This window comes from Ictidomys tridecemlineatus, chromosome 5 (assembly GCF_052094955.1).
Source record: "Ictidomys tridecemlineatus isolate mIctTri1 chromosome 5, mIctTri1.hap1, whole genome shotgun sequence".
Taxonomy (NCBI): Eukaryota; Metazoa; Chordata; class Mammalia; order Rodentia; family Sciuridae; genus Ictidomys; species Ictidomys tridecemlineatus.
The window spans coordinates 90,807,676-91,384,391 of record NC_135481.1 but is presented as its reverse complement, the minus strand read 5'-3'; the positions used below and the strand labels follow the sequence as shown (position 1 = coordinate 91,384,391).

General features: G+C 39.4%; 4 protein-coding genes, 3 long non-coding RNA genes and 1 gene segment (V, D, J or C); 4 read left to right on the top strand and 4 right to left on the bottom strand.

Moving 5' to 3' along the window:
* Positions 1-217,288: 217,288 nt before the first annotated feature.
* On the top strand, positions 217,289-483,165 carry LOC101958822 (T cell receptor alpha chain MC.7.G5-like). The gene is made up of 7 exons (XM_078050353.1): positions 217,289-217,337; positions 217,583-217,873; positions 431,621-431,680; positions 479,523-479,783; positions 481,125-481,169; positions 482,017-482,124; positions 482,640-483,165. The coding sequence occupies exons 1-6, from the start codon at positions 217,289-217,291 to the stop codon at positions 482,121-482,123; spliced, it is 813 nt and encodes a 270-aa protein (XP_077906479.1). The 3' UTR covers position 482,124; positions 482,640-483,165.
* LOC120886289 (uncharacterized) lies at positions 318,609-327,181 on the bottom strand. The gene is made up of 3 exons (XR_005729165.2): positions 327,056-327,181; positions 325,574-325,684; positions 318,609-321,065 (listed from the first exon to the last, which is right to left on the bottom strand). It is a non-coding gene; the product is annotated as an uncharacterized LOC120886289 (long non-coding RNA).
* LOC144377862 (uncharacterized) lies at positions 366,880-370,944 on the bottom strand. The gene is made up of 3 exons (XR_013439095.1): positions 370,814-370,944; positions 367,964-370,422; positions 366,880-366,962 (listed from the first exon to the last, which is right to left on the bottom strand). It is a non-coding gene; the product is annotated as an uncharacterized LOC144377862 (long non-coding RNA).
* LOC120886290 (T cell receptor delta constant-like) lies at positions 384,660-401,692 on the top strand. The segment is given in 5 exon segments: positions 384,660-385,689; positions 398,158-398,436; positions 399,077-399,142; positions 399,507-399,620; positions 400,679-401,692. Coding segments are annotated over 3 exon segments (423 nt in total).
* Positions 483,166-494,239: 11,074 nt separating the features above from the next.
* On the bottom strand, positions 494,240-513,840 carry Dad1 (defender against cell death 1). Its single transcript, XM_005338798.5, has 3 exons — positions 513,533-513,840; positions 504,227-504,401; positions 494,240-494,480 (listed from the first exon to the last, which is right to left on the bottom strand). The coding sequence occupies exons 1-2, from the start codon at positions 513,741-513,743 to the stop codon at positions 504,271-504,273; spliced, it is 342 nt and encodes a 113-aa protein (XP_005338855.1). The 5' UTR covers positions 513,744-513,840; the 3' UTR covers positions 494,240-494,480; positions 504,227-504,270.
* Positions 513,841-515,069: 1,229 nt separating this feature from the next.
* Positions 515,070-521,734, bottom strand: LOC120886240 (uncharacterized). Its single transcript, XR_005729055.2, has 2 exons — positions 520,705-521,734; positions 515,070-515,429 (listed from the first exon to the last, which is right to left on the bottom strand). It is a non-coding gene; the product is annotated as an uncharacterized LOC120886240 (long non-coding RNA).
* Positions 520,832-534,190, top strand: Abhd4 (abhydrolase domain containing 4, N-acyl phospholipase B). The gene is made up of 7 exons (XM_005338797.5): positions 520,832-520,980; positions 524,188-524,276; positions 526,380-526,752; positions 526,913-527,067; positions 528,923-529,034; positions 531,377-531,563; positions 532,721-534,190. Exons 1-7 carry the CDS (start codon positions 520,919-520,921, stop codon positions 532,808-532,810), a joined length of 1,068 nt encoding a protein of 355 aa, XP_005338854.1. The 5' UTR covers positions 520,832-520,918; the 3' UTR covers positions 532,811-534,190.
* Positions 534,191-567,140: 32,950 nt separating this feature from the next.
* Positions 567,141-568,376, top strand: LOC101962807 (olfactory receptor 6E1). The gene has a single exon (XM_005338807.3). The coding sequence runs from the start codon at positions 567,254-567,256 to the stop codon at positions 568,259-568,261; it is 1,008 nt and encodes a 335-aa protein (XP_005338864.3). The 5' UTR covers positions 567,141-567,253; the 3' UTR covers positions 568,262-568,376.
* Positions 568,377-576,716: the final 8,340 nt, after the last annotated feature.

The following is a 576,716-nucleotide window of genomic DNA, read 5'->3' as shown; positions in this document are numbered from 1 at the left end:
TTGGCAAATATTCTCTCACATTCTGTAGATTGTCTTCTCATTTTATTATTTCCTTTGCTGTGTAAAGGCCTTTTAGTTTGACATAATTCAATTTGTCAATTTTTGCAAAAAAAAAAAGCATATTTCTAACCATCTGGGTTACTCAGATATAAGAGAATGCCCTTTGATTTGGATGCTTTTTGTGTTATTTTCACCAAATTAAGGGCAAATGGGATAATAGCAATTCACAAACCAAGACATTATGATTGTTAACTTGATAAAAGTTTTCAGGATAATTTGGTTATTATTTTGATTATGGCCTGCACACAAAGTGAACTCCAAAGAATCTGCTTTAACATGATCATTTCTATCTTCCCATTGAAAGATGATGTATTGCTCACATTTATTGTTAGTGAGTGTGTCACATTGTATGTAATTCAGTAAACATAAAGGTATCAATAAATTCATAATATATTCTTTTCAGAGATGAATCTCTGTACCTTCTGCTCAATTTGATTGTGAAGCCAGACTAAAGCCATTCTAAAAAAATACAATCCATAGAAAAAGAAGACTGAGTACATGCCTATTTCTAGTGTTAGAAATACTGATTTATAAGGACAAGAATGCAAAATTTTTATGAACTCAGTATTATCATAAATATATTATCTCTGTGAACCTATACTTAGAGGGGTAAAATACAACTTGTACTATTCTAAGTCTACAAAGTTTTCTGATTTTGGTGACAGGCACAAATGCCAATGGACTCTACTGACATTTTTGGTAGTGTTTCTATTGGCTTTAATAATGTTCTGGTTACAAATAGTATATTTGAGGGTTTGTCATATGCCAATTTCTACCATCATGAATGTACATGGTTTGAAATGACAGGAAGATTTACAAGAACACACGGGTTAAGACAGAAATTCCTGTAGCTGGGCACTGAGTAGAATTTTTTGAATTTATGTTGTATCCACATACACATATATTTTTTTCTTCCTTGCTGTTATCTGACAAGGTATACATTTGGTAAATTTGAGGACACAGGAAACATGATTTAAAATATTGTATCAATAATAAAATATTTCTCATGTATCTTTTGCTAAATTCCATGACTTGCAATAAAAGTTTTTTTTTTCCTTTCTGTTAGAAAGTAAAAGTTCTGTGGTTACTTTTTAACTTTGTCCTGTCTACAGAAAAGGAGTCATATGTCAGATCAAAGGGTGCATGACCCTGTTATCTCATGTGTTCACTAAAATTCATAATAAATTATAAGTTCGGCATTTTCCATCAAAGAAGAATGGGTCAAACATGATTCAACTTCCACTGTTATTTTCAATCTAACAGTTAGAATGAAACCCAGCAAGAGCTTGGGGCCATCTAGGATCTTCTGCTGTACAGGAAGCATGTGACAGGACCCAGGCAAACCTACCCTATATCTGCCAATTGCATTTCCTGTTGGAGCAGATGTAGCACACAGCTTGGTAACTTTGCTTGTACCTCTTGAGCACAAGGTATAGAATTAAGATCTGGATTTGAGATAGAACATAGAAGATTTCTCCCAGGGAAGAACTACCACTATGCTAGCCACCAGCCTGTTGGGAGTAGCCATTGCCTCCATCTGTCTTGGTAAGAATGTGAACAAGTACAGGGCTCAGGCTTTTCTCAGGCATGAAGGCCATGCAGAGAGAAGATCGTTGTTCTCCAATGAGGCTGAAAGGGATGAATAAAAGTCAATGAGATCAGAGCACTGAGTCCTCAGTCACTTTACCTTTTATAGTCCTGTGGTTCCAGATAAAGGATTTGACTCTATTTCTTCTTCTCTTCTGCAGCAACCAGCATGGCCCAGAAGGTAGCTCAAGATCAGACTGCAATTTCTGTGATGGAGAAGGAGGCTGTGACTTTTAACTGTACATATGAAATCAGTGATGATATTTATTACTTATTCTGGTACAAACAACCACCACGTGGGAAACCAACTTTCCTTATTCGTCAGGACTCTTACAATGAGCAAAATGCAATGGAGGGTCGCTATTCCCTCAACTTCCAGAAGGCATCCAGTTCCATCCAGCTCACCATCAAAGCTTCACAGCTCATGGATGCAGCAGTGTATTTCTGTGCCCTGAAAGAGGCCACAGTGAGAGGGCTGCCTGTGGGAGTCCCACAAAAACCTCAAGGAGAGCTAGAGCCTCTGGGGGGAGACTCTACCACAGAAAGGGAGGAGCAGGGGCTGTGTCAGAATAGGTGGGGGTTTGACAAGGAAACCTGAGTGCAGTTGATGTAGAATGTCCAGATGTTCACTTGTGAGAAGGATGTGTAACTCCTGTTTTTTTTTTTTTTTGCAGTAGATTAAGATAGAACATGTAGTACATATTTTTATTACACATGCAAAAATTATTTTCAAAATGCAACTTAATACAACTTATTCATCTTGTGGTGGTTTATTGAGGTAGGGAAAATACAAATTATATTCAGACCTAATGTAATATTTTATTGAACAGTTATTAAAACTTCAGAATCATTCATACATTTATTATTATGTAGAATGCCTTAATCCACCTTTAATGTAATTGACTTCTGTTGAGTTTTCTCAAAAATTGAACAACTAATCCATGAAGTAAAAGAAATTGTTTAAATAGACCCATTTTTATAATCTTCCTTGAACAAGCAGAAAATATATGAAATATTTCAAATATTACCTCTCTTTTTTGACACAATTATGATTTTTAAAAATCTGTTGTGACTGCAAATTGGTGCAACCACTATGGAAAGCAGTATATAGATTCAGAAAACTGGGAATGGAACCACCTTTTGACCCATCTATCCCACTCCTTAGTTTATACCCAAATGACATAAAATCAGCATACTATAGGGACACAGCCACATCAATGTTATAGCAGTACAATTCACAATAGCTAGACTATGGAACCAACCTATGTGTTCCTCAATCGATGAATGGATAAATAAAATATGGTATATATACTGAATAGGATATTACTCAGCTTTAAAAAAAAGAGAAAAATTATGGCATTTGCTAGTAAATGGTTGGAGTTTGAGAATATTATGCTAAGTGAAATAAGCCAATCCCACAAAACCAAAGGCCAAATGTTTTCTCTAATATGAGGATGCTAATTCACAATAAGGTGGAAGGCACTAGGGAAGAATAGCGTTACCTTAGTGATGGGAGGAAAGAGAATGGGATGTGGGAATAGAAATGATAGTAGAATGAAACAGACATTATTACTTTATGTATATATGTGACTGTATAAACAATATGATTCTGCAACATGTACATTCAGGAAAATGAGAAAATATATCCCATCTATGTATGATATATCAAAGTGCATATGCATTTGATATATACTGTCATGTATAACTAATTAAAACAAATAAAAATTATTTTCTAAAAAGCATGCAAATCTATTGCTACCTACAGAGGGAAAGATTTGTCCTGATCTATTGATTCTCTTGTCTGCACCCTTCCTCTTTAAGTTATGCCAGTTTGATGATGAGAAGAGGTCAAGGCCATAATCACAGTTGTCATGGCAACCAACACTAGATGGTCTTCCAAGAGTCAACTTCCTGTCTAGACATATTTTTTCCTTAGGTATCTTGGCAAATGCTAGGGACAAAAATTTTATTTCTTTTGCTCCATGCAAGATTTTACAAACCTCTGAGTCAGTTGCCAACATCTAAAAATCAGACATCATATTAAAAATAGATTTCTAGTTTATTCAAAAATAGGAAGATCTAGAATACTAGACCCTCTGGGGTAGAGGTAAAAACTTCTCCTTGAACATGCAGTGGTTTTGATGTATGTTCAATTATTGTAAAAACTTATTCAACTTTACCATTAATTCACAATATAAATTTGTCTAAAATATTTAATTGTTAATTGTGAGGTATAAACAAGTACACAAGAGAAACAAACATGAATCAACATCTCATGAAACTATATCGGTTTTACCCCATGATTTCATACATCACAATGTCTATTGAAGTTTGGGGAACTTAAGTGGAGCTTATTTGTTAATTCAAAAGGCACTTTGTTTCTGTGGTAAGCATTGAGGAAACATTGATTAACAAGACAGACATGATCCCTGCGTTTCTGGAAGTCTTGCTACCCCTCTATATTTGGAAGAAGAAAACCTGGTGTCATAGAAACTTCCATGGTGTTCCACACACTGAAAAATAGTGTAACAGGAATAACAAGAAGCTAGAGGGAGCTGGGAGAAAGGAGAGTGACCCAGGAAGTTGCCTGCTATCCACACACAGGTGCTACACTTCTACTTAGGTAGGCTACAGAGGGAGAGAGAGAAAAAGAGAGAGAGAGAGAGAGAGAGAGAGAGAGAGAGAGAGGAAGAAGAAGAAGAAGGAGGAGGAGGAGGAGGAGGAGGAGGAAGTGAGGTAGGGAGAGAAAGAAGAGGGAAGAAGCTAAGGAAGAAGTGGGAAAAGGAGGAAGGGAGAAACAGGGAGGAAGAGGACAGGCATTAACCCTGAAGTAAAATAGCTTCTACTTAAATATGAGGTTATGATCTCTTTCACAAGTCATAGACAACTTTCTGCTGCGCCCCTCCCCTGACTCAGGCAATGGCAAGGCCCTACTGAGGTGGATGGCGCAAGGTGTCCATCCTCTGGAGGAGCGCAGTATGTTTCTGGGAATGGGCTGATTTGTTTTTGTATTCCTTTAATAAGTATAGTTGCGACTTCTCATATGACCATTAAGTATGAAGGAAAAAAAAAACATGACTTTCTCAATTAATGCAACTACTTCTAAAGAATAGATCTGTTTGCTCTAAATGCAATGATTCAGCTGTGGAGCTTAAATTGTTAATGTCTAATGAAAAACTCCCTGTATTCCTGTCAAGAAAGTTTTTGAGAAATTAAATTAAAATCTAGAGAAGAAAAATTAATGTTAAGAAGACAGATTAGTGCTTAGTACTGGGCAACTTGTTCTTGTTCCTGTGCACAATGGTTTGTGCTCTTGCTCTTGTTTGATTAAAATTAATAACAAGTCAACCACTTGCCGTAACCATGGCACCGGTTCCAGTCAGTAAGTCAAGAAAGAATAGTCAAGGTATAGGCCAATAGTTTGGGACATTTCTAACTATTATTAAAAATTAACTAAGCAGAAACAGCTCAAGGCAAAACATGAACTGAAAGTACAAACGCTTGCTTATGCATAAGCCAAGATACATTCTTCTATTCTAATTGTAGCTACGTAATATTTTGTTTCTTTGAATAATGAATCCTGTTTTGTAACCACAAAGTACTGTGAGCCTGCCAAAATGAAAAGTATATATGATCAACTTCACAAGTAAAGATTGGGATCAACACCTTCACTTTGGTGTCTGTGTTGTTTCTCCACCCCCCTTTTGCAGACTCCTCACCATCTGTTCCTCTCCTGAGACCCCCTGTTGGAGCTGGTCTGCGACAACTTTCTTTCCTCCATGCGGGAGAATCAGGAAGTATAGACCATGCCCACCTGACAAACACTAGGTCAGGGAACTTTGCCAGCCAGCCGAACCTCCAAATGACAAAACTTTTCTTGAGAAGTCCTAAGGCAAGAGGAGCAACAGGTTTTCCAAGCATGAGGATGCCCAACATCACTTGTGAAGTCTAGACAGATCTCCATCCCTAAAGAACCAAAGAACATGGTAGGTGTCTGGGGCTCCTTCCGCATCAGAGCCCCATCTAGAGCTGGGTTGCAAAGACAGATGCTCACAGAGTGTTTACAGAAGAATGAACACAAATGTGGTTGTCTAGGTGTTTGCAAAAGGGGGCAAGCCTGATGCTGTGTCAACTGGCACTGGACCTTAGTGTCAAAGGATGAAAGAAAGTGACATGGTAAACGCAACATTCTCTAAAGTAGAGTGGGGCTGCCAATAGGTTATCCAAGATTCAAGGTTTTTCACTTTGTCCCTGAGCCACATCTGAGGCAAGCTGTGTTAGATTTTTGTCACTGTTTCAAAATACCCGACACAAACAACTTAAAGGTGGAAAGGTTTAATTTGGGCCATGGTCTCAGAGCTATTGTTGAATGGTAGGTTGGCTTCATTGCTTTGGGCCTGAGGTGGGGAAGAACATCATGGTGGAAAGATGTGTTGGAGAAAATCTGCTCATTTCATGACAGCCAGGAAAGAGGATAAAAGAGAGGAAAGCCAGAGACAAAATTTAATCCTCAAGGGCATGACCCCAGTAACCTCCTTCCTACAAACATGCCCAACCTGCCTGAAGCTCCATTCAGTTATTAATTGATTAATGCACTAATGAGGTCAGAGCCTCATGATCCAATCACTATTCTAAAGCCCTACATAAAGACACTGGTGCATTGAGACCAATCCTTAAACTCAAGAACTTTTGGAGCACATTCCAGATCCAAACCATAACACAAAGCAAACTTATTGCAGGAGGACAGGCCAATGCTTAGGATCTAATACAAGGAACCTCTGGTGAGATGGGGACATGAAGCCAGCACAGACTGCAGGACAGCTGGGCTTATTCCAGTCCCCGTGAATAAGGTGATAATGACCATTAGGCCCAGCCCCTCCTTACTGCCTCCTAATGATCCTTCTCCTTCTTCAGGTGTTTCCTGAAATTACTCATCCTCATATTCATGTCTCAGAACCTCTGATTCTTGCACATCTTATCTCCATTGCAAATTAGTGGCACTATGCCTGGCTAGGCACCAAAGACACATAAAGCAAAATAAGGACAACAAATGCTAGCAGAGATAGTGTGCCCTGTGATCTGTCCATGGTTCTGAATCACTTCATTTAATATAACTTCTACTCTGGACACAATTCATTCTCATTAGTCTTTTGTTTCATATCTCTCTCTCTCTCTCTCTCTCTCTCTCTCTCTCTCTCTCTCTCTCTCTCTCATTTGTTTCTGTTTTGTAAAGGTGAACATATGTATCAGAAATATATTACATGTGATACAATGAGTTTCCAAACCTCACCCCAATCCCTCTTTACTTTTCTACTTTCTATGTATGCCTGGCACTAGTGCAACCTGTTCACCACCTAATCCTCTGTTGTACAATTAACAAATGAGTTGTGAGACACTAATTTCTCTAGGTTATGGAGATTGTTCCCTCTTATTTTAAGAGTAGATTAACACTTTTTCAATATACTTGAAATATCACTGATTGCTGTAATAATTTCTTCCCTGAGCTGAGGTGATTATTGGCAAGGAAGACATTCTTATTTTGTGCCCAGTTTTAGTACTAGCTGTTTTGTAAATGGGATGAGCTTTATAACCTGCTCCAGGAAACCAGGAGAAGGTATCATCCAGTCCCAGAGCATAGAAACCCCCTCATTTTCTGCTCAGGAACAGGAGTTTGGGGGCAACTTTGTCTGCTCACAGATCTGTGTATCTACCTGCATGTTACCATTGAACAGAGGGTTCTCTCTCCATCTCTTCAGGCTAGAAAATCCTGTTTCAACCTCCTGTGACTGTACTTTCTGGGAAAAGAGCACAGCAGGTGAGAAAAGATACCTGTTTTGCTGCTTGGCTGTCTGAGAGATGTGGTCTAAACTGAAATCATTATTATTTCATAATTATAAGAACAACTACAAAATTATGGAGTGATCCTGGAGAACGTTTAATTACCACCCTTACTTATAAGTAAGACTTATAAATCTTCTTGCATAAACATAAACAGATAAATTTCTTCCCTCTAAACTTCCCAATCACTATTTAACATTTTTCGATACTTGTCATTTGACACTTTCTACAATGATTATTAAAATTTCTACCTATTAATCCACCAGAAACATCATGACTAAAAAGTATAGGCAACACTGAGTGTGGACAAGAACATGGGACAACAGCAATCATCATAAATTACTAGAGGGAAGAGGAACTGGTCAAACTTTGTAAAACATGTGGTAATGTTTACTAAAACTGAGCATATGTATTTCCTTATGATCCAAAAATTCCCCTTCTAGGCATATTCCCAGAAAAAAAAAAGTGGCATATATTCATTCCCACAACATGTACAAGAAAGAGAGCTATGATTTTATCAGTAATTTTAATACTTAAATTTGGAAAATGACCAAGGTGTTCATTAGCACTTTCAAGGATGTATAAATTATAATAATGAGTATAATACAGGAAAGAGAATAAACAAAGTCACTATATACTTACTGTGGAACAAATCCCACAATATTGCTGAGTGAAGACATCAGACACAAGAGAAGTAAAAAACAGGCACAACTCATGTCTGAATTTATAAGCCAAGAACTGGGGACAGTGGTTATTTTATGGAGAGATAATTGCTAGTTGCTAGATATTAGAACAGGGAGGCTTCTAGGATGCTGGTGATGGTCAGTTTCACTAAGTGATAGTCACACGGGTGACTTCACTTTATGAAAATTCATCAAACATGGCAACTACATTTTATGCACTTTTATTAGTGAATATTATTTTTCAATAAGATTTTCTTCAATAAGATTTTTTAAATTATACTTTATCTACCTATTGACTAAATTCTGAGAAAACAATTCACATTCAATCCACCTTCATGTCCCTATTTGCCCCCACACTGAGCCATAATTTAATAGATATTTCATAATTTTCACTCAATAAAGAAGTCATCTATTTTTATACATATTTGAAAGGTGTTCTGCTCCTAGGCCCAAGAGTTTAAAATGTTACCAGGTTGGGGCTGGGGATGTGGCTTAAGTGGTATCACGCTCTCCTGGCATGCCTGTGGCCCGAGTTCCATCCTCAGCACCACATACCAACAAAGAACTAAAAAATAAATATTAAAAATTCTCTCTCTCTCTCTCTCCTCTCTCACTCTCTCTTTAAAAAAAAAAAGAAAGAAAAAAATGTTACCAGGTAGGCTTGAACTTCTGTCTGTCACCTTCTGAGTACTGTCCAGTTCAGACTTGCAGAATCTCACACCTGGTATTCTGTGACATCATTTGAACTGGACTGCCTGCTTTCAGAGTCTCCTCCCTGTATTCTACTCCATGCTCAAAAGAATGATTTATTCTTGTACAAAACATGGTATGAATCACATATTTCCTCTGTCTGACACCTGTTAGTGGCCATCCTCTGCCTGATGGAGTAAAGATAGGTCTGTTGATGAGGCTACCCATGTCTTCTACAATTTTGTCATGACTTTTCTCCTTTAGCTAATCAAGTCTAACTTGAGAATGGGACAGAGGAATGCCCTCTGTCCTCCTTCAGCAGCTCTGCTATGATCCCTTGCTCCCACTGTCATTGCTATCTGAATGCTTGCTGTCATTCTTCCTTGTGATCCTAGACATTGTCCAGTCATTCTTGAATCATGAAGAATCCCTGGTCACTTTTGGCCACAGCCATCTCTCCCTTCTTACAGAAAGTCCTGCCACTCAATCCCTGCCTCTGATAACTCATCCAATTTTTGGAATTGTTTCAATTGTGCCACCTAAATTTACAATGCACTTTCATAAGTATTTCCTCATGTACTTCTCAGAATACTTGTGCAAACAATCAAGGTACAGAGAGTTAAACTCATTTTATAAATAATACTGCTGTTCAGAGAGGTGAAGTGACTTGATCCAGTGAACTCAGCCAAGAGTAGAGCTCAGTCTAGTCTTCCTCATTCCCTGCAGCAGGTTCCCTGAGTTTGAGCTTATGTGTGTTTGAAATGAGTTTATACTTTTATGTCTCTCACAACACTGGACAGGGCACTTGAGGTGCTTGCTAGAGATGAGGAATTTTATTTCAACACTGTCCCCACTCAGCTCAAGGACTGATAGCACACTATATCTGCTCTATGCAAAGACTGAATTGTTGGAAAAACACATCGTTGCATTTCCAGTTTTTAGGAGTAGGAAGTAAAATGAACAAGCCCTTTTAAAACCAGGAAAGTCTTAATTTTACCTCTGTGTCCTGGGCTTTAAATTGAAAAATGGCTCAAATGAGGCTAGCAGAGGGCATGGCAATTGGCTTAAAGTATCACAATTTCATCACAGTTAAGTCAGCTTACAATGTATCAAAGTCTGGAAACCACTCCTTAAATAATTAAACTAGCAAGCAAAATGGAGAACTTTAAGATTTTTGAGGCTTAGTTTAACAAAATTTAAAATACAGAATACAACAATTACTAATTGGGCATTATGTAAAATTGTGGATGTATAACCGACGTGATTCTGCAATCTGCATTTGGGGTAAAATTGGGAGTTCATAACCCACTTCAATCTAATGTATGAAATATGATATGTCAAGAGCTTTGTAATGTTGTGAACAACCAATAAAAAAATAAAAAATTAAAAAAAATAAATAAATAAAATAATAATAAAATAGTAAAAAAAAAATAAATAAAATAAAATACATTAATATGAAGGTTAGTTTTCATTACTCCAAAACTTAGAGTATTTCTGTATTTCTGGAATTTAGTCAGAGGACTAATGTGATGAAATTGAGAGAATAGAGAAAGCAACAGAGGGTGTCTGGACACCCCCTGAGGTAGTGCTGTGTCCTCCCACAACAGGCTCCATCCTGCTCACCAGGGCCAGAGCCCTGAGGTGTCCAGGTCAGGCAACTGGATAGAAAGGCCTAGAAGAGGGAGGGAGGGAGGAGATGGAAGGACAGAAACAAATCTAAACACTGGAACAAGATATTCAATCTTGTTTTACTTGCCTGATGATAAATTTATCAGCTATTTCCAGTCTGATTTCTAATTCCAAATGCTTGCTCCAGGCTAGCTGGAGCACAGGCACAGAATTGGATTTGTTTAACTTCTCTGCTCCTCACTCCACTGAAAGCAATTTATTTTTTGTTTATGTGTTTGTTACAGAGCTTTATACATTGTAGGTAACTCTGTCAGCTTCTGGAATGAATGCTTGAGTTTAGGGCTTCCTGAGCATGCACAACAGTGTGAGAGCAGCTGAGTCATCTGCTTATCAGGGAATCTTGCCTGTGTAGTAATTATATTCTAGGTGATAATTTAAGTAACAGTTAAACAGTCTAAGTTCATTTGAATTGGTGAGAAAACCCACTTAAGATAAATATTTATCATCTAGAGATGATTTTTGTGTTAACTGATTTTAGACATGGCCACTGTTTTTACCTGGGCAGTGCTGCCCCTCAGAGTCCATGTTGGAAAACAGCATAGCTGTCTGCAGTAGCCAAGTCCCAGGGCTTCAAAATGGTTTATGTAAGCAGAGAGCCGCACCATGGCTTCCTCCTATGATATGATCATACCTTGCATAAATAACACTCAATCCTACAGAAGCAATGATCCCTGAAATCAGTCTTCTTAATTCATCTACTGGGCTAGTTTCACTAATAAAAATAGGTACAAAGCAACTACTCCAACAGACCAACAGACACTGAGAAAACATTACCTTTAACTGAAATTCATGAGACCCCTATTAAGACAAATAAAAGGGAGAGAGTTAAATACCAGATAATATCAGAATGAAGAGAGCCCAGCTAGTCACAATAGGCATCTAAACCCTGAGTTCCAAAAGAAAATACTTGAATTACAGCAGAATCATGACCTACCTGTCAAGGCTGTAGGAGAGGGTTGCTGCCATCCAGGTGTGGTCAGGGACCCCTAGGGAGACCTTTGCATACTGAAGCTGTTTGTATAATGGCATTAAAAAGTACTGGCCTTTTCCACTGTCATATTCTCTTAGTTTTATATGTAAAATTTCCCCCATGTATCAGTGGGTTATAATTAAACTTGAACATATTTTTCAGCCTTTATTTTAAAAAATCATTTTATTCCCGGCGCTCTCTTCTTTTGAGATAGTTGCACATATATTAGACCACTTAATTTTGTACCACAGTGCATAAACTCTATTGCTTTTCTTCAGTCTATTTTCTCTTTGTTTCAGTTTTAACAATTTGTATTAGCCTTTCTTCCAGTTGGCTGAGCTGTTTTCCTCCAGTTTCTAATCTTCAGCTAATCCTTTCCATTGTATTTTTATTTTATTAAGCTAATTATTTTCATTTCTAGAAGTTCTACTTGGATTAAAGATCCAACATAAATTTTTTTCCATTTTCTCCTCTCTGTATTCTTATATTTCTTTACATTTGTAAAAACTCTTTTGAAACACTTTTATAATAATTTTATCATCTGTGTTATTTTTAGATCTCTTTATATTGATTGATTTTTCTCCTGCCTACGGATTCTATTTTCATACTGCTTCATAAGCTTTATAATTTGGATTGGGTGCTAGATATGTATATTTTACATTGTTAAATGCTGAATTTTGTATTGGCCATTTCTCTGGCCATGGTGGTAACATGCTTATCAGTTTGATTGTTTGAGCCTCTATTCTAGGACTCATGTTAAGTAACACCTTTCTGAGTATTCTAGTGCCTGAGCTATCAATGGTAATGTGTCTTGAATCCTGGCTGCTGGGAACCACCCTGTATCCAGCATTGTGTGAGCTCTGGAATTGATTAATGGATTCCCCACCCCCAATTCCTCTTCTCTGGGCCACTGATCCACAAATTCTAGATGCTTTAGGATCCTGATCTGTTTCTTGAGACATTGAGATAGTTGGGCTGTGTTTTGCTTAATTCTCCCTGTGCTGTTGTCTAGAAACTGTCTCCAAAAATACCTGGTGCAATTTTAGGACTCACCTTATTTTTCATTATTATCTCTGCACTCTCTGTAGTCCAGTGTCTGAAAATTTTCTTGTTTGGTCCAGCTTCCTAGTTTAAAGGTCAATTCCTATAGCACTCTATCTTTACTAGTGAAAGAGAAGCACAGTAATTAATTTTATTGAATTTTACAAACATATCAGCCCCCCACGGTGTGTTGGGAAAACATTGGTCCTTCCTAGATTATTTGGGAAGCACTGCATTGGATGTTGTTTCCTCTATAAGGTGATATGCTGACAGGGACTCAGGACGAATAGAAATAAATCAGGTGACAGATTGGAGGAGAAGTGAGAGGACTTTCTAGCTAGAAGTGTGTTAACTTTTCATCACTGTGACAAAACACGTGAGATAAACAACTTACAAGGAGGAAAAGTTTATCTTGGCTCATAGTTTCAGAGGTTTTAGTCCATGTTCACTTGGCCATGGCTTTGAGCCTACAGCAAAACAGATATCGTGGCAAAGTATATAGCAAAGAAAACCTGCTTACCTCATGATATCTAGAAAGTAAAAGATAGAGGATATGTCAGGATCCTAATGTACCCTTCAAGGACATGCCCCCAATTACTTAACTACCTTCAATTAGGCCTCACCATTTAAATGTTCCACCATCTCCCAACAGTGTTAAAGGCTGGCAACCATTCCCATAACACATGATCTTTGGGGAAGTTCAAGATCCAGACCCTAACACATGGAACCCATAGTGCCACATGAAATGAAGACACCTCAGACAATTCCATTTACAAATGATACCTGGGATTATTTAAGAATAATTCACATGGAGGGAATGATGCATATAACAATTGAACATTGTCATAATATAGTTATGAATCTATAAAGCAAAAAATCCATTGCTTTCTTAGTTTAGTTTTTTGCATATACCTTCTCTTCAAGCTATTTTATAGTAGTCTCCCCTTATTGAATGTTTTGCTTTCTATGTTTTCAGTTCCCTGAAATGAACTATAATCCCAAAATACTGAACAGAAAAGTTCCATAAGTTTAAATTGCATACCATTCTGACTTGTGTGATAAAACCTTGCCCCTTTGCTCCTATTCACCCAGATAGGAATCATTCCTTTGTCAAGTATGTTCATGTTGAATAACTACTATTGGTTTATGCTATTTTGGTTGCTGTTGTGCCTCAAATTGCAAAAGTTTTTGCCACAGTGCATGATAAGTGCTTTGCTAAGATCAAAAAGACTCTAACTTTGTGGATGAAGGACATGAATGCAAAAATTTTCCAATTGATGGCAATGTGCTGCACCAAAAAATTACACCTACTTTATAAACGTTACCATAAGTATATATGTTTATGTGTGTATAAGCAATATATATATATATATACACATAATGGGTATATATATATATATATACATATCCAAGTGTCATGCAATTTTGTATATGCATATACTATATGCAACATGTATATTATGTTATATTCCCCACATAATAAATGGCATATATATATATGAAAAACAAACTAAGTAGAGAATTCAGTAGTGTGCTTTCAGGCATCCACTGGGGGTCGTGGAACACACTTCCTGTGTAATGGTTAATTTGAATAGTCAACTTGATTGTATATCAAAGATTAAGAGCCTTCTGGGTATATCAATGAAGGTATGTCTAGGAATGATTGGCATGTTGGACAGCAAACTAGAGTAGAGACTCTCCCTAAGCATGGGCAGCACCATCCAATAGTTTGGAGGCTTGGATAGAATAAAAGTTGGAAGAACAAAGAAGGAGTCACAGGTGCAAACTCCATTCTTCTTGAACAGGTTCTTTACTGCTGCTGTGATGATCTGAGGATATCAGACTCTAGCTCCTTCACTCATCCAAAGCAGATTATGCCAGTGATTCTCCAGGGAGTTTCTAGAAGTCTTTGGCCTTGAACTAGGGTAGCATTGTTGATCTCTCTTTTTCTGAGGCATTAGTATCCTAGACTGTGTAGCTACTTGTTCCTCCAGCTCTCCAGCCTGTAGACAGTCATTATGGCTATCCAGCTTCTGGTTGTGTAAGCCAACCTAATAAATCCCCTTTCTATAATTATACTTCCTGTTGGTTCTGTTCCTCTGAAGAACCCTGACTAAAACACCCTGTGAATGGTTGGCAAAGGTCAATTGGGAGGTAGGAGGTTGGGGGAGCAGAGGAGGGGGTGCACTATATTATTAAAAATTTTAATAAGGTTAGGATGCAATTTTCATAGAGACCACAAGAGAGCACTGTTTTCAAGAGTCCATACAGACATTCAGGTGGAGGTTCAACCTGCCTATTATCTTTAGTCACAAGAGAGACTGCTGCTGTAGAGAAAGGGGCTCATGCTTGTAAGTGAAGAGTTTCTGTAAGATCCTGCTGGAGACCAGCCCTATAAGATTTGGCATATCGCAAGTGGCAAGGATCACTTCCTTCTATCAACATGCTCTCCATCACCTTCTCAGTTCTCCTGACTCTCTTAATGTTCAGTAAGTAACATTTAATCCTAAACATTAATGATATTTCATTTTTGTACAATCATGATAACTTTAGCTTTCTGTCCAATATAAAAAAAATGCTTTATTTGTTTATTCATTCATTTTTAGGGAAGAGCCATGGAGACTCAGTGACCCAGACAGCAGGCCTGGTTACTCTGGTAGAGGGGGCACGTATGATCTTGAACTGTACTTACCAGACCACTTATTCAGGATCTTTCCTTTGCTGGTATGTCCAGTATCTTGATAAAGGTCCTCAGCTGCTCCTGAAGAGCGCAACTGATAACCAGAAGACAGAGAGCCAAGGTTTCCATGCCACTCTTGTTAAGAAGGAGAACTCCTTCCACCTGCAGAAACCTGCAGTCCAGCCCTCAGACTCAGCTGTGTACTACTGCGCTGTGAGAGACACAGTGAGGGGAACTGCAGGGGGAGCTGAGCACAAACCCACAGGGGCACAGGAGGGCCTGGGAGGGGAGGGTTACTTTCTCTTCCTGGGCAGTGTTTAGTTTCCTCCACAACAAGAGTCAATCTCACTTTGAATCCTAGAAACCCAGGAGAGGTTGAATTAGGGTAGGGTGGACAACAGGGTTAAAGAAAACCAAAGTTTTTATCTTCAGAAGTGCCAGTGCTCAGCCTGAAGGCTTCTCTTTCCTTCAGATCATAATTTGTCTCCCATGAAACGGTTCCAGGAAAACCCTGACATGGGATTCATCTCTACTAAGACGTCTCATCTAACAAGCTATTTAAAATCTCCCCTGATCTTCAATTACTCATGCAGATCTTTAGGAATCAAACGAGGTAAGTAAAATCTAGTCTTATTATCCTGCTTAGGTAGGCTCCGCTTCTCTTGGTCTGTGCTAAAGAACATTCACCCCAACTCCCCACCAACCCTTCACTTCACGAAGCTGTTCAGGAGACACTGATGTGGGGAGATGCTTAAGAGGAGGCATCATCTTCCCTGTCCTCACCACACACGAGGTGGGAGGCAGCAGGGTCAGGAAGGCTGTGTCCAAGCAGTTTTCCCTCTTCACGTCTGGTCTCCTGTGCCCTCACTCTGACCTTTAAATCCCAGGGATATGGTATATTCATGCACCTGAGGTTGGCTTATGTTTTCTGATTATTCATCTGATATAGGAGAAAGAGTCCAGGTTTTGAAAATCTCAAGTCTTTAAACAAAATGCTAGATATAAAGTAAATATGTGAATATTCTTATACATTTATTTGTAAAGCAAGAAAGATCTGAATGCAAATATTGTGAATTCCTCCCACAAGAAAGACCCATGTATGTTTGTGTGTACAAACAGCAGGAAAGATATTGACCTCCTTTACTGACCAGGGAGTCAAATGGAAAGTCAAATCCCATGTTTCTGACCTCCAAAACCAAACCGAAGCATCAATACATGAAAAACCAAGGATTTATAATCTGAACACTAGTCAAACTTCAGACCCCAGGATGAACTCTGAGTTCTGATAAGAAACACTGGACATTTCTCTTGGGTTCTTATGATGGGCCTTATGACTCAGCTGCCCTGTGAACTGAGGACTTCTCTGAGATGGGAAAATGGACACCCAGGGTTCAGCCCTTGTCTTGCTAGTTATACTATTTCTGGTTTTCTTGTGTTTTCCCTAATCCATCTTCCTCCCTCTCTGTCCTACTCCATACTGTAGTAATTCAACCTCTGTGAGCTGAATCACCAGGCTTCTTTTGCTTTTTGACATCCTACTGGATTCATGAACTGGCAAGAGATGTGTGGGAGGAAAGAGAGGATGAGTGTTTCTCTTTTCCCCTCATCTGCTCAGATGAGGAAGTTCTGATATGGGCTGCACCCTGTAACTGCAGCTCTGTGAGGAAGACCCCCTTCCACAGCTCCAGCTCCTGCTGACACTGTGTTTATCCCTTGTCCTTCAGACTGAGGGTTGTACTGACTCCCCACTGCTCTCTGACAGTGCCCAGGTGCCTGGGCATCCTTTGTTGGTTCCCTCCTCCTTTTACACTTATCTCCACATGCTCTTCACTCAACTCACCTCATGTTCCCAGCTGACCTGCCTTCTGTCCTCTGGGCTACACCCTGAATGGCACAGGACTCCTGCTGTTGCTCCTCTGGGGAACATGTTTTCAAGGGCTCATAAGATACATTTCTAGATAAGTATGTCTTAATATTCTCAATTCCTTCTGCTGATGGCAACTTCTTTCTATTCTATTTTGATGACTTCAGAAACTGGCCTTTAATTGTCATTAGCCTAACCTTTTCCTATATATATATATATATATATATATATATATATATACACATACATATATACACATAGCATACATATTATATTATAGAATGACATGCATGTTAGTAGAATATTAGAGTATATTATTAGAATATGTATTCACATTATATACCATAATATTGATAAATATGAAATTTATTGGTAGAAATATAGTTAAGCAAGGAACAATTGTTAAACTAGTTGTAACAATAAACAATTAAAGAATACTCTACAACTAAGCCACAGCCACAGCCTTATTAATGAGAAGTGTGTCGGGGGGGGGAGGTGTTTGAGTCTCTGTGTATATAATTGTGACAGACAAAGTACAAGAAGCCATCACTCACATCCTCACTACCAATATGTATTTCCATCCATAACCAAGACCATTGAAGAAATACTTTATACATGTACTTTTCTACTCTGAGAATCTTATACATGAGAGGGTCTTCTTTTTGATGATCTAAGAATCTTGTGCTTAAAAAGATTCTATTAGGGTTCCCCAGAGGAAGAGGAAAAACAGAATATAGATAGATGGATAAATTGGCTGGTGTGACTTTGGAGATTAAGAATCCTATGATGCAAACTGGAAGCCCAAGAAAGTTGGCAGAATAAGTCATAGCCCACCAACCTGAAGCCCAGAGCAATGATGTCCCTCCCAAGTCAGTGGAAGGAACAAGAATAGAATCACCCTTCATCCTTCTTTTTGTTCTATCCAGGTCCTCCCAGATTAGACAATCCCCACATTTGGGGAAGATGGATGTAGTAATGGTTACAGTGCAGTTCACCTTTTTAGACACTAACACATGCCTTGCACATGAGCACATGTCCCTTTACTAAACCAGTACAATTCTGATTTATAGTAAGTATTAATATCATTCCCTAAGAAACTGAGATTTAAAGAATTCATTTTAGGATGATCTGAGATTGGAAATTTTATTTCTATTTTTATTTTTATTTTTTTGCAGTGCTGGGAATAGAACGGAAGGTCTTACAGAAGTCAGGCAAACACTCTACCACTAAGCCACACTCCCAGCCTCATTAATGAGAAGTGTGTGTGTGTGTGTGTGTGTGTATGTGTGTGTGTGTGTGTGGTGTTTGAGTCTCTGTTTATATAATTATGATACACAAAGTACAAGAAGCCATCGCTCTCATCCTCACTACAAATATAACCCTGATAAACTATAAAGCTTATTTAATCAGAAGCTGTTTTGTCCTATTTGAAACAGAACAAAAGAAACTGTAAGGAATCTGAAGATGCAAAGAAACTTAAATGAACCAATTCCAGAAAGTGGCTGCTTTCACTGTTTGTGAAATAGTGAAAGATTAAGGAAGGTTCTTTGGAGAGGGATAAAGAGAATTCTGAAGAGCCACAGCTGAGAAAGTCTATACCACTCACACTTCTCTAGTGTCTCAACAGGGTATACAGGTAGCACGCTGAGGCCTTGAGAAAGAGGTAGAGAGTTCGAGAAAACCTTCTCAGACATTGGGGTTTTTTCAGGGTGTAGCTGTGCACTTTCTGAAGACTGGTTCAAGGCAGCAGAAAAGAGAGTTTGCCTAGATGCTAAAAGCTGAGTGTGATCCTGGACAGCAAAGAGAGTTCCCTAGTGACCCAAAAGCTAACAGCCAGACAGTGAAGCAAATGACAGCTCCCACATTTGAGAATGGTTTATAAAGCATAAATAGGTCTCAAGAACTTTTCCAGTGTTCAGATACAACCTGCTGAGGGAAAGTCCCAATCGCACACTGAATAAAACTAAAGCTGCCAGACCTAAAGTTATGAAAGCTTGCTCATAAGAAAGGGATTCTGTTTCCTTTAAGTCACACAGATGAAATGTAAATTAGATTGAATCAAACTCTACCCCAGCACGCACGCGCGCACACACACACACACACATATACACACACACACATGCACACACCCTGAATAATGAAAAATAAACATGAATATTTTTGGAAATTTGATGTAGTTTAATCTCTATCATCTTTTATGTAAATTATTTAGCATATAATAAAAATTATGAGCTGCCCAAAGAAACAACAACAACAACAAAAATACAAAGAAACAAAAACGTGACCCATGGTTGAAAGAGTAAACAGTTGATAGAAGCAGACTCAAAAAATTGATGTAGGAATTAAATTTGTCAGAAATATATTCTGAAATAATTGTGATAAAAATGCCAATGAATTTAATAGAAAATGTATACAATATGCATTGGGATGTGTAAGTCTAGGAGAGGGAAGAATATATATGTGTATACATAAAATATGTCTACATCTATATATAAAGGACTACACTAACTTGAATATTATATGTGTGTATATGTGTATATGAAAACAAAATACACTAATCAGAAAACAAAGATTGATAAATTGGATATGAAAATCTTTTAAAATTGTGCTCATCAAAAGTATGGGGAATATCAATAAGCAATCCAAAGTGTGAAATGATATTCCAGAAAGATAGAGCTGGAAAAAGATAATTTCCAAATTATATATAAAAAGAATTCCTAAAAACAAAAATTTAGAAGACTATTTAATAAAAAAAAATACTTAAATGGGAGAAATAATAAGTACTGCTATTGGCCAAATGTTTGTGTCTTCCCACAACCAAATTTATATTTTAGAACTTAATGTGATTTTAATTGGTTATGGTTCCTTCTCATTTATTTTTGAGGGAGAGAGAGAGTATGTGTTTCTGTGAGTCAAGATAGCCTTAACTGAAGGGGAAAGTTAATTTGGGGCCCATATGTCAGATGAGACATGATGAGGAAGTGAAACTATAATGCACAAAATAGAAATTTATTACTCACAGGTCCCAGAGAGGTTACAGATGCCAATGGGAGGCCAATGGGAAGTTTGGAAGTGGCATAGAGTTCAACCAGCAGGGAGGGAGAGAGAGACAGATACAGGGAGAGGACCTGTGGGACCATCTTTTTACTAAAGTCCTTGGACACTATCCCTATGCTTTCCCAAAGAAAATGGGTTGTGGACTTGTTAGGTTAAAAAAAAAAAAAACATTCATGAAGAGAGGTGTTTATTTACCTGATGAAGGTGTTGATCTTTGTGGTTTATTGTGATCAGCACCCTAGATATGTTGGGTTTTTGGTTAGTGAGATGAGGAATAACCACACTGAGAGGAGAGGTTTTAACTAGGCCAAATGTGATGGAGCACAACTGTGTTTCAGGCAACTTATGTCAGGCCTGAAAGGAGATGCCAAGGCAGTGACTCTATTAAACAAGTTATGCCAGAATCAGATCCCCAATGTGGTGGCATTGGAGGTGGGACCTTTGAGAAGTGATCTGATAATGGGAATAGTTACCCTAGTAAGGGAGGACCCAGAGAGCTTCTTTGTACTTTCCACCCCAAGAATACACAGTGAGATGTGTAAACCAGAAACAAAGTACTCATCAGATCCTGAATCTGCTGGTGACTTGATCTTGGATTTCTCAACCTCCCAAACAGTAAAAAATAAATTTATGCTGGTCATAAGCTATCCAGCCTTTGTCATTTTATTATAGCAGTCTCAATTGACTAAACCAGTCCATAAAATATCCTAGATATTAGTCATTAACACAATATAAATTAAATCCACATTCAGATGTGATTTTTCTCCACTAGAAAGGCTAAAACAAACTGATGACCTCAACCTTGGAAAATATGTGAAACAACTGGACCTTTTATCCTGGGCTGGTAGGAATATCAAATAGCACAATCAGTTTTGGGGACTGGTGATGGCCAAACAATTCCACACGTTGGTATTTAGTAAAGAAGTAAAAACATAGACTCACAAAGGACTCATATGAAAACGTTCATAGGCATGAATTGGAAACAACTCAAATGTCTATCAACAGGAGAATATGGTTACAATCATGGCACATCCATCCAAAGGGCTATTACTCAGATTACATTAAGATAAAGTCCAATAACAGAAAAACCTAAATGATGATGGTAGAAGTAAAAATGTGGTTTCCTCTGGGAAAAGGGTTTGACAGGAAAGGGGAATAAGGAGAATTCTGAAACTATGAATGTTCTACATATTGTTTTAGGTGGCAACACAGGTGTATAAAATTCTCTCAAACTCACTGAAATGAATATAAAGCATTTGTTCACTTTATTATATCAATTATCCTTAAATAAAGATGAACAAAAGTAAAATAACATAGAGAGAGAAACACATGCATATTTTTTATAAAACTAGATACAGTCTTACACACTGGAAAAACCCAGGTAACCAGCACCAATATCAAGAAACAGGACATTATCCACTTGCCCGCACACTCTTGTACCTGCTCCCTCTCTGCCACCTCAAGTAACCACTGTCCTGACATCTAATAGATTGGTTTTATAATTTATTGACATTGATGTTGTTTAGTGTATACTCCTGTTTCTGGCTTATTTGACACAATCTTAACTGAATAACATTTACTCATTTATTGTGTGTAGCCATGGATCTTTATTCTGAGAGCTTCATGTTGGTATTCTAGTTTCTTTAATCATTCTGCTTGTGTGCATCTAGAGTCTTGGTGCATATTAATGTCACATTAATTCTTGTTGATTCCATGTCTTAGGAAGCTGCCAGAGGGTTTGGCAGTAATTTGTAAACATAGCAGACCACAGCTCTTCTGTAGCAACTAGAAAGTACAAATAAATTTCTACAACAACTACAAAAAGCTAGAAAATTAATTCTCTCTGTGTATGTTTTCATATTTTATTGATGAACAATTTTGTTCTGCAATGAAATGCACTTACGTGTTCTGTTTTGCGTGTTTGAGAACCATATGCACCACATAACAAGAAATACTCAAAACATTTCCTTCTCCTCAGAAATACCCTGCTCCTCTTTCCAGTAATCCCTTCCCCTGGGGATACTAACAGATACTAACTGAATTAGCCTGGACTTTAAAAAAATATACATCTCCTCCTAAGAACTTTAGATGTCACTAAATGTAAGTATTTATTTAGGGTAAAGAACATAAATAGACAATTAAAAGCTATAATCAACTGAATCCCACTCATAAACCAGTACATTGATGTCAAGCAAATCAGTCACCAAATTTCTTGCTGAAACACAAAGCTATTTCAGTGTTCCCAGCTGCAGGGCAGGGGGGACTTTGAGCCACACCTGCTACAGCAGTAGCTGAGAGAAGCCTTTGTGATTTTTTAAATTGTTTCATTTGTTAAGTAAGAGAATAATGTTGCCTGGTCTGGCAAGTTTGGCTGCTCTTGTTTAGACTGCAAGGTGTAGTACCTGAAATTCAAATTTTCTCTAGCACAGGCTTACTATTGATTACTGTTGGGCTGGTGCAACTGGACAAATGTTGTCATTTGGGAAATTTATTATAAAACCAGGAAGCAGTCAAGGAGCTTTCTCTAATGTAAATTTTCCTAAAATCTTTTGACCTGGAGTGTAGAAAAAAGAGTTATGATGACTGAGAGTAAATAGTTTTATCTTCCCGTCTGGAAGAAAAATTGTTGAACACTTTTCATCAAAGATTTTTGCTGTAGACAAATAGTATACACCATGAGAAAAGATGGATCATCATTTATTTTCAGTCATCATCACAACTCCTAATAAAATGTATTTTTCTCTGAGTTCATATTAGGTGCATTGGCTGAGTATAGCCAATGTTTGAATCACCAGTGACCTTCAATTTAATGTGACCGGTGTACATGCCTAGATATGATTGTTTTCCATTCAATTACAATAAGACCAAATAGGCAGGTTAGCTTCTCCAGTCAAGTCAAAGCTCTGTCAGAGTAGGGGGAAAATGAAACCAAGTGGCATTTCCTGTTCTGACACAGAAGCACCTCACCCCTCAGTCATTGTGCACCTGCCTTCTGAGGCACAGGCCAGACCTTCAGACCTGGATTTGAGGCAAAGAAGAGCACATTCGTTCACAGGAGGAGCTTCCAACATGCAGGTCCCCTGTCTGCTGAGGGCAGTCATAGCCTCTGTCTGGCTTGGTAAGAATGGTAAGTGTTTCAGTCAGCTTTTTCACTGCTGTGACCAAAAGACCTGACAAGAATAATTAAAGGCGAAAAAGTTTATTTGAGAGTTCATAGTTTCAGAGGTCTTAGTCCATATATGGCAGACTCCATTTTGGGGGCTCAAGGTGAGGCTGAACATAATGGAGGAAGGGTGTGGCAGAGGAAAGTAGCTGAGAACATGGCACCAGGGAGGAGAGAGAGAGAAGAGAGAGAGAGAGAGAGAGAGAGAGAGAGAGAGAGAGAGAGAGGGAAGGGGGTTGGGGGGGGAAATCCCTATGGAGGATTAGTGCACTGATTGGATCAATGTTCTTATAACCCAAGGGTGGCCACAGACTCAGGACCTGGCTCTGAGGGTGGGAGGCAGCAGCGGCAGGTTGTAATTATCTGATGGGGTTTAGGAGAGTAGAGTGATGGGCGTGGGAATCAGAGCTCTCCTACACTAGATCCTCAAGACCCCCTGGAGGATGCCACAGGGAGAATCAGTCTAATGTTCGTCTCTTTCTCTCTCAGGATCCAGCATGTCCCAGAAGGTAACAAAACATCAAGCTGCAATTTCTATACTAGAGAAGGAGGCTGTGACCTTGGATTGTGTCTGTAAAGCTACTAGTTTTATTGATTATTTATTCTGGCACAAGCAACCACCAAGTAGGGAAATGATTCGTCTCATAGATCATAATGTTACCGAGGGTCTGTTTCCCCTGGACTTACAGAAACTAGTCATCTCCATTAGCCTCACCATCACAGTCTTCTGTGCTCTGAGAGAGTCTGCAGTGAAGCAGATGCCCACAAAACCCTCAGATCTCAACACCAGGTGGTTGAACACTTGGGCAGTGGACTGGAAGTGGCAGAGGCTGTCAGCAGGGTTGGGTTTATAAAGGAAACCTTACCCTAAGGGAAACACTGTCTCTCTGGCTCAGAGAATATTACCAAGCTGTTTTTTTAAAATTTGTTCTTTTTAGATATACATGTCAGTAGAGAGCATTTTGACATATTATACATACATGGAGTATAACTTATTCTAATTTAGATCCCATTCTTGTGGTTGAACATGACATGGAGTTACACTGGTCATGTATTCATACAGGAACATAGAAAAGTGCTGTCCAATTCTTTCTACTTTTTCCTATACCCATCACCTCTCCCTTCCCTTCATTCTCCTTTGTCTAATCCAATGAACTTCTATTCTTCCCTCCCTCCAAACCGTTATTCATCAAAAAAATTCTATCTTCAATTTTTTTAATCTGAGAATACACTTTTTGACAAAAGATTTAAAAACTATTTGTGGTAATACTGTAAAGTAGGAAATTGACTTTTAAAAAGTTCAAATGACCAAATCTATACCTAAATAGCTAGCATGTTTAGTCTGAGCGTTATATAAGATATGAAATATCCCTGGAATCTTACCACTAAGTTCCTAGCTGCCTCATGCCATGTCATGAATGATTTGGAGTGATGTGCATAGAGCAAATGTCACCATAGACCTTGATACTAAGGAGAAATTAAGCTTTTTAATTTTTCTCAAACTAACTTCATGACCTGGTCACATCCTCTATCTATGATCAGAAAAGTTACACATGTTTAAGGTAGAAGAGAACAGAAAATACAGGAAGAATGCTGAAAAGTAACCAAAATCACTCTGAAATTTTACCACTTCAGAAAAACTATAATGGAATCATCTGATATATGATGACTTATATTCCATGTTTTTACCCAAACCTATGTTGCAAAATTATTATTATTATTTATACTTATAGATCAGAATCATGCAGTCTAACAATGATCTTCCACTGTGATTTTATAATACTTTATTTATTTCATCCCCTTTTGTCAACTATTTAAATTATTCTAATTATTCAGTGTAATAAATAATGCTGACATGAACCCATATCACTGATGATTTCCTAGATAATTCCCAGGCTGAAGTTTATCTTTAAGTCTTTCTGGCTTGGGTTCCCTTCACCATTTTTGATCCCTGGAATATTTTTATTCTACAACAACTAATTTTTTTTTGGATTTGCCCTGATCTACAAAGTTCTCTTATATATGAAGGATTTTGTTTACTATCTAGCTCCCAATGACTCTAGCTAGCCTTGATTTCAGACAGTCCTACATAAAACACATATGTAGAGTACCTGTCATAAAAGTACTTAAATGGTAGTTAGTCCCCTGGCTATATTGTTTGATGATATTGGGAGTAAAATAACCTAGTGAATTTGTCTTCATCTGAAATTTTGAACAGAAAGATATTTTCCTTTAGAAAGCATTTCTAGCCTTCTTCTGAAAATTACAATGATCTAAGCATAAAGTGGCTTTCCAGAAAGGAGAACATGAATATGTTTTGTGACTGAAAGAGAGACAGAGAGATACAAACAGACAGAGGTGGAATTTTGTAACTAAATCATCATCAAGTGATAAGCTAATGAAACAGTAAAATTCAGAAAAGCATGCTGGATAAAGTAAATAAAGTTTTCCGGAGAGATGTTTTATTTTTTTTTTTTTATTGGTTGTTCACAACATTACAAAGCTCTTGACATATCATACTTCGAACAATAGTTTCAAGTGAGTTATGAACTCCCATTTTTACCCCAAATACAGATTGCAGAATCACATAGGTTACACATTCACATTTTTACATAACGCCATACTAGTGACTGATGTATTCTGCTACCTTTCCTAAGGAAAATGCTTGCAAGTGGTTTACAAAGAAAAAAGTTAAACATTTGAAATAAGAAAAATATATCCTAGAATGTGGTTCATGAAATATTAATGGTGAGAGACAGTCAAAAAAGGATTCTCAACATCTAGCAAACAATTTATAACACCAGACCTGAAATAATAGGTGTACTATTTTGTGTAAATATTACTTCTAATCTATTTCTCTTTGCCTGTAAGGAGTCCTCTAAAACTTTTCTAAGAAAATTTCATACAGTTTTTACTGCAACCTAAAATCTTGGTCAGTAATCTTTCCTCAAACTATAACAGCCTCAAACCACATCCTGTTTCCTTAATCAATGAGTTAGTTCTCTTTCTTGTCACAATAATATTTTCTCAGTGGTCTCATACCTCTAATTCTTTTAATATTTCCATCAAATCATTTTTCCAATAAATAGATGCCATCTAGGTAGGAGTGCACTGATAGTGTGCCTGCCTCTTGCTCACTGCCTCTTTGGACACCTGAGGCTTTCTATACCGCTAAGTTGAACTCCCTGTGGACACAGTGATGAGACTTACTATCTGAAATGTCAGGAAAGTTCTTATATGTTGTTCTGTATTACTTATCCAGGATTTAGCAAGACATACGGTATTTATAGATAATCCATTGCAAATAAACTAGAATTTATGGACATGGATAAATGTGATTAGATAATGGGAGTTATTCATGTAAGATTTTTAGGTACATTATCTGTAAAGTTATAAAACCTGGAAATTCCAAACCTGAATGTTCCAACCTGGACTTCCACAGTTGGTTGGTCATATGCATCCCAAATCTACCCTGCTGTTGAAAAGGGCTTTAGGAAGCTCAACCAAAGAATTTGGGGCCTCTCAGAGATCACCAGGGCTGCTGCATTTTCTTGTTTCCATTTTTGCTCTCCAGACATCCCCTTACCCTCTCCTGTGGTCACTACCTACCCTTCTTGGAAAACTGCAGTCCTGCAGATAGACTCATTTCGTCCATTTTTGAACTTCGTAGTATAGATTCTTTCCTGTGACTTTCTCTCAATATTTCCAAGATTCATCCATATTGTGGATAGTTTAATTTTTTTTATTCCCATTGGTATATGAATATATCACTGCTTATTTAGCCATCTAGCTAAACGGTCATTTTTACTTCTTTGGACTTTGGCTATAATTACAGTGTTGGTGTGAATATTCTTACACATGTTCTTTGGTAAACATATATTCTCAGTTCTATTGGTCATATGTCCTTAGAATTTCTGGATCAAAGATCAGGTATATCTATATCTATACTGGCTTTAATTTCTCTACTAACAATGCCTTCAAAAGAAAAGGTTGAAAACCAACAGAAATTTTAAGTTCTCATCACAGTTGTCCTCTCAGAAACTTTTCACGTGAACTGTGACTATTTTGCTAAAACCCTCTCCTCCTTGGGCTTCTCTGACTACTCTCTGGAGTTTTCACCTACTTCTCAGCCCATTGGCCCTCTGTCTATTGAATATACTCTAATCTCCTTTCCTGTCACAGTTGGAGACCTACAAAGTTCACCTTTGAGGGACATCGTCTCTCTCTCTCTCTCTCTCTCTCTCTCTCTCTCTCTCTCTCTCTCTCTCTCTCTCTCTTCTCTCTCATTTTGTTTAAACTGTATGACTCACATATTTATATCTCTGTACCAAGCTTCTCTACCAACTTTCCCTGGCCTTTCACCTTTTTTTAAGTGTAATTTATTCCTCTGCCATGATTTTCTCTATCAGTGTGGTTCTTTCCAAAGCAATAAATGCATTGAAACTCTCTCTTATGCACGTATGTATGCCATTGCTTCTTTGCATGGATGGGATTCCTCTGTCTCTTCTCTGGCTTTGTCTCCAGATTTTATCTTAGGATATGAGTCTCAAACATTTAGTTACTGTCACTGGAGATGAGTCATTAAAGTTAAGGATGGTAGTGTGGGGGGCTGGCTAAATAAAAATTATAGTTTCCTCAGTTTTCTTTGTGTCCCTGATCTTTCCCTTTTTATCTTAATCTTTGGAGTGCAAATGAAATGACCCCTATCTTATGGGTTGCTCTGCATACTAGATGCTGTCCTAGTGCATAATCAGATGGGGTCAAGCTTTCTGTTTGTCTTACTGTTGTCAAGACTTGCTTTGCTTCTTTGTGCATTTTTTTCTTTCATGTTTACTGGCCTACTTAATTACTTGGCTTTAGATTAGATCTTCCAACTACTGAAAGTTGCAACCTAGGACTTAAGAAAAATGAGGTGTTTTGGTTTCTTTTTTTTTCAATTTTCTGACTCTGGTTCCAAAGGCTTAATTATTTTAATAAAGAAACTTTTTAAAGCTCTCATACTCTTGAGCCTTGAGAAGACTTTTACAAAGTATTATCCTCAATTGTAATGTTGATCTTTTCAAAATTCAACCATGAGAGCAAAAACTGAATTCTGTCCCTGGGACAGTAAGGAGAAGCCTGACTATATCGTGGGAAGTGAACCATTTGACCTTGGAAATGTGATTGTGAAGATAGGCAGTTGGAAGTATACAATTCTAGAAAAAGTTATTCCAAGAAGGAATTCTCATTCTTAAGACAATTTTGAGAGGATTATTTTTCTTTGAAAAACATGTGCAAAGGATCAGATAGGAATTTGTGTATAAGAAAGGATAATCTCACCTCGAGTTTAGTTTGATGACTTGAAGAAAAATGGGCATTTTTAAAATTTATTTTTAGTTTTAAAGTTTAAAAGAACACTAGGAAAGATTATTTATGCTTGTAAGGTGGATGTCACATTTTTCAAATCCATAGTAGAAAATTGCCCTGTGATACATGATAAGGGATTTCAGACAGTGATGGCTAGGAAGCATTTAGTTTGGGTCTTGTATTTTTATATTTATTTTTGAGATAGACAAACTGTAGTAAGTATAGTAAGGGAAATTTGTGGGCTCAAAATATGAAAGGTTTTGACTCTTTTATGAGAAGCCTTCAGCCTACATATTCATTTTGCTATGCTAGGATAGTTACTTGATTACAACAGGTATCAAAATCTGAAAATGAGGGTAGTCACTAGTCACTCACCATTAAAAAATCTTGTGAAAAATAAATATTACTAAAATTACTCAAAATAGATCATGGACTTAAATGTAAAAAGTAAAACCATGAAATCTGTTTTAAAAAACTGGGAGAAAATCTTCAGTTCTTGGGGCTAGGTTAAGGAGCTCTTAGATATCTCACACACACACACACACACACACACACACACACACACACACACAAAGTTATGTAGTTAGCCATAATTTGTATCCATTCTTCTTGTAATAGTGGCACTCACCACCACCATTAGCAATAAACCAGACAAGGACACACACACACACACACACACACACACACACACACACACACACACACATCAAACTGTGGGAATCTAAATGAGCTCCATGGATTGTACCAATGCTGACTTCCTAATTTAGATGTTACACTGTAGTTAAGAAAGATACTACCTATGGGGAACCTGAATGAAAAGTACATGGAACTCCTCTGTGCATTTTTTATAAACTCTATGAATCTATAATTCAAAATAAAAACTAACACTTAAAATATTTTTTGAGAAAAATATTTTTTTTAATTTTGCATAAAACTCAAAACTGTGAATCAGCCCTTTAGACTCATTACCCATTACACATATGCATCCTTGGCTCTCTAATTCCTACCCTGAAAATAGTACTAATCTTGCATTTGCCCTTGTACACATATTTATACATAATCTAGGGTACACATATTTATACAGTGAAAAACTGCCATTTAAAAGCAATTTGTAAGGCTTAGAGCTTGCAGTATGGCAAGATTAAATAAAACGTATGAATGATAAATTGTATATAAGTTAATGTAATGATTTGTAGATATCTGAGAAATTATCTTATTCTCAAAGCTAAAGCAAAAGAACAATGTGTTTATGCTGTTGTATAATGAAGTCTCTGCAGCTTATTTTGCGGGAGGCTAGGTAACAAGTTCTTAGATCTGACACCAAAGAAAATACACACACACATACACACACACACACACACACACACACACACACACACACACACACACATATCAAACTATGGGAATCTAAGTGAGCTCCATGGATTGTACCAATGCTGACTTCTTGGTTTAGATGTTACACTGTAGTTAAGAAGGATACTACCTATGCGGAATCTGAGTGAGGAATACATGGAAATCCTCTGTGCAAAGCAGTGCATCTGAGAGTTGATGTCCTCTGTTGGGATGTTGCTAATGGGGGTGATGAGTGCCACTGGTACAAGTCCAGGGAGAAAGGATACAAATTATGGCTAACTCCACAGAATGAAGTGATAAAATTTACCTACATGTTCAATTGCAAAATCCAGTAGCATGCTATAAAATGAAACAAATTAGGCAGGAGTAATTTTGCCATGTGTTACTTAATTTCAAGATTCTTTGAAAAACAGCTTGAGATATAAACCAGAATATTATTGAGGTTAATTTTCATAAGATAACTACTCTTTAAATTTGTTAGTATGTTGATATTGTCCAAAATAATATCACCTTGAAATTTTTTATATTTATTTGAAACTAAATATGCTAAATTATTTTGAAGACTAAATATACAGAATAGTAAACAATTTTGGAACATAAGAATGATAGTAGTGGAGAGGAGACAAGTTGTATCATATACTAAATAATATAAAACTGAGATAGTTAAAAGTAGTTTGTATTAGCAAAAGCATAACTGAACCACTGAGACTGGTAAATGAGAACACAGAAGACAGACATAGAAACAAATTTCACATTGGAAATCACTAAAAAATTAATATAACCATGGGAAACAATGGGTAATTCAGCAGACACTATTAGACTTGTTGGGTAAACACTTGAAAAAATTGACTTCTTACTTCTTAGATCAAAGTTATTCCAAATGGTATACTTAAAAGATTAAATATAAAACATACTAGAAAATTTCAAGATCTTTTTCTGTAATTTTAAAATGAGTCAGACTTTATAAGCAAGGCCTGAACTTCAGAAGGCATAATAAAAGTTACTACATTTGAATAGATAATGAGTATATTATAGGAAACCTTTTAATATGAACAACACAACAACAACAAAAAGAAAATACACCATAAAAAAGGCCAAAATCAAATGCCAAAACGGAAAATAGTTTCAAAACCCAAGGAAAGTATGACTTTAATTTGTAAAGAGGTTTCATAAAGCAACAAGAAAATAAACTGTCCAAAGGAAAATTATAATAATAATAATAATATAGCTAATAGTAATTGTTTGCTATGTTTAGCCATCACTATGCATTGACTATACATAAGTATAAAAAATGTGCGTTTATAAAGATTCAATCTATATCTTTCTATATCTGTGTTTTAATCAACATTTTAAATTTGGCTTATAGCAATTCTATAAGGTATACACTGTTCTTTTTCCTTTACTCATTTGAGGAAACAAAGTCACAGTTACTGAACTCCTTGTTTAAAATCACACAGAAAATAAGCCATAGAGATGATATTTGATCCCTAGTAATTTGTCTCTAAAACTAACACAGAATTTTGAATAGACTTCAAAGAGAGACGTTCTGAATAGATTCAAAATGTTTTATATCTAAGCTTCACAAATGGTAGAGAAATTAAAAATGTTACTCATAATTGGCACTTTTCACCTATTAAATTACAAAAGACTAAAAAGAATGACAACATAATATGATGGCCCGGGAGTGGAAAAGCAGACCCTCTGACATATTTGTTATGTGAAAATTGCATGGATCCTTTTTCACAGTTTTAGTATTTTCAGTAATTCTTTTTTTTTTACATATGATTTATTTTTATTTTTTTTTAGTCATACATTACAGCAGAATGTATTTTGACATATAATACATACATGGAATGTACATACATCAATTATATTGTCTATTCTATTCTGCTGCCCTTCCTATCCCCCTACTCCTCCCCTCCTCTCCCATCCTTTCTCTCTATCCAATCGAATCTAGTATTTTCAGTAATTCTTATGGATGTACTTGTTCCAGTTGGCCAAGATTTTTGTATGAGGCCATTCACTCAGTGTAATCTGTGTTAGGAAAATACTGCAAATATATTGAAACTATGAAACTGAAATATAATATATTGCCATTGTACAAGTGGAAACTGAGGCATGAAAATTAAAGAAAACACAGACTGGTGTGGATAGGTTTGTCTGAAAATAATGTTTGAGTGTGTGTAAGAGAGAGACAGGAATAGTTGCTGCTATGATGAGCACTGTGATACTGAGGGACAATGAGGAAGAAAGCATTTATTGTGCACTACTTATATGGTATGAAATAAAATCTGCATGGATAATTCTCAGCCCCTGACCTACACAAACATGGTGACTGTCAAGTCTCGCTGAAGTCCAGAAATTCAGAGCTCTTTGTATCTTCTGTCATGCTTCTCCCTTCTCCCCTCCTAACATGTGTCAAGTTTGCAACCCTGACTTTGAAGCATATTTGGCCTCAGTCCATGTAGCCATGCATAAAATTATTTAAAGAAATGGTTCTTAACTTATATTTCCAAGACTCTGCATATTGCAAAAAGAGCTTTCTAAACATATCCTCAAATTACTTGAATCCCCACCTTTTTTAGAGCTCCAGTTCTGTTAAGATTTTATATTTTTCTGCTCAGTTATTGTGTTTTTGTTGTTGTTGTTGTTGTTGTTTGTTTTATTGTTTGCTTTTTGTTTTGTTTTGGGTGGGGGGTGCTTGGACACAAAGTTCCTTGGTCTTGGAGACCCAAGACGACAGTTGGCATCAGTTCATTGGTGGTCATCATCCTGTTGAAAGCATCTTATCTGAATTTCTTCAGTCTTAAATAATATTAATTGTAAACGTTGTTAAAGAAATACATGCATATTGCAAGGTTTGAAAACATCAGAAGAACATAGGACATAAAGGAAATTGTTGTGTGAGATTTTTTAAATGTGTTTATTGGTGCACTGTAATTATACATACAAGTGGGAATCACTGTGACATATTAGCACTTGCACATGACATAAATTGGATTAATTTCATTCCCCAGTACCTTCCCCTTTCCCTTTTCCTTCCTCTACTAGTCTCCCTCCTATTTTTATGAGATTTTTGTTATTTTCCTTTTTTACCTATAATTTCCATATGAGAAAGAACATTTGAAAGTTGATTTTCTGAGTCTGCTTTATTTACTTGATGTTCTTCTGTTCCATCTACTTATCAATAAATGACATAATTTCATTCTTCCTTATGCTGAGTAGAACTCCACTGGGTATATATACCACACTTTCTTATGCATTCATTTGTGATGGGCACTTAGGCTGGTTCCACAACTTGACTATTGTGAATTATGCTGCTATAAATATGCATATGCATGTATTGCTATAGTATTTGGATTTTAGTTCTCTTTGATAAATTCCAAGGAGTGGAATAGGAGAGTTTTATGGTGACTCCCTTCTTATTCTTTTGAGGAAACTCCTTGCTGATTTCCATAGTGGCTATACTAATTTCCATTCCTATCAATAGTGTATCTTCCCCCCCACATCATTGACAGCATTTATTGTTATTTACATTCTTTGGCTGTCATTCTTTTTTTAAAAAAAAATAATTGTAAATGGACATAATACCTTTCTTTTATTCATTTATTTTTATGTGATGCTGAAGATTGAACCCAGTGCCTCACATGTGCTAGGCAAGCACTCTACCACTGAACTACTACCCCAGCCTTTGGTGGCTGTCATTCAAATAAATGAGATGAAATCTCAGTGTAGTTTTGAATTGCACCGCCCTAAAGATGTTAAATATTTTAAAATATATTTCTTAGCCATTTCTATTTTTTCTTTTGAGAAATATTGTAAAGTTTATTTGCCTGTTTACTGATTGGGTTATTTATTTTTTGATATTAAACTATTTGAGTTCTTTATATATTCTGGATATTAATCTCCTTCAAAAGAGTAGCTGGCCAATATTTTCTCCCAGTCTTCAGACTCTCTCCTCATCCTCTTATTTATTTCTTTTTCTATGCAGAACTTTTTAATTCAATGGCATCCCACTTATGGATTCTTGGTTTCTTGAGTTTTTGGACTCTAATAAAGGATGTGAATGCCTGCATTTAAATGTTATATGTTGACCCTATGTTTTCTTCTAGTAGATGCAAAGTCTTAATTTCTGGTCTTTGATTCACTTTGACATGACTTTTCTGTGAAGTAAGAGATAGGAATATAGTTTCATTCTTCTATATATTGACATCCAGTTTTCCCAGCATCATTCATTAAAAAGATTGTCTTCAACGTGTGTTTTTGACACCTTTGTCAAGGGTGTGTGGCTATATCTATGTGCATTTGCTTCTTTTCCTCTATTCTATTTTATTGGTCTATATGTATATTTTGATGCAAATACCATACCACCTTTGTTACTATAGCTCTGTAGAATAATTTAAGATCAGGTATTATGATGCCTCCAGCATCACTCTTATTGCTCAGTATTGCTTTTGCTTGCTATTCTGGGTCTTTTACTCTTCCATGTGAATTTTAGAACCAATTTCTAGACATATGACCTACCTAAACTAAACCCAGAGGAGAGGGAAAACCTGAAGAGATCAATAACAAGCAATGATATTAATGAAAAGTTAATTAATGAAAAGTCTCCCAGTTAAGAAAAGCCCAGGACTAGATGGATTCTCTGCTGAATTCTACCAGACATTTAAAGAACTAATGCCAAGTCTCTTCAAGTTATCCCATGGAACATAAAGGATGAAACACTCCCAAATTCATTTTATGTAGCTAGTTTCACCCTGATGCCAACATCACTAAGGGCATATCAAGGAATCAAACTGTAGTCCAATATCCCTGATGAACATAAATGTAAAAATCTTTAAAATATTAGCAATCTACCTTTAAAATCACATTAATAGGATTGCATACCATGATCAAGTTGGTTTCATCCAAGGGATGTAAGGTTGGTTTAACATATGCACAAAACTAAGTGCAATTCATCACATAAATAGAATTAAGGATAAAAATCAGATGATCATCTCAAAAGAAGCAGAAAAGGTCCATGATAAGGTTAAACACCAATTCATGTTAAAAATACTGAAGAAATTAGGGATAGAAGGAACTCACCTTGACATTTTAAAGGCTATATGTGATAAATGCAAAGCCAACATCATATTGAACAAGAAAAAATTAAAAGCATTTCTTGTAAAACAAGACAAGGATGCTCCCATTCAATATAGTACTTGAAATTTTAGCTAGAACACTTAGGCAAGAGAAGGAAATTAAAGGGATTCCAACAGGAAAAGGTGAAGTCAAATCTCTGTTTGCAGATGATATGATCTAGAAAGCCCCCACACAAAAAAACCCACGAGAAGACTGCAAGAGCCGATAATCAAATTTGACAGTGTAGCAGGATACATAATCAACTTACAAATATCAATAGCTTTTCTATACACCAATGATGACTCCACTGAAAGGGAAATCATAAAAACAATTCTATTCCCAGTAGTCTCAAAAAAAAAGTAGAAGTAAATCTACTCAAGGAGGTGAAAGACCTCTACAGTGAAAACTATAGAACACTGAAGAAATACACTGAAGAAGAACCTAGAAGATGGAAAGACCTCCAATGTTCCTTGGTTGTCTCAATTAACATTGTCAGAATGACCATACTACCAAAAGCCGTCTACAGATTCAATTCAATCTCCATTAAAATACCAAGGACATTCTCCGAGAACTAGGAAAAAAAGTTCTAATATTCTTGTGTATTTTAAAGAGAAATTTTATCCACTATACCTACCACTTGGGTTTAAATCTTGTAACCTCTAGTAGTAGCTCAGCTTTAAAGGCTGTTCCAAGGACAAGGACATGATTAAAAAGTACAAACTAGAGAAGGCTTTTCCCACTACTACTTCAAATCTCTTATTCACTAAGTTTGCCAAATAGGAACACTGTCCTTTTCCCAGTGGATGTCACGGCTGATGGCAGGAGTACTGTGATACTGCAGTTGTGGCCACAAGGGGGCAGTGGCTCCACTCCCCTCCTTCCACAAGTTCCAAAGCATGAAAGTTACTAGAGGACTTGCATTCCTTTGGCTGAACAGACAACAGAAAGACGTCTCAAGCATCAGAGAACAAGATCTGAGAAGGAGAAGCAGCTCCTCTGAGAAGTTTTGGAATCATTACAAATTTTCCCAAGACTGAGAGATCAGGATGGAGAACAAGTTGCCATGTGCCTTCCTGGTCTTGTGGCTTCAATTTGGCCGTAAGTAGGAGCTTAAGAGATAAGAACCCTATGGCATTTTCATCCAGACTCAGGAGGGCTAGGGGTTTAGTCCCAGGTCAACCCATATTTCCTTGTTGGGATGTTTCTAAACTGCTGAACTAAAGGCTTTGTGTCATTTCTGATTTTGTTTTCCTGAGCAGGGCTGCATGGAGAAGATCAAGTGGAGCAAAGTCCTGAGACCCTGAGACTCCAGGAAGGAGAGAGTAGCAGCAGCAACTGCAGTTACAGAGACATCAGTTTTAAAGGACTCCATGGGTATAGGCAAGATCTTGGGAAAGGCCCCAGATTCCTCCTCAGTCTATATTCAATTGGGAAGAAAAGCAGAAAGACAGACTGAGAGCTACATTATTAAAGAAGGAAAGTTCTGTGTACCTCATTTCCCCTAAACCTGAAGACTCAGCCACTTACCTCTGTGCTGTAGGTGCCCAGTTCTTTCCAGGCTACTGCATTCTACATCAAAAACCTGCATCTGGGGCTCTGGAATAAGGTCAGAGGCATTTCTGCTGTTTTTCCCCCTGGAAGGAGTATTTACTCAAAATGTATAACCTCTTTCCAAGTTTTCTAATTGAGAATGAAGCCTTGGGACATAGCCAGAGAGGGAGATATTACTAGTGAAGCATCCATAGAGTTGCCTGTGGGTGTTCATGGGTCAACCTGTTGTTTACAATAGCCCAGAGCCTCCTCACACAAATTCAGAAAGGAGAGCTGTGATCTGGAGAGTCATGGTGTCTGTCTGAGACTACTTGGAAAGAAGCTGCGCAGGTGAACACACTATTCCCTACAAATAATTTTATTTCTCATAATAATCTGGTCATGTGATTATAAGTGAATATTTTCCATTTTAATATAGTCTTCTTGAAATCAACATTACCAACCACTCCCATCTCTAAATCATAATAAAATTAATTGAAAGAATTTTTATACCAATTCTTTCCATTTTCTCAATTCCTGTTCTTCACCTGCACTTGAATCTCACCACTGTATGCATCACTCCAAGAGAAGCTCTCACTGTATCACCGGTGGCTTTGAGACTGATAAGGCCAACAGATGGTTTTCAGTGTCCATCTTGTCTGGTTTTCAGCAATCCTTTCAGCAATCCTTCCTCCCTTCTTTTAAAATTCTATCTTTATCAAATTAAAATAGACATTCACTTACAAAATCAGACAGCAATGTGCTATTAGCAGCAGCCCTGCACATACCCAGTCAGGTCTCCCTGATGATGGAACCGCTTTTAATTCTCAGGTAATGCTTCTGACAACTATTTCAGTAGTGTAAAAAGCCATTTCTTTTCTTTTTCTTCTTTTTCAAAAACACACAACACATATAATAAAAAGTATGCAAAAGTTAAGCACAGAGCTCAAAGAAATTTTATGCTTTTTTATATCCATATAGTACCAGTTGGCAATACAGGTGGACAATTTCCATCACTCCAGAAGATTTCCACATGCCATTTCCAGTTTAGATGCCCTCCCCAATCTCTCCACCTAAGGAACCACTATTCTGACTTCCACCACCTGTTCTTGGACTTCGAATGACTGGATCAGACACTGTTGGACAGTGTAGGCTCCCATGTCTGGCTTCCTTCGGGTGACATAATCTCTGCATTCATTAGTGCTGCTATCTGTGTCAGTTGTTTGCTCTTTTTTATTGATATGCAGAGTTCCTCCAGATGAGTACACACTTCTTAATTCAAACTTCTTGAAATACACATTTGTGTTGTTTGGATTATTTACAGTTTGGTGTCATTGTGAAAGAAGCAGCAAAAATATTTCAATGTATTTTGGGGGACATGTGAACTTTTGGGTAATCCCAACAGAATGGATTTCCTAGATCTTGGAGTAGGCATATGTTTAGAATAGTGTTTATTGACAAACATTTTTCTAAAGGGTTGAGCCACTTTACACTCTCCTGAGCAACATATGGGAGTTCCAGTTACTGTATATCCTCACCAAGAAATGGTGGCAGTTTCTTCTTTGCTTGTTTTTAAATCTAAGCCATTCTGGGATGTGAAGTGGTGTCTCATAAAATTGTCATTAAAATTTGCTTTCCCCGAAGAATAAAGATGCTGAACACCTTTTCATGTGGCCGTTGCCATCTGGATAGTCTTTTCTATTCAGTACCTGTTCAAGTCTTTTGATCATTTCTCTAGTATTTATGTGTAGGTATTTTTAAAATATATACTCTGGCCATGAGCCCCTGTCAAAACCATGTACTGTGAACTCTCTCCAGTCTATCGTTGGACTCCTCACTTTCATCATCATATCCTTTGATATGCAGAAGTTCCTAGTTTTAATGAAGGATAACTAATGATGTTTTTCTTTAAATGTTAGTATATTTTGTGCCTTGTTGAGAAATCTTTGCCTACTTCTACCTTAAACCATTTTTGTAATGATGTGTAATATGTCAAAGTTCCATTTAATTAAAAAATAATCCTTTCCCCCATTGAATTACAATGCCATTTTTGTCAGAGTGATTTAATGATTTACCACCAAGTGATTGAATACGTGTGGTCTATTTCTGCACTCTCAGTTTTATTTCATCTATTAATCTATTGTTCTATCCTTTTCATAATGTGCTCATTGACCTAGTTTTATAGTAGGATTTAAAATTCATCCGTTTTTCCTTCATCTTTCTCTTTCTCCATATTATTTTACCTATTCTATGTCTTTTGCAAATCAATGCAAATTTTAGGATCAATTTCTAAATTCTAAATTCTTTTCAATATCTATAAAATTTTCTGTTGCAATTTTGATTGGTATTGAATTAGATTTATGGACTGATATGGAGATAATATATATTTGAAAATCCTGAATCATTTAAAAAATAAAAATGATCTCTCCATTTTGGGGGGGCCACCTTAATTTCTCTAACCAATGATTTTATTTCTCAGAAGAGTGATCTAGCACATCCTATATCAAAATGTATAGTGATAACATGAAATTGTTAAAATTATGTTTTCCAATTGTTGCTAGTGAATGGAAATCCAGTTGGACTTCGTACTCATTGAAATTTCTACATGTAGTAGCTCGTTTTAATCATTTGTTTTGGAATACCTTCAGATTTCAAACATTCATAATCATGCCACCTAAAAATGAAGAAAGGTTCGTTCTTTTTTTTTTTACACTTTATATCTTATTTATTTTCCTCACACTACTGGCCAGCCTTAGTAGCAGGGCTCACTTTATGGGTATATAAGCAGTGCGTTCACAGAGCCTCACATTCTGAAGAGTCCCCACTTGGGTTTAATATTCTGTGGTCACTGTGTTGAAATTCTTAATTTTATCTTTGAATTTATATTTTGTAAATGAAGAGTGTTGGAATAACGGAGCCTGTGCCCAGGGTTGGAGCTTCAGCTCACAGTGCCTTCCTACGCTGCTTCCTGTCTTCCTCCAGGGATTCTCTGCTGCTCCTGGAACTCTACCCTCAGCTTCTCGTTACCAGTGTGTCCCTAGGATCCTCCTCTCCCTGTAGGGACCTGAGCAAGAGGGTTCTATGGGGTGGTACAGGGAGTGTCTGGAGTAGGCAAGGTTGCAGCACCCCTTCCCTTTTATTAGGCAACTCCCAGAGGAACTTTTTACATATCCATCTATGTACTAAGTGTGTCATGTATGTCAACCTGGCATGAAGTTTCTTTTCCCTTGTGGCAGCAGACTAGTAAGAATGGAAAACTGAATCCCATGCCCCATCTTGGACCTTGCCTGCCTTCCTTCTATCCTTCTATTCTTTCTTTCTTTCTTTTTTGCATTGAGTGTCACAAATTATGTAGCTTAGGATCTCTTATAAAATGTTGAATAGCATTTTTATTATTCTCAAACTCAAGAGTAAAGCATTCAATATTTTATCCAAATACTACTAAGATTTCTGAGGAAGGTATCTACAATAAAGCAAAACAGAAAGCAAAGTAGGACTTTAGTTAAACCAGCATTTGAATACTTCTAACATGGGAAACGTTTCTGAAGTTAAGGTCTAAATGGGGCTTACTAGTCAGCTTTGCATTACTACAACAAAATACCTGAGACAATTAATTTATCAAGAAGAAATGTTTATTTTGCTTATAGTTCTGGAGTTCCCAGTCCAATAATAACCAGTTCCATGTCTTTGGGCTTCTGGTGAGGATAACAGATGGCAATGGTGGGAAGCATGTGTCAGAGCAAATCTCCCACAATTGGGCCATCAGTTGATTTAGTCTTAGGCATCTGAGTGAAATAGAAAGAAAAAGAGGTAGCCAATCATAGGGGACTAATTAACTCTATTTAGATCTCCTTATTATCAGAAGGAGGTAAGAACTTGAAAATGCAAGAGATACGGAGGAGAGGAGTAGAGTCTAGATTACTAGCTTTTAAGTCAGTCTAATGATTAATCTCATAAATGGCTCTCTCCAACCCTCCTCTGTGGAAGGAAATGAGGGAGGCCTGGAAGGAAGGCAAGCAGGGATGGAAGCTTCTGATTTAGGGAAAGATGCAAGTGTTCTTTTACCCACATCACCTGGTTCTGTTCTATTTAATCCTTTGAGTTAACAGCCTTATGCTTGGTTCAATGTATTTAAGGGAAGAAATAAGGAAATCATCACAAGATTCTTGTACTCACCTCCTGCACTTCACCATAATCATTGTCTCTGAAAGTGTTCTTAATTGTTCTTTGTGGGATACTTATGATTCTTTACTAGGCTAGGTTCTTTACTCAGCACTTTACCTACTCATTAAATGATCTCAAACCTGTGAAATATTAACCTGTTTCTCAGATAAGGAACCTGAGGTTTAAGTAAGTTTTGAGATGAGGGACATTTTGAGGTAAAGTAATGATGCAGGCATGATGAAATGAGATTAGAAAATTAAAAACTACAGGTTAGGACAGAAATTCTCAAATTGTACTGTATACTTGAGGATCATTTAAAAACTTTATTTTTAAAAATGACCTCAGTCCCATACATTTAATAGGTGTGGAAGCAGGCCAGGAGTCTCTTTTGTTTAGTGAATGAATGGATGATTTTGGCTCAAGTCACTGGGACAGCTTCCCTTGAAAAGCACTGAAACTGGGAGACTGCTGCTTTTCCCAATGGACAGTACAGACCAGTCATTGATTGTGTGTTAACTTAGATAAGAGGTGCTTAGGGAACCCAAAACCTACCTGGGGATGCTTCCATGCAGGAAACTTCTTGTTTCTGATTAAAACATACCCTAATTTGATTAGTAAAACCATTTCTTGTTTTAATAATAAAAGCAGTATCTTGTCTGCTTGTAACAAAACATGACAAACTGGGTAGCTTTTAACAGAAACATTTCCCACAGTTCTGGAGGCTGGGAAGTTCACATCAAGGCACAGGCAGATTCTGTGTTCTGTGAGAGCTTATCTTATAGCCTGGCTGACCCTCACATGGCAGAAGGACCCGAAGCTCTGGTGGGGCCTCCTTAATAAGGACAACAATACTACTTCTGAGGGTCCTGCCCTCAGGACCTAATTACCTCCCAATAGCCATCTCCTAATACCATTACATGGTGTTTAGGTTTCCGAATGAGTTTCCAAATGATTTTTGTTTTCAACATAAACAAAGGGAAATTTATCTGTGACTTGAAAAACAGCAGAAAGGAGTAGAGTGAGACAAATCTTTTAGTTATGGATTTATTAACCAGAACAAATTTTTTCAATTTTCTGCTATGAATGAAACTGTTTCATTCTTTAGTTTTAATTAAAAATAAAACTTCTTTATATTTTAAAGACAAAAGTCAATTATCCCTTAATATTTTCTCTTCTGTTCTAAGGTTTAAACATCTTTTATTCAATTAATTGAATTTCTCTTTTGCACTTCTACTCTGAATTCTACACAATATTTTAACTTTATATTGGATGAAGCTGGATACAAAACGGATAAAGCTCTGCTTTGCAGGACATAACACAATAGTTTTCTAACTAAACAAGTTTAAAAAAAAACTTGTTTTGCTAACTAAATGAGTTAGAAAAAAGTGTTTATAAAAAAACATTTTATAAATTTCATAGTAATAGCCAGTAGAGGCCACAATGATACTCATGACTACTTCTTGCTATGTTACTCTTCTGCCCCATCCCTATAGCTGGGCTTGCTTTTCCTAATATTTGGGAATTCTGGTTAATATGAAGCCTAATATTGATTTGTCCCTAAAGTGCACCTAATAGTATTGGCATACCTATCTCTTTATGTTTTTATGTGTATGCTCTGTGTCACATATTATATATTCATGTTTACTTATCTATTACATAATATGTGATTTTGGGGGGATACATGCATATGTTTTTGTTTTGTCTTGGCAGATTAAAAAAAAATTTATTTAGAATCCCTTTTGGAACCAAACAGTTAGTATTTTCCATTAAGATGAATAGAATATGCTGTGAAGAATTTCTTTTTGTCTTAAATTGGGTGATTAGGATCCAATGCTAGGGACCAAAATGCAGTAAGCACCCACCATTTTCCTCTAAGAATGGTTCCTGGACAGACACTCCCTCTGGGGTTTATGAAGAAATAACTGAACAGGGTCTGCCACCACTCATATCCCTTTTCCCTTACCTGATGTGGGCAGATGACTAAGGATGGGAGTCAAGAGAGGAATATGATCACTGTTTCTATTTTTCACAGCCACTTGAGAGTTCAACACCCCAAAGTAGTTACTTACAAAGACAGAGATCTGCGGAATAAAAAGGAAAATTGCTTGGCACTTTGTCTTTGCATATCTGCTTTAGAAGGAGATTTTGATGCACTTTTGCATCTGCTTGGGAGGAAGACAAAGCAGAGAGTGGTGCAGAGCAGAGAGACACAGATGGGCTGCTTAGATACCTCCACTGGGCAAGGTCTGAGGACCAAATGTTTTGGGGCGCATGATGCCTCTGAATGCAGCAAGCCCAGCTGTCCTGCCAGCACTCCATGTGGGAGGAGAGGAAAGGCAGGTCCTCCTGAGTGGAGTGACAGGAAGAGAGACTCGTGCCCTGGGGAGGCCTACATGTCCCTCACAGGAACTCTGAACATGCAGAGGTCAGCAGTGATCTGCCAGTAAGGCGACAACAAATGGCGCCCATTCAGAAAGAAGGTGTTGCTGTTTGTTCCTTCACCTTTTTCTTTCTACCTAACCCTGAGGAAGTAGGAACAAAAGAAAAAGGGGGGAGACAGAGAACAGAGCAGGCCACTCAACCTCACTGGGACCAAGGTCAGGCCCAAAGTGGGAGAATAGAGAGTGAAGATTGGAGTTCACACAGGCTGCACTAGAATTTATCCAATACCTGGAAGTGGCCAGGGGTTTGGGGGTTCTCCTTTCCAGACATCTCTAAGGAAAGAAGGTGCAGGCTTCCTCCAAAAGACCCAGGACACATAAGCCTCTTTGATGTTCTTTTCTCTCCCCTGGCTCCATGTAGAAAATGTGTATTTAGTTCAGGAGGAAGACTTGTATTAGACCATGTTTATAACCTGTATCATCTCCTAAATCTATAATTCATGTCAGATGCTTTCATCTGTAGGGGGGCAGAAACTTTTAAAATAAATTGTAGATAATGCTTCTTTATTTCTTTTTTTCTGACCATGTCTCCTTTTTTGGAAGTGACAAACAAAGAATCACCCAACTTTCTGAGTAAAGGAAAGACGAGGAGCCTGCTTGGGCTGTGAGTACTTAGACTGTGAGTCAGAGCGATCTGGAAATGGGCTAAAGGCAGGCAGACTCTGGGGCATTCCTCCCAGGGAGGGGAGAGAAAGGCAGGGAGTTGTGGATGGGATTGGACTAACAAAAAAAAATGCAAAATAAATCTCCAAAGAATCATCACTTCTAAGGAGGCTCCTCCCTGCGGTTCTCTTTTGGAACAGGGGTGAGCAGTGATCAGGAGGTGAGGCGAAGTCTGAGTCCTGTGTACCTGAGCAGGGGATAGCTTACTTTCCAACTGTAGTCACACTCAGAGTGCCATCTGCTCTCTTCAGTGGCTTAGGAACAACTGTGGGAAAGGTGCCGTGGCTTTGCTCTTAATTCAGTCACGTCAGAGGGAACAAACAAGTGGAAGTCTTAAAGCCTCGTGGTTTTACAAGACATAATATTTTATATATTAACACTTCCCAGCCTGGTAACTCAGCCATCTACCTCTGTGCTTCCAGGCACGGTACCACAGGCATCTGTAGCAGGTCCCCACATTCCACAGCTGGGCTCCAGCCACACAGCCTAGCCTGTGGCTGTGGAAGCATTCCATTAAGGGGTTTTTCCAAATTGACTCTCTCTCCAGGTAGAAGCAATTAAATATGGAAAACTTGATATAATTATATAAAGTTAAATAGTGAATTCTTTATAAATTTTTATGAACTTTAAATTATGTAGATTAATTCATATAACATATAGTTCACTTTTTCAAGTGCAACCACCTCAAGAGACAATCTCAAAACCCCAAATGGCAACTATACACGTATGAAACAGCTTCTTACCTCTGCTTAGGCTATGGTGAGCACAGGCCTGCTTTCTGCCTCCATGAATTTGCTATTCCATACATTCATATAAATGGAATCATATCATATGGGGCCTTTGGTGTATGGCTTCTCTCACTAAGTTTTGGAGGTTTATCCAACTCAGAAAATAAGAGAAAATCAAACATGCACCTCTAACCATGGGATGTGTCACTTCCGATTAGCTGCCTATACCTTTCTCATGCAACTGCCCCCATACATGACATATTTCTCTCCCTTTCTCCCTTCCTTCCTTCTTTTTCTGCCACCATAAGCTTTCACATTCCTCTGTTTTTGAGCCTCTGCCAAAACCCAAGGACTGGTAGCTGACTCCTTTGCTGTAGCACGTTCTGAATAAACAGATAAACATATCCCTTCAAAAACTAGTTAATTCTTCTTCCTAACCAGGTCATAACTTTGTCATCAATGTGCAGGTGAAAAAAACACAAAAATGAATTTTCCCATAAATGAAAGATTTGATCATAGGAAAGTTAAAGCTGGAGGCAGCTGGGTCTTCATTCAGCTAGAGCAGGGTGCCTAGGTAATCAGAGGTATTACTTAGGAAAGTTTGAGGGCAGACTTCATGAAGCAGATCTCAACATTTAGATCCCAAGTTGTATCATCAATACAAAGCAGCTTTCTTCCACACCTTTTTTTTCCAAAATAGGGGGCATATAAATCATACAATCAGTCATGTGAGATAGAAAGGAGCTTAACAAGCAGTACTTTACTATTGATTATTTGAAATGGTCTAAATGAACCTCTATTGCTAATGAAAATGAATGAACCCTATTACAAGAAGAAAGGGAAAAATTCATGTTTGAAAGGCATTACATTCTCCTGCACATGTGACTGCAGCATCTGAGGCTGTCACCATTTTCCTGTTGCTAATACAGCAGTGAGCAACACAGTTTTAACAGGCAAATGGACACACAATAAAGCAATTCAAATGACCATACAATTTCAACACATGAAAAGGAATATAAATTTAAAATGGATGTCATAAAGGATTATAAAATTGGAAGCTGATCCACTTTGGTAGGATGGGGATTGTGTTGCTGGTTGTCCAAGAAAATTTCTCTTGGAAAACAATTACAGTGAGATATGTCAGAAAGATGGGCATTAGCCAAGCTAAGACTCCAGCCAAGGAGTGTTTTGAGTCTCAGCCAAGTTTGGATTCTTTCGAAGGGAGAGGTCATTGACCATATGCAGGCAAGTGGTAAATGGATATAAATGGGTAGAGTCAAACTAGTTTGGGGAGCTGAATTTGATAGGACTTTGTGATATATTAGATGTGCAGAATGCACAAAGAGGGACAAGACAGGCAGGCTGGTGGACCAAAGGACCATTTCCCATGGGAAGAATGATGGGGGAGGGAAGGTGTGAAAGGGAAAATCAAATGTTCTACTTTGATATGTGCTTGAGATTCAAAATTTGCTTGAGATTTGAATATATGTTGACATTACATGAAACATTTGAATACATTTGTGTCACTGAATGATCCTATATATAAACAAAAATTGGGGAATCATGATCTTTTAGGAATTTAAAAAACCTTGAGAGAGCAGGAAATTCTCTAATGGAAAGCACACAAAATAAGTTGCAGAGATTTAGAATCAAAATCAGATAGAGGGAAATGAGCCAGTAAAATGAGTTGAGAAGGAGCAGAGAGCACGGTCAGAGGAAAAAGAGAGATGTGTGTTTCCATGGTCGGTAAGGAGCGTTGAGGAGAATAGAGTGAAGACTGTTTGTGGAGGATAAGTAAGACGAGGCCTGAAATGCACGCACTCTGGGTTTTGCATCATGCATATTATTGGTGATTTTGTTAAGAGCAGCTGTGAGGACAAGGTGTTGGTGAGAGCTGGGTTGTGTGGAGTGTGGAGTGACTGGAAAATTTAGTGGCCATGTGCAGAACCCACACTGCACTTCCTCAGTCCTTGACTTCTCAGCTCCACAGTTTATTCCTATGTGATTTTCACAATCAACCCAATGGCCTACATCCTAGCAAAGACATCCCCAGGGTGGGACAATGGTAGAGAAAGGTCTGTCCCAGTTGCAGCTAGTAGGACTTGCTGAAAGAGATTTTAAAAACAATAGTGAAGGTGATTAAAAACCAATCTTCTTTTTATTATCAGACAATTAGTATCTGCTTTTTGTATGCCAATAATTCTAAACTGTCAGAGATATAATAATATTTCCTGGAAAAAAATTTGCTGGTCAAAGTCCTATACAACTACTCTGTGTGTGTATGTGTATATGTGTGTGTGTATGTGTGTGTAGACACATAAGCTTCAAATTTCACATTTTTATCCATTACTATTTAATAAACATAGTTAATTCAAGTATGTTATTTTGGATCTAATAAACTAGTTACTTTGAGGCTCTCTAGTGATACAGTTTTCTTCACTACACAGGGACTAAATATAGAGATGCCCCATGTGTCCTTCATCCAGTTTCCTCCAGGGTAAGATCATCTTTGCAAACCATAGAGTCTTCTCATCCAGGATATGAATGCTAATAAAGTCAAGGTGCAGAACCTTTCCCTTTCCATATGATCCCGAGTTTCCCTCTTACAGCAACACCCACACATCTGTCCCATTTCCATCTGCTGCCCCATTCCCACCTGGCTTTGTTTTAGCTATTCTAATAGATGCATAGCAATATTTCATTATATTTTTTAATTTACATTTCTCTAAGAGCCATTGACAAAAAACTTCTTTGGTTTTTCTTTATTAAAATTAACAAAAGCCCACAGTTCATTCACATTTCCTTAATTTTTTGTTTAATGTTCTTTTATGTCTGCAAGGTTTATAGTAACTTCCTTGTTTCATTCCTGACATTTATAATTTGTGTTTCTGTTCTTTTCTTTGCCTGTTTTGCTAGAAGTTTTGTAAATTTTACTGAGCTTAGAAAAGAACTGACTTTTTTTTCTCTATTGATTTATATTTTCAACTGCATTGATTTCCATTTTATCTTCATTATTTCCTTTCTTAGGCTTACTTTGGGCAAATCTTTTTCTTCCTTTTCTAGGTTCTTGAGATGAGAGCATAGATTATAATTTGAAATTGTTCTTTTTTCCAATATTTGTATCTAGTATTATAAATTTTCCCTCAGTGCTCCTTTTGCTATTTCCTACAAATTTTTATTCATTGTATTTTTATTTCCACTAAGATTGATTTATGATTGACTTCCCTTGAGATATCCTGTTTGACATGGATCATTAAGAAGTATGTTTTTTAGTTTCAGTGTAATTGGAGATTCTCTTGTTATCTTTGTGTTATTAATTTATAGTTTTGTTCCACTGAGATTGGAGAACACACTCTTTATAATTTCAATTCTCCTACATTAAATCTGTTGAGATTTGCTTTATGGCCCTGGATATTATCTTACTTGGAATATGCTCCATTAACATTTGAAAAGAGAGCTAATTCTGTTGCTGCTGTTGCAGAGAACATTCTATAAATGACTATTATATCCTGTTGGTTGGCAGCATTGTTGAGTTCTTCATGTAGTTGTTCTGTCAGTTGTGAAGAGAGGAGTATTGAAGTTTCTGTCTATAAATCTCAATTTGTTTATTTCTCCTTTCACTTCTATCAGTTTTTTCTTGTTCTTATTTCTCAGCCCTGTTAGTTGATGCAAACACACTTACAATTGCTATATCTTCTTGGGATACTGACCCTTTAAACAACATAGAATATTTCTTACTGAGTCTGGTAATTTTCTTTCTTGGGAGTCTGATATTGATACAGCTCATCCTAATTTCCTTTGATTAATGTTTGCATAATTTATCTTTTGCTTTCAACATACTTATGTCATAATTTTAGAGATGAGTTTCTTAAAAACAGCTGTAGTTGAGTCATGTTTTTTAATCTGCCCATCTTTTCATTGGTATATGTAAAAGAAAATCTGTATCATGATTGGAGTATATAGGTACTTTGTATTTACTTTAAATCATACTTTAGGGTGAAATCTTCCTTTTTGTTGTTATTGTTTGTTCTTTGCATTTTTTGGTTTCCCCTTGTATTGTTTTTTTTTTATCCTGACTTCTTGTGAGTTGTTTGGCATATTTCAGAATTCTATTTCAATTTGTAATATTGTCAATACATCTACTTATATTTTTTTAGAGGTTGCTTTAAGAGTTACATTACATACACATATCACAGGGTACTAGTGCTTCATTTCATCCATTTGAATGAAGTATAAAAACACTGCCTTCTTTCACTTAGCTTCCTCTGTTCATAATACACCTATTTAAATATGTCCTGTTATATATGTTGCTACTTTCATCAGACAATATTAGCCTTTCTTGATCCATCACATATAATTTAGGAAATTCATGAGGAAAAGGAAAATCTACTTAAATTATCCATGTTTTTGCTTACTTTGTTCTTTCATCTTTCCTGATATCCTAATGTTCCTCTTTATCATTTTCTCTAAGTTTAGATATTCTTTTAGGATAAGTCCCTTGGTGACTACGTTTCTTAGTTTTTTGATTTTTTTTAATCTTTATTCCTTCAGGAGAGTTTCATATTTATATTCTTCTGATTGACAGTTCTATTTCAGCACTCAAAAATCACTGAGCCACTTCCTTATGGCCTCCCAGGCTTTTGTTGAGAAATCCACTGTCATTGTAATTATATTTCCCCTTGGCTAAGATATCATTGCTCTTTGGCTGCCTTTGGAATTTTTTACTCTTTAGGTTTTCAGAATATTTCTATACTGTATGTTGCCATGAAGTGCATTTGTTGTAGGGGACAGAGGAGGCAAGGAACTGAAGACAGCAGGAAACAGTTTTATTTGGCTGTAGCCAGGTTCAGAGGGCACAGCTTTTGCTGTAGTCAATCAATTCCCTGAACCCCAAGTTCAGGTAGTTTCAGAATTTTATACCCAGCATGAAAGGGGAGGGGCTCAGAAGTTCACAGTCTGCAGAAGTTCACATAAAAGCAGCTTTTTCTTTCACTGTTCTGGGCAAGTTAACCCCTCAAGGACAACACCTGAGAAGGGGAGAGCTGCTTCTCTCCTTTCTTTCCTCCTCCTGCCAGCTATTACCATGGAGCCCAATTGGTAACTTCTCTTATTTTAGAAATGTAGACATCTCTGTGAACCTCCAGCTCAAAGCCAGAGGCTTTGCTAAAGGATTTGTCTTTTTTTATCACATTTTTCATTTTCAAACACACTTCTACAAATTACTATTCTGGATACATGTTTGTGAAAAACAAGTAAAGGGGCGTTCAGCACCTGGAGTGCTGATTTCTTCCTGGACAGTGGCCAAGTGAAATAGAGCAACAGGAAAATAGGAAGTTTAGCTACATTGAACTTTTGTGTAGAGACTATTTTGCTTATAGTCTTAACATCAATTAGGGTGAAGATTTCTAGAGAAGCTTAGTTGAGACTTTTTGTGGAGGAGGGAGTGCCACTACACGTTAAGTATTTTCTCATTAGGTTGCCTTCAACTTCCTGAACCTATATGTTTATGACTGTCCAAATTTGGAAGATTTCAGCCATTATTTCTTCTTTCTGTTGGGGAGTACTGGGGATTCAATGTAGGTGCTTAGCCACTGAGCCACAGAAAGTCACAGCCCTTCTTTATACATTTTAATTTTCTGAGACAGGGCCTGGGTAAGTTGCTGAGGCTGGCTTTGAAAGTGGTGACCCTCCTGCCTCAGCCTCCTGAGTTGCTGGGATCATAGGTGTATGCCACCAGGCTTGGCCTCTTTTTTTTTTTTTCTTCTCCACTTTGGATCTTTATAACACAAATATTAGACTTTCTGTTCTAGTACTACAGGGCCCTGAGGCTCTGATCATTTTTTTTAATCTATTTTCTCTCTGTTGTTCAATTTCTATTGAGCAGTTTCTATTGTTACAACTTCCAGTTTTTTGATGTTTATCTTGGCCCATTTATTTTACTATTGAGTTCATCCACTGAATTTTTACTCTGATTATTTTAATCTCACTTCTAAACTTTCCATTTATTTCCTTCTTATATCTTCTGTTTCTACACTGAGGCATTCTATTTTTAGATTTTACTTTGAACATTTTTTATAATTGCCTGTTAAAATATTTTTATGTTATATGTCTGTTTTGAACCCCTTGTCAGGCTATTCTAACATCTGGGTCATCTAGGTGTTGGTGTCTGTTGATTGGATTTCTCATTCAAGCTGCAATTTTGCTTGTTCTTGCACTGACCAGTAATTTTCTAATTGAAGTAGAATATTTTGAATATCGTGATAGGCAACTATGAGTTTTATTTAAGCATTTTGTTTAAAAGGCTGTATTCTTTGAGTGTGTTATCGCAGAAGTCATCAATGACTTCTTTGTTGCTAAATCTAAAAGACATTTCTAAGTTACATCATCAGACAAATGTTTCTCAAATTTTAATGTGTGAGAATAATTTTAAAATGCAGATTATAACTTGGGAAGCGAGGGTAGGGTTTAAGATTCCACATCTCAGACCAGCTCCCCAGAAATGCTGCCACTCAATTCAAGCCTTCATGCATGTACTTTGTATAATAATGTCCATCACATTCCACCATCCTTGTTACTCCCCTACCCCCTCCCTTTCTCTCCCACTCCTCTTCCCTATCTAGATTTCATCTATTCCTCCCATGCTCTGTCTCCCAATCTCACTATGAGTTAACCTCCCTATATCAGAGAAAACATTCGGTATGTGTTTTTTGGGGATTGGCTGACTTCACTTAGCATTATCTTCTACGCCATCCATTTACCTGCAAATGCCATGGTTTTGTTCTTTTTTAATGCTGAGTAAAACTCTATTGGGTATATACGCCACATTTTTTTTATCCATTCATCCACTGAAGGACATCTAGGTTGGCTCCACAGTTTAGCTATTGTGAATTGTGCTGCTATAAACATTGATGTGGCTGTGTCCCTGTAGTATGCTATTTTTAAGTCCTTTGGGTATAGTCTGAGGAGAGGAATAGCTGGGTCAAATGGTGGTTCCATACCCAGTTTTACAAAAAGTGTAGTATTTATGTGTATTAATGGAAATGCAAAATTAATTGAAATGCAAAGAAAAGTTACCTTAGATTAGGTAGAGGAAAGTGAAAGGAGGGGAAGGAAGGGGCGTGGGGATAAGAAAAATAGTAGAATGAAACAGACATTATTACTGTATGTATGTATATGACTGTATGACCAATGTGATTCTACAATATGTATACTCAGAAAAATGAGAAATTATATTCCATCTATGTATGATACATCAAAGTATATAAATGCATTTTACTGTCATGTATAACTAATTAAAACAATTTTAAAAAAAGAAAGAAATGCCAGTGCTACTCATTTGCAGAGCACATTAGAGTTGCCAGACTTTTGCAGTGTTTTTCACTCCCTGTTTTGAACACTTTATCTCCCTGAGACTCTGCACTGTTGTTTTTAAATCCAAGTTCTGGGAGATGCCCTATAGTGTCTTTTTTATTCTATGCTTTTTTCACCATCCCCACAGTTAGCATTATTCTAGCCGTAGGCCTTTGTCTCTACTCAGACTGAATACTGTTTACAGGAAATTTCAGCAGCTCAAATGTCTTCAACTATTATATAAGATATTTTAACTTTGATTGGTTAAGACCCTTGCTTTTCTTCTACAAATTTCCCCTCTTGCTATTCTACTTTTGTGAGGTGATTATAAAGTAGTCACAAGGCTTTTGGAGATCTGGCTAAGATGAATTTGAATGTGAGTTGCATTTCATATGGATTTAGTTAGATTTATTCATGTGACCCAGCCATTTCATTGTATATTTAGAAGTTGGCTACCAAGATTTCACAGATTTCAAACTCATACTAATTATTCTACATTACACCATTTTGCCTTTCTGTTGCTAATGACCCATTAACAAGTGTTTGAGCCCTTAACGTAAAGTCAGAACAGTCAGCCACTTTTGAGTATTTAAAATTATATCCCACCTCCCTAATTGCCCCAAGTACAATTTGCTTGTTTCACTGCCCACAGCTGCCATAACATGCACTCTGTCTAAACTGGATCCCTTACCTGTGTTTATCTTTTCCCTTTAGTATGAAATGTCTTTACCAGTCAGATTAACTTCTTTCTGAGTTCTCAGAAAATGTGAACATTTATGGGGATCAAACTTATAATACACAAGTAGGATGAGACATTAACATTAATTCTGAGGTAGCAGAATTCAATGGTAGTACCTAACATTTCTCAACCCTGAATGTGCACACCTTGCATAATTTCTTCCCCTTGAGTGTTGTCAGGACCTAAAATATGATGACTGTCACTCCTGTAATTAGGTTGTATTTCATGGCAAAGGTGAAGATGTAATTGAAGTCTCTAATCAGTTTGCCTTTGAGTTCATCAAAAGGGAGATTGATTTAATCAGCTGGGCTCTTTAACAGAAGACTCAGGCTCTTCCTGAAATTAGAAAGAGTCTCCTGCTAGAGGAAGCCAGCACCAAGAGTTCTGCAGCTATAAGGAAATGAATTCTGCCAAGAACCATGTGAGCTTGGAAGAAGAGTCCCAGGCATCAGACAAGATACTGAGCTGAGCTGACTGACTGCAGCCTTGTGAGATCGAGCTTAGCCACTCCCAGGCTTCTGAGCCACAGAGACTGTGAGACAGTAAATGGATGTTGTTCTCTGTTCCTAGGTTTGCAGTAATGTGTTCTACAGCAATAAAGGTCAAATACAGACTAATAAACTGATTAGTCAGTATTCATAATACTTAGGCTTTGTTACAGCAGAAGAAAACTTTGAATGTAAAGAAGTGTTTTGTTAGATATTTTCCTCAACTTGACTATATTCATAAAACTTTATATGATATCATCATATTGTACCATAAACTTTACAAATTGATCCATAATGCATTATCTTTCTTTTCTCTCCATACAAAATATTAAAAACATATTGTCATGAGGAAAGTCAATTAATTATGTACAAGCTGGGCACATGGGACATGCCTGTAATTCCAGAAGCTCAGGAGGCTGAAGCAGGGAGGTTCACAAGTTCGAAGCCAGCCTCAGCAACTTAGTGAGGCCCTAAGCAAGACCCTGTCTCTAAATAAAATATAAAAAGGGCTGAGGATATGACTCAGTGGTTGAGAGCCCCTGGTTCAATCCCTGGTACAAAAAACAAAATAGTGTACAGCAAACAAACATAGAAATGAAAGCTATACAGACTATGTCAATAAAATAAATAATAAAATAGCATGTAATTCTCTGAATTCTATGATTTTTAGTATATGTGTTTCAAAATTTATAATTTGTTTCGATTTTATCTTTCATTCTAAAAAAATTCCTTAGTGCCCATTTGCAATTGACAATTTTGTAATGTTCTTTAAAAAAAAAAAAAAAAAAAAAAAAAACTTGTGAACTTCTCCTTAGTGTTCTCTTTGACCCCTGGAGGGCACTGTTGCCTAGACAGAAACTGCCTTTCCTTTTTATTAGAATAAATTCAAAACACCTTCCTTCCCTACAATTTAAGGAAGAGCTCCGCTGAACATTTTTCAGATGGGGACAATATGAAGAATCTCAGAGGCCAGAGGCAGGTGGGTTTGTTAACAGTGCCTTCAACAACCCCAAGAAGAAATCTAAATCCCCTGTCACTGGCCCCTACCCTGGGAGCCACCTGAATCCAGGTCTGCCAGTCCTCAGACTCTATTTAGTTGTAGGGGATCTCCCAGGAAGCTTCCTCACTGCTTGCAAGGGCTTTTTATAAACTCAGCGCTTCAGCTGCCCCTGTTCACAAGAGACTGTCACTCTGCTGTACTCCGTTGTCCATAGATGGAACACGGTCTTGGTGTGACTCTGAATAAAGACTCTTAGGTTGACTGAGCTCTACACAACACTGATGTTGTAGGAGGACATGGATTCCAGTCAGTGACCCAGCCTGCCACTGCGTCACTGTCTTTGAAGGAGCCCCTCTGTGCAGCAACACCCCAGCCAAGGCCTCCAGTTCCTCCTGAAATGCATACCAGAAAAGGGCTTGCTTGTTGCAGGCGTCCGAGGCTTTGAGGCTGAATTCAGGAAGAGGGAAAACTCCTTCCACCTGAGGAAACCCTCAGATCATTGGAACAACAGGACTGAGTATTCTGTGCCCTGAGTCCCACAGTGCAGAGCCGAATACAAACCACCTGATGTGCAGGTTAAGGAACCAGGGTCTCAACCTCCGTTATTTCAGGAATTTGGCTTCTTCTTTGGAGGCCAACAGAACAGAGAAATACAATCTTACGGAGTGCTTATAGAGATCTTCCTGGTTGTTTGCCGTATTGAAAAGGAAGGATCCTGATTTCCGAAGAGCAGCATTCTTATCCTAGAGAGTCAGGATTCTCCAGGGAATTACACTACAGGATTCTCAATAAACCTAAGGAAGTTACTTGCCTGCATGTCATTTGACATAATGATGGGTTGAGATGGCTTGAGGTTGGTTGTATAAATTAGTGTAAGGCAAATCACAGATTTGCTTTCCATCATTAATCTCATCTCAAGCAATCCAGAAACTCAGGAGAATTGGAGAATTGCTTTTTTTTTCCCCAAAACTACATTTTCTCCAGATTATTTTATCCAATCTGTTGACTTCAGTGATAAAGAAGCTTCCTCAAAGAGCTAAACTGTGTGAAGTTGGTTTAAGAATGTGTACATGGTTAGCTTTCCAAAGACCTCCATAAGTGCTTTTATTGTATTTATAAAGATGTTTGTCTTGTTTACAAGGTATCTGAAGGAAGATATAGTGTCTGATTAATTTTGCATTTCTGCAGATCTAGAACATTCTTAAACATATTGGCTAAACTGAAATTGAACCACACTGAGGCACTCATTTTTTTTAAACTCATAGATAAAAGGATGGTTTTAATATCACTACATAAAAGAACTTACATTCATAAAAGTCACTATGGGCACTTAAAGTACAAATTATGCTACTTTCTATCCTCCAGACTCTTCTTGCCTTCAAGTTAATCCACAGGTACAGCCCTGAGGAAAGACATCTGGGATGAGCTCTCCGAGTGGGCTGGGGAGGAGTAGCCTTAAGGATTCAGCCAACCAGAGGGCCCCATAGGCTCTTCTTAAACTGAGGGACTCTCCTAAGGGGTCTAATAGTGAGTGAATAATTGTTGAATGATTCTAGAAATTCTCTAAGCATGGAGATGAGAGCTAGTAATAATCAAGAGAGGACAGAATGATTGTATGTGAGGAAGTCATTATTATTAGCATATCAAAAAGCTGGTTTTTGCCAAATATGCCTTTCAATTAATAGCTCTGACTTCTGAAACAAGATCAATGACTGACTCAGGGCTTCTTTTCTGATTTAATTCCTTAAAGTTTACAGCTGTGAACTTTACAGTGTACATCTATCTAAATGTACTTTGTTAGCATAATATGTATTTGCATCATTATTTGTGCATCTTACAAAAGTAGTCCCGGTTTAGAGGATCATGTAAAGCAAAAAAAGAAAGGAAGGAAGGAAGGAAGGAAGAAAAGAAAGAAAGGAAGGAAGGAAGGAAGGAAGGAAGGAAGGAAGGAAGGAAGGAGGAAAAGAAAAGAAAAGAAAGAAGAATCCCAAAAAATAGAAAGGAAATTTTTCTCTTTTTTCTGAGTTTTCACTTTTATTGCCTAGGATTTTTAGGTAGCAAAGAAAAATTCAAACTTTATTTCACAGGTTCAAAACTATTTCATAAGCACTTAGTGCAATATTTTATTTAATATTCCTTCTATCCTTTTCTAGTAGCTAGAAGAGAGAAAAGGTAAGAAGAAAAGGGAGATTATGGAAGTATAAATGTAATAGGAAATAGGAATTATAAAGAAAAGGGGATTTACGGAACTTAAGGCATGAGCCACAGGACATTTGTATAGGATGAGAATTATATTTCCCTTCCGAGGTAGTATGTGGAAATGACATCTGAATTGATCTTATCAATCCCCCACCCTGTGATTCACAGACTTGTTTGGGTCATTTCTTACATGTTAAATCTTTCTTTTAGATTTATTTTTAACTGATATATAAAAACATAAAAACTCTATTAATCGGGGACCATGTGATATCTTTTTCTTTCTTTCTTTTTTTTTTTTTTTTGAGTGCCTGAGAAATGAACCCAGGGGTGATTAACCACTGAGCTACATCGCTAGCCCTTTTATTTATTTATTTTTATTTTATTTTTATTTTTTTAAATTTTGAAACAAGGTCTTGCTAAGTTGCTGAGGGCTTTGCCAAGTTGCAGAGGCTGGCTTTGAACTTGCAATCCTCCTGTCTCAGCCTCCCAAGCTTCTGGGATTTGCCACCACGCCTGGTCCATGTGATATGTTGATAGGAGTATACACTCTGCAACATTTAAATCAGGTCAAACATAACTCTCTCTCAAAAATTTATCGTATCTTTATGGTGAAAGTTTTTAAATCCTTTCTTCTGGATTTTGAAAGGTCCAGTACATTGGCGTTGTCTACCGTCACTCTATAGTACAATAGCGCACCAGAGCTTCTTGCTCCTCCTAGCCCTAACTTAGCTCCCCTTCACCAACCTTCCCCCACACCCTTTCCCCTTAAGGGATAATTTCTTATACTAATATCTTTAACAAACCATGATTACTCCAGGAGAGTCCCAGTCTTCATATTTAATGTATTCCAATAATAAGAATTCATCAAGTATATACTAGATAGCATTTATAGTCTTACTTCTTTGTGTGACTGGAGTGACTTTGACCTGAATTAATGTACAGGTCAGTGTCCTTTAGGAAAGATACACACCTATTTTCTGGGGTGAGCTCTGTGGATTTCTATGGATTTCTATCCTCCCCAGGATCTAACTGCACATTTGAGGCAGTTTTCCTTTGGAGGAACCCTTCTCCCTCCTTGTCTAAGTCCCTGCACCCTCCTTACCATTCCAGGCTTATCAGAAAGTGTCCTTCAGGTAATGGACTAATGACCTTCGCCTGTCTCCCTCACTCCACCTGGCTCCACCCAGATTCTCAGCCAGGGTTAGGCTGGCAGAGGGGTGTCAGGCACAGAGGGCTGTAAAGGAACTTGCAGTGTCTGGGTCTGAGCAGGGTTTGTAGGTGGAGCTGATTAGTTGCAGGAGCAGAAACAGTTTCAGAGCCAAGTCCTGACACCCACCATCCCAGGCCTGGTGGATACTCCTGTCTTACACAGCCAGGCCAAGTCATGAAGAGGCTGCTGGGCACTCTGCTGGGGCTTTTGTGCACCCACCTTTGCTGTGAGTTGGGCTGCCTCGAATTCAGGGAACCAAGGGTTTTGCAGCTGCAGCATATGGAGGAGAGGGAGGAAGTGGAGCTCATAAGTCTTTGAAAACGTTCTGTAATTTCCATAATGGATGGGGCATTTTCGTAGGTGTTGCCTTGCCCTGACTGTCACTTGTAACTGTTTATCTCTTTCAAATCAGGTGTGAGAGGGATGCAGGTGGAGCAGAGTCCTCCAGCCCTGATCCTCCAGGAAGGAGCCAATTCCACTCTGCTGTGCAATTTTTCTACCTCTGCCAACAATGTGCAGTGGTTTCGCCAAAATCCCGGGGGACGCCTCATCAACCTGTTTTACATTCCTTCAGGGACAAAGCAGAGTGGGAGACTAACGTCCACGACAGTCTCTAAGGAACGCCGCAGCTCCTTGTACATTTCCTCTTCCCAGACCACGGACTCTGCTGTTTATTTCTGTGCGGTGGATGCACCGTGCAGCCCAGGCACCTGCAACTGTTGCACAAACCCTCAAGGCTCGGCCCCTCCCCCAGCGCAGGCTCCTCAGGAGGCCCTGGGACAGCGCTTGCACCTTTATCACTTACGTTGATATGATAGAGTTTTACCCACAGATATTTTTGGCCTCATAAGCCTGGGAATATGGTTTTAACATTCCTTCTCTGTCTATACCTTCTGCACTATAAATCTCTAACTTGGAATTAGCAGAGCAGCTAATAAGAGGACTGGATCGAAATAAATATTAAATGGCAGTGTGCTGGATTCCCAAAGGGAAAGAAAGAAAAAGAATGAAAAGGACAGAAAATCGTCTGGATAAAGATGTTATTGGCAATGATGCAGCCTAGTTGGTGTCAGGCACATCCAGGTCTGCCTCACCAGAGTGTGACCACAGACCTGGGCAGATACTGGACTTGCAGCCCATCCCCCCTGAGCAGCAGAGAAAAGGGAAACTTCACTGAGTGCTCCTAGATGATAATGGATGTGGGGATGAGTCTGAAGGCATATGTTCCACTCGACTAAGTCCGATACATGTTCTCCAGGCTTGTTGGGTGGCCTAGCACCTGATCTGTCCTGCAGAGTGTTCTCTGCATGCTTAAGAGGAATGTGTGCATTGTTGTTGAGCTGGTGGCTGTCAGATCTACCGGCTTTACAGAGTTGTTAAGTCTTCTATTGCTTTGCAATTATTCTGTCCAGTTTTCTTTTCTATCACTGAATCTGAGGCACTGAAATCTCCATCTACCCTTGTTGAATTCTCTCTTTCTCCCTGCAATTCTGACAGTTTTTGCTTCATGTGTTTGGGGGAGTCTGTCATTAGATACACATACCTTTATAACTTATATTCTCCTAATGTTATCAACTCTTTCATTATCATAAATAATCTATTTTTATCTTTGGTAATTTGGAGTTTTATTGTTTATTTTGTCTGATAAGAGTATAGTAACTCCTGCCCTTTTATGGTTGTTATTTACATGATACAGTGTTTTGGATCCTTTTAACTTATTTGAATCTACTGCATTTTGAATCTGAAATGTCTACCAAAGGCCCTGTGTTAAAAAAAAAAAAAAAAAAAAAAACAACTTAGTCCTCAATTTGGTGATAGTAAGAGGTAGGACCTAGTAAGAGGACTTAGGTCATTAGAGGCCTTCCCTCCAAGGAGATTGTGGAACACTAGCCACTTTCTTTTCCTCTCTTTGATTCCAGACCACCAGGAAGTAAGCACAAACCTCTGCCATGTGTGCCCTCCATAATATATTGCCTTACTTTAGACTCCAAAGTAATGGGGCTAATTGGTCATGAACTGAAACCTTCAAAACTGTGAACCAAATAAACCTTTCTTCTCTTTTAAGACTATTACCACAGGTATTTTGTTATAGAAACAAAAAAAAAAACTGACCTACACAGAAAATTATAATGGAAAACTAACACACCACAGTACTCATACTGCCAAAAAAAAAAAAAAATTGATTTTGGGTTTCCTAACTTTACATATTGGAATTTAAATCCAGTGACACCGAAACATGTTTAATGGAACTAGTTATTTATAAATTTGAATTATGCAAAAATAAAAATTCTCCTATCTCAAAACCTCTTTTTTTTTTTAACTCACAAACCAAAGGATAAAAGCTGAGCACAGTAGCACAAACCTGTAATTCCAACTATTCAAGAAACTGAAGCTGAGGCAGGTAGATCACGAGTTCAAGGTCAGTCTGTGCAACACAGTGAGATAGAGAAATGAAGACATAGGGCCTAGTAGGAGGTCTTTGAGCAGACTGCGTAAAAGAAGATATTCCGATGGCCAATGAGCACATGAAAGGATGTTTTACATCAGGGTCAACAAAACATGACCTCTGAGCCAACTCCAGAGGTTCACCTATTTTTATGAGGTTTTACTGGAACAAAGCAAAGTCATTTGTTTCTGTGTTGTTAATGGCTTTTTTTTTACTCTGCCATGGCAGAGCTCTCAGTTGTAACACACTGAATGACCCACAAAGCTGAAAATATTTTCTATTTGACCCTTTGCAGAATATGTTTATTGACTTTTATTCCACACCATTAGGCATCAGGAAAAAGAGAAGTGAATACCACAGTGAATGTCACCACACATCCATTATTTTGGCTAAAACAAAAAGATGATTATATCAGTGCTGACAAAAAATGTAGAAAAATTGCCTAATCTAGAGGCTATTGAAGGACATGTTCTCTTCAGTGTGAAGGGCTCACCCGGGTCTGACACTGACTCCACCTGAGGACCAATGTATGCTTCTGAGGGGACCCCAGAGCAGGTGGGGTACATGTTTGACATTACAATAGCCATGAATCCAGCAGCCCAACCAATTCCTCCTAATCTTCCTGAGACTGCCTCTCACAGGTGAACTCAGCCAAGGCTAAAATGTCCTTCCATCGGAAGAAGTCATGGGTTCAACCCCTCACATCAGTGCTCTTATTGATACAGGGGCTGCTGAACATTTTCAAGAGGCTGTAGGAAATTGTTCAGTGTGACCTCCCTACACGGCCACAAAGGGGCAATGCTGCTCTAGTGAAGGTTAACACTTGCCTCTCCTACCCATATTCCTCAGGTAGCCAGAGATTATCTTGAAAAGTCTCGTGATCTGTTATTGTCTATTCCTCTTCAATTTATTTTGATATCAAACATGTATCTATGTATCTATCCTTCTATCCAAGTAGTATCTGTTCATCCTGGTCTCGGGGTTGAAAAAACATGACTTAGGTAGGTAATATATCTTGGCAGACACATGTTGTCCTTCAAGGTCAGGGTCGTATTAAGTCCTTTAATATGTTTGTGATATTTTCACCCACTCGCAGCCTAATCTACAGACACACTGACTTAACCTATGCCTGGAATTCTCTGATCGAGTCTTTTTACTGGGTTTAAGGCCCAGTTTAAGCTCTTCCTCTGTCAGGGCCCTTCTCTGACTGGGTCCAGAAGCAGAATTACTCACTCTTTCTTGTGTCATTTGTCTAGACATACAGGTCTTTTGGTGGTTTTTTACCTTGCTGGTCCTTGAGTATTTACACCAGGCTGACTGAAGATTGGGACTGTGTTTTTCATGACTGGGGAGCAAGCACTGTTCATTTAGTAGGCATATACTAGGCCTTCAGTAAATAGTCAGAAGTCCCTCCTTATCCTCAGTTTCGCTTTCTGGGATTTCAGGTCTCTGCAGCCAATCATAGACTAAAAACCTTAAATGGGAAATTCAGAAATGAGCCTTTCATAGGTTTTTAATTACCACTGTTTCAAGTAGGCTGATGAAATCTCCTGTATTATGCTCCTTTCCACCCAGGACTTGAATCATTCCTTTGTCAGCACACCCACCCTGCGTATGCCACCTGCCCACTTGTCACTTAGTAGCCATCTCTGTTATCAGATTGACTGTCCAGGTATTATAGTGTTTGTGTTCATGTAATACTTTTTTTTTTCTTTTTCTTTTTTTTTTAAAGAGAGAGTGAGAGAGAGAGAGGGAAAGAGAGAGAATTTTAATATTTATTTTTTAGTTCTTGGTGGAGACAACATCTTTGTTGGTATGTGGTGCTGAGGATCAAACCCAGGCCGCACACATGCCAGGCGAGCATGCTACCACTTGAGCCACATCCCCAGCCCCGCATGCAATACTTAAATTACTTAATAAAGACCCCAAAGTTCAAGGGATAGCAATCTAGATAAGCCAAGGCGAACCATAGTATGTTTGCTTTACTGAAAAGGTGAAAGCTTATATTTATGCACAGGAAAAAGGTATAGTGTAAGTAGGGTTTGTTATTTTGTAGGTTTCAGGCCCTCACTGGGCGTCTTGGAATATATCTGCTATGGGGGGACAGTATGGTACATTGAATACATGTCCAAATGAATAAATGAAAAAGAAAACATGTTAAAATGAAATAAGCAACTTAAAAATCCCCATGGATGTTAGATTAAGGAACGTGGGCCACAATCTCCTGTTTGACTGTGATGCTGTTTTTCTGTGGATTTGAGATGATATTAAATACGATACAACAGAAATTCTATGTTTCAGAAAAACAGATGTCCTCCTCATGTTCTTTCAACTTCTATTGTTTATAATTCAAACCGTTCCTGCATGTGGGGATGCTTTGGAATAGTCTCAATTTCTGCCTCTGTGCTTCCCTTGTGAACACCTACGACCAAACTGATTCTTCATATTGTCCTATTTCACCCATGAGAATAAGCTGTGAAGAAAATATTATATGTTTATTCAAACTCAAGGTGAGAGCCACAAAAAATGCTGCTTTACTGGATGGCCACAGCCTCTGTCTTCAGAGAGTTACCATCTCCTCTTATCCATGTGAAGATCTGAGCTCCTCCAGAACAGAGAGTTCAGCACTACTAATTTGTTTTCCTCGGGTATATTCTTAGAAGCATCTAATTTACCTGAACCATGTTTTGCAAGAAATACAAGGAAATTGAAATATACTTAATTACCTTCTATCATAGCCCAGATTCATGTAAAATCTGGAAACATCTGAAAGACTGTAATCACCTTTAAGCTCCCTCAGGACAAAGAGATCATATATTCTCTATGAATCTCATATATTCTCTTATATTCTCATATATTCTCTCTGATCCATGACTTTAGCTTAATGGGATACTATGTCCATGTGTTTCCTTAATATACTTTATTAATACCTAAAATAAAAACAAAATGTCCCTATTCATGCTGATATTGTGGCTTCATAGGAGTCCCTGTCTTCCACCATGGTAAAATAAAATGATTTCTACTCACAAGCTAAACAGTCCTAGTGTGCGATTTTTAATATTCCAGGGGAAATAAAGTAAAGGTAGAAGGGGATTAGCAGAGAGGAATTTTAAACCGATCCTAATCCATGTGTAAAGAGGGGATTTTTGATTCCCCCTAAGTGTATTTTCAACAATTCTAAATTTGGACAAAACAGGAAGTACTTCCTTGTCAAAAAGTTCTCAGCACAATTACTTGTGCAAAGGTGGAGCCTGTTGATAGAATTGCAGAGCTCGCAAACTTAGAGTCCAGCTCAGCTGTCTGGGGAGACTAGAAGACCAGCTGGGTTCTCACTGGCTGTGGCTCCTGGAGAAATGGACAAGATCCTGGGAGCATCACTTTTAATCCTAGGCCTTCACCTCACCTGTGAGTTGTGGAGGAAAAGCCCCAGCTCATGTGGTTAATACGGGGAGATGGAAAATTGGGACACAGACAAATCTTGTAGGTAGAAGTGTAGGAGGGAAATATAAATTTGTTGGCCTAATGACTTTTTGTCATCTTTCCAAGCAGGGGTGAGTGGCCAACAGAAGGGAAAAAGTGACCAGCAGCAAGTGAAGCAAAGTCCTCAATCTCTCACTGTCCAGGAAGGAGGGATTTCATTGCTTGACTGTGTTTATGAGAACAGTTTATTTGACTACTTCCAATGGTACCAGAAGTTCCCTGGTAAAGGCCCAGCATTATTGGTAGCCATCAGTTCAGTTAGGATAAAAGAAGAATTTGGAAGATTCACAGTTTTCTTCAACAAAAGTGCTAAACATATCTCCTTGCACATCAAGGACTCTCAACCTGGAGACTCAGCCACCTACTTCTGTGCAGCAGCAGCACAGTGCTCTCCAGGCACCTGCAGCCTGAACTCAAACCTGCAGCTCAAGGCCCCAGCCAAGCCCTGCTGCAGAGCTTAGACTGACAGAAACACAGACTGGCTTTCACTTGCATAAATAGGTGATGGAGTAAATGTATGGATTCACGAGTGCAGGTGCATGGAAGTGTGAGTTGTTAAAGTAAATAAAAGAAACTCAGTTTAATTAGTAACCAACTTGCAAAAAAAAATTCATAATAGTTAAAGTGTTTGAGGTTGTTATAAACATCCATTGAATTATGGGTCAAATGGGGCTTTTACTCATTTCCGGTGAAATGCAAATTTGTACAATCTCATTTGAAATTCATTTAGCAGTTTCTTAAATATTACCCTTAATGTTTAACCAGAAATCCCTCTTCTATGTATTTGTTCAAGAGAAATCAAGACATATCCACATGAGGACATTTGTTTGGGGACTTCTTAAGAACTCCAAACTGTTAAACACTTAAACAACTCAATAACGAGTTAAAATCCAATCAAATCATGATTTATTTCTATAAGGGAATACTAAACAATAATAAAATGAAATAAACTATTTTAACTTTAAACAGTTAAAATAGGACACATCTCAAAAGGTTTATAATTCATTGGGCCAGTAGATACTTATGTTGTGGTGCAGCCAGACAATGGAATACGTCCATGAATAAGAAGGAATGGACTGTTATGCTTGCAACAACTTGGATGAAACTCAAGAGTATTATGCTGAGTGGAAAAAAAAAGTCAATCTCAGAAGTCACATTATATATATTCCACTTACATGAAAATGACAACATTATAAGAATGTGGAAAGTGTCAATAATTCCCAAGGGTTATGGGTGGGAAGAGTGTCACAGGGGGCTTTTGGGGAGTCATAGGCAGTTCTGTGTCCTAATTGTGGGTGATTACACATGACAGATTTTCATAGAATTATATACCAAAGGAAAAAAGTGCATATAAAAATTGGCAAGTGTAACATCTGTAGTTTAGTAACTACTTTTACATTGATATTAATTTTGCAGTTTTGATAATGATATGTAAAGTAATGGTGCATAACTATGGTTATGTAGTATATTACCATTGAAGAAAGCCAGATGTGCAAGGGTACTCTGCACAGTTTTTTAAGATTCTATATGAATCTAATATTATTATCATTATTTTAAAAAGAGAGAGAGAGAGAGAGAGAGAGAGAGAGAGAATTTTTTAATATTTATTTTTTAGTTTTCGGCGGACACAACATCTTTGTTTGTATGTGGTGCTGAGGATCGAATCCGGGCCACACACATGCCAGGCGAGCGTGCTACTGCTTGAGCCACATCCCCAGCCCAATCTAACATTATTTTTAAAAGTAAAAATGTAAAATTACCAGATTCTCAAACATTGCTGGTTAGATTGTAAGTTGGGAAATGATTTGGGCAGATAATTATGAAATCAAACATCCATCTAACATGATCCAAAGACTCTACTTTTAGGCATTTCTCAAGGGAAATGCAAACATGTGTCCACAAAAGACTTTCATAAGCATCTTCATAGTAACTTTATTCATAATAGCAATAAAGTAGAGATAAAGCCCACAAATAAGAGATTAAGTATGTTGTGCTATATACATTCAGTGGAATATTAGTCAACTATGAAATATACTGAACCACTGATAAATGTAACATCATGAATAAACTTTAATCACATTACCTCTAGAAAAACTGTTGGACACAGAAGGGTATACTGTGTAGTTCCATTTTTGTGACATTCTAAAATGTGTAAACTAACCTAAAAAGAAACAAAGCAGAGCAGGGGTGACATCTGTGGGTTAGGGAGTGTTCAGTTTGGGCACAAGGGATCTTGATGGAATGAAATAAATATTTTGCTTCTTGATAGGGGTGTTTTTCAAGGCTGTTCACACTTTTCAAAATTCCTCTAACCATATACTTATTACCCACTTATTTCACTTATTACTTAATTTATTTATAAATTATACTTCAATAAAAACAAATGCAAATTTAGAAATTAATCAAATAGGTAATAAAAACAAAGAAACAAAAAGGGAAATTCAATGCTGAATATTTTTGAAGAAATAAAAATACTTAGTAATACTGATAATGGAAAACATAAAATAGTTGAACCTTGTGGTAAGCTGAATATTGGCCCCTAAGCAGTTCATGTCATAATCCCCAGAGTCTGTGAACGTACAATTTTACATGGAGCATTAGTTTTCTAGGGCTTCTATAACAAAATACCACAGACTGGATGGCTTGGAACAGCAGAAATTTATTATTTGACCTGTGGCCCAGTGTCAGAGGTCTATGCCCCTTCCAAAGGCTCTAGGGAACATCTGGTTCAACCCCTCTCAAACATTCCCTAGTCTTTAGATAGTTATCTCTCTTTGTCTCCTCCCATTATCTTCAACCTGTGTGTGTCCTTGTCTCTTCAAGTGACTTTTTTTTTTTTAATAAAGACTCCAGTCATATTGGACTAGGGACTTATCCTATCCCAGCATGACCTCATCTTGACTAACTCCATCTGTGACCTTTCCAATATTTCCAAATAAGATCATGTTCCAAAGTCGTATATATTAGGATTTCAACATCTGAATTATAGGGGAACACACAAGTCAAAACAGCATATGGCTAAAGGGACTTGGTAGATAAAATTAACTTAGAAATCTTGAGATTGTGAGATTACCCTGGATTATCCCATGGCCCAAGATTCTTACTTGAGGAAGGGACTCTTATTTGAGGAAGATAGTAGAATGACAACTTTTTAAGAAGTGGTGAGATGTGGAAATGAGAAGACCCTCAAAACTCTAAAGGCAAGAAAGAAGATTTTTTCCTTACAACCTTCTGAAGGAAGCAGACCCATTGGCATCTTGATTATAGCTTACTAAAACTGATTTTGGATTTATGACCTTTAGAATTGTAAAAAAAAATAAATTATGTGGTTTTAAGCCATAAAGTTAAATAGTTTGATATAGAAACCATCAAAAATTAATAAAAACTATAATAGGAAATATTAAAAATTGACATAACTAGAAATTAAAAATTTATTAAGAGAAAGTTATGTATAATTTCAGTAGTGAATTTTAAAACTCCTAGGAAACAATTTGATAGAAAAATATATATTGTAAAAAGTAACTCAAGAAAAAATAGAAACACTAAATAAATTTAAAACCACTGAAATTATTTGATTATTAGAAATTTTAATATCCAAGAGAATTATTAGAAGATGAAACAATTTTAATTTGCATGTGTGCCCCATTAAAAAGCTTAAAACTAGACACAAATTATGATGGATTTATAAAACATATACTAAGAAAGAATTAGACAAGAAGTTTAGATAACTAGCTACTTACTATAAATAAAATTTTAAAACCAAAAAATAAAAACAGGGCATCATATAAAAGACAATTCAAAGAAAAAGAAATAGGAATTTTCAGTAAACACATAAAACATCAACCTCCACAGTAACTGAGAAAATAAACGAAAAGAAAATTCTATTTCATGTTTAGAGATCCACAAAATGTTTAATGGCTGACAACATGGTGTGGAAAAATTAATCAGAGATGGTGTTTATACTCTTTCAGATACAGAAAAATAACTACACAGAGAATAATTTATACAACCATTTAGGAGAACAATGTGCCTAAGCTAGTTTAAAACATATCTTAAAACCCAACAATTCTAATTTCTGATTTCAATATTAAAGAAATTAAAAAATGTGAGATGGGAGGCATTTGTAAGGTTGCTTGCTGCAGTGCCACTTAAAAGCAGTAAATATAATAAATGATAGTGGAATTAAAGAGTAGTAGTTTATTCATATGATGGAAATAAGCAGTTATTACAAGCCAACAAGTGGTTATACACATGTTTTCTTGGAGGAATCTTAAAATGCTGAAAGCAAACAGAAAATGTCAGATTGATACATACTTTATGACACCTCAAAATGTAAATAAAATATTTAATATATTGCTCACTGATACATATCTATAAGAATGAAATTTTTAAAAAGCATGCATGGAATCTTCCCAATAGTGGTTACTACTTTTCAAAGAGAAAATAAAGAACAGAGGTAACTATTTTTGCTCTCCCTGTAAGGTGTGAGGGAAAGAGAAGGGGAGAAAGTGGTAAAGAGAAAGAGCAAGAGAGCTCGTTTAAAACAGCAAAATTAAATACATCTATTCTCATTTCTGGGCTCAAAGATGTCTGTTATTTAATTTTCTGTACTTTTTCAATGAAAATTATATAATACACTTTTAAAATTTTTTTAAATAGACAGCAACAACTTCAATTTTCACATCTCTGCCAGTCCACAGAACGGAGGATACTTTATCATCTACACCTTTGCCAGGCATATTCCCAGTAGGCAACATAAATGCCAATAGAAATTCCATTGGAAAAAAATCTCTTCCTTTTCTTATGAATACAAATACGCTCCACCTGAAACAAACAATTCAGAGGCTCCCTTCCCTAGTACACAGCACATATTTTCTCAATATACAAAAAGAAAGAGAAAGAAATCAAATCAGTGAGTCCTATGCCCACAGTTTGTCAGGATATAAGCTCCTCTTGGATCTCAAAGTTTGCTTTGAGTTCTTTAACGTAGGATAAAAATTGGGGTAGAAAATTCATAGTAGTTTTTGTCTTTTGCGAAGAGCTTTCCCTGGGCTAAAATATAGAGGAATAAAAAGGGATGCAATGCCAAGGTTAGAATTTGTGGTCAGTATCAGAGCTCAGGCATTATCAAAGATGTGAGTGGTGGGGAGAATTGGGAAGATCTAGGAACCTTAATAGTATATGCATTTGGGAACTTTATAAAGGAACCATGGAGAGGCTGAGGACAGACGACTATGGAATAATTCAAGTATTTTCATTTAGTTTTCTTTGTGAAACAGTCAAACCAAAAAATTCTCTTTGGAATTTGAGAGTTTGGCATAAACTCCTTCACCAGATAAATTTTCAGCATAAAGTGGAAGAGAGTCTTCATTCATTCCATGTTCAAAGAGGAAGAGGTTTTTGTTTTGGACACTATTTGTACAATTAACAATTTTGAAAGTTTTCACTGTTGAAACAATGAAGTTCGGTGTCCTGAAAACTCTAACAAGAATTGCAACAAACAACACATGTGCGCTCCTTACAACAACATAGATGCATGTTGGAATTTAGAGGGTCCAGTGACCCTCCCTTGGAAGACATCTAATAAAACTAAACACAAAGTTACATTGTAAATCATATAACTACACTGCCTCATCGGGCACTCTGAGACACAACTGAAGAGACTTCAGAACTTGGAAGCCTGTTCTGATCTCCTTTGAGCAGATATTCTACTGCTGTAAAGTTATCAGTTTCCACGATTTGGGACAATTGGTGAAATGGGCCAGCAGAGTAGATCTCAAATAATTAGAAACTTCCTGGCACCACTCACTGGTCTGTTATTTAAAACTATATTGAAGAACTGTAACTGTTTTGGAGAACTTGTCTATACTTTTTTCCCTAGTCATCTATTTATCTTGGTCACTCTATATTAATTCACTCATTAAAACAATGAGCCGAATGGAAGATTGACAGTGACATTCCACAGTAAGTAGATTCAATGTATCATCAAGGAGATATCAATGAGAATTGATACAAGGAGATACAAGGAGATACAAGGAGAATCAATGTATCATCATTCTATTTTAAATGGGTCCTCAAAATTATTCCACTGAATTATACCCATGTGTGTCCACTAGCTCTGTCTGCAATTCCCTGTGTGCCAGTCCTCAAAACTGATTACTTTTCCCATGCCCACTTTAAGGTTCTGCCTAACTTAATTACCAGAGAAAGAGGAGTAGACAATGTAAAGTTTTGTGGTGAGCCATTCTTTTCTCACCTACGTTAGGTCATATGGTCTATGAACCCCCATTTCCTGGGGTAGTATCATGAGAACCCAGGAAGTATATATGTACACTGCCGGGCTCTCAGGCACTGAACTCTGGGTCTGAGACAGAAATAACATTTTTGTGCAGACAAATATGCTGCTCTCCCACCTGCTGTGGGTCTGCGTGGCCTTCATCTACTCCTACTCTGGTAGGTTGGGTTTAAACATGGCTAAGGATGTTAAGGAGAAAAGTCCTAAGGTGCTTCACATGGCCTCAAGAAGGAAAGAGGGAATGGAGAAAAGCAATTTGTGACTCCAGCTTGGTTTGGTTTGGATCCTAAATGAGTCTCATGCTTACAATATTTTACTCACTACATCAGAGGATCAGCTCTGTTTTCTGATTGTTCCCACAGGATTCAGTGTGGCCCAGAAAGTGACTCAAGTTCAGCCAGCCACATCTGGTCTGGAGAGAGAAGCAGTCACCCTGGACTGTTCGTATGAAACGAGTTATCCTACATACTATATTTTTTGGTACAAACAACTTTCCAGTGGAGAGATCATTTTCCTTATTCATCAGAGCTCTTCTGGTTCAGATGAAAGAAAAGGTCGCTATTCTGTCCAGTTCAGGAGAGCAGCTAAATCCATCAGCCTTACCATTTCACCCTTACAACGGGAAGACTCAGCCAAGTATTTCTGTGCTCTGAGAGAAAACACAGTGTTTGAATTGATAGCAAAAGCTGAACAAAAACTCAGGAGCTCCATGAGAGATGGGCCCCTGCTGCAGAAGCCAGCTGAGATGCACCTGCAGAGCCCAGACAAGAAGGTAGTGACTTGGCTGCCTACTCTGTGGTTTAGATCAGAAGATTCAATTCAAAGTAAAAACTGCTTCTATCCCATTTGGAAAGAGGTCTCTGCAGCAACTTTCTTCTAATACATTCTCGGTCTTTGATGTTTGGCTTAAAATAGATCATACAGAACATGCTTGTCTAAAGTTGAAATAATTTGCCCCATCATAGTTTACAGCAGTAGTTTCACTTAAAGATGCTCATAGCACAAATCTGGGTCTAGTTACCTAGGATCACCATGAAAATAATTTATTTAGCCCTTTCCCATAGACTATATGTTAGTACAAATCCAAGAAGCAGAACAATAAGAGATCTATTATTAGGATTAGATTTCAAGCAATTTCTGGATTTGGGGGGGGGTCTATGCAAAGCTGTTTTTGTTTGCCTTAATTTACTAAAGGTCAGTGAGACTAACATTCAGGAAAGAAAGTTGGATGAGGACAAGCACATCAATGAACAATGGTTCATAAGACATACTAATCCCAATACTGCTAACAACAAAAATAAGAAGAAGAAGGAAAAATTTGAGCTGGTAACTCAGATGCAACATGTGCCTGAAATCATGCACATACAATACATTACAACATGGCTGGGAACTCACTCAAAGTGTTTGAAGTGATAGCAAAAGCTGAACAGAAACTCAGGAGTCCCAGAAGAGAAACCCCTGCTATAGGAACACAGCTGAGATACACCTGCAAATCCTATACAAGAAAGTAGCAACTGTAGCTGCATAATCTGTGGTCAGGATCAAATATTGCTACTGCATCATACCCATCTTCCAAATCTTGCACAATTTCTCTCATGGCCAATCCAAACAGCAATACTGAGAAACAAATTCTGTGAAATATTTCCAGGTAGTTCATTTGAGATGATACAAAGCTATCATAATACCCCCTTGTCAACTTGGCATCCATCCCTTTAATACTGCTTAACATTATTCAAATAAAGACAACAGAATGATAGGCACCGTGTCACACACCTGTAATCCCAGTTACTTGGGAGGATAAGGAATGCAGGTTGCAAACTCAAACAAGTCTGTGCAATTTAGTGAGACCTTGTTTCAAAATAAAAATAAAACGGACCATAGATGTAGCTTAGTGGTAGAGTGCTTGCCTTGCATGTGTGAAACCCTGGGTTCAATTCCCAGTAATACACACCATGCATGCGTGCGCTCGTACGCGCGCGTGCACACACACACACACACACACACACACACACACTTAGCTAATATAATAATCATGCTTCCTGCTAATATATGCAACTATTTCTCACTCAAATAAAACATGCAAACTCTGTCTCCCCCCAAAAATTACAAAATTCATGTATCCATCCCTGGACGATATTCACAACTCTTTTACCTGAGTCACACCCTTTCATTAATATTCAGTAGTTTAACTAATGCAATATAATGAGATATAGAATTAACTTGCATCTTATCATTAAATGGGAGGAGAGAAAACCCTGGTGAATACATACACAAATATACTCATATCAAAATGAAAAATAAATTTTATAATTTAGGCTTTGTTTCTATGAATACTCACATGATTTCAGCTGGTTTTTATCACTAGCTTTTTGGTTAAACATTTCATAACTTCTTTTTTATATATACCGTGCATTGAAGGGGTGCTTTAGCACTGAGCTACACCCTCAGTCCTTTTTATTTTTTATTTTGAGAAAGGGTCTTGCTAAATTACTGAGGCTGGGCTAGAATTTGGAATCTTCCTTCCTCAGCCTCCTAGTCGCTGAGATTACAAGCATACGCCACCACGCCCAGCCATAATCTCTTAGTTGAAGCTAACACCTCTACTCACTCTTACACTGGATTTTCTCTAAAAGAAGCTCCTTGTTCAGGAGTAATGCTATACAAAATGCCATAAATTGAGTGAAGCATTCCTAGGTCCACTAGTGTGGATTTAGCAAAGTATTAAAGGCATAAAAAAATTTATATTCAGTTGTCTATTAAGTGCAACACTACCCCCACCCCTCCCCCCAAAAAATCTACCAATAAAGTTCATAGACTGTATTCTGAGAAATATTAAGAATGATGCCTACTTTGTCATTAGAAGCATTGGAAGTCAATGAAGAAAGAGTATTTTTTAAGTATTTTTAGAAAGCAAAACCATTAAGCTACGTTTTTATACACATGAAATTCATTCTTAATGGTCTTTATAAAAATGACTATTAAGAATGTGGAAAGTGCGCTCTTTTCAGGTCCTCAGTGAATAGTCCGAGAAGGGCAATAGCTGGGTCAAATGGTGGATCCATTCCCAGCTTTCCCAGAAATCTCCATACTGCTTTCCAAATTGGCCTCACCATTTTGCAGTCCCACCAGCAGTGTACAAGAGTACCCTTTTCCCCACATCCTCGCCAACACTTATTGTTGTTTGACTTCATAATGGCTGCAAATCTTACTGGAGTGAGATGGTGTCTTAGGTTGGTTTTGATTTGCATTTCTCTGATTGCTAGAGATGGTGAGCATTTTCTCATGTACTTGTTGATTGATTGTATGTCCTCCTCTGAGAAGTGTCTGTTCAGGTCCTTGGCCCATTTGTTGATTGGATTATTTGTTACCTTATTGTTTAATTTTTTAAGTTCTTTGTACATTCTGGATATTAGGGCTCTATCTGAGGTTGTGAGGGGTAAAAATTTGTTCCCAGGATGTAGGCTCTCTAGGGATACGGCCACATCAATGATTATAGCAGCACAATTCACAATAGCTAGACTGTGGAACCAACCTAGATGCCCTTCAATAGACGAGTGGATAAAAAAAAAATGTGGCAGCTATACACAATGGAGTATTATGCAGCACTAAGAAATGACAAAATCATAGAATTTGCAGGGAAATGGATGGCATTAGAGCAGATTATGCTAAGTGAAGCTACCCAAGCCCTAAAATACAAATGCCAAATGTCTTCTTTGATATAAAGAGAGCCACTAAGAATAGAACAGGAAGGAAGAGCATGAGGAAACGACTAACAGTAAACAAAGACGAATGGGGGGAGAGAAAGGGAGAGAGAAGGGAAAGCATATAGAAATGGTAGGAGACCTTCAATGATACACAAAATTATAAGAGGTTATGAGGGACAAGGGGGAGGGGAAAAAAGGGAGAGAATTGAACAACAGCAGAAGAGGTAAAGAGGGAAGATGGGAGGGGAGGGAAGGGGAGGGGGGATAGTAGGGGATAGGAAAGGTAGCAGAATACAATAGTCACTAATATGCCATTATGTAAAATTGTGAGTATGTAATAGATGTGATTCTGCAATTTGTAGTTGGGGTAAAAACGGGAGTTCAAAACCCAATTAAGTCAAATGTATGAAAGATGATATATCATGAGCTCTGTAATGTTTTGAACAATCAATAAAAAAAAAGAATGTGGAAAGTTGGGGCTGGGGCTGTGACTCAGTGATAGAACGTTCACCTAGCATGTGTGAGGCACTGGGTTCGATCCTCAGCACCAGATAAAAATAAAATAGAGATATTGCATCCACCTATAACTAAAAAATAATTTAAAATAAAGAATGTGGAAAGTCAATACACACACTGGAAAACTATATTTACAATGCATATTTCTGAAAATAGTATTCAAATGTACAATGTATAAAAGCCTCATATGAATCAATAAGGGGAAAACAATAAAATGGCAAGAATTACAGCAAGAAAATATAAAAAACAAGAGTGATAATACTGTATCCAAGATTTTGTGAAAATTGAGTGAAAAAAACACGTTTTGAAACATAGCAAGTTAAAGGTTTAATGTTGTGCATTGCACAGATAAATGTTTAATAAATCTTACCTATTATTTTTATTGTAAAAAATGGTAAAAACTTAGCTGCTTCAAAAATTTGATATCCTTAGTATCACTACTCATTAGGGAAATGAAAATAAAACTATTTGAGGGTTTTAGCACCCTGAAGATATTAATGTAGTCAGGAGGAAATGATCTCAAAAGGATAGGGGGAAATAACTACCTTCCAAGGAAAGGGATGATTGAATAAATTTTTTAGATGCTTCTGTTTTTAAACCAGATGAAGAGAAGAATAAGCCACAGATCTGGGCATTGCAGGAAAGGCAGGTTTTACTAAGAAAAAAATATGAATGTTGATGTTTATTGAGTTTACTACTGAGGCACTGTATTACACATTTCAGAACCATTGTCTACACATCAACACCCTATGTAGTAGGTTTTATTGTTTAGGAGTCAAGACATAACTTTTCCTGATTTTGAAGAGCATCTCTAACTTTTATTGTTATCCAAGGTGTAGCATCTGAAAAGTCTCCTAAAGAGCAAGGTTTTGCCTAAGGAGAGGCAGTAGCCCCAGAGTAGGGTGGCTGGTGTTTCAGTGACGGTGACATTATTGATTTCAGCAGGATCTCAGCAGAATTGGAGAAAAAGATGCCAAACCTAGGTACAAATTGCTCAAGGTTAAAATAGTCATCAACTAACCAGTTAACTGTGCCACATACATTAGCCAGTCTCCTATGACAGTGTGCTGGAAGGAGTAAGAGACTAGAGGGAAAGATTATTCCTGAAACTTCCTAGACATGTTTCCGTATCAGCAACTTTGCCCTTTGCCTTTCCTCAGCCTTCAATGCTAGTGCTTCAAATATCCATTCAAGTATCAATATGGTGCACCTCTGATCTTCCTCTATGCCTTTACTCAATTGTCACTACTTTATGAAACCTTTGCCCAAATCTATTTTCCTACTTTGACAATCAGGGTCTAGCACCCTCCCTGTGTGGAGAAAGGGAGCTGCTCTTGACTGAAGCACTGCCACCTGGTGTCCAGCTAAAATATTCTGTGATTTTTCTCATCTAACTGCCTTTGGTATTTATGGGTTAAATGGTGTCAAAGTCTACTGGCAACAGGGGCTTGCTGAACCAAAGCCCCTGAATTTCCCATAGCATTAGTCATACCAGAGAGGATTCAGGAGGGCTGGCTGGTTTTTGATCTATCGCTCTGCCCCATGTGAAAGTAACTGACTTGAAATGACTGATAGAATACATGGAGTGATCTGGGCTGAAGAGTAGTTGGCTACTGTGAAAATAAAACTTGACATTTTTGTTCAAGGTAGGAGGTTTTTCTCTGTTAAGTGAAAATTTGCTTTCTGTTCTATCCTTTACTATATTATACAAATGTCCTAAGTTGTGGGGTTAAGAATCCTTAATGAAAAAAAATTAGTCATTGTATAGTTAACTCATATTATTAAACTTCATATTATAGGACACCTCTCAACCTCCCAATATAACATTGAATTGCACTGAGTTCTCATTAAGAGTAAGGAGCATGATAGACCATGAATATCTATGATAACTCATAAAATCTGCTGTCAATTTCAAAATACTCCTTAGGGAAAAAAAACATTGTAAGCTTGGTTTTGTGGATAGTCTCTACTACAGTTTTAGATTGTATCTCCAACCTCCCACTATTTTATATATTGAGTGCAACTGGTTGACTGCCTAGGATAGGGCAGTTATTCTAGAGGTGATTTACCTCTGTGCTATAATTTAATTCTTATTGTAACTCTTCAAGATTGGTAATACCTTCCTTTAGTGAGTGTTATGGTTTGAATATGATTTCTATGTATGACCCAGGCTTTCTAATGCAGAAGAGGAGTGAGCATCATAAAGGATGGTGAAGAGTTCTAGAGTCACTGCCTGTACCAGCACCAGTTTCATCTGCTGCTTCCTTTCCAGATTTATTCTTTATGGCTTATACTAGAGCATGTGAGAATCTGTGAAATGTCCCAAGATCCCATTTGTAATGACTTTAAGAAATAAGAATGACTGTAAAAAATAAGGATGTCTTTAAGAAATAAGGATGACTAAGAGCCAATCTTAACACTAAGGAGGGTTGCAGCTACTGGTACATCAAAAGATCCTAGTCCAAATACTCAGTCACACAGATTTGTGCCCTGATAGTGCTCTTGAGGCACCTGCAATGGCATCCAACTGTGGCTAGTGCTGCTCTAAGAGCCAGCATCAACAAAGAGCAATGTACTGTGGAAAAGGAAAATTCAGTAAATTATGTGGTTTTTGTAAATAATCAAAACAACATACAAATAGATAAACAGACATTCTAGTAGTTATAGCTCCCTCCACAACCAGACCAAAGACTGCCGGCTCCAGTTCCCACCAATACCCTAGCTATATTGGTGAGTCAGACCCACCACCTTCTCTTTCACCATGATTCCCAAATGAACCAAATCAGTACTCAACACTATCTCAAACTGAAGCCAAGCCCATGTCCTCAGCTGGAGCTCAGGAGTGAGCAGAGGCAAGGGCCACACAGAGCCTGCCATGCATGCCATCCAGAGCCTGAGGTGCAGCAAGCCAGGACACATGCAAGCCAGGGCACACCCACTTGTTGCAGTGCAGTAGCCCATCCCAGGCCAGGTATGGATGCCCACTCCACACAGTGTCTCAGACCAGAGCCCTAGAGTATCCGCCATCTGCTGACCTCAACCTCCTGGGAAGCTAGGATTGTAATCAGTAAGAAAACTTAAGCACCTGGCACAGAGAACGTGTTTCATGTCAGAGCCAGTGATGCCACCTCATTTCATCAACCAGGGGTTTTATTTTTGTTTTAGTTCAACCTTCCCTCCACAGGAACATCTTTATTTTATCTCTTGCATGTGGCTAGTTAATTTCTTTTTAATTAACTTGTGATGTTTGAAAAAAGCACTGCAGAGGAAGTTCACAACTGAACTTGGTTCATGTTCCAGCCTGCGCAGTGATTGTGACATTGAACGTGTAACTGAACTCTGTGGCCCAAGTGTCTTCATTTGTAATTTTGAGGAAGGTGTCTGGTTCTTTGCTTCTCTAGAAGATTTTCAAATAAGCCACCATTTAAGGTTCCATGGGGACTAGAAGCCTCTATTTCTGGAGCCTTTCTGTGGTTTATCAACATAATTAACTTGCATCTGGGCCTCCTTATGTAACTACTTGAGTTTTGGTTTTCTTTAGGCATCGACATTAATAATAACATCCAGTTCCTGTCCAGCTTCCTAAATTATGTTGCTGTTTGCTCCCTCACTCACTCTCATGCTCACGCATTCTCTCTTCAAACTTTATGTTTTAAAATTTTCATTACTCTCATTATCATATGTTTAGGAAAGAATACTACATATTTTTAAAATGATGTTGGATGGCATAAAAATCCCTCAAACTGGACCCACAACCCTATTTTAATGACTGTGGGGATGAAAAATAGGAAGGACAAATTAGAGTCACTCTTTAATAGCAAAGAGGGTTACAGCTACTTGCAAAAACACACAGGGAAAGATTTTGTTTTTCAAAAATCATTCACAATGTAGCAGTTGACATATTTGACCATCAGACTGAGAAGGGTTGAGTCTGTTATCTTTACTTGAATGTGTGGAATTGAAAGTGCACAACACAAACTGAGTGAGAAGAACATACGGTTGATGATACACTAATGGTGGTGAATACAACACAAAAGAAGAGCAATCACTGTTCCAGCTGCTGGCCAATTCTCCAAACCAGGTCTTCATCAGTTTAAAGTAGCATTGTGGGAATTCTAAGCCTAGATAGGTTAGTGAGCAAGACGGGAATTCAGAGGCAGCACAGCTCTGTTCACACTTGATTTCAGACTTCTGGCCTTCGGTACCATAAGAGGATAAATTTTTGTCATTTTAAGCCACTAAGTTTATGGTAATTTCTTAGAGAAGCCCTAGAAACTAATGTAGTCTCCAAGGTAAAATTTCTAAGTAGCTACAACTAAATTTGATTCTTCACATTCATGAAAGGACACATGGTACACCAACATCATTTGATTGATCTTTGAAATATTTTGAGTACAATTTCTCAAATACCAAGCATGCAAACACACATTTTTATTTAGCATTTGACAACTATTTGAATATTCATAATTTATTTGACATTCATAATTTACCTGATATTAGTTCCTGAGGATGTGCTGATGGATAACACACAAATATTTGGTGAGTGCTTCCCACTTATCATTGATCAGAGAGTGCAAATGTCATATACATCAGAAGAAAAAAAATTGAATGATTTACTTGCTTAGACCCTGTCTTCTAGAGCAGCACTGTGCAACAGAGCTTTCTGAGAAGGTTGGAATGTCCTACATCTGCATTGTTCAGTGGATACCAGCCACATGTAGCTATTGAGCATTGGATATGTGGGTAGTATGAGAACCCAAAATTTAAATTTTATTTAATCTATATTTAGCTCCCTCGTGTGGCTAGTTACTAACATATAGGACAGATCATTTCTTGAAGATGATACAGAGCACAGCCTGAGGAACATGAGGCCAACTCTTAACAACTACTACCGGTTATAATACAGGGCAATAAGTACGGAGATAATCACTTATTTGACCAAATTTCTAGTACATGTAAAAGTAACATAATTAGGCAATAGATATGAGTTCTTCATGGAATAATTTACAAGAGAAATGTTTTTGAGGTAATTTGTAGTACAACAATAAATGATGAGTCTTTTGACATTTATTGAAAGGTCTGTGACCTAGTTTCAATGGCACATGTACAAACACCCACTACAAGGCACAGTACACTATCACTCTTGGTAACAATAGAAATGGCAAAATGGCACTTTGAGCTTTCTTCTGACGCCCTAGTTTTTAGTGACAGAATCCATTTTTTAAAAAATATTTATTTATTTATTTTAGTTCTCGGCGGACACAACATCTTTGTCTGCATATGGTGCTGAGGACCGAACCCGGGCCGCACGCATGCCAGGCGAGCACGCCACCACTTGAGCCACATCCCCAGCCCCCAGAAGAATCCATTTTTTAAAGTCAAGTTATTTCTTCCTGAACTATATCAGTATCGGTAAATACTTTTCTTCTAATCCTTAACACACCAAAACAACTTTAAAGGAATTATTTATCAAATCACAAGTTTTGAGCCCAGTCACAGGGGGGCAGCATCTGCAAGCAAAGGCTCTTTTCTAAAGTGGGTGAGTCAAGTAGTCTGATTGGCTGGCTCCAATTGCAGTCACTCCTTTTCTCTTTCTTTTTCACACACACACACACACACACACACACACACACACACACACTTTCCAAGGTCGATCAACAACTACTTTTTTTTGGATCTATAAGAAGCTTGTGAGAAAGCCACTTAGGAGCAGTCAGACGTATTGACACTTTCTGAAGAAAAAGGAGAGATGATGCTACTCTTCACACCAGGGTTGATCATATGGATGCAATTGTCACGTGAGTTCAACACTCCATGGCTGCTTCCAGAAAACCTGATATAATAGAAAATTATCTGCAATCAGAGAATGGGTTTTCTGATCCTGTTTGAGGAAAAAGAATTAAATGAAAGGATAAGGGGAAGGGGAGAGCAAAGGAAAGAAGGAGGAAAATTGTCAAGAATGGGAGAGACGTTGTAGCTGGGGGAATAGTGATTTAATCTCATTTTATCTGATGCTTCCCATTGTTGTTGTTTTTTTTAACAGAAGTGAATGGAGAACAGCTAAAGCAAATTCCTCCATCCCTGCACATACAGGAAGGTGAAGACTTCACCATATACTGCAACTACTCAAGCACAATCGACAGTTTACAGTGGTACAAGCAGAAGCCTGGGGGAAGTCCTGTCTTCTTGATGATAATAGTGAAGGATGGAGATGTGAAGAAGCAGGGAAGACTGGCAGCTCAACTTGGAAAAACAAGAAAGGACAGCTCCCTGCACATCGTGGCTACCCAGGCGACAGATGTGGGAACCTACTTTTGCGCAGTGACACAGTGCTCCCCCAACACCTGCTGCCTGTCCGCAAACCTTTCCCAGGGGCTTCTGGAGCAGCTTCTCTTCTCCCCACTCAGGAGGCAGAGAAAGCTGAAGTTGCACTGTCTGCAAAGAACCAGTACCACTCTTCTTTGTGGTAGTAGGAATGCATGCAGAAATTCATTCTGTAAGGCATGGAGAAGTTTGATGGTTTGATTTTCTAAAATTATCAGTGAATGAATGCATGAAGAAATTGTAGAGCTTGATTATATGTGGCACGATATTATTCAGTAATAAAAATGGATGAAATATTGTCATTTACAACAATATGAATGGAACTTGAAGGTGTTAGGTGAAATAAGACAGACACAGAGAGACAAATAATGCATGCTCTCACTCATTTGTGGAATTTTTTTATAATTATCTTAGGAGAAGAGAATACAATAATGGTCACTAGAGACTGGGAAGGAGGGAGGGAGAGCAGCTAGGCCGAAACACAGAGAAGATGAATTAGTTATGGAACTCTATAGCACAGTAAGGTGAATAAAGTCTGCAAAAATGTATGATATATTTCAAAATAACTAGAAAGATGAGTCTGAAGATTTCCAATATATAAAAATGATAAATGTTCAAAGAGGTAGAAATGCTAATTACCCTGATTCGTTCATTACACACTGAATACATATATTTTACTACTATACTATATCCTATTAATAGGCAAGGGTATGTAAATTATTTTTAAAAGAATTATACACTTTGAATGGGTGAATTGTATTATTTAAATTATATATTTTTAAAATTGTACTTTTTTAACAAATAATATTTCATGTCACAGCTCTGTAATAACCTTGGAAATCTTATAATGGATGGAAAATTTACCAAATAGCTATGTTACTCTTAGGAATTAAATTTAATCTGTGTTCCTATCAATATTTTTTTACATATAATACATGTTATTTTTGTTGTTGTTTTTTTTAAACAAAAAAAAGGACCTAGGATTATTTGGTATTTGTTCTTTTTAAATTTTTTTGTTGTATTTAGACACAATACCTTTATTTTACTTATTTATTTTTATGTGGTGCTGAGGATCAAACCTAGCGCCTCACATATGCTAGATAAGCGCTCTACTGCTGAGCCACAACCCCAGACCTGTGTTTATTCTTTTTATATATTGATTTGGTTCCTAGGTTATAATGTTTTCATCACAGTAATTTCTTTATTAAAAATTTGTTCTAATTAGTTATACATGACAGTAGAATGCATTTGGACACATTGTACACAAATGGAGCCTAACTTCTCATTCCTCTGGCTGTACATGGTGCAGAGTCACACCAATCATGTAATCATACATGTATATAGAGTAACAATGTCCATCTCATTCACCCATCCTTCCTACCTCCACCACACCCCCTTCCTTTCCCTCACTCCCCTTTGCCAAATCCAAAGTTCCTCCATTCTTCACTAGCTCCCTAACATTATGGATCAGCATTCGCTTATCAGACAAAACATTCAACTTTTGGTTTTGGGGTTGGCTTATTTCGCTTAGCATAATATTCTCTGGCTCCATCCATTTACCTGAAAATTCCATAATTTTATTCATCTTTAAGGCTGAGTAATATTCCATTGTGTATATACACCACATTTTCTTTATCCACTCATCTGTTGAAGTGTATCTATTGGTTCCATAGTTTATCTATTGCATCACAGTAATTTCTAAGACCACACAATGCAACTGCATTGTAGAGGTTTAAACATTACAGGTGAGGTGTTTGATTCACAGCTGAATGGCAAAGTAATTTTTTTGCATTTTTCCATGAATTGTAGTATGAACGTACCACAATTTCTTTATGCATTCATTTATTGATGGGAACTTTGGTTGATTACACTGCTTGCCTATTGTGAACAGTGCTGCAATACACATGCAAATGCAGGAATTTCTTTGACATAATCATTTCATTCCCTCTGGATATACACCCAATGGTGGGATTGCTGGATCCCTGCCACAGCACTGGCTCCCTGTGCATTGGTCCACTCCAACTATCCTCTTTTCCTTTTCTTGAGATTTTTCCCTACTTAGATTGTTCTCCCTTCTCTTTTTACTTTAATATATTTTCTGCATTTCTATGCTACAAATCACTCCAAAGTAAAAGATAACTTTATCACAAGCATTGAAAAATAAGATGAGTTCTAAACAGTTTCATAAGCAATTCTGGAAAGATCAAAAAGTGCCCATTATTATCCATGGAAAAAAATTATTTTGCCTGACAAAATAACTGCAAGAAATCATTTACTTCTGAAGAAAAGATATTAGTATAATTAAGATTTAGTTTGAGTTTTCTATCATATTTCAATGGAGCTTAGTCTGATATTTTATGGTTCCCTTCACAGATTGTTTCTTTTCTTCTTTATTATTTCCTGAACGAAAGATCAGTGTATCTTTTCTTGTTAAGCACATGTGAGGGGCTCTCATCTTGTGCCTGTTATTTTCTTTCTAGTAAATTCTATATACACAAACAAGGGTTTGACTGACAATACTGTTTGACTTAGTGTTGGAGTTCATTGGCTTTCTCTTCCAAAGCATCTTCTTTGTACAAGATTATTTGAAGATACTTCCTATGACTGTTATGTTCAACTATGTTAAAAAAGCATATCAATATAATTTGTTTGAAAGCCTTCTTTAGGATGTAATAGTAATTCTTTTCCTTGTCACACTAATCTGTATCACCACTCTGTATAAGTGATTTTTCTGCTGCTTTTTTGCCAAACCTGGATCCTTTAGTTGACATCTCTTCCTTTCTCCTTCACTTATAAGAGGATATAATAAAAGTAAATAATAATACTATCACTTTATGAAGCTGATATTATAATTTCCAGCTCATAAGGGAAGAAATCAAGCCTTCAGAGATTAAGCAGATTTACTTATTTTAAAAAATGACTAAAATCCAAAAATTGGGCAACTTCAAGTGCTGTTGAGGATGTAGATCAACAGGAACTCTCAGATGCTGCAGATAGAAAGAAGTGTAAGTGGATCCCACATACAAAAATTTGTCAGTCCTTATAAATTTAAACATTCACTTACAATGTGATTAGGCAATTCCTCTTCTAGGTGTTTAGTGAAAATAAATAGAAGTTTGATTCACACAAAAAATTCTGTAAGAATGTTTATGGAAGCTTAATGCATGATCAGTAAAAACTGTAAACAACCCAGATGTCCTTGGACTGAAGAATGGGTAAGCTAATTGTAGAACATCCGTATGGTTAAGAACCATCCAGAACAACAACAACAACAAAATACGGATTATTGACTCTCACAAAAACGTGGATTAATCTTCATTGCAACTTGATAAACTAAGGAAACTAGGTTCAAAAGACTATATATATCATACGGTTCCATGAATACAACCTCAGGCAAAGGCAAAGCTAAAACATGGAAAACATAATAAGGGTTACCTGGGGTTGATGAGGCATACCCCACATCTATATACCACAAATTTGAATTATATGCAAATTTTTAAGTAACAAAAATATTACTTAACTCCAAATGAAATAGATTCCACAACAAATGAGTTTGGTATTTTACAATGAATTATACAACCACACTAAAGTTTGTTTTGTTTTGTTTTAGTGTGGAAGAAAATAACTAAACTTTTGAAAATAGTATTTTGAGTGGACACTGTAAGGCTAAAGGCAAAAGAAATGTAAACAGATATTGTCCTCTAGATAATAACTTCATTCCGTAGGCAGTATGAGTCATTCTGATTATGTGTATATTGGGATTGAACAAATATATGTAAACATATTTTTGGAAGAAGGAGTTACAAATAATGATGTGGGGAGACTAGACTAACCCAGTGGAGTTGCACTGAACTCTGAAGTTTCAGAACAAAGTTATGTGTTTTTTCTTAATATATACACAAATATATTGGTTCAAAAAATAAAATCATTAGGAGTGCTTTCTGATGGTCAAAGCAGAGAACTAACCTCTGGTTCCTTCATCTGAATTGCATCTACCACCTTCCAGAACTTTGGTAAAGTGGATAAGAAATTATTGGAAAACCTAAGTTTTGATTCAGAGGGAAGTCACAGCTCTTTAGTTGTTCTGGTAGCCAGAAAGAAATTGATCTTTCTGTTGGAAAGATATGAAATGTTTTCTGAAGCCAGACTAAGGCATGCATGAAGAGAACGTTTTTAGAAATAAATAAAAATTAAGTGGGTATTAATTTATATTGTATTTGTCGTAAATCATGACTCTAAAAAGAGTTTTTATCACTTTTTTTTTATATTCCTAAGCAACACACCTATTCACCTCATCACAAAAAAGACTCAGGCAGGCAGAACAAAAGTGAAAGCCCCTGGCTAAATTGCCCTCAATCCACCCCAGCTTGTACCACCCTTCTCAGATAGCATCAGTTTTGTCAGTTTAAGCCAGATAATGCCAGCTTTTTTTCCTTTTAATTTTGTATATGTATACATATGCATACATAAATTTTATATTACATATATGCATATAATTTTATGCAACTATATACACATAAGTTTGTCATGTAAATTATATTTGTTTGATTTTTTTGGCCACATGTCTTTTTTTGTAACATTTCTTTTGTGTGTCATTTAATAAACTGTTCTGGAGATCTTTCTACATCAATAGAGAAGTCTTCTTTACTCTTTTTAAAAGCATGCTTAATACTTCAAATAGTCCATCATTTAATTAATTCTTTCTTGTCCTAAAAAATATTGTGTTCTATTCATTTGTAGAATTTTCTTTGTATATGTATATAAGTGTTTACTTTCATGAGATTTCTAAAATTGAAATTGCTTTATCAAAGGAAGGGTACATTTGAGGGCTGGGGTTGTGGGTCAGCAGTTGAGCGCTCCTAGCACGTGCAAGGCCCTGGGTTTGATACTCAGCACCACATAAAAATAAAAAAAATAAAGGTATTGTGTCCAACCACAACTAAAAAATAAATATTTTTTACAAAAAAAGGAAAGATACATTTCAAATTGTAAAGAAAGTAATAATTTGCTCTCCAAATAGTATCAATGATTATATACCCACCAACAGAGAGTGAAAGGACCCATTTTAAGTTCTTGTAGAAATTGAGACTATCAATATTTTTTTAATAATCCAAATAATTTCTTAAAGATGTTTTTCTGATTCCTACTACTTTTCAATTTTTACTGTTTTTATTACTTTATTGCACATATTATGGTATGCACTGTGAGAATTTGATACATAAATATGGTGTGTAATGATCAAGTCAGGGTACTTATCTCCACAAACACCCTTAAAAGTAATAAGTTCCAGTAATACACAGCTGACTCCAGTTCATAGTAAACTTATATATTTTGTGAATAACCAGAAGAAAGGAATATGGAGGATTCCAAACTCAAAGTAATGCTAAGGAGATGGAAAAATTAATTATCCTGATTTGATCAGTACATATTATATACATGTTTTGAAATATCACACTGTACCCCATAAATATATACAATTAATGCACATTGCTCCTAGAATTTTTTTTTTTTTTTTTTTGGTACCAGGGATTGAACTCAGTAGTACTCAACCCCTAAGCCACCTCCGCAGCCCTATTTTGTACTTTATTTAGAGACAGGGTCTCACTGAGTTGATTAGCACCTCACCTTTGCTGAGGCTGACTTTGAACTTGTGATTCCTCCTGTCTCAGCCTCCCAAACTGCTGAAATTACAGTTGGGCACCATAGCACCTGGCTCCTAGAAATTTTGAGCAACTTTTTTACATAGCAGCACTTTTGTCATTCAATTTTCTTCATTATTTATTTCTACATTTGGACATTTTTTTCCTCTTAGATTATTTTCCTTTTTCTTTATAGAAATTATTTCTAAAATGTAGATAATGCTTATTTGCTTCAATATTTTACTCAAACATAATACCTTTATTTTTAATGTGGTTGTTTTTAATTTCTAAATAGTCAGATCTATGAAGTACTTATTTCCTTTTTGGCCTCAAAGGTCAATATCTTTTAGAAAATCCATAAATGTATTTTTAATATTCATTATAATTTGGTAAAGTATAAATTATTTTATTACCAATTAGGGAACTGTCTCAAAGAAGTTTAAACCTTGCTCATATTCATGGTCCCTTAATAAGTTAGCATGAAAATTTTAATGCATTCTCTACCCGAAATTATCAAGCACTAAAGTCTGAACATACATTGTTCTGCTTTGCCTAGCTGAAAGAAATAGTAAGAAAGCCTTAAAATAATGAATCAAATGGGACATCAGTGGAACAGATCATGGTGCCCATCCCGATACACACGTTAGAGCAACATGTCAGGAATACTCCCGCAGTAATTGTGAGTTATGAGTTGAGAAAATCAGTGGTCCTTGACCAGGTAGCTAGCATTGTAGGCCCCTAAATATTCAAATGACAATAGAAATACTTGATGATGGTGATTCTTTCGAGGTTTCTGACATTACTTTTCTCATACTCATTTCCTCTTTTGAACAGCCTTTGATCTCACTTTCTTTTCACCGAGCACCATCTGTACTCTCCTGTATTTGAGCATACTATGGTTTTGTTTTTTTTACCCACGGAAGTAGTCTATTTGTCTAGAACAGTGCCTGAAAATGGTAGGCACTCAACAAAATCTTCAATGAATGGAAAAATATTCATAACTGAAAATTTTATTGATAAACGCTAGGGACCCAGAAAACAACACAAGGGCATGGGTTAGAGTTCCATGAAAATAAAGAGCCCAAGGATGTCCCATGGGTAGCATAGTGTAGGCAGGGATATATTCCACATCATGTTCATGTTCTCATTAATTCCTTTTTTTTTGATAAGTGATAACATTTTGTTTATAATAATATTAAAGTTCAAATTGGAAAACAAGCACAGCATTTTCAAAGGGAAATAATGAAAACAGGTGAACTATTGAATGAATGGCATTCAGTAAATTGTTATATGGAAAAACACGTATCTTGGCCTTTATCTCACATCACATGCCAGTAGCAGTTCAGTTGGAGTGCAGATCTGAACATAACAATAAAGTATAAATCTTTTGGAAGAAAATAAAGTTTTCATTGCTTGTGTTTGATAAACATTTCTTAAGCAGGATGAAAAAGATCAAAACATCAAAATTGAACTACCTGAAAATTAGGTGCATAAGGTTAGAAGGATAGCCTGTGAACAGAGAATATCTGTGGCACCCATCATTGTCAAAGGGCCTGTTTCGATTTTGAAAAAGGTCTTCTTCAAACCAAGAAGAAAATAAGCAAACTAATAAAAGGGAAAATGTCTTACAAGCTCTTCACAAAAGAAGATATCCAGATGGAGAATAAATATACCAATTCCATAAAATACAAAAAAGAGATATAGCTAATGTTATAAGTCAAAATAGTGCTGCCCGTGCTACAGGATAACTGGGATAGCTCATGTTGGGGCTCTGATTTTAACTGATGTTCTATTTCTTGAACTGGATGCTAGCTGCAAGGGTATGTTGAATTTTGTGACCACTTATCAAGCTGTATACTTATATCTTTTTAATTTCTTCCGCATATCACTATGCTGAAATAAAAACTTTAAAATGTACAATGATTCCATATTAATTACAAAGTGATCTGTGAAACAAAACTAAAATTTCAGGTGTTTTCATACTAGTTCTGTCTTGCATCTCAACTATTTTGGTGAGAACACAGCCATTAAACAAACACGACTTCAGATTTTGAGTAAGCTCTGGTCCTATATTAGAATGCCATAGATGAGAAATAGGACAACAGTCTGTTTTCCTGCATTTGGAATACAGTAGAATTTTTGGCCTTCGATATGGACAAAAGAAATCTAGCTATGAATGTTTGGGATTTTTAGAAAAGTTTAAAAGTCTACTGAATAAGGTCTCATGAGAAAGAGACCATGATGCTTTTATTTTATGGTTCACAACAGAGTCCATGGCAATCCCAAGCTGTAAAAGTCTGAAGGAGGTATGTATTTTTATCCAGGAACACTACTAATTAAAACAACATGAAGATTGTATTAGTTAGCAAGGAGAAGAAAATCCATTCATAGATAAGAAGCAGTATCTGTCATAACCTAAAATATTAAAGAATTCCCACATCTTTAAGACACATTATGTCAATAAACTTTGTAAGCCAACGTCTTTGCAATTATTGATATAACCCCAGAACCTAGGGAATGCTTCCAGTTTGGCATAATAGTAGGTAAGGAAAATGATTCATCCAGTCTTTGGATCTGACAGGCTAGTGAAATTTTGGAAAAAATAAGATATGTGTGTATTTGTGGCATTTATAAGAACAGTTTTACAATGACTGTTTTTGGAGATCATATTTGATAAGTAAGAAAGAGAGCTGATGTACAGAAAAATAAAGTGGAGGGATCAATACCTAAATTATCAATAGACGGGAGATCAAGGAAGAAGAATCTCAGTTAGCCTAAATAAAATACCCCAAAGCTGGCAGCAGGTCACAGCCTTCATTGAAGAGACTCAGGCAATAATTTCTAAGACAACAAGTGCAGTGATCACCAGGTTTCCGGATGGTGTTCCAGATGTGGCCTCTGCCAGTGGGTTTCAATGTGAGGTGGGGAGCTCTTCATCAGCGAATTGAAACACTTGTAGGCTTTCTCACAGACTGGATGAAAGCTGAGTTCCTCTGTGTAGCCCATAATTTACTGATATTTGCAGCACCTCAAGCCCTGAGCACCTGTAACTTTATTGCAGTCATGTTCCTGTGTACCAGGACCTCTGGGAAGTACCTTCAGTCCAACGTGATTGACTCCTTCCAGAGGTGAATCATTCATCAGGGGATTTGACTGTCTTCTTTCATTTTCTATACTAACCTGTTTCATCTCGTCCCATGAAAACGTTTCCCGTGGGCCTTTTAATCCCCACTCCATCAAAACCAAACATTTTGGGGATGTAGCTCAGTGATAAAGTGCTTTGCCCAGCTGTGGGAGGCCCTGGATTCCACCCCAGCATTGCAAAAATAAAATAAAATAAAACAAAACATATTTATAGCCCCTGTGACTAAAATAACATTTTATAGCCATTTTACATGCCTTAACTGAGACCCAACTCTCTGCTTAGATTTTCTCTCATGTGCCTTATTCTCTCTCAGATAAAACACCCCAGATTTGGAGGTAGCAACTGTGTTCTCTTTGTTCCCAGTACTGTCTGGGCCTCATCTCTGTGCCCTCAGGCCTTTGTCTTCCTTTACTTTATTACTAAAAATTTTGCCACTGTGGGCATTCCAAAACAGTTAAAAACAGATAATGCCCCTGGTTATACGTCTACTTCTTTTAAACAATTTTGCTCATCATTTGGCATTACTCACATAACAGGAATCCCATACAATCCACAGGGACAAGGCATAGTTGAAAGAGCTCATCAAACTATTAAAATGTACTTCTTAAAGCAAAAAGACGGAATTGGGAAGGGGTATATATTCCCCAAAGATAAACTTAAAATAACCCTTTTTACTCTAAACTTTTTAAATTTGGATTCATCAGGACTTAGTGCTGCAGAAAGGCATATGTGTCCAAAAAATGTACATAAGCCCAAGGCGTCAGCCTCCTGTCTTAGGTTGGTACCATTGTAATTGGATCTTACCCGTCATTGACTACCGGTCCAGTATACAGCCACACCTGTGGAGAGGTCTTTGTACCAGCGGGGGGGTGAGGTTCTTTGCCTCACCTCTGTTGACCCCCAAATTTTAGCTGAATGATCATGACAAGCAGAAAGGAGGAAGATACACCAAGTCAATTGACGGCTCTTGTTGGAAAAATTGTACCACCAATGACATCATCAGCAAAAATACCCCAACACTACCATAAGTTGATGCACTAACAGATAGTTCACAATGCATACAAGTGAGTTCACAATGCATACAAGTGACACATAGTCTAGGCAAGTTCTGCAAGCAGTTCAGTGACGGCTATTGCAGAAGCTGTAGATTAGTTTTATCTTTGTCTTCACTGGCACTAGGATGAAGATAGGAATTCTGGCAATAATAGCTAAAGAAAAAATTGTGTAACATTCCAGAAGGCACTAAAAGAAAACAATTTTCTTAACAATTTACATTATCTTGAAGAGAATTATTAAATATAATGAAAAGGAAAGGTGAAAGTAAACAAACAGATCTGTTAACCTCCTTTTTTGTTTACATATTAAAACAATTCTTAACAGTTATTTACCCAATTTAACCATTTAAATCATGTGAATAAAAAAAAATTTGGATTCATTTTTTTCATGAGCGCTCATCATATATGATATATGGACATACATACATTCAAACGTATAACACAAAACACAACTGTGCACACATAATATAATACATACAACACATAACATAATAGTAAAGGCCTTATAACTTTTTACAGGTAAAATCTCTATTGCAATGTTTAAAAACTCTATAGTCAAAAAACAAATAGAACTTATCAGCAAAACATTAACCTAGGTCTGTATGAGCTCAAAAAAACAAAATAGAACTTCATGATATGGGAAAGGGCAATAATAAAATAGATATTGAAAAAAGCATCCTGGTTCTGTCGCAGATGTAAGGATAGCCAAATTGGAGTTTTGGATATCAGCTGTTATGGATTTGAGCTAAATCATCTTCTTTTTGGTCTGTAGAAATCGCTTTAGTTAATCTCTCCGGAATCCAAATCGGCTGCTGTTCTTCCTGTGGAAACACACAAACAGGCCCCCGACTCCAGACAATCACTGGGTCAGAACCTTGGTTAATCTCTCTGGAATCCAAATTGGCTGCTGTTCTTCCTGTGGAAACACACAGACCCCCGACTCCAGACAATTACTGGGTCAGGACCTTTCCATTGTCCTGTTAGAATATCTTTCCAAAGTACCTTGGGCTTATGTACATTTTTTGGACACATGCCTTTCTGCAGCACTAAGTCCTGATGAATCCAAATTTAAAAAGTTTAGAGTAAAAAGGGTTATTTTAAGTTTATCTTTGGGGAATATATACCCCTTCCCAATTCCGTCTTTTTGCTTTAAGAAGTACATTTTAATAGTTTGATGAGCTCTTTCAACTATGCCTTGTCCCTGTGGATTGTATGGGATTCCTGTTATGTGAGTAATGCCAAATGATGAGCAAAATTGTTTAAAAGAAGTAGACGTATAACCAGGGGCATTATCTGTTTTTAACTGTTTTGGAATGCCCACAGTGGCAAAATTTTGTAAGCAATGAGCTATAACATCTTTAGTTTTTTCTCCGGCATGAAGGGAGCCCATCAAAAATCCAGAAGAAGTATCAATTGTAACATGCAAATATTTTAATTTTCCAAATTCTGGCAAATGTGTGACGTCCATCTGCCAAATATGGTTAGGTATCAATCCTCTAGGATTGACTCCAAGATTAACTTGTGGTAAAAAGGTCACACAATTTTGACATTGTTTTATTATTTGTCTAGCTTGTTCCTTAGTTATTTTAAAATGCTTTTGTAAAGTATTAGCATTGACATGGAATCTTTTATGAAAATTTATAGCTTCTTCTAGTGTAGAGAAAATATGTATGTCATGTGTAGTTTTATCTGCTAAATCATTGCCCAAACTAAGGGCTCCAGGCAATCCTGTATGTGCCCTGATATGTCCTATAAAGAATGGATCTTTTCTGTCCCAGATTAAACTTTGTATAGTGGAAAACAAAGAGAAAACAGTAGAAGAAGGGGAAATCCTACCAGCATCTTCAAAGGGATATTATAGCATTAACTATATACTGACTATCAGAAAATAAATTAAATACCGAATCTTTAAACATCACAAAAGTTTGTAATACTGCATTAAGCTCTACCTTTTGAGCTGATTGTTTGGGTACTAAAAATGTAAAAGTTTGATTAGGTGTAACTATTGCTGCTGTACCATTATTTGACACATCAGTGAATATATTTGGAGCATTCATGATAGGTGTTTTTCTTGTCATTTTTGGAAAAATTACAGGATGCAATGACCAAAAAGACAATAAAGGATTAGATGGTAAGTGGTTATCAAATGAAACATTAGATTTGCACATGATTATTGCCCAAATATTTAACTCATTAGCTAATTCATCAATTTGATTCATAGTATATGGAGTAATAATTTTATTGGGAGAAATTCCAAACACTGCCTTTGCTGTTTTTATTCCTTTGAGTATTAATTGTCCTACAGCCTCAGGATACCTAGTAAGAATAGTGTTAGGAGAATAAGATAAATGTATCCATAATAATGGGCCTTCTTGCCAAAATACTCCTGTAGGAATATTTTTTGTTGGTAGTACAATAAATAATAAAGGCAAACTTACATCAAAATTCTATCCAAATGCATATTTTCCATATATGTTTCAATGATTTTTAATGCCTTTCTTGCTTCAGGCGTTAACATTCGGGGTGAATTTGGATTTGATGGACCTTTTAGGATATCAAATGAAGGTCCCAATTCTCCTGTTGGAATACCTAGATAAGGCCTTATCCAATTTATGTCTCCTAATAACTTTTGAAAGTCATTAAGTGATTTGAGTTGATCTACTCGTATTTGAATTTTTGGTGGACAGACTATGGTTGAGGATAATAGAACTCCTAAATAATTAATTGGAAAATTTAATTGTACTTTATCTATTGCTATCTCTAGATTATAATTTTTTAATAAGTTTGTAAGTGTGGCATAACATTCTAGCAACGTGTTTTTAGCTTTGTGTGCTAATAATACATCATCCATATAATAAAATATTTGTAGTTCAGGATTTGATTTCTAAGTGGCTGGATTACTTTGTTAACATAAATTTGACACATAGTTGGGCTGTTAGCCATCCCTTGAGGGAGTACTTTCCATTCATATCTCTGATCAGGACCTTCATGATTTAGTGCAGGGATAGTAAATGCAAAATGTGGACTATCTTCAGGATGAATTGGAATTGAAAAAAAAAACAATCTTTAATATCTATAACTAAAACATACCAAGTTTTTGGCAAAGCATACAATTGAGGAATCCCTGATTGAGCAGGTCCCATAATGACCATTTCATTATTAATGGCTCTTAAATCTTGCAATAATCTCCATTTACCAGATTTCTTTTTGATGACAAAAATGGGAGTATTATGGGGAGATACAGAAGGTTGTATATGTTCTTCTGCTAATTGTTGTTTGACCAGATCATGGGCTACTTGTATCTTTTCTTTAGTCAAGGGACACTGAGGAACCCACACTGGTCTTTCTGATTTTCATGTAATTTTTATTGTCTCAGTGGCCCTTTGTGAAAATCCAACCCATGTCTGTCTGTTCCTTGATCTATTTGTATTGGTGCTGCTATACCTTCTTCTTGTTTTTCTAATCTTTTTCCTTTCCTAAAACCTTGTCTAGCCATAATAGTGGGTGCATTTTGATTGATATTATTTGTTAATGTCAAACCTAATTGATCTAGGACAACTCGTCCCCATAAATTTACGGGAAGATGATCCAATACATATGGCTGTATAGTTCCTTCACATCCTTCAGGATCCTTCCAATCTAATACCATTGCACTTCTATCGGGATTAGTCGCCACTCCTAGGCCTCGAAGCGTTTGAGTGGCTTGTTGTAATGGCCAATGTTTTGGCCATTCTTGACGAGAGATGATGCTAAGGTCTGCACCTGTATCCAGTAACCCATTAAATTCATGTCCTTGAATATTTAGTTTTAGCATGGGACGAGAATCTAAATTTAAAGAAAGCATAGCCCAATCTACACCTGTGGAGCCTAATCCCTTGGAACCTCTTTCTACAGCATGACTGGAAAATTTATCATGTAGGCTTGGTATTATTAGTAACTGTGCTATTCTATCTCCTGGTGAAATTATTGATATACCCTTTGGAGAACTGGCTATAATTTTTATTTCACCTTCATAATCAGGATCAATTACCCCAGGACTTATCAAAAGTCCTTTTAGAGTAGAAGAGCTGCGTCCCAATAATAAGCCTACTGTTCCTTTGGGAAGAGGTTCTTTTACCCCTGTGGGAATGATTTGAACTCCCATCTCTGGAGTTAGTACTGATTTGGCGGAGGTGCAGATGTCCAACCCTGCGCTCCTAATTTTCCAGCTGCCAGCAGTTGCCAGGAAAGGATTCATTTTCTCTGTAACCGTCTCTCACTGCCACTTCCTACAGGGGCTGTTTCAACACTTTTCATTGACCTCAGAATTCATAATCCATAACCATCTCCATCCACTCCTTTGGAAAAACACTTAATTTCTGTTTATAAGAATAAAATTATCCTACTAAAAAGAAATAGATGTTTCAGACATCTGCTTTTGCACCCAAAATCTAAACCAGTCTTTTTCTCTTTTACTGCAATAAAATTAGAAATAACTGTTCATCCTCCTGCCAAAAGTTGCTCTTTTGGCCTGTGATTCATGCTCCCATCCTACCAGTCTCCTCAGAACTTTGATTCAGTGCTTATAGATCATATGCTTTCAAAAGTATATAGATAATATGCCAAATTTTTAAAACCCTGCCATTACCTCTTTAGAATTCTCATCCAGTTAACACCATGTCTTTTTCCTCCCCTTCAAATGATCCAGAAAAAAAGGAGATCTCAAAAAAGAGATTTCTCTATTCAAACTTTTCTACCTTGTCTCATTCCCTTTCCCCTCTACTGCAGTTCATCTTCTGCTGAAAGGACTCAAATCATGATCTTTGTGCTTTTAAAAAATCAATAGACACTGAAAAGTTATTTTCTTATCAGACATTTCTTTAGCATTTTCTCTGTTGACCACTTATTTCTTCTTAAAGCTCCCTCTCCCATCTAAGAAGACCGGCTATTGCTGATTTGCTACTTCACTCTCTGGACTACCTTTGAGGTGTCTTTGGTACCTCTTCCACTACTCACCCTTCAGTGTTTGAGTCCTGCCAGGATTTTCTATTCCGAATTTTTCTCTGAGCAATTTTCTTGGTGAAATGACATCTATTATTATCAACACAGCATAGTGGGTGAGAGGCTGAACGTGGAAGGGGAAGAGTAAGGTGCTACTCGTTGTGTGTACTTGGGAAGATTATCTAACTTTATAAAGACCTGGTTTTCCATCCACTAAGCAAGGACAAAATCTCTAAAGGGCTGCAGTGAGAAATGTGCTATAGTTATCAGTGGTTACTAATGAGAATTCTTGACTCATTAATGTGACAAACTCCTGTTGTCACCTACTGTTATCTTGGACAAAATGCATCTTTTCCTCCATTATTCATCTTCATTTATAAAATGATTATGGTATCCTTTACCTTATAAAATTAAACAATGCTATATATTTCATAAGATTAAAATACCCTTTTTATTTTTTTTTATTGGTTGTTCAAAACATTACAAAGCTCATGACATATCATCTCCCATTTTTACCCCAAATACAAATTGCAGAATCACATCGGTTACACATCCACATTTTTACATAATGCCATATTGGTGACTGTTGTATTCTGCTACCTTTCCTATCCCCTACTATCCCCCCTCCCCTCCCCTCCCATCTTCCCTCTCTACCCCATCTGCTGTTTAAAATACCCTTTTAATAAACACTCTCTGCAGGCTATACTGCTAAAAGAACAGATGGAGCAAACATCATTAAGATGCTATTTCTGTATTTAACCTCCAGAGGGCAATGTTGCATAGATTAGTGATGTCTCTGCAGACAAGTTCTACAAACTTCTGTACCTCACAGCTCATTGAGGTGCTTGTTCTAGTAGGATCAACACCAGAGCAATCAATGTCAAGGAAGTGTCTCTTGGTAACAGAGTTTATACTTTGTCTAAGCAGAAAAGATCTTCCAGAGTCAAGCTCTCGCCTCCTTTCTCTCTAGCCATGCTCTTGGTGTCCATTCTACTGCTTGGACTGCCCTTCACACTAAGTAAGTAATATGGTATTCCCTGCTTCTGTCGCCACAGAAGGAACATGTTCCCAATCAGAATCTGAATAGAGACACCATCTCGTTACAGGTAGGTTTGTCCTGGTCTCACTGACACAGTGTTGAATTTGCAGGAGGAAGCGGAGCCCAGTCTGTGGCCCAGCCTGACCTCCATGTCACTGTCACCGAAGGAGTCCGTCTGGAGCTGAGGTGCAACTATTCCTATGCTGCAACACCGTATCTCTTCTGGTACGTCCAATACCCAGACCAACACCTTGAGCATCTCCTCACATATTTGGCAAGAGACACCCTGGTTAAAGGCATCAAAGGTTTTGAAGCTGAGTTTAAGGAGAGTGAATCGTCTTTCAACCTAAGGAAGTCCTCAGCCCACTTGAGCGACTCAGCCAAGTACTTTTGTGCTCCAGTAGCACTGTGCCTAGGGCTACAGGGGGAGCTGAGCACAAACCTCCTCTGAGACTGGGCTTACTGTGACTCCAGAGCACAGTCTGACCTGATTTTAGCAAAGTCTTTCATGTGATGAAAGTGTGCAGGATGCAGGAGCAGAGAGACCTGGGGAATTCTTGACTCCTGAAAAGGAACAGGGACTTCATCACGTTCCCTGTTTTACCCCTGTCACATCAGCAAGACAGCACAGAGAGACTTGTGTGGATGTTCTCCTTCTGCATGAAGAGGTGGCTTTCTAGAAGGTCAGGATTCTAACTTACTTTAGCCAGTACTGAGCATTAGATCCTTCCCCTACTCACCTCCAAAATGCATTTCTATCACTTTTGTTCTCCATCAGACAGTGACCCCATTCATTTAGTATCTCTGGCTACAACTTCAGAATTGATTTTTATTTTTTTCCTCTCATTTCTCACATCTAATTAATCAAGAAATCCAGTTGGTTCTACCTTAAAAGTTGACCCATAGTCTAGACTCCACCTCTCTGGCCAAGCTGTGAGAGCACTCTAACTGGTCTCCCTGCTTGTCCTCCTACAGTCCAATCTCAATACAGCGGCCAATCAAACACTGATCATGTCACCCCCAGACTCAAATCTTTGTTATAGCTTCCTATTTCTCTAACAGTAAAATCAAAGTTCTCACAATGGCCTATAAAACATGATCTGTCTAATTTTTATAAGCTGACAGGGAAAAAATCTGTCAACCATGAATTCTATTTCCAGTGAAAATATCCTATAGATATTATAATAAAATAAAGACATTTTCAAATAAAGGAAAAGAGAATTCTTTATGAGTAGATTTGCCCTATAAGAATTCTGAAGAAAGTTCTTCAGGCTGAAGGGAAATGGTACCAGAAGAATATGTGGAACTTCAAGAATGAACAAAGTATAACAGAAGTAAAAAATATATATATATTGTAAAATATAAGCAACTTTTTAAATTCTCTTTTTTAAACAACTTTATTGATATACAATTGAAATTTCTAAACATATTTATCATGTACAATTTGATGAATTTAGACATATGTATACACCATTGAGAGCATCATCACAATAGAAAAAATAACATATCCATAAATATAAACCTCTGAAAAACTTCTTGTGTGTCTTTGTTTTCTTCTTGTTTCTGCTAATGTTGTTGCAAGAACATTTAACAAGATATCTATCCTCTTAACAAAATTGTAAGTAATCAAAACTGTATTGTCAATTTTGAGGATAGTGTTATATAGCAGATTTTTAAAACTTACTCTGGCACAACTGAAATTTTTTATACTCATTGAACACTAGTTCTCTGTTTGTCCTTCCACATTCCATCCCTGGAAACCACCATTGTATTCTCTGTTTTTATCAATGACAGTTTTTAGATACTCATTGCAGTGGAATCATGCAGTACTTGTCCTTCTGTGACTGGCTTATTTCACTTAATATCATGTCCTCCAGGTTCATCTGTGTTGTTGCAAATAGCAGAAATTTCCTTTTATCAAGGCTGAATAATATTCCATTGTAACAATATATTACATTTTTTATTCAGATTAATGGACTTTTAGGTTATTTCTATATCTTGACTCTTTAGAATACCATGTACAGTAAAATTAAATAGATCATCTAAGGGCCAGGGCTGTAGTTCAGAGGAAGAGCACTTGCTTTGCATGTGTAAAGCACTGCGTTTGATCCTCAGCACCACATAAAAATAAATAATAAATAAATAAATAGACCATCTATATTACACCCTACACACACACACACACACACACACACACACACACACACACACACAAAATCTCAAAATGGACTAAGGACTTAAGTCTTAAATTGTAAAACTACTAGTTTGGGGATATGACTCTAAATGTACAAGCAACGAAAGCAAAAAATAGACAAGTGCAATTGTATCAAACTAAAAGCCTCTGTGCATCCAAAAAGCAACTTACCTGATGAATAAAAATATTTGCAAACTGCAAGGTGCTAATATTCAAAATATGTAAGAAACATCTATAACACTATAATAAAAAAGCTACCCAATTTAAAAATGACCAAAAGACTTAGATAGACATTTCTCCAAAGAAGACACATAAATAGCCAGCAGGTGTATCAAAAGCTATTTAATATCACTAATCATCAGGAAAATGCAAATCAAAACTACAATGAGGTATTAACTCACATGTTATGAAAGCTGTCATGCACAAAAAATGATAAGCGTGGACTAGACTGTGGTGAAATTGTAGCCCTTGTACTTGTTCCTGGGAATATAAAACGGTGCAGTTGCTACAGAAAACATTACAGAGAGTCCTCAAAAAAATAAAAATAGAACTACCACAAGATCCAGATATATAACCTTAGAGTATTTATCCAAAAAGATTGAAATCAGAATCTCAAATAGATATTTATATTCCCAAAAAGAAAATTTTTGTAGCTTTCATTGATTTCTGCACCAGCATTATTTGCAACTTTTCTTCCTGATTTATTTAAAATGTTTATGATGTTGAAATCAATTGTTATAACATTGCCTGTTAAGGTTTTCAAAGTCTGAAGATGGAAGACATCTGACTAGTGTGACATAAATGGGGAGGATAAAGTCAACTATATGGTGGAAGGGTTTCTGCATTTTTCTTGAAGTGGTGCCTTATCAGTAACAAGGGGATGAAAGGTTCAATAGTAGGAATAATGTAATCCTTAAGGAAACCACTAAAAAAATAATATAAAGAGAAATAGTTAAAAATCAAATAGATGAATTTTGCAGATAGATAAATAGCTAAATAGATGAAGCTGATCTCGAAGAAGTGGAGAATAGTGATTCCCAGAGCCTGAGGAAGCTGTGGCGGAGGGAGGCAGAAGAGAATGGTTAACAGGTGCAGATGTAGTTAGAAAGAAGGAAGATCCTCTCTTAGTCTACGGTATTGCAGGATGACTGTGGTTGACAATGACTAAAACATTTCAAAAGAGCTATAGAACTTTGTTCCCAACACAAAGAAATTATATATGCCTGAGGTGACATATGCCATTATCCTGATCTGATGATTATGTATTACATGCATGTATTGAAATGCCACACTGTACCCCATAGGCATATACAATTACTATGTGCCAATTAAAAATATATTGTTGATAAAAAATAACTTTAAAAAGAAAGCACTTATTATCATTATTATCATCCTATGTTTAAATCTCTGACAATTATTATTCACATGTTTATGAAGTAGACTTTTTGCATTTTAGGTTGGAAAAAAGCACACCATCAACATTTCTTTCACGTAAATTAAATCTAATGAAAAACTATCACAAACTCATCAAAGTGGTGATACTGATGGTTTTCATATAACCAAAGGCAATCGTCTTTGGAAAAGAAAGAAAATTTTTGTAGCTTTCATTGATTTCTGCACCAGTATCTTAAAAAGGAATATAACATATTGGGTTTGTATAATAAAATTACCCAATTACTTGCACTGAAAACAAGATTATTTTTATTGTTTTGTGAATTTGTTATTTTAAAGGACTATCATCTAAAATTCAGGCCATGAGTACACTTTTAAGAGGAAAAAAATAATAATAAAGAACAAATAGGCAAAGTTTAATATAATATTGAGGAACAAAAAAGAGGACACAAACAGAAAATAAACAGTAAAATGGTAGACCTACATATAATCATTTCAATAACTTGTGTGAACGTAAATCATCTCAATACACAAATATACAGACAGGATTGTCAGTATGATTTTTTTAACTATCTATTGCCAATATGAATCCCACTTTAAATGTAATGACATAGATAGACATAAAGTTTTAGAAGCTAGAAAAAGGTATCCGTGGAGACACTAATCAAAAAAAATCTTTTATTGTTAATAAAAAATAACTTTAAAAAGAAAGCACTTATTATCATAATCACCAGGATGGTGACCCATACTTATTGAAAGAAAAGTGATCACAACACTCAGATCAACCAAGAGATCTTTATTGCAGCAATGCAACAGAGGAGAAAAGAAAGAGAGAGAGAGTGGGGGGGGGGCTGCAGGAGGGAGTTTTTATAGACCAAATCTAATGAGGTCTCTGGGTCTGCAAGCTGCCTTGTTGGCCCAAGGTGGGTTGAGTGTTCAGCCTTGAGAGGGGGCTTGGGCATTTGGGCTTGAAGCAAACAGATGATAAAGAACCAGACAGGGTTTGAGTGGCCAGGTCATCCTGCAGCTAACTTTGTTTGGCATGCCCTGCAGACAGCGTAAGAGCCTGTCCTTCACTTATAATCCCAGATATTCAGGAATCTGAAGCAGGGGGATCATAAGTTTGAGGCTAGCATGGGGCAACTTGGTGAGATTCTGTGTTAAAAAGTAAAAAGGGTTGGGCGTGTAGCTCAGTGGTAGAGCACTGACTTGCCTAGCACACACGAGGACTGGGATTAATTCCTAGTAGTGCAAAAAAAAAATCTAAGTCTAGGTCTATATTAATGTCTAATATTAGACTTCAGAAAAAGAAATATTACAGAAATAAAAATAAGTATTATTTTTATTTACAGGGGTTATATACATAAAAACAGAGATTCAAAATACTTAAAACTGTTAAAACTAAAGGGAAAATAGACTAAACCACAATTATACATGGAGACTTTAACCTTTTGTTCTTAGTAAATAATAGAAGAAGTCAGAAAATCAACAAAGTTCCAGCAGACCTGTTCAATACTGTCAACCAATCTGTTACCAATGGTATTAATGGAACACTCCACTCAACAACAACAGAAAGCACATAAATCAATGCTTGGAAGAAACTTGATAACAGTAAATGTTTACATTAGAAAAAAATGTTTCAAATCCATGATCTCATAACCTCCTTGGATGTGTGTCCAATGATGATGTTCTTCTACACAGAAAAGAAAACAGCAATCCAAGAGGCTCTCCTCTATGTTGAGTTTAGGCAAACAGAAACATTTTATGCTGTTACTGTACCAATATCCAGCTAAAAAAAATGTTATGTCTCTGGCAACTTAGATTGCTCTCCTATGCTCAAAGATTACATTGAGATCCATTCTATTATCAGATGCACAATTCTAAAGCAGGCTGTAAGCCTTTCTATGTAGTAATGATCTCAGAGAGGATACAGGATGCTTTGCTCTCTCATCTTCCATTAAAAAAATTACCAGTGATGGGATTATTTATGGATTTATGCCACAAAATAAATGTTTTCATACACATAATGAATTATACAATTCATTACAAGGTACCTTACAATACATCTACATGTTCTTGCACCAGGTGGAACCTCACTAATTGTTCAATGGAACTGCGTTGCTACCCTTTCCCTTAGCCTTTGAAAGCACAAGGACAAAACTATAAAAGGCACATAGTGGTCACACCTAAGAACCAATGGGCAGGCTAGTGGACCATGACTCAGGCCAAGCAATGGATTAGCAAATATGAAAAGCTCATAATGCAGAATGCAATGGATGTGAAGAATGAATAACCTTCCCCATTGCAATGTGCCCATTTTTTCCAACTTTGTGCTGAGTGCATTCCAACATAATGGCACATGGACATCTCATTTAACTGTCAGATGCATTTTAGGATGTGATAACTGAAAAATATCAGCTTTTCTATACTCTATTTGATCCGTGACAACATAAAACTCATTTTTTTCCTGTGGGTGGGTATACATGGTGTGTATCAGAAAATTCTATATTTTCTACTCAATTTTCTGTAAATCTAAATCAGCTCTAAAAATAGCCTGTTGACTTTTCTAATATGTAAGCCAATAAAGGAGAATGAATTTTATATGCTCTTATAGAACATATTTACTTCAATCAGTTCAAAGCATGTCTTGCTTTCCTATCCTCTTCATCGTTTTGTGTGGATATTTCTCTGATTTTTGTGGATATGCAACACATATGACACAAGATTTTTTTACATAGGCTATTTATATAATAACTAAAAATAGAAATAATTCCTGTTCTGCAATATAAGTCATCTAAGAGAGTAGATTTATGAATTGTATAGACAAGTCTCCATCAGAGACTTGTCTACTAGTTAATAACAGAGTTGAGATAAAATCTCAACTCTGTTATTAACTAGTAGAAAACTTCATCAATATTTTAAATCTCAATTTTATCATCTGTATACTGGGGATCATCAACATAGTCATCCCATTATAAGGTCAGATAAGAAAGTTTCTTTCCAGATCCCAGTTCATACTCTAGCACAGTGTCAACATATAATAAATTCTTACAAATAAAGAAAAAGAGGCCCAGAAAACATAGACAATTTTGCCCATGATCACATCTCTAGTACATTATAGGGGAAAAAAGCTGTGTTTTGCATCCATGGTTATGAAATCTAAGCCCCATATTTTCAATTAATGACATGACTGATGTATTCTCTTGTATGTGCACACCGGGAGTAAAGAATGGGCTGGATAGAAGAAATGTAGCAGGAAAAAGAGAGCAAGGGAACACTTTGAAACCACAGGACATATATTATCTCTTTAGACTGTCCATCACACAGACAGATATGCTGCTCCCTGATGTCTGCAGAAACTGAGGCTACAGACCTGATGGAAGAGAGCCTGGCATGACATTCTCTAACCTTTGATTGATTTGTTGTCCTAGATCTGGTCCCCATCTCTCTGCAGCGTTATAAATGTCATGTTCTTTACGGCTACTTTTCCTTGTTCTGATGAGAGAAAAAATCATTTCTCTTCTGTCCTGACACAGCCATGATTATGAACTGTGGCCACAGCCTCTTTCCTCCTACTGCTACCCCAACTTTGTGGAAAGTTTTCACTTCATTGTCAAGGCTGTTATTTAAGCCAATGGATAAGAGATGAGGATAATTAGCTAAGTCTTCCATTATTCAGCAGATAAAACTCTATACTAGTGAAGGTGATGTAGGCAGCTTCCTGTACTATGTGAGCTTCCTTTCACTAAAACTCAGTCTGTAACAACTTCTTATTACTCTTTTCTCTCTGACTGTCACTTTCTATAGCAGCGGGCTTTTCCTGGCAGATCTTGATATGGGATTTAGGAAGGGATTTATGCATACCACACATCACCACAGACAGATTAATGGACTCAGGAAAGGAAGAATTCTGTGGAAAAACTCAATGATAGAAGCAAAACTCAGAATGAGATATACAACTGCACTAGAAGGTACCAGGCAAGAAAAGAGAAGCTGAATGCCCCTTAATGCTGTATTTCTATGTGGGAGCTCTGTGACTGCACAGAATATGTGAGGTCCTAAGGAAAGAGATATGGGTTGTTGGAGACTCTGGGTGCCATAGGAGCTTCCTGTTTCTCCCAAACATCCCTTCCTCAGTAGGTGACTCCCTGAAGCACTTCTGGGTTGAGTGTAGAATTCCCTAAAGTACTTTTCATCTTATCCTTCCCCTAATTTTAGGGTATGGGTCATCCAGGATCATATATCTCCTTAAAGACAAGTCCCAGTATCTCAGTGACAGGCCCTAACTGTGCTCCTCTCCTAGGGATAAATGTTGCTCTGCCATTACTATTCCACACCTGTCTTCCGAAGTCAGCACTCAGATCCATCACTGTGGTTCACAGCAACCACGCTGGATCTTACAGCCACAGCTCAGCAGATAACAAAAACAGACTCTGGGACTGAAAGCTTTTCGGAGATATTTTTTTTAGGATACAAGAATCCTGTGACAAATGACATGAACAGTTTGTCAATTGTTCCAGACAGAAAGTTCAGCAGCCTGAGCCTTCCCAGGGTGAACCAGAGACATAGCTGTACATGGTTTGAGAGGCACTAAGAGTGACAGATGAGATCACTCCTGTGTAATATACCCCTAACAAAAATAGATGGCATCCTGGGAAGACATAGGAAGAAAATACACATTAAAATACATCCCCAAGGCCTCCATGCTTACTGTCTCTGACAAGCCCTTCTGGGGTGGGCTTCTTTGGTCCAGTGACTAGTTAATTATGATACCAATGATGATATTAAAATCTGCTATTGACTATCACTTTCATTGCCAGTAAAGGAAAAAACAGTGTTAAGCAAGCATGCAACTGAAGAAATTAGAAGAAAAACAAAACAAATCCAAGGAAGCATGAAAATGGTATTGATAAATGTGAAAGCATAACAATAATGAGAAAAACAAGAAATGGAATTACTACTCTTTAAAAAGTTGGTTCATGAAAAACTTAAGCAAATGACTCTCTCATTGAAGTAATTAATCAAAACACAAATTAACATAATTTAAAATAAAAATAAAAAATATAAATGAAAAGAAATTTTTACATAAAATATGACTTTTAACATTCTTACATGTTAAAAAGACTTTTAAACTTGATATAACAAAAAAGTATATATGTGTGTGTATATATTTACACTTATACATATACATAAATATAATTTTATGTTATTTTGCTGCATTGATTTACATTTTATTTCTCCTTGTGTTTCTTTTTCTTTTTCACCTCTTATCAAGCCCATATGTTTCTGAGCTCTAACATGTAAGTGATGATGTCTGGTAAGACAGAAAGCAGCTGGGCTGGGTGGTAGCTCAGTGGTACAGCACTTGCCTAATTCACACAAGACACTGGGTTCAAATTCCAACACTGCAAATAAATAAATAAACAAATAAATAAATGACCAAAGACTGCTTACAGGTTATTCTGGCATATTTTGCAAAACATGATTTCAACCAGGAATGTACAGGGTTTACATAAATAATAGAGATGAAAGAGGTTGGTGGTAAGAAAAATGAAGAAGAAAGCAGCTTTGCCAGGAGAAAAGAAAGGACTCTGTTGGTCCCAGTACAGCAAGGACCAAGGAACAAGCAATTGTTTCTCAACAACTCTCTAAGAATTGCTAAGCCTCAAGAGTGGGATGGCTGTTTGATGATTAGGAAGGGTTCCCAGCCTTGTAAAAGATTATTGAGGCTCCATAAACCTGAAAACCAGAACCTTTCTACTTGAATATACACCCAACAGAAGCAGGTTACAACACACTGCATAATATTTTAAACGTGTGGCTCCGCTGAAGAGGGTCACAAACTTTAATGACACCATAGTTTAATTGGCTTTAATGAGTGATTATTGGGCAAAAAGTGGCACTTTTGTCAGATTGTCTTCATAAGAACATAATTCTGTTTCTGGAAGGATAATATCTCACTAGTTCTGGATCTTGGAACATCCTACATTTGAATACTTGGCCAGAGGAAACACAGAAGACCCTTGGTCGTCAGCTTGGATCTGAGGCCTCACATTGAGTGGGTACACAGAAGCTGACAAAGAACTTTCCAAACAGGCCCAGGAACATGGCACACAGTCCTGCTCATTTGGGAAGTATCCGGTGGTCCCTGTGAGAAAGGTATAAAAAGGATGTACATTCTGTAATAATCCCAGACTCGTGTCTTATGTAGTCTTGTCCATTAACTAGGAGCAAAGTTCTTGCTGTCTGCATCCCAAAGGGAGGAGACAGATCAATGTTCTATTCCCATTGTTTTATGCTTTAGTGGTTATAAGCAGAATGCCAGGAAGGACTGCCAATGTTTTGCTTACGATGGATTTAAGTTGGAATAAAGAGGAAGAGAGAAAATTAAGAGCTTCCCTTACAAATAAGGAGGCAGAACTTTCTCCAAATTTCAGCCTCTCAGTCTAAGCCTCAACCACCTCTCTGTGCTCTGTGTTCTTTTGGCACCTGCAGCCTACCCGATTCTGTTGTTGGGGTTACGACACCCACTGTCAAGGCAGCACACTTGTGCTCAACAGGTGTTTGGCAAAGGGTAAACTCAGTGAATCAAATATTTCTAAAACTGTGAAAAATGATCCATAAATGCAAATATATAACATTCAAAAAGTATGAATCATAACTAATATGGACTATGATGAATCTTCCTTTGCATCAGCTATTTCAGTACTCTCCTCTACACAGATTTTGTGATATTTGAATACATACTATACCCACACTACAGTATTTATACACTTGAATCACTATATCAATGCACACACATGCTTGACATGAATTCAACATTTATTAACTATATATTAAAGTTTCTCTACCTAGTAACTGCTATGAGAAAAAAAACTAATCTTTTTTTTTTTTTCTTCTTTGTGGTTCTGAGGATCGAACCTAGGGCCTTGTGCTATATCCTTGAGTTATATCCCCAGCAAAACTAATCTTTCCCTTAAGGAACTTCTTGGGTGTGTCCAACGAGCATTATTACAATGTGGTGTGAAGAAGGCTTTGCTCAACGTGAACCAGGGACCTAATGGTAAAGCTATGCAGTATGATACCAGAAAAGTCTTTTAAATTAAATAATATATAACAGGAAGATCCATTTTAACTTGCTAAAAAATCAGCCTATGACAAAGGTATTCATACATACCACATGACCCTGAAAATATAATGCAATTTCATGCACCACACATATGCCTCCACAAGGCACTTACACCTTTATAGAGCTCAACATCCTTGTTGAGAATACTAGAAATGATAAGATGACAACTCCAATATCTTCTATTATCTGGTTTTAAGATGATAAAGTTTTAACAGGACATGTTTTCCATTTCTGAAGATCAAGAGACTCTTTCTACTTTAATTTTGATTCTTAGATCTACCAAATGAAATTAGGAGAAACAAGCATTATTGAAGGTCGATCACTTGTCTGTCTCCCCACAAGAGGGTAGTATTTCAAAAGGCAAACTCTTTCCCAAAGTCAAAGCAGAGTCTCCGGTTAGAGGAAGGCGGGGTGGCAGGTGAATAAGTCAATTGGCTGCATGTAGACCTCTTTACTGAAATTCAAGTGATTGGCCACCTCTCAGGTGTTCTAGCCCAGAAAAGCCTCTCTCTGGAGCAGCTAAATACAGTGACCTTCGCCACTGTGTGATAAGTAGAAATGATGTTCCTGAAATTCTGTGTGGTGATCCTTTGGATTCAATTGGCAGGTGAGTTCAATTGATTCCCAATTAAATTAGCAGACGGCCCTAAGGATATGGATAATCTCTGGGGGCAAGTTATTTTATGGCAAAGTATGAAAAGGGGAATGAGAGAAGGCCACAGAGGAAGAAGGAGGGAAGTGGGGAAAAATCATTTTAAGTTGGGAAATAGTCCCTAATTCTCTTAATGTTGCATTCTGCTTTGTTTTTAAACAGGGGTGAGCACCCAGCAACTGGAACAGAGACCTCAGTTTCTGAACACCCAGGAAGGAAACAATCTCACTGTGCACTGTAACTCCTCAAGTGTTTTCACCAGCTTTCAGTGGTACAGACAGAAGCCTGGACACGGTCCCATCCTCTTGCTGACATTAGTCAAAGGTGGAGAAGTGAAGGAACAGAAGGGACTAACTGCCCGGTTTGATGAAGCAAGAAAGGGAAGCTCCCTGCACATTGCCACAGCCCAACCCAGGGATGAAGGCATCTACATCTGTGCAGGGCACAGTGCTCCAGGGGCACCTGCTGCCTGCAACTAAACCTACTGCAGGCTCCAGTCTGCTATATGCCTACAGTTTCTCTTCATGTACTTCTTGGCATGAATAGCAATGATGACCACAGCCCCATTTTTGCTGCCTTTCCAGAAAGCATTTTCCACGTGCTAGAAAACAAGACCCCTCTGCTATAAGAAAAATGTCTGGAGAACTGGCCTGCTGTTAAAAATCAGCAATAATGTGGGCATATAGCTCCCTGGGGGTTGGTGGTAGGGAGGAAAAGGGAGTCAATATGGAGGAATGGATGGAAGATATCAGTCAAAAACATCATGGTTCTGATTGGTCATTCCATTAAAGACCACAGCCAAGAAAGGTTAGTAAAAGGGAATAGAAAGGGATGATTTCACAGAAGGAATTTATTTTAGTACTGAAGATGGTGAAACTGCTATTCCCAGTCTATTAAGCTGGGGTAAAAATTCAAAGTCTAATAAAGAATAATTAAAACAAAGTTACTTTTTTTCTAGAAAGATGCCTAAAGTGTACCTCGGTAATACCAAACTGATTCCAAAGCAATATCCCCAATTGGCGGTTCTGAGAGAACCTAAACATTGAGTGCAATGGCCTGTGTTTGCACAGGACTTGATTAGGTATTAGACTTTGAATGGCAGCCATCAATAATTTCAAGTTTCCAAGGTTAAAAAAAGATTGAAGTTGTCATATTCCTCCTCTTGGCAAGCTTCCCACTAACCTGTTTTTTTACTTGAAGAATTCCCATTTATTCTGTAAGGCAAGATGATATACAGTAAAGCACACAATTTTGGAATAACATAAGTCAAGTTCAAAGCTGACTTTGTGATTTTCCAACTTCATGTCCTTGGGCAGTTATTTATCTTTATCTAAACTTTCTTATAAATAAATGTTAATAAGAGCACCTATATCTCCAAATTGCTACACATTAAATGAGATAAAATATATAAAATTATGTGATGTCCCAGACACAACCTATGTAATTAACAAATGTTCCAATAATGCTATTATTAATGTCCCTAGATAAATGTGATCCCTAATGATGTCTTCACTGACTAATCAAGAATTCACTTTCTGCTTAATATCCTAAGTCTGCACAAGAGCAGGAAAGCAGGCACTAGAAGTTGCCCACCAACTTTGCCAATCTCATCCCTTGTTAATTAAACCTTTCATTTTGTTATGAACAACCCAGATTTTTAAAACCTCAACATCCTCACTTCTCATCCTTTCTTATAGTTAGAAATTTCCACATAGAGCAGTTCTTACCAATGAGACTTGGTTAAAAACTCTGCTAGGGGGTTTCCTATAAGCCTTTTGCTTCCCTGGTACAATCACCACATCATCCCATCCCCTGTCCTCATTCCTTCCTAAAACATGGAAGTGACAACTTTACCGCAAATGAAAAAAATCATGTCCCCTATCCCCAACAGGATGCAATACTTCTTTAGATGCAAGCCCAAATCTCACCCCACATATATTTTTGCATGAGAATATTAATGAATCATTATTTCATTGAGATTTTTGTTACTGCTGCTATACACATTCCTAACCGTGGTAGGACTGGCTAAAAACGGCTTCGTGACTTCCCATGTATAAGTGCAGGAAAAAAAGATGAAAAATAATTGCTGTACTTTTATGAAAAAGAGACCTTCATTTATATTGCTATGTATTTCTTAAAGTATTAATCTTCCTATAATTTTTATGAAGAGGAAATCTTCCATTTAGAGAGTCCTCATTTTTAAATTCTCTTATCAGTTTATTATACTTGTGGAAGACTGTGGAATCCATCTTTTTATCCTATTTATCCTAAGTCTTAACTAAGGCAATACCAATTTCCATTCAAAGAATTAATAACCATAGTCTTGCATTTTCTAGTGGTTAGATTCCAAAGATTATTTTCCGTGTGTGTGTGAGAGAGAGTGTGTGTGTGTGTGTGTGTGTGTGTGTGTGTGTGTGTGTGTGTGTTTAACTTCATGCAACCCAATAACCTGCTCCAAAAGCAACTCCTGGGAGTTTTATCATATGGCACTCTCTCATAAAGGTTTGAAGGGCAAATACAGATAAAAGATAAGAAAACAATTTTAATTCTCCCTGGTGTAAAAAGGGATGGCAGGTATCTCCCTTTCCCTTTTCTTTGAGCACTTACTTTAGAAAACTTGTAAATTATTTCTCTGTCCCTTTGAGACATATATAAATCTTTTTGAAAGCATAAGGCTGTTGCCAGTTTTATAACCCAGGACTCTTTCTCAAGGACCTTGGAACCTGTTCTTTGAAATGTAATTATGAAGGGATACAGTGTCCCACCTCCAGGTTCCTGTGGGAGCGGAGATGCCTAACCTTACTCCTGCTGTCTCCAAGCTGAAGACATACCTGCTGTCATAAAAATAGAAAATATTTTTCCTTTGGGAAAAAAAAAGATAATTAGAAACACCTGGCTGCCTCAATCACCCAGTGAACTGAGGATGAACTGTGTGTGATGATGTGCTGTCAAGTCCTCCTACTTGAGGATTCAATTATTGTTTACTTTGGAGCCCTATGAAATTTAGTGCGTCTGCATGGCTATATAAAATGAAAAATTTCTTTTCCATTTTCGCCATATGTTTAGGGGATTTACTGTGATATGCAGTATATTCTGGTTTAATGTTTATTCAATAATAAAACAATATTCTTTCCCTTCTACCTTGTTAAGAATTGCTCTGAATTGACAAGAGATTTTGTTTTCGTTTTTCCAACAACATTGCCAGCGTCTTTTCATAACCACTCTGCTTACAAGTTTCTCTCCTTGAAAAGTGACAGACACTGTTGAAGTGAGGGGCATCTGCCACTTACTGGATGTGTGACTTTGGGGATTTTATATTCCCTTTCTGAGCATGGATTTCCTCATAAGAACTGTAGAAAGCAAATATAAGTACTTAGTTCTCTGTGTTACTGTGAAGATCAGCTGAATTTCCTAAACCCAGAAATTAAAACATTTAAAATTAAAAATGAGCATCACAGCTTCCATAAGGTAGACTCAGCATTTCATTTGTGTCTTGCTAGGTATTTTGCATAATGAATATGCAAGTGACACAGTTCCTTCCTGCAAGGAACTCACTCATGGTGACAGAGGGCCATGGACTAGTTTCCAAGCCATCATTCTCCAGAGGCATAATTTAAGAATCCTTTGACCTACGAACTCCAGTCAGAACAATAATTTCTATGACCAGTTGGACACTCTCCATACTTCTGAGACACTTTGTGCCTTCCTGAAAATACACTGTGCATGCTCCAGACTCAGGTGGGGCAGCTATGTGACTTCAAAGGAAGAGGCTTCAGCTGTAGGTTTTAATCCACAAGGGGGCACTCTGGTCCGAGAAAAGTTTCTTCAGGCTTTCAGGAGAATTAATAATAGACTGGAGAATGGAAATATCTGAAATAGGAAAAAGAGTAATAAGTTAGACTGGAGAAGGGATAGCAAGAGAAAATGTGGACCAGAAGATGCTTAATTACATACATGCTCCTACATTCTCATCGCCACTTCTGTTTTATTGTCTTCAAGATTCAAAACAAAACAATTTGTTTCACATTATTTAATTTTGTTTCATGAATCCAAGTTTCTTAATATCAGGGACAAATATGAGCTTTTATCTTTTTCCAGAAATTACTGTTTCTCCCTAAACTGTGACCATATCTCGTATAAGATCAGAAACCAAAGGACAGGGGAAAATAAAAGGAAAGAAAGAGGTAAATAAAGTAAAAGTGAGTTATGGTTGGGGAGAAAAGGCTGGAAAATCAAGGCAAGAAGAAAATGACCTAGGAGGGTTTGAACTGCAAAGCTTGTCTATATGAGTTTCCCAGCAACAGTATTATTTTACCATTTGGGGCAGGGGTTTTCCTGTGTGCTTTAAGTTATTTAGCAGCATCCTGGCCTCTGCTCACCCAATGCCAATAGCAGGCCTTCAATCAGGACAAATGCAAATGCCCCCAAACACTGCTAAATTCCCCTGGGAAGCCCCTGGTAAAAGCCAATGGTCTATATGTTCAATATTGAATTGATATCAGAGAAAACATTTTATGATCCATATATATGTTGTAGGTCACATGTTCTGGGTTGTGTTTTTATCATTTTCATAAATTCAATAAGTAAGATAAATGGGATGTAAAGATGGAAATCCATTGTAATTCTTACAATAAGCTATTCACAACTTAAATCTGCTCACATCCCAGATTTAACTTGGTCAGTGTCTCTATGGCTTCTCATAGACACATACGTTTTGCTATTCTCTCTCTCTAGGATACTGAGTTCCCATTCTTCATGTAAATTATTCTACTTATACACAAAATTTATTAGGAAAAAAAAAGAATCTAAATTCTTAAAATGATAGGGAGTTTGTTACCTCCAACTTCCTTTTTCTCTCTCTCTCTCTCTTACTTTTTCTTTTTCCTACCACCTCCCTTCCATCTCTGTTCTCCTCTCAGACTCCACAGGGCAGGAAAGGTAACCCGCAAGTAGGTAGAGCCACCTCGAAGCTGAGTGTTTAAGCTTAGGAGCAGCTGCTGCTAAATCTCATTCATTAAATCGATCTGTTTCAGGAGCAAAATTATCACCAAAGTCAAGATTTGACACATACAAATATCTGAAGGCATCTGACACCCAGGTGTGTTCCTACAGCAAAGAATCATGAAGATGCAAAGAGGAGTCTTGTTGGGCTTCCTGTGGATGCAGATTTGTTGTAAGTTAAGAATAGCCAAGAGAAACTAAAAGGCCATCACAAGTCAATTTAGAAAGGATAAAGGTAGGGATGCAAAAAATGGATGAAAGGAGAGAACACAAGTCTCTTTAACCTAGTCTTCTACTGTTAGGGAGGAAAATAAAAATTCTCTATACTTGGAAATGGCTACAGTAATTTGGCAATGACCCTCAAGTTTTCTGTTTTTCTCCTTTACAATAGGGGTAAGAAGGGCACAGATGAAAGTGGAGCAGAGTCCTCAGGTCCTGAACCTCCAAGAGGGGATGAGTTCCTCCCTCCTGTGCAACTATTCTCTCTCCATGACCAGTATACAATGGTTCCAGCAAAATCCTGGAGGACAGCTGATATCCTTGTTTTATATAGCTTCAGGAGCACAGCAAAATGGAAGAATGAAATCCACAGTCAATTCTAAGGAACGGTACAGCCAGCTATTCATCAGAGACTCCCAGCTTGGGGACTCGGCCTCTTACTTCTGTGCTGTGGAGGCACAGTGCTCTCCAGGCACCTGCAGCCTGCACATGAATGATAGCTGAAGACCTAACTCAGCGCTGCAGGGGTCGTAGGGGCTCTTTGTGATGAGAACTGCATTCCTACTGCCTTGCATCTCTGGTGCCTGCAGAAAGCATTTCTAAATGAGCTACAACTCACACTGGATTGCAGGCACATACCCAGCTCATCTGGAGGTCTTGTTAGAATAATGTTTCTGGGTGAGATCTCAACATTGATCCATTCTGTCATGTCTGATTCCATCTTTCTAGACAGGAGAAAGAAGCCAACTCAATGTACACAGAGTCTTTTTTTTTTTGTTGTTACATCTTTTTATGGCTTACTTTATCACAAACAGATCCCTGGGGAAAATGCCAAAATCTTCCAGTGTACATAAATGGGGGAAGAAACAGAAGAGGAAAACTAAAGGGGCACTGTTAGCCCACTGTTATGAAAGATGGAAAGAACTTTCTATGTTCCAGATCAGAAACTCTGCCACCTGCTTTTGATATGTGGAGGCACACTGCCTCCCAGGACCTGAGCTTGAACCCAGAGCTGTGGCTGCAGATCCAGCACCCCAAAACATGGTAGAGATTTATGCAAGCTATTACTCACATGGTTTTGAGAAGCACACACTTGAAAACTCATAATTTTTTTAGAAGTTGTAAATGCTAATGAATCTTCAGTCTAGTAAATATTCTATCCCAAACATAATCATTCCTAAGGTCCTAATGGTAAGTCAGGGAATCAGGAAGTTAGTAATTCCAGTTACAGTGATAAGGGTTTGTGTTAAAATGGATATTTTGAATGTGGATATTATTTATTCTTTCCTTATTATAAGGTATATTATTTTAATATAAGGTTTAGCCTTACCTTATATTACGTTCATATGTGAAGAAAAATCATAGGAAAGATAAACCTTAAAGTGACAAAGAAAAGTCAATACTATGCTCTGTAATGCTCCATTTGTTTTTCTGTTCCTATTTCTCTTTCTTTTAGATGGGGTTCTAGCTATGTTTTGCAGGCTGGCTCATGAGACCCTCTTGGGCTCAAGTGACCCTCCTGTTTCAGCCTCCTGAGGAGCTGGGACTTAAAGCGTGTTCCAGTTTCTTATGTTCCACTTAATTGTTCATTTTGTTTATGTTCAATAATATCCACTTGTATCATTTGCCTCTTTTGTGTCTTGAAGAAGCCATTGGAAATAAGCTAATTTCCCAGGGTGGGTTTGTGGCTCAGTGGCAGAGTGCTTGCCTAGCATGTGGGAGGCACTGGGTTCCATTCTCAGCACTGCATATCAATCAATAAAATAAAGGTCCATTGACAACTACAACAAAAAGCCAATTATATTGTTATTTTTAAGAAAAGCTAATTTCCCATCATGAGCGTGCATATCATCTTCACAAGGGAATCATTTTTTGTACCTCATCTTAGAATCCTCATCCAAGAGACTATTTCCCATCTACAATTACAATTTCCGTAAGTTCAATCATTCAACAAACATTTATTGAATACTTGTTAGTGCTGTATGGGGAGCTTTGAATAAATTAAGGGTTCCTTCTCTTGTTGAATACATCTTCTAGTAGAGAACACATTTTTGTTATCAAAGTTATTATAAAATAGGGAAGAACTAAATTAGGAGAGCAGAGGGTATTATAGAAACAAGGTATTTTCTGGAGTATATGATGCCTCAGCCTAAAATAGTGCAACTTAACAGGAATGAATCAGGCTGAAAGATAAAAGAGGGTGAAGAGAAAGGAACACATAATATATAGATTGGGAGTGAGGAAAATAATAACAAACATGAGACCTAAAATGCAATTTGCAGTTGAAAAAAAAATATTATGCATAGGTACCTTTCTTTTTATAGCACACTTAAAATAAGTAAGATTCTTGAAATGAACTGTCTATACACTGTGTAACATGCCAAAGCAAGAGATACAAAGGATGAAAATGACTAAGCACATTTATAAACTCAGAGAATTCAGATAAGGATAACGACACTGAGGAACAATGAAGAGAATCATGCAACTAATTAAAGATAAGAAAATATTAGTTCTCTGGAGACCAAAATTCCTTTTTAAGTGTGGAAAGCATTCCTGAATATTCTTCACAAGATATGACAGATACAGTACGTGCTTATGAATACATTTGATACCTTTTTGACCACTGAACAAAGCTGACAATTGCCTCTCAAAGAGAGGAAATAAGAAATGGTAACTTAAGACAAAATAAAATGGTTTTCTGATCCTAGCAATGTAGCTGATAATAAATTTTAAAACTATAAACACACACAAAATGACTATTTTCAAGGAGAGTACATAGGGAAAGTTTATAATTCATGGGAGGAAAAAAAAAGTCTGAAAAGTAACCCTCACGTTCACTCAGCATGTCTCCCTTGGAGGTTTTTCCTAAACTTTAGCATGAGAACTTGAAACCCCAACAGAAAGCAGAAGGAAAAAAAAAATGGGATTGGGGATGTAAATGAAATTGGGATTTGAGAAATGAGTACTGAAGAGAAGTGAGCCTCATATAAGAAGGCCACAAAATTTGTGTAGGGTGTTTGCTGAGCCTACACATAAACTGCACCTGTTGGGCTGGAAAACATCAGAAGCCTAGCAGAGAATAGCTTCTGGGGGTCTAACAGCTCCAGGGAGATTTCAGAGGATGCACTGTGCAAAAAGTCATTAGAGCTCTGACAGTGAAGAATTGTTGCTAAACACCTTGAGCTTTCAACTGAGTCTCCAGATCAAAGACCACATGCTAGGAGTAAGGGCTGTGTCTAGGGCATAAAGAATAATAAAACAGCAACCAAACAGAAAAGAAAAGAAAAACCTGCCCTTCCGGAGACTAAAGTAAGCTTCAATAGATGGCAAGTTATTTGGCAATTTAACAAGGTTAACTTTTTAAAGAAAGAGAAAATAATCTAGAGATTCTATATATTATTACCCAGATTTTGTAAGCACATAAAAATTACTAAAAATATGATAAAGGAGGAAAAAGGACACATAAGTAAAAGATAAAGTAATGAATAGCTACCTATCAAAAAATAATTCAAACACATAACAATTTTAAAATAACTCATTAATGTTGAAGAAAATTAAGAGAAAATGAATAAAGTGGTTCTGTTTTCAACAGAAAACTATTTCAGTAGCATATTTCAACAGAGTGTTGCAACAGAATCTTAGCAAACATTTTAAAAGCTACATAGACACTTTAAATCTGCAAAATGCAATATCTGAACTTAAGAAACTATTGCCTAGTTTAAGTGGAGTGGAAACACAGAATTAGTAAATCTGAAGACAAGTAAACATAAAATATCTTTTAAAAAAAATTATAAAACACCAGAGCATACAAATTATGTGAGACAATTCAAATGACCTAAAATCTGTGGAAATGAAACTATGGAGAGGAGAGAAAAAATGGTACTGAAACAATACTTGAAGAAATTATAACTAGGAATTCCCCAAATTGATGAAAGTCTGCACGGATTCAAGAAACTCAGCAAACTCCAAACAGGGTAAATCCAAAACGAATGCAAAAGAAACACAAACTGAAGAAAAGAAAAGCATCTGTAAACATAACACGATACAACTGTTGAAAACCAAGGGGAAAGAGAAACCCTTTAAAACAGGCTTCTCTTTGTTTTCACAAAGAGTCAATTAAGGGCATTTATTTCAAGTGTCTTTGAATCATATATAAATGAGCTCAGCAAATGTCCCAAGCTCTCTTTGATGTAGGAAGCACAAGTAGCCCAGCTACAAATTTGGAAACAGCTGGAGAATCACTGTGCACTTGCTCCACATGGAGATGCCTGAGTGGCAGAGCTGGGAGACCACGATATGCAAAACATACAAGAATGGAATGGACCACCCCTATCAGTCAACTACCACCAAAAACTAGAGTTCCTCTCCTGGTGGAAGTGATTGATGCTGCCTTTCACAGAGAAATGGATTGCTATAATACAACAGTGTATCACTATTGTGGATTATAAAACTTAATGGAACCTAATATAAGTAGGACTGCTAAAGACACAGATCCTTGGATCGTCATCCCACTAGCTGAGGGAGCTTGCTTATTGAAGGAAAAGAAAAGAAAAAGAACAATGAACAGGTAATGGAAGAAGGAAATTATACATACCAGTTACAACCTCAGGACCAGTTGCAGAAAGAAAAACTCAAATAATTACAAGTATTTCTTCCATGCATGTGGCTGTGTGTGTAATAGACAATTATTTTTCTTCATTTTAATCCCCTCTCTTCTTCTTCTACTCTCTGCATTGATGTTTTTGTTGTTGTTGTTGTTAGTCTTATATCTATATAAAACTTAGAAGATATTGAAGGAGAAATGTAACACAACTAAAATTGAATGAACTTCACCCAAAGATGTACAAAGGCTTTGTACTTTTTTGGGGAAAAGGGTGAGTATATCTTAAATTGTATGAAGGATAGCTGCATCATGTTAAACAGAAGCATGATTTTGTATTATCTTATATGAAGTATAAATGTGATTAAATGAGCCATAACTCAATGCAAAGTATACAGAGGAGGAAAATGATGGTGGGTTGCACTGCACTAAGCCGGAAACAAAGCTTCCCAGAGTTTCTTTCTTTATATAGTACTAGACTGAAATTGGCCAAACAGAATTTGTGTGAGATATGGAAGGCCAAAGTAAAATAGTAGCCATTGCTTTCTGGAGGTTACCACAGTGAAATGTGACAAACACATTCAGAAGTGTCCAGCATATTTCTACTGGCACTCCATGTCTAGCACTTTTTCCAGTTACTCACCCTGTTGATCAACCCCCATCACATGCCTAAGTGGACACATCGAGATGGTAGCTTCACAAAGACAACAGTTTATTGAGATTTTTACCATGAACTTTCCCTTCAAATCACACTTTGGCAGCTGGAAATGCTTGATTTCTCAGACTGACTGGTTAGGAATTCCTTCTCTGAACCTCAAATGACCCTGGAACCTTCACTTTCTAAGCTCTTTTCACAAATGCATAAGGCCATATTCCTATAATGAAGCCCCTATTCTGTAGAACTCATGGAGATTGTGCTTCATTGACTGTTCCCTGACGGATGCACTAAGCAGATACAAATGAATAGAAAAGGAAGTATTATTCAAGAAATATGTGTCTAGGTACCTATTAGATGAAAGAACAATTAGAAACTCACAATAACCAGAAAAAGAGTCTCTCTCCAAAAGTACATTTAGCAAGATGAAGTTGCATTTAAAAAATGATATAGTCTATGGTTTCCTTATTTCTATGACATGAAGGGTACAAAGAGACCGATCTATTACCATGTGGGGATCTAGGTAGGAATAACATATTTTTATTAAAATTCTCATCAGTTACTTGAAATATGATCTTGAAAGTATTTTTTACATATCAACCTAATTTTGGGTTGTTATAATAAAGATATCAAAGAAATAAACTCCCAAGCCCCACATATTCTTGGTAGGATAATTGGGTAGTTTTTATTAGAGAAGAGAGACTTCTTTGTACATATCTAGTGGCTTATTGAGTTTACATTAATAAGAATGTGGATATACTCTGACAACTTGTTATCCTCCTACCAAATCAATGCCCTGTATTAAATGTCACCCCATCTCTAGTGATTCTGAACTAAGGTTGTCAAAAAAAAAAAAAAAAACTGAACAAGTCCAGGCTGTCAATAGTGGTTACTTCCCTAGGAATAAAACTGCCAGCCTGGCTACATAGCATGCTTTGGGCAATGACTGTCACTCTTGGCATTAATGCAGAAGATCCCTGATGAAGAGCTGAGCACACAGTAAATTCAACATGCTTATCTTCTGCTCTTCTGAAAATTCAAAGTACTTGCCATCTTTCTACCTTGAAAAAGGAGTCCCCTTCCTTGTGTGGCTGAGCCACCATCAGTTCTTCTAATGATTGTCTCTCTCAGCAGGAAAAAGTTCTTTTTATTCCAATTGTTCTATGATGTGGTTTAGCATCACTTTTGTGACACCTAAGTACAGCATGAGGACCTTTTCCAATTCCAGCATGGATATCCCAGGAGAGGCAGAGTTACCCTGCAGAGGAGGGGTCCCTGTTCTTTCCTACTCCTCCTACTATCCTAGTCAAGGTCTTTGCTTCCACCAGAGGCACACCTCAGACGAGAGCATCAAGGATTTTACAGCTGATCTGAATCAGGTTGAGATGTCCTTCCTTCTGGAAAAATAGCCAGGTAAGAAAGAAACCTCCACCACTTACAACTAAATCCCATAGATCCCTTGGATCTACGAAATCAGCCTTCTTTGTTTCTCATACATGGCTCCTCAGGATTTGCAAGTGACTGCCCTACCGATCATTAGCTTATAAATTTCCCATGAACAGACACTAAACTCCCACTACAATAAATTTTGTTCATTTCTTGAATACACTAGGCTACAGTTTTCTTGTATACCTTTGAAAATGCATATAACTTTGCCTGAAATGCCCTTTTCTTTCATAGCCAACTAGTTAATCTTCTTTCATCTCTAAGAACCAACTAAAGAGCTCCCAATCCTCCTTTTGTGAGATCCCTGACTTTACACTGCTGGCCACCTCAACAGAGCAAATCAATCACTACTACATATCCTCATTAAAATCTCTCATGCATGTTGCCATGTGCTAAATATTTTAGTGTGTGGACTTTATGTACTGTTATAGAGGTATTGTGACTTCCATATTTTTTCTATTAATGTTAAAATAAAAGTTCAAAAATATTTATTGCCATAGTAAAATATACCTCGTATGTTATTTTATTATGTATTTTTTGCTAAAACTAATCCCAAATAAATTATCTTAGCTATCCTACTGACTGGCATTAAAAGTACAATTGACTTTTCTTGCCTCTTCCATCATTAAACTGTAGAGAAATACATGTTGTCCAAGAGTGAAGGTAAACAGATAGTTTACCTCTCTGTAATCTTATAGCTTTCAAGAGTAAGATCTCATATTATCTATAGACCTTATAGGATTATGTCATTTGTTTTTCTCATTTGAAAATAGAGAGCACACTAATCTTTTCCAAGTTCCAACTTTGATTAGTTTGGATACTGATCTACTACAGAGGATAAATTTTTGTGTTGATTTGTGTTTAAAAAGGCACTCATAATTTAAATCTAATTTAATTATCTTGGGCCATTTATTTAACCAGAGAAAATACTGACACATCTAATGAGCATGTTAGAATTCAATTACATTAAAGACAAAACTATCAAACTTTCTCTGTGCTCTAAATTTGTCATAATTTTACTAAACAGAATATCATGACCTTATATGGCCCCAATAACCACTAATTCTTTTCAATATGTTAGAATAAGGAGTCTGCCTAGGTTTGCCTGTTGACAATGTGCCAATCATTTTACCTAATAAAATTCTTTATATTCTCAGCTGTCTTTCTCTACTATTGCAAATCACACACACATTAAAATATGTGATACCTGAAAATCTTCTCTTTCAATTTCTTATTTTAACTTGTTTTATGGGGAAGACATTGCAAATTGATTAGGAAACAGAAATACATTTTCAGTAGTTTTTATATTTGAACTAAAGGGGGCAGTGCTTCCTTTCATAAAGAGAAATAACTTCAGGTAAAAACAGGGCTGTTCCCAGGTGAAATAGGTCTGTGGCAGGAAATAAATGCACTAGAGGAAGTTGAAGTCAGACCTGCAGTTTCCAGGGCAGCAGACAAAACAGCCTGAGTCTGCAGGAATAATGGCCAGGCTCCTGGGGGCCTCCTTGTTGATTCTGTGGCTTCAGCCAGATGGTGAGTTGGGGATAACATGTTTGATACAGTAAGAAAACTCTAAGGAATACTCACAGGATGGAATATTACATAATTGGGAAGTTTTGTTTTCTGACTTCTGCAGGTCTTCTCTAGGGACATTAAGAACAAAATTTTAGAGTTGTTATTTTCTTTCCAAACAGGGACAAAGAGTCAACAGAAGAATAATGACCAGCAGTTTATGCAAAATCCTCCATCTCTGACTGTCCAAGAAGGAAGAAATTCTATTCTGAAGTGTGACTATAATAAGAACATGTTTGAGAATTTTGCATGGTACAAAAAGTACCCTAGTAAAGGTCCCACGTTCCTGATATCTGTACTTTCGGATAATGATAAAAATAAAAATGGAAGATTCACAGTATTCCTCAACCAGAGTGCCAAACACCTGTCTCTGCACATTGCAGCTTCCCAGCCTGAAGACTCAGCCACGTACTTCTGTGCAGCGAGTACACAGTGCTTGGTAGGCAACTGCAACCAGTACCCAAACCTGTAGCTGGGTTTCAGACAAGGAGGCCCACAATCTTGCTTCCATTGTATCTTGCAATAAGAAAGCATGCTTTGAAGCAGGTAAAGCAAGTTGAGCTTTTGGGAGATGAATGCATGTCAACCTTTACAAATAGGGAGAGTTCCCTGAGCTTCAGAGTGCCAAGCAACCTAATCACCCTCCTTTTTTTACTTTCAGAGACAGATTGCTGATTTAGTCAAAGCATAAAACCCTTTGTTCCTGGGATGAGGATATACTGTCTCCCCTGCATCCTAGGAGAAAACAATGTATGTCTGGGATGGGGAAACAAAGGTCCTACTGCAAGATCTTCTAGTGAATGTTCATGTATCTTTGAGAGTGTTGGCACTCACCTGCCTTAGTTTTGTATAAAATAAATGAAATAACCACTGTGTTTTGCTTCTGAATAACTGTGACTACATTTAATGATGTTCACATTATCAGTCACACTCATTCATTTCTTCATTTAAATATTACTTCAGTAAATTTTTTGTTGTTTACTTTCTTGCCAGGCAGACATTGGACTATTTGACATATTGTCCATCTGTATAAGTTTTTGTTCTGTGGATCAGAATAGTGAACATAAGAATGTCATGCCACTTGTCAAATGCAAAGACCTTGTTATTGTAGCTACCGTGATTCTCAATTGAGGTGGATATAGTGTTGAAAATTAAGATTAAAAAAAGTTGAGAGTAAAGAACCAGACCAAAGTCATCCTAGTATCACAGGAACTTTAAAGGTGTGGGAAATAAATGAGGAGTTTCAGTAGTCAGTCAAAAATAGAAAGTCTACTTCAAACTGAAGTGATCTAAATGACCAAATCTCCATGAGATTACCTTTTCCTACAAGTGAGTGGTAGTGAAGTGAACGTATTAACTAAGAAAGGAAAACAACTTGATATTTTACATTCTTTCACTTTCCATTTGTATAGCATTTGATAATTCTATTAGTCACTCAGAATTTTTTTTTTCATTTGGCAAATCTGGGCTAGAACCAGATAAAATCCATTACAACCCAGTGATGGTATGATGACATTCACCTCAAACTTTCACTGACCATTGGTTTTATGCTTCTCACTTATGTTAAAATAGGACGTTAGTAAACCTGACTTTCTATGAAAAAAAATGTTTCTTCTGCATGCCAAGAATCATTCTCAGTTCCTTAATGCAGAATTTCAAGCTGAAAAGAAAAAGAAATCCCAGCTATCAGGAAAAAAAAAATAGAATGAGGCAGCATGGATTCTCTGAAAAAGCGAGAGTACTTGGGCATCCACATGCATGTACATGTATCAAATTTGCAAAGGAATTTAGAGAATTGGGAATTAGAGAATTCTTCATTTAAAAAATACAGATTTTTTTTAAGACCTTGCAAAGAATAAAAATCATGTGATGATCCAAAGTGGTCCTTGAGGAAGTTAAGAAAAAGGGAGGACGCAGAGTTCTATTTAAGAGAAATAAGGTTTAATTGGCTTTGATAGGGATTGGGCCAAGAAGGATACATCAGAGACTCAAATCTGGTCAATGCTGACAGTTATTGATTTTTGTTTGTTTCTCTTTGCCTGAACCTTACTCTCAAACTTTTCTCAACTGAGGAATAATTCGTATATATACACAAGAAATCACTTCAGTAGTCACTCCATTTTGATTGGACTTAGAAGTCCCAGAGCCTGAATCATGACATATTTAACCATGAAGTCAATACAAAGCATCTTGGGGGACCTACCTACTCCACAATAATGCAATGCGTTCTCATCTTCTCCAAGCCACACACCATAGGATGTTCCATTAAGCATCCATATTTCCTGTTGTTGATTTAGCTATTGCCATAATTATAGTGCATAACTCCAAAACTCAGAGGTTTAAAATAATAATGATATATCTTACCCATAGATGAGCAGAATAGCAATTTAGAGAGAGCTAAGCTAAGCAGTTCTTCTGAGCTTGGCTGAGCTCACTCATGACTGAAGATCAACCAGTTGTTAGCTAGTCTAGGACAACTGAAATACCCAGCTCTGGCCCATCTACCTCATGCTCCAGCAGCCAAGGCCAGGCATACTCTCATGGAAATCCTGGAAGTAAGAACAAGAGTTGAAACTTGATTTACTTTTCAAACCTCAGCCTTCCTCATAACTTGTAATACCAACTTGACCAAAGTAAGTCTTACTCAGGATTGAGGACGCAGTAAGTAAACTATGCTTCATTTGTGAGTGGATCTACAAAATCTCATTATAAAAGCCATGGACCAGGAAGGGGAAACATTCATTTAATCACTATGTCAAACCTAGATTCTCAGTCTAAGTAATTAAACCCTCTGGGGGTAAATTGTATTCAAATAGAACACTTCCCCATCTCTTAGTTCAAGTTTACCATAATTCTGAGCAATAAGATTTCTTCAAGCTTGTGAAGAATGTTTTCAAAATTATCTCATAAATTAGTAGAAAATGCTAATAATTTAGTTCTAGTAACAATTAGTTCTAATTTAGAAACTTAGTTAAAACTAATAGAAAGTACTAATAATTAAATTTAGAAGTGTTCCATACTACATTTGAAGCATGTTCTAATGACTATTTTTGTGGAAGTGGGAAAAAATAAACTAGGACTTACCGTATTTGTTGCTCTACATTTTGTCTGAGTTACACCATGATTGTTTGCTTTGTGTCTGCTTTGGGTCTGAAACTTTCTTTGTTCTTATGTTTTATCTGTGTCTTTAATTGGTAATTTTGTTATTTTTACATTCTATGTTATGACCAATAAATTCTAATCTGTTTATTCCTTTTGCAACTGATTGGGCTTTCTATTCACTCTATTTTTTTTCAGTTCTGCTTTTTATTGGACTGATCATTTCTCCACCACCCATTCTTACTACTATGCAATATAGTCCTCCTTATATGGATTATATGTACATATGGCTATTCCATAATATATATTAATGTGTAAAATGCATACATAGTTCGTAATATAGGAGAAAAATGATAATCTGACATAATACTTATCATATTTTGTTACATTATAAATTACTTATTTACATAAATATACATATGATATCATTGTATTTATTATATTTTACTCATATTGTTCTATATATTTCAATTTTATTTGTTATGTTTTTTATAATAATTGAGTTTCTTCATGTTATACTTAAAATTACATCCAGCATATCTGGTTTATTAAGAAAAATTTATTATAGTGGTGACTTTATTATTAATATTTTATTATTAATAATACCTTATTAATATTTAATGAAGATATGCTTATTCAAGTTCATTAATAGGATAAAAGTATTTCAAATCTTATTTTTATGGGCATTTCTTCCTTTTTAATTTAAAGTAAAACCTTATCCATTCTTTTACCAATCTCTTTCCTACTCTTTGCATGAAAATGTTCTAAATTCTCTTTCATTTGGGTATTAGAATTTCTCTAGGTATCATACTTGAAATCTTGAAGATAGCATTTCATTATTTCATGGATTCTATTACTGCTCTTAAAAATATTCTTTTAACTGATATTGCTTAATATATTTTTGTATCTAATTTTTTACTTTACTCTTAACAGCATACAATGAATAAAGTGAATGGATGCTAAAGGTACTTCTGGATGAATTTTACCTAGGTATATGTTGAGAGCCACAGCCGAAGGGGCCCCAGCAAACTTCCAGCTGCCAGCAAACTTCCAGCTGCCAGCTGATGATTGGCTCACAGCGGCCCCAGCAACTTCTAGCTGCCAACTGATTGGCTCCTCTGTGGTGATGCTCATTGGGCTGTTTCCCTGCCCTTTCAGACCACGGAGCTGCTCATTGGGGGACTTTTTTGGCTCCGCCCATGCCACCCAGCCAATCGGCCTTAAGAACAGGAGGAGTGGGGGAGGTGGAGAGGCTTGTGGGAAGCCATTGGTGGCAGTTGGGCTCTGAAGGTTTTTCCTGAGGAGCTGTTTTGTTTGGGTGTGTGGTTCTAAAAATAAAGTTCCTTTCTTTTGACAAGTGGCTCCTGAATTGTGCCCAGCCAGACTGCGGCAGGTATACACCTGGGTGACCACCACATAGGTGAAGAACATTTTCAGCCCATGGACGCTTCCCCTCTACCCTTTCTTATTTTTACCCCGCCCTTTCCCCAGGAGTAGTCACTATTCTCATTTTACTTACTAGAGATTAGGTTTGTCTGTCCTTAAACTTCATACACATTGGATTATATGGTGTGTGCTGTGGGTTTCTGCTTTCTTTGACATAGTATGAAATCAATGAATTCATCTTCAATGTAGTGTATAGCAGTAAAGTTTTTTAAACTGACATATAAACATCAAGAGCGCTATTTGTTCAACCTATGACCATTGGACCTTCCCCATAAGCATTTTTTAATAAACTTATGTGTTACACAATGTCTCTGAGTATTTTCTTTGGTCTCTCAGCAACCTATCCTGCTGTCCTAGCATAGCTGGGCTGTGGTCCAAACAAGATATCTCTTTGACATACAAATGTCATTTGTTTTGGATATAGACTTAGCAGAGGTATTTCTGAATCATATGGTAGTTCTATTTTTGTTTTGTTGAGGAACCTCCATACTGTTTCCATAAGGCTGTACTGATACATATCTCCACCAATGATGTGTAAGGGATCTCTTTTCTGTGAATCTTCATCTGTTTTTTTTTTTTAATCTTTTGTCTTTTTGATAGGAGCCATTTTTACTGGAGAACAGAAGAAAAAAATTTAAAATCCTGTGTGAAAAATTACCATTCTAAAATCCACTTAATCATTTATTGATTTGTTGATGGGAATTTAGGTTACTTCCAGCTTTTCACTACTATGTAAGAACTTCACTCATTTCCATTTTATATAATCCCAGGAGTATACTCCATGGGTCCACATGCAGGCATATATTTACCTTGAATAGACACACTACCAGATATTTCTCAAAATAATTACCAATTCATAATTCCTCCACCAACATCTGAAATGTTCCACTTCCAACCCTTTCTTGCAATTGTGAGATATTTAAATTTTGGACTTTTTCATGAGATGTTGTTACTTGTGGGTTTAATTTTCATTTTCTACATGAATAATAATGTGGAGAAACTTTGTTTTCAAACTAATTAGCTAAATAATTTTTCTCTTTTGCTCAGTTTTATTAGACTATTTGTCCACCAATGTTTTAAATACATATATCAAGAACATAATCTCAAAAATGGAGGAACTTTGGGCAAAGGGAAGGGAGAGGCAGGGAGAGTGCATGAGGACAGAAAAGATGGTAGAATGAAATGGAAATCATTACCCTAGGTACATGTATGGCTGCACATATGGTACGATGCTACATCATGTACAAGCAGAGAAATGAAAGTTGTGCTGCAATTGTGTACAATGAATCAAAATGCATTCCACTGTCATATATACCTAATTAGAATAAATTAAAAAATAAATTTTAAAAAAGGAACATAATCTCCATTCTGAGACCAGCCTTTTTATTCTCTTTATTCTTTACCCTGAGACTTCAATTGTGTGTTTGCTTGACTGGATTCCACAATTCTTGATGTTGTTTTTTGTTTGTTTCTGTATTTCAGTTTGAATAACTTCTATTGCCTATTTTTATGACCACTGATTCTTTCTTTTGCTGAATCTATTCACTGAAAAGTCTAGTACTTCACTTTTAAGTTGTAGAATTACCATTTGGTGGCTTTTTTACTTATTAAATTAGTTTTTAAAAAATAATTTTGTTGTAATAAGAACACAAGGCCTATACTCTTAAATTTTAAGGGTAAATTTGTTGACTATATGAACAATGTTGTGCAACACATCTCTAGAACTTTCTCATCTTAACCAAATTTTATGTTCATAAACTAGTAACTCTCCACTTCCCTTCATCCATACTCCTAGCAACCACCATTCCACTCTTTGATTTTATTAGTTTGACTATTTTAGATGGCCTGTATAAGTGAAATCATGCAACATTTTATTTCTGTGGCTGGCTTATTTCCCTTAGCATAATGTCTTTGAATTTCACCAAGGGCCACATATTATAGAATTCCCTTCATTTTTAAGGTTGAATGTTAAAGTGTTTTATATGCATATCACATTTTCTTTACTCATTCTTCTGTTGATAGACATTTAGGCTATTTCTACATCTTGGCTTTTGTGATTATTTTGGCAATGGATGTGGGAGTGTGCATATCACTTTGAGATTATGATTTCCATTAATTGTATAAACACAGGCATACCTCATTTTGTTCTAGTTCATTTTATTGCATTTTGCAGATACTGTAGGTTTCATAGACTGAAAGTTGTGGCAACCCAGCATTGAGCAAATATATTGTCACCATTTTTTCCAATAGCATGGTCTCACCTGTGTCACACTTTGTTAGTTCTACAGTATTTCAAACTTTTTCATTATTATTATATCTATTTTGGTAATCTGTGATCAGTGATCTTTCTGTGATAATTGTTTTGAGACACCATGAGTTGCACCCATATAAGACAACAAACTTAACTGATAAATGTGTGTATTCTGACTGATCCACCAACCAGCCATTCCCTTGGCTGTTTTCCTTTCCTTCTCTTCTAGTCTCCCTATTATCTCTGACACACACACACACAAAAAAATGAAATTAGGCCAATTAATAGCCCTCCAGTGCCCTTTGCATTCAAGTGAAAGAGTCAAATCATTCATCTCAAATCAATGAAGGGCTGAGGATGTAGCTCAGTGGTAGTAAGTTTCATAATGAAGTCATGTTAAAAGCAAGACACACTGAAAGCTAGGTCTGGCATCAAACAATAGACAAATGATGAATGAAAGGAACATTTCTTGAAGGAAATTTAAACTGCAATTCCTGTGAACATATGAATGATAACATGAAACAGCCTTATTATACCCGACAGGGACAAAGTTTTAGTGTTCTGGATAGAAGATTAAACCAAACATCTTCCAAAGTCAAAGACTTGTATAGAGCAAGGCCAGGACTCTCTTCAATTCTGTGAAAGGTGAAAAGGGGTGGAAAAGCTGTAAAAGAAAAGTTTAAAGTTAGAAAAATTTGGTTTTGAGGTTTAATGGTAGAAGCCATCTGTATAACAAAAGTGCAAGGCAAAACAGCAAGTACTGATGTAGAAGCCACAGTGAGTTCTCCAGAGGATCCAGATAACATAATTGATGAAGGCAACCAAGTCAAATGACATGTTTTCAAAGTAGACAAAACTTTGTATTGGAATGTGCCATTTAGGACTTTTGTAGCTAGAGAGAATTCAATGACTAGCTTCAGTGATTTAAAGAACAGGCTGATGGGGCTGGGGTTGTAGCTCAATGGTAGAGTGCTTGCCTCATATGCATAGGGCACTGGGTTCAATCCCCTGCACCACATAAAAGTAAATGAAGACATTGTGTCCATCTACAACTAAAAAAATATATTAAAAAAAAAAGAACAGGCTGAATCTCCTATTAGGAGCTAAAGCACCTGCTGCCTCTAAGCTGAAGCCAATACTCATCTGTTGATTGCTTCCTTGGCAGTTCAGAAGCTTTTTGCTTTGATGTAGCCCATTTGTCTTTTTGTTGTCTGTGATTTTATATATATATTGCTCATATCAATGCCAGTTGGGGGGGGGTTGCTCTTCTTTTCTTTTAGTAGTTTTACAGTTTTAAATATTACAATTAATTCTTTAGTCCATTTTGAGTTTATATTTGTGTATGGTGTGAAACAAGCGTCTAATTTTATTTTTCTTCATATGAATTTCTATTTTCCCAAAACCACTAGGTGAAGAGACTATCTTTTATATATATATATATATATATATATATATATATATATATATATTCTTTTCCACTGATCTATGGATTTGTCTTTATACCAGTTTCATACAGTTTTGATTTCTGTGGTTTAAAATCAGAAAATGTGATACTTCCAACTTTGTTCTTTTTTCTTAAGATTTATTTGGTTGATTATGGTCTTTTGTTGTTCTACATGATTCTAGAACATTTTTCTATTTCTGTAAAAAAATGCCTTTAGGATTTTGATAGGAATTTCAGTAAATTTATATATCACTTTGAGTAGCATAATCATTATGGAAACATTGCCTTTCAATGCATAATCACAGGATTTCCTGCCATTGGTTTGCGTCTTTTAAAATTTCCTTGATTAAAATTAATTTAATTTCCTTCACTTTTTGTATGATTTCTTAGAACTGCATGTGAAAATAAAATTATTCAGCCTCCAATTCTTGGTAAATCCTCAGAAAAAGGAGGAGGGAAAATAGAGAGGATAAATAAGGAAGGAAAGTTAGCAACAAAAAGAGTAATAATGTCTACATCTTATTGGACTTCTATAATACCATCCATTTTTCATATATTACATTAATGAATGTACCAATAATTCTTCAAGATAGCTGTTAGAATAATGAATATTTTAGAAGAGGAAGCAATGAGAGTTCAGGAATTTGCTCACTATCACTAACTTTGTGAGAAAATAAGAGTTCATAGTCAAACAGTCTTACTGCAAGACCCACTCCCAAACTGCTGACTTTGCTACCTCCCAACAGAAGCCATTACCAAGGCAGACACACTTCTGAATAGCCAAAGACTCCTAAGATTCTTAGCTCATATTTCTTCATCACTGACCCAGAAAAGAGCCTGATTATCATTAACACACCATGAAAGCCTAAGACTGGTTCTATTGGCATATGTCATATGTACAGATATATGGTTGAAATTTGTCCCTCATAGGCTAATTTCTGAAGCTAAAAATCTTTTTAGTGGATGTGAAAATTCAAGAAGTCTTTCAAGAAGCATGTGGAAACCTCTGGAAATTGCATTACTTGTACCTTTATCTACACATTGACTTCAGGAGATACTAAACACGTTTCTGAACAGAATAAGAGTGCTATATAGCTTTGCTTAGCTTGGTTCATCCAGGGATCCTTGTGGGAATGTAAAAACCATAGGAAAACTAAACTATAGATTTAATTAGTTCCTTCATTTTATTCTATTTTTCTGATTATGAATATGAAGCTATGAATTCAACATGGATTAGATTCTTTGATCCTGGCATACCCAGGAGCAAGAGAGCATAGTTCTCACATGTAGTATTTCTTCCACTTATTTGTATTGCTTACATTGGTGGAGTCAGGGGGAAAAAATTCAAATATCCTTTTTGTAATGCATGTAAATAAGAATAAAAAGAGGAAAACATATTAAGTATCACTCTCCATATTAGAATGGATTTGGTTCTATGCATATTTCAAGTTCTCAGTCCAGAGATTCAGCTCTTTAATTCTGCTGTGGATATTAATTGCATCCACATCACATGCATTGAAGGCATCAAGAATCTGTGCCCAAATCCAAAGTTGCAGCAAATATCCCTTCAAAAATGCAGAGTGTATAAAAGATGTTTCTGTCTTTTAACAGGATATGGAGAAAGGCAGCCTTGATGAATCACTTCCTTTCAATTTTAAAAAATATGAAAATGCATATGATAATCAACCTGGTTACTATACATCCATTTTCTTAACAAACTTATGTCTAAAACCCTAAGGCAATAAATCAGATTCTCATATTTTCAGATATATTTAACATGATTTAAACATTACTCAAATCAGTTATAAAGTCCAGTTGCAATGGATATTTTTCATTTTAATTGCTGTTAGACTTATACTATTTCATGTCTATGCATGATGAGAGGCTATAATAAGGGAATATACTGATAACTTATCTATAATTCAAAGACTCTATAGAGTTATACCAGAAAAATGAATGCTACATATGATTTTATCTCTATTATTTTTGTTCAAACTCTTCACACTGATCAGTCTTCACATTTTATTCATTCTCAGTCACCCATTATATTCTCTTTTAGTATGTTTGGGAAACATCATTGATTTTAAAAAGAGAAAGAAAAAAGCTTTTTCTAGCATTGATCTAGCCTTGAATGTGATATGTCATTTTGAGCAAGTAAGTTAACTTCTAAGTTTCTTATATAATGCTTTTCATCAGCAATGTAAGGACAATAATTTCCAGCTAATGTTGTTCTCAAGTTTTGTTCAATTAATGAACAGTTATTGATTAAGTATGTGCTAAATTATACACAGGTTACATACTAGAGAGAAACAAGCTATGAGAAATTACATGGTATCTTCTCTCAATGAATTTATACTTGTATAGGTAGCTGATCAGACAAAGTGAGACAAAGGCTAATCTTGGAAAAGTAAAGAGAAGTTTAAAAGAATATAGAGAAGCTCAGCTACACTTCAGCCATAAAGGAGAGTCAGGGATTGCCTGATGTACATGCCAAAAGCCTGAGATTTAGTAGCAGTTTATCAGGTTGAAAGACAAAAGAGGTAAAAGAAATTATCTTAAAAGTAGGAATAGTATATACAAGGCGAAAGACAGCATGGGAAATTTGAGAACTAAAAGCCAGGGTTATGCTATAAATTGTACATATAGTCATATATAAAAATATGTGAATAGAATGAATATACATTTCCAGAGCATTCAACTCCAGTTTGAGCATATAATTCAATCACATATGTGTATGTGTGTATGATTACATATGCTATGAATATATATACATATATATTTGACTGTCATAAACTTCTCAACTCACCACTGCAAAGTAGCCATAATCTCCACTTACAAATGAGAAGTCATAATCTTTGCGAAGTTACTAAATTGATTTACTTGAAATTCCACAAATAAGCTTATTTTTTTGATGCCTAATATGTGTATTGAACTAGAACACAGGAGATGCAACCAAAAAAGAAACAGACATGGTTTCTGCCTTCAGGGAGCATGGTATATTGTGGAGTGTATTAAAATAGAGTGTAATAAAAACTACCATGGGAGAAGACTAGAATATACCACCTAACAGAGGCATCTAATAGGAAACAGAATGAAAGGGTAGGCTACCTAAGGAGATGTCTAAATTAAGATCTGTAGAAGAATTATCCAATAATAAAGTTAAAGAAAGAGTATTAGAGAAAAAGGAAAATAGAATGTACAATGATGGAAAGTTAAGATTTAATTTGGGAAAATGACATTAAACTAATTTAGAATGGCTGGATCCTACAACTCAAAATGGATAACAGTAAATATAAAACTAAAACAGTAAGCAGAAACCACTTTGTGAAAAATTATAATCCATGCTAAGATGCTCGTGCATTATATTGAAGGCAATCACAAATACTGAAAAGGATCTGAACAAGCAAATGGTGTAATGAAAATGTTCTATTTGAAAGATAACTTCATTTTCATAGATGCACACATACATTTATACACGATTGTAAATTTTCCTTGATTTTTCTCATTTTCTCTTAATTAATCCTGGAATAATTCTAACACACTTTATTGATAGACTTTTCCTTGTAACAAGAAAAAGACTTATCTTTTAAACTTATTCAACAGCCAACTTCCATATTTTAATCAACATTTCTCAAGCTTGCCACAGGGGAGCACTGCTTCAAAAGTATTTTGATAGATGCATATATTTCTGTGCCCAAAGTGAAAGTGTTGTCGTGTCTCTTTGATTGGTTGTCCCCAACATTGCAATAACCTAAAAGCAAGAGCATTAGACTTCTTTTGAGCTCAGAGTAACTGCTGCCGAGGAGGCTGGTTCAGAAGCTGACTCTGTCCACTGGGTCTACTGGAAAGCTCAGAGATGGAGACTCTCCTGAAAGTGCTTTCAGGCACCTTGTTGTGGCAGTTGACCTGTAAGTACACAGTGCAGTCTAAGAGAGGTCTGGGGAAATGAATGCACCATGAAGGTGAGGACAATCACCTTTGCATCCTGGAGATGATCCTTGTGAGAACAAGACATAAGAAGTGTAGAAAATGTTCTGTAATTATGTAGTGCCCTTATCTTTTGAGTAAAGAAGGTGGGGGGTATCGTTCTTCCTTTTATGAGACTGAGCATCTCATAAAGGTTTCCTGTGTTCTTCAATTGTCCTCCTGATCAGGGGTAAGAAGTCAACAACCAGAACAGAGTCCTCAGGCCTTGATCATCCAAGAGAGGGAAGATGTTACCATTAACTGCAGTTCCTCAAAGACTTTGTATTCTGTACAATGGTACAGACAGAAGCATGCTGAAGCTCCCATGTTCCTGATTATGTTACTGAAAGGTGGAGAACATAAGAGTCATGACAAAATGACTGCCATGTTTCATGAAAAAAAGCAGCAAAGCTCCCTGTACATCAGAGCCTCCCGGCTCAGTCACTCAGGCACCTACTTCTGTGCAGTGGAGGCACAGCAGTACCCAGGCTTCCAAAGACTACACTCAAACCTGAAGCTGGGTCTCAGATGTTCACCTAGCACGGGGCTTATATGGGGCACTTACCAGGTGTCTGTCTAAGAAAAAAGGGGAGTTCAGTTGCTTCCACATGTAATGCAAAAAGGAAACCACATCCTTAAGATCATATCTAGTTTGACATTATTTTGTTGCTATATAAAGTACATAATTGCTATTGGTAGTTAATTACATGGTAAGTAACTTAGATTGAAAAGAGAATCATGTCAATTTCAGTTTCAAAAACTCAGAGTGAATTCCTATATGGGAATTAAGCCACATATGGGAACCACATTTGAGTCCCTGCATTTCTATCTGAAAATGAAAAGTAACCTCTCTATTTTCTATTAGGTATCTCTTGCTCATCAATAAAAAGATTGTTTAAAAATAAATAAATAAAAATTTTAAAAAGCACACTTGGTTTGATTCCTTATAGGGCATTAGAATTGTAAATGGTAGGTATTTAGATTGTTAATGGGTCACTTACCTGGCAAGATCACCAGAAATATTGGTTTCCAAGGTTTTAAATATCTGTCTTTGGTAAATGGCTTAAGGAGGCACTTTCATTTTCAGACTGACACTCACTTCTCCTCTTGCTGGGCTTCCTTCTGCTGGATTTTTACCTTTACATAGGTACTATGAGTGATCAGCATGATTCCTCATCCCTATTTGCTCATTTATGCTATGATCAAGGTCCTTCTTCAGTTCCCCTACAACAAACCTTACACAGTGCTGGGATGTAGTAAGTGCTCCACAAGTTATAAATTATCAATTTGATGAGAATTTGGGATGGTAAAGAGAAAAACAATGTTTCTTTTTTATTTCAGAAGTTAAAATATTCTAGTGGAACTATTGATCTTCAGTACACAGCCAAAAATTACTAGAAAAATATGATTCATAGTCAAGGAAAAAATAGTTCCAAGATGGCTGAGGTATTAAATTTACCAGATAAATATTTTAAAGTAGCTATAATAAATGTGTGCAAAAAAGGAAAAGAAAATATGTTCAAATAATTGAATAAAATACATTCTTGATAAGTAAACATTAATAAAATCTCAGCAGGGAAATGGAAATCATAAAAAAAAATCTAGAAATTTCAGAATTAAAGCGTAAAATACCTTAAATTAAAATTTCTTTGAATGGCCTCAATAGCAGACTACAGATGGCAAAAGAAAGAGTCTATTAATGAGTAAACAAACTGTGTTACAGTCACAAAATTGGATACTACTCAGCAACAAAAACAAACTACCTATCCATCAATCAATATGGATGAATTTTTTAAAAGATTATTCTGAAAGAAAAATCTAAACACAATTTAAATCTGGGAATAAAGTGTCATGGCCCCCAAATCTCTGGAGAATACCTAAACAGCCTTTATTAGGGGGAAAGCGGATGTCTCAAACACAGCTACTGGCTGGACTTAATCCACACAAGTATATAAGCAGGACACGATTTGACAACCTGCCCCTGACCCTTCCCCACCATAACAATTTCCTGTTCTGAGGCAGCTACATTACCCATATTAAATAATTCTAGGTGGAGCTTTGCATAAAACTAAATAAGACTGAGCCCCAAGGCTAAGTGGGAGACTCAGAGGTGGCAACATAATACTTCTCAGCATGTCATGGACACTGATGGCCCCTGTCTTCCTTGGTAACAACAGAAGCTGATAGTGGGGCTGGGGATAGTATAAGTTTAGGAAAAAAAGAGAGTCCAGATGAAACTTGGGCCAAATGTGACAAAGACTCAGGGATAATAAGAAGGAAGGCAAAAGGAGAGATTTTTGACTAGGTCCAACTCCTGGCCCAGAAGTGCTTGTTGATTCCCATTTAGGAAAGCTGGGGGGAATCAGTCTTATTATTTCTTTTGTCTAAAGCTTCCATCCTGTCCCAGGAGGTAATTCAGCTGCAACCAGCAATATCTAGGCAGGTGGGCGAGACATGGAACCGGACTGTTTAAATGACACAAAACGTGTGTATTGATACAAAAGACCTCCAAGTGGTGAGATCATTTTCCTCATTTACCAGCACACAGATGCAGAGACCAATGCAACACAGGGTCAATATTCTGTTAACTTCCAGAAGGCAGATAAAACTATCAGCTCATTATATCACTATCACTGCCAGATGACTCCACAACATATTTCTGTTGTCTCAAACAGACCATTATGAAACAAATTATAGAAAACCTTTACAAAAAGACCAGAACCCAACCTGAGGCAGTAACCTCCCCCTACATTCTCAGGGAAGACTCACAAGTCCTACCCAGTCATTTTTATCAACTGGTAGTTAAAGCACACGTGACAAGATCTAGAGAGGAGATCCTTGAGTCATTCTGGGAAGCACTCCCTCACAGCTGGCTCAGAGAGCAAACAGGACCACATGTAAAAACCAGGCTCCTCAGATAACATTACATTTCTATTTCTTCCCATGGAGTATGTCAGACAAAAGCAACATATGAAGGACAGCATTTTCAAACTATACCCAATTGTCCTACATTTTCTATCTTCTCAATCCAGTTTCTCATTACAAGCTTTGCTTGACCATAACTGAGAAAAGATGTATGTGAGGGATGTATGCTATAGACGCAGGATGTGAAGGTGATCTTGGAGCCACCTGACTAGTTCATGGAAGTACCAGAGATGAAACTGCAGCTTCTAAATCACAATATTTCTTTATTCAGTCATCTAATTTTCAAATTTTTTGGACCAGTCTTTTTATTCTGATGAGACATTTTTTCTTGCCTTAGGAGTTTCCTAGAAATCCCTCTACAAGTCCTCTTCTAGGGATGCTAAATGAACCCTATCACATGTTACTGGCTGGCCTGACCCATTGCAGAACCGTTAGGTTTCCTCTTCTCTCAATCCTATGCCCCCCCAAAAGTGTTCATTATTTTTCCAGAACCAAAATGGAATATATGAAGTGTCAGTTTTTTTTCTGGTTATAATCTATTTCTGGGAAAATTGGACATTCTACCCTGGAAACTTAACCTATCTTAGTTCAAAGTATGATTGCCATACTTGCTGAATGCTTATTTTCATTGATTTAGCCAATCATGTGTGCATTCAGAAAAAAACAAATTATACTCTAAGAAAATCCTTGAATTGCTTCAAAGTTGCTTTAAGAAAAATCATCAAGATTATACTATAAAAATGTTTTTATACTATAAAAATGCTTCTCCTGATAATCCTTAGATTGAGTCTCAGGTGAATAATGTGAAGGATTTCTCTTGGATATTCATAGTACCCACAATTGCACCTTCAAAATTCACTTTTAAAGGTTCCAATGAAGGCTGGAGCTGGAGCTCAGTGGTAGAGCACCTACCTCGCATGAGGCACTGGGTTTGATCCTCAGCACCACATAAAAATAAATAAATAAAGATATTGTGTCCATCTACAACTAAAAAAAAAATTTAAAAAAGATTTCAAGGAGATCCAATCTGGGCCAGAATAAACTAAGATGATCCAAATCTTCAGTCTTGCAATGTTTCTTTGGTTTCTCCTTATTGTGTCCAAATTTATTCTCATGCCTCACAACCTAGCTGAAGCTACAGAATCAGTAAGGTACCCTTGGAAACTTATTTATTCCTCAATTACTAAAGATTCTATTTTCCATGAGACTTTTAAAAATAAAATAATAGCTCACATCAACTTTGTTAAAAGGGGAGGGGTAATGACTAACAAAGCCAATTATAACCAGTGGAAGGTAACAGAATCCTCTTCACTGCCTTAGTAGAAAGAAGATATTTCAATTATCATCTCTTATAATGATAACAAGTTTTGCAATGTTTCTATGGTTCAGAGAGTATGCCGACAAAGACCCTACATTCCTGAAATCAATATTCTCATTATAGAAGCAATAGAAGATGAATAGAGTTCCAATTATACCCACATTTCCAAATTATATCTAAAGTCCAAAAACCTCCTGCTTCTGTTTAGGCTTTCCAATCAAGGAAGAACACTGTGTGTGACAGAAAAAAATAATATCTAGAGCCCTAATTTGTAAACTATTTTTGGAAAATATTGAAAAAATTTTGGAAAATATTTTAAATGAGGCTATTTGAGGGAATGGCTTATGGGTATTTGTGGGCAGCTTTACATATGCCCTGCCTTCTGATATGTTGAATAAAGGTAGTTTAAAGGAGACATCTGCTTTCAGTATCTGGCATATTGATATAAATGAACCTTCACACTACAGAGGCATACTAAAAATATATGACAAAGAATACACTGCTACAATACTTGAAATGGGTAAACATTTCAAAGTGGATGATTTTTAAAGTAAATTTCTGGAACTTCAGGTACTGGCTCCCTCAAAAATATGGTTTGTGGACATTTGATCATAGAGTAACAAACATCCTCATGTTTTTACAACAAAGGAGGCACTTGCAGATTCGCAGGGTTATGTATGAGCTTGATTCTGGTCAGTAGATGGTTCCGGCCAGGAATTCGCATTAATGTGGGAACTGTATATCAGAAAACCAAAGCTAGGAAAGAAGATGTAATTATTTTTTGCATAGCAATGCTGATACGATAATAGAACAAAGATATAAATGTTTTACTAAGGGACATACACATTGATTCGTTGGTAGATTAGAGTGATTGGACTATCAAAGTAAAGTTTCTTGTAGTAAATATTGTGCTCATGAGTGCACACACACATCCCAGCTGTAGTTCTACTGCTATAGAAAAGGCAAACTGAAATTGAAGTACTGACAATTTCCAATTACCTCACACTTTTTCCATGATCCCAATGTTCACCTTATCTTGTAAAGTTAGTAATAACTCAAGTAGACAAGCACCCAGGTGATACCTAATGTATTTGTAAGACATTTAAAGCTTTTACAAGAGTTTCAGCATGCTGAAGAAAGGAATGATGTGTCCTGATGTCCCAGTGAGCTGGCACAACAGATAATATGGGCTCGAGAAACAACAGAGGAGGAAAATATTTAGGAGACAGAGAAGCAAAAACTGTGATGTGTAACATCTTCTGTAGGTCTACCCATTGTTTCTTGCTATATCAGGACAATTTTTAAATATATACTGTTCAGAAAACATATTCAAGCTGTCAGAAAAAAATATATATATATATCATTTGCTCTTTATCAGAGTCTATTGTGCATGTGATATAATAAAAACATATAAGGTTGCTTCTCATCCTTTTGAGAATTACCAGGTGGGGAAGAATACCAGGTAGCAGATGATTGCCTTAAACGGATTAATTTCCCTGTTTTAAATAGTGCTTCTACTTCAGAAAGGATTTATTAAGAATCTCTCTGGGATTAACCTATGCACACTGCTTCAAAGGATTTATTAAATGACATTTTTTCCAATTTCTTTCTAAACTAATCATTTCTAGATACTTGGAAAATTCTGCACAAATTTACCTAATTAACCTCCTAAGATGCTTTACTTTTTCTTTCCAAAAGCCATGAAAATTCTTTTGTAAATTAGTCTACTTACGATATCAAGGAACTAGGGGCAGGGGAATTAAACTATAATATTGTCTACATGTCCATTCATTCATTTACTCTGTAGAAGAAAGTCTTCCCATTGAACTTCCCATTGTATGCCTGTTTTTTTCATTTCTTTCATATAAGAATTGAATATGTAAGACTGTGTTAGCCCTTCCTCTCTATTCTCCTTTCCTTATCTTAAACTTAAAATAAATCTATTGAGAATAAAGAGTAGACAATTCAACATGGGCAACCTTAAATTTCCCAAAGGGGATTTATAAGAATAGAACAAGGAAGTTATCATCTTTGTAAACTTTGGTTAGGAAAACCATCCAAAAGGCAAGGTCCATCAAACAGAGAATAATAGCCCAGGGTTGCCAGCATGTCCAACTCTTTAAGCCATAATCCTTGCTGTGTCTCATTGACTGCTGTCTAGCTGCTGGCATTCCTTGAGAAAAGTGAAATCAAGAACTGTACATCATTTCTTTTCTCTCTGAGTTTATTTTGGCTTCCAGATCCAAATGTCTAATAAAGTTAGAGATACAGTTGTTCTAGACTGGAGGACCAGGAAGGATTAGAGTCTCTCTGGAGCTCTGTACCATCCCTCCTTGAAACATAAATATTAAAATAAGGAATCTAAGTCTCTAATGAGATATCTGCCTTCTCTTCCAGACCTCCCTTAGAGTAATCCTGGAATAACCATTTCTGTTAGCAGACCATCATTTGGGGCTATCAATTAACCACCAGCCCTCTCATAATTTCTTCTGTGTCAATTCCTCAAACCTTGTCATAAAGTATGTTTTATCTTAAGATCAAGACTTAGAAACATTGACAGCAAAAACATTTCTCAATAATCTGAGGCTCAGTTCCAACACTGTTTGTTTTAGAACACAGAATATATCTTACCAGGACAGCAAAGAAGATTGTTTCTGTATGGAATGGGTAACTACTTGTCTCTGCATAAACAAGATACAGAGGGCACTAGTGGGTAACACACTTTATATCTTCATTTGAGTATAGTTTTAGTCACTAGTTATGTTCTTACTTTGTCCCGCCAGACATTTTTTTCCTCATATCTAGATCTTCAACACTAGAAAGAACTACTAGAGAACAAAAACTTTAAAGGCAAAGACTGTAAAATCACTAGAAATATTTATTCCTACTTGGGAAATAAGAGGTGCTTCTGGCAATATACCAATGTGCCAGCTTTTCTCCCAAAGACAATAATGATTGACCACTGCTGTAACTACACAGCTGAACCTGAGAAATCACCAAGGGGATCATGGGAGATTAAGAAACACAGCCGGGCGCAGTGGCACATGACTGTAATCCCAGCGGCTCAGGAGGCTGAGACAGGAGGATCACAAGTTCCAAGCTAGCCTCAGCAAAAATGAAATAAGCAACCCAGTGAGACCCTGTCTCTAAATAAAACACAAAATAGGGCTGGGGAATGTGGCTCAGTGGCCAAGTGCCTGAATTCAAAACCAGTACCCTTCCCATCCAAAAAGAAAAAAGAAACACAGAGAGAGATATTAAGAATAAAATGCTGGGATAATGTGGAACACTGCTGTCTGATGGAGAAGTAGTGTCTAAAGAGTTGGCTCAGCAACTTTATTTATATAGGTCTCATAATCAAGAAGTAAATAACTATAGAGGCATTATTCTTTGTGCACAAGAAAGTTATAAGACTAGAAACATTAATGTAGCTTTTGCGTTGTTACAATGTGCAATGGTAGGAGGTTTATGCAGCACTCAAGAAGCCCATTGTCTAAAGTTACTGTTAAGCAGTCAGGCTCAAGAGTAAGCAGCCTGGTGAAACAGTGTAGTTATCTTGCTATGCTCAGAACTCTGTCCCTGCTTCTGTCCCTGGAAGCTGGCATCTGAGATCTAGGCCAAGACTGACTCAGCTTCTGTTCTTTGCACAGAACCTGATACAGTTTCCCTTCTTTGCTCAGAAGCAACTAGTTTATCTTGTCCCATACTTTGTTTGTATAGGAAGTTCCTAGTGTATACAGGCTCATCCCATCTGTGAAACAATCAAGGGCTTTCATCCGATCACCACACTCCACAGCACACCATGTAAGTCCCCTTGGCAATTAGAGATCTGCATGCAAGAGAACAGCACTTCATTCTCACATGCAAATAAATGGTACCTTCACTGGGTTTAACCCAGTATTTATGGGAGAGCAGATCGTGTCTTCTATTGGCTTGTAGTCAGGATAAGAAAGAACAGGAACAGACTGCACATAGAACATGTTCTCTTTCCCAGAGCATGTAGATCACTGGTGATTCCAATAGCAAGAAGAATGGAGAAATCCTTGGGAGACTTATGCGTACTCCTGTGTCCTCATCTGCACTCTAAGTCCAGGGGCTTCTAGGATGGCCATTATAAGTATGGGGAAGGAGAGGAAGGTCATCTGACTCCCTAAATTTCCTGCAGATACCCTGGAATCAAAATGTAAATTCTGAAAATGACCCAATAATCATCTTCTTTGTCTCAACAGTGATGATTCTCGCCAAGAAAAGATGCAGTAGAAACAGCTGTTATCAACTGCAGTTACACAAATAGAGCTTTTAATTATTTCTCTGGGCACACGAAGTAAGAAGGGAAAGACTCTACTCTCCTAAAATGGAAAGAAAACAAGAAGATTCTAGCACTGTTGAATAAAAATCTAAACATTTTTACCCCTACACATGACAGCTGCCCAACCAAGAAGACCAACCTCGTACCTCTATAAAATCTGCACACACAGCTTTCAAGAACTTGTAGCTGGGGTTCTAGTCACATTCTTTGTCCTTAACCAGGTTTCAATTATAATGGTTAGCCATAATGTGCTTGTTTATAAATGAGATGAATGCACTTTAAAAATTCACTCTAAAAATAATTCAGGTATGGAAAGATAGCACATGTGAATATATTGGAAGAATAAATATTATTAAAATGTCTGTACCCAAAAAGATCTACAGATTCAATGTAATTAATCACTATCAAAATATCAATGACATTCTTTACAAAAATTAAAAAATCCTAAAATTTGCATAGAACCACACACACAGAAAAAAAAATCCCCAACAACCAACATAATCATGGAAAAGTGCTCAAATTTGCAAATTATCAAGGAAATGGAAATCACTACCACAATGAAATATCACTTCCGTCCAAGTAGAATGGCTTTTATCAAAAAGACTAAAGACAACAAGAACTGGCAAGGATATGGAGAAAATGGACACTGTTGGTGAAAATGTAAGTTAGTACAGCCATTATGGAAAACAGTATGGAGGTTGCTCAAAGAATTAAAAATAGAACTTCCATATGATCCACATTCAAAGGAAATGAAACTGGTATGTCAAACAGGTATCTGCACTCTTATATTCATTACAGCACTATTTAGAATAGTCAAGAAATGGGTACAATTTAAGTGTGCATCACTGAGGAATTAAGGAAATGTATTATATATACACATTGGAATACACTTTTAACATGAAATGAACCAGTACAGATCAAACTAAAGTCCCCTATCTGACCAGTTAGACCTGTGGTTCTCTGTCTCTAGCGACTATGTTAATTGAGTTTTGTGGGTACTTTTTCTCTTTATTTCACTCATGTGTACCAGGATGCATATCTATTTTGATTCTTTACCTTTAATACTACTTTAAATTTGATAGTCTTCTCTTCCCATTGTAAAGAGAAAAGACATGGCTTTTAATGAACTTCCTCAAGTAGACTCTCTGTTAATGTTTCACCTCTACTGTTACCCTTTTTTTCCTGAAAATTTTAAAGTATCTTTGTTTTGTTTTTTAATTTGCAGTGTTTTAGGTGTGTTTTTTTTTTTGAGAAATTGGCAAGCAGATTACAAAATTTTTATAGAACTTCAAAGCACTTAGAATAACCAACATATTTTTTAAAGGATAGAACTGAAGGACTCATATTATCCAATTTAAAAATTTACAATTAACTGACATTAATAAAGACAATGTGATCTTCGAATGAAAATGGACATGTAGAAAAAGATGGCACAAAATACAGAATTCAAAAATTGATCCACACATAGATGAATTGATTTTGAGCAAAGGTGTCAAGGCAATCCAATGGGTAAAGGATCCAACAAATGGTGCTGAAATAACTGGATTTTTATATTAAACAACAACAAAACCAAAATTCCTTGACACCTGTCTTGCACCACATAGGAAAATGAATTAAAGTGATCAAAGCTTAAATAATACAGGTAAAAATATATGAATTTATGAATATTAAAATATAGCATCCAGAATATAAAAATATTTACAGTTCAAACTAAAGGAAAAGTAATTTTAAAATGTCCTAATCATTCAAATATTGCTTGAAAAAATAATAAGATTGGGTTAAAATAATACAAAGCTTATTCTCTGACCATGAGAAATTAATAAGAAATTATAAATTAATAATTGAAGAAAATCTGAGGTATTCACAAACATTTAAAAATTTAAAAACTTATTGTTAAGTAATAATGGATTAAAGAAGAAATCACAAGGGAAATTAGAAAATAATTTGAAATGAATGAAAATATAATATTTGAAAGAATTCAAGTTATTCAGAATATATTCTTTAACTACAACACAATTAAATTAAAAATCAACACCAGAAAGATATCTAGAATATTTCCAAATATTTGGAAACTAACATACTTCCCTTTGTTTTTCATGTTGTCCATGTGTCTACCCATCCATCCAACACTACAGATTTGAAGAAGTAGTAATTTTATCCTGTGAACTTATAGTGATACTGAAGGTTTCCAGTACCTCACAGCTTAAGGGGAAACAAATAATAACAACTAATGCAAACAATATACAGCATTAAACCAAATACTTCCTGCTATGACATTTACAATGTTAATCGTCATGATAAACAGAATGATGTGATCAGTTATTGCCTACATTAAAAAATAGTAAGTTTGCAAAAAATTTTACAATTTTGAATGGTGGACGTAGAAAGAACAGAAGTGATACAGGGTGTAATGATTATAAGGGAAAAAGAGAGAAAATAGAAGTAAAAAATTAAAGGAACAGTGAAAGAGAGAACAATAGGAATTGGCTGTTAGCAGAAGAAAAGAGAAAAAGAATCAAGGGAAACAGATGAGATATAAAATATAAAGTAAAAATTTTAAATACTAAAAATAAAAGAATACAAAACAAAACCAAAATAAACTAATCAAACATCCCAATCCTCAAAACAAACTGATCCATGAAAAATAACTGGCTTCAAAATTTCTAGAAATGAGAAAAAGAATAAATATAAATATGTATAAATGTTCATGAACCAAGAATGTCATAATTAAACAGAAAAGAAAAAAAGAGAGAGAAAAAAACTCAATGAAAATTTAAGGAATTGTTTCTGTTGGAGTTCAAAAGGTTCTCAGCTTTCTCAGCAGTGTTATCTAGAGATTGATGTTTTTTTCACCCTCAGGGCAGGGTTGTTAGAGTGAGAGAAAATCCTATAGTCCCAACTCCTGGAGGCAAGATTCAGGTGTAGGTAGGCTCCAGGCTCTTTGCTGAATGCCAATTTGCATATGGAGATTTTAAATCAGTGCACCTACTGGGCCCAGCAATTACAGGTCCATGCTGGAAGATGCACCCCAGGTATCCTCCCTTGGTTCCACTCATGTGGTATGGAACCAATTCTTAGTCCATTTTGCTATCCGAAGACCCCACGATTCTTGGTCTCAGTTTCAGTCTTCAAACTCAGTTTCTCCCACCCCACCCTTTTGAATTTCCAGCCAGGTCTGTCCCTCCCAGCTGCTCCTACAAACAACAGGATTGGAGGAGGAGGTGGAGAGCTAGGTGTTTTTCAAGACCAGTTGCCCACTGTGTAAATATCTCTCCACGTTTGGTGTTCTCCTGGTCACTTAGGGGCACACTTTGTTGTGAAGTGTGTGTTTGCCAGGCCTGTATTTTGGGCCAAACTCAGGTTTTCCAGGAATTGCCCCACCCCCCAGCTGCTGGCCTCTGCACTATGGCTGCAAAATGGTTCTGTCCTCTGTCCTCCACACACAGCCAGGAGAGAGTCAGATTTTCTCTCACTCTAACAACCCTGCCCGGAGGGTGAAAAAAACATCAATCTCTAGATAACACTGCTGAGAAAGTAAGCTGAGAATCTTTTGAACTCCAACAGAAACAATTCCTTAAATTTTCATTGAGTTTTTTTTTCTCTCTTTTTCTTTCCCACACAAGGATATTTCAGTTTAGTCTGACAGTATCTTTGATTGCTAAACTCTCTGTACCAAGAAATGCCTCAGAACTTCTAAAAATGCATGTTCCTTTAACTCCCTTATCCCTCCACTTTGCTCACAGAGGAACCACCCTGGCTGGTGCCTCTGGGTGCAGCAGTGGCTGTGGCTCTGGGGATTTCTGCCTTATTTTATTATATTCAACCTTCTGAGTTCCCAATCTGCTTTGAATGTCCATTTTTAAATTCCAGTAAAGGCTCACCCCTCCTTTTCATTGCTGTTGTTCACCCATCTTGCTGAGAAGCTGCCTATCTGCTTTCTTGGCTTCATGCTACAGAGCAGCCAGGAAATCAACCTTTTCTATTCCACCATCTTGAAAAACCTCTCCTAGGATTTGTTCTTGTTCATACAAAACCATAGAATATTCCTGCCTATTCTATTTTGATAAATTGAGGTATAATTCACATAGCATAAAGTTAAACCTGTTAAAGTGTTACACTCAATTGTTTTAATATGTTCACAAGTCTGTGCAATCATAATAACTATATAATTCCAGAACTTCATCATCACCAGCACTGCCCCCCAAAAAACATCATGCCCCTTAGAAGTACTCATATCCCTTCCTCAGCACACCAGTCCCCAACAACCACCTACTTGTGTTTTGTCTGTATGCACTTGTCTTTTCTAAATACTTCATATAAATGGAACTGTACAACATGTAGCCTATTGTGCTGGCTTTTTAAATTTAGCATAGTGGTTTCAAAGATGAACATTTTTGTTCAAGTATTTTTGTGAACATATGCTTTAGGTTATTTGGATATACACATACAAGTGGAATTTCTAGATCATATGGTACCTTTAACTTTTTGTTTTCCAAAGTGGACTCACTATTTTAGGCTATTGTCATTAGCATAGAAGGATTCTAATTTCTCTACATCCTCATTTATTTTTGTCTGTCTTCTTTGTTTTGGTCACTGGTAGATGTGAAGTGGTATTTTTCTGTGATTTCCTGAATTTCCCTGACGATTAATAAGCTTGAGCATCTCTCTATGTACTTATTAACCATTTATAAACCCAGTTTAGAGAATGTTTACTCAAATATTTGGACTGCTTAATTTAAGGATTATTTGTCTTTTTACTGCTGAACTCTGCTAGTCGACCACCGCTGGCTTCATGAAAGAAGGTTCGGTTCATAAGTAATTGCTTGGGAGTTTTAAATTAAAGAGACAGACTCTCATTACCTTTAACCCCAGCTCTGAGAAGGCTTCTCCTAGCTCCTGCCTTCAACCACCTAATGCGGTGGTGAGGTTTAAGAGGAGAGAGAGAGAAAGAGAGAGAGAGAGAACACACCAGGGAGTGGGCTTTAATTGGGGAACAAAACCTTCCAGGGAAAATCCCATCCAATGAAGGTTAAGGGGGGCAGCATCCCAAGGTCAGGGGCAATGATTGGGTCTTCAGGGCAGTGGCCAGGCACGCCTCTTCACGACAAGCCCTCGGACCTGAAAAAGGGTGGGGAAGGCTCTAACACAGCTGTCTGTGTCTAAGTGCCTCTCACCCAGCCAAGGAGGTAACTCAAATCACGTGCGAGGATAGCCTCCCACACTGAACTATAAGGGTTCTTTTTCAGATTATTAGACCTTTAAAGAGATATATTATTTGCAAATAATTTCTTCCATTCTATGTATTATCTTTTTTTTTTTTTTACTTTTTTGCATTTCTTTTGAAGCAGAAGAGTTTTTTATTAGTGTATAATGGCACAATCCCTTTGGAAAAGGTTAGTTCCTCTGACAAGAAATAAGGAATATTATTGGGCAATAAAAAATAATGAAGTACTGATTCATGCTACAGCTTCAATGACCCTTTAAGCCATTATGCTAAATGAAAGAAATTGGTCCCAAAAGATCACATATTATATAATTCCACTTATGTGAAATGTCAAGACTCTAGAGAAACAAAAAGTAAATTGGTGGTTGCCTTAAGTGGGTTGCGGGGGGGAAATTGTTTGACTGCTGATGGGTATAGGGTTATTCTTTGGGGACAATAAAAATGTTCTATGATTATTGTGATATTGCACAACTCTGAATATACCACAAACCAGTGAATTGTATGCTTTAATTAGATGAATTGTATGGTATGTGAATTCTGTCTAAACAGAGCTGTTAAATTAAAACAGACAAACAAAAGGTATCACAATACTTATTGCACTTCTCTGGACTCACCTGGATTCTCCACACCTTTTGAATACTGCAGTAATAAACACTATATTAAAATTTCTAATGTTGATCTGCCTTGCATAATATAACCAGATAACATAATGACCTTTACATTTTAAATTTCCTTTAGCAATCCCAATATTTTTCATTTTTTACATGTATACAAACACTAAATTACTATCATCATTTTATAATCTGGCACATAGTACTTGCACAGAGAATCATTATTAAATTAATTGCAATTATGACAATCATGTCATGTACTACCATAATCTCATAGCCAGACTTTCTCCATTCTAGATTTGTAAATTTCTCTTTCCTTCTCTTTCTTTTTTCCTTCCCTCCTTCATTCCTTTCTTTGTGTGTGTTTGGGGGAGTGAAGGTTTGTGTGCTATTGAATTTTTCCCTGGTTTTAATATTGCATTTACTTTTACCATTGGATACTTTTTTTTTTTTTGGTACAAGGGATTGAACTCAGGGGCACTCAACCACTGAACCACATCCACAGCCCAATTTTGTATTTTATTTAAAACAGATATCACTGAGTTGCTAAGCACCTCACTTTTGCTAAGGCTGGCTTATGAACTCGAAATCCTTCTACCTCAGCCTCAGCTTCTTGAGCCACTGGGATTACAGGCATGCACCACCTCGTCCAGCTACTGTTGGATACTTTTGTTAAATCTTATCTTCCATAAAATTAGAAGCTTTTATTTGGAATAATTTCAATAGTTATTCCACATACCTTCTCCCACTAATGGGATGAGTAAGTACAAATTAATGCATTCACCTGCATTATCATTATGTGCTTAATCTATGCCAAACACTATGCTTCACAATAAATAATGTGGGCTTGGAACTGCCTTCAAGCCCAAGAACAAGATACCATGGAAAGTAAAAGGAATTAAAAATCAAGAAAATGTCACAGAAATCATTTTAAATTCCCAAAGGGACTGACAATAATTCAGTCTTTCTTAAAGTATTGCATAATGCAGAGTTTTGCCACAGCATATGAAAAATAGAATATATCTTTAAAAACAATAAGAACAAAATCTGTCTTTAGACCTGAAGTGTAAACCTTGAAAGACTGTGAACAGACTTTGTTCCTAATTCTAAGTAAAGGAGTTCTTGTAGACAGTCACCAGAGGGAGCTGTCATAGCGATAAACACAAACCTCTTCCAGGGTGAGGGAAATGTTGACATTGAGTTGTACAAAGAGCTTACATTCATCCCTTTTGTCATCTTTTACTTCAGTGTCTTTTCTTGAATGTGTTCACAGCTTCAAAGACATAGGTAAGCCGCTTTCCAAATGCAATGCAAATAACTTAGTCCCACATGGAAAGAAAAGAGAGGCGAGCTGGGTGTGGTGGTACACACCTGCAGTCCTAGCAGCTGGGGGAACTGAGGCAAAAGGATCATTTGAGTCTGTGAGTTTGAGACCAGCATAGGCAACACAGTAGACCTCATTAAAAAAAAAAAAAGGCGTTTTTTACTTGGTTTGGGGATGTAGTGATAGACACATGCCACAGGCCCTGGGTTCAATACACAGTTTGGCAAATAGATAAGAAATGAGAGAGGAAGGTGATTAATAGAGTTCAATTGTAAATGGTCAAGTATCTATTTCTATAGTGAATCTGCAAGCTTAGTTATTACAGAAGAAAAGGATAAGTAATTTTAACTTTATTCCCATTTTTCCTTTACTTTTCATTTTTATTTATCTTTTTCTGTCTGGGGTGTTAGGGATCAAACCTGAGGCCTGATACATGCTAGGCAAGTGTTCTACCTCTGAGTTACTCCGCCAGCCCTTCCTTCCTATTTGTGTAGTAACCATTTTAGAGGATAAGCAGAGAATGCTTTTCATGTTTACTTCTAGCTCTCTTGTCAAATGGCATTTCATTCTTCAAATCTTCTCTCCCCATCTCTCCTTTCTCTTCTCTTAGAGTCCTCAGTACTGTCCACTCCTAAGGTACAGGCTGGAGATGAGAAAGTACAGGTTTGAGAAGAGCTTACAAAGTCGTTGGTGCCTGACTCAGGACCACAGGTGCACAGCCACATCCATCTGGAAGATGCTCAAGTTCTCACTGCATTCCAGGAGCCAGTGTGGGGGACCAGAGCCCCAGGCCACGTGGCTCTCAGCCTACTCCTCACTTCATCTTTCTCAGTCACCCTGAGTAATGCAATGTTATACAAGTATGAAAGAATTTTTGTTCTAAATGCTGTAAATATTTTCTCCCACAATGTCATTTGTTTTTAACTTAGCTTGTAGTAATTTTTAAATAAAAAATAAATTTTTTACTCTTAACGTTAAAAGCTATATTATTGCCTCTAAGATGTAACTTGCATTACAGAAGATTGAATGTCTCTTCTTCCCTCACAGTACAAGGCTCAACATGATTTCTCAGAATAAAGGGCATTTCCTACCAGCTCTGTGGAGCCCCAAACCACCAATTTTTTCCACTTAGTGTAAATAAGGGCTGAACAATCTACGTGGTTTTATTCATTCACACAGCCTACTTGAGTTTAAACCTTGAAAAGAAGTTCAATCAAATCTTCTGAATTATGGCTATACAAAGAGAGGACATTCTTATTCTCTTTTAAAATGTATATTTAAACCTGGAGATGAAGAAAGACCTAACCAAAGGCTGTTCTGTCTGTAGATGATGCTTGGCTGGGGAACACCCACAGGGAAGACAATGATATGGCTGTGCTGGGGGCTACTTACTGTTTTGTAGCCTGGGATCTTCCCCAACCAGGCTCAGACACACAGACCCCAAACTTCAGTTTGCTTTTAAACTGTGAGGTTGGTAACTGGACTTATTCTCATCTCAACTTTAGAAAAATAGTCTAAGAAATGATAGTTTTTGTGGCTAAAGACAAAAGAGTGGTATCTGCTGCCTCCACTTCTTCCAAGGTACTTGAAAGAATTTAAGCTGGTGTCCTTCTTTACTAGGTCTGAGCAAATGTGAGAGGTTGGCCATACCCCTACTCACAGGCTATGAGGACCTCTAGGTTCATTAAGCTTAGGGGCTACAGAAGGGGACAATTTATCTTTAGCCTTATAGTTCTGAATAGCTCATAAATAGATACTAGCCATATTTCTCTTCTCCTGTGCAACATATATAAAAATACTCAAGTATGGGGTAAAGCCAAAGAGAAGAATTCTGGGACATTTGTGAACCTGACTCTTAGATGCATGAAGATTTGACAATCCAGAGCTATTTGAATAGAAACTTCCCAAAAGACCTATGTATGGTAAATAAGCACATGAAAGACACTCAGCATCATCAGTCATAAGGGGAATGAAAATTAAAACAATGAGATACCACTATATACCTACTAGAAAGGTTAAAATAAAAATGACTGAACATACCAAGCATCGGTGAGTTTTCAGAGTCACTGAAACTCTCAGCAGAAAATAGTTTATCTGTTTCTTAAAATGCTATATATGCATCTATTAGTAAACTCAGCAGTTCCATTCCCAAGTATTAAACCCCCCCAAAAATTAAAATTCATGTCCATGTAATACTTATATATGAATATTCATATAGCAGCTTGGAAAACATCAGTTATAAATAACCCAAATGTCCACCAGGCAGATGAATCTACACAATGGAATACTACTGAGATATTTAAAAGGAATGAACCATCCACAAGAACAATACAGAGGAATCTCAGTTACAAACTGAATATTTGTGTTACTCCAAACTCCAATGTTGACACCCTAACCTTGAACATAGTGATATTGGAGATAAGGCCTTTGGGTGGTAGCTAAGATTAGGTGAGGCTATCGGGGTGGGACCCTCATTATGGAAATGGTGCTCATAAAAGAAAAGACACCAGAGAGGCTGCTCAATCTTTTCATCCTGTAAGGATGCAACAAGAAGGTGGCCTTCTGAGGCTGGGCGATGTGGCCTTCTAGAGTACTTGCCTGTCATGTCTCTGATTCCAAGTTAATCCCTAGTATGATGACCTCTTTAAACCAGGAAGAGAACTCTTCCCTCAGAAACCAAATTGACTGAAGTCTTGATTTTTGGACTTCCCTGTCCCCAGAACTCTGAGAAACAATGTCTACTGTTTAAGCCACCTGGTCTATGGTATTATGTTATAGCAGCCCATGTTGACTAATACAGATTCAAATATGCTGAAAGCAACTAGATATGATGAAAAATAAAAATACTCTATATTAAGAGAAGGCAGATCAGAGATTGCCTGGGGATGAATAGGGTTGGGAGGGTGTGGTAAGAAGGTATACAGGAGGAATTAGAACAGAGCACAAAGGACCCCTAGGGCCACAAGGGAATTTTGGGATGGTACAAATATTCATTTTCTAGATTGTGACAATGATTTCATATTTGTATGCCCACACCAGAAATTATCAAATTGTACCTCTTAAATATATGCAATTTATTAGATGTCAAGTAGATAGGGAAGAGGGGTGGGAGGGAAAGGGAGGGGGCAGTGGATTAACAAGGATGGTGGAATGTGATGGACATCATTATCCAAAGTACATGTATGAAGTCATGAATTGATATGAACATACTTTATATACAAACAAAGGCATGAAAAACTGTTCTATATGTGTAATAAGAATTGTGATGCATTCTGCTGTCATGTATTTAAAAAATAAAACCAATAATAAAAAATAATAATTTTAAGGTAAAATTTGAAATTTATATTATAAAAAAAAAGTTTACTTTAATAGTTTTTAAAAGGTTGAAACCAAAAGTAAACAAATCCAAGTGAAAAACAATTACTCTGTTCTACAAATAACAGAATTCCTTGATTTCTCTTAATTATAAAGGGGAAACTTTCTCAAGCTTGTAAGGACTGAGAGGATACTTTCTATTTTTATGAAAAGTGGCAGCCTTAATTGCAATTTACAAATGTATCTCATATATAAATTCACTCCAGAAGTCACCTGTTATTGTACATTTCTCAGTTTAGTCAAAGGGTGGCAGTGTTTAAAAGTATTTGAGTTAAGTTCGTGTGATGCTAACAAACAGGAACCAGGTATGGTCCCTGATTGGTGAAGTCTCCAAGGAGCTGGAGTAACTCTGCTGGGGAAGCCTGTTCATAGAAATCTTATTTGGCTATTTACTGAAGAGACAAGGGATGGAGACTCTCCTGCAAGCACTTGTAGGGATACTGGGCTTGCAGGCAGCCTGTGAGTATGGGTTTCCTGTGGAAGAACTGTGAGATGATGAAGGCTTCCTGAGGGCAGGCACTAAGTCATCTTCTGTCCTGGAAGAGCCTTTTGAGAGTCAGATAGATGTTGAAAAAAACTGAATAATATTCCCTGTTGATGTGATGGTGCTGCTGATTGGGGAACGTGGGGAGGGGGAGGGAGTCGCCATCCTGACTATGACCATGCAGACCTCCTGAGGGTCTCCTGTGCTTTCTTTATATTGTCTTGTTGAACAGGGGTCAGTAGCCAAGTACTGCAGCAGAGTCCTCGGTCTCTGAGCATCCAAGAGGGAGAGAATCTCACCATAAATTGTAATTCATCACAGTCTTTATATGCCTTACACTGGTATAGGCAGAACTATGATGGAGAGTTCATCTTCTTGATGCTATTTCGTAAAGGCGGAGAAGAGAAAAGCCATGAAAAATTAACTGCCAAGTTGGATGCAAAAATGCAGCAAAGCTCCCTGAGCATCACAGCTGCTCAGCCCAGCCACTCGGGCACCTACTTCTGTGGAGGAGAGGCACAGTGATCTCTAGGCCTCTGTGGGTTGTTCCCAAACCTGCAGCTGGGGCACAGATGCTACTCTGATACAGGACAGTTGAGGGGACTCTGGGACACTTGCCAAGACTAAAGGCCTCAGAATGACTCAACTGCCTCGTGAAAAACCGGGGAAGCCAGGTAGAACTGATACAAAGGGATGCTATTTTTTTTAACTGAATATCAATCCTTTTATTTTGTTTGAAGTAGGAATTCTTTTTTTACTTTTAAATTTTAATTTGTTATATATGACAACAGGTTGCATTACATTTCATATTACACATATACAGCACAATTTTTCATATCTCTGGTTGTACACAGAGTAGAGTCACACCATTCGTGTCTTCACACATGTACTCAGGGTAAAGATGTCCATCTCATTCCACCATCTTTCCTACCCCCATTCCCCTTCCCTTTCCCTCCCTCCCCTTTGCCCTATGTAAAGCTCATTTAAACCTCCCATGCCCACCCCCAACCACATTATGAATCAGCAACCTTAACTCAGAGAAAACATTCGGCATTTGGTGTTTGGAGATTGGCAAACTCACTTAGCATTATATTCTCCAACGCCATCTATTCACCTGCAAATGCCATGATTTCATTCTCTTTTAATGCTGAATAACATTTCATTGTGTGTGTGTGTGTATGTATGTGTGTATGTATATATGTATATGTGTATGTATATATGTATATGTGTATGTATATATATATATATATCACATTTTCTTTTTCCATTCATCTACTGAAGGGCACCTAGGTTGGTTCCACAGTTTAGCTATTGGGAATTGTGCTTCAATAAATATTAATGAGGCTGTGCCCCTGTAGTATGCTGTTTTTAAGTACTTTGAGTATAGTCCGGGGAGAGGGATAGCTGGGTCAAATGGTGGTTCCAATCCCAGATTTCCAAGGAATCTCCATACTGCTTTCCATATTGGCTGCACCAGTTTGCAATCCCACCAGCAAATTCTGAGTGTGCTTTTTCCCCATATCCTTGCCAACACTTATTGTTTGTATTTTTAAAGCTGCCATTCTGACTGGTGTGAGATGAAAAGAGTTTGCATTTCTCTAACATTTGTTGATTGATTATATATCTTCTTCTAGAAGTGTCTGTTCAGGTCCTTGGCCCATTTATTTGTTTATTTGGTTTTTTGTTGTGAACATTTTTGTGTTCTTTATATATCCTAGAGATTAGTGCTACATCTGATGTTCGTGTGGTAAAAATTTGTTCCCAGATTGTAAGCTGCTATTCACCTCACTGATTATTTCTTTTGCTGAAAAAAAGAAGCTTTTTAGTTTGAACCCATCCCTTTATTGATTCTTGATTTTAATTCTTGCACTATAGAAGTCTTATTAAGGAAGTCAGGATCTAATATGACATGATGGAAATTTGAGCTCACTTTTTCTTCTAATAGGTGCAGTGTCTCTAATTCCTAGATCCTTGATCCACTTTGAGTTGTTTTATTCATGGTGAAAGATAGGGGTTTAATTTCATTTTATTGCATATGGATTTCCATTTTTTCCAGCACCATTTGTTGAAGAGGCTATCTTTTCTCCAATGTACATTTTGGTGCCTTTGTCTAATATAAGATAACTACAATTATGCGGGTTAGTCTCTGTGCCCTCTATTCTGTACCATTGGTCCACAAGTCTATTTTGGTGCCAATACCATGCTGCTTTTGTTACTGTTGCTCTGTAGTATAGTTTAAGTGATGCCACCTGCTTCAATCTTCTTACTAAGTGTTTCTTATTTTTCCAGATGAATTTACAACTGCTTTTTCTATTTCTTGAGGAATGCCATTGGGATTTTGATTGGAATTGCATTAAATCTGTATAATGCTTTTGATAGTATGTCATTTTGACAATATTAATTCTGTCTATTCAAGAGCAAGGTAGATCTTTCCATCTTCTAAGGCTATTGTATATGGGATAGTTTATCTTGTTTTCCTTTCAGAAGATTTGTCACTGACATACAGAAATGTCTTTGATTTGTGGGTGTTGATTTTATATCCTTTGCTGAATTCATTTACTAGTTCTAGAAGTTCTCTGGTGGAACTTTTAGGGTGTTCCAGGTACAGAATCATATCATCAGCAAATAGTGCCAATTTGAGTTCTTCTTTTCCTATATATATCCCTTTAATTTCTTTCATCTGTCTAATTGCTCTGGCCAGTGTTTCAAGAAATATGTTAAATAGAAGTGGTGAAAGAGGGCATCCCTGTCTTGTTCCAGTTTTTTAGAGGGAATGCTTTCAATTTTCCCCATTTAGAATGATGTTGACGTGGGGCTTAGCATAGATAGCTTTTACTAGGTCCAGATATGTTCCTGTTATCCCTAGTTTTTCTAGTGTTTTGAACATGAAGAGGTGCTATATTTTGCCAAATGCTTTTTTCTTCATCTATTGAGATGATCACCACCACCTTGGAGCCCAAATCTAACCCACTTCCATCTTGAGACACTGCAGCCATCCCTATAGCCCTCCACATGCAGTAGCCTCTACATTGAGACATCAGACAGGGCCTAGAAGCAGCTACATCTTGGATCAGGCATCCCAAAGCCAGTGTAAAGCCCACCCTTTAGGCCCCATGTCTGAAAAACCTTCCATCCATCTTGAGGCACCTCTACTGCTATCTTGAGTTACATCCTGCTATTGCTGCCACCACCTATAGTTGCAGTAGCATCCACCCTGGGACACCGGCAGGGTCTGGAAGCCCAACACCAAGGTGAGATACAGATAATACAGATAATCTGCATGGATACTACAAGATGATAGGGTAGAAACTGCAATACCTCAATAACAGAACCCATGGACAGCACAGTTGATGAAATGTCAGAGAAGGAGTTCAGAATGTCCATAATTAAAATGATCTGTGAATTAAAGAATGACCTAAATGAGCAAACACAGGCAAAAATTGATCATAGATGTGGAAAGAGACAAATGGACACATAAGTAGATACAGGTATTAATAGATACCTCACCCGGTCATTCGAATGGTCTCCACTTCTCATTGTGCTTTCCTTCATATTCTGGTCTTTGTAATCTCTGAGCACTCTGAATTAGCTTAAAAAAACTACTTCTTATTTTGAAACATATTTTCCAATAAGAAGTGATCAAGACCTTACCTTCATCCACCACTTCCATACCCCATGTAGTACCAGCTCAAAACAAGTATTTTAAAGTACTAATTCAATAACTCGTAAAATCATAGGCTACAGAGAAATAACTCACAGGTTTCCGGGAAGTTAAAATGTTCCACTTCTTATAAAATATGTGATATTGAACCAGTTGTAATACCTTTCTAAGTCTCTATTTCCCCTCCTAAAATTGATACATTCATGCTATTTTATTAACATGGTTCTTTTTAGGGTGAAGCAAGGCTTTATATTGCACATGTTAAGTAACTACACATTGTATGCCCTCAATATTTGAAATCATATTTTCACTATTAATCAAACAATGATAATCTCAAGTAAGCTAAACTTTTCTAGATAAAAATCAGGAAAATTGATCAACCATGATATGGCTCTAATCTAATTTTAAGAAGAGACAAATCTAGAAACATACAAAGAAATTTAAAATTTATCTCATCTAGCACCACGGCACATACCTGTAATATCAGCAACTCCAAAGGGTAAGGAAGGATAATCACAAATTTGAGGCCAGCCACAGCAACTTAGCAAAAAAATAAAAAGAGCTGGTGACGTAGTGGTAAAATGTCCCTGAGTTCAATCCCCAGTACCACCCCGCCCCCATGCACACCCACACAATAACCCCAATCAATATATGAGCAAACAATCTGAACAGACACTTCTCAATATTAATGTCCAATGATTATATGAAATTATATGTATTGGGGAAATGCAAATCCAAACTACATTTAGATTCCATCTCACCCCAATCAGAATGGCTATCATTGAGAATATAAAAAACAATAAATGTTGGCAAAAATACAAGGGAAAAGGAATGTAAATTAGTTCAGCTACTCTAGCAATCTTTAGATTCCTCACAAAACTAAAAATAGAACTACCATATGACCTAGCTATACCACTTCACAGTATACACCAAACAGAATTAAAGTCAGCACCTATGAAGATATTGCACACACATGTTTATTATACAGAACAATTCACAACAGCCAAGATTCAAAATGACCTTAAGTGCCTGTGAATTATATTTTTAAATGTCGCCTATCTACACAATGAAATATTATTCAGCCACGAAAAATGAAGTCATATAATTAGCACTGGAGATCATCAGGTTAAGAAAATAAACCAGACTCAGAAAGACAAGTATCACATGTATTCTCTCATTTGTGAAATCTAATGGAGAGGGAAAAAAAATGACCTAAAAGTAGAAGGAGAGAATCAGGGGAATGTTATAAGCATATACAAATATCACAATGAAACCCACAATTCTGTATAATATGCACTAATAAAAATATAAAATAAAGAACCACATCCATTTGGACTTAATGAGTGAAAAGCAATAGAAAGGCAAATATTATTTTCTTCAGTTTACTGGAAGAAAACTAAGGTTCAAAGGTTATGTTATGAGGGTTATGGGGTAACTAAGTGACATTTTTTTGGCTCAATCTGTCAGTGCAGAAAACATGACAGGATGTAATGGACCACCCACCACAGCTAACAGGAAGAGCCAGGAGACACTTGTGTTATGAAGATTGTGGACTGATTCAAATGACTCTATACTACTAGGACACTTAGTTCCCTTGTGTAGAGGAAAGAAAAGGAACTGCAAGAATTTAAAGAAACACCTAAACACAGCCCCTCCCACAGATCTGGCAGGAAAAGAGCACAAAGAACACCATGTCTCTGTCACTTCTTAATTGGGTGACTTTGAGTGAGTTACTTCATTTCTCAGAAGCTTGATTTCCTCGTCAGTAAAAGGAGAATAATAATAATACCTCAAAGGAATATTTTGAGGATCATAAAATCCCTAAAAGTACCCAGTTCTCATTGTCATTGACAGAATGTTTGTAATTTACCTATGTCCATATGTGGTCCATTATGTGTTTATCTCAGACCTTTTCACCACTCTAGGAAATAGACACTATTCATTTTCAGATGAACCCAGTCTTCTGAGAGATTCCATCACATGCCCAACCCCCTAGTTAGTTTGGAAGTAGAAGAAATTGTATTTGAGAGATATCTAAGATTTCAAACCTCTACTCTCTTCACTGTGCTGCCTCTGGAACAGTTTAACCTTCAACAGTTTTCTAACAGACAAACTAGTTCCCCTGCCTCTTCTTTCCTGCAGAACTTTTGCTAATACAGTAAAACCTGTGCCAGGCTGGGCCATTGTTCAGAGAAGGCAATACACACAAAGTAACAGAGAGGTAGAGCCAGCATCCATCTCCAGACATAAATGAAATCATCACCCAATTTAGCCCAAGAACACCTTCTATAAGCAAGAGGATCCAGCTCCCCAACACTTGGAAGAGGGAGAATTACACGAAACAGAATAAAATCGTCCTCTCTGAACTCATCAGAAAAAAAAAATCACAACAAATAATGATTTTGATAATTTGAACTCTGGGGCAGTACATTAGAAGCCAGAGCCACTCCAAAGATATAAAGGGTATGGCAGGGCCTCACCTCCATTCATTTTTGTCAGCTACTGTCATGTCTCATTGTCTTGGCCACTCACTGGAGCCTGCAGGCAGGTCTCATTTTGCACGCACCTCTGCAAAAAAAAATGCACATCTGAAAATGAGGGAACCTAGAGGTTCTGGACTGAATATCAAATGTGGGCTGTGTTTGTATACAGGGCCTAAAGGAAATAAGTATGCTAAAATGAGGTCATAGGCATGAATCCCTGATTCAGAAAAGTTAGGGGTGCTGGTGAGAAGACACTCCTGAAAGCTCTAGCTGGAACTTGCTCAAATGCCTTCTCCCTGGCTCCTCTCCTTCTCTCTCTTCCCTTCTTCTCTCCTCTCCTCTACCCATCTCCCGCCCCTTTCCTTACACTCAGGCACACAGGAAAGAAAGCCCATGTGATATCTTAATCTTAGACTTCCAGGCTATAAAGTTGTGAGAAAATAAGTTTCTGTTGTTTAAACCACATAACCTGTGATATTTTGTTATGACAGCCCTGAAAGTCGAATATTCTAGGTAATTCTGTTTCTGTTCCTAATAACTGAGCTAAGCCTTCTTTGGTCCCCACATCTCCTCTGGGACAATGTATGAACCCCTAGAGCTATGTCATTTTCCTGCAGTTATATTCAAAAAGTAGTATCCCCCAGCCATTTTCTTCTTGTTTTTATGGGGGTTCTTCATAGATATCTGCTGAGGGCCATTACCAAGTAGGAATGACGCATCGAAATTTCCTTGCCAAGCGTACCCCATGCTGCTTAGAGGACATTTGATGGAACATTGCATGCATGCTTTAATGAGGTGACCTTGCTCAAGGACCTAGGCAGATCCGGGTTTAGAGCTGATCAGGTTTGAGGAAGTAACCGGCTCCTTGAGTTTAAGGCGTTGCCAGTTTAAGATAATGGGTTTTAGGGAAGTTAGAGTTGAAGATTATTGCTGGGATTAGGGTGTTCCTGCTGCTTGTTCCCGTTGAGTTCTCGTGAGATTGAAATGGGATTTGGAGAGAGCCTCGTGGAGTAGGTGGTTGGCGGGTAGACGGCAGAACGCGTTTGTCCCTGGACCTGTGTGGAGGTGGTGTGAGAGCTGGAATAAAGAATTGCTGTTTGAATCTACAAAGCTGTGAGTGCCTCGTGATTCTGGTGCCAAGCTGAGACATTGGCCTTGGCATTATGATGGCCCGTACTTGGGATGTCTGAAGCTTGGGGGTAAGTGAATTTGCTCGATCCTGAAGGAGAGCAAAAAAATGGGTGACCATTTCAAAAAACAACGTGTTCTTGTTTTGATTTATTTTGTTTTTATTTCAAGTTGCCTGTTCCTAGGACTTTCTCAGGCAAACTGGGGAAAATGGTTGACTCAAGGTTTGAAGTTGTTCGCCTCCGAGGAAGAGAAATTGTTAGAGAAAAAAGTCACTCCAGTGAAACCAAGAACAGCTAGGGCATATGTTGATACTATACAAATATGTAGCCCATGGCTTTTTAAAGACGGGTTATTAAGTATATCAAAGGGGCCATCATGGTATCCTGTAGAAGGATTTTTCTTCAACAAGAAAGAGATGGCTAGTTCTGTTTACTATACTTGTCTAAGATCTTGGTTTCTACAGACATCTGATTAATTTACAAAGCTAAAGTGTTAAAATATCAACCACTAGATATGAAATTAAGTACTCTTTACTTATTAAGTTCCATAAGGTAATATATTTAAACATTATGTGTGTTTTCATAAATTGGTAAATAGAAAAAAGTTTATTGCTTTGGTCTGTGTCTTTGCTGAAACAAGGTTACTAAGAGTTAAGATTCTATCATGTGTAATTTATATACAAAGAGTATAAGAAGTTTCAGTTGGGTTTCAATTACAGTATAATAGTACCTTAAAAACATGAAAGTATTTCATCTTATTAAAGTGGAGTAATTTTATAAGGGTTGTTTCAGAATGTGATTTTATAAAAAGCGTTAACGGTTAAAAAAGAGATATAAAAGGTTCAAGATGTGGAAATATATTTTAATATAAAAGGTTAAAGGTTAAATAAATGTTTCTAGATGAGATAATCTCTGTGTGGTAAATTAAAAATTTGTAAATGCCATTTAAAAAGATTTTGAGGAAACTAAACTTACTTTAAAAGCTTGAGAAAGGAAGAAAGAAGAAAAAAGATATTTGTACATGGCAGATTGAGACAAAGCTTCTTAATGGAGTAAAAAAGAGCCTTTGGTTGAAGGGCAGCCATGTAAACTAATATTAAGCGATTTAAACAAAATCTAAGCCTCGTTTAAAAGAGTGAAGCTGTAGGTGGTGAAAAAGTACATTTAAAAGTACAGTATAGATGATATATGAAATGCTTTAAAAAGTTAAATTGAAGGTTGTTGAGATACCTTCATGGCGGGAAAGATTGCTTTACTCATCAAACTATTAACTATTAAAATATACTTATTAAACTAAAAAGAGGGAGATGAGATAATCTTTGTGTGGTAAAGTAAAAAGTTGTAAAATGTCTAAATAAGTTGCAAAAGGGTTTAAAAGGTCAAATTGAAGGTGCTTAAGATGCCTTCATGACGGAGAAAAAAATATATAACCTATGAAAATGGGAAGATAATAAGAAAAAAGATTTAGATAAAGAAGATTAAAAATTTGAAGTGGAAAACTTCAAAAACAGAAGTACAGGAAGGTAAAAAAAAGAAAGAGAGAAGATGTAGAAAGATAAAAAAGATATAGGAAGATAAAAAAGATGTAGAAAGACAAGAATTTTAAACCCACAGAAAAAGAAACAACAAAAGAAAACTAGGAGAGAAAAAAGCTACTAAGGGTAAATATAAAAACCTTAGTAGAAAACTAGAAGATAGAAATAAGATAGAAAAGGTTGAAAATGTCAAGTAAAGGTATTTCAGATAGAAAATGCAAAAGGCTAAGACAACTATGGTTTAAAACCACATCTAAAAATTATAAGGACCAAAATAATTCTAAAAAGTAAGGCAGAATGCTTTTGAAAGACTTAAATTTAAAAGGATCTTTAAGGGGTATATATATCCCCCAAAGATAAACTTAAAATAACCCTTTTTTACTCTAAACTTTCTAAATTTGGATTCATCAGGACTTAGTGCTGCGGAAAGATATATGTATCCGAAAAATGTACATAAGCCTAAGGTACTTTGGAAAGATATTCTAACAGGACAATGGAAAGCTTCTGACCCAGTGTTTGTCTGGAGTCGGGGTTCTGTTTTTGTGTTTCTACAGGGAGAACAGCAGCCGATTTGGATTCCAGAGACACTAACCAAAACAATTTCTACAGAAAAAAAAAAAAGATAATTTGACTCAAATCCATAACAGCTGATATCCAGAGCTCCAGCTTGGCTATTCTTACATCTGCAACAGTGATTAACCAGGGATAATGTCTCTTCAACATCATTACCAGAATTCCCATCTCCATCCCAGTGCCGGTGAAGACTAAGAAAACCAAACTACAGCTTCTATGATAGCTACCACAGTAAACTGTATAAACTGATGCATCAATGAATATAACTCAACAAGTAATGCTCAATCAAGGACTTGATTTACTTTGGGAGGAAATGGACATATTGATAGACTCCTCCGATTTGAACTGCCTGCAGAACTTGCCTGGACTATATATCAGTTGCATGCATTGTGAACTATCGTCTGGTGCAGCGAATTGTGGTACTGCTGGCATATTTTTGCTGATGGTGTCACCAGTGATGCAATTTCCTTGCCAGCGCACCCCATGTTAATTGTGGTAATGCTGACATCTTTGCTGATGGTGTCACCAGTGATGCAATTTTTCCAAAGGAGCCGTCAATTGGCTTGGTGTCGTGGCATTTCTGTATCTTCCTCCCTTCTACTAGTGATGGTCTAAAATTTGGGGGCCAACAGAGGTGAGGCAAGAACCTCACCCCCCCACTAGCACCAAGGTTAAATTTGGGGGCCAACAGAGGTGAGGCAAGAACCTCACCCCCCCACTGGTGCTTAGGCCTATCCACAAGCATGGCTGAATGCTGGACCGGTAGTCAGCGACGGGTTGATCTGATTGCAGTGGATTCAACCTAAGACAGGGGACTGACGCCTAGAGGTCAGTTCATCCGATGACGGGTAAGAACCATATGTTGAATTGGACAACCTACCAGGCACGGTCCTAAGCCGCATTGCTTGTTGTTTAATTAATCAGAAGGGGGGAGATGCTGAGGGCCATTACCAAGTAGGAATGACGCATCGAAATTTCCTTGCCAAGCGTACCCCATGCTGCTTAGAGGACATTTGATGGAACATTGCATGCATGCTTTAATGAGGTGACCTTGCTCAAGGACCTAGGCAGATCCGGGTTTAGAGCTGATCAGGTTTGAGGAAGTAACCGGCTCCTTGAGTTTAAGGCGTTGCCAGTTTAAGATAATGGGTTTTAGGGAAGTTAGAGTTGAAGATTATTGCTGGGATTAGGGTGTTCCTGCTGCTTGTTCCCGTTGAGTTCTCGTGAGATTGAAATGGGATTTGGAGAGAGCCTCGTGGAGTAGGTGGTTGGCGGGTAGACGGCAGAACGCGTTTGTCCCTGGACCTGTGTGGAGGTGGTGTGAGAGCTGGAATAAAGAATTGCTGTTTGAATCTACAAAGCTGTGAGTGCCTCGTGATTCTGGTGCCAAGCTGAGACATTGGCCTTGGCAGATATCTTTCTCTTCTTTCAACTTTAACTAAAAATAATCCATCTTTTTACAGCAGTATCTTCTTTTTGAACAAGATTATTAGAATAGTTTGCTACTATTGATCCTCTGGGGTGAAAATTCATATAAATTATTATCTGAACAAATAATTACAGTGTATAGCATGTCTTAGGTTACTGTAGTTTGAGTTTTTCTAGTAATCCCAGTGTTTGCTAAATTTTTTCCTACAAATTACTGGTAAAAGCCAAAAAAAGGTTGTGTTCTTAGTATCCTGGGAGAAACAGTCGCCTGTACATGTCAAATTTCTTTGAAACCTCATGTTCTATATTTAAAATTCATGTTACTTTCTATTCTGTAGCATAGAATATTACTTATTCATTTTAAGAATATTGCTTATTTCTTTATATACAAAAAAGAAATGTTTTAAATTTGTGATCCAGAGATTATGCTATGGCTCTCCCAGAGTGTAATGTTACCTTTCACATACTCTACTTTGCCTATCCATCCTCCTTTAGGGGACAGAAATGCATTGCCCATGTTCTCAAAGAAATAGGGGCACTTTCAAGCCTGATACAACAGGTCTCTTTAAGGACTGGAACTCCCACCTTTGCAGAAACAACAAAAGGAACAAAAAAGACCAAAGAGGACATCGGATCTAAAGATTAGGGTAAACTTCCACCCTTTAAAAACTGATTAGCCCAGGCGCTCCGTGTCAGTTTTATCCATTTTCCATTTCATTAAAAGAGTATAAAATTCATGCAAATTTATTTTTTTGTGGTTTTCTCTTATTTATTTCTTCTTTTTATAACCATTTTTAAAAATTACTCTTTTTAATTATACATGACAGTAGAATGTATTCTGACATACTATACACACATGGAGTATAACTTCTCATTTTTGTGGTTGCACATGATTTGGAGTTACACTGGTCATGTATATATGAATCTAGGAAAGTTATGATGTCCGATTCATTCTACTGTCTTCCCCATTTCTATTCTCCCTCCCTTCCCCCCATTCCCACTCTTCAATCTGGTGAAGCTCAACTCCTCCCCTGACCCATTGTGTCATACAAATTTATTTTATATGAATGAAAAATGTTTTGCTTTTCTGTGATGTTAGATTATTTTCAAAATGCATTTATCCAGTAAAATAATTCAGGGTCATTTCAAAAGAAAGAAGAAAGAACACAAAGTTATCAATATTTTCACTTGGTAGAGGGCAGTGATTTGTATTTTGAAACATACCCACCATGTAGCAGGAATCTAGGAGTAAGCAAGGTAAACACACCCAGAAGCCAGTCTGGGGCAAACCTAGACAACTGAGAAAAATTAGCAATGAAACTATAAGAAAAGGACACTCAGAGAATCTGAAATGGATTTTCCTGCTCTCTTAGCCTGAGGAGCACTGTGGAATATAGACAGAAGCCCCAAGCAGTAAACCTTGGGAGCCACAGGCCATCCCCAAGCACTCCACCCAGATCCTGGCCTCTTGGAACTCCAAGTTGCCATGCCAATTTTATTCTTAAAAATCAAACTCCCACTGTAAAATATCATTTTGTAAAAATGAAGTTTTGCTATTATTCAGAGATGTATTTGCTTCTTATAGAAAAGCCAGAATTTTCCCCACCATTATGTTAAAAAGCAATGGTAACCTTCCTCCTGCATGGTCTCTATCAAAGTATTTTGCTTTTTGTTTTAGTCTCTGTCTTTTAGGCTGAGAAATATTTTTTTTTTTTTTAGAGAGAGAGAGAGAGAGAATTGTATTATTTATTTATTTATTTGTTTGTTTGTTTTTGGCAGACACAACTTCTTTGTTTGTATGTGGTGCTGAGGATCAAACCCTGGCCTCAGGCATGCCAGGAGAGCGTGCTACCGCTTGAGCCACATCCCCAGCCCTGAGAACTTTTTTTTTTTTTTTTTAATATCTAGTGATCCTGGGGCATTTAGTCATACTTAATGAGATGTAAATCTGGTTTGAACCAAGAAAGATGACTTCAGTTCCTCTGTCTAAATATTTTCCACACTTCATTGTCAACTAAGCCTAGAATCACAGATTCTTATGCCTTTTTACCCAATAGTTTCAGAAAAAAAAATGCTTTTTTCCATGAGAGTGGTTGGGAAAGACTGGACATCGACTTCCCAGGTTAAGATGGGAGACCTGAGAGTGTAACAGCACTTTGTCAACCATATTTCACGCTCCACACATCCTGTACAGGCCCCCTACCCTGACCCCTCACTCTGATTTTCTGAGGTTTCAGAGGCCCTAAATATTGAGACTGTCACAGAACCAGGATTTCTGTTGGTATTTTACTCTGTGGACCTTGGGATTCAGTTTGTTCAGTCCAATAAGTCAGTTTCCACTAGTCTCTTTACTCCCATTCTCAAAGCATCTCTGGAGAGCATAACGTTTTTAAACTTTTACTCTCATTTCAGTTGATTTTCAAAATGGAACAGTGAAAGGTACCCAGGAGCGGAGGTCCTGAATTGTTCATCTCTCTGTATTTCCCCAGCATGCAGTGGGTACTCAATAAGTGCTTTCATAGAATAGGAGGATTGTTTAAAGAAGTGATGAATAAGGGACATGAAAGGACCAGAATTGAATGGAATCTAATGTCTCTCCATAGGGGGGAAGTATCTCCAAACTTCAAGGTTAGCTCTAAGTCCTAAGGAGACACCCAGTGAGAAATCAGATTGGCTGATACACAGAACAGATTATTTTAATACCACAGTGCTGCTCATAGCATTATTCCAAGCCCAGAGGAGTTTTATGAGGCAAACAACCCATTCAGGAAATAATTATTTGTTGAAGATGCCCCTTAAAGGTTTGTTAGTAATCCTATGGATGCAACTAACATGTGAGTCTTAGGAGTGTCTGATTCTTCCATGGAGAATTCTAAGTGGATGGAACTCTATGAGGGCAGGAGGTGAGACTTTATGCAAGTCTATGAAAAGGCAAAAAACAGCAGAAACAGGAGAAAAGCTATGGCAGAAGGGTATAAAAGGAAGGCACAGAGGCAGAGCTGGGGAGTTCAGAGATACAGGATCTATTAAGAAAGGTGATTGAAAGACATCCTAACTAGCTTCTTTTGTCTTTCCAGCCAGTGGTGAGAGGTCAACAGCTGAATCAGAGTCCTTGTTCTCTATCCATCCAGGAAGGAGAAAATGTCTCCATGATCTGCAATTCCTTAAGCACATTTAATATCTTCCTATGGTACAGGCAGCACCCTGGAAAAACTCTTGTCCTCTTGATAACCTTATATAAGAGTGGTGAGTTAGTAAGGAATGGGAAACTGACTGCTCAGCTTGGTGGAGCAAGAAAGGAGAGCTTCCTGAATATCTCATCCTTCATGCCTGATGACTCGGGCACCTACTTCTGTTCTGGGCAGCACAACACCCCCCAGGCACCTGCAGCCTATATTGAAACTTGCAGCTGGGACTACAATCACCATGCTGCCTACAGTCCTGCTCCTTTGGTATGAAATGTGATATACATGCAACCGATGTACCCTGCCATTCCATTACTACCAACTCTCGGGGCAGGAGATTTATTTTCCAAAGATGTGTTCTTTGCTTAATGAACTCCCCTGTCAACTTCTTTTTAATGTATACAATAGACTTGTTTAGATGTAGGAATTGATCAATATGAAATCACAGTACATGATGTTAACATATCTCTTAAAAATGAACAGATATCATTAGAATAGAATTAAGGGTTCAGTAATAAACTCATATATCTGGGGCCAGTTAATTTTCAGCAACAGTAACAAGATCATTACATGGAAAAATATTTTCAAAAAAACGTGCTGGGGTAACTTATAGCTACATGAAGAAGAATAAAATTGAATATCTTTAAACATATATAAATATTAGCTCAAATGGATCAAAAAAAAAAAACAATTTAAGAGCTAAAACTATAAAAGCTTAGAAGAAAATGTGAACTTGATGGCCCTGAACTATACAATGGTTTCTTAGACATGACATCAGAAACAAAACAAAACAAAAGCAAGCAAAGAAAAAAATTAATAGGACTTCATCAAAATGAAAAAGTTGTATGCATTAAAATCCACAAACCTTCTACAGAGGAAATTGAAAAGACAACCACAAGAATGGAAGACTAGCAAGAACTGGAGACTGTTGTTCTAAGTAAAATAAGTCAAACTCAGAAGGTCAAGGGGCATGTGTTTTCTCTTATATCAGAAGCTAGAGAGGCAAAAGAAAAAGAAAAGTGGTAGGAGGAATCTCATGAAAATCAAAGACAGATCAATAGAGGAAAGGGACCAAGAGATGGGAGATGAGGAAGGAGGGGGAAAGGGCTGGGGAGTCATATTGGCCAAATTATATTGTTACATTGTGTGCATGTAGGAATATGTAACAACAAATCCCATCCATATGTATAACTAGAATGCACTAATTTAAATATGTGGGAAAAATATGGAAGACCATATTTACAATTCATGTATTCTAAGAAGATTCAGAATATATTTTGTAACACTTAATAACTCAACAGTGAAACAAGATTTGAATAGTCATTGCTATGAAAAATATACACAAATGGCCTAAAAGCACATGAAAAGATGCTCAATATCATCATTTATTAGAGTAATGCAAGAAAACCACAGTGAGATGTCTCATCACACTAAGATGTCTATAAAGAAGAAGGAGGAGGGAAAAATAAAAGGAATATCATTCATGAAAATAAATGAAAAAAATGCAAATTAAAAATATAGGCAAAGCTAAAGACATAATTAATAAATATAAAATAATTTTATTTTATGTAATTAGAATAATTATATTTTAGCAAATGTATGGGAGGTTTAACATTAGAAAAATCTATTCATATGATTCCAATATTAGCATATTAAAGGAGGAAAATCCCAAGAACATCTCAGCACATAAATTTTCAAATTAACATTTTATTAAGGACATTTCCAAATGTATACGAGAGATTAAAAAAATAATGTAATTAGGATTCATGCATTTGTTATGGGAATTTTAAAATATTACACAAAATAGAATGCTATAGTAAATATATATGTATTCACTACACTTCTTCAATAATTATCAATTATAAATTGTGGGGAGCCACCTGTGGCCCCTAGGCTGAGCTTGTCCACTTGCCACCTGGAGCTATGGGGGTACTAATCTGGCACACACACAAAAGCTGAGCAGGGCAAGTGGCCTTTACCCTCTTTTCGCAACAGGGAGCCTGCTTCAAGCCCTACCTGGGCATTACCTAATGGGGATGGGCAACCCCCTGAAACCTGATTCCCTTGCCTTATTTGGTGAAGAACATTCTATTGAACCTCCTTTTATGTGTCCCCCCTATAAAAATAAAGATAATCCAGGTGCATGGCTCTGTTTCCAGCTGACCCCAGAGGTCTCATAGCCATCCTTGATTCTCATAAAAGGTATTTCTGTATATTGCATGTTTCTTTCACTGTTTCTTAGTTATGCAGCCAGCTCCTTTGAACCCAATTCATATCACCAGCCTGGCCAACTGGCGATAATCAACATATGATCCATCTCTTCCATATCACTTACTTTCTCACCCGACTCAAGTGAATTGTGTTAAAGCAAATTCCAGGGACTGGGGATATGCTAACTGGTAGAACACTTACTTAGTATGCTTAATGCCTGGGTTCAATCCTAGTACCATTAAAGAAAAAATTGAAAAGAGCAAATCTCAAATTTTAGTTGTATCATCTGTGAATAATTCAAAATACATCTCTGGGATAAATTCTAGTTTTTAACACAAATATAATTATATTTTTACACCTAAAATATCTAGCATTATTATTTGTTTGCCATTAAATAATATCTTGATAATACTGATTCTCTGAGACATTAAGGAATTTGAGTAAAGCTCAATATTTGTTTTGGGTTGATTTTAATCCATGTGTACTTGAGAAGTACTCCCTCAGTTTTTGGTGCACAGTTCTATAGATGTCAATTAAATCAAATTTATTTAGCTCCTGTATATAATAACGTTGCCTTGGCAATCACTGAGAGAGAAGTCATTAAAATCTCACTACAAGAGAATTTTTCAAATTCTCTCTATAGTTGTATTAATTTTTGCTTTATGCATTTGATGTCAGCAACTGATTAGAAGTTTAGATCCATTATATCTTACTGGAATCAAACACTTTATCATGATTTCAAGACTTTCCTTATCCCCAATTCTGCTTCTTGTTTTATGAGTTCCTTTTCCAGCTATTAACATAGATTCCTAAGTTTATTTTTGTTAGTATTTTCCTGGTACAGATTTTTCCTTCTTTTACTTTCTAACTTTCTCTGCTCTTATATTTAAGTTGCTATCTTTAGAAAAATGTGTTTGTATTTTGTATTAACCTTACAATTTCTACATTTTTTCCATTGTTCTAATATTTTCATTGTTTTTACAAAAATGTTAGTACAAATTTAAATAATAAAACCCAATAATAAAACAAAAATTGGTCCTTTAGTTCATACACTTCATATTTTTAATTCAGTGGGCCTGAGATTTGGGGGTTTTTTACTGAGAGATAATATTCGCACATCTGTATGGGGTTACTATAATAACTTGATAAATGTATATACTGAGTAATGATCAGAATGGTAAAAAGCTCTTCCATCTCCTCAAACATTAATCATTTTAGTATGCTGGAAAATTTTATGTTCTTCTAGTTGTTTTTGAAGTATATCATAGATAATCATAGACAGTAGTTACTCCAGGAAGCATTCCCATAGGAAACCAGAACTAATTCCTCCTACCAAACTGTGTTTTGGTGTCCTTTATCAAGCTTCTTTCTGTACCTTCTCCCCACTACATTATCTGGTCTCTACTGACCACTATTCCACTCTGTTCTTCAATGAGATAAACTTTTTGTTTTTCACACATGAGTGAGAAGCTGTGGTATTTGTCTTTCTGTGTCCAACTGGTTTCACTCAAGATAATGACCTCTAGTTCCATCCATATTGCTGCAAGTGACAGGATTTCATTTCTTTATTATGACTGAATAATATTCTACAGTGTATATGTATCACATTTTATTTAACTTTTTATCCATCGTGGACACTTTGGTTGAATTCACAATCCTGGTTATTGTGAATAGTGCTGCAATGAACATGGGCATGCAGGCGTCTCCTTGATATGCTCACATCATTCTCTTTGGATATATACACATAATAGGACTGCTAAATCATCACCTGGTGATTCTATATTTAATTTTTAAATGAATCTCCACACTGTTTCCTGCAGTGGTTGTTAATAACTTGCATTCAAAAGTTTTCCCCCTTTATCATCAGAATTTGTCAGTTTTTGTCTTTTTGATAAGAGCTTTCTCACTATGGTAAGGATATCTCACTGTGGGGTGCTTCTATTGTTGTTTAGTTTTTTTTATAGGATGGGGTTTATATTGCTCAAGCTAACTTCAAACTCCTGGGCTCAAGCCATTCTCCAGCCTCAGTTTCCCAAACAGTTGAGCTACAGATGCACATCACCACAGTTAGTTTCTTTGTGGTTTCGATTTGCATTTCCTCGATGATGAGTGATATTGAACATTTTTGGCTATGTGTATGTCTTCTTTTGAGAAATGTCTATTCAGATCTTCAGTTTATTTTTAAATAGGATTATTTGAGTTCCTTATCTATTGAGCCTTTGGAGTTCCTTATCTACTCTGAATATGAATTTCTTGTTGGGTGAATTGCTTGAAAATATTTTCTCTTAATATTCTGGTTGTCTCATGGCTCTGTTGTGCCCTTTGCTGTGCAGAAACTTCTTAGTTTGATAGAATCCCATTTGTGTATTTTTACTTTTGTTGCCTGTGATTTTGGTGTCTTTCTAATCAGTGAGTAACAGCCATTTACATGTTTTCATATTTTTAATAAAGCAGTACTTGTTTCCATCATTTAAACTTTAACTTTATATTTGTTTTCTTTTCTTTCCCCTTTGTGTCTGGGGCAAGGGGGTTCAATTAGTAGTGGGTATTTTTCTTTCTTGTTTTAGTCCGCCCTCTATTAGTTTGGATATCATCTGCCCCTTTTTAAAATAGTTCTTCAGAGTTTACCTTGGAAGTTTTATCATGCAAACTTCAAATCTAAAGTTAATCTGTTACTTAATCCCTGTCTTTAAAATTTAAAAATACTCTTAGATTAAACCTTACTGGCTTACACCGAACATGCTGTGTTTTCATCACTGAGATTAAAATACCTGACAAGAACAATTTAGAGAAGGAAATTTTTATTTTGGGCTCAGAGTTTCAGAGGTTCAGTCCATGTCAGTCAACTCCAAACCTCTGGACCTGGGGTGAGGCAGAACATCATAGCAATAGCAGAACAATGTGGCAGAGGAAAGCCGCTCAGCTGATGGCAGCCAGAAAGGAGAGAGAGAGAGAGAGAGAGAGAGAGAGAGAGAAGCAAAGAGCCAGGAACAAAAATAGAATCACCAATAGCATACAGCTTCTACCTGCAGTTACCACCCAGTAGTCAATCCACACAGTTACAGCTCTAATAATTTAATCATTTCTCTTCTGAATATTCTTGCATTGCCATGAGCCTTTCAAGGACATCTCAGATCCAAACCATAACACATGCTATCATAGGCCAATATTTTAACTTGTATATTTAAGCAGTACCATTATTGGTACTGCTTTATATGGTTAGTATTTATTTAGATTAACTGTACGTCACTACCCAACATCATTGGTCACCATCCCTTCTTGCATCTCAGAGCTTCCTTCTGAGATAATTTTTCTCTTCCTGAGATGCATCTTTTAATATAAAAGGTTTTCAGTGATAAAAATCTGCAATCTAATTCTGACCTTACTCTTAAAGGATAGCATACTTACAATTCTAGGTTCATAGTTCTCTCAGCATTTTGAAAATATTTTCCAGTAGATTATGTTTTTCATTACTAATTCTGAGAAGTTTTCTCAATCTTAATGTTATTTCTTTATCAGTAACTTATTTTTTTTATTTTCTCCTCTTCCTCCTCCTCTTTTTCCTTCTCCTCTCTCTCTCTCTCTCTCTCTCTCTCTCTCTCTCTCTCTCTCTCTCTCTCTCTCTTTCTTTTAAAATCTTCCTTGACAATATTTCCAAAACATACCTGTTTATGCAAATGAGCCAGACTCCAGTTTTAAAAACCAGTTCTCAGATCCTTCTAGAGATTCTGATTCAGCCAACCTTGATTGACTCTGCTCCCTAGTGATTCTGTTTTGTTAGGAAAGTTTGCAGATCACTGTCTTTAGTTCTGTGGAATTTTGCTACAATGTGCTTTCATGTAAGCATATTTCCATTTGTTTTGTTTTATATGTATTGAATTTTCTTTATTTATGGACTCACGTTTTTCATCAGTTCTGAAAAACTCTCAGAACTGCTATTTATTTTCCCAAATGCTATTTAGCTACAGTATCTCCTTCTGCAATTCCAGTTTAGCATATTTGAGACCTCTAATCCTGTCCACTCATTTCTCTTACTTCTCTTTCATTGTATCTCATCCCTTAATCTCTCTATACTGAATTCACAATCATTTCTTCACATTTATCTTTCAATTCACCTGCATCTAATTTGTCATTTAATATATCCACTCAGGTATTGTATCCAATAATTATATCATTTCATTTTCAAAAGTTGTATTATGTTCTTTACCTAATCTACTCTTTTTATGGCTTTGGTTCCTTTATTATTGTTGAGTTTCTCTTTAATTTCTTTAAGCATCGAATACTTCAATATTTTATGTCTAATAATTTTCACTTTGAGGACATTGGGGCTCTGAATCTGTTGTCCATTTTCTATCCATTTGTAACAGAAATATATCTCATAGGTGATAGCTGTTTTTTTGTATGATGAATTATTTCTTTTCTTTTCTTTTTTTCTACTGGGAATTGAACCCAGGACCTCTTTGAGTTTTGCACCCCTAGCACCCATTCTGATTTCAGCTTTCTATTCTTTCTTTGTTTCTGTCTATTGGTGTGTCTGTTCCACGAACATTCCTGAGAGTCTTAACAATTCAATAACAGATGCTTGCTGTAATTCATCTAGAATCCAGTTTCATGTCAGTGAGAAAACACAGCAGACTAACTAGTGTGCTATTCTGCCCAAGAAGGACATTTTTTACTCTGTCTTATCTGCTGTATATCCTCTGTGGCACCCAGTATGGGGCTTTGCACTAGGTGTATACTCAACATATTTTGAACTAAATTGAACTGAATTATAAGGTATAAGACACAAGATGCATGTACCTTGTAAGACATAGTATGTATAATAATTATCTAAGATACAAAAATGAAAACCTCAAATTCTAGATTAAGCTGATATGACACTAATTGCTTTATGGTCATAAGATTGTGCTTATGAGTAGAAGCATTTCTGTCATTCGAATACCTTGGCATTCAAATCGTTGCACACAATTCTAGAATCTTTTAAAAACACATAATTAGCACTTATGATTCAAAACAAAGGTGATGAGATTTAGGTCTTGTTTCTTGAGTGACAATGGAATTAGTGACAGCAAGAACAGGTGGGTTAGGGCATCCTCATGTCAATGCTTATGAAAGTAAACATGAAAGATTCAGTTGCATTCAGCAATTATCACCTCTAGGATCTAGTGGGTTCTCTAAGTACTAAGCTTAAAGGACAAAGTCAAGAGAACTTCTATAGGGCAAGAAAATGCTGAAAATACATGAAAACATATGAGGATTTAAAACCGAAGTTTCAATTACCATTGTCCAAAACATAACAATATATTCGGTTCTCTACTTTCTGGGTCATGGGGGATGGGCGGGTGGGGGTGGAGTAATCTGACAAAATTTCAAAGGAAACACAAAGACAAGCCCTCATTATTCTACCTATCCAGGTTTCTCTTAATTTTTCTTCACTAACTATCAACTCAGAGTCCCCTTAAACACAGATATCCTTTTTCAGTAGCCAACCAAATATGTTCTTTCAAACACAAAATTGCTAATATGAAACTAGTTCACTATCTTGTAAATTGTAAAAAAATTTAAATTAAATTAAAAAATCTGACTTGAAACTTCACTTCCCTTTTATATTTTGTTAGAATTCATAGGTATCACTTCCAATTACTCAGTAACAGAAAAACTGTATAAGACTCATTTAAGCAATAAAGACATTTAATAATCTCACAAATAAGAGGAGGCAAGGCAATTGCATAGGCTGAGTGATAACATTAATTCTCACCATGCACAAGCTTCTTTTCCTCTTTGTCTCCAAGACTTTGTCAGCAGAGATGGTCATAAAAAGATGCCATAGGTAAGTTCAAGGAAGAAGGACGTGAGGAAATGAGCAACAACTTCACATTTTTTTTCTTTTACAAGGAGAACAAAGCTGTTCCCAATGCATCCAGACCCTTCTTACATTTCATTGATCAGAACCATGTGATATGCCCAGCACTAATTTATAAGGGAGATAAGCTTAGAAGATGTTGTTTAGGGAGAAGTGTTGGGTTAGTCATCCACAAACATCTGCCACATTATATCAGGTCCTCATTCCCCAAAAGAGATTATTGATGACACTCCATGATATCCTTATTATTTATTATTCTGTGTTCCATTAAGAAAAATTCAAAGTAGCTTCTAACCCTACACAAGTGCTAAAGAAAGCTGAAATCTGTAAAGAGCTGCAGAAAACTGTCTCAAAGGCAGTGGGATTTACAGTGAAAAGGGACAAGGCATTTTATTGCTTTTGCTCCAAAAAGTACACTGTAGATTTTTCTTCCTTGCAGGTGTCCTTGGGGAAATCAAGATCTTGCAGCTGGTACTTCTGAAAAGAGATGGACCCCTGCCACTGACAGTGTTATGGGCAATTACAGGCAGTTCCTTAGAGCTAGTGGCTTTTGTGTCTCGCGGAAACATTATGTTCCGAAACATCAGTAGAAATTCACTTTCCTCTCCCTGAGGAATAAGGCCCTGAAGACCCAGCATAACATTTCTGTGGATCCTACACATGCAATGGCTACAGAACCACTGACTAGTCTGTCCAACAACAGTGGAAGAATTTTAGAAGAATCTACCACAAATAGTACAGTGCCTGGGTACAATTTTTCATCTATTCTGCACCAGCTCACAAGATGGCAGTGTTTCATTTTGAATGATTCCAGTGGGTGGGAGGGACTTGAATTTAAATTGGAATGAAATGATACTTTGTTTTCTGGTTGGCCAAATAGCCAAATTGTTATTTCTCTCTCTCTCTCTCTCTCTCTCTCTCTCTCTCTCTCTCTCTCTCTCTCTCTCTGTGTGTGTGTGTGTGTGTGTGTGTGTGTGTATGTGAGAGAGAGAGAGAGAGGTGGGGTGACTGTGTGTGCTTGTCTGCACTCACTGGGGAATCAGAGAGGGGATTCCAAGAAGAAAAGGAAATTCTTAGGACACTAACTCATATTTCCCAGGAAAACAAACCTAAGAATTGGAGGATGGAGAAGTGGGCACAGACTTCTCTAGTGATCTTTTGGCTTCAACTGAGCTGTGAGTAGAATTTCTACAAATCTCAGGGACTTCCAGAAAAACCAGAGGATTGTGGCTCAGAAATGAAGAGGGAAAATGACCTTCATTCAGACTTTCTGGGAGCCCTGTGTGGTTTCAATGGAGAGTCGTTATAAACACTTTGCACACTGAACCTGGCGTCACTGTCTCTGGCTTACGTTTATTTATTACTTGTTCATTTCTTTTCTACACAGGGGTGAGCAGTGAGGACAAGGTGGTACAGAGTCCCCCATCTCTGGTTGTCCACGAGGGAGACAGTGCAACTCTCAACTGCAGCTATGAAATGGCCAACTTTCAAAGCCTACACTGGTACAAGCAGGAAGAAAAAGCTCCCACTTTTCTGTTTATACTAGTTTCAAGTGGGGCAGAGAAGAAGTTGGGAAGATTAAGTGGCTCCTTAAATAAGAAACTTAGCACCCTGCACATCACAGCCACCCAGCCTGGAGACACAGCCACCTACCTCTGTGCTGTAGAGGCACAGTGCTTCCTACTCACCTGCAGCCTGTACTCAAATGCTGCAGCTGAGAGTTTGTAACTGTAAGGAACTTGCCAAATTCCTCAAAAATAAGCTATAAGGAAAAAAGTTATTGATCAAGATCTTTGTGCCCATGATGACATTTACTTTTGAAATCTACTGGGTCCTAACTGAGCCTGAACCATATCATTGCATTCACAAGCTTCCCTGTGCTTTTCCATGGGATTCAGTGTAGCTAATATATTTAGAAAGCCACTCAGATGATACCAAATCCATTACCATGATATTATGCCCCATGACAGAAAGAAAGTGTTTTTATCTGGACTGTACAACTTGTACATGCACTACCCATCCTAACAGCCATGGGTGGTTCCTCTTCCAGCTAGAAGAGACACATTTACAAATAGAGTTCTACCTGCAACTTTTCTTGCTGGATCTATTAGCAAAGAACAAAGGTTGGGAACCAGGAGGCATCATTACTTAAGTCAAGTGCAAGTTTTCCTTCCCCATGTGCAGTATTCTTACTTATCTTATTCATCTTAGGGTTATGGCCTGTGTTGGGTTCTTCATAAAAATGGTGGCAGGATGGGAAGAATAGATGAACTCTAGATAGGGCAGAGGGGTGGGAGGGGAAGGGAGTGGACATGGGGTTAGAAAGGATGGTGGAATTTGATGGACATCATTATCCAAAGTACATGTATGAAGACACGAATTGGTGTGAATATAATTTGTATACAACAAGAGAAGAAAAATTGTGCTCTATATGTGTAATAAAAGTTGCAATGCATTCCACTGTCATATAAAAATTTTAAAAATAATAATTAAAAGAAAGAACATTATAATCAGTTTGAACACTTAGTAATTTAAGCAGCCTTCCAAAAGAAATGGACTACATAAATCATGAAAAACTAAAATAAACTTAGCTTAGTTATATCATGGTATATTCTTTCAATAAAATGCTATTATCATCACATATGTTTGCAAAAGTTTGCAATGAAAGCTATTATTTACAGAGAGCAAATACTATGTACCTTGTATTTTGCAGACATTACCTCCTTGAGTTCTCAAAATAGCTCCGATAGATTATCAGTATGATTTTCAGTTAACAAATTAATGTAACTCAGAAAGATTATGGTTCCCCCAAGACCACTCAGACAAATTGCTAGCAGACTTGGAAATGAAGTGTATCTAACTCCAAATGCTGTTTTCTTCACTGCATGCCCCCATGTTAAATATCTCGAGGGAAATCACTCAGAGTATGATCACAATTATGTATAAACATTTATACAAAATACTGAAATAACATGTTTAACATGAATAAAATAACAGATTCACAAAAGCACATGAATAGAACAGCACCAAAATTTTATAGCAACATTAGTTGTCTTTGAGTAATGGATTAGGGTTGCTGATTTTCTGTTTTATAATATTCTTTGTTTTTCAAATTGTCCACTATAGGCTGAATTCTAAGCATTATTTTAGACAAAATATATATGTAATATTATATTTATAACATATTTTAACAATTGTCCTATGTAAGTGGAGTGTTTTAATACCCAATCTCTGTGTAGGAGAGTATAGGCAATGAGGATGATTTGGGCTCATGAGTTTGTTAGTAATTTCATTGCAAATTGAGCACAGTTATGATTGGGAGAGAGTGTAAGAAATGGGCAGAGAATAGTTCCAAAGGACAGAAATGATATAAAAATTAATAGAATAAATCCTACAATGTTTTAGCATGCAAATACCTCTGACCATTTTCTTGTCTTCCCTCCTTTTCTATCCATGCCAAAAAAATTTTTTTTAAAGCAAGCAAACAACAATAACACAGAAAGAGAGACAGACAGACAGACGACAGACCAGGTAATCCAGAGGGGAGGAGAACCTGCCTTTCACTTATCTAAAACTATAAAATAGAAATGGAAACTCTAGGTTAGTCTCCCCAGTGTTCCTGGCTGAGGGCTGTTAACACAAAAAGACTAAGCACGGTGCAAACTTCATGGATCAGCACAACTTTTATTCAGCAATGGAGTGTTGCCTCTGGTGGACCCACTTTACTGATGGAAAATGAGCCATTGGCCAAAGCGGGAGTCTGTGCTTATATATGCTACACTGAGCGGTGGCTTAATTATTGACAGAGTATATCAGGTTAGGCACTCTGGAAACAGGTTTGTGAGAATTTGAAATTTGTTTTTATTGGGAAATATTTTTACTTGGAGAAGAATGGAGGGTCTGGGGTCAGCACTCAATGCTTATCTCTTTCCTTCCAGGGTCCCATTGTCCTGTCACTGAGAAAGGTTTTATTTGGAGAAGGATCAATGGTTTGGCTTCCTCCCAGAGACTGCCATTCTAGGCTTGATGGATATTCCCTTTCCAGGGACTGTCTTGTCACTGGATGATGTTTGTTTCCTTTCTAGGGATTGACCTGTCACTAGGAAAGGATGTATTGGGAAAAAATCAATGTATTGCCTTCTTCCTCACTTCCTCTTCCCAGGCCACACACTATTTTGGGTTTGTCATTTTCCATATCTTACAAGGGCTAAGAAGAATTCACAATCTAGGGGCTGAGGCTGTGGCTCAGTGGTAGAGTGCTTGTCTTGCATGTGTGAGGCACTGTGTTCGATCCTCAGCACCACATAAAAATAAATGAAATAAAGGTAGTGTCCATCTACAACTAAAAAAAAAAAAAAAAAGTGTTGACAATTTAAAATGCAGAGACTGGACTGTCTTTGAAGGAGATAAACAGCTGGAATAGGGAATGTTTTGCTGCTGTTGTTGTTGTTGTTTTGTTTTTTCACTCATTTCTGTTTCCCACTGAAACAAAAACCGAACATAATTTACATCCCAAAAGAGTAACCTCTCATTGAAATAACATTTACTGTAAGGCAAATTTTGTAATTTTATAAAAGAAAAAGTAACAAAGTAAATCTATAACCTCACCCTAAAGAAATAACCACTATTAACTGTTTTAATATTTTATTTTCCATTTCACTTGTGTTCATAATCTTGAAAAAAACGAGTCTAGAAAAATGTGGTGAATTCAAATTATTTCAAATACAGGATGAAAATTTCTCAAAGTCATTGCAAGAAGAGTTGTTTCTGTACCTTTGAAAATCTCTTTATGTAGTTGAGCTCCTCCTCCTTCTGACCTGTGGGTTATAAGAACCCTCCAAAATACTCCTCCCAGTGGTTTGATTGCAACATACTAGCAATGTAAAGCATTCAGTGAATAAATAAGGTCATAAGTCAAGAATCCAGAAGAAATTATGAATAGCAAGTTTATCTTCACTTCACTTCTAGCACTGGCCTTGCCAGGTAAGGGTCCTGTCCAGTGCCTGAGCTGCTCTCCTGGAGAAGCCCCTTGTAATGATACTGATGTGTATTTGATGTTTCAGGGCCTGAAAGAGCAGACAGAATCACATCCCAGGAGATATAAGTATCTGGAACAGAAGGGAAGAAGTCTGTAAATCTGCTTTGTAATTTTGATGTCTCATCTACAGGCTATGTTGTTCTCTACTGGTTTCCACAGAATCCAAACCAGACACTAGAATATATTCTCTACAGAGGGTAGAGATACCATGGAAAAGGAGATGCCAACTTTGCCCTAGAAAGGTTTTATTGAAAGAGTACAGTGAATTCGATAAATTTTTACATTGGAAATCTGGTTCCTGAAGACGCTGCCCTTTATTACTGTGTACCGAAAGACACAGAGAGAACATTTCTTTCAGGAGCTAGACAAGAATCTCAGTGCACAGCAAGAGGAGTGAGACACACAGGACCACACAGAATTTTTTTTTCCCTACTGGATCTGCAGAGGTGCTCTAACTATATAATAGCTATATGATTATAAGCAAATAGACTAAGCTTTGGAATTTTAGATTCCTGAAGTTTGAGATAATAATTATGCTTTGTAGGCTGTTACAAAACATGATTTCAACACTTCAGTCAAATGGTAGCACATGAATAAAATAGCAACAAAATTTTACAGCAACATTAGTTATATTTGAGTAATGGATCAGGGTTGTTGATTTTCTGTTTTATAATATTCTTCGTTTTTCAAATTGTCCACTAAAAGCTGAATTCTAAGCATTATTTTAAACAGAATATACATGTAATATAATATTTATAACATATTTTAACAACTGTCCTATGTAAGTGGAGTGCTTTAACACCCAATCTCTGTGTAGAAGCGTACACTCCAACATGTTCCAGACACTCAGCAAATGATAGATTTTTTTTTTCCTCTCTTTCAACTACTTTGGCCTTCTATAAACGTTTTATCATCTCAAAATTACCTGTATGTTACAAAGAACAATTTTAAAAAATAACTAAAACCCTAAGAAAACTTATCCAGGACCTAGAGAATGCCAGGCTTTGAAGTACATGCTCAGCAATGCCAGCGATTAGAGGAAGCAGGGCCCTGAGGCACCAGTTCCTGTGCACAGTGGCCCTGGGTATAGGAAATTTCTCATGATCTAAATAAGAACAAGGGATAATTCTTTTTGAGAGAGAGAGAGAATTTTTAATATTTATTTTTTAGTTCTCGGCGGACACAACATCTTTGTTGGTATGCGGTGCTGAGGATCGAACCCGGGCCGCACGCATGCCAGGCGAGTGCGCTACCGCTTGAGCCACATCCCCAGCCCCAAGGGATAATTCTTCAATAAGACTAAAGGGAAGAGGAAGAGGGTCAGCAGGGATGGGTGTTGGGTGAGGAGAGAGAAATTGCTTAGATAATTATGTCCAGGCTCCTGCATCAATTCTACTTTCCCATCCCAAAATGGGAGGGCAAGTGAGGCAGTGGACTTACTGGGGTACTGCTCCAGCCAGAGGGCACCTACCACCTACTGCACTGATTCAAGCACATCTCCAATGGACCCCTACCACTTAATTCGGACCTGGGCGTCATATTACATCTTTGCACTGGCATTGGGTGACATACTATAGAAGAAGGTTTAGAGCTTTACTTGATACAAAGCCTGTGGCAGCACTCACACCTTATGGCTTCCAGATCAGAAGCCTCTGGGTCCAGCAGCAACCAGCAAAACTTGTTCCAGCCACACTTCTGCCAAACAGCTGCATGAGTTATTAAGGGGGCCTTGGAAATAACCAAGGAAAATCAGAACTGAAATAATGTTTTCTTTTACAAGTGAAAAAAATATGGTAACTAGAAAATAATTTTCAAAGATATGCTTTTAAAGCTAACTTTAAAAAAATTGAATTATGAGAGACAGTTGTTCATGAAGGAATAAGATAATTTAAGGAGAGCAAAGTGTAACTACCCTTAGCTTCAGCTTGTGGAAGACTGTTATTTTTACACCCTGTTAATAACAACACAATATATTGGTAAACATCATGCAAAGGGAATTTAAAATTCACTAAACAGTTCATACATTTGATCCACTTCTCAGAATTTATAATAGTGACTAATTTTAAGTAGAAAAAAAAACTTTAGGCAAGAATTCACTCCAATAAAAATTTTTAAATCATTTGGAAGAATTTGGATATAAATTTTACTATATGTTCTTCAACCATTTAATGAGCCAATTATTAAGAACATGGATATGCTCTTGACATAAAAATTAAGTAAAATATGGAGTCAATATTAGAATCATGCTGTGTTTGCATTAATACCAAATGCTTGAAGCACATAGATTTAAAAAACTGAAATCTTTGATGCAAAAATGAAAATATGGATTTATGATATTCTATTTCTCAGCATTTTAGTTTTTATTTTTTATGAAATAATTATGATCCTGTTGACGCAAGGAATAAAATTTTAAGAAGGATATTAGCTCCAAACTTTGTGCGTAGGGTTAGCAACCCCAGCTAAGTACTCTGAGCTGTACCTCAGCCCTTGGACCCTGGGGCACCAGTTTTATGGTTCACTGCACCATCTCTCCCCAACTCTTCTTCCTTAGTTGATCCCTCAGACCCTCTGACAGAGCCTCCACTGAAAAGTTCTTTGTGTCTCCAACCCACCTTTAAGGTGGGCAAACAGAAAAAGCTACCTTCATTCAGTTCTTCTCTCTTTTCTCTGTAGAAGTAAGGGGAAGTTTAAGTGCATGAGACACTCAGGTCATAGGAAAACCACCTTCAGTTTTAAGGAAGAATGATGAGGTAATCTTTATATCCTTACACTGGGTTTTGTCTTAGAATTGTTTAAAAACAATTAAGTATATATTTAAGTTCATTCAACTTATCTTTGTAAGAGATGAATGTCTTCTCTTTTTAAAAATGTTATAACATTACAGATAAAGTTAGGTCCTCTCTTCCCACTCTTCATCTTGACTCTGTTCCAAAAGGCAAAATCTGCTTTGGGTTTGTAATGTATATTTTAGACCCTTTATCATAATTAATATGGACATACTCATGGAAGCACACGTATTTACTTTGTGATACATACAATGTTAACAAATGGTATGTTTTGTTCAACATCTTTCTCTTATTTTATTCAACAAAATAGACTTGAAGAATAGCCAGGTTGAAGGGCTCCAGGCCTCAGCATTAGAACAGGACTCCCCCAAACTCCTGACTACTTGCCCATGCAGGTCTCGCAGGTGCCTCAGCAGGACCACCAGCATCAGGACTGGAGCAGAATTCCCAGACGAAGCTCTGAGCAGGACACTCAGCCAACTATCCATGCATAGGAACTCTGGCTGCCACTCCCATGTGGACCCCCATCTACCAACATGGGGTTTCCCCAGTTGTCTCTATCTTGGGACTCTGCAGCAACTACCATAGTCCCCTATGCACAGAGCCTGCTTGCACCTGGGACATCACACAGGCTCTGAAGACAGCCGACAGCAGCACTACTGCCCCAGAGCTCATCTCTGAATGCATCACACAAAACCATCACCCCATTCCCCCCACCCAACCCAACACCCCATTGCTGAAAGCAGCAGCCTCCATCTTGGGTCAACTCCATCACCATCTTTAGTTAGGGCAACTACCAGCTTGGAACACCGGATCTCCAGGTGCCCATAGTTTCTAATCCCCCCCAATCCCCAGCAGTCACTAACTTGGCAGAGTGACTGCACAATTCAAAACAGTTGCCACCAGAGTGCAACACACACAAGCCCTCCAGACAGAAAGTTTCCTGATTAGGAAATAGAAAGGGAGAGGGTGATGGAGATACACTTTAGAGACTAATTTAGAGGCAGGAACTGTGAGATCTTCAGGTGAGATTAGGAGATAAGACCTGGCACCCACATCACAGGAGCAGACCCCAAAGGAGATCCTTGAGGTGCAGTCTCCCATTGGGACCAGCAGGTGCCATACCCCACTTCCAGGTGCCCTGTACCTAAGACCAACCCTCATACCCTGGTAACCCCCAGCATCCTGAAGGCAGAGATAGCAGCTAAGAACAGACAACCCTACCTATTGGATGAGAAGAGAAACAAGAAAGATACTGATCCCCAACCAAAACAATCCTTGTTTCTTCCTTTGAGTTTTTTTTTTCTTCCCCTCTCTATTCTCCCACCTTCACATCCCCAACATATGTGAAACCAAGTACTTGAATTAGGATACTTAAGACTGGGAAGTCTAAATAGTATACTACAGTCGTGTTGTATATACTTTTTTTTCTTTTTCTCCTATTTTTACTTTTTTCTTTTTCTCCTAAACTTACATTTTTTATTTTTCTTAATATTTGTATGTGTTTGTTTTATGTACTCTAGGTCTTCCCACTTATTGTCTACCCAAAATTACCTCCTCTCTCTTCTCCTGCTACTAACCTTCTTCTTAAGATTCCTCTTTCACACTTTCTAAGATATAATAACTGCATACCCTCACCTCCTACTCCTTCAACATCTCATCCTACACCACACTCCTGGCTCTTTATCCACCATCAGAAAATATAAACCCATTTGCAAACCTATTGGTTATACTGTAGATAATAATTAAATTCACCATTTCTATATATTGTGACCAAACTGAAAACATCTTAATAGCAACTATTTGTTTTTAGGTTGTATTTTATTTATATTGGGATCTGTTAACATTATCCTATACCTCAAAGGAGAGGTAGTGGGATCCTGCAAGGGCCCTATAAGCCTATAAGGTAAAATGGTAACACCTCAGATCCACAGTGCTAGAAGGGTAGACACATAAGCAACATGAAAAGACAAGGGAGGAAAGTGCCCCAAACAAATCAAGATACCACGTATTAGAATCCATGGTTAGCACAGCAGAAAAAATCACAGAGAAGGAGTTCAGGATTACATAATTAAAATGTTCTATGAATTAAATACAGGCAGCAAAAGATCATTTTGAGAAAGAACTACATAAGCAAATACAGGAAGCAAAAATTATTTCAATAGGGAGATAGAAGTTCTAAACAACAACAACAACAAAACAGAAATCATTGAAATGAAAGAAACAATAAACCAAATTAAAAGTTCTATTGAAAGCATCACCAACAGATTAGACCACTTGGAAGATAGTACCTCAGACAATGAAGACAAAATATATAATCTTGAAAAGAATGTAGACCACACAGTGAAAATGGTAAGAAACATAAGCAGAACATTCAAGGAATATGGGATAGCATAAGAGAATAAATCTAAGAGTTATTGGGATAGAGAAAGGCACAGAGTTTCAAACCAAAGGAATAACAACCTATTCAATGAAATAATATTAGAAAATTTCCCAAACATGAAGAATGAATTAGAAAATCAAATATAAGAGGCTTACAGGATGCCAAATGTACAAAATCACAACAGATCCACCCCAAGGCACATTATCATAAAAATGCCTAGCATACAGAGTAAGGAGAGAATTTTGAGAGCCACAAGAGAAAGAAGTCAGATTACATACAGGGAGAAACCAATTAGGTTATGTGCAGATTTTTCAACCCAGACCCTGAAAGATAGAAGACCCTGAAATGACAAACACCAAGCTCTGAAAGAAAATGGATGCCAACCAAAAATTTTATAATCAGCAAAATTAAACTTTAGATTTGATGATGAAATAAAGACCTTCCATGATAAACAAATGTTAAAAGAATTTACAACCAGAAAGCCTGCACTATAGAAAAATATTCCATGAGGAGGAAATGAAAAACAACAATGAAAATCAGCATAGGGAGGTATTACACTAAAGGAAAAACCAATCAAAGGAGAAACCAAGTCAAGTTAAATACCAAAAATAAACAAAAATGGCTGGGAATACAAATCATGTCTCAAAATAATAATAACCCTAAATGTTAATGGCCTAAACTCACCAATCAAAAGACCCAGACTAGCAGAATGGATGAAAAAAAAAGAACCAATAATATGCTACTGCCAAAAGACTCATCTCATAGGAAAAGACATCCCCAGACTAAAGGTGAAAGATTGGGAAAAATCATACCACTCACATGGACTGTGGAAGCAAACAGGGGTTTCTACCCTCATATCAAATAAAGTAGATTTCAAGCTAAATTCAATCAAAAGGGATAAAGAAAGTAATTTCATACTACTCAAGGGAACCATTCACCAACAAGACATAACAATTATAAATATATATGCCCAAACAATGGAGCATCTATGTTCATCAAATAAACTCTTCTCGAGTTCAAAAGTCAAATAGACCACAATACAATAATTCTGGGTGATTTTAACACATTTATTTCACCACAGGATAGATCTTTCAAACAAAAGCTGAACAAAGAAACTATAGAACTCAATAATACAATGAATAACTTAGACTTAACTGACATATATAGAATATTTCATCCATCAATGAGAGAATACACTTTCTTCTCAGCAGCACATGGATCCTTCTCTAAAATAGACCATATATTATGCCACAAAGAAATTCTTACCAAATGCAAAAAAGTAGAGATACTATCCTGCACTCTATCAGATCATAATGAAATAAAATTAGAAATCAATGATAAAATACAAAATAAAACCTACTCCAACACCTGAAGACTAAATAATGTTACTGAATGAACAATGGGTTACAGAAAACATCAAAGAGGAGATTAAAAAATTCTTACAGATAAATGAGAACACTGATACAAACTAGTGAAATCTCTGGGACACTATGAAAGCAGTACTAAGAGGAAAGTTTATTGCATTGAGTTCATTCCTTAAAAGAAGAAAAAGTCAACGAATAAATGACATAAAATTATATCTCAAAGCCCTAAAAAAGAACAACAAACTAACATCAAAAGCAGTAGAAGACAGGAAATAATTAAAATTAGAACTGAAATCAGTGAAATTGGAACAAAAAAATTGAAAAAATTGACAAAACAAAAAGTTGGTTCTTTTAAAAAAAATAAATTTGACAAACTCTTAGCCATGCTAATGAAGATAAGGAGAGAGAAAACTCAAATTATTAACATACATGATGAAAAAAAATATTACAACAGACACTACAGAAATACAGAAGATAATTAAAAATTATTTTGAAAACTTATATTCTAATAAAATAGAAAATATTAAGGGTATTCACAAAATTCTAGAGTCAAATGATTTGCCCAAATTTAATTTCAAGCAATAAAATAGAAGATACCATCAGAAGCCTACCAACCAAGAAAAGCCCAGAACCAGATGGATACACAGCTGAGTTCTTCAAGACCTTTAAATAAGAACTAATACCAATACTCTCCAATTTATTTTAAGAAATAGAAGAAGAGGGAGCACTTTCAAACTCATTCAATAAGGCCAATATCACTCTGAGTCCAAAACCAGGCAAAGACACATCAAAGAAAGAAAACTTCAAACTAATATCTCTAATGAACATAGATGCAAAATTTTTAATATAACGCTGACAAATTGAGTACAAAATGATATCAAAAAGATTGTGCACCATGATAAAGTAGGATTTATCCCAGTGATGCAAGGTTGGTTCAACATACAAAAATCAATAAATGAAATTCATCACATCAATAGACTTGAAGATAAGAACCACAAGATCATCTCAATAGATGCAGAAAAAGCATTTGACAAAATATAGCACACCTTAATGTTCAAAACATTAGAAAAACTAGGGATAACAGGAACATATTTCAACATAGTAAGTACTATCTATGCTAAGCCTCAGACCAACATCATTCTAAATGGAGAAAAATCGAAAGCATTTCTTCTAAATGCTTAATTTCACTACTTCTACTTAACATATTTCTTGAAACACTGGCCAGAGCAATTAAACGAAAGAAATTAAAGGGATACGGACAGGGGAAAAAGAACTCAAATTAGCACTATTTGCTGATGATATGATTCTATACCTAGAAGACCTAAAAAATTTCGCCAGAACACTTCTAGTAGTTTTCTGCAAAGTAGCAGGATATAAAATCAACATCCATAAATCAAAGGCATTTCTGTATGTCAGGGACAAATCCTCTGAAAGGGAAATGAGGAAAACTACCCGATTTACAATAGCCTTAAAAAAAGAATAAAATACTTGGGAATCAACTTAACGAAAGATGTGAAAGATCTCTACATTGAAAACTACAGAACACTAAAGAAAGAAATCAAAGAAGACCTTAGAAGATGGAAATATTTCCCTTGTTCTTAGATAGTGAGAAATAATATTGTCCAAATGACCATACTATCAAAATCACTATACAGATTTAATGCAATTCCAATCAAAATTCCAATGGCATTCCTCATAGAAATAGAAAACACAGCCATGAAATTCAACTGGAGAAATAAGAAACCTGGAATAGCTAAAGTAATCCTCAGCAAGAAGACTGAAGCAGGTGGCATCACTATACCAGAACTTAAACTATACTACAGAGTAAAAGTAACAAAACAGCATGGTATTGGCACCAAAATAGACTTGTAGACCAATGGTACAGAATATAGGACACAAAGACTAACCCATATAATTACCACATATATTAGACAAACGTGCCAAAAACATACATTGGAGAAAAGATAGCCTTTTCAACAAATGGTGCTAGGAAAACTGGAAATCCATATGCAATAAAATGAAATTAAACCCCTATCTCTCACCATGCACAAAACTCAACTCAAAGTGGATCAAGGGCCTAGTAATTAAGCCAGAGACACTGCGCCTATTAGAAGAAAAAGTGGGCCCAAATTTCCATCATGTCAGATTAGACCCTGATTTCCTTAATAAGACTCCTATAGTGCAAGAACTAAAATCAAGATTCAATATATGGGAAGAATTCAAACTAAAAAGCTTCCTCTCAGCAAAAGAAACAATTAGTGAGGTGAGTAGAGAGCCTACATTTGGGGAGCAAATTTTTACCACACACACATCAGATAGAGCACTAATCTCTAGGCTATATAAAGAACTCAAAAATCTTAACACAAAATAATCCAATCCATAAATGGGCCAAGGACATGAACAGACACTTTTCAGAAGATGATATACAATCAATCAACAAATATATGAAAAAAATGTTCAACATCTATAGCAATTAGAGAAATTCAAATCAAAACTACTCCAAAATTTCGTCTCACTCCAGTCAGAATGGAAGCTATTAAGAATTCAAGCAACAATAAGTGTTGGCAAGAATGTGGGGGAAAAGGCACATGCACACATTGCTGGTGGGACTGCAAATTGGTGCAGCCAATATGAAAAGCAGTATGGAGATTCCTTGGAAAACTGGGAATGGAACCACTTTCGACCCAGCTATCCCATTCCTCTGTTTTTTCCCTATCCTGGAAAGCCTATGTATATTTAAAATGCTCAAGAACTTTTAAAAAAGAAACAAAACAAAACAAAACAAGGGAGAGAAATGAATTACAGTTGATGGGGTAGAGAGAGAAAATGGGAGGGGAGGGGAGGGGAGGGGAGGGGAGGGGAGGGGAGGGGGGATAGTAGAGGATAGGAAAGGTAGCAGAATACAACAGTCACTGGTATGGCAATATGTAAAAATGTGGATATATAACCGATGTGATTCTGCAATCTGTATACAGGGTAAAAATGGGAGTTCATAACCAACTTAAATCAAATGTATGAAATATGATATGTCAAGAGCTTTGTAATGTTTTGAACAACCAATAATTAAAAAAGCATACTACATGAGAAGAAAATTACCACTAAATAGGAAAAAGAGGTGGGAGGGAAAGGGAGAGAGAAGGGGAATTGCACGAAAGATGGAAGGAGACCCTCATCATTATACAGAATACATGTATGATGATATGAGGGGGGAAAAAGAAGTGTGGCACATTATATTGGGTAGAGAGAAGTGATAGGAGGGGAGGGGAGGGGAGGGGGGATAAGAAGGACATCAGAATAAAATAGACATTATTATTGCTGTATGTATATATGTGACTGTATGGCCAATGTGATTCTGCAACCTGTACACTCAGAAAAATGAGAAATTATACTCCATCTGATTCAAATGTATGATACGTCAAGATCATTGTACTGTCATGTCATGCCTAGGTTGCTCAGCCCAAAAGCATCAGGCAGGAGGAAACAGCTGTCTATCCTCTCTGCCTCTTTGCCCACCTAATTTAAAACAAATTTTTTTAAAAGCATACTCCAGTGACACAGTCACATCAATGTTTATAGCAGCACAATTCACAACAGCTAAACTGTGGAACCAACCTAGATGCTCCTCAGTAGATGAAAGGATAAAGAAAATGTGGTATATATACACAATAGAATAGTACTCAGCATTAAAAGAGAATAAAATCATGGCATTTTCAGGTAAATGGATGGAGTTGGAGAATATACTGCTAAATGAAGTTAGCCAATCCCAAAAAAACAAATGCCAAATGTTTTCTTTGATATAAGGAGGATGATTCATAGTGGAGTTGAGAGAGGGAGCATGGGAAGAATAGACAAACTCTACATAGAGCAAAGGAGTGAGAATGGAAAGGAGGAGATATGGGGGTAGGAATGATGGTGGAATGAGATGACCATCATTACCCTAAATACATGTATGAAGACACAAATGGTGTAACTCTACTTTGTGTACAACCAGATATATGAAAAATTGTTCTGTATTTGTGTGATATGAATTGTAATGCATTCTGCTATCATATATAGCAAATTAGAATAAATAAAAATTAAAATTAAAAAATAATAAAGGAAAGAATAAAAAAAGAGTAGCCGGGATGAAAGAGATCATCTCATTCTCTATACATATAAATCATTATGTTGGTATATTTTTTTTAGTAATACAACAGTAACAATATTATTTCTCCATTGAGTAGAAAACCAAGTCTCAGAAAGATTAACCCATTGAGGTCACACAACTAGCAGAAGACAAAATAGAAGAGAAATCAAGTCTTCTGACTTTAATTAGAAGATTTTTTTAACTTTAGTCTAGACTTTTTTGTTGTTATCATTTCCCACCTCTATTATGCATAGTCTTGTGAAGGCTGCCTTTGCAGAAAGCTAATATCCTACACACATCTGAATTTATAGATTCTCATACAAATTACCTCTCATTTGGCTCTGTTCTTATGGCTATTGGGCAAAAAAAGAGCAAGAGCCCCTCTCCTCCATATGTGATCAGTGCTGCCAATTTATCCCTTTACTCCTTTTTCCCTACCCTGGAAAGCCTATGTATATTTAAAATGCTCAAGTGTGTGAATACAAATCCAATATTTGGCCTGGCGTGTGGCACATACCTGTAATCCCAGCAGCTTGGGAGGCTGAGGCAGAAGGATTGTGGTTTCAAGGTCAAACTCAGCAATTTAGTGAAGCACTAAGCAACTCAGTCTTAAATAAAATAGAGCTGCAGATGTGGCTCAGTGGTTGAGTTCCCCTGAGTTAAATCCCTGGTATTTTCCCACCCAACCCCCCAAAAAATCCAATATTTGTTTTCTAGAAGGATATAAACAGACATTAGCTTGAAACAACTATAAAGAGTGCAGACATGATGGAGAGTCTGCACATACTACCCGGAAGCCCAACTTCCGGCTCTGGGGTTGCTAGGATGATCCAGGGAGACCCATGAAGCCTGAGCTGAAAGGATTAGAAACCAGAGAGCCACAAAACTGAAGGGTGGACAGGAAACTGGTAACCGTTGCAGGAAGAAACTTCCCAAACTGCATTCATTGAACAATGCTCTCAATCCACAGTCCTCAAATCTTCTTGCACCTTCAAATGTTAGCAGATTAAAAAGCAGCTAATATTTTTCTTTGAACTTTTCACTTGATATGTATCAAATTCTAAAAGTAATAATGCTTATTGCTATAAATGAAACAATAAAAAGACATGTAAGAAACAATCCTTACTCACCTTCTCTCTTCCATCCCTACTGAGGACAACAATGTTAGTAACTGGTAAATTTTTTCTTTTTTTCTCACCAAACCTCTGGCCTGGATACGTAGAGATAAGCATATCTCCAGTGAGATCAAACATCTGTTTATAAATTTATGGTCAACTTGATTTTCCCCTCTATGAGTTGCCTTGTGTATATTTGTCCATTTTTCTTTTAGGTTATTTGATTCTCATTAATAAAGTACATGCTAGCAATATCAAAATATCAACATTTTTGATATTGCTATCATTTCCTATTATTTCCCTAGTCTATTTGTCTTCTGACTTTGTTTATGATATGTAGCTTGGAATCTTTTGCCTTTGGATATTCTCTAGATTTTATATAGTCAAAAATGCTTGAAGGTTTCTTGGTGGTTGTTTCTTTTGCATTTGTTTTTGGTTTTCTTTTTGGTGCTGGGAATCAAAATGCAAGGCCTCATACATGCTAAGTACTCTCTTATCTCTATACCTCTGGCCTGTCTGTTCTCTTTGCAGCCTCTGGCTGTCCACTTTACTTACATACATCTCCCATAATCCACCACATGTTCCTATATTTTTCAGCCAATAGTCTTATTAGATTTTTTGTTTTGTTTTGGTTTGGTTTGTTTTGGTTTGGTTTGGTTTGGATTTTTGTAATGGGGATTGAACCACGGGAGCTTAACCACTAAACCACATCCTCAGCCCTTTTTATTTTTTGAGACAGGAACTCACTAAATTGCTGAAGCTCCATTTAAACTTGCAATCCTCCTGCCTCAGTCTCCCAAGCCTCTGGGATTATAGGCATGCACCACCACATCCAATTATCATTTTTACAATAAAAATTTTTAACATTTCAGATATTGATGCTATTCCATAATTGCAATATCTTTATCATATTTTATGTTCCTTAAACATAACCAAGTGGTATGACTCCATATTAAGAACTTTACCTGCCACCAAATATTACAGAACAATGCAAGAACCACAGTGGAGTTAGATGATGATAAGAATAGTCACTGAATTCTCCCAGGCTATTTGCAAAAAGAAATTCTTGACCACTTTACTGGGGCAAGAGAGGACAAACTGGTTTGATTGGTTGAACAAAAGAGATATTAGACGGAAGACTGGGAACATCAAGAAATAACCTTTAGGGCAATACAAATCTTGTACAGAAAGAAGAAAGATCTCCCACCAACTCCTTTCCTCTAGACTGGCCGTGCCTGGTCCAGCCTTCACCCCTCCATCAAGCTGAGGCCTGGCTATCATCAATTGTCCAGAAAATAACCAACTTCTCAATAGGCAGAGCATCTTAGGGTTATGAGCAGAGATAAAATGCAGGAGAAATACAGCAGAGCAAAAAAGTACACTCACCTATATTCCCTCCTTTTATTGAAGCCTTTTTTCTATGAATTTCCTGTGGGTTCAATAAATCTGTCCAGGCTTAAACCACTTTGCCCGAACCCACCAGTCTTCCAAGAACTGCCAGTTGGTGGGGGCCCAGAAGCGAGAGGCTGCAGATTGGTCCAAGAGTGGGCTTGGCAAGGAACAGGAGTTTGAGCCTGAGACTGAACCCACCCACTCCAGGGAACAGTGCAGGTAGAGAACTGCAGTCCCTAGCACACCATCATCATCATCATTATAAGAAAGCCAGCAGCCAGCATTTGGGTATCTGTAGCTGAGAAGGTTCTGTGGCTGCAGAGAGGGAAGAAACCTCTAATCACAACTTGGAGCAGTCCCATGAAAGGAGCCTAGGTTGCTCAGCCCAAAAGCATCAGGCAGGAGGAAACAGCTGCCTATCCTCTATGCCTCTCTGCCCCGCCTCTGAGCCAGAGGAGGGATGAAATCACAACAGCCACTGGAGCTTCCCTGCCAGGTATGTGGAGGGCAGAACTCTGGCTTTCAAATGGTAAGGAAAGTTCAAAATGAACATACCAATAGCTGGAACAGAACTCTTTTAACAACTAAAAATAAAGAGTAACTTGTTTTCCAGTGGCAAAGCGATGACTGGTCCAGCAAAGCAGAAGATTAGCACATAGTGTGAGAAATGAAAACCATTTCACATTTTTACCCCACGACTTAAAATTGATCCTGCAAAACCAGTAATATTTGGATCTCTTCTGAATTTTACCTTGTTCCACTTAGTCCTGCACCTGTAACACATGGTTTTGTTTTGGGGAAGTTTTTATGACATAATAGAAAAATGGAATCTTATTTTAGAAAAGAGATCTATTACTCTTTCGGAAATGTTGATATTTATTCTCTCTTGTGCATTTTTATCTGGTTCAAAGAACTGAGATTCTGGTTGGAAATACTCTGGAAAGTTTAACATTTTAGAACATTATGTTTTCCTACACAGGAATGTTATATGCCTGTTCATTTATTCAAGGCTTGTTTAGTCTTTAAAAATATGTTTTATTTGTTTGCTTTTTAAAAATCGTCTTCTTATGAAATTAGTTGCTAAATATTGTATGGTCTATGTTTGTATTATGACTGGAATTTTTCTCCATTTAGAGAAATTTATTCCATATAAAGAAAAGTTACTGACTTTTATATTTAATAACCAACAATTTATATATCTTACTAGTTAGTAAAAGTACAATAAAAATAACAAATACACTTATGTTTTTACAGACTAAATAGTACAGAAAAGTTGATTTTGCAAATCTGGTTTTCTATTCCTCCTCAAACTCCATCCTTGTTCATAAAATGTATTCACTTTTAACTCTAGTTTTTCTTGCAAAGAATATTATATTTCTAAATAATATGCTTTAAAAACTATTTCCCTTATCGTGAATTTAGACATTATTCATTGAGTGCTTTTGTACTTTTTTAAAAAAAATTTTTTTAAAGCATTGTTAGGTTCACAGAAAAAATGAGCAGAAGGTATAGAAAGTTCCTATATATACCCTTCCCCTTCATTCACAATCCCCTGTAATGTGGACATACATACCCACTAAAGTGGTACATTTGACACAACTGATAAATGTATATTGGCACATATAGGTTACATTAAGGTCATTTTTGGTGTTATCCACACAGAACCATTTTACTGGTTTCAAAATCCTCTCAGCTCTGCCTATTCGTCTCTCCCTCTTCCCTAACCTCTGGAAACCACTGACCTTTTTATTGGCTCCATAGTTTTGCCTTTTCCAGAATATCCCATAGTTAGAATAACACTTAGTACTAATGCATTTAAAGTTTCTCCATGTCTCTTCGTGGCTTAATGGTTCAACTCTTTTTAGTGCTGAATGATATTTCATTGTCTAGAAGTACTACAATTTGTTCTTCTACTTAAGGGCATCTTGGTTGCTTCCAATTGGGGGCAAGTATGAATAAAGCTGCTATAAACGTGTACACATGTTTTCAGCTCATTAACTAATCATATGTTAAAGCTATGTTTAATTTTGTAAGAAATTGCCACACTGTCTTCCAAAGTAGCTATACATTTTACATTCCCATCAGCAATAAATGAATGTTCCCTTTTCGCTTCATTCTCAGTACTATTCGGTGGTGTCCGTATTCTGAATTTATGTCACTCTAGGTGTGTAGTGGTTTTCCTTTGTAATTTGCAATTCCCTTAAGACAAACCATATAGAACAACTTTTCAGACGTTTATTTGTTATTTATGTAGCTTTAAATAAGTTTTACTTCAGGGGCAACTTAGCCTTCACCTGGCAAAGCTAACAAAAAAAATTTATACCCAATTCTGTGAAGTAATAGAACATTTCCTCACCCTCACGTCTCCATCCCCATTTGTTCTTACTTATATTTACCTACAGTCAGGTTTTATCAGAACATCTTTCAAATTGGATAAGGACATTTTTTAAAATATTAAGATTAAAAAGAAGAACCACATAAAAATAAATAAAATAAAGACATTTTGCCAATCTGCACTACAAAAAAAAAATATTAAAAAAAAAAGAAGGTTTCTCAGCTGAGCTGGTTGTGCATACCTGTGATTCCAAACTACTCTGGAGGCTGAGGCATAAGGATCACAAGTTCAAGACAAGCCTGAGCAATTTAAGAAGACCTGATCTCAAAATTAATAAATAAATACATAAATAAATAAATAAATAAATAAATAAATAAATAAATAAATAAATAAAGGTTGAAGTCGTATCTCAGTGGTAGAGCACCCCGGGTCAGTCCTCAGCAATGAGAAAGCAGGAGGGGGTCTCTATTACTTCTGGTCCTCTTGCTCTTTCCTGAATCCACTTCCATGCCTTTTCTTCTTTACTTTCTTTTGTCAATCATTATCCCCATTATCCCCAAGCCTCTGTGGACACTTCTATCAGAATTCACTTCCTCCTCTCACTGGAAAATGAATTCTTTGTCCAAGAACACTGAGCTCATCTACCTCTCAAATTTTTTCACATTCTCCAGTTTTGTCTGGATTAACTACTGCTGAGCACCACAGTACCCAGAACCTGTGAGAGGCCCAAGTTTCAGAATAAGTGACCTCATGTAAACAGGGACCCTAAATCCCACCCCTCAGAGGAACCACCTTTTCCCTCGGTTTCTGCAAGGTAGTGCACTTAGGTTTAGCCTCCTCCTTTAGTGCACTGGGGAGAGTGTCCAACAGCTTAAATAATTTCATGACTGAAAGCCCGAAGGGAGGGGTGAAGCCATCACACTTACAGGCAATAAGAGCTCACATTTACAGTGAGCCCTGTGAGTCAGGAAACTGTGGTCCAGTCCATGGATGATCATGCGACTGCACCTCAGCACTGTAAAGGGCCTCTGCAGTTAATCCTAGAGAGCAGCCTCTTGCTGACAGGAGCGTCCCAAATGTCCAGCCCCAGACCCTGTGCTGTTCTGAAGACTGGGAGTGCTTTCTCCTCACCCCTTCCTCTGGCCTTGGTAAATCAGATCTCTGTGGGAAATGACAATTAATAAATGATTAATACATTCCTTTTAGTTAGCTTTTGGACCTTGGTGGTGGCAGTAGAATATGTCAAAGGGAGCTAGCAGCTGAGTTTTAACTCTTGACACCTTGGATTCTGAGTAAGCCTAAAGCAAATGCATCCAGACAACTTGGGGGCGTCTCTGTGCTCTCAGAGTCACAGTGACTTATACAACGGAAAAGGGAAGATCAGGGCCAGGATCAGTTCTCCACTTACTCAAGTTTCCTTTCAAACTGTTTCTACCATATTGTCTACAAGTCATTCATACTGAATATTTTCAACAGCTTTTGAAGGAGGGTGGAAAGGAATAGCACATCTTGGCCAATCACTGAATTCATAGTGTTCGGCTGCACCTTCCTCACTGTGTCCCTTGATCCAGGGGGACAGCTGTTCAGTGAGGGGTTGTGTTGATACCGAGGCTCGGACCCTATTCCCCAGAATTCTCACCATGAAGATCTGGTGGGGAAGCAGAATGACTTGACATCCTCTCAGGAACTATGATGTACAACCCTCTGGCCGTTCTTGTTTTCCTATCTGTACACTGGTGATGGATGGTTTGTTTTTCAGGCTCTGACTGCAAGGGTGTGTACATTTGCCTGTATGTCTGTGCAGTGCTCAGGTGGCAGGGAGGGGAGCAGTAGAAAAATAAGCAAGACTTGGCTGTGACCGACTGGTTGTTCTGAATACAAGAATCTCTTCACTTTGCACCTTCAGCGAACACTTCACTGTCTCAAGGAGTAATGGGAGAAAGAGTGAAAACCCCAAAGGCCTTCTTGGTAATGTTTCTGGGTGAGGAAAGGGAACATCTAAATGGCATTTTCCCTACACACACACACACACACACACACACACACACACACACACACACGAGAAAGAATAAGTGCAAGTTGATTCTTCTGGGGTTTTCGAAAAAGTTGAGGAAATAAAATAAATCATTTGGACAGGCTGATGTCTGGTCTTCTGTGTCTGTTTCTTTCTCTTATCAGGGAAGAAAGTCAACAGAAACTGTGGCAGAGAGCCCCTAGGCCCTGAGGATCTCTTTTAGCTGCAGTTATACAGGATTATTGGTTTTCATGTTTTAGACTCAATGCTGGAATAGACTTTGTCCTATACTTTCCATTATTTCTGAAATAAAGCAAAAAAAAAAAAAACTATAAGAGCCCCAATCTTCAAGAAAAACAAGGCACAGCTCTCTGCAATTCACACACAGCCACCAACTTTTGCCCTAACAAAAGTTGGCACCTTCAGTCTGTATATATACTCACCAGAGGGGTGGCTCACTCACTTCCTCTTCAAATCAGCACAAAATGATATTCCTCCTAACTCATGTCTGCAGATTTTCTGTTTCTTCTCTACAAAATATAAAAATATTTAAGGCATGATGCTGGTACATAAAGAACTTATTACCTTATGAACATGAGAATGCCTATCTTGCTAGATTTAAGCATTTAGGAGGCATCAATTTTGTTCCTAAAAATAAGCACTAACCAAACAATGGCTGAATGAACAAATGACTGGTTATATTTATACCATATGTAAAGGCAACTTTATAGGCACTGGTGAGAACTAATGTGAAGAAAAATTTCAGCTCATTATAAAGAACTTGCAATTAGAAGTTTTTCAAAACAAAGCAGACTTCTGCGAGATGTAAAATATTCCTTATTACAAGAAACAGTTGAAGAAATGTGTTTTCCAGTGATCTTACAGAAAGGCTTACAAAAATGATATGATTTTGTGCAGAACTAAAAATTTCAAGTTCCATGTGAGGGAAAATGCTATAAAAAGAATTGAACAACCAAGCTTATAAAATTCACAATGAATTTTAAAAATTACTTTCAGCTTTATGGAAATTGAATTTTGAATTTGCACTTCAAGCATGTATAGGATTTTAAATGAGGGAGAAGTTAAGAGATAGCATTCTAGGCAGGATAAACTTATTAAGGACAAAAATCAATAAATCGTAGTAAAAAGGGTTTAGAAAATTTATTATTATTATTATTATTATATTTACTATGGAAAGGAACAGTTTTTACTGGAAGTACTGTGAGATGATATAAGATGTTAGCTTGAGGCAATGATTAATAAAAGAGGGCCATCCACATCACAGAACAAGGTTTCTTTCCAGGCAAAGAAATCATGTCTTTACCAAAAATAGCATTAAGGAATAATCTTGAAATTGGTTTGTTTGTTTTTTTTTCTGAAAGAACTATTAAACTAAATATAAACTATTAAATAATATCAAAGATTTACTTTTACCAGAACATTTCTCAATTGTGGAAAAATTGTATTTCTATAACAAGTGATTCAGTGGACAAATAAATCTCCTTTCCTCTGAGCAGTTCTACCAACAACTAATAGCCAATACGACAGAAAGGAATAATCTAAACATTTTCCCAAATGCGTTGTGATTTTACAATCATTTTCCACCACCATTCATTTTGTCAGGTATGAAGGCGAACACTCCAAGCTTCCCCACACCCACTAGACCATAAAGAACAAACTTTTAAATCAACTAATACAGACCAAACACAGAAAACCAGCTAGCTACATTCTGCTTTGCTTCACTTTCACTCTCTTCCTTGTATGGCTACAGGAGTCCTTGAGTGATTTTCACTGAAAACACTGCCGAACAGATGTGAGATTTTACTTAACTGAGAACCTGTGCAGGCCTGGTGGAGATGGGCTCCATATTATTCCCCATTCTCCACGGTATTGAGTTGCCATTAGGATAAACTGAGCAGTCAGTCAGACATTCAGGCTAATTCCTAATTTGCCCCCTGTGTCTTTCTTTTATCATCACAAACATGTTGGATGTCTAATTTGGTTTACTCTTAAAAAAGCATGGTATGGGGTACATAAAACAGAGTGGGTCTTCAGGCAGTGATGCGCCAAACTTTTAGGAATCTCGTAGTTCTTTCGCTCTATTAATTGGGGCAGGTTTGTCAAATCAAGCAAAGTACCTAAAAAGTAAACATAAAAACTATAGTAAAATTCAAATGGTTATTCTGTCTTTGGGTAATTTAGTTTTATTTTCACATCATTCAAAAAGAGAAAAGTACTCTTTAAAATTAGAAATTGAGAACAATGAGTGGGAGAAATCTATTTTACTGGGGGAAAAAAAAGGACTTTCTATGATATTATTCAATGACAGACGAAGTGCCAGATGTAGAAACTTCTGGTCAAAGTTTGCACATTTAATTTACATCCATTAACTTTCATTTACATCAATTTTCTAGGATGGATCTTCCTGGAAAAGCAACCCATGGGCTTAGAATAATTCCACCCACCACTGTTTCTGCCAAGGAGAGCTTTTCCTTGTACAGAATGTTGGGTAATGCTAAAGACTCATCTGAGGTCTTGAATGAGTGGAAGATACCAAAAGCAATTTGGGAGAAAGGAAGAAGAAACAGGAATAAGTCTCTGGGCAAAGATTTGCTCCAAAGGGCATACTGAAGATTTGCCTTAATCTGTCATATACTCAAAAGCCTATTAGCATAGGCTTGCAGCATCTCAAAACTGGAAACCTTTTGGAAAAGGACATAAGCAATACATGACAACTGCTTTGCGCACAGATTCTCATCAGTGGACAGCTGTGGTTCTCTTGCTCTTTCTGTTCCACAGAGCTGCCCAGGATTACTCATGGCACAACTTTAAAGGGAATCATTCACTTCCTACTAAAAGAGATGGGGAAAGACAATGCTAGGATATGAAGAAAGGCAGATTCCCAAGAGCGACAAAATCTATAAATCCAGCTCTGCCTAGAACTGTGAAAGTTAAATCACTTTCTTAGGATGAGATGTTGTCACAACCATAATCAGGACAGCCAAAAGGAAGTGGGGATGCTTGTGTTTGGTACTACTTTATGATAGTACCAAATTGCCCTGAATTTAAGGTGCACAGAGGAAACATTTTCTGGTCAAACTAGAGTTGTGTAAAGGCAGATAATAACTTTGGGAAATAAGAACTATGTAAACCCTATGTACGTTTATGATTTTGAACTGAAAAAAAAAATGAAGAGATACTAAGAATCTATAACTCTGACACATAGACATGAAAACTCATTGCTTTTGCCTATTTTTATGTTGAACTTTATTTGTGTTCCTATTTTATTTGTCTCACATATTTGAACATTTTAGATCTTATTATAAGAACAGTTTTATGTCTTTTCATCAACAGTCTCATTTTTACCATCATTGACTTGCATTCATAGTTTGAGTTGATTGTGTGCTATTTCTCATAGAAATAGCACAAACATAATATAAATTCATCTAGTTAAAAGAGCTAAATATCTCAGAATCCTCTTTGATTGCTCCTTCTCCCACATGTTATATTGTGAAAAAACCTTAAGATTTATTTTCTGTTATAGAAAGTCTGACTTCACAAAGGTGTCATAAACATACCTTGGAGAAAAGATAGCCTCTTCAACAAATGGTGCTGGAAAAACTGGAAATCTATGGTATATACCATACTTAGCAGTAACCATTTTCCTACTTTGGATATTTTGATTGTTAATTTCCAACTTTTAATCATTTTGAATAGCATTACGGTAAATATCTTGAAATATAAATTTGCATCCACATTTCCCATCATTCATTAGAACAACATTGTAGAACGGGATTCAGTAGTTTAATGGGTAAAGACAGTTTGTAAGGTTCCTTGTTTCTATTAATAATATAACTGCTCTAAAAAGTTTTCTAAATTTGGTATCTCTGTTATCTTTTTCTTACTGAATCTACCCCAGTCAGATTTTCATCCCTACTAATTCCATTGAAATCACTCTTGCTAAGGTCACCAATCAATAGCTTTTGCATCCACAAATCCAATGATACATGGCCATTCCTTATCTTATTGAACATCTTGGAAGAATTTTGGCAGCGTGAATGTTCACACCTTGAAACACCATCATTGTTTGAGTTCTGGGTCACACACCTTCTGGGTTTGTCTGCAACTTCACAGCCACCCACTCTCACTCTTTCCTAACTCAGCCTGCTCCTACTGACCTCCAGATATTGTCCTGTCAGGAGACTCAGTCCTCAAACATGTGTCCTATCTACATTCATTTTCTAAGTCATTTCATCCAAGAAGGTGACCTTAAAAACCATCTGTACACTGATGACCCACAAATGCACACCTCCATCGTAGCTCCCTCTATTGAAAGCCAAATTTGTATATACTACAGCCTATACAGCCAGCATCCACACCAGATGTCTAATTAGCATCCCAAACTTAACATATCCAAAACTAATTCTTCCCGTGGGTTCTTCCTTCACACTAGCCCATCTCAATGAAATGACAATACAAATTCATCTAGTTAAAAGAGCTAAAAATCTCAGAATCCTCTTTGACTGCTCTTTCTCCCACACATTATATTGTGAACAATCTTAAGATTTATCTTCTGTTACAAAAAGTCTGACTTCACAAAGGTGCCATAAACATATGTTGGAGAAAAGACAGCCTCTTCAACAAATGGTGCTGGAAAAACTGGAAATCTATATGTAATAAAATGAAATTAGACCCCTGTCTCTCACCCTGCACAAACTCAACTCAAAGTGGATCAAGGACCTAAGCATTAGACCAGAGACCCTGCGCCTAACAGAAGAAAAAGTAGGCCCAACTCTCCATTGTGTTGGCTTAGGAACCGAATTCCTCAACAAGATTCCTAAAGCACAAGAAGTAAAATCAAGAATCAATAAATGGGATCAAACTAAAAGCTTCTTCACAACAAAGGAAATAATCAAGGACATGAAGACAGCCTACAGAATGGGAGAAAATCTTTGCCACCAGCACCTCAGATAAGCCTTAATATCCAGGATATATAAAGAACTCAAAAAAACTTAACACCAAAAAAACAAAACCCAATCAATAAATGGACTAAGGAACTGAACAGACACTTCGCAGAAGAAATATGAATGGTTAACAAATATATGAAAAAAATGTTCCACAACACTAGCAATTAGAGAAATGCAGATTAAAACTATACTGAGATTTTATCTCACTCCAGTCAGAATGGCAATTATCAAGAATGCAAGTAACAATAAATGTTGGTGAACATATGAGGGGAAAAGTTCACTCAGACATTGCTAGTGGGACTACAATTGGTGCAACCACTCTGGAAAGCAGTATGGAGATTTCTCAGGAAACTTAGGAAACACCATTTGACCCAATTATCCCATTCCTTTACATAGATCTAAAGGACTTAAAATCAGCATACTATAGTGACTCAACCACATCAATGTTTATATCAGCTCAATTCACAATAGCTAAACTATGGAACCAACCTAGGTGCCTTCAATAGATAAATGGAGGGGCTGGGGATGTAGCTCATTTGGTAAAGTGCCTGCCTCACATGCACAAGGACCTGGGTTCAATCCCCAGCAAACTCACCCCCCCCCCAAAAAATAGATGAATGAATAAAGAAAATGTGTTATATATACACAATGGATTATTACTCAGCCATAAAGAAGGATGAAATGGCATCTGCCAGTAAATGGATGGAAGTAGAGACTATCATGCTAAGTGAAATAAGCCAATCCCCAAAAACCAAAGGCCAAATGTTCTTTCTGATATGTGGATACTGACTCACAATAGGTGGGGGAAGCAGGGAGAGGAGAGGAGTGGAGGTTCACCAGACTGGACAGGGAAAAATGGGGCAAAGGGAGGGGAGATGCTGATTCGCTATTCTTTTTAACTGACTTGTCTGTCTAATCTTAACTTGTACCTAAGAAATTTCTTTTCTTTCTTTCTTCTTACTTTCATGCATTAGAAAATGTGCTCTTCCACACTTTCTTTTAACTGTTTTTCTTTTTCAACAAATGAATGATATGAATGCTTTTTTAAAAATGTTTCATATGTTATAACCAGTCTTTTGGTAGTAGTCTTTGTTCTCTTTAAGATTTTACTAACATGTAATTATTTCATTTGCAAAAATGCAGATATTTTCTTCTTTCCAATTCTTCTGTTTCTAATTGTTTTGTTGATGTTGTTTTTCTGAGCTGACACTATCTAGGCACTCCAATACAATATGAAATTGTGGCAAACATAATAGACCACATTTTTCTCTCTCCTACTTTAATAAGAAAGTTCCTAGTGTTTTCTCATAAGTAGGTGCAGGTTTGGGGTTGTGGCATATGCTTTTTTATGTTAAGGAATTAGTTATTAATTAATGTTTTAGTGGGTTTAATAAGAATTAGGATTGTAGTATGTTAAATGTTTTCTCTGAATCAATAGAAATTGTTTTTCTTCTTAGTTCTTATGCTAGTTATTAAGCTACTATCTCTTAGCTGCAAATCCTTTACTCCTATATTTTGCTTCTATAGTAATAAATGCTAATATCTATCATGCACTGCCCCCTAGAGTTAGATAATTTTATATGTGTCTCTTATCTCCAGAACTATAAATTTAGTAAATTCTATTTTGTACATTTTATCAAACATCCCCACAGGATTAAGTTGAATGAATTTTAGGTAGTAGACATTTAACATTTATTGTTGATCTACCACAACCCCTGTCCATCTTTCCTCAGGAAAACTGTTAGTCATCTTTAACCAGACATATTCTCACTGGTACTTACCTAGAATGTTGAATTCACTATACCTAAGATAGGAGGAAAAAATTCCAAAGGAAATGTTCAAGTAAATATCATTTTTTATAAGTAAGTTGGACAGACCCAACTATTTTTTTTAAGACAAAAATTCCCTTCTTTGAGAACACTCCTGGTAAGTATCCACACTGATAGAAAACAATTAGAAGTTTTGATAGCATTTCTGTGGTTCCAGGTGTGATTTGGTTTGAGTGTACTCTGATTGAGAAAATTAGTGATCACAAGTTTCCCAGGATAGTATGCCACTTCACAATAGCCTGATTCCCCAGTGACCACCCCACAGGTCTATTGTTTTCTCAAGTAGAAATGAATGAACAGGGAAGGTGGAGACGATCCTGTACAGATCCGGCACCTCCAGGAGAAAGCTAACCCCCCATGTGAGGCAAATAACACTGTGCTTCAGAGAAAATGCTAGGAGACGCACAATCTCCCTGTTTGACATAATTTCCTAAATGACAAAGAATGGAATATTAATCTCCACAATTGACACCAAAGAAGATCACTGCTCTTTACTCCTCAGAGACTCTCAGGATGGAGACTCAGTCACTTACTTTATGACCACTATAAGAAAAAAAGAAAGTGAGGTTGAAGATAGATTGGCCAAGGCCAGGACTTTACCCAGGGAATGTAGCTGAGAAAATGTGGTTATGTGGTAGGGACCTAAAATCAGGAGGAGAGGACTGGATACAAAAAACACAAGAGAAGTTTATTCCTTAATCTCTGTTCTTCTTGAGTCCTTATCTCCTTTTGCAACTATAGAAGGCCATAAAGCAGGGTTTTAGATATCTAGTATATGAAATATGACAATGTGCCAGAGTCTGAACACATTCCCGGATCTAAATATGAGAAACACTTAGGTGTTTGCAAAAGCACTAGCATTTTCAAGGTTAGCAAGACACCAGGGCACTTCCTCATAGCTAAGAGCATACTAAAAGAAAGAATACTGCATTTTCCTGCTTCATATTCTTCAAGAGAATTTAAAGCTGTTCAGACTGAGATATAATAAATCTATGGTAGGTAACAAATCAATTGAGAAAAGCACTCAGATCTTCTCTCAACCTGTTTAGACCTCTGAGAATGCAGTAAAAAAAAAAAAAAAAAAGGCAAAGAACCTGCATAGATTTCCACAAAGGGTAAGGAGGATGGGAAGGAAATTCCTGGTGTTAAAATCTTCAGACAGCCATTGCTGTAAACCTTTTTTAATACCATTTGTTTTCTTTCATTTTTGTTTGCTTTTCACCTTTTGTTCTATATTCCTTTTAACAGAATGATGTACTTAGTCTTAACAAAATTTAAAAAAAAAAAAATTTATTAAAAAGTTGCGACCACATGGGGGCAGTGTTCCATTGACAGAGGGACGGCTGAAAACCAGAGCAAGGTGAACAAGGAGCTGCCAGACAAGGGCATTCGATGTGTTTCCGGTGCCAGGAAGGTCTTGATTAGCTCTGAAAAGAGAAGATTCTTGGGCTTTCAAACCAAAGTGACCAGAGCTAGAACAGTGGACAAAGCCACCAAACAGGTCAGGGCTGGGCCTCCAAATTCAATTCCTTGGAGGCTCCAGGAAGAAGAAAGAATGGAGCCTCTCCTGAAGGTTTTATTGATGCTACTGGCCTGGGAGTGGGGACAGTGTTGAGGAGGCAGGAAGGGCACTAGCAAGAGAAAAAGGGAGCAACCCTGGCAATGAAATCTGGAGGGAACCAGGACAGTCTGAGAGGTTTATTCTAAAGAATGTAAGACAAAAATGAAAAAATATAAGAACAAAATCAAACCAGTTTATTCGTATGAAAATATTTTTGTTGCTCCTGAGTAGGGTCAAGTCGACAACCACTTGAGGGACAGTCCTCCTTCTCTGACCATCAAGGAAGATGAGAGATTCACACTGAACAGAGATAGAGCTTTCACCCTCTTCCAGTGGATCAGACAACATCCTGAGGAGGACTTCTTCTCTCTGATGCAAATGCTGTGAGAAGATCAGAAGATTTATGGCCAAGATACACAAAGGAGGCCAGCGCTTTCCCCTGCACATAAAGGAATCCCAGCTCCATGATTCAAACATATTCTTCTGTGAAGTGGGCACACAGTGCCCTTGGGCATCTGCAGCGTGTACTAAACCTTACTGAGGGGTCCAGGCACAGTTTCTTTTATAAGGACTCCAGGGCCACTTACTCTAACTGTTGCTTTAAGTAAAGAGAAAAGTGAGGAGCTTTTTGGTAATGTCAAACATTTCATTTGAAGACCATGTGCACATGGATAATATTTTCAAATACTATCCACTGTATTTTGTTTCTCGGTGTGAAGCTTTTGCTGCAGTTAAAACTAATCCAAAAACTTGAGGCTTAATACCAGGAGGAGAGAGAGCCCTAAGGAACAAAGAGTAAAATGCCTGCCTTTGAACTCCTTTGTAGACTTTTACAAAGATAGAGCAAATAGAATCTTGAAAGCCAGGATCATCAAATTCAGTAATGAAAGAAAATATATTTTGACATTCCAAAAAAGATTGGCTTAGAAGATCAAGTACCAAAACCTGAGGGGAAGTGGTACAAAGATTATAAAGGAAGGGTAAAAAGCCCATCGCACGATGGAAAAGTTGGCTCCTTCTTAAAAGAAGATAAAAGTGTAAAACCAGCTACCTAGAGAGGAAGTCAGGGGGTAGGCCCACAGGTTATAACAATGAGGCTTTGAAAAGTGCCCAGCATTCTGCTCTTTACTAGGATTAGAACCCCAAGCAGATAAAGTGGGAAGAAGGTGAGTCACATTTAGAAATGACCATGAATGAAAAGAGTCATACGTGCAGGAGAAGCACAGGCCCAAGCTGTTCAGACCACTGCATCTCAATAAACGCACACCAAAGAGTACCCACTACAGAGGAGACACTGAATGACCAGGTGACCCTTCCAGAGACTGTCAGCCAACCTCTGTCCTTTCCCACATCATTGCCTCAACAATAGGCCCACGAATAGATCAAGATGACGGAATCAAAGTTCTCTACCACTTCAGAAGCATGGGGTTTTTTTCTTGCTAAGTCAGATTTAGCCACTTCTACTACAGATATCCAACCTATCAGAAATAGATACAACTGGGCTTCTCATATGGACTCAGTCCTTTGGGAGACCAGCCAGCCATTTGTTGATAAATTATAACATAGGACTACTTTCATCCTGGAGATGGCAGAATTTTTTTCCCAATGACACACATTCAGGGTATAGATTTACCTTCCATTCCCCAGTCCCACACATGGCAGCAGCAACTGAGGATTCGGGGTGTCTTATTGATCATTAATTATCAAGGAATCACACCTTCTTGCAGCATCAGACCGTATAGCAAGGAGGTAGGCCAATGGGCAAATGAGTATACTGATTCTACTGCATATGGCATTACCCACAAGTCACTAGACTGATAGAACACTAGAATGACCACTAAAAAGTTCAGCTAGTGCATTAACTTAGATGGCACTTTGAGAGCTTGGAGAGCTGTTCAACATAGTACTATGATCTCATTAGACAAAATGTGTGGAACTGGAATCAAGGATGGAAAGAGCATTATCTCCCCTAGAAAATCCCACATTTAGTAATCCACTTTTGTGATTCCTGTTCTCACAATTCTGGACCTTGCTGGATAAAAGTCCACTCTTCTTTTTGAGGGAAAAGAGAGGGGTGTGCTTCTTACAAGGCGAGCCGAAAGGGTCTTCCATTTGGTCATTTGGGAGTCCTCGTGCCAGTACCCCAGAAAACCAAGAAAGGAGTCAATCCACTAGCAGAGACAATTGGTCCTGATTGATTATCATGAGGATATAGGGTTGTGCAACCTAATAAGAACCAGGAAAACATGTCTAAAACTCAGGAAATGACTATCAGCAGTTTTGTGCCTATGATTTATAAGCAGGCAATTATAGCAACTATGGTCTGACAAAGGCTGAATAACCAAGTATTTAGACCCATCATAAGAAAGGTCTTGGCTACTGCCTAGGAAAGAAATATAGGCCAGTATTAGTAAAAGGTGAGGAGAATAAAAGAGAAGTGGTATTTATCACATTTATTGGTAAATATTAATTACAAACTTGAAATCAACTATTGCCTCTTTTTTACTTGTCCCAGTAATCCTTCTTGTGTCTTTTATTCTAAGATTGGAGATCTGAGTGGTTTCAACACAGAACACAAGTAGATCAGAGCAGGGAAAGGGATGGATTGTACAGATGCTATTGATGCCCCACCCATGTCCTCTTGGTGGTCACCTCTACACACCGAACAGTTCTTCTTCCCCTCATATTTTATTGGTGCGTTATAACTGAATGTAATGGTGAAATTCACTGTTACATATCCATAAATGCATACAATATAATTATACATATAATTTGGCCAAAATCATTCCCCAGTATTTTACCTTTCCTTCCCCTACTTCTCCCTCTCCCTAGTCCCTTTCCTTTACTCTTCTGATCCCCCCACACATACCTTGTTTTTCCTTTTTCTCTTTACAATTCACATGTGAGAGAAAACATGTGACCCTTGACCTTCTAAGTTTAGCTTATTTCACTTAACAAAATGTTCTCACATTTATCCATTCTCCTGCAAATGACAACATTTCATTCTTCTTTATGGCTGAATAAAATTCCATTGTGTATATAAGCCACATTTCTTTACCCGTTTATTCATTGATGGTCCCTTAGGCTGGGTCCATAGTTTGGCTATTGTTAATTGTACTGCTATAAACATGAGCATGCATATACCACTATAGTATACTGACTTTATTTCTTTAGGATTAAACAATAAGGAGTGGTTTAACTGGATTGTACAGTGGTTCCATTTCTAGTCTTTTTAGAAAACTCCATACTGATTTCCATAGGGGTTGTACTAATTTATAGTCCCACCAACAACATACTGAACACTTCTTGCTGAAAATTCCAGCAACTCTGAGAATCATTTTCTTTAACCAGTGGATCAATATGGACAATATGCAGAAAAAAAAATTAAAAGTGCCAGAGAGTTTGTGCCACAAAAGCAGCCCTTAGTCAGTGATAGACGCGATTATTAGTGATTTCTCCAGCTTCCTCATGTCTCAATTGAGCTATGCAATTCTGTCTCCCAGAACTGCTCAACTGGATTGAACTCCAGTTACCCACAGTGGTAGCTGGATTCATTGCTTCCTTCCTTCCTTCTTGCCTTCCTTGATTTACTTCCAACCATCATTCCCTAAAAATCACCTGCAATAAGCCACTTTCACACAAATCCTTGTATTGGAGCTGACGGTCGATGATCCAAAACCAGATACAAATTTTCAAATCATGACACAAGGATGGAGATATTCTAGTATTTTTTTTCTATTGCTATCAAACAGGGCTTTGGAGCACAAGAGATTTTTAGGAACTTCATTTGGACTAGTGACAACCTTTAAACTCCCTGCACTTCTCTCTGAGAGGGGACACTCAGTCATTCATGTCTGTGCTACAGACAACATGTGCTCCTTAGTACCCACCAAGTAACAGCACCCCCATCCACATTGCAGGCTTGGGAATCCAACTCTTGGATTACATATATCCTGTCACTGAACAATTCTAATGAATCCAAGCAAGGTTTTCTAAAAGTTCTTTGTTCATAATATTTTCTCAAAATGAGAGTTATAAGAGTTATAAGAGTAACTCAATTTCAATATAAATTAAACTAAATCATTTGAAATAATTTAGTGCTGATGAGAACTACTGCTATAGTTATTTCAGTTTCTTAATGTAACACAATCCAGGCCTTTATTTTTAAAAAGTGTCTATGGAAAATGCAAACACAATTAAATACCTCATGTTCTGCTTCTACTTATTTAGTAACCTCTTTTCTGTCACATCTGTTTTCTCATTCTTTGCTTTGAAAGGTTATAAAATTTTAAAAAAACTCACCCATAATTAATTGTTCATGTTTTATTATATTTGCTTAGTCATTTTTATGTGAAGTTTACCAGCTACATTTCCGGTATCTCCCTAGACTAAATAAACTTGGAAAAGAATTTCTACTTCCATTTGAAACTAAAGCCAAAAGCCTACTTTCTGAAAGAGTAACTAAAAAGTGTTGGAAAATCATTCTTCAATGAGACAGAATTACCCGCCCACCTGTGAGAGCATTTCCTGTATTGAAGGAGAATTGTTACCAAGCACACAGGAGAACCCAGATGGAAGCAGAAGACTTTATACCCTGCAGCGGAGAGCTGTCAGCATGACACTCGTGAGCTTGCCATGGGCAATCCTGGTCTCCATCTGTCTTGGTAAGAAAGGTGTAGGTCTTTATTTATATTGGTATCTAATGGGGATGTGAAGCAAGAGAGAGGATAAATAGTACTGAATCTCCACTGTTCCTTAAAGCCTGGCTACCAGGAGGCAAAAAGTGTACATACACTGGCTGGGACTTGAAACAAGAGGAAAGGTGGCTGGGAATGGGAACCAGCTTGTAAGTCTGTTTATCCCTCCAACATAATGCTCCAGCTAAGTCTTTTCTCCCCTCTTTCCCACAGAAGCCAGCATGGCCCAGACAGTCACTCAGTCTCAACCAGAAATGTCTGTGCAGGAGGCAGAGACCACCACCCTGGACTGTACATATGACACACATGAGAGTAATTATTATTTGTACTGGTACAAGCAAACTGCCAGTGGGCAGATGATTCCCATTATTCGCCAAGAGGCTTATAAGCAAGAGAATGCAACAGAGAATCGCTTTTCAGTAAACTTCCAGAAAGCTGCCAAGTCCTTGGGTCTCAAGATCTCAGACTCACAGCTGGGAGATGCTGCTGTGTATTTCTGTGCCCTCCAGGAGCACACAGTGAGATAAGCACCAGGGAGAGGCTGACAGAAACCTCAGACCTCAGCCTCTGTGCAGAGGTAGGAGGAGGTGCCTGAGATAGTAGGAATAGAAAATCATTTACTTCTCTTGGGAATCAGTGCTCCTCTTACCCAACTATAAGAAAATACAAGCAGATATGGACATCTACAAGTTTTAACCCTTAAATAACAGTGAAGATGATGGCATGTGCAGGGGTTCCCAGTTTTACCAAATGCATTCACTACTGCACTTCACCCTTGGAGCTCTGTATGGTACCATGACAGGTCAGACATCCTAAGCATTTTTTTTTTCTGTACAATGAATGTTTATCATTTGCCTTGGAGCTTTCACTTTTAGGAATCTTAACCTTTTTCCATTTTGTCTATGAAAGTTTGTGCTTTCAATTGTCCATCCATGTCTAAAATTGAATCTCCTCAACACCAGGTACCATTTCAGAACACAAGAGGTATAACAGTGGGGACCCATTGGATTTACAAGACAACCTAAGTCCTTGGTACCTACATCAGATTGCCTAGAAAAATGACAGAACAGTCCATTGAAGGCTCATCCAGGAGCCATCTTGAGGACAACACTCTCAGTGGTTGAAATGCTGTCCTCTAGAAGGCGATAATATTCATCAAACCCTATTACATGGCATGAGTTGAGAATCCAAGAAATGAAATTGGAAGAGTCTTGTAAAGGACTTGTTTCCCTTTCCTATAACACTAGGTTCGGCTGGATCATAGGGCTCAGTTCCCAGAGGAAGGATGCTTCCACTAGGGCATTCAGAAAGTGTTCCACTGAACCTGCTGCTATGGCTGTCATCTAGGTCACTCTGAACTTCTTGTGCCAATGGCCCACCAGGGAAAGAGGAGTTTTTAGATTGGTAGGGGTAAGTGACCCTGATCAACATGAAGCACCAGGTGGTTGCGACACAATGAGGGTAAAGAGGAATATATTTGGAGCATAAGTATTTCACAGTGGTGTCTCCTGGTGTTTCCATGACTGGTAAAAGCCCCAAATGTCAATGCAGCAACAAAGTCTGAAAAGGGCAAAGTGGTCAAGAGGTGAAACCCTTCATCAATGAAGATCTGGGCCAGTCCAGTAGGCAGACTATCAAGGTTGCTAAAGTACCATCCAAGCGTAAAGAAATCCTGAGGGTGTGTTAGAGAAGGGAGAAGACAAGTATCCATTACAACCTTGGAAGTGGAGACTGGAACTCAAATGTTAGTGTTATAAAAAGACTGCAGCTGGTCCTCACCTTGAAGACTCAGTAACACAGAGGAAACAATACAATGCAAGTATGTATCCAATTGTGCAGAGGGGGGTGTAACAGGCATTTCATGAGCTTCATTGTCCTACCCAAATGTCTATCATTGATTTTAGTCATAACAGGGATAGGTGCCGGAGAAGCTCAACATTCAACATTAAGCATGTAATTTTTGTTGATTTGTTTGTTTGTTTTTTTACTTCCTGTATCTGGGCTTCTCTGATGCCTCAAGAACTCAGTCCCTGGGCAAGCATGGCCTGAAAGTGTAGAGGATTTATGACCCCTCCTAGTCAATACCAGCCAGTGTGGAAAATGCTCTAAAATCTCTATTTCCTTCAAGTAGACAATTCTGAGAGGCCTCCTGCTTGCTAATCAGAAGATCATGGCAGAAGCAAGCTGCAGTATTGCTTTCCCGACTCAGGCTACCCAAGATCCAAATGACCTACATTCACCCAAATCCTGTGTCAGGCTCTATTTGGAGAGAAACCAAACCAATACAGAGATTCTCTGTAAAAACAATTTTAAAAACACAGAGCAGGGCTCAAAGTAACCTTCCCTGGACTGCCAATAAAGACATGTGGGCTACTTGAGTGATTAATTGGAAAAGAAGATTGTCCATTTTTCCAGAAGATGATAAGGCAAATCATACTTATAAAACTCCAATTTCTGCATAAGTGTGATCACATCTTTTCATTGCCCCAAAACTTCACTTGCTAAATCTAAACATTTTTTGTGTCTCCATGGCCTCATCTACAAATCTGATTACCTCTATTATTTAAACCTCATTCCTATTCCTTCCCAAAATATGCCTCTCTTCTGGTCAATCTGTTCTCCTCACTGACCCAGAAGCACCTCAAGCTCATTATTGGCTCTAATATTTCTCCTCCAGTTGTCCATCCACCCAAATGTCCCTTTTCTGTGTAATTAAGTCTGGTCAATTCATATTAACCCTACAATGCACACCTTAAAGCTCCATCTTGCCCAAAATTTTTTCTCCATTATCAAAAATTCCTTCTCTTTGGTTATCATACCATACTGAATCTGAAATGAACAATCCAACTCTTAGTGACCTAACTTCTTTAGGCATTGACATCATTTCAAGATACCCATCTTTCATCTCCCCACATACACCCATTAGAGCTGCTCTGGGGAGAGAGATTGCCTTGTGCACCTCAGCATTTATCATTGCCCTTAGCATGGTGTCAGACACAGGAATACTGATAAAGCCCCAAGATTATGCTTAAAATTTATTGTGTAATCATCCCATATTCCTGAAAGAACATTAAGAGGAAGCATCAGTATATTTTAACACAGTTGCAGTTTTCTTTTAGGAGGGAAGTCATGATAAATGGTACCATTTAAGAAAGTAGGAATAAAGAAAAAGATAGGATTCCCTTTATATATAGCTTTCTTTGATTTACTGTAAATAGAAATCTGAAGCTCACATAAACAGATTTCTCAGAACAGATTTGACTAAACTAAGTTCTTTCCCTTCTGAGGAATAGATTCTAATTGCCTGATGGTTATCTCTTTGACCTGAAGAGGGCACTCCCTGCTCCCATTGACAAATGTAAAAGCCTGTCTCAGGAAGAATCTGTTAGGAGATAGGTGTGGTGTGGTGGTGCAGGCTTGCAATCCCAGCTACATGGGAGACTGAGACAGAAGGACTGTAAGTTTTAGGCCAGCCTGGGTAATTTAGGGAGTCCCTGTCTCAAGATGAAAATTTTTAAAAAGCTGGGGGTATAGCTCAGTAGTAAAGTGCCCCTAGATTAAATCCCCAAAATTACTGCAAAAAAAAAAAAATGGTGGCAAGGAGTATCTATTATTTTCCTAACTAGGTAGGCATGGTGTCATGCATCTTCTCCAGCAACTCAGGAGGTTAATATAGGCGGGATTGCAAGCTCAAGCCTGGGGCAACTGGATGTGCTGCTGCCTCAAAATAAAAATAAAAAGGGCTAGAGATCTACCTCGGTGGTACATCATCCCTGGGTTCAATTCTCAGTACAAAAAGAAGTTTCTGTAATACACACAAAAGAAGTGGAACAAACCCTTCTTTATTTAAAGAAGCTAGGCAGATTTCCATATTCTCTGAATCAAATTCTTCTTAAATTTAGAAAAACCAAAGCAAGAGGTGTTTCTAGGAATCACATTTACACATGAGCTGAGAGAATTCATGGCATCAGGAACCCAGAGGACCTGCTCTGAGCTGCAGGAGGTCTCTGCCTTTCATAGAAGGGACTTAAAGAAGAAATGAATGTTCTTTTTTAAATACCCCCTTTGACATTACCTGTTTAAATAAATTAGCTATCAAATGAAGAAAGATAAAAGTCCTTCCTAACTGATCACCCAAAAAAGAAAAACTTTTATTATCAACTGTAATTATTTGAACATTATTTAGATCATAGGTAAAGGATGAACCGGGTCTAGAATAAACCTGATGCCTTTGTTTTTGTTCTTGTTAGCTAGCACTCTGTAGCACAAGGAAGATCAGCAATCTCTTTCAGCACTGAAATGCCAGCTCCAATGCTTAATGTACATCAAACCACCCAAGCAAAAGACTCAGCCACTTACAGCTTTGTGCAGGGAGCCAGACTCCCCAGACACTCCACATGCATTTGGCCCCAGGCATCTGGCCCCATTTAATAATACCTTCACTTGGGCACTGTTAAACAATCTCATCATCTCCTCTGACAAGAAAAAAAAAATTGCAAATGGATATAATGAATCAGAAAAACCTTTTGAAAAAGACTCTAAAAGTGTATTCACAATATTTTCCAAAAATTGAGTCATAAAGACATTAAACCTGAGATGACTGAGTGATTAGGACTGGGGACCCCTATTGGTCTTTAGTTGAGACACTTACCTGAGAGGGAATATCAAGGTCTAGAGCAGCTTCTCACACCCGGGCCATTAATAATTGTGCCCATTTCTGTACCTGCAGCAGTTCTCCATGAGATCGTGGCAGTAAGGTGGGATACTCAGATGCTTTTCTCCTGGTTTGACTTTTTCTAGCCTAACCCACTCACTCTAGTGAGAAATCCTGTGACAATAGTTGCCAAATGATGGAGCACACTGGAATTTTTCATGCTGGCCAGAGGGGTTCTGCTTCCAGAAAAAGACAACAACCTGCCATCCCCATCTTTATATTTGCCCTCTTGAAAGCTCTTTCATCAACATTTTATCTTCAGAACTCAATAATCTGATTAACTTTATGTACAACAGGGAATCGATCAGATGATGAATATAAGACACTAAAGTTCTGTTTGCTTGAGCCCAGAGTTCCAGGAAATTACTAATTTTCTTTTTTTGTTTGTTTGTTTGTTTGGTTTGGTTGGTTTGGTTCTAAGGATCAAATCTGGAGCTTTGCACAAAAGGCAAGCACTGTATCACTGAGCTACATCCCCAGCTTCAGGAAACTATCCACACAGCAAGGTGGACCCTCTGGCTTGGTGCCTGACAGGCAGTGAACCCAGGATGAGGCAGGGAGCATTTAGTCGTGAGACCCTCATTAGTGAGCTCACAGGTTCAGCTGGGCTGAGAGTGAAAGAAAAATGCTGCTCAATCATCCAGATGTTCCTGTAAAGACTGAAGGAGAAATCATACAGCAATAACAGGTTTGCCGATTTCCTGTGACTTTGGCCAGAAAAATGGTAGATGGGACAGAAATTTAATCACTGAGTAGACAAGCGAGAGAACTGCCACTTTCAGCAATGCCCACAATTTACCATGCTTTCCAAATGGAAATAATAAACAGGGAGGGAAAGCTAAAGCACTGCTCCCTACACAGGAAGTCAGCTTTTGAGTTCAGGCTTTTATTCTCTTTCTTGTTTCACAGGACTGGGCAAACTTTGCATAAAGCTAGACTGTGGAGATGGCCTCCTCTAAGGATGACACAAAATTCAGTAAGCAAAGAAAATTCATGCAAATGAGACTAATGGTTCTCCGCATTGTGAGTTTTCATTTTTGCCCAGTTGCCTCTTCTGTAAAATGCAATTTCTGACCTTTCCTCTCTCTTAGAAAAAATGCAAGTATAAAGAAAAATGAGATGTCAATGAAAAGCTGTCAGATGCGCAACAAAGAATGTCCTCAAATAAATCTTATGTTAATTTTTCTTATTTTTTTTTTCCTTCACAAAATCACTAAGAGAAGTGCACAAAAGTCTTTACAGGAATGCTTGCCACGGCTCCTTGACACCATCAAAGTCAGGCATTCTTCACAAAAAGAAAAAAACTCTTCAGCAAATAATACTGCAATTAGATACCCAAATCCTAGGTCCAGTGTTCTCTAGACTATCAGAGTGGTGTCACCATGATTTGTAATCGTTTCTCAATGTGATTAAAACACAGAATTGATCAGAGGGTAATATAACCAAAACCTGTGTTACCACAACCCAGAGACCATTTAGTGATGTTGGCTTCAAGACAGACACAGAGAGTAAAAGAGAGGGAAAGGAAGGCAGTAAAAGAGGAAGGGAGGGAGAGGGGAGTGGGGAGGGGGAAGAGGGGGCAGGGGAAGATTTAAAAGAAAAAGAAAAAGCTTACAGGAAAAACTAAAGTCATTGCATGAGCTTGGCCTATATTTTCCCACGTTTCTCATTCTCTTCTCCAAATTATGTGCTTACAAAAAAAAAAAAAAAACGATTTTCCACCTCCTTTCCTCTTCATTTTATCCTGGAATAAGTTACAATTCTGACAACAGTGGTTTTTTTTATTTGAAATTATGGCCAAAGTGATATTTTCTAAAGTGAAACACAAAAAGGACCCATAAGCCTTTCTAACTGAGCTATCCTTCACAACAGCCCACCTGCCGTACATTTCCTGTTCTGAAGCAGTGATGTCAGAGGCAGGCTGATACCCAGGGCTCAAATGAGAACAGAAAGTGTCTCACACCCTACAGGAGGGAGCCGCCAGCATGGCATGTCCCAACTTGCTGTGGGCAATCGTGGTCTCCACCGGTCTTGGTAAGAAGGCACATATATTTGGGTTTACGAGTTATTCAATTAGACTGGGAGTTGGGAAGAAAGATTAATAGCACAGGAATCTAATCCTCTCATTGGACCCAGTTTCAGAGACAAAAAGTCGATATAGCACTGCCTAGGGCTTGAAACAAGAAGAAAGGTGGCTGGGGGTGGGAACCAGCTTGTAAGTCTGTTTATCCCTCCAACATGATGCCCCAGTGAGGCCCTTTCTCTCCTCTTTCCCACAGGAGCCAGCATGGCCCAGAGTGTCACCCAGTCTCAACCAGAAATGTCTGTGCAGGAGGCAGAGACCGCCACCCTGGACTGTACATATGACACCAAGGATAGCAATTATTATTTGTACTGGTACAAGCAAACTGCCAGTGGGCAGATGATTCCCATTATTCGCCAAGAAGCTTATAAGCAAGAGAATGCAACAGAGAATCGCTTCTCAGTAAACTTCCAGAAAGCTGCCAAGTCCTTGGGTCTCCAGATCTCAGACTCACAGCTGGGAGATGCTGCTGTGTATTTCTGTGCCCTCCAGGAGCACACAGTGAGACAAGCACCAGGGAGAGGCTGACAGAAACCTCAGACCTCAGCCTCCGTGCAAAGATCGGGGAAAAGTGTTGGGGGAAACAGAAACAAACAGAGGAAGTTACTGTTTTCTCTGGAGAAAAAAAAAAATACTCTTCTGACTATAGGAAACACAGAGAGAATTCTGTAAGCTGTAGTTCTCAACAGTTATCAAATAACGAATATACACAAAAATTCATAGCATTGCAAAGCATGTCTACACACAGTCCAGCAAAACTCATAACTAAAAATTGTGTCTTAATCTTTATTTCATTAATTATTCTGATTACTAGTTGCATGACCCACAATCGTATCAAAGTTGATACATACAAAATTAAATTTCTTACCTGCCTACAAATCTTATTTTTGTTCTCTATTTTTTCCTCCTGAGCTTCAGTCAAGATTTAGGACCATAATAAAAATCTAGTGTTTTTGTTTTCTGTCTCAGTGCTGGGAATCAAACCCAGTGCTGTATGCATGTTAGTTAAGTGTCCTACCACTGAGCTATACCCTCAGCCCTAAAATTCTGTTGTTTCTGAGTTTCTGGTTCAGGAAATCTCTCCATCCTCCCCCTTGCAGCCTGAGCTATCTGATTTTTCATGCATATCTCATTTCCTTCTAATTATAAAACAGTTCACATCTCCACACCATGTCTATCTCATTGTTTTCTGATTGACCTATCAATCATTCCTTCTGACTTTAACTGACTTCACCCTTTATCTGATATAAGATGTTATAGTAATTGTGTCTGATGAGGCAGCAGGGGAGGAGGTGACCATTTAGGAAAACCAGGTCTAGAGGTGGAACCACGTAGTTGCCATGGCCACAATTCCCCCCACTACATCTATTTCACTGTTAAGCTGCCTTATGGAACATTTAATTTCATCTGCCCACTTTGGTGAGTACAGAAGAGTTTGAGAAGATACTCACACAGCCATAATTAAGTCCCATGGGTGGGTTCCAGAGCTTAGGTTGGAAGAAAGTTTAGAATGAGCTGTAGAAGTGACTGGATCTGGAGAGGCCACAGCCTCTGAATCATTCCAAACCCCACCCACTCCCACCACTCACTGTGAACACATCAGCTCTGGAACACCACACTCCAGTGTGGCTCAGTACCCCATACTGTTTCTTGGCTGCAAAGAATGGGTTAAACCCCAAGCTCAGTGGAAGCAACACTCTCACAAGCAGATACCCTCAGACCTTTTAGGTTTCATTCTCCCCCTTTAATCCTTTGGGCTCCATTAGTCACCAAGACTTACAAATGCAGGCTAGATATCAAGTGTCCTATCAAAGCTTGTTTCTCTCTTCCATCCTTGCTTCTAGTGCCTTCAAACAACTCCTCTCTTATCCACCTAGACTCTCTTATCCTCAATTGTGTCCCCTTCAAACATTGCTTCATGCAGAATGTGAGGGATCTTCCGACCACAAAAAAACAGAGCATGTGTTCCCTCTTTGAGGAAGCCCCCTTCCCATGGAAGCAATCTGTGATTACTCAGAAGGTAAGTCTCATGAAGGCAGAGGACACCACTGTATTTCCAGGACCTGCCATACCTGATGGGTGAGTGGTCAGGGGTCATCTACTGATGAATTAGTCAGTCCCTCCTTAGCAATTCAGGGTCATTCATTCTCATACTCCTTCCTATGGTACACTCTGGCCATGTGTACATGACACTGTCCCATGCATCCCTGCCTTGGTTGGCACCATTCCCTCAGCCCTGAACACCCCTCAATTACCCACTTGGCTACTGTTGAAGATGTTCTCCAGCGTCCCCTCTTCTTGCATTCTTGTCCTGACCCTCTTGCCCAGGTAGAACTGACCACTTCCTCCTTCATCTTAACTGAAATCCTAAACTTATTTCCAATGCAGCACACCTAATCATTTATGATATTTATACGTGTTTTTCACTGTCTCCCCACTGAAAAGCAATCTTCAGGTATCAGGAGCTGAAGCCTTACTCATTTGGATAGGAACAGTGCCTACCACATTCCTTAATTCATAGATGTTTTTTGAATGAAGTTAATTAATTAATGGCATTTTCCTCATTAAACTTGATAAAGTAAAAATTGATAAAAATTTTATATTGCCATTTCCTATATAGTTGTTTTAGTCACCTTTTTTTACCACTATGACTAAAAGACCCAATCAGAAAAATTGTAGAGGAGGAAAAGTTTATTTGAGGGCTCACTGTTTCAGAGGCCTTAGTCCATAGAAGTCAGTCTCAGTCCTTGGGGCTGGAGGTGAGGTAGAACATCATGGTGGAAGAGTGTGGCAGAAGGAAGTGACTCACATGATGATTAAGAAGCAGAGAGAGAGGCTTCACTCGACACAATTATATACCCCAAAGCCACACCCCAATGTCCCACCTCCTGCAGCTGCCTCCAGTTACCATCCAGTTAATCCCATCAGGGATTAGTTCACTGATTGGGTTAAGGGTCTCACAACTTGATCATTTCTCCTCTGAACTCTCTTTCATTGTCTCACACATGAGCTTTTTGGGGGACACCTCACATACAAACCATAACAGTTGTATGAACTCCAGATTCTAGGCAAACTCAGAACTATATAGTATACCAAAAAAATTAAGAGTAACGACAATACTATGTTGGGAGTATTAATAGTAATAGTAGCTAACACTCATTGCCATTGTATATCTGCCCCCACATTCCAATACGAGTATGGCATATAATTTCATTTAGTAGTCCCAACATATCTACATTATAGGTATTGATATCCCAAGTATGTGTAAGGAATTAAAGCTCAAACAATCCAACATGCCTAAAATCACAGTGTATGTGTACTTGGGACTCTGTCTCCCCAAAACGTGGCAAAATGCTAATAGTCTGTCTTATTAATACAATAGACATAGATATGATTATAAGAAAATATGTAAGAAAATAGTGCTGTACTGTATATAAACTTATAGTCTGTTCTTACTTTTTGAAAGATGATGATTGCAAGATGAGACTATTATCAGTCATATCTATTAATAACACTAAAATATAAAAATAATAGTATTATCATTGTTGATTTTTTTACATCAGGAATTTATACCTTTTTACATTAGTTTGATATTGTTTAACTTTTGAATATCCAATATTTTAAATTTTTTCATTGCATTTTAAAATTGTATTTTAAACTTAAAATCTAAAATAGAAGTTTTGTCAGGTGCTAATAAATATTGTGGCTGTCATTTTCTATAAAGAAAATGATACTCAATGAAGACTATAGAAATTTAAACAGGATTTCTAAACCTTCCAAGTTTGTCATAGGAAAATACTTCTTTCTTTAACTTTATAAACTTATTTGTTATATGATTAGATGTTTCTGGGATTGCTCTTTTCTAATTTTCCCCTCCAGTTAAAACGAATACATTCTGAATATTTTCCTCTATCAAGTTCTTCCATAGCATGAGTTCCTATGACTACAAAAACCTTAGAATACCTTAATAAGTTCTGCAGGCATTGTTCTGTTTTTTCTTTTTCCTAAACTGGGGATATTCTAAGTAATGCTATAATTTTTAAAAAAGAAAAAAAGAAGAAGAAGAATTCTTGAAGAGAAAGAGAAGGAAAAGAAACTTGTATGCAAGTAAAAGAAGCCGAGATCAAAGTAATTGAAGCAAAAAAAAAAAAAGCACAAATTTGTTAGCTAACAAAACAAAAAAAATTCAGCTAAACTACTTCAGGAAGAACCAGAGTCAAATGCTCACAGAATTTTACCAGTACTAGGTCTCCATCACTTGGTTCTTTTTTATCATTTTTCCATATTTTTATTGATGCATTATAATTATACCTATGGTGGGATTCACTGTTCCATATTCATACATGCACACAATGTAACAATATAATTGAGCCAGCATTTCCATTTCCCTGTCCTCCTCCCTCTCCCTGGTCCCTTTCCTCTAGGCTACTCTTCACCCTTCCATTTTCTTAAGATTCCACTCCCCTACACCTTTCTTTTCCTTTTTTCTCTCTAGCTTCTGCATTTGAGAGAAAATATGTGACCCTTGACTTTAAGTCTGGTTTATTTCACTTAAATAATGTTCTCAAGTTCCATCCATTTTCCTGCAAATGACATAATTTCATTCTTCTTTATGACAGAATAAAACTCCATTGTATATATAAACCACATTTTCTTTACTCATTCATCTACAGTGGACACGTAGGCTGGTCCCATAGTTTGGCTATTGTGACTCGTGCTGCTACAAAATGGGTACGCATGCATCTCTACAGTACGATGTAATTCTTTAGAATAAATGCTGAGTATTATAGGCTGGGTCATATGGTGATTCCATGCCTAGTCTTTTGAGGCAAACCACTCATTTCCATGTGGCTGTACATAAAAATCCCACCAACAGTGTAAAAGTGTTCTTTTTTTCCACATCCTCTTCAGAATTTATTATTGTTTGTATTCTTAATGGATGACTTGGCTCTTCTTTATACAGGCTTCATTCTGAAGCAGGCCAAGACAGCTAGTAGAAACCTCAGAATTGTGTCTTGTTGTATTAGTTTCCTACTGTTGCAGCAACAGGTTACAAAAAAAAAAAAAAAAAAAAACAAACAATGACTTACTCAATGTTAATTTGCTGTCTTGCAATTCTGGAAGTCAGAAATCTTCTCGAACTAAGATTAAGGTATTGGCAGGACCCTTATGGCATCTTAAGGGTTTCCACATTCCTTGGTTCACATTCTTCTTCCATGTTCAAAACCATAAATTGTGCCACTCTGATCTCTGCTACCATTCTGTCATCCCCTTAGCCTATCCTGGCCCTCCTGATCCCCTTGCTTCTCTCGTATAAAGATTTTGATGATTTCATTGTGATTACCCAGATAATCCAGAATAACCTCCCTATCTCAGATCTTTAATTTAATCAAATATTTAAAATCCGTGTTACCATATTAAGTAAGATATTTTCAGGCTGTGGAGATAGAACATGGGCATTGCTATCAACGGAATATTTGTGTCCCCCACCCCCAAAAGTAATATCTTAAAGTCCTAATCTCCAAAGTAATGGCATTAGGAGGTGGGGCCTTCAGAAATTGATTATGTCATGATGGTGGAAGTCTCATACATGGGGTGAATACATGAATGGTGAGTCTTGGAACACTCCTTTGGCTCCTTCCACAAGGTGAAGTTACAGTGAGCAGACAGCCATTTATAAATCAAAAAGTTGACTCTCATCTGCCACTGAACCTTCTTGCAACTTGACATTGGACCTCCAGCCTCTAGAACTGTGAGAAATAAATGTTAAATCTACTCGGTCTGTGGTATTTTTGTAACTGCAGCCTAGATGGACAAAGACGTCTTTTTGCCTATCATAACAGCCAATTTATTAACTCCAGTAGAAGGAGCAAGCTTTTTTCCTGGTAACAGGAACATCCTTAGACTAATGTGTTGCACTCAACCTGTTCAGATCTGGGAAAGGGGAAGAAGTGGTTTCCCCCAAAGCAAAGCCAAGATGTTATTAGAAAGGGAACAGATGAATACTGGGTGGGCAAAAATAACAGACCCTACACTATTAATTTTCTTTCAAACTCCTTTTTCCATCAAAAAACAATAATAATTTTACATATTAATTCCCATGAAATAATTCTTTAAATTACCCAAATTTACATTTCAACAGAGCAAGCAAAAAGCAATGAATAAAATTGCTTCACAATGATGCAGAAAGTCTATTGACTGGAAATTCAGAACAGACATTTATTCAGGATCACTTCAATGTGTTCAGTAGATAAAAGGATGAATAAGAAATATTTAATGGTAAATTTAGCCCAGAGGTGGGTTAAATTGTACATTTGATAAACGGAAACTGAAGAATGAGAAAAAGACAACTTGATGTCACTTGCTATGAAAAACCTGACATTACACCCTAAACCTAAAACTCCAGAAGTTCAAAGGCAGCAAATATGAAGAGGCCAGGACAGGATCATTCTAAATCACATGAAACCATTTAGGAATAATCTTGATCATTTCGGCTGCAAGTGGAAGTTTTATTTAAGCAACTCCTACAGATCCTCATATATTATGAATAATGGTTCATTTGGGGCATCTCTATAAAACAAAGAGAGATAAAGGCAGGAAGAAAGAAAACTAGCAGGCAATTATTTTGCTTAAAACATACTCAATGTTAAAACATTCAAAAGAGTTTGAGAACATATTGAAGAATCAAGGCAAGTCAGAAAATAGTGAATAATAATCAGAACTCAGAAAACAGAAAAAGCAAAAGAAAAGTTGCTTACAGCAACATAGAAGTTCAAAGATGAAGAATTAGAGCAGAAATAAATGTGGCAGGAATGCCGAAGGAAAATGAGAATAAACATTTCAGGAGTTTAAAAACACTGGCAAATACAAGCTTAAAGATTGCAGAGTAGAGTGCCCTAGAAACAGTTTAGCAGGATGTTACATACTACTAGAATTCAGGCATAGGTAAGAAATATGATAATCATAAATAAAAATGTAAGGATCTTAAGGTTTTTCATTTAGTATATATTGAATAGTGAACCATGATTGTCATGGCTTCACTATTCAATATATACTAAATGAATCACAAGTTCTCTATAAAACAGTTCTGGATATAATTTAGGAAATGGAGAGTCAAGTACCTCATATAGAAAAAGAGAAATAATAAACCATAATGTAGACCAAATGACATTCTGTTGTAGAAAGCCCTCAGGCATGGCAACATTCAACATATTATTGGGTTAAAATAAAACTAAACTCATGTAAAGACTCTCCCAAGCAATATCAACATAGTATGTGTGTGCGTGCATGTGCGTGTGCATGTGCAGCATGTAGGTGTCGCACACACATGCATGTGTGCATTACAATGACATGTTGCATGAATGTTTATGTATAGAAATATACATATTTCTCAGAGAGGCCATATTCTGGCAACTCCCTTATCCCCCACTCCCTACTATCCTATTAGATCTAGCCGTAGATTTTCCAGCTTTTCTTCCAGAAAAATGCCTCATAGTTAAAATATAGTCTTTGTCTTGGCTATTCCAATGCAGAATTCCACTTGATCTAGTATATCATTATTTTATTTCTTCCATGGAACTATGCTTTGTCATGATATGATCAGTTACTACGAGGGATATTATAAACAACAGTACTACAGAATTCATTATTGGGTATACTTAACAGTAGGTTCTTTGTTAAGCACATAGCTTACACATTACCTCAGGATTTTTATGAGATTCCATTAAAAAATTGCTTATGAGACCTAACATGAGAACCACTTGTACCTACACTTGTGGTCTGTTTTATCATACAGACAAGATAATTGTCTATTTTCCTTCTTTTTATGTTTTTATTAGTGCTTTATAGTAATACATAATATTGAGGTTCATTTTGACATAATCACACATGCATGGATAATAATGTGCTTCACTGCAGCCCCCAGTAACCTCCTAGTTCCCTCCCCTCCTTGATTCTTCAGATGATAGACATCTGAGCTGGTTCCATTACTTGACCATTATGAGTTTCTGTAAATACTTATGTGCCTGTATCACTATAGCATGCTGAGTTTAGTTCTTTGGGTTAAATACCAAGGAAGGGAATAGCTGTGTTATATGGTGCTTCCATTCCTAGTCTTTTGAAGAATCTCCATACTGCTTTCCAAAGTGGTTGAAAATGGATAAAGAAAATATGGCATGTACACACACACACACACACACACACACACACACACAAACACACACAATGAAGTTTTACTCAGCTATAAAGGAGAATAAAATTATGGCATTTGCTAAAAAATGAATGGAGCTGGAAAATATCATGCTAAGTGAAATAAGCCAGACTCAGAAAGTCAAGAGTCAAATGTTTTCTCTCAAATGTGGAAATCAGAGCAAAATAAGGGGAAAAGGGAAAACAGAGATCCCATGAAAACAGAAGAGAGATCAGTGGAGTAGAAGAAAGGGATAGAGAGGGAGGTAGGAGAGATGAGAAAAGGGAAGAACTGCAGAATGAAATTGACCAAATTATGCTATTTACATATATGAGTATACCACAGTGAATTTGCAATCTCACCAACAATGCAAGGATTCCCCCATCCTTGCTAGTATTTTTTAATTCTTTCTATGCTTGATGATTGCCATTCTAACTGGAGTGAGATGAAATATCAGTGTAATTTTGATTTTCATTTTCCTGATTTCTAGGAATGTTGAGCATTTTTTCATACATTTGTTAGCCATTTTTATTTCTTCTTTTGAGAAATGTGTGTTTAGTTCTTTTGCCCATTTTTTTTTGATTGGGTTATTTGTGTGTGTGTGTGTGTGTGTGTGTGTGTGTGTGTGTGTGTGTGTGTGTGTGAGAGAGAGAGAGAGAGAGAGAGAGAGATTTCATTTTATTAGTTCTTTATATGTTCTAGATGCTAATCCCCTATCAGAGTAGTAGCTGGCAAAGATTTTCTTCCACTCTCCTCACTCTTTTATTTCCTTGGCTATGCATAAACTTTTTAATTTGATGCCATCCCATTTATTGATTCTTGGTTTTATTTCTTAAGATTTAGGGTTCTTGTTAAGGAAGAGTCAGTCCCTGTTAAAGTGTTGACTGTATGTTTTCTTCTAGCAGTTGCAATGTTTTTGGTATAACTCCTAGGTCTTTGGTTCACTTTAAGTTTATTTTTTGTGGAGGTTGAATGAGATCTAGCTTTATTTTTCTACATGTGGCTATCCCAGCACCATTTGTTTGCTATCTTTTCTCCAACATGTTTTTGGTAGCTTTGTCAAGTTATCAGATGAGTCTGTGTATGCAGGTTTGTCTCTTTGCCTTCTATTCTATTCCATTGATCTCCATGTGTTTTGATGCAGCTACCATGCTGTTTTCTCTCTTTACATTGACTGCCAAAATCTTCAGAACCAAGGACAGCTCTACAACAGTGGCTAATTGCCCATGTTTTGGAGGAAAAAAGAAGATGGAAACAAAACAAGGTAATTAGATGTCAAGATACTTGTCTTTTCCCTTTGCCACTAAAGACAGACTCTCCTGGGGTAGGGAGAGATAAGAAACAAATAGTGCCTTCTCACTTTGCCCTCCTTGGTGAGCTCTGTGCTTTGCCCCCTTGACTGCTGTATTCTCTCTGATACTAGGAATCAGCATTTTCCATTGAATACAGGACATAGTATAAAGTCTTGACAGGAAGAAACACTTTCCACTTATAAGAGGGGATAAGCAAATAACCAGTGGGTATTTGGCACAGACATTTTCAATAGTACCTTACAATTACACTTTTTGATCATTTCTTCCACGTGGCACCCACCAATTCAGAAAAGCAAGAAATGTGAGATCTAAAGGTCTCTAGTTCCATCTTGCTTTGCCTCAATTTACATCGAAGAGAAAACATTCAAGAAACCACATGAATTTCAATAGAATTGACACTTCCTACCAAAGACTGTAAGAGTGGTTAAGGGATTAAACATATAAACATATACAGTAGTCCCCCTTTGTCTATTGGGAATGTGTTCCAAAACACCTGGGAGACTGAAACCACAGATAATACTGAACCCTATTTCTATGCTATTTCTTCTATACATACATACCCATGGTAAAGTATAATTCTATAAATTAAGTACTCTAAAAGATTAACAATAGTAGCTAATAATAAAATATAATAATTATTATTATAGTAGTAGTATACTATAATAAAAGTTATTTAAAATTTCTGGATTGTTTATTTTCAGAATTTGCCATTTACTATTTTTGGACTGCATTGACCACTGATAACTGAAATAGTAGAAAGCAAAATCATGGATAAAGAGGACCACTGCATTGATAGTAATTCCTTTGTTGTCATCAAATTGTGTTCATGTTTGCAGGCCATCCTGTGCGTCAGACTAAGGGTAATCATATAGTAGAAAACTATAAAAACTTCACACATCTTTAAGGTGACTTCAAAAATATTCTGTCATTAGTTAAAATGTTGAATTAGCTACCAAGGTTAATTCCATTGATTTAAATATTGCAATTTTTAAATAAAGCTTATATGTTTTTAAATATATTCAGTGAAATCTTAATACCAAAGTGATTTGATACCCATCAACATCCAACTAAAATTCATAAACAAGCTCTTGATTAACAGTGAAAAACTTTATATTGGTCTTTGATGTCCTTGAAATCAAACTTCCACTCAAAATCTCCAGAATATAATTTTCATATATCTTTGTTTATAAGTCTTTTATCATTCCAAATGTCTGCACCAAAACATATATAAAATTTGAATTATTTGAATTATTTTTTCTGACCATACTGTCTTAATAATTTTTATTATGAAAGGCAAAATTTATTTTTGGAAATGAATTTCTTAATAAAATGTCTGGAGTTAGATTGATGGTGCTTTAATTGAAGGAGACTTCCCTGACACCAATAAATTGTCCTTTTGTTTCATGCCCCAGAAGTTTTTTAAACCTCAAGGCAATCCTGCAAAGAAAGATTCCTGCTTACATAAAGTAGGGCAGGGACAATTGTGAAATAGGAGATATACAGATGAGAACCACAGTGAAGTTAGACCATTTTTAGGAAAGATTACGTATGAAAGGTAAATATTTAGAAATTGATTCCCTTAAAATACATATGTGTTTTCTAGTTTGAATATTATTGCTTAGACTGCTCTAAATGATATGGCTACATTTAGAGCATGCAATGGAGTTCAAGGAAAATTAGCAGGAATTTTGCAGGAAAGAAACTTGAGTTTCACTAAAACTAATAAATTTCCTAAAAACCTGTTTGTCATTTCCAGCTTGGAAGACTAGCTACTGACAAGTTATAAAATTATGGGAGACAATTCTTGCATGACACAAAGCCATTTGAACATGTATCTTTATCTCAGAAAAGGCAGTTTGAAATGCCATGGTCATTCATTAATAACAGTGAAAGAAAAAGTTACCCCAATCTTGGAAAAAAAGAAAAATAAAGATTGCTAGATCTTTTTTCCCCCCTCTAGTATTCAAGAACATTTTCAAGTAAGCATTCATCTGACATTCTTGGAGAATGTAACTTTGTAGTCACAGTTTATTTACCTAGCAATCCGTAATGGAGAAATAGCTCAGATGGTTTCTACTCCTATGGGTTTGAGGTTAACCTACAAAAATGAAAGAGGTGTTTGAGTTCATTGCCTGGAAGAGAAATTAACCCCTGATTGTGGTGTCAACCCTAATGATATTTTATTTTGCCGTCTACACAGTTCTTTTTCCTATAAGCCTTTGTGGGATCAGCCTTTTTTATTAGTGGTTTTCTCACTAAGGACTTTAATAAAAATCGGGCACAGTCTCACTCCCTGTTTCTATTAGAATATGGCTTTTAGCACATTCTGGCACCAAATCAGATAATTACTTCCTAATATCTCAGCTATAAATCCCTGGTTCCACATACAACTATTTTGGACAAAAAGGCATCTAGCAATTATTTAATTTGATTAGCCCGACATTTAAAGGTTTTCTTGTTGGAAGAAATCTTATAGGCCAGATGTCTTGAAACATTCCTGATTATTTTTAACAGTCTAAATTTAGCCACAAAGGCAAAAGAAAATAGCTGATTAATTTATGATAAGAGTTTCAAATCCCAAGGTCTATATTATGCCTCTCACAACCACCTGGCACATCCTAGCTTGGAAGAGCAGCTTCATAAAAATATAAGCAGAGGACTTGGAGATCTTTCATGGAGCAAATTCCCTCTGTCCCACCCACACCTTTATGGAAGGCTTTCAGATTCCAAGACCAGAATTATTACTGGAGGTGAAAGGAAACTACCAAGTATTATTGGGTAGTTGTCTCTTACTTGAAAAAATCTTACTAAATTCATACTGATTTCCTGGATGCAAAAGCCTGTCCTGACTCACTTAAGGGATGCCAAGAGAGCTCACTTGTCAATTCGGGGGCATGCATCTTCCTCCTCAAAATCATCCAGTTTTTCCTCCTCCCTTCCCAGTCACCCCTACTTTCTCCCTCCCTTGAAGGCCAGCTGTATCTTCTCTACCAATTTCTAAAATGGGACTTCTAACCCTTCTATGTTACACTCAGATTCTAGAAGATCTCAGTGATTCCTAAATCTCAAATAGAATTCAACTGAGCTGTGCTGACAAATCTGAATCTCTAGCAAGAGCCTCCTCATCACAGACCCACATAGACACCTCAAAACTGACCAACTGTTCAAAATTGAACTCATTATCACACTACCCTAGAGGTCCTCCTTCTCTAGTGTCCCCATCTCAGTAAAGAAAACATTGTTCCCTCCAAGACATTTTTCCTCATTCTAGTCAGAGTTAGCTTTAAAAATGCAAATGTGTTCTGTTTGCTCTCTTGCTTAAAACTAATCATCAGTGGCTTCCCATCTCCCACAGGACAAAATTTGAAATCATTATCAAGGCTCACAAAGTCTTCTTTGCTCTGATTAGTTTTCTGGTCTTATCTCTCAGGTGTCTCTTTCACCAGTATTAAACTATTTTCTCCCTACTTTCTCCCGTGTATACTTCCCGGTCCTCTCTTCATGCTCCACTCTGCTCTGTGCCCCAATAACCAACCTATAGGGAGCACATCATGACTTATCTTGCCTTCCTGTTTCCAGTTGGTCTGGGCCCAAGGGGGAGCACCTGCAGAGATCAGAGAAAGAGGGGGATTTAAGGTCAGGGTGTACATTCACCCAGCCTCCTCCATCTGGCACTGACCCAGGCTGACACCCAAGAGCACAATGTCAACTTGTTCAGGAAGGCTCACCAAACAGCCTTTTTTTCCTCTCTATGCCAGTTACAACTCCTTCTGTCACATTCAAGTCCTGTAGTGATGTCAGTCCCAGGGTACAACACTATTCCCTGCACCCTGCTTATACATTAATATTTTTATAACTGGTGCCACATTCCTCAGATTACACAATTGTGTGTTTCACAAGTTTTCTGCCAGTTTTCTGTCTGCTCCCAGATTTAAATATATGCCAATTTCAACTTTAAGGCTACTTCTTCAGGGAGGCCCTGATTAGGCCCCTGGCCTCAGGTTACTACCTGCTAACCATCCCTCAATACCTGTCAATCCCCCATCACAACTTCCTTCACACTTAATGCCAAGCATTAAATGAGTGCCATCATCCCCTGTTCTGCAGGCAGCACACTCTATCACATCACAGATGAGTCCCTCTTGACCTTGATCATCACCATCACCCAAGAGCTCAACCCAGGATCTGGAACATAATGGATTCTCAAGTTACTTCTCTAATTCATAAATGGATGGATTTAATGAATGAATGGATGGTCCTACTTTTATTCCATAAATAATGCTGCAACAGAAAAAAAAAAAAGCAAAAGTTCTTGGAAGTACAAATGCTTGATAACATGTTAGTGATGGGACACTTCAATATCTATTTCTCAGAAAATAATGCGAGGAAGATGGAAAATAACTTTGAATTAAAGATATAGCTACAGAACATTTACTAAAAAAACAAGCACACACATGACTCAAAGAAAATAATAAGCAAGATTCAAACAAGCAATGTTCTTTGAACATAATTCAATAAAGCTAGAAATTAATAATTAAAATACAGCCAACAAATGAGTGGAAAAGGAATTAACCACTTATAATATTCTAAATAATTTCCAGGTCAAAGAATTAAAAGTTAAAATTACAGGCCATTAAAAATTAACACTAATGGTTGTACTATGTATAAAAACCTATGGATTTGTCCAAAGTAATATTAATAAGAAAATACATAGCTTTACATACACTTCTAAGTAAAGAATAAGATAAAGAAGCCAAATCCTGCATTCCAAGAAACAAAGAAAGAAAGCAAAATAATCAATATGGGAAAAACTTTAATAATAAAAGTGAGAATTAAAAAGCAATGCAAAAATTAGAATTTATAAGTAAAACCAAGTATTCTAGAAAACCTGTAATAAAATGAGAGAAAATACTAATATAAAACATTAATGAGAAAGGTGACATAATTGCAGATAAACCATCAGTTACTATTTTCTGAAATTGATCTTGATTAAACAGATGAATTTTAGAAATACGTAATTTTTTCATTTAAATAGCTCAACTTTATAAAAATTGTACATTATTTTGTAATTCCAAAGTCAGTGTTAAATTTAAAGGGGAAAAAAATCCTGAATTCTGCCTCTTTCTCCTTCCCCATCTACCAAGCATACAAATATTACACATGCACCAATTATTATATCTCAGCTCTTCCATGCTCTCATCTTTTAAAAGCATATATTCCACCCCTATTTTGTGTCCGTCATCATGCTGGGAAAACAAAGGTCACTAGGAGAAATCCTTTGCGTTACGGGATCCCATGGGAGAGCCCATGGGAGAAACAGATGTGTACTCGATGCAATGCTGATTGGCACACTGAGGATGCATGATGTAATGGCCATCTTTGGTAGAGTTTCTCTGTGTGTCAAACACTTTCCATTTATCTGATATTCGGACCTCTACCCCTGACTCTCACCTGGGCAGTTTCACTTAATACCTTACTATCATCTCTATTTAAAAACACTTCACCTATGCAGATGCTTTCAGAGTTTCCAACTTTGCAGTTTCTGTAAGTGGCATCATCTTTATTCAAGCTTGAAGCTTTTGGAGTTAAATCAGGGACCAATGCCTGACTGCTGTCTTCTGATGTGCTCTTGGACTCATCCTTTGTTTAGAATTCCCATGAATACTACCTTATTTAAGTCCTTGCTTCTTCCCTGGAGCTGAAGGAAGCGTTCCCCTCCATTATTTAAGTCTTTTTCTTGCTTCACCATCTCAACCCCTCCCAAACCCTCTACACCATTGCCATACCTTCTTTTAAAATCTCTCTCTGACATATTACCCCACCATTCTATACCCCACAACAGTTCCTGCTTTCTCATAAATATAAGTCTCTTTGAGTGGCTTTCAGAGACCCCATAATCAGCTCCTCATTTCACCAATCCATTCTGATTTCCAGAGGCTACTTCCCAGTCTGTGTTTTCTCTGTTAGTCAGACTATTCTTAACACTTTCCCCAAAGCACATTATCCACAAACCTATCTCTACACTTTCTAAAATGGCCTATAAATCTCTATCTAGACATTATATACTCTCTAGTTCTCAGTTCCTCCAAAGAGACTGTACTAACTTCATAACCCCTCTCTCTTCTGAAGTCATACGGAACCTATTTTTAAAAATCCAAACCAATGTTATGCTGTCTTGCACTGTTAGCTTTTGTTCTAGTGCATACTGTTTTGACTAACTTATGACTCCATTAAGATTAAATTTAGGCCTTGTGATGTTATATAAGGACTCCATTCCATCATTTATCACAGTACTTGTACTTAATGGGTACTTAGTAGATACTTTTGACCAGTCTTTTATTTTTCCTAATGTCTTCTATTTTCTCAAGTGCTCTTGAGAAAAATGAGTGCTGGATTATTTCATCTGCTACAGAGAGTCCAGAGGAAAGGGGATTCCTGTGGATCTTGCTTAAGACAGCAGAGAAATGAGTTTAGGGTTTAAAAGGTAGAACAAGTATATATAGAAAGCAGTCCCACATTGATCATAATGAGACTAATGGATGAAAAATTCTGTCTCTACCTCGGAGCCCCCAAATCTTAACAGATTTGATACTTTCAAACAGGAAAGATGGAAAAGGGCATTTGCCCAGTAACTATGCAGACGGGTTGAATCTCAATTCCAACTACTAACTGTGTGATTGTAGATTTATTATTTAACCTTTATAGGCCCCAGTTTCCTTTGCCTTAAAACATAGATATTGTGAGGATGTGAGGAGATCATGCATTCATGCAGCATAATGCTCAGTATATAGCTCAATACATGAATTGCTTCTATTTTTCCTTTCTTCCAGAACATTGTACCAGCTATTTGAGTTACTGAAGAAACTGATTCCGACAGTCAACATGGTACAGAGAAGGTACACTGCATACAGGAGGGAAAGATGATTCATAACTTAACCCACCCAGTTCATCAGAAGTAGCTACTCATGTTTAAGGGAATACTTAAAAAAGAGAAGCCTTCCCACCCACCCCCACCAACAGTTCACAGAGTTCATAAAACACAGTAGTGGTGGGCATTAACCATTTCTTCACATCAAAATAGTAATTCATTGTGCAAAAGATCAATTCTAACCATGTGGTGTGAATGGGAATTTCCAAATTACTTATGAATGGGCTGTTGATGACCCAGAGGTGATGCCTGACCCAGCTGAGCCACTCTGGTCATGCATAGACTCTCTGGAAGGAAACCTGACCCAGACCGAGGTAATTATAGCTTTATCCCAGAATTTTAAAATTTGAGATCAGAAAGAAGGAGCCTCAGTATTTCTTTGGTAGCTACACTATGAAATGAACCCAGGCCAGGAGATATTTGCAATGGCATTCCCTGTGGTGGAATGTGGATTGAATAAATGAAGCTAATACACAGAGAGAAGTAGGAGGAAAGGAGCATTCTTGTGGGATTCATTTCCCTGGTAAACCAGATGCCAGAAGCACAGATACACTTCACTGCTGCACTCGCCAGGCTTAAAGGAATCGACATGTTTCTCTTTTGCCTAAGTTTATGCAATCATATTTATGTCAATTGAAAATATGTCCTCGCAAAGTCAATGAGATTCTAAAACACTAATTTTTTTTTTTTTAGTTGTCGGTAGACAAAACACCTTCATTTTATTTCTACATGGTGCTGAGGATAAAACCCAGTGCCTCACGGGTGCCAGGCAAGCACTCTACCATTGAGCCACAACCCCAGGCCCCTAATTTAAGAATTTTTTTAAGAACATTGGCTTAGAAGAAGTAAATTCCACCTCCATGAAGTTTCAATTCTATGAAAATTGCTTTCTCAGTAATTTTTCTAAGTATCCTGAAGAGGGCACTGTTTCCATTCACAAACTCTGTCCAAAGCTTTTTTTTTTTTTTTTTCTTTTTTAATGAAAGGGAGGAACTGAGTGAATTGCATGAGCTGATGGTAATTGGTTGGAACATCTGTTGAAATAGCATTTCTGTAAAGAAAGGAAAAAGTACTATATTTGGAGAAGCCCTGGTCTGCTTTCAAGACTCCTAAATCTGAGTCTTCAATGAATTGGACCAAAAAAGAAAAACAAAAACAAAAATGAAGACAGGACTTGTGGTGATTCTATGGCTTCAACTAGACTGTGAGTTTATCAGAGAGGAGGATTGGGGAGAGGGGAATTATCCACACAATGTGCAGGGATAGTGACAAGGCTCCATGCTTTTGCCTGGGCTCCCTGAGGAGGAACTGGGTGGTAAGTAACCAGTGAACCCCTCCTTCTGAAATGTTCTCTTTGAACAGGGAAAACTGGAGGAGTGGTCGTGGAGCAGAACCCTCGATACCTGAGCACCCAGGAGGGAGAAGACCATACCATCTACTGCAATTATTCATTCACTTCTACAGACAGACTGCACTGGTACAGACAGGATCCAGGGAAAAGCCTGGAATTTCTGTTTGTATTGCTGTCAAATGGAGCAGTGAAGCAGGAGGGACCACTAATAGCCTCACTTGATACCATGGCCCGTCTTAGCACCCTGCACATCACAGACACCCAGTATGTTCTCTCTGCCACCTACTTCTGTGCCTTAGTCACACAGTGCTCCCGTGACACTGTTGGTCTATACCCAAACCTGCAGCTGGTACCATAAAAGTCCCTACTGCAGGGGCTACAGTGGTGAGAGTTGACTCACTGTTTCTGCATCTTGCTTTACAAGAAAAGTTCAGAAATGAATCAAAAAAGATGGTGCTTTCCTTTTATTTTCTTAACTGCAGAAATTTTCTTAAATGGAAAAGGTATGGGGTGGGCACATCCTAAACATGTCTTTCCTGAGAATATGAGTTCTCATCCTTTACTGCCCCACAGTCAAAATCCATTAGTCTTCCATCACAGAATGATTTTTACATTTAGTACAACTGTCACAAATAATTCCTATGAAATATAGAATCATTATTTTTTTATATGTGAATGTAACATATAGCATTTACCAGAGGAAGAAAAAAAGAGTAAGTTATATATAAAATAATATTCTAGGACAGGCTCCTTACCTAATGTTTCCTATAAAATGCAGACTGTTATAGTTAGATAAGATCCACAGGATCTACATATCTGTTTACCACCACATGTGGAGAGATTCTTCTTGTAGAACTTTAAAACAAAATAAAAATAGGGTCAATCGAAAATTCCTGAACCCACACCACTGAGTGAAAACATTCTGTGTGTACCTGGCCTACAACCAGAGGATACAAATACTCTTATGTCTCCTGTTTTTCTGATTAATCATTAGAGGAACAACCTTCCAATTAAGCAGTTCATTATCTCTCCCTCAAGACACTGCCACTCCTGTCCAGTGTAAGAATCCAGGAGATTTAAGCCATTCAGAAAAGGATTAGTACAGTTTCTATGCCCATGTGGTGGAGCTCAGCTTGTTGCTTGATGACATCTGGTCTCCCCACGGTCTGAGAGGGATTGCAAGACAACTGCTGCTGCTGAGGCAGCCAATAAAGGATGATCCCACCGCCTCAGCCACAATTTGGCCAATGTTACCTCCTGCTTGCACTCCCAAGTTTACAGGCTCCCATTCTTCTTCACAGACACAGAACCACTTCCCAAGTCCCAGAAAACCACAGAATGCTGAGTTTGCATGATTCTGGCATTCATATCATGGGCCCAAGCTGGGCACAGTGGTGCACACCTGTAATCCCAGCAACTTGGTAGGCTGAAGAAGGAGAATTTTGAGGCCAGCTGCAAAAACTTAGAGAGGCCCTAAGCAATTTAGCAAGACCCTGTCTCAAAATACAAAATAAAAAGTCTGGGGATGTAGCTCAGTGGTGATGTGGCCTGGGTTCAATTCCCAGTATCAAAAACAAAAACAAAACAAAACAAAAAAGCCCTGTCATGGACCCACAATGACCCCTTTTCTATCTTTTGTGATCTATCCCTAAGTGGTAAATATCTTTTGTTTTGCATATCTCAGAACCAAAGGATCCACAACTTTCACTAGCGTGACAATAGGCTTATGCACCAACCCACTTAAGGAAAGATACTCTTAATAACCCAAGATAACCCTGCTGACCCACTCTGACCGAGCTTAGCTTCAATAGCTCAAGGGTAATTTCCCTCCCAAATAAGACTCTACAGAGCAACTAGTTTTCAGTGTTCTATTAGAGGACACCCACAATGATTCCATGGTCTCAACACTTACTATTCTAAGGGATACTACCCTCAGTGGAGCAACAATTATTTTCTGTGACATCTTGAATAACGGAACTAACCCAATCTTTATCAAAGGCAGGCACTCAGTTTCTGTAACAAAAGTGAATCAAGCATAATTTAATACAATGAAATACAATTGCATATTAAGTTCTGATCTCCTTCCTAAAGCATCAGTGAAAACACTTTGTTTAATGGCAGAGTTGTACCTACTTTGATAGCACCTAGATTTATCTTCTAGGTCCTATTACACCTTGATTGGTCCCATAATATTCTCGTCCAAGAATGGTTATAGTGGGCAGTCACTCCCTGGTAGGGAACCCTTATGAAACTCTAGAATCTCGCTCATGTCCTCCGTGGGTGAGGGAGTAGGTACCCATCGGAGGGATGGGCTGGCTGATAAATAAAAGCTATGAAAGTAGTATATAAGAAATAAAGACAAAAGGCAAGAATATTTTTAAAGCAGGGGCATGACCCATTGAGCTAATCAGAAGGGTCTGGCTTCTAACAAACAAGAAGCCCTCACTTGCTTTATGTATAGCAGTACAGATCAAAGAGGATGGGTAGGTGTAAGGTTTCAGTGTCGGAGAGGTCTTGTCTGAGATCAGGGTGTCTGATGTCTTCATGCTTGCTTATAGGTGTGGCAGGGATCCTGAAGTAAACAGGTTATTTGACATCTATTTCCAGAAGGCTGTTTGATCCTAAGGCTGTGGGATACAACAGAGGCCAGCATGATCCCAACTTAATGGTTTGAACAAACCATAATTTATATATATATATATATATATATATATATATATATATATATATATATATTGTTGTTCATAAACTACCGAGTCTGTGACTTTGGTGTAGCAGCCTGAATTAAAAACATATACTTCTCAAAGTATAATATTCTTTCCTGGAGTTTTAGAGGCTTTTCCTCCCTCCAATTAATTAATCTGTAAGGTTTTCCTGCCTAAACTTCTCGAGGCCCCAGAGTTGGTGGCTCTGAGTGACAGCACTGCACCTTCCTTTGCAGCACAGTCTGGGTGCTGAATTGGCAGGTGTGTTCTGCTGCCTTTTCTCTATGGAGGTGAAGCTTGTCGGTGAACCAGGTCAGTTACTAATTGAAATGCCAGCTCAGATCAGATGCCTTCACTATCAAGGATTCCATGACACTGAAAAATCAAGAAAATCCTCAGAAGCCACAAAAGGTCAGGTATTCTATTTCCCCACCCATTGCATACACAATAATGTTTGTATCTGTAATTGCAATCCACTGTATTTGTTTTTCAGGAATGTATGAGGAGCAATGGATGGTCAAAAATAATGAAAATAAAGGTCAGTTATATTCTACATTTAAACGGACACTACAATTCTAGATAAAAATGTTAAGCTGGAGTGTCCTAGTAACAGCAGGGTTACTAGGTCCTGGAGATTTCGCCTGGCCAGAGGCATTAGTTCTTCCTTCCTTCTTTGTTCTCCTTCTATTGACTCTTTTGAAGGTCTTAGCAAGAAGATATGTTTTTATTTGTGAGGAAAAGGCCAACCACCCTGTTGGTAAATACAGAGGGAAAGACCCAGCCTGGCAATTAGTCATACAGAAGAAAACACGCAAGGAGAGAACTTTTTAGCCAAAATGCCCTGCTTTTCATACCAAATTCATTTTCTCTTTAAGTAAATGTGGAGCCTTAGAGATGACACCGTGTCTTCAATCAGGTTGTGAGGTACAAAGATACAGAGATTCATACCATTCTGTTCAAGAATCTTCTAGATACTAGGAAAAAAGAAAATAGAGATTGATGTACACATTACTTATGTCTCATTGCGGCTATCAGAACAAGAATGAACACACATGGGAAATGGAAAAAGAAAACCATGATTATTCACTAAACTGACTGAAGTAGTATTTTAAATAGTTTCTATGAAATTGTCAAGAGAGAGCCCTAACAGCTTATTTGGTAAAGAAAGAAAAGAAAGAAAGAAAGAAAGAAAGAAAGAAAGAAAGAAAGAAAGAAAGAAAGAAAGAAAGAAAGAAAGAAAGAAAGAAAGAAAGAAAGAAAGGGGGAGGGGGAGGGGAGGGGGAGGGAGGGAGGAAGAGAGAGAGAAAGAAAGAGAGAAAGAGAGAGAAAGAAGAAAAAAGAAAGAAAGAAAGAAAGGAAGAAAGAAAAAGAAAGAAATTCTTTTAAAGAAGATCATAACTAGAAAATCATATTTTAAACTTTTCCCTTTTTAAACTTGTTTATTTTTTTAAAGAAAGAAAGAAGGCCAGGCACAGTAGCACACACCTGTAATCCCAGTAACTTGGAGGCTGAGGCAGGAGGATCACAAGTTCAAGGCCAATCTCAACAACTTAGCAAGGCGCTGAGCAATTTAATAAGATTCTGTCTCAAAATAAAAAAATAAAAAGACTTGGGGATGTAGCTCAGTGGTAAAGCACCCCTATGTTCAATTCCCAGTGCACTGCCCCCCCCCGTGCCCCCATCAAAAAAGAGGAAGAAAAGCAGAACTGCAAAGAACAAGTCTGACATGGTAATATCTCATCTCAGACCTGGGAGACTATAAAAGAGCAAGAAGTTATGAATAAACACCAGCAGTGACTGTCTTTGAAGATGGAATTTATTGTTTCTTCTGCACTCTTTCTCCATCCACAGACTGGGAGCAATAACTATGCAGTTTTCTCACTCCTGAGAATAATTTTGGAAAAATGAGATGTTCACTGAAGCTGCCAGTCAACAAACTACACCAAAAAGCATCCTACCTAAATGTGGCTGTTTCTTCCACACTGAATAACAAGGGGTATTTTCACACAGAGTCTCAAGTGCCCTACAACCCAAGAAGGACTCCTAAAGAAAAGTTTTAGGGTTGAATCTCAGGAAAATTTATCTTTTTGCCCTTACCTGGATTTACCTCAAGACTACCCAATCATTCTCGCCAATCAGAAGAATATCACATTTTTTCCTGTACAGTTGCCAGTTTCCTCTTCTTCTCCCTGTATTTTTTGTTTGCTTTCATTTTCATTCTACTAAATAGTGACATTTATTTAAACTTTGCCCTTTTCAGAATAAATGAGAACAAATTTCACTCTCAGGAAATCCCCCAAGTGAACATTTCATAAAAATAATTGAAAACACATTTTCCCATACTACCAATGAGATGAACAAGCCTTGGGACAGTACCATCAGATACCAATTTCATCATAATTTCATCCCAAGCTTCTAGAAAAATAATGATATTGATTCAGTCCAGCTCTTAAGTGAAAATATTTCAGAAATTGCAATTACAGGGTAAAAACGGACCTACATGTTTCAACATGTGGACCTCCTAAGCAACAGCATATTTTAAAAAATAAAGATAAATGAAAATTTTAAAAAAAATACTTATTTCTCTGGATTGCCCCCAGAGTCTTCACCAGCTAATCAGCTTCCACAGCAATTTGCAGGCCGGCCCTGAAAGGTCAGCAATAGCCGTGTGCAGACCGAAAGCTCCTGTCACTGGGCAGAGCCTCCAGCACTGTCTGAAATAACTTCTATATTCAGACAAAATGAAATTTGACATGAAAAACTGATTTAGTTCCATTGACCTTTGAGTCAAGCAGAGAGGCTCCACTCTTAGGCAGACAGAACTTCAACCTTCTATTTATAAATATTCACAATGTCTCATAAATTTCAATTTTCCTGAACTGTTACTAAAGCAAGATTCCTTGTTAATGACTGTTGCCAGGAAATTTTTATTTTGTATTTGTGAACTCAATTTCTGTACTGTTACATAATCAGACAAGAAGTGTTATATCAGAGTTCCCGTAACCTTTCTGAGGCATTTAACAGCATGTCTTCGCACACCGATTTCCATGTTGGAACAATTTCACAAGAAAAGCATTCACAACAGGAATAAAAAATAATCTTTGCTCTATACAATATAATCAAGTGAAGGAATAATATTCACTTAAACCCCCTAATCTCTTCTTTCTTACAGAGGTCTCTGGGATTCTCAAGATGATATTTTAGATCTTCATAAAGTCAAGAGTATAAACAAACCTCCAAACAAATCAATTTCACTCAGAAACCCATTCATTTGAAATTGAGAATACAAAAAATTAAGTTCCTCCCACCTCCCTTTCTGACTCCTTTCCCCAATTTATGAGTGTATAGATTGTTTTACTTTCTTTTCAAAAAAAAAAAAATCACTATTACCAAGACTGAACCCAGGGGCTTTCTAGAACTGAGCTACATCCCCAATCCTTTTTCATATTTTTTATGTTGAAACAGGGTCTTTCTAAATTGCTGAGGGTCTCCCTAAATGGCTGAGGCTGTCCTGGAACTTGGGTTCCTTCTGCATGGGCCTCTCAAGTGGCTGGGATTAAGGTGTATACTGCCATATCAGGCTTATTAAACCTTATTTTAAAGATATAATATAGGCATTGAAAACCGAGCCAGTCACTTACAAGCATGTGACAGTGTAGTCAGTAAATATCATCATAGGTGGCAATATCTTGCACACCAGAGCATGCTAAACCAAGTGACTTCAGCCCAGTGGCTCCTTCATGGGTGGTTCCCATGAAGCTAATCCCATCTTCTGACACTTGCTGTTAGTGACCAGAGCCTCTTACCAACAAGAAGCTCCATAAAACACTCAGATTCATTCTGACCAGAAACACCAGTCACCATGTCCACTCACTGTAGAACTTAGGAGAAACTTTCTTCCAATTGTACTATTCATGTCCCAGGACAGTTATTTAACACATATATTTTTCCTTTGAATGTACCTTCTCTGTCACATTTTGTTTTGTTGTGACAAAATCTTTTTCATTGCTTTTGAAATAGTTGGTTGTTTTTCCTTTTAATATTATCCCTGCTCCAAGGCTTATCTAGAAATTTATTTGCCTTAATATCAAAAGAAAAGAGACAATTTTCATCTTTCATTATTAATTTTTAGTTATTGGATTATGATCAGAGACTATACTTCGAAGAGCTCTTCTTTTTAAATTTTTGTTAAGATTTACTTTGAGGCCAAGTAGATGATCATAATTAATTTTATTTGAAGCTATGAATTCATCATCTTTGATCATATCATTAAATTCTTCTTTGTCCTTGTTTCCTTCTATTAGACCTGTCACATTCTTTAAAAGGACAATTGAAATCTTCCATAACTTCATCAGGTTTTTTTAGCAAATTGCTTTCATTTCATTTATTTAGTGGCAATATGTTGGTGTATGTGTTTTATTGTATCTCTTCATAAAGTCTTTTTAGTATTAGATAATATTCAAGAGATCATCCATTTCTTCTTGATTGTCATCATTATATAATATCCTTCATCATCCTGTGTGGCACAGCTTGCTATTTCCCCTCAATGACCAGTTTGTTTTCTCCCCATCCTTTATTCTGCCCCCAAATAATGTCTATATTTCCCAGACTTTGCAGCTAGATATAGCCACTAACTAAATTCTGGTTGACAGAATCCAAGCGTAAATATCATGTGGCCATTTTTGGAAATCTCTCTTAAACTCAGCATGCAGACTCTGCGGTCTCCCCTTTCTTCTCCTTCCTTGATGGAGTTGGTCATCTGAGAGTCAACCACCTCCACTTGGCCTGTGCCCAGTTATTCTTCTTCAGTGAGAGCCCCTTGGCAGGCATATCGTTTTCATTTCCCAGCTACCTTCTACGAACACCTCTAAGGAAGCCAAGTAGTTTCAGATATTTTTAGATGACAGCATTTTAAAAGACCATAGCGTCATTTCTACACTACTGTGTCTGAAACAGAGTTGATCACTTTGGAAAGCCAGATCCTCTCAGAGTTCCAGATGGAAAGCAGGTCATGATCGTCACTACTAGTTCAGGGCTTTAGACGCAGGATTCATGGTAATAACCGCCCCAAAAACCTCAGGCTTTGCTCTTCATAAAGCAAATTTTCAAAAAGAAAAATTATCAGGTACTTAATTCTCATGACTCAAAAATACTGTCATCTGAAATAGATTGAAATAGAAAACCAACGCTTGATGCTTTGGTCTCATTGGATTCTTTTGTAATCTCCCTTTCCTGGATCTATTAGATTCAGTCCAAGAATTTATGGCAAAAAGACTACAGGGGAGGAAATAATTGAAAAGAAGAAAATGTGATATTTGAAACTCTTATTCCACTGCATTTAGAATCTGAGATTCTAATAATATAATACTGTGAATACCATATTGAGTATCAAAAGGAATTCCTTGATGTTCAGACATTCTGCTGTGAACACTGCCTTAAGGTAAGTTTCATAATGTACTTAAGCCTTACTTTTCTTGTCAGAAACGTGAAAAAAATAATACACACTTGCCAAAGTTTTTACAACATTTAAAATGGACTGATATAGTTGTCAGTTCAACAGCACACATACCAGATCTTCTAGATCTTCCTTCCTTTGTTGGAGGAAACCCAAAACGACAAGAGAAGGAACGGGTGCATGGTTTTCCCATAGGCAGCCCACACATCATTATTCTGGGCCAGCACGAAGCAATCTAGCAGGGCGAATGTCAGAGCTTAAGAAAGAGATTACATTCTTGAGGCAGGGAAATTTTAAGCTGTTTTATTGAGGAAGCACCAGACCTTACCTGGCACAGGGGCTGGACTCCAAACTATGTGATTATAGCAATATGAAGGCAACCTGTGGCCTTCAGTCCTGATCTGCCACTTCTGCACTCTTCCAGAATTGATTGACTCAAGCTCTAGGCTGTAGCTCTATCAGGAGAACCAGTTTCTACTCTGAAGGTCAGCCTGCAGGGAATCAATCACCTTTCTCTCTCAGTGTGGGAACTTCACAAACACAGAGCCTGACAGGTAGCTGGTGTAAATGTAGAAGGAGAGTGTGTAGCCATGGGGACAAGATCTCCAGTTCCTTTGTAATGGAGGAAGTGTGTTTACCCTCAAGTAATTAATTATTCAGCAAGTGTTTGCTGAGCACCATGTACCAGGCTCTATTCTAGGCATTTGAGCTGTAACTCTAACAACATGCACAAAGATATCAGCTTTATGGAGATGGACTTAATGAGATTTAAAGTCAATAAATATACAGGATGTTAAAAGATATGGAGACAACTCAGAGCACTTAGGGGGATGGGAGTGATGAGCAGAGACACAGGAGAATGATTCCCCTTGAAATTTTAGAGGGACATCAGAGGAGGCTCACCAGAAGGATAACATTTGAGCAAATCTTTAAAGAAGATGAGGGAGTGAACCTTGAGGGCACCTAGGGCAAATGCTTTCCAGGCAGAGAAAAGAGTCCAGTCCAGTTTGGAAATGCCTAATGGGCCCATCTGGTGAAATGAGTAACCCTAGGAGGGCTTTGAGAAAGAAATCATGTGATCTCACTTCCATTTAAAAGTCTCATTCTAGCTGCTGTGTTGAGAATACGTACAGATGGTCAAGATGAAAATAGCAAATACTGTTGTGTTAACATAAGAACGGACGGTGTCTGGAGTTACTCTGAGCACAGAGGTTTCTTCCACCAGAAAAGCCATTCGGGAGCAGCTGTTGCTATTACTCTTGCTGATGGAAAAGGGAGGGAGAGGCATTGGATAGCCCTGCTGGGGTCCTCTGACTGCAGATGACCTGTGAGTTTGGGGAAAATGAGAGGAAGGAGTCCTGATTTCAGCCGCAAGAAGTCTTGTTACGAAGGCATCTTCCAGAAGGCAATATTAGACTTTCTTCTGTTATGCAAGACTCCCTTCTAAAAGTTAAGCATGTTAAGGACCTTTGGAAATGTCCTATGGTGGCGAAGGTAATGGAAAAGCTGGAGCAGAGAGAAAATGAAAATCCAACATGCCTGGGAGAACGGCTGTATAATAAAGCTCTCCGCACCTCCCTGTTTTGCGCAAGGGTGGGTAATCAGCAAATGGAGAAGAATGTTCAGTGCCTGAGCTTCCAGCAGATACCGGGTTTAGCAGGGCTGTCTACATAATTTTCAGGGCCTGGTACAAAGTGAAAATTCAGAGCTTCTTGTTCAAAGCTTATTAAGACAGTGACGGCAGAGCTTTAAACTAGACATGGGACCCACTAAGCCTGGGTCCTATGGTCGCAAGCCGTTCATGGGCTGTGTATGGACTTTGTCAGCATCGCAGCCTAGTGAATAGGAACATCTGGTGTCTGGGAACTTCCAATGGACGTTTCCTCTGTGCCAGACTGCCCAAAGACATTGTGAATTCCTATTCCGCTCTGCTAGGTCCCACACAGCACCTGAGATGGGTATGACCTGCCAGTATGCCAATCAACCTGTTGACTACAAGTCATCACAAAGCAAGACTCCACCCTTGAAACCTTACCCCCACCTTTGATGTACCTCCTTACATAAACCACGGAGTCTCTAGCTCCTGTGTGGACTAAACCTATCAGGGGTTCCACCTTTGAAAATATATTTCTGACTCTTTTGTTCTTCACTAATTATTTTAGACTTTAATTTCTCAGGTGGCCTACACACTCCTTGGCAGGAAGACGAACCCCACAATGAGACGCTGGCTGTCACCCCATATCCTATAAGATGGCACAGGTTTCACACCCCCGAAGTTGGCCCTCATCTTTATCTTGAAAGTTTGTTTCTCAAATAAATTTTTCAGATACTGATGTTACAGACAGGAGCATGCGGAAAACATCACATTAGTTTGATAATAGTTCAACAGATAGTGTCATACACTAAGAGCAAATTACCCTCCTCCTGCCTCTGAGCTGGTGAGACGCCCTGTTCTCTTGGCTTTGCACTTTGAACATAAATCCTTCAACTAGGACCCCAATAGTGGCAGAGGTCCAAGTGCAAGGAGATTTTATCTACAGAGGAAATGTATACTTAAGGGGTTAATTGTCAAACCATATAAGGAATTAAGTTTTACTGTGAGATATTTTTACAACCTTGAAGTGAGAAGCATTCATTGCCCTGACCTATAGATGCTGTCTAAGCAAAATCTCCAACTTCGTTCTCCCCTTATAAAGTTTCAGATTACTTCATCCATAAGAGAAACTGCATCATCATTAAAAATCATTTAGCAAAGACAAATGGGGCCTTCTGTTGAAGGCCTTTACTATCTTCTCTTCTGAAGCAAGGAGCAAAGAAGTAACCTTGGAAGAATACATACCGGAGTTAAATTCCCAGACGTTGAAGTCAAAAAACATTCACGCGTCACATAATAACACTTTAGTGAAAGACAGGCCAGATACACAATGGTGGTCTCAAAAGATTACAACAGAGCTGTAATTCCTGTCACCTGAGTGTTACTTAGTACCCATGTGTTTGTTGTGGTGCTGGTGTAAACAAACCCATCACACTGCCAGTCATAGGAAGCATATGACTGACAATGCAAGGAGTTTTACACATACAATTATATACAAATATAATACTCAAGAATGATAATAAATATATATGTTATTGGTTGTGTCATCCTTAAAGAAAAGGAAGATAGTAAAATAACACATCCCTAAAATGCACCTTTCCATTCCCAGGAACCTAGTCAAGTTAAGGGAACAGTAAGAACGGCCCCAGACCTGCTCTCTCTGACTCTTTCTTGCATAGATTGCAAAGAGGGCAGATTGATTATCTGTAGGAAGTGCTTTCTTGCACATGTACCAGTGCAGTTGTTCCTTGGGATGCTGGTCACACAAGGAACAAAGCAAACTAAGCAAACAGATGATGTCACTGTTTCTCTAGCCTGGCTTATAAATCCCTCTCCCTACAGTAACTGGCATGGATCAGAACACGGTGGGGAGGGAAGTGCTCATCCAGCTGGCTGCCACGGGACAGAGCATTGTGGGGGTATGAAGGTGTTATTTTCTGGTGACGCACCAGAGGCACCATGTGAAATGTAGGTACACTTGTCAGCCCATCACCACTGGATTTTCTGTCTAACCTGTTACCAACTGGACATTCTGGTGACTTTCCCATCACTGCTGGATCTTTCCTGAGAGCATTCTTAATAAACTTTGTATCTTGCATCCCATCTCTGGGTGTCTTTGGGGTTTTAGCAACCTATCTCATTGCCCTAGTACAGCTGGGTTTTGAACATAACAAGTTTAGGTATTTACTCTCCTATTCTTTTTATTGCTTTATTTATTTACTTACTCGCTTGCTTGCTTTGCTTGCTTAGGTACTGGAGATTGAAACGAGTGGCACTCTACTGCCAAGATATAGCCCCATATCTTTTTTTTAATTTTTATTTTTTTTAACATAGGTTCTCACCAATTTGCTGAGGAATTCACTAGTTGTGCCAGGGCTGGCCTCAAACGTGTGCTCCTCCTGCCTCAGCCTCCTGAGTCCCTGAATCACAGGAGCGCACCACCACTCTCAACTTGTCATTATTTTAGAGTACTCATCCTTCTTTTAAAAGGCTTATTGTAAAACAGCATGTCATGTTATGCTGGCAAAAGCCTCACACATCTCATGTTTACCTTTGATTGGCATCAAAAGGCCACATCAAGAGCTGGATGGCCTGGCACATGCCTTGCAATGCCAGCAACTCAGGAGGATGAGACAGGAGGATAGCAAATTTAGGGATAGCCTCAGCAATTTAGTGAAGACCCTGTCTCAAAATTTTAAAAAAATAAATAAAAAGAGGCTGGGGGTGTAGCTCAGTGGTAGAGCACCCCTGGGTTCAATCTCCAGTACCACAAAGGAAAAAAGGACACATCATGTGATACATCTGTACCTTCTAGGTTGGTAGTAAGAATATTTCATGACATTCACACAATGACAATATTGCCTGACAAAACATTTCTCAGAAGATTCCCCATAGTTGAGTAACATGTAACTATACTTCATTTACTCAATGATTTATTAATTCATTTAATCAACAAATTTTGATTTGAACTACAATTTTTTTTAACTCCTATTATCTGACAGTCTTATAGTGTCTGCAGCCTAATGAAGAGCTGTTGAGTGACCTGTGAACAGACAGACAAGGCCTGCAAACTTGACAATCAGAGACAGATCTGGTCTGGCTTCGTAACTCTGAGCAGTGTGCGAGCTTGGACAATTTATTTAGCCTCTCTGATCCTCACTTCTCTCATCTGTAAAATGGGTGGCATTATCACACTCACTTTTCATAGTCATATGAAAAAAATGTATGCAAAGCCTCTGGTCCAATGCCCCACCCCCAGTAAATATTAACTACCGTCATCATCATTACTCATTTCTATTGATTTGACTAAACACAGAAAGGGCAGCATGAGTCTCAAAAACAAGAGTTTCCCTCTTCTAGCCAGTAATTCAATAAGAATTATAGGTAATGCTTGAAATTCAGTCTCTGGACAAGAGCATGGCACTGTTGTAGGACGTTGTGCTGTTTCTTCCTTCAGTGCAGAAGCACATGTGTGTGTTGGCTTATTTAAAATAAGAAAGACTCCCAGGTGGAATTATGCCAAGTTCATCTATAAACCCTCTGTATCAGGACCCACTGGGTCTAATAATCTTGGAGTTTAAATCTGAAAGAGAAATCACTGAAAGAGAAGCTCCCCAAAGCAAGAGTGGATATTCAACCAGTGGCACAAGTCAGAAGCCTCAACTTCACATGTGCTGTATGCCACCTTCAAGATGAGGTGGGTCTTAGGAACCAACCTTTCCAGGCTCTGCAGGGTCCCCAGCACTGATGGCAAGGCACATTCTTTCATTGCAATGGTCAAACCTGCCACCTAATAACACAATGAAGGAATGTGTATCACCATCAGTCATTTAAAATATGCACCTGTGAAATTCTGATAATGCCCTTGTAATTAAAATGCCTTATAAATCAATAACAAAATATTAATATCCCTGGGGAAAATTAATCATCCACAAGAAAGTAGTACATACATATGGCCAATTTATAAAGAAGTATACATTTTTTAGCAATCAAATAAATGAAAAATAACAAGGTGATTCATTTTTTCACCTACCAAAATAGTGAAGGTTACACACAAACATACCACACACACACACACATACACACACACAATCATGGAATTTTTTTCATTTCTTCTCTGTTATTCCAACAACTCCCCCCGCCCCTTCCCAAATGGGTACCTCTCATCTTGAACCACTCATGTGTAACCAGAAATAAAGATTGCAAATACTCAACTCCAAGCTAAATCACTTGTAGTCTAAGTACAAGATTGCGTATTGAAGAGAAGTTTTTCCAGTTCTGAAAAACTAGAGAAAACAGTACCAAATTGGGAAAGAAGAAGCAATCAAGAAAAACAGAACAGGATTAAGGGGATGAAACTCCATTTTATAGGACAACTTCGGTGAAGTTGAACCACTGCCATGCATCACATCTCCAAGTTCAGAAAAAAAGGATAAGTGCCCCCTAAGAATTACCCACTTCTGAAAGAGAATCAGAAATAGCTTGAGTCACTACTGTTTTCAGCAGAGGTTTTCGCAAATGTAAACATGGTGATAACAGAAGCCATCCATGGACAGACCCCTGAGAAGTTACCGCAATGCTGAACTTTTAAGAGCACACATATAATTAATAATTAAATTTTGAACAGAATTGTAGATTTATTCTTGTATTTTTGAAATTAATTCCATTTTGTTGATATGCAGATTAAGCTTTAGCTTTGGTCAAATATTGACAGTAGCCTGTCACCACCTGGCATTTGGTTGAAGTGTGCTTTCAGTGCACTCTATTTTAGGGAAATAATTGGAGGTATAAAGAAGTTTTATGTGAATATATATCTATCACAGCGTTATGCATACAAATGAAAAAGTAGAAACAACTGATTACAATTCTGACATGTCATGATGTCTAAATTCTAGTGGGAGTTATTCTCCTTTAGAATAAGCATCCTGGAGAGGACAAGCTTATTAAGGATGCAGTAAGTCCCCTTTGCCCAAAAGGACCAAATTACACCCAACATGTCTCTTAGAAAGGAGGGCACCAGTGAACATGCAGAGCAGACTTTTGATCCACCTGCCCCCTGGAGGTGCCCTTCACCAATTCAGTCACAATGTATGCATGAATTCTGAGAACCGTGAGATCCCTTTGTTTCTTCACTTCAACAGGGACCCCACCCACAGACCAGAGTCTAAAAATGAATTCTTCTCTGCACTTTCTACTTCTGATCTTCATGTTTGATAAGTACATTTTATTATAACACTTTTTATTATTTCAAAGTAATAAAATCTTCCTCCAAAAGATACAACTCTGATCAAAACTATCAGACAAGAACACATTTTTATATATATATTTTTCCCCTCCAGGAAGAACCAGTGGCAATTCAGTCCAACAGGCAGACCAAATAATCATCCTGGAAGGAACATCTGTGACTATGGATTGCAATGATACATCCAAAGGGTACCCCGTGCTTTTCTGGTGTGTCCAATACCCCCAACAAAGCTCTGCAATTTCTTCAGAGAGAGATGATAGAAAACAGCAAAAACTTTGATGCTAGAAATATGAAAAAGAAACCTCTCCAACTGTGAAATATTCAGCCCAGGTATCAGATTCAGCCAAGCACTACTGTCTTCTGAGAGACGTGTTGCCAAGGATGAAGGCAGAGCTGCACAAAAAACCTCAAGGGCCCACATGAAGAGTGCACTCGGGCTGGGAATCTCACAGTGAGGACCCTTGTTCTCTCTCACAGACTGTCCTGTTGGGACATTATTAAAGTTAAGGGAAAACAAAATGGTCTACAAGTGCCACAAACTCACAGGGGTTTCTCTGGCTGAAAAATGGGGTCAGGGAAGAAGGTCTCAGATAACATCTCTGCTGTCCACGAGGTCAGCTCTCTCCTGTCCTTGAGGCTTTCATGTATGATGCTCGGGAATTAGAATCTAATGACTTGGATGCCGGTCCTGGCTCTCCTTCTTATTAGCTATGCAAATTTGGCCAAGTTAATTGATTTCTCAGAGCTTTAGTTTTTCATCTGTGAAATAGAAATTAAAATAATCACAAACATAAATGGGGAATGAAGTGAGAAAAGGTAGTTTAAACAGGGCAGATAAGGACTCAGCAAATTGCTGGAACCAGAAAGTCCCACCGTAGAGTTCTGCCACTTAGGGCAATCTCTCTGCCTGGTCCTGACCATTCTAACAGGGCTTGGCCCAGCCAGGTCATGACGATCAGCCTTCCTCTTCTCACTCATCACACCACACACACCATTACCTGAAAGTGGGTCATAGACGTCAATGTGAGAACTAAAACTATAACATTCTAAAACTATTAGATTCTTAGAACAAAGAAAAAAACAACAACACAAGAGTGAGTTTTCGTGATCTTGGGTTCATCAATGATTTCTTAGATGTGACATCAAAGGCACAAGCAGTAAAATAAAACGGGACTTCAGCAAAATTACAATTGTACTTCAAAGAACACCATCAAGAAAATGGAAGAGCAACCTGTAGAAGAGGAGAAAACATTTGCAAATCTTATATTGTGTATCTGACAGCAAGGAATTTTTGTTTTATTTATTTGCATTTATTTTTATTTTTTAGTACTGGCAAGAGAGGCCAGCGCTTTGCACATACTACTAGGCTACTGGGCAAGGCAAGCATGGTAAGGTACTTGTGTCCAGAACATATAAGGAATTTTTACAACACAATAATAAAAAAAAATAAAAAACAGTTAGCACAATTAAACCATGAGCAAAGCATTTAAATAGGCATTTATCACCACGTGTGATGGCATGTGACTATAATCCCACCTACTCCTGTGACTGAAGCAGGAGGATCACAAATTCCAGGCCAGACTGGACAACACTGTCTCAAAAAATAAATAAATAAAAAGGGTTGGGGATGTAGTTCAGTAGCAGAGCTCTTGCCTAACATGCATGAGGCCTTGGGTTCAATCGCCAGCACTGAGAGAAAAATAAAGAGAGAAAGAAAGAAAGAAAGAAAAGTCTTCAAAGAAGATTATGAATAGCTAATAAGAACATGAAATGTGGTGTGTATATATATATATAGTCAATGGAATATATGGAATATTTCTCAGCTTTAAAGAAGAGTGAAATTATGGCATTTGCCAGTAAATGGTTGGAGTTGGAGTTCATGCTAAGTGAAATAAGCCAATCCCACAAAACCAAAGGCCAAATGTTTTCTTTAATATGCAAATGATAATGCACAATAAGGCAGGAGACACTAGGGAAGAATAGCATTACCTTAGATTAGGTAGAAGGAAGTGATGGGAGGGAAGAGGAGGGATTGTGAGACCAGGAAAGAGAGTAAAATGAAACAGACATTATTGCTGTATGTATAAATGTGACTGCATGATCAATATGATTCTGCAACATGTACACTCAGAATAATGAGAAATTATATCCCATCTATTCTACTGTCTTGTATAACTAATTAAAACAAATTTAAAAAAATAAATCCCCCCCTCAAAAAAGGCACTCATCATTAGCCATTCAACAAAGGCTAATCAAAATCACAAGAGACCACTTCACACTAAGTAGAATGCTACAACATTTTTTTAAAAGATAGCAAGTGTTATTAAGGGAGTGTAGAAATTAGAACCTCGTTCATTGCCAGTGGAAATGTAAAATGATGCTGCCTCGTTGGCAAGCGATATGGCAGGACCTCAAAATGTGAAACATAGAGTTATCATTTGGCTAAGAATTCCAGTCCTAAAAGCTACTCGAGACATATAAGTCCACACAAAAACATGCATGTGAATCTTCAAAACAACATAATTCATAGTAGACAAAAAGTGGAAGTAATCCAAATGGAGAAAACAAAATGTAGTCTATCCATGTGGTGAAATATTATTCGGTCATGAAAATGAATAAAACACTTACACATGCTATGGAAGAATGCTACTGAAACAGCACTCAAAAACATGCTGAGTGAAAAGAAGCCAAATGACAGAACCCTTGTTAGACAATTCATTTACATGAAATTTCCAGAATAGGTAAATGCATAGAGTCAGAAGCAGACTGCTTAATAAGTATGGAGTTTCCTAGGAGGAGGATGTTAGCTTTCTGGAACTAGATGGTGGTGAGGGTTGTACAGCATTGCAAATGTACTGAAGGGTACCAAGTCATATACTTCAACATTGTTAAAATGGCAAGTTTTATGTTTTGTGAATTTTATCTCAGCAGAAAGAAGATAACCAAAACTTAAAACATGGTTGTAACTACTAGAATGAGTCGTTCCCAAAACATTAAATGTTTACTCTTCCATTGCAAATGATTCCAACAATGATATGAACGATAACATCATCTAAGGAAACCTATAACAGCACAGGGAGGTGGAACTAACACAGATTCTAACTAAAAAGTATAAAAATATTGATTGACACATAGATAAAGGGGAATAGTAGAGATGACATGAGCCTTCAAGGGAAGCATTAAAAAGTGAAAATGCAGAATAAAGCTAAAGCCTAAAGAAAATGTGAAGCACAACACAAATGGCATTTTCGAACAATTTGGAGGAAAGTGGAGGGTGGGGTGGGGGAGGCTGATTTACATATTAAGGAAAATATAATCCTGATGGCAGAGAAAGAGAAAAGGTGTCTTATCTCAGCCCTTGATTTCATCCTCTATTCTCCATCAAGTAGAATAATTTTCAAAATGAAAAAGTAAAAGGCAGAAACAGAAAATCATGACAGATGAAAAGATACTATGAGAGAACTTAGATGTTTTCAAAATGATCAAGTCATCTGGATCATTTAAATTTAAATTAATTCCCAAAATACAAAAAGAGTTTTCAGGCATGATCTGAGAGACATTGATCAAAATCTCTGAAAACCTATGGGAATGAAGAAAATGCCAGACCCATGAAGACTGAAAAGATAGATTTTTTTAAAAAAAAATTTAGTTGTTGATAGACATTTATATGTGATGCTGAGAATCAAACCCAGGGCCTCACACATGCCAGGCAAGTGTACTACCACTGAGCCACAACCCCTGCCCCTGAAAAGATAGATTGACAACCAACAATAGCATTCTTTTATTGCTTTTGTTTTTAGTTTTTGCTTTTGGTACTGGTTTGAACCCATGGGCACTTAGGCACTGAGCCACATCCCCATCCCTTTTTATATTTTATTTTGAAACAGGGTCTCAATAAGTTGCCAAGGCTGGCCTTGAATTTGTGCTCCACTTGCCTTAGTCTCCCGAATTGCTGAGATTCCAGGCATGGGCCACCACACTTAGCTTCCAACAACAACAACAAAAAAAATTCTCAAGTATATTTTTAACACATGACCTGTGAGATCCCAGAAAATGATGCAAAGATCACTGTGAGCCAGAATGCATTCACTAAAGACATTTTTAAAACAAGGTTTTTAAATTTAAGAAGTTTCCATGGATTTAAATTGTCTCAAATGTGCTGAAACACTTGACAACTTTCCTTCTCACTATGTCATTAGGGAAAAAAAATGTTTTAAATAATATCATGTATCATTTGTTGAGTGATATATTTATCACAGGCCCTACTGCACTATCCATAATAATAGCTAGCATTCATCAAGTGCTTCATACATATGAAGTATTGTTGTGTCTTGCATACATTGATTCATTTCATCTTCACCCTGACTTCATGAAATGATTCCCTTAAAGCAAGGAAACTTACATATAGAGAAATTAACTAACTTGCACAAGAACACAGATTCAGGAAAGAGGAGAGCTGGCTTATAGATACAGGTAGACCAGTCAGAAGCCTACAGTCCTAACCATTGCCTTTGGTTAACTCTCAATATTGTCAGAAAACCTCATCCCCAAAACTACAAGTGTGGCATTACTATGCCTGTTTTGGAGAAGAGAATGCTGAGCACTAGACTGTTGTGGTAACTTCTCAAAATCAGTATCTAGTAAGACTCAAACATAAATCCATTTGGTTCCAAACCATGTTCTCTTTCCACTTGTCATTTCACATAATATTGCAGGTGATGGATCTTCAGGTGAGAAAAGGGGGCACAAACAGGGGCTGAGGATGTAACTGAGCGGTGAGCACACGCTTAGTGTGCCCAGGGCCCCGAGTTCAAACCCAGCACTCCCACCTCCACAAAAAAGAAAAAAAAAGCCATATATAAAGACTTTATTTAAAGAACATTTTGTTGTTGTTGTTGCTGTTGTTGTTGTTGCACATCCTGAGCTGTCCACAGTCATTAGATGTAAACTCACATAAGATATGCCCATCAAACATGAAATAGCACCAACTTGAGATTGGTAGCTAATATGTTTATTTATATCATAAATTACAGACTGAAAATCATTTTGACAAACCAGAAAGATGGATCGAAACAGCTGAAATTAAATTTAATAGAGATAAAGATATATGCCAGAGTTTTATAAAAATCAATTGCAATATAAGGAACAAGGGAACAAGGGACCCTGAATTTACAGTATTTTTTGTGTAACCCATCTAAACTAGCTCAAGGATAAGAAGATTTTTCTGAAAGCATACTGGGAATGTCATAAAATCCATTTGTAAAAAAAAATACAGCTATGTCTCACAGAAGAAGAAAATCATCAATTGCCTATTCTTTCTGAAGCTACTCCTCTCTAAATGTATAATCAGTTCTTCTTTGGGAGACCATATTCCAATATAAGCCTGTCATATTCTACCCAGTAAACTAGCTTTCATTTGCCAAGGAATTACTCTGGTTCAAACCCCACAGGGTTTTTTAGCTCTAGTGACAAAATACCACTGACCTACTGTTTCTTTTGTTGTTATTGTTGTTGTTTGGTTGGTTGGTTGGTTGGTTGGTTTGGTTTGGTTTGGCTTGGTTTGGGTTTTTCAGTACTGAAGATCAAATAGGGATGCTCTACTACAGAGCTACATCTTCTTTCTTCCCTCTTATTTTATTTTGAGACATAGTGTCTCTAAGTTTCCCAGCCTGGCCTTGGATTTGCAATCCTTCTGCTTCAGCCTCCCCAGTAGCTGGGATTACAGGCATGCACCAAGGCCCTGGGTATAACAACTGTTTCTATACCTCCAGTCCAGATTTATGGGCAGGTATGTACCCAGATCTAATAAGCTATTACCAGGAAAAGGAGGTCTAGATTCTCTGAAAGGGCATATCCATTCCACCCATATGGGATGGGAGGAATCTCAAAGGGGGAAAATTACTATAAGTTCAAAATAATTAACCAGTGTGATGAAACCACCCAATCATGGACATCACAGACAAGTGAAAACCACAGGGGGAAAAAAGTGACATTCTGACAGGATTAGAACATTTGAAACATGTTTGAAGAGACGTGAACAAACTGTAACAAGTCCAAAAAGAAACATAAAATTAAAGAAGTCTGAAATCATATCATGTGGAGAAACAGGAGTACATATGAAGAAACCAATTATTTATTAGTGTAACTTTAAAAAAGAGAACAACCCTGTCCTTGAGTTTTTAAAGATATAAAATGCTATCTACTCTCAGTTATCTAGCATAGCTGGTTGACATCAAAGAATCACTAGACCTCTATTCCCACACCTTACCCCAGTTTCTAGGAATTCTATTTGGGTGATGCTAAGTTTGGTTCTATATGTGTCTTTTTGTTGGTGATGGTTTGTTTTTTTTGGGGGGGGTGTTTTTTATATCAGAATATTTGACCTACTTAATAAATGGTTATGCAGCTTGCCACCAGATGGCAATGTGGGCACTGTATTTTAAAAATCATGGCTGGTTCCCCTATAAATAGTGGAATAGTGCATGCATGTATATTTCTCTTGTCTCTGATGGGCTGGGAATCCCCTTTGATTTCTACAGTAAACATAGAAAAGCTATAATAATAAGGCTCATTTGACCAACTAGAATTTCTTCCCAGATTCTCTTACCAAGACGTCTGTGAGCTTCAGCCACAGTAATAATGGGGATTAACCTGCAAATTTCATTGGCTGTTCTGTGGCTTCGGCTCAGCTGTAGGTTGGGGAGTTCCTGGACATGAGAACAAGAAGAGAAAAGGGAGAGGTTTTCAAAATTCTGAGGAGGGGGAGCAGGGACTCCAAGTGACTGATCTGGAGTATCTTCTGGCAAGTGTGTAAAGAAATGTGTAGAGATACTGCAGTAATGGTGATATTCTGTGTTTGATGATGTCTTTGAGAACAGGTGTAAGTGGCAAAAACGAAGTGGAGCAAAGTCCTCAGTACCTGAGTGCCCAGGAAGGAGAATTTATCATCCTCAACTGCAGCTACTCCACAGGAATGACCACCTTACACTGGTTGCAACAGAATCCTGGAGGAGGCACAGTCTCCTTGTTTGTACTGAGCTTACAGATGAAGAAGAACGGAAGAATGAGTGCCACAATAAGCACAAAGGAAAGTCAAAGCTCCCTGCACATCGAATCGTCCCAGCCCAGAGACTCTGCCACCTACCTCTGTGCTGTGGGGCACAGTGCTCCCCAGGCACCTGCAGCCCATACCCAAACCCCACAGTTAAAGCCTCCTTTCTTACTCTTGTCTGTCTCTATACTTGAACAGCTGACGGAAGTTTTTTAAATTTTTTTAAATAACAATGCTTTCCCATTCTAGACCATCTCTGATTCCTACAGCAAGATCACCAATTATGTTAAACCAGGACAATGTGTGATTTTTATGTTGGAAGTAGAATCTACAGTTTCTAGAGCCAAACTGCCAGGGTGTCAAAATCCTGGTTCTGCCACTTACTAATTGAATGATCTTGACCAAGTGACTGAACTTCTCTGTACCTCAGGGTTTTCCTCAAGTAAAAAATGAAACAGTGTCAATCACAATACCTAACCCTAACTGTGAGGCTTACTGTAGTAATATATGAAAAGGGCTTAACAGGGCCCCTTGCACATGTTATATAAAGCATTATATAACGGTGTCTATTATTAGCAATAGATTTAATTTCACCACGAGTGTGCTAGTCATGCTGAGCTAATACCTTAATTCTTGAGAAAAGTAAGAAATAAATTAAGAAGTACTTTATTATTTTATTGCTAAATTCTTTCCTACTGATGCCCAGCAGTTGGCCTTTCTTAATAATAAGTAAAACAGAAAAAATATAGAATTTCTTTAGGAAACATGGTAGAAGGTTGATTCTGTGGTGTGGTTTGTGGTATAGAGATAAAGTTCTGGTGAGAGTTGGTGCTGGGGAGTTCCATGGATGCTTTGGGAAAAAATATATATATAGGTTCTAAGTTTATCTTACACAGAGGTTACCTAATGGAAACTTGCATTTGTGGAAATTCATGAAACAAACAATCAAACCCAGTGAATCTAAATCAATGGGTCTCAACATTTATAACCGTGAGTGTTATTCCCAATCCCAGTGTAATTCTCATGCTGAAATATAAGTACTGCTGTTATCGTTGCTCTTCAGAAACCAAATTTTCAGCCTCTGCTGCTGTAGTGTCACAGCAGACCCCAACCTCCCACCAGTGCCTTCCTCCTGGGTTCTCATCTCACAAATTCAAAGAATGAAATCCACAAGTAAGGAAGAGTGAGCATTTAAAAAGAAGGATTTATTCAAGTGTAAAGAAAAGAGACAGCTCCCACAAGGTGAGAGGGGACCAGATAAAGATTGCCACTTAACTGTACTAGTCTAGGGGCTTATATAGTTACTGGGTAGGGGCATTGATCAATACCTATGTAAATCAGGTACTGGAAAAGGACCAAGGTTATTGGTCAAACTCTGTGCTAACCAGACATTGGAAAGGTGTTAAGATTATTACTTCAGCCCAAAACCTTCTGATTGGTTCATCCTTAAGTCTGTACCTTCATTCAGGTCTGTCTTGCCTCCCTTTTCCTGCCACCAGAGACCAAGTAATTGGCTGGAATGTTTGGATGCTTCTAGAGGTTAATCTCATGGATTGATCTTTACATTTAGAGAAGCCTTTATGGGGCTCATTTTCTTAAGTGTCTGCCTATTCTACTATATATTTATCCTATCTTATTTACAACAAACTAAATCACATATATAAAATTATAATTAAGGCCTTTTATTTTAAAATCAAAATACTGACTGATCATATATAAAATGCCCAGAGAGCTACAAAGGTCTGTTCCCTCATCACTCTGCGGGGAAAAAAAAAAATAGCAGTACCATGCTTTCCCCTACCTTCTAATCCAACTCCATTTTAGCAATTCCTAAGTAATATAATCATATCTTTGACTTATCAACATTAGATATTACTTACTGACTTCCTTCTCTAGTAGCACACCACTATTCTTACCTTCCCAACATAGTCACATCACAATTGGGTTAAATCACTGTATGTATGATTATAGGCCAGTAAATATTGTCACTGTCCAGTCAACATGAGAACTATGGTTATATTTCCTTCCTGGCACAACTTTTTTTAAAAAAAAAAAAAAGTCAGTAATTGCCTCATTTTTTTTTCATTTGTTCTATATCAACTCCCTATTTTTCTAAGTTTTCAACAGATTCTTGAAAATACTTACTAATAATTTCTCCCAAATGCTTCAAGTACATCAAATATATTAATAATTCCTTTTTTTTCTCTTAGATTCCCTTTCCCTTGAACTCTGACCTTTGCCCTGTGTGAACTGATTGCTCTTTGAGCTTGATGTATAAAAGCTATTCCAGAATGTCTTTCACATCATTGGCTTTCTTACATCTTGGATCTTATATTTCCAGGACAAGAAGAAAGAAGGAAAGGGAGTGAAAAGAGAAAGAGTAACGGGAGATGAGTACATTGGGGCCACTTTGGAACAATAGGGAAAATAAATAAGTAAATGGTTTCACCTTCAAGATGCCACTCTCCTTTCCCCCATGGAGGGGAAGAGGCCGAGACACATTCCTAAGACTCTTCAGAAGGTCGTAGTAGGATCAAGCACCACCACACACAAGGGTGGCCAGTTGCATCATACACCACTGAACTGGCGTTCCTCACTGTCCAATTCTACTCCCTGATCCCTCACTCCTGCTCCCTGGAATTATTCCCCAATACACGCCCTTCATGCACACCTTTGCTCAGACTATATTTAAGGAAATCCATGCTAAGACATGGCCTTTCTTCCCAAAGAATAGAGAGGACACACAGTGGAAGGACATGCAACCCTTCCTGTCTGCTTTCAAGACTGCTTTATAGGTCTTGGTCTGGGTATCTGTCCCAGTAACTACCAACAGCAGCCTCCTATTGGTGATACATGTTCCTACTTGTCTATTTTTAAGAAGTACTGAACACTCCTGAGCTACTTAGGGAAAGGAAGTCAAAAGCTCTGAGGTTGGAGGCTCCAGATGAAATTATCAAAGAGGGAAGACACAGGAGATGCTGGTCCTAACAGAGAGGGAAAAGTAAAACATTGTTCTTATGAAAAAAGTTGTATGTGGGGGTCCTTTAGTCCTTCCTGAAAATCAACCCTTTTTTTCATCCAATAAGATTACAAGATAAAATACAAAGAGGAACAAAATGTCCTCAAAGAGTCAACACAAAGATGGTTCAGAGATGGTTCAGTTCAGCCTTACTGTGTGGAAGATAGAATTACACAAAAACAAACTCTCGGGTGTAAAGATGCCCACAGCCAGCAATGCCTTTGTATCGATTTGTTCAAGAGTGAAGAGAAGCCAGATACGGTGCCACACAACTGAAATCTCAGTGACTCAGGAGGCTGAGAATCATAAATTGGAGGCCAGCCTCAGAAAGGCCCTAAATAACTCAGCAAGACCCTATCTCAAAGTTTTAAAATAAATAAATGGGATGGGAATATGACTCAGTAGTAAAGTACCCCTGAGTTTAATACCCTCCCCCACACATATCCCCCAAAAAAGTGGAGAGAAAGAGAAACCTCAATGTCCAACATTAGAGGAAACATCATTTAATACTCAGGCATCTCGCAGTGTTTAGTCTGAGGCCTGCCGTGGCTTTCATTCCAGTACGCTTTAAACTGAGTGTCAGAGCTAGGTGACCTTTCCATTGTGGCACACTTGGCTCATCTCAACAGGGAACAGTTCATAATGTTCCAGAATGACTTCTGCTCCCTAGGCTTGGAAAAACTGTGACTGTGAAAAAGAATAAAGCCAGTCTTGATGGTGGTCCCAGGGCATCATGGAATGAAAGCACAGAGGATCTACGAGCCAGATCCCATAGGCACCAGATTCCTAAGAAATGGAGAGAACTTTCAATTGCTTTGGAAACAGGCATGAGATAAGCTGAAAACTTTACAAAGCTTCCTTCTCTTTGAGTGTTTCTTCACAACTTCACCAAGGAGTGAAACTGGCCTCTTGCCTTATCTCTAAGTTATGTCCCTAAGTTTCTTTTTAACCCCCACAGGCAGTAAGGACATTATATAAAGGGCCTTTGAATTTCAGGATTAATTAGGGAACATTTTCCTCATTTGGCAGCAGTGGGAAAGCAGTTCAAAACAGCTATTCTTACCAGCTAAAATCAAATCAGTGTTTCCAGTTACTTGGCTAATATTTACCTTCTTTAAATCTTGAATTAAATGTCACTTCCTCAATGAACCATTCCTCCTCCAATCTAAATTTGGTTCCTCCTGTTTTACTGTTTCAAAGAACCCTGAAATGTTCTTTGTAGGTCTCATCATGTCTATGTATTCCTGTGAGATTATCTGTATGATATCTGTCTTGCACATTAACCTCTAAGCTTCACCAAACGCTCTGAGTTCAGAACAGTCTCCATCACAAAAGCACATTTTTTTAAAAAAAGTTGATGAATCAATGAATCTGAGCCATGAGACATGTATCTTACTTCTTGTTGGGTGTCCATGTCCCTCAAGTGTGGATCCCTGTAACCTAACTGCCTGAGGAATGCTAGAGCATGTGAAGCAGTGAGGATTTCTACATGCAGAGTGGTCACAGCAGCAGTGCTGGACCAGTCACCGTCAAACCTCTATCAGGCTGAGATAAGTGGTTATAGTAAGCCAGGCTCTGAAGGACAATGGGAAAATTTATATAACTGACATTGAGATATGCTGGTTCTTCTACTAATGTGTAGTAAGGATTTCTTCCCCAAAGATAGTTCTGGCCTTTCTACCAGCTCCAGGGGTACCTCTAAAGCTTTGAAATTTCCTGAGTAGGGTAACTTCATCATGATGGTGGGCCTCTGGACACTCCTGACAGTTTCTGCTAACAAGACAACTCAACATGGGCTAGCCACACCAGGTGGTTTTAGGGTGGAAGGACTGGACATGCCACAAGGACCAACCATCATTAGGGTTCAACCACGTAGGCAATCAAGCAATCATGGCCACTGTTGGGATAAGCACAAGTCAGTGCCTAGAAGGCTTGTTGTTCCTGAAGGTAAACTAAAAAGGACTCCCAAGAATGGAGGGTAAGGAGGAGGGAAACTGGCCACTTGCCTTATCTCCAATCTTCAGGTGAGGATCAAAGCAGAACAAACTTGGTTCTAAAGTCAAGTCATGTCCTCATGAAACACCTGAGGAAACCCATATGTGTGGTTGTCGTCAATTTGCCCCTGGGAATATTTTGCCTGAATGCAGGCACAGAACAGTCCTCCATTTTATCATAGTCCATAGCATGAGTAATAAAATGTCTAAACTCCCTTAATTGAGTCCTCCAATTTCTTTCTTTGAGATCCATAAACTATATGCTGGAACTTTTGCATCCCTGAGCTTGAACATCTACATAATGAAACTCCACAAAGAACTTTGTTTACCTGGTCTGGGGATGTAGCTCTGTGGTAGAGCACTTACCTAACATGCATAAGGCCTGGGATCAATCCCCAGTACCACAAAAAGAGGAATCTTTTAAAGGTCTAAAAGATTAGACCTTTAAAAGGTGTCCCCAACCAATGCCAGGATACCATTGAAAGCCTCTATAAGATTAGACCTTTAAAAGTTCTCTTAGAATATAGGTTAATACAGAGACCAATTATGCAACCTTAGATTTAATGCGAATATCTTGATCTGTGGAAATTCCTAGGGTGACAGAGACAAAAGGAGGTAAGACTGATGAATATCCCTGTGTCCCGCCTCCACAACCCCAGCAGTGGAGTGAGAAGAGGCAATAGTGTAGCTTGCAAATAGGCTTTTTAGGAATCTGAGGGTAAGGGCACTGAAGACTAGAAAACCTGAATGACATTATCCTTGCAAATTTCCACCTGGGCAGTAATGCAATAGGCCCAGAGAACACAAGACATCACGTTCTGCCAAACTGGTGTTAGGCAGCTGAATTTTCACATGCACACAAAGAACATGATAATTAACTGAGAGAGTCTTGGTGGATCTAGAAGGGTCCCAGTAGTATGATAAAAAGGACACAGAGCAAGTAGATCAATAGGATCTCAGACATCTGGACATGAAGGAATAATAATGTCCCAGAGCAGACCTGAACCACTGCACCTCAGGATGCCAGTCAGGCAAGGTGCCCCCAACTAATGCCGGGATACCATTTAAAGCCTCTAAAACTCGAAAGTCACCCCAAGCAGAGGGAGTGGGGAAATCAGTACTGATGGAGAAATTCTTGAATTGACTTGGGGGAAAAAAAATCATGATTTAAATGAGTAAATCCAAATATTTGCTTCAAGTAAGTTTTCTGATACCAGTCAAAATAATCATTGGAGCTAGAATTAAGTCATTATAGAAAATAAAGAGTCCAGTGTTCTACATTTGAGTAAATCGCAAAATGTTACCAATTACATCTCTAGATCCACCAGGTGAGCTGTATCAAGTTGGGTCCTTCACCAGTGACAATGGCTTCCTCATGTATCACACACCCCCTTGGGCCTACCAAGGGTTACATGATGCTTCTAAGACCAAGAAGCCAAACTCCACAGCTGAAAACCACTAGCCTGGACACTTCCTAAAAGAAATAGCTTGGGTTAGTAAGGAATCTGGTGTATGACTCAAATATGAGACTGTGTTACTACAGACAGCCAAGGAGCCCCATGTTCCTTGTCAAGGGACCCTGCTGACAATATATTACAGGGAAAGCAGTGATTGGCAAATGGCAATTTCAAATAGGCACATAAACAAACATTGAGAAACAGTAAACACATAAGATAACTCATTTGGACACGTTTATATGCAGCGTGTATAGGATTTAAAATAACATTCCCAAGTTAAACTGAAAACATTACTATGTAAATGGTGCAACTAAGTCCAATGCAGTAGTAAATACCAGCCTTGCAATTGGTCTCCCTTAAGGGCACTCAAAGGAGTTAGATTGCAAGCTGCACTCTTAAGAAGTGTCCCCCTCCCTATCCATCATTTCTGTTTTGACATCAAACTCATTGACCAGCATATGTTTGGGAATTTCTGAACAATTGACTTTCAAAGCCTAACCAACATTCATTCTGCACCTTCTTAGAAACTCAGAGGAGCCACTATTGTCGATTTTTTTTAAAAAAAATCATAAATCTAACTCCAAAATGGGATCATTTCAAAAGAGAACAGACACCCCTTCCAAATATTGTTTGTACACATCTGTGTGTTTTTTTCACTGAATTGGCCCACGCCAGCACATCATCAATCAGCAGGTGTCGTCCAGTGCAAGTCAGATTGGCTCAATAGAAAAACCAAGTCTTTTTTTTTTTCCCTATTGTTGTCTACTAAAATGTAAGTGCTCGTTGATCTCATCACACTGAGTTATGTTTTAGTGGAGTGCTGAAAAGACCCAGCCTGCACATACCCTTGAAGTTTTGAAATAATGGCCCAGTGAACAGATGTGTACTTTCTCCTAGCAGCTCTTTGTGGAAATGAATTTTTATGAGCCCCAAATATCTTTGATTCAGCTCTGATTAAAAGTCAAGTTAAAACTAAATATCATATTTCTTTTTCATGAAACACTAAAGAAATTTTAGGGTTATTGTTCAAGGACTTTTAGGACTGAAAAACACTGGATTAGTAAGAAGCCTTTGTTTGATGGAATAAAATAGCAGTGTAGGACAGAGGGGGAAAGTACAGGCTATTTAGCCAAATTGGCCAGTTTCTGATCCCTTGTGTTTTAGCTCTGCGACCTTGAACAAATTATTTGATTTCTCCATACTTCATTGGTCTCTTTGTTTTTAGTGGTTTGGGGTAAACACTAGTCAGTGCCCAGAAAGACCTGTTATTCTATACAGTGAGATAAGAGGGACTCCAAAGATCTTGACAATGAAGGGAATGGAGAGGGGAAACAGGCCACTTTCCTGGTCCCCAATCTTTGGGTGAGGATCAAAGCAGAGTAACCTTGGTTGTGAAGTCAAAGAGTGTCCTCAAAACGTCTGAAGAAATCCACCTGTGCAACGGGCATGCAAACCACCCCTGTGCTCCCCCTACCTGTAGGCACAGAGCAACCCTTAGTTTTGTCTGGTCTGCTAACTCGGAGGAGCACATGAGTAATAAAATGTCCAAATTCATCTCCATGGAGTCTTCCAAGTTCTTTGGGGAGAGAAAACACAGGGGCCTTTGCAGCCCTGGAGTTGAACAAGTGGCATAGTAGTCAATAGTTACTCTTTGAGCTTTCCATAGATGACAATATTTATTTTCACACACTCCGAATCCTGGCACAGAGTAAGTTTTCCAATAACACCAGTTATATTTACATGTAGGCAGGTAAGAGTAGTTAATATATACTTCTATGCCAGCTAACATAAAATGTAAGCTAAATTCACACTCTCTATCATATGATAATAAGTTTTCTACTTGCCTCTATTAACTAAAATGAGCAAAGATCTTACCTATAATATTGTAAAGAGCATCCTGATAGTTCCAAAGACCGTTAACTAGAAATGTTGCAGACACCTCACTCATTAGATCTCTGTTAGAGAACACTGTGAAAACTCTTTGTAATTGTTAACTGGTTTACTATGAGGAGCTGCTCTGAGTTACTGACCTTGTGACTCCTCAATTGGTAAATAGCTAAATGTAAAATTTCTGATTGAGGTCTAATGTACTCAATCAATAAAAAGGACTATGAAGTTTGTATTAAAATCAGGAACATAGCTAAAGGCATTCTTTATTATAAAAATGATTGTAAAAAAAAATAAGATGACTAACAGAATTACTTTAAAACACAATGCAATATCTATTTGAAATACAATATCTTCTGTCTGACTTACTTTCAGATTTACTCAGTGCCTTCTCAACTTCAAAAGCCCTTGAAAACTCCCAAATGGGAGGCAAATCTCTCTTTTTTTCCCCCATTTTCCATAGTTACATCAAGGATACTTTCTAAGCCCCTATACGCCACCAGGAGTGAGAGGTGGAGGACATGGCTGAGCTCTAAGGAGCTCCTTGGTTGGTTTCCTGTGCCCTGCAGTTCAGAGGTTGTAGGTGAGCAATGAGGACGGGGCAAAAACGGAGGGACAGTGCCGATGACCAGGTGTTTTGTTTGTGTGTTTGTTTTACTATTAAAGAGTGGATAGTAGCTGTAGTCACTGTAAAATCTGTAGTCACTGAATGAGCCACAGGTACCCAGCCAGCAGTCTCCAGAGACAACTGTGATGAAGACCCAGGGATCCTCCAGCAGGATTCCTGCTCCTCCTACAGGCCTGGGAACTGAAAATGGGCCCCAAAATGAGACCAGCAGGTAGATTCTGGTTACAGTCCAGGAACTGAGATTAAGGTTGGTGATTAAATAGCTGAATTTCAAATTAATCCTGAGTTAATCCTGCACACACACACACACATACACACACACACACACAAAATTAACCTTGTATCAATCCTCAGTAAAAGGGTTGTTCTGTCCCAAGCCCTACCTGTTGGTGGGTGGGTCCCAACCTTTTTGAAAATGGAGAACTCCTTTTTAAAGCCAAAAATTTTTTCAATAGTAATGGATTTTCAATATTTGTTGTTTGAAAAAAAGGACTATAAATACGGTACTTTAAATAAATTTATTTTGTTTTCTTTTAACTAATAATAATACATCCATGTAAATATTTAGCATAGAAGGACAAAAATGTATAAAAGAAACATGGTGTCCGTCATAGTGAAAGCATTCAATAAATATGAGCTATAATTATGGCTATTGTTGATGTTTACTCAGTGCTTAGGTAATGCCTGGTGTGCCTGTGAATTCTCAGAGTCCTTATAGAACTCAGCAGCACATAAACTGTACTAGACTCTAAATTTTCTGTCACGAACTTTGTCTGATTCATATTTTACCACAAGCAGCAGCATCTAACCTTGTGTTGTGCTTACAGGAAATTGAATTTATATCCCTAAAATGTCATGAAAAGATGAAGTGTCCTGGTTCTGTACCTTAGCACTTTTAAACCTCTCCATTATTTTTTTTCATGTACAGGTTTCTCCCTTGTAAAAATGAAAAATAAGAAAATTGATCCTAATGTTACTCATGAAAGGCAAGAAAAGTCTCCTTGGAGAAATAGCTATGGCAGAGTTCTGCCAAAATTTATTCTTGTTATGTTGTAAGCACGATTTTTCCCTAGGAACAGCTTAGCTACCCTAAATAGCAGACATCATTGGGTTGGTGGCTCTAGAACAATCTGAGTTCTTGTCCTTTTACAACAGACTTGGCTATGTCCTAAAAAAACAAAGAGCATTTATAAATACGAAATTTTAACAGCTCAATTGAAAAGTAGAAAAATTACTCTAAAAGGCAATTAACAGTTTAAAAAAGAAATAAAATGACTAATAAATATTTGAAAATAAATTCAATCTCACTACTAATTAACAAAATACAAAATCAAGTAGTAAAGATATAGCACTTCTGTGTAACAAATTGACATCCCATCCCTTTGGAGGGATGAGATGAAACATGTTATACACTGCTAATGAATGTGTTAACTAAGGCAAACTTTTTGGATGTCAATTAATCAATATTTACTAAATGCCCTAGAAAGGTTGAATTCCCACCAGTAGACTAATGGGCTAAATAATGGAATATCCATATATGGTAGATTGCAAAAAAAAATAAATTAAAATCACAATTTTATGTGCCTCCCTGAATCTGCGCACTTTGTAACATGACTTTACCACTCTTCTATGAAGAGGTGGTATCCATTTCTTCATCCCTTAAATCTGGGCTGATTTTGTGACTTGCTTTGGCCAATACAAAGTGGCAGAGTGACAGGGTAAAAATTCTAAACCCACATCTTAGGAGACCTTGCGTATTCACCCCCCTTCTCTCTCTCTCTCTCTCTCTCTCTCTCTCTCTCTCTCTCTTTCTCTCTCTCTCTCTCTCTCTCTCTCTCTCTCTCTCTCTCTCTCTTTCTCTCTCTCTCTCTCTCTGCAAGAACTGAATCCAGGAGTGTCTACTACTAAACTACAACCCCAGCTTTTTTTTATTTTTGATTTTGAGGCAGGGTCTCACTACATTGCTAAGGCTGGACTTGAATTTGCAATCCTCCTTCCTCAGTCTTCTGAGTAGCTGGGATTACAGACATGCACCAACACACCAGGCAGACACCTTGCATTCATATGCCTGCTGTTGGGATCTCTGATTTTACTGTGTGGATAACCCAGGATAGACTCCTGAAAAAGAGATAACATGGACAAATATCAATTTAGCCCAGTTCCCTGAAGCCCTGGACATATTAGAAAGATCAACCAACATCAATAAAGTTGACCTGCAACTGAACTAAAGTTAACTTCAGATGCATGAGAGTCTATCCAAGATTAGAAGAAATGCCCAGTTGACCTAAATTGCTGACCCAGCAATAGCAACCAATCTGCAATATCATGATTATCATGTACGCATTAAAAAAATACAAATACATTAGATCTCTGTGCATTGGACTGGAAGGTTGTTTATGATATATTAGAGAAGAAAAGGTGAAAAATACTGCTTACAATAAGAATCAATTATCCACAAGAGCAAAACAAAACAAAACCTATTTACATAAAAGTCTACAGGGAGTTGTGCATGGGCTTGCATCTCTGGCTACTGCAGGAGTGCACAACTGGCAGAAGAAGGAGGAGGGTAGAGGAACAATGGAGGCTGAATTCCTTCTTTTACCCATCTCTGTATTACATTATGATTACAGCCAGATGAATCGCTTTTGTAATTCAGAAAGACAGATTTTAAAGAAATGTTATCAATGGCCAATAACTAAAGAACTAAGGAGTGCTTTGGAGCACCTGAAGGCTTCTGATTGAGGACACAAAGGTCCAGTGATGAAAAGAGTATGCATTTTGGATGCTGAGCGTCGCCCTCACTTGAGAAAGAGAAAGACAGAGACACAAAGGAAGAGGTTATGCACTCCTCCCGCTAATTCTATTCCCAGGAATGTAGCACACAGGAAATAACCATACCTGCACATAATTAATTATACTAAGTATTTTTTGCACTTTTTATTATATCAAAAATTGGGGAAAACATAAATAGCTGCCGGTAGTAGAATGATTAATTAAATCGTGGCTATTTCTATACAAATATGGGCATAAAAGTCATGCTAAGGATCTAGAAATACTCTTGTTGTTAAGTGGGGAAAATATAATAAATAAACTGAATAGACCACATTGCTACAATTTTGTAAATGTGCATATATAAATCTAGTACACCAAGTTGTTAACAAAACTTATCTCGGCATATTTGACTTAAAAGGTGATTTTTTTCTTTTTCAAATTTTCTTTTTACCCATTATATATTCTGACTATATAGTCCTTCAAAATCAGAATAAAACATGAACTATAACTATTTTTAAAGAATCCTGGAAGAGGGAGGAGAGGGACAGAACAAAGACGTCAATGAGAAAATACAAGGAAACTCACATGATGTGACAGTCATACTCAGAGCCCTCATTTCCTTTCTTCCCCTGGGACACAGAAATAAAAACTGTCAAACAAGAGACATTGTATCAGGTATAGAGAGGTGTAGATGATAGTAATATATTTAAATATTATTTTTAAATGATCCAGCAGAGAGATAGAAACAGATAATGCCAAGGAGAGAACCTGACTTAATGAAGTCTTTGAGTCAGCAAAGGTGACAGAGTCCAGGACCCAGAGAGGCTGGCCTTAAGATACAGAGGGATTGTGCGTCCTTTCAACAGGAGGAAAGACAGAGAGTGTGTATCGAGACACCGTAAGAACAGCACACTTGGAATGAGAAGATGTGTCATGATGGTTTCTATATTTTTAGTGAAGCAAGAAGTGAGATTGTTAGCTGAGCATACTGGGGGACAGAAGGTGTGAAATACCTGCCACTTAGTGTCCCCCTTTCTCACCCCATTTGTGGTGCAAGCAGTATGTCCCACATCCACCCAGGCAATGGAGTCAAGGTCACTCCTCATGAATTGGGCTGGCAACTAAAAGACAACACAAACACAGAAATACCTTTTTGGGGGTGGGCAGCGGGTCAGAAGGGCTTTGAGACCTCAGCTCCCATGCTGGAGAGCAAGGGGAATAAGGGAGGCAAGGCAAGAAAGCCAGCACACCTGAACCTCTGTTTTTATTTAGGGGGAAAGACATTTGATAGAAAATTCCACCCAAATAAGGCAAGAGATTGTGTTACAACAAACAGGGGGGTGTAGCCCAATCCCAGAGCTGCACTTCCTTGCCCAGCGAAGGTGAGGCCTACCTCCTCGCTCTGCATGTGAGGCCAGTTCCACACCCCATTACTCAAGGCTAAGGGTGCGTGCTCAGCTCCCGTTCAGGGCACCCCTGGCAGTGCAGTCATTACTCTTACATTCCAGAAGTATAAGGAGAAATAAGGTTCCTTGCCCTTCTGAGCAAACATTTTTGTTGATGAAATAAATACATATGAAATTATAAAAAAATAATTCAGCCAACAAGAAAACAGTTTTCAATCAAGGGACTAACTAAATGGAATACGTGTGCCATTGACAATACCGGTATCAGTACCCTGGGGCAGTGGACATATTTGTATTGTCTGTAGTTATTCCAGAAAGTCTTCATGGGAGAGACTTTACATGACTTCAAAGAGAGAAGGTATCCGTAGTAAAGAAGTAAGTCAATGGGAGCATGTTCATGTCAGAGTGCAGGAAGTCAAAGGAAGAATTGTGGTGTCAGGCACGTATCTTGAAACAGAGAGGGCCCTGAGTCAGCCTGTGAGGAGAGGGCCATGCCACAACTCAAGGCCACCTGTAGGAAGATCTCCTTTGGAAAAGATCAGGTACTGGGACAGCTCAATCACAAGGTAAAGTCCAAGGGCCCAGAGGTAACTTCTGACCCTTCTCACACCAATTTCATCTGCCTGGTGTATTCTCTGTCTAATCAGCTTCTTGACACTTCCCATCACACACACACACACACACACACACACACACACACACACACACACACACACCATTTGCTTATATTCATTCATTAGGTTTTAACATAGATACCACTTTTTCCAAGAATATTTCTCTTGGTGGGCAAGACCTCTAAAATGGTCTTGTACTCACCAAACCAAATCTAAGCTCTGTGAGATCAGTGACCATGATTCTCTTTTTTATTTACTTATAGTATCTCTAACATTTAGTACCTTCTCTGTACACAGTGGGCACTCAAAAAATACTTGTTGACTCAATAAATCAATTAGTTAATTTTCATTCACTCTGAAGCAATATCAAGACTTGGTCTTGAGAATGTGGGATGGTTGTTTGGAAACAAGCCTAAAAGCATGAAGGAAAAAGCAAGGAAATAAGATCAACAGACAAGGATTGGGCAAATCTGCTTTCATTCACTCCTCCCAGAAACCCTGTTCCCTGTTCTGGGAAGCAGCGCCACATAGTTCCAGGGGCATATGCTCTATCAGGTATCCAAGGCAGGAGAAGACCCTCCCAGGGTAGAAGCCCAGCCTGCCTGCTCCTGTCTGATCTGGGAAGGTCTCCCTAGCAGGGCTGGCCCCCACCTGGCACTATGTCACTTATCAGGCTCTGAGGCCTTCAGAATAGATGGGAGATTGTGTCTGCTTATGGTTTGGGGCTTGTATGATAAAGAATTCATTTCCCATCAGAGGTCTTCCTTCTTCCCTTAGCTATCAGGAGGTGATCTGCAGGCCCCTAGAATGTCCTGCCAATAAGTGTTTTTATCCCTGAAAGCTTTGGCCATCATTTTGTCTAAAAAACATGATTTATGTTTTGCAACACAATATATGAATTCTGACCCAGCCCCGCCCCCAACTTCCTGCCAAGAAACCAGATGCTAAAGGTCTTAGCTGGACTTTCCATAAGTGGGTAGAGGCAAAGTTCAGCCATGGGGCAGCATGCAATCAAACCCCAGTAAAACCTTGCATACCAAAGGCTAGGGTGAGCTTCCCCAGCTGGCAATACTCAGTGTATATTGTCACACAACATGTCCTGGAGGAACCATCACTGTCCAGGTCTCCAAGAGAGCACCACCAGGAGCTTCACGTGCAGATGTCACTGCATGCATCTCTCCCTTGAGTGGTTCTGATTTGTACCCGTATGCTATAGTAACACTTTAATCTTAAGTATAGCACTTTCCAGAGTTCTGTGACTCACCCCATGAAACCATCAAATATTGGGGGGGGGGGCGGCATGGGAAATCTCAAACTTGTAGCCAAACTGGTTATAAATGAGAGCAATCTGGGACCTCTGAACTTGTGGGTGCTGTCTGAAGTGAGTGCAGTCTTGTGGTGTACTGTGCTCTTAACCAATCAAGTTTGGCTTAACTCCAGGCAGTTGGTGTCACAGCGCATTTCAGAGCCATTCAGAGGGACACTAAGCCAATGGCACCTGACACCAGGGGCTCCTGACCATCCTGAAGTCCATCAGGGGATGTGCCTGTTCTCTTTCCTAGAGGATCCAGAAAGGCTTAGAGGATCATCAATTCCAACCATAATATCTGTGCAGGAGAGAGGGAGCTGTGGTCCCATTCCAGCCTGAAAGGACATTATCTATGTTATTGATTAATACTTGAATGTTACAAAAAACCTCCCAGTGGTAGAAGATTTATCATATTCTGTGTAATTAGAATGATTATTCAACAATGGATGCTATTCAGTGAACTTCCAGGAAGAAGCCAATTTATCAACCTCTTCAACCCACATTTACAGCCAAGGATCTGTATTCCTGGGATTTCAGAGAGAGCACAGAGCAACAGCAGAACAACAAAAAGCCTAGAAGCCAGCCAAGAAATGCCCCAGGCTACAGGAGTCTGAGGAGGCCTGCCGGAAAAGGCTGGAAAATAGGAATTGTGAATGGTACTTGGACAGGACTCTATTGAAAGCTCAAAGAATAGAGTCATGGTGTCCAGGCCTCATTCTCAGAAGCATCCCCCTCCCTAGCTTCAACTATCTGAAATAACCAGGCAGAAGATAACAAACTAGCACTTGCTCAAAACAAAGCAAGTCATTAAAAAAAAAAAAATAGCACATTGTCTGAGCTTTGTCTCCCTGTGGAGCTCAAAGCAAGCCAGCTCCTTTAGCGGTACACACAGGGTAACCTGTCTCTCACAGTACTATCTGACTTCATTTTGTCTTCCTCCAAGTCACTCAGCAAGGATATGGGCCAGGACAAGCAGCCAGAATAGTCTTTCCACACCTGTTTTGGCCACAATTTCCCAGCCCCTCCCTCCCTCTCTCTCTCTCTCTCTCTCTCTCTCTCTCTCTCTCTCTCTCTCACACACACACACACACACACACACACACACACACACACCAAAGCACACGCCCATGCCCTCCCTGCCTGACTATCCTAGCCCACCTTGCCAGGTACTGGAGAGCAGCCTTCCAGACCACCTCCCTTGTCTTCAAAACCATCCCAGGATGCCTCTTGAGTCATGATTTTCCCTGAAAAACACATTGTGCTTTGCCACTTCTACACTCTTTTTCGGGATATTCCATTTGTCTCAAAGAATATACTCCCCGGTTTTTAGTACTGAAATTGGACCAGCCTGAAGGCAATCTTGCTCATCCTCACCAACACTAAAACTTTAAGAGCAATCATATTGTTTTTGATTGGGTTTATTTATGAGCAGGTCATGGGCACTGTTAGATACCAAAGATACAATGTTAAGGTGAAATATGCCTGACAACAGGGTTCCTGACAGTCTGATGGGAGAAAAAGAACAGATACATAAACAATGTGCATGCAAGTCAGGATGAGTATTATGAATGCAATAAACAGACTGAGAGAGTGCATGAAAGGTGCAATTAAAATAAGAGTGATCAAGAAACACTTCTCCCCCTCTGGGAGGAGAGAGTGGGTGGAGAAAAGTCAGAAATGTTACACTAATGAACATCACTGTGCTTGAAAATGTAAAACAAAGAAAAGGGAGGTTGTACCCAAGAGAGTTACATAACCACATAAATCACACAAACGGCCAACAAAGGCCACCCATGCACACCTTGCTGACATAATCCATAGGGAGTGTAATTTGGCTTTGTGCCAATCTGCCACATCTGCAGAATCACTTTGCCTGAGATAAGATGATATGCATTTGCACAGTATCTAAGAAACTTGTACTCTTTGTTGAATGAAACAGTTAATATTCATTTACACCATGTCTCTCTTTATAATGGTATTGTAGAAAGCTATGTTAACTAACTAGAGATCTGGATACTTTTGAGTAGATGTTTAGTTAGCAATGCACCTCTCGTGACCCAGCCAAGCTCTAAATTACTATTCAGCTTAGCAGCTCATTATTGTCTTCCTGGAGGTACAACTCCAATATAAGAAAGATCATCTCTATCTAGAATAGTCCTTTTGTAAAAACTCATACACACCTTGAGGATGTAGTCATCAAAATTCCTGGGCATTTTTTTCTAACTCTTCCTGAGAGTTTTTAGTAAGATTCCAGCACCAATTGATGGACATAGAATCCAGGGTCAGCAACTAATGCAATGTGACATGATATGAAATGAAGCAATCTTGTGTTTCTTATTTAACCCTATCAAACTTGTAAAAAGAGCTCTTTTTGGAAATCTGTGCAGCACCATATCTAAAACAAAATAGCTTTATCATTAGATGCCTAGTGATAAAGGTTGATATTGTGGTATAATTGAGTTGCTATGCAGACTGGGAACACAAGGATTATTCCAGAAAGAAAGATACACAGATGAATGTGTTGCAGTGATGGCAACAGCAGCTCCTGGGAAACACCACTTCTGACAGCTCTTGCTTTCATCAACTCTTCCTGAGCAAAATTGCCTCAGCCACCTCGGATCTTGGAAGTGCTTCCAGGAATCTTTTAACAGGAGTCTCCATAATGATGATTCTTATTTACTGGAGCCACCTTTGAGGATAGAAGATATATTGAGCTAAGGGAATCTTTGGCCATCGATTCACAACATTGTGGTCCATGCCTCTGATGTCAACTAGTAAGACACAGTCCCTCTCTTCCAGGAGCTCACAGCCTTCTCAATATGTCTGGCACAAAAACGTGAGATCATAAACGTGAGAACAGATGGATGGGGCATTTATGCACACATGGGAAGGGGTCTGCCTTATTCACTTAGAAACTGTTAGTTCTCCCTAGAGAGTACTGGTCTTTCAAGACACCTTCACTGTGAGATAAGAAAATATATCCTTCAACCCACAGGATTTGGTATAAAAATGCTGTGTTATCTTTGTTTGCAATTTTTAATCTGAATCCCAAGATAACTCAATTTGCAAGCAGAATTCATTTCCTCACAGCTGTATGATTGAGGACCCTGGATTTTTCTAGCTGGCAGCTCGAGGCTGTCCTTATTTCCTAAAGGTTTCCCATAGTTCCCAGAGGTCTCCTGCAGTTCCTTTGTCCCAAAGGCTTCCTCTACATGGCTGCCTATGTCAGCAAACCATTAGGGAGGATCTTTTATTTCAGTCTTTCCTAATACAGACTGCCAAGACAGTCTTTTCTAATGTAATATAATAGAGTAACAACCCAACATCTCTGCAAATTCTATTTAGTTGGAAGCAAGTCACAGATCTCTTCCACACACAAGAGAAGGGATTATTGTGGACTCCAGGATCGGGAATCTGTCCATCTAGCATAGTGTACTGTCTTGTTCTCAATGGTTTATATCCCTCAAACTTGCCAAACACATTCGAAAATTTCCCTAAAGACCTCAAGAATCTCATCTTACACAGCATCAACACCTAGTCACAATCTCATCATTTAAATCATACCTAGAGGCTGGGGTTGTGGCTCAGTGGTGAAGTGTTTGCCTACCATGTATGAGGCAGTGGGTTCAATTCTTCGCACCATGTAGAAGTAAATCAATAAGATAAAGGCATGTGTCTATCTACAACTAAAATAAATAAATAATAAATAAATAGATAGATAGATTTTAAAAATAAATAAAATTTTAAAAAATAAATCACACTAAAATTCAAAAGCAGTTCCTCAGTGCTAGTACTGGGATACAATTCTCCTCATCTATCAACCTTCAAAACTAAATAGATAAGTGGCATGCCCCTAATAACCCTACATTGTTCGTAGTGGGAAGGCCTAGGATAAAAGTCATAGATATTTTGGTTCAAAGGGAGGAAAGAGAGAGAAAAAAAATAAAAAGAACTGCTGGATCATAAAAGCTCTGAAATCCAGTTAGGTAAATGTTGAGAGTTCCCTGATTAAATTTTAAGCCAGAATTATTCTCAGCTCTACCCTTTTGGCCCGCAGTTCCACCCTCTGAGTCAGCCTTCCTCTGTCATGAAAGGTAAGAGTTGTTTACAGTTGAATAGTTTTATCAGCCTGCTTCCTGACAGCGGAATTTGGAGGGGGTCTGACAGCCTTTATTCATTTTGTACTTTCTCTGTCCCTTTCAGGGCAAACCGGTAATGCTTCTGCTAAAACAATTTTCTCAAGAACTTTTTGTGTTTCCCGTGAATTTCAGTGAAGTTTATTCTATAAGAAAAAAAAAAAAAAGCCACACCCACAGATCTTTCCAGACAGCCTATATGGTTGGGCCCTGTTCAAATGACTGCAGGACAATACTCACCAGCTTCCTGGGGGTGTTGTGGTTTAATTGACAGGATCTACCAGACACATCCCTCAATCTCTCTGAAGATCCGTTTATGCAAATGAAGGTCCTCATCTTTTAATCTTTCTGAAGCTTTAATTAAAAGTTGCATGACCATATTCTCAGCTTCTTTTTATGCCACAGTCTTAATTTTAGCATTTTTTTCCTCAATGAGAGACACTGAAATTTTTCAGATTTCATTCAGTCCCAGTTCCTCTTTATTTAACAATTTTTCCCTCAATTTACCTCTCTCCTCTTACGGATCACTATAAGGAGCAAGAAAAAAATAAATAAAAAAACCCAGTAGCTCCTTCAACACTGCACTAGGAAATCTCCTTTGCTCTGCACCCAAATTCATCACTTCCAAGCTCTGCTTTCCATATGACTACAGGAGACCATTTGATAAACTTTGCTGCCACTCCCTAACAAGGAGCCCCCCTCCTCCGGTTTTAAAAACATGTTTCTTATTTCCTTCTGAGTCTTCACAAATATTGTTCTTAAAGTCCAGATTTCTACTAACAATCTGTTGAAGGCAATTTAGGCTTTTTCTGTCATGCTCATTAAAATTCTTTCAGTCTCTTTTAGATTTGTGTTCTGGAAGTGCTCCATTTCCAGATATCAAAATCTGTATTTGTTTTGTATTGTTCCATAACAAATTATCACGGACTAGCATCTTAACACAGCACACACTTATTTTCTCACATTCTTTCTGTGAGGAAAGAATGCTTGAAGGGCATCCAGAGTGGAGACAAGGAACATCCACAGTGTTCCCTGTCCAGCGTCCCTGGAGACAGACATGCACAGCGGGGAGGGAACTGTGAGCAGCAGGAAAGTTTATTTGTTTTTCTCTTCATTTTCTTCTTACCAATACAAGAAGTTAGGGAAATTCATGAAGACTGACAAAAACACAAAGAAGTAACACTGGTAAACAATCTGATACCAGAATCTGAGAGGCAGCATCTCCCCTAACAGAGGGCAGATGGAGCTATATTTAGCAACTTTTGCTAGGCTTCCCTTCTGGGGTGCCTCAGCAGTTATCCCAGAAATCCAGGACCTCCAAGAAAGCCACTTCATAAGCTTAAAGACTGGCTTACCTGAGAGCTAGCTTCTCAAGGCTGTTTCTCTCCTCCCTCTCCTATTCCCAACTGCTTCACATCCACTGTGGCTCTATAGACAGAAATAACAGATCGCAGAAATAGCTCCAAGAAAGTCGCTAAGACCACCGGCAGTGTCGTTACTTCTTTCAGATAGAGACAATGAAGGGAAATATAGAGAGGATGAGAAAGAAATATAGATACGTCTATAGTGAAATTATAGGCACACTGAATTCCCATGCAGTACCCAGAATGCAAGGTGAGGGATTCAGAATGTCACCCCAAAATATGCCACTTTGACATACTGATTTCCTTTAGCTAAAAGAATTTGAGAATCAGCCAATGCGAGAAAAACTTCAGCCACCTAAAAGAAAATATAAATTGACCTTTTTATAAAGGAAGTTTCCATTAGTAAAGGTGACTGTAGCAGGAAGACAGTCTCTTTAGACATATTTTAACACCAAAGAGACTTTTATCTGCAATAATAAAGCAACATGGACTCACCATACATTTCCTCCCCTTACCTGCCTGTAGTTCCTCTCCAGCTCCCTAACCCCAGAAGCCCAAATGGCTATTCCTTTCCATAGCTCAGGGTGATGTATAAATCCCAATCTCCTGACCCCTTCCTGGAGTCTCAAATCTTCATGGGACTTCCATGCCTATGTATGTAATTAAAATTGGTTTATCCTATTAATTTGTCTTATGTGAATTTAATTCATAGACCAGTCAAAGAGCCTAGAAGTGTAGACGGAAGCAATTTTTTCTCCCCTACACAGGAGAGAATTAGAGGATATTTTTTATATCTTATCAGTTCAGAATGTGAGAGGACAAGCAATAAGAATAGAGAAAAGGATATTGATATTGAAGTATGTATGTTGGTGTCCTTTATTTGGTTGTCTTGCCAAAACTAAAATATTATAAAAAAAATTTTCATATCTTCAAAATAAGGAAATTGGGCTAGATGACCTCAAAATGCCCTTGAGCCAGGTATGTGCTGCATGCCCATAATCCTAGCAACTCAGGAGGCTGAAGCAGAAGGATCACAAGCTTCAGGCCAGCTTCAGCAACTTAGCAAGACCCTGCCTCAAAATAAAAAAAATAAAAAGGCCTGGGGATGCAGCTCAGTGGTAAAATACCCCTGTCTTCAATCTCCATCACCAAAAGCAAAACCAAAACAAAACAACAAAAAAAAACTCTTGAGTTCCACTTTTCATATTACGATTCCAAGAGATAGAATTTTAATTAGTGTTGGTTATAAGTATAAATTTCAAAATGTTAGTCTTAGCTCTCCTATCAAGTCTTTAATAACATTTTGGCTACTTACTCAAAGTTGCTGGCCTCTGGCAGTATTATAGCTATAGACAGCCCCAGGGGAAAGCTGAGGGAAAAGCAGTAGTTCAATATTTGGAGGGCAACCTTGGGTAGCCCATAGTCAGCTCATATCTGCAAAACTGATCACCTTCACAATGACATCACAAATATGCACCAAAATTCCGCCACCCTCAAATTTTGAGTCCCAGTGTTAGGTCTGCAAAATCTATTCCCTCCCAGTCAAGGAAGCATGCAGAGTGTCTCCTCCCTCCCACCCACAACATGTTCTTTAATTTATCTTTCTGCTATTAGTAACTCTGCCTCTGCTTACATACGTCTAGATTTATTATAGAACTGCCACTCTCATTTTTCTATAATCTGTTAACATGGCAGTGCTAGAATTTGGCCCTACATGGGTCTGGGCTCATGAATCATTGAATTTTCAGGCTTTCCGATATATTCTAATGTGCAGCCAGACTTAAGAACCACTGGCCTAGAACATTTTAAGGAGTGCTCTCTCTGAACTGTAGAGGAAAGTGACTATTATCATGATTCTGAAAACAATGAGCCCATGCTGACACTGCCTGAAAACTGATAAGAGATGTGAATTTAGGACAGAAAAGGATAATGACTCCTAAGCCTGAATAATACTAAGGTCATGGAAGGAAGATTTTCTTTCAAATCCCCCTTACTTTAGGAAACTTGATGACCAACGGTTCCCTTCTCCTGTGTGTCCAGTTTTCCCAAACCCTGTCGTATGCCCAGTCCCAGGCTGTACGCTTTATTCTGAGGCCCTCCTATTCCATTATCATTTCTTTGGACAGGATTCCCTTGGAATCATCCTTTATAATAGATCTTCTGCTGAGGAATCACTTGGCCAGAAGTTGTCCTTTATGCCAAAATAGGTCATTCTGACTTTTACATTACCTATTGATACTCAAGTCATCTATGTCTCTTCTGGAATGACTATTTCAGAAGACAGGAACTCCAGACCTTCTGGAATATTTCTCAGGAAACAACCTAGAAAAATGCCACATAAATTTTATGGTTTACATTATGTCATGAAAATACTGAGACATAATGAGCTTGATTGGAAAAAGTTTATTCAGAGTTGTAAAAGGGAGAAAGAAAAAATAACAAAAGTGGAGGAGATAAAATAAGAATAGAGGCAAGAATGGAAAGAATTTGAAAATGAATAAATCTCTGAGAAGACTTATGGAGAAAAGAATAAGGACACAAAGCATTGGGTAAAAAATATTATAAATATAGGTAGAGTTAAAAATTAAATAATCAAGATAAAATGTAAGGAATAACTTCATAGAAATAAATAAAAACTTTGAGGTTAAGGCTGTATCTCAGTGATAAAGTGCTTGCCTTGCATGCACAAGGTCCTGGGTTCAGTCCCTAGTATAGGGGAGAAAACTGAGAAACTATCATGGGGTGGCCAGCACCTTGCCAGGGAAATCTTGCCTGCTCTGAAGGATAAGCCTCCTAAGAATTTAAAAGTCAGATGCAGCCAAATAGATGACAACATGGTGGCAGGAAGGGAGTGAGCTGCCCCCTGCCCACACAGCCAAACCCGCAGATCTTGCCTAGCCGGAATACTACATCTCCGAGAGTGTTAGAGGACCCCATCCAGCTGCTCTCCACAGAAATCAACAGCACTGTGACCCCGTGCAGGGCTCTGGGCCTCAGTGTTGGAGCAGGACCCAAAACCCAAAGTTCCAGTCCATGCAAGACTCCGTGAGCTCCTTAGCAAAATCACCTATCCACACATCTGCAGATCACCAAGACTTTGCCCCGCTTCCATTAAAGTCACTCAGCTGCTACCTACTCACAACACAATGCCATCGCCCAGCTACCCACACCTCACGAGGCTCCCTCCACCTCACCAGCAGACCGCCGCCATCTTGACTCAACATTGTGGCCATTTAGCTGGGGGAAGTTCCCAGATCGGATCTCCAGCAGCCAGGTACCAAGTTTCCATCCTTCCCCTCTCCCCAGCAACATGTTGGTAACCCAACATGGTAGCTGCCCAACACAGATGTGCAGTGCTACCAGGGAGCCGCCCTCAGGAGCCCTGGGGTGAGAGTTTCCTCAATTGGGAACTGCTAGGAGAGGGAGAGACCAGGAACTGGGCAATCTCCAGGCAAGAGAGGGAGATAGTACCTGGTGTGCACATCATACGAACTAGCAGTCCCAAAAAGAGACCCATGAGGGGACTAGTGGGTACCACTCCCCACATCCAGGCGCAGGCGCCCTGCACCAGGACCAGTCTTCCCTCCCTGGTTACCTCCACCATCCAGAGGGCAGAGACACCAGCTTACAGCAGACGACCCCACCTACTGGATGAGAAGAGAAGCAGGAATGATATGGATCTCTAAAGCTGCCTACAACTGGTTTCTTAGAGTTTTTGGTTGGTTGGTTGGTTGGTTGGTGGTTGGTTGGTTGTTTTTTTTCTCTTCTACCCTCCATCCTCCTGCCCTCACATCCCCAACATATGTGAAACCAAGAACTTTGCATGAAATAGGACTTTGAGGACTGAGTCATCTGAATAATATGATATACAGGTATTATATATCCTATTTTTTTCTTTTCCTTTTTATTCTTTCCCCCCTCCAAATTTTACTATTTTAATATCTGTATTTTTCTAAATACATATGTATGTTTGTTTTATGTACTCTACTGTCATTCCACATACTTGCCTACCCTAATTTACTTCCTGTCTATCCTCTTGCCACTAACCCTCTTCACTGGATTTCTCCTTCATACTTCCTAAGATACATTGACTCTATAGCCTCACATCCTACCTCCTCAGCATATCGTCCTAAGCCCCACCCCCAGGTTATTGTACACTTCAGAAACTGTAAGTTTTTTAAAAACGACTGATTATATTTTAGATAATAATTGAATTCAACATTTCTGTACATCTAGACAAAGCTTAATGTCTTAATGTCTTAATAACAACAAATTGTTCATAGATGGTATATTGTTGATATTGGGATCTGTTAACATTGTCCTTCCCCACAAAGGAGAGTTCTTGGAACCCTACAAGAGCACTACAAACCTATAGTGTAAAAACAATAACAATCTAGACCCACAGAGCCGGAAAGGAAGACACACGAGCAACATGAAAAGACAAGGAAGAAAGTGCCCCAAACAAATGAAGACACCACATCATTAGAGTCATTGGTAGCCACAGCAGGAGGAATGACAGAGAAGGAGTTCAGGATGTGCATGGTTAAAATGTTCTGTGAACTCAAGGAAGATATAAGAGAGCAAATACAGGCAGTGAAAGAGCAATTCAACAAGGAGTTATAAACAAATACAGGAAACAAAAGATCACCTCAACAGGGAAATAGAGGTGCTAAAAAAAGAAAGAAAGAAATCCATGAAATGAAAGAAATAATAAACCAAATTAAAAGCTCAAATGAAAGCATCACCAACAGAGTAGACCACTTGGAAGACACAACATCAGACAATGAAGACAAAATATAGAATCTTGAAAAACATATAGACCACACAGTGAGAACATTCAAGAAATATGGGATAGCATAAAAAGTCCAAATTTAAGAGTTATTGGGATAGAAGAAAACATAGAGGTCCAAACCAAAGGAATGAAAAATCTATTCAATGAAATAATATCAGAAAATTTTCCAAACATGAAGAATGAATTGGAAATCCAAATTCAAGAAGCCTACAGGATGCCAAGTGTACAAAATCACAACAGATTCACACCAAGGCACATTATAATGAAAATGTCCAACATACAGAATAAGGACAGAATTTTAAAAGCTACAAGAAAAAGGAATCAGAATACATATAGGGGAAAACCAATTAGGATAACAGCAGATTTTTCAACACAGACCCTAAAAGCTAGAAAATCCTGGAACAACATGTATCAAGCTCTGAAAGAAAAATGAGTGCCAACCAAGAATCTTGTATCCAGCAAAATTAAGCTTTAGATTTGAAGGTGAAATTAAAATCTTCCACAATAAACAAGTTAAAGAATTTATAGCTAGAAAACTGACACTACAAAACATCCTTGGAAAAATATTCTATGAAGAGGAAACAAAAAACAACAATGAAAATTAGCAGAGGGAGATAGTACCCTAAAGGAAAAACTAATCAAAGAAGAAAATCAAGTCAAATTAAATAACAACAAAAAAAATACAAATCATGTCTCAATAGTAACATTGAATGTTAATGGCTTAAACTCACCAATCAAAAGATAGACTAGCAGATTGAATTTAAAACAAAAAGACCCACCAATATGCTGCCTCCAGGAGACTCATCTGATAGACATAAAGCATACACAGACTGAAGGTGAAAGGTTGGGACAAATCATACCACTCACACGGACTGCAGAAGCAAGCAGGGGTTTTCATCCTCATATCAAATAAAGTAGATTTCAAGCCAAAGTTAATCAAAAGGAATAAGGATGGACATTACATACAGCTCAAGGGAATCATACCCCAACAAGACATAACAATCAAATATATATACCCCAAAAATGATGCAGCTATGTTCATCAAACAAATTCTTCTCAAATTCAAGAATCAAATTGATCAAAACACAAGAATTTTGAGTGACTTTAACACACTCACCACTGGATAGATCTTTGAAAAAAAAATTAAATAAAGAATCTATAGAACTCAATAATACAATCAATAACTTAGACTTAACTGACATATATAGAATATTTCAACCTGCATCAAGTGGATACACTTTCTTCTAAGCAGCACTTGGATCCTTCTCTAAAATAGACCATATACTATGCCACAAAGCAACTGTTAGCAAGTACAAAAAAGTAGAGATACTACCATGCATTTTATCAGATCATAATGGAATGAAATTGGAAATCAATGACAAAATAAAAAATAAAAATTACTTCATCACCAGGAGACTGAACAATATGCTACTGAATGAACAATGGGTCACAGAAGACATCAATGAGGAGATTTAAAAATTCTTACAGATAAATGAGAACATAGACACAACATATAGAAATCTCTTGGACAGTATGAAAGCAGTTCTAAGAGGAAAATTTATTGCATGGAGTTCATTCCTTAAAAGAAGAAAAAGTCAACAAATAAATGACATCACTTAACATCTCAAAGCCCTAGAAAAAGAAAAACAAATCAGTAGCAAAAGCAGAAACAAGAAATAATTAAAATTAGAGCTGAAATCAATGAAATTGAAACAAAAGAAACAATTGAAAAAATTGACAAAACAAAAAGTTGGTTCTTTGAAAAAATAAATAAAATTGACAGACCCTTGGCTACACTAATGAAGAGAAAGAGAGAGAGAACTCAAATTATCAGCATACGTAATGAAAAAGGCAATATCACAACAGACACTACAGAAATACAGAGGATAAAAGGAATTATTTTGAAAACTTATACTCCAATAAAATAGAAGATAGTGAAGGTATTGACGAATTTCTTAAGTTATACGACTTGCCCAGACTGAATCAGGAAGATATACACAATTTAAACAGACCAATATCAAGTGAGGAAATATAAGATGCCATCAGAAGCCTACCAACCAAGAATAGCCCAGGACCAGAAGGTTACATAGCCCAGTTCTACAAGACCTTCAAAGAATACCTAAATCAAATACTCTTCAATTTATCTCAGGAAATAGAAAAAGAGGCAACACTTCCAAACTTATTCTATGAGACCAATATCACCCTGATTCCAAAACCAGGCAAAGACACATCAAAGAAAGAAAACTTTAGACCAATATATCTAATAAACATAGATGCAAAACTTTTCAATAAAATTCTGGAAAATTGAATACAAAAACATATCAAAAAGATCATGCACCATGATCAAGTGGGATTCATCCCCGGGATGCAAGTTTGGTTCAACATAAGGAAATCAATAAATGTAATTCACCACATCAATAGACTCAAAGATAAGAATCATATGATCATCTCAATAGACACAGAAAAAGCATTTGACAAAATACAGCACCCCTTCATGTTCAAAACACTAGAAAAACTAGGGATAATGGGAACATATCTCAACATTGTAAAGGCTATCTATGCCAAGACCCAGGCCAACATCATTCTAAATGGAGAAAAATTGAAAGCATTCCCTCTAAAAACTGGAACAAGACAGGGATGCCCTCTTTCAGCACTTCTATTTAACATAGTCCTTGAAACACTGGCCAGAGCAATTAGATGAAAGAAATTAAAGGGATACGTATAGAAAAGAACTTAAATTGACACTATTTAGTGACAATGATTCTATACCTAGAAGACCCAAAAAGCTCCATCAGAAAACTTCTAGAACTAGTAAATGAATTAAGCAAAGTAGCAGGTTATAAAATCAACACCCACGAATCAAAGGCATTTCTGTATATCAGTGACAAACGTCTGAGAGGGAACTGAGGGAAACTACCCTATTTACAATAGCCTCAAAAAATAAATAAATAAATAAATAAAATGCATGGGAAACAACTTAATGAAAGAGGTCAAGGGCTGGGGATGTGGCTCAAGGGGCTGGGGATGTGGCTCAAGTGGTAGCGCGCCCTCCTGGCATGCGTGCGGCCCGGGTTCGATCCTCAGCACCACATACAAAGATGTTGTATCTGCCAGTAACTAAAAAATAAATATTAAAAAAATTTAAAAAAAAGAAAGAAAGATTTATACAATGAAAACTACAGAACCCTAAAGAAAGAAACCAAAGAAAATCTTAGAAGATTGAAAAATCTACCTTGCTCTTGGATAGGCAGAATTGATATTATCAAAATGACCATACTTCCAAAAGCACTATACAGATTTAATGCAATTCTGATCAAAATCCCAATGGCATTCCTCATAGAAATAGAAAAGGCTATCATGAAATTCATCTGAAAAAATAAGAGACCCAGAATAGCTAAAGCAATCCTTAGCAGGAAGAGTGAAGTAGGTGGCATCACTATACCAGACCTTAAACTATACTACAGAGCAATAGTAACCAAAACAGCATGGTATTGGCACCAAAACAGACTTGTAGACCAATGTAGAGGACCAATACAAAGTAGAGGACACAGAGACTAACCCACAAAATTACAATTATCTTATATTTGATAAAGGTGCCAAAAACATGAATTGGAGAAAAGATAGCCTCTTCAACAAATGGTACTGGGAAAATTGGAAATCCATATGCAACAAATAAAATTAAACCCCTATCTATCACCATGCACAAAACTCACATCAAAATGGATCAAGAACTTAGGAATACAACCAGAGAACCTACATCTAATAGGAAAAAAAAGTAGGCTTTAATCTCCATCATGTGGGATTAGACCCCAACTTCCTTAATAGGATTCCTACAGCACAAGAATTAAAATCAAGAATCAATAAATGGGATGGACTCAAACTAAAAAGTTTCTTCTCAGCAAAAGAAACAATCAGTGAGGTGAATAGAGAGCCTACATCTTGAGAGCAAATTTTTAACCCCCACAATCAGATAGAGCACTGATCTATAGGGTATATAAAGAACTCAAAAAGCTAAACACCAAAAAAATGAATAACCCAATCAATAAATGGGCCAAGAACATGAACGGACATTTCTCAGAAGAGGATATTCAATCAATCAACAAATATATGAAAAAATGTTCAACATCTCTATCAATTACAGAAATGCAAATCAAAACTAAGATTTCATTTCACTACAATCAGAATGGCAGCTATTATGAAGTCAAACAACAATAAGTGTTAGAGAGGACATTGCTGGTGGGACTGCAAATTGGTGCAGACAATATGGAAAGCAGTATGGAGATTCCTTGGAAAACTGGGAATGGAACCACCATTTAACCCAGCCATCCCACTCCTCGGTCTATACCCAAAGGATTTAAAAACAGCCATATCAATGTTTATAGCAGCAAAATTTACAATAGCTAAACTGTGGAACCAACCTAGATGCCCTTCAGTAGATGAATGGAATGTAATAATTGTGGTATATATACACAATGGAATCTTACTCAGCAATAAAAGAGAATAAAATCATGGCATTTGCAGGTAAATGGGTGACGTTGGAGAAGATAATGCTAAGTGAAGTTAGCCAATCCCCAAAAAACAAATGCCGAATGTTTTCTCTGATATAAAGAGGCTAATTCATAGTGGGGTAGGGAGGGAAGCATGGGAGGAATAGAGGAACTCTTGATAGAGCAAAGGGGTGGGAGGGAAAGGGAGAGAGCAGGGGTTAGAAATGATGGTGGAATGTGATAAACATCATTATCCAAAGTACATGTATGAAAACACAAATTGGTGTGAATATACTGTGTATACAACCAGAAATGTGAAAAATTGTGCTGCATATGTGTAATATGCATTGTAATGCATTCTACTGTCATATATAACAAATTAGAATGAAAAATTTTAAAAAAAGAATTCAAAGTCAGAAATAACGAGTGAAGAACAAAAGACAGAATTACAGTTTTGAAGTAGAGCACCTGATAGGTCCAGTCCACATAGAAGCTGGAGCTGGACAATTAGAAAATGGCTCCCGTGGTTTATTTAAGGGGGTACTTCAAAGGCAAGGATAAAGTTTTAGGGGTGGAGTGTTGCTTTATGGTGTCTTGCAGTCAGCAGGTTGATTGGCATCTTGGCAGTCTCACACATCTCAAAGGGGCAGTGTTGGACCAGGCAGAGCGGAATAGAAATTCACATGTACTTGGGTGATCTCACCCTGTGAGGCTGCCACGGGAAGTTCCCAAACACCAGATGTTTCTATTAACTAGGCTGCAATGCCAATGTAGTTCACACACAGCGCATGGATGGCTCTCAACAAGAAACTATAAAACTTTCCATTATGGTTTGGATATGTGGTTTCTGCTAAAAGGAAACTTGTGTTAATGCAGGAACATTCATAAGTAAAATGATTAGATATATAACCTAATCAGACCATCCTAGTTTGAATAGGCTGACTGGGTGGTAACCACAGGTGAGGCATGGCTGGAGGAAGTCAGTACTGTGGGCATACCCTGAAAGGGTTCATCCTGGCTGTGTCCCCCACTCCTGGCTGCCATGAGGTGAGCCGTGCTCCTCTACCATGCCATTGCACCATCATGGGCCTCGCTTGGGCCCAGAGCAATGAAATCAGCCATGGACTGAACCTCTGAAACCATGAGCCAAAATAAGCTTTCCCTTCTCTTAGCTGTTCTTTTTGAGTATTTTGTTCACAGCCACACAAAGCCAATTCACATACTTTCTTAAACTATAATCTAGCAGAATCAATTAGAAAATAGAAAATTTGAATTTCATGTAAAGAGAAAGATCAGTAAGATGGTGGAATAGGATTTTTCAGCCCTCACCCCAACTCACACCCATGAAACACGTATTTTGACTATCACCCAAGATAAGTGTACCTTTGTTGAAGCCCAAGGGTCTAGCAGAAAGGTCTCAGTAACCCCACAGAGCAAAAGATCAAGAATAGACACATTGAAGAGGGTACTAAAAGCAGATTTATTTTATCTGCATCACCACTTCCTCAAGATCAAACAATTCAGTGCCAAGAGAGACATCCTTGACCCAATATTTCTTCTACATGGGAAAGTGACAGCATAGGAAGCACTCAGATCTCCCAGTCATATGGACCACTGCCAAAGACATTCACTTCTTTCTTGCCCCACCCAAAACACTGAGAGTATTGGCACAACTGAATAGTCTGAAGCCAGATAGGAGCAGAGCAAAGGAAAGGGGGCTCAAAACAACCAGGATGTGGAACTCAATAGAGAAACACAGTTTCTATTAACCTTATGGAAGTCCATCAAAAAGTCCACCCAGGAGCCTCAAAGGATGCATCACCTCTAGACAGACACACCCAACTAGTAAGGTATGTCCCCAGCACTCCAAGTACTCCTACCCCCTTAGCGGATGACCAATGCACTCACCTCCAGCTGGTGTGAGTGAGCCTGTGAAGATCATGCACAAGTACACACAGACAGCTGGCTTCACTCTATTAGGATAAGGCACTTAGCCTTGAACACTTCATGGCACTACCTAGGGAAAATAAATGGGAGACTCTCAGTACCCTGCTTGGCTTTATGGGATTGAAAGAAGGGATAAAATCCTGACTTCCTCAGGAGATAGAACAAGAGAAACGAAATGGGTCTATTCATAGAAAAATTTAAAAGATCCTCAAAATTCCTACCCAGATTGACTGGTGAAGATAATTTTCCTTTTTTGGGGGCAGGGGGTTACTGGGCATTGAATCCAGGGATTCAATGCCTGAGCTATACCCCCAGTCCTTTGTATTTTTTTTTATTTTGACACAGGATTCTACTAAGTTGCTGAGGGTCTCACTAAACTGCTGAGGCTAGCCTTGAACATGTAATCCTCCTTCCTCAGCCTCCCAAGTCACTGGGATTGCAGGCATATACATACAGCAGACTGGGGAAGATCTTACTTTCCTAAAGCCAATTGATGAAGACTACAGAAGGCAAATGCTTTTACAAATGTAAAGACAGCTGTACAAGATGTAAAAGGATATGAAAAAATCAAGGAAACATGGACATAATCAAAGGAACACAAAAACTCCCCAAAAACTGACCCCAAGAAGAAGAAATAATCTAGTAACGCACACAGATCACTTTAAATATTAGCCAGGTGCAATGACACATGTCTGTAATCCCAGCAGTTCAGAAGGCTGAAGCAGAAGGATTACAAGTTTAAGGCCAGCCTCAGCAATTTATCAAGACCTTGTCTCAAAATAAAAGATAAGAAATAAAGGACTGGTAAAATGCCCTGGATTCAATCTTTAGTACCAAAATAAATAAATGGATAAATAATAAATAGATAAATCAGAGGGGGAAAATAATGCCAAAAAGAGAGAAGAAAGCCTATGGGAATTTTTGAACATCATCAAATAAACCTATATATAGTCTGGAAGTCCTAGAAGAAGAAGTAGGGGACCCAGAAATCTTGATTAAATAAATTATAGTTAAAAACTTCCAAATCTTGGGAAGGTTATTGATATCAGGTTCATAAAGCTCAGCAGTCAATCAAATAAGACTGAAGGGAGGGGCGGGGGATGTGGCTCAAGCGGTAGCGTGGGTGGCTTGGCATGCGTGCAGCCTGGGTTCGATCCTCAGCACCACATACAAACAAAGATGTTGTGTCCACCAATAACTAATAAATATTAAAAAATTCTCTCTCTCAAAAAAAAAAGAGTGGGAATGCACATCAAAAAAAAAAGACTGAAGGGAGAATAGACAATAAGAGTAGGAAAGTTCAATATTCCACTTTCAACCATAGGACGGGTGAGGTGACACCCGCCTGTAAACCCAGCGGCTTTCAGAGGCTGAGACATGAGGTTCTTCAATTCAAAGCCATCCTCAGCAACAGCAAGGTGTTGAGCAACTCAGTGAGACCCTGTCTCTAAATAAAATACAAATACAGCTGGGGATGTGTCTCAGAGGTAGAGTGTCCCTGAGTTCAATCCTCAGTACCAAAAAAAAAAAAAAAAAAAAAACAGGTAGCTATCCAGACAGAAAAATCAATCAGGAACCAAAGGACTAAAATAGTCATTCTTTTCAAGTACAAATAGATCGTTTGTTGGGTCACAAAACAAGTCTTAAAATTTTAAGATTGAAAGCATATCATGTACCAGGTATATAACAGAAATTGATAATATGGAAAATTCACAAATATGTGGGATTTATACACTATATTCCTGAAAAACCCAATGCATCAAATAAGAAATCAAAAGAGAAATGTAGGACTGAGGATGTAGCTAAGTGGCAGAATTCTTGCCTAATTTGTACCAGGCCCTGGGTTCCATCTCCAGCACTTCGGAAGAGAAAAAAGAAAACTTAAAAATACTCTGAGACAGTGAAAAAGGGTAAAACAGCATTCTGAATCTTAAGGGACACAGCAAATGCAAGTCTAAGAGGGAAATTTTTAACAAAAGGCTACATTAAGAATAAACAAAGATCTCAAGTAGTAACCTAACTTTATACCTCAAGGAACTAGAAAAAGAAGAAAAACTAAGTCTGAAGTTAGTATAGAGAAGGAAATAGTAAATAATACAGTAAAATAAATTTAATAGAGACTATAAAAATGTAAAAAAACGAAAATAAGAGTTGATTGCTGGAAAAGATAAACAAAAATGGCAATTGTTAGCTAGATTAACCAAAAAAAAAAGAATGTTCAAATAAATCTAAATAAAAGAGAATTCGACATCACAATGTATACTGTATAAATGCAAAGGTTCATAAGAGGCAAACAATGATACAACAACAAATTAGATATTCCAGGAGAAATGGATAAATTCCTAGAAGATACCTACTTAGTATATCACCTACCAAGATTGAATCATGAAAAAATGGAAAATCTAAACAGACTAATATGAGTAAGGAGATTTAATCAATATTTTAAAACCTCTGAACAAAGAAAATCCCAGGAATTGATGGCTTCCCTGGCAAATTCTACCAAACATTTAAAGAAGAATTAACACCAATATGTGTCAAACTCTCCCAGAAATATTGAAGAGAAAGAATCATTTTCAAATTCATTTTATAAGACCCAGAATCACTACCCTGTATCCAAGCCAGACAAGGACACTACAAGAAATGAAAATTATAGGTCAATATTCCTGATAAACATAGGTGCAAAACTCCTCAACAAAATATTGGCGAACTGAATTCAACAGCTCATTGAAAGTGTAATACCAATCCCCCCAAAAAAACCAAATGTCAAATGTTTTGTCAGATATAAGGAGGCTGACTCATAATGGGGAAGGGATGGGGAGCATGGGAGGAATAGATGAATTCTAGATGGGACAGAGGGGTGGGAAGAAAGGAAGGGGTCAGGGGATTGGCAAGGATAGTGGAATGTGATGGACATCATTATCCAAAGTACATATAGGAAGACAACGAATTGGGTGACAAAATACATTATGTACAAACAGAGATATGAAAAATTGTGGTATATATGTGTAATAAGAATTGTAATGCATTCTGCTGTCATTTATTTTTTTAAATCAATAAAAAAAAAAGAAAAGAAAAAAAAGAAAGTGTAATACACCATGATTGAGTGGTAATTATGCCTGGAAAACAAAGATGATCCAACACACATGCTATAACTTTTGAAGAGTTAGGGCCTAATGAGAGGTTTTTAGGTCATTGGGCGCATGTCCTAAGAGGAGATAGGGGGACTTCAGCCCCTTCCTCTCTCCTCTTTTTACTTCCTGGCCATGAGGTGAGCAGTTTTGCTCCACCATCCACTCCCACCATAATGTGCTGCCACAGGCCCAGTGTTACAGGCCAGCCAATCGTGGACTGAAACCCAAGAACCAAAATAAACTTTTTGTTTTTATAAGTTGATTATCTCAGGTATTTGTTATAATGATGGAAAGCTGACTAATACAACATGCAAACCAATAAATGTTAACAATACATTAAAAGAATGAAGGATAAAAATTATATGATCATCTCAGCAGATGCTGAAAAAGCATCTCACAAAGTACAACATACTTTCATAATAAAATCTCTCAATTTATTAGATATAGAAGAAATGTATCTCAATGAAATAAAGACCACATATGACAAGCCCACTGCTAACACCATACTGAACAGCTGAAAGCTGAAGTTTTTTTTCTAAGATCAGGAACAAGACAAGGATATCCGCCCTCATCTCTTCTACTCAATATTATGCTAGAAGTCCTAGTCAGATCAATTGGGCAGGAAAAAGATATAACATGCACCCAAACCAAGAAGGGAAATGTAAAATTGTCCCTGTTTGCAGACAACATAATCTTATATTGGTAAAATTTTAAATACTCCAAAAAGAAAACCATTAGAACTAATTTAAAAAGTCAGTGAAGTTGAAGGAAACAAAACATACAAAAATCAGTTCCATTTCTCTACACTAACAATGAATTACCTGAAAAATAAATAAAACAATTATATTTACCATAGAGTTAAAAAAGGTTAAAATACCTAGAAATAAACTTCAGGAGGCAAAGGTAAAAGACCTGTACACTAAACATTACAAAACACTGATAAATGAAAGTTTAAAGATACAAGTGATACCACAGTAAATATCACCATCATGTATATCCACAAGATATTAACTAAAAATAATAAGAAAGCTCAGTGGAAAAGAAGAGGGGTGGGGAGAAGGGAGGGGAAAAGGAGGTACACATTGGGCCTGTGGCGGGCGGCACATTATGGTGGGAGTGGATGGTGGAGCAGACGGCCCATAGGAGTTGAGGCAGCCTCTGACAGGTGGAGATTCTGAGGCCTTCAGTCAGACAGGCTGAGAGTGAATTAGAACAAGTTCTATTCCATGCTTATATAATTTTGTCAAAATGGATTCTATGTTATGTATAAACTAAAAAGAACCAATAAAAAATACAAGTAAATGGAAAGATCTCTCTGTTCATAAATTGGAAATTTTAATATTGCTAAAATGTTCATTCTTCCCAAAGCATTCTAAAAATTCTACATAATCTCTTATCAAAATCCTAGTGGAATTTTTTAGAAATATAAATAATTATTATAAAATTCAAATTACAAAAGACTATGCATGTTCAATTTAGTCTTGAGGAACAATAGCGATTCTAGAAGGCACCACACTCCCTTATTTCAAAATATTTTACAAAGCTCTGATAGTCAAAATGGTAAGGTATAGAAATGACCACAGAAAAGAATGCAGAGCCCTAAAATAAACCATGCATATATGTATACAGTCATCTGATCTTTTACAAGGATGCCAAGAGTACACAATTGAAAGAGGACTGTTTCTTCAATAAATGGTATTATGAAAACTGGACATGCACAAAAGAATGAAATTAGACACTTTTATCACACAATCAATTCAAAGTGGATTAAAAATAAAACATAAGACTAGAAACTGTAAAACTACTGGAAGAAAACATAAGGAAATCCTTCTTGATGCTGGTCTGGGCAGAGATTTTTATGAATATGATTCTTAAAGTACAAGTAATAAAAAAAATAAATAAGTAGGACTGTATCCAACTAAGACTTGTGTACAGCAAAGAAACAACGTAGTGAAAAGGAAACCTAGAGGAAGGGAAAATATTTACAAAACCTGGCTCTGATAAGGGGTAGAATTTCTTTTTCATTTGCGTCCAGCCAGATTGAGCACTTGCACAACAATATAGTCAAAACAGATTTACTGTCCTCAGTTAAGCAACAAGAATAAACAGAAGTCTAAGGTCCACAACAAGCTGATCCCCTAAGGCTCAGGGAACCTGCCAAGGGAACATGGAGTTCTGTCTATGCACACCTGCAAGAAAGCTTGGATTTTTTATACCATAAGCACTACTTAGTTCACTGAGTCAAACATTGCAGGACATCTTGTTTGGGGAGGAATGAAGACACAGCCAGGTTTGCTCTGAACATTTCCTCCTTTTCTTAGCAAGTGTTTTCTATAGTAATTCTGAGAGCTACTAGCAGGAAGGGAAACAGTTGGGTCAACCAAGACCATCCACAGTCCTATCGTCCTGCTATGAGCTGATTTCCAAAATATTCCAAAATAAGGAACTTCTATAGCTCATTAGTAAAGAAAAATAATAATAAACTGATTTAAAGTGGACTGAGGACTTGAGTAGATATTTTCTTCAAAATGACATACAAATGGCCAAAAGGCATGTGGAAAATGTTTTACATCACTAATCCTCAAGGAAATGCAAATCAAAACCACAAAGAGACACCTTGTACCTGTCAGGATAGCTATCATCCCTCCCCACCTGGAAAAAAAGAAATAAAAAAAAAACATTGTCAAGGATGTCAAGATATTGGAATCCCTGTACACTATTCTTGGGAATGCAAAAAAGGGCAGCCTATGAAAATCAGCAGCAAGTTTCCTAAAAAAAAAAAAAAAAAAAAAAAAAATTAAAAACAGAACTCCCATGTGACCCAGTAATCCCACTGTAGGTATTTATCCTAAAGAATGGTATCAAAATCTTGGAGAATTATTAGCACTCCTACGTACACTGCAACACTATTTACAATAACCAATATGTGGAAACAACACCATCAACAGAGGAATGAATAAAGAAAATGTGGCATATACATATAATGAAAGTGTTCAGCCTTAGAGAAAGAAGGAAATTGTGCAATATGTGTGCCATAGTTTGGATGTTGAATATCCTCCAAGGCCCACATATTAAAGACTTGGTCACCAGGGAGAATATGGTCATTGGTCATTGGGAGAATATGGAACCTTTAGGAAATGAGGCTAGTGAGGGTCTTTAGGTCACTGGGGTAGGGTCCTTGAAGAGAATTGTGGAACCCCAGTCTCTTCCTCTCTTCTTTTGTTTCCTGGTCAGAAAATGAAATGAGCATTTTGCTCCATAACGTGCTCCTCACCATTACCATCACACACCCCATTTGAAGACCAAAGCAACGGGTCCGGCTTGATCATTAACTGGAAAATCTAAAACCAAGAGCTCAAATCAACTTTTTCTCTTCATGATTATCTCAGATATTTTTCCATAGTGACAGAAAATGAACACAAAGTGGATCGTGGATGAACCTTAAGAACACTATGTTAAGTGAAATAAGCCAGTCATAGAAAGACAAAATACTACGTGAGTCTATTTATATAATATGTATAGAATAGCCAGATTTTTAGAATCAAAGAGTGAAATAGTGGTTGCCAGGGGCTAGGGGCACGAAAGTGGGGAGTTATTAATCTATGGACATACAGCTTCAGTCACAAGATGAGTAAGCTCTAGAAAAATGTTATATCGCATTATACTTAAAGTCAACAATAATGTTTTGTACACTTAAAAATGTGTTAAATAGAAAAAGACCAAAAAAAATCTTCAAATTCAATTGAATGATGTGATGAAATATTCATATACATAATGTTAAACAAAAAAAGGATTTTCAGTACGATTTCAATTTCTTTAAAGTGCATATTTGCATGTAAAAAATAATGAAAAACACACAAAGCGTTAACAGTGTTTATCTCCGGGTGATGAGATTAGAGGTGGATTTCTTGTTCATGATTTAAAATGTGCTACATGTCATATGTTCATTAAAAAAGAGGAGTTGGTCTGGGGATGTGGCTCAAGCAGTAGCGCGCTCGCCTGGCATGCGTGCAGCCTGGGTTCGATCCTCAGCACCACATACAAATAAACAAGTTGTGTCTGCTGAAAACTAAATAATAAGTACTTTTTTTTTTCTCATTCTCTCTCTCTAAAAAAAAAAAAAAAAAAAAAGAGGAGCAGCCCTGGAGGAAGGGAAGTGGGAGGGCAAGCATCAGCCACAGGTGACAGGACTAAGCTTGTGTATGCAGAAACCCCATTTCCAGCTCTGCTGCAGCAGGTCACATGTCACTAGCTCTAGTGACACTGCCAAGCCATCAAGGGACAGGCAGAACAAAAGCCATTTCACCAGTAGAAAGAACTTCAGTGATGCATCCTGGACTCCCTGTTCTCTTGGGCATAGTCCTGGCCTTCATCTGCCCTGGTAGGAAACCCACCCTTGGAGAGCCTGGGACATGTGAAGGCTTAAGAACAAATCTGCGATAGAATTAGCCTGTGCCTTTCTCCACTTCATTTTCTGAGTCAAAACCTGGCTGTTTAAGACAGCTTCCTTGTGACCAATATCAGCAAATAAGTCATTTTTTTTTCTTTTTCTTTTCTACAGGTTCCAGCAAGGTTTATTAGCCCACAGATATGTAAAAACAAGAAGCAGAGTCTCTGAGTATAAACTGCAAATTCACAGCCCATTTTCCTTAATATAATATATACTGATATCAACAGCCATCCAGTGGAGAAATGATTTACATGATTCGTCTGTATTCTGAAAGTGAGAACAAAAAAATGGACGATATTCTGTGGCATCTCAGAAGTCACTCCAAATTCTCACTCTCATCATCTCAGCCTTGGCACCCAGAGACTCAGCTGTCTATTACTGCGCAGATTCTCAGATTCCACAGTGAGAGCAGTGACAGAGCCTTACAAAAAAAAAAAAAAAAAAAAAACCCAGGTTCAGCAATAGACAGCCACCTGCTCCAGAAGCCTAGGAGAGAAGCCACAGAACAGGAAGAGGGTAAATCCCAGGCACCGTGGGTGGAACTGGTGAGACCAGAGAGGAAGCTGATGGGTGGACTAGGAACAATCTTCCCACATTTGATATCAAAGAACGGCATCCACGACCCCAGTCTCACCTCTGAACCTGAAGCGAATCAAGATGCGAACATTGATTTCACTGCCTCCATATCTTTACCCTCTTATCTGGTGCAATATCCCCTTGATTAGTTTTTCCCTAAACTAGGCCTTCCTTCCTGTTTGAGTTTGGATAAGGCTTGCCCACCCAATGACCCATGACCAGTTACCGTAGTCACCTCTCTGGCCACAATGACCAGTTCAAGGATGAGCACATGACCTAAACCCACACTCCAAAATTTCACATGGAGCTATTAAGAAGACTTCTGAAGAGGTTAGAAGCTAGGATGGAAACCTACAGCTGCCAGGATCCCTCTTCCCACCACAAGGGAAAAGTGAGACCCTTGAAAAGAGCACAATTGAATCCTGATAACATGGTTAGAGGCCTCTGACCCAGCTGTGACTAGTAGCCACCTGGGATTGTGTTGCTGCACACACTAGCTTCCTTGGCTTGATTCTCTCAAGAAGCAGAGAAGGAGTGCAAGAGGTTTAGTTGAAAGGTGATCCCAGAAAGCACAGGAAGGGGCTTAGGGAAGAAATTGGACAGGACATCAGCCAATAAGGGGTATTAGCAAGCTGGCTGCCACTGTGGGCAACTGGAGTTTTCCTCCCAGGGAAACTCAGGAAACAGTGTGAAACACTGGTTTCAAGTGATCCCTCCAGAAAAACAAAGGAGCTAGGATACTGACACCCCAAATCCTCTATACCACTGGTGAAGGCAGCTCCTGGAAATAGGGGTATTAAATCCCCTGTACTGAAATCTCTCTACCAAGCAGGATATGACAATAAAAGAAAGTCATTAGGCAAAGAAACTCAGGAGCTGACAGGAGCAGGTTGAGAGGTTGAGCAGTGTGCACTGAAGTCCTAGCACACAGGAACATAGCTGGGATACCAACAATGCAACACACTTGATTCCTTTTTTTTTGTTTTTCCTTAAGCTATTTTGAGTTGGATTTTTCTGTTATTTGTTACCAAAGGAGACACAACTAAAACACTAATAATAAACTTAGGTAAAATAAACTAACCAAACAAAATACATTCAAATTGGTTTTTTATTTATTTATTGCTTACTGCAATTCAAAAAAAGGAAACAACACCTCAAACTATTCAGATTCAATAGGTTTTCTAGCTTTATTCTCTCAAACCACCCACTTTAATAAGAACCAGACACAAATTTAACACCTAAACTGCATTATTACACCGCTCATTTAATTATTCTCTCCTCTTTCAGACCTTTCCTGCTCAGATGCACCCTGCTTAGTGCTGCCAGATTAATCTCTCATTTGTCCCTCCAACGTTTTGTCGGCTCAAGCTTCCAGATTCTACCTGCAACTGTGCTTTTCCCAACTCCAAAACTCTGTTCCTGCTACTTGCTTTTCCCATAATATGTCCCCATTTCTACCTTTTGAAGTTCACTATCTTTCAAAACGTGCCTCCTACCCCTCTCCTGGTGTACTGGGCTGGTAACTGGGGGTGAAGGTGGAGATTGTGCACTGCTCTTCCCAAGCCATGTTCAGTGACGTCACATTGGCAGCTCACTTCTTGCATACCCGTCTTGCCTTCCCCTCTGGTCTGCAAGCCCCTTGAGTACAGAGACCTTAGTTATGTGGAGCTGATGGGTTTTTGTTTGTTCCTCACACTACTCAGCAAGGAGCTTGAACACCACAGGTGTTTAATAATATTAATAGAACATTTAAGGGAAAGATTATTTGTCTTGTTTTGCTTTCACTATAGTGGAACAACTGGGTTGGGAGACATCATTGTATGTAAACACAATGGGTAAAATATCCCAACAGAACAAAAGTCTTTAAAATGACCTGCAGTCACTGCCAGAGAGCAGGAAGGAGAATTCCCCTGCTGTTAGAGATTGAATGGCTGGTGTGGCCCATTCCACCCAGATTGCCTGGAGCAGGGAGGAGGGTGAGCCAAACTTAGTACCTAGGAAAACCTTTTATAAAACCATATCAGTGCTCCTTATAATCGAATGGCATTACTTCAATGGTCCATGGTCTTCAAATAAATGTTCTACCTGCCCACAGATTCAACTTTCTGCCAAATGAATCCATAAATTTAAACCCATTTCCAGTCAAAATGGGAAAAGAATTTTTTTATTTTGTAACTTTTAAAAATGGTTTTTAAAGGTTATCTGGAAGAATAAATGAGATATATATCCAATAAAATTTTAAATAGTTGCCATGTTAGATATTAAAATGTGTTTTAAAGCTACATTCATTAAAATAATGAGGTACCAATACAAGGATAGATATCTAGACAAATTGATAGAAGTATAAAGCCTAAAGTTATAAGTAAAAGACTCCGTTATAAAAAAAAAAAAAGAATTTTGCATATGTTACAGTTAGCATCCTAGGGCTGGGGAGGTAGCTCAGTAGTAGAGCACTTTCCTAAGTTAGCCTTCTAAACCAGAATACCTTGTTAATAAATTATTGTAAGACACCAGATTACCATCCAGAAACTAATAAAATTAGATAATTTCCCCAACAAATAAATTCCAAGTATAAAAGGTTTATAACTTTTTCTAGTGTTCATATCAATTTTATTTATAATAACCAAAATTAGAAATAGCCCAAATGTTTATTAGTAGAACGGGTTTATAACTTTTTTATTATAAAAGTACTGGAATATTATATACATGACTGATCATATACTCTTGAAAAAGTAGAAGTACTTTGTAAAAATTACAAGAGAGAAATTATGAAGGATAAAATTGACAAAGTTGACAAATTAATTTTTAAACATCTGAATATTAAAACACTAAATTACAATACAAGTGATAAAGTAGAAAACATTTGCAATATTTATGATTATGTAGCAAATATAGACATATTTACAAAAGCCACATATAACTTATATATGAAAATATTTCTGAATCAATAAAAGTGAAAGGAACAGAAATAGAACAAAATGAGAGTAGAAGCTAATAAGCTAAGCACACAAAATATGTCCATTACTACATAATTGAAGTACTGTAATTTTAAAAGCACTCAGACTATTTTATGCCAGTCAGAATGGCAAGTTTATGCTACGTATTAGTAAAATGAGAATGGTCTTCATTACTGGTAATGCAAATTTCTACAAATTTTTGGAGAAATATGAGAAATAAGCATTTAAAAGTATTTATAATGACCATATTTTGACCTAGGTACTTCAGTTTTATGCCTAGGAAATAATATGATTTGTTAGAAGTAGACACACAAAAATATCTGTAAGAATATAGTGTATAACAACATAGATCTCAACTAATGTAGATAAACTAACAAGAGTGAATTAGCAAAATAAATTTTGAATAGCCACAAAATGTTATGCTGTCACCAAATGAAGCAATTTATGGATATTTGTTGGTGTGAAAAAAAGTGTTTGTGAATTATAATATATTAATAAGTGGAAAAGTTGCACCCATCATTATGAACTTTGAGTTAATATAGATACAAATGGATACACATGGAAACATACATATATGCAGCACATATTTCCTTGCTCTGTCAGCTGAAAATCAACAGCACCCCCATAGCAATGAGCATGCTTAGATTTCAGATCTTGGTTTCTGATACCATTTTCCAACAAAAGGAACCAGAGCTCCTCAGAGAAGAGCTGATTCTAGGTCTGGCAACAGGAGCACACAAAATAAGCTGGAGGACCTTGCAGCAACAGAAAATAAGCCAAACAAACAAAACCAAAAATACTCCTCAATGATGGAGATATGTCAAAAATGATACCAGAGCTGACTGAAAAAGCTCCCTCTGGCCAAAGTCAGAATAATTTGAACAATAAAATTATGTAGTATTGATTAGTAATTCAAAGTGTAAAATAAATATCCATGAATTGATATTCATGTAAATAAATGAGTATAAATAAATAAATGGAGAAAAGACAAATCTTCTTTGCATATTTCCATTTAATTTGTGTAGACACCCCACACTCAAGGAAGTAAAGGATAACTCCCATTTTTTAGGTGTAAGACAAACCTAGTGATCTCCTTCTAAAGATCAGAGTTTGGAGAGGGGTGAAAAAGAGTAACTTTATATTGGCAAAATCTGGCAAACACTATCCCAACCGGTGAATAAAGTTAATACTAACAGTAATAAAATATGTCCATAATATGCATCCTTGATATGATTTGATGGAAAATGGCACTTACCTATGTGGTGATCTTCTTCCCCAAAACACATAACCCCAGTCTTATTTTGAGCAAATCATCAAACAAGTCCCAACTGAGGGAAATTCTTCAAAATACATGGACAGTGTATTTTCAGGTCCTCAAAAGGAAGGAAAGTCTGAGAAACTGCCATAGTCAAGGGAGACCTAAGGAGACGCAATGACTGGATGTGGTCTGGCATCCTGGATGGAATTCTAGAACAACAGAAAGGGTAAGAGGAAAAATTCTAAGTGAATCTAATGAAATGAGAACTTCAGCAGATGATGGCATAGCACCATTGGTTCATTAACTGTGTCATATATACCATTGTAAGATGTCAGGAAGAGGGCATTGGGCGTGAAATGTTGGGAAGTCTGGACTATCTTTAAAACCTTTCTAGTAATCCAACACTATTCTAAATTTTTTTATTTGAAAAAGTTACAAAACTTTAGGTTTCATATCACCTGAATTTTGTAGAAGGAGAATTATAATTTTATGTAGAACTATATCAGTATATACATGTTACACATATATGAGAGTTGGGAACTGCAGTACAATACAATACTCCAATACACAGCCCTACTTAAATGTGGCCCCTGAACCCTTCAGTTGAGACTAATCCAAACTGAGATATGATATAAGGATAAAATACGTACTAGATTTCAAAGACAGTATGAAGACAAGAATGTAAACAAGCTCACTAATACTTTTTTATATTGACTACATGTTAAAATGATAAAGCTTGGGGTATATTGAGTTAAATAAAATAGGTTACTAAAATTAATTTTATTTTTTTAGTGTAGTTACTAAAATTTTTACAATGATGCATATGGTTCTAATTGTATTTCTATTGATAGTAGTGATCTAAAAGGATAAACATGGTTATTCCCAGCAGGCAGGTTAAAAGTAATTTGTTTAGCTTCTCTCTTCTTTTCTAATTTTTCTTCAATAAATGCTTGCTCCTTATATAATAAAGAAGTAATATAAGTAAAAAGACACAAATCACTGTAATAAAATGTCACACTGATAGAAGAACCAAGCAGAAACACTAAGCCAGAGGCCTTTCATGAATTAATTATTTATCCACTCATTTAAATACACATATTAAGTGTCACATATTAATACACAAGCCCACATCACCAGTCCAACTTCATCAGTCCAACCTCCTCCTGTCAGCACCTGAGGTTTTTGCCTAAGGACTTTCTTCTATTGTCGTAATCTCCTTGGTAGAGACATTTCTCAAATTTATGAGTATTTCTTATTTTTCTTCACCTTTCTCACTGCACTGTGACCATACTTACCCTCTATAGTAGTCTAGATGTTCCTTAAATGTCCCAGCAGGCTATACCTCAGGGTCTTTATCCCCAGATGGCTCTCTCCATCATGCCATTCACTGCTCACCAAAGACATCTTCCCTTCAGCCTTTACAAATTCACCCATCTAATTCATCCGTCTTTCCCATTACCCTGACTTAATTTTTTATAGCAAGCATCATTAGTGACATTATGTTATGTATCTCTCTGTGTATCTCTTGTCTGTCTGTCCACCAAAGTATACGCAAGAAGTCCAGGACTTTGTCTAAACTATTGAATAAATAAAGATCTGATGTGATATGTGTATAAGTAAATAAATTATATTCTTTATCACCAACATGACACTGTCTCTGATATATATATATATGTATATATATATATATATATATATATATATACATATATATATATATCCCCTTCATCTACTTTTCTTCTTAATAAGCCATAAATCTTGGACATTAAAAAAAAAGTGAAGGGGGGATTAAGACACAAATTCCAAGGCAATGGGGATATAGCTCAGAGGGAGGGCACCTGCCTAAATGTGTGAGGCCCTGGTTCAATCCCCAGTACTGGAAAAAAGAAAAAAGACACAAACTCCAAAAATAGGCAAATATAACAAAATTGAGTGGGCAATAATCTTATAATCTGGAAAAAGAACAGTCCCACTATCCATATAATAAATTGTTTCAAGAAGAATGTGTTTTATCGTCTTCTTCATTTATTCAACAAATATTCATATCACACCTACCATGAGGTCCTCTGTGAAAGATAGTAACTGTCTCTTATATTTGTGACATTATTTATAATTTACAAGATCCTTTCTGACACTTACTTCAGTGTATCCTCATAAATAATTCTTTAAGTTTAGCAGGTCTTATGAGGAATGAGTCTTATGAGGAATGAGTTACCAGATTAAGGATCATTGGGTTGTGAAAATTTTGAGGTAGGAATGTATTCCATCGTTTTATTGTTGATACAACTATGTACAGAATCCCATTATCAACCTATTTATTTCACCTCAGAGAGCTATAATACATACATTGTCCATCAGTACCAGTACATTAATTCTCACTTTTGGGATTCTCAGCCTACTCTTAGCTTCTGTGTTAATATGAATATTTCATGGCAAGGTGCACATACTTTGAGGATAGGTACAATACCTTTCCTCTTTTTTCTACTTATATTCCAGCTCTGCACACACGGTGGGTTCTCCATAAATATTTATTGGTAAAAAGAATAGTTATTAACACAAGAATCTCTCTATTCAGAAAGAAGTGAGGACAACTGTAAATGGAGTCTCCAAAGATGACCCTCCAATAAGTCATGTTTCTCAGTATTCACACTTCCACTCAGTCCCTCCTCTTGAACCCAGACTGGCTCAGATACTTGAGTCTAACCAAAAGAAAGCTGTGAAAGTGATGCTATGTGGCTTCTTAGGCTTTGTCAAAATCAGCTTTGCAGTTTCCATCTTGGTCTCTGGGGGTTACACAGCTGCCATGTATGTAAGTGGTTGTCCCGTCAGACAATAAGGAAGCCAGGGCAAGCCAAATGCAGAGACAGATGTCTAATGGGCCCTCCACTGTTCAGCCATCCTAATCCAAGCTCCAGCCATGGGAGAGAAGAAGCCATCTAGGAGGTTATGCCCAATTGGGTCTTCAGATGACTCTGGTCCCTCCAACTTTGACTGTAAACTCATGGCATATCCCAAGCAAGAGCTACCTGACTGAGGACAGTCAACTCACAGAACTTCAAGAGATGATAACAAAGCACTGTATTAAAGTACCAAAGTTTGGGTTGGCTTTGTTTTTACTGTGTTACTTTATGAGATCTTTGCCATGTCCCATGGCAAGAGAACAATTTTAGTGACCAGGCCCTCCAACCCTGTAGATCTCAAAGTCGTGCAAACAGGAAGCACAAAAGCCCTCATTGGTCATAAGGAATGAGAGTAAGGCAGCTCCTGCTTCCAGGTCCTGTTTCCTAGACTCGTGTATTCTTCCTGTTGGAGGCCCAGAGACATAGAGATCTCCAGTGTAATGCATATACTGAATCTAGAAATGTAGCACTCCACTTTGTGTGTGTTGCCTCTGAGCTGTCATTTAAGCTTCAGTATGCCATATCAGCACCCTGTGAACCTGGGTGCTTCCAGAAAGTGTGGTATCTGATTCAACCATGGTGATAGCCCTGTATCTGCTCATCACTGTTATAAAAATAAGTCCCCTGGTTAGATGTTATGTTGTGTGATTCCATGTTTGTGGACTAGGCATTCCATAAGGCCAGAGACAGTAGGGCAGCCTCAGACTTTGTAGTTAAGAAAGGCAAATCCATACCTATAATAGGTATTCATCCCATCACAATAAATTCAACAATTTGAATGAAAGGAAGTCCATGCAGCTAATCGGCTTCCAAGTGACTAGTGATATATTTGAGTAATAGGGCCATCTCGAGATTCATCTTGATCTCTGTTGCCAGGATACTGGAAATTCAGAGGTTTCAGTAGCTATTTTGGACTGAGTAAGGGAGAGTCCATGCTGTTGGGTTCATGCCTAGGCCCCATAGCCATTTGTAACATAGACACATCATTCTTATGCTCATTGTGCCAGGTCCAACTGGGCTGGTAATGAAAGCCTGCTATGTCCATTAGTGGATTTGTTTCGTTTGCCTAGTTATTCAGTACTGGAGACATTTTGGGGGGATTGGGGAGAGACAGGGAATTGAACTCAGGTAACTCAATCACTGAGCCACATCCCCAGCCCTATTTTATATTTTATTTAGAAACAGCACTTCACTTTTGCTGGGGCTGGCTTTGAATTCGGAATCCTCCTGATACAGCCTCCCGGGCCGCTGGGATTATAGGTGTGCACCCCTGCACCTGGCAGTCCTGGAGACATTTATCCACTTATTTCATGCCACACCCATAGGGGATGATTTCTGACAGGTTTTAAGGTTTGATATAAAAATCTTCTGTGTCTACACCTATATGTTCATCCACATTTCTCTACCCCAGATTTCCTGTCTTTAATCTTCTCTTTTAATCTTCTCTTTTCTTCCAGACCCCTGAACAGGCAGCAAGACCATTGACCACTGGCCAGGAATCTGTATATATTGTTACTTCGGGGAAGCATGTGGATTGCCATAGCACTGCTCACAGTTTCACACATTGGGAAAATTTTTCTCTTTCCACTGTCTTTTAAGCCTACCCTGAACATTGCTATAAGGCAGATGCTGTACATTTTTGGCTTGGACACATATACAAAGAAAAATCCACCTATAAATCAATCTCAGGCTTTTTCTTTCTCTTCAGCTAGATAACATGTTCCAGCTAATAGGGCCATAGATGAAAAATGTGGAAGAGGCATTGGTACAATTGTATGGAAAGTGTCCTAGAATCTGGGCTATCTATTCATGTAATTTATTTGTAAACTCAGTCCAGGTTGGGCTCAATTCCAGATATAATATTTTTATTTTACAACAGAGTGCTCAGCTTCATGGTTTAGCTGGGTACGGAATAACTTAACTCATAATGGTTATGCTAGGATTTAACTCTGGTTATCAGCCTACAGATCAGGGGAAGAAGGGGGATCATTCCTGAGGGTCCACTGGTTCCTTCCCCAGGAGAGGGCTATGTGGCATCTTACTGCACATGGAAAATGCTCATTCTTATTATGTACCTCTCTTCAAGCTGTGAGGGTTCAGAGAAAAAATCCTCCAGGACATCTATGCAGACATTCCCATCCCTTGTGCCAGGGTTTAAATTTTTCCTAACCAGAGCTCTTGTTACCATAGCAAAACTGAACTTCGCTGGCTGAGTATTTAAATGCATCTGGAGCTCTGTAATTCAATCAAATCCTATCTGTTCATCAACTGTGTCTGCCCTTCCTTTGTAGAAGATAAGGGTCTCTTCATTAGAAAAGAGGCCCTCTGACTGTCACACTTGGCCTTTAACTATTTGTAACTGCTGTCATTTATCACTCTTCCTTTTCAGTTTTAATTCAGTTAATCAATAGCAAAGGACTCTGTTCTTTTTTGTAAATATTGTACTCCTGTCTTTCAAATGCCTGAATCTCTGCACATTCTGTGGAATTTTCATTCACCAAGACTTTGCCACCACCATAACACAAGTGAAATCTTCAGCAATTGGATTTCTACCTTGTGCCAGGCACTATCAAGGCCCCAAACACCACTAAGGATGGGGTCCCCTTGTCCAGAAAGGTGGTACATCAGTGCCAAGCCCCCATGTTCTCTTAAACAATTCCTAATAGCACCTGTATTAGTTGCTGAGACATAAAACATAGAAGACAGGATTAAATATTTATTAGAGGAAACATCTATGAAAAATATAAACAAAGGAATTACAGTAGACAGGGAAGACTATTAAAACTGATGCAGATCTGACACATATAAACAGAGGAACAAATAAGGAGGATTAGGCAGAGTTTCAGTCTCTAATATGGTTCTAAGAAAGTTCCTTCCAGACCAATGGGAGGACATTTGCCAACGTTTCCCATTGTATGAGTCCTGCATCTTACAGGAATGCACTGACACTAGTAACCCCAATGTTCAATCATTGGCTTGAAGCAGCCTGGGTCTGTGGGGCCCCATTGCAAGTGGAATGGCAGATCCAGAGGGATGACACATGAAGCTGTAAGTCAATCATGCTCTTCCATATAGGTTCTCTTCAAGGAGATCTCACTGAGACACTTCACCAAATGCCACCACAGGCACATCAGGAGTTCAGTCAGTTTCTGCTCTTGGCAGGTTAACCACTCACCAGTGGCTATAGTCTGGTAGGCCTTGGTCAGTAGAGGTCCTGTTGTTGAGTCCACACATAACCCTTCACTCTTGTCAAAGACAGGGTGTTTGGTAAAAGAAGTTACTGATATCTATAAAATAGATCTTCTGATGCACATAAATATTAAGATCATCTTCTACTGAGGTTGTTTTTGGTTTTGTTTTTGTTGCTGTTGTTGTTAGAATTCATATGGAACACAAACATTTTTATAATCTATAACCATTCTGAAAGAAATATCCATATACCTCCCCAGATTTTTATGTCATGAATTATCCAACTAAGTTCCTCCAAAGTCCCTGACCAGAGGGCTGGGATGCAACTCGGTATTAAAGCACTTACCCCACATGGGTGAAGCCCTGGGTTCAATCTCCAGCTCCAAATAAGAAAAGATAAAAATAAACTGTGGGAAGTCGTTCTCACACGTGACTGAGATACCTCCCTGATTGGGTGTGAGGCACTCAGACCAGCTGTGTCAGAGCTTTCCCCACCCTTTCCAGGTGCGAGGGCTTGTCCGTGTGGGGGTGTGACTGACCATTGACCTGGAAACCAATCACTGACCCTGACCTTGGAATGCTGTCCCCCTCGACCTTCATTGGATGGAATTTTCCCCTGAATTTTTTGTTCCCCAATAAAAGCCCACTCTCTGGCGTGCTTCTTCCTCTCTCCTGATGGTCTCTTGTGTAAACCTCACTACCGCATCAGGTGGCTAGAGGCAGGAGCCGGGAGAAGCCGTCTCTTAGCTGGGCAAGAAAAAGGTAAATTGAGTTTTATGTGTCTTTATTTTGATCTCACTAGTTAACTTCTATGTTTGGAACCTCTAGTATGAAGCTAGCGTGCTGGTCGCGCAGCAGAATAAACAAACAAAAACACCAACCAAAGTCCCTGATCATCTAGTCAAACTGTTAGGCACTTTAATCTGATCGTGTCTTCTTCTAGGTCAAATGAACCACCAGATACTTGAAGTTTTTCCCAGTGAAAAGGTTGCTCTTCATCACTGTCCTTCGGCCCCACCCCAACCCTGGAGAGGAACTATAGTATTCTGGAGATCCATGTAGGGATGGTGCTGGCAGATCGTAAAGAACCATGTGTAAATAAGGCCCAATATTTTTCCCTCTGTCAATTAATTGGTCATAATAAAACCTTAGTAAGGCTGAAAGAAACAAGGTAGTGTAGCAGAAGTAGGAGCTATGATAAACAGAATCTCTAGCTAATATTATTTCTGTGTGCCATCAGAACATTCTTGAGCCGGATGTCAAATATACCACTCCCTAATTTATGGTTTGGTGGGTCAAGCAACACCCATTTCATAATGTGCATTTAAGTATGTATGGTAACTTATTGATGTGTGGTCAAATACTTAGTCTCTACTAGGAACTTGTAAAAAGCTTGGACTTCTTTGTCACAAACTTTTCTCCCGGATTATAAAAGTTCGCTAACACTCATCTAAAAGACTTGCCAGAGGTTCAATAGACACTTCAATCACCACTGAATTCCTGTGCCATCAGACCAAAGTGGCAGGAAAGCTTACATTACAGCCCCTCTCTTTCTTCATCCCCTATTCAAAATTGAAAACCTTTTGGGTAATTCAGTACATAGGTCTGGGCTATAACAACACACCGAAATAAGATATATGTATTGCCTCCAAAATACAGTGAGGCACACTAGGAATTGAGACTTTCTTGTTGGTAAAAAGACTCAGATGTACCAACTTGACCTTCATCTTGGAAAAGGTATCTCAACTTTCCCCAGATGATAGAACCCTAAGAGGGCTAATTGAAGAAGAAAGCCCCAAGGTTTCCTTGAGATTTTTCCCAACTTCTTGCCTATTATGTGTCTTACCAAGGTGTCTAAAGTAGTTGCTATTTCATGTTCCCCTAATCCAACAATGTAATGGAGCCATTGTTCTGTGGAACAGAGAGACAATCGATTCCCTGTGGAATAGAATAAGACAGGGTTGAAGATTTGATATTATCTGGTGCACGACAACAAAGGGAGGTTGATGGCCATTCCAGATGAAAGAAAAATGATTCTCCTGGTCTCTATGAACAGGTAAATAGAAGGAAAAATAGCTTTTCATATCAACACTCACATATTAGATGTCAAAGAATATGCTTTTACTCTACAAATGAAATTACATCTAGAAAAATAACTACAGTTGTTTTGATCATCTGATTAAATTTACAATAATCCTTTGTCATTCTTCAAGATCTGTCCATCTTCTGCACACACCAAATAGATGAGATCCTTTGAATGGCATTAATCTCTTCCATTTCTCCAGTATTCAGGATTCCTTTGCTATTTTGAAATATAGAGGCAGTTCTAATGTCTTCCACTCTTCACTTCACAGATCAGATAATCAACATAACTATTCAACCATTCGCTGAGTGTATCTCATTCAATGAAACCTGGCAAAGAACAACGAAGTGAGTCTAGAGCCCAAATGAATGCAAGGTGAGATGGACCTGGGCCAAAATACAATTAATCATTAAGCTCCAATAAATCTCTTCAATAAATTCGGGTAAGTAGACATTGGGAAACTGGCTCATGGCGAAAATGGGTCTCCAAAGACTGGTATCATTTCGGAGCTGGTACCCAGAAATCCCCCAAAGAAGTCTGGTTTTTTCTCTTTTCCCAATGCACTATGATCTTGATAAATCATAGTGGGTAGGTCTTTTAGAAGGAAAAAAAAAAGGAAAAGTTACAGTGTAAACTTTTGAACATGCAAATATAAATTACAAAAATTTTGCAATTCATTTGGCACTTATGAGAACTTGTCATTGTGTACCTGCCCCCGTGGGGCCTGTCAGGACTTGAATCTGGATATAGGCACAGAACAACGAAAGGTCTGGGGAGGTGAGTTCTGAGGAGTGTCATGGAAAAAAATCATTCCAGGTTCTTTAAGAAAGAGAGCGTTAAATTCAGAGGAGAAAACGCTGCTTCCACTAGAAAAGAAACCTAAGGGGCCTCGAGGCCTTTTATAAACACTCACTAGATTTCACTAGAATCTGTCCACATGTTGTCATCTCAGAATTCAGGGTCCCAAATCTATCCCAATAAATGCCTGGTTGTAAGCATTAGAGTTCATGAATTAAATTGGTGTTGGGATCCAGTTAACTAGAGGTTAACTAGAGGTCTTATGGTTTGTTTTTCAGAAATATCAGATTTGGGGGTAATGAGAGATACAGGCTTCTTTCAAAGTAATAACAGAATATTTCCAGTCTCTTGCCTAGATTTTGAACTGAGAACGTGGTGCCCTGAGTTCATTACTCTGTTCTCCAGAATTTCTATGGCACTTTGAAGCAACATGCAAATCTAATACTCCTTAATTCCACTACTGTTTTATGCCATCAGCTACCTGGTAATTCAACAAATTGCCTTTTATAAACACCCAACTTCGGGGATTACTAGTGTCTTATTTACCAATGGAAGAGGGTGATGAGGAATGCCTCATCCAAACAGAGAATCATCTCCCATGTCCTATCACTCCATTTCTATCTCTTGAATCATTTCCAAAACCAATAATTGCATCAGTTACGATTCACCTAGGGAAACAAAACCACTGTGAATGATGCAGAATAAAGAAATAATAGATTCATTGCTGAACTGGATCTTGCAAATGTGGAAGGAGCTGGAGAAATAAAGGTCTGGGAGAGGAAACCAGAGGACTAGAAAAAGAGTAATTAGCCTATTTACCTGAAGCGGAAGCACAGGGCCATAATCTGGGGTTAAAGGAAAAGCCAAGAAGCAAACACTTCCAGCCACCAAAGTAGGACTGGAACAGGGAGCTCATGGAGAGTGCATGGAAAGCTCTTACCTCTAAGGAGCTACCCCTTCTATTGAGTCCAATAGCCAAACATCTGGTGATGGGGCTGGGCTACTGTTTGTGATTTATTATTTTTAAGTGATTGTCAAAAATAACAGAATAGAAGTAACCAAGATCTCTCACAGAACTTATCACAAGACAAAATAGAACACATCATAACAAAAAATGACTAGTTACTTTGTCACCAGCTTAAGTGTCTCCTGCATGTGGCAGGAAACACATTTTACAATTCATTGTTCACCAACTGAAATAATACAAATTGCAATTAGTTTTAAGTTTGGTAAGAACCACAAAATTGCTAATTTTGCTCACGACATATGGGTTAGACATTTTTATAACATACCCCTTCAATTTTGCATAATTTATTCTGCTCAACTGCATGTTTTAGACTATCATTCTACTAAAAAGACATTTTTAATTCTCATAAAAATATGAAGACCCATGAAAATTCTAGAGATGCACACTTTCCAAATACAATATATATCATAAATAACTTTTTTGTAGTTCTAGGATTGAACCCAGGGCCTCCTACATGCTATGTAAGTGCTCTACCACTGAGCTACACCACAAACTCCTATCAGAAATAGCTTTTAAATCCAATTTTCAAATAATCTTTTTATTGTTATAATTTCCATACAGGCATTGGAAAGTCTTAAAACAAGTGGTAATATTATTCAAAAAGAGACAAAAACTTAATAAAATGTGAAAGTTCTTTGCTTTCTAGACTCTTCAGTCAGAAATTCAAATAATGTTACACTGAATTTTGGTACACATAAGCCATAATTTGTTACCTTGTTAATTTCAAATTTCACAGTAACCTTGGACAGGAACTAAAAGAGCAGATACATTGGCATTTGAGGTTGAGCCTGAATCTCATTTCAGCTTAAAAAGCATAAACTTGCTACTGATTCCCTCTTGGTTTACCAAGAATATTCAGTTTCTTGATGACATAGACTGGGGGCCAGTTAGTCAACCTAGGTGCTACCACAGATATCCCTATGGCCAATGGCAAACCCACTACCACTCCAAGGCCATTTGAGGGAAAAAAAAGTGCCTTTTAAATGAAGAAAAGATGTTGATGAACTGGGAAAAAAAATAAGAATAATTTACTAATCTTAATGAAATTAACAAGTAGAGTACTCCAGAAGAAATGGATCTAGTTGCTACCTTGACTGAAGGATTGAGATACACAGTTGAAATACAGAAATTATCTATCAATTGCTAATGAATATTTGAAAAAATATCAACTACACTGAAAATTTAAAATGCAAATGAAAACAGCTATCAATCATATCAAATTAACAGATTAAAAGAAACAATTACAACTTCATGCTAGTGAAATTGAGCATGTTAAGAACACTGACATTTACTACTGATATGATTACAAAAAGATCTAGTATAAGTAGGTTATTAGGTATTAGATATCAAGAGCTTTTAAAATGGTTATTTTTTTTGTCTCACTAATTGGGAATGTATCTTTAAAAGAATTATCTGTGGTTGGGGGGCATGGTTCACTGGTAGAATGCTAGAATGTATGAGTCCCTGGGTTTGGTCTCCAGCACTAAAAAAAAAAAAAAAAAAAAATCATCTGAGAAGAATTTTTTAAAAGCAAAAAGTCTATTAAATTTTTTTTGTTCTTTCAAATAATTGGAAATAACCAAAATATCACTAGTAGAATACTATGCCACCATTAAAAATTAGATCTTATTAACCCCAAAAGCAAAAATAGGCAATTAGATCCAAATAAAAACCTTTTGCACAACAAAGGAAACAACAGAATGAAAAGATAGCCTATAAAATTGGGAGAAGATATTTGCAAGCCATACATCTAATAAGGGGTTACTATCCAAAATATATAAAGAACTCAAAATATCCTGTAGAAAGAAAACACATCATCTAACTTTAAAATGGATAAGGGACCTGAATAGGCATTTCCCAAAAGAGGCATACAAATGGCCAACAGATATTCAGAAAAAATGCTCAACATCACTAATCATCAGGGAAATGCAAATTAAAGCCACAGTGGGATATCATCTCACACCTATCAGAATGGCTTTTATCAAAAAGAGGTAAGAAATAGAGAAGAGGTGGAGTGAAGGGACCATTGCACACATTGGTGGGAATGTCAATAGTATGAAAATCTATATGAAGATTCTTCAAAAACCTAAAAATGAGCTGGGCATGGTGGCACATGGCTCTAATCCCAGCAGCTCAGGAGGCTGAGGCAAAAGGATTGCAAGTTCAGAGACAGTCTCAGCAACTTAGCAAGTGCTAACCAAGTTAGCATAGACCTTGTTTCAAAATAAAAAATAAAAAGGAATGGGGATATGGCTCAGTCATTAAGTACCCCTGAGTTCAAACCCCAATACCAAAAAAAAAAAAAAAAAAAAAACTCTAACCAAAAGTGAAGGACTGGAGGTGCTGCTCAGAGGCACAGGCAGAGCACTTGCCTAGCATGCGTAAGGCCCTAAATTCTATCCCCAGCATTGGAAAAAAAAAAAAAAAACAGAAAAAAGAATAATTTTTACTGTAAGATCCAGTCCCTTCTGGGTAATTACCCAAAAGATTTGAAAACAGTATGTTAAAGAGATGTCTGCCCTTGCATGTTCATCACAGCACTTTGACAGCAGCCTAGTTGTGAAATCAACCTAAGTGTCTGTCAACAGAGGAATGGATAAAGACTATGGCACATATTCACAGTGGAGTACTTAGTCAGCTTTAAAAATGAAAGACATTTTGCCATTTGCAACAACATGCATCGGATTGAGGAAAATGTGCTAAGAGAAAAAGACAAACACAGCATGCTCTCACTTACATGTGTCACCAAAACAATCAAAGAAGCAGAGAGCAGAGTGGAGGTCACCAGAGGTGGGGACAGAGGATAGAATTCGATAGTAAGAGAACACAAAGACTCAGGCAGGGAGAAAGGTGGCTGGTATTTTTTCTTTTGAAACACATCACACAGCATGATGAATACAGTAAATAATATAGCATGCCTTTCAAGATCACTGGAGAGTAATTTCAAAACATAAGCATTTGAGGTGATAGATACGTAAATTAGCTTGATTTAATTATTCCACATATTCATAAATCATAACATCACTTTGCATCTCATAAATATATGTAGCCCTAATTTATCAATTTATAATTAAAATAAAATTGAAAAATTATATTCTGAAGAGTTTTAAATCATTTGGGGGAAAAGAATATTTAACATAAAACTGAATGCATTATATATTAAGTCTCTCAATAATGTAAGAAAATACCAAAACTAGACCAAAAACTAGAAGGAAATATCCAAAATAATATAATTGTCATCTCTGGGTTGTGGAATTTTGGATGATCTTCTTCCTTCATATTTTATAATCATATGTAAATCACAATTTTTCCTTTAATGAGCACTTACTTTTATAATGAGAAAATCATCTTTAATAAAAGAAATTTTTTAATACTAGGTTATGTGCCCTTAAAACATTCCTATTCTCTAAAAGTGAATTGTCTAACTTGAATAAACTTGTAGAAATGTCTCTAGAACACACATTCATATACTCCACCCCTCAAGTAAGAAGTTTCAAAAACCTACCACCTATTAGGTAAAGTAGAACTGCCTTTAATTTTTTTCTGAATTTAATTCTTTCAAACTTCAAATAAAGTTCTCCGTTATTTCTGTTCAGAATCACAAGCTACAAGCATAATCTGTTTGGTGAACCATTTTTATTCAAAAGTAAAATAAAGCTTTGTTTCCAAACCCGTTCAAAGGGCCAGAAGGCAGAGGATGACTAACTCTAGGGGACAGAGGGAGCCATCTAAATTCACTGCAGAATCATGTTTGGTCACAGTCCTCAAAAGAATTCAACTGCATGTAATAATTCTGAGCACCAGCTACCCCAGGCACTCCTGCTAGGCCATGAGGATTACCAGGAGGCAAGTTCAAAAGATGAGCATGACATCTAGCTGTAACAATTAATCTTGGCTTCCTGACATGCTTTTTTTTTAAAAAAAAAAAAAAAAAAAAAAGCCTATAAACAGAAGTATTGCTTTACCAATAATTTTTGAACAAAATGGAATAATTGTGGATGTTTCAAAATAATAATTGAAGATAATAGATAAACACTGTGTGCTCTCTGGGAGCAGAAAAACAAGAAAAGAGAACAAAGATGCTCCCTAGGAAATAAAATCATCCTAAGCACTGAAAATACCTCCTTCCCTTGCCCAGAAAGAGGGAGAGTAAGAAGAGGATCCAACTAGACAGCCTTAAACTTGCATTCTAATCATAGGCCTCTGTAGCTATGAGATCAGAGCACTCCATGGATCTCATTCCCACTCGTCAAATGATGGGGTGCACCAGCAGATTTTGTTTTCCAATTCTAACATCCCATGGGTCTGCGAGGAACTCCATCCTAGTTGTCCCCTAGATGCGCATGGAGACGTTGGTTTTAGAGAACCCAGGAGCCTCAGTGCTAAATGAAGACATAGTTCCTTGGCATAGATTTTTAGACACTGTGCAAAGCACTGCGTCTTTAAAATAATTAGTTGGTCCCTGGGCTGTCTCTTATAACTTTAATATTTACACTATGACAAAGTGAAAGTGCTCATTAGTGTTTGAGCCAAAGTAATACCATTCTTTTTATTCATTCCAATGAGCCTATTTTACATTAGCAAGAAAGAGCCAGAGAGGTAGAGGCCCATGGGGTATTTGCCTAGCCAAAATGGATCTCAGAAGGAAAAAAATTTGGAAAGCATTAGCCTGGGACCCTATGAGAAATGTATTCTTCCATCTGAACTCCACTGGGTAAGACAGTAATAAGTGACTCTTGACCTGCCCCTTCCCTAGTTCATCCCAGAGCTGCCCACAGTTCTCAGAGGTGCCAAATTAACTCATTCTCCAGCCACAGAGCCATCAGAGAGCAGAGTAGTAATGGTGTCTCTGGGTAAAGGGAGCGCCATATTTCCCTCAGAATAGGTGAAGGAGCTCAAGAGTCCACGTGTCCCTGGAGGACTGCATTTTCTTGGCTATGTTTTTCCAAACTGTGATGAATGTCCCTCCCTTCCACTTCACCTCCAGGGTTAGTGCTCTGGTTCTGCTTAGAATCCACCTAGGGCACTTGCTCAGTCAGTGGACTGGTGTGGATGCTTCTCTTCCAGGATCCACTGTGATCTGGATGGACGGAAACATACTTAGCAACAGGGCCTGAAGTAAGTGTTGTCACCGAGGGGGACCTTCATGTACTGGCGGCCCTTCATCTCTTCTGGTATATCCAGGGGAAAACCCACTCATGTTCACCAAAGGTTTTTGAGGATGGATTCTGTAAGAACTTCTTACTCTGAAGGGAATCCTCTTGCAAGGGACAATTCTGCTTTGTACTTCTGAGCTCCAATGGCAATCACATTCACGTCCACATAGATGGGCCTGCAGCAGAAGATGAAAACCACCTGCTAGAGACAAGGGGAAAGTTGCTTCTCTGTAGTTACAGGAAGAGGCCAGAAGGACAGCATGGCTGCTCCAGTTTAAGGTTTTTCTCTAACATCAAAAACTGAGCCTGATTTGAATGTGAAATTTTCCAGAAATCATCATTCAGGTCAGGATTGGCCTTTCCCATAGGTTAGCTACTTAAATGGTAGAATTTAATGCACACACAATTTCCTCCACAAAAAGAACTGCATCCCTACTAGCCTGCTGTGATATCTGAAATCTATCCATTAGTGACCACTTGGAACTCAGCCATGAAAGGTGTGGGTTAAAAGGCAAATTAGTTACTTGGAGAAGTGGCCCAGAGAACCCTTATCAACTCTTAATGCCCCTGGATTGCTGGAACGTCAGACTGAGAAATTAGGCTGAAGTCAACACGTAACAATAAATTAAGACTGGCTTTAGATGTTGCATATTTAATTTATGAAAATGGTAACATAAATAGGTGTTAACCAAGATGTAAATAGATTTTAGATCATTTGAATTTATATGACAGGTCTTTAGTATGCTATTAATGGAAATGAGTTTGGGGGAGAGAGTTTAACCTTTAAGATTAGTGTCAAGAAGGAAGCCTGTCTCCACTGGTGCCCACGGCAGAAACAGAACATTGGTATGATTCACCACAGATCAGGTTCATTTGCAATTCACCGTCAGTGGCCATATATGCTACAGAGAGCAAAAAGATCTGGTTTAGACTCTGTTTCTGCTGCTAACAAGGTGTGTGACCCTGGTTAGGCCACTTAAGAACTGTGAGCCTCAGATTCGTCATCTATAAAATTAGGCCGTGGAAAAGAAGTCTACATATAAAATTCATGTTCAGCTATTCCCTACTAAAGAATCTCTCCTTTCTTCCTCCATGCACATCCGTCAGGGAGAGGAGAAGGTTGATGGGACCCACCAAGGAGCTTCCACAGGCCTAGACCTATTCCTGAGCCATTGTGAGCTGTGAATTTGGGACACACATGTCACTCTCATACTTAATTTGTTGCTCACCTATTTGTGCTTGTTCACAAATTCAAAGGTATGGCCATTTCCTGGGTCAAAAAGGACAAACTTTGGATGTTTTCACATTCTTCTGTGTCTGACTGCCTTGTGTCGGAGAACCACCTTGTTGATTCAGACAGCAAGTTTGGAGAGGGCTTGGTTTCTGTCCATTGCATGGACTAAGGATGGTGCCAGTAGAGAACTGCACTCAAATGGGGGTATCATGACTGTGAAGCCATGGGTATGACGGAGATTTCTTATGAGACATCTCCCTCTCACTCAATCACTAACCCCTATGTTCTATAAAAACAAAATCAAACATAAGCACCTTCACAAAGGAATCTGGGCATGCTAAGTGACTCAATTCTATTTGTCACCCAGAGGGATCCCAGAGGCCTTCAGAGCCTGGCGGGAAACCTCTCTGTGACTCCCCCACATTTTTACACAAAGAAAATCAAATCCAGCCACAATAGTGGCAGAAGTCCAGAGGAAAACAAATTGAAAATGGGCAGCACATTGCCTGAGGGAACTGCAGGAAATGAGTGAAGGTGGGTCTCTCCTGGAGGGACCTTTCCTTTCTAAGCACCTGATCTTGGTTTCCAGTGAATCACCTGGTTGAGCCCTTTGCTTTCATTATAAGGAAATTGAGTTGCAGAAAGGTTCAGCATCTTGCCCAAGACCCAAGTTTAGAAAGCAGAGAGGTGGCTGAGAATTGCTTATGGGACCAACATTTCTTGATCCCAAAGCAGATGACAGTGTTTTCTTTCAGTGGAAGATGGAAAGCCCACATGACCCTATCCAGCCTAGAAAGCCTCCAGTCATTAGCAGTACAAAGTGAACCAACCAAAGACCCCAAGTTTACTTGAAATTCAATCAGAAAGGACACTAGGAGTTACAGCAGGGTGTGGAGGACTAAGAGTGACTTGGCCGTTCCCTGGTTACTACCCCACCCAGAGTGAAACCTTGGGCTTTGGATCCTGGTTCCTGTAGAAACTTGAAGCTGATGACCAGAATGACTGGGCTTCTGCCGCCTGGCGGGGAACCTGGAATCTTAGGAGTGGAACACCAGGGCCATGGGATACATCTGAGCAATCTTCAACTTCAGCACTTAAAATAAAGTGGTGGGTAGAAGAAAAAGGAGAAAAACTGGCCTGCCCTCTGCCCCTTTTTTTTTTTTTTCCAATACATGGTCATAGAAATTTCCAGAATTTTAGACCAAGATTCAAATGCTGTCTATGACCCTGTTTAGCTCTAAAACTTTGAGAAAGTTTTTTAACCTCTTGGGGCCTCCGATTCCTCCTATTTCATAAAATGGAAATAAAATACACACTCATTTGTGGATTGTGAAGGTTAAATGAGTCCATGTCAGAAGCTGAAGGTACATGCAGCAGATGTGAGTTTGGGGTTGAACAATCTCAGGGAAGAAGTGAAGGGATGGGGAAAAACGAGGAGGTGGAAAGTTTCAGGGCCGTGGTTCCCACAAATCCACATTAGGCTTAAAGTGACTCAACAGTTCACAAACTCACAAAATTCAGGAGAACTTTTCTTATTTGGGACATTTTCAGAAATCAAAAGAGAGAAAAGAAACCAAGATACAGAGACTGATCTTCAGTGCCAGCTTGGTCCCTAACCCAGGAACTGAGGGTGTTTGGAGGGCTACGTGTGTGGGTGATAAGGACAAGACCAAGGTGACCAGCCTGTCTAAAGCCTAAAGCAGCTGTGTCCTGAGTCCTGGTGTCTTTGGAGAAGCAGAAACTACCTGGCCCAACTGTTCCCTGGCATCCCTATCTCCAGGGTATAAGCCCCCAACAGTACTGGCAAAGAAACTGGACTGACAGTAAGCCCACTGAAGCCCGTCATGCCATGTGATTTGCTAAGATAAAACCCAGGCCCCAGGGCAGGGGAGAGGAAAACAGTGGGAAGTCTAAAGTTATACAATTGAAAGAAAAAAAAAAAAAACAGGAGAGAAGAGTCAAAGTAATAAAAGGTTACAACTCAACTAAACGAATCATTCCTACACAAACATTCTGAAGACTAAGTGAACATCATCATACTTTTTCTGAGCTCCTTCTGATCAAATCCTTTGCTGTTAAAGGTTATATTCCTGAGGAGTTGATTCGGAAGCTTCTTGCTCTTGTCAGTAAACATGGGAAGAAGCCAAATCTGTGTAAATTTAAATTACATGAAGTCTTTCCCCCAACTGTCTAGTCTCTTAACAGCCCTCTTCACTGAGTTTTGTGGTGATGCAATGTAAATATCTTTATCATAGCGGCACAGACTTTTGAAACTTGGCATAATAGGATTTCTTCCGCCCGGAGCATATCAAAGACCATTGCAAACCAGTCTATGTTAACTTTCAACCAAGACTAAATCAAAGGATCTTTTCTTTGTTTCTAGACTACTTCTAAATGGCCAATAGTGTCCTCTCGGACCATCCCTAACAACTGGGAACCAAGAGCCTGCCCAGTCACCAGGGATGAGGGGCACCTTGGGGGCAGCAGGCAGAAAATAGGAGGACCTAGCGTGCAGGCATCTGAAAGCAACTGAAAATTAACAGGTATTTATGAGAGAAGTGACTGAAGATGGAAACAAGGAGTCACAGTGATTTGGGGGTTTTGTATTCTATAAAGTTTGTGTTGAGCTGGTGTTATAACTTTGGGAAATTTTAGGATTTAGGATTTATCTCTATAAACCTAGTGCTACTACAGTGTGAATTCCTTGAATGAATAAACATGTTAATCAATCAATGAATGGTAATCCTGAGGAAGGGATTTAATCTATTGCAGGTCAATGGGTGGGGTCATGGAAGACTCCCCTGTGTCTCCTGTTATCATCTCTTTTTTTTTTTTTTTGATTGGTGCATTATAATTATACGTATTAGTGGGATTCATTGGGCCATATTTATACATGCACATAGCATAATTTGATCAATTTCATTCTCCAATACATCTCCCCTTCCTGTTTTCTTCTGATCCAGGGAGATGGCCAACCGCTAGAGTAGTGTCCTTGGGGTATGGAGACTACAAGGCCATGCATCCTAGAGAACAACCGCAATTCCTGGAGCAGTTTGACTCATTTACTCCCATAATAAGCTCCCAGATGTTGCCCCTCTGGTGATCCATTCCTTCGCGGAGCCTGTGCTTCACATGCCAGACGTGTTTTCACTTGGAGAATTAATACTTCCTTGACTGTTGTGCTCCTTCCTCGCTTCCTTCTCTAAAAATAAGATCCTGATGGGCTCAGACTGTGTCACGGGCTGCTTCCTGTGTTGACTTCACCACATTTCCGAAAGCTGAGTACATATGGAAGAATGAATCAATTAATAAAATTAATGAGTGCATGCCAAAGCTTAAAGAGAAGGACATTAACTGCTTGGTTTAATGACAAAAAAAAAAGCATCATTACTCTTTGTGTCTCAGTCCCCAGCCCAGAGGTACAGTTTCCATCCTCTTCTGCGGGAGCCCACAGTGATGTGCAGGCACCTGCAGCCCGTGCATAAACCCTGCAGCTGGCTTGTTCCCCGGCTGCTCTTCACTCACCACTCTCACGACCTTCAATGACAAGTTCAGCTCTTCACATTTCATGGCATTGTCCACCCTGGGAAGTGTTTCACAGCTATTCCAAGCCCCAGCTGATGAATGAGGACTGGAAACACATTCTGATGCCATCACAGACCACAGAGCAAGTGTCAAACAAGCTTGGTCCCAGGAAACGTGAGTAGCGAACTGAGACAGTGACTGAAGTGAGTTTCTACTTCCAAGACCTTTGTAAGGAAACTGGAGGGCAGCTGGGAAAGATCCAGGGACCAAAAGAAGGAGCCAAAAGACCCTTCATGCTCAGTGTCTTTTTCCCTCCCAAACTCTCGATATAGTAGGAGAGATTTCTGCATGGAATGTGAGACTTTGTGTATCTCCAGGTCAAGGGATTGACCTTGGCTGTTTCCAGGACTTTCCTAGTGGGCCAGATTTTCATGTTCTATATTTAAACTCTGGAGGGTGGACAGAATTGCAAGAAAATCCAAAGGATCTCTCGAAAGAGGGGAGAGAGCTGTAGGGCTCCAGGAGGCAGTTCCATGTCAGGAGATGGGTGACAATCCTCAGCTGATAACAAGGAATCTGGTTTTGGTTTTTTGTGTGAACTATCTTCCTCCTGTTTCACCAGAGACCAAGACTTTGAGCCAGGTTTCTGAAAACGCCAATGCAGAAAAGACAAGTGGCCACTAGATGGCAGCAGATGGCAAGGAACGAGAGCCGCAGGCAGGATCAGGGAGAGTTGGGCTCCAAGCCCCTCCATTTTGCTTTACATCTTTAATGAGATATGTGAGGAAAATGAGTCCCTTACATGCCAGACACAGATGCCACAACATATGGAGAGATGCCGCACAGCAATATTTCTCTGGTTATTAAACAGGAGGCACCTACCCACTCATTCACTGCATTGTCATGCAGAGTTGTCCTTTATGTCTCGGGGTACTGTTGTTGACAAGGTAGTGACAGGAGAAAGTGGGTGACAAGACTCGTGTAGGGGTGTGGGCCTCTGGGTTCAGGGGGCAGCACCATGCAGGGTTGCTAGCCAAGGAGGGGCAGCCCAGCAGGAGTGGCGTGGTAAGGATCCTGAGTGGCTTCTTCTGCCAGATTCCTTCCCAGTGGCATCTGCTGCTCTCTGATCTCCCTGGCAGACCTTGGGGGCTCATTTATTCAGAACCCCCATTACTACGAGACAGCTCTGTGGTCTGACCGTCCACCACAAACCCCAAAGAGGAAAGGGAACCCTGGGCATTTTTAAAGAACAAACCACACTTTGCGTTCTGGGTGAGTAAAGAGAGATAGCATGACTAGAGTGAATTCAGATGCACAGAGACAGGGGACCAGCGTTTCCATGCTGACCCAAACAAAAGGAGGGAGCCCAATCCTGCTGACTGCATGAAATACTTCCACTTGGAGGACACAACCTTGCTGGGAGATGGTTACCTGGCAGGTTGTGCTGTTTTCCTGCTCCCATTTTCCCACTCCCTACACTTTCCTCACCCCAACTGTCTGTCTGTCCATTCCTTGTTTAATTATCCCACCTCCCAAACCCAGGGACTTCTCAATGCCTTGGTGGTAGCTGAGGAACAGAGAACAGGTTCCTCAGGCCAGAGACCATGCTGTCATTAACCTCAAAGACCAAGGTGCCCAGGACTTCTCCGAGTTACTTGCAAAACCCCTCAACAATCCTGAAATGTAGGTAAATAATGCAGCCATTTTTCACACAGAGAAACTAAGGTGTGAAACTACGCTCCTGATTCCTGCCTCTTTCCCATAAATTTGTCCCTCTGTGAAAAAAACAATACCAAAATTCACCCCGCCACTATTTGCCTCCCCTTTTGGAGTAGGACTTCATGTGCTAAAAATCCACGCTTGTCTGTGTGACCTAAGACAGTTCTCTTAGCCTCTCCGGATAATGACTGAGTCCCCTTCCAGCTCAACCATCCTGCAGCTTTAATTTCCCAAGCCTCTGCCAGCCCTCCAAGAGTGTCACACAGGACACTTTTCCTACAATAGCCAAACTCAATAGGAGCAAACAGAATTTCCTCCTCCAGTGAAGAAGAAATGGAGTCGTGGCTGGAGTCTTGTTGACATCCTTTGTCCTCTGAGTGAGGCAAACAGGGAGGCCTCAGATGTCATTGACACCAACAGTAGGGCCTGGAGGTGGTCACACTTATGTGCAAGGACCACGCAGAGATGTCCCTGTGGGTGGTGGAGATGCCTAGTCCAAGATTGGAGGATGTTTTAATAACTATTTCTCAATAAAGAGACCTATTATATTCTGCACAGGGGTCTGGGGGCAAATCCAGGCCTCCCAGGAGGAATCCACTCTCACCCATAATGGGGGATTGGTTCAGCTCAGCTGCTCTGACAAAGGACTGAATACAGCGTGCAGTGGTACAGGCAGCTCCCCGCTGCTCCATGTGAAAATGACTCACAGCAGTTATGAATATCAAACCTCCTTTGATGTGTTCCCAGACATGAGGAACAGCCAGGAGGAGGAGGTGGCCTCTGGATGCTGGCTCTGTGGGGTGGTGCATCGAGGCCTGGACACATCTGGCACCATCCGGAAACTCCAGGAGAAATTCAGGCTGGGTAATTACCCAGGACTTCCTGGGATAACAGAGCTCTCTTTTATCCATCTCTGTCTTTCAGTCTCCAGCTACAGGGGAATTAGATTCTCCAAGAAATTACAACCTGCTTCTATGCTGTCACCTTTCCTGAGGGGATAACAATTCACATGCCTGAATAAAAGTTGTTTTATTGAGCACAAGATGAATGCACCCCCTCACTCCGCGTCTGTGCCAATTGCTTTAAAGCCATAGACCTGGCCCCAGTCAGCCAAGCAGAAGGATTTTCCCCTGTAATGGCTATCTCTAGACTCTCAGCCTTTCAAGTGGCTGCATGGTACCTTGTTCTCCTAATAGGTTCTCAATGATGATTGAATACAAAGCCTCCAAGTCTCTCTTGTGTTGGCGGCTCCCGAGACTGGGTCAATCACAGTGGTCCAGAACATAAGACAGAGGTGTGCTGATGGTCGGGTGAGCATCCAGGCCCATAGCAGCAGAGGAGGGACAGCCACCGCCACCCCTTGCCTGTTTCAGAGAAAGCCTATTTATATGCAGGGGTTCTCCCATTCTAGGCAGGGTTCAGGAGCATGTTGGTCTCTGGTAACTTGGACAAAGTCCTTACATTATACAATCCAGTGGCAATGGAAGAGAATTTGTTCAAACCCATGCTTTCACACTTTCCTTATCTGGGCTGGGGATGTGGCTCAGTGGTAGAGCACTTACAAGCACGCGAGAGACCCTAGGTTTCTCGAGGACTGCAAAACAAAACAAATAAAACATGTCTTCCTTTTCTGAAATGAGGCTGATTCTATTTTGCATTTAAGCTAGGATCTGACTGAAAACTGTTATGAACCCACAGAGATCTGCACACACTCACACATAGAAATAATATAAACAGCCATTATTTACTGAGCACTGATCCAATGCCAGACACTGTACCCAGTCCTCCATGAGCATCCTCCCCCCGAATCCTCACAAACTTTCTGTGTTTGGAGGAATGGGGAGAGGTGTTGTTATTCCCAGTTTACATATGGCAAACTTAAGGCTAAGAAACTTTCCTAAGATTGAACAACTAGAGTATAAGAACTTGTACTCAGAATACAACAGTTACTAATAGGGCATTATGTAAAAATGTGGATGTGTGACCGACGTGATTCTGCAATCTGTATTTGGGGTAAAAATGGGAGTTCATAACCCACTTGAATCTAATGTATGAAATATGATATGTCAAGAGCTTTGTAATGTTTTTGAACAACCAATTAAAAAAAGAAGAAGAACTTGTATTCCAGATTGTTGGATTCTAAAGCATCACCTCTTCACCACTGTGCTGGGGTATGCTTATCAGGTGCTTACTACACTTGAGGCACTAGGAGAAAGAGCAGAAAACACACAGGTCTTGAATTCACAAAGCTTCAGTTTAACCACACATCAGTGCACAGAGAGTACACACACACACACACACACACACACACACACACACACGTTACTATAACTTACTAATCCAAGATTGGAGGATGTTTTAATAATTTACTATGTCTTCCAAGAATCCTGCAACAAAAGTATCCATCCTTCCTCAGTATCCTGCCCTTAGAACTCCTGACCTTGTATCACATGTTGAATTGTTCAAATTGGTAAGGTCAGAGGTCTTCTACAGTAGGTCTTCAGCTGTTTGAACTTTATGGGTAACATGTGAGCAATCTCACCTTTCATACATTCTGCTACAGTTATCCAGCTCCTAAACTGGTCATGGTTTGTTACATTTTCCATCTTGGTTTGGGGAAGGAGGCCGGTGCCTCATTAGGAGGTTCTTCTTCCTGCCAAAGAGGGTGTAAGCCACTTGAGAAAATAAAGTCTAGAATAATTGGTGAAGAACAAAAGACAAAGTCAGAATTAGGTTTAAAGAACTGGAGGCCCTGAGAGGTCCAGTCCACAAGGAGCTGGAGCTAGACCACTAGAAAATGGCTCCTGTGGTTTATTTAAGGGGGTACATCAAAGGCAGGGGTAAGGCTCCAAGGATGGAGTCTTGCTTCCTGACATCTTGTAGTCAGCAGATTGATTGGTATCTTGGCAGGTCACACCCATCTCAGAGGGGCTGTGTGGCTGCAGCAGGTCGCCCCATCTCCAGTGCTGTGTGGGACCTGGCATAGCTTGGATAAGGCTCACAATGTCTCTGGGCAATGAACCAGAGGAAATGTCCACTGGAAATTCCGACACCAGATTTCCCTATTCAATTAGGCTGCAATGAGTGATAGGCCACACACAGCCCACGGATGGCTCACCACACTTGGTCAAGAAATTTCTGGGACCCTTTTCTCTATCTTTTTGGGCATACAGAGCAGAAGACCAATAGAGACAAGAGCAGGGACAGAGAGAATTTCAAGCTTGTTGAAGGTTCAGGAAGCCAAGACATAGGTCAACTAGAAGGAATAAAGCAGGGGAGGACGGGATGCATGGAACTCCATTGCCTGAGAAAATGGGTGATGAGATATCTATGGACACTGTGTGCTAAGGTGAAACGGAAGGGGAGAAACAAACATTACACTAGTTGCAGACCTTGCCAAGAGCAGATTGTCTGCCAAGAAACTTGGCACAGTTTCTTCAGCCTTGACTCATAGATACATGATCTGAGAGATAGAACAGTATTTTACCATGCTTAGCATCTTCCAGTGACATTGACCCAGTTGTGTGTGGGGGGTGGGGTGGGGGTTGTGCTGTTTTGAGGTTAAGAAACTTCTCTTTGAACTGGAGTTAGTGGACCACCTACATATAAGACAGAGGAATCTGAAACCGTTTATGCCCCAGGAGGAATGTGAACGTACCTTCTTATGGACTCGACCCTTTTGAGAAAAACCTAATGGAAGAAAAAAATTCTTTACACCCAGAATGTTTGCACCCAATTTCATTTCAGAAGATTTGTGTTCCTTCCTGGACTACCCATGAATCTAGAAGTCGTCATTCTAGATCACATTTTTCTCTCGAGCCTTGAAAAGGGAAAACTAAGAAGACTGAGTGTTCGGTCCTAGGAAACCCCTCCCCACACTTCCACCAAAGCTTCAGTTTCACCCACACTGTGCCTTCTAATCCCCAAGGCAACCTGGTCACCTTGTTTGCCAGTTAGTATTTCTCTGGACAAAAACCAAACTGGAAAAACAAACCGGTCTTTGATTCTTTCTTTCTATGCATACCTCCTAAGGTGGCCAGTCGTTAGTGAATCCTAATCTTCATGGAATAGTTTCCAGTTCTGTTTTCCCAGCCTCCATCTGGGGAAGCCATGCCAGAGCCCCCTCCTTAACCCACAGGCAGCCTTCTCATAACTTAACTCCAGGAGTTTGTGGTTCCTATATTCCTGCACTTGACCACTGGAGGGCAATGCTGGACCGGCCAAATCACTATAAGTGAACCACTCTGTCTTTGTCCCCACCTTGCCCTATAATTTCAGGATGCAGCTTCTTGTTGGAAGCCAAAACCAAAAACCTTTAAAGCACCCGTAGGCTTGCAGCACAGCGAGGAATGCTGCAATGCCTCCCCCTCACCTGGGAACATAGAAATAAAAGGCAGTTCGCTGGAAAGCAGATCTGGCTCCATGGGTAACACAATCCCTTGGGAAAGAGACCGGAGAGCTTGCCTAATCATGTCATTAACCAGGAGAACTCTCTCTGCAAGGAAATGCAGAGTCCTACCTGTCTCCACCCACACAGTTGTGAGCCCTGGAGGAGAATGTCTTAGTAAGTTCTCCATTCCCAGGAATAACCCCAGTACTGAGCAAAAAATACTGTTGGATGGATGGATGGATGAACATACATGTACAAAGTGGAATTGGAAAGTTTAATATTGGTGGCTGTTTTCCAGCTCTTAATGCCATCTAAAGTTTAAATCATGAATCAATTGCTGTGAGTTCTTACTCTCGAAACAGGTAAGGATGGTCAGGTTGTTAGGTTAAACCAGCGGTTGTCATTGTACAAATGTTATTTCAAACACCATTTCAAAAATTTGGATTCTCCTATTTTTAGGCAGTCCTTCGCTGTGTTGCCCTTGTGTCCTCGCTAGCCTGGGGATTATAAAACACAGGCACCTTTTCATTATAACCAACTTAGAATACCCTACAGCCTCCTCGTCACGTGGAACATGACGTACGTCCCTGAGGTGATCAGTGTGGCTGCGTGCCCCTCGGTGGGGCCCATGGAGCTTGACAACTCCACTGAGCCAGAGATCTCCTTCAAGCCACCTGGTGTCATCTCATGAGACTCTTCTCCAAGCAGCTGTCCCCTCTTCCTTCATGTCATGTATTCCAAGGCAGCACGGACACAGCCTGCCCTCCTCATCACTCAAAGCATATTTAAATGTTTCAAGAAAGAAAACGGAGCATGTTTTGAGACCCCAATGCAAGGAGAGATTCTCCCTGTCTCCCAGCAAGCTTCCACATAGCAGCAACCTGCTCAGTGCTCCCTGTAAAAGTCTGTGGGCCTCTTCACATCTCCAGGCACAGAAAGCCTTTCTTTTCATTCTGTGACTGGCTCTTTTCCTGCCCTCTGCTGATTGGTATGTGTGTGTGTGTGTGGGGGGCATCCTCAAGGGAAGCTATGCACCTGCTCTTTCACTGCCCCCGGTAGAGTCTGACCTTCATGGCCCCAACAGAGAAAATGGGGTGTTCGGCTGTGTTTCAGGTCTTATAATATCACATACCAATATCCCTGAAAAATTCCCATGTGGGGAAAAATATGTCTTTCATTCTAACTAAAAAGACAGCATTTAATTTTTCTTAGCAGAATACTCACCATCTCAGCTTACTCCCTCTGTGTCCACCTTTATAATGACTTCATAGTCTCCAAAACAACGAGTGATTTTTTTTTTAAGCTGTGAATAAATTCATTCTCAACAAAAGAAGAGTGTTCTAAATTCCATCCATGGTCTTTACTCCAACTACAGAAGCCCAACACAGTCAGCAGTCTTCAAGAGCAGTTCTGCTAAAGGGAAAAGACAAAAAAAAAAAAAAAAAAGAAAGTCCTGCTTTTATAAGATACACTCTGTTTTAACAATTTCTAACTTAAATCACTCTTTACAGTTTAAGCCTAGGTCCTCAGAGTACATGGTCCTCATCCTTTTCAAAAAAAAAAAAAAAAGGCTGGGGGAAAAAAAAAACACAACCTTTGACACCTTCTCTAAGAGCAGAGATTCAAAAAAATTTCATTCTAAGATAGCATTTTTCTATCACTGTCCATGGAAGGCAGGTTGATCACATATTAAGCATGTCTTAGACAATGACTTTCTCACAACGCCTTAGTGTGATTAAGGGATAGGCCTCTAGGGTGAAATCTCTGTTCTATACCTATAAAAAAAAATAGGGAAATTTCCATGTAAGAGGAGATTGACAGAAAATACTGACTCCAGAGGCATGGGGTGCCTCTGAGGTTAGCTCACTGCATTCAAATACAGCCCTGCCACAGGGCTCAGATTTCCAGGTCCAGATCTCTGGTGGGTGAATGTTGCCTGAGGCCTTGATGCCAGGTCTGACATCTAGATTTGACATTGATGGCAGGACACAGACCTCCCGCTTTGTGATTTTGAAAAGCCCGAATCCTCCCCAAGTTTTCAACCTTGGCCGTGACATTCACTTTGGCCCAGGTGAGAAGTATCTGAGGTTGCTTACCTTGAAATCATAGTCCTTTTATAATACTTCACAGTCAAGCGACCCTGGTTATCAATTAAGAGATCTAATTTTTAATGCCGCTATGGCAGAGCAGGAAGTCTTGGTTAGTCCTTTCAAGTTAAACACACTAGATTACTCTTTGGGGAAATGACCACCCTATGCAACCTTGAACTTCAAAGACCCCAATAAGGACAGTGAGCCCAAAATATTGCTAGTGATTGGACCTAGGTCATTTGGTTCATCTACCGGAAAGTACCTACGGAAAGGTTTTCTTTCAAGTTCCTTTCAGAGTCCAGCAGTTTGCCCACAGGGATCAGGTGAGACTGCTCTATCAGCTAGCGGCGCCTTGAACAGAATACACTGGCAGTCCCTTGAAAATCCATTCCCTAGGAAATCTACTGTTTAGAAATGAATCTTTCTATGCTGTGAGAGAAAGGGATGCATTTATTTTCCAAAGGGAGTCATATACAGACCTTCATATCACCAATAATCACTTAAGAAATCTAAAGTCACACCTTGATAAATGTTGGTCAGAGTGTGATGCACAGTTGCTCAACAGAAGGAGAAATTAGGTTGGTTCAGGACTCTGAAAAGGCTCCTTAGTAGACATTCTAGTCAAAGAGACTTAAAGCATGAATGATTTTGATGAATGGAGAGAATGAAGAAGACCAAATCAGGCAGTGCACCCTGGGCAAAGAAGGCACATAGAGTCATGTTTGGGGACTATGTTTCCCTCTATGAGAATGAAATCTGCATTCCCTGGGGGAAGAGTAGCGGCAGGAGCTGTCAGTATGTCATGGGAGAAGAGATGTTTCCACAGAAGGGCCTAAGGTGTTCCAGAGGGGAGGGGGAATTTGACTCAGTAACAGCAAGGTTCTTGGCATACATGATGGAAAAGAAGTCTGGCACCAGCCAGACAAAGGTATAGACAGAGGTTTATTTAGGAAGTAAATACACACTCAAGGAAGAAAGAGGGTGATGTGAAGAGTGAGAAGACCTTCCTTGCATTGGGGTACAATATTTAGAGAAGGGCTGTATCAGGGGCCAGTCTGGAGGTAGAGCCAGGATGGAGCTGCACAATTTTGCACCAGTTTTCCCTGCACTTTCTCCCTCATTTTACAAGGGCATGGGCCAAGGGCACATCACTCAAGATTTACAACAGTGCTTTCTGCATCTCAATGGCTCATGGAGGTTCCCTTTAAAACTGTTTCTCTCTCTCTCTCTCTCTCTCTCTCTCTCTCTCTCTCTCTCTCTCTCTTTCTCTCTCTCTCTTATCCTAAACCCCTATCTCAGGTATGTTCTGATAGGGAAATGGCTTGTAAACCAGGCTAAGAGACACAGATTTTGTTCCACAGAAATCAGCGGTATAAAAAATGAGCAGAAATCAGCAGTATGTTAAAAGAGACATGCTTAGAAAATGTTTCAGAAAGATCACTATGGGAAGATGGTCTGAAACCGAAAGCAAGGAAGTCAGACATAAAAGCAATGCAAAATCTAGGGTAGACTTTGAGAAGAATCAGAGATAAGGACCTAGAAAGAGGAAACAGATTCAAGAAACACCTCAAAAGTAGGCGCATGATATGTGGGAGTGAAGGAGAGGGAGAGATGATCTCTTCCTGGCGTTCTGATTATGTGCTGAAAGATTCCCCAGTCGCTACCCCAGGTCTTGCCAATAAAACTAATGCCCACTCACTCTGAACATTAGACAAGGTGTCAATCCTTCCAGGAATGTTTCTGTTTTCCTATGGTCCAATCTCCAAGGGCAGAATCCTAGGCACCTACACGGCAGGGGTCTTCGTGGATCCCTCAAAGCCACTACATAGTTCACTGCTGTTTCTCTTATTTATAAACCCAGTTGTGTGAATAAGTACAATGGTAGTTGTTCTTGTAACTATTTGATAACTGTTTGAAAGTGAAATTTAAGCTGAACTTCTATATTCTTTTTCTTTGATAAATTCTCTTTTCTCCTCTCTCTTCAGGTTGGCCAAGCAAACCAAGACCCATAGAAAATCTGACATAAATCTTTGACCTCCCCATTTAGTTACAGACCCATCCCATTTACTGGAACATTCTGCCAGCACCTGGGACAGCCTTCCCGAAGAGTCTTGGGTGGGCCTGTCCAGGGCTGCCCTGCAGCACACATATATCTTTCCAGCCAGCTCCACTGCCCCAAACATCATTCATATTGCCTCTGGAGACCCCTAGTTACCAGTGGCACACAGCCACCACCAACCTTCCACCTCCACATGTGTCTGCATGCATCTCTGTGGCCACAGTTGCCCCCAACCCTCTTTTGTGTTGCCCTAGGACCAGGCATCCTGGGGTGGGTGTCTCCTTGTTTCTTTACCCATTATCTTTAAAGTTCTTCATGAGAGCGTTTTGCTGAATGACAGTCTTGGGAGAGACAGAAGGAAAGAGATGAGGAGAGAGTGCAGCAGAGGTGGGAGTAAAGACTTTGAGAAAAGCAATAAAATAGAATCTTTGACCTCTCAACTACCGAGATAAGATTGGTCCTAAAGACAGTTTTTTATTAATCCTAAATTAAAACATTCCAGAGTCTTTGCAGACACAACAAAAAAGAAACCATTGCATAAAAGATGCAGTTGCCCTCACAGTGGGAACAATTGCAGCCAAGCTGATTCTGCTCCAAGAAAAGAAAGCTAACAGTGCTAAGTCAGGAATTCCAGAACTTTAATTGTCAACAAACAGAATGATTTCTTGATGGGAAGGTGTCTATCAAGGAAAGTGAGCAGAAAAGGAACCTCTGACTCTTGGATGGGATATGGACTGCCAGAGAAAATTGCAGTGTGGATTCCTCCCTGATGAGCTCACCACCTGCGATGTAGACTAGGGAAAAGCCCTACCTGGATGGGTTCAGACTCCAGAAGCCCCCTGACCTCACTCCTGCTCAACTTCATATGTATTGACTAATAAGTTAAAATCATGGCCAGACTTTAGACTCCACAACCACAGAAACTTTGGTTGGTTTTTGCTTCTATTTTATCTTCAGCTCTCAGCAGAAAGCTTTTTATTCAGTTGGCTCTCAATAAACATTTCCTGAATGGATTGTTGATTGATGATTAATTGAACATGAACAAATTACTTTCTCCCTATCTAGCATCTGACGAGTGAATTCCAGAACTGGAAACTGTCGAGGGGCCACAGAAGCCGCAGTGCATTCAGAAAAAATGACTGCCCCTACCTTCACCCACCCTTCTGTGCACCTGAGATTCCTGAAATTCAGATACAAGGACCCAAGAGATCATGACCCACTGAGTGTCTTTCAACAAAAGACTGTCTCCCTGGTTGCTTCCTTTCAGAGAAAAAGCCTCCTGGGACTGATAAGGGAATGGCACCATATGCTGAAAACACAAGCCCCTGAGTGGCGCAGGGGTACCTGAGCCCCCTCTAAGGGGGCCCCGTTGGATTGCCGCCTCTGAACAAATCATAGTGTGTATTCAGATAGCGCAGGCACCAAACCACCCCCAAGGACCTCTTTCCTTTATTGCTGCAGCAATGAAGCAGCCACATGGCTGTAGTAGATAAGGTGGCCCAAGTGTGTTGTGCATGCAAAGTAGGCTGTGTGGTGCTCAGCACTGAGAAGAACCGCAGACGCATCATGTACTGGCTTCTCTGCATTGCGCTGCCCTTCCTCTGTAAGTGGCCACCAGGTAAATGGGTGCGATTTCTCACCACTTCTCATTTCCTATTTCCTATCTTTTTTTCCTTTCCTAGATGGCTCCTGCAGGACTGAAATCATACAATCTTCCAACTTGGCTGCCACAATGGGGACAGATGTGAAGTTCCAGTGCCAGTATAATAATCTCAAGGGGAATTACGACTCTGTGTATTGGTATCTGCAGAGAACTAACCAAAGGCTCACCTATATCTACCACACTTTTCAAGGCACAGTGGAATCAGAGCGTTACCAATTGTCTGTGGACAGAAAGTTGTCCTCCAGTACCTTAACCATTAAGCAGGTGCAGCCAAGAGATAGAGCCGTATACTACTGTGCAGTATAGGCACCATGATGCATGCTGGGTATCACACTGAACAAAAACTGTAAGTCTCAAGCAGGTATAACAGAAAATTTAAAGTCTGCCAACAAGACATAGGACGTTCAGTGCCGACGTGAACTTTATCCATTCATTCATCAATTCATTCTTTCAAAACTAAAAGGCCCTTGTGGCTTGCAAATTGATATACTGTGTACATTGGGGACACAAATAAATAAAGTAAGCACTTCTCAAATAATAAAATGTATTCAGCAGGTAGCACTTCTTCACTTTTATCTTGTTAAATCATGAGAAGTGAAAATTAAATTCTACTGAATTACTTAAATCTTCCACCTAAAAAATTAAAGCACATTCCCTGATACCCAGAGTGACAAATGAATTAGACACACATACAAAACCAAGGAAAGCAATTAATATCTTAATTATAAGTCCTTAACAACTACCTGACATTTCTAAAAGACCCCAAAATATTAAATATATATACATAAATGTATGTTATATATTATGTACATTTATGTGTGTATATATATATACATAAAATTAAATTGATTAGTGCTAGGTAATGGATAGATGGATGGATGGATGGATGGATGGATAGATGGATGGAGACTGGGTAGCACAGTAAAATAATTGAGCTCAAGTTCAGACGTAAAAGTCAGACTTCTTGAGATTTGAAGCCCAGCTTCTCTACTTATTAACTCACCATCAATATGACCTTTGGCAAGTTACTTTTTGCCTTGATTTTTTTCTTCTATAAAATAATGGCAATGGTAATACCTTCCTTTGAGGATTGCTGCAAGAATTAAAGCCAACTATCAGATGTCAAGGTGTTTAGAGCAAGGCTTAACTACTCCTGTTTTTGAGTGTTGATCTCAGGATGATGATGGCCACATTCCCCTATGGTTGGACTGAGTGAGTTATTAGAAAGTTGTTAATCAGAAAGAAGTCAGCCTCTGACATTAAGCATTCCTTTTTACATTAGTATCCCTTCTAGTAGGAACTAAATATCAATGGAAATTCAGAGAAACACAACTCAAAAGACCTTCGGGACTTTTGTCACTGGAGGTTGATAAATTATTAAAGGCCTCCTGAATAGAAAAAAAAACAAATAAGAAAGTAATTTTTGCCTGACCCTGAGAAAGAAAGCAAGCAGAGACTTTTTAAGACATTAAAATACAATGTATCCCCATCCATTAAATGGGTAGAATAGTGGAATAATTTTAAAATGTAACATAATTATAAGTAGTGAGTGAGTTCTAGCCACATAACAAGCATACTAGCTGACATGAAAAAGTTCTCACCTCTAAGAAGGCAAGACAGAAAGCCATAGTTTGGCACGCTGGAAAAAAAGGTCAAATGAGGATCAGCCCAAATCTCCAGGCTCCACAAGCACACATGACAAGAGCCTCTGCTTAGAGGCTACACTGCTTAGAGGCTACCACCTACAGTTCCTACTGCCCCCTGTGGAAACTCCTTGATGTGAACTGCTGAGCTGAGAACTGGAAGTAAATGAGAACTGTGTACTATACTTTCTCTTTTGAGGAGACAAGGTTTCTTGCTACTTGTATCCTATGATTATTCTTTAGTGGAGACAGACCCTAATCCCCTGCTGTCTTGCTGGATTTCTCATTTGCAGCCAACATTCAAGCTCATCAGCGCTGGTGCCCCCAAGAGTAGCCCTTCAAGGTCACAGGATAACACAAAACAAGAGATTCTTTTTGATAAAAAAAACTTGGGAAGCATCATTTGTAAAATTTCTTGTTGAGGTCAGATTTCAAAGTTCTCATTGTGATGGGACAGGCACAGACCCAGTGAGTTTTTGTTCCTCCTGGGCTTGCTCTTCCCCAGGGTAAAGGTCACTGGGGACATATCCACAGAGTTGTTGAATGTCCTGTAGGGGACATAGGTTTCCTAAAGGATGCTTACAACTCTGGGAATCCTGCTGTATTCTCTGCCAGGAAGTAACTACTCAGTAATGCTTCCCCAGAGCCAAAGTTCAAAGACCAGTGTTACATTATATGCAATAGGGAAAGACAGTCTTTCAGGTCTGGTTCTGCCAGTCATTATCCCCAAGCTACAGTCTTAGTGAGAGCAATCATCTCTCTTCATTTACAAAATTAGCTACCACCAAAGGTAAAAGGAAAGTCTGAAGGAAGGAAAACAAAGTCTTACAGAGCTATGTATTGACTGGCAAGCACTGTACAAGGCAGGTTTACTGGTAATGATTCATAGGAATCAAAACAAAAAGTGAGATGATAAAATATTTCAGAGTCCATCCCAACCACCTCACCATCTAACTGAGAGCTCTCCAACTTCCCCATGCAATCCTTGAAGGATAATCATAAAAGAAAGGTGAGCAGGAAGGTTAAGTATTCCGGTATCTGTAAGTCTCAGCACATAAAATTGACATGGTTCATTTTTGTATTCAGCAATGTATAGTGAGTGTCTATTGTGTGCCAGATGTTGTTCCAGGAGCCAAGGTCAATGCAAGGTCATACCACCGTGGGGCTTTACAGAGTGATAGAGAAGCCAAATCAGACACATATGAGAGTAAGAGAAATGTTTGGGAGTGATCCTGGAGGAAAGTGCAGCTTAGAATTAGATCCCCAGATGAACTGCGTAATGAGAGCCAGGAAAAGATCCTAAAGGAACCAAACCCTGAGCTACCACTAAATATAGAAAAGTTTATTTATTTACATCCCAAGTCAGTAACAGCAGTGAAATTTCAACTCAGAAGAGTCCCAACTTGCCTCTGTGCTGATTTGCTTGGCAGCTGCTCACTTGGTGCCACACAGCTGGGTAAGCGAGTCGCAGATGGAATATTGGCAGCCAAGATTCTTTTAGAGACAAATGACACTGTGATTTTTCTTGACACCCATTGAAATTCCTCACTAATTTCCGAAAATATCTCATGTTTGTTTTAAAACAACCAATGGGGTCCAGAGTTTTCAGTAAAACAAGTCAGAGAAATAAAGTAATCCCAGCCATTCAAGCATCCTGAGTCCAGATTGGATAACCTGAATAGAAGAATCGCTCCTGACTAAAGGCAGTCCCCAATGCCCAGCAGCTGAGTCCCAACTAACCGCATCCTGAACAAAGGGAACACAGACATGGGTCGTCTCTTTTAATTCACCTCTGTTCCTGCTCCTAAGTTGCTTGTCCTGTCATCCAGTGACAGCAGAGAAACAAGAGAGCAAAGACCACGTTAGATGCAGGGCAGCTGCTGATGAGGACCGTACCTGAATGGAGATCTACACACCTCACAGCCTGACTTCACTGTTACTAAGGCTTTGTGTGAGAAGCTTGAGAATAATGAGTAGGAGATAAAGCAAAGAAAGGACTTTCCTTCACTAAATTTCTCTCTCTCTCCCTGCCCGCCCCCTCTTTTTCAGAGAACTCTAAGAGCATGGGGAGAGAGTAGATGTATTCTCAAATCAAAGGTAAAAATAGGTCCTGCAACTCCCAATTAGAGAGAAAATCAGAAGTTCTGGCAGTCTCTCCCATAGATACTGGAGCAATTCTGTGGATCAGTGTTTGATACCACAGAACTGAGGGTGGCAGAGACCATCTGAGAGAAAGGGACTTATCCGGACAAGTAGCAGCCAGTAGGAATTCATTTGATTTGTCGTCTTTTTGCTTCTCAAATCCCAGGTCTTCCTTCATCCCAGATAGACAAAGTAGACTGAGACTCTAGCTTACGTGTGTTCACCACCCTTAGCTGCCAGAGATAGTCCTCTGCCTTAAGGGCATAGGAGATACAGATCCTCAGGCCACACACCTCTGACACAGCTCCAGTCAGCACACTCATTTACCTGCTCAAAGTCCTGCCAACATCTAACAGAGCTGGACAGATACCTCCTTCCCCCAGAAGAATATTCTATGCCAGAAGGAAATGATAAGTTCTGTGTCTCCCCTGATGACTATGTCTTGGGCGGGGAGCTACCACCAGGCCACTAACCCCACCATGGCAAAGCAAAAGAGGTAAAGAAACCAATATCTGTGATGAGTCTGCAAATGTGTGCCAGGCAAAGGGGTAAGAGCTTCACGTGTGTTCTTTGATTTCATCCTCACAGTACCCTGCACAGTAACTACAGTTACCCCATTTGCAAGTTAGCAAAGCAAGACTCAGAGACAACTTGCCCAGAGGCTGGCTAAGTAGGTAGAAGACAAGGATATTCCAAGGTTTAGCCTGAGTTTCTGGAAAATTCTTTTCTAACCCCAGCCTTCCCTAGATGAGCAGCAAGCTCTGTTGGCTCCCTGAGAGATGGGAGGCTCCAACAGAAATCCTGCTTGGACTAGCAAATATCTGCCGAGCTACTCTGTGCTGCGTACTGGGGATGTGAATTTAAAGAAGGTACAGCTTCTGATCTAAATAATCTGAAAGCTTAATTCATGAAACAAACCAATTATTAGACCATTACAATAAAGATGATCAGTACCATGTCCCAACATGTTCAGGGAGTCCAAGGGATATTTCCCTCAGGTGGAGGTGTGGAATAGAGGAAGAAGATAGGTTGTTCCAGGAAGAAGGAGTAGCAGGGGCACAGGGGAGACCATCACACATCTTTGAACCTGCAAGTATTTTCTGTGGCTAAGTAGAAAGTGCTAATGGGGAAGTGGCTGAAAGTGAGGCTGGAAGAGGCAACGGATCAGGAAGTTGCAGGGACCACACAGGAGAGCTCTGGAGGCAGAATGGCCATCGCCTTCGGACAGGTTTGCTCGTGCACACCCTCAGGCTGTGACTTGCCCTCTCTCTCCTGGGAAAGCCTTCATGTCTGGGCTCAGGTCAGGGTTCCCTGCTCTGAGTATCCCAAGCAGAAGGAGCTCTTTCCTCTATGTTCCTGGAACACACCGGATCTACCTCTTTTCTAGGATCTGACACTCCTTTATAATTTATTTGTGTGTTTCCCTGAAAAAAAAAAAAACTGAAGGCAAGAGCCATATCTTATTCATCTTTATGTCTCCCAAATAGTATCTGGCCTGCAATAGGTAGTTAGCACCTGTTTGCTGAATTAACAACCTAACCTGTGACCTTACCAGCCTGTCGCATCTCTCTCTGAGGAAATGACTAACACCAAACCACCTTTATAACGGACAAGGCTTCTCAGGTGCAGACAGTGGGAGATCTGGGTAAGGCGGCCAGGACAGTGCCAGCCTACTGCAGTCACCTCCGGCCCCTGTGAAGCCATGTTGTGGACCTGTCTGCTCTTCTACCTCTCCATCCTCTGTACAGGTAAGGACTGGCCTCTGGGCATTTTCCTCTTAGGGAAATATGTCCCTGGAGCATTTGGTGGGGGTGGGAGGGGGCTACAAAGGTGGATCCTTGCTGAGCAAGGCTCTGACTCTCCAACCCCTCGGGGCAGAGGGAATTCTTCACAGCCTCTCTGACTTTAGGCTTTTCATTCCAGGGGTCTGTTTGGAAATAATTTTGGAACCAGATACCAAAACTCTGACTGTTCTAATCGGGAAACCTGCCACTTTCCGCTGCAGAGTAACTGGAGGGGACTTGAAGAATTACCAAATGAGCTGGTATAAGAAGAATGAAGATAACTCTCTGTTTCTAATATACAAACTAAACAATTCTACGGGCAACTTGAGAAATAATTTAAAAGGGAAAATTGATACTTTAAAAAGTGAATTTATACTTGATATTCAAAAAACAACACCACAAGATGCGGGGACTTACTACTGTGGGTCAGATATCCACAGAGCTATTGCTCTGTTTCTCATCACTTCAAGAACCCTTAGGGTCACACTGAGGTGCCGCGTCCAATTACAGAACATCTTGGGCTACATTCTGCACCACATCTAAGATGAGAACTGCTGTTACCTCAATGATAAGGCAAGTTGGGGCAATTTCTTATCAGTTGAAGAGGGCAGAAGAGGCCATTAAGGTTGATGGGGGAGATATAGGGCCCCTGTGTCTGTCTCTCACAGACTCCTGGTTGAAAATAGCAGCCCTCAATACTGAGAAGGCCCTCTCTCTATGGAAGCAGGCTGAGATGAACTGAATTTCTTCTCTCATGAGTGTTGTAGCTCATTGCAGTCATTATTGTGAAAGCGTTGGTGTGCATAAACTAGATAAAGCAATGATGGTTTTCCATTAGCATTCTAATCAAAATTTCCAAAGCTATTAGAGATAGCTTTAACCCTTCCTGAGTGAAGAAGAATGAGTGAAGTCATTTTCTGAAATGCTTTCATGACTATTTCAGGTATTGAATGTTTTCTATCTTTTCTTAGCAGTAGAGGAGTTCTGCAGACCCACCAGGGTGGGAGGACAGCAGTCACGCACAGGCTTCTTCATGCTTGTTGCTGATAGATCTTGGAGACAAATACTCTTGGCAATGAGGCATTTCTGAGTTGGCCGTGAATCAACTGAATTAAAAAAAAAAAAAATGAAGTCCCATGCTGAGGATCTGAGACTACAAAGTCAAGGCCTGAAGGAAACCACTTAGCAGACTAGTGGGCAGGAGGGCTTAAAGATACGAAAATAATCATCCAAAGAAGAGTTTTCATCCTATTGGTTGTAGTGGCTAACTCTGTCTTTGTACTCAAATATCTTTCTGTAAACATTTCCCCACATAAAGTTAAAGCATTAGGATGCACAGTAAATATAAGTGTTAAAAACTTCAACTAAAAATCAACTCTCCTGAAGCCTTCTATTTGATATTCCTTCCAAAGAACTATTTTCTTTATCACATTTATAGGACAATTATTGTATTCATGGTATACAGTGGGTCATGGGAATGGAAAACGTTCCAAGTTCTATTCTCATCAATGTGTTTATAATTTATCACTAAAAGATAGAGCAATAGAAATTACAATCAAAGTTTGCAAATGAAAACAAAAATTCAAGACCGTATGCAATCACAGTCCATGAGTAACAATAAGCATCATGACGTTATGATGCAGTGCTCTAGGAGATTATAAAAGAACCAATCACTGTGAGAAAAATTTCTTAGAACAGCTGGGACTTGAAATAAGCAAGACTAGTAAGTGGAAAAGAGGAAGAAGGGTGGGTGCACCAGTTACCTAATGTTAAAATTGCCCTCCAACTTAGAGGCTCAAAAAAACATTCATGATCTCATACTTTCTGTAGGTCAAGAACCCAAGTGTAGCTTAGCTGGCTCTTATAGCTCCGAGGCTCTCGTCCTGCTGCAATCAAGGTGTTGCACAGGGCTGCAGCCATCTCAGGGCTCTACTGGAAGGAGATCGATTTCAAGCTCACCCATGAATGTTGACAGCCTTGAGTCTTCAAGTGGGCATCTCCAAAGGGCTTCTCTTAACGTGGCAGCTTACATCCCTAAAGCAAGGACTTTGGGTGCCTAAGTTGGAAGCCACAGACTTTTTGTAATCTAAGCTTGGAATTAAGATCCCACCACCTCTGACACATTCTATTTTGGTAAGAAATGAGTCAATAAGTGCAGCCCACATTGAAGAGTGTGAAAGCATGAATATTAGGAGTGGGAATCATTGGGGGCCACTGTGCAGGCTGCCTACCACAGGGGACTAATGCAGTGGAGCACAAAGAGAAAGTTTGGAAACTCCGTCATGACCAACTTGTTTTGAGACCTCTAACTACAAGGCTCAAGAAATTTAATTTTATTAATTAATTATTTTATTCTTTAGTATTTATCCAACTCTATTGCACATACAAAACACCTGGAGAGATTGTTTTGAACATTCATTTTTAGGCAGATATAAAAATATGCATTGACAACAGGTACCCAAGTCTATTCTGTTGCAGGTGATCCAAAGACATGTTTTTAAAAATTTTGCTGTAAGCAGAAAAGGAAGTTTTGGGATTTTCTTTTTTTGTGTGTGTGTGCTTATTTGGTTTTGCTATTGTTCTTGTAGGGTGCTAGTGTTCAAATCCAGGGTCTCACACACACTAGGCAAAACTCTACCACTGAGCTACTTCCCAGCCCTGGGTTATTTTAATATAATGAAGATGTGCTCAGTTTTTCCTGTCCTTCAGAGAAATGGACATTCGATATGGTCTAATCATCTCTAGAACATTGGTTCTCACTATTCTACCTGTATATTTGAATCACCAGGAGGAAATTCTTTGAAAACACTAATGTCTAGGATGCATTCCCAGAGATTTTTATTGAATTGTTGGGCTTGGGACTCTGAGTCCCAAGTTGGGAGTTCCAGGGCAATCCAACTCGCTTCCCTCCTGTGGCCCTGTCCCCCCTCCATGGAGTTGAACACCATTGGTCTAAGATCTTGCTATTCCAAGAGTAGCCCAGACCAACAGCATCCGCATCACCTAGAAGTTTTTCCAAAGGAAAAACTTGTGCTTCACCCTAGACCTACAATCAGAATCTTCATTTTAAAAAGATCCCCTGGTAAGTTTTACACAGGTTAAGATTTGGGAAGCATTGATGTAGAGAATCCATTGTCTTAGTCTTTTTTATGCTGTAACAAAATAATATAGACTGGGTAATGTATAAAGAAAATAAATCTATTTCCTACAGTTCTGGAAGCTGGGAATCTAAGATAAAGGGGCCACTCTGGTCCATGCCCTTACTATTTCATCCCATGACAGAAAGCAGAAGGGTAAGAGAGTCTGAGAAGCAAGGCAAACTCATCCTTTAATCTGAAACCTACTCTAGTGACAACTAACCCATTCCTGTTGATAATGGCGTTAATTCATTTGTGACCATTCTGTTCTCATGACCTAAACTCCTCTTATAGGTCTCACCTCTCAACATTCTCAACACTGTTGCACTAGGAACTAAGTTACTAACACATGAACTTTGGGGGACATCTTCAGACCATAACATGAATCATTATTGGAAATTTTCATGGAGGTAGAAAAACATATTTCAATTTTTCCCAAATGCTACTCAAGAATCCAATTTATAAAATCCTTTTAAAGGGATTCTGATGTGCAATCAGATATAGACTCACTGGTAAGCAATTGGTCACCCTCAAATCAGGTTACAGTTTTTTCATATTACTAATATAATAAATATTCTTATTGGGGTGATACTGTGTCCTTATAGACTCATTGGAAGAAGGTATTACATAAATTCCAGGTATGACCATTTCCCATTCTTTCATAAGCAGATTAGGAAATGGATTAATATTTATTGCATCTATGTCCTTTTTACCACACCATCATGGACTATCCACTGAAACCCAGGATTTTTTTCACACTCTCCCAAGATTAAGCCAAAAAAGAGAACATGAATCTTTAGTGTTTGATGAAGGTTGATTGGGAAGAGGAGGGATGGGAGAGAAAAACACACGTCTCTAGAAATCCATTCCTCCTATTAGATGGATGAGGATGTGAACTTGCTCAAGTTTGGGTGGGGCAGACCAGAACCAGAGAGGGGATGAAAACAATAAAGAAGAAGGAGGAGGAAGAGGAGGAGGAGGAGGAGGAGGAGGGGGAGGAAGGAGGGAGAGGAGGAGGAGAAGACAGACAAGAATTAAAGGTGAAGACCAGAAGAAATTCAAGTAATTCCTGAGATTACTGGAGGGTAATTGAGGAAGCCTTTTATATAATTTTATATAATATACTTAGAAATTGTAGTATGGACATGGACCAAGTATTTCTGCGTGAGTCCCTAACCCAATTAAATGATATGACCACCAGCTATTACTTTTGTATCACTCATGTTCTTCCTAACGCCACAGTAACAGCAATTGAGAGCTGGCTCCAAGTTCATGTCATTGTCACCTCCATCGTTCTGCTTTTTATCCATGATGAAAAGGGCTCAGCTGAAAGAGTTCAGAGTGTTGAAGAGAAATCCTAGAGTCTGTCTCCCTCTTTCTACAAAAGGTCTCAGTTCAATTATCAGGGAATGGTAAGAGCCATTTCCACCTGGCTCCCAAGCAGAGGCCACGGGATGCCTCCTGTGTCCCTCAGAGCAGAAAACTCCCATCCGACTGCCCAAAGGCAGGAAGAGGAAGGCACCTGTGTCCCGGAACAGTGTCATTCACTGGCTGCATTTATAAACAGGACACCCACATTGTAGAACCATAGTTATGACTGAGAGACAAGAAAAGAGAAGGAAATCTGAAAACCACTGGAGTCTGCCTCTTCCCCTGCATCAGAGGAGGACGCAGACAGCGGACGGAAAGGAGAGTTCCATCACTTACCACACTGTGTATTCTGAAGGTGTCAGAGCCTTGAAAGATTCTCATTACAGTACCTTGTAAGTGCCCAGGGAGTATATAGTTAGGGTCCAAATAAGGAAATGGACCCAAAGGAATCCAAGCTGTGACCTTCATTCTGAACAATTAAGATTTTAAAAAGAAAATTAGAATCATTGAATTTGAAAGCCAGAAGGGATCTTAAAGGTCAAGCAGGAATCCCTCCATTCAATTTCCATGTTCATTAAATATTGATTGAATAAATGTTCATCCATTCTCCCTTCAAATATATTCAATGATGGTTCTTATTCTAAAAAAAAAAAAAAAAAAAGACCTCTAATACCAAATTGAAATCTGCCTCCCTATAACTTTGTATTTTTATATTTTTTACATCTTCTGGAGCACCACAAAGTTTCACCTTCACATACTCAAGCAATTCAGTGAGACCTTGTCTCTAAATAAAATGCAGAATAGAGCTGGGGATGTGGCTCAGTGGTTAAGTGCCCCTGAGTTCAATCCCTGGTGCCCCCCCCAAAAAAAAACATGTCCAACAATTCCTCATGACTGTCCAATAAATTTTGAAGCTCCTTAAGAATCCCAAGTTCAACATATTTTCCTGTACCACATAGTTTTTAGCAGAGTTACTAATAAAAATTGAATATTCAATAAATATACGTTGAATAAATGAATCAATAATACCTATTGTCCAGTTGAGTGTTCAACATTTCTATCGAGATATCTCAAAGATGCTTCAACTCAACGCCCAGATGTAAATCAATCTTCCTTGCAAATATGGTCCTTTTCTAAGTTTCCTCATCTTAGTGAATAACCCCTTCAATTCAAATAACACCACCTTCAATTCAAATATTGAGATTTCTTCTCAGACATACAGGCACCTTAGAGCCTACACTAGATCTATAAATCATTTTCTGGGCAAGATTGACAACACCTTCATTCATACTACCATTGTCTCTTTTCAATTATCTCTATGGCCTTTTGAATAAGCTATCCATCCTCTGGTGTCTCCAAATGTGTCTCCAAATATGTCCGCCAGAGTGGTTTCCTCAATACAAATATGATCATATCATGTCCCTGATTAAAAACTCATCAGCACTTCCCATTCTTTACATTTAAAAAAATTTACATCCTTAAAAAACTTCTGACCCCTACCCACTTCCTCCACACCCCTTTTGCTCTTCCTACCCTCATCTTCCAGGCTCTTGTCTAACATGCCTTCTTGCAGTTGCTTGAATGTACTAAATGCCTTCCACCCCCATGGCCTTTGCACATATTATTCCCTCTCCGTGAAACATTTCTGCCATTTTCTTTTCATTGGTTTAACTCCTGCTGATATTTTTGGATCAAAATCCACACATAGTTTTCTCAGAATCATCTTGGGATCTCTCAAGAAGTCAGGTTGTTTCTTTTTATATACTTTCATAAGTCAGCTTATAACATTTCATTACCTCAATTGGGCCTATTTTCTCACTAGTTGGTAGACTCTAGAAGAACAAGGATCAATCTTATTTTGATTATCATTGAATATGAAAATTACATAAATATACATATATAAATAAATAGACAAATCCTCCAAATTCTGGGAGTTTATCATGGTAGACTCCATTGCATGTGACTCTGTCTTCCATATTCTTACTTTTGAATAGTCTAGGAGACCTCAAATTTACTTCAGTCTGGAGCCTAAGGGTTTTCAGAGGCCATGGATATCTGTTTGGTATACTCAAGAGCCCATTTTGGGGTTCACAGGACCAAATCAGATCTGAGCCAGTTCACATGCAGGGCCCTGAACAGGTAAGCAAAACCTGAGCAGCAAGCACAGCTGGCTTTGAGGGGATCCGAGGGCCCATCTGATGATTATCTTCCCAGTGACTCCTAGCTGGGCCTGTGGTGGGCCCTGTTGGTGTTTTTTTGTTTGTTTTGTTTTGTTTTATGGGGTTATGTTTGGTAGCTATATTATTAAAATACACAAATCTACAATTATAGGGACGCCCTCCTCATCCCTCAAATATATCCTGAACACGTACAGTGTTCCTGATGCTGTGCCATATGCTGAGCTACAAAAACCACCAAAGCTCCATTCCTGTCCTCAAGATGTTCTTGCTAGTGGTAGAAACAGACGTGAAAATAGAGAGTTCATAACCGAGGAAGGAGCAAACAGTTATGAGAACTTAAAGAAGGTTGCGATGGCCCAGAGCTGGGGAAGGCTTCTCAGCAGAGGTGACAGGAGCTCATATCAGAACACACTCCCCCTCAACCCAGGTACAGTGTGCTTGGGGTTCCTTCAAATGACTCAGGAGGGAAGATGTGCATCCACAACAGCACAATAGTCACACACACACACACACACACACACACACACACAGCTATCAGGCTTATAGTTAAAGTAAATAACTGGAAATAAACAAACTGAAATTTGATGGGAACTCTGGACTAGATACAATCAGTTTCTTTTTGCAGGGAAGTAAATGTGTCAAAGCTTTCACAGGAACTCCTTAACCAAAGGACATATCTAATTCCCTGTCAAGGCAAGCTTAGAGATTTCCAAAATAGTGCTATGTTCTGCCCCATGAAAGAGAGCAGCTAAAATGGTAATAGTCTGGGTTGAGAAGATAAAGAACTAGGTAAAGCAAAGAGGAGGGGGAGAGGAAAAGAATATATAATTTCCTCTATTCACGATCACTCCACCGAAGTTGCTGGGGATGGACCTCCTCCCCATCCTGCTAATGGGAACCGTGAGGAAGCTTGGAGAGACTATGAAGAAAGTCAGGCGCTCTACAGGGAGGCAGATAATGCCATCAGGACTGACCGTGAACTTCCACGTTGGTGTGCTCTTTGATTTTGTGTGGTGTGAAATATTGAGATTTCTTCTCAGATATACAGGCACCTTATAGCCTACACTAGATCTATAAATCTTTTTCTGGGCAAGATTGAGTTGTTTCCATTCCTGGAGTTGTTTTCATACGAGAAAATCTTCTCCTGTGAAGTGTAAAGAAAGTTCAGCTATAAACAGAGCCATTCTGATTCCACTTTCTATTTCTCCTCTGGAGTTGTCTCTTCTCCGAGTTCTGGAAGGAAACAGTGATCCTATTCACCTCAGCTGTCCTTATTTTCCTCTTTGTACCAGCTGTGGTAACAGAACATGACCGTTGGTTTTCAGCAAAGGACATTTACTTTTTGCTCCTGCTTCTACCACAAGTTGGCGTCTACAAGTTTGCCACTCAATTCCGCATCCTTTGTCTTTCCATTTCAGAGCTCAGGCAGGCAGATAGGTCACTATTGGGGACACACTTTTCTTGTGGCAGGAAAAAAAGAACAAGAACCACTGCTAGCTGAAGCTCAGGAAGTTTCTTAAGGCCTCTGCCCTGGTGTGGTAAATATTGTATCCACTCAGACTCACTGGCCACAGATCTTCCACAGCCAAGTCCCAAATCAACTGGGCTAGGACTAGTACCCCCCTGCAAAAGCCACCCCAAGACCCACAGCATTGGGAAGGTATCCATACTCCTCTTACATTGGAAGAGGAATCAAATACTTCAGAATTATAATTACAACCTGCTAGACAAGAAATTTGTCTCCATGATGGGGAAACAAATGTCCTAATGTCCACTAAAAGGAATTGGGTGGGATTTTTTTTTTCTTCTTAGGAGGGTTGTAAAGCTCCGGGGCAACATTTGCCAAATTGTTCTTCAAAATGGCCCTGCCGCTCAAGATGAGAACAGTTGTAGCACAATTAAAAATAATTCCATGGTCAGATAATTTCAGCAAGTGCTGCATATTAAGTGTTCTCTAATAGTCACAATACTTATTAGCATGTTAAACACTCTGAGAACCCCTGCTGTAAGGACACCTGTTTAACCCAGGACTGGGATGGCAGAATTCTTCTTGTAATGGCACAACCATGAATGTCTCATGAGATTTTTAGTATCCAACACTAGAATCCTAAAGGATTATGGGAGAATCCGTCAGACGAATTCTTGCTGTTTCCTCATCTCTGTGCACCTAGATTGGAGGACACCTACTGATGTCAAGGGGAGATATGGCTGAGGTCAGCAGGTTTCCATAGGCCTCCAAAAGGAGGCTGCATGTTTTGCTAAGACCCAACTCCATATCAGCAATCTGAAAATGCTATTCAGATATTACTCTTTGCCTACTGAATTAAATACCTCAGCATGGCTTTGATTCCTTCCTTTCTTTGTAAAATAAACAGATCTTAAATTCCTGCTCTGTACCAGGCACTGAGTGTGTAGAGCAAGCAAAACAGACAGGGAATCTGCTGTCATGCACTGATCAGTTTGAAATAAGAGGAAATGGACATGAGACAGACACATGAGTGATAGCCAGTGATGTGCAACCTCCCAGCCGGTGCTGCATCATTGGCCACCCATTTCATCTTGAAATGCCTTCCACATTTAGCCTCGGAGTTGCCATGCTCTGCTGAGTTTTCTTTCCATCAGTGGCTTCTCCTCAGTTCCCATCTGGCTCCTCCTTCTCTATGGAGCTTCTAAATACCAATCACCTTTCCTGGGTCTCACTCCTCTTCCCTCTCTCTTCCTAAGTGATCTCATTCATCCTCACGGCATTAAATTTCACCTACGTGCTCACAACTCACGAATTTAGAACTCCCATGCAAAACTCCTCTGAGGATAGAATCTCCCCTCAACTAAACTACCATTGCACCTGCCTCTCCTGAGTTATTGCATGCATTCTCCCTTTTGCCATGACTGTTTGATTACTTCCTTCATCCTCCTCCTAATTTATAAAGCCCTCGAAGGCAGGGCTCCTTGGTCTGTTTCATCTCCAGTCCCCACAGTGCATTGCATAGTAAGTATTTAATATATGATTATTGAATTTAATGTTTGAACTGAATTTCTGCTTTAGGGATTCCTGAGACACAGATGTAATGAAAGGGAATATTTTATTTAAAGAAATAATGCCTCATCCTCCTGTATTTCCAAATGAACAACCTCAAATGAGAGAACACAGCTACACACATTGGCATGAGGTGAATGCTTGAGTTTAAAAATGCTAAATTGAGCCCATATCATCCCTTGGGGTCACGGGAGCAGCCGCAAGGGTTTCATAAATTGCCTACATTCCCGCACCCCATCTGACGATGCTGGTTTCCTGCAGCCACGGATGGCAGGCTCCTAGCAGTCCCCAGTCGAATCTACTCCCTGCTCAAAAATGAAAAGACCAAAAGAAGTCTACGGACTTTCCTAAAACTCTCCCACTTAACCAGGGTAGCAATCAACCCCATAATGCTGACTCCTCAATTTGGATTTGGGGCCAAAGAGGAGGTCCAAAGAGGAGGACTCCCTGGATTTCAGAAAGATGTTTCATCAGAAGTTCTAACAATGGCATGTGACAACTGAACTTCTGGTTCCATCTCTAAATTTTGATCCTGATTTTTTTTTTCAAGCCACTCCAAACCCTTTTCTACCTGTCAAAAGCCTGTATTTCATATACCCTTGAAAGAGAACTGGCAGAGCCTCAGCATCTCTGGGTTGTCCAAAGAAGAGCTGAGAGCCTCTCTGAACGTCTGTCTGAGTGAGCTGGTCCCCAGTTACACACAGGGAGGCCCTGGTAATCTCGGGGACATGGACCCCTTGCACAGCTCCCTTGTGTGTATACACGGAGGCTGCTTTTTCTCTTTTTGTTTGCCCTAAAAAAAAAAGAGTTGATCCTTAAACTCCACATACTTGACACTTAGGGCTATCAAAACAAGAAGAAAATTTCTGGGTCTTGTCTCTTCCACAAAAATAAATATTTCTTGGCTGCCATAGCATTTTAAACTATATTTTCTTTTTCTGCTAGATTCCCTTCCTTATCACACTTCCCTGGATAAATACGGAGCTTGTGCTGTGATATTTATTAACAAGGAGTCCTCTGGGCATTCGGCAGCATTGGGAATTTTCTGCTCAGCGTTTGGTATGCTGTCCAGCTGAGTCCCCCACCACACCGAGTCAACACAAGAACAGCCAATTTGTGAATAAAGGCAACGGTTATACTAACAGGCGGAAGCTGTGACTCTCGGCTCAACCTCTGGGTCACGGAGCTGGAATTCAAGCTGGCACTTTGAAAATAAGGTATTCTGACACAGAAGAGGTCATTGTCAATTGAGTCTTCCAAAAAATCCTCCTCCTTGGCTCTGCTAGCCCATCTCCTCGGTAAGCACCATTCCCTGTGCATCTTTTGTTACCCTGTGTCCCTGGAGTTCCACAGCAGCTGCACACTGCTGTCAGGTTAGATTGATGCCCTGTGCTATGTCATGTACCGTGACACGTGTTATTTCAGTTTGACGGATGCTGAGCTGTCCATACACAAGGGCAGCCTTGCAGCATTTTCTTCGCCCTCCTTCGGTAACTTCCTAGGTTCCACAGCCACTGCTCAGTGGTGCACGTGTCCCACCTCTCTTTCTCCTTGCAATTAAAGCCCTGCCAGAAGGATAGCTCATATTCCCATTCAATAATCTTCTCATTCACTCATACTAAGCATTCATTACCCAGCTCAGTGTTAAGAGCCCTTTAAGTTGTCACAGGTGTGATGTATATAACAGCACTTACATTCCAAACTAGGCTTAACACAGCAGTACAACAGTGATTATAAAACAACCACTCTGGCATCGCTAACCAGGTTACATATTGCAAATAAACTGCACGCACCCCAGTCCTTGCCCCTGTACCTGTTCCCACTTACCACCAAAAGTCACTATGAATCCCACAAAACCGACCAGAACATGTGAGGTGCACAGGTTGTGACCAGGGGGCAGCAGCAGACGTGGAGTGGGCCAGGTTCTGGGAAATGACAAGGGAACTGGGTTTTAGGTCCAAGATTCCACTTGAATACTAACATTCCCACTCCATTGCTTTAGGGACTCTCTTCTTCTAGCCCCCAAAGCTCCCCTCAGGGCCACTCTTTTTAGCTACTGATGTGCCTTCCTGAAAGTACCCTCCAGGGATTCCGTGTTTTTCTTTCATTGTTTCCTCCATCAGCTCTGCCTCCAGTTTGCCATTCTTTTCAGCCTCATTTCTTTTTCTCCCAATCTATAATAAAAACCAAGTGAAAAATAGTAGGTGTGTTAGCTCAGAGCCCAAGAACTGGAGGCACTGTGGAACTGTGGGCAATGCAGGGGTTTGTTAGTGGCTATGGGACCACTGGCAGAACACCAGAGCCACCAAAACTCCATCCCAAGGAAAAGACATCTCCTTTCCATCTGTCTCCAGTCTCTGGTCTCAGAGACCCAACCAGAAGGGAGGCCACCTTCTACCCAGCCACCTGAGGGGGAGCACAGGTTCTCCCTCCCAGAGAAGCTCCTATTCCTCTCTCCTCCCTCTTTGATTGAAGGATAAAAGGTCTTCATTTGCTTCCCCTGGGAGCTATGGAATTTCAGTCCCTATAAGCACCAAAGAATCCACATTCTACTTCTATGTGGGGAAAAGCTTTTATATTCTCCTTAACTCTAACCCATGTTTCAGCCTCATCATCATCTTGAGCAAAATTCTTTTCTCTGTTTCAGAGGAGAACAGGGAGAGCTTTTCCTTACATATAGCTAATACTACAAAGTGGGAGAGAATTCTACTCAAGTTCTTTAAAACCAACTATCCATCTGTTCCCATTCCAGATTTTCTGCTTCTTACCTCTCTGTTTGGATATTGCTTGTCAGAAATAATAAAAGGAAGGAAGGAAGAAAGGAGGGAGGGAGGGAGGGAGGGAGGGAGGAAGGAAGGAAGGAAGGAAGGAAGGAAGGAAGGAAGGAAGGAAAAAATCAAATGCCTTTGTTTTTTATTTTTTATAAATGTGCTTTTATCAACAAAGAAATATGACATTATCTATGAGCAGCACAAAGCCTCTGTTCTGCTCCTCCATGTTCTGCTCCCCATGGCTTCTAGCAAGCAGGTCAAGACAAAGAGGACTTCCAGAGACAGTACAAAGTTTCCAGTCCATCCACCGGCTCTCTATGGCAGAAAATCTTCACTATGAAGTCTGCAATTCCAGGAAAGCAGAAAGTAATCCACCTCTCTCCCAAAATAAGTGGACCCTTCAAGGAACTAGATACATTTTAACTCTTCGTGATACATCTCCTTGAATTACTGCAGAGTCCCAGTAAACCTGGGAATTACAAAACAAAAGGAAGTTTGGATAGAAGGAAGGAAGGGCTGGGGGAGGGAGAACACAAAGTTGAAATATAGCAAGAACCCATGGCTCAGTCTGGTGAACTGCAGTTTGAATTTCAGCTCTCTCTCTCTCTCTCTCTCTCTCTCTCTCTCTCTCTCTCTCTCTCTCTCTCTCACACACACACACACACACACACACACACACACACACACACCAGTGATGTACTTCCAATGCCAGGAATCACAGATAGTGAGATTCCCTGGATGAAGTTTATCTCTCAGAATGGAGGAGGACATCATTTGGATCAGGAAGATCAGAGCAAGATTAGGAAGAACTAAAAACACAGACTTGGCCCAATTCATTCAGTACAAAAAGACCCAGCAGGCCAGAATGATAGTACCCAGGAAGTACTGACTAAGCACCCAGTAAATGCCCAGCACTGTGGTAGGAGCTCAGGGGAGTAAGAAAGAAGGTTGGTGCTGACCTAAGTAGATCTTCATTCCCTCTGGTTTGTAAGAGTCCAGCAGTTAACAGTCCTCAAGCAGGAAAACTATAGAAGGTCCACATTGTCATGGAAAAAAGGGACAAGAAGCAGAAACCAAGAGCCCCTGATCCTACAGCAGTCCTTGTGGTCACAAAGTGGCACCTTTGCCCTGTCCCCTGAAGACAATACTGGAATAAACCTATACTACATCAAATTCTTTTTTTACACAATGATTTTCAAACCTGGATAATATAAGAATTATCTAGGGAGCTTTTAAAAACTTCAGTGCCCAGAACCCACCCCACACTGATTAAATTAGACCCTCTAGGGGTTGCACCCAGGCCTCCATACTTCTTTAAATTCCCCAACGTGGGCCAAGGTCAAGAGCCACTGCATGGATGTAATTGTTCCAATTACCTTGCCATCTTTTTTCGCCTCCACATTCTTCTTATCTAAGTTCCTTTTTATTTGTAGTTTATTCTACTTTGTCCTTTTAGCAGATAATTCCATAATACTCCATTAAACCTTTTTATATGCTTTAACTTTGCTTTTTCTCATTTAACTCTCATTGCCCACTCCACTTATTCCATCTTCCCATTATGTTTGTTTGATTTTGTGTTTTCTTTAGTCCACATCAATATCTACATGGGCAGAGTACTTTGGTAGGTACTTAACTGATACTGAAAATTAAGTTTGATGCAATAATATTTTCTGCTAGATTCTATGCTGCAGTTATAGGCTCCTGTCTCATGGAAGATTGGCATTTTGGCAAATATGCTCTCTTCTGAGGAAGCAGCAGCCTTGGTATATAAATAAAAGATCCAAAATAAATATGTTGCAACAAAAAAAATAAAAGACGCATCCATGAATAGAAGGGAAAGAAGCCTTAACAGCAGTCTGAAGCTAAATATCAGCATCTCCCCTGACAAACTCTGAGCCTCACACTAGGAGGGAGATGCTACAATTTGCAGCAGAAAGAGAAAGGACCAGATCTTGTGTAGAACTCGTGAGGTGGTTCTTCGGGAACAGAACATCTGCCACTTTAAGCTCAGTTCCTCGCTGTCAGGAGGCAAGCCTAAGAACACACAGGCCACTTGCTGAAATGCCAAGGTTGGGAAAAGGAAGAAAGAGCAGAAGATGGTCTCAGAAGCAGAGCCCTTCAGTCCTCAGGGGAGGCTCTGCTATGGATCTGGCCACTTGTCCTCCAGTTGCCCTCCTGCACAGATAAGAGCCACCATGCAGCCTCAGAACCACAGGCCCTGCAGCTTTACCCTGAAAGCCCAAATCACTGTCTTCCTTACAGAGGCCATCAGACCCTGAGCAACCCACAGAAGCCAGCAGCTGCTTTCAGAATGATTGAGTGAATGAGTAAATGATTCCAGTGAAATTACTGCCTGGGAGAGTTTGTGGAAAAACTGAAAAGGAAGGTGGCTCTGTGGTCCCACACTGGTGCCTTGATACTCTCATGTGGCACCTCAATTTCTCTACCTTCCCTATGCCTTGGTTGTTTTTCAGGAATGAAGCCAGATACCTTGTTGGAGCAACAAGAGCTAAAGAAATTTATTCCTTTTAGAAGAAAAAAAAATTGCAGTGCCAAATTTTGCTATTCACCTGTCTTGGTAGGGATGAGAACTCAAGGGGCCAATTCTCCCGGGAGACTTAATACTGTGCCACCCTGCTCACAGTGCTGCTACTCTGCCTATGGGTCACAAACTGAATCCTGCCCTCCTCCAACCCTTCCAAACTGCTGAGCTGAACCACAACGCAGGTCCAACGATAGATCACACGTGTATGTACCCTTATGCATAATTTCCTGACTACCAACAACTACATGGAACAATGTCCTCTCCACTTTATTGTTCAGGAAACAGGCCAAGAGGGAGAAGTGTCTTGCAAGTAAGTGGTGGGTTCACATGCAAACCCAGATCTTGTGAGTCTAAATGTAGTTGTCTCCATGACAGCATAGCTGCTTGTTGAGAACTGGAGTAAGCAGTGAGGAAAGGGGACCCGGAAATTTTAGGGCCTCTTCCAGCCCAATCTTGTGAATAATGCTCTGGCTGAGTCTTGTCTGAGCAGAGGTAGGACCATTCAGCCACCTACTTCTCAACAGTTGGTACAAATTGTTAAGTGAACTAAGCCAGGCACAGAAAGACAGGCACTGCATGATCTCACTCATGTGTGGGATCTAAAACCATGGATTTCATGGAAGTTGGGGGTAGAATAGTAGTTGCCAGAGAACTGGGGAGAGTGGGTGAGGGAAAGGTAGGCAGAGGTTGATAGGATTGAGAAGTTCCGTTTTAATTTTGCACACTAATGTAGCTATAGATAATTGTACTGTTATTTCAGAAAGCAAGAAGAAGTGAGGTTTTTTTTTTTCACCATGAAGAAATAATGCTTGTTTCAGAAGATATTTATCAAACTGATTTAAACATTGCTCAGTGTATACAGGTATCAAAATATCGCATAGTACCCCATCGATATGTACAATTTTATGTATCAGTTAAAATTAAATTTTAATTAAAAAAAGAAATGGAGGGTAAATTTAAGGAACATGTTTGAAGAACAGGAAAAGCAGCTCTCTGCTTGAGAACATGGCTGAGTGAAGGCTGAAACAGGGATTAGAAGACTCGCTGAGGTCCCTCCTGCCCTCAAATCTTTCATTTGTCCTTCCATTCCCGACGAAGCCAATAAGCATATCTTCCTCCATGACTATCAGTTGATTTGCCTGGTTCTTCCAGCCAGCACCCTGGCCCTGAAAATGAAATATTAACCACATCAACCTTACAGTCATCTTACTCGAACAGAAAAGCAAGACACGCTTGTGGCAGTTTGCAAATTAGAGTCAGCCCTTCTTTTCTTCACTCCCCGACCCTGTGTGGGAAGGCTGCAGAGAACAGCAGTTCGTGTGCCAACAGAGCCTGACTTCAGGGCCACAGCCCAGAGACCTGGGTCCTTCCTGCAGCTCTGATCTTGGAATGAGCTGCTTCCTGTTCTTCTGTTCTCCTGTTGTGGACAGCGACATGCTTTCAGGTCAGACATCCTGTGGGCAGAAATCAGGTCGCTTGAGTCAGCATCTTTGAGGACCAGTGAGGGATAACACAGGAGATAAAAACAGACCCAACAGCAAGTGCAAGGCCACATTTGTAACTGTAAAACACTACGTGCAATGGAAGCTCCACAATTTCTACAAATGAGGAGCTGGGGGATGGCAATCTGGTTGCAAGATGCCACCAGAACGTGCCTTGAGGCTGCATTTTCACAGCATTTAAGAGACTGTAAGATGGCAAGTAGTAGGAGACTGTTGATAATTAGGGGGAAGATAGATACTACCCCCAAACTGCTCTTGCTTCTCCTACTAACTGTTCAAATCTCAGGTATCATTGGTTTTTTTTTTGTTTGTTTGTTTTGTTTTGTTGGCAAGGAGAAAACTCACTTAGATAAGCAATGAAACAAGTGTTAGCAAATATAATTTCGTTTATTTCTCACAGAAACCTTGTGAGTTATCCCCCATTTTACAAATGGTAGGTAAAAAATTAGTTTCTCACAGAAGTCACAAGAAAAGAAAGTGACCAGGGCCTGAGAAATTGTGACCTAAAGAAAAACTGGGCGGAAGGAACACAGCCTTCGCAGAACTTAAGGTGGAGTCTGAGGGCAGAGCCCTGGAAGGCCTTTCTGCCTCCCACCTGAGCACCCCAGGACAGGAGCATTTTTGTCCAAGTTCCGTCTTGACGCAGGCCCAACTGCCTCTCTCTGCCTGGGGGAGCACTTCTCCTAGCCACACCCACCCCAAGCTTCCCCTGTCACCCCCTTCCCTCTCCTGCACTGTCTTCCACCTCTGGCTTTGATTTATTGTTCACACCAGCCCTCTCTTAGGAATAGAGAAAAGTTTTTTCTGTCCATGAACAATAAACTCTTACAATTACCTCTAACTTATAAACAATATAAATCATAGTCATAAGCATACATACATTATTAGGATTTTCCAAGAAGGTTTCCTAAATAATTTGGATAGTTCTAGAAAGAAAAGATTTATTTGAGCCCTGCTAACTATTCCTTTGATATTGATAAAGCTTTAAGCCCATGGGTACTTCTGTCTCAGTGGTGTGTGTGTGTGTGTGTGTGTGTGTGTGTGTGTGTCCTCATTCCCCAAATAGAAGATTTTGTCTCTACTCATGCCCCCTACATCTGATATTTCAGACAGGTTCCCAGCAGGAATCAGGGGGCACTATCAGGGTGGTTAGAGAGAATCTAGTGAAAGAGATATTTACAAAAGTGTGAGCAGATGCCAGGGATTGAACTGTGTTCCCCAAGAAAAGGATGGGGTTCTAACTCCTTGTATTATTCAGAGTTCTCTGTTGACAGAATCAATGGGAGATATTATATATATACATATATATATATATATATATATATATATATGATTATAAAATGGGGATTTATTGGATTGGCTTATGGAATCAGAAACTAGATCATCCCACAATGCCCCACAAGAGCTGTCCGCAGGCTGGACAACTGGAGGAACCAGTAGCTGCTTAGTCCAAGAAGCTGAAGGCTTAGACCAAGAAGGACCAACAATGCAGCCTCTGATAAAAGGCGTGGAAGTCCCTTTTGAAAGAGTGAAGGAGCTGGAGTCCAATGTCCTCAGGTGATCACAGCAGCCTTGAAGGACCTGCGCAGGAAGAATGGAGATTGCATCTGCTGACTCTCCCACCTTATTCTCCCACCATTTTGTTCCATCCATGCCCCAATCTTTTAGACTGTGATATCCACATTTGGGGTGGATCTCCCCATAGGTTTGCTGTTCCACATGCCAATCATTCCTAGAAACACCCTCATTGACCCCCCAGAAGCCTTTTAACCTTAGGTATCTCTCGATGAAATCAAGTTGACAATTCAGATTAACTGTCACAAGTCTACCCCTTGTCAACTTGATACCTGAACATGACTCCTTACATCATACTTAACCTCCAAATAAACGCAATAACGATGTCATAATTCCTCCTAACATAACTACCCTTTGTACAACTGAAAATTCCCTAGTTCCTTCCCCAGAATATAATAAGGCAAAAATATTTTTTGAGTGATGCTTGCTCTTCTGATACCCCACTAAATCTATATAGTAGATTTAATATCACTTTAAATAACTGATGTGAAGGGTCTGGCACAGTGGTGCATGTCTGTAATTCCAGTGATTTGGAAGGCTAAGGCAGCAGGATTGCAAATTCAAAGTCAACCTCAATAACTTAGTGAGGCCCTAAGCAACTTAATGAGAACCTGTCTAAAAATAAAAAATAAAAAGGGCTGGGGATGTGGCTTAGTGTTAAGTGCCCCTGGGTTTAATCTTCAGTGCCAAAAAAATTAAAATTTAAAAAAATTACTGACATTAAGTCAATCAATATTACATTATGTTGGCAATTACCAAGAACACAAGTGAGGGCTGGGGATATTGCTCAGTTGGTAGAGTGTTTGCCTAGTATGCACAAGGCCCTGGGTTCCATTCCCAGCACCACCACCAGGAAAGAAAGAAAGAAAAAGAGAGAGAGAGAGAGAGAGAGAGAGAGAGAGAGAGAGAGAGAGAGAGAGAGAAAGGAAGGAAGGAAGGAAGGAAGGAAGGAAGGAAGGAAGGAAGGAAGGAAGGAAGGAAGGAAGGAAGGAAGGGAGGGAGGGAGGGAGGAAGGAAGAAAGAAAAAAGAGGGAGAGAGTGAGAGAGAGAGAGAAAGGAAGGAAGGAAAAAAGGAAGAGAGGGAGAAAGGAAGAAAGAAAAGAATATAAGTAACAATAAATGTTCTACCAACAGTGTAGCATTACCCACATCTTGGCCAACATTTATTGTTACTTGTATTCTTTTATTTATTTTTTTATTACTCAAAGTATCTAAAATCAGCATACTTTAGTGACTTGGCCACATCAATGTTTATAGCAGCTCAATTCACAATAGCTAAACTATGGAACCAACCTAGTGCCCTTCAACAGGTGAATAAATAAAGAATGTGGTATATATATATATATATATATATATATATATATACACACACACACACACACACACACACACACAATGGAATATACTCAGCCATAAAGAAGAATGAAATTATGGCATTTGCTGGTAAATGGATGGAACTAGAGAATATCAGTTCCAAATAAGCCAATCCCTAAAAACCAAAGGCTGAATGTTCTCTCTGATATGCGGATACTAACACACAAAGGAGTGGGGGAAATAGAAGTTCACTGGATTAGACAAAGGGGAATGAAGGGAAGGGATGAGTATACAACTAGGAAAGACAACAAAATGAATCAGACATAACTTTCCTTTGTTCATATATGAATACATAAGCAGTGTCACCATGTAAAGCCACAAAAATAGAAAGTTATACTCCATGTATGGATAATATGTCAAAATACAATCTATTGCATGTTTAACTAAAAAGAACAAATTTTAAAAAAAGAAAAAGAAAGAAAATTTGCAGGAGAGGGTAACCTCCACTTACACAATACATAAGCACTTTCAGTGAACAAATTTCAGAGTAAACTATAAAAAAAAATACATTACATGATGAAAAAATAAGAGGAATAAACAAACATGTCTACTTAATGGATGTGTATATAGGAACAAAGATATTATTAACAAAATAGGAAGGAAATACTCCTGGTAGTTACAATCCTTGTTTCTGTAACTGGTCACATGGCCGTAGTTGGTATTTATAAACTTCCTCCTTTTACTACCCATTGCGTATTCCCTCTGCGTTCAGCAAAAACCTCAGCAGATCTTGGTTCTTTCCCTGAAGGGATGACCCACACCTTTATTCCTGAAGGGTCTGAGACATTTGTCAACCTGCCTGGATTGGGTTGTTGTAGTTTCCCACTGACCTTAGTAACAGGACATGTTAAAGTAAAAAGACACTCAAGGGATCTCCGGCACTCCAGGCCTACTCTTCCTTACCTCCAATTTCCCTTTGGTAATCTGGATCAACCACTCTGCCAACATCATAACTCCCTTTATAGCCTATTGACTCAAAGGAAGGAGGAGCCAAACTGGCCAAGGGATTTCTTAACTTCCAGTTTAATGAAATCTTTGCCATACCTCCTGGTATGGCATTTCCCCTATGGAACTAAGACTTCTAGGCTAGCAGAGCATAAGATTGAGAGGACAGGAAACAAAACCCTTGCTAGTGGATCATTAGGGGTAATGGTGAATGATACCATTCCTGTTTCCACCCCTTGATTCTTGGATGCATGAATCCTAGCTATAGGAGAGACAGTACCATAGAGTAGATGCTGATTTAGAGAATCTTGCCCCACTCCTGCAAGTATTGCCACCTAACTGGTGCTGTACCTGTATCTTCTAAAGGTCATTCCACTGTCCTCTCAAACCAGCTGTTTCAGGATGGTGGGGTCATGGGGAGGCCTGTAAATTTCCATGCACAAGAGCCCATTTCCACAGTTCTTTGGCTGTGAAGTGAGCTCCTTGTCAGAAGCAATGCCATGTGTGGAATTCCATGACTTGGATAAGGCATTCTGTAAGTTCACGGATGGTGATTTTTGCTGAAGCATTATGTGCAGGGAAGACAAATTCATTCCAGGAAGGACAAACTGTTTCCCCTTCCACGATGGAAGTGATCCAATATATCAACCTGCCACCAAGTTGCTGGCTGATCTCCCTGAGAGACAATGCTACATGAGAGGCTTAGTGTCAGCCTCTGCTGCTGTCAAACCGACCTTCAGCAGATCAGCCTTGATGAGTGGAAGTCCATGTTGCTGAGCCCATACATAACCACCGTGGTGATGTTCTCCCTCATTTCAAGTCCATGACTGTGGAATTCACCATTTGTATATTGAACTTCTAAAACTATGAGCCAGAATAAACTTTTCCTTTTTGATGTTGTTCTTGTTGAGTCTTTTGGTCACAGCAATGAAAATGATGACTAAAATACACCTAATAACTTAAAATGTGACCCTTATTTGGAAATAAAGTAGTTGATGATGTAACTAGCTACCATGAGATCAGAGGGGAGTATAGTGATTCCTAACCCAATATAATTAGTGTTCTCATAAGGAAGTCTCCTGAAGACAAAGACACACAAGAGAACACACCAGGTGACAGTGAGGCAAGACGCTATAGTTAAGCAACTGCAAGCCAAGCCAAAGAACTCCAGAGATTGCCAGCAAGAGACAAGAGGCAAGGAAGTGTTCCCCCACAAGTTTCAGAGGAAGCATGGCCCTGTCAACACCCTGACTTCAGATTTTGAGCTTCCAGAACTGTGAGACAAAAATTTATATTGCTTCAAATCACCCAGTTTGTGGTACTTTAAGGCAGCTGTGGGAAACAAACTAATACACAGGATTATGGGAAAACAATAAAAGAAGGTGAAACTCCCAGGGGCTGGCAAGAGCTCCTACCTACCCTCCTAGGCCTGAAGCATGGTGGGGAACAGCCTTTACTGAAATGTGCAGCTGCAAGAGAGGAGCTGTAGTCTCCAGCAGAGGAAGGCAGCCTCTGCCAACCCGCACCTGGCAGGAAGAACTTAGGGTAAGAACACCCACCTCGCTCTCCTCCTTCCTTTTAGACTCCTGCTGGTGCCTCCCATTGGCTAGACCAAATGGGATACCAGGGAGTGAGGGAACCAAGTAGATACAGTCCATTAAGGTCAGCCTCCTGGAGTAGCAGGAAGCAGAGTGGATCTGGAAGTATAATAGACTCAGTCTCAATCGAAAAGTCACTTCCCTGCCCTCCTGACTGGAACCTGGATTCTCTAATATGCTATCATGATCCTCCCGCTTCTGTAGAATACTTATCACAGAGAGCTGCAACAGAAAAATTGATTATGCAAATATTTAAGTGGTGATTGGTTCTTATGCTCCAACATAAGCCCTGTGAGAGACAAGAGCATGTTTGTCATTCACTTGTAAATCTCCAGGGTCTGATGCAGAGTGATAAGGTAAGAAGGCCTAGATTTATAGGCTGATCCCAGAGCTAGATGACTTGATATAAAAGAGTCATAACTGACACTGAGAGGTCGACCTTGGGAACTTTCAAAGTTTAAGTCCTGAGAGGTAGACCTTGGTAACTTTCAAAGAATTATAGAGAGTGAGCACCTCGATGTGGTTCAGGTGGGTAATGATGACACAACATTAATACCAAGTAATGTGGTCTCCTTGAGTACTTAGCTATAGTCCTGCAGAAATAGTGGGCAGGGTAGTTACTTAGATAAAATGCAACAGAAGTGTGTGGGAAGAGCAAAGACCAGGGCGTAGGTGAACTTGAACCATACTTACCTAAATTCCCTCACAGTCTTTCCCAGTCACAATGGTGAAGTCAAGAAAGTTTAAACACATCTTTCCTCCATTAGCATAGGAACCGAGGTCCTGGGCCCATCCCTAGACACTGCAAGACACCTTTGCCCTTGATTTTTTGCTTACCAAGTGACCCTCTTCCATGTTTTAGCTGTACTTCCTAATTCCCATTATTAGTTTACCTGTTCAATTTTGAAATTTAAAAAATTATTGGTTTTTAATTTCAAAGTGTAGGTCCAAAGAATTCAAACACTTCCTTCTTTTGAAGTTCATATAAATTGAGGCTGTCATAAACCAGAATGTAGTGGTGATTTCTATGTTTTGTTTTGTTTTTTTTTTTTACAATATTTTGCTTTGTGGAATTCAGTATAGGTACCCTTCAGGAAAAAAAAAAAAAAGATAGATGAGCTCAATAAAGATCAGGAAACTGATTCAAACTTGGAGACAGTGTTTCATTGAATTGCTCTTTTACACATGGGTGAATCACCCTTATCCAACTTTGCCTAGAGGGAGTTTGCAAGGAACACAACGATCATTACAACATCCTCAGAGTCTTTGTGCAGTAGTATCGATCTCCTCCTTTGATGGTTCTTTTGATTACAGCTGTAAATGTCAATAATTCTTCTTCTTGATATTAACTGTTAACATCACCACAGAGTATACACCATGTATATCTAATTTGGAAATGGAGCAATGATATCGAATTTAACTTCTAGGGCAGGAAACAGAAACCTGGCTATCAATCAAACAAGCTCCCCTCAGCTGGCTTTACTTATGGGACTACATCATTCATCTCAAAGAAGCACTGTCATCCCATCAACAGGAAGCAGGTACTGTGAGCCTTCTGTGGTTGGCAAGACTCCTCAGGGGAATGGGATGGCTGGGGACAGGAGCTAACACAAGTGCATCATACAGAAGGTATTAACTGAGAGAAGGAAGCAGCTGGGGGCAGCTGGAAGGCAGAGGGGTCCCTGTGTGAAGCCATGCAGAGGATCTGCTTCCTCATCTATCTCGCCCTCTCCTAGGCAGGTAAGGCAGGACGTAGGGCCTCAACAAAGCAAGGCTCAGCAGGACATGACCCTCACCAACACTGTCCCTGATTTCAGCCCCCAGCCCCCACTGAGCCTCTCTCTGTGCCTTCTCTCAAGAGTCATAACAGACACTGTGTTGGTGTCTCTACTTTCCTCCCAGGCCACACATGGATAAGGAGCCCACATGTCCCTTCTTCCTGATGCTTATCAAAGGAGGTGTCTTACAGGACTCCCCTGGTGTCTCTGGCAGTTCTCAGGATTCACTGCCTTTTTCTCTCCTTCTTAGAAGCCTGCCTGGAATGGCAACTACAGGGGTCTAGGGCTGGTGTAGTGAAGACTGGAGAAATTCTGTCAAGTCTGTAGAATTGCTAACTTTAGCACCCTCCTACATTCGCACTGTGAGGCAAAATGTCTGAGTGTGTCTCTTCCATTGTCACCCACTTATCGCTTATACAGAGGCAACAAACCAGCTCAAGATCTGATACCCATAGTTCCCTGCATTCAAAAATGAGCAAAAAAAAAAAAAATCCCCAAAAAAACTCTGTGGTGGATTAAGGTACAGGAGCCACTGTGCAAAGAATAGAAATTAATTTCTAAATAGCCTTCCCTGCTTTAGGCAGGGTCTTAGCACACTGCAGTGTCTCAGACAGTACGTGCTGCCTCATAAATTCTCCAGGCTGACAAGGTGAACAAACTCAGAGTCAAGGCTCCTTTCCTACTCTTCAACTGAACACATTTCCCCCAATATTAATTGAAATGATAGGATTGGACAGCTTTAATTTTTTTGTCAGGGCACTTCATTTGTTCTTCGAGCAAACACCGTCTCTCCTATCTGCTTCATGATGCTCCGTAGCGTTTATCACCCTTTGACATGCTGTGTATTTTACTTGTTTATTTTTCGTCCACTTCTCCACTGGAATACAAGATCCCTGATAGCAGAGATTTTGTCTGTTTTATTCATTGCTTTAACCCCAGCAGTAAGAACAAGTCTGGCACATATTAAGCACTCAATAAATATATATTAAGCAAACGAGTACATGAAAGATTTAATGAGTGAAGGCCAGGCTGGATGCAGGGGACAGGATGGTGCACAGGATTGCTGCTGACTCTGCCCACAGGGATGCTTCTCTCAATCTCTTCTGTCCCCTCCCTCAATTCTATTGACTGCAATGGAATTTTCTCTCAGGTTGATAATAAAGCACTCTAGGGCCCCAAACAACTTCCTGGTGGTGAGCAGATGTTAATGCCCCTAAGTTCCTTGGATATCCTGCTGTGGCACTGGTAAAACAGGAAGGATGGGAACTTTTTTCTCTTTTCTCTACTTTCCTCACCTTTGAGACCCAAGGACCAAGACCTTAAGTCTTGGGTTGACAGTTGACTTGATTTCACAAAGGAATTTTTCAGACTTTCTCACTAAAGAAACCCGCAAGAGCCTACTATTTTCATAACCAAAAAAACAGAATAACACATTTTCCTAAGTGAAACAGCAATTCCTAACCCCCTACCACCTCAGACATCACATAACCTGGGTATTCTTCCAGAATACAGAATCCACTGGGGTGTGTTTATTTATTTATTTAAGCTATTTACACATCACAAATGCATACATTTATGGATTTAGCAGCACACAGTAGTGTGCATCAAATGCTGAAGGCATTATCTGGAGATATGCTCAAGGGCTCGCGAGGTTGCAGTCAGCCAGCATGCCACACTCAATAGGAAAAAGACCTGGTGATGGGACACAGGAAGTCAAGCCAAATGCAATTGCTTGTATTAATTTAAATAAGATCAGACTCCCAAACTCTGTATTTAAATAAGAAATCTAACCGTCATAAGTTTTCTTTTTACCTGGATGCAGAGAGTAGACTAAGGAAGTTTAAATTATCCTTTTCTGGCTTAAGGACGAAACCTCATGAGTATTTATAGCTTTCAGGAAAAGAAATGTCAGTATAAATATACTACTAGGGCAACAAATTATTAAGAAGGAAAATCAATCCCAAGTATAGATTTTAGAGATTAAAGTTGCTTTCATAGAATGTAACAACATTCATTTATTCATTCAATAACAATTTATTAAGTACCTACTGTGTGCCAGGTACATTTTTAGAAACACTAGGGATATGGCTCTGGGAAGTTCATAAAGCTCATATTTTGAAGGAAATAAATACAAAATTAAATAAGTAAATATGTTAGATAAGTAAAACAGAGAGAGAATATCAGAGAAGGTGTTGCCAAGGGGCTAGAGAGATTACAATTTTCCATCAGGATGTCAAGGAAGGCTATAATGAGAAGGTGATATTTCAGCAAAGGCTGGGATATGGACAGGGCACCCAGTATTTGGAATTTAGGTGTTTTCTAAGTCCTCTGTTAGAAATAACATTTTAATGTACACTTTTAAGACACATAATAACAATAGCTTTTCTGTGAGTTGGGGAAAGGAAACTGCTTTTCCTACTTATCTTGCTGAAAGTTTGAGTAGCTCAAACTTTCATTTTTCAAGCCCAGGTGATGGAAGTCCACTAATTAGCACAAAATATGTGCTGGGGGATAGATTGGAGTAGGGAAGCAAACCAGAAAAGATCAAAACTTACAACATGAAAAGGATGAAGGCAGAATTAAATTATTGACAAGTGGAAAATGAGATGTCATGTTAATCCCTTTGCCTTGACTCTCTCCCCACTTGTGTGACCATATCTATGGACTGATTCTCCAGAAAAGGAAGATGTACAAAGTGGAAGATGCATCTCTTTTGCTGGTCCCAAGCTGCCTCCATTCTAGGACACAAGCTGCAGCCTCAGCTACACTTGCAGATCAATGTCCCAATAAATTATGAAGCTAAAATAAAACACATGCCACCCAAGTGAGGTTCTTGAGTTTTCCTCCTCTCCATGAAGTCATTCCAGAGAAATCTGAGGAGTAGGGTGATTGTGTGCAAGCCCACACCACACTTTAGGGGTTCAGCCTCCAGGGCTCCCAGGTATGCTGGAGTCACAAGCCTGGGCTAAGTTCCAACTTCACTTGCCAACTGACAAAGTATTATTCAGAGGCATTCAAAAGGGAAGCCAGCCTCCACAGGGACAATGCCAAGGAACTGCAGCCTCATGTGTGCTGTCTTAGCTATCATGTGGGAGGCTCTTCCTACATTGAGACCTCAGCCATGTTTGCTTTGCTCCTGTGCTATAATCATGAGTGAATGGCAGGAGATTAACTGCCCTGGTCTTCTAAAGCAGTGAGGAAGAGTTTCATGAACCAAGTTCATAAATAAGGATCAAAGAACCACAAAGGGGCCAGGGTCACTGGCACTATCAGTGGAAATCAGAGAGGTGGCTCAGCGTCAATGACCCTCTTCAATAGAAAGAATCAGCTCAAAGTCTTTGAGTTCACACCTAGCCCGTTTCTCAGCATCAAAGCCCATTTCTCTTTGCATATGAGGATATCCACTCCTACATGCACAGAGTGGTAGAACAGTGAGAAACTTTAACCTCTGCCTGATTTCAACCTTTTCAGGAGAAGAAGTAGAACATGAAGAATGGAGAAATGAAGTGAATTCCCCAGTATCACACAACCAGTTAGTGGCAAATAAATAAACACACCCCAGTGGATTCTGTATTCTTGAAGAATACCCAGTTTATGTGATGTCTCAGGTGGTAGGGGGTTAGGAATTGCTGTTTCACTTAGGAAAATGATCCAGAATTCTTTCCTCCATACCCTGACACCTGGTTGCCCCAGGAAAGTGCTCTATTACCCATGCACTTCTGGTCCACATCCCTGTGACTCTCTCCTCCGGTCACCTGGAAAATCTTTCTCTTTCCAGCCAAGCTGAGTTCCCAACTAGCACCTTCAAGGCTTAGAGAACAAGAAGTTTTCTCTCTGTTGTGGGAGTACAAGGCCCTTGAAGAACTCCAGAGCTTGCCTACAGTTCAGTCTGTGATCTCTGTCTCTTTCTAAAGAAATTCCTTGAAGTCTCAAACACTGCCCTGGATTTTTTGCATTCCTATAGATACCTAGCATCATACTGAGCACATAGCAGGTGCGCAGTACATGTTGCTGGGTGAAAGAAGAAAGGCTGGTCTCCTTCTCTCTCATCTCAACCTGTACAACCCTGCTCATTAGGGATCCTGCTCCTCACAGCAGGGCCTCCAGCCTGCTCTGCTGAGGAATGGATGGATCAATAGCCACAGCCCACCTTGCAGTTTTTCCCTCCTTCCATTCAGAGACAATAGCACCCCTCCTTTCTTTTTCAACATAAGGGAAAGTCTACAATAGGATAATGCTGTAAAGAAAAATAAAGCCGATGAGGTGCCATGATTATGACAGTTTTATTATAATCACCACTGATGAGCCTCTTCCACAGGATAAGGCCTGGTCCGTTTCCGAGTTGCCCTAAGTGAGCCACAAAGAAATTAGACAATGTTTAATTGCTATGCATGAAGTTATTACAAAATGGAAAAAGAAATCTTAAAGACTACAGCTTGGGTTCCAAATCTAGTTTTGCCCTTTAAGAATTTGAGCCCATCACCTCCCTGGGCTCCTTTGTAAGGTGAAGAAGCCTGACTAGATACAGCCTGAGGTCCCTTCCATAAACCCTATGATAAGTCATCCCCATTTCAATTAGTTGGGAAAAGAAAAGCTTTCTGAATATTCTGCAAAAAGAATTTTAAAATGAAAATTTTCTTGAAAAAAATCATTAGCAACTGCAAGAAGTTACTAGTAATAATCATGATTGATGTCCTACAGTCTTGGAGCACTTTTTTATATGCAAGTCACTGCTCAAAGTAGTTATGTTCTAATCTGTTAAATCCTCACAAGGATCCGTTGCTATTTTACAAATAAAGAAACCAAAGCATAAGGAGGTAAAGGCATTGCCCAAGGTCACATGGCTGGTAAGTGGCAAAGCCAAGACATAAGCACGAGACAGCCTGCTTCTAAGGGTACTATGCCACACAACCAGAGAGTCTCCTTTTACTGGAATATATCAAAAAATGATGATTAAAATTATGTCTGCGGGCAAAGAATGAATTCATTGCCCTCCCAGAGTCCTCTCTGACTTTCATAAACTACTCTATCAAAGGAAGTGTGCATAGAGACCAGGACAGTTTCCTCATGTGTCCCCATGATGCTGCCCCTGCACTCGGCATCCGAGAAGACCAGCAGCCTCTGTATATGTCTGTGGCACTCTTCCATCCTCAGACCCCAGCACCTGGTGGTATGCCTCAGCAGATCCTCCTTGCACTGTCTCTCTATGGCAAGCAGAAGTTCTCATTTTGAGGTGAGGTGAGAATCTTATTCTGTCTCTTGAGATTCTTATCAATGCCTCCTCTTGCCCAGAGATCCAGTCAGTCTTTGGAGGGACAATAGAAATATTGGAACTCCCTGATACTTACCTGCAAATCTGGAGTTTAACTTCAGACTCTTCTATATGAATTGGTAACACCAAACTTCTGCCATGTGAATGTGTTTCCAAACTTAGTCTTTTGAGAGATATTGAGTATTATCCATCTTCCGTGGAGGGAGACTTGTTATCACTTGTTATCAGTAACAATTTTGACAATCAGTTGTATTTACAGCCAACAGACTAAAAGAGGGGGACTAGGCTGAATATTATTGTGTTTTGCCACTGGGAACCCAGAGAAACTGAGAGGGACTGGAATCTCCCTGGTAGCCAGAACAAAAGGAGAATCTGCATGTACAATCTTTCCCTAACTGGATCTCCCCCTCCCAGTCTACACCTCCACCCTGATCATATCTGAACTACACTCTTATCCTTGTATGAACATTACTTTTCCATTTTACTTCTTTGAATTGCCTTGGTCTTTTCCCTTCTGACTTACTGAATCCAGAATTGGTTGGGGCAAAGAGTGAGGAGAAAAGTGACAGATGGGGGCCCACCGGGATGAATCTTGAGAGAGCCTTTCAGTAGTCCTATTGGCCAGAAGGATTATTCTGGATGTTTACTGGGTATGCATAAACCTAACCCTCACCTGCCTTTAATGTGGGGCTGGCTGCCCAACAAGGTTGCTTTTCTTAGCCCTTGACTTTTGGGACTGGGGGGGGGGGGGATATCAAAGGTCAAAACGTGATTCATGCCAAAGTGAGAAAAAGATAGGAGTGGGGTTTTCCTGGAGTTCCAGATGCTACCTCCTATAATCCCTCATATTTGCAAATCCATGATAACTAACTTTCTCACTCACTGCTTTAACACGAAGTCTCAGCACAATTAAAAAATTTGTTTTCCTCTCTTAAATAAGTGGCAGTAGAGTGAAGATAGGAAAGCCATACATAAAAATAAATAGGCCTAATCATTCACAAAAATATTAGTGTGTGTTGAACTTAAAAGCAACCTACAAATGTCCCTAACTTGGCAAGATCCTTTCACCTCTCTTAACATAAATGATTTAAGAGATTTTGATTATGAATTGCATGCATGTTTATATCTGAGAGTTCTTTTATGAATGAGAAGAATCAAAAATATGAGAATCACAATGTCTTGCTTAGTAGTTCTGGGACCTTAAAAAAGACTTCTCTCAAGATCATTGTAATGTTTTGAGCAACCAATAAAAAAAAAATAAAATAAAAAAGACTTCTCTAAGCCTCTACTCTAAGCCTCATCCATAAAATAGGGATAATAATTTCAGAGTCATTACAAGTATTAAATTAATTAATTTCTGGTGAGCACCTGTCAAACCTGGGTGACTGGCACATTAAAGGTAGTCAGTAATACTAATCCTCCATTCCTCCTAACAATTAATGGTCAGAAGTGGACTGATTTTCACTCAGAAAAGACTGAAAGATGCATAATAGAAGGATCATGCCAATGACCACTAGCATTTTTCCAAAATAAGAAATCCACATGTACAGCCAGCATACTTTTCATAAAAATACCTCATTATGCTGAGCACAATGGCACATACCTGTAATCCCAGCAGCTTAGGAAGCTGGGGCAGGAGGATTGTGAGTTCAAAATCAGCCTCAGCAACTTACCAAGATGCCATCTCTAAATAAAATATAATAAGGTCTAGGGATGTGACTCAGTGGTTAAATGCCCCTAAGTTCCATCCCCAATACCAAAAAAAAAAAAAAAAAAACCTCATCAGGAGTGTTCTTCCCATACAACCTCCCTGAATTCTCTCCTGTGCTACTAATGATAGTAAAAGCCCTAAACGCAAGACCACCACTGTGAGGTCAATCTCCTCAGTAAGATACTGTGCCCTCGTTGCCCTTAGTCTGTCTGGAATGAAGGTGACCCCACTTCACCAAAAGTACTAGGGAGGATGAAGTTTTAATACCAAACTTCTTTCCAACTGATCAGGTTCAAATGTGTGGGACAAGAGCTGTACAAGGGGGTCTCAATTTTCAGAAAGCTTGGTCTCATCCAGCTTCAAGGATGGTCTCTCAAAGGATCTCTCCATTTTAGGATATATTTAATAAAGGGATATATCTAATTTAGGAGTAGAAAGACTCTTTCCCATCCTTAAAATGGAAAAATAAAATTAATTACTAGCCTGTGAAGAGTGACACTTGTCCATCCTCATGTTCCCCATGCTGTGTGCATAGGGCAGTTTTCACTATACTATGTGGCCAAGAAAGCCAAGTCCCCCTAAATGAATCCCGGGGGGGGGGGGTAAATATCCTCATTCCAGTCCTCTGGCTTCTTGCATTAAAGGATTATAGGGACTTGGTCCAGGGAAGCCAGAGGAAAAGCCAGGGAATCAGAGCTGCTCTCTTGCCAGAAATGCCTGTTCTGATGGGAGCCATCAGGAGGCACATCTGTGCCAAACCCCATGCTGGAAAGCAGCTCTCTGAGATCCGAGGAAACTTCCACCTGCTAAGCAGGGCCAGCCGCCTGTTGGAAAAGAAAACTGTGAGTCAGAACATTTACTCCTAACTTTTTGTGTGACTTTGGACAAGTTGCTTAATCTCTTTGAGCCCAGATTCTCATCTGTACAATAAAAAGTTATATTAGATTACCTCCAAGGTTCCTTCAGCACCAAGAAGCTATACAGGTCTCTGCCCAGAAAGAAAGAGGAGCATTTAGCCATGGGACAAAGGGGATCAAATTTGACAGACTCCCCAAGACTTGCGAAGCACAGATCCCTGGCCTGCTGATGCCTTTATGTGACCTGATAAGGATAAAATTAAAAAAAAGGAACTAAATGAAATATACTCATGATTAATCAAAGGGGATTGAAAGTCATTGCTAACCCCACAGCTACCTTGCATCGCCTCCAGCTCACCTCCCTTGGGACACTCCTCCTCTTCTTTAATGCCTCCTCATGATTCTCAAAAACTGTGATCACTCAAGGTTGAAGCTTTTAATCTCCCATGTATAAAAGGATATGCAAATAGAGTTCAGTTTCCTGTTGAGTCTCTGCCAAGGTCTTAGCCTGGCAGTTCTGGGAAAGGAGCCAAAGACCTCATATTTCTTGGCTGTTAACGTTCTCCCATCTGTGCTCCAGTCAGCAGCCTGGGCTTCAGGCTGTGGCTTGTCTTTAGTCTTACAGTTTCCCAAATTTTCTAAAGGAACCCTTTAGAATGTTCCTGCAAGAAAGGAAGATACAGCTGGCTCCCAAGCAACCAGGCAGAACATTCTCTGGCTATATTTAGGGGCAGTAAGAAAAAGACTGGGAAGTGTACATTCCTATGCTATAGACTGAGAATCCAAACTTACCAGCTACTTGAGGTACTAATATTAAGTAGGTCTTAGGCAAGGCTTGCAAAAAGTCATCTTTATTTCCAGTATGGGGTTTTCATACCTACACAGGCAAAGTCAAGGCCCTTAGGTACAGTAATAGCCCCATACAGCATTCAAAAACAAAAGGCCTGAAAACACAAACCATTTCAGGGTGTTTCTGAACCAGAGGACCTGCTAAACCACAGAATTGTCCCCTGTGTGTCCATTATTGAACTCACAGAATAGCATCTGCCCTTTTACTTGATAAGAAGCATCCAGACCCAAGTATACTGAAATGTTGCTACTAATATTCTGATGGAAAATCATATTTTTTTAACCTATGTTAAGTCTGACCACTTATTAAGCATGGAATTTTCACTTTTTCTGCAAGTGTCATGACCTATTTGTATTTCTCAGTATTTCCCTTCTAAAGCTAACTCCCACCAGGGCTTGTCTGTACATTCTCATTTCCATTACAAGGTTAATGTACAAGTTAAATTTTTGAATTTCTTCAGAAACCTCTGTGGAGAGATTTCCTCTTTCATTTCTCTGTTATCTCAGGCAACCTGAACTATCTTGTGACAGTATAACATTAGTTTTTGTAAAATGCTATTATTATTTCAAACCTGGTCATTCAATTGGTATCTTCTGCAGCATTTATTCCTAAATCTCTATTCTTGATCCTTGGGCCTCCACTTTTTTAAATCATACCTTTTTTGAAATCTACCCACACAGAGTGTTGATCTCTATAAACTTTCCACCTCTCAGTTCTCTTTCCCAGCCCCTCACTTTGAGTTCACATCTTCCAATGATGATTATGCCCAGACTGTTTTTATCTCAACAGGGAAGTGACCTAAACCAGGTCCCTTCCTATTCCTGCTTTTTGCTTCTCGGCCCCACCTCATCTCATGCAAGTCTGAAAGTTAGCACCACCTTGCGCCATGTGTGGGCATTTTTCTCAAAGACAAGTTCCCAGAGCAGGGTTTGGAGACTGAGCCTGAACTCCACTGACCTTACAACCCTTGAGGGTTCCTGTCTCAGAATGACTTGGGAGATTCTACCTATAGCCAGGTCCAGCAACACCATCACTGCAAGTGTCATTAGGAAAGGTTGAACCATTGCCATATCACTCCTGGAAAGCCTCAGAAATGAACCTTGGAGTCTACACAATCTACAGATCCTATAAAGCTCCCAAGCACAGTCCCAAATGTACCAGTTCTGTGGACTGGCTACTCAGATCATAGGCCTTGGATGGAAGGAAAAAGCACTATCACCTCAGACAACTCCATCTCTCTGGGCCTATGTTGATTTTCCTCTTCCACACCTCATTCTACAGTGTGCTTAAGGCAGGCCTGGTTTACTCGCAAAAAAACCCAGAACAAGTCAACACAGGCTTGTTAGTCTAGAGGCTCAAGGTAAGTGAATCTGACTCCAGAGAAAAAATGTCCCCTCTCTCCAATGTAAATACTCCAAGTCTCTGTGTAAAACAGGTCTCTAATTACTCTATTTCCATTGGAATATAACTCTCACAGTTCCTGTACATTGCACATACAGAATTTAGAATGAAAATTGAGACTCTATCCTACATATTCTGATTAACTCCAGTTAATCAGTACAGATCAGTTATGTGGAGGGGAGACAATTTTGCACCAGCATTTACTAAACTTTATCTTAATGAGAAAAATGAAAGAGAAACTTTTTTTCTACTATACCTTTCTCTCTGTATAGATCTCTCCAGTAAGGGTCGGGATGGCTGACCATGGTGGTTTTGCCATGGCTCTTTGGCTTCCACACCCCAAGCTATCTTGTCTCCATCATCACATCTGGAAGGATCTCTTTGTTCAGTGGTGTGTATGCCACCACACTGATGCCAATAGTCAGATCTGGCTTGGCTAATAAACCTGGAAGAGCCCATTTTCTAAGAGGAAATGTGGGAAGTGGTGGGACAAGTAGGCCCCAGGGCTGGGAAACTGTTCACATCCACTGCTGACTTGGCCTTCTCACCAGCTGCCTCATCCAACAGATGCAGCTTCTTTATGAGGCAACAGAGCCCCCATAATGTGCACTTGCTGTGGTTCCCTGTACCCCTAACACCCCACATTTGAGTTCCTTTCCAATTCAGAGAACAAAGGTTTCTGGCTTTGGGCCAATTCTCAACAGATGTGGGCTGCAACCACTAACTACCCAGGAAGCATGCACCAGAGCAGGGCATGAGAATTGGCTTCTTAGAAATTCCCATACTTCATGAAAATAGAAAGGAGACCAGTAGAGTGGAGGAAGGGACTGGGGGAAGGAAGAGGGGAGGGGCAGGGGAGGTGCTAGGGAATGAAATTGAGCAAATTATGTTATGTGCATGTACTAGTATATCACAATTAATCCCACTATTATGTATAATTTAAATGCACCAGTTAAAAATTTGTTTAATTCCCATGCATGTGATACCATCAAAGCATTTAGCACCCAGTCAAAGAGAGAGACTGGAAGACTTTCTCCGGGGCATCTCTGGGTATTTAATTCACTCTTTGGGGAATTGAGAAGACTGAGTTTTCTACTAAGATTAAAGAAGACCGAGACAGAGTTAAGGAAATTATTAGAAAGTAGGTATTGCAACTTTACATGTACTTTAGAAAATCTGCAAATCTTTTCATAAGGTTAATATAACGCCTTCCTATGTCACTGACCTTGCTCATCTCACTCTCTGAATCCCACACAGTGGTCACATGCTGGATAGACACTCAAAGTCATGAGCATCAGGACCTGGCCTCTCTCTATAAGACAATGGCAATGGAGAGTCTGACAATTGGAATATGATTGCTAGGCATATTATATTGTGCCAGGCTTCACAAGGATGTCCTTGTATTGCAATGGTGCGTAAAAGATTGTACCCTGGCTATCCCTAAGTCTGTAAGGTTTTTTAAAACCTTTTCCCCAAGAAAATAGTCATTGCTGGGCCTACTTGGTAAAGCTAAGAAAGGTAAGAAGGAGAGGGACAATGTGCATGGAAAGAAACACAAAGACATTAGAGCTGGGCAGAATATTGTTGTGGACTCAGGATGTTTATCACTTTAATTAATATTAACCTGACTGCCCCAGAAAATGTCAAGATCGGTATGAGGATGTGTGTTTTCTAGGGGACTCTGAAAGAAAATATGAAAACCTGAGGTGTGCTATTGCCAAAAGAAAAAAGAAAAAAAGTGTGTTTATTATCTGTGGCTGCTTGGCAGTGGCAAAGGGAGGCTGCCGGCCGCCAGCCCCTGTGAACTGTGAAGTAGGTCCTCCTGTGCCCCATTTTCCTCCCTAGGCCTTTTTCTTGGGCCCTCCTCTTCATCACATCCTTCATACACTTTTATTCTCTTCAAAACCCAGCCTCAAAAAAATGACTTGAAGCAGTATTTCAAATGACTTGAAATATTGGAGTGATGAAAATAAGGGAGACTCGAATTTTTTCAAAAGGGAGCCTTGGGTTTTAAAAGAGACAACAGCCATAAGCTAAAGACTGAAAGAACCATGGAAGAATTTTCAAACTGTGAGTAACACCACCCGAAATGAAAGATGGAAGGCTGCCCTCTCTTTGGAGACTCTACATGGGTCAGACCTGGAGAGTCTGAGCCTCCCACAATGGGCGCTTCTCCTCCCACAACCAGGAAGAGATCTGGCTGGGCATCCAGAATACAGAATTGATCATGGAGAAAGGCGTTGCAGCACAGGAAAGACGAGGGCCAGAGGGTCAGGGAGACACCTGGGAACACATTTCATTTCAATAGCAGGAACAGCTTTGTAATAGTTCAGCAATGAATCAAGCATCCTTGTCAGCAAGTGAGTTCAGTGGATACCTGCACTAGGAAACCCGTCTACACTGGCTAGGATCTAAACTCATGGCCCTAGGCTCCTTCCTCCCTAGAACTCATTATTCAATTCTATGTTGAAAGAAAATTAGGACTGCCACCAAAAATTAAGTACATTTACTATTTTGGTATATTTCTTCCCAGTTTTCATTTTTAATGTACATATTAATTCATAGTCTATAAATGTGATCATACTTTACAGGCACATTTTTATCATTTCTAACATTATATATTCAATTTTCTATGTTTGGGGTACTTTCCTACTTAGTATGCCTAATAAGCTACATTAATGCTGTATCTAGGGACATACTGTTGTTTTCTCAATCAATTTTCTTATGGTTGAGCATTTAGGTAGCATTTACATTTTTCTCATTACAAAATTTGCTGTGATGAACATATCTAAACTTGTAATTTTTTCATTATTTAAGATTATCACATATGTACACAAATAAATTATATATATAATTTATATACATAATTAATACGATACATATTTATGTATGTACACACACATACAATGATATAAAATAAAGTAATAAAGCCTCCATTTCCTCAATTAGAAGATTCAAAGTTTAGTATTTGAGCCAACTTGAATATATAAACCCTTAGGATCATATATTAAATTGTCAAATTCTGCTTAGAATTTTGAATTCATTAATTTAATTAATTTCACATTTATAAAATTTACGGATTTTAATTGCTGTTTTTTTTCTATTCTCATAATTCATAAAATAACTTTATTCAAATTCTTCACAAGTATCTCAAACCAGTGTATTCATCACCATCAAAGCCATTTCATGATCCTCAAACTTTTTTTCAGCGTATATCAAACCCACTTTTGTCTAAGTTCTTTAAAGTATGGCACATCATCACCCCATATGTAAAGTTTTCAAGTATCCATTCTTGAGTCACAACATCTATTTACATAATATTAGAACCATTGTTTTAATACTTATCCTGTGAGTATTCCTAATCTCCACAGTAGGAAATTTTAGTTTAAACAATATCAAATTCTAGCAATTTTCAAGGCATTGGGAGACCCAAGAACAGTTTGCTTTTTGTTAAACTACTTAGTCCAGCTGGCTTCCATAAGCATCCATAAGTAACTGTTCATTGAGATCATTCCAACTTATTGTGCCCTCACTCAAATGCACTGAATTGTTCAAAATCAAATTATTGAGCACAAGCATTGCAATATTGTGCAATATTGCTTTTTGTAATTTTAGTAAGGAACCAAATATAAGGGCCTCACTCTTCTTTAAAATAATAAACTTCACTTTATATTTAAATACATATATTTCTCACAGTAAATCCCCCACAGCAAACATGTTTCAATAAAAATATGACACTTTATATTGCTACCGATATCTTTCCAGCACTAAATGTATCACCTTTTCTAGGAAAATCTAGGATATTTTTCTAGAAAATTATCCATCCCAAAGAAGTGGTTTGTTAGTGTTTGATTTACAGTTTTATTACCATAGGGTTAAAATAGTGTTTCAAGTTGGCTAACCAATAATTAACTTTCTTCATCTGTCCATTGCCCAATTATTTTTTTAGGTTCTTAATGTTTTACTTATTGATTTGTGTGCTTGTAATAATTGTGTGCATCTGGATTTCATAGCACTGAACCACAATAACAGGAGATTTCTGAGGTATTGCGGGTGGTAGAGGGTGATGATGGCAAAATGCCAAGGACAGTGGGAGAAAGGAAGAAGAGTTTTTGTGCTGACATATTTCACTGTGTCAACGTACCACAGAAGTGGAAGCATATTAAGCCTTTGTTCAAAAACACCCAGCTGTGATCGCTGGTGTACATCTCAGCACTAGGAAGGCTCCACTGGGCACCATGGGGAAATAATACAGGAGCTTTATGGTCCTCTTGCCCCAGCTTCTTCCTTTGGTATTATTTATCTACTGCAATAGTTTCAGAATATGAACTAGTATCACCTAAAGTAATACAAATGATCCATTTCATCAGTGAAAAATAATCCCAACCCCAAGCTTCAACACTATTAAATACATACCTCCAGCACTGTATAACAGAATATCAGAGGAAAATAAAGAGAATGGAACTAACAGTGACTGAGTATATGCTAGGTCACACACTAGGATATGGTGAACCAAGGAGTTGAACTCGGATTCGTAATTTCTTTTTTCAAAGAGCTTAATAGCTAGTCCAAAACAAAGCAAGGGCTCAAAAAAAAGCCATTGTTGTGAGACTGATTCCATCTTACAGGAGTGTGACAGGATTACAGAGTCCTCGCTTTTCGAAATAATGCATTTCTAAAGGCCATCACTGGAGGCAAACCCACAAGGTAAAATTCTGATATCGATTTCCTAGACCCTAACAGTTTATGTATCTTGTTTTGATGAGAAAAACTGCCAATGAGGAAGTAGTTGTGGCAAGACAGTTGCTAGTAGATGGCGTAGGACACATGGCCTTGGGATGGGATGAAAAATACAGACTCTTCATAAGTAAAACCTAGGTTATTAGAAAGTCACAAATGAGTCAACGGTGGTGGAAGGAAAATTTTTGTGGGGTAGAGTTAGCCAGAAGAGCTCTTAGAGGAGAGGAATCCTGAGCTGGTCCTTGCAGATGGTGAGAAACCTGGCACAAGTGGGAATATTATTTCAGAATCAAGGAATCTCCCTCTCTAATACCACCAAGCAATTCCATCCTCCCAGAGTAAAGACCAAATTTACCTCCACCACTTAAATTTGCATTTTGAAAAGTATTTCCTGGAAACTAAGCAATATTTTTGTTAACTTTAAAGGGTCAATCAAGGCTAATACCATAGATCAGAGGCCTGGGCTCTCCTTCACTCTTCTCTTGACCTGTGTGGGTTTGATCCAAGAGCACATCTCTTTATCTGGGATTACAATCGCCAGATAGCACACCAAACCCACCTGCTTTTTTTCAGGCTAGAAGGGAAAAATCCATACACAGGGGAAGAAAACTATGACTATGCCTCCTTTCTAAGTTGTCCAAAGTAAGTGGGTCTATGGCTTATAGGAGAGAATATATCACCTCAATCAAAATAAAATCAAAGGAGCCATTTTCGGGAAATAAGAACAATTCACAGACACGGTGCTTCTAATGAAATTCTCATTTTTAGTACGGAAATGGAACATAACATCCTTAGATTACTCATTTGATAAAAGTGCAGACTCTAAGATAATAATTTTTCAACAGAACATGATGAGTTTTCAATATTTCTATAGAGCAGACTGTAGGCATTCACAGTTATAGAGAAATATGACTGGCTTCCTGCTTTATCCAAAGAAACCATGCAGAAAAAAATATTCCAAGTCAAGAATAAAAAAAGTTTTAAAGTCTTAGAATACTTGCCAGTTGCAGGTGTAACTCTACCAAAATAAATAAATAAATAAATTTTTTCTGTCACCATCTTGTCCATGTGACCGGTGTTGTTCTCATCAAGTCACGGTGTCCATCTTGACATGATCTGTACACAAAGCACATCCATCACCTTCACAGTATTCTTGATGAAAATAAATAAATAAACTAAAATTAAGCAAACCTTCAATTCTAAGAGTAGATAAGGGAACTAGAAGAACAAGTTAAAGGATTCGACAATGAAACTACTAAACAGAAAGTGAGCTCTGTGGTTTGAATATGGTTTGAGAGTGTCCCCCAAGGATTCATGCATTGGGAGCTCGGTCCTCAGGGTGGTGTGTTGGGAAATGGTGTGAAACCTCTAAGAGGTGAAACCTAGTGGGAGGTAATTAGGTCACTGAAGGTATTGCCTTTGGAAGGAATGGATATATTTCTCATGGGACCCTGGCAAATTCTTACAAGAAGGTTGTTATGAAAAAAAAAAAAAAGCCTGGCCCCTCTCTGGTCTCTTCTACACAGATTAACCACCACAAATTGAGATAAGTATGGTGATGCAGGGCTATTTATAGTCTTAGCTACTTGGGAGGCTCAGGTGGGAAGACGGCTTGAGCCCAGAATTTTGATACCAGTCTGGGCAGCAGACCCCATCTCAAAAAGAGAAAGAAAGAGAAAACCTCAAATTTATTTTCTCATAGTACTAGAGGTTAGAAATCCAAGATCAAGGTGCTAGGAGAGTTGAATTTATTCTGAAGCCTCTGACTATGGTTTGCAGATGGACAACTTCTTGTATCTTCATAAGGTTTTTCCCAGTGGCTCTTTATATGTTCAAATTTTCTATTTTATAAAAACCCCAGTCATTGTATTAGGGCTCACCCTGATGTCCTAATGTTAACTCAACTTCTTTAAAGATTCTGGCTCCAAATATATTCACATTCTGAAATTATGGGGCTTAGAGTTGCTACATATGAATAAAGGGAAATCACAGTTCAGCCCTAGTACTGACAAAGCAGTGAAAACTATTCACTTATTTATTTTTATATTTGTTCTAATTAGTTATACATGACAATAGAATACACTCTAATACACCATATATGCATATATGCATGGAGTATAATTTCTCATTCTTCTGTTGTACATGATGTAGAATCCCACCAGTCATATAGTTATATATATACATAGGGTAATAATGTCTGATTCATTCTACTATCCTTCCTACCCCAGTACCTCTCCCCTTCCTTCACTCCCCTCTACCTAATCTAAAGTAACACTATTCTTCCCTAGCTGCCCGCCACCCTTATTGTGAATTACCATCCATGTATCAGAGAAAACACTTGGCCTTTGGTTTTCTGGGATTGGCTTATTTCACTTAGCATGATATTCTCCAGCTCCATCCATTTACTGGCAAATGTCACGATTTTATTCTTCTTTGTGGCTAAACAATATTAATATTCCATTGTGTATATGTACCGCATTTTCTTTATCCATTCATCTGTCAAAGGGAACCTAGATTGGTTCCATTGTTTAGCTATTATGAGTTGATCTGCTATAAACATTGACATAGCTACATCACTGTAATATGCTGATTTTAAATCCTTTGGGTATATACTGAGGAATGAGAAAACTGGGTCAATCGGTAGTTCCATTCCACATTTTCTAAGGAATCTTCATACTGCTTTCCAACCATTCATTTTTTAAAATCTCAGCCCCTGAATATATATTTTTAGTATTCTGTGTGACAAAATTGGAAGTACACACAAAATACTTCTGCTATATCCCAAATTATGATCTCCATGTCATGGGGAAATATTGTGCAATTATTTGAGTTGCCAGCTGAATTAGCCACACTTATCATTAAATGCCATCTTTAATTGAAAGAATGATGACAGAACACCACAACTATTCAGCTTGGACATTTGGCAGGCATTTTGTTGAAAATGAATAAACTGAGCCCATCACATCAAGAAAAATAACAGACAGTCTTCCTGGTAATAAAGTCTAAGCTTTTGGGCAAAACTTGGAGGTTCATAAAACTTACATCTGCCACTGTGAGCTAGGTGGCTTCCCAATATTTGAACACTTTTCTGATTTAAAGACTCCAGAGGTGACATTATACTGTGATATTTTGATATTATATAATAAAATGTGTCAACCTGTGGAAGCTGCTTAATGCAGTGAACAAATTATTTCCCAAATGACAAAAAAAATGTTTAAAAAATTATGCATGAGTGAAAGTTCCATATAAACTGTGAGTTAGGCCAGTGTTTTAATGTAACAGAATGTAATAAATTTATCTGCAAGGTTTCAGATTCCACATTGCAACTAACCTTTAAAAAACTATCTCTTGTCAAACTTTTGTGTAGTGTCAAGAATACTGTATTCCCAAGGTTTTGGAAAGGCTATTAACACACCCCTTTCTTTTTGAACTACATATCTGTGAAAGGCCAGATTTTCCCCATATGTTCTGACCAAACCAACATATTGCAGCAGATAGAGTACATAAACAGACACGAAGCTCCAGCTGTGATAAACCAGCTCTTCCCTGACAGATATCTGAAGACTATGATCAAATTCCCCAGTATCTTCCTTCTTTTGATCTATATTCCCTCCACCCATTGTTTTTAGCTGTTTCCTCCCTGGATGGGGTTTGAAGTCTCTTAAATAGCCTGATCCTCTTTGAATACACTGTAGTTTGTCTATAACCCTCAAACTATATGTGTTAATGCCAGGAGCAAGGGATAAAGATAAATAACTCTAGTTCAAAGTCTAAAATCTCAAGACTAGAGGACTATCTAATTCCTTTCTATTTTTAGCTTGGTATTCTGTAAGTTTTCTTCAGGTGCTCTGAGTCTCCAAGTATGAGTTCTCGTCCCAGTCAGGACTGGACAGTACCATTGTAAACAATCCCCACAAATCTCTCTTTCTTCTGAAAATGAACACTCCTGGCACTGAGAATGACCAGACTTCTTCCAGGATATAAGGGATTTGGGGATGCACTGTGCCTAATCCTCCCCTCCCACAGAGAGTATCTCATTTAACAATGAAAAGTCACACAGAGAAAGCAAAGACCAGGTTGCCCAAACCATCTTATGACCTCTCCAGAGAAAGAGATCAGCAAGGGAGACTGAAACATTTCACATCATAAACACCTGGATGAAAGACTAAAGATGACTTTCATCCAGGCATTTATGATGCCCGCATATTTGCCTCTTGAGTCAACAAGATCATTGTACTGGGATATGGGTATTTGATTTCCTGTACTTTTTTAAAAACTGGGATGCCTTGGCTAGGTTGTATAACCTCTCAGGATATTTCTAGACTCTCTCATCTAGAAGCCTTAAAGTGTCTCCCAGCTGTGATATTCTTGGATTCCCCTCCAGAGGTGCAATTGATCTTTGATTACCCGTGTTAGTGGAAGAGAATGTTATTTGAATACTGCAAATATGTAGATAACAGGAAAGTCACTTCTATTTGGTTTTAGAATGTATTACATGGTGTGGAGCAAATCACAACAAATTAATCTTCCCAATGAAGCTTAACCCAGGCTAATGTTAAAAATCAATGTGTTTACGACTAATGGTGCTGTGCACTGCTAAACAATGTAAGGTAATATTCCACAACACAGCCTGGGGCCAGGTGGGGAAGATGTGGGAAAATCTGGCTGTAGCTCTGTCACTTCCTAGCTTATCCACTCTGCACCTGAAATACCTCATCCTTAAAATGGATTTAAAGATACTTTCCAAGCACTCGATGAGTCAGACTTTATGCTGGCACAGAGTACACAGAAACAAATAAGACAAAACCTTTCTTTCAAGGGTCTCCACCTAATGAAAGAGAAAAAGGGTTTTGAGTGCAATGATAGAGATAAGCATTGAATGCCATGAAAACCCAGGCAAGGGAAGGCACCTAACCCAGCCCAATCTTGGGTAATCTTCTAGGGCTTCCCAGGGACATCCACAGCTAAGCCAAGACTCAGAAAATGAAAGGACTAAATGAGGTGGGTTAGGAACCAATTGGGAGATAGAAAAAGATATGGGCATTTTAGGCAAAAGGAATCACACAGCAAAGACAATGATTTATGGAAGAACATGGAACATTCCAGAAGCAGGAAGTTCAGTGCTGCTGACTTTAAGGGAGCTGGTAAACAGAGGCCTGGTATTTCATATTGTTTTATCATGAAGATAATGAGAAAGCACAAAAATTGTAGGCATGCTGTTTCATAATTGCTGGAGATAATACAGAGTTAAAAGTATATGCAGATTGGGCTTCTCCCAAGATTCACCATCTGTAATAATCAGCTATTTCTGTTATGATTAGGACCTATAGCAAACAACCCCATCATTTTAGCTGCTTAATATGTCACTTTTGCTCACTGGTCCATAGGCCAGCTGCACTTGGCTTCAAGATGTGGGCTGGGTTCCCTTCTGCTCTGTGTCTTCATTCTAGTGCCCAAACTGAAGCATCGATGACTCCTTGAAGCATGCTCCTCATCTCAGAGGGTGGAGGTTCACAACTGTGGTTGAGATCCATCCTGGAACCCCTGCTTGGATCTGCAACACTGTCCTTTGTATCCAGAGTCTGCAGATCAAAGCATGGCAAAGCCCCCATGTGGATAAACTGGAATGTATACTTCTCCTGTGGTAGAAAGCTCTGCCAAGTTGCATGGCAAAGAAACTGGATATGCTTATGTGTGGGGAGGGGGTGAAGACTTGGGACCCACACAGCTGCATTCTCCTCAGGGTTCCCAACTTTTCATTTCTTATGACTTGTTTCACTCAAATACTTTCTTATGGCTGCTGCGAAAGTCTCTGTACCAACACTCGGAGGAAACCAATGAGTCTCTTAGTTAATCAGAAGCTTAGTTTGTTGTTCAACACAGTAACTACCACCTCTTGGCATTTCAAAGACAGGCACCTAACACTAGCTGTACTCCAGAGTCTAAGTTTCCACCCTTTGTTCTCATCTGGCCCTCCCCATGAAACAGACACTTCCCTGCTTCCTGCCCTAAGCCACCCCTGATACATTGTTAGTGAACCAACATTTCTTCTTTTCCTCTTTTCTATTTTTTTAATCAGCAAAAGAATGTTAGACTTTGTACATAGAGATGAAGTCACTTGTAGGGCGGGCATGCAGTAGCATGTAGGGTGGTAGGAGTCATCAAGAAAATTGTAAGTTAAATAGTGATACCTAAAGTAAGCCATGGATTTGGCTGACCTCCAAGTAAAGTGTGAATATCAATCTCTTTTTTTTAATCCTGCTCCCTTTTGATAAATAACAACAATAAAACCCATTCTCTCCTTTAAGGTCACTTTCAGTGAACCTGTCGAGCTGCTTTGTTTTCACAGTGATAGTCACAGAGATCAAAAGCAAACAGGATAGTGTTTTGAGAGCTTCAAGGAAATTTTTCAAGATGGGAATGACTGGGCCAAAATTTAGAAATTGAACAAGAATTTCACTAAAAAAATGCCAGATGGATTTGGCCAGAGTCATTGCTTCTGGTTGCCCAGGTTGTGCTCTGCACCAGGGCTCTTGGTCAAGAGGACAAGTGAGGCTAACATCAGCTCATGCCCTGCTGGAGTGGCTGAGGCCCTGGTGCAGAGTGGCATCATTTGGAAAAGGGGATACCTTTTGTAAAGCCCACAAAACTGTGATCTGTTTGCCAAGCTTGAGCCCCAGAGGCCGCCTCTGCATTTACCCAGCAGGCTGCCTTTTTCAAAATTGCACAAAGCACCATATGGGCTACTGGCCCTGAATTAAACAACTGGGAGGTCAATGGAGAGGAGAAAATTTTAAATTTACATGAAAGCCCTTTGTAGACTGTACAGCACTATTCAAGTGTAAAGCAGGGCAGGCCAAGGTGATTCAGAAGCCAAGCAGGTGACAAGAGAAATTACATTGACCACAACAGTTTCTGCCCAACCCACAGCATGTAGAATGCACATGAGACATTCAGATATCTGACAGGCTTCTCTATGGGAAGCCATCTGAGGGCAGACTGGCCAGAAAGCACAGATGGGAATGGAAATGCTGACTTCTAGAAGTCCATTCTAGTCACCACCCAGGGCAGAATCCAGCCAGCAGGGCAGAGTGCCTCAGACAGAAGCATCTGGACCAGCCTGACCTGACCTAACTGCCAACCCCTTTGATCTTGCTGGAGCATGATTTCAAGAAAACATCAGGCTCCGTGGGTTCTCAGAAGCCTACACTACAAACCAGAGGAGGTTTTTGTAAAGCTCTGTAGCACTGTGATTGGGGGGATATACACGGTGCTTCAAAACCCGCAGAGACCTGTACAAAAACTGCAGGGCACAAGTGCCAGTTCCCTGGGGAAATCCCCAGCCTGGGTCTGGTGCCGCAGGGAATAAACAGGGCTGGCAGCCTTCTCTCATGGTCTGTAGTCCAGAAGGGATGCCAAGGAGTCGACTGGACCAGGCAGATGACCCCCACTGCTGGCCTCACTCGCTGCTGTTCTTCCTTGGGTGAAAACAGCATTATAACATTTTCTTAGAGTGCATACAGGGAATACAAATAGGTGGTTGTTTAAAAATGATCCCTGTCTTGCTTTCATGTTGATTCTATTGCAAAATAGAATTATATGAGCCATTTCATGTGGAATTTCTAAACCCAAGTCCCTAAAGAGATTTGTCTGAGCACTTTGCTTTTGCAGTTTGGGAAGGTGGATTTAAAGAGACATCGATTTGTTCGTAGGCAATCACCAGCTACCCATACCTGATCAGTGCTTCATGCCACCGTGTCTGTCCTAGTGCCACACAGTATCTGAGCTTAAAGCCACACTGGTGACTGTAAAAGTTCTTGACTCTGGAGGATTCAAGGATTCTAAGACTTGCCACTTTGATGGTGGCAGCTTTCTGAGACAGAATTGGGCTTGGGTCTAGAAAGGAGAACAATCTAAACCAACAAAAAGCTACAGCTCAGAGAACTTCACAAGTCGCTGTGCTGGAAACATTCACCATGGGCATATGTGCTCCCACCTATTCTCACATCACAGCTTCCTAAAAGCAAAACTGCCCCTATTTGGGGTTATTAAATTATCAAGAACCAGTTAGATGAGCAGCAAGTGCCATTTTTCAAGGAACTGAGCATGAAAGACCCTCCAACCCTGAAGCTCATGGGAAGGAGTGAGGCAGGAACTCTGCTGAGGTTTTTGGATCACCCTCAACAGCTGTGTAACTGATAAGCTCATCTTCGGACAAGGAACCCGCTTGACTGTGGAACCAAGTAAGTAACCCTTTTTTCTGGAACTTGAGGTTAATGTATCCTCCACCTAAGGAGGCAGAAATCTTAGGAAATGTGGAAGGGGTACAGATGACACTCAGCACTATAACGGGCATCAAGGAGGACCCCTGGGAGGAGGTGAACTGTACTTAACTCCTTCATAGAAGTCAGGGGGGAGGTGACACCAAAAATTAGAATTTGGGGGATGTGGAAGAACCCCTACAGAGAGAAAACTCTGCCCAATCCAGGAATGAGGGTCAGGCTGAAGAAACGAAATTCACTGGTCCAAATCCCCAAGCAGGGTCAGAATGGACCTGGAATGAGATTGACCTGAGCCAGGTGATTCTGTTAAAGTGGTTCAAATATAAATAATTCTGACCTTCCATAGGCCAAACCCTAGCTCCTAGGAGAGCCCAGAACCGCACCAGTTCCCTGGGCAGGGAGGGTGAGCCCGAGCAAGTGATCATCTCCTACAAATGTGTTGCTATATTTCTCTTTAGAAAAAAGGAAGGTGTTCCAGACATTCATTTCTTATTGTTTGAGCTGCAAATTTCTGTTTTTAGCAAGAAAAATGATTGTGGTTCCCAGTGAGACCAGATTTCAGGCAGAACAAAGTGAATGTGTAATGCTTCCAACTAAGAAATGCTTTGAAGTTTGTCGGACACAGCCAGGAGAAGCTCCCTCAGGACTCCTGCTGTCCGTTTTCCCCACACACGGGATATGGTGCCACTCACTAATTAACTGTTATAAAGGAATCAGTGCTGATGTTGTTGAAGGATTGTGCTCAATACAGAAAGCATCTTTTGTTGTCATTTAAGTGAAATTTGAACTCAATAATGTCTTGCTTTGAGAAAGAAAAAAAAATAGACAGTGGTTTCTACTTGGCAGCAGTTTCAAGTTAGTGCATATCTTAAGCCAGAGAATGTAATAAAACAATACCAAAAAAATTAAAGGTCCTAGGGAAGTTTAACAATGGGGGTCAGTGGTCCCAAGTCTGCTAAACTGTCTATTAGGAAAGAAACAATACACTCTGGAGTTTTCTAAGGTAAGAGAAGGCTCTAGAGAAGCAGGATGGGAGACTACAATGCGGTAGGCTCCTCAAAGAATAGTCTGGAATAGGATAGTCCTGGGTGTATGAAATGAAGGAGGCAGAGTGCTGAGGGCAGAGGAAGACAAAGGATAAGCCTCGGCAGGCATTTCCAGGCCTCAGGTGCCGTGGGGAAAGCGGGCAGGGGCTTTGTGTGCACGGGGAAATAGAGAGAGCTAACACTATGCTAGTAGAGGCAGGGCAGAGAAATTCACATTTTTAAAATAATAATAATAAAAATCTTAGTAAAGTTTTATAAATTCGAGCAATTCAGGCACTTGCCTTTAAACATTTTTGACTTTACAATTTCTTGCCGAAGTAATAGCTTATCCACATTCCCCAAAACATTAGTGGCTGACTTCCCTGACCTCCCTCTATTCTTTGCCAAGTTCTTCCTGTGAATTCGGTTCCTCTGCTTCCTGATTTACTGGGTTCACTACTTCTCTGAGTGGGACATGCATAGCATCTGATTCTAGGTGGCCCACAGATAGACTTTTTCTTTTGAGTTGCTTTTAATAGAGATCAGAATAGTATAAGTAGGTCATCAAAACCGTATGACAAAGTTTCCTTATAAGTTAACTTATAAGAGTGACTAAAATTAAAGAAATTATTTAGCAAATTGTAATGGACGGATTATAGCCCTAAAAAAGAAGATGTGTTAATTGAAATTTGGAAAACTCTGAGAAGGTGCTTTCCATCATTCTTTAAAATGAAAAGATTAGGAGCATCCAGACTATCTTTGAATGGTGCCTACATTTTTAGCCAACTGATAGTGGATTAAAGAGGCCTCACTGTAACCAGCCTTTATCTTCTCAGACGTCTACTTTCTTTTGATGCTTTCTTTCCTCAGGAGCATCTTTCAAGTTCTTATTTGCAGGGCTCCCAGGGAACATAAAACTAACAGAACAGGTCTATACAAACCCATAGCCATGGATCCCACTGCACATTTTCACCCTCTAGATACAGAAAACCTGGGGATACCATTTAACTTCATAAAACAGAAACAGAGAACAGGACTAAATAGCACACAGCAAGGTGACACAACGGACAGATGTGCTACTGAGCATGACAATGACAGGAGTTTAGGAGAAGGCCACCATCATCAGAAACCTCCTCACAAAAGTGGGCCACTAGATGGGCTTAGGATGCTGTTTCGTATTTCATCATTACATCAACTACTATTTTTTGAGTGCCGTCAGACCACAGGGCTAGGCACTTTATGAAAGTCAATTATTTAGTTCTCATGGTGATCATATGGGACTAGTTACCATTACTTGCATTTTGTAAATCCAGCAACAATCTCAGAGAGGTTCCCCAACATCACACAGCTTAACAAAGTCATAATTTGAATCATCTGTCTGATTCCATAATCTGTGCTCATAAGCCCCCTACTCTTCTATCAGGGCTGCAGATCCACTGAATTTCCACTGGGTGGAAAACCCACAGAGGTTCTTCCTGCTTGGTCCATCCAGCCTGTCCCTCAGGCTCCAGCTGAATCAGAAACAACAAGTTATGCAGCTTTCCTTCCAGCTGCCACCCCTACCCCCTCCTTCACCAAGGAAGGACTCCTGTCCCCACACCAGAGCCAGTTACCCAGACAGCCATTCTCCTTCCACAGGAGGAGCTGGGAGGGGTCCATCCCTCACACTGCACCCCAGGGCCTGAGATCCCCTAAACACATAAAGGTCCATATGATGACTGGAGCATCTCTTTTCCCCAAGGAGAGCAATCCATAAAATCCTGGGCTCATCAATATGTTTCCAAAATTCCAAAAGATATGTTTCCCACTGCACCCAACCACTGGCCTGCCATCTTGGCATCCTCTCTCATTCATAATGAGCATGTCTCAGAACGGAGACTTTGCACCTGTGCATCCTCTCCCTGGAGCCCTTTTCTCCTAGAGACTAGTATAGCTTTCTTTCCTCCTCCTCCAGGTCTATACTCAAATATCACTTCCAGTAAGGTCTTCCCCAACCTGTCATTCTGCAGATCCCCTTTCCTATTATATTATTTATAGTACTCTGGTCCACCTGAAACTTTACATTAATTTGTTGTCTGTCTCTCCTGTTCCATGAGAGCAAAGACTTTTCAGTTGTTCCTTACTATATCCACAAATACATTCAAGGCACTAAATAAATGTTTGTTATAGGAGTGAATGAATGAATAAATGAATCAATCAGAAGACAAGTCAGTTGCAGTTTAGGCAAAAGGAAATAGAAATGGAAGTAAGCTGGAAACCTATAGGACCAAATCTGTGTTCCAACCTGTGACATGTCACTGTCCCTATATGTCAAGCACTATTCTAGGTACCAAGAAATCAGCATGAACAGAACAGAAAACCATGCCTTTGGAGCTTACTTTCAATGTCAAAAGACAGAGGGTAAAAAAAAATATATATACACACACACACACACACACACACACACACACACACACACACACTATTTTAGGTAGAAATAAGCTCTGTGGGGGAAAAAATTAAGCAGGAAAGTAGAATAAAAAACTGAAGTGGGAAGAAGCGGTGTGCAATTTTAGAGAAGTCACAGAAGTCCTCATTGGAGAGGTGACCTTTGAGCAGAGACCTGAGGAGGTGGCAGCATGAGTCAGCAGCTATCTGGAGGAATTGATCTTCCAGATAGAGGACATGGCACTGCCTGGAGTGTGTGAAGAACAGTCAGGAGGACCATGGCTGGAGGAAAGAGAGAGCCAGGGAGAGAATTTGAAAATGAGGTCAGATTAGTAATGGGGTGGGGAAGTGTGGCTGGTAGGCCAGTGTAGGGACTTCTAGTTTTAGAGTGGAAAGGGAGGACTGGAAGAGCCAAATGAAGGTCAGGTAAGACAGAAACCTGATTCTAGTCCTCACCCATGACCCTACGAAGTGGGCACCATCCTCAGCTCAAAGAACACCAAGAAGCAGGACTTGTTCTCCTCTTCAACCTCTCCCAACAGTCCTTCCTGTGAGGGAGCTCTGTACTTACTGAAATTACATTCCCCTGCTTCAAATAAAACTTATTTCCTCTGAGTCTAAACCTAATAAACATTTTAATAATTACATTTGGGGCTTTCTAGTTTACAGAATGCTTTAGGTACATCCTTTTATTTAATCTTACAACCTACCAACACAGAAGATAGTATCTTCATTTTATAAAAGAGGCACATAAAGCTCAGTGAACTTCAGGAACTCAGCCAAAGTTACACACTCTGGGAGGGACAGATTCAGATCTCCTATCCTGCTGCTTCACCACAGCTGAGAAGCACCTTCATTTTTAGTGACTCTCAAGTGCTTTATAAAAAAGATGCATAGTACTTCCTTGGTTTTGTGAGTGACATACAGACAATCTCATAGATGCTGATTTTTACATATGACAGAAGCTAATTTAACTGTCACTTCTAAGTGTGAGTGTGGCACTTAGAGCTTGCTGAAATTTAGTACTCATGAATATATTATTAAAATAGGCTGAAGAACCTAATTCCATTATGTACTGAGAAGTCTGTCTGCTGCACAGCACTCAGAAGCTCAAATTTCCCACTGAATAGCAAACGGAATTCCTGCAAGGTTAGAATGAGTGGAGGACATAACCCACTAGGTCTTCACCTCACCTAAGTGTCACCCAGAGGCGAAGAACCACAGCTCTAGGACCACTGTTCCACCCTTTCTTACCCCCAATCAAAACAAAAAAAAAAAATTTCCAGTCTATAGTCTCTCAAGTGAACATTAGTTCTGTCAGATTGTAACATGGGGAAAAGCTTGGATTTCTCTGTGACCCGGAAGTCCTCTGCTGCTTTGACCTGAAACCCAGTCCCCAAGACTAAGGGGAACAGACACTGGGCCAGATAAGACAGAGAATCCCATCTAATGGATATCATGTGACTTGGCAACTGGGGCCAGACTGGATTGTGTAAAGAGAAAAGTAAAGTGATTATTAGATCAAATTTACCAGCTGTAGAAAAAATACTGATCTCTGGCAAAGGAGCCTATTTGGAATTAGAACCACATAAGCAACTTATTTTTCTTTCTTATGACGAATATGTTTGGAATTTGTCTTTATTCAATATTTCCCTAAATCTCCAGGTTAGGAAATAGTTCTCAGGTTTTTGAAAAATTCCTCCAATGGGTAATTTAGCAAGGGTTGGTTTGAGGGACAGGGAGTGAATTTCTGATCAAATCCAAGATGAGGTGTGTGCTCCAGCTAGACCTCTTAATCCACTGTCCTTCCTGGCACCCTCATTGTTTCCTCTCTGCCTGACCTACTCTAGAGAAGCTGTTTCCTCCCCATGTATACACTCACCAGGCACAGTTCTAGGACACAACTGTGACCAGACCCCACAATACAGTCCTACCAGATGTGTGAGTGTAACAAGGAACCTTTAAACCGAAACACAGAGGCCAAGTTCCAATCTTCTCTTTGACTGATGGTCTCTGGGACTTTTCTGTAGATAGATGGAAAGATTTCTAAGGAGTCTGCTGGCTCTAACACACTATAATCCTGATGATTCTCCCAGACCAATTCTTAGAAATAATTTGGTAGGCAAAACAGGGGAGACCAATGGTGTGAATGTCCTGTGACCCAGGAGAAATTCTGTGATTTAATTAAAAAAAAAAAAAGTACTGAAAAGAGATCAAAATTCTGCGTAACTGTTAATTAATCCTTCATGATCACAGAGGTTTGGACAGGTGACAGCTAGGGCTACTAAGGTGTCACCTATTACTCTGGTTCGATGGATAGAAAAACTCCAGAGACCTGAGAGTGAGGCCCAGCTCAGCCATCATTGTCTTACCCACTTTTACCTTCAGTGACATCATCTGTGAGACGGATCTAATAATACACCTCATGGAGTTAGTTGCAGCATTTATTGAAGTAGTACAGACACCAGTTGTTTGTCAAGTAGTATTTATACACATGGTAGTCACCTAGGATTATTATGATCCTTTGGCTCCACGATGAGTTCAGAACCACTAGTCCCCCACAGCATTCTGAGTCTCAGGTGGCACTTGCTCCAGCCATCATGTCCTCCCCCGTCCAACTGAGGCCCAGTCCTATTGTGATTGACTTAACCTGAGCCCTACAGTTATGTTTCTGCTCACAATGACCATTTGGCAGCTCACAGAAAAACAAAAATGATTCCTTTCTCCCTGCAAATATACAATCCTAAAGCAAGATGTGGAAGTAAGAAATAGCAGGTTGAGATAATAATAACAGAAAACCTAGGGACTTTCCTAAATGTCAACACTCAGAAGATAATAGACATCAAACAAGCTGCCACAATATAATGCTTAGACCTCAGAAACCCTTACAAAGTTCTGTGTCTCCAGCTACCCTCATTCTGCCCCACCCACCCTTTCCAAACAGATGAACCAGACTAATAGGGGCATATAGTTTCGAGGTTTTTTGTACTGAGACCTAGAGTTGTGCCTGAACAGCGCAGCTCATCTTTGGAAGCGGTACTGAACTCATCGTGGAGCCACGTAAGTTGTGCAAGTTACTGTAGCTAGGTGTGCATATACCCTTAGAGTTGCTGGAGCCCAGTACTGAATGACTGGAGCTTCTGGGGAAGCTGGAAGGTTCTAAATTAGAAATCCATCATTTGTTGCAAAGAGTCAAGGTATAAATTGAGGGAGAGTATATTAGGATTCTATTAAGAAAATATTCTGTGTATGCTTGGAAACTCTGTGCTAAGTCTTGGTATTGATAAGTTTTCTATGACTATCTAAAAAATTCCTAGGTCAAGCTTCTGGTTCTGACCTCCATGAATAATAAATTTGCAAGCTCTAGATCAGGAGGGTTTCTCCATTGTTTTTGAGAGAAAAGAGTCTTGGTCACAGCATAGGAAGAAGGAGTGTTAGAAAGAAGAGAAATATTATGAAAGAGTTAAATTAAAAGGCTCTCTTTCTCTCCACCCCCCCCCCCCACCAAGCCAATTCTGCCTTTGCCCCTCTTTTTTTTTCTGAGAATGTGCAGTAAATCATCTTGGCTTTCTCAAACTGAATGATCCCCAATGTCCCACCCTAGCCTGGGTCTGCAGAGAGCAGTTACATGCTCGCCTCTTGTTAGCCCTGAATGTGGGGACTCTGCACAAGGGTCTAGGAACCCACATGTGATGTAGAAACACAGCCACAAACTTCAGAGCAATACAGAAGTAATGGTGCTATCCTTAAGACAATGTCCACTAGTAACCTGTTCCAGCCTTTGGAAATCCAGGGGCTATATTCAGGTAGTTTGGCTGCCAGCAATCAATCACTGGGACCAGGCCAGAGAACAATAATCTTTCAGATGATTTCCAAAGTGACAAATCCAATGGGACAGGTGTCACTTCCTGCATGGTTAGACAATAATTTTGTTTATTTGAGAGGGAATAAAGAAGTAAGGTAAAGGAACACGAATGTAGTAAGGCCATCTGACAATCCCAATGGTGACCAGTTCTGCCAACATGGTCTCTGCCTCTCAGAGGATAAAGTGAACTTGTAGGGACTTTCCTAAATGTTGACGCTCAGAAGATAATAGACACCAAACAAGCTGCCAAAATGTAATGCTTAATCCCCAGGAAACCCTTACTAAGTCTCCAGCTATCTTCATTTCATTTCCTGTTTCTTCCAGAGAAATAGTAGAATTTGGTGAGTTTTCTTAACTTTGAGGGGAGAGAGATTAGAACAATGAAAAGAAGGAGGGAAACAGAATCAGGTTGTAGCTGATTGCAGTCTGATTGATGTTTGGCAAATTGCATCCGAGCAAAAAAGTATTGTGTTTCATTTTCCCTTTAAATCATATCCACTTGAAATTCAGAATTATCTGCAGTGTTAGAATCAAATCTTGAGGCTGTGCCTTTGAGAGTCTTAGGGAAAAAGGAAATTGATGAAATTGATGCTTAGCTTCTCTGTTGGGACACTGACCACACTTCCCAAGGATGCTCCATTTGCTTCTCCGGTTTTGCCTTCCTGCAGAGATGGAGTATAATATGATGATGGGAAGCTCAGGTGGGGGAAGTGAAAATTTCAAATCAAGTCCCCAGTCCTTAAAGTTTTGACAGCAAATAATGGCTCTACAAAACTGTCATTCTCTTCTGCCCAGCTCTTTCTCTAGACTCTTGAGTTTGGGTGATGAGAAAGAGTAATCCTCATGGTCTTTAAGTTCTGTTTCACATGATTACAACACACTCCTGAGACTCAGATCTGGATCCAGAGTCGGGAGAAATTATAAAACAAAAATGAACAAGCCAAAGCAATCCCCAGCTTTTCTGACCTGCATCCACAACACACAGCACCAAAGGGATCCCCCAACAGCAACCAATTTTTTACTCAACCCTCAGGTCCTTAGAAAGCTTTTCATGAGGCTCAGGGAATTTGAAAGCAGATTTTTTATTATTGTGAGACTCACTGTGAGTGATGGGCAGAAATTAGGTTTCTAATCAAAAAACAGCATTTGCAACCCAAGAGAAGGGAACCAGAGAATAAGAACAAGCTGTTGCTCAGCCCTCCTCTCCTTGGCATAGCATTCATTGTAATAAATGCCAATATCCAGTGCCCCATCCCTACACCAAACTATTGTGTTCTTCTTGGAGAGCCCTCTCAATAAGTTAAGTTTTCCATCTTGAAGGCAGTTAACGGTCACCTAGGGGACAACTTTCCCTGCCTTGTCTCAACTCTGTCCCTGAATCTTTTGGATGGGGACTTGGAGCTCAGTTTCCCATCAGCAGTTCGACTATTATTAGCTTCAAAGGGAACTGAGACTCTACTCAACCCCTGGCCTCATCAAGGGCATCTTTGTAGTTCTACGAGCTGCCAGGTCTCTAGGTTGAGACACAAGACTGGGGAGGCAGGGCGCAGATGTTTGAGTCCAGGCCCCAGGACCAGCCCCAGGCTGGTTCCCGTAAGGCAGTGTCACAATGTGCTCCTGGGACACCCGACAGATGTTTTTTGGAACTGGCACCGAACTCTTCGTGGAACCCCGTGAGTTGATTTTTTTCCCCTATATTTCTATGAATAATTTGAGCCCTGGGACTGGGGCTGCTATCCAGTTTATGTTATAAATTATAACAAGTAGATTAACTTGTCACTAGGAGATGGTATGGTACAGAGGTGAAGTGGGCCAGAGTGAAGACACTGAGCCACTGAAGAAACTCTGTAGCTCTTTTCATTTTAAATATATGTATACTAAAACACAGTCCCCACTTACCACTGAAATTTTCAGTGTGACCCAGAAAATAAATCTGAGAAAAAAATTTTTTTTACTAATAGTTGGAGCATTCAGGTACAGGGGAAATAGTGACAGGAACACTTTGGCACAAATTCTCCAGGAAGTTGCTTAATCCTAAACATATCCCTGACTAATATGCATGCCTCCTTGCAAATCACAAATGTTCTTCAGCTTGTGAGATCTTGGAGAAAGGTGGTTAGCTTGTTAGAGTAATTAGGTACAGCAAACTTTCAGAATTTAAGTGAAATTTCATATTGGCAGACAGTCTTGAAATTCTGAGTGATATTGATTACAGATGTTGTGATTCTTAGAGGACCAGGAAGATTCTTAATGAGAATCTAAAATAGAAGATATCTAATATCATAAATTAAGAAAAATTGTTCAGGAATGGTATATACTTCTCCTGTATTATTTGCCAACACATAATCTTAGCATTGTATTATTACTCATAAAAAAAGAAGTACAAAAACAAAATAACAATTGTCCAAATTGACTCTAAACACATAGTGAAATTTAGTTATATTCATGGAACAAGAAGAGACACTAGTCTCAGAAGATAAACAATTAAACCTTTTGTTCAAATCTTAGATAAGAATAAATCTTGTCTTTAATTTTATATGACTTCAAATTTTTGTGTAAGTCAAATATAAAGGCAACAAGGATACATATGGCAACTACATTGAGTGTATTGTATTTATATTTAAAAAAGAAAGTTTCAGTTCATTCAGAGAGCCTTTTCTTTGGTTACCATGATACCAAGTAATGGATCAAATAAAACACTTTTCTCTCAATTATTTTGAACATGTAGACATTAAGTTAGAAAGAGAATCTGAAGAAAAAATCCTTTAAAAACTCAGTGCATTATATTCTTTCTGAAATGCTGAGTAATAGATTCAGAGCTCAGTATCATGAGTGCATGAACTTCAGAAATCTATCTTGTCAGCTATATTACATGGTTCAAATTAATTAAAGCCAGGTGTGATAGTGCATGCCTGTAATGCCAGGGACTCAGTGGGGCAGAGGCAGGAGGATCACAAGTTCAAGCCAGCCTTGACAACTTAGTAAGACCCTGTCTCAAAATAAAAATATAAAAGCGACTGGGAACATAGCTCAGTAGTAGAGAGTCTCTGGTCTTAAAACCCAGTACTGAAAAAAAAAAAATTATTTGAAATCAATTTCCCCAACCCAAAGTGATCATTGGCAACTGCCTGATTAATTTAGACTTTTAAATCCTAAACAAGCCTTTATTGTCCAAATAAATCAGACTAGGACTGGGTCATCCGTTAAATAACCAAGAAGACAGTGTTGGAATGTTTTGTTGTTGCTCTTTGGGGGGTTGTTTGGTTGTTGTTTGGGTTTTCTTTTTTTAAGGGCAAATATCCTTTCTAACTCATAATTCCCTTGAAAAACCAACCATTCTACATCTCAAACCCAAGGCAGGATAGTGAACAAGAAATACCACAGTTGCAAAGGGAGGTGAGTGGTGAGGCCTGTGGTTTCCAACCGTTAGCACTAGGGTTATTCGTTTCTGCTATCAGGGTTTCAGCTATGCAAGAAAACAGAACAGTGAAGGTTTTCTCATGCAGGTTGAAAGCCAGTTCCAGGAAAGCCCTTTGAAAAAAAATCCCAATCTCCCCTTTTGTCTAGAGCTAAAGCCAAAAAAGGATGAGTTTCCAGCCCTGAGTGACTGGAACAGAATACAGTCTTTTGGCTGAGCTTCTTGGCAGAGAAAAAAAAAAATGGAGAATTTTGATAGCAGTGATGAGAGGGTTTCCTCTGAACAGCTTATTCCCTAGAAAAGCCCTGAACAGCAAGGTTTATCTACTAAATGATGCTCAGCAGGAACTTCCTGACCAGCAATCACTCCCTCTCAACCGGTTGCAATCAAGAGATCTGTTCTAGTTTCACAGTCATGAGCCACACAGCAGAAGCTCAAATCCAGATTCTGGGCAGAGCACTAGAAAAATCTTTCTTTCTCTGTCTACACATTCACCATCAAGACTTTCCTTCTAGTAATACCCAATTGCTTGCTTGTAGATCACAGAAAAGAAAAAGCACACTAGAATTCAACATGTTTTTCATTGGATATCGAGAAGTCAAACACTCCAAAATTATCAACACTAAGCCATATTCGTAAGAGCAAATTAACATTGAAAATCAAAAATGAAGCTTAGGATTGAAAATACATCCATATTGCCATGCTCAGGTTGATTTTCTTTCCTAACTCCAGGTACTAGCAAGTCTCCTTCTTTAAGAGATGGTATGAGATAGCCTACGAGTTTCCAAGTTTCCATGGACACAAAATTTATCACAATTCAGAAACTTCAATAAGGCACAGTGTGAAAAAAAATCATTACTACATTTCTCAAAGCTTCAAGACTTTCAGTTTTAAGGAAAGAAAAAGATGCATACACAGAGTAGCAGAGAGATGATAGTTCAAGGTAAGGCATGAAAGAAGACAAGGCCAGTAGGGGACCCAATTACTGGGACCAACATTCCACAGCTCCTCCTAGAATAAAACAAGAAGAAACGGGCTTAAGCTAGTTTTATGCCTGTAAGTACTTTCTGAGAATAATAGTTGCTATTCTCTGATTAAAGACTTAAAAGGGATTTCAGAGTAGTCAGATCCTTCCAAAAAAAAAATAAATATACAATACTGAAGGCAAAGAGATATGCCACTCAACTTCAGCAGATCCCTTCCAGTCCATAAAATGGGGATGACCCCCTGCAGTGACTCCAACACTTCTATTCTCAGAGTGTCTAAACCCATCATATAGACCTTCTCAGACTCTTGATTCTTCAAGTGACATAATGCATAGCATAAAAAAACCTAACCCAATCTCCCTCCAAGGGTCCATGCATTTAAAATAAACCTACTGAGGTAGGCACATATGTAGCCTGAACTCAACTGTCCAGAGGATCGATTAAAAAGTCAACCCAGATGATCCAGAAACTTCTTTGTAGTTGTTATTTTCTCTCTCTGCTTCTAGTCCTATCTCTTAGCAGCTCCTAAATAGAAGTCAAATTAACTACCTTTCATTTCTTTTCTCTAAAAATCCCAGACCATTAGCAGGATGCAGGGAGCTCTGGATTGTAGTGTTGGGCCCCAGGAGAACTGAAGTAACCATCACTGTTTAACTTCTATAAAGTTGTAATTCATCATCTCATGCAATAATTTGATGATGCTTGCAGAAACTCAGCCTCCTACCAAACCATCCGTTTTCATCATGAAAAATGGAACAAATGTTGCTTGTCTGGTGAAGGATTTCTATCCCAAGAATGTAAATATAAATCTCAAATCATCTAAGAAGATAGTAGAATTTGACCCTGCTATAGTCGTCTCCCCCAGCGGGAAGTACAGTGCTGTCAAGCTTGGTCGGTATGAAGATCCAAATTCAGTGAGGTGTTCGGTTCAACACAACGGTGAAATGGTGTACTCCACTGAGTTTGAATTGAACACAACTTCAGTTGGTAGGTATCTGGCTTCAAGGGACTGGAGAGTGTAGGGAAGGGAAGTTGGGGGGAAAGAGAAGTTAGAGATTGAACTCTGGACATACCATCTTCAACTTAGCATTGTGCTGGGGAAAAAAAAACTTAGAGTGCTCATCATTGAGTGGGAAGGAAATGTTTGCATCCCTACGTGGGATCTAAGATAAAGTCTCATCTCACCCCATCTCTGCACTTCAACCATTTGCTCCAGCACTAAATAGGACAGCCCAACCTGTCATGGGATTAAGAATTCTAGCCTGTTAGAATATGTCAGGATGTTGGCCTTCTGGTGCCAAAAAGCCCAGAACAGGAAGTAGGCTGGCTGGGTAAACAGCCATAGGACCTTAACTAAGTTATACTCCCTGGTCCTCAGTTTATTTACCTTAAGTCTCAGCTGCTTTTAAAACACAAAAATCCTTTGAGGGGCTGGGGCTGGGGCTCAGTGGTAGAGGGCTTGCCTCGCACATGTGAGGCACTGGGTTCGATCCTCAGCACCATAGAAAAATAAATAAAGATATTGTGTTCGTCTACAACTAAAAAAAATTTTTTCTTTTAGTTTAAAAAAAAATCCTTTGAGTCTCTCAGTTGCCAATGTAACCTTGACCACTGCTGTTTGTTCCAGATAATCAAAATGAAGTGAGTCCTAAAACCAATTCTGAAACTTCAGAGAGCTGCCATAAACCAAGAGGTAAGTTCAAGTCAAAGCACCATTTTCAGAACTGAGAGTGGAAGTAAACTCTGTAGTTCTCAACTGGGACCAAAAGGCATCAGATCACCAAAGAAAATAAAAATCTGTCAAAAGAAGGGAAAGCCAGTTGGTTGACTTCCCCAGCACAGCTCACCTGGCTGCCAGTATGGGTTTCTAAAACTTGCCTGTCTGGGTGGGAGCAGCAGCCTGAGGTCCTTGGTGTTCTCCTGCTCCAAGCAGAGCTTGCAGGACAGAAAGAACTATGGTGATTTGGGGCAGGCTGGCATCCGTGTTGTAGACCCAATTTCTAGGAGGGACTATAATCTATTGTAAAGCCACCATCTTCACTCTTGTTCCACGACAGTGCTTGCTGAGAAGGTGAACACGATGTCCCTCACAGTGCTAGGACTACGAATGCTGTTTGCTAAGAGCATTGCCATCAATTTTCTCTTGACTGCCAAGTTATTTTTCTTCTAAGGTAAGAATTAGCTGCTTCTTATTCCCACCTCCACCCAAGTTATACTGTACGTAGGAGAAAGAGCTTTAGACATGGCAAGAAACCAAGAAGCCCTGGGAAGGGAATAACACATAGAGACGTACTTAGAATTAACAAGGCCGGCCATCTCAGTCACTCAGTATAACATCCCTTCTCCTGTTATCCTTTTATTTTAATCCAGACTCAAAACCTGTTATATATTATAAGGTATTTTTTTTCCTAATATGCCAGCCAATAACTACCACTTCCACTCCTAGGAGAAAATCAAGACTAAATAAGGAGAATTAGTCTTTTTAACATTATTTTGTTTATTCGGCCAAGGGATCATGGGTTATTTGCAAGGCCATAAGTAGAGCTCCTTCCCCTAAAGAACGTTCAGGGGTGAACATGCACCCCCATTAGTAGTGAAAAGTCACTGTTAGCTATCCAGCATTCACATAGTCAAGGCTGTGACATTAATTATTTGCCTCTTACTTGCATCCATTTTCAGGCAATCTAGTACATGTTCAAACCTGGGACTAGGCTTGAAGCTCCCATCTCTCATTCTTTTTCCAATAATCCAAATATTCACCAGTCCCAGCTCCTATTCTAGGAACAACCCTAGACCTAGAGTGTTGGGCTGTTCTGCCCCAAACAGTAAACATACCCAGTTATTATCAAATGGTTGTGCAGCCCCACCTGCCACTTTACTAACAGTCCCAGGACCACAGGCAGCAAGGGTATATAAGTAGTGCTATTCTAGGAGTCAGAAGACCTGAGTTTTAGTCCTACCTTTGTCACTAACCCACTGCATTACGTTAGCTAGGTTCCTTCCCCTCTGTGGACCCAGGTTTTAAGAATGACTGCAAGATAGCAAATGGGTTTCAGGACTATACTGAGTAGCTGGACTATTGCTGTGTGTAGAAAAGTTATGTGGCATGCAATCTATTAGCAATGTCTGCAGTGATACAGCAAATAGCCTCCATCCCCAGGTAATCAGTCCTATAACTCCTTCCAGACTCACTGACTGTGGTTCTATAACAACTTTCCTTCACTTGCAGGCTGACTGGCACGAGGAAGCTGCACTCCCAGGAGGAAACCAAAAGCTTGCGAAGACACTGTCTCCTAGGCTTCAGCCTTATTTAAACAGCTGCTAATCAAACCAATTTCCCGTTAAAGGCAACAACCCCACTTCATTCTTAGCCTGGTAGAAAACAAAAGTCCTGGGAATCGGAGTTTATGGTCCTAACTATTTTACATGCTGCTTTATACAGTGACGGAAAGATATAAAAAATATATAGGACCTATTTTATTTTACTCCTACACCTGATACACTTTGAAAATGATCTTTCATTCCATTTTTACTTTCTTTAATTCAACAAATAGAAAGAGGGGAGCAACAGGTCACCAAGTCCATTCCCCATGAGGAAAATAGGCCAGGAGGAGGAAAACTGGTGTCCCTTTACCTACACAGGGAAGGCTCTGCTCAGCCCAGCACTAGATTTGTCCCAAACCAACATCCTTGTGTTCCTCTCCTGTGGTTTACCCCACCCTCTATATTCACACTAGAGATTTGACATGGCAGTAAGGGGTGGAGGACCAATTTCAGCACTTTCTGCTTTTCCTGGTACTTTACATTTGACTTCCCTAATACTCTCTAAGCAGGCAATGGGGTTTTAAATTCTCATCTAAATACTCTCCATTCTATTAGCAAAGATTAGAGTAAAATACAAAGGAAAGGCACTTCTTTCTGTTAACTGATTTAACATACATGGACTGACTCCCTCTAAGTCTCAAGCACTGTAGTGAGAGAAGATGAATAAGATATGGGCCCTGCTTTCAAGCAATTCATTATGCAAGTGTGTTTGGAGTGAGGGATAGAAGTGAGACCTCTATTTTCCCTGTTTAACGATATATATATATATATATAAAATCTTCTGCCTGTCAATCTATACCCAGGGAGTTTGAGATCATCGGACACTGATTCTTTTGCATGGGCCTTTAATGTTGCTGGTTTTCTGCCTTTCTTCTTAGCCCTCATCTCAGTTGCATTTATTAAACAGCATCATGTGCCACCTCGCCTCTGGCTTTATTCATTGCAGACCTCTGTGGGGGGAAAGTCAGATCTTTAAACTCACTATTAGTCAGCCAAAAGCCAAACTGCACTTACAGGTCACACCACAGCTTCCTGGGCCCCAAGCCCGAGGCTGATGCCTGGGGAATTCAGCCCTGAGTTTCCTGCTGCTGCAGCAGCTGCTGTTAGAGCAATAACAATAGCTGAGCCCTCAGTGTGGCATTTAGCCCTGCATCTCCCACCTCAGCAGGTCACAGCTTTGTCCACGTGCACAAGCTCAGGTAGCAGAGCCCTAGCAACACAGTACTGTGGTTCCCTCCTCTCGTATGTGTGTGTGGAGTGCCAAGCAAGCAGTATGCCTCTCCAAGAGAGTTAACTTCACCAATAACTGCCCCTGCAACCACCAACTGCAGACTCCCACATGAAGTCTTCACAACCCAAAGGAAAGGAGGCCTAGCACACTAAGAAACAATAGGCTCAGGATACCTAGATGGATACGCCAGGTCCAGGGAAAAACAAAAGATTCCATGCAACTTCCCCCTGTATATATAAAGAATGCCTGTTTCCAAAGCATTCACTCTTGTTACCTTGTATAACATGAGAATATTTCTCTGAAGTTGCTAGGAATGAAAACTGTATCCTCATTTTACAGATGAAAAAAAAATATCCCCTCAAAGAAGTCATTCAGTGAGGCAGGGATACAGCTGGGAGCACAACCAAGACCTCAAGACTGTTAGTCCAAAATTTCTGCACATTGTATCCCAAAATGAGAAAGAAATCATTCTGAATATCAGTTACACTGCACTTTAGGACAGTCCTATAGTCTCCATCCTTTAGCCTATGCACCAGAAAAAATAAAATTAAAAAAAAATTAAAAAATTAAAAATAGTACATCACAGGACCATGGAATTTTTTCCACTTGAAGGAGCCTCAAGTAAAGATTTAAGGTCAGGCATGATGGTGCATGCCTGTAATCCCAGCAACTTAAGAGACTGAGACAGGAGGATCACAAGTTTGAGGCTAGCCTTGGCAACTTAGCAAGATCCTGTCTCAAAATTAAAAAGAAATAAAAAAGACTGGGGAATATAGCTCAGTGGTAAAGTGCCACTAAGTTCAATCCCAGTATCAGAAAGAAAAAAGAAGAGATTTAAGGAAAGAGCCAAGGAACATTTGTTTGCCTTCAGATCTGGGGCCACTATGTATGCTGGTCGAGTGATGCACTCAGTAGGCAGCAGAAAAGAAGCCCCAGGAGATGAACTACTTGCCCAAGGCCTGTGCCTCCCTCACCCCATGCTCTTTCCATTGTTCCATATAGTGGTTACTCTCTGCCCACTATCTTCTAAGAGCCAGATAAACTGCTGCCCAAACTGCCCACTGCTAAAGCCTCCTGGGGTGCACCACAGGAGACAGCCCTAGACGGGCACCACAGCATCCCTGCCTGTTAGTAACCAGCTATAAGGCACTGGGAATATTTGTCCCCCACCTCTCTAGACTTAGAGTATTTCCTGTAGAACAATGTCTGAGGTCTCTTCCATGTCTAGGATTATCTCTACTAACTCCAACAGTTCTTTTATGACAGAGAAGCCAATAGAAGTAGAGGGAGGAGGGACTGAGCCCCAGGGACTGAGGATATATCTATTTCAACACCAACAACTCAGTTTTCCCTGGAGAACATGATCTCTCATGGGCACAGCACTGAGCTCCAAACTCAAGGCCTTGGAAACTGGAATTCTGGGATTTGGAGAAAACTGTGTAGGAGAATCTGATGATCTTTATGAAAGAAAAAACATGTTCTCCAAATATGGTAAGTAAAATGGAGGTATCAGAAAATATCAAGGAGAAATAAGGTAACTAGATGAGGTGACAAGATGCAGAAAGAAGGGAAATCAAGAAAAAGTTTTTAAAGTAAATGAATTTTTCGTCCAATTTGATTCTTGAAGTGAAAACAGACCAATTCGTAATAATAAATCTAATGAGGGAGGTTAAAATAAAGTACTGCTGATGACCTCTCCTTAGACTGACTCTTTACCTGTGCCTTTCTGACCCTCCTCACAGCAAACACAGCACAGACTTGGGGACCCAAAGATAATGCTCCCTCAAGCCTGCAGCTCTCCCTTGCCAACACAAGTCACTCAGATGACAAAAGCCCACTGAAAAGAAGTGGAAGAAGCTCTGTTCCTCACAGGCCAGGAAGTTTCTGTGGATGTGATCAGGTTTTTTAACTGGTCAGTAGTCACTTTAGGACACCTCTAAAGACAAGGCTGGAACACAAAATGACCAGGAGAAGGATGCTAGCTCTAGGTCGTGCCCCCCCCCCCAAGAGGTAGCTCTGCAGAGTTGTTCCCCAGAGGTTTGTGTGCAGACTTCCTGGGCACCTGCATCACCGTGGGATTCACAGCACAATAGTAAGTGGCACTGTCTTCCAGACTCACTCGGGACACCACCAGGTGGAAAGTTTTCCGGGTCGGATTGTGCTTCACAAAAAATCGGCCTTGAGCAAAATCTGCATATTTAGATCTGGTGTTATCCTTATAAAGGATAAACTGAAAGGACCCCTCTGGCCTTTTTCGGTACCAGTACAAATCTGGATTTGAGAAGCTAACATCATAAGTGCAGAGCAACATCAGCTCCCTGCCACTTAACACCGTCTGGTCTTCAGAATTCTGGGTCACCTGATTACACAGCATGCCTTTGTCTGAAAAGAGAAGAAATGAGAAAAAATAGTGAATTCTGTACTTCCCACCACCAAGACCACTTAAAACCCCCAGCTCAGAGGAACCCAATGGGGAGAGATAAGAGAAAGACACAAATGAAGAGCAGAGGCAGAGAATGACTGCAAAACCAAGTTTCCAAGAGAAACAGACCAAGCCTTTGCAAGTCAGAGAAGGAGAAATGGGAGGCAGAACAAGACGAGCAGCAAAAAATGAAGCCACTTACAGAAAAACAAAAGGCTAAAGCCCACAATAAGAATCATCTTTTTTTCATGTCAGGGCAGAACATGTAGAGTAAACCAGGGTTCCTGAAATCTCTAAGACCATCGTAAGGTTTTTGGCAGGAAGGGGCTGGGAAGCAGGCAGCCCTGAGGTCACATGACTCAATGATTCTGTAGCTCTGAGGCAGATGCCCCCACCAGGGGAACTGGCAGTTGATGATGTAGGTCCCCCTCCAACCTGAACCAATTTTTGACAACAAAAATGAGTTACTTTAAGATATGAAGGGAAAAGGAGAGAGAGAGAGAGAGAAAGGAAGAGAAAAAGAGGGAGGGAGGAAGGAGAAAGAGGAAAGAGAGAAACTGCAAATTCAGTGATCACATGCTTGGATATCCCATTGCTATAAAAGTAATTTATACTCCATTTCTGCATCTTCTGGTCACAGACTGGTACATCGGTCCACAAATCACACTTTGAGCAGCTCGTCTCACAGTACCTGGCACAGCAGTGAACACTTTGTAGAACTCAATAAATGAAACAAATGAGTGCCTTTGTAATACTCAGGAAATGGAATAAATAAATAATTCCCTGATTCCCTTGTGTAAAGAGGGAGAGAAGAGGATTGGACAAGATTGTTTCTAACATCTGTCCTAGCCTTGGAAAGCTTTGACTGAGGTGCCTGGAGTAGTGCCCTGATCCTGAGAGCCCTTTGGCAGCTCACACTTGGCTCCAGCTGGAAAATTCTCCCCACAGCAGAGCTTCCTGGTGGGGGACCCGTCATAAGCAGGTTACAAGCTCATAGTGGCTATGGGCCTGGAGTGGCTTGAGCCCCTGAGCTTGCCCCTTGTGGCCATATGCCACACAAATTATGGCTCAACATTTGGAAAGCACTGCTCTAGAAAAGAAAATCCTCACTCCCCAAAACCTAGGAGTATTCCTAGGAGTCTCTGTAAGAGTTCCTTTGTCTCCCTTTTTCCCCCTATAGTCAACTCTTCAGTAAGACTTTGCAGTCCCACCATAAAAATATCTCTCCAGGCAATCTGCTTCTCCCATCTCCACAGCCACCACCTCCTGCAACCATCATCATCTCTTATGGGGACTGTGATAACAACTCCCTAACTGGTTCCCTTATTTCTGCTCTTGTCCCTGGGTAATCCATTCTCCGAGTCTTTATAAATTGCAAACCCATGACGCCAGCTGGCCTTCTTTTCCTGGACCTCTACAACCTGCAAAGATCTAGCCCCTGCCTGCTCTCCAGCCTTGCCCACAGCTGCTCCTTGCTCTCACTCCCCTTCAGCCGTGGTGGCCTTCCTTCTGGTCCTCTTCGGGTTCACCTCTCTAGCTAAATCTCTGGTCCCAATTTTTCTCAAATATCAGCTCAAAGAGGCTCCACCAGTTGCTCAAGTAAATTAGCTGCCTGCCCCACCATCATCACCCTCAATTACATCTTTGTTCATATTTTCCCACACATCCAAAATAATCAAATATTTATATATTTATTATTTCCTTCTTCCATTACATTCACACCATAATATAAGCTTCATAAAGATAAAGAACTTGTTTAGGTTTTCACTGACATGTAGATAGCCTCAGCCCCCAGGCTTGTGTCTGCCACATAATAGACAGTCAATAAATATTTTTGCGATAAAGGAATACAACTTTATCCACTTAGAAACTCACCATAAGCACAGATAATGTTGCCAGATTTAGCAAATAAAATACAGGGCACCCAGTTAAATGTGAACTTCAAATAAACAACAAAAATTTTAGTAAAATTTAGAATGTACTGTATTTGGGACACAGCTACGCTAAAACAATATTAATTGTTTATCTGGAATTCAAGTTTCACTGGAAATTTATCTAGTAACCTTATGCATGGAGAATTCCAAAGTAAATAGCAAATGAGCCAAAGGACCATCCCAGGGGCCCCTGGATGTGGAAGAGGAAGGTTCACCTGAGCAGAGGCTGCTTGTGGCAAGGTCCCTTCCACAGAACTCAGTCACTGCAGGCAGAAGTCTGTTTCAGAACTTCCATCTCCCAAGCCCAAGGACTCTGCTCAGTCCCTATCCACAGTCTTCCAGGCTCTGGAAGGAAACAGTTTTCAAGCGGAACTGTTAACTCCTCTTCTAACTGCCCAACTCAGTTACATCTGACCACATCCAGCAACAGAGACATGGGCTTCATGGGCCTTCACATACAGAGGGGCACATCCTGTCCCCTAATGCTTCATGTGAAGTTTCAGACTCTGAGCCTTGCTTGGGGTAGCATAATCGAGATTTCCCTGCCCTGGTGTCCTTCCAAGATTTTTTGAAAGGTGTTCCTTCAGCAAGGGCACTTTTAGGAAGGTCACACAGCATCGTGGTCAAGGGGGCTTCTGGAACCAACCTGATTCATATCACATCCAACATCTACTTGCTTTGTGACCTTCAACATGACCTAACCCCCTGTAAAATGGTGATAACAATACCTTTTACCCTGGACTATCGGGAAATAAAATGAAAGAACACATGCAATGCACCCAGAAAATAAATTATTTTGAATCTTAGGTATTGCTGATGCTATTGTCATTTTATTAGACAGATAGATATAGTTTCTGAGCATTCTTCTCATCAAAGCTACTCACAGAAAAGCTACTGAATAAATCTAAAACATAAAGTTGTAAAATTTGGCAAAAGACGTGCTATACCAATCAGTGGTAAAGAAAAAGAAAGAGAGACTTTGCATCTTCAATTTGTTGTCAGTACATAAGCACATTATCATGGAGTACTGTGCTCCCCAGACCCGAGCCAGATGTGCTCTTCCCAAATCCCAGAGAGCATTAAGAGCATGAGAAAGGGGCCTTCAAGCCTATTGTTCTTAGGTCTTCCAAAAGTTGCAACTTTGGTATGACTGAGTGACCCCAAAATTCAAGGATGGAGAGATCCTCAAGATAAGGTAACCACTTTTACTGAGTGCCCTTCAGTATCTCCACCCCTTCTCCCTTAATCATATTGATATCTGCAACCTGAAATACAGGTATCCTGCAGGCACCATGTCCCACTTGAAGCAAGACTGCCTTGTCTTAGCCCCAAATCACCACTTAAGAGGGGCTCTGAACCGGTGGGACCAAAAGATGTGTCCCATAGTCTGGGTCTTGATCACTCTTGTCGCTCAAAAAAACGGCACTTTCCTTTCTCCCAGTGTCCTTTGGGGTAGGCCCCTTCGTTTCTTACCTTGCAGCGCCCTCTGCTGCTCTGATCATCCCATGTCCCTCACAGGTCATGGCTGGAGGTTAACAGAAAGTAGGTCAGGGAAGGAAAACATTCTTTGTTCACAACTTAAATAAAAAAATGTTCCTCTTTTCTCCATTCCCCATTCAACCCTGAGACTGGCAGCTGCTTCTCTGTTGGCCCAAAGGGTCCGTTCCCCACCAGACACCCAAAGAGAATTGTCTTCAAGGATATGAGATCACACCCTAAGAGGATAGATGGATGGATGTTTTCATCTACAAAAAGCCCCAAGCAACATTTGATGACATGGGGAAATTTATTTGGATGAATATAGATGAATGGATCCCTTGTGAAAGAACAGAAACATGATTAAAAAGGAAAAGCTTAGAAACAATTGAAAAATGTGTGATAAGGGGGTGAATCGTCCAGAGAAATTTCTACACCCCATCTTCCTGCTCCACAGTCTGTTCCAAGATCCTGGGGGCAGAAATGGTCTTCTTCACCTTGGTGGGAAGCACACCGGGGAAGGACCAGGGCCAACAGATATCTTCCACTGCCCAGGCCGGGGCAGCACAGGGATTTTCAGGGCCTCCAATTCAGGAAAACATCTTGCTACATCTGGACAAGAAGGAGCGTGAAGAACACTACCATGGTATTGTGACCAGTGCCCTCTACAGAGCCATCATTTGAAGACCTGTGAGGAGGAAGGAACCCTCCAAGGTGTTACTGCTGCTACCTCTGGAGCAGCCGGTGGAAGAACAGTGTGGGCCCACCAAAAGGTCAGTGATAACTTTTTATTAAGGGGCTGTGGAGACCTAGCCTGCATCCTGTCAACCCTACTTCTCAATCCTATAGAGTCTTTTCTCCAGTTTTTCTCCTGGGCAGGGAAGGCAAATAGGTTATATCTCAATTACAAGAAGTGACAATTGGTAGCGTCTCTCTGGAGCACACTGGTAAGGATTCTGAGGAAAAGCAATGTGTCTCTTAGTCCACTGTGAGAATGGGAACAAGAGGCAGCACCACTCCGTTTTGTATGTACCATCCCTGCTCTTGATGTCAGTCCCTGTAATGATGCCTGCAGAGAGAATAATCAGAGCCAACTCTCTGTTGGATTATCCTTTTGGTAGAGAGAAAATTTTTCAATCTCTATCTTTTCCTTGGCTTCCCTGGGTTCTCATGGGCCATTTCCCTTGCTATCAATTGCTGTTGCCTGCAGCCTCAGAAATGAAATTTTTTTAAATGAATGAGAAAGTTCTATCTTACTCTAAAATCATAACTATGTGCCACATCCTCTTTTGAATGACTTATCTACTATTCAACAAGGAAAATCACACCCTAGTTCATCCCATCATGCCCCTAGGGACAGAGACCACTTGGGGAAGATCCTTTTTTCTCCTGAGGCACATAAAAGAAACAGCAGAAGGCAGGTCTAGGAATCCAGTGTCCTGAATTCTTGCCCCAGCTCTGCCTCTACCTATCTACATGACCTTGAGCAAATTTACTTCCCAGGGCTTCAGCATCTTTATCTTTGAAATGAGAGAAGCAGTTCCCTTCCAAGTCGTATCCTCTAGCATGCTAATATATAAAATGACAAAGCTGACCTGAGAGTTATTAGTTTATATCTTCCCGTGCATGTTGTTTGAACTCCACATTGCCCAGCGAGAGAAAAGGCAAAATATGCCCCTTCATTGGAGGGTAGCATTGTTTCTGGGTTCAATATGTGTGACTCATCAGAGCCTGGAGGGCCAGGCCCAGATGCCAATTTGGAATCCAGTTATTATTGCATCTGGGTGAGATCAAGTGCTGAAAACAGCCTTTGGAAAAATCATCAATTTTACCAAAAAAAAAAAAAAAACCTCTGCAGAGTGTGTGATAACATTTTGATATCTTATTTGTCATCTCCAACCCTGAAATCCACTCTGTTTTCTCCTATCTCTACTCTGAAGGAAGGAGGACAGCCCCTTCCCAGGGAAGAGACACCTATGGGAACAGAGGGGTCTCTCTCTCTCTCCCTAGTGAGGAAAGAGCAGAGCTGATGCCACATGCCTTTGAACCACACTGACACCAGTGGTTTTTGTAAAGGTGCTCACTCCTGTGGGGATGGAGTTAATAGAAAACTGACATTTGGAGCCCAGGCTAGAGGAATCGTGAAACTCAGCAAGTATTATCTGGTGGAATTACTTTTTTCCATCTGAAGATTTTCAGAGATTCACATGTTCCTTAAGGAATAAGAGCAAAATATGAATGTTTAATACAATTCAATTTGACAAATATTTGTTAAGAGCCTATGGTTTTTTCCCAAGGATCCTCTGAACCAATTTCTGAGAAGATACTGTCATTGTCCTAAGGGATACAAGGATTTTGTCAGGGGGGGGGGGCAAAAAATGTAGATAAACAACAACAGATTTTGTTTTGAGACTAGGACACAGTTAACAGTGGCCCTGAGTAAGTAGCTTAGCTTCTGAAAAAAAAAAAAATGTGCACACAGCATGGATAACCTAAAACACCACATAATCAAAAATTTCTTTTTACGATGAGCTTTAGCCTGTATCTCTTTATTTTGCAGAGCAGGTTTATTCTCCTCAACTGAAAGTTTTTGTAAGCTGATCTGTAAAGTATAGGAGAAAGCACTTTTAGAATCACGTTCCTGAAATTAAGCTCCTGGCAGTCAACACAGGAAAAATGGTACTTTTTTTATCTTTTCAGTAATGAAGAGGGATGCCTGGCACCCCTCATGTTTTTGATGGCCCACCAGGGTCTCCTTCTTCACGCTGGTCAGAAACAGGGATAAACAACCAGTGTCCATACAACATCATAGAAGAAATGGCCTGCTAGGTTTTTTGGAAATGGATCCTCAGCTCCCTGTGAAGCCAGAGAACTTTAAACCATACTGGCATGATTGGTCCTGCCCTAGTCACAGCATGAGTCCTAGGGTACATTTATGGGAAAGAAGCAACCCCAAATGACTGCTCATGAAGCTGGCCTCCTCGTTCACCTACTCACCCTAGAGACTGGACTAGGGCCTAAGAAGAGAAAGCCTCAGTCCAGAGTTAAGAGGAACCTTTAGAAAAGGGCCCAGCACTGTGTGAAGAGCAATGAGACATTCAACTTGGGAAAAGGGCTCAAGTACTCAAAATCCTGGGTGAGCACCCCCAGTCAGAGGGGCTATAGCAGAATCTCTTAGAATCTAATACCCAAACACCAGAAGGCTGAAACACTTGGACAGATAATGTATTCTCTTATCCGATGGGAAAAAGATGTAAATATCAAACCACCTTTCAGGTGGGTAAGCACAAGTCTGCAGTCTGTAGTTTATGTAAAGGCAGCAGCTCCTGTGGGAAGGAAGGAACCAGAAAATTTACATTTGGAGCTGGGACTCAAGTACGAGTGGAGCTTAGTAAGTACTATCTTCAAATCAAAGTTATTTGGTTTGATTTTTGAGTTTTCTGGAAGTTCCTAAAGAAAACAAACAAACAAACAAAAACATTTCTCCTATCAGTTTTGGTTCTAAGATACTGACTTCTAACTTCTAAAAAGATAAAATGCTAAGGCAGATGGTAGACTTGAGAAAACTCCGTTTCCCTATATAATAACTAGAGACCTACTTTTCTTTGACTGGCTTATTTGTTTTATTTTGTTTAGGAAATGGGCAAGAAGATTGGTTGGGACAAGGAAAATAATTTGAACAACATTTCAGGGTAAATTAGATCCAGAGAATCAAATCCAAAGACTCTCAGCTCAGAAAATCCTGAGAGATCTCCTAAACCCATCTTTTTAATTTTGCAAATGAGGACAGTGAAACTCAGAGAGTTGTGAACTTGGGCAGGGTCACACAGCTGAGCCTGATACCAAGGTCCAGGGCAAAACAAAGACATTTCTGATCAATTCAGACCCAAGGGGGAAAAAATATCATAGTCCTTGACATGGCAGCATTATCTGCATCTCAAACATTCTTTATGCAAAATTTGAACCCTGGGTTCCAAAAGGAGATGAAAGCACTCCACATTTAGGGGAGGGGGATGACTAGCTGTCCTAAGAACAGGACTTGAACTTGATATTAGGGAAAAGGCATCGCCACCATCAGACTGAGGCAGGGATGGAAAATCCTGAAGGAAAACACTGGCCCTGTCTTAGGCCATGGTTATGACCATCAGACACTACCTATGAATTCTGCAGAGCCAATTTCTTTCCCAATGAGAGTGTAGGTTCTGATAGACTGCATCAGACGTGGGATTGCTCTAGACATGGAATATGTATATAAGATGGGCTTGCCTTCTGGTGTTGTAGTGGAAATCTTAACTCTGGACAAACATCTCAGCCCCAAAGCCCTGAGCTCCCTAAAAGAAATTCACCATCACTTATCCTTCTTCTGCATCTTGGGTTGGGGAACAACTCTAGTGCTTGGGAGGCTCCACAAAGATGAGCTCATGAAGTTGACACCACAGATTTTCGCAAAGTCCCGTAGCACAGTGTTCAACAAACCACCAGCTCTCAGTTGACATTTGGGAAGGGAACACAGCTCACAGTGGAGGTTGGTAAGTGGAGGAGACTATTGACCCCTCTTTTATATTGTGTTGTGAGATCCTTTTTACATTAACGAGTAGAATGTGTCTTCCAACACCATCTCTGCAAATATTTTAAGTCCTATCTGGCTTAAAATAAGCCCTCTCCTCATCCCCTGGGGGAGTACACATGCAACTAAATACAGCTTTTTCTAAACTCTCCCCCAAATGACTTAACCACCCTGTAAAACCGCTTCGTGGCTCTTCTGTGCCCTCTAAGTCATGCTGTCTTACTATAGAAAGAGAAGTGCCGAGGGACTTCCAGATTTTTAGGTCATTGTGAAAGAGGAATGTTGACCATGTGTTTGACTTCTTGGGAGGAAAATTATAATGATGATCTATTTAATTGCTTATTATATACCACACCATGTTCAGCATGCCTTCTGCCCATTGCTACACTTAATCCTTATTCTAGCTCTGCGATTTAGGTGCCATTATTAACCTCAAAAGAACTTTTTTATATTTTTATGCTTTATACTTTTATAGAAGCACAAAGAGATTGAGCAACTTCTTCAAATTGATAAAGTAAGAAAGAGGACCTGAAATTTAATTCATTAATTCAGATTCCAGAGCTAACTGTTTATTAGTGGGGGTGTTATTTTAGTGGGGAAGTCACTGATGTTTTGTTGGTTTGTGCTTGTGAAAATAATCCCTTGAGAAGTGTGCCTCAGATAATGAAGCCAGGGATTGAGCAATGGGACCACCACTGCACCCCACTTACATATTCCTAACACAATATCATCAAGCTGTTGTCTTCCTCCCCACTAAACCGATGAGGAAACTGAGGTGTAGCAAATTAACATACTTGCCCTGGGTTTCAAATTCAAGTCTTCCTGACTCCAAAGAATTAGCTCTTTTAAATTAATTGCAACTACCAATCAACCAGATTGATTAATTAATTAATTAACTAATTAATAAGACAGCAATCTAATGAACTGTAAAGCAAAAGATTGATCAAAATCATTCCATTGCTCCGCTCTCTTTGGAGGAATAACCATACAATGGTATAATAGCATATCTGTCCTTCTGCCTTTGTGCTTCTTCTTGGGGAATGTGGAACCCCATCTCCAGGCACCTAGTGGAAAGGTGTTGCAGTATTTGTAAAGCACTCTCTCTGTGTGTAGCTCAGGGAGGATCTGGAAAGCTCATCTTTGGAAAAGGAACAGAACTGACAGTAAACCCATGTAAGTCTCGGTAACTAATACTTTCAAACTTCTCTCTGAAATCCTGATCTCCAAATTTTTCATTTTGTTTTATAATCCAACTCTTAACCACAGCAGTCCCATTAATGGATTCCAATTCAAACAGCTGATATGTTCCTACTACTACATGCAGGACCCTGCTGTTCGTCCCCACCTGCTGCTTTAGCTAATAGATGAGAATAATAGTGCTAGTATAGCATTGAGCTAAGTCTAATTTTTATTATAACTGTGTGGAATTTTCCATGGGCCTGAAAACCTATTAACTCTCTGAAACTCTATTTTCCTCTTCTGTAAAAGGGGAGAGGCAGACCCCGCTTCTGTTTTACCAAGGCAAGCAGCTGTCAGGGGAATTTGGCAGATTTCCAGTAAAGTGACAATAAATGCAGGAAACAAGGAAGGTCTTTGGTGGTCCATGAATTCTACCACCAGTACCTTATTATAAAAACCTGGCTTTATCAGGAGGATTCTTCAATAACAAGTAAACATTTAAGTGTTAAGAGGAGTTTGGGTGTCTGAGTTTTTGTAGAGTCTCGTGTCATTGTGTAATTCTGGGGCCGGCAATAAGCTGATATTTGGAAAAGGAACAACTCTAAGTGTTAACCCAGGTATGTTTCTGTGAAGATTATTTGTTTCTAAACATAAGCCATCACGCTTGGAAATTCAGTGAAAGATGACCGAGTTATTCACCCAATTATTAGCATTTTTCACCAGGGGTCTTTCTGGTGGGAATAAGAATATAGGCAATCCCTGAACCAAAGCCTCTTTAGGACTGTCTTCCACACCTTTAAGCATTTAGGAATGTTACATTTGTTTCTGTTAATGTTGGAGGTCTGTGTCTAACAAATGGAATCTGAATTGCAGTTTTAGGGTGTAGGGGCAGAAAGCATTTAGAAAGGAAGGGGAGAAAGGAAACCACAGATTAGACTCAGATACATAGCAAATACAGAGGGTGTAAAACCTGACCCAAAAGGAACCTGTGAGGTGTAGCCTTCCCATATAGATAACAGCTGAGAGCCCACTCCTCTGTTATCTCCTTGCCTTTCCAAGATATCCATGTTGGCACAGTTAAGAAAAGCAATATCTAGGGCTGGGGCTGTAGCTCAGTGGCAAAGCGCTTGCCTAGCATGTGTGAGGCACTGGGTTTACTCCTTCGCACCAAATAATAATAAATTTTTAAAAATAAGAAAAGTACTATATAACCCCTATAATGCAAAACCCTGGAGCCAAGCTAGTTGGGTAAACCCATGTAAGATTTTTCTGGTACTGCTACTGAGGGCAAGCTGCTATTTAGGGAAAAGCTAAGATTGAAAGCAAATATTCAAATTAGTTATAAAGATCGTGAACCTCAGAAAACCTGCCCCAGGATGCTGTTAACTGCTGTGTTTCTAATTGGGTCCTCATGGAACATTCTCATCCCTGCCTGGGCTGAGCTGTGTGCATCAGGGAAGCCCCTTTTGATATCCGTTCATTTCTGTGCTCCTCAGTGAAAAAAAAAAATGGCAACTAAGCTTGGAAGATTGAGAGAAGGATTCTCTAATCCAAATGTAATAACAACATTTCTCTCCATCTTGCAAAGCCCAAGGGATATTTTGAGTGCTGCTCCACCATCCTTAAAACAAACTTAATTTCAAGTAACTTCAGTGTAGCTCAAATTTTGTTTCATGAGAAAGTCTGCATTTGCTATGACAACAGAAGCTCATTCCAAACAACTGTTTAGAGTTTAACTTTTGTTCATAATTCCGAAAAGATGCCAATTATCCAGTGGGTATCTCAAAATAAATCTTCTACTTTTGTGGCCAAATGATCATCCATGTTAGAAAAGCAAGAATCAAGTCAGGCACAGTGGGGCACCCCTGTAATCCCAGAAACTCAGGAGGCTGAGGCAGGAAGGTGGCAAGTTCACAGCCAATTTGGGGAGACCCAGCTTCAAAATATAAAATGAAAATTGTTGGGGATGTAGGTCAGAAGGAAAGCACCCCTGAGTTCAATCCCCAGCACTGCAAAAAAAAAAAAAAGAAAGCTAGAATCAGAATGCCCTCATTAAGCATTATGCTACCTTCAAAGACCTTCCTAAAGCCCCTATACCAACAACAGCATTAGACAGGAAAGAATGCCCATGACTCTGTGTCCAGTGGCTAACTAGGGCCTAAGGAGCAGAGGTGTCAGCTGCTATGTTTCCAAAGTGTCAATTTAGAGATATTAGTCCTCCAGATATTAGAAACAGTAACCTGAAAAGGCATGTGCAATTCCATTTTTATAATTCTCATCTTTCCCAAAGAACTGTTATAAATTCTTCCCCTAAGGTGTTATATTCATCCTACTTTTAGTTCCTTTATCCGTGATGTGTTCAGAGATGAAATATTGGTTGAGATTCAAAAAAACATCCATGAGATTTACCTTAAGCTTTCCCTGTCAGAGAGATTCTAAGAGCTAAAAAGATGGGAAGCTGACATTTGGGAACTAGATTAAAAAGAAAATCCAAATTAATCCCAAAGAGCAATGCTCAATAGATAGTTATTTAGACATAGCGTGTCAACCCTGCAAGTCACTCGGTTGGCTAGACTGCCCCTATCTTGGTCTTGCCTGGAAAAATAATAATAACATGCTCATTCCAGACGTGCCTGGAGTAGACAGAAATGTCAGGCTCCAGCCCTAAAAACTCCTTGTGATTTGGTTTATTTCAATAGAGTTTATCATTACATACAGTGTTCTGGAAGTAATAGAAAAGTGCATTAGAAGCGCCTGCAAATGGAAATGAAATGTAAATTTAGATTGTAAATATATGACTGCAGTAAATAGATAGCAAGAAAAACGATGAGGAGATTAGAAACCTACCACATTTCTCTAACCCTAAAGGGGCTGTTTCTATAAATAGTTCAAAACTATTGAAGAGGAGCCTGGAGGAGTAAGGAAGAGGACAGAGGCAAATAGATTTTCTCCTAATCCTCTTCACATTGCAAAATTGGAAACTGTTCCTCAATCAAATGTCCCTGAGCCAAGGAAGAAAGCTTGTCTGTTTCAAGACTAAAGGGTGGTGGGTAGGTGTCTCCTAGGACTGATTTTGAAGATGGCTCCCTGTAAGTGCTGGCAAATCCCAGGTTGGGGAAGGAGGTGAACACAAAAATACATCCAAGTAAGTGTGCAGGGACCAGAAGTTCTTGGGGGGCAGGACTTCCCTGGGAGTCTTCTACATAGCCTTTTAACCTTTCTATTTTAACCCTATGGATGGGATCTCAGAAGATCAGCCCTTGGATTCATACCAGGAATTTCACAGAAAGAACCAGCTTAGCTTCACTCAGGAGACCTAGCATGTTGTGACTTTAAAGATTCTTTTAATCCGACTGTTTTAGAAAGAGCTCTAAAGGCTGAAAGAAAGGTGAAAACAAGGTTTAAATCCTGTGAAGGGAAAATGAAGATGTTAAATATTTGACTAGCAAAGAAACTGAGAAAAAAAAAATCTGGTTCGTGTCTACCACTGGTAAAAAGAGACTTTGTGAAAGACAAAATAAGCACCCCAAGGTGACACTACACTAAACTTCTCTGTCAGTGAGCTTCAGGCCATTCCCCACGGCAGGTAGATAGTGAGGGGAGCCCATCAGGAGCCTTCCTCCAGGGGGCCTGGGGCACCGTTTGTGTAAAGCTGTGTGCTGTGGTGTTACTCAGGAAGTAGCTTCCAGAAGCCAGTGTTTGGACAGGGAACCAGGCTGGTCGTCCACCCAAGTGAGTATGAAGGCCAAAGCTGCCATGGCTGGCCATGGCCTCTCCTTTCTCGGTAGTGTCCGATGGTGTCTGGGGAGCTCTCCTGGAGGGGTGCCTGCTTACTTTGCCTGCTCTATCACAGAGAAGCAGACCAGGAAAGACAGGAAAGCCCTCAAATCTCACCTTTAAACATATCTCCCTAGCTCTCCCCATTTCTATAGTGAGTTTCCAGTAAACCAGAATCCAGTGAGTTGATGTGATCAATTTTAATAAAAAGCAGAGAAACAGAGACCCCCAAAGTGCGAAAAAGTAGAAACTATGTGAGCAGCAGCCAGGGGAAGGCAATGAAGAAAGAAAAAAAAAATGGATTACCAGTGAAGGTGGCAGTTTAGTCATTAAAAGAACAGCAAGAAATTTTAAGTTAAATTTAAATTTTAAATTTAAATATATATATATTATATATGTATATATGTACATATGTATCATGTATAGATATAAATATAGATGATATAGCGATATCAGGGCTCCATTGACCTCTGGAAGCCACGGTCTCATCTGCAGAAGCTGCTTTCAGGACATCCTCAAATAACCTGAAAACCTGTAGTTTAGTGCCCTTCTGCAAAGAGCAACCCCTGTTCCTGTTTTTGTAAAGCCTTCTCTGACTGTGACAATAGTGGAAGCAGCAACTTTAAAATGACATTTGGAAAAGGAACTCTCTTGACCGTGAATCCAAGTAAGTGGAAGGAGTGGGGCTGGGGAAACTCCAATTCTTCTCATTTCAATTTCTTGCCCCTCCAAAACATCCCAGCTTATCTTCCAAATCTAACGTTATACAGGGGAATAGGGACCTCATCAGAAGGATTAGAACTCCATTGTACAGAGACTAAATTACTTTCGGCCAAAAACATTCCTATCATCCATCTTAAATGAAATCATTGGTGCAGGGAGAAAAGTTGAACACAGGATCCTGAGGGATTCAGCTAAGGCCAGGAAGCATTTGCCAAAAAGATAGAGGAAACTGGCGTACTGTGACTACGCAAATTCAGTAGACCAAACATAAATCTTCAGATGTAGATACTAAAACTCCCCTGAATCTCTCTCCTGAAATAATAGGACCTGAAATTTCATTAACTAATGCTGGAAAGTCTGCAGGCAGATTTCTTCCTTTACCTTCCCTCTTCTCTCTTAAAGGAACTCTTCTCACTCCCAATCCAGCAACTGAGGTCTCTGTGAGCAAAATTGTTTGGTGCCCTCAGGCAGAGCCTTTAACCTCCTTATTCCTCGGTTACCAAGGTATTTGTGTGATCCACTTTGTGTGATTCACCTGAGAATAGGGAGGAAACTTGTCTCCTGGGTGTCGAGAATAGAGCAGCACATTCTCTCCTTCAAAAACCCACTCACCCTTCCCTCGTGGTAAGAATGTGAGTGTGTGCCCAAAAAAAGTTTAAAATGTTAGAGATGAAAGTAAGGAGTGGTTGCTATTGGCACTTATTGAAAATCTATGTTGCTGGTGGGTCTCTGAGAGTGGTGCTTTTAGACTAATGCAGGGAAAGTCTGGCTCATTATAAAATTCAGGTGAAGTGAAAATGGGAAAAGCTTGAAGGCCCCCAGGCTCCTTTTGACATGAGCTAAGTGCCCTGGATGCTGAGCAAAGACCAGTTTAACTTATTCAGCTCTGCTTTCTGTGATCAAGAGAAGATGCCACATCAGGAGGGACACATTGGGAAACCCAGCTCAGTCTTAAAAACAGTGGCTAGGGAAGTGGGGGAGGAGCAAGTGATTCCCTGACACAGCACATGCAGCCCGGAAGGGTACATGCATCCCTGTGGCATACAGCCTGGAACATTCTGGGGGTAGGCCCTGCCTGAAAAACACACACAGGGTGGTTAGTCATGAAGTTCTCACTGCAGAAGTGCCTGGCTCAGCAGGGGCAAAGTCAGCACCTCTGCGAAGATGGATACAATGAATAATACATGATGTCGTTAAATCCCACGCACTCAGCAGTCTCTGAGGTCTTATTAAATTAAAGCGTCAAGGGGATTCATATTGTTCATATGAATCTCGGGAGACTCAAGGACTTGGTCGATTTTCATGGGGTGGGCAGGAAAGGATGGAGACCAGACAGTAGGGTTTTTTTTTTTTTTTTTTTTCCCCTAGGTGTCTTTCTGGAAATGTGCTAGGGCAGGAATCTGCAGTAGCAGATTTTCCAGAATGCAGAGAGAGGCTAGGAACCTCTCTGGTTCATGCTTGGCCTCTTAGGGGCCTGACAGCTGTAACAGCCCCTACACTTCAAAATGTTAGAGAGGCCAAGGAGTTTGACAGGCTAACCATGCAAAGAAAATATCTGTGCCAGGAAAGCATCCTTCCAGAACCCTGAGCAGTGATTGTACGCCAGATTTCCCATGCAGTGGACCCTGTATTTGCAGGGGTTACAAGGCAAGGCTGGAGTTCAAGAAACCCATGATTAAATTGTTTCCTTCTATCAGCAGAACACAGAGATTATTGCACAGCAACACTTTGGTGCCCACGTGTGTGAGGGCTTCAGCTGAGGGCCTGCATTTGGTTTTGTTCATGTCCTATGGAGGCTAAAGTGGGAGAGAAGGGACTCTTTAGACAGTGAACACTGGGAAATGTTGAAGAGATGGGAAGGGCTGTCTAAATCCCTGACTTAAAGCCAATGCATACCTCTTCTTACCTAAGTATTAACCTTTCTCTCTTACCCTTTTCATGACAATAAGCGAGCTAATGCCTTGACCTTTAGCTAATAAGTAACTGCTTGAAAAGATGACTAAGGGAGGCTAGCGTAAACTCAGTCAAAATAGCTTAATAGTTTAAAATTTTAATTCAATAAAAGAGCTTCAATATCTGTTTTTCACATCCAGGGATAGGATTTGATCGCCTTCACACCACATAATGAGACTGTCTTCATTTTGCTCTTTTTTGCTCATTTTTTGTGGCATCCATCAGACAGAGTCAAGGAGACCCCCAGACCCCTACAGTCATGACTCTCAGCACTGGGAACTTTGTTTGGTCAAGGGACGTTATTTGCAGCAAGCCCAAGTCAGCATGCATAAGCCAGCTTCCAAAGGGACCTTGCTAAACCACTAGGCTGCTCTGTGAGGTCAGACACCTCAGCTGAGACTGTTGGGTGACCTAAACATGGAAGAGTCCCCGGGACAGTGTTTCACCATAACAAGGCTCAGGTATAAACTTCTGTGAGCCTCTACTTACATTTCACCAGGTTCAAAACTGACAAAAGCCTGTGGTGTGGAGGCTCAGCTCAATATGCCCGTCATCTTCCTTTCTTATGCTCGGGCATGAAGGGACACTCAGGAGACAGTGTTTTGTGAAGCTGGAGTCTAACCTCATCTAATGCTAGTCAGCCTCCAAAAGGCTGAACCCTCTTCTCCTGTCTCCTTGTAATCAATTCATTGTCATCAGAAATGTGTGACACCTCGAGGGGAGGGAAGGACATGTCTTGAAAACTGATCAGAGAAATTGTCCTGAAAATGATGCTGTAAAATGGAAATGAGACCTTTAGAAAGAGAGATGCTGAACATGAGAAATCAGTAAGCCTCCGTGGAAAGCAGAGGAAAGAGGGAGATGAGAGGCAGGCCCCCCGGGTGCAGCAGGTCAGTGTTCCAGGACCACACGTGGTCCTCTGATCTCCAGTGGGAAGAAACTCAGCCTCACAGGTCCAGGCCCCTTTGGGTGATTTTATTTTTTACCCAGAATTAAAATAGAAAGATGTGTGTGAGCCCAGGGGTCCCCCCAGGGGTTCTTGTAAAGGCCTCCATTACAGTGCTAACACTGGTGCTGGCTATGGAAAGCTGACATTTGGACAAGGGACCATCTTGACTGTCCATTCAAGTAAGTGTAACAGGACACAGAAGCATGCTGGAAATTCTGGAATATCACCCCTGATGTGTCAGGTTTAAAAGAAATGTATGTTGCCCAGGATCCAGACCTTGTTTCAAGTTAACTAGTGTCATCCAACGTCCTTTCTCTTCTTCAGTCTCAACATGAAGAGATTCCCTTTCAAGCCCTGAACCTAGTTCTCTCCCACTGCTCTGAGTAAAGCTAAGCTTGACCCTGGGAAACTTGAATCTTCTCTGCTTTTAGAACCTTCTCTGGAAGTGAGGTCCTAAGTTTTTTTTTGTTTGGTTTTTTTTTTTTTTTTTTTTTTTGGTTTTCTGGGTTTTCTGCTAGGGGCCCACCATTTCCAATTGACTTCCCCAAGTAACCCCTTCTATTTTCTAGCATCATTCTCCATCAGAAAGTTCTTTCTCATATCAATCTTAAGTTCTTCTTGGCACAGCTGAGACCATTTCCGTAAGCAGCATCCACAGTGAAGAGGGATAATTGAGAGCAGAGTTTGAATAGGTATGTCGTATTCAGTTCAGAATGGATTTTAAATGAAAGCAATGAGGGAAAAACTGAAAACTGAATGGGAATCCGAGGTCTTATTTCAAATCCCTCTATGTTCCCTGAAAGTCTCCTACTGCTTCTATAAATGCAAACTCCAAAGAGAGAAAGAGAAAGGATGGACAGAAATAAGCATCCACTGAGTCCGTTCCTATCGCTGAAACCGCAGGCAAAGGATTACAATTAATTCCAAAGAGTTTCAGATACAAGGCTTAATACCTTTCTCCTCGTGGTGACTTGTATCCTTGCTGATAATTAGAGCAGATAGAAAGATTTGGCTTTCGTGTGTTTGCGGCTGCACCCCACTGGGAAGAGAGAGAAATGCGACTGTTTTTTAAGATTCATAAAGTTCCTTCTGTCAGTCGTTGTGAAACTCCCCTGCAGGGAGATTCATGACAGCTCTGAGATGCTGATATTTGGAAAGAGTTCATAACTAACAGCGAAAGGCAAGCAAGCTGGAGACGCCCAAACTCATAGTGCCCCCCACATAACTTCACTCCCTTCCCATTTCCAGACTTTTGGCTCTTGTGGGGATCCTAAGGGAGTCAGATGGACATGGATTAAGAGGAGCCTGGAGTGTGGAAAGTGTGGGTGCTTGGAAATGATAAGTGAAAGGAATAAGAGACCGGAAGGGGAGAAAGTTAAAAAGCAAGAATATATCTTTCATTGCACTGGATAAGGCTAAGTCAGGGAGGTGGGTATCTGCAGGGTGCTGTTTTCATGGAATCTCCACCAAGGAGGGTGTCCTTTCAGACAAAGAGATGAGCCAGCTCCTGTGTTCCTGTAGTAGCTACTCTTGTGCAGGCATAGTTGCTCCAGCCGATAGCACAGTCCCAGTTTGGTGTGTGTGTGGAGGAGGCATCTGACATCCCTGTCGTTAGCTGCTCCTCTGAGCAGCAGCATAAATTCACACCGGGTGGGTGTGGAGCTGGAATGTGCCAGAGCTCCTCTTCAGCTGAATGCTGGGTTGTGAGAATGTCTCAAATGTGCAAGATGCCTCCGAGTGAAATCTGGTTCTAACAAGCAGGGCACAGGTTGAGCCAATATTACCCATTTTTTTTTTTGTTGAGCTTCTCCAAGTCCATTCATATAAACGCCAACCCTGAGAGGTTGACATTTGAGCTCAGGATCCAATTGACTGAAATATGCCAACGGGGTCCGAAAGGCCAAAAGTGCCTTCAGAGCTCAGCCTTTGTTGTTAGCTCTCTGGCAGTTGTCATTTCAGCAAAGCGCACCCACTTAGAAAGGTCAGCTCTTCATTAGCCAGACAAATGAGAACAACATATTGACCAGTGATAAGGAGTGGGGAGCCCAGATCTCAGCCTCTGAGAGCCTGGCATTTTCAGTCTTTTAATCATGGCATGCCGGTGAGCATATGCTGTCTCAGAGAAGGCAGATCAATGGTGCCTGAGGACCTGGTGTCACCAAGCCAGAGCTTGGAGATGGAAATGAAATGCAGATGGGGATGCTGTATGGATGGGGGAATAATAGAGAAGGGAGGAGGAGACAGGGAGCTGATGATGCTTTTTAAAACTAGAAGCTTGTCAGAAATTGTAATGGCACCAAGGTGGAGAAGGACATATCCCCAGGAAGTTTCCTGTATCCCAACAGAATCTGTCCTACCTGTGACTCCGACTCAGATCCCATAGGTAATGCTGAACAGCACCTGAAATGCCTTTTGAAGTGGCAGCGAGAGATACTGGGGTCTACACTCTTTAAGGGTCACCTGTCAGTTATTGTAAAGGGTTGTGTGGCTGTGTCACAACTTCCTACAGCAAGTTGATTTTCGGGCAAGGGACAAGTTTATCAGTCATTCCAAGTAAGTCTCCCCGTGATGCTGCCTACGGAGTGTGGCAGGGCTGATAGTCACATGCATGGAGCTCAAATGGCTGTGCAGGTGGCAGGGTGGTGGAGGACACAAAGCTAAAGGACTTAACTTTGATCAGAAAATAAGGTCATATTGGCAAATGTGGGTTTAGGCCTTAAAAGGTGACACAGAGAGCGTGGGATTTGAAAGTGGTAATTTTAAAAACAACCTGTGGTCTACCGGTATATTCTCCCTGCCCATGGGGGATGAGCTGGGATAGAGGGAATGGACAAGGGACACTGCATAATGGGGTTGTCAGAAAAAGAGGCAGGCTAGGAAGCAGCAAGGTGATCAGAGCCTCAGGCTGAGTTCATCCAGAGAGAAGGAATTGTTCCAGAAGTTTTTATAAAGGAATAAAAGCCTTCCCAGAGTCAAAAGATGTCATAAAGAGCCCTGATTAAAATGCATTTCAGAGTCATATGATCATCAGGAGAGAGATAAAGTCTTAAAAGGAAAAGAATTTTTTAAATGCCCAAGCATAAAGCAAATGGGCCTACACCTTTAATTAGACAGCGAGCAATGCAGACACACATTAGCCTTCCTTTTAATCCCCTCTCTGGAGGAATCTGTCCCTCCAGCTGCACATGGTCACAGCTGCTCTAAGCCCTGGAGCTCCTTCAGGAGCTGATACCCTTGCTCCCGCGCCCACACAGAGAAGGAGACAGCCCACCTGCCTGCCAGCCTGCAGGGCAGTCGGTGGGGCCCCAGGTGTACGCTGTGGCTCACTCTTCCGCCTGGTTTTTGTTGAGCTTCCTATCACAGTGGAACACCGGTAGCCAGTTCTATTTTGGGACGGGGACAAGTTTGACTGTCATTCCAAGTAAGTCAAAGAAAATTTTCCGTCACCATTGTATAGAAACAAACCCTTTAAACTGCAGAGAGAACCGTCAAAAGTCTGCTACTCAGTCTCTCTGCTTCTAGATGTAACTTTATCTGGAACATAGCAAAGAGCCCCTCTCCTCCACCCAAGGAATGGTTCATAAATCATCAAGGCCAGAACAGATCTTAATTGCCCTGCCTGAAAATTCCTGTGGGGAGGAAGACAGAGAGAGAAGTTTGCAGCGATGGTCTCCCCTCTGTCACACTCCATCATCTGCACGGACCCGAGGGGTCAGGCTCTTCAGGGCAGAGTTCTCAGGATCAAAGGGTGGAGAGATGACTCTCAGCTGAGAAAGGAGGGACAGAGGCTAGAGCAGGACCAGAGGTGACTTCACAGATAACTGAAATAAGGGATGACGTGAATGGGTGAGAAGCTGGCAGTGGTATCCAGACTCATCCCTGTGTTTAGACTTGAGGGATGTACTGATACCATCTAGAGAGAGAAAGATTTCTTCTTATCTTTAGAGTCAAAATCGAAACACATTTCAAGCCTCTCTTAATGGCAGTCTTTCATCCCAGTTTCTCTCAGTTGTTCCAGCAGGAAATGGTTGGAAAGGGTCACTGGTGGCTTTGATGTTGGGAAAACAATGCAGACAACAGGTTCATGAGAAATGGGTGGGGGAGGGGGCCTTGCAGAAGAGTTTGGAGTTTGGAGCCATGGTTTTTGCAATGGCTTAGCACACTGTGCGTCTAATTATGGAAGCGAGAAATTAACCTTCGGAACTGGAACCAGACTCACTGTGACACCCAGTAAGTACTTCATCCCTGGTCAGGAAATCAGCCTGGGGTCTGATTCTGGGGGGTGACACTGGACCACACAGACTTAGAGAATTTCCATCTTTCTTTTTTCATAACTGGTAGAGATGGGTGGCAGCCAAATATCTGAGTTTTCTGGGGGAACTCCAGTCTTGAATATTTAATTCCTCACTAGAAAATATGATTCATAATTCTGTTTTTGCTGCTGCCATCATGTGCTAATGTGACATGTGAAGAGAATTCAGACAGAATGACTGTATCCTCACTTTTATCTTGTATGATAATTTTAACTTTGAGTACTGCAAGTGTTTGGAAAAAAATAGTAGAAACATAAGATATCAAAGAGACAAGCAAACCAGCAGAGCCAGCGAGGCCACAGACAGCATGTCAGGTGGCATAATTTTATAAAACTAGTGTGGTGTGTCTTTTTGCAGATGGCAAAGGTATTTGGAAAAGTGCTAAGAACTGGTGCCCTAGGTAGGGCAAGTTTCCTCTAAGTAGGAAGACTAAGCGCTGGTTCCAAGGGGAAACTCAGAAAACTCCAGGGTCTTCCCATCCAAGGGAGCTTATCAGTGAGGCACATCTGTATTTAGCTAATTACACTGTGACATGGCACAGAATTAATAGTTAAAAAGGACTATGTCTGAGGTAATAGAAGATAGATGATAGAGATATAGATTGATAGCTGCCAACCATTTGTACACAGAGGAATGTGTAAAACCTGGGGAAAATAGATTTCTTACCCCTGTAATTAAAAGCTATAGAAAGTTTGGATATGTTCACTTTGTAACCAAAGACAGCTTCACAAAAATAAAGATTACAACATACTGAAAGAGCAAGAACTGGAGGCATGAAAACTTTCCAAGTCTGGATTTCCCAACTGTCTTACCCACTCCATTACCTAGAGGACAGGTTTTTTTGGCCTTTTTGGTTTTTTTTTTTCACTTTTCTGCATGCGAAATTAATGGCATGAGAATTGAGAATTTGGAGGGTTCAGATTCTTGCAGTCAAAATTATATTATAAAGTGTCTCCCAGCCAGGCTGGATAAAGAATCTTTAGACATCAAGGACTTTTTCTTCTCTTCTTTTTTCTTCTCTGTATAAGACAAGAAAATGGTCTCTTCTCACTCTGAATATAGGAACAGGGAGCTCAGAGAGAGTCTCAGAGTTCTGAAGCAAGACAGTGACAGAACTGAACCATGGGACTTGGGGACCCAGTGACAGTCTGCTCACTCCCAGATGCCACAGTAACCAGAAATATTCAGGGAACTTTCTCAAGGTGAGACCCTAACATTCCCAGGGAAAACACCACTAAGAGCCACCCAGTATAAGAGCGCTTTACCCATATTTGAAAACTACATGAAATCCACCTATAATGAGTTCATTTTCCAAACAGTGCTTCCAGAAATCATTAGTTGTTGATAGTTGCTATGGGTTTGGAACTTGGAGGACATGAGGCTAAGTGGAGTTATTTGGAACAGGAGGATCTGATTAGGATTAATGAAATGAAAGAAAAATCTGGCGAGAAGGATAGAAAAGTCCTGAAAGAAAAGCTAAAGTAACTCTTGGAAGAGTTATAGCATTTATCTAGTCCAAGCAGAAAAGAGCAAACAGGAGCCAAATTCCAATATACAACTGATCTTTTTACATTTACAAGATTCTACAATTATTAACAATGTTTTTGGCTTCTTGACCAAATACCAGCAGGTCCTAAAATGCAAATTGGAATGGTACTGTTTCCAGCACTAAGTCACTCACCCCTCCTTCCACATCCCCAGTCACGCCCAGACTGTTGTTGTAAAGGGGTTTGATGCTGTGTGAACTACGGAAACAAGGTGTTCTTTGGCTCAGGAACCATTTTGAGAGTTGAGCCTTGTAAGTACAAAACACATTCTGGTCCATCCTAATCCCAACCTGAGTTTTAATACATATTGAAGAGATTGTGACTTACAAGTATTTGAGTCTAGAGGGGGAAAAAATTAATTGAAATTCCAGGTGCACTACATGTACTTTCATTAGTGTGATTCATCTAAGAATGTCCATGCATTGTCTTTGAGTTAATCACACCAATTCACTGGTGTGACCCACAGTTTTAAAAACTGAGTTTAAACTACAGAATTTCTTTAAAAAAAAAAAAAAAAGTCAACATCTGTATGGACCAGGCTGCTTGTTGTTTGGGATTCTAGACTCACAAAATGGAAACCTCAGTCTGTAGTTTGAGCCTGGAGATTTATCTTGAGCCTGTGACTTAGGTGTAAGAAAAGCTGCATGCTGCTTGGCTTGCAGGGCATTTCTGGGATCAGTGTCAGGAGAAAGCCCAGATAGACAGGTTGGTGAGAAGGCACTTATGACAAGTATCTGTCCTGTTTCTGCAAAGCTGCTGACAACGGTGAGAAGAAAGGCAGCAGAGACAAGCTGACTTTTGGGACCGGGACTCGTTTATCAGTTAGGCCCAGTAAGTCTAAGCAGAAAATGTGATTTTTATGTCTTTCCCTATTATTTGCTCTAGCCTGACATTTCAGTTGTCCTCCTTTAAATTCCAGATGTACAAACCACGGTGTCTCTTTATGTCCCTTTAAATATTTGTGCCTAAGGGAGGCCCTTGGTGCACCTGAGAGCACCTGGAACAGAGGTCCTTCTTTGCTGTGCTTGTATTTGACAGATGAGAATTTTGTAGCCATGGCCACTTTTGTGGAGAAGCCAACTGTATTATAGTAGCTGTGTCTCAGCACCCTGGTCTCTAGGCCACCTGACCTGGTTGAGCTCTTATGCCAGCAGCAAGGGAGAAGAAGGAATGGCCAATAGCACTGGCCAAGGCTGTGAGCTGTCCCTGGTGTCTGTGGGCTTCCAGCTGTTGGGGAGGCTCTGGGAAGCTCAGGGCATAAGTTTCCTGTGGGGAGGTTTCTGTTAAGGGTCGTGCCAGTGTGGGAATACGGGAGGTGCTAACCGACTCACCTTTGGGAAAGGGACCCAGCTGATCGTCCAGCCTTGTAAGTGCTTCTACCTGGGAGGTAGGGGTCTAAATGCAGTCCAAACCCTGCTCATGATCCTCTGGTACCAATGTCACTGTTGGCACCATCCTAAGTACACAGGAGGTTCTGAGCCACGTAGGTGAAGGAGGTAATGTGGTGTATGGTTTAGAGGACTCTGAGATCTGTCCTTTTGCAACTGTTTAACTACCATGTTTATTATTGGAAGTTCTGGGTTCCCGCAGACAACGGATATGAGCTCAGGACTGGGACCCAAACTGATGTGGGCTACTTCACCAGCAGCTCCTTTGCAATGAAAATTACTTTCCTAGAAGTGCTGAAATGGTTGCATAGTTAGAGGTTTAGCTGTTTCTCCTTTTCTGTCTCCCTGCCCTCTTCTCTGCCTGACTTAGGGACATTAAATCAGAAAAGCTATTAATCATCTGATTTCTCAGCCCCATCAAGTGTGACAAAAGGGATCCATTAGCATAAAACCCGGAAAGAAAAGGGACAAAGGGCTCAGTTCCCAAGGTCTTCAGAGTTGAACCTGACAACTCCTTGACTTTAATAAGGGTCGGTGCCCCATGATCAACAGAGGACACCTAGCAGGCAGTGCTCACCAAGTGAACATGTGGCCAGAGCCCTGCTTCCCTTGCAGGAGGTACCACTGCAGAGTTTAGGAAGTGATCCCTGCAGGCTTGCCAGGGCTGCTCCTGGGAAGAGGTCATGGCAGGGCTCTGAGGAAGGCACAGAGGAGCACAGGGAAAGTCAAGCTTCAGGTTTCTGTTGTGGAGCATCTCACAGTGTCACCACTGGCAACACCTGGAAACTTGCCTTTGGGACAGGAACGAGACTTCAGGTCAGCCCTGGTAGGTAATAAGAACTATGAGGTAACTGTGTGTCCCTTTTAAAGAGGAAACACTGCAGAAGGGCTATTCTGAGTGGCGTCCTCCCTCGGTGCTGTGGAGGTGACCTCACTGAGGAAACCTGCCTCTATCAGTATCTGTGTCATTTTGATTTCTGTCACTGAGGCTTTTCCTTTCCACCTGTGAAAATGATTTCTCCGTGCTCCAAGCTTCCTCAGTCTTCCTTACACTGTTTTTCCTTTGGAACTGTGGGTTTGGGACTTTGTCACTCTGAGCCATGGAATGAAAGCACTCTCAAATGGAGAAGAGTGAGTCCTCCTTATTCTGATCACTTTTCAGGGGTGATATGTGTGACTGTGAGGAAGTGGACTTGAGTGACCTTCTTGAGGGAACTTGTTAAATGCAGCTTCTGAGAGGAACAATTTTGTTAGCCTCTTGGTGGAATAAAACCAAAACCTTGACCTTCTGAGACTGCAGTCAAAATGCCAACCCTTTTCCCCAAAGCACTGCTGAGTTTCATTATTTACCAATTATGAAATGATGGCGTGATAATTAACATGAAATCACATAGATAAGTGGTTTGACTATGGTGAACCTATGATTAAGATGCAAATTGTAAAAAAAAAAAAAAAAAAAAAAAAAAAAAGATTGACATTGTAGACATTCTGGAGTAAGCCACCAGGCAGTTCCTCATACACAGCAGTCCCTGAAGATAGACAGTGTGCCTGGGCCTGATTCTTTGCAGCATTGGTTTGCACATAGTGCTGGGACCTGACTGAAAACTGATTGCGTGTCTCAGAGTGACAATTTGGGTTCTAGTTTAGCTGTGCTGTGTGAGCTAAGAACCACCTGTGGTACAGCTTAGCAGCCTGACAAAATGGTTCCAATCCAAAAGGAAAACAAGAATGGGATAATTGTGTTGAGTGGTATTTGTCAGAGCCTCTCCTCTCCCTGCTGTCCCTGCCACACTGGGAACTAGTCACAAGGTCTCCCCGGGAGGTTTTTGTTAGAGCATGTATTGCTGTGGCAATAACAACTATGGCCTACAATTTGGAGCAGGGACCAAACTGACAGTAAAACCAAGTAAGTTGGGGAGAGCGGGCCAATCTCAAAAGCCCACCTAGTAAGGGCAGGGTTGTGCGGTGCAGTTTCAGTGGGATTAAGACCCTCCTGTGCCAAGAGAATCTGTGCACCTGATTTCTTTGTGCCTGAGACCCTGAGCTAGTGGGAAGTCTGTTAACAAATTCTGGAAATTCAAATAATGGGGTCAGCAAAGAGTAGTAAAACTTCACTAGCTTCTTCGTTGGCTCTGGATATATAGAAATGCCAAGAACATGTGTTAAGCCTAAATTTTGTAATATAACAAAATTAAAACAACTCAAAGTCCAGGTATTCCTCAATAAGAACCCCTCCACTCTAAGAGGAAGGCATTCAGTTCTTTTGTGGGTTTTGTTACTATTATTCTTTTTTTTAATATTTTTTTTAGGTGTAGATGGACACAACACAATGCCTTTATTTATTTATTTTTATGTGGTGCTGGGGATCGAACCTGGGTCCCGCCTGTGCTAGGCAAGTGCTCTACCACTGAGCCACAATCCCATACCACTATTATTCTTTATAAAAACTATTGCTTTGAATGACATGATGCTGCTGGTCCCTAAAATAGCCACCTTCTGATCCCACTGTGGATCTGTGCTAGGTGGCATGCCTCTGCCTGAACTTTCTATAGTGCTCAGGTGTATTAATTAGGTATGTCCCATCATCCTATATAGAATTGAAAACTAGGGATTTAGTGGGTCAAGCAAGGGCAGCCCACCAGAGCCCAGTGTTGTAGAAACAAAAGGGGTGGCTTCAGATCTGCAGAGTCAGCTGTTATTTTTAGAGATGTGCCCTAACCTTGCCAGGGATCTGGGAGCTGAGGCTGCAAGGTGGTGAGACATCCACTAGAGGGGAAGATGATCTCACTTGCTCAGTCTCCTTCTCAGTCCTTCCTACCTCCTGGTTATTGTAAAGGCCCATATGACTGTGAATTATGGAGGAAGCCAAGGACAGCTCATCTTTGGAAAAGGCACTAAACTCTCTGTTAAACCAAGTAAGTGTTGGGGTTTTCAAAGACCACACCAGTGAGTGCAGCTAACCCAGAGCGAGAAGAAATTTATCAACCTTTGCTCTGTGGCCACTTATCCCCTTCACCTTTGAACCCCACAGAATTGCTCCTGATTGATGCTTCTGGCTGTCCTCAGTCCAGACTGGCACTTCCCTCAGATGGACATAAGCAAACTCTGGGCATCATAACATGTAGCAAGGCCCGTCCTTAGGATGGTGCTTCTCAGGAGTGACTGCCTACCTCCCTGTAGGACATGATGACCTTTTCATCAATAGTCTCCTGGAAGAGAAAATTTCATTGACAATATCAAGGGCCCCACATGAGCTGCAGTCTATGACTGTTCTATGTTAATTTTATGATTAGTTTTTAGACATTAGCTTCAATAGGGGATCCTAGGAGGAGGAGGAACAGAGTAGCTACTGCCAGGGGTTTTTTGTTTAGGGAGAATACACTGTGGAACTCAAATAGCGGGTATACACTCAACTTTGGCAAAGGCACCTCACTGTTGGTCATACCCGGTAAGTTCTTGTGGTTAACTAATTATCCTTTCTGGGAAGAAATCCAATGGGACCTGTTGAAACACAGCTAAATTTAATTGCTTCGTTTAGCATGCAGTTGTTAACTATGTCGGATGTGTGAGAAAGATATGAATACATGTTTCCCTGGAGGCTGGATTTGGTTATCAGGTCTCTGGGCAGTTTGATAAATTGTACTAATACTGCAATCACTGTTTTCCAAAGGTCCACAATGCATGCTGTGACTTTGAGAAAGAGGCAGAGATAAGAAGAAGAAAAGCTTTGTGATAGAGACAGAAACAAACCAATAAAAAGGGAGGCTGCCAAAGCAGCAGCAGTAGCCAAGGAAGCATGTCCTCTGCAGATAAGTGATGAGGATCCAGTGGGTTTAGGCCATGTCATCTGGCAGAACCGAAAAAGAGTGAGTGGGCTGAGGATTCCCAGGAGGGGCGTAGCAGTTACAAGCTGCTTGTGGCTTTCTCCTTCTGAGAGATGCAGAAACCTAGAACTTTCTGCAAGGGAGGACAGCCCTGGCTGTGTCCCATCCATGGATCTTTTTTTCCTTGGACAGTCCCCTTCTTCACCCTAAGGTCAACTAGTTCCCCACACAGACTTTACCCCACTACCTAAGCCGGCCAAGTCCCTCCTTGGGGAGAAGCAGAGACTCCCAGCCTTTTGAAGGGCTTCCCACCTCCACTGGATTATCTGTGATAAAGTGGAATGCTTATCCAGGTTGTGAAGCTGTCAGGGAGAGAGTAATAGAGACAGATGACAGAAAGCAATATTGGAAATTTACAGGCTACCTCCACCCTGCAGAGTTCAGTAGGTTTTGTGGTTGTTTGTTTCGATTTTTTCTGTTAGTTCCTGGGATGGGTGCCTTCCCTGCTGGCACAGTACCTATAGGAATGTCTGCCATTTCACACTTTGGTACTATTTTATCAACAACCCTCTGTGCCTCAATCAAGTATGGCGATAAGGTAATAGGGTTGATATGTTGACAAATAGGCTTTATACATTGAAATGAGTGACCCAGAAAAAGCGCTCAGCTCAAAGTAGTACACACTTGCATCCCACACACTCACTGCTCACCTTCTCTGAAACCCCCTTCAAAGGCCACAGACTATCTTTTGCACCATCCATGATGGCTTTATCCTCTGAAGGCATGTTTCCCCTTTGTTAATAATCAAAAGGTTTTCAGAGACAAGACTTATCAGTAGAGGAGGGACTCAAGCTAGTTTCTTGTCCTGTTTTGAATCCAAAATGAGGTGGAATCATAAAATAATGTCATTGGTTTGTTTTTTGTGGCTCATAAACTCACTCTCAGAAAGGGTTCAACTTCAAAAGATTCAACAGCCACTTAGGTATATTTAAGTTCTAGCACATTTGCTAAATCAGACTCTTAATAAACACACTTGAGATAATGATAGCATGAGATTGTGGAAGTTTTGCAAGCTTCACCCCTATAGAAACGGAAGACTTTCTGTGTAGACCGAAATATAATCCCAAGAAAATCCCTTTTAGGAAAACATGAGATCAAGGCCTTTCAATGGGAAAAGTACATATGATGTCCTGTTGTTGGACCATAAAGCTGCTTCAAGCAATGCAACCTTTCATTGGTTTATGTAGAGACATGTAACACTGTGACTAACACAGGAAACAACAAATATGTCTTTGGAGAAGGCACCCGGCTGAAGGTTTTAACTTGTGAGTATTAAAGGCAAAACAGACTTTTTATTAAAAATTGTTGGTGTTCACACTTGAAGGACAAAAGAAGGTACTTGTTATAAAGCATGGAAGCTAAATTATTGCTATCTGAAGTGGCAATTCTGAGTCAACTCTGAACAGAGGGGTAAAGGAAGACTCTGGGGATTGCCATAATGGATTAACCATTGATCTTATAAGAATTATATTAATCAGAGGCTGGGGATGTAGCTCAGTTGGTAGAGTGCTTGCCTTGCATGCACAAGGCCCTGGGTTCAATTCCCAGCACACAAAAAACATTTTATTAATCACTAGGAGAAATGTATGAATTAAAGATCTCAAGAGACACCAAATATAGTGGTGTGAACCTATAATCCCAGTGGCTCAGGAGGATCACAAGTTCAAGGCCAGTCTAAGAAACTTAGTGAGGGCCTAAGAAATGTGTCTCAAAATAAAAAATAAAAAGGGCTGGGATGTGGCTCAGTGTTAAGCACCTCTGGATTCAATCCCTGGCACCAAAAAAAAAAAAATCTCAAGATACTCCTCTGAACAGAGTAGAAATTGTGTGCCCTGTATTTTCTTTTAAAATTGTACTCTTATTTTACATTTTTCACTGATTTTTTTCCTGCCCCTCTTTATGTTCTCTCCCCTGTCCAACTTAGGACTTCATCTGGGCACTCTTATTTTGAGAAACCACCTCAAGGGAAAATCATGCCCACTACCTAAACTGTCACTTAAGGCTCTCTCAGATCTGGGCCCTTTCTATGCTCCAAATTTATTTCCAGTTCTTCCCTTTCACAAAGTCTTTACCCAGGCAACCTGGGCACCTGCTTCCCTGAACACTCACACCTGCCCACATCTGTGCCCTGTTCCATAGAGCAAGCATCGTAGACCCACCTCCTGAAATTGGCCTGACCAGGTCAAACAAACTGGGTTTCACAGTCTCTTACCCTGGATACCCAAAACAGATGTCACCAGGCTTAACTTTATAGGAATATTTGAGAAATTATGTGCTTGTTTAAAATGAAAGCAGCCATAGTAAGAGAGCTAGCAAATAAATAGCAAAGAAGGAAAGAAAAAAGGAGGCTTCTGTAATGGGTATGAGAAGGTGGGATCTGTCCATGAGAAGTAATTCCAAGAAACAACACTGACTCCAAGTAGGAAATGTACGAGCCGCCATAGTTCCTTCCTGTGCATCTCTTGCTCTTTCCTGGAGCAGTCAGTTCCTGACTTGTTGGTTATTAAGCTCCCGATCCTCAAGGTGGCCAGTGGTGAGGAAAGGAAGGAGGCCAAGCTGATACTCAGTGGTGGTACCCATGCAGTTTCCTACTCAGATTTTCCTTCCAGTTATGTCAAAATTAAGAGACTCAAAAGAAAATCAACTAGAAAGACTGGGAGAAACTACGTTTTTATTATAAGGGCATGACTTCAGGTTGGACCTTGACTGTCTTATCTCCTGGGAGGGGGCAGTGTGAATGGAGAAGTCTCCCCTAGGACAAGGAAAGGAACTGATGAAAAGTCCTTTTCCTGGTGACCATCTAAGCAGAGAGGGGGAAAGATCTGGAGTTGGGGTCAAAGGTGAATCCCAGAGCAGATCATTGTATATAACTGTATCTAATTCTGGGCAAGACAGAATTTGGGCGTCTTCTTAGTAGTTCTAGGAGCTGGACCTAAGTGTATAGTGCCTGGATCCAGCACCCTGGAGATACGGGTTACATCCTGACCCCTCTTGCCAGGTGGGCAGTAACAGCTCCCCATAATCTCTCTCACCTTGATGACAATCTATCTGCTTTTGCTTTGGTGCCATAGACATAAACTGTTTCCACTTTGTCCAAATGAGGTATATGATTTTCACAACCCTGGAGAATTATTATCTAAGACACTAGAGGATGTGTTGGGATTTGGACAGTCAGTATTCTGTGCCTGTACAGGAAAAGTCCTTCTTTAGAATATTTAGAAAGAATATCCCTCATTCATCCAATGCGGAAATGGTTCTGAAATCCAAGCTGGTACTAGGATTCTGTGCCAGCTTATTACTGTGACAATTACTTAATATTCTCTGTGCTCACGGTATCGCTCCTTCCAGAAGATCTTTAGGGAAAACTTAGTTTGGTTTCTAGGAGGTTTTTGCTGAGCTGAAGATCACTGTGTGAATAATAATGCAGGCAGCATGCTCACATTTGGAGGGGGAACAAGGTTAATGGTCAAACCCCGTGAGTATCTCTGCTGAATCCATAATGAATGCTTTACTTTAAAAAGGAAGCCTAGCTAAGCTCCATTTTCTGTTTTCTGTACTCAGTTTTTTATATTAATTCTAATCATTAATGATTATATGGCATATAGACATGGCATATGTACACGTGAAAATGAATGCATATGTAATTGTCTGGCACAGAGAGCAAATGTACTGTAGATAAATAGATTCCTTGTCCTTTTGTCTTAATAATTTGGAGCAGAGAGTCTAATTGTGTTCAGCACAGGGATGGGTGAGCACTGGAGTGGGAGAATCCTTCTCCAGTGACTTTATCAGGATTGCACTAATCCTTGCAGGTCTGGTCAGGGGGCAGCTTGGTCTGGAGATAGAGGGATGAGGCGTCAGTCTTTCTACCTTGACCATACTCAGAACTGACCACCATAATAAACAATCTTCCCAACTACCTCTTTGGCGAGGATCCCATTTGGAGGAACACGCAGGCCGGATTTGGGGATTGAAAGGGATTTCCTGGTACACATTGGCTGGTCCATTTCTGTAAAGCTTTCTATGACTGTGTAATGTTGGCAACAACCGTAAGCTGATTTGGGGATTGGGGACAAGTCTGGCAGTAAATCCAGGTGAGTCTTCATGTTAACGCTCTCAAACCTGTCTGTGCAATTTGAAATATCTCTGAAACTGCCTCCTCCTTTTTGAACCCTAATATTTACAAAGTCCAATTATAGCCAGTGTTTTTGTCCAGTCCCCTGAAACTGGATCCTTGCTATCCCCTGGTCAAAATAACTAGATAGAGGGATCCAGAAGTGCATGGCAGGAAACAGAGTATTAGCCTGTGTTTTGTTCAGAGCAAACAGGTTGGCCCATCCCAGTTCTGGAGGGGGAGTTGCACAGTGACCCATCCCCAAAAAAGAAAGGCTGCCAGAAAGCATTTGAAAGTTGGAAAAAGTAAGGATCTATGTCCCATTTCATGTCCTTAGTCAGTACTACGCCAACCTCACCAAGGGCCACTGTTCAACACTACTTCCCCCAGTAAAGACAAATTGAGCACTGCTGGGAGCTCTCCAGGCCTATGGTCATCCCAGTGACCATGCTAGAGAACATCTCCCCTCCACAGATTATCCAGAATGGCTCTAACTGGCCATGTAATTACTGTATCTCTCAGTTCTCTTTGGCTGAGAGCTTTATGGTGAGTTGTTAGAAGTAACAGGAAAGGAGTTAATTTCACCCTAATTCTGGCCTACCCTGAGAAGCTATTCTTTCCAGGAATTCTTCAAGAGCACCTTAGTGACCATTTACTCTGTTCAGAATTTAGTTCCACCCAACCAAATTGTTCCCAGCAGTGTTTGCTGTAGCTACGCCTGGGGGTAGGTCCTGGGTCAGTACTGGAGAGGGAGTTGCACAGTGACCCAGGGGGCTTCAGGGGAGACACCTTTGATGTAGACACTAATCAATTCCTAAATGAGCTTTTAAATAGTCTTCTATGTGCTAACTCATTAAGGCTCTTGAGAGAAGAAGTCACCACTGCCTTTGCAGCTCTAAATGTGAGACATGAGCAGTAAAGAAAAAAAAAATGTTGCGGGGGAGGGGGCCAAGGGGTGGGGAAGGTCAATCGCAGTGCCAAAATAAAGAAAGTGGGTTTAAATGTTGAACTAATTTTAATGTTAAGTTTCTAAAATGTAAGCCTTCCAGAGGGACCATATCATGGTATATTTATCACGACAATGAGCTATTTTGGCACTTTTACTGCAAAAGAAAACCCAAAATAGAAAAAAGAGGGGTGGGTAATAAAATGTATTGGTATGGTGGTTAAGAATGTGAATTTTGGAAGTCAGACTGATTGAGCAAATCTTAACTCTGCCACTGACTAGATGTGTGACCATGGGCCGTTGTCTGGTTTCTTTATGCCTCATTTTTCTCATCTGGGAAGTAGGGATAATAATAGTAGCTTACTGAAATAGCATATGGATTGAAAGAGTTAATACTTATATAAGGCACATAGTAAGTAGTAGCAAGCACATAGCAAGGTTTTTTGGTTTTTTTTGGTTTTTTTTGTTTTTTTTTAAAGAGAGAGTGAGACAGGAGAGAGAGAGAGAATTTTTAATATATATTTTTTAGTTCTCGGCGGACACAACATCTTTGTCGGTATGTGGTGCTGAGGATCGAACCCGGGCAGCACGCATACCAGGTGAGCGCGCTACCGCTTGAGCCACATCCCCAGCCCCCATAGCAAGGTTTTTAACACAGGGTTTTTGTTTTGTTTTGTTTTCCATTTGTTTTTTGTTATTAGATCAGGTTGCTAACAGGAAGGAATGAAAAAACCAGAAAGGATCCACTTCTGACAGTTTTTGTAAAGTGCAGCATTAGAGTGTGACTAGCAACTTAGGAAAACTAAGCTTTGGCCAAGGGACCACTTTACATATAAAACCAGGTAGGCTCAAATGTTCCCACGCAAGCCATAATTGTCCATCATGTTCATCTTCCGTTTAACCTTCTCTGTCTTTTCAACTTCTAACTAAGACTCTTCTCTATAGGTTTTGTTTTCGTTTAATGAAAAGTAAGTAGAGTGGGTGTCAAGTGGCTAATATGATCCTTTCTAGCCTCCGGGGTTTCAGCTAGTGGCGAGAAGGGGAGCAAGACTAGGTCTGGGTTGTCTAGGCTAGGGCTGAGAGAATGCAAGTTGAGCCAACTTGGGAAAAATAAAAACATCCAGTGTGAGTGATTCACTCAAATGAAAGGTGACTTTACAGAATAGTATTCTAAAGCAAGAGCCACCCCCGTGGCCACCAGAATTCTTCAAGCTCTGTCTCTCAAGGAGAATATAGGTAGTGTAAAAATGGCAAGCTTTTGTTTGAAAAAAAAAAATGGGGGAGGGAGAAGAGGAGACTGCTGGTTGTTTAGATGTTTTCATTTAAAAACAGAATACAGCAATTTTTATAGGATGGGTTTTTGAAAGGTTATTTCTAAGTAGGTCAAAATGTGATAGCATGCCTCTGGTGAGCTGCAGAGAGGAAGAAGTAAGAAAGTGTTTTTGTACTGGACAGAAGCACTGTGCCAACTCTTGGGGCAAACAACCTCATCTTTGGGACTGGAACAAGACTCACCATTATTCCCTGTAAGTCCTTCCCCACTTGAGAAGAAGCCCTTAATCTATAATGACCAATGCTCACATCCCAGACACCTAATGAATTTCTAAATGAGCTACTAACGTGATAAGGCTCTCCAAGGAGAAGGTCACTCTTACCTTTGCAGTTTTAATGTAAGACATGTGTTGTAAGGTGTCAATTGCAAAGCCAAAATGAAATGAGAGGATGTAAATGTTGGGCCAGTTTTAATGTTAAGTTTATAAAATGTAAGCCGTTCCGGAGAACCATCTCAGGGCACATTTATTAGTTTGTGTCTCTACAGCACAATTGTCCAGTTAATTTGATTAATGTCGGTAGCTGATCCAGATATTTAGGCACTTCCTGAGCAAACTTCTTTGAGCTTAAAATTGCTTGAATTGACTGTCACATTACCTAAATAATTGCCAAATCTGTTTTACTTTGTGCTGTATAGACTCAGCCTAATAAAAACAAATGCTGTTGTATTTTTCCCCAGTCTGTCTCCTCTCCCCACAGAAAGTTTTCCTTCTATTAAACAGCATCTCTTCACACAAAGAAAAGATACCCAGCAAGCCATTTGACTTATTGCTGCTGCTATTTTGCATTTATATGACTCCTTTCCGTGGAAGAGATTAAGGCACTTTATACGACTTATTAGCTAAACAGATTGACAGCCTAATTAGGAAGACAGAAACAGATTCTGAGTATCATTTTGTGGCTACTGTTCCTACCCACTGGTATAGAATACTTGGTCAGATGGCTCTGGGACACAGGAGCAAGACAAGGAGGTGGTCTCCGTTTGTAGCTTGGGGCTTCTCAGCTGCATATAGGAGGTTGTCACCAAAGGAAGAACAGTACTAAATAGGTCAGGGCAACTGACAGAGCCAGGAGGATTTCTTTCCCCCACAATTCATGTGTACTCACAAAGCAGAGCATGGCAAATTTTGACATCTGATGTCCCCGGTGTCTACCCTTCTTACCTGGAGTGAGAGCCTCCTGCTCCAAGTCCTGTTCCTTCCATCTCTAACTCCTCTGTGGAATTCTTTACTCTCTCTTTATATTCCTAACTACCATGCCCACCTCAGCACCAGCTCTGCCATACACACTGCTGATGGTCTCTTCGGCAGGTCAGTTGTATTTCTGAGGAATTGCTTAGTTCTTTGAATGCTCCTGAAGTGGCTCAGGGACTTGGGAGAATCTACAGCAGAGCCCCGCAGGGGTGGAGGTGCCACCTTGGGCTACTGAATGTCTACAAGAAGGCTGGGGCTGGCCCCAGGATGAGGAAGAGCCTCTGGAAGGAATAAGGAATACCATTGCTTTCATGATACCGGTGTCTGAATCCTCTCTCATGCCTGAGAAACTTTAGCTTCCACATTGGGACCCAAGACGTGTGGCTGTGACGAGGTGGCAGGGTTTTTGTAGTGGGGGTCAACCATTGTGGACAAGCAGCTATAAGGGATGTCCTGCATTTTGGGTCCGGCACTCAAGTGATTGTTATGCCACGTAAGTGTCTTACCTCATTTCTGTGGGTTAATATGTCTAAATCATAGAGTTTTTCACATCCCCTTCCCCGATCCCCAACTAGTCACCAAAGGGATACAGTTTCGAGGTCTACCAACATAGCCATTTTGACCATGAAAAAGGTCAAATTCATTTTTAAAATGAACATGGACAGATTCCATTTAACACTACCAACAGCAAAGGGGAACTGGCATGTCAGAGACCTCATCAATGCTCATTCACTGCCTTGGGAGGACAGGCTTGTCTTCTTCTCCTCCCTCCTGAGGCCTCAGAATTTCTCTGACCTTTCCATGCCTGCTTCTTCTGGCAGATGAAGTGGTTATGTCCTCTAACTTTCTGGCAGAAAATCACCCAAGATGGATATATTCTCTTTTAGTTTTCACTCTAAGAAAGGTTTCGCGTTCGTAATTTTGATAATAAACTTCAGCTAATATATTCCCAGGTATTCATGTAAATAATACCTCGACTCAAACACTCGAATTTCCCTGTGTTTTCAAAATGCACTTCAGTGCTGCACACCCTGTACCACACCAGCCCTTCTTATCTTCACCACCTTCTCTAATAAGGTAAACAGGATCATACATCATCAAACACATTCCACACAGAAGAGCTGAAGCACAGACGAGTTAAATGATCGAAGTGAACCCACCACCACCACCACCACCAAAAAAAAAAAAAAAAAAAAACTCACAAAAATTCAGGACTAGGATTGGAGTTTGAGATTCCATTTTCTTACAGTGAATTATCTTGAGCTGTCATTTTGTGGGTTGAAAACATAATAAGCACAAACCATAGGCATTTTCTAGGAAATAAAACTTAACCCAAACAAAAATTGACTGTTTGATGGCATGGGAGTTTTAAATGAATTCCCAAATCCTCTTTGTTGTTGGTAGTCATTTGGTATCAGGGATGGGGAAGAGCAGAGAGGTCAGGGGGTTTTTGTAGGCCTTGGTATCACTGTGTCCTCCAACGCCAACAAGCTCATCATTGGCACTGGGACCAGATTATATGTCTTGCCAAGTAAGTACCAGAAACCATGGAGCAAGCTTGAAAAGGTGTTTTCTAGAATCTCACAGTGCTACAGGCCCTCTTTCCAACACTGTGGGATCTTCCGGGCCTTTGGCTGCAGGGTCTATGGTCAGTTGGGACACCATTCCTCACAGAGACAGTCCTCCATAAATAGAATCAGTTCAGTCTACATGTGACCACCAGGCTCCTGATGAAAGTCTTATCAGCAGTAAAAATAAGACACTAGAGAGTCAGATGCATTGTGACTCCCAGCAAATGATCTCTTTCTGTCTTTCACATTTTTATTTAAAATACCAGGAAAGGTGAAACAAGTACAAGTTCTCCAATTTGAAAACTGTTTATGAATTATGCTTCCCTTATATGCAGAGAGACCTAGATTGACTTTGGATGTTTAGTCATTTGATTTCATCATCTGTGTCTGGAATCTATAATGGGCAGGGGAATCAAATGTAATTAAATGAGCAAATAATCTTCAATAGTCAATATTCCTACATTGTTTTATGTGCTTTGCTCTGGAGTTTTTATCTGGGCTTTATCTCTAATAGGCTCCCCAGAAGGACAGTGAAGGTTTTTGTTAAGGTTTTTGTGTCTGTGTGGATAGCAACTATCAGTTGATCTGGGGCTCCGGGACCAAGCTAATTATAAAGCCAGGTAAGTCTCAGATATGTGACAGTAAGGGAGAGAAGACACTAGTTGAATAATGCACGAAGAATATCATGCAAATTATATTTTTAAGAACAATCCAGGGCTGGGGCTGAGGCTCAGTGGCAGAGCACTTGCCTAGCCCCTGTGAGGCACTGGGTTCGATCCTCAGCACCATATAAAAATGAATAAAATAAAGGTATTATATGCATCTACAACTAAAAATATTTTTTTTAAAAAAAGAACAATCCAGCCTGCTGGAGACAATGCATTCAACCCAAAGGGGTCTTCAATCCCAGTGAAAGACAATGTCAATTCTCTTGTTTGGCCTAGTTGCTTCCAGAATGGATGATGTTTAACTAGCCCTCTAAGAGAGCTGAATTGTTAGGGAGTGTCTCTGTCCCTCTGAAATGTTAGAATTCTATCCCAAGGATAAGACAGCCTCATTTCATTGGGAGAATAAATTCAAAGAAAAGGGAAAGGGCCCTAGCCAGAGACCAGTAGGTGAACTATAGTGTGCCTGAAGCTTTCCGACATCCACGCCCTGGGCCACTGTCCTGTGTGGAGAGCAGGTGCCTGCAGAGTTCTTGGCACTTGTTAGTGAATCCCCCAAGATTCTGGGATTCAGCACAAACCACATAAGGACATAAGCTGAGTCAGGGGAGTATGAAGGCTAGTGGGTGCCTGGCAAGTTGACTTTTGCCGCAGTTGAGACTGAGCTGTTTAAAGTAAGGAAAGACACAGACCTGTCCTCACCCCGTCCTGCTGTGCCTCCCTTGAGGGTTAGTGTAAGGCTCTAGAGGGCTGTGTGAATTATGGGTCTACCGACAAGCTCATCTTTGGGACCGGCACTCTGCTTTCTGTTAAGCCAAGTACGTGAGTAGTGGGATTTGTCAGATGGAATCTGTCCACGGCAATTGGGAGGTAATAGCCATATTTGGTGACAGGAATGCTGAAGGTTGACTTAGTTCCCTACTGTCATCTTTTATCTGCCACAATATGCTGGGCTCTCAAAATTTCCCATTCTCCTGGATAGCACACCAGTTAGGAAAGGGGAATTGGTGCTAATTTCACACAAACACTAAATAGGGGGGAAAAAATATTGTGGGAAAATTCTTCTCATCTAAATGCTGCAGGCTTTCTGCTTCTGTGCATCCTATTTTCCAGCCATTTATCAGCTCTGATCACACTTTTACCCATGTACTCTGCTAATCCGTTTATACAATTCTGTGTCAGCTGGTCCAAGCAACTTCTTCTATAGGCCATATCTTCCAAAAGAGACTCCAGAGCCATCCTTGGGGAGATTGCTGAGGGTGGGGAGGGGAAGGAAGGCGTAGGGTGTTGGCTCAGTATTAAAGCTGGATCCATCTGACACCTTCCCCCATTTCCTACATTTGCTTCCTTTTCACTTTCCCTAGAATAAGTCCCTTTTTCTGCCCTTGGGTTTGAACTCTTCTTCTTCAAATCTGAAGAATCAGTGTTATGGTTGGGGATGAGATCAAGTCTTCTCCCTCCAAAATTAAAATTCTTCCACTAAAGCTTACTTTAACCAAGAAAGTCAATGCCCTGCTATTCCCGTGTGCGGGGGAGGGGTACTCTTTCATCTCTTTAATACAAACTCTCAGTGTGCATTTTTAAAACCCAACCAAGGCTCCGCTTTGAAATAGAGGAGCTCTTGTGTGCCCCATCTTTATAGTATAATAATCTTTTCTGTAATGAAAAACGTTCACTTTATCCTTTTACTTCAGGACTGGACCTTCTTAGGGTTGTGGGAGATAGTGTCATTACCCTCTACCCCTTTCTGAGTGAAACAACATATGATTTTATGGTGGAACTTCTTTAGGGAGATATATTCTAAGCTATTGCATAGTCATTTGGCACACTGAGAAGGCTTAAAAGTAAGTTGGTCCATAGTAGAGGACAGGACTGTGGAACTTAGGTAGTCTGGGGGTGCGTTTGGATGGCCTATGGCTTCAGAACATCCCTGTGGATATGGGGATGCCTCACCTCATCACACCTGAGTATCTGAGGCTGAGCTTATAGGTGAGAGAAAGAGTTGTTATTAAATTACTCGATTCAGCTTTGGCAGATTTCACCCTAGAAACGCAAAGGGGTTTTAAAAGCTTATAAGTTTGGGCCAGGCCTGATGGCACATGCCTGTGATCCCAGTGACTCCCAGCTGAGACAGGAGGATCACAAGTTCGAGGCCAGCCTCAACAACTTAGCAGGGCCCCAAACAACTTAGTGAGACCCTATTTCAAACTAAAAAATAAAAAGAACTGGGAATGTAGGGGTCTGTGTTTAAGTACCTCTGGGTTTAATCCCCATAGCAAGGGGGGAAAAAAAGCTGTAAGTTTGGTGTTTTAAAGGAGAAATAAGTTGGTTTATGTAGCAAAGCCAGTTCTTTTCTGCCTATGATAAAAAGACACATTTCCAGAAACATCAGGGAGAAAAAGAAAAACAGCAAGTTTAACTGCCCCCTGACCATGGTGTCCTATGTTTGGTTGGGTTTCAAGGGGGTTTCGGTAAAGGCAGGAAATGCTGTGGGAATAACAATAACAGATTCGTCTTTGGAAGTGGAACCCAGTTGGTGGTGAAGCCCAGTAAGTGTCCATATTCTGTTTATATTTGACCAAACAAAGAGATCCTGTGAAGTTAGTGGAGATTTAATCTAATATGTAAACAAATGTACCTTTTGAGAAATGGCTTTTGCAAATACATGAAACATTCATAATTGTTGGGAATAGAGTAATAACAATAAATAGATGCAAAATGAGACCATCCCAAATCACCTTTAATTTGGTAGCTCAGCTCTCTTTCTTCCAGAGAGATACTGGGACCCTGAGTTATTTATGGCCACAGAATCTCTTAAACTACATTCTGCAATGATTTGTGTGTTTACTGTGAATTTGCCCACAGAACTTGTCATCTATTAAAAATGAGAGTGTATCTCATTTTAAATGCTACTAATATTTATAAGCTACCTTCTTTGTTTCTCATGCCAACACATATATTTATTGTAAAAGATCTAATAGGAAACCCAAGCATTATCCCATTTTGACAAATGTCCACAATCTAGTCTCATACATGTCACATTTCCCTAAAAACACAGCTTTACTATTCAGATGCAATAGGGAAAAATAAAACAATGCAGAGATGAATAGACGATCCCAAATGACTTTATCAACACCTGAGAGGGAATTCATAGTGAAATAAAATGGCAGGCATGACAAGAATTTTGTTTACTGATCAATGCCTCCGTGGGGAATAAAAACTTTTTAAATGTACCTCATGGGGGAGGAGGGAAAAAAGGCATTCGGGAGACTAACATTTGTTGGGGGCACTCCTAGAGTGTCAGTTTCTCCATATTGCCATTTGGGGGGCAACAAGATCCATCTAAATGTCAGGCAAAAAATAATAATAATATTAAGAGGTAGTGTTGTCAAGATGTTTAACTGGGTTACTAAACCCTACAATAGGTTAGGATTGAGATTTTGAAATGAGCAACCTAAGGGGCTTTATCATAGGATAGCCTGCTTTATAATGGTTTAGATCAGGGAAATAACAGAAGGAAATGAGCTAGTTGTCTCCATAAGTTTTGGGGTTTTTTGTTGTTTGTTTGTTTGTTTAGATCTAGTAAGTATAAGTATCCCTTGTTAATCTTTTGGATTGTAAAACATTTCCCCAAAGACTAGGATCCCTCTAAGCCAAATGAACGATCCCCATAAATATTCACCTGATCTGAGGCAAAGCATCCTCAGAGTTTGGTGATATGGCTAACTTTAGAGGAGAGCTTCCAGCTCAGGGACAAGGGTGAGGCAAGGGCTGTGTCATGCAAGTCCATCTCCGGTGGAAATCCAGCTGTACGCCCAAAGCTGTTGATTTCTAACTTCTTCCTTGTTGGGGCTCTGAAGAGGGGATTTCTAGTTTGGTGGTTGCCTGCCAGATATTTTTTGCCTGCAGACACAGAATCTGTTTGATATCCAAAAGGAGTTTGTTGAAGTGTTGCTTTTATAATTCACTCTCAGTGTCAAATGAGGGCATTCAATTTCCTCTCTGCATATTTGCAGTAAACAGCATAAAATTCAAGTAAAATAACCAGGAGACACAGAGAAAGATGGTTGGACAGATAATGAAGACTGTTTATTATAGGAAAAGAGATAATATGGGAATCTGTTAAGCCCGTGAAGGTGAAATATCCATTAAGGAAGATGTAGCTTTCCCAAATAGAGTCACTAGAAGTTTTTGCTATGGTCCCAATCACAGTGCCAATCAAAATTCTTACAAAATCATCTTTGGAAAAGGAACACAACTTCGTGTTCTCCCCCGTAAGTACTGTTTGTGTAATTTTCTGATATTGACTCCCATTGAGCGAAAGGATTTTGAGCATTGAGTGGGGAAAGTTTCTTAGACTCCAAGATATGTGGGTGGCCTCAAGGTCCTGGGCCCTTCCATAGCTTAGCCAAATACCAATTTCTACCACCCCAGTGCTGGGAAAGTTCCTGCCAGTCTTCTGCTACCTAAATATTAATTAACTCCCCACACCCCATTTTTGGCAGTGCTGGGAATTGAACCCTGTGCCTTGTGCATGCTAGGCAAGCACTCTACCACTGAGCCATATCCCCAGGTTTCAATTATCTTTTTCATCATTTTTCTATTATGAAGAGAAAAAAAAATCATGAAAAATCCCAGAATTCATTTTCTAGTCTTTCTCCAGGGGACTTTGTTTGGACACATTGTGAAATCCAGTGTGATTTTTGGCTCCAACACCTCACACTGGATTTTGAAATGACCCCAGCAATTCCTCTCCTTTTGCCTTCATAAAAGATCCACAAGTCTGTGGCCTTTGCTGAGGTTCCTGGCTCTGATGTCCCATGCCTTCTCACTTCCTTTGTTCCAGGAATGGCAGGAGATACCTTCTTCAAGGGTCACTTTAATGTCAAAGACAACAAAGATGGAAAGATGGCCAAGCACAATACCTTCTCACTGTGTGCATTTTCCAAATCTCTTTATTCTTTTAGAAGAGATCATGCCTTCTATGTCTGCATACAACATAGCAAGGTGCTCATCAGGAGTCCATGAACAGGGGTTTCCTTTGGAATATTTTTCACAATAAGGTGAAAGTTTGCAGGCAGTTCAGAAACCATTCTTGGGCCACAATTCCATGTATGGATACTCTTAGGGAAAGGGTAGACAGATGCAGCCAGGGGCATTTTGATTATATCACACTTTGTAGGGCAGTAAAGAGAAAGGGCAAAGATGTGCTAAGGGAAAACAAAAGCTATGATTACCTGAAAAGATATCTTGGTGATTGATTCTAACAGGAAAGAGAATTAATAAGAGGGAAGGTTCAGGAAAACTCAGGTTTTTGTTATGGGAAAAATCACTGTGGGGATACAGGAAGCAGGCAGCTTGTCTTTGGAGAGGGCACAAGACTTTCTGTGATTGCAAGTAAGTATTCCTGGCCACCCTGATTTTGATCAGCAATGGCTTCTTTCCTTAAATGATTTTCCAGTGTACCTAGCAATGCTTTTGCTCCAAGAGAGGACTGTTAAGAGACATGAGCATAGTTCGGTGGTATATTTGACATATATTCTTAGTATGTATGAGGTCCAGGGTTCAATTCCCAGCACCAATAAAAAAGAAAAGAGAGGTCTTTTAAGACATGAGCCATAAGTATTGGGGAGGAAGATGAACCTGTTGCTCTGTATAAACCAAAAGCCAACCGACAATGATGGCAAGCACAGAACTTGGCCTTACCCTGCTCTGTCCTCAAACCTTCAGCTCGTTCTGACCACAAATCTTCACCCAATTACTTCCTCTGATCCCAGGAGACCAAAGCCCTAGCACAGAGAACCCAAGACACCATAGCTTGGGAGCACAGAAAGACATGTTTGAGATTTAAGGGCCACTTTGAAATACATTGTAGTTTTTAATGCTATGATCAATTTTAATTTGCCTAAGTAATACATAAACATTTCTCATTGAAAGTAATTCCAATTGCAGATAAAGACAACATTCACCTTCACCTCTTCCTTCAATATCAGTTTCCTCCCCAAAAGTGACTGTTGTGGCTGGTTTGGTGTGTTGTGATGAGTTTCTCTATAGAATATGTTTTCAGATTTTGGAATATTTGCATATCCAAAATGAGCTATCTTGGGGAAGAGACCCAAATCTAAACACAAAATTCACTTTATGTCATATATATATATATTATATCCATAGCCTAAAAGTAATTTTATACAATATTTTTTGTGCCTCCATTTTGATTGAGACCTGTCAATTGAAGTCAGGTGTGGAATTTTCCACTAGTGGCCTTATGTCTTCTGACTTCAGAGCATTTTAGATTTCAGTGTGGGGATGAGGGATTGCTCAGCCTAAAAATATACGAAATAGTTACTTAAATGAAGGGGTTGTTGGTGAAGGAAGATCTTAAAAACTAGGAGTTCTGAAAAACTAGTCAGGTCTTTCATCTGAAAACACCGGGGCTGTGCCCAGGGGGACAGACTAGATAACCTCAGAAAGTCAGGCCAGGTCCCTGTGGGACTCCGGGGTCTGGTCCTTCTGTGGCAAGCCTATGGAATGCCCTTCTCTTTTTATTCCTATCGTCTGGTCGTTGTTACATCTGAGCTGTTGTCAGAGCTGCTCCTGGCCTGTGAGTGGTCTGATTTCCTCAGCATCTGTGGGGGTTTTTGCAAAGAAAGGAAGCTCTGTGGATACTCTGGAGTTGGGGCCTACCAACTCAATTTCGGGAAGGGTACCAAACTCTCAGTCACACCAAGTAAGTTCCTTTTTCTGGCTAATTATTTTTTTCCCAAGAAGCCTGTCTTCTATCATGTTAGAAGCTGTCAAAACACAGGTGGTGTTTTCTTTGCTTGGTTTGTGTTGGGTAGTTCCTGATACTTGTTGGAAAACAAGGTTGTTAAGGCACATAATTCCCTGGGGCATTGTCCTTGGGCTTTTAATATCATGTAGTCTCTCCCTGAGAAAATATGTGACCCTCCAGGAGGAGGAAGGTCCAGGGAAAGAAGAGGGAAAAGGCAGAAACTGGATGAAAATAGACACAGGCCTCACAGGAATAGAAAAAGAAGCCGGGCTCCTCGGAGACAGAGCAGTAGCCACTTTGTGTGAATTTCCCAGGAGGTGCTCCTGCCAAGGCCCGTTCTTTCAAGGAAAATTACGGCAAATAGAACCAGGAGGGGAAGTTGCTAGGTATTAGTATTCCTCCCACGTTCTAACCTAATTACAAGGAGATTGTTTTGGCCATGGGCAGTCATTTCAGGTTTTGTTTTGCGGCTTGCCGCCCCACCTCCACCTGTCTTCCTAGAGGCCCCAGTCAAGGTTATTGCAATAGCACTGAACACTGTGTAACACCAATGCAGGCAAATTAACCTTTGGGGATGGGACCACGCTCACTGTAAAGCCAAGTAAGTTGTGTTCTTCTTTGCCTGGGCCTTTAGGGGCAATCAATCAAATCATTAGTTTGAAAAATACTTTAATCCTGTGCATCTGCTTGGGCTCTTTATTAATGTTCTTTCCCCAGGCCAAAGAGAGCTTGTTCTCTTCCCTGGTTTAAAATGAGATGTGAGTGCCGGCATGCGCACGCTGGCTCTAGCTTACAGAGAGGGGCTCTCAGGAGCCTGTACAACCTTTGAAAGAAATAGAGATACAAACAATAATTGAGCCAGTGAGGATGTCAGGGGGGACCTCCAGGGGACCCAGTACCCCATCACCCCTGGCAGGATTCCCAGCCGGCTCCCTGGCCATATGGATTGCTCTCTGCCTCTGATGGTCACAAGCTGGAAATTCCTCAGCTTCTCTCTGTAATCAGTTCCAAAATTTAGCAAGCCCTTGCTGCCAGCAGGTATTTTCTCACATCTAACTTTGATACTCCTGCTGCAATTTAAATCTGTTTGAAAAGAACCACTGGAATTCTGCACATCTGGAATAAGAATAAAGTAGCTGTCATCTGAGTTTGATTCCCCGGCACTGCAAAAGAAAAGAAAAACTGTGATAGAATGTGAGATTCAACACTGAGTCCGCTTCTGCAGCCCCTCTGAGTTACCGTATTTCCTCTCTGGACATTTTGAATCCAAGTAATTATGGATTCTGAAGTATAATATGAGCTCTGGGGGACAGAAAATCCTGAATTCAGGTCCTTGTTCTACTACTTAATCAGCTGTGTGACTTGGGGCAAGTTCCTCACCCTCTCTGAGTGTCTGTTTCCCAATCCATACATAAAATAAAGATAAAAGTATAGCTACCTTGTTAAATTAGTATAAGGATCTAATGAAATAATAGCTAAAATATTTAGCATAGGGCCCAGAACATAGGAAGAGTCCATTAAGCCCCAACTATTAATAATAATGACAAACAGCCTCTCCAATATACAGTAGAGTTTTGGCTTCGCCCCTTGGGCTCTCCTGTCAAGGTTCTGTCATGCATCAGGAGCAAAGCAGGAATAGGAGGGCGGGTGGAGAATGTCAGCCTGTTCTATGAAACTCTTCGCCTGGGATTTGAAAGTGGAAATAGAAAGAATCCTGACTAATTTAAATACAAAACCATCCACGTGTCCGAGGCAGGGGAGAGGTTTCTGCAGAGAACTGCAGGGCTGGGGCTCTGGAGGCCGCACACAAACCCTGCCATCAGGGGCCTGGTTCACGGGCCACAGGGCAGGGGGTGCAGAAACCGAAACCTTGCACTGCCCTGTCACAGGGCTGACCCCAGCAGCATTTCCCTCAAAGTGTCCTGAGCCCCTTCCCAAGAGAGAGACAGTGACAGAAGATGGAAGCTCCTGGGGAAAAGCACTCAGTCCCAACATTGTCCTTCCCGTCTTCTGGATAGTGAAGCTCATGAGAAATCTGGCTCCGGAAACTCGCCACTAAATGAAACTCTCAAACCCAGAGACGACAGAGGATCAGGGAAGTCTGTGGAGGCAACTGGGGGGCAGTAGATTTCCACTAAAAGAGGGTGGGTCAGGAGCCACATTCCTCATCTGGGAAAGGAAGCCTTAGAAGATGGAGGGGCTCTGTTCTCAGCTCCACCAGGATTCAGACCACAGGACGTGGCTGATCCTGCAGGAAGGGAGGAGGTTGGTGGTGAAAACCTTCCTAATAGGTTTCTGAGCAGTGAAAATGAGCTGTCAGGAGCTGTTGCCAGAGCACTTTCTCCAGAGGGTTTCTGAAAGGAGATAGACACCCTCCTATCAGGGGTGAGTGAAGTGCAGCCCTGCCTCAAGGCAGGAGAAGAAATGAGAGAACCTCTTTAAGCCTCTTCCAGCCCCTGGAGCTTCTCTCCCTGAAAAGATTCAGCCTCGTTAATGCAGAGCTGCAGCCCTGGGGATGCAGGAGTGGAGGTGGCTGGGTTAAGTTTTGGAACCTTTGCTTGCTGGATTCTCAAACTCCCTTTGGTCTCAGGATAGGACAAGACAGATGGGCTGTCTCTTTCACCCTAAAGCCAAAAATACAGGTTCTGGGTCCTGGGTCATTTGCAGTGTTGAGATGCCCTGGCACCTGGGGAGGAAACTCTAGTGGGTTTTTGCTGAGCCCAGAAGCACTGTGGGGACAACTACGGCAGCGGAAAACTGACTTTTGGTCCTGGAACCAAATTGTCCATTCTGCCCTGTAAGTACAGTTAAATGGGGAGAGGAAATGAGTTCCATGCTCAGTATGGGGGTAAGCTGGAAGGGTCTGAGGGCAGAGATCCACTGTGACCTCAGGAGTAGTAATAGAAAGGAGGGTAGAAGGGAAGCGAGGGACAGAGCCCAAGAGGACAATAAGAAGTGGGAGAGTTTGCTTACTCAGGGAGGAAAATCCCAGGCCTGTGTGAATAACACTAGAGGAAATGCGCTAGAGGTTCCCTTCTCAGACAGGCTTTGTGTGGGGAAAGGCTGAGCTGGCGGGTTTTTGATGCTGAGTTAATCACTGTGGAAGGACAAGGCTTCTCCTTTACCTTTGGGAAGGGGACAAGCCTGCTTGTCAAGCCAAGTAAGTAGCATATAATTTGAATTGTGCATTGAATAGATTATTTACAAGAGGAAGACCTGCCTCTTTTCCAGGGGACCTCCTTGGGTTCAAAGAAGGGATGGGCTGACCAAGACCTGATACCTTGTCATCCCTCTGGAAAATGTGGCGAAGGGGAACACACCCACCAGGACCCCTCCCACAGCCAGGCCTCGGAGTCCACCCAGTGGGCCAGACTTCCAATAAGCTAAACCCCTGATGACCTGATGGCAGGGTTTTCCTCAGCAGCAGACCCCAACATAGTTGTCCGCACTTGACAGATTGAAAACCGACACAGGTAGAGACCAGGGATTAACAGGAACAGAGACCAAGAATCGTGACATAGGTTTTCCACCAGATTCATGAATCCAAAATACCAGGTGATTTAAATAAGAGGGTGAGAGTAGTAATGAGCTGTGGTTTGAGATCCAGTGGTGCTGCACACTGGGCTGAGTACCAGGCAGCCTCCTAGACCGGTGGGTCCGATCCCCAAGGAGTCCTGAGCCTGCACCAGGCTTCATTAACCCCAGCAGCCCCACTCGCTGGCCCTGCTTCCCAGGAAGGGTGGCTCTGGGCACACCTCACCCTCCGTGTCTGAACAGAAGAGAAATTAAAAGAGAAGGGGTGGGGGCAGTTTGTACCTCATATCATGCAGTTACCTCATTTTGTAGCAAGATTGTTTCCCCATGAGCAGTTTGTCTTCATTTAGCAGCTGTCTTCTCTGGGGAAGCCATTTTGTAGAGGTGTTTGTCACGGTGTGACAACGGAAGGCTGGGGGAAATTGCATTTTGGAGCAGGGACCCAGGTTGTGGTCACCCCAGGTAAGCCTGATTCCCTGGAGCCTCACCTGTCCTTAATTTTAACCCCTGCATGCCAAGTCTTTCTTGCTGAGCCTACCAGAAACCCTTTTGAAAGGAAGCCATTTCCCTGAACTACAATCTCCATAGCAATTAGGCAAAAGTGAGAGGTCAGTGTGTGTTAAATAGAAACATTTTTGGAAAATAGGAATTCTCATTATTCTCCATCAGTCTCCTGTGTGTGAATCCCCCTTATTCCCCATAAAAGAAGAAATCATAGGCAGAACAGCCATGATTCATGCTGTGGTGTGGGAGCAATCGGCTATAGATTTGGGGGTGGAGGATTAGAAATGTGTTCAGGCAGATTGGATGTGTTTTTGACAGGATATGTAACACAGTGTGAATTATGACCAAGGAAAGCTTATCTTTGGACAGGGAACCAAGTTATCTGTGGAGCCCAGTAAGTATAAAATTGTATCCCTGGATTAAGCAATGTCTGTGGATTAAGGGCTGATTTAGACCCAATTATACAGTATATGAAGAATGCTTAGAGAAGGAGAATGAGGGTCACATAGGAAGCCAAACATCTTCCTGGCTAGAATCTGCCATGCAAAATGAGCTGTGCAGGGATGTCTCTGGGAATTGCTCCCAGACTGTGTGTGTGTTGGGACTAAAGATGTGCGACTGATTCGTTGGGGTATTGGCTAGGATCATAGTCCTGGATTTGTGCAGTAATCAGGGACAAGATGTCTAATTCCATAATAAGCCCTGTAAGGCACTATTCTCTTTGGTTGAGATTATGTAAATGTATGGAAGGAAACTTGTAAATACAATCATTGTTGACCAAAATAAGCGTGATCAGTCTCTGTCAAAGTCTGAAAATCACTGAAAAAAAATATTACTCATGGGTACTGGGGGGCACTTCCTGTTTCTGAGACTGTAGAGCAAAAATTCATACAACATAGCCTCACTGAACAGAGAAAAATCTTTAGAATCATCCTTTCTGGCTGTCTTATAAGGTAACTGGGTCCAGGGAAGGGAGTAATCCCCACACCCCCGCCAGTTGATTGCCGAGCTAGACTAGACCTTAATCTCTGGCTTGCTGAACCTGTGTCTGGTCTGAAACCTGTGTCAGGATTCATCTGACAATTATTTTGTACACCAACTCTGCACCAGGCTCAGTGCTCATACTAGGAATCCAATAGGGGACAAACCCAGTGCTGACAGTCCCCTCCAGGATCTTCCAAACTGGAAGTGGATCCCACTTTTTCTTCTAGATATGACAATACACATTCTGATGTCTTTGGGAATGATCCTTTTATACCATCCTCACTACCTTAGTAAATATTAAAATTTATTTTTGTTGCAGTTTTAAAGTCCTTTAGCAGATAAACCAACATCGATAACATTAGCAAGAAAATTAGCAAGTTCTCAGATAATTTGAACATTATAAAATTATTTTATCAACCTAAAACTAGTGGGAAAATTAACTAGACAATGCCAGCTCTAAACCTATGTCATTTAGATTCCATAGGCTCAGACTAAGGAGGACCCAAGAGTTTGGGAAGTTCCCTGGTAGCATAATCTAGTGATGCCCGCAGTGGAAATATCCTGTCTGGATTTTTCAAGTCTCCTTAAATGAAAAGATTTGAATGCTTATTTGACATCTAAAATCAAAGCACATTTACTATACATATATTTAGAAACATGTTTGATGCTTCCAACTCTGTAGTTGGAAAACGAAGATCCTCTAAAAGAAAATGGGATTATAAAAGACAAAGAAAAACTTATTTAGATAGTAGACAGCCAGCTTGGTTACTCCAGACCAAACCTACATTAACAATGGCACAGGCTACTTCATAAAGGAACTGCCAACTCTTCTGTCTGTGCTCTGCCAGCCTGCCCTCTTTGATCTGGTTCTTGCTATTAGATATAACACAGTGTTTTTCTGGCTCAGGCTGGCAACAGACCTTTGGTTCTGGAACCCGGCTAACTGTTGTACCTGGTAGGTCACCACAATGAAAAATGATTTGCTAACTGTTGTACCTGGTAGGTCACCACAATGAAAAATGATTTGCATCAATTTAAGTATCTATAAATGTATACTGTGTGTATCTATGTTAGTTAATGGGCCTGGGATTGAGAATGGTGGAGGGCCAACCACAATGGAAAATAGAAAGGGAAAAGTGAGATGAGAACTATTTATCAAAAAAGAGGAAAAGAAGCCTCTTTGCCAAGCTTGAATAGGAGTGCATGAAATGAGCAGAGAAAAGGCCATCCTCACCTAGAAGCCTTACTGGATAGTGGGAGCAAGGGAGTTCTGTTTCTCATAATATTTGCTCCAGAACCAGACCAAATGCTACAAGAACTATCTTAAACCAAGCCTAGTTAGCCAGCTACATCTCCAACTTACTCTAGCTTATTTCTACATAAGTCTTGAAACACAAGGTGCCTATTTAAGGTATTTAAATGAAGCTCTATTTCTCTAGTTCTCTAGTGCCCTTCCAGTGAAGCATTCCCACAACACGTTGCTTATCACTTCTACAAGTAAGAGCAAGTGAGCCCCTTGCCCTCCAAAACTGCAAAAGTATTATAATTACCTGGCTTAGACTGAAGTCACCTCTATTTTATTTCTCATAACTGTGTTCATTTTTAAGATCTGTTTAAATCCAAACTGTGTGGGTGTCTAACTGTTGGCACAGAGGTTTCCTTTCTCTTGAAATTGTCAGCAAAATATTTTGCCCATAAATAATGTTTCATCTAGACTTGCAAATGACAGCCAACACTGCAGCCTCTTTTTTTTCTTTATTTCCTTTTTTCTTTTTTTCCTGAAGGGAATATGCAGGCAGGAAGCAAAAATAAGCCAAAATGCAGAGTTTCGCTGTGGGGGATGGAAGGGGACTGTCACTGTGGATGTTAAACACATTTGGTTGTATAATGTAGACTCTGACAGAGAGGATATAGTGATCTTATTAGATCATACCTGCAGAATCGCCCGGCATGGCTCCAATGTCCTTAAGAGAAGGTCAGGTTCAGTTGTCAAGTACAATCTAGATCCAGGTTCAGGGTCTGAAAGAGAAGCTTCCAGGTATCCCTAAAACTAAAGGCAGAATGAGGATATTCTTCACAGGCTAGTCCACCTGGGAGAATTTTCATTTATAAGTAGGAAAAGAAAAAAAGTAAAGAGCATTTCCTTGCAGCGTCCTTATTTCAGATATCAAGTGCATGGAGCACAGAGGACACAAGAAAGAACCCAAGCAGAAAACTAAAGAAAAGAAATCGATAAAACCACTGAAGAAAATCAGTTGCCCTTATCTTGCCTGTCTCTGATAATGAATGTGTCTCTTCAGCTCATTCCTCACCTTAGTACTTGAATTTTCTAGGGAATAGCAAAAAACTGGTGAGTTTGGATTAGTCTTCACATAACTTGGTTAGTCACCTCTGGATAATGCACCTCCCTTTTAAGAAGTTCCTGGGGACTTTTTGTAATGAAGTTGAACACAGTGTACAACTATAACAGATTTTACTTTGGATCTGGGACCAAACTCAGCGTAAAGCCAAGTAAGTCATAGTTGTCTGCAAGAAAAACTTGCCAATCTATTATACTAAATTCCTCTCATCAGTCTGTATTTATTTCAAGTTCTTTTATTTTAGGTTCTAGTCCTTACCCATAACATTTTGTCACTCCTGTGACTCTTGAACGTATCTAGAATGTAGTAAACAAATCCTAGGATTCCATAAACATTCTGAAACTGCCAACTATGCTCTTTCCTATATTAGGAAAAGCCCCCAAATTTAACTATTGCTACTTTTTCTAGTTGACAAAAGAATGTTGGTATATCCAGGATTTTAGAAAGGAAATATGACAAATTAAAATTACATGTATTCTTTAAAAGATGAAAATAATTAAGTGGCCTTCATGATGATCTTCTAACTTACATTATTGTACACTTGCTATGTGCAAAGCACAGCAGTAATGTCTCTCACACTATAACTCATTTTACCCTTCTAACTTCCCTCCGGAATAGATATTATTATCATCCCCACTTACAAAGATGATGAAGAAACTGTGTGAACATTTAAGACAAAGAGGTTGAAATAGTTGTCCAAGGCCCACTGAATATGAGGGTCAGAGCTAGCCCAAGAGGCAGGCCTGCCTGTCCCCCAGCCCACTCTCTTAACCAGGGTCTTGAGGTTTATGTAGGAAGACATGGCACTGTGGCTATGATAACTACAAGCTCAGCTTTGGAGCAGGAACCGCACTAACTGTAAGAGCAAGTGAGTAAAAAGGAAAAGGCCAGAATACTTTTAATCAAAACGGTGGGTACATTTAAGAGCAATCTCACCTGGGAAGCACAATCAGGAGTAACTAAATTCCAGACACTTCCCAGCTTGTGTTAGAACTGCAATCTTTCTGCCTCATTTGTCTTCCCTCACCTCCTCCTCCTCCCCGGAATGGCTCTCCTAAGGGGCACCTTCACAAGGACACATTTGTTGAGGGCACTCTTCACAGTCAGATAAAACTGAGAAAGCAATCTGAAATTATCTCAGATCTCTAAAAACAGTAAGAAAGAATGTTACGGGGCTATATTAAGAAAAGAGCCACTCTTCTCCAGTAATTGAAGAACTTCTATGTGAGTGAGGGAAGGGATTAGTACAGAAGGCAGAATCACAACCAGCAGGTAAAGGATGTGTCCTAGCTTCCCCTAAAGTCTTTTGAACAAGTATAACTGCCTTGCTATGGAAAGGTGCTTTGTGAAGTATGGGACTGTTCTTGGAGATGTTCACCTGGATCCTTAGAGCAGACCATCAGGATGCTGTGGAAAGGGTTCCTATGACATCTTAGATATTGGACTGAATCACCTGCCTTTCAACTCCAGGTGCTAAGATCCCATGTCTCAAGCCCAGAGGATGAAAGGTGAGCAGTGGCCGATGAAGCCTTATAAACTTGTTTCTTCTACTTGTATAGTTCTGATAGGTGAAGAAACAAGTCGTCAAATTAGCCATGCATTAAAGCCTACAGAGATTTTTACATCTATAAGATAATGGAGAATAATCTTCCCATGCAGTAAATGGGGAAATAAAAAGAGGTATGAGAGAAGAAAAGAAAAAAAAGAGATAGAGAAAGAGAAAGGGAATGCCCAGAGGAAAGACCAAAGGTTGAATGAGGGAAATGGGGTGATTTTGCAGAGGACAGATCTGGCCTATCAAAGTTTCCACAAGTTCAGATTTGGAAAGAGATCCAAACATAATGTCAATCCAAGTAAGTGAGCAGCCTTTTATACAGGAAATAGGGCAGGGGAGCGAAGTTCCTTCCAATTTAAACACTCTGAAAAGGATGTGTAATTGCTTTCTGATGGGAGAGTCCTCTGAAGGCAGAAAGACCATTGTTACGACAGATCATTTGTCCCTTAAGATATAGCCTCTGAGGACTGACTACACCGCTTAGTCTGCTGGCTGCCCAAGAAAAAGACTTAAAGCTACTAAAAGAGAGTAGAGGTGAATTTCAACCGAAAGAAAGGAGAGAGAGGATGGGGACATTAGGAACAGGTTCATGTAAAGAGGGCCAGCACTGTGTCGATAGAGGCTCAGTCCTGGGGAGGCAGTACTTTGGAAGAGGAACTCAGCTGACCGTCAGGCCTGGTGAGTGGGTTCTTTTCTCCTCCAGGCAAATATTACTATGAAAAAAAATGAAAAGGAAGATAAATGAATTTCTTCAGTCTTAAAATCATGGGAATAAGCATGTTGCCTCTCCCAGATGATCCCCCTTCCTAGGTAGCCTGGGGTGAGAAGCAGAGGGAATGCCAAGAGTATCTAGAGACCCTTTTAGGAACCCAAGAATCAGAGAGGAGGCTGTGGTGGTCCCCACCAAAGGCAAAGGAGAAGGACAGGTGCCCTGGAAAGCTTGAGGCATCCCTTTTGCTGCTCTGCTCCAAACCCAACTTGAGGAAGGACATCAACCCAGAATGGGCAAGTCAAATTCAACAAGGTTATAAGGCTTCATCGGCCACTGCACACCTTTCTTATTGAGAATGATCTGTCCATGGCTCTCTGTAAATTTTTCCCAAGAAGACTGCCTATCCACTTCCTTGGCACTAGGCTCACCAGTGGAGGGACTCCAGACTCACTAGAGGGAATCTGGGTCTCAAACTTTGACCAAAGAAAGTAAAGCTGGTCCACAGTGCAAGGTAGGCACAGCAGCTGGAAGGACCTGGTCAGACCCAGGACTTCAGCAGTATCCTTTCTCTTTTTGGGGTCTTCCCTGGGCAGTAAATTGAATGGAGAGACCCTGTTAGCAAGTGCCTGTGTGTGTATGAACGTGTTCATTCAGCATTTTTACTCTGGATACATGAACAGCCTGGCCCTGAAGGTTCCAGGGTTTTTAGGGCTTCCTGTTCTCAGATTATTGGGGGGTTAAAAATAGTCAAATGAGCCCTTATATTAGGTTATGGTTGAGAGCTATTGTTCACTCACAGAGCCAAGTTCAAATGGCCAAAGCAGAGAGGTAAACAAATATATGAATGGGCTAGAACCAAGTATGTGACCACTTGCAAGTATTTCAGCTCTATAAATCAGATCCAGTGCTGGGCAACAGGCCTGCCCTGGGCAGTGTATCCCCTCCACTTTTTCAAGGCTGTACAGAATGTCAAGTATCTACCAAGGATTTTAGTTCCCCTGGTCACTATGTTTTTGCTGGGCCTCAGATCACTGTGTAACCAATACTGCAGGAAACAAGCTAACTTTTGGAGGAGGAACCAGGGTGCTAGTTAAGCCAAGTGAGTATTGGGGCTTGAACCCCAATTCTATTTTCAACATTGAAACAGAAACCTTATCATCAATTTTAAGTTGAGTGGTGTATGTCGGCCCAAATCCATCTTAAACTTACCTTAAATGTTTAGTGTTGCTCTTCTGCATAACCATATATGTATGCTTGCATTGTGAATTCCACATGGATAAAGGATGTTGCTATTTTGGTGTTTCCTAAGGTCTATTTTCTAAAGAGAAGGAAAAAAAAAAATAAAGGTACTTGACTTATTTCTTCACATCACTTATCTGATTGTCCAAAGGGGCAAAGGAAGGTAGAAAAGGATAATTCTTTCCTCTTCAAAGAATGTAAGTGATTTGAACATGGTCACAATAGCAGAGAAAGGACCCACGTTTTCTAACGTTCAATATATTGCTGTCTGTACCACGCTGTAGCCTCTATAACCATCATTCTGATTTATTTCCTCCTGCTCTCATTTTTCCCAATTAATATAACTGAAATATTGGTAACCCTTATCTCCCGGCTCACAGAAAATGTGTGAAGACTAAAAAGACACTGCTCTGAAAACAAATTGAGCTAGAGGGTTTTGGGTTTTGTTGTCATGGTTGTTGTTGTTGTTGTTGTTGTTTAGAGATGGAGAGAGAGTTTTTTATTATTATTAGAATGTCACTTCTATTGGGAGAGGGAAGAAGAAAGGAGAGATTCTTGAAAGGCAAGCTGATGAGATCAGTACATGAATGTACACAAAATGAATTATTAAGGTATTCAACCAGGAGCCAAAGACAGTGCAGACCCAGCTCAGTCTCACTGGTTTGCCATGAGAAGATCTCTCAAGTTCTCCAAGCCTCGTCTGTAACACAGAGATTATAATTTCAGCCCTGCATAAAGAGATTCTGAAACTCACATGAGATAGAGTATGTGGAATCTCCTTGACAGGTGTGGGTAGTGAAACTCATGATTTTTAAGAGTTAGATTTTGAGAAAAATTCCACTAGGGAATAAGCTTAAAAGTGAACAAGTTTAATGGACTTAGGCTATGGCAGAGAAAGGGTTCAATGTGGAAATGAGATGGATTCTCTAGCTATGAGAAAAAAAAAAATAACATGAGCACTGGTGACCAAGAGAATCCCTGGAGATCTTTGGAAACCCAAGATCACTTAGGAGAGAAATATGTGAGGTTGGGAAAGTGCAGAAAATGATTCCTTCCTGAGGTTTCCTACCTTTGCAAAGAGGAGGTGAATTTTTTTCTTGAGTTTTCCTCGGTATATGCTTAGCTTTGGGTTAAATCTCAACCAAGCCAAACAACCTTAAGAGAATTCTTGTACTTGAAAATAAGGGACCCTTTGGCTTTGTGTGTGTGTGTGTGTGTGTGTGTGTGTGTGTGTGTGTGTGTGTGGTGATACAAGTCACTGTGGCATCTGTGAGCACCCAGAAACTGGTTTTTGGAAGGGGGAACATCTTAAAGGTGAATCTTAGTGAGTATTGCCATGAATTCTGAATTTAATTAGTTATTGAGACAAGTAGCAACCTTTTTTTTTTTTTTGGATATCTAAGTGAATTGCCAAATGCCCTCCATTTATCCAGATTTTATGGGGAGCAGAGACTCCCCAACCTAATTAGAAGAGTGTATTCTGCCAGGTAAGTGTGCCTTATCTTCAGGCTTAATAGGGAAGCAGAGTGGAAGATACCTCCTTAGCTCAGTGGCCAGCTCCATCAGAGAGAAGCTTCTCTTCTATTTGGCCTCTTCATACAACCTCAGTGCCCTCCACATCTTCCAGTTGCCCAGATAACATCCCAAAATCACTTTGGAAGAATATCTGCCTGTCATTATCTTATCTAAGAAGAATTTACATGGTTATATTTACCTCTAGTTCTGAGCTAGGAGAGGCATGATCTAAGTGTCTGTGGTTGAGACACTGTATGATTTGGAGCCAGGCTTTGATCTTTCAGACCTCAATTTGCTTATCTGGAAATGAGCGTGATGACTAACTCCTCCATGTCTGGACTTCACTTCAGACATCACCTCCTTAGAGAGGACCTCCTGCCCAGCCAATCCAATGAGCCATCAAACACAGCTGCCACTGCCTGTTTTCCCTCTATCCTGTTATCCAGCTTAATTTAAATTCACACACTTTTGTTATTTGATATCTTATTAGCTATGTATTGGTCTATTATTTTCCTCCTTCTAGACTGTGAGCCATGAGGACAGGGACAGTGAGTGGCCCTCACTGTCTCCTCAGTGCCTCCTATAGTGTTAAATAAATAGCTACTAAGTGAATAAAGGACCAAGCACCAACCATCCCTCCATTGAAATGAAATTATAGAGCATTTGTGCAGATGCTGAAAAACTCATTGAGATCCTGGCCAAAATGCAAGGGCGAAATATGAATTTCCATTGTTTAGAGCTGTATACGAAGAGGGTTTGAGTGAGCAGGCACGTGAAGTATTTGCAGGGCCTTATTTCACTGTGCCTATCAAGGAGGAAGTACATGGACCTTTGGAAAGGGAACCACCTTATTAGTGAGTCCCAGTAAGTAACTGGTAACTATTGATCATAATGCCTGTACTTACCCTGTATCTTATATTGCATGGGTGACTTAATGTCTCTTTATCCTTTAAGTCAAGGACTATTGGGGTTTAATAAGGAAAGTCATTAAAACAGAATTTTTAAAAAGGGGTGCTATCTCCCATCCCTAATACTCCAACCATCTCTCATGTCCCACTATATGCTCACAAAAATGTTTTAAATAAAGTGATAAGGAAAGATTACCTAAAGGGTTAGGAGCAGTTTGCTTAACACCAGTAAAATGAGATTATGTACAGTGTGGATTCCTAGGTAAAATAAAGTGGGGATCAGACCTGATATCCTTTGGCTAGTGAAACAAGATTACTTGTGACATTTTGCAAATCTTTTTGAAAGGAATAAGTTTCAGAGTTGTCTAGAGAATATCGCTTGGACTCTTCTCAGGCTTTCTGCCACATCTATTGTAGCACTGCTCTTGTGCCCTGAAAAGAGGCTTTCATGGGCTTAATTCCATGGCTTAGCCTTTATTCCAGAAATCAAAAAGGGGAATCCCAGCCAGAGCTCCCACGAGGGAGGACAGATACATGCTAATCACATTAGTCTATTATCAAGGTAGCTCGGGCGTTTTCGTCAGGCAGTGCAGGGCTATGATTTATAACACATTCATCGTTGGGAGTGGGACAAGATTATCAGTAAAACCTAGTAAGTATGCAATATGTCACTAAAGTAAGAGGCTTAATGTGACTACTGAGGCCCACTGAACTTACTAAAGTATTTGTAAGGCCCAAGTGTCAAAAAATTAATGGTTTGTGCAGACTTAAGTGCATATCTATGCAGAAAGAAACATTTAAATAATGGTGCAGAGGATAAAAAGAGCTAGCTGTGGAGAAAAACTAAAAAGAAAAAGTCATGTAGATGAACCAAAAATAATACACTGAAACAATCCAGACAGTTGATCCTAAAGAAAAAGGCAGAAAGTTTGGTTGACCCCTTCCAGTTCTGCTCACCCTAGCTTGACCAGTGAACTGGGGCCACAGTTTCTTTATGTGCAAAGGAAGAGTATTTAATAATACCTCATAAATCATTTTAAGGTAAAATAGGTTAATATGAAAATTATTTGAAAACTCTTAAGGGGTATACATATGTAAAATATTATTTGTTTATAGAACAAAAAATGCTGGGTTGAATAGTAAAATTCTTTTAAAATGAAGAGACAGTGTGAGTTCTTAGTAAAAATGGCTGTTTTCATGAGAATCTGCTGCTGTGGGCATTGGTAGAAAGCACTCTGTCTTCCACGGATGGAGAGTGACTTGAAGGCCACCCAAATGAAAATGGCTGGGGAAAGGAAGCCATTTTGTAAAGGCCTGCATTACAGTGTGAATTCTGGTTACCAGAAATTCACCTTTGGAACTGGGACCAAGCTCCAGGTCACCACAAGTGAGTCTGATTTCCTAAGCATTTCTTCCGCCCTGTGTTTTCTTCACTCAGATAATGACATTTGGAGCATAATGGAATGTAAGAGGCCTTTCCTTTCCTGGGTCATTTTTCAGGATATTTACATAAAGAGACTGTGTAAAGAACCCTCATTCATCCCTTTACATTCTAGTAGTATTGTTCCATCCAAGCTGTGTTTCTTTTTAATAGAAAAGAAAGCTAAGACATTGCCTGCAATGGAAAACAGTAGATTTACGAAGCATAAGAACTAAAGAGAAAAGAAGTGGTGTTTTCCACTAAATTAGAAGCAGAATGAGTTTGATGTAATCAGAGGGTCATTCAGCTTTGAGGGCAGAACAGAACTTGAGTAAGTAATCAGGCTACCATTGGGTCGCTGGTTTCACCAAACAAGTTGACTGAGGGAGCTGGAAGCTGCCTCTCAGAATGATCTGGACACTTGTCCATCAAGTTTCAGATTGATTGAAGGTAAAATTAGGGGAGACAGTATAGCAAGAATCTAAAAATTGATAACTGTCATGGAAATGAAAAAAAAAAAAGGCCAGATATATCCGTTAGATAAATAGAGTTGAAAATCATGAATGTGATGGTGATAGACCATGAGGTGTGGGTAGGCAGAGACTTCATTTTAAGTGTTAAGCAATAAATGCCCCAAATTTGAGTCAAATGGTCCGTGTGTTCTATGGAATGTAAAAAAGAAAGTTAAGACACGGCCCCTTTTGTAGGTAAGAGGGCCACGTCTGCAGGTCTTGAGATGAGAAGGATATGTGGGCTTGTGAGTGTTTTTGTCGGGGTTAGAAACACTGTGGGCAGGATGGAGGTGCTAGATGGACCTTCGGGAGTGGGACCAGACTGCTGGTCATGCCTGGTGAGTAGGGCACCCGAGGAATAACAGAAAGATTGAGGGTAAAATGTCCTCAGGCCTCAAGAACTGGTCCTGTGATGAAGGATGAGCGGTTGTGCTTGGGTCCCTGTTACTACAGTTCTGGTGTCCGGTTCTAGAAAAGAACCAACCCCAAGACAACTGCAGTCCCACTGAAGAGGGAACAAGGAGCAGGACTGTCTCTTGTGGCTCCTTATGTGTCCTCTGCTAAAATGTTTTGAGGATAATGGATATTCGTGCTTTGTTCTTGGTGCTGACCCAGCCCGCTTAGCCTCAGGACACCTGTTCCTAACTTATAAAATGAGAATAATAAGATCTAAGCTCATGGCCCAGTTGTGGCCCAAATGAGATAATGTCTTCTGTGTAAATTATCAACCTGCTTAGCACGTCATAGTTTCTCCCTAAATGATGGATTTTCTTCCCCCTTCCATAAACAGTTCACAGGTTGAAAACCCCCGGCACTGTGGGCTGTTTTTGTGTGGGGTTTTGCTATAGTGTGTCATCGGGATTCAACAAACTCACTTTTGGAAAGGGGACTGCGCTTCTAGTCTTTCCAGGTAAACGCTGGCCTGGCTCCGTGCTTGTTTCCCCCTTGTCTGGTTGAAGGCTCCTCCATGTACTTCCTGTGTGTTATCCTCATGGATTGCGTCGTCCTTGTTTTGTCAGTTGAGACCTATGAACTTGAGGGTGAGCTTCCATGGGCTCTCCATTTAAACGGGAAAATAACAGAAGAGTTGAAAATCACCATAGAACTACTTCACTGGGTTGCAATGGAGGGCCGTCTAACATCCTAAATGATTAGGACAAACATAGTTTCTCCAGAAATAGCCCAACTTCCTGTGGAAAGCCCAGTCTGTGGTTTCTCCGCCAGGCATCCTTCACATTCCTCTTACCCTCTGTATCCCAAATTTAGCTGTGCAACCTTAGACCATCGGCAACGTAGACAGCTCCAGAAATCTTTTACTTCTTAAGGATATTCAGCTATTAAAAGCAAAAGATCTTTGAGAGCAAAAACTCTTTTATGTCCCAGGAAGTATCTCATATGGTCCTTTTACAAAGTAAGGTGCTTGATAAACGCTTGTTTAATTCAAATAAAGCAGCCAAAGAAATCAAGTTTCTAGACCAAAGGGAAGAAGAGAATAAAGTAAATGACACAGGACATTCAAGCCTGTGGTGAAAAGAGTAAAACACTAGATTGAGAATCAAATAGCTCTATATTTTAGTCTTTGCTACCAACTAGCAATGTCATTTAGAGCATATCTCTTGCCTCTGAGTCTCATGTTTCTCATCTATAAAAGGGGAAGTGGGCTTGAATGACCTCTGGCCCCACTCCACCAACAGTCTATAAATTTATCCCCATTTGTGCTAGAAAGGGGCTTTTTCTCATATAAATAAGTCAAATAGCTATGCTAAATCTTTTATTTTATTTCATTTCATTTCATTTCATTTCATTTCATTTTGGTACTGGAGATTGAACCCAGGGGTGCTTAACAACTGAGCCACTTCCTTATCCCTATTTTCTATATTTTTAGAGACGGGGCCTTGCTAAGTTGCTTAGGGCCTCACTAGATTGCTGAGGCTGTCTGAACTTACGATCCTCCTGCCTCAGCCTCCCAAGTCACTGGGATTACAAGTGTATGCCACCGTACTCAGCTATGTTAAATCTTGAGTATTTTCTTTTCTTTTCTTTTCTTTTCTTTTTGACTGAGTCTTGAGTATTTTCTAATTGGTTAGGGTAAACCAGCAGAAGGGGTGCGGTGGCAGAAGGGAGTTTATTGTGAGGCATCCAACACTGTGGGATTCACGGGAGGAATAAACAAACTCACCTTTGGGACAGGCACCCAGCTAAAAGTGGAACTACGTAAGTATGAGATTCCAAAATAACTACAAAATGTGTTCTACTAATGGTAAACAGGAGAACAGGATATGTCACCTTTGTCCTTATGTCTTATTTTTAATTAGCTGTAATCTAGTGCAGAAGCATTAAGAATAGTGACCCCAAGATAAATTAGTGAAATTTATGACTAATTTATGACTGTAGGGCATATTTCCTTTGGGGTAGAATTTAGCAAAATTTAGCAACCATTTGAGAATTGAGGCTGACAGAAGCTCTGTCTCACATCAGAGTTTTTAACACTAGTATTGAGCTACATGGAGTCCAATAGAGGAAAGAAACTAGGAGAGCAGAAAATTGCATGGCCACCATCTAATAGACCCTTTCTACTTCCACTGCCACTGATTCCCAGGAACACTCAGGGAGAAGACTCTTTTTATCCATGCCCTAAGTAAGCCAGACCATATTCACTCGGGAAACAAAGCATCCTCTTCACTAAACATTGTCCAAGAAGAGACAGTGAAGTGCAGAAACAGAACCTCAGGACTTCACCACAGGCATTTGGCCCCAACTGACTTTGTGATATTGAACAAGTCATTCCCCTCTATGCACCTCAGACTCCAGTAGAAGAGGTTGAAACACTCAAAACTGTGTGTATAGCATGTGGCTATGAGGCTAGATGCATGACCTACAGTATTATTTCTCTTCAAACAACTCTATAAGATAAGGAGCAATATCTTATTTTACAGAAGAAACTGAGGTGTCTCAGAGAAGTTATTATTGTCCAAGATTCCATGGCTATCAGGTAGAAAGGGCTAAATTCAAACCTGGGTCTATCTGTATGATCTCAAAGCCCTTTATTTTCTATTATAGGATGACACAAGCTCTTTGCCAGGGTTTATCTAGAAATGAGAGATGAGCCGAGCCAGGTGCAATGGCACATGCCTGTAATCCCAGCAGCTTGGGAGGCTGAGGCAGGAGGATAGCAAATTCAAAACCAGCCTCAGCAATTTAGCAAGGCCCTAATAAGCAACTTAGTGGGACCCTGTCTCAAAGTAAAAAATAAAAATGGCTGGGGATGTGGCTCAGTTGATAAGCCCTCCTGAGTTTAATCCCCAATATCAAAAAAAGAAAAAAGAAATGAGAGGCCAGTCACAGTGAGTAAGGACATAGAATTTATCTTTTCCTTTCTTAGATAGTGCCATGAGGTAAAGATGGAATTTCAGGAAATCTTTATGTGGATGCTTCAAATGTCTGAAGGATTCTCTTCCCCTCCGAATGAAGGATAGAGCTGCTGTGAGCATTTACCCAGAAGGGAGAGGAGAGGAAATGATGGCAGTCACTCCCATGTCCTAACTGTCCCTTTCTCCTGAAGTTCCTTGTACATTCCCCAGGCAGACCAGCCATCAATGCAACAGATTGCAAGTACCTGACCCACTAGTGAGTTACAGAAAAAAACAATGTGGAGACACTTGGGACACTGCTGCATCAGAGAACTCCAGCTCTGAGAAGAGCTTAAGATTCATCTAAATTCAGCACTCTTTATTTTCCCAATATGGAAATTAAGACCCAGAGGGGTTGGTTGAATTGCCCAAAATTATAAAGTCAAGGAGAACTAGGGCTGGGACTAGAACCTGGGAAGTCTGGTCCTGGGGCCATATTCTGTAACTACTGTTCGATGGTGTAAATAAGTAGGTGTAAGACCTGTTCATGGGTTTCACTAGGAGTGTAAGAATGTGTTCTTATTAGCTCTTTTCACTCGAACCTTACTATGGGCTTCCTGGACCTGCTCCTCAGACATGTTATACAAATGGAAGGTGAAGAAAATGGCCCATTTTGACACAGGATAAATCACTGTGGGAAATACTGGAGGCTACAAATTTATCTTTGGGACAGGAACAAGACTATTAGTTGGTGCAAGTAAGTCCTATAAAATAACCTGACTTATGTTATAGTTAAGGAACATTCATTTTTATTTTATTTTTTCTTTTTTGTGTGTGTGTGGGGGGGTTGGGGGGACATGGCTTTGCTATTTAAGTAAGAAGAAATGATGGTAATAATAATAATGTCACATTATACAATGTCCATGAACATTCCTGCAAGAAACATGTAACAAACAATAGGTGTGAATAGACAAAACTCTCTGGGCCCATCTAGAACTGAAACTGTAATTATGACTTTTCAACCTGAATATTAATAACATGTTTTATATAACTCACTGTTTGCAAAGCAGAATCTCCTGTTGGGTTCTGATGTATTTCTTGTCATCTTCCAGGAGTCTTAGAAATGAAGCTAAATAGTAAAAATGTATGTCTCCTACCACTTTTGTTTATGCACACAGACACAGGAGCATACTTATTAACAAAATTGAGTGTGAACATAGGATTCCCAGGCGGTGGCCCAGCTACGGGTGCCATTATGTATAGAGTTATGTCAGAGTGTGAACACAGGCTTTCAGCAGCTCAAGTTTGGAACTGGCACACAACTTTTGATCAGCCCAAGTAAGTTGGAACTCCAGAAATTTGTAGCCCCCAATATTAGGTTTACTTTTATATATTTCTATTTATAGCTGCTACTCTGGTCTGTGATAGATTATTATGATTATTATTTTGTTATTAATCACAACAATGCTACTAACTTGGGGTGCACATTTTCTGCTATAGTATTCTTTTGACCCTTTAGGGAGAATTGCTATCAAGATACTGGGAGAAAAATGCTTGTTTCCAGTCAAGTTTTCTAATTTGTTCATTTGGTTCCCACCTCTCTGCTGAGGGTCAACATGAGTCTCACAATGTTTTGGCTTTTATTCTGCCTCCTTATTATCTCTCTTAGAAATGCTTCCTTGGTTTTTCCTTGCCTAAGCAGTTGGATTTTGCAGTTCACATTTACCCAGAATATACTTAGCTTTTAACCTCTCCCAAAAATGGCCTCCTTGTCTCAATAATTATGCACAGTAAAGTTAGTTCAAGTCAGTAAATAATTATTGAGTATCATCAACAAGCCAGAGACCATAGCTGGTTTAAAAAGAAAGAAACAAAGAAGAAAAAAAAGTCTAAGATCTGGCCTCGGATCTCAGGAACTTCCAGTCTTATCAGAAAAAACAAAACACTCTTAATAACAAGTCTAATAACAATTTATATGTGCTTGTGCTGAGATGGGGTTGGAAGGGCAGAGAGACAGGACAGGGTGGCAGAGGACACTCCAAATTCCTTGGCAGAGAACCCCGTGATTCCACCCTTCCCGCCCGCCTCACCCCCATCATGTTTCTGGGAAAGGATTTGAATCTGTTCTGTACTGAGATGTCTGACTTTCTTGAGGACAAAAGGCCTGACTGGCGGTTAGCATCCTTGAGTGAGATGAGGACAGAAAGAAGAGTGAGTCAGGTGTGAGTCACCCAGGACTTTTGCTCAGCCCCAGAGAAGGCGCAGTGACTGAGTCAGGCCCAGGCGTGTTTTTAGCATGTGCCCCGGTGCAGTGGGTTGTCAGTTCTCTTGTTCCTACTCTTCCTGACAGAGTGAAAAAATGCATTTTTGCATATGTCCCCAAGAAAATGGGACCTGCTTCTCAATCATGGCAGCTGAAGTGGGAAAATGCCCGCCTGCTCCCTGGTATCTTTAGAAATACTTACACCCACCAGGACCATGTAGGAGGCAGTGTGTTTCACTAAGTTTTGTAAAGACTGCTTTTCTCAGAGGAGGAATAGCCAGAGGCAATGTTTGTTGGTGGCTGTGATACAGAAAATGAAGGCCATGGGTAGCCCTAGGGGCTGGTGCTGTTCACCTAGGGCAGGCTCCTTCAGGTCCTTATGCCACCCATTACGGGGAACACTTCAGGATCAGCCATTCTTGGGTTCAGCTTTTAGAGCTACTGTAAAGGGTGTGTGTCCCCCACTACAGGGCGGGCAAAAACAGGACCTTTTGTAATGCTTGTACTTGGTGTGTATCTGGAAACAACTCATTTTCAGAAGGGGAACCCAAGTGGTGGTTATAAGTAAGTAAGCCAGGATCTTCCTATACAAATGGCCCTCCACTCCACCCTTCCCTGGCCCTACTCTGGTGCTAGACAATTTCTTATCATATTTCCATGGGAGGGGGAAAAGGATATATCAATGCCACACCCAAGTTCTTAGCCAAACCTAGTTCCAAATCTTTGCCTACCTGTGGCTTCTCCTCCCTGACCCCTGCTCCTGGGCATCTCGGCTGACCACACTCTCATTCTCTATATAAGGCTTCCCCTGCCCTTCCCAGAGGCTGGGTTTCAAATTGAACTGTGAACCACAAAGTGAGAGCTAGGAGGGACTTGAGGGACTTCTTGCTCACATGGCAGGGGCAGCCTGAGGTCTAGGTTTACACCTCTGTGCAAGGCCAAGCGAGGGGCTGTGCAGAGCAGTGTTAGGTCCCCAGTCCCTCGCTTCCGCCCCAAGCGCAGGGGAACCACACAGCTCTTTGCTAATAATGTGACCCTCAAACCCTGTGTGAAATAACCTGAGAGCTGGTAGCACACAAGGACTGGGGACTGAGGGCTGAGTTTCCTTCTCAGCTCAGGTCTGCGGCCCAGGCTGTGATTTCCGTGAGCCTCAGTTTTTGCATCTCTGAAAGAGGCAGCATGAGTTCTATTTCCGCTCATCTTTCAAAAGTTTTATTGTTGTGAATTTCTTTTCTGTAGTCCCAGTTTTCATAGAAAATAAGTCCAGTCTGACTGGAAATAAAGGAATTGAAAGGTTTGGGGTGCCTTGGCCTATTTCCAGGTGGTAAAGAGGAAAGGATTAAAGTATAAATCTCAAGAAGGATCTGAATCCTGCCTGGAGTCTTGTGTCAGACAGGGTTATGCAGAACTCACACCCCTGGACCTCCCTGAGGAAGAGGGCTAAAATGGGAAACATCAGGAGCTGTGGAAAGGGAAGCATGAGAACAAGGAGGAGAGCTTAAGGTCAGGAAGTCAGAATGGCCTCAGCAAAATATCAAAAGAAACCCTGGCCCCCATTCTCCCAGTACCTTTAGAGGCCACTGAATCTATTCAACAACAGATAAATAGAGTCAGCCCCTCAGGGTGTCCATCCCAACAGACAGGGTGGTAGGGTTGGTACTGGAGTGTTGGATGCAGATATGGGCTTCTCTGCTGGTAGGAAAGTGGTGTTTTCTCAGGGTAACTGGGGCTGAGGTCTTCTCCAGTCCCCTCCTCTTGGCTCCCATCCCTGCCCGGGAGGCACAGGACTCAGGGCTCCAAGTTCAGCAGGGGAGGGTTTCCAACATCAGTGGGAGTGTGGCTAGTGCTTCCCAAGATGGCTGTCCCAACACCACTGGGTCAGTGGTAAAGGGAGGCCACAGGAGACAGGTTTTATCAAAGGCTTTCCTCACTGTGCGCATCAGGAGGAAACTACAAACTGACCTTTGGAAGAGGGACCAGCCTCATTGTGCATCCCTGTGAGTGTTCTAGAAATGCTGGGGGAAACTTTGAATTCAGACATATCATGGAAGTCAATGGCGGTAGTGAGGGAGTGGTGTGGACTGCTCCCTCATTAAAGGAGTTCTTTGTTGAAGAGGAGTGACCGTCAGTGAGTCGGGTCTAATGAGGGCTGGACTGAGGGTCTTGCTTTCAGAGGATAAGTACTCAAATTCTGAGAAAAGAGAACTCACTCTTGCTAGGTTTCTGAAATAGGATTTTTCTTCTTGGCAGCCAAGGGGTCTGTCCTGTCCCTCTTCCCTGCTGCCACCTCCCCTCAGCTCCATGAGATGTCTCCCCTAGATTAGAGCATCCCAGCCTGGATGCTAGGAACTCAGGGGTGCTGGAGTGGGTAGGAGCAGGAATGGGTCTCCTCTGTACGAAGCTCTGCTGGGAACCGTCATCTTGTGATGATCTACAGCTGAGGTGCCATTGATACACACTCTCCTTCTGAGTTCTCATCCCGTGCTGACATCCATCTGAATGATAAGTCATTTGTTGGTATGCCCACTTTCCAGATAAGGAAGCATGCTTAGGACAAGTAACTTGCCCAAGGTCACACAGCTAGGAATGACAGAGCCAGAGTTTGGCTCTCACCTCTTGGACTGTAGGCCTTCTTATTAACCGCACCCCTCATGCTGTCACAGTCCCTCTTACAAGCTCTGAAGGAAGACCCCACATCTTGAAGGCACGGTGGTCTTCCTTCAGAGAGTGCAGGGGCTTAGTCCACAGTTTGCCCAATGTGAACCTTCTGGTCATAGTGACCATGGATGGCACAGTGACTCAACATTTCTTAAGACATCAGAAAAGTCATACGTTGGATTGGCAAGATGCAGGTATGGAGGAAAGGGAAGTAGAGACTTAGGAGACTGTTTATTAGGTATCGATGCACAGGAGAAGAAATTTATTGTCAAAATCATGGAAAGGGCTGTTTAAAACCTCTGTTCCCTAAGAGGGAAGGTTATAAATGTGAAATGTGACAGGGGTCATGGGCAGCTGCCCAGGTGGCTGAGGGCATGTATTTGTACTGCGTTGTACCGTAGTGTAGACTCAAGTGGTCGGAAACTCACTTTTGGGAGTGGAATGAGACTCCAGGTGCATCCAAGTAAGTGCCTGACCTTAGGCCCTAGCCAAAGACTCCAAAAGTGCCTCCTCTGCTCTCTCAGGTGCTGAAGCAGTACCTCCTGAACTCATTTTTCGTTTTTCTTTATGAGGTTTGAAAGTTTTGAAATTTGAATTCCCAGCATCTGGCTTAATAGTTCATTTTCTAATGGAAATTGGCCTTTTCATCATTATAGAAACAGACTCTTTCATGGTTTCTAGATCTTTATCAGAAAGTAAACTGTGACTGATTATGTCAAAAGATTTATTTTTATTTTTCTTACCAGTTAATTTCACAAAAGGTAAAATTAAACTTCTCAAAGACATTGGGCATTGGATACATTCCATGCCCAATTGAGAGATACAGGAAGAATTTAAAACCTAAATAATGTCATTAAAAACAATAAAAAGTTTGAAAAATGAGACCATACAGAAATTAAAGGAGAAATGCAATAGTCCTAACAAGAGAAACCTTGCTTTCTAGCACAATTGCATTAAAGGTGAATTAAAATATTTTGAGGGTTTATGCATTCAACAAGTATTTATTGAGCGACTATTGTATCCCAAGTACAGTGTTAGATGCAGAAGAAGAAAGGAAAGTGGTAAGAGAAGCAGAAGGAAATGCACAGTCTCTACCTCCAGGATCTCACAGTATAAACCCAGTATCAATCAGGTGTAGTTGAGGTACTCACAAGTTGTGATGGGAATGCAAAGGAAGGCACATCTGACTTCCTATCATAAGTGCCTAGTACCTCTATGCACCCTCTACTGCACCATAAAATCTGGGAAGGCAGAACCCTCTCCTTCATTCTCATATCTCTGTAACTAGGCATGCACAATGCCTGGCATGAAGGTGTGGCTAACTTTTTTTTTTCTTTTTAATGCCTTCTGGTTAGGAGAATCTGGAAATGCTCAGGTAGAAGAGCAATTACTGCTTAAAATATAATGACTTTGACATTAGCAAATATTTTTCTGACAGAGAGAGTCATTAGACCTCCAAACAGGGAGATCACCCAAATGCTGATATAGCAAAGAGAGAAAGAAATAGGTTAATACAGGACCTTGTGGGAGGAAGCCCACTTCTCCAGGGAAAGCCTCCACTGTATTTTATCTGTTCATTTGTGTACTTTGTCAAAACTTCTTCCCTGCAATGGGTTGGTTCAGGATAGGTTTAGAAAGTCCCATCCTATTCCTCAGGAACCAGAGGCATACAGATTACAAGATCTGTGGTGGTTGGGAAGCAGCAAAAAAGAAGGAGGTATAGATGATGACAGATGCATGAAATCTGTCTCCACTTGAGAGACCACCCAGGAAGTAGGTATTCTAAGGAAACTTTAGTCCATCGGGACAAGAATTCTTTGAGATACACAGCTCCGAGGTACGTAGGAAGGTGAATGGAAGAAAGACCAAAAGTTCACATTTGGGAAAGGCTCTCAAGTTGCCCCTGTTCTTGTCAGGCAGTGAAGAGTTGGTGTGTCAGTCAGGAGCAGCTCTGCCTCTGATCTCCTGCTGACAGGGCGAGAACATTTGCTGCCCAGCTGCCTAGGTGTTCCACAACTGCCTAAATAAAATGAAGCTGCTTCATGATGATTAGAAAGAAATAATCAGCATCAATGAGGCCTCTAATTGTGGCCTCAGGAGTGGGTAGGAGAACAAACAGATTCTGAGCACAGAAAACCTAATGGATAAAATTAGACTAACATTTAGAAAGAATTTTAATTTCCTGGAGCTAGAGAAAGCACTTCTAAGGAATATATGTGTATAAACTTGCATAGTCCCATGGACGTTAATGAGTGCTTTAACAAAAAAAGAAAAAAAAGTGTTCTTGGGTCAAATAAGTTAGAAAAGCTCTGGATTTACTTATTGCAAGACTTTTCAGAGACTTTAGAACGCTAATATGCATTGTCAATCTTCAAGACCAAAATAGGAGCATAAAGCATATTCCAAACTTATTCAAGCTTAGAATCACTTTTTCCAGAGAAACTTACAAGGAATAGGTTCTGTGAAATTTTGATAAGTATTTGTCTGAGCCATTCTCAAACTTTGGGGGTTTTCCTCCATATGAATGTCAATTCTAATTTACAGATCTCCAGAGAAAGAGATTCTCAGGTCCCATAAGTAACTTCTCCCACAACCTTCCTAGGAAAACAGTCCACATTGTACATTTTATGTGAATATTCCTGTGGCAGTTTTAGTCTCTGTGCCCTCAAGGAATAATAGAAGCCACTTTCTGAAAGAAGAGCCCTTCCTAGGCCTGGGTTCCATCATTAAGCCTTGCCCAAGGTTTTCCATCTATTGCTGTTGCTATGCATTTTTTCCCTCATGATCCATTTCCCAATTAATCTCTGGCTCTTCACACTCTCCCAAGTTTCCTCCCTCACCTTCACTTGCAGAACTCAAAATGGGGCTCCTCTTCCAGGAAGGCCTGGCCAGTTCCAGACTGGCCAAGGAAAGGGCTGTGGAGCCATTACGCTGAAAAGTGAGGAATTCGACCCAATGGGCATGAGTTTTCCATCTGGTCAGAGAAGGGTTGACTTGAAAGAGACTGGGACACAGGGACAGGAAGCAAGTGTCCCAGCCAGGCCAGTCCTGCCTAAGTGAGAGAGTTCCTGTAAAGCATCCTCCTACTGTGCATTGTCAGGCAGCTACAGTAAGCTGATCTTTGGAGCAGGGACCAGGCTGGCTGTGCGCCCATGTGAGTATGACAGTGCCAATGACCAGGGCAAAAAGAACCGCTGACTTGTCCAAGAGAAAACAGGCAAATGATTTATAGCAAACCTGAGGATATATGAAGCCTTCATTTTCCATTTCTACAAGCTCTCTTGGTGACTTGAAATGTTCCCATTTCTCATATTAAAGTCAGAAGTGCCAAGAGCCAATTGAGTAAATGAAAATCGGAACAGAATAATTTACGGAAATATAAAAAGATTTCCAGATACTCGGTGCTTTGAAGCGAAGCTGATAATATCAGCACCAGATAATCTGAACATTCAGGAAATTAGCTTAGTGCCCTTGGGGGAAAGAGATGAGTTAATGGCAAACACAAATTCTCTTTTATTGCAGCAGGTGGCTAAACTCCCTGGGTTGGCTAATGAGCATGGTCAGGGATACCTGCTCAGAGAATCTTCCTCTCTGGAGGACAGTAGAGTCGTAAATCCTCACCCAGGGGTAAAAGTGGTCCAGGCCCCTATCTAGATGGCAGGTTCCACATGAGTAACAAGCATAGAAAGGATGACAGGGGAATTCTAGCTCTATCCTCACCAGCTGTATTTAATGCAGCCTCTACTCCCAACAGCAAAATGACAATAACCACATCACAATATGAAATAATACCCCACAGATAACAAAAAAGTAGTAGCTTTTCTGATATATTATTGTTATTATAACTTTTCTGATATATTATTGTTATTATAATACTAAGCTATACTTGGCTATACTAAGATTATTGTAAAGGACCAGCTCCCTTGGGAAACAGGAAAGTAAGAAATTAAGATGGGTCAAGCCTTGTACGATAGTTCTCTGAGACCCAGGGAGGATGGACGAGGGTGAGGGGTGGGGGTTCCAGCAGATTCACATCAGGAGAGTTATTCCAAAGATGTTACCCACAGTGGGAACACAGCAATGGCAGTCAATCTAATCTTTGGAGCAGGAACCAGACTGAGTACCCAGCCAAGTAAGTAGAGTGGGCAAGGGTTGAATAGACAATTATTTCTTCTTTGTCCAAGACACTGACTTGAGTCCAGGTATTCTCGTCTATAGTATTCCAAATGGTTCTTTCTACCCACCTCCAGGAAATTCTCCCACTAGCAGCCCTAAGTGCTTTGGAGACATTATCCTTAGACTGGGACCTTAAGAATTACATGGCAGATGATAAGTTCTGTTTCTGAACCTTCCACTAGAGGATCTAAGATATTGCTGCCCTGAATAGGGGATTTTGCTCCACTGAAATCTACTGAATTTGTGGAAATCACATGAACTCACAAACTCAGCTCAGGGTACCATTGCAGAATTGGGCAAGAAAAAATAACTTTACATACCAGAGACAAAAATCTCAAGACAAAATAGCAGAAGGCCTCACTCTTAGGAGTGTGATCCTCCTGTCCTCGGGGACATCAGTGCTTCTCCAATGAGTTTCTGTAATGGCATTGCCTGCAGTGTGAATACTGGAGGAATGACTGGTAAACTCATATTTGGGAAAGGGACCCAAGTGTCCATACTATCTGGTGAGTCATCTTAGGTTATGCTATTTGCAACCCCATGCACTAGTGTCATTAATTCGTTCCCCAGGGATATCCATTATTACCCTGGTGAGGCTAACTGTGGATATTGTAACTAATTGTCTTACAGAGGTCTGGGAAGGGGAAAGGCATCACTATCAATTTTGAATATCTATGTTTCTCTAGGTCAAACACATTAAAATTTGACTTTAATCATTCAGGATATTTTTAAATGCCTTCTAAGTAGCTATCACTCTATAAAATGTTACAGTGCATATGAAGCAGCGTAAGATAGATCTCTGACCTGTCCCCAAATAATATAAAGATTAGCCAAAGGGGCTGGGGCTGTAGCTCGGTGGAAGAGTGCTTGCCTAGCATGTGTGAGGCACTGGGTTTGAGCTTAAGCACTACATAAAAACAAACAAGCAAATAAAATAAAGGCATGATGTCCATCAACAACTACAAAATTTTTTTTAAAGGCTAGCCAAAAGTACAGAACTGTTGTATGTTTACCCTCTTAAAAACTGTTTTATTATTAACAATTAATGATGTCAATGGGCATAAGAGATCCAGATGAGTTAGGATCCTGGAAGAAAAGTCCAAGATAGTGGATGTTTTATGTGGTAAAAAAAAGATTTGTTGAGCCCTGAGGATAAGTTAACATTTGTATGGGCAGAAAGAGGAGAGAAGTGGGATTCTAGGTACAAGGAACAACAAGAAAAAAGATATGACCTTGGGAATGAACAAAGCACATGACTTTTGGTCTAAGTGAACACATCTGATGATCAAGTTGGATTGAGAGACAAGGCAAAGACTGTATTTTCTTAGACCACGGAGATAAGGAATACTAGAGCCTGCAATAGAATACAGAAATTAGGGCCAAGACCAGACACCAGTAATCTGAGAATTCAGTTTAGAAATGCAGACCAGATAGGAGGTGAGAAGGATCAGCTCTTTCCACGGATGGTCCATGGCCTAGGGACCTTCCCTCTCCTTCCTCCGTGGGCTCTGGAAAGAGAAACCTGAGGACTTTCTGTAAGGAAGCACCTGCCTCCTGGGGGCAGTTTGGCAAAGGCTCAGAGTTTCCATTATTCCTCAGAAGTCTGCCCACGCTGTTTCCTCTACAAAGCTTCAATGAGACACAGATCAGTGTCACTAACTTTCATTTCTTGGTTCCTAGTGCCTTACTGCAGAGCACAGATTTAGTGGTAAGGGAGCTTTCAATCACTGCTCTGCCCCCCAGGGATCTAAAGCACTAGAGCATTCAGACATGTGCTTCTGCAGTTAGTTTTGAATTATGATGACAGGTTAGGATCTAGAATAGATGAACTTCCACATTGAAAAATTGATTGTCTTGCTGAGGCTACCTTCTGACACTGTCAGTGGTAGAATGTGTTTCTCATGCTGGGGTGGAATAGGATGTCCCTCCCCACAGGGCTCTGGCAGGTGGATCCCTAATGACCTCCAAGTTAAAAGTGACCGTTTTTTATTTTCAGGAAAAAAAAAAGTAAGGTTGCACTAGAGGTACCTGAAGATGAAAGTAAAAAGATGATATATATATCAGTACCTCTAGTACAACATTTTTTGTCCCCAAAAGGGACAAACAAAGCTTCAGATGCCTGACCACAGAGCCCACCCCTGCTCTGCTGCTCCAGGGGTGGCCCCGCTCAGCAGGCTGCTCTCCTTGACTCAACACCCCAGGGTCATGCCAAGCACTAATTTCTCTGGTTTGGGATCCAGCAGAATATCTGCATCACCTAGGCCACCAAGGCTGGCTCAGCAAGCAGAGTGCAGCAGGAGTCTGAGAAACCTTATGTGCATAGGGAGGAGCTGTGGGATCCTAGAACCACACAGGCAGGAAATTCTAATCCCAGCCCTGCTGGAAACATTCTGGGTGGCCCCAACATGTTAATCCTCCTGGCAAACCTCTGCTTCCTCTTCTAAAGGCGGAGGTTGAAAAGAATAAACAATGAGAGTCTTACTAAAAACACAAAGTCCTCCTGAAAAAGCTGGTGTGAGTCCTTAGGGCCTTATATCTAGTTATCTAGCAAATAGGAGAGCCAGGGCTTGAATGTAGGTGTCCTAGTGTGGAGTCCATAGTATTATCAATGAGAGAGAAATCTCCTGGTGGTGTGATAGATTTTCCAGTTTAATGCCAACATATCCTAAGTCTCCATTTCCTGCCAATGCCCAACCTAAGTGGGGGAAAACACCTTAGGTTCCAAGAGGCATGGTTCGCTTTTCTGGGCATTTTTTTTTTTCCCTGTACTAGCTTTTGTCCTGCCAGAACAATGTTGTTGACTAGGCTTACTGAGGTTTTGAAGAAGTTCCTATTCAGTAGAAGAATGAGCAATTTCATTTTTGTTTCCTAGAATAGCAGAAAGGGCCTGGCCAGGGATTCACTGAAATCCTGACCAACTGCCCAAGATTCATAGTATGTGTTTGTCCCCAAAGTCCCAGTCCATTTCAAGCAGCTGGTTTCTCCCCCCAAAAAAAGCCTGAGAATGAGACTACCCAGCCCCAGAGAGCCTCGCTCTTGTTTATCACCTGCATCTGGGCTCTGGTATAGGTTGGAGCAAAGAAAGCAAAAGCATCTTCTAATCCCAGTCCTCTTGGCCCACAGCCATCAAGGACCCTGACCCAACTGTGTACCAGCTGAGAAACTCTAAATCCAGAAACACTGTCTGCCTATTCACCGATTTTGATTCTAACATCAACGTGTCATCACAATTTAATGAGGATTCTAAAATGTTTGTCTCCGGAAACACTGTGCTGGACATGAAGTCCATGGATTCCAAGAGCAACGGCGCCTTGGCCTGGAGCAACAAACCTAACTTCACTTGTACGAGTGCCTTCACCCAGAACTTCTCCTTCTCCAGCTCAGGTGAGTAACCTCCCCCTTGCCCTTACACACTTCATCTCCTTGCTTCCAGAGAAGCATGGTTCTACCCAAAGCTTAGGTTAATGATAGATGAAAGCTACTCTGATTGGTGCTCTCGGCTTCATCAATTGTCAGAAAATCTCCCATTTTCTTTTTACTAAGGAGCAGTCAGCCTCATCCTGAAGCCCATTTAAAGAAAAGGGCAATTAAGGGCAAAAAGAAGATGAGAGAGCAGGTGTAGAGGGTGGTGACCCAGCCTAGGTCTCACCTGCTCTGTGAGGTCTGGCCTCCCAGCCTTTGCTTAGGCACAGGACCATGCACCAGTGAAGGGTCTGCCCTGAGGAAGCTTCATTCCAATTAGGGAAGACCATCCCTCAGCAGAGGAAATCTGTATAATTTCAGATTGTAATGTGTACTTTAACTTAGACTTAAAGACAGAGTCACCTTAGGGTAAAGGGTTCTGAAAAAAATGCTACTGAGCTGGGTTAAAGAATAACAAGGTACCCACATGCCATGCCAGAGAGAGAACTCCATGGAGGCCTGAGACAGGACCATGCTGACAGCTGGGAAAAGCAGCAGAAAATGAGTTAGAAAATGTAAGCATGGACCAGAGAACAGAGCTTCAAGACCATGAGAGGATAGATAACTATTTTACTTATTGGGAAGCTATTGATTGGTTGTGACTGGGGGTGGGAGGGAGGGGTGACCCCTAAACTACTTTTTTAGAAGGTCAGTCTGATTGGTGTGTGGAGAATGGTCCAGAGTGAAAGAAGAAAGGAAGCAATAGCAGCAGAGAGAGATGACAGAGGCCTGGGCAGGGTGGTAGCACTTGGGTTTCAAGGATGAAACCACTTAGAGATGAGAAAGAAAATAGGGCATTGAGGAAGGTGGCTGGATTCAAAGCTGAGCAACTAAGTCAGTGAGAGAGAAAACAAAGAAACAAAGTTGGAATACAAGGATCAAAACTTTTTGGAACACATTTAAGTATCTATCGCCCTATTGTTCTTATCACTGTTTTGATCTCACTTCCCTGGTTAGACTCCACACTGCAGCCTGACCAAGGGCAAGCTCTATCTTAAGGTTTCCCTGTGGCCCATGTCATACAACCTGCACTTTGCACAGCCAGCATTTGCTGAGTCAGTGCAATGGTGCCCAGAAGCCAGGGTGTTTGGTCCTCAGGCCTCCTGCTGGGGAGGTGCCCTCGTGCAATAAGTTCCTTCCAGATCTCTCCCTAAGAAAGCATGGAAAGGCTATAGATACTCACGAGCCCAGCAACCAGGAGGTTTGGGATGGGAGAGTCAGCATGCTCTGGACTTTAAGAAAAACTCTTGTTTCTCCTTTTAGAGATTCCCTGTGATGCGAAGTTGGTAGAGAAAAGCTTTGAAACAGGTAAGAGAAAGGTCTATCCCGCTTGTCACAGCACTGGGGAGGCAACAAACCCACAATAACTCTGACTAGATAGGGTAGGGGCAGGGGGAATAGATCTGGGAATGAAGTCATGAGGAGCAGAATAGCAGCTATGACCTGCCTGGAGCTGCCTGGGGTCGGTCTTAAGTCCTCCTCAAAATGTCGAATTTTCTTTTCCATTCCAAGTACTTTGAGGATGAGTCTCCATTTTACTCATCCTAGGCCTCTGTATTACTTTCAACAGCTCCCATCAGGAGAACCAAAGAGAGCTGCTGGGTATTCAGCTGTGAACTTTCTGACTCCCTTAGGGATATCCCTGAATCAATCAGGTCATCCCAGGGACATATCCCCTCCCAAACCAGCAGAACTTACATGGTTTGTGGGCAGGAGTCCTGTCTCTCAAGGACCCCCACCAATCCTCACCCCCTGGCCCCACTTAAGTTGTTCCTCCTCAATCATCCCTCCTGTGGTTCAGCCACTTGTCTCACTAAAGGACCAGGACCCAAGGGATTATAGTGATAAATTCTGAGCACCTATTCTTACCCCATCCCCATCCCCATCCCCATCCCCACAAGGGCTCAGAAAGAAAACAAGGAGCAACCCCAGTAGGTGTTTTTGTTTTGTTTTAAACCTGGAGGAATGCACAAATATATTTACACAGTATATAAATATATTTACACAAGGAGCTCAAAAAATGAGGTGGATCCAGGAGCTGAAACTCACCCCCCCACCTGTCCCACCCGCTTTGGAAAAGCCGTTGGTGTCCTAAGGAGCTGTGCAGACCTCTGGTGCGTGTGTCTATAACGGCTGTGGTCTCTCTGTTTTACAGATATAAACCTAAACTTTCAAAACCTGTCAGTGATGGGGCTCCGCATCCTCCTCCTGAAAGTGGCTGGCTTTAACATACTCATGACGCTACGGCTGTGGTCCAACTGAGGTGAGGGGGCTTCCAAGCTGGGGGTGGGGGTGGGGTGCCTCCGGTAAGTCTCCAACTGTGAGAGAAAACCTCCCTGCAGGGAGATGCTTTTAAATTCTAACACTGGGACCATCTCACTCTTCCATTTCTTCCTGTCACAAATTCCTGTTAAAAAACAATGGCCTGAAACATTCCTATGACAAAACACTCATTTTGGCCTCCTCAGTTGAGCCAGTCTCCCTATGAGTCATGAAGAATAGTTGTTATATCCCCATTCTAGAAAACCAGGGGCAAGAAATATCAAGGCCCACACAACTACTGAGTGAAAGAATAGAGGGGCTCAGACCCCAATTCGCTTATACCACATGCCTTCTGTTGTCCCTCTTTCACTGTGTAACTAAAGGAGCCCCAATTCCTTTAAATGGTTCTCTCAGCTTCAGTGATGAGCCATCATTGAAGCCCACGGAACCATCTCTATCACATCCCTAACAGTACTGTTAAGCATCCAGCCTGACTTCTGATCTTCCTCATTCCAGGTCGGCAAGATTATAAGGACCTGAGCTCCCTCATCCTTCCTCCTCTTCCCTCTTCTCTCTTCTTCAAGCAAAGGGAATCTCCCACCTCCATGAAGAAGGCGGCTCCATTGCCTCTTTGGCCCCCACTGGCAAAGCCACCAACTGGATCTATCCAAATTTGTCATGAAGATTGCTAAAGAGCTGCCAAACGCTGCTGCCACCCCCTCCATTCCCAGACTGCTGCTTGTCACCATTCACAGCAAAAGTAGGGGCTGCTGCAGCCTCTCCTAGCTGTGGAGAATCCCTCCCCCTTCCCAGAGACTGCCTCTGATGGATCCCCCTGGGGTTTCTTAGACTTTAGTTCCTGGAGAATGTTCTCCAGTTTATATTTTTTAAACATTGTTCATAAAGAAGTACTTTATTATTCTTTTTCTCAAGATGTGGGGAAAATTAGCTCATTATCTAGGTCCTGCTATGCTGTGTATCTGAGGCACATTGTGTATTATTCTGCTACTCACAGCTTCATTAAAAATGATTTAGAAGAGCAGAGACTGTGCTCCTGTTTGATTGGGTTTGGTTGGGATCATTTTCAGTATGCTGTTAAGAGACAAACCAAGGCATGTGTCTACCATGCTATCCAGGAAGCCTAACTCAACAGGCTGCTTAAGTCAACTTCTCCTTAGAATAACCTCTAAAAAATTCCACTCAGCAAGCTGTTCTGGCCCCCAAGAAAACCCTCTTACAAGCTTGGGCCCTGCACTTCTGTTTTCTTGCCACACCACTGGGCAAAGCAGGAGGCCCACACACATAAATATTAGTGACCGGTAGCTGAAATTCGACAGACGAGGACCACACAGCAAATGTCTCCCAAATGCCACTGTTTCCTGCCCTCCAGGAACTTTTTTTTTTCTTTTTCTTTTTTTGCCTTTTCTCTCAGATCATTGAAACTGTGCATTGCCCACAAATTCATGGCTGAGGACTATTCACCATTGCCCTGCTCAGATCCCAGGCCCATGCCCAGACCTTGAGGTGCCCAGTCTTAGAACTGGGTTGGGAGGAAATGGTGACCCCAGCAGGAATTTCCATTTCCACCTTCTGGACATGAGAATAAGGAAAGGGGAGATGAGTTCCCTACTCAAGCCAAGGACTTGGCCAAGGAGAACAGATGTCTCAGGCTCCAACCTCAAGGATAAGAATAGGATTCCATGGAGCCCCATAGCACACTACTCCAGAGAACCTTTCCCCAGAGTTGGGGATGCTGATGGGAACACACCTCAGAGACCACTCAGCCATCCACCCAACAGCTACTCAACCAAGACCAAAGGGAAGTGCTCACTCATTCCAAGAATGAGAGGGTGTTCCTTCCTCAAATGGCTATATGGTTCACCTGGGTAGCTCTGTCCACACTAGCAGAAAATTCAGCTGCAATTCAGGTCTGCTTCTTTTCATAGGAATGGAATTTTAAGAGGTGACCTGGGGCATGAACTCCCCTCTGTGAACTTCAGGGTCATCCCCTATAAAATGTCAGGTAGGACCAGAGGTTACCTGAAGCTCCATGCATCTCTGATTCTGTAACCACCATAGAACTAAGAACCAGCATCCCTGGTTAGCCCTACTCAGGGTAGTAACAGAATCCCCAGTTCTTCCTAATCTGTCTCATCTCCAGCCTAAATAGAATCCCTTAAAGATTACTAAAGGGATTTACTCAGGAAATGTCATCATAGCAGGTCACTTTCACACTTGGGAGGATGGGTACTACTTTTCCCATGAGGGATTTGCCACCTGCAGGGTACTCCGGAGGCTTCTTGAGCCTTCCTTAAAACTGTCTCCTAGAGTGTCTGACACAATGCCAGAGATTCTATCACTGGGAATTTCTTTTAATTAAAGCATTCTCTTCCCCCTTATTAAATGAAAATGCCCCTGGGAGGGTTAGTAGAGCAAGCCTTTATCAACCTTTAAAAACTTAGGACAAATTAGTTCATCTTCCCTCCCCACCTCCCAAGTGGCAAATCACTTTGTTCTGCATTAAAAAAAAGATCCCAACAAAGAAAGGTGGTGGTTGGGGAGGCAGGTCCACTCTTGAGAGTTGGATCCCATTATTCTGTGGCTGAAGGGAACATGAGAGCTCTGGATAGGGATTAGAAGCCTGTCAGAGAGTGGAGGAGCCAAAGACAGAGGCCTCCTTGAAACATGGAGAAGGTGCAAGCTATAAAGAAGGCCTATGGGAGCCTATAGAGCCATGCCAGCTCACTGCCCTCAAATGGCAGGGCCCAGTAGTCACTGGAACCCTGGAGAACCCGAGGACCAACACAAGGTGATTCAGCAGAGGCTCCAAGCAGGCCATCTAGAAAGCAGGATGAACTCCAAAGCCTGAAAAGTTTCCATCTAAAATCCTTGGTCTCAGCAAGAACTTTCCCTCACATCTGAGGCTGTTAAGCCTAAAGCCAGCAAGGGCTGAGGTCAGAGAGGTAGATGAGGAGCAATCGATAAAGGGTCAGCATGTGTGGGGCATGAGCAGAAACTCCATCCACCTTTGACCACTCTGTTCTCATGTCAGGCTACAGGCACCACCTGGGATATCTAGGAGCATTGAAATGGCCTGTGGAGAGGCCCACAATAAGGGTTCCTGTACCCACCAGAAGGGTCAGCTCTGGGCCTAGTACAACCATTGCAGGGTCCCTCAGTATGGAGGGCCCAAATGTAAGAAGTGGGCATTGTTTAGCCTGAAGGGAAAAGGCAGCTGAGGAAAACTGGAGGCATGGTCAGAGCCCCAGGCCCTATGAGCCAGGGCCTTGGGCTACAGCTGCAGACTGACCAGCTTGAACCCAACCTCATGGAAACAAGGCTGACAACTCAGCAAAGAACATGTTATCAGGGCCAGCTACAGAAAGGATTTCTCTGGAAAGATGCCCCACTACCCCAAAGGTCAGCATTGGAGGCAGATAAATGGGCCCAAATGACCTCATGATGCAGGCCTAAGTCTATGGAGTGTTGTCTGCAACTTCCCTCAGAGATCTGCCCTCTTAGAGCAACTGGAGTCAAAGTCCAGTCAGGAAAAATGCAGGTTAAATAAGGTCTGCTTCAGGAGCATCCAGAGTCTTAAATTCCCACAGAGCGGCCCCCCTGCTATTACCTACTATTAGACAGGCAGCCACCCGAGTCTTAAAGGACTTTTGTGTGTGTCTCCTATAAACTTGAACTCCTCCAGGTCACATGTAAAACCCTAATATCACCTTATTAAGATTAAGTAACACCTTAGCAAAGAATTCCAGCAGACTTACAAAGCTTATGTCCAGCCCATCCTCCCCTTGTGATAGGAAGAGTGCCTTGGTAATGGTGTGTCCCCAGTGGTTAGCACTGTGCCTGGCACACAGTAAATGCCACCAAATAAACAAATGAATTATTAGCACCATTAGGCACTGGATAGGGAGCAGAATTTGAGGGTTGAGGAGTATAGGAGAAAGTGAGAATTCAGAGAGGAGGTGGCCAGGTAAACCACTGTTTCACAGTTTTACTGGGTGCCAAGAGTAACTCAACGAGACACATTAAAAAATTAAAAAATTTAAAAACCTGAGTGGTGGCCAAGGGCCAGGACAGCCCCAGCCAGGCTTTCATTCACCCAACAAAGCCTGGAGAAGTTACTCTGGGAAGCACACAGTTCTCTCAGGAGTCTGAGCTCCAGTCACATGTGACCACACTAAGGTCCAGGGCCCAATGTCACTTCACTGATCCACTTTAGCTTCTCCACATGACCCACCCTAAACCCAGTCTCCAGTCCACCTCCTTATGTAACATGGGGGAAGAAGGTAAAGTGAGCCACACTGAGACCCAGAGCCATCCTTCCTGCTAATAAACATACTGATTGCTGCAGGGGGTAGGGGGTTGGGAGGGCTTCAGGACAGCCAGTGCCTTCCCTCTGTGTAGAGGCCACTTGGGCAACAAGGCAGCCTACAGGCCTCCTCCACACAAACACACACATACATAGGGTTTCCTCTGAGCATCACACAGAAAACTGCATTTTGAAATTAATAAACAGGTCAGACATTGAGTCAGTAGCCAGAAGTAGAACAGGAAGTGGAAAAAGGCTCCCACTTCCCTCCAGGTGTTTGGGGCTGGGCAGCCCCCTCCCATTTCCATGACGTTTTTGTTGCTGACAGGGGCAAATAGGGCACCCTTTGAAGCCTGCCCACAGAAGCCACATCCTCTGGAAAGAAAAGTTAAAAATACAGAGTTAGAGATAACATCGCCCTAAGCCACGTGCCAAGAGGAGGCACGCTGGGCCGTTACACTACCCCCAACCACAGGTGCAATAAGAAAGCTACCAAACCACATTGGGCGGGGCTGGCAGGCCCCTCTGCTGACTAGCACCCACATCCACACCCCCGCAGCGGTGGGGGAGGTGCTGTCCCCCACTGCTGAGAAGCCTCCCTCACCCATCTCTGCCACCCCAAGATCAAACCTTTTCAGACACTTAGTCAAGGACAGACTTATAAAGTTTATGTCCAGCCCATCCTCCCCTGGGCAGGAGGGATATGAGGGGATACCTCTGACCACACTCACAACTGGGCTGGTTCTCTGAAGGGCATTTTCCCCCATTTCCCACCCTCGCTTGCCTCCATTCCAGGTTGAGACTGAAGTACAGGCGATGGTCCTGTGGACCTCTGCTCCTCAGGGACCAGGAGACCAGGACACTAACTACAAGAGAGGAGGCAAATAAGCTGAGACCAAAAAACACCAGGCTTTAGGTCTTGTTTTGTGGTAATGTCCCAAGCTACCCACCTGGGGGCAGCAGAGCTCCACCAAAAAGGCCTGTCATGCCCTTGCTCTGTTTATTCTAGGGAGGGAAAGTCCCCAAAGTTTAGGAAAACCTCTTTTCAAAGAAAAATAAGATGGCAGGTGACTTCTCTTGTTTCACAGGCCCCTACTTGGTGCCAGACAGTCACTGCACTGGGGCTCCAGGCCTGCATGATCCTATAGCCCTACAGAAGAGAGGAGTAGGGTCAGGCCCTCAGGCTGCAGGGGGCACTACCTGCCCAGGATATGAGACCAACTTGACTAAAGGCAGCCCAAAGAGAAGCTGGAGGTGCACTGCTGAGAGTTTGCAATCAGGATCAGGGAGCCTGGGCCAGCCCAGCATCCATGGTTTTCCTGGCCTCTTGCCCTGGAGAGGTCACTGACCACCTACAGCCTGCTTCCCAATGAGGTCCAACATTCTTTTCTAAGCTTTCTTTCACATAGTATACCTGCCATGTGCCAGACACTGCAGAAACTGTGCCAGACTCTGGGGATTCGGCCTCTGTACAAACAATGTGACTCCACACAGATAAAATTCAAAAGCAATTACTGGTGAAAAATACTGGAACATGGGTTACTTCTAGGGTAGAAGGACTGATTGGAAAAGGGCACGGAAGAACCTCTTGTGGCGGAGGTTCTACATCTATTTCTGGGTTATGAGCACGTGGGATGTACACATGGCAAAGAGACATAAAAGTAAGATTATGTGTATAAATTACATCTCAATAAAGTACTGTTCCTGTTCAATGCTTACACACTGAGTTCCTGAGCTCAAGGAGTTTTTGTCAGTGAGTACATGGGCATGAAGGAGAGGTGTCAACGGCTGCAATTTCATGTCTTTTGTTAATACAGTATGGGGGCAATCCTCAGGCAGGAATCAGGAGAGAACCAGCCCTTTATCTATAAGCTTTACAGTCCCTCACTAGCCTTCTCTCCCAGGGCTTTTAACTTTTCTGAGCCTCCGTTTTTCATTACTCAGATGGAGAGATGAATACCTGCCCACCTTCTTCTCGATGCTATTGAAGGGATTGAAAAAGATAATGGATTTGAAAATGCTTAATGAACTGAAATCCCAATGCAAATATAAAAGCAGTGATGCCTCAGAATGCGCAGAAAGATGAACCTCGATGAACTCAGATGCTCAGAAATATGAACTTGGACTTAAGAGTGCACCACCACACTGAGATGAAAGTGAGGCTGCTGCTTAACTAAGCCAGTGCCCAGGTGAACTCAGTGTTTACCATAGTGGATGGCTGCTGTCCTTGTGGCCCCAGGAGCTGCTCTTCATACCATCGTGTACATTTTGCCACTCCTCCACTCCTTCCAGCTTCTGGGGGAGCTTGATGGTGGGGAAATTACAAGCCAGAGGCACTGGTAAGGCTGTCTATGACCGAGTTCCTGACAAAAGCCAGCGCTCTTGGCAACACAGCACTCCAGGCCTCCCTAGCTCCTCAGCGTCATCCCCAGTCTTAATAACCTCCTCTCTTGACCCCTGAGGTATTTCCTGCTTTCAGAAGAACCCCACTTTCCCCACTGGCAGAAGAGTCTAAAAGCATGAAATCAGACCTCTGCAGTACCTTCCAGCAGCCAGGTTTTCTAGGCAGCCTCCTTTTCTCAGACCAGAATACCCTAAGCCTTCCAGGGGCATTCCCCCTGGAAGAGGAGCTCAGTGTCTTGAAACATGTTCCCATTCCAAAGTCTTCCGGAAATCCAACTGAGGAGCAGGACACAGGGAAAAGTGACAGTCTACCCTTCCTCTGAACCACCACATAAAATTTCACAGTAGCAAATATTAGAGGAAGAGCTATAAATTTAAGACAGGACTTTGAAGACTTAAGAGAGTTTAAGTGGATGAAACAATGTGGTTTAGACAGTGATGAGCAACTGGTCTCCGTCTCATGCTTCCAGCCTAGACAGGAAGAAATTAAGTTAATCTTAAAAGGGACTTCTTTCCAATGAAGACTGCAAGACACTATTTTTATCATCCTCTAGAATGTCCTCCTTTCTCCTAGCTGACCAAGCTATTCCAGTGATTTATCAAAGGACATGGGTAGACAGTATCCTTATCTAGAATCCCTATTAACAAAGTCCTGTGTGCATATATCACCAAAGCAAACATTACCTCCTCTGATTGTCACAATAAGCCTAACCAACAGGCATAATATTTGTCTCCTCCTTTTACAAGTTAGGAATAGGTAAAGTGGCTTGCGTACACAGTTCCTAAATCCCCTGGCTTCCCACTAAGCACCAAAGACCCAAAAGTCTCAGGTGATAGGTGCAGACATCATAAAGGAAGGGGCACAAACTGGTGTTCTGAGTAACCCTTCCAAAACCAGTCTCATGTTCTACCTCAATGTGCCTTTTCCTCTTCCGTGACTGTTAGCACCTACTGGCCCCTATTTAGGAATAGAATGACAGAGCAGAGCTTCGTACTTACACTCAATAAATATTTGTTGATGTTGGTAGTCTGAGGAGGGAGTATTTTTCTCATGAACAAATTTACTACTCAATCATCTGGCAGAAGTTTAATAATGTCTAGACACATTCCCCATAGCCAATCCCTTAGCTGACTCTTTCTGCTGTCAACCAGAATGCCATCTACTCAGTTCTTTCATGATCACTCAAGTGGCTCTCTTCTATCCCTATTTAATAACACATCATACTGTACATATCTTTCACCCCACTTACAATTATTCCAATTATGTGCTAACTTAGCTCTTCCCTGCTAGAATTTAGGGTTAAGAAAGGGAGTCACTTAATTCTCTCTGAACACTTCTACATCTCTGGCACACTGTAGGTATTCAAACATTTATTAACTAAATAGCCAGTAAAATGGATGCATAGTGTGAATATGAAGAAAAGCAGTGTTTCAGTGAACAATTCTCAGCATTTTGATCACTGCTATGTGAGTACAGATGCAGGGCAGTTATGTTATTAAGGTATTTTCCCATGAAATATTATCATTACCATGGTTATTATTTTATTATTCCTCTCAAGGACCTATCCAAATGCTTTGAGTCAGATAGAAATAAGGTTCAAATCCAAATTCTGGCAAACTAAGTCTCCATTTTCTCTTTTTGAAAAGGAGAATACCACTCACCTACCTCAAGGGATTATAGAACACACCTCACAGGAGGGCAGGCATTAAATACCATACCAGACATGTAGTAGATACTCAGTGTTAGCTCATTCAATCCTAGGCAGCAAGGACTGTGCCTTATCTTTTATAATCCCCCACACTATCTAGCACAGAGTCTAGGTGCCTAATTATTTGGTAGATTTTAGAGACAAAAGATCCAGACAATAGGGGCTGGGGATGTGGCTCAAGCGGTAGCGCGCTCGCCTGGCATGCGTGCGGCCCGGGTTCGATCCTCAGCACCACATACCAACAAAGATGTTGTGTCCGCCGACAACTAAAAAAATAAATATTAAAAATTCTCTCTCTCCCCCCTCTCTCCTCTCTCACTCTCTCTTTAAAATTAAAAAAAAAAAAAGATCCAGACAATAAGTGGCAGAACAAGCCCCTTGAATCAAAATTTTAAGATCTTGTAAAGTGTTTTCTAACACCAGGCTGCCTGATGATTTGAAAATATTCATTGTATTCCACTGAAAAAAGTTTGATTTTTTTCAGTGGAAAAAAATGTAATACCAGCTACTCCGGAGGCTGAAGCAAAATTATAAATTCAAGACCAGCCTGGGTAACTTAATGAGACTCAATCAAAAAATAAAAAAGAACTGGGGATATAGCTCAGTGGTATAGTACCCTTGGTTCATTCTCTACTACCACAAAAAAAAAAAAAAGTTCTGTATGATCACAAACTTTGTCTATAAATTCTATGGAAGCAAATAAATTACTTTTCATCTGGTCCTTCATAAACTTCAGTCCCTTTTTTTTTTATTCCCTCACCTAAGATCCTTGTTCAAGAAAGCAATTTCTCCTGCAGAAGAAACCCATTTTTCATATTTGTTAAGATTTTTTGAATTAACTGTAGTTTTAAAGGACTCAACTTTATAGTCTAGTCATTCAGAGCCTAGGTCATCATCACAAACTGATGACCAGAAGGTAGTAGAGTCATGCTGTTGGCACTCGAGCTCCTAGCTGCTACTGACCAGCACTAGCTTGCTGAGCCTCCCAAACCAGGGAAGAGGCCTGAATGACCTATCTAGTATTTTCCAACCATCATAACAAAAGTATTTTGAAGCCCAAGATGAAAGGATGTGATCAAAGAGAACAAAGGTATAGGCTGCTAAGAGAAGAAAACATGAGAGATGGTTTCCATGTGATAGGGGACAGGAAGTATGTGGGCGGAGGTGCTCAGGGCTGGGTTTCCCACCACTTCAAGAGTGGCAGGGAATAGACGATGTACAGTGGTTGTGGTAGATGGCTTCTGGCCCACCCCACAAGAGCATAGAAAATTAACCACCCCATAGAAGTGTTGAGTTAGAAGCAGCCAGAAATGCTAAGGTATACCTCCATCTATACAGTAGTACTCAAAACCAACTCCTTCAAAAAACATTTCAGCTAAAATAACACCAAAGAATCGGAAACCCAGTTGAGGAAGGGAGAACAATGCATTTCTTTAAGCTTGAAGGAACAGCCCCACAGCTAATTCTTCTGTGCATAAGGAGTGGAGGACCAGAGAGCAAGTCAAAAAAAGCCAGAAAACAACTTAGCTACCTTTAAGTTTAAACCTCAAGACATCAGTCTGCAGGTTTTTGCCATGTTGCAAATGATGATAAGACACACCAAAGTTGGAGTTTCCCAAGTGATGATAACTGGTTAAGGTGAATCACCACCTCTAAGACACAAGTTAATCTCATACTTGGGAATTTAGTATTGGTCCCATGTTCCTCAAGATCATTGTCAGAAACTTTAATCTGGAAAGGCTCTGAAAACTGTAATGTCTTGCTTGATAGTTATTATTCTCAGCATTTAATTTGTCTTCAAATTCAGATGTTTTTATTTGAAATACCTAGACTAAAATAATCCAGAAGTCTCTTGATAATGCTATGACATCCGTATACTGAATTTTAAAGCAAATTTAAAAAGTGCTCCCTCATAATTTTAGTGAATGTATCCTTCTGTTACCAGCAGCCCAGCCAAGAGACCTTGCCTGAATCCTGACTACTAAGACTCAGCCCCTGTCTGCTTAAAAAGTAGGCAAATGATGGGGAAAGGAATTTCATGTAGTTTGATCAAACGGGGGAGCTTTGACTATTTCTTATGTAGTGTCCAAATCCAGCCACCCAAGATCCAGGCTGGTTATACATAGAGTGGTAACACATGGGCCAGAGATCCACAGCCAGATTTGTCAAGTTACATTGGAACACAGTTACACTCATTTTTAAAAAAGCCTGCTGACTCCTATCATGTTCTCAAACCTGAGTTTGTGTCAGGCAGAGAACTGACAACACAGAATTAACCCAAGCTTTTGACAAAAGTTCCCAGGTAACTGCAAAGTACACAGAAACTTGAAAACCACTGCTCTAGTTCAGTTCTTCTCAAATCTTAATGTGCACACAAATCAGCTGGGGACTTTGTTAAATATTCTGCTTCTGTAGTTTTGGAGTAATGCCTGGGTGTCTCCTTTACAGATAAACTCCTAGGTGATGGTCAAAACTGCTAACCAGTGACTACATTTTGAGTAGCAAGAATCAAAAGCCCTGCTCCCACAAGATGGCTTCACACTGAAATCACTTGAGTAGCTTAATCTCCAAAATCACTCCAAGGATTTAATTTATTCTGGTGTGACTCAAGCATTGGTATTTTGAGTTCCCCAGGTTGTGCTACTGTGTAGCCATGCTGGAGAACCTCTGGAGCATGACTCATTTGGGGATTTAGCTTTAAATAGTGGAACTCTCAACTTGGCTTCTTTCCCATATATGGCAACTCTATTGTACCATGATGGCAACAGGGTAGCTTGTATGGTACATATAAATATGCCCAGAACTATATTCAGCCAGCAGAACTATATTCTATCCAAGCTTTGTCATGAACTCGAATTTTTTTTTAAGATGTTGATGAACTTTTATTCATTTATTTATATGCGGTGCTGAGAATTGAACCCAGTGCCTCACACATGCTAGGCAAGCGCTCCACCGCTGAGTTACAACCACAGCCCATGAACTCTGATCTTAAAATACAAATCTAGCTTGGATTTCCTCACCTATCTACTAAGGATTAGAACCCCTGAGAAATTTTTTTAGTATTTTATTTTTTGTTATAGTTGAACACAATACCTATTTTTATTAATTTTTTTAATGTGGTGCTGAGGATTGAACCCAGGGCCTCACATGTGCTAGGTGAGTACTCTACCACTGAGCCACAACCCAAGCCCCCTGAGAAAATTGCAAGAATAAAATGAGAATGTTTGTGAAGATGTTATAGAGAATATCACACTCTACAAATCAATATATACACAAACCCCACTTTTTAGAGTCTGCTTATATTGCCTAAGAAATGTACATTTCATTTTTCACCACTGAAGCATGTGAAACAAATGTAAATGTGAAAGCACACTCTTTAGTTCAATTTCTAACAAAGTGCTTAATGGTGCAGCTCCAGGAATGCATTGTGTCAGAAGAGCGGAACCACCTGTAACAATCAAAGGATTAGTAAAGGATTGCCTGCTGCAGGCAAAGGACAAAGGACTGCCATTTCCCATGTTGTCAGCAATGCCTTTTGTCATTAACTTCAAATGCACTTAATAAAAGCAAACAAGTAGAGTCACAGTTACAAGTTACCAATTAATAAAGAGCTTATTAGCACACAGGAATGGGGGATTTTGACCAATAAAAAATAAAAAACAAAAAACCAGTCAGAGGCATAGGGAGGAGTAGCATGTAGTTTTTTAATGTGAAAGGTAAAAAGTTACAATTAATGGAAAACAGAGGTCATGTTAACAAAGTTCATTACAAAGCTGGTCTGACACAAGACAAAGAATTTCCCCAGGCTCTCCACCTCCAGACCAAATGAGAGTCAAAAGTTGAGTACAAATCTGAAGAATCTATGGGTGCGACAAGCTGTTGTCTCAAGACCTTTTATCCAAGGGACATCAAAAAGTGAACCTAAAAGAAAGAAACAAAAGTAAAATGTCTTATGACACTACAGACAGGTCCCCCGAATCCATGAGATAGTAATGGGGTTCCTAAGCTCAGAACAGAATTTAAGCCAAGATAGAACAAACACAATGAGGCAAATATTTTTCAAAGAGTATTTTATGGAGCAGTATCTATAAAAATAATGTTTAAAGCTAAATTCCAAGTCCACAACGGCAAAACTAACTAGGTACTGGGAAACATGGACTCTAATTCCAACTCTCTCATTAGTAAGCTGTATTACTTTACATAAGTCACTTCCACCTGCTGGCCCACAAATTCTTCAAGGTGAAGGAGTTGCAGTTTTACCTAAAGAAACTTTCTGATGTTAGAATACACCTAAAGCACTGATTTTTAGATTTGAGGAAGATAGGAAGAAAGAGAATTCAAGAAAGTAGGGGGAAAAATTCAATCTCAAATTTAATAAAGGACCAAAGGAAAAGAAAAAATTTAGTTTTCATTTAAAGATAAGGTTATTTTGGGTAAAGTGAAAAATGAATCCAAGAGAAGTAGTTCAGCTGCTGCTACAGCATGAGGGAACTGGGATCTGGAAATTGTGAGGTGTCACCATTCCAGAAAGACACAGCCTTCCTTTCTTGTCTTCTGAGTCAGCTTCCCACCTAGTGGACTCCATGATAGGTATAGCCAGAAACTAATCTCTTGCCCCTGGGGACTCCTTCCAATGTTTCCACAAGATGCCAATTTTTCAGCAACGTGCCATTAAAACGCTGTAACTTTCTATATATGCCATGACTTGAAAAAGGTTGGGAAACACTACCTTTCAGTACTGGGCTACCCACCCCAGTAGGTAAAAAGGGCATCACCTTATTTTGCATACTAATTCAAGTGACTAGACATTCCAGCATCAGAGCTTCCATCCAGAATGCTTTCATTTCACTAACAATGACATTTAAAGATATGCTACATAATTGCAAAAGATTTCAGTGCAACTATGAGAAATGTGTAAAAGAAAAAAACAAAAACAGGGAGCTAAGTGTTCACAGTACTAAATAAGAACAAATAGCCTATTAAAATTCACCTGTTCATTCCATCAAATTTGTTATACTAGACTATGAACCAATACAACATCAATTCTAATAACCAACAGTTCTAATGGTGAGAGAGGACTAAAGCTTAAGGCCATTTTAGTGAATAAACTCTTGACAAATTGAGAATTATAAAAGGACTCCTGGTTTAATACAAAAGTCAAATTTTAATATTTTATATTAAAATGTAAGACTATGAGGCCAGTCCATGTGGAAGGCAAAAGTAATTCATGATAGTAAAAGAGTCTCTTTTTTAGTGGTTTTCAGAAAATCCCGCTTACAAAGATATGCTCCCTTCTCTTAAGGCAAAGATACATTTACCAGATACTATTCCAAAAGCTGAAGTTCTAGAATTCTTTGAAATGATAGCTCTAGGTTGAGGATATAACTTGCCTAGCAAGTGTGAAGCCCTGGGTAAGATCTCCAGTACCATACATACATACACACACACACACACACACACACACACACACACACACACACACACACACAAGCTAGTTCAACAAAATCAGACTATTCAACAGCTCAAAAAGTGGTTTTAACTGTTAACAAGGGGATAAAGGTTTTGGTAAAATGACTAATAAAACCTCCTCCCCGATACTGAAATTTGGAAATGTGCAAAATGAAAGACACCCACTGAGAAAGTTAGTAGGACTTTTTGAGTCTATTTTACCCATGCAGAAAGGACAGTGACATTTGATCAGTCTGTTCTAATCATCTTAAAAGAAAGCTAGCATAACAAAGAACTGTTAAAAATAATAACTCTCTCTATAGATAGAAATGATAATGCCAGACAGGGTCATTTTTATTTGGAAGCGTATTCTTCTTTAGCCTCATCTCTATTCAGATGTTAGCACTATGCAGATATGATCAAATACTGAATTTTCCTTAGAATCCACCTCTTCCTGGACACCCAATTAAAACTGAAATTTGAAATAATGTAAATCAAAAACCATTCTGCAAAAAATTCCAAGTTCAGAGCTCAATTTGAACCATTAATTTTAGAAAACACAGATGAGATATTTCTAAAAATGAAAAGCACTTCAGAAATCAGCCAATTCTCTCATTTTAGAGATGAAGAAACTATTACCTCAAAGTCTGACAAATTTGTCCAGAGCTGTGCTATTCAACACTGCAGGGACTGGTAGTTTAAATAGGTGATTATTTAAACTTAGATAAAATTAAGTGAAATTAGGTGCACACCTATAATCCCAACTACTTAAGGAAGCTGTCAGGAGGAGCCTAAGTTCAAGGTCAACCTGGACAACTTGGTGAGACCCTATCTCAAATTTTTTAAAAATAAAAATGGGTTGGGGGTATAGCTCAGTTGATAGAATACCTCTGGGTTCAATCCCTAGTATAAATAACAACAACAATAATAAAATAAGAAGCTCAGTGATAGAGCTCTTGCCTACCACATTCAAGGCCCTGCCTGGGTTCAATTCCAAGTATTAAGTAATAATAATAATTTAATTAAAAATTCAATTCCTCATGTACTTAGCCACATTTCAAATATTCAATAACCACAAGTGCCTAATGGTTACCACACTGGGCAGTGCAGACCCAGAATAGAAGATGCCAGTCCAGGTCATCCTCACTAGATTTAAGTCAGATCTGATCTGCATTTTCCTGCATTTCTCCTGAACCACATTAGAGATGCCTGACTTTGCAGAAATATTTCATATCACCTGTCTTCATCCTTTCTTATGAACCTCTTCTATTTCCCATTACAAAATGCAAGCTTGGGGCTGGGGTTGTGGCTCAGCAGTAGAGCAATTGTCTAGCACGTGTGAGAGCCTAGGTTCGATCCTCAGAACCACATACAAGTAAACAAAAAATAAAAAAAAAGTACTGTGTCCAACTACAACTAAAAAATAAATATTTTTTTTAAAAATCTAGTTTAATATTTGTAATGAAAACCTTCTAATGAGAAGATGTATACAGTCATCATTCCAAAGTCCTTGAACCTAACAGAAAGCAAATAATATAAAAGTTTAGAGTCCAAATGTCCACTATCAAGTTCATGCACATCACTTATTATTTCCACAGCCAGGGAAAGGCAACTTAAATTCCACCGAGGTTTAATTAGTTCAGGTGTAAAATTGGAATACTATTTACTACTATCTGTCTACCTCCTCTCCTCCGGGTGGGGGGTAAAAATCAAATGTGTTAACGTAAGAAAAATTACATGTGAAAGGCATGTGAACCTACAAACTTGGTAATGTAATCAATGTTAAGACATTTTACAAATGTTATTTAATTTTATATAAGGCCTTATATAGAAAGTGTGCATTTTGTTGTGAACTTTAACATTTCACATTTTGTGAACAGATAGTGGAAATCTGGAAATAAGAATAAAAGCAACAACTGAAGGAAAAAACAAAAGCAAAGCCCAACTTAGGATCCACAAAAACAGCACTATCCTCCTCAAACACAACAGGGATCATCACAAATAATATAATGGAAGGTTAGTTGCTCGAAGAGGCATTGATTACTAGTCAGGCCACACACCTGTGTAAATAGGGAAACCAAGGCACAGAGACAAGCTTATGTCCCTTCAACTAATTAACCACACAAAATCCACAGTGCAGGTCTTCCACCTTGTCATCACAACTGCTTCCCACTGCACAGCCTCTTTTATCAATATTTCCTTGACTGTTTTCTTCCATAGCACTTCCAAACACTCACTGAACAAGCATACACTAGGACTGTTAGTCCTGTGCTAAACCCTGAGGTCCCTACTCTCAGAAAACTTTTTTTTTTTTTAAAGAGAGAGTGAGAGAGGGGAGAGAGAGAGAGAGAGAGAGAGAGAGAGAGAGAGAGAGAGAGTGAGACAGAGAGAGAGAGAATTTTTAATATTTATTATTTTTTAGTTCTCGGCGGACACAACATCTTTGTTGGTATGTGGTGCTGAGGATCGAACCCGGGCCGCACGCATGCCAGGCGAGCACGCTACCACTTGAGCCACATCCCCAGCCCCTCAGAAAACTTGAGAATCCAATGGGAGAGAAACAGGAATGTGAAGGAACAGTTTTATAACAATGTGATAATCCAGCCTTAGAGTTATGTGAAGTGGACATGAGAGCCCAGAGGATCCTATACAACAGATAAGGAAGGGATGTCCTAGTCTGGGATTCATCCACTCCAAGGGAGGAGAAAGTAAGGCAGGGAGTTAGGACACCAATGCAATTCATAAACACAAATCTACTTGATATTCTCCCCCTCCCCACTTTGGTAGTCTTATGGACCAAATACAAAGCCATCAATTAGTGTTCTTTTAGTAATAAAAAAAGCAGATTGAAGGTTTTAAAAATAAAAGGTAATTTAATCTCACCTTCCAACCAGGGGGGAAATGCGTTGGAAAAAAGGCAATATTGTGCCTACCTCAGAAGATTTTCTACAAATTCAAGATAATACCCTCTTGGAGAACTTATTTGGTGACTGGACCTAATTCAATATAAGGTAGAAATGTCAAAGACAAAATAAAAATAGATCCCGCATCAAAAAAAATTTAAAGATTATTATCAGGGCTGGGGATGTGGCTCAAGCGGTAGCGTGCTCGCCTGGCATGCGTGCGGCCCGGGTTCGATCCTCAGCACCACATACCAACAAAGATGTTGTGTCCGCCGAGAACTGAAAAATAAATATTAAAAAATTCTCTCTCTCTCTCTCTCCTCTCTCACTCTCTCTTTAAAAAAAAAAAAAAAAGATTATTATCAGTGGGAGCTCATTGTTGAAAGCAATAAAAGGTCTAGAATGAACCAAAAAGGAAGTTCTTGAACTTACAAGAAAAGAAAACAAGGTAAAATCTGAGGATCTATGTGCACCTGTTTTTTTCTGTGTAATAAAACCCTTGGGCCATTGAAAGATTCTGGGCCCTTTTGTTCCTAGCTCAACAGTGCCCACTTCTGGTCAGGCTATAAAGCAACCCCCAACCCAACATTTAAACCCACTTGGACCTCTGCTGCCCTCCTATGACTGGAAAAGAAACTGGGTTTTATCACAGAGGATCAGTGGTTTCTTCCCCCAAACTCTACTTTTTGTAGTACAATCTCTCAACAAAGGAAATGTACAATTCACTAGATGGCAGCAGAGCTTAAAGAATAACATTTAGATTCCCTTCCAGAGGTAATTCTCTAGGTTACCATAGTTTGATGAATTCAAAAAGCCAACACAATTAATTGCATGTTTGTAAACAGTACTGTCAGCTTAAATGTTCTGCCTAACCCCACAATCTCCTTGCTCTCGCTCAGATTAAACACTACAGATGTTTAAGGACTGGAAGGAGAATGTCTCCATTAAAAAAAAAGAAAGCAATGGGGCTGAGGTTGTGGCTCAGCGGTAGAGCGCTTGCCTAGCATGCAAGGCCCTCCCTGGGTTCCATCCTCAGCACCACATAAAATAAATAAAAGTACTAAAAAAAAAAAGGCAACATTTTATAAATTTTAGCCAAAGCATTTGGCATACAATCTCCCTAGGAAGTGAGCACATTGCAGCTCAGGTTTGTCCCTCTTCACTGAGTTCACCTTTGCCTTTGACCCAAGGCCCACATCAATATGAACTTTAATCTTCCAAATGTGACCAAATGTAGCTATGTCCCTCTTTGCTTCATTTTCTTCAGAAACCTGAGATGATATTTTTTTGAAAAGAACTTCAAAGAAACATGAAAAAACAAAATAGGAAATAATTATGGGAAGCACATAAATTTAACACTCAAATCTAATGAGTCTATCATGCAGTTATTAAAATTTACTGCCATCTTAGTGCTAATAACTGATCGTTTCAGGTGTTCATGGATTCTTGGGGCTCAGAAGCATACTAGAAATATTTTTACTTTAATATTCTCATTTTTATGACAATCTAAAAAATACTGAGTCTAATCATAACCACCTAGATAGCCACCCCATAATCAGTATTACTAACAGAGCAAATTCTATCACTGGGTTTCTCAAACTGCTATCTTTAGACATGTTTTCAAGAGACCACGAAGTCTCTGGAAAAGGTTTTATTTATTTATTTATTTTAATATTTATTTTTCAGTTTTTGGTGGACACAACATCTTTATTTTATTTTTATGTGGTGCTGAGGATTGAATCCAGCGCCCCTCGCATGCCAGGCGAGCACACTACAGCTTGAGCCACATCCCCAGCCTGAGGATAAGGTTTTATTAATATGCATTATATTAGTCCTGGTTGACCAGAACTGCCATGAAGTTCAAGTCTTACAGGACAGGGAAGGAACTAGGACTAGAGAGGGACTCAAAGACAATATCAGCTGACTCTACAATGTTTAATCTGTTCAAAATCTGTCAATTCCAGGTAGTAGATATAGGAGTGCCTGTTATATTATCCATATTTTTCTACCTTTTCAAAATCGTCAAAATAAAATTAAAGAAAGGAAAGTCACAAGGTGAGGACAGTGATAAATTATCTGGGCTACCTTTTTTTTAAATTAATTTTTAAAATTTATATATGACAACAGAATGCATTACAATTCTTATTACACTAGGCTACCTTTTTAAGCCTACTTGTTTATCTCTGCAGTTGACAAATACCATAATATATGGTAAACAACTCTGAGTAAAAATAGGGCACAAAAATCATTGTTTTTTGAAGCAGGACTGTATTATCACACTTAATGACTATAATAAGACTCTAAATCTCAGTTCCTGATCTGTCAATGCAAATAAGCCTACCCTTATGAAAATGAGATACAGAACAAGCACTTGAAGCATGGCACACAGTGAGCACTCAGTATCTCTTTACTTTCTTACTTTCCCTAGATCATATTTATTTTTTAGCTCAGGGCCATTTTCTTTTGATCTGACTTTTCTAACATAGCTGCTGGTTTTAAATGTCACCTTCAAATTCATGCAAGATCAGTTACACTATAGATGTTTATTTTTTTCATACCCAACTATCATTTGGAAAATATGGAGAATGTTCAATCTGTTTTATTTTACCTTCTAAGTTGGTATAAATGTTGAGAACTCACTTTGAAAACCATTTTTAATGTGTTTTGGAATACTGTACATATATCTGAGTTAAAACCACATAAAAGGGCAAATAAATATATATTTAAAAAATTGAGAGGAGGACAGAGTAGGTAGTATATGTCAAGTCAAAGATCTCTGTGGAAAATGCTTTGGGCAATCCCCCAGAGAAGAGAATTTTTCTATGAACATACTACTTTCTATAGAATGATTTAACACTGCAATCTGGGACTGGAAGATTTTGCTGTACCTTGGGCCCATAACTCCCAGATGAACAGGTAGGTCTAAGGTTGTTAACATGGTTTGCACCACACAGTTTCTCCTGAGCCTGCATTTTTGTCTGTTTCTGTCATAATTTTGAAATAGTAAGTTCTCTTATAGCAGAGTCCTCCTCCAATTATAATAGTCCTAGAAAATAATTTTCCATGATTTATTTGGTATCTCCCTGAGCATAAAGAATATCCTTGAAATGTTTGTTCTATCACCTTCCTACGTATATACCATGACTCATCTAGGAAAAAAAGAACTTTAGATATCCAGAGTAAGGCAACCAGAAGACTTATGGCCTTCCCAACAGTCTATCAGAGAGCCCAAGAATTACTTGAAATATAAACAAGCATAAGAAGGTCAAGGCTAGAGACTGCACTTCCTAGCTGCACTCCAGGTTGTACACTGGTAACAGATAACTGGTGAGAGCTATTATCCACTGGTCACACAACTTATATGCTGTTCCTGCTCCAGACGGCACAGTAACTCCCTTCTCAGTCTCTCACAGCACTCTGCTCAAAACTCTGGTAAGACTCTAACCATGTTGTATTTCAACTATTATGTTTACATGTCTCCTCCTCCACTAGATTATTCACTTTTGAGGGCAGAAGCCACAGATTACTTCTCTTTATATTCTTAGTAACAAGGCACTGACTGGCAAATAGGGAGGGAAAAAGGGAGGGGCAGGTAGAAGGAGGACAAACTCAAGTCTTAATCAGGTCTCCAATGAGTGAAACTCTTAGGATAGTAGAAAAAGTGGTTCTCAAATTTTTTTGAATGGAATAAACTACCTCTGCCAATTTAGCACTATCAAAAATGAAATCTTAAACAAACTGTAACATAACTATTTTTGAGGCAATTTCAAAGGAAAGGATTTTTGTAACATTATTAGTAACTCATTAATTCATGCCAGGAAATAAAGTATAGTCACTGACATTGCATGCACTTTACACATGTTTGCTCTAACTCTTATATTAGATTTCCCCTGACTAGTACAAAAATTGTAGCTTTCCAAGTTGTGATAAAGAGGTTGATCCTGGAATGTTTTTCCCCCAAATCGGTAATATTTCCTAAGGTTCTCTTTTCTCTATCAACTGGTAACAGCAGCATTAAATTTTGTAGACTATGAGGCTGGGGTTATGGCTCAGTGGTAGAGCGCTTGCCTCACACATGCAAGGCCCTGGGTTCGATCCTCAACACCACATAAAAATAAATAAATAAAATATTGTGTCCAACTACAAAAAAATAAATGTTAAAAAAAATTGTAGAGTAAAGGCAAAGAGTGTATGCATTCATCAGTAAGCTGTATGAACACTGGGCCAAGAGTACCAATGGACAAAGGCACTTCTCCACAACCAGGTTATGTGGCTGGGGAAGGCTACTGGATTGTTCTGAACCTCTGTTTTCTCATATATAAAGTCAATATACAATTTGGAAAACATCCATGAACTTATTAACCTTTAGAGTTTTGATTGGCAGGGAAGGAGAAGCCAAAGAGAATTTTTTTTTTTTTTTGGTGATGCTGGGGATTGAACCCAGGGCCAACTAAGCTACATCCCCAGCCCCAGAGAGAGCTTTCTGATTTCTATCAATCAACACAGTTCTACTTCCACTCCAGTTTTCTATCAGAATTCTATATATGAGCTTGTCTGGGTGGGGCAGGAGAGCTTCATGATAAACCAAGGAAAATGGTAAATGAACTAAATGGCATCACACAAGTCTTTTCCTAAATTAATCCAATTTCCCCTTTAATTTCAGCATAGGACACACATTAGCAAAGGGCTACAGTCATTCACTCAACCTACAACATATGGCTTCAAGTATAAGTGCCATACTGGATACTATGAGAACAATAGCCCAGATTTTTAAGTCATTTGAAATGGAAATCAGAAAAAAATTTAAGAGCCAATCCAGCCATGCACAGTGGCACATGCCTGTAATCCCAGAAACTCAGGAGGCTGAGGCAGGAGGATGCTAAATTTGAGGCTAGAATGGGCAATTTAGTAAGATCCTGTCTCAAAATAAAATAAATAAAAAGGGCTGGAGGTTGCAGCTCAGTGGCAGAGCACCCCTGGTTTAATCCTCAGTACCAAAAAAAAAAAAAAAATCCAAAGGCAAAATCTATAATTTGTGTTTCTTTTAAAATGAGCCATTTTCATAGTTATTGGTGTAGAAATTAATAAATTAACTATAGGCAACACTTATCTTCTGTTATCTTAAGGATATATAAAATAATGAGACAATGACCCAGTGAAAGATCCATATTAATGCATACTTTAAAGATCACCTCAAAATTCTGCAAACCTCTTAGCAGCAATACAGGAACCCTGATAATTATGATCAAACCAGACCCATCTAATTTCTCTTCCCAAAATCTACATGACAGGACAAGGACTATGATTATCACTTACATTACTTCAGTCTCCTACTCCTCAATTAAGTAACTGGGAAATATTCAGCCCACAAAGTTCATGACAACAAGGTGCAGGATAGTGCTGGCAAAGAGAAAATCAGCAAAGGCTCGCTCTGGGGAGATGCCTTGGAAATCTGCTTTGTTCTGTGGGTTGATCTGTATTCTCAGGCACACTGCAAAAGGAGAACACAAAAATAATTATTTAGAAGTTCAAAACAAATATGACTACTAATGAATACACATACATCCTATGATGCAACAATTCCAGATATTAATGTATTTTCACATGAAAAGGCACCTACAAGGATACCCATGATAGCCTCCAATAGGAAACAATCTCTGTGTCAATCAACAGTAAAAATCATAAATTGTAGCATATACTAACAATACAGCAATGAAAATGAGCTTCTGCTACACACAATACAGATAAAATACACAAGTATCAGATATAAAAAGTACATGCCATCTGATTTATACATACATATCAGATGGCTTTATATATATAAAACTTAAAACTCTGCAAAATAAATCAGGATTGTAGTTCTTTCATGAGAGAAAGGTGGCTGGGCAGATGCAAGGAGCCTTCTTAGGTACTGGAAATGTTCTATTATTTTTAATCTGTTATCTATTATTATTAGATTGGCAAATTTTAAAACTTATCAAAACTTATCAAGTTGTACACTTAAGCTTCATAATCTTTTTTTTTTTTTTTTTTTTGGTACTGTGGATTAAACTCAAGGGCATTCAACCACTGAGCCACATCCCCAGCCGTTTGTTCTTGATTTAGAGACAGGGTCCCAATGAGTTGCTTAGTGCTTCACTTTTGCTGAGGCTGGCTTTAAACTTTCAGTCCTCCTGCCGCAGCCTCCAGAGCTGCAGGGATTACAGACCTGGACCACTATGCCTGACAAAGCTTCACAATCTTAACTGTTTGATAAAAGAAAGTTAAAGGAGCCAGGCATGGTGGTGCACACCTGTAATCTCAACAGCTCAGGAGGCTGAGGCAGGAGGATCACCGTTTCAAGGCCAGCCCCAGCAACTTAGCAAGTCCCTAAGCAACTAAGCAAGACCTTGTCTCAAAATAAAAAAAAAAAAAGAACTGGGGATGTGGCTCAGTGGATAAGCACCGCTGAGTTCAATCCCCAGTCCTCCCCACAAAAAGGAAAAAAAGTTAAAGGAAAAAAAAAAATCTATTCTCAAAGTTACATTAAAAACCACAAGTTTATTGAGGAAAAAAATATCACAAAAAACTCTAAGAATTTATCTCTTAATTTAAAGGCTTCTAATTATATCTAGACAGGGATGTAGCTGAGGTAGTAACAAAAGAGCTGGGTGAACAACAAAACAAAGTTATAGGCCTGGGGATATAGCTCAGTTGGTAGAATACTTGCCTCGCAAGCACAAATTATTTTCTAACAAAATATATGTATAATATACAGGAAATATATATATTATAAATATAACTGCTCATCCATGAGACCTACCTCCTAGTTATAGATAAACTACTTTTAGATAGCTTCTTATTTGTCTCAAAAAAAGGTAGGAGACCTAAGCTATATAACTCTTAACAAAGAATTCGACGTTGCCACATTTATATACCCTTGAAGATTCTAACATAGCACATTAGCAACCATCACAACTGATTTAAAAAAAAAAAAAAAAAAAAAAAAACTCCAGGACTGCACTTTTCCAAAATACCTTTATGCCTGTGATAAATTATTACGCTGCTTAAGAAAATTCAAATTTGCTTTAGGCTAGCAACCATTCCATCACTAAGAAAAAACAAAGACCTGAAATCTAATCCAAAGGCCAGAAAACTATTAGACTAGTTCTCCTGACTCCAGGACCATAGCAACAGTTTTCATTATGTTTAAAAATGTAAACATAGCCAGGCATGTGATACACACCTGTAATCCCAGTGGTGGGGGAGGCTGAAGCAGAAGGATCTCAAATTCAAAGCCAGCCTCAGCAATGGTGAGGCGCTAAGCAGCTCAGTGAGACCCTGTCTCTAAATAAAATACAAGATAGAGCTGGGGATGTGGCTCAGTGGTCAAGTGGCCCTGAGTTCAATCCCCGGCACCCCCCAATCCCCCAAAAATGTAAACACTATGAAACTGCCACTGATCTTTTCAGGCACCCAAGCTCTTCAAAAATACGAAGGACACTAACTGAATCAAAAGCAACCAATTAAAATCCTGCTGTGAAAAGTACAGATTTATTCATTCATTTGGGAGAACAAATGGAAATATCCATTAATATTTACAATGTTTTACCTTTGACTAAGAAAACATTCTAACAGCATGTTTGTAAATTGAAGAAAAAAATGAAAACAGTGCAAATGCCATTCAGGGGATTAAATTATACTATGAACAGACAATGAAATCACATGCAATTATTCAAAAGAATAAGGCAAATTTTCTATACATTGAAGTAAAGCTATACACTTTCATTAAGTAGGAAAAAACAGAATTACTCCATTCCATATTTCTCTTTTTAAAAATATTTTATTTATATGATAAAGTTATCGTTGGTTTTAGTTGGAATCTAGAAAATATCCAGAGAAATAAATACTAAACTATTAACAGTTGGTTATTAGTGTTTGGGGAATTTTGTGGGGACAAAGAAAAAACTCCTGGTGAAAGCTTATCTGCTTAAAATTTAAAATTGATGTTATCCTTATCATTGTAACCCAAGTTATTTCAATGACAACACAAGAATCAGAATTCCACAAGGATGGAAAGAAAGTCAGAGGTCATAAAAAACAAGCACTCCATGAGGTGGGAGGAGGTGGATATGCTGAGGAGGCTGCAAAAATCACCTGGGAAGTTTTCCAAAGTATACTTACCATTTACAGAATCTGGTAAGCCACCCCCGGGGGAGATTACAAACCTTCCAGAGCCTGTGTTACCAATAAAGGTGTCACATCCCTCAGATGCACTGGGAACAAAAAAAGTAAAGAATCTTGCCTGCTCAAAAAGCTCTTCCAGAAACAAGCCTTCAGCGTCTCCCTGAGCACTTCCAAAGATGGAAATTTACTACCTCCTGAGGCAGCCTGTTTCATTTTAGCAGTTCTAATTTAATCTCCCTCTCTAAATGTTCATTCATTCAGCAAAATATTTACTGAGCATTCTCTACGAGTCATGCATTGTTACAGGTGCTGGGAATATGGCATAGAAAAAGACAGAAAAAGAAAGAGTCTGGCTCTCAAGGAACTTATATGTCTATGGAGAGAAACATAAAACAAATATTGTAAGTAAACAAACAAGAAAATATCAAATAGCAATATGTGCTATAAAGAAAATAAAACAGAATAATAGAGTGACTGGGAAGCTATTTTTTACTCAGTAGCCTCAGAAAGCCTCTTTAAGAAAGTGCTACTTAATACCAGTATCTGAAAGACAAAGAATCAACCATATAAAGATCTGGGGACAGAACATTCTAGATAGTTAAAAAAAAAAAAAAAAACCTAACCAAACAGTAGTGATCAGCAGAAGACAAATCCTATAAGATTTTTAAATCTCAGAAAAGAGTCTGGATATAGTTCTAAGTGCATTAGGACAGTATTTCAGGGGTTTGAGTAGCTGAGTAATATAAACGATTACACTTTTATTTTTCTGAGTCAGGGTCTCGTTGAGTTGCTCAGGTTGGCCTTGAACTTTCAAATTCTCCTGCCTCAGCCTCCCTCAGTCACTCCCTCAGGCATGCACCACTAATCCTGGCTGATAATTTTTTTTTAATTGGACAATATTAGAGAATTGTTTGAATGAGAATGATCCAGTAGAGAGAGAAAAATTAATGATGCAGAATGGAGGGATAATTGCAGAAGCTGAATTCCTCAGAGACATGAGAAGACTAGATTCCCTGCATGAGTCAAGGAGCTGGCTGCTGACAGGAAAGGGACATCTGCTTAAAATTTAAAATCATCCACCACCCATGGGAAGTAAGTCAGAGTGTATGGGAACAGCAGCAGGTGGGCTGTTATGATTCAATAGAAAGTAAAAGGATTCCTGCCTACTATTATTGTTTTAGTTAAAAAAAAAAAACTAAGATCATCAACTGAGAATAAGAAAAAGAGGAAAAAGAGAAAAAATTCAAAAAGTATATATTGGCAAAGTAAACATTAGCAAAGCATTATTACAGGAGCACTGGGCAGGGTTTGGTGCCAACCATGTTCTCACTCTCACAAAAAATTCCCATCAGCACCATATTTATAGTTACTTTTTTGCATCTCCCACTATTGTAAACTCTTTTAGAGTAGAGACCATGTTCCTGTGCTTCACCTTAGCAGAGAAACTAGCACATAATTGTTCAGTATTCCTTAAATTATTATATACAAGTTCACAATTTAACATATACAGTATTCAGCACTGAGGATGAAGAGATGAAAGATCGTTCCTACCCTCAAAGGCTCACCTTTCAGAGGGAAAATAGGCACAACAGTAAATACAGTACCATCTATCTCCCTCCCTTCCCTCCCTCCCTCCTCCTCCTCCTCCTCCTACTTTTCTCCCCCTCCCTCCTCTCCTCCTCTTCCTCCTGCTTCTCCTCCCTCCCCCACCCTCTCTTCCCTCTGCACAAACACAAAGAATGAAGCAGGAATACAGAAGATTTCAATCTGCAAGAAGAGTCAGGAATGGGTTCCAAAGGAAAGACCATCTAAAAAGCAAAGGAATATTAAGACAGTCAAAGAAAAGTAAAATAATAGCTTCAGATATCATGAGTAGTGAGGGATTTACCTGTCAATAATGATGGAGCATAAGGTACAAGGAGACAGAGGCAAGAAAAGAAGCTGGAGATATGGATGAGGCCAGAACATGAAAGAACCTGTGTTGTTTTTTGTTTTGTTTTGTTTTGTTTTTTAAATTTTCTTTTGAGAAAAGAGACAAATGTGGAGAGTAGCACATCAGGTCTGCAAGTCAAATCAAGCCTGCAAATACAGCAGAAGAGACTCCAGAGGCTCGAAGGCCAGTAAGGCAAATTATAGTGGCCTAGATAAGAGATATGAAAAACCTGAGGCACTGAGGATGAAGAGGTAGCAATGGACATGAAGACGTTTAGAAACAGAATAATCAGTCACAAATATGGCCAAGTTCCAATCTCCTAGACGGCAGTTATGAGAAATAATAGGATCCACAAATTGGGTGGTCAATACCAAAAGAAATACTGCACCTCAGTCCACTCAGCCTAATAGCTCCCTCAGACCCTGCTGGATAGTCTCCCTGCCTTTCAAATTCAATTTCTTTTGAATATGTAAACTAAGAGTAACAAAAGTATTTCCAATGAAAAGCCAAAATTGCTTCAAAGGTTAGAAAGAGAATAGACCAAAGTTGAAAAGTGATTTAGAAACTGATTTCAGGGACTGGGAATGTAGCTCAATAGGTGAAGCACTTGTCCAGCATGCACAGGCCCTAGGCTCAATCCCCAGCAGAGGGCCCCCCACATCCCCCTTTCAAGACCCTAAGATTTATTTTATTTTTTTATTTTTATTTTTTTAAATTTTTTAATATTTTTTTTTTTAGTTCTCGGCGGACACAACATCTTTGTTTGTATGTGGTGCTGAGGATCGAACCCGGGCCACACGCATGCCAGGCGAGTGTGCTACCGCTTGAGCCACGTCCCCAGCCCATCCTAAGATTTATTTTAAGAACACTCATATTGATTTCAAGACCTAAGAGTAAAACCTGACTTCAACACCTAAGACTTATTTTAAGAACAGTCTTACTGTTTTACACATGTCCACCCTAAATAGCTCTTTAAATAAACAGAGATTTCAGTTAGGCAGAAAAGGAACTAAAAGGGCTTCCAATACTGGAATGTTACTCTAAAAAGGGATATATGTTCTCCTCTAGCAATATTTTAACCATAAGATAAACAGCTGCTGAGGATGTTTGAAATCCATCTGGAAGAAGAAATATATTCTGAGGTTCTTTTAAAGCCTACTATACATATACTCATATGTGTTTAAAGCCTACTATACCATACATATACTCATATATATATGTATGTACATTCATATATACACACACACAAATATGTGTAACATATTTATAAATTACCATCCCCCTACACCCAGCTCCTTCCTGAAACCATGTCTAAGTCTCCTGATCATGAGATGAGGGAACACACCAGACCATCTCATACCACTGGACCCAGATAATAGGTTTTTATTTTGTTTTGTTTTAATATCACAGCATTCTAAAATTGGCTTAAAATGCACTGATCAATTTTTCCATATAGCATATGCTAAATTAACCCATGCAGTGAGAACAGAATAAAGTGCCAAAAAAGAAATTAGGGAAACAGATTAAAGAACTTCACCCTCCAATTCATTCTACATACTTAACATCAATTTTAAGTCTCTACTACAATTCTCAGATGCTCTTCCTTATCCACATATGGTACAAATTCTTGGGCCTGGATCTCAAAGCTTCAGCATCTAGCATCATCTAATCCTTCACCATAATCTCCTACAATACCCTTTCTCTAGCCATACTGGCAACCTCCATTCTCCTACACACACCACACACATACACACATAAAAGTTAGAAAGCCCGCAAACAGATACAAGTTTTCCTTTCCCAAAAATGAAGAAAGGATATGCATCAAAATTTAAAATTTCTAATTAAAACTAGTTTTCAAATAATGACCTGGGCTAGCAAAAGAGGTAGGATTTAGTAAACTCAATGATGTCAAAAGCAATGCAAATGATACCTTTCTATGGCAACAATGAATTGTCATGAATCTTTTTTCTGAAGCCACTCTTATTTCTCTGTCCCTATTACCTGTTATCTCACAGATTTGGAACCTCGACCCTCCCCCACTCCCATATGTCTCTTCACTAAGCATTCTCCTCAATAACAAGCCATCTAGTTCCCATTAGAGGACAGTGTGCCAACGCAATTTTAGCCTCAACAAGCTCAAAAATGGGACTTGGTGTAAGTAGAAGTCATCTGCTCAAAAAACTTTTCATTTTTAACACACTAACCTATCAATAGTCCATGTCCACTCTTCACCAAATCACTCTTTTCCATGTGGTCCTGAAAAGTCATCCTTAACCCTAGAGTCTTACAAAGTCATCTTTTAAAAAATATGCTTTAGGAATTTGCTTCAAGAAGACAAAAATCAAAAAACCAAACTAATCAAGAGGTTTGACCTCTAGATTGGATAATAAAATTCTTATAGTTAGTATTGAGTTCACAGAGAAAAGAAGGCTAGGACACAGGTCTTGGTCCTCAAAACTCAAAAATGGTAACTAAATGTCTAATCAACTAGCTAATTCTGCAATTCCAGACGCAGACCCAGACCCAGTTAGCACACAAGTCCTTACACCAATTTTTAAGTTCTGAGAAGTAAAAATATCTCTGGTGTGTCTTAATTAGCACATTTTAATTAATGCATTTTACAGATCTAAAACTTTAAGCAGGCCATGGTCCTAAATCATCTCCAAATGATTCTAACACTGTCTTTTGTCTGTGGCCCAACCAGATTGTAAATGCTTTGAAAATAAGAAACATACCGCTCTATTCCCCTTCTCGGACTATTCCCAAAAGACCTAAAAAGAGCATACTACAGGGATACAGCGTCATTAATGTTCATAGCAGCACAATTCACAATAGCTAGACTGTGGAACCAACCTAGATGCCCTTCAATAGATGAATGGATAAAAAAAAAAAACGTGGCATATTACTCAGCACTAAAAAATAACAAAATCATGGAATTTGCAGGGAAATGGATGGCATCAGAGCAGATTATGCTAAGTAAAATCAGCCAATCCCTAAAAAACAAATGCCGAATGTCTTCTTTGATATAAGGGGGGCAACTCAAAACAGAGCAGGAAGGAAGAGCATGAGAAGAAGATTACCATCAAACAGGGACGAAAGGTGGGAGGGAATGGGAGAGAGAGGGGGAATTGCAAGGAAGGAAGAGGGAAGGAGACCCGCATTGTTATACAAAAATACATATAAGAGGATGTGAGGGGAAGGGGAAAAAAATAAGAGAGAGAAATGAGCTATGGTAGATAGGGTAGAGGAAGGGGAGGGGAGGGAGGGGGGATAGGAAGGGGATAGGAAGGGCAGCAGAATACAACAGACACTATATGGCAGTATGTATAAACGTGGCTGTATAATCAATGTGATCCTGCAATCTGTACATATGGGAATAAGAATTCATACCCCATTTGAAACAAATGTATGATATATATGTCAAGATCAATGTAATGTTTTGAGCAACTAATAAATTTCTGATGTTAAAAAAAATAAAAATTAAATGTTAAAAAAAATTAAAAAAAAAAGAAACAAACCGCTAATGAATCCCCAAAGCATTTACCATAAAACCGAGTATTCAACTCAAAATTCAATTGATAGCCTGCCTAATGATCACTCTGAAAAGTAAACAATTCTGGTATGTTTTCAAAGTTAAGTAGTAGTCAAAACCAGTTTCTGGAATAGCCCATGTAGTGGCCACTTATGAACTGGACTGGCTAACACTCCTGGGCCAAGCCTGTTCTCAGTTTTCACTGCACCTGGTTGGGCAAGAAAGGTCAAATTTCGGTAAAAATTTATGGAGACAGTTCTCATTAAATATGGCAGTTCAGCCAGGCATGGTGGGCCAGGCCTGTAATCCCAGTGGCTCAGGAGGCTGAGGCATGGTGGGCTGGGGATGTGGCTCAGTGGTTAAGCACCCGGGTTTCAATCCTGGTACCAAAAAAGAGGAAGGGGGCATTTTAAATGCTGGGAATTTAAAGAGAAAAACTAAAACATAATTATGTGAATAAAAATTGAGTTCAGGATAATGAAAAAAGTAGCACAGCTTCATCCACAAGAAATAAGTGGGAACAGCTAAAAGCTAAAATCAAATAAGAACGGGATCTACAAGCAAAGCACCCAATTTATTTTCATCACACTTTAACTTAAAATTTTCCCCAGAGATCACTAATGATTAGGCCTACATGAGAGAGAGAACTCAGGGTTGGATTTTTCATTTAAAAGTCTACCAAATTGAAAGTTATGTTAAAGTTAAGTGAAAGTTGGAATTGGATTTTTCCCTGGACCAATATGAAGTGCAGGGATCACAGGTGGAGCAGCGACATGAAGTTGTTTCAGATATTAAATTCCAGCTCCTAAACGGCTGTTTAGTATTGGAAGACCGACAGACAACCTCTCTGGGCCTCAATTTCCCCACTTACAAGAAGAGTACTGTTCAAACTCTTCCAAAACTTTACAGGGCGGTGGTCTGCCATAAAATAGCGAGAACAGAACTGCTCATCAAAGTAACACGTTACTGTTGTGATTACTTATAGAATTACCCGCTAGGATGAAGCTCCCCACACAAGAGATGAAGCCCGAGAGGAAAGAGTTGAAGGGGAAAGTCCCCACGAGGAGACAGTAACCGAACTGCAGAGCTCCGGTCAGCAGTATATACAGAAGATAAGCGTCCAGCAACTTCAGCCGCTGCGGAGTGGAGCTCAAGTACTCTTCTAAGAACCGCGAGATAACCGACACTACTGAAGCGGACATGACTACCACGCTGGGATCTCCGGGCCGCTCGACCCAAACTCCTGGAGAATCCGACGTCCACAACCAAGGCAGCGTTTGCGCGCGCGCAGTGCGGCGGCCCAGCTCCGCCCCGCCCCCAGGAGCCAATTTGCGCAAGCGTACAAGCAGGGCGAGGCGAGAGACAACTAATGCGCAGACGCAAACTGCATCCACACAGTGCGAACTACGGCCAGAAATAGTGAACGCGTCTGCGCACAGGATACGTCAATGGGCTGGAGACGTGTCCTCTTTTTATTCTATTTCCGCCGTCCGTTTGGTGACGCCCACTGTTGCTCTGGCGACAAGATGTTGTGGGAGGAAGAGGGGGAGAGGTTTAGCAGCGCACTGAGTTGCTAACCACAGCGTTCCGGCTCTCTTGGGTCCTCCTGAGTCCTCAAAAACTAAATGTTTGAATCTACTTAGAGGCAATCTTTGACGCTCTCGGGGTTCGGTACCAGTCAAGCCTTAATTCTATTAAGGACTCTGCCAATACCTATCACAAATCATTAGAGCAGGTCAAGTTCCTCCGTAATGAGAACCACCGCGGTTAATCCTTGTGCACGCACCAGGGTAGAATTGTTTGGGGGCGAAGGGGGCTTGACTTCTACAGCATCATAAACCGAAACTACGAGTCTGGCCCTGTAACCTAAACCTGCAGATTCATTCACTCAACATTTATGGGGCGCCTGGCCTCCTAGCTTGGTGCTAAATTGTAGAGACCTTCAAGTGAATCAGATAATACAATCGCTTCTTTAAAAGAGGCATTAAGAGAATGGTGGCTTATCATGCATAGATCATGTCTTCAAGAGCTCTCCGCCCCCATGCCAGCGTCTAGAATCTGGTGTGATATCCCAGGGTGTTAACACTGAAAGGCCCGCAAGTGCATGTCTAGTTCAACTCTGCCCTCCAACTCATTTTGCAGAGGATTCTGAAATGAAGGTTTGAGGGTTTGTATCTTAACAAAACGATATTAACTATTTTTAGCGTTTTAACTTTTAAAATATCCAGGTCCTGCCTTTTGACTTTCGTTGTCCTTATAATCTCAAATTCATCTGACCTAAACCTACTTTGCCTTTGCCTTTCAACTCCAAGCCTTCTGGCACATAACTGGGAACTTTATTTCAGCTTCTAAAACTCTGAGCTGTCTTAGGTACAGGAGCAAAATTTCTAAAACAGCAAGTGAACAACTTTTCTTCATTTTGACTTTTATTTGCGTTTAGACTGAAAATTCATCAGCATCAACAAATATATTGATTTTCAGTGATAAACAAAGGCTTGCTTAAGTTCTTGAAAAAAAGAGAAATGTCCTTAGGAAGTTTTTCAGTTTATTTGAAGAGGTTTTTACTGTCATATGAACTAAATTCAGCTTAAGCCCTCTTATATTGCTCTGAAAAAAAGAGTCGATAACCAAACTGGTTCCTATTCAACATAATATGGTAGAAAATGTTAGTTTCTCTGACAGTTGAGCCTTTCTCCCTGCCTCATCAGCAAGTAGAAGAGTAGAATTCAACTTCAGACTTTACAGGCTGGGCAGATGCTTTTTAATTATTCAGGAGTGAACTTCTCAAGGGGTTTCCATTCCATCCGCCAGGCTCCTTCCAGCACACTTCCTTATGTTTTCCTGCCTTTGATCCTTGTCAACCATCATTATTAACATCTTCATGGGAACTCCCACAGGAAGAAAGCAGAAGAGATGAAAAACATCAAATTCACTTACTGAATGCATCCCTTTCTGAGAACTGCAAAGTTCCACTAATATAATTAACTAAAACTTTTCTGGAGTACTTAAAACAAGATAAGATCTTATTCCTTGTTCAGCTTATGATTCTATTTAACTGATATATCAATATAAAGTTGCTAACACTGGTGTTGGTTTTAATTAGTATAAATTAGAACATCTACATAGATATATATAAATCAATCTCTCTTTCCTTCTCTCTCTCTCTCTCTATATATATATATGTATATATATATATATATATATATATATATATATAAAACTTTATGTGCACAGTAATGGAGTTAGATTGCAATCTCTTGAGTCATACAAACCTAGATTTGAACTTCAATTCTAAGATTTACTAGTTATCTAGCCCAACAGGTGAGTCTGACAGTTTCATTTTCCTTTTCTACAAAATGAAAATAACAATATCTAAGTCACTAGAATGTTGTATGGATTAAATGAGATCATGCTAAGCATTAACCACTTAGCATTAGTGGTTGACACACAACAAATATTCAATAAATGTTCAATACATATTTACTCTTATCATTTACATATATACATGTATTTACATATATATTATTAGTTCTGAAAATCAACTATGTCTACTTCCCCTATTTCTCTGAATAATTAAAAGTTGGCCACACTCCAAAGTCCCAGTATTCTAGGCACACACAAGATGGCACTAGAAGAACTGCAACCCAGACAATTCTAAAAGGCCAAATCATATTTATAAGCTGAAGCATAAGTCAGAGTAGACCTTAGAGGTTTTATTACAGAAACAATTAACATCATAAAACAATGGGAGAGTAGAGAGGCAAAAAGGCTCCCCCTCTATGGGTAAAGTTCATGGTTCTACATCCTGTCACTCTACAATAAGAAAGTACATTCCTTACTAAAAGAAACACAAATCCTTCAAAATTTGAGTAGAAAAGGATTATTTTTTTAAAAAAATCTCAGTAAGAGTCTCTTTTCCAATTCTTATTTTTTTGTATTTTCTCTTTTGCTTTAAGAGTTCCTGTTGCTTCTTTCTACTGTGATTTCTTGTTAACAGTCCATCTTTTAAACTATGGCCCTAGTTTGATGAAAACCCCTCTTTTCCTTGTTTTCTAATAGAACAGATAAAATAAAATAAAATAAAATTATTATGCTCAAAAGGGAAATTTTTTAAGGGGAATAAAATTGCAGACAGCACAAAGTCAAATTTCTAAAGTATCAGGTTTCTGATCCAAGTCCTAGTCAAGCAGCAGATATCTTCAATGAACCCATATTCCTTCAGGCTTCCAGTCCCTGAGGTAGTGGAACAACTTGCAAGCTATTTTGTCTGATTTCCCACCCTCCCAGCTCTTTGAAAGTCCCATAATAGCCTCAATTTTGTTCCCTTCCTAGTACCCAGAAGAGAGTCTACCATATTTTCCTTTACAAGGGCATTATTAACTCTTGGTTAATAAGAGTTATTGTACTCCCTGCAATGGGGAGCTGAAATCATCAGTGCCCAAGCAACACTGCACTGTCCAGTAGAATTTTCTGTCCTTGGGTTGTTTAATATAGCAGCAACTAGACACACATGGCTTGTGAGCACCTGAAACATGGGGCTAATGTGACTAAGGAAATTTTGATTTTTATTAATTTAAAACTTAGTAGCCACATGTGGCTATCTTTGGACACAGTAACTTTAGAACTGTTTCACTGAGTATCTACATTTAGTCTAAGAATCACACCTTGTTCATAGTTCATTCAAAAGGAAGTGACACCCATTTGCAAACAAAAAAAAAAATCATCTGTTCCTGCAAGGCCAGAGCTATTAGTTTATCAGCTCCACATTCTTTTGGAATGTTTATATTCCAAACAGAAAAGAGAATTTGTCAAATTAATTTCCATTCATAAAGGCCACATTAATGGGTTGGGGTTATAGCTCAGTTGGTAGAATGCTTGCCTTGTATGCACAAAGCCATGAGTTCAAACCCCAGCATTCCCCAAAAAACAGTCACATTAGTATGTTATTATTACTATTTTGATACTGGGAATTGAACCCAGAGGCACTTTACCACTGAGCTTCATACCCAGTCCATTTTAATTTTTATTATTTTTATTTCCATCTGTCTTTATTGATTGATTGATTTTATTTTGGCACTTAAAATTGAATCCAGGGGTGCTTTACCACTAAGCTACATACTCAGACCTTTTTTATTTTTTATTTTGAATCAGAGTCTCACCAAGTTGCTTGAGGGCCTTGCTAAATTTCTGGGGCTGGCCTTGAACTTTGGATTCTCCTCCTCAGTTTCCTGAGTCACTGGGATGACAGATATGCACCACCATGTCTGGCCATATTAATACTTTAATCATATAAAGTCGCACATGTTGGAGTTATAATAAAAATTATTCTTTCACATTTGTATATGATATGTCTTGTCTGGAAGGCAAGAAGAAAAAAGTCACCTTACATTTTCTCCTGAGAAGCTTTTCTAAAATAGGCACTGAGAGTCCTTTCCACTTTGTACCATTTTAGCAGATCCAGCCTAATCCTGAGTTATCCCAGCTCTAGAGATACCTTAAGGGATCTAATAACATTAATTACAAAAGGCATCTTCCATACATTCAAATTTCCTGCTTCCAAGAAAAGCTGATTTGGCATACATGGAAACAAAATACAAATGCTTTTCTGCACTACCTCCTGAGGTAGGGTCTAGAGAGTTTTAATATCAGTTTTGCCCAATCATCTGTACTTTAAAAAACTTACATCTTATAGATTCTCAGAAAAGTGGAACATTTTGCTATCCTGTGTCAGAATTTCCTACATGGCCCAATTAAATTACAGCTTCCAAAGTCCTTGGCACCTGGCACATGGTTTTATAAGTAATTGTTTATATGCCTCTGCCTCCTCACTAGACCGACCCCCCCCCACCCCTGCCCAACCCAGACCACTGGGGTTTGAACTAGTGGCCCTCTACCACTGAATTACATCCCCAGACTTTTTTTTTTCTTTTTGACAGATTCTCCCTAGGTTGCCAAAGCTGGCCTCACATTTGAGAGTCTCTAAAATAACTGGAATTACAACTCACCTCACCCAGTCTCACCCAGCCTCACTAGACTTTTCATACCCAGCCTCACTAGACTTTTCATCCATTCATTTATCCTATAAATACTAACACCTGATCTGTTATACATATGTTTTAGGTACTGGGAGCAAAACAGAGAATCAGACAACTTAATCTCCAATTGAGGAAAACAGATAATAAATGAGTAAAAAATATGCAAGATAATTTCAAATAGAAATAAGTAATATTAAGAAAATAGCATGATGGGACTCTTTTAGACCCTTTGGTCAACAGAGGCCTCAGAAGAGGGAAAGTTTGAGCTGAGCTCTGAATACAAAATTGCCAGTTCTACAAAACCAATAATAATATTGGGTGGCAGCATATGGAAAAACCAATGTGTAATTGAAAACCAGTGAATTATTTCTTTCCTTTTAATTTCCTTAATTGGTTAATTTATTTCCTTTTGATACTTGCATTCATAATCCCCACCATAATGCTTGACCTTGAATAATAGAAACATTTTTAGCACAAGTAAGGATACTAAATGTTTATTTGAATTATCTTAGTTAATTCTCACAAGGCACAAGCTTGAAGAAGAAATTAAGAGATACAAAATAACTTGCCCAAGGGTGGGCAATAGATAAATGGCAAAGCCAAGATTGACCTTAATCCATCCTTCTGACCCTGGAACCTATGTTTGTGTTGAACCCAGAGGCACTTTACCACTGAGCCATATACCCAGCCCTTTTTATTTTTTATTTGAGACAGGGTCTCACTAAGTTGTTTAATGGGTCTCATCAAACACCAGCATCTGCAGTACTTCCAAAAATTTTTAGCTTTTAGTATGAAGACAAATCGGCTGAATTAGAATCTGAGGGTAGGGATTGGAGATCTATCTTTTAAACAATTCTTTAAGATGAATCTTATGCATGCTGAAGTTTAGGACTCCTGTGTTTGGTTTTGCAAACTCCTAGTCCCCCTAAATTCTACAAATGCCAGTTTTTGTAAATGTTAAATATTTATAAATGATCAGTTTAACACTTTACGAGAAAGAAGAAATCTTGGAATCTCTCAAGTCCTGCAGGAAAACTTAAAAGAAAATTGCCTTGGAAAATCCCTCTACACCAGCATTCTCCCACCAATGCTCCACTACCACTCCAGTCTGGTTTCATCCTAACCAAGGGGATGATCTGAAATCTGACAGCTCCAAGGACTTCAAGCCCTGTTTACCAATTCAAGTGAATTCTGCAGCCAGCTTCAAGATTTGGTTCCTCTACTGAGCCAGCCTGAAGTACACTCAGGATCTCTAGGGTAAGCCAGTCACCACACCTCCCATGTCTCCCACCCTAAAATATACTCAAAGCACTCCTCTCCTCTGGAGTTTGAGATCTTCAAACTGATGGAGACCAGAGTTGAGCTACAGACTCATCCCCTGAACAGAGGAATGTCTGTTTTGACTGACATAATCTAGGTTAAGGCCTAGTAAGGATGCACAGTTATGTCCAAATATTGTATGGGACATGCTTATTCTTAAAAATTATTCATTTGGGGGCTGGGGATGTAGTTCGGGGTAGAGCACTTCCCTAGCATGTGGGAAGTCCTAGGTTCAACCCCCAGCACTTTCATCACAAAAGAAAATAAAAACTGAAGTTCAAATTTACCTAGGAGTCCCCTCCCCCTGTTTTTAAAAATAACTTTCTAAATCTGACAATCTACTTGGGGTACAAGCTCTTAGGCTCTTTGTAGGATCAACCATTGATGTTTCCACAAATATTTTAAGCTTCCCATTAGAAGGAACATCAAGAGAAGACATCTGGGGAAGGGAGCCATAAAAGGAAGCCCAAAGCATGTGTTCCAGAATGCAGAGGTGGTTCTGTCATTTTAAAAAATTTGCCCCATCATCCCAGATGTGGAACACTTATAAAAACTTTAATATAATATGTAGCATAAAATTATAAGCTAATTATAATATCATAAGCTCTATTTCCAACCTATTTTAATATACTCCTGTCAATTACGTGGGCATATTAGCAGAATTGAAAACTTGGGACTTCGTAGTTGATGAGAGAAGGGAGGGCTGATGGAGCTTCTGTGAGGGACTTTGAGTTTTAGCACTACCCATCTCCCGTCCCCCAAATGTGTGGCCAGGATTACTGTCCTATTTTGAGACACCTCGCCTCACCCAGAGTCATCTCTGCCAGTAATAGGAAGCAACACCAAGGGCTCCACAGCTCAACCCGCAGTGGCTAAGTTCACCTGTCAGCTGCCGCTGCCTGCAGATCGCCGGGGCCACCAGGACCGCGTTGGCCCCGCCTCTGGCGCCGGGCGCACCGGCCACGCCCCCTTTGTTATCCGATACTTTTCTGGGTCAGCTGGTGCTGGCGTCAGGCAGAGGGATGGGCTGGCTCAGCTCGACCCGGCAGGGCTTGTTTACTATGGCTGATGATCTGGAGCAGCAGTGAGTTAATCCTGTCTCTTTTCTCTTTCTCTCTTTCTCTTTGGGCCATGATCCTGGGACTGTCTGTGGCTGAGGAACAATTTTAGACACCTTTCCGTCTTTCCTTTCTCAGGTTGGCTTCCAGGGAGGGCTGGAGGGGTGCGTTTGCTTGCTTTGCTTTTGCCCAGAAGAGGCGGGCAGAGCCGAGGAAGCGATGGTTGATGAGCTTGCTGCAGCAGCTCAGTGATTTTGAATTTTCCAATTAGTCTTCACGATTGCCCCTCATTTTCCTCTACAGAGGGGTTAGACATAGTGGTAATTATTGCACGAGATTCCCCGAAAGCAAGCTTTGGGGACGCGGGTGCCGGGGTAGCGGCTGAGGGTGCTTGTCCCGACTTGCTTCAGGACTATAGTTGTGGGTGTGAAAAGAGTCTTTTAGCTCGACGAGGAGAAGGCGTGGGAAGAACGCTGAGGTCTCCCCTGCGCGGGATTGATGTGAAGTAATGGGTCTGAGAGTTACTTTAGTTCTCGCCCACCAAGACACGTTGCTGCTTACAGTTCTATTGACAGTGCTTTTAATCATCATAACGACGTCCTTACTACAGTGGTTTCAGAATTAGATTTGGTGCTTTTTTTTTAAAAGAAACTGTTTCAAGGGCATCAGGTTTAGGATGCCACCTGTAGGTGGTGTGACTAGCAGTTCGCAGTCTGATGGAAGCAAGAAAAAGTTGCTTGGAGAATGACTCAGCTCCAAACCAAGCCTTGGTTTCACAGGAACAGGGCCTTGGACTCAGAATTCACTCTTTCAGACCTGCAAAACTGATAGCCTGAAAAACTAATTAAATGTATCACAATAATAAATAGCTTCCTGGTCTTGAAGGAACCTCCCTAGAGGGTTGCTTTCAAAGACTACTTTTCCAAGAGGAAACTTATAATAATTTAGGGAAACAGAATATTAGAGCTGAAGAGATGTAAGATGTTCAGCTGTATGTTACAAATAAAGAACTTGGTGCCCTTAGAAATTGGAGACTTGACCAAGATCACAGAGGTCTAGAACAGGATTCTCTCCCAACACAGAACTTCTGCTTTACCTGCTTCAGGATGAAAGAGACCACCCTGGCCAAGTTAAGTTGATGCTAAGTGGCTTCTCTGCTCCTTGCCTTAGCCTTTACCTCCCAAATAGCATTGAAAAGATACAGTGTGCAAGGCACCAATTCCTGGAGTTTACCTGTAAAATTTTTGGTAAAGGAAAAAAAGGTAAAATAAAGCTCTTCCCAAGGAATATCTGCTGAGCAGCCTATGGTGCTATTCTATGGGACAGCATTTCTCTGAGCTCTGCTTTGGACAATTATAGGGCAATGTGGGGTCCACATGTTATGATCTGACTTTCGACCGTCTCTTTGAATGACATGGAGAGAAAGATTGGCTTATGAAACTGGCAAAATTTTGTTGACTTGGTCCCCAGGCTTCAATCAATCAGAAAATTTTGGCAGAATATTAAAAAGGATTCTCTCTCTGTGTAAGATTAGATGGTTTGAGAATTCTTGTCTGGCTAAAACCACTGATGTACCACTTCACCTGCAACATAAGTTTTTCTTTCAGACCTCCAACATTCTTGATAGTTATAACTTGCAAGAGAGCCTGTGATTTAACTGAAGGGAAAGAAGGATTGTTGAGAGTTTTATCTTGTGCTAGGCATTATTTTATGTGCTTTAGATGGATTGACTCATTTAATACTTTCTATAATCCTATGAGGTAGGTACTGTTATCTCCCTTTTAAAGATGAGAAAACTGATACAGAAAACTAATATGGCTGAAGTTACATTGTTAAGTGATAGTGGTGGAATTATAACTCTGGCCATCTGGTTTTAGATCACACCTCCCTTCAGAAAACACACACATGAAGATGTGGTTATATATTGTGATTGTTCATGAATGGCCTTGAAAACTGAGACCAGAAGGTCCAGGGAGGAGGTAGTGAAGAACCTGGATTTGAGATCTGGATTTTTTTTTTTTTTTTTTTTTTTGAGACAGGGTCTTTCTAATATACTATATGGCCTCCCTGGGCATCAGTTTTCTCACCTGTAAAATAAAGAGGCTAAACTCTACTTCTAAGGAAATATCCTAATTGAAAGTTCTGGGCTTCAAATGATCATGAGGATATCCACCATGTGCCAAGGGGGCTGTGGTTATAGCCTCCCTCAGAATGTTCCTGCATTAATTATACTGATGTTCACGGGCCCTTCCTGAAGCCATCTGTCCTGTAACCCCCTTTACTTAGGCAGAGTTAAAGAAAAAAGAAATATCATGTAGGATAGTAAAGGAAAAGCAAAAACTGTCATTCGTTGAGTATCTAATTTGTGGTGGGCACCTGATGAGGTCCCTTACATATCTAGACAAGTTAACTAAATAACACCTGTCTGCTCATCAATGTTAGTACTGTGATTCATATCCAGGAGTTGCTCGTTTGTTTATTAATTCCAACACGGGTGATTTTAACCTCTGCTCTGCAATGACTTAAAGTCACTGAGTATGGAGGAAAAAGCAGGATGGGTTATCTTATGTTTTATTGTATTCTGTGTGTTGAGGACATAGGCAAGTCATTTTCTACTCATTTTACTTTGCTCTTGGAAAACAAGACCAAAATTAACCTGTGTCCTGTGTATGAAACATAGTGGGGTTTGAACCCAGTTCTACTGCCTTGTGCCTGCCCAATCTCCATGTTCTGGGCTAACTGGGTTACCTGAGAGCTCAACTGGGCATGGGCACATGCTTCACACTTGTAGGAGCCTGAAACAGGGCCAGGAGGGCAGGTGGCATGGAAATTGTCTTTCTAACCCTAAAGGAACAGCTAGTCCTAAGACTAGAAAAGGATAATTGAAATATTAGTTAAAAGTTGCTTTCTCTCCCCTTTTAATCTCCTTGAACATAAATTATGATAACCAGTAACAAAGGGGAGTTGAAACAAATGAGATAATAAATGAGAAAGAGCTTTGTCAAGTTTATGGTATCTGTTGAAACAATGGGCATGTTGTTGGTAACAGACATTTCCCAGGGAAGAGTAACAGTCTATCAGGCAGTAGAGTATTGCTGACTGCTATAGTGGGCAGGTCTCCTGAGCCTGAGTAACACCCTGTGCTCTGATAAGTCTTCTATCAGCAAGGCTGAGAGCTTCAGTATTTCCTTTCCAATGTTGCCAGTAAACATCTCCGTGTCTCCTTGTTCTAGGCCTCAAGGCTGGCTGAGTAGCTGGCTGCCTACTTGGCGTCCCACTTCTATGTCTCAGCTGAAGAATGTGGAAGCCAAGATCCTCCAGTGTAAGTAGAAGGTGCAGCTTGTCCTCCCTCCCTTAGAAGGTCCAAGAAAGATGCAGGATCTGTCCAGAGCTGGGTACACTGAGCCCACTGAGATCTGATTAACAGTATATGGGGTAGAGGAAAATATGGCAATGATCTGAGGGAAGATTCACACAGAGAACTCTATATTCTATGGTAGTGGTTCCTCGGCTTCTCCATAGCCATCCAGCTCTTACCACATCCTACAACTTCACCTCAATCCCTAATGTGTCAACACACACAACACACATGCACACTTCTCTCATCCCTCCTTCCTTATCCCCATTCCTCTCTTCCTCCTTCTCTTTTTCTCTTAACACATAAGCTTTTATTAACTTACCATCTTCCTTTCTGAGGATCAGCAATCCTTCATTCTCTAACATTGTTTCCTGTGTTCTACCCAGCTGTGGTCTACCACCTATCTACTTACCACAGTTTGAAACTCTCACAGACCAGTTCTCCTAGACATTATGTTGAGGCAAGGCATCCCATAATCAGCAGTAGCTAATGGCTCAAACAAGATCTTTGGGCTCTGAGTTGACCTTGGCTTCTCTCCTGTCTTCAATCTGCCTAGCCCATGATAGTCCCCACCCTGCCCTACTACCCACAGCCAAGATTACCCTCCTTATCTACAACCCTGCCCAACAAAATGGAAAGATCCAGGCTACATCACCCAGACAACTCTGTTGCATGATGACAGAGCAAAAACTACCTACCTTGGTGTCTAAGCCCAAGGCTCAACACACGCCCAAAATTCCCTCCACCTGGCTGCCAAGTCCCAGAGTGATAGATGCTGGTACAACCAATCTGGAAAGCCAGTATGAAGATTCCTTAGGAAACTTGGAATGGAACCACCATTTGACCCAACTATCTCACTCCTTGATTAATACCCAAAGAATTTAAAACCAGCATACTATATTAATGCAGCCACATCAATGTTCATAGCAGTTCAATTCACAATAGCTAAACTGTGGAAGCAACCTAGATTGCTTTATCCTTCAATAGATGAATGGATAAAGAAACTGTGGTATATATGCACAATGGAATATTACTCAGCATTAAAAGATAATAAAATTATGGCATTTGTAGGTAAATGGAAGGAATTGGAGAATATTATGCTAAGGGAAGTAAGCCAATCCCAAAAAACCAAAGGCTGAATGTTCTCTCTGATCCATAATGGGGATGGGGGAGATATGCAAAAATGGAGGAATTTTGGGTGGAGGGGAGGGGGCATGGGGGCAGGAAAGATGGTGGAATGAGATGGATATCATTACTCTAGGTACATGTATGACTGCACATATGGTGTAATGCTACATCATGTACAACCATAGAAATGTGAAGTTGTGCTGCAATTGTGTACAATGAATCAAAATGTATTCTAATGTCATATATACCTAATTATAATAAATAAATTTTTTAAAAAGTGATGGATGCAAGAGCTGCATGGCGTCAGTGGTGTCACTGCCACCCTGGGCCCAAAGCAAGCTGAGTACATAACATCAAGGAATAATATGGCTCCTCTTACTACTCACAAGCAAATGGTATACAAATTGTGCTTGGACTTGAATTCTTTGGGGCATGTGGTATAAAAGAAAGAATTACTCTGATACTTACTGAATCTATTAGGAAGACTATTCAAGACTATTCTAAATACTGCAAGGACAAGAAGGGGCATTTATAACTGAGGAACAGGGTGAAGGGTTCAGAGGATGGAAAATTACTAAGAGGAAATATCAAGAACAGGGGAGTTCTTATCAAATTGACTTTATGCTGAAGGATGGTCAAAGGTATGAGATGAGGAACTTGATCAACTATAAAAGGTGAGGGAATTTTTGTTAACCTCACCTTTTATGAAGTAGTAGGCAGGCTGAAGACAGGGTGGGGGCCAAGGTCAAAAGGAGCTTTCCTAAAGTTTGGTCAAGAAGAGAGTTGATCAATTGTCAGTGGGTTGTACAAGAGAAGAACTGAGGGAAGTTGGGAAGAGTTTGGGACTGTCAAGAGAAATCTGAAGAGGAGTCCATGCAAAATGACTTTTCTATCAGAAAACAGTCTTGTTGATTTCTCCTGGGATTCTCCCCTCCTCAGGTCTCCAGAACAAGTTCCTGGCCCGATATGTGTCTCTCCCAAACCAGAACAAGATCTGGACGGTGACTGTGAGCCCTGAGCAAAAGGACCGCACCCCCCTGGTGATGGTGCATGGCTTTGGGGGCGGCGTGGGCCTCTGGATCCTCAACATGGATTCACTCAGTGCCCGCCGCACACTGCACACCTTTGATCTGCTTGGCTTTGGGCGAAGCTCAAGGCCAACATTCCCAAGAGATCCGGAGGGGGCCGAGGATGAGTTTGTGACCTCAATAGAGACATGGAGGGAGACCATGGGGATCCCCAGCATGATCCTCCTAGGGCACAGTTTGGGAGGATTCCTGGCCACCTCTTACTCTATCAAGTACCCTGAAAGGTAACAAGAAGGCAGCCACTCCTCTTCCTCATGACTTGACTCTTTACCTTGTAGGAACTTTAAAGCATTAATTTCCAATAGTCCTGTTCTTCCTGGGTGATTTAAGGGCTATGGTGCCAAGTGACTATAGCATGGTCTCCTTTTTCTTCCTTTAATATAGAGTTAAACACCTTATCCTGGTGGACCCTTGGGGCTTTCCCCTCCGGCCAACTGACCCCAGTGAGATCCGTGCACCTCCCACCTGGGTCAAGGCTGTGGCTTCTGTCCTGGGGCGTTCCAATCCCCTGGCTGTTCTTCGAGTGGCTGGGCCCTGGGGTGAGTATCCTGCTGATGAAGAAACCCTCTCCTTAAAGCAAGGCTCTCTCACTCAACCAAGCCCTGCTGTATCTGGTTTCCCACCATCTCCACCTATTCATAAAAAGTGGGATCTGGACCAGATCTCTTGGGTGTTTCAGAGGGTTATTTTTTCCCTTAAAGTTTTGCTATGTAGAGAATAGATCGAGCAGAACAGCTACCCCATACCTTGGCAGACCCTCAGGGAAAGAAAGAGCCTGTGAGGTGACTCTTTCTCTGCTACATGTGTGAGCTTGTAGGACCAAGCTATCCGGGATTCAGGTATAGTAACCACCACTGGATCCCATCCCAGGGGCTCACGCAGCACCTGTAGCAGGGAGGGTCAGAGCCTGAGCCTTTAACATTAACTCACAATGGCAAGCAAACCCTTCTAAGCCATGCCCTGCTTCAAGAAAACACTATATCTTCATCTTCTCTGGGTTGCTGAGTACTAAGTGATTCTTTTTTTTTTTTTAACATTTATTTTTTTTTTTTTTAGTTCTCAGCGGACACAACATCTTTGTTTGTATGTGGTGCTGAGGATTGAACCCGGCCGCATGCACGCCAGGCGAGCGTGCTACCGCTTGAGCCACATCCCCAGCCCCCCTAAGTGATTCTTTAGGTTAAAGGGAGGGAAGGAGGTAGAGGTGGGGAGCCATGGTGTAGTACTAGTAGCTCTACTCTTCATATCTTTCATTGTCCATACCCTTCACTGTGGGAAACTTATTATTCTGATGAAGTAAAAGGCAGATTTCCTTTGTGGAAAAGATTAGTGACCTTTTTTTGTTCTAATGGCATATATATATATACACATAGTAATGTTCAATAGTCAATTACTGTGAGTTAAATCTAATGGCTAAATAAAAGTTATCTCTGTGGTCCCAACAAGAAAAACAGAATGGTTCCAAATAAAGGAGGTCATTAGCATTTGAGTAGGAGGTAGGAGTTCAAGAGTCCTAGAAGAAAAGAAGGCTAGCAAGAGAACACAGATGCCAAAGGAGAGTATGTGGGCAGAGGGCTGACCTTAGTGTTCCCAGCACTGTGGACTCCACCAGATTCTCTACAGGGAGAAGCCCTGCTCTAACCACCATCTCCCTTTCTGGCCTTGGATCTGGCAGGTTTGCGCAGTGTATCAGAGCTATTGAGGTGTTTGGCTGGCAACCATGGAAGACTGAGTCAGCAGAGGGGCAGGGCCCATAGATATCCACACTGCACCTCCCCAGCTACTTCTTGCAAACAGAAAAAGAGAGAGAGAGAGATGAGAAATTGACCCTTAGGCTCAGTTTTTACAGTCTCTTTGGGTGCTCTACTGGTTGGATGTATACCATCAAGCAAGGTGAAAGGAACAGATTGTTCTAACACATGCCCTGAGCCAGATCGTTAAGGACACCTCTCCACATATTTTTATTTCAGGCTTGAAAATGAGAGGACTCTTGGGAGGTGGTCCAGTTTCATCTACTCCCTTCAGAAGGTTAAAAGGCCATATGGGTCCCAGGGAGAAAGAAAACATGGCTCAGACTATAAGAAAAACATCTCCGCCATGGACTCTTGTGGAGTTTATGGTCCTTGTAGGAAAAGACCTTGGGACTTCATTGAGCTGAAAATAACCTGGTTTCTCAGTGATGTTAGACTATCTTTAAATTCTTAGGTGACCAACTAACTGTCATTTGAAGTCAACTGGAGTTTTCCAGCAGACTTCTGTACTCTTTTTGCCACTATAATATTAAATGCATAAAGCAAATAAACCCTTCAGAGAAATAATGTTTGGTTAAAGTTGTTTAAACATATCCCCTGCACTGCCCAAACTGGCCACTCATGTTTTTCTATCCCCTCCTAGGGCCTGGCCTGGTACAGCGATTTCGGCCAGACTTCAAGCGTAAATTTGCAGACTTCTTTGAAGATGATACTATATCAGAGTATATCTACCACTGCAATGCACAGAATCCCAGGTGAGGGCAGCTGTCCGGGCCCACTTGGGGTGGATGGTGTAAAGAAAAAATTTCCGCTGTGTAGTGCTGTGCTTTATTTCTTCTATAAAGCACTGGCTCAGGGGAACACACACATATGTAGTAGCAGGCTTGATCATTTCCAAAGGGTTCTCCAGGGATGGGTACAAAGGGATGTAGAAGATAATAGATTAATTAAACATTTTGTCCATCTCTAGAGAAAGGTCTTCCCTCTTCCCTAGAGATAGGCAGTTGGCCTGATGAGCAAGAGTCTAGGAAACATTTTTAAAGACTTTTTTTTAATTGAAAAAGTGATACAAACATAGTAATTTTTAAAAAAGCAAAGTAAAAGAAAGAACATCATTCCCAACCTGAAGTTCCTAAATCTCCTCATTATTTTCAATCTAAGATGTTAACAAACATTGCTTCAGAGAACCTCCTGGCACATATTCCTTTATATACACATATAATACATCTATAGAATACATTCCTACAAATAGGATTGTTGAGTGAAAGGGTATGTGTTTGATTTAATTATGTGCACTTTGAAATAAAATCATTGGGACACAAATTCCCACTCTTGTGGAGGTTTGAAGGTGTCCCTGGAACCTTGAGAAAGTCTATCCCTGGCAACTCATTGACACAGCAGGTCCCGTTGCTTGACAGCCAGGGCCAAGCCAAGGAGGCAATCTTCTCCTATAATAGATGCCCTATGAATGGCAGAAAACAAAAGGCCACTTTGGTGGCACCACCTTTGTGGAGTCCTCTCCCCAAGTTGCTGGGAGGCATCTCAGGAGCTAAGGTCACTTACTGCCCTACTAGGCTTTTCCAAGTTACCTGCCTTGAGCCCAAAGCTGTGAAGAAGGTGGGGCTCTGCCTTCCAGCAATACTATCAGCATTAGCCTCAGAGAACTTTGGGGTAGTGTGGGAGCTGTCCTGCCAACATTGCACATGAGTTCAGCTAATGGAAGGACCCAGTAAAGCAGTGCAACAAAAACCCTCCCCAGTCACATCAGACACCTCTGTCTTCCTGCTCGTAGCTCATCTCAGCCCTTACATGCTCAGCATCAGTCCTATAGGCCTATTCCTGCCCTTCCCTCAGAATTTTCCTTACCATGGACCTAGTTCTGTACAATAGCCACCAAGTCCAAGTTACAGAATAATCTTGCAACTTATTCATGTCCTAGAGGAAGCAAAGATGACATCATGATAACCATCTCCCTTACCCCCAACTGCCATTGCTCAATTTTAGAATTCCCTGAGTTTTTTGAGTTGTAACTGATAAGTTCCTGATGACTTTGATTAGTCCCTTGGAAAACATGACATCTGGCAAAGAGAAAAATGTTTGAGGGGTATCTACTTCACTTCACTTAAACTTAGGGGTTTTGTATTTAGTTTCATTCTCTTAATCATGAGAAAATTTGTAAATGAGAAAATTGAGGTGTATCCTGTTTACAGGCCTTGCTAAGGAAACAGCCAGAATTTGAATTCATGTTTGTCTGACTCCAAATTCCATGATTTATCTACTTTGCTGTGACATATTAAGGAAAAGTTCTCAGGTTCCTGTGGCCTTGGCAGAATTCATCCTGGGGGTGCAAAGGAGACCAGAGGTATAACCATAGTAAACAGGCAGAGCCTTGAAGGTGGCTCAGACCCCTGAAAGCTGGAGTCTACACTAGATTTGCAGATACCTTATGATATGGCCTCAGTTACTTCTATCTAGGAAATGACCAGAGAGTAAAGTAGATTGGGTTGGCATTTGTTGCTTCTCTTTAGCAGAAATCACTATTCCCCTAGTCTTCCTAAGACTGGTTTTTAATCCCAGAGTCTCCTCAGGAGGCCCTCTTTACTGCTATAGTCCTCAGTCTTCAGAGTTCACCTCAATTGGTTCCCTTACCCTCCACCCAACAAGCTAAGTTCCTAGTCTGTGTTTTCACGGCTCTCTACTACCCTTTCATAATCCCCAAGAGATTTTAAGCTAAATGCTTAATCATATGATTAGCTATTTAACACTCATCTTCCCAAAATGTGAGCTTCAGGAGGGCAGGCACCTCATCTGTCATTCATATGTTCTCTCACCAGCCCAGGGCATGACATAAATATTTGTAGAATGAAAGCAGTCCATTTCACTCTTGGATGGTTCTCTGTGCCATGGGGTTTTCCATTGTGTGATGATTCCATCATCTCCTAATCTTATCAGTATTTAATAAGCCCAGTGCTGGGTTTTGAGGGAAATACAAACAGCACTAAGATTCTGTCCCAGCCTCTGAAGAGACCAAGAAGTTGACATTGTCTGCTGCAGGATTTATTATATTCATTGTCTTACCCTGGTTTGTTTCTGTCAGTGGTGAAACAGCATTCAAAGCCATGATGGAGTCCTTTGGCTGGGCCCGGCGCCCCATGTTGGAGAGAATTCATTTAATTCGAAAAGATGTACCCATCACCATGATCTATGGGGCCAACACCTGGATAGATACTAGCACGGGAAAAAAAGTGAAGATGCAGCGGCCAGATTCCTATGTCCGAGACATGGTATGTTAGTCTACCCAAGGAGGGGGAGCCAAGGTGGAAATGCTATGACTTGAATGATAGCACATGTTAACTGACTCTCCTTCAAACAACTCTGCCTTGGGTAGAGAAGGATGATCAGAGTAGGGTGAAAAGGAGAATGAACAGGTTGAGCTAGGACATTAGATTTGAAATGTTTGACTGTCTTGGTAATATCAAAATTAGAGACTTCCCACTTCTGGAGAGCCCAATTAGCTAAAAGGCAGGTTCTTGTCCAGCAGCCAGGCATACACACATTGCCACTCCAGCACCCCTCACCAAATAATTCCTGCCCCAAACCAGTGTCATGAATAGTAGAGATCATCATGAAGACTTCCTGCTACACTTCTGCCTTCTCCTTTTTTCTTATTCCTTCCTCTCATTTGCCAAGGAGCATGCTTCTAGGCTGGGTGCCACCCATGAGCCCTGGTTTCCTGGGTTTTGGAGCAGAATAGTGATGGAACTCACATGGAAGGAAAGATACAGTGAATGGCCAAAGAAGAAGTGGAACAGGATATGAAGAGTCATTGGTTCCCAAAGGAATGTACCAAGATCCAGGAAGAAAGAGCATTAGGTGTTAGTCAGTTTGCATTGCTAATGACCAAAATACCCAACAAGAACAACTTAGAGGAGGAAAAGTTATTTTGGGCTCACAGTTTCAGAGATTCAGTCCATAATCAGCTGACTCTATTGCTCCAGGCCCCTGGTGAGGCAGAACATCATGGCAGAGGATGTGGTGGAGGAAAACAGCTCAGCTCATAATAGCTAAGAAGCAGTTGAGGTGCCAGGGACAAAATATATAATCCTCATGACATGCCCCCAGTGACCCGTTTACTCCAGATATGCCCCCACCTGCTTATAGTAACCACCAAATTATCACTCCATCAGATGGATTAATCCATTCAAATTATCACTCCATCAGATGGATTAATCCATTGAAAGCATTATGGCCCTAATAATCCAATCATTTCGCCATCTGCATTAGCCAGTATAGGAGCTTTTGGGAGACAAAAGCAAATAACACATTTCTGATAAGAGCTGTTGGGTGAAAAGCAAGTTTAAGGAGAGAAGAAATGGTGGAGCAGCTTTCCAGTATTGGGTATAAAGGACCATTTCAACCCTGATGGGTCTTTTCTCCACAGGAGATTGAGGGTGCATCGCACCATGTCTATGCTGACCAGCCGCACATCTTTAATGCTGTAGTGGAAGAGATCTGTGACTCAGTGGATTGAGCTGCTCTTGCTAGAGGAAGAGGAGAAAGCCAGAGAGTTGTTCTCACCTCCCTGTCTGCTTAGTCACCCCTCTGTTCTTTCCTCATCAACTAACATGTGCCAGCCAGGCAGAGTCTTAGGCTGTCCCCAAGATAGGACCACCATGAAAGAGAGCACTTCTGATCCCATGCTGAGGGCTGGAGGCAGAAGCCACAAGAGGCCTTGAGCTCCCCCGCCCTGGGGAAGAATATGAAGGGTTGCCCAGTGCCACTCCAGTCTCTCCATGCCAAGTGTCACCCAGATGAAAGTTGTAAAGGAATTGCACCAATCCACGTTGCCTCTCTATGTGGCCTTTCATTCCTCTGAGCAGAGGAGGTCTCCCAACAGCCTTTCCTAGCTCTGGAGTGTTTATGGGGGTAGGTTCCATGCAAGAACATCTTCCCTCTCCATCACCTCCTCACTCCTATCCCATGCCAACTCCATCCAGGTTCTGGTTGGGATTAGGTCCCACTTCACCACCAAGAGCAGGTCCTAAAGCTTTGTTCACTTCCATGACCTCAGAAGTCATATCCAAAGCCCTCAATGGCAGATGAGGAAAGAGACCAGGGCAGGACATGGTGACACAGCCCTGAGTGATAATAGTTCTGGCAGAATGAAGACTAGAATGCAGGTCTACTGACACACAGTGCATACTGCAGATTCATGGCGGACACCAAGGGGCTGGTCACCGACTGACTTCAAGCCTATCCTTATCCCATATTCTAGCCCCATTATGCAGACATGCTGCTGTCCTGCCCTGTGCCTGTCCTGGCTGCCTAAACTAAGGACACTCAAGTACTTCCTTCCTTGCCCCATCTTCTCCCTATGGGAGACTTCTGAGTCTCCCTTTGTGCCTTGGGCGTGAAGCCCCATGTGTAGTATAGAGCAAAGGTGGCTCCTGGTGGAGAGAGGGAGGAAAACCCTTCACCCCAGGGCCATGTCTGGATTCGCCATGCCCACCACTTTTCACAGCATTTTCTACCTGCCCCCAGAGCTGAGGACCACTAAAAGCCCCTGCTCATGATCCACTGGGGAGCCTCAAGCCAGCAGGTCCCTGCCCTCATCATCTACAGGATGGTTCTTACTGCCTGACCCTCTATCTCTACCATTTGTCCCCATGGTCTCCAGCTCATCCAGCAAAGAACCTGTCAGCTCTCTCCCAGGGGCTCATTCCATGTGCTGCTCTGAAGTCTGGGCAGTAGGCTGGGCCTGGCCCCAGAAGCAGGGCAGCTCCTGTCTGCTCCTTCACTTTTATAAAGCCAACCCTTTCACCAGAATAGTATTAACTCCTGGTGCTGTGTACTACTGGTCCAGCTGCCTTGGGCTCCTTTTCTATATTAATAAAGAAATAAGTAAAATCTACTGGTGGTGATGATACTTAATATCGCTGCAATAAGAGTACTAGGTGATATTGACTTCACAATTGTCCAAGTGGTATCCAAGTCAGAGAAGGAAGCCCTGGTCTACTTACACGCCACTCCCTGTTCTGTTTAGTGCTATGTTTTCCCTCTGAACCTGGCCCAGAGTCCAGGCCAACACAGACCATCTCAAACCCACTTGTGATAGAAAAGGAGTCAACCCAGAGTGTGGATGGATTCAGCCCCAGTTCACAAGGGAGAATTGGGCAGAACTGGATGTTCTCGGCTTCCCATTAGACACCTCTCTAAAGTTCAGTGAGTCTGCACATGCACTGCTCCCTGCAGCCTGTTCTAACTCCTACTCATCCTCCAGATTTTAGCTCATATATTCCTTTTGTAGGGGAGTCTTACCGTGAGCTCCCAAATTAAATTTGAATACTATTTATGTCTCTCTCTGCTACACTCAACTTCCCCTTTTGTAAAATTCTTTGACTTATGGTCACTTATTTAATGTCTCTTTTTCCTTCAACATAAACTACAAAAGGACAGGGGTACATCTGGGACTTAGTTCATGAATAAATGTTTTGTACAAGTCACAAGAAATGAGATATGTCAAGTGTTGGAAAATGATCAAATCATGACGCATGGTATGGCTGACTCCAGGTAAGGCCAGAATTACACCTCTGAGTGGCATATGATACTGTATATGCCATGACAAACAACTGAATGAACCAATAGAACACCTGGAAGAGTTACAAATCTCTGATCCATCCCAGGACCCTGTGTCTTCTCTGAAAATTGCTGTATAGAGGAAGAGGGCAGGTATTTAGAACTTACTATATCCCAAGCTCTAGTGCTACAATAATGAATAAACATGGTCCCTGCTTTTGTAGGAAATTCCAGCCTACTTGGAGAGACATACTTAATTTATAACTATGTAAATCAATGAGAACTTGGAGAAGAAAAGTGCTGCCCATTGAAGATTGGGGAAGCCTGGTGCAGGCCTCTGGCAGCTGAGGTTGAAAGTGAAGCAGGGAAGAGCCCCTGGGGGAGTATGGCTCTTAGGTAAGTCTGGGAGGCACCTGCTCACAGACTGTCTGGTCATGGGAAGAATGTGTTCATCCTAAAAAGCAGTGGAAGGAACTGAGCTCTGGTCTGGATGAGGTAAACAGTGACAGTATCAGACTGATTCTGAAACAGCAACTCTGACTCTGTGGGGGACAGCCTAGAAGAAAATGAGTCCCTCCCTGCAGGAAAACTCAGAGACTCCACAGTGGTAAAGGCCAGAAATGCTGGCAGATTGGACTTGACTAGTGGAGAAAGATGTAAAAAATGTTTGGGTGATTAAAGGGACGAGGTGTCAACACCAAGTGATGCTATCACCCTCCTGAAGAAGGCGAGATGGTGCAGTGGTTACCAAACCTGCTCATTTAACAACCTGGAACCATTTTTTAAAATATAGATTTCTGATCTCTATTCCTCCTTTAATAAACCTGAAAGAAATCTGACCATCAAATCTGCATTAAAAGGCATTCCTAGGGGATTCTGATGCCCCAGCTCTGCAGTCACTTATATAAGGGATTCTGTATCTCTGACTCTTGACCCAGAAAGCACTTGTGTACAAGTAGGGCCGATGATCCTAAAAGTTCATCCCACTTGCCCAAGAGTCACTTTTCTTTTCTTTCTTTTTTTTTTAAACAGAAAAGATTTATTTATTTTTTTAAGAGAGAGAGAGAGAGAGAGAGAGAGAGAGAGAGAGAGAGAGAGAGAGAGAATCTTTAATATTTATTTTTTAGTGTTTGACAGACAACATCTTTGTTTGTATGTGGTGCTGAGGATCGAACCCGGGCCGCACGCATGCCAGGCGATCGCGCTACCACTTGAGCCATATCCCCAGCCCCCCAAGAGTCACTTTTCTCTGGAAGGCTGTACAATAATGTTGATATGCAAAAACACCTCTTAGGAGCAGGTGCAAGAGGAGTCAAGAAGGTCATTCAGGATGCTCTGTTCTCACTACTGGCTCATGAGCATGGAAACTTTCCTCAAACTTGGAGATCATCCTGCCTCAGGCTCCTGAGTAGCTGAGTTTACAGGTATGCATCATTGCACCCAGCTAAATCTCTTTTTACATCAAAACATAATACAATCTACAGAAATGCATCATTATTCTTATTTGTTGCACTGTCTTCCATTGTGAGAAACTGCCATAATTCATCCACTTCTCTGTTGTTGGACTTTAAAGTTGCTTCTAAATATTTTTATGCTTTAAACAAGGTGTGATCAACACCTATATATACATTTTTGCCCATTTGACCAACAGTTTCCTTCTCAGAAGATTGCAGAATTGAAGGATATTTTTATAAGCAATGAAAATAGTTTGTGCCAAGCAATCAGAAAAGAAAAAGCAAAGCTGGGCATCATTGCATGCACATATAATCCCAACTACTTGGGAGGTTGAAGCAGCACAACTTGGTGAGACCTGGTCTCAAGAAAAAAAAAAAAGAAAGAAAAAAGAAAGAAGAAAAAGGAATCCAGCAGAAAAATAAATGTTTTATCTATGTAAAGAGTATATGAATTAAGTAATTCACAGGAGACACATGAATGACCAATAAACATGAAAATATGCTCAACCTCACTAGTAATAGAAGAAATAAAATACAATAATGAGATGCTAGTTTTACATGGAGAATGACAAAAAAATTAGAGGCTGTTGATAATATTACAATGGCAATGATGAAAAAGATGGACATTTTCATGCAATGGCTGTGGGAGAGGAAATTGTACCAGATTTTTAGAGAGATGTACAAGTCAAAGTCTCTGCCTTTATGGAGTTTGCCTTCTAGTAAGAAAGACGAGCAAATACAAATATGTAGATATCAGGTAGTACTATGGAGTGTGGTCCACTTCTGGCCTTGATAGCCAAATGGTGAACGTGGCTCTGCCTATGGCCTTAGCCCCACTCTCCTGCCCTTGGAAGGGCCTTGTCTGCCATTTTTTCTTTACTTTTTCAACAACCTCGTTAAAATTTATCCAAAGTTAGTATGCTCTGCAACTTGGGGAAAGGGACAAATTTCCAGTCCTAAACTTAGAGAAATCAATAGCCAAGGGATTTGAAACTTCCAATCTTAAAGTTAGAGCAATCAACAGCCAAGGGATTAGAAGTGTCTGGGGCCTTGTTAGCACAGTGTTGTGAAGAATCTCAAGAGAAGCTCTATAGCTTCACTCCACAGAGGGGAAAGTTTTCCTTAGTGGGTCACTACTTAGAACTTCACATTTCAAAGTTTCATAGAAACTTGGAATCAATCCAAATATAACAGGTCTGTACTAGATACACAGTGTCACAAAGTCTCTTAAAAATACCTTATACCAAGGAATTGTTAGGGAAGTTACTTCAGTAACCCAGCAGGGTCTTTAGTACTGCCTAGGGTTGAGTTCAGTGAATCTCATTTTCCACGGTACACCTTGAGCGCAAGAGAACACAGGAGAGACTCCAAAGTCATTTCCATAGTATGATTCACTGGCCTCTCACCAAAAGAATCCAAAAGCAGGGTCAGAGTTCTGGAGAAGCAGGAAGTTCCTGGGGGGCCTTGAAAACTCCTCTAGCTGGGTGACTTAGAAAATTCCAAGAGCAAGTAGCTGTTTCTCATCCCTGAAATGATTTAGAATTTGTTTAAGAAAACTAGAAACAAGAGCATGGGCTGGAAAAGAAGATACAATGTAACCAGGCTAAATAATAATAATAGTCAACAGTTACTGAACGCTTACTATGTACCATTCCAAGCTCTTTACATGTTATTTTAGTGCATCCTCCAAGAAAACCCTATGAGAAGCATTATTATAATACCCAGTCCACTGAGGAGAAAACTAGGGCACATTGACACTAAGGCACTGGGTTCCAAAGTTACATAGCTAATCAAGGGGCATATCAGGATTAAAATCAAGGTGAAAATGCAGAGCCTGTTCCCTAAAGTGTTACATTTGTGGCACTCTGGAAACTATCCACTAAACTAAATAGACTCCATATGCCTCTGGATATAATTAGCAACTACTCTTTTTGCATAAATTACTTTCTACTGTTGCAGAAATTTGCCCAACTAATAGTATAAAGATTGTTTCCCTTGGAAAATCCCATGCTTTTGGAAGTGGTATGAACTCTTCATCACCAGAAGAACAAACAGTTGGGCTTCATGATCTGCAGGGTCTCTCCCTGCCCTGTGCTCAGTTCAATTGAACTGTTCTGTCTGAGATGCAAGGCAGAGGCTAATCCACAAAGGGAAGCCTGTGGAGACCAGTGGGTCTATTGCAGGCAGAAACTAATCTATCTCCCTACCTAGTACTATCTTGCTAACTGTATACATACAAATGAATACAAATGAATAGTGGTAGCCCCCAGGTCTGTTGGAGGAACCAGTTTGATATCTGCCTCTCTCCAACAAAAGGACAGCACCTGCCTCAGGTGACTGCCACCATCCTAGACAGAGAGCATCTATGAAGTTCTTAAGGACAGGGCAAGAAGCTGCATGGTCTCCTTCAGAGGAACATTCCTTATTATATCTAAGCTAAATATTTCTCATCACACCACCAAACATTTCTTCTGTCCACAAGGACAAATAGCAGAGGGTATTGGCTACCTGTTTGCAACTCAAGGAGCTACTGTGTTCCTTCCTATGACTGACCCCATTCCTTCTTTTATTATTTCTGCAATATTCTAAAATGTTTATCATAATTTAATAGATTTTCAATACAGAATGTTCGGATGTACAGAAAATCTTAAAGAATAATACAATGAATATCCAAAATCCACCACCTTATTCAGTTTTTAAATTTTTAATAAGCCAAGGATAGTGAGAATTCCAAATATCCATAAGTCTAATTAATGATTATATTCAATATTGAAATATTAAAATAATTCTGACTATAAAATCAGAAAAACCAGGCTGGGGATGTGGCTCAAGCAGTAGCGCGCTCGCCTGGCATGCGTGCGGCCTGGGTTCGATCCTCAGCACCACATACATACAAAGATGTTGTGTCCGCCGAGAACTAAAAAAAAATAAATATTAAAAAAAAATTCTCTCTCTCCTCTCTCACTCTCTCTCTAAAAAAAAAAAAATTAAAAAATTAAAATAAATAAATAAATAAATAAAATCAGAAAAACCTAAGCTCCATATTCATTAATTTGATCTTGGTTAGAATTAAAACTGAAAATAAGAGCTGTAAGCTTTAGTTAAGTTTCAAAGTATTTTGATTTCAAAGCACTTATAGAATATTGAGCATTTATTCCAATCAGCCAAATAAAATAGTCAAATTTTAAAAAATAAATTGTTAATTTTTTATTATTCTTTTTTTTTAAGAGAGAGAGAATTTTTTAATATTTATTTTTTAGTTTTCGGCAGACACATCTTTTTTTGTATGTGGTGCTAAAGATCGAACCCAGCCACACGCATGCCAGGAGAGCGGGCTACCGCTTGAGCCACATCCCCAGCCCTATTATTATTCTTATTTTGGGAATATTAGGTCTCAAACCCAAGGACTCTCACATGTGAGGCAAGTGCTCTACTACTGAACATTTGCTATGTAGCTATTCATATATGTAAGGGAAAGCTCATACTTCCTCATCCCTGAAAGATTTTGCAAAAAAATAGTTCCAAGAATAGTTGTCTTATTACCTAGAGTTATAGCTTGAGTGTGGCCCACAAAATTCATGTTGAAACTTAAAACAATATTGAGAAGTAGAAGCCTTGGGAGGTGATACTATCATGAAGACAGAGTCTTTATGTATGGAATTAATGAACAATATTATGAAAGGGCTAGCCCCATTTTGCCCTTCTTTCCCTTCTACCATGTGCACAAGCAAACAGCCTTCAATGTACCATTTTGGAAGCAAGAAAGCAATCCTTCACCAGCCACTGAATCTGCTGGTGCCTAAATACTGGACATTCCAGCCTAATAAACTAACATAAGTCTACTACATAATGGAATATGTTTTGGGTCCTCCATTTTATTCTACTAGTCCATTTGCTATCTTTATGTCAATACACATTCTGATTTGCTATGTAGGTATTCCTATATAGGAGGGCAAGCTCATCATTGCTGTTTTTTAATTTTCCCAAATAAAATATTCCTTTGCTATTCTGAAGCACTTATATTTTATTTAAACTTTGTTTTAAACACACACACACACACACACACACACACACAGTACTCTAATGTAGTTACATTGGATTTTCTTTTGAAATAATCAGGTTTTTTGTTTTGTTTTTTTGTTTTTTGTTTTTGTAAGAGAGAATGGAGAGAGAGAGAGAGAGAGAATTTTTAATATTTATTTTTTTAGTTTTCGGCGGACACAACATCTTTGTTTGTATGTGGTGCTGAGGATCGAACCCGGGCCGCTCGCATGCCAGCGGAGCATGCCACCACTTGAGCCACATCCCCAGCCCCATCAGGTTTTTTTTAATGTAAGATTTCCCAAGAACATGGTATGTCTTTCCTTTTGTTCAAATTTTATGTAAAATTATTTTCTTCATAAATATCTTACCTTTTTTGTTAAATGTATATGTCAGCATTTTGGAGTTCTTATTGTGAATACCTTATTCACACCATTTGCTTAATTCCTTATTAATTCTAGTGAAATTACTAAATCTCTTGAGTTTTATACAATTATATTACCAGCTTGAAGAAATGTGTTTATCTCTTCTTTTCCAATGACTCAACTTGCTATTTAATTTTGTGCTATTATATTTGCTAGAAAGTCTATAAGATAATGTCAAATATCAATGTTGATATCAAGCACCCTTATCTAGTTCCTAATTCTAATTCAAACCATTTTCAAATTAGTTTTATTCATGCATTTGGTAATTGGTTTCATTATTTAAGACTGCTCTTTTTCTATGGTGGCCAAATTTTGTCAAATGACTTTCCAGCATCTAATTGACATCATCACATTATTTTAAATTTAATTTGTTACTTTCATAGATTATGGTGCTAGGTTTTACTGATATTGAACCAATTATATTCTTCAAATCTTTTAGATCATAGATCAGGATTTATTATCCTTTTGATAAACACTAGATTTTTATTTAATAGCAATCTAGAATTTTCCCTCACATTGTAAAGCAAGTCTGGTATATGTGCCTTTCTTTTATTTTTCAATTTTAGGTTACAGTTATTTTGGCTTCACAAAATGAATCACAGGTTTCTGTCTTTTACTATGACCTATAATAGTTCAAATAACATTGAAATTACCTGGTCTTAAAAGATTAAACATAATATAGCTGTGAATCTAGCTGGTTATGCCCCCTTCCCAGTGTTAAATCTTTAATCTTTAATCTCCTTTCCAGTCTCTACTATTGTAGATATCAAGATGTTGCCTGCTGAATAGACTCCATTGATCTATTCAACCAGCAACATCTTGATATCTACAACTCTCATGTTTTGCAAGAAAAACTTTCCTTTTTAAAAAGGGATTTGGTTTTTACCACAGCATATCATAATTCTTTTAATTTTCCTTGAATCTCTAATTAATCTCATTTCTGATTCCTTGCTTCATATAAAGAGTTCTTGTGAATTAAAGCAAAATATTTTTCAACAAGGTAAATCCTACAGTGAAAATAGGCATTGGCTAAGCATAAAAAACTTACAGAAAAAAGAAATACAAATGGTCAATAAACAAACTAAAGATATTTAATCTCACAGGTATACTATAAATGCAATCTGCTGCCCAAGTTGTAGAAGAAACTACCTACCCAAAGCTCAGATAGACATGTAAGTACAGGGCATTGGAATAGTTGGAGCAGTTGGGGTGCTCCCTATACCTCCCCAAGGAACAGAGTGGATAATAGTTGAAGTTGTTACTCTTCCACTAAAGCTAGAGACCTGTTTTCTGAATAATCAGTGATCATAGCTGGGCATGGTGGTACATGCCTGTAATCCCAGCAACTTGGGAGGCTGAGGCAAGAGGATCACAATTTCAAAGTCAGTCTCAGCCATTTAGCAAGGCCTTAAGCAACTGAGAGCCTGTCTCAAATTTTTAAAAAATAAAATAAAAAGGCCTATGTAGTTCAGTGGCAAAGTGCCCCATTTCAATCCTCAGTACCAATCAATCAATCAATCAATAATCAGCTATCTACCAAAATTTGTAGAGAGTAAATTGAGATCTGAGAGAAAACTACTGAGTTCCAAAAAAAAAGAGAAAAATGTTAAGATGCAGAGAAGCTTCTCCACCCAGAGGGTGAAATATGCTGAAGTCTGTCACTGCAAGAGAATTCTTTACTTGGGCAACTGCAATGCTAGGGCCACTGACCTGCCTGATTCACACCCTCCAGCCCTAAAGAAAAGTTTACCTGTTGATAAACCAGCCCACTTATACAGAACCAAAGGTGAGCCCTCTCATTCAAGGGAAATGCCTTTTATGGAAATGGTCCTACCTAACTAGGGAGAAAAACTCACACCAGATACTTTAATAAAGCTTGTATTTGTGTCTATAACCAGATGCCTAAATACCACTAGTATTTGATTAAAGGTCAATAACATGAAGAGAGAGTAAAAAGATGAATAAAAAGGCAACTAACATTGAAGAAACTCAAGATGACACAGGAACCTAAAAATAACTTTTTAAATGTATGCAATAATTTTACAACAATTTGAGTGGATATGGTATCCATTAAAGTATACAGTCTCTGAGCAAAAAGGAACAATCAAAGAACAAAAAAGCTTTTGGATATTTAAAATGTAATTATCAACAAATTACACTGGACTGAACAATAAAGTGAACATGAAGACTTTTAGAAATCAATTAAGTTTAATGTCCTATAACAGAGACTAAAAATTAAAGAATTCAGAAGTACAAAAATATATTTAAAACATGTGGAGGACGAATCCAGAAGTCAAACATCTGTCTTAAAAGTCGCAAATGAAGAACTGAGACAATGAAAAGGAAGAAATACTCAAAGAAGTAGCTGAAAAAAATTCCCCTGAATGGAATAAGAGATCATTATGTTAAGCAAAATAAGTCAAACTCAGAAGGTCAAAGGTTCTGTATTTTCTCTCATAAGTGGAAGCTAGAGAGGAAAAAGGAAAAGAAGCGGGGAAGTCTCATCAAAATCAAAGGGAAATCAGTAGAGGAAAGAAACCATAGGGTGAGAGGGAGAGGAGAAGTGCTGGAGAGATTTTAGACAAATTATATTGTCATATTGTATGGAGGCACAATATGTAACAACAAATACCATCATTATGTACAACTATAATGCATCAATTTAAAAAATGTGGGGAAAAGAAAGGAAATACCCCTGAATTGGTCTGCAATGGTACAGAATAGAGGACACAGAGACCAATCCACAAAATTACAAGTACCTTATATTTGACATAGGTGCTAAAAGCATGCACTGGAGAAAAGGTAGCATCTTCAACAAATGGTGCTGGGAGAACTGGAAATACATATGCAACAAAATGAAACTGAATCCCTTTCTCTCGCCATGCACAAAACTTAACTCAAAATGGATCAAGGAGCTTGGTATCAAACCAGAAACTCTGTGTCTGATAGAAGAAAAAATTGGCTCTAATCTCCATCTCGTGGGTTCGGGCTCCAAATTCCTTAATAGGACACCTATAGCACTGTTAGGGTCTGTAAACAAGTCTGGATGATGCCTGGCAAAATGCCAGAGGGAGTGGTTTGTGAAGTAACGCCAGCAAGCCATTAAGTGTGGAGATTCCTTATTGGTTGACTGCTGTATCTATTTTATGTTAATTAAGATAAGCTGTGTGGAATGTATAAATACTGCTCCTGTCCTACAATAAATGGCTCCTACTCCTGATGTATCAATGTACACAAGTTATTCGTCACCCCCCCCCCCCCCCCCGGTTATTTTGCTGCAGCCGTGGCATAGCACAAGAGTTAAAATCAAGAATCAACAAATGGGACATACGCAAACTAAAAAGTTTTTTCTCAGCAAGAGAAACAATAAGAGAGGTAAATAGGGAGCCTGCATCCTGGGAACAAACTTTTACTCCTCACACTTCAGATAGAGCCCTAATATCCAGAGTATACAAAGAACTCAAAAAATTAAACAATAAGAAAACAAATACCCCAATCAACAAATGAGCCAAGGACCTGAACAGACACTTCTCAGAGAAGGATATACAATTAATCAACAAATACACGAAAAAATGCTCACCATCTCTAGCAATCAGAGAAATGCAAATTAAAACCACACTAAGATACCATCTCACTCCAGTAAGAATGGCAGCCATTATGAAGTCAAACAACAACAAGTGCTGGTGAGGATGTGGGGAAAAGGGTACACTTATACATTGCTGGTGCAGCCAATCTGGAAAGCAGTATGGAGATTCCTTGGAAAGCTGGGAATGGAACCACCATTCGACCCAGCTATTCCCCTTCTCGGACTATTCCCCAAAGACCTAAAAAGAGCATACCATAGGGATATAGCCACATCGATGTTCATAGCAGCACAATTCACAATAGCTAGACTGTGGAACCAACCTAGATGCCCTTCAATAGATGAATGGATAAAAAAATGTGGCATTTATACACAATGAAATATTACCTGGCACTAAAAAATAACAAAATCATATCATTTGCAGGGAAATGGATGGAATTAGAACAGATTATGCTAAGTGAAGCCTAGCCAATCCCTAAAAAACAAATGCCAAATGTCTTCTTTGATATAAGGAGGGCAACTCAAAACAGAGCAGAGAGGAAGAGCATGAGAAGATTATCATTAAACAGGGATGAGAGGTGGGAGGGAAAGGGAGAGAGAAGGGGAATTGCATGGAAATACAAAATTATACAAAATTACATATAAGAGGATGTGAGGGGAAAGGGGAAAAATGAGAGAGAAATGAATTACAGTAGATGGGGTAGAGAAAGAAGATGGGAGGGGAGGGGAGGGGAGGGGGGATAGTAGAGGATAGGAAAGGCAGCAGAATACAACAGACACTAGTATGGCAATATGTAAAAACTTGGATGTATAACCAATGTGATACTGCAATCTGTACACGTGGTAAAAAATGGGAGTTCATAACCCACTTGAATCAAATGTATAAAATATGATATGTCAAGAGCTATGTAATGTTTTGAACAACCAATTTAAAAAAAGAAAAAAATGCCTTTAATAAGTACAGGTTTTAGAAAAATTGGATTTTTAAGTGAAATAATTCTGCTGTTGACAAAATTAGAGGGAAATGTATATACTTAATCTATTAACACATGAGCACATGCTTTAAAGGAGCATTTACTTTCACATTATTGAGTAGACAAGTATATCCTTTAATAAAAGAAATAAATAAAATAAATAAATAAATAAATTGGTCTGTGTAGAGCCAAACAAGATTAATTTTGAAAGGAGCCAATGCAAGATTCAATTTAATGAAATTTCAGACCTCCAAGGGTAAAGAGAAAAACCTGAAAGCTTCCAGAGAAGGGACAAAACAAGTTATCAAAAAAAGGAAACGAACGACCACAAACTTCTTAACAACATTCAGTACTCAAAGACAAAGGGACAACAGCTTTAAAATGTTGAGGGCAAGAAAAGATTAATGTGTTTCTGTTTGTTTTATTTTTCAAAGTAACACTTTAATTTGGTAAGAGGATGAAACTACAGAAAAAAAGTGTGAAGAGCCTTCATTCCTACCCTTCCCACTCTCCCCATGGCCCACTCATTTGACTTCAAAGATAATTTTTATTAGTTTTTATTCATTTTTTTTATTAGTTTCTTCTTTATCCTTCCAGTTGGGAAAAAGTTAATTTAGATTTCTAAATTAATCCAAACATTTAATCAAGTTTGGGCAAAAGAAATGCATATGCAACATACAAACCCTCTGAGTATAGTATACCAGTGTGAAATAAAATGCTGGAGAAGGACTTCCAGCAAAATGAACCAGGAGAACACACAGGTCACAAGAAACATGACAGCCACTGAAAATACCTCATCGCAGGTTAAAAAAAAGCTTAAAAGGAAGGTCATTAGACCCAAAAGAAGATTTACCATGAAGTTAATGAAGCTAAGACTTAAAGGCCCCTCACTCACTTCAGGCCCTTTTGAAGGCAAAAGGTTGGACTCTAAAGTGCTGTATTTATAATTTTTATCTTTTTCTCTTGAAAGGGCCTCCTAAATTGTACAAGAGTAGACCCACAAAACCTGAATCTATCTTTGACTAGATCTTGACATTTGGAGGATTTTCCTTCAAGCAGCAAAGTTGTAGATGACATGAATTACATTTTCTTCCTTGGATCTAATCAAACTACAGTAGTATTTAGCCAATAGTATGATAAATAATGTTGGCTGATTTTTCCACTTCTAAATTAACCTATGGGCAAGATAAAAATATACTAAATAACATTATCCATTTCTTTAAAAATCTGTGGTGTGTATGTATATGTGTATGCCCAGGATACATATTCCAAAATGTTAAAAATTATTGCATCTAGGTGATAAGAATACAGGTGATTTTTATTCTTCTCTTTTTGCTTGCCTGGATTTTCTAAAATTTCCTATGAGGCTCATAAATTATTTTATAGTAAAAAGAGAACAAAATTGTTACTTTAATATTTTTCCTTACTGGGGCTGGGGATGTGGCTCAAGCGGTAGCGCGCTTGCCTGGCATGCGTGCGGCCGGGTTCGATCCTCAGCACCACATACCAACAAAGATGTTGTGTCCGCCGAGAACTAAAAATAAATATTAAAAAAAATTCTCTCTCTCTCTCTCTCTCTCTCTCTCTCTCTCTCTCTCTCTCTCTCTCTCTCTCTCTCTCCTGTCTCACTCTCTCTTTAAAAAACAATATTTTTCCTTACTTAATTCATTTTACATTTATCCTGACTGAAACAAGGCCACAAAAAAAATTCTATTTGTCATTCCTGCCCCAACTGAATATTTATTTGAGTCAAAATCCCTTTGACATCACCCTCAAATCAAAGTGGTCAGGTAAGAAGATGTCCTTCAACCTACAGTGATAAGAAGAACACAATTTCATAGCTAAAGGCAGATAAAGAGAACATAATTTGCCAGCTACCTCCCACAGCTGTGACATTGATTTCTAAAGCCAAGGAAAAGACAGTCTAAATCAACACAGCTTGACAACAAAGCACAAGCTGAGTTAGTATGAGGAAGGTTCATTGTCTGGTATGCTCATTTCAAATTACTTTGGAAAGGCAAAGTTACCACTGCTAAAGTTCTAATGTCTGAAAATCTGTGACTCTTCTAATCCTAAAGAACACTCCTGAAAACCATGATAAGAAAGTTTACATCAATTGCATCGTTACAACATACTTACAGGTGAGAAAACAAAGGAAAAAGCAATAGGTGCTAACACTAAGTTCCAATACAAAGCATTTTCATTATCTCAAAGCAAGCAAAAGAGCCTCAGAGAATACTTCCCTGACATGGGACATTTGACTTTCAGACAAAGGCTACTCTGTACTTCAGAACTCAAAAAGACAATTCAAAGGTAACTACAATACACTTCCATCCAATTTCACTTGTACTTTTGGCTGTGACCTGTCTAAACTTAATCAGATATTTCTGAGAACCAGAAAATAATTCAGAATGTCAAAATAGTGTTTATTCCAAACTGAAAAATTCTCCAAAGGTTAGTTTTGAAATAATAAGTGTATTAACATCTGTTGCTTTTTTCTGATGTGCCAGGCTATATTTAGGACTTCACCATGCACTTGTTCAATTTTCTCATTACAACTCATGCAATCAGCAATAATAAAATCTACATGTGGCAGACAGTATTTTCTAAATACAGACACAACAGTATCTCCTATCCTAATCATTCTTCTACAATGTGAACTTGCCACTCCTCCAAATCAACAGGGTGGGTCCTGGGTATGTCTTCCTTCAAACCTATAGGATTTGATCAATTGAGTATAGTAGAATGATGTCACATAACTTCCAAAGCAATGTCACAGAAAGGCCTACAACTTCTACCACCCTCTCCCAGGAAATTTGTTTCAGGAAAACCAGACATCACTTAAAAAGTCCTACTACTAAAGGTGATCAAGCTGGAGAGTGATATATGGGTGTTTCTAATCAACAGTGCCAGCTAAGCTTCCAGCCAACAGCCAGCCTCAGCTGCCAGTCATGTGAGTGAGCCATCTTGGACAACCAGGCCAGTCAAACTGTCAGGCGACTGCAACTGCCTGAGACACCTTCCAAGGAGAATTTCCCAACCAAGTCCTTTCTAAAGTCTTAACCCAGGTTTTATACCACTAAGTTCAGGGTGATTTTCTACACAACTGAAACCAGAACCCCATTTTGCAAATGAAGAAAGTGAGGCTTAAAGAGTGATTTGACTCCTCGTCTTAACCATCATTTTACCCTACTGCTTAATATTGGAATAACCAATTTGTTTCATGATAAGTTATTCTTCTCAACGAATGTGTTCATCAGTAGAATGCTCTGTGGAAAGAAAACTAACTTCACTAAAGTGGAAAAAAATCTACAGTATTTTGTGATCGAGTCATTTTCTTGAATTCTATCTATAGATCTATTAAGTAAAATATTGAAAACTGCTTACATAACACTTAACTTTAGTACAGCAAAGACAAGTGCCTCAAACTACTGTGGTAAACTTCCTAATAAGAGAAATTTCCAGAAAATGACTTAAGTTTCTCTCTCTTTAAAAATCCACTTTTCTGGGGCTATAGCTGTAGCTCAGTGGCAGAGCACTTGCCTAGCATGCATGAGGCACTGGGTTCCATCCTCAGTACCACATAAAAATAAACAAATAAAATAAAGGGATTCTGTCCATCTACAACTATAATTTTTTTTAAAATCCACTTTTAGTTGGTTGAGTTGACCTTTCAGAGGTTAATTCTTTCAGAATTTTCTCAAATCACAAGCTATATGTTAAGATTTTATAGATAAATTCAAAGCAAATTTTATACAATTTGGAATTTTGTGTGTGTGTGTGTGTGTGTTGCTGGGGATTGAACCCAGAACCTGTACATGCAAGGCAAGCACTATACCAACTGAGCTATATTCCTAGCCCTACAATTTTGTTTGAAGAATAATATTTATACAAAACAAAATTGAGAACTGAGGGAATATAAGTTCTTATGGAATTTTAATACGGTTGTATGAAAGATTTTTCTATAAAAGAATTTACCCTTTTGAAAGTTGAATCCTTGATGAACTGTGATACAGTTCAATCCTATAATGTGTGTGTGTGTTTTTTTTTTTTTTGTGTGTGTGTGTGTGTTTGTGTGTATGCACAATGCTGGGGATTGAGCCTAGGGGCATTCAATGTTATAGTGCCAGACCTTTATATTTTTTTATTTTGAGACACAGTCTTGCTAAGTTACCCAAGCTGGCATCAAACCTGCAATCCTCCTGACTCAGGCCCTCAAGGTGCTTGGATTACAAGTGGAACCACAGTGCCCAGCTTCAATTTAACAGTTTTGAGAAGATATCATTGTGGTCAGTCATTACACACTTAAGGGCATTTGCCAGTTCACAACCCATTCACCACCCTCAGGACAGCTACAATCATGCTATTTACTATATGCTTCTTGATCCCCTTTCCTTACTTAATGAAACCAGGATAGACAACAGATTTAATCTCTTGAGAATATGGAACTGTGACTCACTGATTCTAGGCATTCTGTGCTACTCACTTAAATGAATGTAATAAAAACTCAGGAAATGAGCCAACCATTGCGCAGCAGCCATATCTGCTATAAAGTATAACCAAGGCAGACAAAGGAGGCTCACAGGTTTATAATTCACAGAATAAAGCAGAGACAGTAGCAATGCATCCAAAACTCAAAGGGAAGGAGGGAAGGGAAGAAAGGGTGGAGAGAGAGAAAGAGAAGGATGCTGTGCCCCTCCCCTGACTCAGGCAATGGCAAGGTCCTACTGAGGTGGATGGCTCAAGGCGTCCATCCTCTGGAGGAGCGCAGTATGTTTCTGGGAATGGGCTGATTTGTTTTTGTATTCCTTTAATAAGTATAGTTGCAATTTCTCATATTACCATTAAGTATAAAGGAAAAAACATGACTTTCCCAATTAATGCAACTACTTCTTTTTTTTTTTAATTTTAATTTTTATTTTTTTTATTGGTTGTTCACAACATTACAAAGCTCTTGACATATCATATTTCATACATTAGATTGAAGTGGGTTATGAACTCCCAATTTTAATGCAACTACTTCTAAAGCATAGATCTGTTTGCTCTAAATGCAATGATTCAGCTGTGGAGTGTAAATTGTTAATGTCTAATGAAAAACTCCCTGTATTCCTGTCAAGGAAGTTTTTGAGAAATTAAATTAAAATCTAGAGAAGAAAAATTAATGTTAAGAAGACAGATTAGTGCTTAGTACTGGGCAACTTGTTCTTGTTCCTGTGCACAATGGTTTGTGCTCTTACTCTTGTTTGATTAAAAGTAATAACAAGTCAACTACTTGCCGTAACCATGGCACTGGTTCCAGTCAGTAAGTCAAGAAAGAATAGTCAAGGTATAGGCCAATAGTTTGGGACATTTGTAACTATTATTAAAAGTTAACTAAGCAGAAACAGCTCAAAGCAAAACACGAACTGAAAGTACAAATGCTTGCTTATGCATAAGCCAAGATACATTCTTCTCTTCTAATTGTAACTACGTAATATTTTATTTCTTTGAATAATGATTCCTGTTTTGTAACCACAAAGTACTGTGAGCCTGCCAAAATGAAAAGTATATATGATCAACTTCACAAGTAAAGATTGGGATCAACACCTTCACTTTGGTTTCTGTGTTGTTTCTCCACCCCTTCTTTTGCCGACTCCTCACCATCCGTCTCCTGAGACCCCCAGTTGGAGCTGGTCTCCAATAGAAGGAAACAGGGGGAAAAAAAAAGACAGGCAGACTTTATGCTTCTGGCTTTCAGATTCCAGGGCTTGTTGGGAAACCAGATGTACCTCCTGTCCTTGGGATGCAGAATATGATGTGGTATCCTATGGTGACATAGTAACCACCCTTCAGGATGGCTGACAATAGTGCTCACCTCTGGTATTCATGACCTGTGTAGTGCCCTACCACAGTGACTAGTGCTGGCTCATGTAATCATAAAATATTGCAGAAATGATGATGTGTGGCTTCTGAGGCCAAGCTATATAAAGCATCACAATTTCCACCTTGTCTTCTCTTTGCTCTGGGGAAAACCCTCATGGAGAAGAACTGGGGCTTCTTGCCAATAGCCTACACCATCTTGCCAGACATGTGAGTGAGTCATCTTGAAAGTATATCCTCCAGCCTCAGCCAAGCTTCTGGATGACTGCAGTCACAGCCAGCATCTTGACTACAACCTCATGATGAAATGGCTCAAGCCAGGACAACCCAGTAAAGATATTTCTGAATCCCTGACACACAGAAACTGTGAGACATGTGTTTATTAAGGCACTAAATTTTGGATTATAGGACATGCAGCAATAAGTAACTAATACATACTCTTTGAATAATTTCTTGTGGACTAGAGTACTTTGTAGATTATTATTAGTTGAGTAATAGAATATCTAATAGGATTTTTCCTCAGAATTATCTCCGAAGTATAGAAAAAAAGCTGGATACAATAGATGCTAAGTATCTGGTGTTCTAAGTTCAAGCAGCTGACAGCACTTGGAGTTCCTTTGAGTTCATCCTGGGACTCCAACTGGAAAATACTACAGCATACTTGTCTCACCAACAATGATATCACACACACAGGAAAGTACTGCAAAGAAAGTAGCAAAGAAAGTAAATTGAAGGTCTTTGGGGGAGTGTAGCCCCTCTCTCTGAAAATTGAGATGTTGTAGAAAGAATTATTCTTTGGATCCCTTAGAGAAAGTATTCTACTTGATTCAGTTCTGCTGGAGCAATGTGTTTTGCTTATCTGCTCTACATTAAAGAGAAATGAAATTTAGAGAGAGAGATGATAAATCTGAGGAGCAGTGGCAGCCATAAGGCATCCTGCATACCCACTGCTTATTGTACAAAGATGTATTCGTCATGGTTCAAGAAAATGACAAGGAAGGGAGTTCCGAGGACAGGCCTGCCCACCACACTGCGGCCAAGAGTTCCAGAGGAGAGGCCCGCCCGGTGTCCAGGGATACGTGGTGAGCCACTCCATGCTGGGGTTCCTTATCCACCAAAGCATGGCTGTACATCCCAACATCAGGGTACATATAGGCTTGAAGCTGCCACCACCCCCAAACTGGGATATCGCCACTTCTATCAAGGGACAACAATAAGGACCTGGTAAGACGTCAACAAGGAACCTGTGGGCCTGGCTGTACCAGAGGTTTCTCTACTAAAGGTGCTAACAGTTACCCTGTTGCTGAGATAACAGGGAGTCTTGCATGGGATTGCCTCTCTTGTTTCTCCTACTAACAGCCAACTTCTTATGATTACACTCTCACTAGTCATATAATCTAATACCTCCATATTCTCACATTCTACCTCATAAACATTTCAGCCAATCCCCTAACCCCCTTCAACAATTAGAAACTATAAACCATGATGCAAACCTATTGACTAGAACGAAGAAGATAACCGAACTCATCATTTCTGATTATAGTGCCCAAATGGTAAATGTAAAAATAGAAGCTAACTGATATGGCTGCACGTTGAGTACATTGAGTGCTATAATATTGATCTCTCTCTTGAAAGTGAGCTATTGGTAACCTATAGGGATACTACAAGACAATAGGACAGAAGCTGTAATACCTTGGATCTATACTGCAAGGGAGGAAGACACATGGACATCATGAAAAAACAAGGAGGAAAACACACAAAACAAACCAAGATACTACAACAATAGAACCCATAGATGGTGCAGTAGGTGAAACGTCAGAGAAGAGGTTCAGAATATAGATAACTAAAATGATTTGGGAATTAAAGAATGACCTAAGTGAGCAGATACAGGCAAAAATCAATCACTCCAACAAGAAATAAGAAAGCAAATACAGGTTGCAAGAGATTACTTCAAGAAAGAGTTAGAGATACTGAAAAAAAAAAAAACAAACAGAAAATCCTTAAAATGAAAGAAACAATAAGCCAATTTTAAAACTCAAAAAATAGCATCACCAACAGATTAGATTACTTGGAAATCAAAATATACAACCTTGAAAATAAAGTTGACCTCACAGTGAAGACAGTAAGAAACTATTAACACAATATCTAAGAATTATGGGATACCATCAAAAGACCAAATCTAAGATTTATTGGGATAGAGGAAGGTTCAGAGATTAAAACCAAAGGAATACACAATCTCTTCAATAAAATATTAGCAGAAAATTTCCCAGGCATGAAGAATGAACTGGAAAATCAAATACAAGAGGCCTATAGGACACCAAATGTACAAAATTACAACATATCTACATCAAGATACATTATAATGAAAATTTTCATTATAATGAAAATGCCTAGCATACAGAATAAGAATAGAATTTTAAAGACTGCAGAGAGAAAAATCAGATTACTTATAAGGGAAGATCAATTCAGATCTCAGCAGATTTTTCAACCCAGACTCTCAAAGCTAGGAGATCCTGGAACAACAAATCCAAGCTCTAAGAGATAATGCGATGCCAACCAAGAATTTTATATTCAGCAAAATTAAACTTCAAATTTGACGATGAAATAAAAATCTTCCATGACAAACAAAAGCTAAAAGGGAACAATTATGGGTATAATGACTGTCACCATTTGGACCATGAAATAGAAAGATAAGTATAGCAAAGCAACGAGAAAAAAAAGATCATCGTAGCTTTGATTGTGAATCTGCCATTCCAGCCTTGGATTTCTTTCATAGAGAAAGAAATAAAAGTATCTTATATGAGAAAGAAATGAAAGCATTTACTAAAGCTACTAGGTTTCTGTGATGTTATAAACAGTGGAGCCCAATCCCAATGAATTTTATTTCAAATAGATATCTCCAAGTTAACATGTCAAAAATACAACTCTTGATTATTCCCCAACACTTGTTTCTCCTGGCACTATCATTCACCTGGGTGCTCACGGCAAAACTAAAGATTTTTTTTTCTCTCATTGTACATTAAATCCATCATCAGATCCTGTTGACTCTACCTTAGAAACAAATTAAAAATTTGACCATTCATTCTTCTATGTCATCTCCCTATTTTGACATTTTTCCTTCTTTTTTTTTTTTTTTTTGCAGTGATGGGGACAGAATCCAGGGCATTATTGTAGGCAAGTGCTCTACCACTGAGTTTATCCCCAGTTTTTTTTTTTATAAGTTTAATAGCTATTTATTAATTTCATAGTGATTCAGGAGACTGCGTGAAGCTACCAAAAGTATCCCCAGTTTTTCTATTTCCATTCTTGTCCCTTAGAGTCTATCCTTCAAGAGTAAAGGATCCTTTTAATACCAGGTGCAGTGGCACACACCTGTAATTCCAGCGGCTCAGGAGAGTGAGACAGGAGGATCGAAAGTTCAAAGCCAACCTCAGCAACTTAGAGAGGCCCTAAGACACTTAGCAGGACCCTGTCTCAAAATAAAAATAAAAAGAGTTGGGGGCCGGCGTGGTGGCACACACCTGTAATCCCAGAAGCTTGGGAGGCAGAGGCAGAAGGATTGCAAGTTCAAAGCCAGCCTCAACAATTTAGCGAGGCACTAAGCAACTCAGCCACACCTTGTCTCTAATAAAATACAAAATAGGGCTAGGGATGTGGCTCAGTGGTGGAGTGCCCCTGAGTTAAATCCCTGGTATCCTAAAACAAAACAAAACAAAACAAAACAAAAAAATTTTTAAAAAAGAAAGAAAGTGCCGCAGTCTGGCTGGGCACAATTCAGGAGCCACTTGTCAAAAGAAACGAACTTTATTTTTAGAAACACACACACACACACACACACACACACACACACGCCACACCACACAGCTCTTCAGGAAAACCTTCAGAGCCCAACTGCCACCACCAGCTTCCCACAAGCCTCTCAACCTCCCCCACTCCTCCTGCTCTTGAGGCCGATTGGCTGGGTTGAGTGGGCGGAGCCAAAAAAAGTCCCCCAAGGAGCAGCTCCATGGTCTGAAAAGGCGGGGAAACAACCCAATGAGCATCACCGCAGAGGAGCCAATCAGTTGGCAGCTAGAAGTTTGCTGGGGCTGCTGTGAGCCAATCATCAGCTGGCAGTTGGAAGTTTGCTGGCAGCTGGAAGTTTGCTGGGGCCCCTTCAGCTGTGGCTCTCAACAAGAAAGGGCTGGGGATATTGCTCAGTAGTTAAGCATCCCTGGGTTCAATCCCTGGTACCAAAAAAAAAAAAAAAAAAAGAGTAAAGGATCCTTTTAAAATGTAAGTTAGTTCATTCATTTGAACTAAATCACCCTTTCTCAAAATCCTCCAATTTCTTCTACTCATACTCAGAATAAAACCTAAAACCCTTAATAAAAGGCAAGAAGAAATTAATCATAGTTCTACACAAGAGGAACAACTTGAAAATAAAATTAGAACTATAAGAGCATCAAAAAGAATAAATAAATTTAGAAAATAAATGTAAGGCCTGTATACTGAAAACCACAAAACATTACTAGGAGAAATAAAAGTGAACCTAAATAAATGGAAATTGGAAGATTCAATTTTTTTAAATGACAGTTTTCCACAAAGTGATTTCTATAATCACAAGAGTCCCAATCAAAATCCCAGCAGTTTTTGAAGAAATTGACAAACTGATTCTAAAACTGGTAAGAAATACAAAGGATCTAGAATAGCCTAAAACAATTTTGAAAAACAACGTGATTGAAGGACTTATATAATTTAATTCCAGAACTTACTATAAAACTACAACTGTCAAGACTGCATAGTATTAGTATTAAAATAGATATATAGTTCAAATGAACAGAATTAAAATTACAGAAATAAACCGTTATGGTTATGGTTGATTGATTTTTGAAAAATGTGTCAAAGCAATTTAATAGAAGAAGGATAGTCATTTCAACAATTGGTGCTGGAACAATAGGATAGCCAGACATTTTAGAAAATGAGTTTAGGCTGGGCATAGTGGTTTATGCTTATAATCTTAATGACAAGGGAGACTGAGGCAGGAGGACTGCATGTCAAGGCCAGTATGGGCAACTTAGTGAAGCCCCAAGCAACTTAGAGAGACCTATTTCGAAAAATAAAAAGGTCTGAAGGTGTAACTCAAAGGTAGAGCACCCCTAGATTCAATCCCCAGAACCACTTGGACCCTTACTTCACACCATACACATACACAAAAATTAATTCAAAATAGACCACAGATCTAAGTTAAAGTGCTAAACTGATACAATGTCTAGAATAAATACTGGATAAAATAAAAGATTTCTTAGCTATGACACCAAATGCATGATCACTAAATGTAAAAATTGATAAATTGCATATAATAAAAATTTAAAGCTTACACTTCAAAATATTCCATTAGGAAAACAAAAAGACAAGCCACAGACAAGAGAAAAATATTTGCAAATCATATGTGTGATAAAGAACTTATATTTAGAAAATATATTAAAAACATTAACAATTCAATGATAAGATATCTCAAGTTCACAAAGCGCAAAATATTTTAAAAGACATTTCACAAAAGAAGATATGCAAATGGATAATAAGCACTTTAAAATTATCAACAAAGTCTGAGGATGTAGCTCAGTGGTAGCCTGCTTCCCTAGCATTTGCAAGGCTCTGGATTCCTATAACAGCAAAAAAATAAATTAAATAAAACAAAAATAAAAAAACATTAATCATTTAAAAATTAAAACACCAACAAGATATAACAACACATCCACTAGAACAGCTACTATCACAAATCTGACAACACTGTGAGTTAAAAATACTTTGAGTATAAAATAAATATTGATAAAGCTATTGGAGAGCTAAAAGAATAAATAGAAACCATGAAAGAATAACAAAACACTAACAAGAAAGATTAGGAAGTTCTGGAAAATAACACCCCCCACCAAAATCTAAAAACAATAATATAGTAATTCAAATTAAACTTTAACAGGGTAACACTGAAGAAATCAAAGACACCAGAAGATATAAAGACCATGGGGTAGGGGTTGTGGCTCAGTAGTGTAGCGCTTGCCTAGCGTGTTTTTACTAGCATAAAAACAAACATATGGACCAATGGTTCAGAACAGAAGACACAGATGCAAGGCACTGGGTTCCATCCTCAAGACCACATAAAATAAATAGATAAAGGTATTGTGTCCAACCAGAGCTAAAAAAAAAAAAGATATAAAGACCTCCTATGTTCTTAAATAGGTAGAATTAATATTTAAATGGCCATAATACCAAAAGCAATGTACAGAGTCAATGCTATCCCCACCAAAACCTCAATGCCTCAATGATATTCTTCACAGAATTAGGGGGAAAAATGGTTCTTAAGCTCATTTGGAAGGATAAAAGACCCAGAATAGCCAAAGCAATCCAAGTCAAAAAAAGCAATGCTGGAAGCATCACAATACCCAAATTCAAATAATGCTACAGTGTTGCAGGGTCTGACCTTGGACTCTCATGGAGGAATGCTTAGTTTGCTCATTATGCAGCAGGGAAGTCCTAACAAAGAATACTATGTTTGGGGACAGAGTGCTGTCAGAACACTGGCAAGTGGCATTTCCTTGGTCCTTTGACAAGAAGTTATTCCTCTGTTGGGACAAGGTCAGCCTACATAGTAGATTCTGGACTTCCTAATATGATACATTGTGTATCATCTCTGGCCTATTATGACTGTTATATGTAAATTGGCACATACCCATTATAAAAGCTATTTTTGCTGCACAATAAAACTCTGAAACTGTCTCTGAAACTATCTTTGGAGGGTTTCTCTCCACCCTTAAGCTCCCCACAGTCGCTGTTGGAAGGACTACAGAGCACTATTGTGCTTTAGAAACAAAACTGCATATTACTAGCATAAAAACAAACATATAGACCAATAGTTCAGAATAGAAGACACAGATACAAAACCACACAAATCCAATCATCTAATCCTTGACAAAGATGCCAAAAACATACATTGGAGAAAAGACGGGCTTTTTAAACAAATGGTGCTAAGAAAACTGGTTATCCATATGTAGAAGAATGGGACTAGACCCTGAACTCTCACCCTGCACAAAAATCAACTCAAAATAGATCAAAGACCTAGGAATTAGACCAGAAACTATGCAACTCCTAGAAGAAAGCATAGACCCAACAATTTAGCATATAGGCACAGGCAATGACTTTTTCAATAGGACTTCTAAAACTCATAAAATAATGACAAGAGTTAATAAATAGGATGTCACGAATTAAGAAGCCTGAGCACAGCAAAGGAAACAATTAAGAATGTGAACAACCTACAGAACAGAATAAAATCTTCAATAGCTACTGGCAGAAGATTAATATCCATAATATATAAAGAACCAAAAAAACTTAACACCAGAAAAAAAGTCACAATTAATAAATGGACAAATGAACTAAAAAACACTTCTTAAAAGAAAAAATAAAATGGCTAACAAGTATACAAAAAAAGTTCAACATCTTTAGCAATAAGGAAATGCAAATCAGGACTATGCTGAGGGGGGTGCTGGGGCTGGGGCTCAGCGGTAACACACTTGCCTGGCATGTGAAAGGCACTGGGTTTGATTCTTAGCACTGCATATAAATAAATAAGATAAAGGTCTATCAACAATTAAAAATATATATATTAAAAAAAAAACTATGCTGAGGGGCTGGGACTATATAGTCCAGTGGCAGAATGCTTGCCTAGCATGTGCAAGGCACTGCGTTCAATTCTTAGCACCATATACAAATAAAATAAAAGCATTCTGTCCATCTATAACTACACAAAAAATTTTAAACCACACTGAGATTTTCATCTCACTCCAGTTAGAAGGACAGCCAACAAAAATACAAACAATAATAAATACTGGACAGGATGTGGAGAAAAAGTATCACTTTTACACTTTTGGTGAGATTGTAAATCAGTAAAATCACCATGGAAAACAGTATGAAGTTTTCTCAAAAGACTAGAAATTGAATCACCTTTTGACCCAGATATACCACTTCTCAGTATTTATCCTATAGAATTAAAGTAATCATACTACAGTGATACATGCATACCCATGTTTATAGCAGCACAATTCACAATGGCCAAACTATGAAACCAGCTTAGGTGATCATCATACACGATGGAGTTTCATTCAGCCATAAAGAAGAATGAAATTATGTCATTTGTAGAAAAATGAATGGAACTTGAGGAAATTAATGTTAAGCAAAATAACCAAATTCAGAAAATCAAGAATCTTGTGTTTTCTCTCATACGTGGGAGCTAAAGAAGAAAAAGGAAAAGAAAGTGGGGGTACAGGGGCAGGGAATCTCATGAAAATCAAAAGAATATCCATAGAGCAGAGGAAAGGGACTAGGGAGAAGGAGCAGGGAAGGAAAAGGGGAAATACTGGGGAATTATATTCACCAAATTATACTGTTATAGCATGTTCATGTATGATTATGTAACAACAAATCCCATCTAATAACCTACAATTATAATGCACCAATAAAAATATGAAAAAATTCAACAGGCTAAACATACTACTGTAGACAAAAAAAAAATAGTGAGCAAGAATATAGATCTGAGAAATTTACCCAGATTGTGACTTAAATACAAAAAGAGAAGAGAAATGTAAAAGACAGATTAAAAGACATAAAATTGTGAATGAGAAATTCCAACCAAAATCTAATATAACCTCCAGAAGTTAGAGAATAGGGTGAGTAGCAAAGTCTAAAGATAAAGATGAAGTGAATGTGGGCATTCTGGATACTAAAATGTTCCCTGACTCTCTTTCCTCTTCTGGGCTTCTAGAATGCTGGTAATAAAATGTTTGCCCTCTGGATAGGGAATTGACAGAATCTTCTCTGGTAAATCTGACCAATCTAAGAGGAAAGAACTACTAAAGATACAGAAATCATATATTCCTCAAAGCACATTGGCAAGCTCAAGATATGTTCAGACCATCCTAGCAGCTTTATAGTTCCCTGATATAACTTTACCTCCTAGTATCCACACCCTCTGCAATCCCCTTTCACACTGAATGGGGCTGACCCACAACCAATAAAATACTGAGGAGATGAAAGTGTGTGGGATTCAAAGGAGGTCATAAAAGTCATCACCACTTTCAACTTGCTGTATCCTGGATCACTCACTATGATGAAGCCAGCTGTCATGTCATCAGAACATTTAAACAGTCCTATGGAGAGAATTACTGTAAGTAAGAAAAAATCATCACTTTTAATTGAAGGAAATAAATAAATATTGGTTAAAGAAAGTAAATTAAGGCAGCCACAGTAACATACACCTGTAATCCCAGTGACTTGAGAGGTTGAGGCAGGAGGATAACAAGTTTGTCACAAGTCTCTGCAACTTAGACTCTATCAAAACAAAAAATAAACAGACCTGGGGATGTAGCTCAGTGGCAGAATAATCCTGAATTCAATAGGAGAAATCATACACATTAAAAAAAATAGCAGATATAACCAACAGATGAATTTAAAACAAAAATAGTTTTAATTATAATTGCTTCATAAATAAAAAGTGATTTGATATTAATAATAATTATAGATCTATAGGTTAAATCATCAGGATATCATGGGAAAAAATCAGAAGAGAAAGGAAAGAAAATAACATGAATTGAATACTTATTATGCATAAGGAAAATGTTGCTCAGAGACTAAAAGCTGCCCAGCAGGCAGAATGAGAGTCAGTAGGTACAACGAGATCTGATGCTAAGGTCAAAATCTTTTCTCCAAAACACAAGTGGAACCCAGAGGAGATTCTGGGGTGCAATCTTCCAGTGTGGACTGGTGATTACTGGGCCTGGAGGTGTGCTGATTTACAATCTCCAGATCAGTTGGCATCCAGTGAAGAGCCTAAAGCCTACCTAAGTCTAAACCCCCATCCAGGAGTTCTGCCTACAGGATTACCTCTTTTGCCTTAGCAAACCCACCCTGAGGATGGAGCAAGCATCATACTCCAGACAATCCCACCTAACTGCTAAAAATGGAAGCTGAGAATCTTTTGAACTCCAATGGAAACAATTCCTTAACTTTTCATCAAGATCTTTTTTTTTCTTTTCTCTGCTTAATTGTGACATTAATGGTTCATGGATATTTATAGATATTCATATTTCTTTTTTTCTTTTCTCATTTCCAGCATTTTTGAAACCAGTTATTTTTAATGGATCAGTTTTTTGAGGACTACAAAATTTGATTAGCATATTTCAGTTTTGTTTTGTATTCTTTTATTTTTAAAATTTTTACTTTTTATTTTTATTTTTTAAATTTTTTTCTCTCACTTATCTGTTTCCCTTGAATCTCTTCTCTTTTTTCTTCTGCTAACAGCCAAATTCTATTGTTCTCTCTTTCACTCTTCCTTTAATACTTTACTTCTATCCTCTCTCCTTCTTTCTCATAAACATCACATCCTACATCATTTCTGTTCTCTCCCTGTCCGCCATTCAAAATTGTAGACCATCTTGCAAACATACTGTTTTTATTGTAGGCAAAAACTGATCATATCATTACTATTTGTTGCAACAACATTATAGATGTCATAATAGGAATTATTTGGTTTAATGCTGTATATTGTTTGAACTGCTTGTTATTATTTGTATCTCCCTAAATGGTGAGGTACTGGCCTTCAGGAACACTATAACTCTACAGGGTAGAAACTCTATTGCCTCATATACATACTGTTAGATGGGTAGACACACAAACAACATGAAAAAGCAAGGGAACAAGTTACCCCAAACAAATCAAGATACTTCAATAACAGAATCCGACACTATGGTGGAAGAAATGTCAGAGAAGGAGTTTAGAATGTACATAGTTACATTAGGACAATATAAGGAGTGACATCAGAGAGAAAATACAGGCAGTAATGTTCACTTAAATAGATATTCTGAAAAAAAATTAAGATATCTACAAAATGAAGAAATGAATAAATGAAATTAAAAATTCAATGGAAAGCATCACCAATAAAGTAGACCACTTGGAAGACAGAACTTCAAACAATAAACAAAACTATATAATCTTGAAGAGAAAGAGGCTAGTGAGAGAGAGAGCAAACACACCAGGGAGTGGATTTTTATTGGGGAACAAAAAATTCTGGGGAAAATCCCATCCAATGAAGATTAAGAGGGACAGTGTCCCAAGGTCAGGTGAGACACTGGGTCTTCAGGGGTTGTGGCCAGACACGCCTCCACACAGACAAGCCATTGGACCCGAGAAGGGTGGGGAAAGCTCTGAACACAAAGTTGTGTCTAAGCACCTTTCACCCAGCCGGGGAGGTGACTCGAATCACATGCAAGGATGGCCTCTCACAACAAGTCACTTTTAGAAGGAAACCAATTCAGATCTCTGCTGATTTCTTAAGGGAGGAGGTCTTGGAATAATATATACATATCTCAAACTCTGAAAGAAAATGGACACCAGCCAAGAATACTATATACAGCAACATTAAACTTTAGAATTGACAATGAAATAAAAATCTTCCATGATAAACAAAAGTTAAAAGAAATAACAACTAGGAAGACTGCTCTACTAATCTCACTTTGTAGGTTATCCAGAGGTGCTAAATGGATCTAGAAAATTTTATAATCTGTTTGAGTATCTAAAAAAAAGTTCTTTATTATTTGCAATTTTATAACCTGAGTATCTAAAAAAGTTCTTTATTATTTGCAATGGTTCCTTAAATCTCTAAAATAAAGGAAGCACAATTATATTCATTATATTAACTAAAAGGAACTTGTAATCCACATCCAAAAATAGAAATTTTTTTTGAGAAGTTGTAGTAAGAGCCAAAAGAATTGGAAGAGGCTGAGTGAGGCTCATTAGACTGATGCCCTGGGGAATCCCAAGTCCCACTAAACAACAGAGGTGAATAAATCCCTGGAGAAGACAAATCTGCATCCCAAATCTCTCAGCCCTGCTGTCACCACACAAAGACATGGGTTTATTCAAGGGTAGTGCATCTACCATCTCCTACAGCCCCAGCACCTAGAGGAAAAGCATCATCACAGACACTGAGCCAAGTGAGGAAGAGGAAAGTCTTTATCACTCACAATGACCTCATTAGGACAAGAGAAAAATGAAGAAATGTTCTAAAGAGTAACTGCACTTTTCCAAGACTTCCCCCAGGACGAACTTGCTCAAAGTGAAAGATTTTGAAGCAACCTCAACTCATCAGCCCCTTTGAGCTGAATGATGACAAAGTCCAAGGAAATCATCCTACTCTGGGGAATGCAGCTGGCCACTCAGGAGGCTCTGGAAAAGGACACATGTTCTTAGAGAACACCACCAAATTCATGAGATGGACATCTCACACAAACACTATAAGATTTGCATTTAGAGCCCACAAACATTATTGCAAACAAGAAATATCCACAAGACCCAATTATCTTCTGTACTCCTGTGAGAAGTGTACCCAAAAGACCTGATTGGGATTTCCTAGAGCGCTTCTGGACACTGGACAGTGCACCTTCAGGGCAATCTCCACCTTGGGAGCTCAGGAGAAAGGAGAGTAGCGGTGGTTTCCTCAAATTTTTCTCTTACTGGCACTTGTGTTTAAATTCTGTTTTTAGTCTGGCATACAAGGCTCTCATATATACCTTTGCCCCCCCCCATCCAGCTCAATGCTAAAACAGCAGGAACTAAATCAACAGTTAGTCCATCTGGGCCATTATGTCACTCAATCACACTGGAGACTTAGTCTGCCCAGAGTGCAATGTTGGCCCACCCTGTGCTCTGCATCTCCTTGCAAAACACAAAGCTGTGAATGAAACTAACTCTGAATGAAACACTGACTGAATGAAACTCTGACTGCTTTTCTTTAGATGGAGGAAGACCTCTGCCTCATTCTAAGTGGACCAGAACAGTTCAGAAGACGATGCAGTTCTAGCTATGGCAAGACAACCTCCAGGTCAGGTGTACTTTCCCACTGGACGTGACACAACTGCCCCCTAAAATGATGAATGGTCTGAGGTGGATGATACAGCCACGTCCAGGTGCTAAGGCTGCCACACAAGTCTCTCCTTACACTCATCAGGCAAGTAGGATCAAGGGGGAAGTGCCTGGGACTCATGAAGCAGCCTGCTTCCCTCTCTAGCTAGAAGGCCACCCAGTGGTGACATCTGGATCAGAATGGGGATGGGTGAGCAGGAATGACAGCTAACATCAGTCCTGTCTATGGGCTCTATCCCTCAGCTGGTCTCAAGGCCTTTGCTAGGTTTATCTGTGCTGAACATATGACTCAGGGTGAACTCAGGCCTTTCTCCTCCATCCCACCCATATTCAGTCCCTCCTCACCTTGGGGCTGCTCCTGTCCTTCTCCCCACACTTCCCACTCAGTACTTCCCCCTGGGTAATACTCATTCTAGGTCCTCATGATGCTACTGGGTATCTCATACTTGTCAAATTCTTCCATTGTTCTGGGGAAAGCTGGGTACATTTCTTGGTCTCCTTTGAGCCAAAGTATTAGGCTGCAAAGACCTCTTTCTCAAATCACTGATGAATCTATGTATAGAACCTAGAAATAACTTCAGGGGAGGAGTCTTAGTTTTATCCTCAGGGGCTGATGAATATTTTCTGCTTTTTAATAAGTGTAAATAAATGTTAGAAATAATGGTGGTTTGTGGAAAGACTTTGCATAGTGTAGAAAGAAGGTAAAACAATTAGAAAGGGAATGTTAATGATATTTACCAGTTTGTTCTCCCTACTGATACCAATTCCATCCCTTCATGCCCCTGCCCTTCCTGCACCTCCTTCCTCCCAGTTATCCAAATTGGTTCCTGTCTTATTCTCTAGTGAATGGCAAATAATTCTTGCTGTAGCTATATCTGATAATGCTTAATGCTGACTTTTTTTGGGGGGGGTATCCTGGATTGAACCCAGGGGTGCTTAACCACTGAGCACTCACTGAGCACACTCCCCTTTTTTATTTTGAAACAATGTCTCACTAAGTTGCTGAAGGTCTTACTAAGTTGCTCAGTCTGACCTCCAACTTTTGATCCTCCTGCCTCAGCCTCCAAGAACAAAAGGTTGGTTAAGAAAAGTAAGAAAGGATAATTTGTGTTTCTTTTTTTTTTCTCCACTCCTGGCTACAGATGCTGGCATTTAAAGAGAAATCTTAAGTGTTTCTTGGTTTGCAGTTTTTCACTGCTGGCAGCTCTCTAGCAGATCCAAACAGACTTCTATCTCCTTACTAACCCCAAAGCCACCTTCAGGAGGGAGAATCTTCCTTGAGAGAATGCTTGTAAGGAAATGGTTCACCTTGTAAGGAAAAGTGTGCTTGGCATGTTGATTTTCCAAAGTTGTGGTCCCATAGTATATACTACATATGTGACAGGTCCTTAACCATCTGTGTGTCAACCTCCCACCAAGTCCATCTCTCAGACATCTGAGCTGATGTTATTCATTCAGTCAGTAAATATCATTAAACTTCATAATTTCAAGAAAAAATGTATCCCAAGTGGCATACAAGTTATGAAGTTTACAAAATAAATTTTTTTACTAAATGGGAAATAAATGAAAAACTATAGAAATAGAAATAAAATGTGATAATATTATCACAGACATAATCTGGAAGACATAATACAGAAGCACTCCTTCAGAACCCAAAATTTGCAGAATCTGTTGTATCTGGAGCTCAGGGTTTGTAGGAAGATGTGCTGAGAGAACTTGTAAATATCACTTGGAAAGGACCATTAAGAATTCTGAATGAGACACTCCCATATTGGAATTTTTATTTATGTAGATATTATCTGAGTTTTCTTCATTTTATTTATGAGAGTTCTGTGTCCTCACATAAATATCCTCTTGTCTTTTTATTCATCTAAATACTCAAGAACTCCATCAACAACTCAGGTAATCTGAAACAGCAACACCCTCAAATATGAACTATTTGCAGATGAAAATCCACTATTGGAGGAATGACATGAACAAATAGTGTTGAATGAAGGTTATGTAGAGAGGAGCAAAAAATTTATTGAGAAATAAGAACAAAAGGTTGGCTAAGAAAAGTCAGAAAGAATACTTTGTTTCTTTTTTTTCTTTTTTCATTTTTTAATATTTTTATTGTAGATAGTTACAATATCTTTATTGTATTTATTTATTTTTATGTGGTGCTTGGGATCGAACCCAGTGTCTCACACTTGCCAGGAAAGCTCTCTACCACTAAGCCACAACCCCAGCCCTTTTCATTTGTTTTAATTAGTTTTACATGACTGTAGAAAGCACTTTCACACATCATTCATAAATGGAGTATAACTTCTCATTCTTCCGGTTGCATATGGTGTAGAGTTACACCGGTCAGGTAGTCATATGTGCATAGTGTAATAATGTCCAATTCATTCTACTATCTTTCCTACTCTGGTGCCTCCTCCCCTCCTTTCACTCCCCTCTGTCTAAAATCCAAGGTCCTCCATTCCTCCCTAGCCCCAACCTCCTTATTGTGACTTAGCATCCACTTATCAGAGAAAACATTCAACCTTTGGATCCTTGGGATTGGCTTGTTTTGCTTAGCACAATATTCTCCACATCCATCCATTTATTGACAACAGCCACCATTTCATTCTTCTTTAAGGTTCAGTAATATTTCACTGTGTATATATACTGCATTTTCTTTATCCATTCACCTAGGTTGGCTCCATGGTTTAGCTATTGCGAATTGAAATGCTATAAACATTGATGTGGCTTCATCACTGTAGTATGCTGATTTTAAGCGTTTGGGGTATACACTGAGGAGTGGGAAAACTGAGTCAAATGGTGGTTCTATTCCAAGTTTTCTGAGGAATCTTCACTACTTTCCACTGTGATTGCTCCGATTTGCAGTCCCACCAGCAATGTATGAGTGTACCTGAAAGGATAATTTTTAATACTGAGCCTTACCAAATCACCACTTTCTTCTAATACACATATCAATCAGAGACCAGGCATCAGACAGGCATCCCAGAGGCTCTGCAAATAAGTCTTAGTAGCTCGTAGTGAGAAAATGTGTCCTTCATAGAAGTAAAGGATTTGTTAAGCCCAAAATAGGACACTCATCCCTCTGTCTTTCCGGTTCCAGCTTGTCCTCAGATGCTCAGAGCACCACAGACCCTGATGCTCACCACCTTTGATACTCCACCTTCCACAGAGGTCAGAGGAGCCATGGGGAACCACACCACTGTCACCGAGTTTATCCTGCTGGGGCTCTCAGATGCCTGTGAGCTACAGATGCTCATCTTCCTGGGGCTCCTCCTGACCTACCTCCTCACACTGCTGGGGAACCTCCTCATCGTGGCCATCACCCTTGTGGACAGGCGCCTCCACACCCCCATGTACTACTTCCTCCGTAACTTTGCTGTCCTGGAGATCTGGTTCACCTCAGCCATCTTTCCCAAGATGCTGAACAACATCCTCACAGGACATAAGATCATCTCCTTAGCTGGATGCTTCCTTCAAAGTTTCCTCTATTTCTTCCTTGGCACCACAGAATTCTTCCTATTGGCAGTGATGTCCTTTGACAGGTATGTGGCCATCTGTAACCCTTTGCATTATGTCACCATCATGAGCAAAAGGCTGTGTGTCCAGCTAGTGCTCTGCTCATGGATGACAGGTTTCCTTCTCATCTGTGTTCCCAGCTACCTCATACTTCAGCAGCCCTTCTGTGGACCCAATGTCATCAACCATTTCTTCTGTGACAATTTTCCACTCCTGGAACTCATATGTGCAGATACAGGTCTGATAGAGCTTTTGGGGTTTGTGATAGCCAACTGCAGCCTCCTGGGCACTCTGGCGGTGACGGCCACCTGCTATGGCCACATCCTCCACACTATCCTGCACATCCCCTCAGCCAAGGAGAGGCACAGAGCCTTCTCAACCTGCTCCTCCCACATCATTGTGGTGTCCCTCTTCTATGGCAGCTGCATCTTCATGTATATCCGGTCAGGCAAGGGTGGGCAGGGGGAGGACCAGAACAAGGTGGTGGCATTGCTCAACACTGTGGTGACCCCGACACTCAACCCCTTCATCTACACCCTGAGGAACAAACAGGTGAAGCAGGTATTCAGGGAGCAGGTGAGCAAGCTCCTCTCACAAAGTTGAGTCAGACCTGAGAGAGGGAAAAAAATCACCTCCTTGCCTGAACCTCTGCTAATGAAGTCTTGTCCTGATCTCCATAGATTCTCCCTTCATAGACAGGTTTTTGTCAAGTATTCCATTCTACAGAAATTTCCTGCATGCATTATTGGTTACTCAGTCTTGTTTAGAGAGCACGAAAACTCAATATACCACTACTATGTGTTATATGTCTATATGTTATATGTCATATATGTTATATGTTATATATCTCTGAGCTACTCAGACTAATGTGGAACTTTCAATCCTCTTGCCTCAACCACCCTAGTAGCAGGGATTATAGGCAAGCACCACTTTGCCCAGAAAAAAAAAAAAAACAACTTTCTCCTTACATACATATTCCATTTGTTTAATCTTTATGTAGTTAAAATATGTAACATATAATAACAAGTACAATTATCAAAGAGAGTCTTGTAAGTCGACTGGTGGGAAGGAAAACATACATGTTCAGAAGCCTATTGGCTGCAAAGGTTCAGCATGCTATGGACATGAATCATTTTGGGATTCTGTACAGCACTGAGTTTGATAAAAGAGCTGGCAGAAACATATATCTTGTGTTCAGACTCCAGCTCAGCTACTTATTAGTCTTAGAGAAATAAGATTTCTCTGTATCTCAATTATGCATATGTAGATCATCATAATATCTACCTCATAGAATCCTATACTCATTAAATGAGTCAATTTTATTAGAATGCTTAGCACAGAGTTTGGCATAGAGTGTCACATTCGGTGTTAAACATTATGTTTTCTAGAAGAAATAAGTCAAATAAATTAAGTCAAAAATGAAGGTAAATTAAAATATCTACTATCTTACGGAAAATTAAATTCAATCGTCACTGCATATCTTAACCTAAGCAAAGTCAAAATAAATGAAATAGATAAATATAAACCTGAAAACATAAAATGAAAGAACCTTTAGGTAGAAAATGTATTAATGATGCATAGAGAATTTTTAATGAAAAAAATATATAAAAATAAGCTTATAAATTTAGACATTTAAGGTTTAAAATTTCATTGTGTCAGAAGTGAGCAGAAATAATGTAATAGCCATATGCAGTTTCTATCTGTCTGGCATCCATTCCCCATTATTAACATACTAGGAACCTGATTTTCTCAGGAGCATTCCTTCCTATTGTTCCATGCAACTAGGGTGGTGCTGACTGCAACCCCAGTCAAACTACAGCCATGGATATTGGCCCAGACATGGCCACATATGATGAAAATCAGATCACTGGGCCCAAATGAGTCTCAATTCAGAGATGTTATAGGAACTTATAATGAGGCTCTCAGCAATCCTGTCTCAAAATTAAGAATAAAAAAGACAGGACTGGAGTTGTGGCTCAATGGTAGAGTGCTTACCCAGCATGTGTGAAGCACTGGGTTTGAATCTCAGCACCACCTATAAATAAATAAAGGTCCATCAACAACTAAAAAAATATATTTAAAATTTTTTTAAAAAGATAAAAAGACCTGAGGATATAGCTCACTGGTAAAGTATCCCTAGGTTCAATCCCCAGTAATAAAATAAATAAATAGGTCTTTAGCACAGATGTGCATTCAAAGAATACTCGGAATCAACTGAAGGTTAACTATTGAAACCTATGTGAAACATCATAGTTTATGGTAAAATGTAGAAATGCTATCCTCTGAAAACAGGAATGAATTATCAAGCACCTTTATGGTATAGTTTCTAAGCAGTGCACTAGAATAAGAAAAAAAATTAAAGAACTAAGTAGGAAAGGAAGAAATATTATCATTATCACCACTAACATGCTCTTGGAATTAATAAGTTCATAAAGCTGGAGATGTGGCTCAAGCGGTAACGTGCTTGCCTGGCATGCGTGCGGCCCGGGTTCGATCCTCAGCACCACATACAAAAAAACAAAGATGTTCCCGCCGAGAACTAAAAAATAAATATTAAAAAAAATTCTCTCTCTCTCTTTCTCTCTCTCTCTCTCTCTCTCTCTCTCTCTCTCTCTCTCTCTCTCTCTTTCTGTCTCTCTCACTCTCTCTTTAAAAAAAAATAATAAGTTCATAAAAGTTGAGACTGAGAATTAGGGTCTTGCCATGATAAATACCTCAAAATTGAAACTGAGTAATGGATGGAGGCTGGAAGCTTAGAGAATCAAGCCTATATTGCCATAAATACAGAATTTCAGGCAATTCTATTGAGATCCAAGAAGACAAGAGCTGTATGGAGAACCCAAATTTTTTTAGGGGTTAGTCAAATGATCATGATCACAATGTTGGTAGAAATGTGAACAGAAATTTCATTCTGATCAGATCTCAGATGGAAATGAGAACCAAGGTGTGAAACTAAGCATTTTCAAGGAAAATAATTTCAAGGAAACTATATTACAACAGAACTCTTCGAGCAAGTACCAGATGGACATTCCTCAAAAGCAGATAAAAAGACAGGCAGGCAGGCCTGTGAGACAAGGCACCAGGAGGTTTATAAGATAAGGGCTACCCTGAGCCTTTAGAAAACAACCCATTACTTTTGAACTTTTACATTGGACCTAACATTCTCATGATTAGGTAAAAGGACAGACCTCTGACTTGACCAATCATCTTGCTAAGGATACAGTAAAATACCATTTCAGTCCAATGGTCAGGGTGGAAGGCTACCCTGCCCATGAGTTGAGCATCCTCTCTCAGCCTTGAGTAAGGAGGGTGTCTGGTCTGGCATGATACTCCCCCCGTGCTGTGTGAAGCAAGTGGCCTCCACCTTCACTCAGCAAAGAAGTTTACTCTAGCCCTGGACTTGGGCATTACCCAATGGGATTGGGCAACCCCCGTTTGAAATCTTATCCCCTGACTTATCTGATGAAGAACATTCCATTGAAGCTCCTTTGTGTGTCCCCGCTATAAAAATAAAGAGATTCTGGGTGTACCCTGTCTTGCCTTCCAGCATAGATGAAGACCCTTGAGATTGTGAGCAGTCCCACCCGCGATCTAAGAAACTCATGTTTGTGTGTTACATGATTTCTTCACCATTTTCTTATTTTAATGTTGCAGCCAGCTCCTTTGAACCCAGTTCATCTTGTCAGCGCAGGTCATTGGCTAGAGGTCAGATTTTCCCTGTTTTACCTTAAGCCAACTATGTACTATCCCCATCAATGTTGTCACTGAATGTACACTGTATGCTAACCTTTGTTCTCTGCTTATAAAAATCATCGTACCTATTTTTTCTTCAGAACAATCATTCAGGGAAATTAGCAGCCATGTTCTCAGGCCTACATCATTCATATTTGGATCAGAATAAATTGCCTTTTTATTTTTCTTTAATATAGAGTCATTATTTTGCATTGACAAACGAATTGAGAATTGGAGTAAAGGTCATCTTTGTTATACAATGGCAAAGAACTTGGTGGAATTATGACCCAAGACTTTATGGAAGGCAGAATGTAAGAGCAATGAACTAGGAGATATGGCAGAAGACAAACCGAAGCAGAAAAACGTTTGAGCTGCTGCACAATCTCTTTTGGTGGCTTACAGTAAAATGAAAGAAGAGATGAAGAATTGAAAAGCAGAGTTTATGTACAATTAAAAGTGGAGAAGGATGAAAATATTCAGAAAACTCTCAGCCTGGTCACGTAAAGTATGAATGAGAAAGATTGTTTGGAAGAGAATGCTAATAGAGTGGCCAAGTGAATATTTGCTACAGAGATTAATACAGGGCCGGGCACAGTGGTGCATGCCTGTAATCCCAGTGGCTTGGGAGGCAGAGGCAGGAGGATCTCAAGTTCAAAGCCAGCCTCAGCAACTTAGCAAGACCCTAAGCACCTTAGTTAAAAAAGGGCTGGGATGTGGCTCAGTGTTTAAGCACCACTGAGTTCAATCCCCAGCACTAGAAAAAAAGGAGAGATTAATTTGGATAGGAGAAAGTCAAGTTCTATCCATCAAGACAACAGAGGAAAGACTCCATAGGCATTTCAGAGATCTTGAAGACAAGCTAGAACCTTGAGGGCAAGGTTTACAAAGATGTGCCTCTAGGACCTCAGCTTTTGTTGTCCTGAGACTCAGGACTCTGCTTCCCAAACTCAGGCACAGTGCCTCTCAGCTATCCCTGCCATAGCACAAGCGGGTCCAGGTGTGGCTCCATCCACCTTTCCAGACGGTACAAACCATAAGCCTTGCCATCGTCCATGTGGAGCTAATTCTTCAGGTGTTCAGAACGCAATACAGAGCCATAGTGGCCTGCAACTTGATTTCAAAAGATGATGTAGACAGCCTGTGGGCCCAGGCAGAGACTTGACAGGGGTGGAGGCACCACAGAGTCCTCACTAGGGCAATATCCAGTGGAACCATGAGAGTGGGGCAGCCTCCGAAACCTCAGAACTGTAGAGCTACCTGCATGTAACTCCAGCTTGAAAGAGCTGCCTGCACAAGACTCAAATCCATGAAATTTGTTGGGTGACTGCCCAGGAAAATCATAAGACACTGGCTGAGACCTTGGGGGTCCAACATCTGCCTAAATGTGCCCAGAATATGAGACATAGAATCAACAGACTTCACAAATACTAGCTTCTTAAAACTTAAATATTTTTTCCTCTTGGGTTTGAGACTAACTGGAGACCAGATACCTTTCTTTGTATATATCTACTTTATGGAATGGAAATGTCTTCCCTATATCTATCTAACCACTGAATTTTTGAAGGAGATAATTTGATACATAGGCTCACAGACAGAGGGGAATTTATATCAGGATGAATCATGTCTTGAGCTTCACATATATCTGACCAAAATGAAACTCTGGACTTGGGAATTTTGAGTTGATGCTGAAACAGGTTAGGATCTTTTGAGATAGGGATGAAATGAATTTATTTTGCATGTGAAAAGGACATGATTTTGTGGGGAAAGAGTACAATGTTATTCTTTGCATGTACCCCCCAAAAGTTCATGTGTTGGAATGTAATCCTCAAAGCAATCACTTTGAGAGGTGGGAAATTTCAGAGGTGGACTCCTGATAAAAGGAGGTGCTCAGCTGGATTCCCTCTTTCTGTCTTACCCATGTGATCTGCCAAGTTTTGATGCAACAGGAAAACACTCACCAGATACAACACCTCAACCTTGAAATTTCAGCCTCCAGACCATGAGCTTAACAAATTTCTGTTGGTTATATATATCTAGTCTGCAGTAATCTGTCAAAGCAGCACAAGATGAACTAACTTAATTCAAATTTTTCCAGAAATACTTCAATAGTATTTTAAGAGGATCACTATTTACCAGATCCCCCAATGTGTCATGGGATGGGTGAGTGGGTGATGGCTGGTGGTTGAGTAGTGAGAAGAATTTACTAAGACAAAGAAAAGCAGGTAAGACAGTTTACTGGAGAGAGAGTTTACTGCAATGGTGCAGCAGGGACATGACAAAGATGTCTGCCTGTGGATTCAGAGGAGGATATAAGCTTAGATGTGCTTCTGAGTTCCCTATTCACCTTTGGCAGGCTTTTTGCTAGGAGTGGTTTACTAAAATGAAGGGTGATTGACAGATTTCCGTTTCTTGCCCATAATGCTTTTTTCACATGCAGCAAATGCTCATTTCCATTTTTAAATCAGATGCATGAAATTCAAGTAATATGTATAGGTCTTAAAACAGAGGCTTTCCCTTCTTAGGCTACTCTAGGTCAAAACTGGGGCTCTCTGCACATGCTCCTTGAGATAATTAAGCAATCTTTAAAAAAAACAGGAACTTGCTGTTTAACTCAGGGAAGATTTCTCTTCTGAGAACTGCAAGGGGCAGGATGAAAGGCAAGTCCTTAGCTTTATGTCTACTGGTCAAGATGGGGTGGGGCCTGGGACAGGGGTCCCTAATCTATCCTGCCTCACAATATTAAATGGAAAATATCTAACAAAAGAAATGAAACGAAACAAAAATTGTCACATGCCCTGTGCAGGGGATTTTAAAGGATTAAATCACACAGAGGATGCTTTCTGAATACTACAGAATTAAACTAGAAATCAATAAAAGAAAAACATTTAGAATATGCTCTAAATCAAAAATTAGAAGCCCAAAGTCACACTTCTAAATAACACATGGGTAAAAAAACAAACTGCAAAAAAATTAGAAAATAATTTGAAATTACTTTTAATTTTGAAAGAAAATTAAAATACAACATATTATTTGTGGATGTAACTAACATCATACTTAGGAGAAAATGTATAGCATTAAGCACTTATATTAGAAAAAGTATATATTTGCAGGGCATGGTGGCACACACCCAGCAACTCGGGAGGATGAGGCAGGAGGATCACAAGTTCAAGGCCAGCCTCAGAAACTAAGCAAGGCCCTAAGCAATTTAGTGAGACCTGTCTCAAAATAAAAAATAAAAAGGGCAAGGGATGTGGCTCAGTGGTTACGTAACCCCCCCCCCCCGTTCAAGGTGGAAAAACAAAAGAAAGAAAAAAGTAGAAAGATTTAAAATAAAATACCTAAGTTTTCACCTTCACAAACTAGAAAAGAACAAGCAAATTAAGCAATAGAATGTAGGGAGACACAGTAACTATTAACCTAGAAGCCTATACTCAGCAAAACTGTCTCCAGAACAAATCAAATATATTTTAAATCAGATAAAACTAGAGTTTTGAGTAGTTCATTCACAAAGTCTCTATAAAATAAATAACTTAAAAGGAAAAAAATAATAATACCACATGGAAATACAAGATACAAAAAAAATGGTCAGCAAAGACATCAATCATAGAAAACAATATTTCTGATTTGTAGATGAAAAAACAAATAGGATGGTGATACTGAAAGTTTTGTTCTTGTCTCTGTTGCCAATCCAATAAGAAGATCAAAGTTCTGAGATAAAGGAAAAGAAGTTTTACTGATTTACTAGTGAAGGAGAAACACAGGGGACTCCTATCCCAGAGGCTATGATTCTCCCTGCTAGGGAAACACAGGGCTTTTAAAAGAAAAGTACCAGAACTGGGATGCAAACATTATCAGTAGATAGAATTAATCAGTGTCAGTTGGTGTCCTTCAGAGAGCTGTTGCTCCAGTTTCCAAGTTTAGAGTTCTTTATTCTAGTGGGCAATGATATTCTTCTAGGCAGTGAAGGACACAACAGCTTAGCCTGGGACAGGAAAAATGCCAGTCTTGTTGCCCCTCTGTTAGGGAGGAGGAGAGGGGGAATAATAAAGGCGGGGTGGGGGGGAGTGTCAGTTTTAAAATGAGCCACCTGCACTCCAGCAACAAAGCATAAAGTGGAGCCCTGTTACAATGGAACTAAAGCAGTTTGTGACAAAAGCAGAGATGTTTGGCAGGAGCATTTGGAGTTAAGTTAAACTATTATCAGATTCACACAGTGTTCAGTAAGAAGGCAAAGACATTAATAAAATCTACCATCTTAAATTTATATATATTGAAACCTCTAGAAAACCTCTTAAGTAAATGAGAATTCATATGTTAGTAGAGGTAGGAAAAGGAATGAGGTTAGGGTTGGGAGACCTTATTCCCGCCAAAAGAAGACAAGGAACAAAGGAAGACAGAAACAGAAAAATACAGCCAATAGTCTAAAATAAGAAGATTAACATATATTGGAATAAATTAGTACCACAAATAAATGTAAATTAATTAACCTAAAAATTTTATTTTGTTGCTGCTGTTATTTGCTTGAGCACAGTGCTAGGGATTCAAACCAGGGCCTTGTGCAACTAGAGAAGCACTCTACCTCTGAGCTACACCCTCAGCCCTAGAATGAAATTTTTTAACTCAAAACTAAACCATAAGATATTTCCAGGGTATAGGATAGCTTCCCATTACTATAACAAATACCTAAGATAACTGAGTTATAAAGAGAGAAGGTTTATTCTGGCTCCCCAGGTTGAAGGTCTGCCCATGGTCAATTGGCCCCATTGCTTTGGACCTGTCGTGAGGCAGTCATCATGGTGGGGACCACATGTGGAACAAAGCTGTTAACCTCAGGGTAGGGACGAGACAGACCAGAGTTCCACCATCCCCTTTAAGAGCATGCCCATAGTGACCTCTGGGCCCCACCTCTTAGAGTGGTTTCACCACCTCCCAACAACACTAAAGCCTTTAATACAAGCCCTTTAAGGGACCTTCCAGATCTGAACAATAGCAGCAGGTAAAACTAAACTGTAAGAAGAAAAGACAGCTAAAGGAGGATAAAAAGTAACTAGGGAAAACTAGACAAAACAAAGTGCGCACACCTTTATTAACATGAGACAAAATAGACCTTAAGGCCAAAAAAAATTATGAAGATGAACTGAATCACTGTGTAATAACAGAAAGTTAATTACACTGAATAGCATTGCTGCAAAAAAAATAAAACAAGAATTTATAGGACCAAAGGAAATTGAAAAAACCACAATCATAGTGAAATATTTATCATACTCAATTTAGTTATTGATAAGCAGAATTATAGGAGAATATTTAATATAATTATTTTAGCTGT

What these genes read in the sequence shown, in the direction of transcription:
- LOC101958822 (XM_078050353.1), top strand. Translation starts at nt 217,289, where the DNA reads ATGGCATGTCCCAACTTGCTGTGGGCAATCGTGGTCTCCACCGGTCTT. An exon ending in CGTGGTCTCCACCGGTCTTG is followed by an intron (nt 217,338 to 217,582) that starts GTAAGAAGGCAC and finishes TCTTTCCCACAG; the next exon opens with GAGCCAGCATGGCCCAGAGT. An exon ending in CTCACTGTTGGTCATACCCG is followed by an intron (nt 431,681 to 479,522) that starts GTAAGTTCTTGT and finishes CTTGGCCCACAG; the next exon opens with CCATCAAGGACCCTGACCCA.
- Dad1 (XM_005338798.5), bottom strand. Translation starts at nt 513,743, where the DNA reads ATGTCCGCTTCAGTAGTGTCGGTTATCTCGCGGTTCTTAGAAGAGTAC. An exon ending in GGGGAGCTTCATCCTAGCGG is followed by an intron (nt 504,402 to 513,532) that starts GTAATTCTATAA and finishes CTCCTTTTGCAG; the next exon opens with TGTGCCTGAGAATACAGATC.
- Abhd4 (XM_005338797.5), top strand. Translation starts at nt 520,919, where the DNA reads ATGGGCTGGCTCAGCTCGACCCGGCAGGGCTTGTTTACTATGGCTGAT. An exon ending in GGAAGCCAAGATCCTCCAGT is followed by an intron (nt 524,277 to 526,379) that starts GTAAGTAGAAGG and finishes TCCCCTCCTCAG; the next exon opens with GTCTCCAGAACAAGTTCCTG. An exon ending in TCGAGTGGCTGGGCCCTGGG is followed by an intron (nt 527,068 to 528,922) that starts GTGAGTATCCTG and finishes ATCCCCTCCTAG; the next exon opens with GGCCTGGCCTGGTACAGCGA.
- LOC101962807 (XM_005338807.3), top strand. Translation starts at nt 567,254, where the DNA reads ATGCTCAGAGCACCACAGACCCTGATGCTCACCACCTTTGATACTCCA.